The 576,716-nt window shown below is 46.4% G+C and overlaps 1 protein-coding gene across 1 annotated transcript; it reads left to right on the top strand.

Moving 5' to 3' along the window:
* Window positions 1-284,187: 284,187 nt before the first annotated feature.
* On the top strand, window positions 284,188-537,698 carry LOC137541988 (alpha-N-acetylgalactosaminide alpha-2,6-sialyltransferase 1-like). Its single transcript, XM_068263567.1, has 8 exons — window positions 284,188-284,196; window positions 284,278-284,446; window positions 308,027-308,198; window positions 329,524-329,662; window positions 405,661-405,767; window positions 501,797-501,886; window positions 519,306-519,405; window positions 537,467-537,698. The coding sequence occupies exons 1-8, from the start codon at window positions 284,188-284,190 to the stop codon at window positions 537,635-537,637; spliced, it is 957 nt and encodes a 318-aa protein (XP_068119668.1). The 3' UTR covers window positions 537,638-537,698.
* Window positions 537,699-576,716: the final 39,018 nt, after the last annotated feature.

Raw genomic sequence — 576,716 nt, 5'->3', positions numbered from 1 at the left:
CGTCCGCTCTGCCCGGCATCCATCCTCGCTCTGTCGCTAAGTTCCGGGTACTGTGATGACGTCATATGATATCATCGCCGCCGATCGTAGTGATCACTGAAGCGGTGGTGGTGGCTGAAGAGGAAGAAGAGGATCCACTCACCTTCCTGGCGCTCCCCCGGCCGGTCCCCGTCCGCTCTTCCCGGCATCCATCCTCGCTCTGTCGCTAAGTTCCCGGTACTGTGATGACGTCATATGATATCATCGCCGCCGATCGTAGTGATCACTGAAGCGGTGGTGGTGGCTGAAGAGGAAGAAGAGGATCCACTCACCTTCCTGGCGCTCCCCCGGCCGGTCCCTGTCCGCTCTGCCCGGCATCCATCCTCGCTCTGTCGCTAAGTTCCCGGTACTGTGATGACGTCATATGATATCATCGCCGCCGATCGTAGTGATCACTGAAGCGGTGGTGGTGGCTGAAGAGGAAGAAGAGGATCCACTCACCTTCCTGGCGCTCCCCCGGCCGGTCCCTGTCCGCTCTGCCCGGCATCCATCCTCGCTCTGTCGCTAAGTTCCCGGTACTGTGATGACGTCATCACACCAGGACCTGGAAGTTAGTGGCAGTGCAAGGCTGCATGTCAGGGAGAGAGGAGGTGGGAAGAGCTGGTGATCACAGGACCTAGGGAGGCGAGTAATGGCTGCTGTCTGCACTAAGGACACCTATCTATATGGGGACACCCAATCCTAGCTATCTATACTTGGGAAACCACTGCCTGGCTAACTAAACTGGAGGGACCTGAGCCAGGCAAACTGCTCTTGTCTGGAAGGGGGGTTAAATGGCCAGTCCCCCAGGAGTTAAAGTAACCCTCAAGCAGGTACAAAAAAAGTCCAGCTTTCATGCGTCTCAAACCCACAAATCCAGCACTGGGACCCTCTAAGCATATATGGCAGATATGTTGTCTTGGCCATTCTCCCATCCGTGTGCATTGCCTTACTGTGTTCTCTTCTACCTTCACATCTGTCCAGTAATATGAAACCCTCATGCACAGTTTTTTCCTCTGTTTTGGCTTTGTGCTACTGGTATGCACATGACACAGTGAGATTAGTTACCTTTTGGTGAATGGTGGGGATATATAATACAAAATAATGGGGATATTCAATAAAATATATAATAAAATCTCTCGAGAAAACACCATTGCATAGCCAAGACTGGAAATGATCAGAAACTATGTAGCCCAAACCAGGCTCTGGTGCCTAATCCTCCATCACTTCATCCAGAGTCTGGTCTTTACCATTCGTCATATCCTTTCTCTTGTATGTCCTCTGAATGGTCTCGTTTTCTTTAATGATTATGAAATGTACTTTGTAACTGAAGCCTAACCACAAAACTGCCAACACTAATATTTCACTTCTCAGAAAGCTGTGACCAGCAGTTTTCCCACATTACAGAACAAGCATGAAAAAGGGCCCGGCTGGACAATGAAATGGCGTCGGTGGATAACAAAATCTCAAAATCGGTTGATAAATGCCATTTTAAAACAGATGGGAGTTGATAACGAAAATATATTAACGTTAACAATTGTAATGTAACTGAACAATATAGCTTAACCCAACCCTACTCTCACACAGAACCCTCCCTGGTGGTGCCTAACCCTACCCACCCACCTGGTGGTGCCTAACCCTAACCACCCCCCTCCCCCCAGTGTTGCATAACATTAACCACACCTTGGTGGTGAAAAACCCTTACCCCCCCCCCCCCCCCGCAGAAACACACTTTTCCACGTAGAAACGTTAATATCTTTAAAAACCTAACATCTGCACATACAAACAAAAGAATATGACTGAAGCTATAACATTATAAGCTTCTAAAACAATAACATACTTCAAAAAATGTTCCAATGTTGTTAACGATATTTATCGGCCACCTTTTTTTCTGCTTTTCTCGCCATATTAACGATTATTGCATTAGAGTCTATGGCGCCTCCCTTTTCGTCCACTAGCTGCTGGCGCCCTTTTCTCCTGCTACCAAATATACCTCCCATTCTACATAACGCTTTAGTAAACTCATTGCACACGCATACAAAGCTTTGAACCACATTACAATACATTGCACATTGAACTGAAGCTACTCTGTTGCACAAAGAAGACACAAAGCAGGTCATCACCCACAACTATAATACAAAGCCAAAGTCTTGTCCTGTATTACCGGATATCTGAGGCAATGAATAAAATCTAATTGTACTGATCTGGTGCTTCTTCCAGCCCCAAGAAGTCCCATGTGTTCCTCACTGCAGCTCTGGCCTTCTCCTGGGTGCCGCTGGAAGCCTCTGACGGATCGTTGACCCATGGAGAGGACGCCAAACCATTGGGGGTCGGGGATACTTCAGACACTGGACAGCAGAGCCAGGAGAAGGCCGGAGCTGCGGTGAGGAACACCCGTGACCTTTAAGGGCTGGAAGAAGCTCCAGGTAAGTAAAGGTAGATTGAATGAATGGCCTTGGATATCCTTTATCAGAATTCATAGGCCCAGATGTGATGCAATTACCTTTTTGTCCCGAGTTTCCTCCTCAGAGATACATTTTCATTTTCTCTTTAAAATAACTTGTCACCTCTTTGGAATTCTTTTGGCTATGTCTTTGTGTGTGCGTGGTTTAGAAGGCATTGGCCCATACGCAATTAACTTTTCTGCTAAGTGATATTTTCAACCTGTCAATAAGCAAGCAAGAAAATACTTAAAGGGGTTCTGCTGCATATATAGAAAAACAAAAATTGACACTTACATGGGGCTTCTATTGGCCCCCTGCAGCTGCCATGTCCTGCGCCGCCATCCTACGATCTTCCGTTCCCCACTGCCGGCACCGGTCTAATTATTCGTATAACTAGACAAATAGAACTGCGGCTGCGTGGCCATGCGCTCGCTCCTGCGTGTGTCATCGGTAGCTTACTGTGCTGTACGAAGTTTACTTGTACTGTGCCTGCGCAGTAAGCTCCTGATGACGTGCATGGAAGCGAGCACACGCTTGGCCACAGCTGCGCGGCCGCAGTTGTCTTCATCTAGTTAGACGAATAATTAGACCAGTGATGGCGGTGGGGAACGGAAGATTGTAGGAGGACGGCACGGGACATGAAAGCTGCAGGGGGCCGATAGAAGTCCCAGGTAAGTTTCTGTTTTTGTTTTTCTATAGATGCAAGAGACCCCTTTAAAATAGTTTTGATAGTAACTTTCCACCTACTTTTTGGTACTTTTTAGATTTTGAAGTGCTTAAAAAGTTATTCTAAATAGAAGATGAAAAAGTGTCTTCTAGGGAAAAACTCAGGAGAAAAAGTTAATTGCGTCGTGTTTATTATAAAGTGATGACAAAAATATTTTAAATATATGCAATTAACTTTTTCTCCTGAGTTTTCTCCTAGGAGATGATAATTAATCTTCTGCTTAAAATAAGTTTTCAGCACTCTCATTGAAAAAAAAAAATACAAAAAAAAAGTATCTGAAAATGTACTGTCAACATTTGTCGTCTAAATATTTTCTGAGCTGTTGGTGACCGAGATGTGGATCCGAGATTGAGTGGATCCGAGATGAACTTTTACTCATTGCATAATTGTGTTCCTTTCATATAGTTTATAGGGCATTCCTCAAGCCAAATACTTGTTTTGTTTTGTTTTAATACCCTAATTTCCTATAAACTATATAAGCCTCGCCCACAGCTTTTTCAGAGTGCCTTGGCGCTTGCAAGGGATTGTGGGATTTCAGTCTGGGCAGGTGAAAAAGGTGTTACTAGCTATAGATTTCAGAGGCAGAGTTTTCACAATCTGAGAGCTGCAGTGCAGATACAGATCAGTTGCCTGTGTAATGGAGGAGATAAGAGTGGAGTTTTCACAGAATATGCAGATTAGCATGCCTAGATACAGATAAGCTTGCCTGTGTGTGTAATTGTGTAATAGTGACAAGCAGAAAACATGTCTGCTCCCATTGTATCACAGGAAAAAATATTAATATACTGTTGAAGCTGTTTGCAGCTAGATTTGCTGTGTAAACTATCTAAACTTTAGATAAGATATATAGACAAGTCACTTGTTATATTTAGTTTTTCATCTCCGATCCGCTTTAAGAGGACTTTTATGAATTAAGCACCGAAATATCACCCAGGAGAAAACTAAGGAGAAAAAAAAGTGGGTGGCATCTGGCCCACTGAGTTAAGAATATAAGCTTGTGTTTACTTTAATCTTTCTTACTACCACATTCACTGATTTCATTTTTGACCCACTGCAGGTTCTTTTTTCTGTTTTTCTTTCTTTTCTCTTTTGAACACATATTTTAAAATGTTAATTTGTTAATTTAGATATGTTTCCATTTGTAATAGATATAGGAATAGTGCTATATCCATAATTGCCTACTCAGTTTATTTATTTTATCTAAAACACAATGTATATGTGTTGATGCATAAGTTATATGTTGATTATTTTGAGAAGATAAACAATTAAATAATTTGGTTGATAAATGTTCTTAGTTTCTACAATTTTGACTGTGTGGCATGCAACCGTGCTGGAGGTTTAAAAGAAATTGGACAGGCTGATAGTCATACATGAATGATCCAGTGCTGATCGTAATGGAAAAAGCTACGCTTACGGATCATTACGCGTAATTTTACGCTATTACGCATTACGAAATTACGCTTACGGCATAGACATTCAATTTCGGTACATGTCTGTAATTACGCATTGCCCTTACGCAATTACGCGTAAGAATACCGTAATTCAAGTTGTTACGTTATAGGCTTACGCGTAAATTCCTACTAGCAATTAATGCGTAAGGTCATGCTGCCAAGCGGAAAAGTTGACGCATGGATCAATGTTAGGTAGCCGCCGACTTTAAGGGTTATTAGCAAAGCCCCCTTAAGTGCTAAGAGCCTCAAATTTGGAGAATATATTAAGGAGATCAGAAGGAATAAGAGGGAAAATTTTTTTTTCAAAAAGACCTTATAGTTTTTGAGAAAATCGATGTTAAAGTTTCAAAGGAAAAATAGATACATTTAAAAACCCGCCGACTTTAACGGTTAATAGCAAAGCCTGCTTAAAATTTAGAAACACCAAATTTACAGGGTATATTAAGGGGATCAGTGGGAATAAGAGGAAAATTTTTTTTTTCAAAAAGACCTTATAGTTTTTGAGAAAATCGATTTTTAAGTTTCAAGGGCAAAAATGTCTTTTAAATGCGGAAAATGTCAGTTTTTTTTGCACAGGTAACAATAGTGTTTTATTTTCATAGATTCCCCCAAGTGGGAAGAGTTTTACTTACTTCGTTCTGAGTGTGGGAAATATTAAAAAAAAAACGACGTGGGGTCCCCCCTCCCAGACCTCTTTAACCCCTTGTCCCCCATGCAGACTGGGATAGCCAGAATGCGGAGCACCGGCCGCGTGGGGCTCCGCACCCTGACTATACCAGCCCGCATGGTCCATGGATTGGGGGGTCTCGGAAGGGGAGGGGCAGCCAAGCTTTCCCCTCCCCCTCCGAGCCCTTGTCCAATCCAAGGACAAGGGGCTCTTCTCCACCTCCGATGGGCGGTGGAGGTGGAGGCCGCGATTTCCTGGGGGGGAGGTTCATGGTGGCATCTGGGAGTCCCCTTTAAAAAGGGGTCCCCCAGATGCCCACCCCCCCCTCCCAGGAGAAATGAGTATAGAGGTACTTGTACCCCTTACCCATTTCCTTTAAGAGTTAAAAGTAAATAAACACACAGACACTTTGAAAAAGTATTTTAATTGAACAAAAAACATAACCACGAAAAAAGTCCTTTAATATTCTTAATTAACCATTAATACTTACCTGTCCCTTTAAAAGCCAGTTCCCACGCAATATCCTCGGAAATATACTAATCAGTTACAATGTAACAAAGCTATTACAATGTAACAACTTTGTTACTTTGTAACACCACCGCACCCGACGTCACTCGCCGCCACCGCCGCCACCGCCGCACCCGCACGCACCCGACAGAGCTCTGAGCTATATAGCTCAGAGCTCCCTAAGCATCTTTGTATTTGGGCTCCAAGGAGCCCCATTGGTCCTTAGCAGACCAATGGGGTTCCTTTAAATCAGAAGGAACCCCATTGGTCTGCTAAGGACCAATGGGGCTCCTTGGAGCCCAAATACAAAGATGCTAAGAGAGCTCTGAGCTATATAGCTCAGAGCTCTGTCGGGTCAGTGCGGGACGCTAAGTCCCCGCCGCCTCCCGCTGTCCTCCCCGCCTCTTCCACATGTCACCCACATGTCACCCACATGTGGGTGACATGTGGGTGACAGATGTGGGCGGGGCTGACAGCGGGAGGCGGCGGGGACTTAGCGTCCCGCACTGACCCGACAGAGCTCTGAGCTATATAGCTCAGAGCTCTCTTAGCATCTTTGTATTTGGGCTCCAAGGAGCCCCATTGGTCCTTAGCAGACCAATGGGGTTCCTTCTGATTTAAAGGAACCCCATTGGTCTGCTAAGGACCAATGGGGCTCCTTGGAGCCCAAATACAAAGATGCTTAGGGAGCTCTGAGCTATATAGCTCAGAGCTCTGTCGGGTGCGTGCGGGTGCGGCGGTGGCGGCCAGTGACGTCGGGTGCGGTGGTGTTACAAAGTAACAAAGTTGTTACATTGTAATAGCTTTGTTACATTGTAACTGATTAGTATATTTCCGAGGATATTGCGTGGGAACTGGCTTTTAAAGGGACAGGTAAGTATTAATGGTTAATTAAGAATATTAAAGGACTTTTTTCGTGGTTATGTTTTTTGTTCAATTAAAATACTTTTTCAAAGTGTCTGTGTGTTTATTTACTTTTAACTCTTAAAGGAAATGGGTAAGGGGTACAAGTACCTCTATACTCATTTCTCCTGGGAGGGGGGGTGGGCATCTGGGGGACCCCTTTTTAAAGGGGACTCCCAGATGCCACCATGAACCTCCCCCCCAGGAAATCGCGGCCTCCACCTCCACCGCCCATCGGAGGTGGAGAAGAGCCCCTTGTCCTTGGATTGGACAAGGGCTCGGAGGGGGAGGGGAAAGCTTGGCTGCCCCTCCCCTTCCGAGACCCCCCAATCCATGGACCATGCGGGCTGGTATAGTCAGGGTGCGGAGCCCCACGCGGCCGGTGCTCCGCATTCTGGCTATCCCAGTCTGCATGGGGGACAAGGGGTTAAAGAGGTCTGGGAGGGGGGACCCCACGTCGTTTTTTTTTTAATATTTCCCACACTCAGAACGAAGTAAGTAAAACTCTTCCCACTTGGGGGAATCTATGAAAATAAAACACTATTGTTACCTGTGCAAAAAAAACTGACATTTTCCGCATTTAAAAGACATTTTTGCCCTTGAAACTTAAAAATCGATTTTCTCAAAAACTATAAGGTCTTTTTGAAAAAAATTTTTTTCCTCTTATTCCCACTGATCCCCTTAATATACCCTGTAAATTTGGTGTTTCTAAATTTTAAGCAGGCTTTGCTATTAACCGTTAAAGTCGGCGGGTTTTTAAATGTATCTATTTTTCCTTTGAAACTTTAACATCGATTTTCTCAAAAACTATAAAGTCTTTTTGAAAAAAAAATTTTTCCTCTTATTCCTTCTGATCTCCTTAATATATTCTCCAAATTTGAGGCTCTTAGCACTTAAGGGGGCTTTGCTATTAACCCTTAAAGTCGGCGGCTTTTTTATATTATACGGGAGCGTAATATTACGCGATTACGGCAGACTGTGTAATTTCAATGGGAGTTTACTGTCTTACGCGTAATTTGTTACGCGTAAAACGTAACCCACGGTCTACGCGTAATTAATTACGCGTAATACCGTAACCTTACACGTAACGCTTACGGTGCATTTGTAGTGAATTACGATGCGTAATTACGCTAATGCGTAATTTCGGCCCAGCACTGGAATGATCATTTGCAACACTCTGCTGAAAAGCTTTTGAAGTCCACAAATGCTAAAAAAGTGGAACATGGGTGGCGGGAGAACACAAGTGCAGTAAGGATGTGGCCAGATTTCTGCAGTGTAAGCTCCAAGCTTGGGTGAGATAACAGAATATTGCACTTAAAGAGACTCTGTAACAACAAAAACCTCCCCTGGGGGGTACTCACCTCGGGTGGGGGAAGCCTCTGGATCCTAATGAGGCTTCCCACGCCGTCCTCTGTCCCACGGGGGTCTCGCCGCAGCCCTCCGAACAGCCGGCGACTGTGCCGACTGTCAGTTCAATATTTACCTTTGCTGGCTCCAGCGGGGGCGCTGTGGCGACTTTCGGCACGGAAATAGACGGAAATACCCGATCTCCGTCGGGTCCGCTCTACTGCGCAGGCGCCGGAAACTTGCGCCTGCGCAGTAGAGCAGACCCGACGGCGATCGGGTATTTCCGCCTACTTCGGCGCCGAGAGGCATCAGAGCGCCTGCGCAGGAGCCAGGAAGGTAAATATTGCGTCACCGCTGCACGGAGGGCTACAGCGAGACCCCCGAGGGACGCAGGACGGCGTGGGAAGCCTCATTAGGATCCTGAGGCTTCCCCCACCCGAGGTGAGTACACCCCAGGGGCCGTTTTGTCGTTACAGTTCCTCTTTAAAGAGACTCTGAAGCCTCCAAAAAATGAGGGTTTTACTTTAAAAACCTCTTTAACATAATTGTCCCACCTAAAACGCTGCATTCCCGCAGCTGAATAGAGATGGCCCCAACCTCTGATTTTTGGTTTGCAAACCGGGTTCCCGAACTTCCGCAAAGTTTGGTTTGCGTGAACTTCCCTGAACCGAAATAGACTTCAATAGGGAGGCGAACTATGAAAACTAGAAACACCTATGCTGGCCACAGAAGTGATGGAAAAGATGTTTCAAAGGGTCTGATGCCAAAAGTCCTGGGGAAAAATCTGCATTTGACGCAAAGCAGTGCTTTAAGGGCAGAAATCACATTGAATGCTAACTTACAGGCCTAAAGTGCTTTAAAACAATCAGGGAGTATAATTAGAGTACTGCTTCACACTGACACACCAAACTCACTGTGTAACGCACCGCAAACAGCTGTTTGTGTAGTGACGGCCGTGCTGGACTGGTGCGCACCATGGTGAAAGTGCAGGCCGTGGCGGTTTTCAAGCCCATACGGTCGCCGGGCTGTGGTAGCTCAATGACAGAACAGTGACTGTCCAGCTGATCAAATTTGGTCTGTCCGCAATGAAGCAACAACCTTATCATCTCGAGTGTGCCCCTTCCCCCCCTTAAGCGGCCTTAAAAATTCAGGAATCCACCTGGAGTCCTGGACCCTGTTGGTGGTGGCGGAGAAGGCAGTCAAACGGCCGGTGGGCAGAGGTGCTATGTGGGGAGCGACTTAGGCTACATACACACTTGAGATAAAAGTCTTTGGAAAAGGCAAGATCACAGACCAATTTTACTCCATTCCATGTAGTATGAGAGCCATACTCTACACAGTCTATTCTATTGAGCTGCACTCCCCATCAGATAAAAATCTTTGCAAGATGCTGCACACAAAGATGCTGTACATATGCAACAGATCAGTATCTGCAAAAGATCTGTTCCTGCCAAAGATCCATTCCTGCAAAATGCATTCATAGTCTATGATATCTGCAGATCCTCATACACACCTTGTTTAACAGACATTCAACTGCAGATCAGATCCACCAGGATGGATCTTTAGATCTTCAGATGATTGTCAGATATGCAGATGAATGTCTGTTAAACAAGGTGTGTATGATGATCTGCAGATATCATAGACTATGATTGCATTTTGCAGGAACAGATGTTTTGCAGATACTGATCTGTTGCATGTGTACAACATCTTTGTGTGCAGCATCTCGCAAAGATTTTTATCTGATTGGGAGTTCAGCTCAATAGAATAGACTGTTTCATACTACATGAAATGGGGTAAAATTGGTCTGTGATCTTGCCTGTTCCAAAGATTTTTATCTCAAGTGTGTATGTAGCCTAAGTCTTGGGGCAGGCAGCCACATGGCGTGCAGGCAGAGATGCTGTGTGCGGGGACTGACTTAGTCTTGGGGTGGGCAGTAGCCCTCTGGGATCCATGCCTCATTCATTTTGATAAAGGTGAGGTACTGAACACTTTTGTGACTTAGACGACTTCTCTTCTCAGTGACAATGCCTCCAGCTGTGCTGAAGGTCCTTTCTGACAGGATGCTTGAGGCAGGGCAAGACAGAAGTTGGATGGCAAATTGTGACAGCTCTGGCCAAAGGTCAAGCCTGCGCAACCAGTAGTCCAAGGGTTCATGCTGCTCACAGTGTCTTAATCCACACTTAAGGCCAGGTAGGTGGATCCAGAAGGGCTAAGGCGAGGCGTTGGACTAAAGAATGTCCCCACGTCCGACATCACCATGAGATCACTGGAACATCCTGTCCTTGCCTGCGTTGACATGGGAGAAGGATTACTGGCAGTGGTACCTTTATTGCGTTGTGCTGTGACATCACCCTTAAATGCATTGTAAAGCATAGTTGCCAACTTGTTCTGCAAGTGCTGCATCCTTTCTGCCTTCTGGTAATTTGGAAACATGTCCGCCACTTTATGCCTATACCGAGGGTCTCGTAGTGTGGCCACCCAGTACAGCTCATTCCCCTTGAGGTTTTTTTATACGGGTGTCCCTCCACAGGCTGGACAGCATGAAAGATGCTATCTGCACAAAGTTGAATCCAGACATACTATCCATCTCCTCTTGCTCTTCCTCAGTGATGTCAGGAAAGTCCTCCTCCTCCCCCCAGCCACGAACAATGCCACAGGAATGTTGAGCAGCACAAGCCCCCTGTGACGCCTGCTGCAGTTGTTCTTCTGCTGCCGCCTCCTCCTCCTCCTCCAAAGAAACACCTTCCTCATCATCCGAGTCTTACTCCTCTTCCCCACACGACTCTTCCTCCTCCTCCCCCCTCTGTGCTGCCGCAGGTGTTGAGGAAACATCTGGTTCTGATGAGAATTTATCCCACAATGCTTCCTCCCGTAACTGTTCTTGTTCACCCTCCTCCACAGCTTGATCCACCACTCTACGCATGGCACGCTCCAGGAAGGAAGCGTACGGGATCAAGTCACTGATGGTGCCTTCATTGCGACTCACCAGGGTGGTCACCTCCTCAAACGGCCGCATGAGCCTGCATGCATTTTGCATGAGTGTGCAGTTGTTGGGCTAGAAAATCCCCATCTCCCCAGACTGTGTCCTTCTACTGTAGTTGTAGAGGTACTGGATGACGGCTTTCTCCTGTGAGAGAACATAACTAGGGTTGAATTCCAGCCAGTCGGGCTATCGCAAATCAGGCGTCTCACCGGCAAATTCTTTCTCCGCTGAATATCGGCAAAGCGTGCCATGGCCGTGTAAGACCACCTGAAATGCCACAAAAAACGTCCTGGCCTGCTTCAGGACGTCCTCTAAGCCTGGGTACTTTGACACAAATCTTTGAATGACTTCCTGCGGCCCGCAGGAAGTGTCGTCAGTGGAGCGCACGCTTAACAAGGAAGAGGTGAGTGACCCCGCCCGTTGCCTCTTACAATTCAGCCAGCGACATAACTCCTTAAAGCAGGAGGGGAGCGGAGGATGGGGGACCCAGGCGAGGGAGGGGGGGGGTCCGACCCCCCTCACCGCCGCTAGGCCCAATACCCCCGCCCTGCCTGCTATCCCCTCCAGCTCGGGCGGCTCCCCCACACCCACAGGGCGGGTGCCGCCCCCCCAGAAGTGCCGCCTGAGGCAAATGTTTCACCCCGCCTCATGGGCGGGCCGGCCCTGCTCTCCGCTTTGAGGCAAGACATGTCTAAGATATTGTGACACCGTCATTCCTGACATGCAGCATAGGCAGGGGTGCCTCTAGCCATTTTGTCACTCCAGGCGAGAAAACCTGTGGCGCGCCCCCCCCCCCTGTAATGCAGCAGCATTTCACCAGAAAATAATCATAATATGTTGCCGTTTTACTAGAAAATAATTGTAATGCGTCAGCGTTTCATCACAGTCAGTGACATGCCTATGTACTGTGTACAGTGCTGCAGGAGATGTCAGCGCTATATAAATACATAATAATAATATGGTAGGACATTACACTATGACTATGGTAGGATTAGATTGTGAGCTCCTCTGAGGACAGTCAGTGACATGACTATGTATGCTGTAATGTGCTGCAGGAGATGTCAGCGCTATATAAATACATAATAATAATATGGTAGGACATTACACTATGACTATGGTAGGATTAGAGTGTGAGCTCCTCTGAGGACAGTCAGTGACATGACTATGTACTCTGTAATGTGCTGCAGGAGATGTCAGTGCTATATAAATACATAATAATATTATGGTAGGACATTAGGCTATGACTATGGTAGGATTAGACTGTGAGCTCCTCTGAGGACAGTCAGTGACATGACTATGTACTCTGTAATGTGCTGCAGGAGATGTCAGTGCTATATAAATACATAATAATAATATGGTAGGACATTAGACTATGACTATGGTAGGATTAGAGTGTGAGCTCCTCTGAGGACAGTCAGTGACATGACTATGTACTCTGTAATGTGCTGCAGAAGATGTCAGTGCTATATAAATACATAATAATAATATGTGTAGGACATTACACTATGTCTATGGTAGGATTAGAGTGTGAGCTCCTCTGGGGGCGGTCAGTGACATGACTATGTACTCTGTAATGTGCTGCAGAAGATGTCAGTGCTATATAAATACATAATAATAATATGGTAGGACATTACACTATGTCTATGGTAGGATTAGAGTGTGAGCTCCTCTGAGGACAGTCAGTGACATGACTATGTACTGTGTACAGTGCTGCAGGAGATGTCAGCGCTATATAAATACATAATAATAATATAGTAGGACATTACACTATGACTATGGTAGGATTAGAGTGTGAGCTCCTCTGAGGACAGTCAGTGACATGACTATGTACTGTGTACAGTGCTGCAGGAGATGTCAGCGCTATATAAATACATAATAATATTATGGTAGGACATTACACTATGACTATGGTAGGATTAGAGTGTGAGCTCCTCTGAGGACAGTCAGTGACATGACTATGTACTCTGTAATGTGCTGCAGGAGATGTCAGTGCAATATAAATACATAATAATAATATGGTAGGACATTACACTATGACTATGGTAGGATTAGAGTGTGAGCTCCTCTGAGGACAGTCAGTGACATGACTATGTACTCTGTAATGTGCTGCAGGAGATGTCAGTGCTATATAAATACATAATAATAATATAGTAGGACATTAGGCTATGACTATGGTAGGATTAGAGTGTGAGCTCCTCTGAGGACAGTCAGTGACATGCCTATGTACTGTGTACAGTGCTGCAGGAGATGTCAGCGCTATATAAATACATAATAATAATATGGTAGGACATTACACTATGGCTATGGTAGGATTAGAGTGTGAGCTCCTCTGAGGACAGTCAGTGACATGACTATGTACTCTGTAATGTGCTGCAGAAGATGTCAGTGCTATATAAATACATAATAATAATATGGGGGGACATTAGACTATGACTATGGTAGGATTAGAGTGTGAGCTCCTCTGAGGACAGTCAGTGACATGCCTATGTACTGTGTACAGTGCTGCAGGAGATGTCAGCGCTATATAAATACATAATAATATTATGGTAGGACATTACACTATGGCTATGGTAGGATTAGAGTGTGAGCTCCTCTGAGGACAGTCAGTGACATGACTATGTACTCTGTAATGTGCTGCAGGAGATGTCAGTGCTATATAAATACATAATAATAATATGGTAGGACATTACACTATGACTATGGTAGGATTAGAGTGTGAGCTCCTCTGAGGACAGTCAGTGACATGACTATGTACTCTGTAATGTGCTGCAGGAGATGTCAGTGCTATATAAATACATAATAATAATAATATGGTAGGACATTACACTATGACTATGGTAGGATTAGAGTGTGAGCCCCTCTGAGGACAGTCAGTGACATGACTATGTACTCTGTAATGTGCTGCAGAAGATGTCAGTGCTATATAAATACATAATAATAATATGGTAGGACATTACACTATGACTATGGTAGGATTAGAGTGTGAGCTCCTCTGAGGACAGTCAGTGACATGACTATGTACTCTGTAATGTGCTGCAGAAGATGTCAGTGCTATATAAATACATAATAATAATATGGTAGGACATTAGACTATGAATATGATAGGATTAGAGTGTGAGCTCCTCTGAGGACAGTCAGTGACATGACTATGTACTCTGTAATGTGCTGCAGGAGATGTCAGTGCTATATAAATACATAATAATAATATGGTAGGACATTACACTATGACTATGGTAGGATTAGAGTGTGAGCTCCTCTGAGGACAGTCAGTGACATGACTATGTACTCTGTAATGTGCTGCAGGAGATGTCAGTGCTATATAAATACATAATAATAATATGGTAGGACATTACACTATGACTATGGTAGGATTAGAGTGTGAGCTCCTCTGAGGACAGTCAGTGACATGACTATGTACTCTGTAATGTGCTGCAGGAGATGTCAGTGCTATATAAATACATAATAATAATATGGTAGGACATTACACTATGACTATGGTAGGATTAGAGTGTGAGCTCCTCTGAGGACAGTCAGTGACATGACTATGTACTCTGTAATGTGCTGCAGAAGATGTCAGTGCTATATAAATACATAATAATAATATGGTAGGACATTAGACTATGAATATGATAGGATTAGAGTGTGAGCTCCTCTGAGGACAGTCAGTGACATGACTATGTACTCTGTAATGTGCTGCAGGAGATGTCAGTGCTATATAAATACATAATAATAATATGGTAGGACATTACACTATGACTATGGTAGGATTAGAGTGTGAGCTCCTCTGAGGACAGTCAGTGACATGACTATGTACTCTGTAATGTGCTGCAGGAGATGTCAGTGCTATATAAATACATAATAATAATATGGTAGGACATTACACTATGACTATGGTAGGATTAGAGTGTGAGCTCCTCTGAGGACAGTCAGTGACATGACTATGTACTCTGTAATGTGCTGCAGAAGATGTCAGTGCTATATAAATACATAATAATAATATGGGAGGACATTAGACTATGACTATGGTAGGATTAGAGTGTGAGCTCCTCTGAGGACAGTCAGTGACATGACTATGTACTCTGTAATGTGCTGCAGGAGATGTCAGTGCTATATAAATACATAATAATAATATGGTAGGACATTACACTATGACTATGGTAGGATTAGAGTGTGACCTCCTCTGAGGACAGTCAGTGACATGACTATGTACTCTGTAATGTGCTGCAGAAGATGTCAGTGCTATATAAATACATAATAATAATATGGTAGGACATTAGACTATGAATATGATAGGATTAGAGTGTGAGCTCCTCTGAGGACAGTCAGTGACATGACTATGTACTCTGTAATGTGCTGCAGGAGATGTCAGTGCTATATAAATACATAATAATAATATGGTAGGACATTACACTATGACTATGGTAGGATTAGAGTGTGAGCTCCTCTGAGGACAGTCAGTGACATGACTATGTACTCTGTAATGTGCTGCAGGAGATGTCAGTGCTATATAAATACATAATAATAATATGGTAGGACATTACACTATGACTATGGTAGGATTAGAGTGTGAGCTCCTCTGAGGACAGTCAGTGACATGACTATGTACTCTGTAATGTGCTGCAGAAGATGTCAGTGCTATATAAATACATAATAATAATATGGGAGGACATTAGACTATGACTATGGTAGGATTAGAGTGTGAGCTCCTCTGAGGACAGTCAGTGACATGACTATGTACTCTGTAATGTGCTGCAGGAGATGTCAGTGCTATATAAATACATAATAATAATATGGTAGGACATTACACTATGACTATGGTAGGATTAGAGTGTGACCTCCTCTGAGGACAGTCAGTGACATGACTATGTACTCTGTAATGTGCTGCAGAAGATGTCAGTGCTATATAAATACATAATAATAATATGGTAGGACATTAGACTATGACTATGGAAGGATTAGACTGTGAGCTCCTCTGAGGACAGTCAGTGACATGACTATGTACTCTGTAATGTGCTGCAGGAGATGTCAGTGCTATATAAATACATAATAATAATATGGTAGGACATTAGACTATGACTATGGTAGGATTAGAGTGTGAGCTCCTCTGAGGACAGTCAGTGACATGACTATGTACTCTGTAATGTGCTGCAGGAGATGTCAGTGCTATATAAATACATAATAATAATATGGGAGGACATTAGACTATGACTATGGTAGGATTAGAGTGTGAGCTCCTCTGAGGACAGTCAGTGACATGACTATGTACTCTGTAATGTGCTGCAGGAGATGTCAGTGCTATATAAATACATAATAATAATATGGGGGGACATTAGACTATGACTATGGTAGGATTAGACTGTGAGCTCCTCTGAGGACAGTCAGTGACATGACTATGTACTCTGTAATGTGCTGCAGAAGATGCCAGTGCTATATAAATACATAATAATAATATGGTAGGACATTAGACTATGACTATGGAAGGATTAGAGTGTGAGCTCCTCTGAGGACAGTCAGTGACATGACTACGTACTCTGTAATGTGCTGCAGGAGATGTCAGTGCTATATAAATACATAATAATAATATGGTAGGACATTAGGCTATGACTATGGTAGGATTAGAGTGTGAGCTCCTCTGAGGACAGTCAGTGACATGCCTATGTACTCTGTAATGTGCTGCAGAAAATGTCAGTGCTATATAAATACATAATAATAATATGGTAGGACATTAGACTATGACTATGGAAGGATTAGAGTGTGAGCTCCTCTGAGGACAGTCAGTTACATGCCTATGTACTGTGTACAGTGCTGCAGGAGATGTCAGCGCTATATAAATACATAATAATATTATGGTAGGACATTACACTATGACTATGGTAGGATTAGAGTGTGAGCTCCTCTGAGGACAGTCAGTGACATGACTATGTACTCTGTAATGTGCTGCAGGAGATGTCAGTGCTATATAAATACATAATAATAATATGGGAGGACATTAGACTATGACTATGGTAGGATTAGAGTGTGAGCTCCTCTGAGGACAGTCAGTGACATGCCTATGTACTCTGTAATGTGCTGCAGGAGATGTCAGTGCTATATAAATACATAATAATAATATGGGAGGACATTAGACTATGACTATGGTAGGATTAGAGTGTGAGCTCCTCTGAGGACACTCAGTGACATGACTATGTGCTCTGTAATGTGCTGCAGGAGATGTCAGTGCTATATAAATACATAATAATAATATGGTAGGACATTAGACTATGACTATGGTAGGATTAGAGTGTGAGCTCCTCTGAGGACAGTCAGTGACATGCCTATGTACTCTGTAATGTGCTGCAGGAGATGTCAGTGCTATATAAATACATAATAATAATATGGGAGGACATTAGACTATGACTATGGTAGGATTAGAGTGTGAGCTCCTCTGAGGACACTCAGTGACATGACTATGTGCTCTGTAATGTGCTGCAGGAGATGTCAGTGCTATATAAATACATAATAATAATATGGTAGGACATTAGACTATGACTATGGTAGGATTAGAGTGTGAGCTCCTCTGAGGACAGTCAGTGACATGACTATGTACTCTGTAATGTGCTGCAGAAGATGTCAGTGCTATATAAATACATAATAATAATATGGTAGGACATTAGACTATGACTATGGTAGGATTAGAGTGTGAGCTCCTCTGAGGACAGTCAGTGACATGACTATGTACTCTGTAATGTGCTGCAGAAGATGTCAGTGCTATATAAATACATAATAATAATATGGTAGGACATTAGACTATGACTATGGTAGGATTAGAGTGTGAGCTCCTCTGAGGACAGTCAGTGACATGACTATGTACTCTGTAATGTGGTGCAGAAGATGTCAGTGCTATATAACTACATAATAATAATATGGTAGGACATTACACTATGACTATGGTACGATTAGAGTGTGAGCTCCTCTGAGGAGAGTCAGTGACATGACTATGTACTCTGTAATGTGCTGCAGGAGATGTCAGTGCTATATAAATACATAATAATAATATAGTAGGACATTAGACTATGGCTATGGTAGGATTAGAGTGTGAGCTCCTCTGAGGACAGTCAGTTACATGACTATGTACTCTGTAATGTGCTGCAGGAGATGTCAGTGCTATATAAATACATAATAATAATATGGTAGGACATTACACTATGACTATGGTAGGATTAGAGTGTGAGCCCCTCTGAGGACAGTCAGTGACATGACTATGTACTCTGTACAGTGCTGCAGGAGATGTCAGTGCTATATAAATACATAATAATAATAATATGGTAGCACACTAGACTATGACTATGGTAGGATTAGAGTGTGAGCTCCTCTGAGGACAGTCAGTGACATGACTATGTACTCTGTAATGTGCTGCAGAAGATGTCAGCGCTATATAAATACATAATAATAATATGGTAGGACATTAGACTATGACTATGGTAGGATTAGACTGTGAGCTCCTCTGAGGACAGTCAGTGACATGACTATGTATGCTGTAATGTGCTGCAGAAGATGTCAGTGCTATATAAATACATAATAATAATATGGTAGGACATTAGACTATGACTATGGTAGGATTATAGTGTGAGCTCCTCTGAGGACAGTCAGTGACATGACTATGTACTCTGTAATGTGCTGCAGAAGATGTCAGTGCTATATAAATACATAATAATAATATGGTAGGACATTACACTATGACTATGGTAGGATTAGAGTGTGACCTCCTCTGAGGACAGTCAGTGACATGACTATGTACTCTGTAATGTGCTGCAGAAGATGTCAGTGCTATATAAATACATAATAATAATATGGTAGGACATTAGACTATGACTATGGTAGGATTAGAGTGTGAGCTCCTCTGAGGACAGTCAGTGACATGACTATGTATGCTGTAATGTGCTGCAGAAGATGTCAGTGCTATATAAATACATAATAATAATATGGTAGGACATTACACTATGACTATGGTAGGATTATAGTGTGAGCTCCTCTGAGGACAGTCAGTGACATGACTATGTACTCTGTAATGTGCTGCAGAAGATGTCAGTGCTATATAAATACATAATAATAATATGGTAGGACATTACACTATGACTATGGTAGGATTAGAGTGTGAGCTCCTCTGGGGACAGTCAGTGACATGCCTATGTACTCTGTAATGTGCTGCAGGAGATGTCAGTGCTATATAAATACATAATAATAATATGGTAGGACATTACACTATGACTATGGTAGGATTAGAGTGTGAGCTCCTCTGGGGACAGTCAGTGACATGCCTATGTACTCTGTAATGTGCTGCAGGAGATGTCAGTGCTATATAAATACATAATAATAATATGGTAGGACATTACACTATGACTATGGTAGGATTAGAGTGTGAGCCCCTCTGAGGACAGTCAGTGACATGACTATGTACTCTGTAATGTGCTGCAGAAGATGTCAGTGCTATATAAATACATAATAATAATATGGTAGGACATTAGACTATGACTATGGTAGGATTAGAGTGTGAGCTCCTCTGAGGACAGTCAGTGACATGACTATGTATGCTGTAATGTGCTGCAGAAGATGTCAGTGCTATATAAATACATAATAATAATATGGTAGGACATTAGACTATGACTATGGTAGGATTATAGTGTGAGCTCCTCTGAGGACAGTCAGTGACATGACTATGTACTCTGTAATGTGCTGCAGAAGATGTCAGTGCTATATAAATACATAATAATAATATGGTAGGACATTACACTATGACTATGGTAGGATTAGAGTGTGAGCTCCTCTGGGGACAGTCAGTGACATGCCTATGTACTCTGTAATGTGCTGCAGGAGATGTCAGTGCTATATAAATACATAATAATAATATGGTAGGACATTACACTATGACTATGGTAGGATTAGAGTGTGAGCCCCTCTGAGGACAGTCAGTGACATGACTATGTACTCTGTAATGTGCTGCAGAAGATCTCAGTGCTATATAAATACATAATAATAATATGGTAGGACATTAGACTATGACTATGGTAGGATTAGACTGTGAGCTCCTCTGGGGGCGGTCAGTGACATGACTATGTACTCTGTAATGTGCTGCAGAAGATGTCAGTGCTATATAAATACATAATAATAATATGGTAGGACATTAGGCTATGACTATGGTAGGATTAGAGTGTGAGCCCCTCTGAGGACAGTCAGTGACATGACTATGTACTCTGTAATGTGCTGCAGAAGATGTCAGTGCTATATAAATACATAATAATAATATGGTAGGACATTAGACTATGACTATGGTAGGATTAGAGTGTGAGCTCCTCTGAGGACAGTCAGTGACATGACTATGTATGCTGTAATGTGCTGCAGAAGATGTCAGTGCTATATAAATACATAATAATAATATGGTAGGACATTAGACTATGACTATGGTAGGATTAGACTGTGAGCTCCTCTGAGGACAGTCAGTGACATGACTATGTACTCTGTAATGTGCTGCAGAAGATGTCAGTGCTATATAAATACATAATAATAATATGGGAGGACATTAGACTATGACTATGGTAGGATTAGAGTGTGAGCTCCTCTGAGGACACTCAGTGACATGACTATGTGCTCTGTAATGTGCTGCAGGAGATGTCAGTGCTATATAAATACATAATAATAATATGGTAGGACATTAGACTATGACTATGGTAGGATTAGAGTGTGAGCTCCTCTGAGGACAGTCAGTGACATGACTATGTACTCTGTAATGTGCTGCAGAAGATGTCAGTGCTATATAAATACATAATAATAATATGGTAGGACATTAGACTATGACTATGGTAGGATTAGAGTGTGAGCTCCTCTGAGGACAGTCAGTGACATGACTATGTACTCTGTAATGTGCTGCAGAAGATGTCAGTGCTATATAAATACATAATAATAATATGGTAGGACATTAGACTATGACTATGGTAGGATTAGAGTGTGAGCTCCTCTGAGGACAGTCAGTGACATGACTATGTACTCTGTAATGTGGTGCAGAAGATGTCAGTGCTATATAACTACATAATAATAATATGGTAGGACATTACACTATGACTATGGTACGATTAGAGTGTGAGCTCCTCTGAGGAGAGTCAGTGACATGACTATGTACTCTGTAATGTGCTGCAGGAGATGTCAGTGCTATATAAATACATAATAATAATATAGTAGGACATTAGACTATGGCTATGGTAGGATTAGAGTGTGAGCTCCTCTGAGGACAGTCAGTTACATGACTATGTACTCTGTAATGTGCTGCAGGAGATGTCAGTGCTATATAAATACATAATAATAATATGGTAGGACATTACACTATGACTATGGTAGGATTAGAGTGTGAGCCCCTCTGAGGACAGTCAGTGACATGACTATGTACTCTGTACAGTGCTGCAGGAGATGTCAGTGCTATATAAATACATAATAATAATATGGTAGCACACTAGACTATGACTATGGTAGGATTAGAGTGTGAGCTCCTCTGAGGACAGTCAGTGACATGACTATGTACTCTGTAATGTGCTGCAGAAGATGTCAGCGCTATATAAATACATAATAATAATATGGTAGGACATTAGACTATGACTATGGTAGGATTAGACTGTGAGCTCCTCTGAGGACAGTCAGTGACATGACTATGTATGCTGTAATGTGCTGCAGAAGATGTCAGTGCTATATAAATACATAATAATAATATGGTAGGACATTAGACTATGACTATGGTAGGATTATAGTGTGAGCTCCTCTGAGGACAGTCAGTGACATGACTATGTACTCTGTAATGTGCTGCAGAAGATGTCAGTGCTATATAAATACATAATAATAATATGGTAGGACATTACACTATGACTATGGTAGGATTAGAGTGTGACCTCCTCTGAGGACAGTCAGTGACATGACTATGTACTCTGTAATGTGCTGCAGAAGATGTCAGTGCTATATAAATACATAATAATAATATGGTAGGACATTAGACTATGACTATGGTAGGATTAGAGTGTGAGCTCCTCTGAGGACAGTCAGTGACATGACTATGTATGCTGTAATGTGCTGCAGAAGATGTCAGTGCTATATAAATACATAATAATAATATGGTAGGACATTACACTATGACTATGGTAGGATTATAGTGTGAGCTCCTCTGAGGACAGTCAGTGACATGACTATGTACTCTGTAATGTGCTGCAGAAGATGTCAGTGCTATATAAATACATAATAATAATATGGTAGGACATTACACTATGACTATGGTAGGATTAGAGTGTGAGCTCCTCTGGGGACAGTCAGTGACATGCCTATGTACTCTGTAATGTGCTGCAGGAGATGTCAGTGCTATATAAATACATAATAATAATATGGTAGGACATTACACTATGACTATGGTAGGATTAGAGTGTGAGCTCCTCTGGGGACAGTCAGTGACATGCCTATGTACTCTGTAATGTGCTGCAGGAGATGTCAGTGCTATATAAATACATAATAATAATATGGTAGGACATTACACTATGACTATGGTAGGATTAGAGTGTGAGCCCCTCTGAGGACAGTCAGTGACATGACTATGTACTCTGTAATGTGCTGCAGAAGATGTCAGTGCTATATAAATACATAATAATAATATGGTAGGACATTAGACTATGACTATGGTAGGATTAGAGTGTGAGCTCCTCTGAGGACAGTCAGTGACATGACTATGTATGCTGTAATGTGCTGCAGAAGATGTCAGTGCTATATAAATACATAATAATAATATGGTAGGACATTAGACTATGACTATGGTAGGATTATAGTGTGAGCTCCTCTGAGGACAGTCAGTGACATGACTATGTACTCTGTAATGTGCTGCAGAAGATGTCAGTGCTATATAAATACATAATAATAATATGGTAGGACATTACACTATGACTATGGTAGGATTAGAGTGTGAGCTCCTCTGGGGACAGTCAGTGACATGCCTATGTACTCTGTAATGTGCTGCAGGAGATGTCAGTGCTATATAAATACATAATAATAATATGGTAGGACATTACACTATGACTATGGTAGGATTAGAGTGTGAGCCCCTCTGAGGACAGTCAGTGACATGACTATGTACTCTGTAATGTGCTGCAGAAGATCTCAGTGCTATATAAATACATAATAATAATATGGTAGGACATTAGACTATGACTATGGTAGGATTAGACTGTGAGCTCCTCTGGGGGCGGTCAGTGACATGACTATGTACTCTGTAATGTGCTGCAGAAGATGTCAGTGCTATATAAATACATAATAATAATATGGTAGGACATTAGGCTATGACTATGGTAGGATTAGAGTGTGAGCCCCTCTGAGGACAGTCAGTGACATGACTATGTACTCTGTAATGTGCTGCAGAAGATGTCAGTGCTATATAAATACATAATAATAATATGGTAGGACATTAGACTATGACTATGGTAGGATTAGAGTGTGAGCTCCTCTGAGGACAGTCAGTGACATGACTATGTATGCTGTAATGTGCTGCAGAAGATGTCAGTGCTATATAAATACATAATAATAATATGGTAGGACATTAGACTATGACTATGGTAGGATTATAGTGTGAGCTCCTCTGAGGACAGTCAGTGACATGACTATGTACTCTGTAATGTGCTGCAGAAGATGTCAGTGCTATATAAATACATAATAATAATATGGGGGGACATTACACTATGACTATGGTAGGATTAGAGTGTGAGCTCCTCTGAGGACAGTCAGTGACATGCCTATGTACTCTGTAATGTGCTGCAGGAGATGTCAGTGCTATATAAATACATAATAATAATATGGTAGGACATTACACTATGACTATGGTAGGATTAGAGTGTGAGCTCCTCTGAGGACAGTCAGTGACATGACTATGTACTCTGTACTGTGCTGCAGAAGATGTCAGTGCTATATAAATACATAATAATAATATGGTAGGACATTAGACTATGACTATGGTAGGATTAGACTGTGAGCTCCTCTGAGGACAGTCAGTGACATGACTATGTATGCTGTAATGTGCTGCAGAAGATGTCAGTGCTATATAAATACATAATAATAATATGGTAGGACATTAGACTATGACTATGGTAGGATTATAGTGTGAGCTCCTCTGAGGACAGTCAGTGACATGACTATGTACTCTGTAATGTGCTGCAGAAGATGTCAGTGCTATATAAATACATAATAATAATATGGTAGGACATTACACTATGACTATGGTAGGATTAGAGTGTGACCTCCTCTGAGGACAGTCAGTGACATGACTATGTACTCTGTAATGTGCTGCAGAAGATGTCAGTGCTATATAAATACATAATAATAATATGGTAGGACATTAGACTATGACTATGGTAGGATTAGAGTGTGAGCTCCTCTGAGGACAGTCAGTGACATGACTATGTATGCTGTAATGTGCTGCAGAAGATGTCAGTGCTATATAAATACATAATAATAATATGGTAGGACATTACACTATGACTATGGTAGGATTATAGTGTGAGCTCCTCTGAGGACAGTCAGTGACATGACTATGTACTCTGTAATGTGCTGCAGAAGATGTCAGTGCTATATAAATACATAATAATAATATGGTAGGACATTACACTATGACTATGGTAGGATTAGAGTGTGAGCTCCTCTGGGGACAGTCAGTGACATGCCTATGTACTCTGTAATGTGCTGCAGGAGATGTCAGTGCTATATAAATACATAATAATAATATGGTAGGACATTACACTATGACTATGGTAGGATTAGAGTGTGAGCTCCTCTGGGGACAGTCAGTGACATGCCTATGTACTCTGTAATGTGCTGCAGGAGATGTCAGTGCTATATAAATACATAATAATAATATGGTAGGACATTACACTATGACTATGGTAGGATTAGAGTGTGAGCCCCTCTGAGGACAGTCAGTGACATGACTATGTACTCTGTAATGTGCTGCAGAAGATGTCAGTGCTATATAAATACATAATAATAATATGGTAGGACATTAGACTATGACTATGGTAGGATTAGAGTGTGAGCTCCTCTGAGGACAGTCAGTGACATGACTATGTATGCTGTAATGTGCTGCAGAAGATGTCAGTGCTATATAAATACATAATAATAATATGGTAGGACATTAGACTATGACTATGGTAGGATTATAGTGTGAGCTCCTCTGAGGACAGTCAGTGACATGACTATGTACTCTGTAATGTGCTGCAGAAGATGTCAGTGCTATATAAATACATAATAATAATATGGTAGGACATTACACTATGACTATGGTAGGATTAGAGTGTGAGCTCCTCTGGGGACAGTCAGTGACATGCCTATGTACTCTGTAATGTGCTGCAGGAGATGTCAGTGCTATATAAATACATAATAATAATATGGTAGGACATTACACTATGACTATGGTAGGATTAGAGTGTGAGCCCCTCTGAGGACAGTCAGTGACATGACTATGTACTCTGTAATGTGCTGCAGAAGATCTCAGTGCTATATAAATACATAATAATAATATGGTAGGACATTAGACTATGACTATGGTAGGATTAGACTGTGAGCTCCTCTGGGGGCGGTCAGTGACATGACTATGTACTCTGTAATGTGCTGCAGAAGATGTCAGTGCTATATAAATACATAATAATAATATGGTAGGACATTAGGCTATGACTATGGTAGGATTAGAGTGTGAGCCCCTCTGAGGACAGTCAGTGACATGACTATGTACTCTGTAATGTGCTGCAGAAGATGTCAGTGCTATATAAATACATAATAATAATATGGTAGGACATTAGACTATGACTATGGTAGGATTAGAGTGTGAGCTCCTCTGAGGACAGTCAGTGACATGACTATGTATGCTGTAATGTGCTGCAGAAGATGTCAGTGCTATATAAATACATAATAATAATATGGTAGGACATTAGACTATGACTATGGTAGGATTATAGTGTGAGCTCCTCTGAGGACAGTCAGTGACATGACTATGTACTCTGTAATGTGCTGCAGAAGATGTCAGTGCTATATAAATACATAATAATAATATGGTAGGACATTACACTATGACTATGGTAGGATTAGAGTGTGACCTCCTCTGAGGACAGTCAGTGACATGACTATGTACTCTGTAATGTGCTGCAGAAGATGTCAGTGCTATATAAATACATAATAATAATATGGTAGGACATTAGACTATGACTATGGTAGGATTAGAGTGTGAGCTCCTCTGAGGACAGTCAGTGACATGACTATGTATGCTGTAATGTGCTGCAGAAGATGTCAGTGCTATATAAATACATAATAATAATATGGTAGGACATTACACTATGACTATGGTAGGATTATAGTGTGAGCTCCTCTGAGGACAGTCAGTGACATGACTATGTACTCTGTAATGTGCTGCAGAAGATGTCAGTGCTATATAAATACATAATAATAATATGGGGGGACATTACACTATGACTATGGTAGGATTAGAGTGTGAGCTCCTCTGAGGACAGTCAGTGGCATGCCTATGTACTCTGTAATGTGCTGCAGGAGATGTCAGTGCTATATAAATACATAATAATAATATGGTAGGACATTACACTATGACTATGGTAGGATTAGAGTGTGAGCTCCTCTGAGGACAGTCAGTGACATGACTATGTACTCTGTACTGTGCTGCAGAAGATGTCAGTGCTATATAAATACATAATAATAATATGGTAGGACATTAGACTATGACTATGGTAGGATTAGACTGTGAGCTCCTCTGAGGACAGTCAGTGACATGACTATGTATGCTGTAATGTGCTGCAGAAGATGTCAGTGCTATATAAATACATAATAATAATATGGTAGGACATTAGACTATGACTATGGTAGGATTATAGTGTGAGCTCCTCTGAGGACAGTCAGTGACATGACTATGTACTCTGTAATGTGCTGCAGAAGATGTCAGTGCTATATAAATACATAATAATAATATGGTAGGACATTACACTATGACTATGGTAGGATTAGAGTGTGACCTCCTCTGAGGACAGTCAGTGACATGACTATGTACTCTGTAATGTGCTGCAGAAGATGTCAGTGCTATATAAATACATAATAATAATATGGTAGGACATTAGACTATGACTATGGTAGGATTAGAGTGTGAGCTCCTCTGAGGACAGTCAGTGACATGACTATGTATGCTGTAATGTGCTGCAGAAGATGTCAGTGCTATATAAATACATAATAATAATATGGTAGGACATTACACTATGACTATGGTAGGATTATAGTGTGAGCTCCTCTGAGGACAGTCAGTGACATGACTATGTACTCTGTAATGTGCTGCAGAAGATGTCAGTGCTATATAAATACATAATAATAATATGGTAGGACATTACACTATGACTATGGTAGGATTAGAGTGTGAGCTCCTCTGGGGACAGTCAGTGACATGCCTATGTACTCTGTAATGTGCTGCAGGAGATGTCAGTGCTATATAAATACATAATAATAATATGGTAGGACATTACACTATGACTATGGTAGGATTAGAGTGTGAGCTCCTCTGGGGACAGTCAGTGACATGCCTATGTACTCTGTAATGTGCTGCAGGAGATGTCAGTGCTATATAAATACATAATAATAATATGGTAGGACATTACACTATGACTATGGTAGGATTAGAGTGTGAGCCCCTCTGAGGACAGTCAGTGACATGACTATGTACTCTGTAATGTGCTGCAGAAGATGTCAGTGCTATATAAATACATAATAATAATATGGTAGGACATTAGACTATGACTATGGTAGGATTAGAGTGTGAGCTCCTCTGAGGACAGTCAGTGACATGACTATGTATGCTGTAATGTGCTGCAGAAGATGTCAGTGCTATATAAATACATAATAATAATATGGTAGGACATTAGACTATGACTATGGTAGGATTATAGTGTGAGCTCCTCTGAGGACAGTCAGTGACATGACTATGTACTCTGTAATGTGCTGCAGAAGATGTCAGTGCTATATAAATACATAATAATAATATGGTAGGACATTACACTATGACTATGGTAGGATTAGAGTGTGAGCTCCTCTGGGGACAGTCAGTGACATGCCTATGTACTCTGTAATGTGCTGCAGGAGATGTCAGTGCTATATAAATACATAATAATAATATGGTAGGACATTACACTATGACTATGGTAGGATTAGAGTGTGAGCCCCTCTGAGGACAGTCAGTGACATGACTATGTACTCTGTAATGTGCTGCAGAAGATCTCAGTGCTATATAAATACATAATAATAATATGGTAGGACATTACACTATGACTATGGTAGGATTAGAGTGTGAGCTCCTCTGGGGACAGTCAGTGACATGCCTATGTACTCTGTAATGTGCTGCAGGAGATGTCAGTGCTATATAAATACATAATAATAATATGGTAGGACATTACACTATGACTATGGTAGGATTAGAGTGTGAGCCCCTCTGAGGACAGTCAGTGACATGACTATGTACTCTGTAATGTGCTGCAGAAGATGTCAGTGCTATATAAATACATAATAATAATATGGTAGGACATTAGACTATGACTATGGTAGGATTAGAGTGTGAGCTCCTCTGAGGACAGTCAGTGACATGACTATGTATGCTGTAATGTGCTGCAGAAGATGTCAGTGCTATATAAATACATAATAATAATATGGTAGGACATTAGACTATGACTATGGTAGGATTATAGTGTGAGCTCCTCTGAGGACAGTCAGTGACATGACTATGTACTCTGTAATGTGCTGCAGAAGATGTCAGTGCTATATAAATACATAATAATAATATGGTAGGACATTACACTATGACTATGGTAGGATTAGAGTGTGACCTCCTCTGAGGACAGTCAGTGACATGACTATGTACTCTGTAATGTGCTGCAGAAGATGTCAGTGCTATATAAATACATAATAATAATATGGTAGGACATTAGACTATGACTATGGTAGGATTAGAGTGTGAGCTCCTCTGAGGACAGTCAGTGACATGACTATGTATGCTGTAATGTGCTGCAGAAGATGTCAGTGCTATATAAATACATAATAATAATATGGTAGGACATTAGACTATGACTATGGTAGGATTATAGTGTGAGCTCCTCTGAGGACAGTCAGTGACATGACTATGTACTCTGTAATGTGCTGCAGAAGATGTCAGTGCTATATAAATACATAATAATAATATGGTAGGACATTACACTATGACTATGGTAGGATTAGAGTGTGACCTCCTCTGAGGACAGTCAGTGACATGACTATGTACTCTGTAATGTGCTGCAGAAGATGTCAGTGCTATATAAATACATAATAATAATATGGTAGGACATTACACTATGTCTATGGTAGGATTAGAGTGTGAGCTCCTCTGAGGACAGTCAGTGACATGACTATGTACTCTGTAATGTGCTGCAGGAGATGTCAGTGCTATATAAATACATAATAATAATATGGTAGGACATTACACTATGTCTATGGTAGGATTAGAGTGTGAGCTCCTCTGAGGACAGTCAGTGACATGACTATGTACCCTGTAATATGCTGCAGGAGATGTCAGTGCTATATAAATACATAATAATAATATGGTAGGACATTAGACTATGACTATGGTAGGATTAGAGTGTGAGCTCCTCTGAGGACAGTCAGTGACATGACTATGTACTCTGTAATGTGCTGCAGGAGATGTCAGTGCTATATAAATACATAATAATAATATGGTAGGACATTAGACTATGACTATGGTAGGATTAGAGTGTGAGCTCCTCTGAGGACAGTCAGTGACATGACTATGTACTCTGTAATGTGCTGCAGAAGATGTCAGTGCTATATAAATACATAATAATAATATGGTAGGACATTAGACTATGACTATGGTAGGATTAGAGTGTGAGCTCCTCTGAGGACAGTCAGTGACATGACTATGTACTCTGTAATGTGCTGCAGGAGATGTCAGTGCTATATAAATACATAATAATATGGTAGGACATTAGACTATGACTATGGTAGGATTAGAGTGTGACCTCCTCTGAGGACAGTCAGTAACATGACTATGTACTCTGTAATGTGCTGCAGGAGATGTCAGTGCTATATAAATACATAATAATAATATGGTAGGACATTAGACTATGACTATGGTAGGATTAGAGTGTGACCTCCTCTGAGGACAGTCAGTAACATGACTATGTACTCTGTAATGTGCTGCAGGAGATGTCAGTGCTATATAAATACATAATAATAATATGGTAGGACATTAGACTATGACTATGGTAGGATTAGAGTGTGAGCTCCTCTGAGGACAGTCAGTGACATGACTATGTACTCTGTAATGTGCTGCAGGAGATGTCAGTGCTATATAAATACATAATAATAATATGGTAGGACATTAGACTATGACTATGGTAGGATTAGAGTGTGAGCTCCTCTGAGGACAGTCAGTGACATGACTATGTACTCTGTAATGTGCTGCAGAAGATGTCAGTGCTATATAAATACATAATAATAATATGGTAGGACATTAGACTATGACTATGGTAGGATTAGAGTGTGAGCTCCTCTGAGGACAGTCAGTGACATGACTATGTACTCTGTAATGTGCTGCAGGAGATGTCAGTGCTATATAAATACATAATAATAATATGGTAGGACATTAGACTATGACTATGGTAGGATTAGACTGTGAGCTCCTCTGGGGACGGTCAGTGACATGACTATGTACACTGTAATGTGCTGCATAAGATGTCAGTGCTATATAAATACATAATAATAATATGGTAGGACATTAGACTATGACTATGGTAGGATTAGAGTGTGAGCTCCTCTGAGGACGGTCAGTGACATGACTATGTACTCTGTAATGTGCTGCAGGAGATGTCAGTGCTATATAAATACATAATAATAATATGGTAGGACATTACACTATGACTATGGTAGGATTAGAGTGTGACCTCCTCTGAGGACAGTCAGTAACATGACTATGTACTCTGTAATGTGCTGCAGGAGATGTCAGTGCTATATAAATACATAATAATAATATGGTAGGACATTAGACTATGACTATGGTAGGATTAGAGTGTGAGCTCCTCTGAGGACAGTCAGTGACATGACTATGTACTCTGTAATGTGCTGCAGGAGATGTCAGTGCTATATAAATACATAATAATAATATGGTAGGACATTAGACTATGACTATGGTAGGATTAGAGTGTGAGCTCCTCTGAGGACAGTCAGTGACATGACTATGTACTCTGTAATGTGCTGCAGAAGATGTCAGTGCTATATAAATACATAATAATAATATGGTAGGACATTAGACTATGACTATGGTAGGATTAGAGTGTGAGCTCCTCTGAGGACAGTCAGTGACATGACTATGTACTCTGTAATGTGCTGCAGGAGATGTCAGTGCTATATAAATACATAATAATAATATGGTAGGACATTAGACTATGACTATGGTAGGATTAGACTGTGAGCTCCTCTGGGGACGGTCAGTGACATGACTATGTACACTGTAATGTGCTGCATAAGATGTCAGTGCTATATAAATACATAATAATAATATGGTAGGACATTACACTATGACTATGGTAGGATTAGAGTGTGAGCCCCTCTGAGGACAGTCAGTGACATGACTATGTACTCTGTAATGTGCTGCAGGAGATGTCAGTGCTATATAAATACATAATAATAATATGGTAGGACATTACACTATGACTATGGTAGGATTAGAGTGTGACCTCCTCTGAGGACAGTCAGTAACATGACTATGTACTCTGTAATGTGCTGCAGGAGATGTCAGTGCTATATAAATACATAATAATAATATGGTAGGACATTAGACTATGACTATGGTAGGATTAGAGTGTGAGCTCCTCTGAGGACAGTCAGTGACATGACTATGTACTCTGTAATGTGCTGCAGGAGATGTCAGTGCTATATAAATACATAATAATAATATGGTAGGACATTAGACTATGACTATGGTAGGATTAGAGTGTGAGCTCCTCTGAGGACAGTCAGTGACATGACTATGTACTCTGTAATGTGCTGCAGGAGATGTCAGTGCTATATAAATACATAATAATAATATGGTAGGACATTAGACTATGACTATGGTAGGATTAGAGTGTGAGCTCCTCTGAGGACGGTCAGTGACATGACTATGTACTCTGTAATGTGCTGCAGGAGATGTCAGTGCTATATAAATACATAATAATAATATGGTAGGACATTACACTATGACTATGGTAGGATTAGAGTGTGACCTCCTCTGAGGACAGTCAGTAACATGACTATGTACTCTGTAATGTGCTGCAGGAGATGTCAGTGCTATATAAATACATAATAATAATATGGTAGGACATTAGACTATGACTATGGTAGGATTAGAGTGTGAGCTCCTCTGAGGACAGTCAGTGACATGACTATGTACTCTGTAATGTGCTGCAGAAGATGTCAGTGCTATATAAATACATAATAATAATATGGTAGGACATTAGACTATGACTATGGTAGGATTAGAGTGTGAGCCCCTCTGAGGACAGTCAGTGACATGACTATGTACTCTGTAATGTGCTGCAGAAGATGTCAGTGCTATATAAATACATAATAATATTATGGTAGGACATTAGACTATGACTATGGTAGGATTAGAGTGTGACCTCCTCTGAGGACAGTCAGTGACATGACTATGTACTCTGTACAGTGCTGCAGAAGATGTCAGTGCTATATAAATACATAATAATAATATAGTAGGACATTAGGCTATGACTATAGTAGGATTAGAGTGTGAGCTCCTCTGAGGACAGTCAGTGGCATAACTATGTACTCTGTAATGTGCTGCAGAAGATGTCAGTGCTATATAAATACATAATAATAATATGGGGGGACATTAGACTATAACTATGGTAGGATTAGAGTGTGAGCTCCTCTGAGGACAGTCAGTGGCATGACTATGTACTCTGTAATGTGCTGCAGAAGATGTCAGTGCTATATAAATACATAATAATAATATAGTAGGACATTAGGCTATGACTATAGTAGGATTAGAGTGTGAGCTCCTCTGAGGACAGTCAGTGGCATAACTATGTACTCTGTAATGTGCTGCAGAAGATGTCAGTGCTATATAAATACATAATAATAATATAGTAGGACATTAGGCTATGACTATAGTAGGATTAGAGTGTGAGCTCCTCTGAGGACAGTCAGTGGCATGACTATGTACTCTGTAATGTGCTGCAGAAGATGTCAGTGCTATATAAATACATAATAATAATATAGTAGGACATTAGGCTATGACTATAGTAGGATTAGAGTGTGAGCTCCTCTGAGGACAGTCAGTGGCATAACTATGTACTCTGTAATGTGCTGCAGAAGATGTCAGTGCTATATAAATACATAATAATAATATGGTAGGACATTAGACTATGACTATGGTAGGATTAGAGTGTGACCTCCTCTGAGGACAGTCAGTGACATGACTATGTACTCTGTACAGTGCTGCAGAAGATGTCAGTGCTATATAAATACATAATAATAATATAGTAGGACATTAGGCTATGACTATAGTAGGATTAGAGTGTGAGCTCCTCTGAGGACAGTCAGTGGCATAACTATGTACTCTGTAATGTGCTGCAGAAGATGTCAGTGCTATATAAATACATAATAATAATATGGGGGGACATTAGACTATAACTATGGTAGGATTAGAGTGTGAGCTCCTCTGAGGACAGTCAGTGGCATGACTATGTACTCTGTAATGTGCTGCAGAAGATGTCAGTGCTATATAAATACATAATAATAATATGGGGGGACATTAGACTATAACTATGGTAGGATTAGAGTGTGAGCTCCTCTGAGGACACTCAGTGACATGACTATGTACTCTGTAATGTGCTGCAGGAGATGTCAGTGCTATATAAATACATAATAATAATATGGTAGGACATTACACTATGACTATGGTACGATTAGAGTGTGAGCTCCTCTGAGGACAGTCAGTGACATGACTATGTACTCTGTACAGTGCTGCAGAAGATGTCAGTGCTATATAAATACATAATAATAATATAGTAGGACATTAGGCTATGACTATAGTAGGATTAGAGTGTGAGCTCCTCTGAGGACAGTCAGTGACATGACTATGTACTCTGTAATGTGCTGCAGAAGATGTCAGTGCTATATAAATACATAATAATAATATAGTAGGACATTAGGCTATGACTATAGTAGGATTAGAGTGTGAGCTCCTCTGAGGACAGTCAGTGGCATGACTATGTACTCTGTAATGTGCTGCAGAAGATGTCAGTGCTATATAAATACATAATAATAATATGGGGGGACATTAGACTATAACTATGGTAGGATTAGAGTGTGAGCTCCTCTGAGGACACTCAGTGACATGACTATGTACTCTGTAATGTGCTGCAGGAGATGTCAGTGCTATATAAATACATAATAATAATATGGTAGGACATTACACTATGACTATGGTACGATTAGAGTGTGAGCTCCTCTGAGGACAGTCAGTGGCATAACTATGTACTCTGTAATGTGCTGCAGAAGATGTCAGTGCTATATAAATACATAATAATAATATGGTAGGACATTACACTATGATTATGGTAGGATTAGATTGTGAGCTCCTCTGAGGACAGTCAGTGACATGACTATGTACTCTGTAATGTGCTGCAGAAGATGTCAGTGCTATATAAATACATAATAATAATATGGTAGGACATTACACTATGACTATGGTAGGATTAGAGTGTGACCTCCTCTGAGGACAGTCAGTGACATGACTATGTGCTCTGTAATGTGCTGCAGGAGATGTCAGTGCTATATAAATACATAATAATAATATGGTAGGACATTACACTATGACTATGGAAGGATTAGAGTGTGAGCTCCTCTGGGGGCAGTCAGTGACATGACTATGTACTCTGTAATGTGCTGCAGGAGATGTCAGTGCTATATAAATACATAATAATAATATGGTAGGACATTACACTATGACTATGGTAGGATTAGAGTGTGAGCTCCTCTGAGGAGAGTCAGTGACATGACTATGTACTCTGTAATGTGCTGCAGAAGATGTCAGTGCTATATAAATACATAATAATAATATGGTAGGACATTAGACTATGACTATGGTAGGATTAGAGTGTGAGCTCCTCTGAGGACAGTCAGTGACATGACTATGTACTCTGTACAGTGCTGCAGAAGATGTCAGTGCTATATAAATACATAATAATAATATGGTAGGACATTACACTATGACTATGGTACGATTAGAGTGTGAGCTCCTCTGAGGACAGTCAGTGACATGACTATGTACTCTGTACAGTGCTGCAGAAGATGTCAGTGCTATATAAATACATAATAATAATATGGTAGGACATTAGACAATGACTATGGTAGGATTAGAGTGTGAGCTCCTCTGAGGACAGTCAGTGACATGACTATGTACTCTGTAATGTGCTGCAGGAGATGTCAGTGCTATATAAATACATAATAATAATATAGTAGGACATTAGACTATGACTATGGTAGGATTAGAGTGTGAGCTCCTCTGAGGACAGTCAGTGACATGACTATGTGCTCTGTAATGTGCTGCAGAAGATGTCAGTGCTATATACATACATAATAATAATATGGTAGGACATTACACTATGACTATGGTACGATTAGAGTGTGAGCTCCTCTGAGGACAGTCAGTGACATGACTATGTACTCTGTACAGTGCTGCAGAAGATGTCAGTGCTATATAAATACATAATAATAATATGGTAGGACATTAGACAATGACTATGGGAGGATTAGAGTGTGAGCTCCTCTGAGGACAGTGACATGACTATGTACTCTGTAATGTGCTGCAGAAGATGTCAGTGCTATATAAATACATAATAATAATATGGTAGGACATTAGACTATGACTATGGTAGGATTAGAGTGTGAGCTCCTCTGAGGACAGTCAGTGACATGACTATGTACTCTGTACAGTGCTGCAGAAGATGTCAGTGCTATATAAATACATAATAATAATATGGTAGGACATTACACTATGACTATGGTACGATTAGAGTGTGAGCTCCTCTGAGGACAGTCAGTGACATGACTATGTACTCTGTACAGTGCTGCAGAAGATGTCAGTGCTATATAAATACATAATAATAATATGGTAGGACATTAGACAATGACTATGGTAGGATTAGAGTGTGAGCTCCTCTGAGGACAGTCAGTGACATGACTATGTACTCTGTAATGTGCTGCAGGAGATGTCAGTGCTATATAAATACATAATAATAATATAGTAGGACATTAGACTATGACTATGGTAGGATTAGAGTGTGAGCTCCTCTGAGGACAGTCAGTGACATGACTATGTGCTCTGTAATGTGCTGCAGAAGATGTCAGTGCTATATACATACATAATAATAATATGGTAGGACATTACACTATGACTATGGTACGATTAGAGTGTGAGCTCCTCTGAGGACAGTCAGTGACATGACTATGTACTCTGTACAGTGCTGCAGAAGATGTCAGTGCTATATAAATACATAATAATAATATGGTAGGACATTAGACAATGACTATGGTAGGATTAGAGTGTGAGCTCCTCTGAGGAGAGTCAGTGACATGACTATGTACTCTGTAATGTGCTGCAGGAGATGTCAGTGCTATATAAATACATAATAATAATATGGTAGGACATTACACTATGACTATGGTAGGATTAGAGTGTGAGCTCCTCTGAGGACAGTCAGTGACATGACTATGTACTCTGTAAGGTGCTGCAGAAGATGTCAGTGCTATATAAATACATAATAATAATATGGTAGGACATTAGACTATGACTATGGTAGGATTAGACTGTGAGCTCCTCTGAGGACAGTCAGTGACATGACTATGTACTCTGTAATGTGCTGCAGGAGATGTCAGTGCTATATAAATACATAATAATAATATGGTAGGACATTAGGCTATGACTATGGTAGGATTAGAGTGTGAGCTCCTCTGAGGACAGTCAGTGACATGCCTATGTACTCTGTAATGTGCTGCAGGAGATGTCAGTGCTATATAAATACATAATAATACTATGGTAGGACATTACACTATGACTATGGTAGGATTAGAGTGTGAGCTCCTCTGAGGACAATCAGTGACATGACTATGTACTCTGTAATGTGCTGCAGAAGATGTCAGTGCTATATAAATACATAATAATAATATGGTAGGACATTACACTATGACTATGGTAGGATTAGAGTGTGAGCTCCTCTGAGGACAGTCAGTGACATGACTATGTACTCTGTAATGTGCTGCAGAAGATGTCAGTGCTATATAAATACATAATAATAATATGGTAGGACATCAGACTATGACTATGGTGGGATTAGAGTGTGAGCTCCTCTGAGGACAGTCAGTGACATGACTTTGTGCTCTGTAATGTGCTGCAGAAGATGTCAGTGCTATATAAATACATAATAATATATGGTAGGACATCAGACTATGACTATGGTGGGATTAGAGTGTGATCTCCTCTGAGGACAGTCAGTGACATGACTATGTACTCTGTAATGTGCTGCAGAAGATGCCAGTGCTATAAATACATAATAATAATATGGTAGGACATTACACTATGACTATGGTAGGATTAGAGTGTGAGCTCCTCTGAGGACAGTCAGTGACATGACTATGTACTCTGTAATGTGCTGCAGAGATGTCAGTGCTATATAAATACATAATAATAATATGGTAGGACATTAGACTATGACTATGGTAGGATTAGAGTGTGAGCTCCTCTGAGGACAGTCAGTGACATGACTATGTACTCTGTACAGTGCTGCAGGAGATGTCAGTGCTATATAAATACATAATAATATATGGTAGGGCATCAGACTATGACTATGGTGGGATTAGAGTGTGAGCTCCTCTGAGGACAGTCAGTGACATGGCTATGTACTCTGTAATGTGCTGCAGAAGATGCCAGTGCTATAAATACATAATAATAATATGGTAGGACATTACACTATGACTATGGTAGGATTAGAGTGTGAGCTCCTCTGAGGACAGTCAGTGACATGACTATGTACTCTGTAATGTGCTGCAGAGATGTCAGTGCTATATAAATACATAATAATAATATGGTAGGACATTAGACTATGACTATGGTAGGATTAGAGTGTGAGCTCCTCTGAGGACAGTCAGTGACATGACTATGTGCTCTGTAATGTGCTGCAGGAGATGTCAGTGCTATATAAATACATAATAATAATATGGTAGGACATTACACTATGACTATGGTAGGATTAGAGTGTGAGCTCCTCTGAGGACAGTCAGTGACATGACTATGTACTCTGTAATGTGCTGCAGAAGATGTCAGTGCTATATAACTACATAATAATAATATGGTAGGACATTACACTATGACTATGGTAGGATTAGAGTGTGACCTCCTCTGAGGACAGTCAGTGACATGACTATGTACTGTGTACAGTGCTGCAGAAGATGTCAGTGCTATATAAATACATAATAATAATATGGTAGGACATTACACTATGACTATGGTAGGATTAGAGTGTGAGCTCCTCTGAGGACAGTCAGTGACATGACTATGTACTCTGTAATGTGCTGCAGAAGATGTCAGTGCTATATAAATACATAATAATACTATGGTAGGACATTACACTATGACTATGGTAGGATTAGAGTGTGAGCTCCTCTGAGGACAGTCAGTGACATGCCTATGTACTCTGTAATGTGCTGCAGAAGATGTCAGTGCTATATAAATACATAATAATACTATGGTAGGACATTACACTATGACTATGGTAGGATTAGAGTGTGAGCTCCTCTGAGGACAGTCAGTGACATGACTATGTACTCTGTAATGTGCTGCAGGAGATGTCAGTGCTATATAAATACATAATAATATATGGTAGGACATCAGACTATGACTATGGTGGGATTAGAGTGTGATCTCCTCTGAGGACAGTCAGTGACATGACTATGTACTCTGTACAGTGCTGCAGGAGATGTCAGTGCTATATAAATACATAATAATATATGGTAGGACATCAGACTATGACTATGGTAGGATTAGAGTGTGATCTCCTCTGAGGACAGTCAGTGACATGACTATGTACTCTGTACAGTGCTGCAGGAGATGTCAGTGCTATATAAATACATAATAATATATGGTAGGACATTAGACTATGACTATGGTAGGATTAGATTGTCAGCCCCTCTGAGGACAGTCAGTGACATGACTATGTACTCTGTAATGTGCTGCAGGAGATGTCAGTGCTATATAAATACATAATAATAATATGGTAGGACATTACACTATGACTATGGTAGGATTAGAGTGTGAGCTCCTCTGAGGAGAGTCAGTGACATGACTATGTACTCTGTAATGTGCTGCAGGAGATGTCAGCGCTATATAAATACATAATAATATTATGGTAGGACATTAGGCTATGACTATGGTAGGATTAGAGTGTGAGCTCCTCTGGGGACAGTCAGTGACATGACTATGTACTCTGTAATGTGGTGCAGAAGATGTCAGTGCTATATAAATACATAATAATAATATGGTAGGACATTAGACTATGACTATGGTAGGATTAGAGTGTGAGCTCCTCTGAGGACAGTCAGTGACATGACTATGTATGCTGTAATGTGCTGCAGAAGATGTCAGTGCTATATAAATACATAATAATAATATGGTAGGACATTAGACTATGACTATGGTAGGATTATAGTGTGAGCTCCTCTGAGGACAGTCAGTGACATGACTATGTACTCTGTAATGTGCTGCAGAAGATGTCAGTGCTATATAAATACATAATAATAATATGGTAGGACATTACACTATGACTATGGTAGGATTAGAGTGTGAGCTCCTCTGGGGACAGTCAGTGACATGCCTATGTACTCTGTAATGTGCTGCAGGAGATGTCAGTGCTATATAAATACATAATAATAATATGGTAGGACATTACACTATGACTATGGTAGGATTAGAGTGTGAGCCCCTCTGAGGACAGTCAGTGACATGACTATGTACTCTGTAATGTGCTGCAGAAGATCTCAGTGCTATATAAATACATAATAATAATATGGTAGGACATTAGACTATGACTATGGTAGGATTAGACTGTGAGCTCCTCTGGGGGCGGTCAGTGACATGACTATGTACTCTGTAATGTGCTGCAGAAGATGTCAGTGCTATATAAATACATAATAATAATATGGTAGGACATTAGGCTATGACTATGGTAGGATTAGAGTGTGAGCCCCTCTGAGGACAGTCAGTGACATGACTATGTACTCTGTAATGTGCTGCAGAAGATGTCAGTGCTATATAAATACATAATAATAATATGGTAGGACATTAGACTATGACTATGGTAGGATTAGAGTGTGAGCTCCTCTGAGGACAGTCAGTGACATGACTATGTATGCTGTAATGTGCTGCAGAAGATGTCAGTGCTATATAAATACATAATAATAATATGGTAGGACATTAGACTATGACTATGGTAGGATTATAGTGTGAGCTCCTCTGAGGACAGTCAGTGACATGACTATGTACTCTGTAATGTGCTGCAGAAGATGTCAGTGCTATATAAATACATAATAATAATATGGTAGGACATTACACTATGACTATGGTAGGATTAGAGTGTGACCTCCTCTGAGGACAGTCAGTGACATGACTATGTACTCTGTAATGTGCTGCAGAAGATGTCAGTGCTATATAAATACATAATAATAATATGGTAGGACATTAGACTATGACTATGGTAGGATTAGAGTGTGAGCTCCTCTGAGGACAGTCAGTGACATGACTATGTACTCTGTAATGTGCTGCAGGAGATGTCAGTGCTATATAAATACATACTAATAATATGGGAGGACATTAGACTATGACTATGGTAGGATTAGAGTGTGAGCTCCTCTGAGGACAGTCAGTGACATGACTATGTACACTGTAATGTGCTGCAGGAGATGTCAGTGCTATATAAATACATAATAATAATATGGTAGGACATTACACTATGACTATGGTAGGATTAGACTGTGAGCTCCTCTGGGGACGGTCAGTGACATGACTATGTACACTGTAATGTGCTGCAGGAGATGTCAGTGCTATATAAATACATAATAATAATATGGTAGGACATTACACTATGACTATGGTAGGATTAGAGTGTGAGCTCCTCTGGGGACAGTCAGTGACATGACTATGTACTCTGTAATGTGCTGCAGAAAATGTCAGTGCTATATAAATACATAATAATAATATAGTAGGACATTAGACTATTACTATGGTAGGATTAGATTGTGAGCTCCTCTGAGGACAGTCAGTGACATGACTATGTACTCTGTAATGTGCTGCAGAAGATGTCAGTGCTATATAAATACATAATAATAATATGGTAGGACATTAGACTATGACTATGGTAGGATTAGAGTGTGAGCTCCTCTGAGGACAGTCAGTGACATGACTATGTATGCTGTAATGTGCTGCAGAAGATGTCAGTGCTATATAAATACATAATAATAATATGGTAGGACATTACACTATGACTATGGTAGGATTATAGTGTGAGCTCCTCTGAGGACAGTCAGTGACATGACTATGTACTCTGTAATGTGCTGCAGAAGATGTCAGTGCTATATAAATACATAATAATAATATGGTAGGACATTACACTATGACTATGGTAGGATTAGAGTGTGAGCTCCTCTGGGGACAGTCAGTGACATGCCTATGTACTCTGTAATGTGCTGCAGGAGATGTCAGTGCTATATAAATACATAATAATAATATGGTAGGACATTACACTATGACTATGGTAGGATTAGAGTGTGAGCTCCTCTGGGGACAGTCAGTGACATGCCTATGTACTCTGTAATGTGCTGCAGGAGATGTCAGTGCTATATAAATACATAATAATAATATGGTAGGACATTACACTATGACTATGGTAGGATTAGAGTGTGAGCCCCTCTGAGGACAGTCAGTGACATGACTATGTACTCTGTAATGTGCTGCAGAAGATGTCAGTGCTATATAAATACATAATAATAATATGGTAGGACATTAGACTATGACTATGGTAGGATTAGAGTGTGAGCTCCTCTGAGGACAGTCAGTGACATGACTATGTATGCTGTAATGTGCTGCAGAAGATGTCAGTGCTATATAAATACATAATAATAATATGGTAGGACATTAGACTATGACTATGGTAGGATTATAGTGTGAGCTCCTCTGAGGACAGTCAGTGACATGACTATGTACTCTGTAATGTGCTGCAGAAGATGTCAGTGCTATATAAATACATAATAATAATATGGTAGGACATTACACTATGACTATGGTAGGATTAGAGTGTGAGCTCCTCTGGGGACAGTCAGTGACATGCCTATGTACTCTGTAATGTGCTGCAGGAGATGTCAGTGCTATATAAATACATAATAATAATATGGTAGGACATTACACTATGACTATGGTAGGATTAGAGTGTGAGCCCCTCTGAGGACAGTCAGTGACATGACTATGTACTCTGTAATGTGCTGCAGAAGATCTCAGTGCTATATAAATACATAATAATAATATGGTAGGACATTAGACTATGACTATGGTAGGATTAGACTGTGAGCTCCTCTGGGGGCGGTCAGTGACATGACTATGTACTCTGTAATGTGCTGCAGAAGATGTCAGTGCTATATAAATACATAATAATAATATGGTAGGACATTAGGCTATGACTATGGTAGGATTAGAGTGTGAGCCCCTCTGAGGACAGTCAGTGACATGACTATGTACTCTGTAATGTGCTGCAGAAGATGTCAGTGCTATATAAATACATAATAATAATATGGTAGGACATTAGACTATGACTATGGTAGGATTAGAGTGTGAGCTCCTCTGAGGACAGTCAGTGACATGACTATGTATGCTGTAATGTGCTGCAGAAGATGTCAGTGCTATATAAATACATAATAATAATATGGTAGGACATTAGACTATGACTATGGTAGGATTATAGTGTGAGCTCCTCTGAGGACAGTCAGTGACATGACTATGTACTCTGTAATGTGCTGCAGAAGATGTCAGTGCTATATAAATACATAATAATAATATGGTAGGACATTACACTATGACTATGGTAGGATTAGAGTGTGACCTCCTCTGAGGACAGTCAGTGACATGACTATGTACTCTGTAATGTGCTGCAGAAGATGTCAGTGCTATATAAATACATAATAATAATATGGTAGGACATTAGACTATGACTATGGTAGGATTAGAGTGTGAGCTCCTCTGAGGACAGTCAGTGACATGACTATGTATGCTGTAATGTGCTGCAGAAGATGTCAGTGCTATATAAATACATAATAATAATATGGTAGGACATTACACTATGACTATGGTAGGATTATAGTGTGAGCTCCTCTGAGGACAGTCAGTGACATGACTATGTACTCTGTAATGTGCTGCAGAAGATGTCAGTGCTATATAAATACATAATAATAATATGGGGGGACATTACACTATGACTATGGTAGGATTAGAGTGTGAGCTCCTCTGAGGACAGTCAGTGACATGCCTATGTACTCTGTAATGTGCTGCAGGAGATGTCAGTGCTATATAAATACATAATAATAATATGGTAGGACATTACACTATGACTATGGTAGGATTAGAGTGTGAGCTCCTCTGAGGACAGTCAGTGACATGACTATGTACTCTGTACTGTGCTGCAGAAGATGTCAGTGCTATATAAATACATAATAATAATATGGTAGGACATTAGACTATGACTATGGTAGGATTAGACTGTGAGCTCCTCTGAGGACAGTCAGTGACATGACTATGTATGCTGTAATGTGCTGCAGAAGATGTCAGTGCTATATAAATACATAATAATAATATGGTAGGACATTAGACTATGACTATGGTAGGATTATAGTGTGAGCTCCTCTGAGGACAGTCAGTGACATGACTATGTACTCTGTAATGTGCTGCAGAAGATGTCAGTGCTATATAAATACATAATAATAATATGGTAGGACATTACACTATGACTATGGTAGGATTAGAGTGTGACCTCCTCTGAGGACAGTCAGTGACATGACTATGTACTCTGTAATGTGCTGCAGAAGATGTCAGTGCTATATAAATACATAATAATAATATGGTAGGACATTAGACTATGACTATGGTAGGATTAGAGTGTGAGCTCCTCTGAGGACAGTCAGTGACATGACTATGTATGCTGTAATGTGCTGCAGAAGATGTCAGTGCTATATAAATACATAATAATAATATGGTAGGACATTACACTATGACTATGGTAGGATTATAGTGTGAGCTCCTCTGAGGACAGTCAGTGACATGACTATGTACTCTGTAATGTGCTGCAGAAGATGTCAGTGCTATATAAATACATAATAATAATATGGTAGGACATTACACTATGACTATGGTAGGATTAGAGTGTGAGCTCCTCTGGGGACAGTCAGTGACATGCCTATGTACTCTGTAATGTGCTGCAGGAGATGTCAGTGCTATATAAATACATAATAATAATATGGTAGGACATTACACTATGACTATGGTAGGATTAGAGTGTGAGCTCCTCTGGGGACAGTCAGTGACATGCCTATGTACTCTGTAATGTGCTGCAGGAGATGTCAGTGCTATATAAATACATAATAATAATATGGTAGGACATTACACTATGACTATGGTAGGATTAGAGTGTGAGCCCCTCTGAGGACAGTCAGTGACATGACTATGTACTCTGTAATGTGCTGCAGAAGATGTCAGTGCTATATAAATACATAATAATAATATGGTAGGACATTAGACTATGACTATGGTAGGATTAGAGTGTGAGCTCCTCTGAGGACAGTCAGTGACATGACTATGTATGCTGTAATGTGCTGCAGAAGATGTCAGTGCTATATAAATACATAATAATAATATGGTAGGACATTAGACTATGACTATGGTAGGATTATAGTGTGAGCTCCTCTGAGGACAGTCAGTGACATGACTATGTACTCTGTAATGTGCTGCAGAAGATGTCAGTGCTATATAAATACATAATAATAATATGGTAGGACATTACACTATGACTATGGTAGGATTAGAGTGTGAGCTCCTCTGGGGACAGTCAGTGACATGCCTATGTACTCTGTAATGTGCTGCAGGAGATGTCAGTGCTATATAAATACATAATAATAATATGGTAGGACAGACTATGACTATGGTAGGATTAGAGTGTGAGCTCCTCTGAGGACAATCAGTGACATGACTATGTACTCTGTAATGTGCTGCAGAAGATGTCAGTGCTATATAAATACATAATAATAATATGGTAGGACATTACACTATGACTATGGTACGATTAGAGTGTGAGCTCCTCTGAGGACAGTCAGTGACATGACTATGTACTATGTAATGTGCTGCAGGAGATGTCAGTGCTATATAAATACATAATAATAATATGGTAGGACATTAGACTATGACTATGGTAGGATTAGAGTGTGAGCTCCTGTGAGGACAGTCAGTGACATGACTATGTACTCTGTACAGTGCTGCATGAGATGTCAGTGCTATATAAATACATAAGAATAATAATATGGTAGGACATTACACTATGACTATGGTAGGATTAGAGTGTGAGCCCCTCTGAGGACAGTCAGTGACATGACTATGTACTCTGTAATGTGCTGCAGAGATGTCAGTGCTATATAAATACATAATAATAATATGGTAGGACATTACACTATGACTATGGTAGGATTAGATTGTGATCTCCTCTGAGGACAGTCAGTGACATGACTATGTACTCTGTAATGTGCTGCAGGAGATGTCAGTGCTATATAAATACATAATAATAATATGGTAGGACATTAGACTATGACTATGGTAGGATTAGAGTGTGAGCTCCTCTGAGGACACTCAGTGACATGACTATGTACTCTGTAATGTGCTGCAGGAGATGTCAGTGCTATATAAATACATAATAATAATATGGTAGGACATTACACTATGACTATGGTAGGATTAGAGTGTGAGCTCCTCTGAGGACAGTCAGTGACATGACTATGTACTCTGTAATGTGCTGCAGGAGATGTCAGTGCTATATAAATACATAATAATAATATGGTAGGACATTACACTATGACTATGGTAGGATTAGAGTGTGAGCCCCTCTGAGGACAGTCAGTGACATGACTATGTACTCTGTAATGTGCTGCAGGAGATGTCAGTGCTATATAAATACATAATAATAATATGGTAGGACATTAGACTATGACTATGGTAGGATTAGAGTGTGAGCTCCTCTGAGGACACTCAGTGACATGACTATGTACTCTGTAATGTGCTGCAGGAGATGTCAGTGCTATATAAATACATAATAATAATATGGTAGGACATTACACTATGACTATGGTAGGATTAGAGTGTGAGCTCCTCTGAGGACAGTCAGTGACATGACTATGTACTCTGTAATGTGCTGCAGGAGATGTCAGTGCTATATAAATACATAATAATAATATGGTAGGACATTAGACTATGACTATGGTAGGATTAGAGTGTGAGCTCCTCTGAGGACAGTCAGTGACATGACTATGTACTCTGTAATGTGCTGCAGGAGATGTCAGTGCTATATAAATACATAATAATAATATGGTAGGACATTACACTATGACTATGGCAGGATTAGATTGTGAGCTCTTCTGAGGACAGTCAGTGACATGACTATGTACTCTGTAATGTGCTGCAGGAGATGTCAGTGCTATATAAATACATAATAATAATATGGTAGGACATTAGACTATGACTATGGTAGGATTAGATTGTGAGCTCCTAGGAGGACAGTCAGTGACATGATTATGTACTCTGTAATGTGCTGCAGAAGATGTCAGTGCTATATAAATACATAATAATAATATGGTAGGACATTAGACTATGACTATGGTAGGATTAGAGTGTGAGCTCCTCTGAGGACAGTCAGTGACATGACTATGTACTCTGTAATGTGCTGCAGGAGATGTCAGTGCTATATAAATACATAATAATAATATGGTAGGACATTATGACTATGGCAGGATTAGATTGTGAGCTCCTCTGAGGACAGTCAGTGACATGACTATGTACTCTGTAATGTGCTGCAGGAGATGTCAGTGCTATATAAATACATAATAATAATATGGTAGGACATTATGACTATGGTAGGATTAGAGTGTGAGCTCCTCTGAGGACAGTCAGTGACATGACTATGTACTCTGTAATGTGCTGCAGGAGATGTCAGTGCTATATAAATACATAATAATAATATGGTAGGACATTACACTATGACTATCGTAGGATTAGAGTGTGAGCTCCTCTGAGGACAGTCAGTGACATGACTATGTACTCTGTAATGTGCTGCAGAAGATCTCAGTGCTATATAAATACATAATAATAATATGGGAGGACATTAGACTATGGCTATGGTAGGATTAGAGTGTGAGCTCCTCTGGGGACAGTCAGTGACACGACTATGTACTTTGTACAGTGCTGCAGGAGATGTCAGTGCTATATAAATACATAATAATAATATGGTAGGACATTATACTATGACTATGGTAGGATTAGAGTGTGAGCTCCTCTGAGGACAGTCAGTGACATGACTATGTACTCTGTAATGTGCTGCAGAAGATGTCAGTGCTATATAAATACATAATAATACTATGGTAGGACATTAGACTATGACTATGGTAGGATTAGAGTGTGAGCTCCTCTGAGGACAGTCAGTGACATGACTATGTACTGTGTACAGTGCTGCAGAAGATGTCAGTGCTATATAAGTACATAATAATAATATGGTAGGACATTAGACTATGTCTATGGTAGGATTAGAGTGTGAGCTCCTCTGAGGACAGTCAGTGACATGACTATGTACTGTGTACAGTGCTGCAGAAGATGTCAGTGCTATATAAGTACATAATAATAATATGGTAGGACATTAGACTAAGTCTATGGTAGGATTAGAGTGTGAGCTCCTCTGAGGACAGTCAGTGACATGACTATGTACTCTGTACAGTGCTGCAGGAGATGTCAGTGCTATATAAATACATAATAATAATATGGTAGGACATTATACTATGACTATGGTAGGATTAGAGTGTGAGCTCCTCTGAGGACAGTCAGTGACATGACTATGTACTCTGTAATGTGCTGCAGAAGATGTCAGTGCTATATAAATACATAATAATACTATGGTAGGACATTAGACTATGACTATGGTAGGATTAGAGTGTGAGCTCCTCTGAGGACAGTCAGTGACATGACTATGTACTGTGTACAGTGCTGCAGAAGATGTCAGTGCTATATAAATACATAATAATAATATGGTAGGACATTAGACTATGACTATGGTAGGATTAGAGTGTGAGCTCCTCTGAGGACAGTCAGTGACATGACTATGTACTCTGTAATGTGCTGCAGAAGATGTCAGTGCTATATAAATACATAATAATATGGTAGGACATTACACTATGACTATGGTAGGATTAGAGTGTGAGCTCCTCTGAGGACAGTCAGTGACATGACTATGTACTCTGTAATGTGCTGCAGAAGATGTCAGTGCTATATAAATACATAATAATAATATGGTAGGACATTAGACTATGACTATGGTAGGATTAGAGTGTGAGCTCCTCTGAGGACAGTCAGTGACATGACTATGTGCTCTGTAATGTGCTGCAGGAGATGTCAGTGCTATATAAATACATAATAATAATATGGTAGGACATTACACTATGACTATGGTAGGATTAGAGTGTGAGCTCCTCTGAGGAGAGTCAGTGACATGACTATGTACTCTGTAATGTGCTGCAGGAGATGTCAGTGCTATATAAATACATAATAATAATATGGCAGGACATTAGGCTATGACTATGGTAGGATTAGAGTGTGAGCTCCTCTGGGGGCAGTCAGTGACATGACTATGTACTCTGTAATGTGCTGCAGGAGATGTCAGTGCTGTATAAATACATAATAATAATATGGTAGGACATTAGACTATGACTATGGTAGGATTAGAGTGTGAGCTCCTCTGAGGACAGTCAGTGACATGACTATGTACTCTGTAATGTGCTGCAGGAAATGTCAGTGCTATATAAATACATAATAATAATATGGTAGGACATTAGACTATGACTATGGTAGGATTAGACTGTGAGCTCCTCTGAGGACAGTCAGTGACATGACTATGTACTCTGTAATGTGCTGCAGGAGAAGTCAGTGCTATATAAATACATAATAATAATATGGTAGTACATTAGAATATGACTATGGTAGGATTAGAGTGTGAGCTCCTCTGAGGACAGTCAGTGACATGACTATGTACTCTGTAATGTGCTGCAGAAGATGTCAGTGCTATATAAATACATAATAATAATATGGTAGGACATTAGACTATGGCTATGGTAGGATTAGAGTGTGAGCTCCTCTGAGGACAGTCAGTGACATGACTATGTACTCTGTAATGTGCTGCAGAAGATGTCAGTGCTATATAAATACATAATAATAATATGGTAGGACATTAGACTATGGCTATGGTAGGATTAGACTGTGAGCTCCTCTGTGGACAGTCAGTGACATGACTATGTACTCTGTAATGTGCTGCAGGAGATGTCAGTGCTATATAAATACATAATAATAATATGGTAGGACATTAGACTATGACTATGGTAGGATTAGACTGTGAGCTCCTCTGAGGACGGTCAGTGACATGACTATGTACTCTGTAATGTGCTGCAGAAGATGTCAGTGCTATATAAATACATAATAATAATATGGTAGGACATTAGGCTATGACTATGGTAGGATTAGAGTGTGAGCTCCTCTGAGGACAGTCAGTGACATGACTATGTACTCTGTAATGTGCTGCAGAAGATGTCAGTGCTATATAAATACATAATAATAATATGGTAGGACATTAGACTATGTCTATGGTAGGATTAGAGTGTGAGCTCCTCTGAGGACAGTCAGTGACATGACTATGTACTGTGTACAGTGCTGCAGAAGATGTCAGTGCTATATAAGTACATAATAATAATATGGTAGGACATTAGACTATGTCTATGGTAGGATTAGAGTGTGAGCTCCTCTGAGGACAGTCAGTGACATGACTATGTACTCTGTACAGTGCTGCAGGAGATGTCAGTGCTATATAAATACATAATAATAATATGGTAGGACATTATACTATGACTATGGTAGGATTAGAGTGTGAGCTCCTCTGAGGACAGTCAGTGACATGACTATGTACTCTGTAATGTGCTGCAGAAGATGTCAGTGCTATATAAATACATAATAATACTATGGTAGGACATTAGACTATGACTATGGTAGGATTAGAGTGTGAGCTCCTCTGAGGACAGTCAGTGACATGACTATGTACTGTGTACAGTGCTGCAGAAGATGTCAGTGCTATATAAATACATAATAATAATATGGTAGGACATTAGACTATGACTATGGTAGGATTAGAGTGTGAGCTCCTCTGAGGACAGTCAGTGACATGACTATGTACTCTGTAATGTGCTGCAGAAGATGTCAGTGCTATATAAATACATAATAATATGGTAGGACATTACACTATGACTATGGTAGGATTAGAGTGTGAGCTCCTCTGAGGACAGTCAGTGACATGACTATGTACTCTGTAATGTGCTGCAGAAGATGTCAGTGCTATATAAATACATAATAATAATATGGTAGGACATTAGACTATGACTATGGTAGGATTAGAGTGTGAGCTCCTCTGAGGACAGTCAGTGACATGACTATGTGCTCTGTAATGTGCTGCAGGAGATGTCAGTGCTATATAAATACATAATAATAATATGGTAGGACATTACACTATGACTATGGTAGGATTAGAGTGTGAGCTCCTCTGAGGAGAGTCAGTGACATGACTATGTACTCTGTAATGTGCTGCAGGAGATGTCAGTGCTATATAAATACATAATAATAATATGGCAGGACATTAGGCTATGACTATGGTAGGATTAGAGTGTGAGCTCCTCTGGGGGCAGTCAGTGACATGACTATGTACTCTGTAATGTGCTGCAGGAGATGTCAGTGCTGTATAAATACATAATAATAATATGGTAGGACATTAGACTATGACTATGGTAGGATTAGAGTGTGAGCTCCTCTGAGGACAGTCAGTGACATGACTATGTGCTCTGTAATGTGCTGCAGGAGATGTCAGTGCTATATAAATACATAATAATAATATGGTAGGACATTACACTATGACTATGGTAGGATTAGAGTGTGAGCTCCTCTGAGGAGAGTCAGTGACATGACTATGTACTCTGTAATGTGCTGCAGAAGATGTCAGTGCTATATAAATACATAATAATAATATGGGAGGACATTACTTTATGACTATGGTAGGATTAGACTGTGAGCTCCTCTGTGGACAGTCAGTGACATGACTATGTACTCTGTAATGTGCTGCAGGAGATGTCAGTGCTATATAAATACATAATAATAATATGGGAGGACATTAGACTATGACTATGGTAGGATTAGAGTGTGAGCTCCTCTGAGGACAGTCAGTGACATGACTATGTACTCTGTAATGTGCTGCAGGAGATGTCAGTGCTATATAAATACATAATAATAATATGGTAGGACATTACACTATGTCTATGGTAGGATTAGAGTGTGAGCTCCTCTGAGGACAGTCAGTTACATGACTATGTACTCTGTAATGTGCTGCAGGAGATGTCAGTGCTATATAAATACATAATAATAATATGGTAGGACATTACACTATGACTATGGTAGGATTAGAGTGTGAGCTCCTCTGAGGACAGTCAGTGACATGACTATGTACTCTGTAATGTGCTGCAGAAGATGTCAGTGCTATATAAATACATAATAATAATATGGTAGGACATTACACTATGACTATGGTAGGATTAGAGTGTGACCTCCTCTGAGGACAGTCAGTAACATGACTATGTACTCTGTAATGTGCTGCAGAAGATGTCAGTGCTATATAAATACATAATAATAATATGGTAGGACATTACACTATGACTATGGTAGGATTAGAGTGTGAGCTCCTCTGAGGAGAGTCAGTGACATGACTATGTACTCTGTAATGTGCTGCAGAAGATGTCAGTGCTATATAAATACATAATAATAATATGGTAGGACATTAGACTATGACTATGGTAGGATTAGAGTGTGAGCTCCTCTGAGGACAGTCAGTGACATGACTATGTACTCTGTAATGTGCTGCAGAAGATGTCAGTGCTATATAAATACATAATAATAATATGGTAGGACATTAGACTATGACTATGGTAGGATTAGAGTGTGACCTCCTCTGAGGACAGTCAGTGACATGACTATGTACTGTGTACAGTGCTGCAGAAGATGTCAGTGCTATATAAGTACATAATAATAATATGGTAGGACATTAGACTATGTCTATGGTAGGATTAGAGTGTGAGCTCCTCTGAGGACAGTCAGTGACATGACTATGTACTCTGTACAGTGCTGCAGGAGATGTCAGTGCTATATAAATACATAATAATAATATGGTAGGACATTATACTATGACTATGGTAGGATTAGAGTGTGAGCTCCTCTGAGGACAGTCAGTGACATGACTATGTACTCTGTAATGTGCTGCAGAAGATGTCAGTGCTATATAAATACATAATATTACTATGGTAGGACATTAGACTATGACTATGGTAGGATTAGAGTGTGAGCTCCTCTGAGGACAGTCAGTGACATGACTATGTACTGTGTACAGTGCTGCAGAAGATGTCAGTGCTATATAAATACATAATAATAATATGGTAGGACATTAGACTATGACTATGGTAGGATTAGAGTGTGAGCTCCTCTGAGGACAGTCAGTGACATGACTATGTACTCTGTAATGTGCTGCAGAAGATGTCAGTGCTATATAAATACATAATAATATGGTAGGACATTACACTATGACTATGGTAGGATTAGAGTGTGAGCTCCTCTGAGGACAGTCAGTGACATGACTATGTACTCTGTAATGTGCTGCAGAAGATGTCAGTGCTATATAAATACATAATAATAATATGGTAGGACATTAGACTATGACTATGGTAGGATTAGAGTGTGAGCTCCTCTGAGGACAGTCAGTGACATGACTATGTGCTCTGTAATGTGCTGCAGGAGATGTCAGTGCTATATAAATACATAATAATAATATGGTAGGACATTACACTATGACTATGGTAGGATTAGAGTGTGAGCTCCTCTGAGGAGAGTCAGTGACATGACTATGTACTCTGTAATGTGCTGCAGGAGATGTCAGTGCTATATAAATACATAATAATAATATGGCAGGACATTAGGCTATGACTATGGTAGGATTAGAGTGTGAGCTCCTCTGGGGGCAGTCAGTGACATGACTATGTACTCTGTAATGTGCTGCAGGAGATGTCAGTGCTGTATAAATACATAATAATAATATGGTAGGACATTAGACTATGACTATGGTAGGATTAGAGTGTGAGCTCCTCTGAGGACAGTCAGTGACATGACTATGTGCTCTGTAATGTGCTGCAGGAGATGTCAGTGCTATATAAATACATAATAATAATATGGTAGGACATTACACTATGACTATGGTAGGATTAGAGTGTGAGCTCCTCTGAGGAGAGTCAGTGACATGACTATGTACTCTGTAATGTGCTGCAGAAGATGTCAGTGCTATATAAATACATAATAATAATATGGGAGGACATTACTTTATGACTATGGTAGGATTAGACTGTGAGCTCCTCTGTGGACAGTCAGTGACATGACTATGTACTCTGTAATCTGTAATGTGCTGCAGGAGATGTCAGTGCTATATAAATACATAATAATAATATGGGAGGACATTAGACTATGACTATGGTAGGATTAGAGTGTGAGCTCCTCTGAGGACAGTCAGTGACATGACTATGTACTCTGTAATGTGCTGCAGGAGATGTCAGTGCTATATAAATACATAATAATAATATGGTAGGACATTACACTATGTCTATGGTAGGATTAGAGTGTGAGCTCCTCTGAGGACAGTCAGTTACATGACTATGTACTCTGTAATGTGCTGCAGGAGATGTCAGTGCTATATAAATACATAATAATAATATGGTAGGACATTACACTATGACTATGGTAGGATTAGAGTGTGAGCTCCTCTGAGGACAGTCAGTGACATGACTATGTACTCTGTAATGTGCTGCAGAAGATGTCAGTGCTATATAAATACATAATAATAATATGGTAGGACATTACACTATGACTATGGTAGGATTAGAGTGTGACCTCCTCTGAGGACAGTCAGTAACATGACTATGTACTCTGTAATGTGCTGCAGAAGATGTCAGTGCTATATAAATACATAATAATAATATGGTAGGACATTACACTATGACTATGGTAGGATTAGAGTGTGAGCTCCTCTGAGGAGAGTCAGTGACATGACTATGTACTCTGTAATGTGCTGCAGAAGATGTCAGTGCTATATAAATACATAATAATAATATGGTAGGACATTAGACTATGACTATGGTAGGATTAGAGTGTGAGCTCCTCTGAGGACAGTCAGTGACATGACTATGTACTCTGTAATGTGCTGCAGAAGATGTCAGTGCTATATAAATACATAATAATAATATGGTAGGACATTAGACTATGACTATGGTAGGATTAGAGTGTGACCTCCTCTGAGGACAGTCAGTGACATGACTATGTACTCTGTAATGTGCTGCAGAAGATGTCAGTGCTATATAAATACATAATAATAATATGGTAGGACATTACACTATGACTATGGTAGGATTAGATTGTGAGCTCCTCTGAGGACAGTCAGTGACATGACTATGTACTCTGTAATGTGCTGCAGAAGATGTCAGTGCTATATAAATACATAATAATAATATGTGAGGACATTAGACTATGACTATGGTAGGATTAGACTGTGAGCTCCTCTGAGGACAGTCAGTGACATGACTATGTGCTCTGTAATGTGCTGCAGAAGATGTCAGTGCTATATAAATACATAATATTAATATGGTAGGACATTAGACTATGACTATGGTAGGATTAGACTGTGAGCTCCTCTGAGGACAGTCAGTGACATGACTATGTACTCTGTAATGTGCTGCAGGAGAAGTCAGTGCTATATAAATACATAATAATAATATGGTAGTACATTAGACTATGACTATGGTAGGATTAGAGTGTGAGCTCCTCTGAGGACAGTCAGTGACATGACTGTGTGCTCTGTAATGTGCTGCAGGAGATGTCAGTGCTATATAAATACATAATAATAATATGGTAGGACATTAGACTATGACTATGGTAGGATTAGAGTGTGAGCTCCTCTGAGGACACTCAGTGACATGACTATGTACTCTGTAATGTGCTGCAGAAGATGTCAGTGCTATATAAATACTTAATAATAATATGGTAGGACATTAGACTATGACTATGGTAGGATTAGAGTGTGAGCTCCTCTGAGGACAGTCAGTGACATGACTATGTACTCTGTAATGTGCTGCAGGAAATGTCAGTGCTATATAAATACATAATAATAATATGGTAGGACATTAGACTATGACTATGGTAGGATTAGACTGTGAGCTCCTCTGAGGACAGTCAGTGACATGACTATGTACTCTGTAATGTGCTGCAGGAGAAGTCAGTGCTATATAAATACATAATAATAATATGGTAGTACATTAGAATATGACTATGGTAGGATTAGAGTGTGAGCTCCTCTGAGGACAGTCAGTGACATGACTATGTACTCTGTAATGTGCTGCAGAAGATGTCAGTGCTATATAAATACATAATAATAATATGGTAGGACATTAGACTATGGCTATGGTAGGATTAGAGTGTGAGCTCCTCTGAGGACAGTCAGTGACATGACTATGTACTCTGTAATGTGCTGCAGAAGATGTCAGTGCTATATAAATACATAATAATAATATGGTAGGACATTAGACTATGGCTATGGTAGGATTAGACTGTGAGCTCCTCTGTGGACAGTCAGTGACATGACTATGTACTCTGTAATGTGCTGCAGGAGATGTCAGTGCTATATAAATACATAATAATAATATGGTAGGACATTAGACTATGACTATGGTAGGATTAGACTGTGAGCTCCTCTGAGGACGGTCAGTGACATGACTATGTACTCTGTAATGTGCTGCAGAAGATGTCAGTGCTATATAAATACATAATAATAATGTGGTAGGACATTAGGCTATGACTATGGTAGGATTAGAGTGTGAGCTCCTCTGAGGACAGTCAGTGACATGACTATGTACTCTGTAATGTGCTGCAGAAGATGTCAGTGCTATATAAATACATAATAATAATAATAATAATACGGTAGGACATTAGAATATGACTATGGTAGGATTAGAGTGTGAGCTCCTCTGAGGACAGTCAGTGACATGACTATGTACTCTGTAATGTGCTGCAGAAGATGTCAGTGCTATATAAATACATAATAATAATATGGTAGGACATTAGACTATGACTATGGTAGGATTAGACTGTGAGCTCCTCTGAGGACGGTCAGTGACATGACTATGTACTCTGTAATGTGCTGCAGGAGATGTCAGTGCTATATAAATACATAATAATAATAATAATAATACGGTAGGACATTAGAATATGACTATGGTAGGATTAGAGTGTGAGCTCCTCTGAGGACAGTCAGTGACATGACTATGTACTCTGTAATGTGCTGCAGAAGATGTCAGTGCTATATAAATACATAATAATAATATGGTAGGACATTAGACTATGACTATGGTAGGATTAGACTGTGAGCTCCTCTGAGGACGGTCAGTGACATGACTATGTACTCTGTAATGTGCTGCAGGAGATGTCAGTGCTATATAAATACATAATAATAATATGGTAGGACATTACACTATGACTATGGTAGGATTAGAGTGTGAGCTCCTCTGAGGACAGTCAGTGACATGACTATGTACTGTGTACAGTGCTGCAGGAGATGTCAGCGCTATATAAATACATAATAATATTATGGTAGGACATTAGGCTATGACTATGGTAGGATTAGACTGTGAGCTCCTCTGAGGACAGTCAGTGACATGACTATGTACTCTGTAATGTGCTGCAGAAGATGTCAGTGCTATATAAATACATAATAATAATATGGTAGGACATTAGACTATGACTATGGTAGGATTAGAGTGTGAGCTCCTCTGAGGACAGTCAGTGACATGACTATGTACTCTGTAATGTGCTGCAGGAGATTTCAGTGCTATATAAATACATAATAATAATATGGGAGGACATTACTTTATGACTATGGTAGGATTAGAGTGTGAGCTCCACTGAGGACAGTCAGTGACATGACTATGTACTCTGTAATGTGCTGCAGGAGATGTCAGTGCTATATAAATACATAATAATAATATGGTAGGACATTAGACTATGACTATGGTAGGATTAGAGTGTGAGCTCCTCTGAGGACAGTCAGTGACATGACTATGTACTCTGTAATGTGCTGCAGAAGATGTCAGTGCTATATAATTACATAATAATAATATGGTAGGACATTACTTTATGACTATGGTAGGATTAGAGTGTGAGCTCCTCTGAGGACAGTCAGTGACATGACTATGTACTCTGTAATGTGCTGCAGGAGATGTCAGTGCTATATAAATACATAATAATAATATGGGAGGACATTACTTTATGACTATGGTAGGATTAGAGTGTGAGCTCCTCTGAGGACAGTCAGTGACATGACTATGTACTCTGTAATGTGCTGCAGGAGATGTCAGTGCTATATAAATACATAATAATAATATGGTAGGACATTACACTATGACTATGGTAGGATTAGACTGTGAGCTCCTCTGAGGACAGTCAGTGACATGACTATGTGCTCTGTAATGTGCTGCAGAAGATGTCAGTGCTATATAAATACATAATAATAATATGGTAGGACATTAGACTATGACTATGGTAGGATTAGAGTGTGAGCTCCTCTGAGGACAGTCAGTAACATGACTATGTACTCTGTAATGTGCTGCAGAAGATGTCAGTGCTATATAAATACATAATAATAATATGGTAGGACATTAGACTATGACTATGGTAGGATTAGACTGTGAGCTCCTCTGGGGACAGTCAGTGACATGACTATGTACTCTGTAATGTGCTGCAGAAGATGTCAGTGCTATATAAATACATAATAATAATATGGTAGGACATTAGACTATGACTATGGTAGGATTAGAGTGTGACCTCCTCTGAGGACAGTCAGTGACATGACTATGTACTCTGTAATGTGCTGCAGAAGATGTCAGTGCTATATAAATACATAATAATAATATGGTAGGACATTACACTATGACTATGGTAGGATTAGATTGTGAGCTCCTCTGAGGACAGTCAGTGACATGACTATGTACTCTGTAATGTGCTGCAGAAGATGTCAGTGCTATATAAATACATAATAATAATATGTGAGGACATTAGACTATGACTATGGTAGGATTAGACTGTGAGCTCCTCTGAGGACAGTCAGTGACATGACTATGTGCTCTGTAATGTGCTGCAGAAGATGTCAGTGCTATATAAATACATAATATTAATATGGTAGGACATTAGACTATGACTATGGTAGGATTAGACTGTGAGCTCCTCTGAGGACAGTCAGTGACATGACTATGTACTCTGTAATGTGCTGCAGGAGAAGTCAGTGCTATATAAATACATAATAATAATATGGTAGTACATTAGACTATGACTATGGTAGGATTAGAGTGTGAGCTCCTCTGAGGACAGTCAGTGACATGACTGTGTGCTCTGTAATGTGCTGCAGGAGATGTCAGTGCTATATAAATACATAATAATAATATGGTAGGACATTAGACTATGACTATGGTAGGATTAGAGTGTGAGCTCCTCTGAGGACACTCAGTGACATGACTATGTACTCTGTAATGTGCTGCAGAAGATGTCAGTGCTATATAAATACATAATAATAATATGGTAGGACATTAGACTATGACTATGGTAGGATTAGAGTGTGAGCTCCTCTGAGGACAGTCAGTGACATGACTATGTACTCTGTAATGTGCTGCAGGAAATGTCAGTGCTATATAAATACATAATAATAATATGGTAGGACATTAGACTATGACTATGGTAGGATTAGACTGTGAGCTCCTCTGAGGACAGTCAGTGACATGACTATGTACTCTGTAATGTGCTGCAGGAGAAGTCAGTGCTATATAAATACATAATAATAATATGGTAGTACATTAGAATATGACTATGGTAGGATTAGAGTGTGAGCTCCTCTGAGGACAGTCAGTGACATGACTATGTACTCTGTAATGTGCTGCAGAAGATGTCAGTGCTATATAAATACATAATAATAATATGGTAGGACATTAGACTATGACTATGGTAGGATTAGACTGTGAGCTCCTCTGTGGACAGTCAGTGACATGACTATGTACTCTGTAATGTGCTGCAGGAGATGTCAGTGCTATATAAATACATAATAATAATATGGTAGGACATTAGACTATGACTATGGTAGGATTAGACTGTGAGCTCCTCTGAGGACGGTCAGTGACATGACTATGTACTCTGTAATGTGCTGCAGAAGATGTCAGTGCTATATAAATACATAATAATAATATGGTAGGACATTAGGCTATGACTATGGTAGGATTAGAGTGTGAGCTCCTCTGAGGACAGTCAGTGACATGACTATGTACTCTGTAATGTGCTGCAGAAGATGTCAGTGCTATATAAATACATAATAATAATAATAATAATACGGTAGGACATTAGAATATGACTATGGTAGGATTAGAGTGTGAGCTCCTCTGAGGACAGTCAGTGACATGACTATGTACTCTGTAATGTGCTGCAGAAGATGTCAGTGCTATATAAATACATAATAATAATATGGTAGGACATTAGACTATGACTATGGTAGGATTAGACTGTGAGCTCCTCTGAGGACGGTCAGTGACATGACTATGTACTCTGTAATGTGCTGCAGGAGATGTCAGTGCTATATAAATACATAATAATAATAATAATAATACGGTAGGACATTAGAATATGACTATGGTAGGATTAGAGTGTGAGCTCCTCTGAGGACAGTCAGTGACATGACTATGTACTCTGTAATGTGCTGCAGAAGATGTCAGTGCTATATAAATACATAATAATAATATGGTAGGACATTAGACTATGACTATGGTAGGATTAGACTGTGAGCTCCTCTGAGGACGGTCAGTGACATGACTATGTACTCTGTAATGTGCTGCAGGAGATGTCAGTGCTATATAAATACATAATAATAATATGGTAGGACATTACACTATGACTATGGTAGGATTAGAGTGTGAGCTCCTCTGAGGACAGTCAGTGACATGACTATGTACTGTGTACAGTGCTGCAGGAGATGTCAGCGCTATATAAATACATAATAATATTATGGTAGGACATTAGGCTATGACTATGGTAGGATTAGACTGTGAGCTCCTCTGAGGACAGTCAGTGACATGACTATGTACTCTGTAATGTGCTGCAGAAGATGTCAGTGCTATATAAATACATAATAATAATATGGTAGGACATTAGACTATGACTATGGTAGGATTAGAGTGTGAGCTCCTCTGAGGACAGTCAGTGACATGACTATGTACTCTGTAATGTGCTGCAGAAGATGTCAGTGCTATATAAATACATAATAATAATATGGTAGGACATTAGGCTATGACTATGGTAGGATTAGAGTGTGAGCTCCTCTGAGGACAGTCAGTGACATGACTATGTACTCTGTAATGTGCTGCAGAAGATGTCAGTGCTATATAAATACATAATAATAATATGGTAGGACATTAGACTATGACTATGGTAGGATTAGAGTGTGAGCTCCTCTGAGGACAGTCAGTGACATGACTATGTACTCTGTAATGTGCTGCAGGAGATGTCAGTGCTATATAAATACATAATAATAATATGGGAGGACATTACTTTATGACTATGGTAGGATTAGAGTGTGAGCTCCACTGAGGACAGTCAGTGACATGACTATGTACTCTGTAATGTGCTGCAGGAGATGTCAGTGCTATATAAATACATAATAATAATATGGTAGGACATTAGACTATGACTATGGTAGGATTAGAGTGTGAGCTCCTCTGAGGACAGTCAGTGACATGACTATGTACTCTGTAATGTGCTGCAGGAGATGTCAGTGCTATATAAATACATAATAATAATATGGGAGGACATTACTTTATGACTATGGTAGGATTAGATTGTGAGCTCCACTGAGGACAGTCAGTGACATGACTATGTACTCTGTAATGTGCTGCAGGAGATGTCAGTGCTATATAAATACATAATAATAATATGGTAGGACATTAGACTATGACTATGGTAGGATTAGAGTGTGAGCTCCTCTGAGGACAGTCAGTGACATGACTATGTACTCTGTAATGTGCTGCAGAAGATGTCAGTGCTATATAATTACATAATAATAATATGGTAGGACATTAGACTATGACTATGGTAGGATTAGAGTGTGAGCTCCTCTGAGGACAGTCAGTAACATGACTATGTACTCTGTAATGTGCTGCAGGAGATGTCAGTGCTATATAAATACATAATAATAATATGGGAGGACATTACTTTATGACTATGGTAGGATTAGAGTGTGAGCTCCTCTGAGGACAGTCAGTGACATGACTATGTACTCTGTAATGTGCTGCAGGAGATGTCAGTGCTATATAAATACATAATAATAATATGGGAGGACATTACTTTATGACTATGGTAGGATTAGAGTGTGAGCTCCTCTGAGGACAGTCAGTGACATGACTATGTACTCTGTAATGTGCTGCAGAAGATGTCAGTGTTATATAAATACATAATAATAATATGGTAGGACATTACACTATGACTATGGTAGGATTAGATTGTGAGCTCCTCTGAGGACAGTCAGTGACATGACTATGTACTCTGTAATGTGCTGCAGAAGATGTCAGTGCTATATAAATACATAATAATAATATGGTAGGACATTAGACTATGACTATGGTAGGATTAGAGTGTGAGCTCCTCTGAGGACAGTCAGTGACATGACTATGTACTCTGTAATGTGCTGCAGGAGATGTCAGTGCTATATAAATACATAATAATAATATGGTAGGACATTACACTATGACTATGGTAGGATTAGACTGTGAGCTCCTCTGAGGACAGTCAGTGACATGACTATGTGCTCTGTAATGTGCTGCAGAAGATGTCAGTGCTATATAAATACATAATAATAATATGGTAGGACATTAGACTATGACTATGGTAGGATTAGACTGTGAGCTCCTCTGAGAACAGTCAGTGACATGACTATGTACTCTGTAATGTGCTGCAGAAGATGACAGAGCTATATAACTACATAATAATAATATGGTAGGACATTAGACTATGACTATGGTAGGATTAGATTGTGAGCTCCTCTGAGGACAGTCAGTGACATGACTATGTACTCTGTAATGTGCTGCAGAAGATGTCAGTGCTATATAAATACATAATAATAATATGGTAGGACATTAGACTATGACTATGGTAGGATTAGAGTGTGAGCTCCTCTGAGGACAGTCAGTGACATGACTATGTACTCTGTAATGTGCTGCAGGAGATGTCAGTGCTATATAAATACATAATAATAATATGGTAGGACATTACACTATGACTATGGTAGGATTAGACTGTGAGCTCCTCTGAGGACAGTCAGTGACATGACTATGTGCTCTGTAATGTGCTGCAGAAGATGTCAGTGCTATATAAATACATAATAATAATATGGTAGGACATTAGACTATGACTATGGTAGGATTAGAGTGTGAGCTCCTCTGAGGACAGTCAGTAACATGACTATGTACTCTGTAATGTGCTGCAGAAGATGTCAGTGCTATATAAATACATAATAATAATATGGTAGGACATTAGACTATGACTATGGTAGGATTAGACTGTGAGCTCCTCTGGGGACAGTCAGTGACATGACTATGTACTCTGTAATGTGCTGCAGAAAATGTCAGTGCTATATAAATACATAATAATAATATGGTAGGACATTAGACTATGACTATGGTAGGATTAGAGTGTGAGCTCCTCTGAGGAGAGTCAGTGACATGACTATGTACTCTGTAATGTGCTGCAGAAGATGTCAGTGCTATATAAATACATAATAATAATATGGTAGGACATTACACTATGACTATGGTAGGATTAGAGTGTGACCTCCTCTGAGGACAGTCAGTAACATGACTATGTACTCTGTAATGTGCTGCAGAAGATGTCAGTGCTATATAAATACATAATAATAATATGGTAGGACATTACACTATGGCTATGGTAGGATTAGAGTGTGAGCTTCACTGAGGACAGTCAGTGACATGACTATGTACTCTGTAATGTGCTGCAGAAGATGTCAGTGCTATATAAATACATAATAATAATATGGTAGGACATTACACTATGGCTATGGTAGGATTAGAGTGTGAGCTCCTCTGAGGACAGTCAGTGACATGACTATGTACTCTGTAATGTGCTGCAGAAGATGTCAGTGCTATATAAATACATAATAATAATATGGTAGGACATTAGACTGTGACTATGGTAGGATTAGAGTGTGAGCTCCTCTGGGGACAGTCAGTGACATGACTATGTACTCTGTAATGTGCTGCAGAAGATGTCAGTGCTATATAAGTACATAATAATAATATGGTAGGACATTAGACTATGTCTATGGTAGGATTAGAGTGTGAGCTCCTCTGAGGACAGTCAGTGACATGACTATGTACTCTGTACAGTGCTGCAGGAGATGTCAGTGCTATATAAATACATAATAATAATATGGTAGGACATTATACTATGACTATGGTAGGATTAGAGTGTGAGCTCCTCTGAGGACAGTCAGTGACATGACTATGTACTCTGTAATGTGCTGCAGAAGATGTCAGTGCTATATAAATACATAATAATACTATGGTAGGACATTAGACTATGACTATGGTAGGATTAGAGTGTGAGCTCCTCTGAGGACAGTCAGTGACATGACTATGTACTGTGTACAGTGCTGCAGAAGATGTCAGTGCTATATAAATACATAATAATAATATGGTAGGACATTAGACTATGACTATGGTAGGAAGAGAGTGTGAGCTCCTCTGAGGACAGTCAGTGACATGACTATGTACTCTGTAATGTGCTGCAGAAGATGTCAGTGCTATATAAATACATAATAATATGGTAGGACATTACACTATGACTATGGTAGGATTAGAGTGTGAGCTCCTCTGAGGACAGTCAGTGACATGACTATGTACTCTGTAATGTGCTGCAGAAGATGTCAGTGCTATATAAATACATAATAATAATATGGTAGGACATTAGACTATGACTATGGTAGGATTAGAGTGTGAGCTCCTCTGAGGACAGTCAGTGACATGACTATGTGCTCTGTAATGTGCTGCAGGAGATGTCAGTGCTATATAAATACATAATAATAATATGGTAGGACATTACACTATGACTATGGTAGGATTAGAGTGTGAGCTCCTCTGAGGAGAGTCAGTGACATGACTATGTACTCTGTAATGTGCTGCAGGAGATGTCAGTGCTATATAAATACATAATAATAATATGGCAGGACATTAGGCTATGACTATGGTAGGATTAGAGTGTGAGCTCCTCTGGGGGCAGTCAGTGACATGACTATGTACTCTGTAATGTGCTGCAGGAGATGTCAGTGCTGTATAAATACCTAATAATAATATGGTAGGACATTAGACTATGACTATGGTAGGATTAGAGTGTGAGCTCCTCTGAGGACAGTCAGTGACATGACTATGTGCTCTGTAATGTGCTGCAGGAGATGTCAGTGCTATATAAATACATAATAATAATATGGTAGGACATTACACTATGACTATGGTAGGATTAGAGTGTGAGCTCCTCTGAGGAGAGTCAGTGACATGACTATGTACTCTGTAATGTGCTGCAGAAGATGTCAGTGCTATATAAATACATAATAATAATATGGGAGGACATTACTTTATGACTATGGTAGGATTAGACTGTGAGCTCCTCTGTGGACAGTCAGTGACATGACTATGTACTCTGTAATGTGCTGCAGGAGATGTCAGTGCTATATAAATACATAATAATAATATGGGAGGACATTAGACTATGACTATGGTAGGATTAGAGTGTGAGCTCCTCTGAGGACAGTCAGTGACATGACTATGTACTCTGTAATGTGCTGCAGGAGATGTCAGTGCTATATAAATACATAATAATAATATGGTAGGACATTACACTATGTCTATGGTAGGATTAGAGTGTGAGCTCCTCTGAGGACAGTCAGTTACATGACTATGTACTCTGTAATGTGCTGCAGGAGATGTCAGTGCTATATAAATACATAATAATAATATGGTAGGACATTACACTATGACTATGGTAGGATTAGAGTGTGAGCTCCTCTGAGGACAGTCAGTGACATGACTATGTACTCTGTAATGTGCTGCAGAAGATGTCAGTGCTATATAAATACATAATAATAATATGGTAGGACATTACACTATGACTATGGTAGGATTAGAGTGTGACCTCCTCTGAGGACAGTCAGTAACATGACTATGTACTCTGTAATGTGCTGCAGAAGATGTCAGTGCTATATAAATACATAATAATAATATGGTAGGACATTACACTATGACTATGGTAGGATTAGAGTGTGAGCTCCTCTGAGGAGAGTCAGTGACATGACTATGTACTCTGTAATGTGCTGCAGAAGATGTCAGTGCTATATAAATACATAATAATAATATGGTAGGACATTAGACTATGACTATGGTAGGATTAGAGTGTGAGCTCCTCTGAGGACAGTCAGTGACATGACTATGTACTCTGTAATGTGCTGCAGAAGATGTCAGTGCTATATAAATACATAATAATAATATGGTAGGACATTAGACTATGACTATGGTAGGATTAGAGTGTGACCTCCTCTGAGGACAGTCAGTGACATGACTATGTACTCTGTAATGTGCTGCAGAAGATGTCAGTGCTATATAAATACATAATAATAATATGGTAGGACATTACACTATGACTATGGTAGGATTAGATTGTGAGCTCCTCTGAGGACAGTCAGTGACATGACTATGTACTCTGTAATGTGCTGCAGAAGATGTCAGTGCTATATAAATACATAATAATAATATGTGAGGACATTAGACTATGACTATGGTAGGATTAGACTGTGAGCTCCTCTGAGGACAGTCAGTGACATGACTATGTGCTCTGTAATGTGCTGCAGAAGATGTCAGTGCTATATAAATACATAATATTAATATGGTAGGACATTAGACTATGACTATGGTAGGATTAGACTGTGAGCTCCTCTGAGGACAGTCAGTGACATGACTATGTACTCTGTAATGTGCTGCAGGAGAAGTCAGTGCTATATAAATACATAATAATAATATGGTAGTACATTAGACTATGACTATGGTAGGATTAGAGTGTGAGCTCCTCTGAGGACAGTCAGTGACATGACTGTGTGCTCTGTAATGTGCTGCAGGAGATGTCAGTGCTATATAAATACATAATAATAATATGGTAGGACATTAGACTATGACTATGGTAGGATTAGAGTGTGAGCTCCTCTGAGGACAGTCAGTGACATGACTATGTGCTCTGTAATGTGCTGCAGGAGATGTCAGTGCTATATAAATACATAATAATAATATGGTAGGACATTACACTATGACTATGGTAGGATTAGAGTGTGAGCTCCTCTGAGGAGAGTCAGTGACATGACTATGTACTCTGTAATGTGCTGCAGAAGATGTCAGTGCTATATAAATACATAATAATAATATGGGAGGACATTACTTTATGACTATGGTAGGATTAGACTGTGAGCTCCTCTGTGGACAGTCAGTGACATGACTATGTACTCTGTAATGTGCTGCAGGAGATGTCAGTGCTATATAAATACATAATAATAATATGGGAGGACATTAGACTATAACTATGGTAGGATTAGAGTGTGAGCTCCTCTGAGGACAGTCAGTGACATGACTATGTACTCTGTAATGTGCTGCAGGAGATGTCAGTGCTATATAAATACATAATAATAATATGGTAGGACATTACACTATGTCTATGGTAGGATTAGAGTGTGAGCTCCTCTGAGGACAGTCAGTTACATGACTATGTACTCTGTAATGTGCTGCAGGAGATGTCAGTGCTATATAAATACATAATAATAATATGGTAGGACATTACACTATGACTATGGTAGGATTAGAGTGTGAGCTCCTCTGAGGACAGTCAGTGACATGACTATGTACTCTGTAATGTGCTGCAGAAGATGTCAGTGCTATATAAATACATAATAATAATATGGTAGGACATTACACTATGACTATGGTAGGATTAGAGTGTGACCTCCTCTGAGGACAGTCAGTAACATGACTATGTACTCTGTAATGTGCTGCAGAAGATGTCAGTGCTATATAAATACATAATAATAATATGGTAGGACATTACACTATGACTATGGTAGGATTAGAGTGTGAGCTCCTCTGAGGAGAGTCAGTGACATGACTATGTACTCTGTAATGTGCTGCAGAAGATGTCAGTGCTATATAAATACATAATAATAATATGGTAGGACATTAGACTATGACTATGGTAGGATTAGAGTGTGAGCTCCTCTGAGGACAGTCAGTGACATGACTATGTACTCTGTAATGTGCTGCAGAAGATGTCAGTGCTATATAAATACATAATAATAATATGGTAGGACATTAGACTATGACTATGGTAGGATTAGAGTGTGACCTCCTCTGAGGACAGTCAGTGACATGACTATGTACTCTGTAATGTGCTGCAGAAGATGTCAGTGCTATATAAATACATAATAATAATATGGTAGGACATTACACTATGACTATGGTAGGATTAGATTGTGAGCTCCTCTGAGGACAGTCAGTGACATGACTATGTACTCTGTAATGTGCTGCAGAAGATGTCAGTGCTATATAAATACATAATAATAATATGTGAGGACATTAGACTATGACTATGGTAGGATTAGACTGTGAGCTCCTCTGAGGACAGTCAGTAACATGACTATGTACTCTGTAATGTGCTGCAGGAGATTTCAGTGCAATATAAATACATAATAATAATATGGGAGGACATTACTTTATGACTATGGTAGGATTAGAGTGTGAGCTCCTCTGAGGACAGTCAGTGACATGACTATGTACTCTGTAATGTGCTGCAGGAGATGTCAGTGCTATATAAATACATAATAATAATATGGGAGGGCATTACTTTATGACTATGGTAGGATTAGAGTGTGAGCTCCTCTGAGGACAGTCAGTGACATGACTATGTACTCTGTAATGTGCTGCAGAAGATGTCAGTGTTATATAAATACATAATAATAATATGGTAGGACATTACACTATGACTATGGTAGGATTAGATTGTGAGCTCCTCTGAGGACAGTCAGTGACATGACTATGTACTCTGTAATGTGCTGCAGAAGATGTCAGTGCTATATAAATACATAATAATAATATGTGAGGACATTAGACTATGACTATAGTAGGATTAGACTGTGAGCTCCTCTGAGGACAGTCAGTGACATGACTATGTGCTCTGTAATGTGCTGCAGAAGATGTCAGTGCTATATAAATACATAATATTAATATGGTAGGACATTAGACTATGACTATGGTAGGATTAGACTGTGAGCTCCTCTGAGGACAGTCAGTGACATGACTATGTACTCTGTAATGTGCTGCAGGAGAAGTCAGTGCTATATAAATACATAATAATAATATGGTAGTACATTAGACTATGACTATGGTAGGATTAGAGTGTGAGCTCCTCTGAGGACAGTCAGTGACATGACTGTGTGCTCTGTAATGTGCTGCAGGAGATGTCAGTGCTATATAAATACATAATAATAATATGGTAGGACATTAGACTATGACTATGGTAGGATTAGAGTGTGAGCTCCTCTGAGGACAGTCAGTGACATGACTATGTGCTCTGTAATGTGCTGCAGGAGATGTCAGTGCTATATAAATACATAATAATAATATGGTAGGACATTACACTATGACTATGGTAGGATTAGAGTGTGAGCTCCTCTGAGGAGAGTCAGTGACATGACTATGTACTCTGTAATGTGCTGCAGAAGATGTCAGTGCTATATAAATACATAATAATAATATGGGAGGACATTACTTTATGACTATGGTAGGATTAGACTGTGAGCTCCTCTGTGGACAGTCAGTGACATGACTATGTACTCTGTAATGTGCTGCAGGAGATGTCAGTGCTATATAAATACATAATAATAATATGGGAGGACATTAGACTATGACTATGGTAGGATTAGAGTGTGAGCTCCTCTGAGGACAGTCAGTGACATGACTATGTACTCTGTAATGTGCTGCAGGAGATGTCAGTGCTATATAAATACATAATAATAATATGGTAGGACATTACACTATGTCTATGGTAGGATTAGAGTGTGAGCTCCTCTGAGGACAGTCAGTTACATGACTATGTACTCTGTAATGTGCTGCAGGAGATGTCAGTGCTATATAAATACATAATAATAATATGGTAGGACATTACACTATGACTATGGTAGGATTAGAGTGTGAGCTCCTCTGAGGACAGTCAGTGACATGACTATGTACTCTGTAATGTGCTGCAGAAGATGTCAGTGCTATATAAATACATAATAATAATATGGTAGGACATTACACTATGACTATGGTAGGATTAGAGTGTGACCTCCTCTGAGGACAGTCAGTAACATGACTATGTACTCTGTAATGTGCTGCAGAAGATGTCAGTGCTATATAAATACATAATAATAATATGGTAGGACATTACACTATGACTATGGTAGGATTAGAGTGTGAGCTCCTCTGAGGAGAGTCAGTGACATGACTATGTACTCTGTAATGTGCTGCAGAAGATGTCAGTGCTATATAAATACATAATAATAATATGGTAGGACATTAGACTATGACTATGGTAGGATTAGAGTGTGAGCTCCTCTGAGGACAGTCAGTGACATGACTATGTACTCTGTAATGTGCTGCAGAAGATGTCAGTGCTATATAAATACATAATAATAATATGGTAGGACATTAGACTATGACTATGGTAGGATTAGAGTGTGACCTCCTCTGAGGACAGTCAGTGACATGACTATGTACTCTGTAATGTGCTGCAGAAGATGTCAGTGCTATATAAATACATAATAATAATATGGTAGGACATTACACTATGACTATGGTAGGATTAGATTGTGAGCTCCTCTGAGGACAGTCAGTGACATGACTATGTACTCTGTAATGTGCTGCAGAAGATGTCAGTGCTATATAAATACATAATAATAATATGTGAGGACATTAGACTATGACTATGGTAGGATTAGACTGTGAGCTCCTCTGAGGACAGTCAGTGACATGACTATGTGCTCTGTAATGTGCTGCAGAAGATGTCAGTGCTATATAAATACATAATATTAATATGGTAGGACATTAGACTATGACTATGGTAGGATTAGACTGTGAGCTCCTCTGAGGACAGCCAGTGACATGACTATGTACTCTGTAATGTGCTGCAGGAGAAGTCAGTGCTATATAAATACATAATAATAATATGGTAGTACATTAGACTATGACTATGGTAGGATTAGAGTGTGAGCTCCTCTGAGGACAGTCAGTGACATGACTGTGTGCTCTGTAATGTGCTGCAGGAGATGTCAGTGCTATATAAATACATAATAATAATATGGTAGGACATTAGACTATGACTATGGTAGGATTAGAGTGTGAGCTCCTCTGAGGACACTCAGTGACATGACTATGTACTCTGTAATGTGCTGCAGAAGATGTCAGTGCTATATAAATACATAATAATAATATGGTAGGACATTAGACTATGACTATGGTAGGATTAGAGTGTGAGCTCCTCTGAGGACAGTCAGTGACATGACTATGTACTCTGTAATGTGCTGCAGGAAATGTCAGTGCTATATAAATACATAATAATAATATGGTAGGACATTAGACTATGACTATGGTAGGATTAGACTGTGAGCTCCTCTGAGGACAGTCAGTGACATGACTATGTACTCTGTAATGTGCTGCAGGAGAAGTCAGTGCTATATAAATACATAATAATAATATGGTAGTACATTAGAATATGACTATGGTAGGATTAGAGTGTGAGCTCCTCTGAGGACAGTCAGTGACATGACTATGTACTCTGTAATGTGCTGCAGAAGATGTCAGTGCTATATAAATACATAATAATAATATGGTAGGACATTAGACTATGGCTATGGTAGGATTAGAGTGTGAGCTCCTCTGAGGACAGTCAGTGACATGACTATGTACTCTGTAATGTGCTGCAGAAGATGTCAGTGCTATATAAATACATAATAATAATATGGTAGGACATTAGACTATGGCTATGGTAGGATTAGACTGTGAGCTCCTCTGTGGACAGTCAGTGACATGACTATGTACTCTGTAATGTGCTGCAGGAGATGTCAGTGCTATATAAATACATAATAATAATATGGTAGGACATTAGACTATGACTATGGTAGGATTAGACTGTGAGCTCCTCTGAGGACGGTCAGTGACATGACTATGTACTCTGTAATGTGCTGCAGAAGATGTCAGTGCTATATAAATACATAATAATAATATGGTAGGACATTAGGCTATGACTATGGTAGGATTAGAGTGTGAGCTCCTCTGAGGACAGTCAGTGACATGACTATGTACTCTGTAATGTGCTGCAGAAGATGTCAGTGCTATATAAATACATAATAATAATAATAATAATAATACGGTAGGACATTAGAATATGACTATGGTAGGATTAGAGTGTGAGCTCCTCTGAGGACAGTCAGTGACATGACTATGTACTCTGTAATGTGCTGCAGAAGATGTCAGTGCTATATAAATACATAATAATAATATGGTAGGACATTAGACTATGACTATGGTAGGATTAGACTGTGAGCTCCTCTGAGGACGGTCAGTGACATGACTATGTACTCTGTAATGTGCTGCAGGAGATGTCAGTGCTATATAAATACATAATAATAATAATAATAATACGGTAGGACATTAGAATATGACTATGGTAGGATTAGAGTGTGAGCTCCTCTGAGGACAGTCAGTGACATGACTATGTACTCTGTAATGTGCTGCAGAAGATGTCAGTGCTATATAAATACATAATAATAATATGGTAGGACATTAGACTATGACTATGGTAGGATTAGACTGTGAGCTCCTCTGAGGACGGTCAGTGACATGACTATGTACTCTGTAATGTGCTGCAGGAGATGTCAGTGCTATATAAATACATAATAATAATATGGTAGGACATTACACTATGACTATGGTAGGATTAGAGTGTGAGCTCCTCTGAGGACAGTCAGTGACATGACTATGTACTGTGTACAGTGCTGCAGGAGATGTCAGCGCTATATAAATACATAATAATATTATGGTAGGACATTAGGCTATGACTATGGTAGGATTAGACTGTGAGCTCCTCTGAGGACAGTCAGTGACATGACTATGTACTCTGTAATGTGCTGCAGAAGATGTCAGTGCTATATAAATACATAATAATAATATGGTAGGACATTAGACTATGACTATGGTAGGATTAGAGTGTGAGCTCCTCTGAGGACAGTCAGTGACATGACTATGTACTCTGTAAAGTGCTGCAGAAGATGTCAGTGCTATATAAATACATAATAATAATATGGTAGGACATTACACTATGACTATGGTAGGATTAGAGTGTGAGCTCCTCTGAGGACAGTCAGTGACATGACTATGTACTGTGTACAGTGCTGCAGGAGATATCAGCGCTATATAAATACATAATAATATTATGGTAGGACATTAGGCTATGACTATGGTAGGATTAGACTGTGAGCTCCTCTGAGGACAGTCAGTGACATGACTATGTACTCTGTAATGTGCTGCAGAAGATGTCAGTGCTATATAAATACATAATAATAATATGGTAGGACATTAGACTATGACTATGGTAGGATTAGAGTGTGAGCTCCTCTGAGGACAGTCAGTGACATGACTATGTACTCTGTAATGTGCTGCAGAAGATGTCAGTGCTATATAAATACATAATAATAATATGGTAGGACATTAGGCTATGACTATGGTAGGATTAGAGTGTGAGCTCCTCTGAGGACAGTCAGTGACATGACTATGTACTCTGTAATGTGCTGCAGAAGATGTCAGTGCTATATAAATACATAATAATAATATGGTAGGACATTACACTATGACTATGGTAGGATTAGATTGTGAGCTCCTCTGAGGACAGTCAGTGACATGACTATGTACTCTGTAATGTGCTGCAGAAGATGTCAGTGCTATATAAATACATAATAATAATATGTGAGGACATTAGACTATGACTATGGTAGGATTAGACTGTGAGCTCCTCTGAGGACAGTCAGTGACATGACTATGTGCTCTGTAATGTGCTGCAGAAGATGTCAGTGCTATATAAATACATAATATTAATATGGTAGGACATTAGACTATGACTATGGTAGGATTAGACTGTGAGCTCCTCTGAGGACAGTCAGTGACATGACTATGTACTCTGTAATGTGCTGCAGGAGAAGTCAGTGCTATATAAATACATAATAATAATATGGTAGTACATTAGACTATGACTATGGTAGGATTAGAGTGTGAGCTCCTCTGAGGACAGTCAGTGACATGACTGTGTGCTCTGTAATGTGCTGCAGGAGATGTCAGTGCTATATAAATACATAATAATAATATGGTAGGACATTAGACTATGACTATGGTAGGATTAGAGTGTGAGCTCCTCTGAGGACACTCAGTGACATGACTATGTACTCTGTAATGTGCTGCAGAAGATGTCAGTGCTATATAAATACATAATAATAATATGGTAGGACATTAGACTATGACTATGGTAGGATTAGAGTGTGAGCTCCTCTGAGGACAGTCAGTGACATGACTATGTACTCTGTAATGTGCTGCAGGAAATGTCAGTGCTATATAAATACATAATAATAATATGGTAGGACATTAGACTATGACTATGGTAGGATTAGACTGTGAGCTCCTCTGAGGACAGTCAGTGACATGACTATGTACTCTGTAATGTGCTGCAGGAGAAGTCAGAGCTATATAAATACATAATAATAATATGGTAGTACATTAGAATATGACTATGGTAGGATTAGAGTGTGAGCTCCTCTGAGGACAGTCAGTGACATGACTATGTACTCTGTAATGTGCTGCAGAAGATGTCAGTGCTATATAAATACATAATAATAATATGGTAGGACATTAGACTATGGCTATGGTAGGATTAGAGTGTGAGCTCCTCTGAGGACAGTCAGTGACATGACTATGTACTCTGTAATGTGCTGCAGAAGATGTCAGTGCTATATAAATACATAATAATAATATGGTAGGACATTAGACTATGGCTATGGTAGGATTAGACTGTGAGCTCCTCTGTGGACAGTCAGTGACATGACTATGTACTCTGTAATGTGCTGCAGGAGATGTCAGTGCTATATAAATACATAATAATAATATGGTAGGACATTAGACTATGACTATGGTAGGATTAGACTGTGAGCTCCTCTGAGGACGGTCAGTGACATGACTATGTACTCTGTAATGTGCTGCAGAAGATGTCAGTGCTATATAAATACATAATAATAATATGGTAGGACATTAGGCTATGACTATGGTAGGATTAGAGTGTGAGCTCCTCTGAGGACAGTCAGTGACATGACTATGTACTCTGTAATGTGCTGCAGAAGATGTCAGTGCTATATAAATACATAATAATAATAATAATAATAATACGGTAGGACATTAGAATATGACTATGGTAGGATTAGAGTGTGAGCTCCTCTGAGGACAGTCAGTGACATGACTATGTACTCTGTAATGTGCTGCAGAAGATGTCAGTGCTATATAAATACATAATAATAATATGGTAGGACATTAGACTATGACTATGGTAGGATTAGACTGTGAGCTCCTCTGAGGACGGTCAGTGACATGACTATGTACTCTGTAATGTGCTGCAGGAGATGTCAGTGCTATATAAATACATAATAATAATAATAATAATACGGTAGGACATTAGAATATGACTATGGTAGGATTAGAGTGTGAGCTCCTCTGAGGACAGTCAGTGACATGACTATGTACTCTGTAATGTGCTGCAGAAGATGTCAGTGCTATATAAATACATAATAATAATATGGTAGGACATTAGACTATGACTATGGTAGGATTAGACTGTGAGCTCCTCTGAGGACGGTCAGTGACATGACTATGTACTCTGTAATGTGCTGCAGGAGATGTCAGTGCTATATAAATACATAATAATAATATGGTAGGACATTACACTATGACTATGGTAGGATTAGAGTGTGAGCTCCTCTGAGGACAGTCAGTGACATGACTATGTACTGTGTACAGTGCTGCAGGAGATGTCAGCGCTATATAAATACATAATAATATTATGGTAGGACATTAGGCTATGACTATGGTAGGATTAGACTGTGAGCTCCTCTGAGGACAGTCAGTGACATGACTATGTACTCTGTAATGTGCTGCAGAAGATGTCAGTGCTATATAAATACATAATAATAATATGGTAGGACATTAGACTATGACTATGGTAGGATTAGAGTGTGAGCTCCTCTGAGGACAGTCAGTGACATGACTATGTACTCTGTAAAGTGCTGCAGAAGATGTCAGTGCTATATAAATACATAATAATAATATGGTAGGACATTACACTATGACTATGGTAGGATTAGAGTGTGAGCTCCTCTGAGGACAGTCAGTGACATGACTATGTACTGTGTACAGTGCTGCAGGAGATGTCAGCGCTATATAAATACATAATAATATTATGGTAGGACATTAGGCTATGACTATGGTAGGATTAGACTGTGAGCTCCTCTGAGGACAGTCAGTGACATGACTATGTACTCTGTAATGTGCTGCAGAAGATGTCAGTGCTATATAAATACATAATAATAATATGGTAGGACATTAGACTATGACTATGGTAGGATTAGAGTGTGAGCTCCTCTGAGGACAGTCAGTGACATGACTATGTACTCTGTAATGTGCTGCAGAAGATGTCAGTGCTATATAAATACATAATAATAATATGGTAGGACATTAGGCTATGACTATGGTAGGATTAGAGTGTGAGCTCCTCTGAGGACAGTCAGTGACATGACTATGTACTCTGTAATGTGCTGCAGAAGATGTCAGTGCTATATAAATACATAATAATAATATGGTAGGACATTAGACTATGACTATGGTAGGATTAGAGTGTGAGCTCCTCTGAGGACAGTCAGTGACATGACTATGTACTCTGTAATGTGCTGCAGGAGATGTCAGTGCTATATAAATACATAATAATAATATGGGAGGACATTACTTTATGACTATGGTAGGATTAGAGTGTGAGCTCCACTGAGGACAGTCAGTGACATGACTATGTACTCTGTAATGTGCTGCAGGAGATGTCAGTGCTATATAAATACATAATAATAATATGGTAGGACATTAGACTATGACTATGGTAGGATTAGAGTGTGAGCTCCTCTGAGGACAGTCAGTGACATGACTATGTACTCTGTAATGTGCTGCAGGAGATGTCAGTGCTATATAAATACATAATAATAATATGGGAGGACATTACTTTATGACTATGGTAGGATTAGAGTGTGAGCTCCACTGAGGACAGTCAGTGACATGACTATGTACTCTGTAATGTGCTGCAGGAGATGTCAGTGCTATATAAATACATAATAATAATATGGTAGGACATTAGACTATGACTATGGTAGGATTAGAGTGTGAGCTCCTCTGAGGACAGTCAGTGACATGACTATGTACTCTGTAATGTGCTGCAGAAGATGTCAGTGCTATATAATTACATAATAATAATATGGTAGGACATTAGACTATGACTATGGTAGGATTAGAGTGTGAGCTCCTCTGAGGACAGTCAGTAACATGACTATGTACTCTGTAATGTGCTGCAGGAGATGTCAGTGCAATATAAATACATAATAATAATATGGGAGGACATTACTTTATGACTATGGTAGGATTAGAGTGTGAGCTCCTCTGAGGACAGTCAGTGACATGACTATGTACTCTGTAATGTGCTGCAGGAGATGTCAGTGCTATATAAATACATAATAATAATATGGGAGGACATTACTTTATGACTATGGTAGGATTAGAGTGTGAGCTCCTCTGAGGACAGTCAGTGACATGACTATGTACTCTGTAATGTGCTGCAGAAGATGTCAGTGTTATATAAATACATAATAATAATATGGTAGGACATTACACTATGACTATGGTAGGATTAGATTGTGAGCTCCTCTGAGGACAGTCAGTGACATGACTATGTACTCTGTAATGTGCTGCAGAAGATGTCAGTGCTATATAAATACATAATAATAATATGGTAGGACATTAGACTATGACTATGGTAGGATTAGAGTGTGAGCTCCTCTGAGGACAGTCAGTGACATGACTATGTACTCTGTAATGTGCTGCAGGAGATGTCAGTGCTATATAAATACATAATAATAATATGGTAGGACATTACACTATGACTATGGTAGGATTAGACTGTGAGCTCCTCTGAGGACAGTCAGTGACATGACTATGTGCTCTGTAATGTGCTGCAGAAGATGTCAGTGCTATATAAATACATAATAATAATATGGTAGGACATTAGACTATGACTATGGTAGGATTAGACTGTGAGCTCCTCTGAGGACAGTCAGTGACATGACTATGTACTCTGTAATGTGCTGCAGAAGATGACAGAGCTATATAACTACATAATAATAATATGGTAGGACATTAGACTATGACTATGGTAGGATTAGATTGTGAGCTCCTCTGAGGACAGTCAGTGACATGACTATGTACTCTGTAATGTGCTGCAGAAGATGTCAGTGCTATATAAATACATAATAATAATATGGTAGGACATTAGACTATGACTATGGTAGGATTAGAGTGTGAGCTCCTCTGAGGACAGTCAGTGACATGACTATGTACTCTGTAATGTGCTGCAGGAGATGTCAGTGCTATATAAATACATAATAATAATATGGTAGGACATTACACTATGACTATGGTAGGATTAGACTGTGAGCTCCTCTGAGGACAGTCAGTGACATGACTATGTGCTCTGTAATGTGCTGCAGAAGATGTCAGTGCTATATAAATACATAATAATAATATGGTAGGACATTAGACTATGACTATGGTAGGATTAGAGTGTGAGCTCCTCTGAGGACAGTCAGTAACATGACTATGTACTCTGTAATGTGCTGCAGAAGATGTCAGTGCTATATAAATACATAATAATAATATGGTAGGACATTAGACTATGACTATGGTAGGATTAGACTGTGAGCTCCTCTGGGGACAGTCAGTGACATGACTATGTACTCTGTAATGTGCTGCAGAAAATGTCAGTGCTATATAAATACATAATAATAATATGGTAGGACATTACACTATGACTATGGTAGGATTAGAGTGTGACCTCCTCTGAGGACAGTCAGTAACATGACTATGTACTCTGTAATGTGCTGCAGGAGATGTCAGTGCTATATAAATACATAATAATAATATGGTAGGACATTACACTATGACTATGGTAGGATTAGAGTGTGAGCCCCTCTGAGGACAGTCAGTGACATGACTATGTACTCTGTAATGTGCTGCAGGAGATGTCAGTGCTATATAAATACATAATAATAATATGGTAGGACATTACACTATGACTATGGTAGGATTAGAGTGTGAGCCCCTCTGAGGACAGTCAGTGACATGACTATGTACTCTGTAATGTGCTGCAGGAGATGTCAGTGCTATATAAATACATAATAATAATATGGTAGGACATTACACTATGACTATGGTAGGATTAGAGTGTGACCTCCTCTGAGGACAGTCAGTTACATGACTATGTACTCTGTACAGTGCTGCAGAAGATGTCAGTGCTATATAAATACATAATAATATATGGTAGGACATCAGACTATGACTATGGTGGGATTAGAGTGTGAGCTCCTCTGAGGACAGTCAGTGACATGGCTATGTACTCTGTAATGTGCTGCAGAAGATGCCAGTGCTATAAATACATAATAATAATATGGTAGGACATTACACTATGACTATGGTAGGATTAGAGTGTGAGCTCCTCTGAGGACAGTCAGTGACATGACTATGTACTCTGTAATGTGCTGCAGGAGATGTCAGTGCTATATAAATACATAATAATAATATGGTAGGACATTACACTATGACTATGGTAGGATTAGAGTGTGAGCCCCTCTGAGGACAGTCAGTGACATGACTATGTACTCTGTAATGTGCTGCAGGAGATGTCAGTGCTATATAAATACATAATAATAATATGGTAGGACATTACACTATGACTATGGTAGGATTAGAGTGTGACCTCCTCTGAGGACAGTCAGTTACATGACTATGTACTCTGTACAGTGCTGCAGAAGATGTCAGTGCTATATAAATACATAATAATATATGGTAGGACATCAGACTATGACTATGGTGGGATTAGAGTGTGAGCTCCTCTGAGGACAGTCAGTGACATGGCTATGTACTCTGTAATGTGCTGCAGAAGATGCCAGTGCTATAAATACATAATAATAATATGGTAGGACATTACACTATGACTATGGTAGGATTACAGTGTGACCTCCTCTGAGGACAGTCAGTAACATGACTATGTACTCTGTAATGTGCTGCAGAAGATGTCAGTGCTGTATAAATACATAATAATAATAATATAGTAGGACATTACACTATGACTATGGTAGGATTAGAGTGTGAGCTCCTCTGAGGACAGTCAGTAACATGACTATGTACTCTGTAATGTGCTGCAGAAGATGTCAGTGCTATATAAATACATAATAATAATATGGTAGGACATTAGACTATGACTATGGTAGGATTAGAGTGTGAGCTCCTCTGAGGACAGTCAGTGACATGACTATGTACTCTGTAATGTGCTGCAGGAGATGTCAGTGCTATATAAATACATAATAATAATATGGTAGGACATTACACTATGACTATGGTAGGATTAGAGTGTGAGCTCCTCTGAGGACAGTCAGTGACATGACTATGTACTCTGTAATGTGCTGCAGAAGATGTCAGTGTTATATAAATACATAATAATAATATGGTAGGACATTACACTATGACTATGGTAGGATTAGAGTGTGACCTCCTCTGAGGACAGTCAGTTACATGACTATGTACTCTGTACAGTGCTGCAGAAGATGTCAGTGCTATATAAATACATAATAATATATGGTAGGACATCAGACTATGACTATGGTGGGATTAGAGTGTGAGCTCCTCTGAGGACAGTCAGTGACATGGCTATGTACTCTGTAATGTGCTGCAGAAGATGCCAGTGCTATAAATACATAATAATAATATGGTAGGACATTACACTATGACTATGGTAGGATTAGAGTGTGACCTCCTCTGAGGACAGTCAGTAACATGACTATGTACTCTGTAATGTGCTGCAGGAGATGTCAGTGCTATATAAATACATAATAATAATATGGTAGGACATTACACTATGACTATGGTAGGATTAGAGTGTGAGCCCCTCTGAGGACAGTCAGTGACATGACTATGTACTCTGTAATGTGCTGCAGGAGATGTCAGTGCTATATAAATACATAATAATAATATGGTAGGACATTAGACTATGACTATGGTAGGATTAGAGTGTGAGCTCCTCTGAGGACAGTCAGTGGCATGACTATGTACTCTGTAATGTGCTGCAGGAGATGTCACTGCTATATAAATACATAATAATATTATGGTAGGACATTAGGCTATGACTATGGTAGGATTAGAGTGTGAGCTCCCCTGAGGACAGTCAGTGACATGACTATGTACTCTGTAATGTGCTGCAGGAGATGTCAGTGCTATATAAATACATAATAATAATATGGTATGACATTACACTATGACTATGGTAGGATTAGAGTGTGAGCTCCTCTGAGGACAGTTAGTGACATGACTATGTACTCTGTAATGTGCTGCAGAAGATGTCAGTGCTATATAAATACATAATAATAATATGGTAGGACATTAGACTATGACTATGGTGGGATTAGATTGTGAGCTCCTCTGAGGACAGTCAATGACATGACTATGTACTCTGTAATGTGCTGCAGGAGATGTCAGTGCTATATAAATACATAATAATATTATGGTAGGACATTAGACTATGACTATGGTAGGATTAGAGTGTAAGCTCCTCTGAGGACAGTCAGTGACATGACTATGTACTCTGTAATGTGCTGCAGATGTCAGTGCTATATAAATACATAATAATAATATGGTAGGACATTACACTATGACTATGGTAGGATTAGAGTGTGACCTCCTCTGAGGACAGTCAGTTACATGACTATGTACTCTGTACAGTGCTGCAGAAGATGTCAGTGCTATATAAATACATAATAATATATGGTAGGACATCAGACTATGACTATGGTGGGATTAGAGTGTGAGCTCCTCTGAGGACAGTCAGTGACATGGCTATGTACTCTGTAATGTGCTGCAGAAGATGCCAGTGCTATAAATACATAATAATAATATGGTAGGACATTACACTATGACTATGGTAGGATTAGAGTGTGACCTCCTCTGAGGACAGTCAGTAACATGACTATGTACTCTGTAATGTGCTGCAGGAGATGTCAGTGCTATATAAATACATAATAATAATATGGTAGGACATTACACTATGACTATGGTAGGATTAGAGTGTGAGCCCCTCTGAGGACAGTCAGTGACATGACTATGTACTCTGTAATGTGCTGCAGGAGATGTCAGTGCTATATAAATACATAATAATAATATGGTAGGACATTAGACTATGACTATGGTAGGATTAGAGTGTGAGCTCCTCTGAGGACAGTCAGTGGCATGACTATGTACACTGTAATGTGCTGCAGGAGATGTCACTGCTATATAAATACATAATAATATTATGGTAGGACATTAGGCTATGACTATGGTAGGATTAGAGTGTGAGCTCCCCTGAGGACAGTCAGTGACATGACTATGTACTCTGTAATGTGCTGCAGGAGATGTCAGTGCTATATAAATACATAATAATAATATGGTATGACATTACACTATGACTATGGTAGGATTAGAGTGTGAGCTCCTCTGAGGACAGTCAGTGACATGACTATGTACTCTGTAATGTGCTGCAGAAGATGTCAGTGCTATATAAATACATAATAATAATATGGTAGGACATTAGACTATGACTATGGTGGGATTAGAGTGTGAGCTCCTCTGAGGACAGTCAGTGACATGACTATGTACTCTGTAAAGTGCTGCAGGAGATGTCAGCGCTATATAAATACATAATAATATTATGGTAGGACATTAGGCTATGACTATGGTGGGATTAGAGTGTGAGCTCCTCTGAGGACAGTCAGTGACATGACTATGTACTCTGTAAAGTGCTGCAGGAGATGTCAGCGCTATATAAATACATAATAATATTATGGTAGGACATTAGGCTATGACTATGGTGGGATTAGAGTGTGAGCTCCTCTGAGGACAGTCAGTGACATGACTATGTACTCTGTAAAGTGCTGCAGGAGATGTCAGCGCTATATAAATACATAATAATACTATGGTAGGACATTAGACTATGACTATGGTAGGATTAGAGTGTGAGCTCCTCTGAGGGCGGTCATTGACATGACTATGTACTCTGTAATGTGCTGCAGGAGATGTCAGCGCTATATAAATACATAATAATAATATGGTAGGACATTAGACTATGACTATGGTAGGATTAGAGTGTGAGCTCCTCTGAGGACAGTCAGTGACATGACTATGTACTCTGTAATGTGCTGCAGGAGATGTCAGCGCTATATAAATACATAATAATACTATGGTAGGACATTAGACTATGACTATGGTAGGATTAGAGTGTGAGCTCCTCTGAGGGCGGTCATTGACATGACTATGTACTCTGTAATGTGCTGCAGGAGATGTCAGCGCTATATAAATACATAATAATATTATGGTAGGACATTAGGCTATGACTATGGTGGGATTAGAGTGTGAGCTCCTCTGAGGACAGTCAGTGACATGACTATGTACTCTGTAAAGTGCTGCAGGAGATGTCAGCGCTATATAAATACATAATAATAATATGGTAGGACATTAGACTATGACTATGGTAGGATTAGAGTGTGAGCTCCTCTGAGGACAGTCAGTGACATGACTATGTACTCTGTAATGTGCTGCAGAATATGTCAGCGCTATATAAATACATAATAATAATATGGGAGGACATTACACTATGTCTATGGTAGGATTAGAGTGTGAGCTCCTCTGGGGGCGGTCAGTGACATGACTATGTACTCTGTAATGTGCTGCAGAAGATGTCAGTGCTATATAAATACATAATAATAATATGGTAGGACATTACACTATGTCTATGGTAGGATTAGAGTGTGAGCTCCTCTGAGGACAGTCAGTGACATGACTATGTACTGTGTACAGTGCTGCAGGAGATGTCAGTGCTATATAAATACATAATAATAATATAGTAGGACATTAGACTATGATTATGGTAGGATTAGACTGTGAGCTCCTCTGAGGACAGTCAGTGACATGACTATGTACTCTGTAATATGCTGCAGGAGATGTCAGTGCTATATAAATACATAATAATAATATGGTAGGACATTACACTATGTCTATGGTAGGATTAGAGTGTGAGCTCCTCTGAGGACAGTCAGTGACATGACTATGTACTCTGTAATGTGCTGCAGGAGATGTCAGTGCTATATAAATACATAATAATAATATGGTAGGACATTACACTATGTCTATGGTAGGATTAGAGTGTGAGCTCCTCTGAGGACAGTCAGTGACATGACTATGTACTCTGTAATGTGCTGCAGAAGATGTCAGTGCTATATAACTACATAATAATAATATGGTAGGACATTAGACTATGATTATGGTAGGATTAGACTGTGAGCTCCTCTGAGGACAGTCAGTGACATGACTATGTACTCTGTAATATGCTGCAGGAGATGTCAGTGCTATATAAATACATAATAATAATATGGTAGGACATTACACTATGGCTATGGTAGGATTAGAGTGTGAGCTCTTCTGAGGACAGTCAGTGACATGACTATGTACTCTGTAATGTGCTGCAGAAGATGTCAGTGCTATATAACTACATAATAATAATATGGTAGGACATTAGACTATGATTATGGTAGGATTAGACTGTGAGCTCCTCTGAGGACAGTCAGTGACATGACTATGTACTCTGTAATATGCTGCAGGAGATGTCAGTGCTATATAAATACATAATAATAATATGGTAGGACATTAGACTATGACTATGATAGGATTAGAGTGTGAGCTCCTCTGAGGACAGTCAGTGACATGACTATGTACTCTGTAAGGTGCTGCAGGAGATGTCAGTGCTATATAAACACATAATAATAATATGGTAGGACATTAGACTATGACTATGGTAGGATTAGAGTGTGAGCTCCTCTGAGGACAGTCAGTGACATGACTATGTACTATGTAATGTGCTGCAGAAGATGTCAGTGCTATATAAATACATAATAATAATATAGTAGGACATTAGACTATGACTATGGTAGGATTAGAGTGTGAGCTCCTCTGAGGACAGTCAGTGACATGACTATGTACTCTGTAATGTGCTGCAGAAGATGTCAGTGCTATATAAATACATAATAATAATATGGTAGGACATTAGACTATGACTATGGTAGGATTAGAGTGTGAGCTCCTCTGAGGACAGTCAGTGACATGACTATGTACTCTGTAATGTGCTGCAGAAGATGTCAGTGCTATATAAATACATAATAATAATATGGTAGGACATTAGGCTATGACTATGGTAGGATTAGAGTGTGAGCTCCTCTGAGGACAGTCAGTGACATGACTATGTACTCTGTAATGTGCTGCAGAAGATGTCAGTGCTATATAAATACATAATAATAATATGGTAGGACATTAGACTATGACTATGGTAGGATTAGAGTGTGAGCTCCTCTGAGGACAGTCAGTGACATGACTATGTACTCTGTAATGTGCTGCAGGAGATGTCAGTGCTATATAAATACATAATAATAATATGGGAGGACATTACTTTATGACTATGGTAGGATTAGAGTGTGAGCTCCACTGAGGACAGTCAGTGACATGACTATGTACTCTGTAATGTGCTGCAGGAGATGTCAGTGCTATATAAATACATAATAATAATATGGTAGGACATTAGACTATGACTATGGTAGGATTAGAGTGTGAGCTCCTCTGAGGACAGTCAGTGACATGACTATGTACTCTGTAATGTGCTGCAGGAGATGTCAGTGCTATATAAATACATAATAATAATATGGGAGGACATTACTTTATGACTATGGTAGGATTAGATTGTGAGCTCCACTGAGGACAGTCAGTGACATGACTATGTACTCTGTAATGTGCTGCAGGAGATGTCAGTGCTATATAAATACATAATAATAATATGGTAGGACATTAGACTATGACTATGGTAGGATTAGAGTGTGAGCTCCTCTGAGGACAGTCAGTGACATGACTATGTACTCTGTAATGTGCTGCAGAAGATGTCAGTGCTATATAATTACATAATAATAATATGGTAGGACATTAGACTATGACTATGGTAGGATTAGAGTGTGAGCTCCTCTGAGGACAGTCAGTAACATGACTATGTACTCTGTAATGTGCTGCAGGAGATGTCAGTGCTATATAAATACATAATAATAATATGGGAGGACATTACTTTATGACTATGGTAGGATTAGAGTGTGAGCTCCTCTGAGGACAGTCAGTGACATGACTATGTACTCTGTAATGTGCTGCAGGAGATGTCAGTGCTATATAAATACATAATAATAATATGGGAGGACATTACTTTATGACTATGGTAGGATTAGAGTGTGAGCTCCTCTGAGGACAGTCAGTGACATGACTATGTACTCTGTAATGTGCTGCAGAAGATGTCAGTGTTATATAAATACATAATAATAATATGGTAGGACATTACACTATGACTATGGTAGGATTAGATTGTGAGCTCCTCTGAGGACAGTCAGTGACATGACTATGTACTCTGTAATGTGCTGCAGAAGATGTCAGTGCTATATAAATACATAATAATAATATGGTAGGACATTAGACTATGACTATGGTAGGATTAGAGTGTGAGCTCCTCTGAGGACAGTCAGTGACATGACTATGTACTCTGTAATGTGCTGCAGGAGATGTCAGTGCTATATAAATACATAATAATAATATGGTAGGACATTACACTATGACTATGGTAGGATTAGACTGTGAGCTCCTCTGAGGACAGTCAGTGACATGACTATGTGCTCTGTAATGTGCTGCAGAAGATGTCAGTGCTATATAAATACATAATAATAATATGGTAGGACATTAGACTATGACTATGGTAGGATTAGACTGTGAGCTCCTCTGAGGACAGTCAGTGACATGACTATGTACTCTGTAATGTGCTGCAGAAGATGACAGAGCTATATAACTACATAATAATAATATGGTAGGACATTAGACTATGACTATGGTAGGATTAGATTGTGAGCTCCTCTGAGGACAGTCAGTGACATGACTATGTACTCTGTAATGTGCTGCAGAAGATGTCAGTGCTATATAAATACATAATAATAATATGGTAGGACATTAGACTATGACTATGGTAGGATTAGAGTGTGAGCTCCTCTGAGGACAGTCAGTGACATGACTATGTACTCTGTAATGTGCTGCAGGAGATGTCAGTGCTATATAAATACATAATAATAATATGGTAGGACATTACACTATGACTATGGTAGGATTAGACTGTGAGCTCCTCTGAGGACAGTCAGTGACATGACTATGTGCTCTGTAATGTGCTGCAGAAGATGTCAGTGCTATATAAATACATAATAATAATATGGTAGGACATTAGACTATGACTATGGTAGGATTAGAGTGTGAGCTCCTCTGAGGACAGTCAGTAACATGACTATGTACTCTGTAATGTGCTGCAGAAGATGTCAGTGCTATATAAATACATAATAATAATATGGTAGGACATTAGACTATGACTATGGTAGGATTAGACTGTGAGCTCCTCTGGGGACAGTCAGTGACATGACTATGTACTCTGTAATGTGCTGCAGAAAATGTCAGTGCTAAATAAATACATAATAATAATATGGTAGGACATTAGACTATGACTATGGTAGGATTAGAGTGTGAGCTCCTCTGAGGAGAGTCAGTGACATGACTATGTACTCTGTAATGTGCTGCAGAAGATGTCAGTGCTATATAAATACATAATAATAATATGGTAGGACATTACACTATGACTATGGTAGGATTAGAGTGTGACCTCCTCTGAGGACAGTCAGTAACATGACTATGTACTCTGTAATGTGCTGCAGAAGATGTCAGTGCTATATAAATACATAATAATAATATGGTAGGACATTACACTATGGCTATGGTAGGATTAGAGTGTGAGCTTCACTGAGGACAGTCAGTGACATGACTATGTACTCTGTAATGTGCTGCAGAAGATGTCAGTGCTATATAAATACATAATAATAATATGGTAGGACATTACACTATGGCTATGGTAGGATTAGAGTGTGAGCTCCTCTGAGGACAGTCAGTGACATGACTATGTACTCTGTAATGTGCTGCAGAAGATGTCAGTGCTATATAAATACATAATAATAATATGGTAGGACATTAGACTGTGACTATGGTAGGATTAGAGTGTGAGCTCCTCTGGGGACAGTCAGTGACATGACTATGTACTCTGTAATGTGCTGCAGAAGATGTCAGTGCTATATAAGTACATAATAATAATATGGTAGGACATTAGACTATGTCTATGGTAGGATTAGAGTGTGAGCTCCTCTGAGGACAGTCAGTGACATGACTATGTACTCTGTACAGTGCTGCAGGAGATGTCAGTGCTATATAAATACATAATAATAATATGGTAGGACATTATACTATGACTATGGTAGGATTAGAGTGTGAGCTCCTCTGAGGACAGTCAGTGACATGACTATGTACTCTGTAATGTGCTGCAGAAGATGTCAGTGCTATATAAATACATAATAATACTATGGTAGGACATTAGACTATGACTATGGTAGGATTAGAGTGTGAGCTCCTCTGAGGACAGTCAGTGACATGACTATGTACTGTGTACAGTGCTGCAGAAGATGTCAGTGCTATATAAATACATAATAATAATATGGTAGGACATTAGACTATGACTATGGTAGGATTAGAGTGTGAGCTCCTCTGAGGACAGTCAGTGACATGACTATGTACTCTGTAATGTGCTGCAGAAGATGTCAGTGCTATATAAATACATAATAATATGGTAGGACATTACACTATGACTATGGTAGGATTAGAGTGTGAGCTCCTCTGAGGACAGTCAGTGACATGACTATGTACTCTGTAATGTGCTGCAGAAGATGTCAGTGCTATATAAATACATAATAATAATATGGTAGGACATTAGACTATGACTATGGTAGGATTAGAGTGTGAGCTCCTCTGAGGACAGTCAGTGACATGACTATGTGCTCTGTAATGTGCTGCAGGAGATGTCAGTGCTATATAAATACATAATAATAATATGGTAGGACATTACACTATGACTATGGTAGGATTAGAGTGTGAGCTCCTCTGAGGAGAGTCAGTGACATGACTATGTACTCTGTAATGTGCTGCAGGAGATGTCAGTGCTATATAAATACATAATAATAATATGGCAGGACATTAGGCTATGACTATGGTAGGATTAGAGTGTGAGCTCCTCTGGGGGCAGTCAGTGACATGACTATGTACTCTGTAATGTGCTGCAGGAGATGTCAGTGCTGTATAAATACATAATAATAATATGGTAGGACATTAGACTATGACTATGGTAGGATTAGAGTGTGAGCTCCTCTGAGGACAGTCAGTGACATGACTATGTGCTCTGTAATGTGCTGCAGGAGATGTCAGTGCTATATAAATACATAATAATAATATGGTAGGACATTACACTATGACTATGGTAGGATTAGAGTGTGAGCTCCTCTGAGGAGAGTCAGTGACATGACTATGTACTCTGTAATGTGCTGCAGAAGATGTCAGTGCTATATAAATACATAATAATAATATGGGAGGACATTACTTTATGACTATGGTAGGATTAGACTGTGAGCTCCTCTGTGGACAGTCAGTGACATGACTATGTACTCTGTAATGTGCTGCAGGAGATGTCAGTGCTATATAAATACATAATAATAATATGGGAGGACATTAGACTATGACTATGGTAGGATTAGAGTGTGAGCTCCTCTGAGGACAGTCAGTGACATGACTATGTACTCTGTAATGTGCTGCAGGAGATGTCAGTGCTATATAAATACATAATAATAATATGGTAGGACATTACACTATGTCTATGGTAGGATTAGAGTGTGAGCTCCTCTGAGGACAGTCAGTTACATGACTATGTACTCTGTAATGTGCTGCAGGAGATGTCAGTGCTATATAAATACATAATAATAATATGGTAGGACATTACACTATGACTATGGTAGGATTAGAGTGTGAGCTCCTCTGAGGACAGTCAGTGACATGACTATGTACTCTGTAATGTGCTGCAGAAGATGTCAGTGCTATATAAATACATAATAATAATATGGTAGGACATTACACTATGACTATGGTAGGATTAGAGTGTGACCTCCTCTGAGGACAGTCAGTAACATGACTATGTACTCTGTAATGTGCTGCAGAAGATGTCAGTGCTATATAAATACATAATAATAATATGGTAGGACATTACACTATGACTATGGTAGGATTAGAGTGTGAGCTCCTCTGAGGAGAGTCAGTGACATGACTATGTACTCTGTAATGTGCTGCAGAAGATGTCAGTGCTATATAAATACATAATAATAATATGGTAGGACATTAGACTATGACTATGGTAGGATTAGAGTGTGAGCTCCTCTGAGGACAGTCAGTGACATGACTATGTACTCTGTAATGTGCTGCAGAAGATGTCAGTGCTATATAAATACATAATAATAATATGGTAGGACATTAGACTATGACTATGGTAGGATTAGAGTGTGACCTCCTCTGAGGACAGTCAGTGACATGACTATGTACTCTGTAATGTGCTGCAGAAGATGTCAGTGCTATATAAATACATAATAATAATATGGTAGGACATTACACTATGACTATGGTAGGATTAGATTGTGAGCTCCTCTGAGGACAGTCAGTGACATGACTATGTACTCTGTAATGTGCTGCAGAAGATGTCAGTGCTATATAAATACATAATAATAATATGTGAGGACATTAGACTATGACTATGGTAGGATTAGACTGTGAGCTCCTCTGAGGACAGTCAGTGACATGACTATGTGCTCTGTAATGTGCTGCAGAAGATGTCAGTGCTATATAAATACATAATATTAATATGGTAGGACATTAGACTATGACTATGGTAGGATTAGACTGTGAGCTCCTCTGAGGACAGTCAGTGACATGACTATGTACTCTGTAATGTGCTGCAGGAGAAGTCAGTGCTATATAAATACATAATAATAATATGGTAGTACATTAGACTATGACTATGGTAGGATTAGAGTGTGAGCTCCTCTGAGGACAGTCAGTGACATGACTGTGTGCTCTGTAATGTGCTGCAGGAGATGTCAGTGCTATATAAATACATAATAATAATATGGTAGGACATTAGACTATGACTATGGTAGGATTAGAGTGTGAGCTCCTCTGAGGACACTCAGTGACATGACTATGTACTCTGTAATGTGCTGCAGAAGATGTCAGTGCTATATAAATACATAATAATAATATGGTAGGACATTAGACTATGACTATGGTAGGATTAGAGTGTGAGCTCCTCTGAGGACAGTCAGTGACATGACTATGTACTCTGTAATGTGCTGCAGGAAATGTCAGTGCTATATAAATACATAATAATAATATGGTAGGACATTAGACTATGACTATGGTAGGATTAGACTGTGAGCTCCTCTGAGGACAGTCAGTGACATGACTATGTACTCTGTAATGTGCTGCAGGAGAAGTCAGTGCTATATAAATACATAATAATAATATGGTAGTACATTAGAATATGACTATGGTAGGATTAGAGTGTGAGCTCCTCTGAGGACAGTCAGTGACATGACTATGTACTCTGTAATGTGCTGCAGAAGATGTCAGTGCTATATAAATACATAATAATAATATGGTAGGACATTAGACTATGGCTATGGTAGGATTAGAGTGTGAGCTCCTCTGAGGACAGTCAGTGACATGACTATGTACTCTGTAATGTGCTGCAGAAGATGTCAGTGCTATATAAATACATAATAATAATATGGTAGGACATTAGACTATGGCTATGGTAGGATTAGACTGTGAGCTCCTCTGTGGACAGTCAGTGACATGACTATGTACTCTGTAATGTGCTGCAGGAGATGTCAGTGCTATATAAATACATAATAATAATATGGTAGGACATTAGACTATGACTATGGTAGGATTAGACTGTGAGCTCCTCTGAGGACGGTCAGTGACATGACTATGTACTCTGTAATGTGCTGCAGAAGATGTCAGTGCTATATAAATACATAATAATAATATGGTAGGACATTAGGCTATGACTATGGTAGGATTAGAGTGTGAGCTCCTCTGAGGACAGTCAGTGACATGACTATGTACTCTGTAATGTGCTGCAGAAGATGTCAGTGCTATATAAATACATAATAATAATAATAATAATAATAATACGGTAGGACATTAGAATATGACTATGGTAGGATTAGAGTGTGAGCTCCTCTGAGGACAGTCAGTGACATGACTATGTACTCTGTAATGTGCTGCAGAAGATGTCAGTGCTATATAAATACATAATAATAATATGGTAGGACATTAGACTATGACTATGGTAGGATTAGACTGTGAGCTCCTCTGAGGACGGTCAGTGACATGACTATGTACTCTGTAATGTGCTGCAGGAGATGTCAGTGCTATATAAATACATAATAATAATAATAATAATACGGTAGGACATTAGAATATGACTATGGTAGGATTAGAGTGTGAGCTCCTCTGAGGACAGTCAGTGACATGACTATGTACTCTGTAATGTGCTGCAGAAGATGTCAGTGCTATATAAATACATAATAATAATATGTGTAGGACATTAGACTATGACTATGGTAGGATTAGACTGTGAGCTCCTCTGAGGACGGTCAGTGACATGACTATGTACTCTGTAATGTGCTGCAGGAGATGTCAGTGCTATATAAATACATAATAATAATATGGTAGGACATTACACTATGACTATGGTAGGATTAGAGTGTGAGCTCCTCTGAGGACAGTCAGTGACATGACTATGTACTGTGTACAGTGCTGCAGGAGATGTCAGCGCTATATAAATACATAATAATATTATGGTAGGACATTAGGCTATGACTATGGTAGGATTAGACTGTGAGCTCCTCTGAGGACAGTCAGTGACATGACTATGTACTCTGTAATGTGCTGCAGAAGATGTCAGTGCTATATAAATACATAATAATAATATGGTAGGACATTAGACTATGACTATGGTAGGATTAGAGTGTGAGCTCCTCTGAGGACAGTCAGTGACATGACTATGTACTCTGTAAAGTGCTGCAGAAGATGTCAGTGCTATATAAATACATAATAATAATATGGTAGGACATTAGACTATGACTATGGTAGGATTAGAGTGTGAGCTCCTCTGAGGACAGTCAGTGACATGACTATGTACTCTGTAATGTGCTGCAGGAGATGTCAGTGCTATATAAATACATAATAATAATATGGGAGGACATTACTTTATGACTATGGTAGGATTAGAGTGTGAGCTCCACTGAGGACAGTCAGTGACATGACTATGTACTCTGTAATGTGCTGCAGGAGATGTCAGTGCTATATAAATACATAATAATAATATGGTAGGACATTAGACTATGACTATGGTAGGATTAGAGTGTGAGCTCCTCTGAGGACAGTCAGTGACATGACTATGTACTCTGTAATGTGCTGCAGGAGATGTCAGTGCTATATAAATACATAATAATAATATGGGAGGACATTACTTTATGACTATGGTAGGATTAGAGTGTGAGCTCCACTGAGGACAGTCAGTGACATGACTATGTACTCTGTAATGTGCTGCAGGAGATGTCAGTGCTATATACATACATAATAATAATATGGTAGGACATTAGACTATGACTATGGTAGGATTAGAGTGTGAGCTCCTCTGAGGACAGTCAGTGACATGACTATGTACTCTGTAATGTGCTGCAGAAGATGTCAGTGCTATATAATTACATAATAATAATATGGTAGGACATTAGACTATGACTATGGTAGGATTAGAGTGTGAGCTCCTCTGAGGACAGTCAGTAACATGACTATGTACTCTGTAATGTGCTGCAGGAGATTTCAGTGCAATATAAATACATAATAATAATATGGGAGGACATTACTTTATGACTATGGTAGGATTAGAGTGTGAGCTCCTCTGAGGACAGTCAGTGACATGACTATGTACTCTGTAATGTGCTGCAGGAGATGTCAGTGCTATATAAATACATAATAATAATATGGGAGGACATTACTTTATGACTATGGTAGGATTAGAGTGTGAGCTCCTCTGAGGACAGTCAGTGACATGACTATGTACTCTGTAATGTGCTGCAGAAGATGTCAGTGTTATATAAATACATAATAATAATATGGTAGGACATTACACTATGACTATGGTAGGATTAGATTGTGAGCTCCTCTGAGGACAGTCAGTGACATGACTATGTACTCTGTAATGTGCTGCAGAAGATGTCAGTGCTATATAAATACATAATAATAATATGGTAGGACATTAGACTATGACTATGGTAGGATTAGAGTGTGAGCTCCTCTGAGGACAGTCAGTGACATGACTATGTACTCTGTAATGTGCTGCAGGAGATGTCAGTGCTATATAAATACATAATAATAATATGGTAGGACATTACACTATGACTATGGTAGGATTAGACTGTGAGCTCCTCTGAGGACAGTCAGTGACATGACTATGTGCTCTGTAATGTGCTGCAGAAGATGTCAGTGCTATATAAATACATAATAATAATATGGTAGGACATTAGACTATGACTATGGTAGGATTAGACTGTGAGCTCCTCTGAGGACAGTCAGTGACATGACTATGTACTCTGTAATGTGCTGCAGAAGATGACAGAGCTATATAACTACATAATAATAATATGGTAGGACATTAGACTATGACTATGGTAGGATTAGATTGTGAGCTCCTCTGAGGACAGTCAGTGACATGACTATGTACTCTGTAATGTGCTGCAGAAGATGTCAGTGCTATATAAATACATAATAATAATATGGTAGGACATTAGACTATGACTATGGTAGGATTAGAGTGTGAGCTCCTCTGAGGACAGTCAGTGACATGACTATGTACTCTATAATGTGCTGCAGGAGATGTCAGTGCTATATAAATACATAATAATAATATGGTAGGACATTACACTATGACTATGGTAGGATTAGACTGTGAGCTCCTCTGAGGACAGTCAGTGACATGACTATGTGCTCTGTAATGTGCTGCAGAAGATGTCAGTGCTATATAAATACATAATAATAATATGGTAGGACATTAGACTATGACTATGGTAGGATTAGAGTGTGAGCTCCTCTGAGGACAGTCAGTAACATGACTATGTACTCTGTAATGTGCTGCAGAAGATGTCAGTGCTATATAAATACATAATAATAATATGGTAGGACATTAGACTATGACTATGGTAGGATTAGACTGTGAGCTCCTCTGGGGACAGTCAGTGACATGACTATGTACTCTGTAATGTGCTGCAGAAAATGTCAGTGCTATATAAATACATAATAATAATATGGTAGGACATTAGACTATGACTATGGTAGGATTAGAGTGTGAGCTCCTCTGAGGAGAGTCAGTGACATGACTATGTACTCTGTAATGTGCTGCAGAAGATGTCAGTGCTATATAAATACATAATAATAATATGGTAGGACATTACACTATGACTATGGTAGGATTAGAGTGTGACCTCCTCTGAGGACAGTCAGTAACATGACTATGTACTCTGTAATGTGCTGCAGAAGATGTCAGTGCTATATAAATACATAATAATAATATGGTAGGACATTACACTATGGCTATGGTAGGATTAGAGTGTGAGCTTCACTGAGGACAGTCAGTGACATGACTATGTACTCTGTAATGTGCTGCAGAAGATGTCAGTGCTATATAAATACATAATAATAATATGGTAGGACATTACACTATGGCTATGGTAGGATTAGAGTGTGAGCTCCTCTGAGGACAGTCAGTGACATGACTATATACTCTGTAATGTGCTGCAGAAGATGTCAGTGCTATATAAATACATAATAATAATATGGTAGGACATTAGACTGTGACTATGGTAGGATTAGAGTGTGAGCTCCTCTGGGGACAGTCAGTGACATGACTATGTACTCTGTAATGTGCTGCAGAAGATGTCAGTGCTATATAAATACATAATAATAATATGGTAGGACATTACACTATGACTATGGTAGGATTAGAGTGTGAGCTCCTCTGAGGACAGTCAGTAACATGACTATGTACTCTGTAATGTGCTGCAGAAGATGTCAGTGCTATATAAATACATAATAATAATATGGTAGGACATTAGACTATGACTATGGTAGGATTAGACTGTGAGCTCCTCTGGGGACAGTCAGTGACATGACTATGTACTCTGTAATGTGCTGCAGAAAATGTCAGTGCTATATAAATACATAATAATAATATGGTAGGACATTAGACTATGACTATGGTAGGATTAGAGTGTGAGCTCCTCTGAGGAGAGTCAGTGACATGACTATGTACTCTGTAATGTGCTGCAGAAGATGTCAGTGCTATATAAATACATAATAATAATATGGTAGGACATTACACTATGACTATGGTAGGATTAGAGTGTGACCTCCTCTGAGGACAGTCAGTAACATGACTATGTACTCTGTAATGTGCTGCAGAAGATGTCAGTGCTATATAAATACATAATAATAATATGGTAGGACATTACACTATGGCAATGGTAGGATTAGAGTGTGAGCTTCACTGAGGACAGTCAGTGACATGACTATGTACTCTGTAATGTGCTGCAGGAGATGTCAGTGCTATATAAATACATAATAATAATATGGTAGGACATTAGACTATGACTATGGTAGGATTAGAATGTGAGCTCCCCTGAGGACAGTCAGTGACATGACTATGTACTCTGTAATGTGCTGCAGGAGATGTCAGTGCTATATAAATACATAATAATATATGGTAGGACATCAGACTATGACTATGGTGGGATTAGAGTGTGAGCTCCTCTGAGGACAGTCAGTGACATGGCTATGTACTCTGTAATGTGCTGCAGAAGATGCCAGTGCTATAAATACATAATAATAATATGGTAGGACATTACACTATGACTATGGTAGGATTAGAGTGTGAGCTCCTCTGAGGACAGTCAGTGACATGACTATGTACTCTGTAATGTGCTGCAGGAGATGTCAGTGCTATATAAATACATAATAATAATATGGTAGGACATTACACTATGACTATGGTAGGATTAGAGTGTGACCTCCTCTGAGGACAGTCAGTTACATGACTATGTACTCTGTACAGTGCTGCAGAAGATGTCAGTGCTATATAAATACATAATAATATATGGTAGGACATCAGACTATGACTATGGTGGGATTAGAGTGTGAGCTCCTCTGAGGACAGTCAGTGACATGGCTATGTACTCTGTAATGTGCTGCAGAAGATGCCAGTGCTATAAATACATAATAATAATATGGTAGGACATTACACTATGACTATGGTAGGATTAGAGTGTGACCTCCTCTGAGGACAGTCAGTAACATGACTATGTACTCTGTAATGTGCTGCAGAAGATGTCAGTGCTGTATAAATACATAATAATAATATAGTAGGACATTACACTATGACTATGGTAGGATTAGAGTGTGAGCTCCTCTGAGGACAGTCAGTAACATGACTATGTACTCTGTAATGTGCTGCAGAAGATGTCAGTGCTATATAAATACATAATAATAATATGGTAGGACATTAGACTATGACTATGGTAGGATTAGAGTGTGAGCTCCTCTGAGGACAGTCAGTGACATGACTATGTACTCTGTAATGTGCTGCAGGAGATGTCAGTGCTATATAAATACATAATAATAATATGGTAGGACATTACACTATGACTATGGTAGGATTAGAGTGTGAGCTCCTCTGAGGACAGTCAGTGACATGACTATGTACTCTGTAATGTGCTGCAGAAGATGTCAGTGTTATATAAATACATAATAATAATATGGTAGGACATTACACTATGACTATGGTAGGATTAGAGTGTGAGCTCCTCTGAGGACAGTCAGTGACATGACTATGTACTCTGTACAGTGCTGCAGAAGATGTCAGTGCTATATAAATACATAATAATATATGGTAGGACATCAGACTATGACTATGGTGGGATTAGAGTGTGAGCTCCTCTGAGGACAGTCAGTGACATGGCTATGTACTCTGTAATGTGCTGCAGAAGATGCCAGTGCTATAAATACATAATAATAATATGGTAGGACATTACACTATGACTATGGTAGGATTAGAGTGTGACCTCCTCTGAGGACAGTCAGTAACATGACTATGTACTCTGTAATGTGCTGCAGGAGATGTCAGTGCTATATAAATACATAATAATAATATGGTAGGACATTAGACTATGACTATGGTAGGATTAGAATGTGAGCTCCCCTGAGGACAGTCAGTGACATGACTATGTACTCTGTAATGTGCTGCAGGAGATGTCAGTGCTATATAAATACATAATAATAATATGGTAGGACATTACACTATGACTATGGTAGGATTAGAGTGTGAGCTCCTCTGAGGACAGTCAGTGACATGACTATGTACTCTGTAATGTGCTGCAGGAGATGTCAGTGCTATATAAATACATAATAATAATATGGTAGGACATTACACTATGACTATGGTAGGATTAGAGTGTGACCTCCTCTGAGGACAGTCAGTTACATGACTATGTACTCTGTACAGTGCTGCAGAAGATGTCAGTGCTATATAAATACATAATAATATATGGTAGGACATCAGACTATGACTATGGTGGGATTAGAGTGTGAGCTCCTCTGAGGACAGTCAGTGACATGGCTATGTACTCTGTAATGTGCTGCAGAAGATGCCAGTGCTATAAATACATAATAATAATATGGTAGGACATTACACTATGACTATGGTAGGATTAGAGTGTGACCTCCTCTGAGGACAGTCAGTAACATGACTATGTACTCTGTAATGTGCTGCAGAAGATGTCAGTGCTGTATAAATACATAATAATAATATAGTAGGACATTACACTATGACTATGGTAGGATTAGAGTGTGAGCTCCTCTGAGGACAGTCAGTAACATGACTATGTACTCTGTAATGTGCTGCAGAAGATGTCAGTGCTATATAAATACATAATAATAATATGGTAGGACATTAGACTATGACTATGGTAGGATTAGAGTGTGAGCTCCTCTGAGGACAGTCAGTGACATGACTATGTACTCTGTAATGTGCTGCAGGAGATGTCAGTGCTATATAAATACATAATAATAATATGGTAGGACATTACACTATGACTATGGTAGGATTAGAGTGTGAGCTCCTCTGAGGACAGTCAGTGACATGACTATGTACTCTGTAATGTGCTGCAGAAGATGTCAGTGTTATATAAATACATAATAATAATATGGTAGGACATTACACTATGACTATGGTAGGATTAGAGTGTGACCTCCTCTGAGGACAGTCAGTTACATGACTATGTACTCTGTACAGTGCTGCAGAAGATGTCAGTGCTATATAAATACATAATAATATATGGTAGGACATCAGACTATGACTATGGTGGGATTAGAGTGTGAGCTCCTCTGAGGACAGTCAGTGACATGGCTATGTACTCTGTAATGTGCTGCAGAAGATGCCAGTGCTATAAATACATAATAATAATATGGTAGGACATTACACTATGACTATGGTAGGATTAGAGTGTGACCTCCTCTGAGGACAGTCAGTAACATGACTATGTACTCTGTAATGTGCTGCAGGAGATGTCAGTGCTATATAAATACATAATAATAATATGGTAGGACATTACACTATGACTATGGTAGGATTAGAGTGTGAGCCCCTCTGAGGACAGTCAGTGACATGACTATGTACTCTGTAATGTGCTGCAGGAGATGTCAGTGCTATATAAATACATAATAATAATATGGTAGGACATTAGACTATGACTATGGTAGGATTAGAGTGTGAGCTCCTCTGAGGACAGTCAGTGGCATGACTATGTACTCTGTAATGTGCTGCAGGAGATGTCACTGCTATATAAATACATAATAATTTTATGGTAGGACATTAGGCTATGACTATGGTAGGATTAGAGTGTGAGCTCCCCTGAGGACAGTCAGTGACATGACTATGTACTCTGTAATGTGCTGCAGGAGATGTCAGTGCTATATAAATACATAATAATAATATGGTATGACATTACACTATGACTATGGTAGGATTAGAGTGTGAGCTCCTCTGAGGACAGTCAGTGACATGACTATGTACTCTGTAATGTGCTGCAGAAGATGTCAGTGCTATATAAATACATAATAATAATATGGTAGGACATTAGACTATGACTATGGTGGGATTAGATTGTGAGCTCCTCTGAGGACAGTCAATGACATGACTATGTACTCTGTAATGTGCTGCAGGAGATGTCAGTGCTATATAAATACATAATAATATTATGGTAGGACATTAGACTATGACTATGGTAGGATTAGAGTGTAAGCTCCTCTGAGGACAGTCAGTGACATGACTATGTACTCTGTAATGTGCTGCAGATGTCAGTGCTATATAAATACATAATAATAATATGGTAGGACATTACACTATGACTATGGTAGGATTAGAGTGTGACCTCCTCTGAGGACAGTCAGTTACATGACTATGTACTCTGTACAGTGCTGCAGAAGATGTCAGTGCTATATAAATACATAATAATATATGGTAGGACATCAGACTATGACTATGGTGGGATTAGAGTGTGAGCTCCTCTGAGGACAGTCAGTGACATGGCTATGTACTCTGTAATGTGCTGCAGAAGATGCCAGTGCTATAAATACATAATAATAATATGGTAGGACATTACACTATGACTATGGTAGGATTAGAGTGTGACCTCCTCTGAGGACAGTCAGTAACATGACTATGTACTCTGTAATGTGCTGCAGGAGATGTCAGTGCTATATAAATACATAATAATAATATGGTAGGACATTACACTATGACTATGGTAGGATTAGAGTGTGAGCCCCTCTGAGGACAGTCAGTGACATGACTATGTACTCTGTAATGTGCTGCAGGAGATGTCAGTGCTATATAAATACATAATAATAATATGGTAGGACATTAGACTATGACTATGGTAGGATTAGAGTGTGAGCTCCTCTGAGGACAGTCAGTGGCATGACTATGTACTCTGTAATGTGCTGCAGGAGATGTCACTGCTATATAAATACATAATAATATTATGGTAGGACATTAGGCTATGACTATGGTAGGATTAGAGTGTGAGCTCCCCTGAGGACAGTCAGTGACATGACTATGTACTCTGTAATGTGCTGCAGGAGATGTCAGTGCTATATAAATACATAATAATAATATGGTATGACATTACACTATGACTATGGTAGGATTAGAGTGTGAGCTCCTCTGAGGACAGTCAGTGACATGACTATGTACTCTGTAATGTGCTGCAGAAGATGTCAGTGCTATATAAATACATAATAATAATATGGTAGGACATTAGACTATGACTATGGTGGGATTAGAGTGTGAGCTCCTCTGAGGACAGTCAGTGACATGACTATGTACTCTGTAAAGTGCTGCAGGAGATGTCAGCGCTATATAAATACATAATAATATTATGGTAGGACATTAGGCTATGACTATGGTGGGATTAGAGTGTGAGCTCCTCTGAGGACAGTCAGTGACATGACTATGTACTCTGTAAAGTGCTGCAGGAGATGTCAGCGCTATATAAATACATAATAATATTATGGTAGGACATTAGGCTATGACTATGGTGGGATTAGAGTGTGAGCTCCTCTGAGGACAGTCAGTGACATGACTATGTACTCTGTAAAGTGCTGCAGGAGATGTCAGCGCTATATAAATACATAATAATACTATGGTAGGACATTAGACTATGACTATGGTAGGATTAGAGTGTGAGCTCCTCTGAGGGCGGTCATTGACATGACTATGTACTCTGTAATGTGCTGCAGGAGATGTCAGCGCTATATAAATACATAATAATATTATGGTAGGACATTAGGCTATGACTATGGTGGGATTAGAGTGTGAGCTCCTCTGAGGACAGTCAGTGACATGACTATGTACTCTGTAAAGTGCTGCAGGAGATGTCAGCGCTATATAAATACATAATAATAATATGGTAGGACATTAGACTATGACTATGGTAGGATTAGAGTGTGAGCTCCTCTGAGGACAGTCAGTGACATGACTATGTACTCTGTAATGTGCTGCAGGAGATGTCAGCGCTATATAAATACATAATAATACTATGGTAGGACATTAGACTATGACTATGGTAGGATTAGAGTGTGAGCTCCTCTGAGGGCGGTCATTGACATGACTATGTACTCTGTAATGTGCTGCAGGAGATGTCAGCGCTATATAAATACATAATAATATTATGGTAGGACATTAGGCTATGACTATGGTGGGATTAGAGTGTGAGCTCCTCTGAGGACAGTCAGTGACATGACTATGTACTCTGTAAAGTGCTGCAGGAGATGTCAGCGCTATATAAATACATAATAATAATATGGTAGGACATTAGACTATGACTATGGTAGGATTAGAGTGTGAGCTCCTCTGAGGACAGTCAGTGACATGACTATGTACTCTGTAATGTGCTGCAGAAGATGTCAGTGCTATATAAATACATAATAATACTATGGTAGGACATTAGACTATGACTATGGTAGGATTAGAGTGTGAGCTCCTCTGGGGACAGTCAGTGACATGACTATGTACTCTGTAATGTGCTGCAGAATATGTCAGCGCTATATAAATACATAATAATAATATGGGAGGACATTACACTATGTCTATGGTAGGATTAGAGTGTGAGCTCCTCTGGGGGCGGTCAGTGACATGACTATGTACTCTGTAATGTGCTGCAGAAGATGTCAGTGCTATATAAATACATAATAATAATATGGTAGGACATTACACTATGTCTATGGTAGGATTAGAGTGTGAGCTCCTCTGAGGACAGTCAGTGACATGACTATGTACTGTGTACAGTGCTGCAGGAGATGTCAGTGCTATATAAATACATAATAATAATATAGTAGGACATTAGACTATGATTATGGTAGGATTAGACTGTGAGCTTCTCTGAGGACAGTCAGTGACATGACTATGTACTCTGTAATATGCTGCAGGAGATGTCAGTGCTATATAAATACATAATAATAATATGGTAGGACATTACACTATGTCTATGGTAGGATTAGAGTGTGAGCTCCTCTGAGGACAGTCAGTGACATGACTATGTACTCTGTAATGTGCTGCAGGAGATGTCAGTGCTATATAAATACATAATAATAATATGGTAGGACATTACACTATGTCTATGGTAGGATTAGAGTGTGAGCTCCTCTGAGGACAGTCAGTGACATGACTATGTACTCTGTAATGTGCTGCAGAAGATGTCAGTGCTATATAACTACATAATAATAATATGGTAGGACATTAGACTATGATTATGGTAGGATTAGACTGTGAGCTCCTCTGAGGACAGTCAGTGACATGACTATGTACTCTGTAATATGCTGCAGGAGATGTCAGTGCTATATAAATACATAATAATAATATGGTAGGACATTACACTATGGCTATGGTAGGATTAGAGTGTGAGCTCTTCTGAGGACAGTCAGTGACATGACTATGTACTCTGTAATGTGCTGCAGAAGATGTCAGTGCTATATAACTACATAATAATAATATGGTAGGACATTAGACTATGATTATGGTAGGATTAGACTGTGAGCTCCTCTGAGGACAGTCAGTGACATGACTATGTACTCTGTAATATGCTGCAGGAGATGTCAGTGCTATATAAATACATAATAATAATATGGTAGGACATTAGACTATGACTATGATAGGATTAGAGTGTGAGCTCCTCTGAGGACAGTCAGTGACATGACTATGTACTCTGTAAGGTGCTGCAGGAGATGTCAGTGCTATATAAACACATAATAATAATATGGTAGGACATTAGACTATGACTATGGTAGGATTAGAGTGTGAGCTCCTCTGAGGACAGTCAGTGACATGACTATGTACTATGTAATGTGCTGCAGAAGATGTCAGTGCTATATAAATACATAATAATAATATAGTAGGACATTAGACTATGACTATGGTAGGATTAGAGTGTGAGCTCCTCTGAGGACAGTCAGTGACATGACTATGTACTCTGTAATGTGCTGCAGAAGATGTCAGTGCTATATAAATACATAATAATAATAATAATATGGTAGGACATTACACTATGACTATGGTAGGATTAGACTGTGAGCTCCTCTGAGGACAGTCAGTGACATGACTATGTACTCTGTACAGTGCTGCAGAAGATGTCAGTGCTATATAAATGCATAATAATATTATGGTAGGACATTAGGCTATGACTATGGTAGGATTAGAGTGTAAGCTCCCCTGAGGACAGTCAGTGACATGACTATGTACTCTGTACAGTGCTGCAGAAGATGTCAGTGCTATATAAATACATAATAATAATATGGTAGGACATTAGACTATGACTATGGTGGGATTAGAGTGTGAGCTCCTCTGAGGACAGTCAGTGACATGACTATGTACTCTGTAATGTGCTGCAGGAGATGTCAGCGCTATATAAATACATAATAATATTATGGTAGGACATTAGGCTATGACTATGGTGGGATTAGAGTGTGAGCTCCTCTGAGGACAGTCAGTGACATGACTATGTACTCTGTAAAGTGCTGCAGGAGATGTCAGCGCTATATAAATACATAATAATATTATGGTAGGACATTAGGCTATGACTATGGTGGGATTAGAGTGTGAGCTCCTCTGAGGACAGTCAGTGACATGACTATGTACTCTGTAAAGTGCTGCAGGAGATGTCAGCGCTATATAAATACATAATAATACTATGGTAGGACATTAGACTATGACTATGGTAGGATTAGAGTGTGAGCTCCTCTGAGGGCGGTCATTGACATGACTATGTACTCTGTAATGTGCTGCAGGAGATGTCAGCGCTATATAAATACATAATATTATGGTAGGACATTAGGCTATGACTATGGTGGGATTAGAGTGTGAGCTCCTCTGAGGACAGTCAGTGACATGACTATGTACTCTGTAAAGTGCTGCAGGAGATGTCAGCGCTATATAAATACATAATAATAATATGGTAGGACATTAGACTATGACTATGGTAGGATTAGAGTGTGAGCTCCTCTGAGGACAGTCAGTGACATGACTATGTACTCTGTAATGTGCTGCAGGAGATGTCAGCGCTATATAAATACATAATAATATTATGGTAGGACATTAGGCTATGACTATGGTGGGATTAGAGTGTGAGCTCCTCTGAGGACAGTCAGTGACATGACTATGTACTCTGTAAAGTGCTGCAGGAGATGTCAGCGCTATATAAATACATAATAATACTATGGTAGGACATTAGACTATGACTATGGTAGGATTAGAGTGTGAGCTCCTCTGAGGGCGGTCATTGACATGACTATGTACTCTGTAATGTGCTGCAGGAGATGTCAGCGCTATATAAATACATAATAATATTATGGTAGGACATTAGGCTATGACTATGGTGGGATTAGAGTGTGAGCTCCTCTGAGGACAGTCAGTGACATGACTATGTACTCTGTAAAGTGCTGCAGGAGATGTCAGCGCTATATAAATACATAATAATAATATGGTAGGACATTAGACTATGACTATGGTAGGATTAGAGTGTGAGCTCCTCTGAGGACAGTCAGTGACATGACTATGTACTCTGTAATGTGCTGCAGAAGATGTCAGTGCTATATAAATACATAATAATACTATGGTAGGACATTAGACTATGACTATGGTAGGATTAGAGTGTGAGCTCCTCTGGGGACAGTCAGTGACATGACTATGTACTCTGTAATGTGCTGCAGAATATGTCAGCGCTATATAAATACATAATAATAATATGGGAGGACATTACACTATGTCTATGGTAGGATTAGAGTGTGAGCTCCTCTGGGGGCGGTCAGTGACATGACTATGTACTCTGTAATGTGCTGCAGAAGATGTCAGTGCTATATAAATACATAATAATAATATGGTAGGACATTACACTATGTCTATGGTAGGATTAGAGTGTGAGCTCCTCTGAGGACAGTCAGTGACATGACTATGTACTGTGTACAGTGCTGCAGGAGATGTCAGTGCTATATAAATACATAATAATAATATAGTAGGACATTAGACTATGATTATGGTAGGATTAGACTGTGAGCTCCTCTGAGGACAGTCAGTGACATGACTATGTACTCTGTAATATGCTGCAGGAGATGTCAGTGCTATATAAATACATAATAATAATATGGTAGGACATTACACTATGTCTATGGTAGGATTAGAGTGTGAGCTCCTCTGAGGACAGTCAGTGACATGACTATGTACTCTGTAATGTGCTGCAGGAGATGTCAGTGCTATATAAATACATAATAATAATATGGTAGGACATTACACTATGTCTATGGTAGGATTAGAGTGTGAGCTCCTCTGAGGACAGTCAGTGACATGACTATGTACTCTGTAATGTGCTGCAGAAGATGTCAGTGCTATATAACTACATAATAATAATATGGTAGGACATTAGACTATGATTATGGTAGGATTAGACTGTGAGCTCCTCTGAGGACAGTCAGTGACATGACTATGTACTCTGTAATATGCTGCAGGAGATGTCAGTGCTATATAAATACATAATAATAATATGGTAGGACATTAGACTATGACTATGATAGGATTAGAGTGTGAGCTCCTCTGAGGACAGTCAGTGACATGACTATGTACTCTGTAAGGTGCTGCAGGAGATGTCAGTGCTATATAAACACATAATAATAATATGGTAGGACATTAGACTATGACTATGGTAGGATTAGAGTGTGAGCTCCTCTGAGGACAGTCAGTGACATGACTATGTACTATGTAATGTGCTGCAGAAGATGTCAGTGCTATATAAATACATAATAATAATATAGTAGGACATTAGACTATGACTATGGTAGGATTAGAGTGTGAGCTCCTCTGAGGACAGTCAGTGACATGACTATGTACTCTGTAATGTGCTGCAGAAGATGTCAGTGCTATATAAATACATAATAATAATAATAATATGGTAGGACATTACACTATGACTATGGTAGGATTAGACTGTGAGCTCCTCTGAGGACAGTCAGTGACATGACTATGTACTCTGTAATGTGCTGCAGAAGATCTCAGTGCTATATAAATACATAATAATAATATGGTAGGACATTACACTATGACTATGGTAGGATTAGACTGTGAGCTCCTCTGAGGAGAGTCAGTGACATGACTATGTACTCTGTAATGTGCTGCAGAAGATGTCAGTGCTATATAAATACATAATAATAATATGGTAGGACATTAGACTATGACTATGGTAGGATTAGAGTGTGAGCTCCTCTGAGGAGAGTCAGTGACATGACTATGTACTGTGTACAGTGCTGCAGGAGATGTCAGTGCTATATAAATACATAATAATAATATAGTAGGACATTAGACTATGTCTATGGTAGGATTAGAGTGTGAGCTCCTCTGAGGACAGTCAGTGACATGACTATGTACTCTGTAATGTGCTGCAGAAGATGTCAGTGCTATATAAATACATAATAATAATAATAATATGGTAGGACATTACACTATGACTATGGTAGGATTAGACTGTGAGCTCCTCTGAGGACAGTCAGTGACATGACTATGTACTCTGTAATGTGCTGCAGAAGATGTCAGTGCTATATAAATACATAATAATAATATGGTGGGACATTACACTATGACTATGGTAGGATTAGAGTGTGAGCTCCTCTGAGGACAGTCAGTGACATGACTATGTACTCTGTAATGTGCTGCAGAAGATGTCAGTGCTATATAAATACATAATAATAATATGGTAGGACATTACACTATGACTATGGTAGGATTAGACTGTGAGCTCCTCTGAGGAGAGTCAGTGACATGACTATGTACTCTGTAATGTGCTGCAGAAGATGTCAGTGCTATATAAATACATAATAATAATATAGTAGGACATTAGACTATGACTATGGTAGGATTAGAGTGTGAGCCCCTCTGAGGACAGTCAGTGACATGACTATGTACTCTGTAATGTGCTGCAGAAGATGTCAGTGCTATATAATTACATAATAATAATATGGTAGGACATTAGACTATGACTATGGTAGGATTAGAGTGTGAGCTCCTCTGAGGACAGTCAGTGACATGACTATGTACTCTGTAATGTGCTGCAGGAGATGTCAGTGCTGTATAAATACATAATAATAATATGGTAGGACATTAGACTATGACTATGGAAGGATTAGACTGTGAGCTCCTCTGAGGACAGTCAGTGACATGACTATGTACTCTGTAATGTGCTGCAGGAGATGTCAGTGCTATATAAATACATAATAATAATATGGTAGGACATTACACTATGACTATGGTACGATTAGAGTGTGAGCTCCTCTGAGGAGAGTCAGTGACATGACTATGTACTCTGTAATGTGCTGCAGAAGATGTCAGTGCTATATAAATACATAATAATAATATGGTAGGACATTAGACTATGACTATGGTAGGATTAGAGTGTGAGCTCCTCTGAGGACAGTCAGTGACATGACTATGTACTCTGTAATGTGGTGCAGAAGATGTCAGTGCTATATAAATACTTAATAATAATATGGTAGGACATTAGACTATGACTATGGTAGGATTAGAGTGTGAGCTCCTCTGAGGACAGTCAGTGACATGACTATGTACTCTGTAAGGTGCTGCAGAAGATGTCAGTGCTATATAAATACATAATAATAATATGGTAGGACATTAGACTATGACTATGGTAGGATTAGCTTGTGAGCTCCTCTGAGGACAGTCAGTGACATGACTATGTACTGTGTAATGTGGTGCAGGAGATGTCAGTGCTATATAAATACATAATAATAATATGGTAGGACATTACACTATGACTATGGTACGATTAGAGTGTGAGCTCCTTTGAGGACAGTCAGTGACATGACTATGTACTGTGTAATGTGGTGCAGGAGATGTCAGTGCTATATAAATACATAATAATAATATGGTAGGACATTACACTATGACTATGGTACGATTAGAGTGTGAGCTCCTCTGAGGACAGTCAGTGACATGACTATGTACTCTGTAATGTGCTGCAGAAGATGTCAGTGCTATATAAATACATAATAATAATATGGTAGGACATTAGACTATGACTATGGTAGGATTAGAGTGTGAGCTCCTCTGAGGACAGTCAGTGACATGACTATGTACTCTGTAAAGTGCTGCAGAAGATTTCAGGGCTATATAAATACATAATATTAATATGGAAGGACATTAGACATTGACTATGGTAGGGATTAGATTGTGAGCTCCTCTGAGGACAGTCAGTGACATGACTATGTACTGTGTACAGTGCTGCAGGAGATGTCAGTGCTATATAAATACATAATAATAATAATATAGTAGGACATTAGACTATGACTATGGTAGGATTAGAGTGTGAGCCCCTCTGAGGACAGTCAGTGACATGACTATGTACTCTGTAATGTGCTGCAGAAGATGTCAGTGCTATATAAATACATAATAATAATATGGTAGGACATTAGACTATGACTATGGTAGGATTAGAGTGTGAGCTCCTCTGAGGACAGTCAGTGACATGACTATGTACTCTGTAATGTGCTGCAGAAGATGTCAGTGCTGTATAAATACATAATAATAATATGGTAGGACATTAGACTATGACTATGGAAGGATTAGACTGTGAGCTCCTCTGAGGACAGTCAGTGACATGACTATGTACTCTGTAATGTGCTGCAGGAGATGTCAGTGCTATATAAATACATAATAATAATATGGTAGGACATTACACTATGACTATGGTACGATTAGAGTGTGAGCTCCTCTGAGGAGAGTCAGTGACATGACTATGTACTCTGTAATGTGCTGCAGAAGATGTCAGTGCTATATAAATACATAATAATAATATGGTAGGACATTAGACTATGACTATGGTAGGATTAGAGTGTGAGCTCCTCTGAGGACAGTCAGTGACATGACTATGTACTCTGTAATGTGGTGCAGAAGATGTCAGTGCTATATAAATACATAATAATAATATGGTAGGACATTAGACTATGACTATGGTAGGATTAGATTGTGATCTCCTCTGAGGACAGTCAGTGAGACAGTGACATGACTATGTACTCTGTAATGTGCTGCAGAAGATGTCAGTGCTATATAAATACATAATAATAATATGGTAGGACATTACACTAGGACTATGTTAGGATTAGAGTGTGAGCTCCTCTGAGGACAGTCAGTGACATGACTATGTACTCTTTAATGTGCTGCAGAAGATGTCAGTGCTATATAAATACATAATAATAATATAGTAGGACATTAGACTATGACTATGGTAGGATTAGAGTGTGAGCCCCTCTGAGGACAGTCAGTGACATGACTATGTACTCTGTAATGTGCTGCAGAAGATGTCAGTGCTATATAAATACATAATAATAATATGGTAGGACATTAGACTATGACTATGATAGGATTAGAGTGTGAGCTCCTCTGAGGACAGTCAGTGACATGACTATGTACTCTGTAAGGTGCTGCAGGAGATGTCAGTGCTATATAAACACATAATAATAATATGGTAGGACATTAGACTATGACTATGGTAGGATTAGAGTGTGAGCTCCTCTGAGGACAGTCAGTGACATGACTATGTACTATGTAATGTGCTGCAGAAGATGTCAGTGCTATATAAATACATAATAATAATATAGTAGGACATTAGACTATGACTATGGTAGGATTAGAGTGTGAGCTCCTCTGAGGACAGTCAGTGACATGACTATGTACTCTGTAATGTGCTGCAGAAGATGTCAGTGCTATATAAATACATAATAATAATAATAATAATATGGTAGGACATTACACTATGACTATGGTAGGATTAGACTGTGAGCTCCTCTGAGGACAGTCAGTGACATGACTATGTACTCTGTAATGTGCTGCAGAAGATCTCAGTGCTATATAAATACATAATAATAATATGGTAGGACATTACACTATGACTATGGTAGGATTAGACTGTGAGCTCCTCTGAGGAGAGTCAGTGACATGACTATGTACTCTGTAATGTGCTGCAGAAGATGTCAGTGCTATATAAATACATAATAATAATATGGTAGGACATTAGACTATGACTATGGTAGGATTAGAGTGTGAGCTCCTCTGAGGAGAGTCAGTGACATGACTATGTACTGTGTACAGTGCTGCAGGAGATGTCAGTGCTATATAAATACATAATAATAATATAGTAGGACATTAGACTATGACTATGGTAGGATTAGAGTGTGAGCTCCTCTGAGGACAGTCAGTGACATGACTATGTACTCTGTAATGTGCTGCAGAAGATGTCAGTGCTATATAAATACATAATAATAATAATAATATGGTAGGACATTACACTATGACTATGGTAGGATTAGACTGTGAGCTCCTCTGAGGACAGTCAGTGACATGACTATGTACTCTGTAATGTGCTGCAGAAGATGTCAGTGCTATATAAATACATAATAATAATATGGTGGGACATTACACTATGACTATGGTAGGATTAGAGTGTGAGCTCCTCTGAGGACAGTCAGTGACATGACTATGTACTCTGTAATGTGCTGCAGAAGATGTCAGTGCTATATAAATACATAATAATAATATGGTAGGACATTACACTATGACTATGGTAGGATTAGACTGTGAGCTCCTCTGAGGAGAGTCAGTGACATGACTATGTACTCTGTAATGTGCTGCAGAAGATGTCAGTGCTATATAAATACATAATAATAATATAGTAGGACATTAGACTATGACTATGGTAGGATTAGAGTGTGAGCCCCTCTGAGGACAGTCAGTGACATGACTATGTACTCTGTAATGTGCTGCAGAAGATGTCAGTGCTATATAATTACATAATAATAATATGGTAGGACATTAGACTATGACTATGGTAGGATTAGAGTGTGAGCTCCTCTGAGGACAGTCAGTGACATGACTATGTACTCTGTAATGTGCTGCAGGAGATGTCAGTGCTGTATAAATACATAATAATAATATGGTAGGACATTAGACTATGACTATGGAAGGATTAGACTGTGAGCTCCTCTGAGGACAGTCAGTGACATGACTATGTACTCTGTAATGTGCTGCAGGAGATGTCAGTGCTATATAAATACATAATAATAATATGGTAGGACATTACACTATGACTATGGTACGATTAGAGTGTGAGCTCCTCTGAGGAGAGTCAGTGACATGACTATGTACTCTGTAATGTGCTGCAGAAGATGTCAGTGCTATATAAATACATAATAATAATATGGTAGGACATTAGACTATGACTATGGTAGGATTAGAGTGTGAGCTCCTCTGAGGACAGTCAGTGACATGACTATGTACTCTGTAATGTGGTGCAGAAGATGTCAGTGCTATATAAATACATAATAATAATATGGTAGGACATTAGACTATGACTATGGTAGGATTAGAGTGTGAGCTCCTCTGAGGACAGTCAGTGACATGACTATGTACTCTGTAAGGTGCTGCAGAAGATGTCAGTGCTATATAAATACATAATAATAATATGGTAGGACATTAGACTATGACTATGGTAGGATTAGCTTGTGAGCTCCTCTGAGGACAGTCAGTGACATGACTATGTACTGTGTAATGTGGTGCAGGAGATGTCAGTGCTATATAAATACATAATAATAATATGGTAGGACATTACACTATGACTATGGTACGATTAGAGTGTGAGCTCCTCTGAGGACAGTCAGTGACATGACTATGTACTGTGTAATGTGGTGCAGGAGATGTCAGTGCTATATAAATACATAATAATAATATGGTAGGACATTACACTATGACTATGGTACGATTAGAGTGTGAGCTCCTCTGAGGACAGTCAGTGACATGACTATGTACTCTGTAATGTGCTGCAGAAGATGTCAGTGCTATATAAATACATAATAATAATATGGTAGGACATTAGACTATGACTATGGTAGGATTAGAGTGTGAGCTCCTCTGAGGACAGTCAGTGACATGACTATGTACTCTGTAAAGTGCTGCAGAAGATTTCAGGGCTATATAAATACATAATATTAATATGGGAGGACATTAGACATTGACTATGGTAGGGATTAGATTGTGAGCTCCTCTGAGGACAGTCAGTGACATGACTATGTACTGTGTACAGTGCTGCAGGAGATGTCAGTGCTATATAAATACATAATATTAATATAGTAGGACATTAGACTATGACTATGGTAGGATTAGAGTGTGAGCCCCTCTGAGGACAGTCAGTGACATGACTATGTACTCTGTAATGTGCTGCAGAAGATGTCAGTGCTATATAAATACATAATAATAATATGGTAGGACATTAGACTATGACTATGGTAGGATTAGAGTGTGAGCTCCTCTGAGGACAGTCAGTGACATGACTATGTACTCTGTAATGTGCTGCAGAAGATGTCAGTGCTGTATAAATACATAATAATAATATGGTAGGACATTAGACTATGACTATGGAAGGATTAGACTGTGAGCTCCTCTGAGGACAGTCAGTGACATGACTATGTACTCTGTAATGTGCTGCAGGAGATGTCAGTGCTATATAAATACATAATAATAATATGGTAGGACATTACACTATGACTATGGTACGATTAGAGTGTGAGCTCCTCTGAGGAGAGTCAGTGACATGACTATGTACTCTGTAATGTGCTGCAGAAGATGTCAGTGCTATATAAATACATAATAATAATATGGTAGGACATTAGACTATGACTATGGTAGGATTAGAGTGTGAGCTCCTCTGAGGACAGTCAGTGACATGACTATGTACTCTGTAATGTGGTGCAGAAGATGTCAGTGCTATATAAATACATAATAATAATATGGTAGGACATTAGACTATGACTATGGTAGGATTAGATTGTGATCTCCTCTGAGGACAGTCAGTGAGACAGTGACATGACTATGTACTCTGTAATGTGCTGCAGAAGATGTCAGTGCTATATAAATACATAATAATAATATGGTAGGACATTACACTAGGACTATGTTAGGATTAGAGTGTGAGCTCCTCTGAGGACAGTCAGTGACATGACTATGTACTCTGTAATGTGCTGCAGAAGATGTCAGTGCTATATAAATACATAATAATAATATAGTAGGACATTAGACTATGACTATGGTAGGATTAGAGTGTGAGCCCCTCTGAGGACAGTCAGTGACATGACTATGTACTCTGTAATGTGCTGCAGAAGATGTCAGTGCTATATAATTACATAATAATAATATGGTAGGACATTAGACTATGACTATGGTAGGATTAGAGTGTGAGCTCCTCTGAGGACAGTCAGTGACATGACTATGTACTCTGTAATGTGCTGCAGGAAATGTCAGTGCTGTATAAATACATAATAATAATATGGTAGGACATTAGACTATGACTATGGAAGGATTAGACTGTGAGCTCCTCTGAGGACAGTCAGTGACATGACTATGTACTCTGTAATGTGCTGCAGGAGATGTCAGTGCTATATAAATACATAATAATAATATGGTAGGACATTAGACTATGACTATGATAGGATTAGATTGTGACCTCCTCTGAGGACAGTCAGTGACATGACTATGTACTCTGTAATGTGCTGCAGAAGATGTCAGTGCTATATAAATACATAATAATAATATGGTAGGACATTACACTATGTCTATGGTAGGATTAGAGTGTGAGCTCCTCTGAGGACAGTCAGTGACATGACTATGTACTCTGTAATGTGCTGCAGGAGATGTCAGTGCTATATAAATACATAATAATAATATGGTAGGACATTACACTATGTCTATGGTAGGATTAGAGTGTGAGCTCCTCTGAGGACAGTCAGTGACATGACTATGTACTCTGTAATGTGCTGCAGAAGATGTCAGTGCTATATAACTACATAATAATAATATGGTAGGACATTAGACTATGATTATGGTAGGATTAGACTGTGAGCTCCTCTGAGGACAGTCAGTGACATGACTATGTACTCTGTAATATGCTGCAGGAGATGTCAGTGCTATATAAATACATAATAGTAATATAGTAGGACATTAGACTATGACTATGGTAGGATTAGAGTGTGAGCTCCTCTGAGGACAGTCAGTGACATGACTATGTACTCTGTAATATGTTGCAGGAGATGTCAGTGCTATATAAATACATAATAATAATATGGTAGGACATTACACTATGGCTATGGTAGGATTAGAGTGTGAGCTCTTCTGAGGACAGTCAGTGACATGACTATGTACTCTGTAATGTGCTGCAGAAGATGTCAGTGCTATATAACTACATAATAATAATATGGTAGGACATTAGACTATGATTATGGTAGGATTAGACTGTGAGCTTCTCTGAGGACAGTCAGTGACATGACTATGTACTCTGTAATATGCTGCAGGAGATGTCAGTGCTATATAAATACATAATAATAATATGGTAGGACATTAGACTATGACTATGATAGGATTAGAGTGTGAGCTCCTCTGAGGACAGTCAGTGACATGACTATGTACTCTGTAAGGTGCTGCAGGAGATGTCAGTGCTATATAAACACATAATAATAATATGGTAGGACATTAGACTATGACTATGGTAGGATTAGAGTGTGAGCTCCTCTGAGGACAGTCAGTGACATGACTATGTACTATGTAATGTGCTGCAGAAGATGTCAGTGCTATATAAATACATAATAATAATATAGTAGGACATTAGACTATGACTATGGTAGGATTAGAGTGTGAGCTCCTCTGAGGACAGTCAGTGACATGACTATGTACTCTGTAATGTGCTGCAGAAGATGTCAGTGCTATATAAATACATAATAATAATAATAATATGGTAGGACATTACACTATGACTATGGTAGGATTAGACTGTGAGCTCCTCTGAGGACAGTCAGTGACATGACTATGTACTCTGTAATGTGCTGCAGAAGATCTCAGTGCTATATAAATACATAATAATAATATGGTAGGACATTACACTATGACTATGGTAGGATTAGACTGTGAGCTCCTCTGAGGAGAGTCAGTGACATGACTATGTACTCTGTAATGTGCTGCAGAAGATGTCAGTGCTATATAAATACATAATAATAATATGGTAGGACATTAGACTATGACTATGGTAGGATTAGAGTGTGAGCTCCTCTGAGGAGAGTCAGTGACATGACTATGTACTGTGTACAGTGCTGCAGGAGATGTCAGTGCTATATAAATACATAATAATAATATAGTAGGACATTAGACTATGACTATGGTAGGATTAGAGTGTGAGCTCCTCTGAGGACAGTCAGTGACATGACTATGTACTCTGTAATGTGCTGCAGAAGATGTCAGTGCTATATAAATACATAATAATAATAATAATATGGTAGGACATTACACTATGACTATGGTAGGATTAGACTGTGAGCTCCTCTGAGGACAGTCAGTGACATGACTATGTACTCTGTAATGTGCTGCAGAAGATGTCAGTGCTATATAAATACATAATAATAATATGGTGGGACATTACACTATGACTATGGTAGGATTAGAGTGTGAGCTCCTCTGAGGACAGTCAGTGACATGACTATGTACTCTGTAATGTGCTGCAGAAGATGTCAGTGCTATATAAATACATAATAATAATATGGTAGGACATTACACTATGACTATGGTAGGATTAGACTGTGAGCTCCTCTGAGGAGAGTCAGTGACATGACTATGTACTCTGTAATGTGCTGCAGAAGATGTCAGTGCTATATAAATACATAATAATAATATAGTAGGACATTAGACTATGACTATGGTAGGATTAGAGTGTGAGCCCCTCTGAGGACAGTCAGTGACATGACTATGTACTCTGTAATGTGCTGCAGAAGATGTCAGTGCTATATAATTACATAATAATAATATGGTAGGACATTACACTATGACTATGGTAGGATTAGAGTGTGAGCTCCTCTGAGGACAGTCAGTGACATGACTATGTACTCTGTAATGTGCTGCAGGAGATGTCAGTGCTGTATAAATACATAATAATAATATGGTAGGACATTAGACTATGACTATGGAAGGATTAGACTGTGAGCTCCTCTGAGGACAGTCAGTGACATGACTATGTACTCTGTAATGTGCTGCAGGAGATGTCAGTGCTATATAAATACATAATAATAATATGGTAGGACATTACACTATGACTATGGTACGATTAGAGTGTGAGCTCCTCTGAGGAGAGTCAGTGACATGACTATGTACTCTGTAATGTGCTGCAGAAGATGTCAGTGCTATATAAATACATAATAATAATATGGTAGGACATTAGACTATGACTATGGTAGGATTAGAGTGTGAGCTCCTCTGAGGACAGTCAGTGACATGACTATGTACTCTGTAATGTGGTGCAGAAGATGTCAGTGCTATATAAATACATAATAATAATATGGTAGGACATTAGACTATGACTATGGTAGGATTAGAGTGTGAGCTCCTCTGAGGACAGTCAGTGACATGACTATGTACTCTGTAAGGTGCTGCAGAAGATGTCAGTGCTATATAAATACATAATAATAATATGGTAGGACATTAGACTATGACTATGGTAGGATTAGCTTGTGAGCTCCTCTGAGGACAGTCAGTGACATGACTATGTACTGTGTAATGTGGTGCAGGAGATGTCAGTGCTATATAAATACATAATAATAATATGGTAGGACATTACACTATGACTATGGTACGATTAGAGTGTGAGCTCCTCTGAGGACAGTCAGTGACATGACTATGTACTGTGTAATGTGGTGCAGGAGATGTCAGTGCTATATAAATACATAATAATAATATGGTAGGACATTACACTATGACTATGGTACGATTAGAGTGTGAGCTCCTCTGAGGACAGTCAGTGACATGACTATGTACTCTGTAATGTGCTGCAGAAGATGTCAGTGCTATATAAATACATAATAATAATATGGTAGGACATTAGACTATGACTATGGTAGGATTAGAGTGTGAGCTCCTCTGAGGACAGTCAGTGACATGACTATGTACTCTGTAAAGTGCTGCAGAAGATTTCAGGGCTATATAAATACATAATATTAATATGGAAGGACATTAGACATTGACTATGGTAGGGATTAGATTGTGAGCTCCTCTGAGGACAGTCAGTGACATGACTATGTACTGTGTACAGTGCTGCAGGAGATGTCAGTGCTATATAAATACATAATAATAATATAGTAGGACATTAGACTATGACTATGGTAGGATTAGAGTGTGAGCCCCTCTGAGGACAGTCAGTGACATGACTATGTACTCTGTAATGTGCTGCAGAAGATGTCAGTGCTATATAAATACATAATAATAATATGGTAGGACATTAGACTATGACTATGGTAGGATTAGAGTGTGAGCTCCTCTGAGGACAGTCAGTGACATGACTATGTACTCTGTAATGTGCTGCAGAAGATGTCAGTGCTGTATAAATACATAATAATAATATGGTAGGACATTAGACTATGACTATGGAAGGATTAGACTGTGAGCTCCTCTGAGGACAGTCAGTGACATGACTATGTACTCTGTAATGTGCTGCAGGAGATGTCAGTGCTATATAAATACATAATAATAATATGGTAGGACATTACACTATGACTATGGTACGATTAGAGTGTGAGCTCCTCTGAGGAGAGTCAGTGACATGACTATGTACTCTGTAATGTGCTGCAGAAGATGTCAGTGCTATATAAATACATAATAATAATATGGTAGGACATTAGACTATGACTATGGTAGGATTAGAGTGTGAGCTCCTCTGAGGACAGTCAGTGACATGACTATGTACTCTGTAATGTGGTGCAGAAGATGTCAGTGCTATATAAATACATAATAATAATATGGTAGGACATTAGACTATGACTATGGTAGGATTAGATTGTGATCTCCTCTGAGGACAGTCAGTGAGACAGTGACATGACTATGTACTCTGTAATGTGCTGCAGAAGATGTCAGTGCTATATAAATACATAATAATAATATGGTAGGACATTACACTAGGACTATGTTAGGATTAGAGTGTGAGCTCCTCTGAGGACAGTCAGTGACATGACTATGTACTCTGTAATGTGCTGCAGAAGATGTCAGTGCTATATAAATACATAATAATAATATAGTAGGACATTAGACTATGACTATGGTAGGATTAGAGTGTGAGCCCCTCTGAGGACAGTCAGTGACATGACTATGTACTCTGTAATGTGCTGCAGAAGATGTCAGTGCTATATAAATACATCATAATAATATGGTAGGACATTAGACTATGACTATGATAGGATTAGAGTGTGAGCTCCTCTGAGGACAGTCAGTGACATGACTATGTACTCTGTAAGGTGCTGCAGGAGATGTCAGTGCTATATAAACACATAATAATAATATGGTAGGACATTAGACTATGACTATGGTAGGATTAGAGTGTGAGCTCCTCTGAGGACAGTCAGTGACATGACTATGTACTATGTAATGTGCTGCAGAAGATGTCAGTGCTATATAAATACATAATAATAATATAGTAGGACATTAGACTATGACTATGGTAGGATTAGAGTGTGAGCTCCTCTGAGGACAGTCAGTGACATGACTATGTACTCTGTAATGTGCTGCAGAAGATGTCAGTGCTATATAAATACATAATAATAATAATAATATGGTAGGACATTACACTATGACTATGGTAGGATTAGACTGTGAGCTCCTCTGAGGACAGTCAGTGACATGACTATGTACTCTGTAATGTGCTGCAGAAGATCTCAGTGCTATATAAATACATAATAATAATATGGTAGGACATTACACTATGACTATGGTAGGATTAGACTGTGAGCTCCTCTGAGGAGAGTCAGTGACATGACTATGTACTCTGTAATGTGCTGCAGAAGATGTCAGTGCTATATAAATACATAATAATAATATGGTAGGACATTAGACTATGACTATGGTAGGATTAGAGTGTGAGCTCCTCTAAGGAGAGTCAGTGACATGACTATGTACTGTGTACAGTGCTGCAGGAGATGTCAGTGCTATATAAATACATAATAATAATATAGTAGGACATTAGACTATGACTATGGTAGGATTAGAGTGTGAGCTCCTCTGAGGACAGTCAGTGACATGACTATGTACTCTGTAATGTGCTGCAGAAGATGTCAGTGCTATATAAATACATAATAATAATAATAATAATATGGTAGGACATTACACTATGACTATGGTAGGATTAGACTGTGAGCTCCTCTGAGGACAGTCAGTGACATGACTATGTACTCTGTAATGTGCTGCAGAAGATGTCAGTGCTATATAAATACATAATAATAATATGGTGGGACATTACACTATGACTATGGTAGGATTAGAATGTGAGCTCCTCTGAGGACAGTCAGTGACATGACTATGTACTCTGTAATGTGCTGCAGAAGATGTCAGTGCTATATAAATACATAATAATAATATGGTAGGACATTACACTATGACTATGGTAGGATTAGACTGTGAGCTCCTCTGAGGAGAGTCAGTGACATGACTATGTACTCTGTAATGTGCTGCAGAAGATGTCAGTGCTATAGAAATACACAATAATAATATAGTAGGACATTAGACTATGACTATGGTAGGATTAGAGTGTGAGCCCCTCTGAGGACAGTCAGTGACATGACTATGTACTCTGTAATGTGCTGCAGAAGATGTCAGTGCTATATAATTACATAATAATAATATGGTAGGACATTAGACTATGACTATGGTAGGATTAGAGTGTGAGCTCCTCTGAGGACAGTCAGTGACATGACTATGTACTCTGTAATGTGCTGCAGGAGATGTCAGTGCTGTATAAATACATAATAATAATATGGTAGGACATTAGACTATGACTATGGAAGGATTAGACTGTGAGCTCCTCTGAGGACAGTCAGTGACATGACTATGTACTCTGTAATGTGCTGCAGGAGATGTCAGTGCTATATAAATACATAATAATAATATGGTAGGACATTACACTATGACTATGGTACGATTAGAGTGTGAGCTCCTCTGAGGAGAGTCAGTGACATGACTATGTACTCTGTAATGTGCTGCAGAAGATGTCAGTGCTATATAAATACATAATAATAATATGGTAGGACATTAGACTATGACTATGGTAGGATTAGAGTGTGAGCTCCTCTGAGGACAGTCAGTGACATGACTATGTACTCTGTAATGTGGTGCAGAAGATGTCAGTGCTATATAAATACATAATAATAATATGGTAGGACATTAGACTATGACTATGGTAGGATTAGAGTGTGAGCTCCTCTGAGGACAGTCAGTGACATGACTATGTACTCTGTAAGGTGCTGCAGAAGATGTCAGTGCTATATAAATACATAATAATAATATGGTAGGACATTAGACTATGACTATGGTAGGATTAGCTTGTGAGCTCCTCTGAGGACAGTCAGTGACATGACTATGTACTGTGTAATGTGGTGCAGGAGATGTCAGTGCTATATAAATACATAATAATAATATGGTAGGACATTACACTATGACTATGGAACGATTAGAGTGTGAGCTCCTCTGAGGACAGTCAGTGACATGACTATGTACTGTGTAATGTGGTGCAGGAGATGTCAGTGCTATATAAATACATAATAATAATATGGTAGGACATTACACTATGACTATGGTACGATTAGAGTGTGAGCTCCTCTGAGGACAGTCAGTGACATGACTATGTACTCTGTAATGTGCTGCAGAAGATGTCAGTGCTATATAAATACATAATAATAATATGGTAGGACATTAGACTATGACTATGGTAGGATTAGAGTGTGAGCTCCTCTGAGGACAGTCAGTGACATGACTATGTACTCTGTAAAGTGCTGCAGAAGATTTCAGGGCTATATAAATACATAATATTAATATGGAAGGACATTAGACATTGACTATGGTAGGGATTAGATTGTGAGCTCCTCTGAGGACAGTCAGTGACATGACTATGTACTGTGTACAGTGCTGCAGGAGATGTCAGTGCTATATAAATACATAATAATAATATAGTAGGACATTAGACTATGACTATGGTAGGATTAGAGTGTGAGCCCCTCTGAGGACAGTCAGTGACATGACTATGTACTCTGTAATGTGCTGCAGAAGATGTCAGTGCTATATAAATACATAATAATAATATGGTAGGACATTAGACTATGACTATGGTAGGATTAGAGTGTGAGCTCCTCTGAGGACAGTCAGTGACATGACTATGTACTCTGTAATGTGCTGCAGAAGATGTCAGTGCTGTATAAATACATAATAATAATATGGTAGGACATTAGACTATGACTATGGAAGGATTAGACTGTGAGCTCCTCTGAGGACAGTCAGTGACATGACTATGTACTCTGTAATGTGCTGCAGGAGATGTCAGTGCTATATAAATACATAATAATAATATGGTAGGACATTACACTATGACTATGGTACGATTAGAGTGTGAGCTCCTCTGAGGAGAGTCAGTGACATGACTATGTACTCTGTAATGTGCTGCAGAAGATGTCAGTGCTATATAAATACATAATAATAATATGGTAGGACATTAGACTATGACTATGGTAGGATTAGAGTGTGAGCTCCTCTGAGGACAGTCAGTGACATGACTATGTACTCTGTAATGTGGTGCAGAAGATGTCAGTGCTATATAAATACATAATAATAATATGGTAGGACATTAGACTATGACTATGGTAGGATTAGATTGTGATCTCCTCTGAGGACAGTCAGTGAGACAGTGACATGACTATGTACTCTGTAATGTGCTGCAGAAGATGTCAGTGCTATATAAATACATAATAATAATATGGTAGGACATTACACTAGGACTATGTTAGGATTAGAGTGTGAGCTCCTCTGAGGACAGTCAGTGACATGACTATGTACTCTGTAATGTGCTGCAGAAGATGTCAGTGCTATATAAATACATAATAATAATATAGTAGGACATTAGACTATGACTATGGTAGGATTAGAGTGTGAGCCCCTCTGAGGACAGTCAGTGACATGACTATGTACTCTGTAATGTGCTGCAGAAGATGTCAGTGCTATATAATTACATAATAATAATATGGTAGGACATTAGACTATGACTATGGTAGGATTAGAGTGTGAGCTCCTCTGAGGACAGTCAGTGACATGACTATGTACTCTGTAATGTGCTGCAGGAAATGTCAGTGCTGTATAAATACATAATAATAATATGGTAGGACATTAGACTATGACTATGGAAGGATTAGACTGTGAGCTCCTCTGAGGACAGTCAGTGACATGACTATGTACTCTGTAATGTGCTGCAGGAGATGTCAGTGCTATATAAATACATAATAATAATATGGTAGGACATTACACTATGACTATGGTACAATTAGAGTGTGAGCTCCTCTGAGGAGAGTCAGTGACATGACTATGTACTCTGTAATGTGCTGCAGAAGATGTCAGTGCTATATAAATACATAATAATAATATGGTAGGACATTAGACTATGACTATGGTAGGATTAGAGTGTGAGCTCCTCTGAGGACAGTCAGTGACATGACTATGTACTCTGTAATGTGGTGCAGAAGATGTCAGTGCTATATAAATACATAATAATAATATGGTAGGACATTAGACTATGACTATGGTAGGATTAGAGTGTGAGCTCCTCTGAGGACAGTCAGTGACATGACTATGTACTCTGTAAGGTGCTGCAGAAGATGTCAGTGCTATATAAATACATAATAATAATATGGTAGGACATTAGACTATGACTATGGTAGGATTAGCTTGTGAGCTCCTCTGAGGACAGTCAGTGACATGACTATGTACTGTGTAATGTGGTGCAGGAGATGTCAGTGCTATATAAATACATAATAATAATATGGTAGGACATTACACTATGACTATGGTACGATTAGAGTGTGAGCTCCTCTGAGGACAGTCAGTGACATGACTATGTACTGTGTAATGTGGTGCAGGAGATGTCAGTGCTATATAAATACATAATAATAATATGGTAGGACATTACACTATGACTATGGTACGATTAGAGTGTGAGCTCCTCTGAGGACAGTCAGTGACATGACTATGTACTCTGTAATGTGCTGCAGAAGATGTCAGTGCTATATAAATACATAATAATAATATGGTAGGACATTAGACTATGACTATGGTAGGATTAGAGTGTGAGCTCCTCTGAGGACAGTCAGTGACATGACTATGTACTCTGTAAAGTGCTGCAGAAGATTTCAGGGCTATATAAATACATAATATTAATATGGAAGGACATTAGACATTGACTATGGTAGGGATTAGATTGTGAGCTCCTCTGAGGACAGTCAGTGACATGACTATGTACTGTGTACAGTGCTGCAGGAGATGTCAGTGCTATATAAATACATAATAATAATATAGTAGGACATTAGACTATGACTATGGTAGGATTAGAGTGTGAGCCCCTCTGAGGACAGTCAGTGACATGACTATGTACTCTGTAATGTGCTGCAGAAGATGTCAGTGCTATATAAATACATAATAATAATATGGTAGGACATTAGACTATGACTATGGTAGGATTAGAGTGTGAGCTCCTCTGAGGACAGTCAGTGACATGACTATGTACTCTGTAATGTGCTGCAGAAGATGTCAGTGCTGTATAAATACATAATAATAATATGGTAGGACATTAGACTATGACTATGGAAGGATTAGACTGTGAGCTCCTCTGAGGACAGTCAGTGACATGACTATGTACTCTGTAATGTGCTGCAGGAGATGTCAGTGCTATATAAATACATAATAATAATATGGTAGGACATTACACTATGACTATGGTACGATTAGAGTGTGAGCTCCTCTGAGGAGAGTCAGTGACATGACTATGTACTCTGTAATGTGCTGCAGAAGATGTCAGTGCTATATAAATACATAATAATAATATGGTAGGACATTAGACTATGACTATGGTAGGATTAGAGTGTGAGCTCCTCTGAGGACAGTCAGTGACATGACTATGTACTCTGTAATGTGGTGCAGAAGATGTCAGTGCTATATAAATACATAATAATAATATGGTAGGACATTAGACTATGACTATGGTAGGATTAGATTGTGATCTCCTCTGAGGACAGTCAGTGAGACAGTGACATGACTATGTACTCTGTAATGTGCTGCAGAAGATGTCAGTGCTATATAAATACATAATAATAATATGGTAGGACATTACACTAGGACTATGTTAGGATTAGAGTGTGAGCTCCTCTGAGGACAGTCAGTGACATGACTATGTACTCTGTAATGTGCTGCAGAAGATGTCAGTGCTATATAAATACATAATAATAATATAGTAGGACATTAGACTATGACTATGGTAGGATTAGAGTGTGAGCCCCTCTGAGGACAGTCAGTGACATGACTATGTACTCTGTAATGTGCTGCAGAAGATGTCAGTGCTATATAATTACATAATAATAATATGGTAGGACATTAGACTATGACTATGGTAGGATTAGAGTGTGAGCTCCTCTGAGGACAGTCAGTGACATGACTATGTACTCTGTAATGTGCTGCAGGAAATGTCAGTGCTGTATAAATACATAATAATAATATGGTAGGACATTAGACTATGACTATGGAAGGATTAGACTGTGAGCTCCTCTGAGGACAGTCAGTGACATGACTATGTACTCTGTAATGTGCTGCAGGAGATGTCAGTGCTATATAAATACATAATAATAATATGGTAGGACATTACACTATGACTATGGTACAATTAGAGTGTGAGCTCCTCTGAGGAGAGTCAGTGACATGACTATGTACTCTGTAATGTGCTGCAGAAGATGTCAGTGCTATATAAATACATAATAATAATATGGTAGGACATTAGACTATGACTATGGTAGGATTAGAGTGTGAGCTCCTCTGAGGACAGTCAGTGACATGACTATGTACTCTGTAATGTGGTGCAGAAGATGTCAGTGCTATATAAATACATAATAATAATATGGTAGGACATTAGACTATGACTATGGTAGGATTAGAGTGTGAGCTCCTCTGAGGACAGTCAGTGACATGACTATGTACTCTGTAAGGTGCTGCAGAAGATGTCAGTGCTATATAAATACATAATAATAATATGGTAGGACATTAGACTATGACTATGGTAGGATTAGCTTGTGAGCTCCTCTGAGGACAGTCAGTGACATGACTATGTACTGTGTAATGTGGTGCAGGAGATGTCAGTGCTATATAAATACATAATAATAATATGGTAGGACATTACACTATGACTATGGTACGATTAGAGTGTGAGCTCCTCTGAGGACAGTCAGTGACATGACTATGTACTGTGTAATGTGGTGCAGGAGATGTCAGTGCTATATAAATACATAGTAATAATATGGTAGGACATTACACTATGACTATGGTACGATTAGAGTGTGAGCTCCTCTGAGGACAGTCAGTGACATGACTATGTACTCTGTAATGTGCTGCAGAAGATGTCAGTGCTATATAAATACATAATAATAATATGGTAGGACATTAGACTATGACTATGGTAGGATTAGAGTGTGAGCTCCTCTGAGGACAGTCAGTGACATGACTATGTACTCTGTAAAGTGCTGCAGAAGATTTCAGGGCTATATAAATACATAATATTAATATGGAAGGACATTAGACATTGACTATGGTAGGGATTAGATTGTGAGCTCCTCTGAGGACAGTCAGTGACATGACTATGTACTGTGTACAGTGCTGCAGGAGATGTCAGTGCTATATAAATACATAATAATAATATAGTAGGACATTAGACTATGACTATGGTAGGATTAGAGTGTGAGCCCCTCTGAGGACAGTCAGTGACATGACTATGTACTCTGTAATGTGCTGCAGAAGATGTCAGTGCTATATAAATACATAATAATAATATGGTAGGACATTAGACTATGACTATGGTAGGATTAGAGTGTGAGCTCCTCTGAGGACAGTCAGTGACATGACTATGTACTCTGTAATGTGCTGCAGAAGATGTCAGTGCTGTATAAATACATAATAATAATATGGTAGGACATTAGACTATGACTATGGAAGGATTAGACTGTGAGCTCCTCTGAGGACAGTCAGTGACATGACTATGTACTCTGTAATGTGCTGCAGGAGATGTCAGTGCTATATAAATACATAATAATAATATGGTAGGACATTACACTATGACTATGGTACGATTAGAGTGTGAGCTCCTCTGAGGAGAGTCAGTGACATGACTATGTACTCTGTAATGTGCTGCAGAAGATGTCAGTGCTATATAAATACATAATAATAATATGGTAGGACATTAGACTATGACTATGGTAGGATTAGAGTGTGAGCTCCTCTGAGGACAGTCAGTGACATGACTATGTACTCTGTAATGTGGTGCAGAAGATGTCAGTGCTATATAAATACATAATAATAATATGGTAGGACATTAGACTATGACTATGGTAGGATTAGAGTGTGAGCTCCTCTGAGGACAGTCAGTGACATGACTATGTACTCTGTAAGGTGCTGCAGAAGATGTCAGTGCTATATAAATACATAATAATAATATGGTAGGACATTAGACTATGACTATGGTAGGATTAGCTTGTGAGCTCCTCTGAGGACAGTCAGTGACATGACTATGTACTGTGTAATGTGGTGCAGGAGATGTCAGTGCTATATAAATACATAATAATAATATGGTAGGACATTACACTATGACTATGGTACGATTAGAGTGTGAGCTCCTCTGAGGACAGTCAGTGACATGACTATGTACTGTGTAATGTGGTGCAGGAGATGTCAGTGCTATATAAATACATAATAATAATATGGTAGGACATTACACTATGACTATGGTACGATTAGAGTGTGAGCTCCTCTGAGGACAGTCAGTGACATGACTATGTACTCTGTAATGTGCTGCAGAAGATGTCAGTGCTATATAAATACATAATAATAATATGGTAGGACATTAGACTATGACTATGGTAGGATTAGAGTGTGAGCTCCTCTGAGGACAGGCAGTGACATGACTATGTACTCTGTAATGTGCTGCAGGAGATGTCAGTGCTATATAAATACATAATAATAATATGGTAGGACATTACACTATGACTATGATAGGATTAGAGTGTGAGCTCCTCTGAGGACAGTCAGTGACATGACTATGTACTCTGTAATGTGCTGCAGGAGATGTCAGTGCTATATAAATACATAATAATAATATGGAAGGACATTAGACATTGACTATGGTAGGGATTAGATTGTGAGCTCCTCTGAGGACAGTCAGTGACATGACTATGTACTCTGTAATCTGCTGCAGGAGATGTCAGTGCTATATAAATACATAATAATAATATGGTAGGACATTAGGCTATGACTATGGTAGGATTAGAGTGTGAGCTCCTCTGAGGACAGTCAGTGACATGACTATGTATTCTGTAAAGTGCTGCAGAAGATGTCGGTGCTATATAAATACATAATAATATTATGGTAGGACATTAGGCTGTGACCATGTTAGGATTAGAGTGTGAGCTCCTCTGAGGACAGTCAGTGACATGACTATGTACTCTGTAAAGTGCTGCAGACAATGTCAGTGCTATATAAATATATAATAATAATATGGTAGGACATTAGACTATGACTATGGTAGGATTAGATTGTGAGCTCTTCTAAGGACGGTCAGTGACATGACTATGTACTCTGTAAAGTGCTGCAGAAGATGTCAGTGCTATATAAATACATAATAATAATAATATGGTAGGACATTAGACTATAACTATGGTAGGATTAGAGTGTGAGCTCTTCTAAGGACGGTCAGTGACATGACTATGTACTCTGTAAAGTGCTGCAGAAGATGTCAGTGCTATATAAATACATAATAATAATAATATGGTAGGACATTAGACTATAACTATGGTAGGATTAGAGTGTGAGCTCTTCTAAGGACGGTCAGTGACATGACTATGTACTCTGTAAAGTGCTGCAGAAGATGTCAGTGCTATATAAATACATAATAATAATAATATGGTAGGACATTAGACTATAACTATGGTAGGATTAGAGTGTGAGCTCCTCTGAGGACAGTCAGTGACATGACTATGTGCTCTGTAACTATGTAAAGACAGATAACATGACATGACAACAACATTATGAAATAAATGCATTATAATCTTTGAGAGCCTGAGCTGAAGCTCGGGTTCACAAAGAGATACTTAGCCAAAGAGAGGGAAGCCTCAGGATCTTATTGAGCTTTTGAGGCTTCATTCAGCGCCGTCTGCTCTCCCACTACCAAGTGCAGACTCCCTACACATTATGCTATACATGTGCGGCTCCAGCTTGCTGCACATGCGCAGTGGCTGTGCTGATGCCAGAAGAGGAGAGGAGCTGTGCATGGCAAGGGTGGACCGCAGAACTCTGAGGGAAGCCTCAATAGAATCCTGAGGCTTCCCTCTCTTTAGCGAAGTATTTTTTGAACCCAGCTTCAGTTTAGGTACACTAATACAGGGCAATAAACAAGTTATTTAAAGGAATACTTAAGTCTGATAAAAAAGAAGACTTTTACTCACCCTGGGCTCCCCTCAGCCCCCTGCAGCTGAACGGTGTCCTCGCCGTGTCCCTCTGATACATCTGGACTCGCCGGCAGCCATTTCCGGTTTGCCCGTCACCGGCCGACAGGCTGGGAACGCGGCTGATTATCCGCGTCCCCGGCCGCAATAGCGCCCTCTATAATGCTATTGCGGCCAGGGACGCAGCTAATCAGCCGCGTTCCCAGCCTGTCGGCCGGTGACGGCCAAACCGGAAATGGCTGCCGGCGAGACCAGGCGCATCGGAGATACACGGCAAGGGCACCGTTCAGCTGCAGGGGGATGAGGGGAGCCCAGGGTGAGTAAAGGTCTTTTTTTATTAGACTTAAGTATTTATTTAATGAGATAAAGGAAAGTGAGAAAAATAAGTGAAAGACACAGCAGACTAGGAGAGAAGGCATGGAGATAGAGGGACAGTAGGAGATGGCAGAGAAAGATGCAGGAAAGTGGGAGAGTGTCATAAAAGAGGTGAGGTACAGGAAACAGATTGGGGGGGAAATACATCGGTAGGAGGGAGAGATGCCAGAAAATGGAGAGTCAGAGTGAGTGTGGGAGAGACAGATGTGTCTCACCACAGGTGGTCCTGTTTCACAGGGTCAGATTGAAGCACTGGGAGGGGGTACATAATGAGGGAGGGACGGGGATGGAATATATGGAGCCAGAGACAAGCAGGACCATCACAGGGAATTCAGACACAGGATCGTTTCAGCCAGCCATGATTACAGTTTATGTAAACTGTGCATGTACCTTCTAAGGTGCTTTCCTGCTCCTGTCCCTATGGCTGCCATCGTTGTCACCAGGATGCAGAGGATTGCTGGCCAGATGGAGCACACAGCAGGACACAGCTGATCTCTCCCCACTTCCTGACATGCTCCCCGTGCTGCAGCTCTGTCCCTCAGGCAGCCCTGTGATGGCATCCGTGCATGTTGTCACTGATGCCTGAAACTTTGAAACTCCCCGGGAATGAGAGGGGGCGGGCACACAATCAGCCATAGAGCAGGAAGCTCTCTGATGCTCTCTATGTGTGCCACATCCTTCCCCCTGGGCGGAGCAACGGCACTCGTCTCTTGTGCTATGTGGATTGGAATGGATCAGCTCCGTTCCTGGCTGCCCTCCTGCGGGGCGGGGCGGGGGTTAGCTTCTCCATGCAGCCAGGCTGGTTGTCTCTTTCTCCCCCTTCGTATACGGCAAGAAGAAGTAGAGCAGCCGGCAGATGATACCGCTGAGCTCCCGCAGTTTAAAGAGGCCATGCCAAGGGAGCATAAATGACAGAAAAGTGCGCCTTTGAACTGGATGGCGCTCTAGGCAGATCGCTGTAGTGCCAGTGCCCAAAGGCGGCCCTGAGCATAGGACCTGGGGCTTTGTAGCTGGAAAAGAGATTGCAGCACCAGTAGAGTTGAACTGCCACTGGGCCAAGGAGAAGGAGGATGACGACAGTGAATAGGATGTAGCAGGAGGAGAGAAGATGGCAGGAGACCTGCCTGCAAGCCGTGAAGGTGTCACAAGTTGGTCTGCTGCGCAGCCACGTACTCCCTGCTTGCCATCGGTCACAAGGCTGACCCAATGGGCTGTGTAAGTAATGTACCTGCCCTGAACCTGCTTGGCAAACCAGGCATCCGTGGTCAGGTGGACCCTTGACCCAACGCTGTGTGCCAGAGATGACACCACTTGCCTCTCAACTTCACGGTACAGTTTGGGTATCGCCTTTTTAGAGAAATAATTGTGGCCTGGTATCTTCCACTGTGGTGTCCCAATGGCCACAAATTTACGGAAGGCCTCAGAGTCCACCAGCTGGTATGGTAACAGCTGGCAAGCTAACAGTTCCGCCAAGCCAGCTGTCAGACGCTGGGCAAGGGGGTGACTGGCAGAAATTGGCTTCTTCTGCTCAAAGATTTCCTTCACAGGCACCTGGCTGCAGTGGGCAGAGGAGCAGGAACCGCTCAAGGTCAGAGTGGAGTGGAGGAGGGTGGCTGTAAAGGTGCAAGGTGAAAAGGCGGCTGAAGATGCTGCACCTGAAGGAGGAAGAGGAGAAGGAGGGTGGCTTTTCTTTCGTGTGCTGCTTTTCCTCAGGTTGTCTTCCCATTGCAGTTTGTGCCTTTTCAGCATTAGAGATGGCCCGAATGGTTCGCTGGCGAACGGTTCCCGGCGAACTTAGGTGGTTTGCGTTCGCCAGCGAACGCAAACTTTTCCGGAAGTTCGGTTCTCCCCCATAATGCACCATTAGGGTCAACTTTGACCCTCTACATCACAGTCAGTAGGCACATTGTAGCCAATCAGGCTACACTCCCTCCTGGAGCCACTCCCCCCCCTTATAACACCGCCGGCCATTACACTCACTCGTGTGCCTGCACTAATTAGAAAAGGGACAGCTGCTGCAGACTCTCTCATAGGGAAAGATTAGTTAGGCTCTTGTAGGCTTGTTTGCTTGCTCCTTGTTGATTTCTTATTGCTAAAATAGCACCCCACAACAGCTCTTTTGAGAGCTAATCTTGTTCTTGTGATCCATTTTTTTCCTGTGTGTCCCACTGACACTTGTGTTGCATAGACAGCCTTGCTAATTCATACTGTGTGTGTGCCACTGCCAGCCAGGCCCAGCACATTCAGTGACTACCTTTGTGTGTGACAGGTGCACATTGTAATACCCAGTACTGCATATACCTACCTGTTGTGTTCAGTGAACCCACCTCATCACTGCATATACCTACCTGTTGTGTTCAGTAAACCCACCTCATCACTGCATATACCTACCTGTTGTGTTCAGTGAACCCACCTCATCACTGCATATACCTACCTGTTGTGTTCAGTGAACCCATCTCATCACAGCATATACCTAGCTGTTGTGTTCAGTGAACCCACCTCATCACTGCATATACCTACCTGTTGTGTTCAGTGAACCCACCTCATCACTGCATATACCTACTTGTTGTGTTCAGTGCACCCACCTCATCACTGCATATACCTACCTGTTGTGTTCAGTGCACCCACCTCATCACTGCATATACCTACCTGTTGTGTTCACTGCACCCACCTCATCACTGCATATACCTACCTGTTGTGTTCAGTGCACCCACCTCATCACTGCATATACCTACCTGTCGTGTTCAGTGCACCCACCTCATCACTGCATATACCTACCTGTCGTGTTCAGTGCACCCACCTCATCACTGCATATACCTACCTGTTGTGTTGAGTGCATCCACCTCATCAATGCATATACCTACTGTAACGAATGGTGTCAGCGAGAACAGACTTCTCTGATTAGTGGTGATCTGCAGTATCACTAATAATACAGATGCTATACCTGATTATGTGTGATCTGCAGAATCACCAATAATACTAGTATAGCCAGAAACAGGACAACCAATGTAAGGGTGGTTGTTTGGTGCAACAGTAATGATAGAGATACTTGCTTTCCCAGAGGAGCTGGGATAGAGGAATATCTCTATACAACACAGGAATACAATACTCCAGCAAGCTGGAGATACAGACAATAGTGAGATAGCTCACCCGAGGAGCGGGAAGAGCTATGTATAACAAGCGTACTGATCACCAGAGGAGCGGGTGATTCATACTGTAGTGTAGCCACTACCACCTGAGGGGCAGGTGGAGAGGATAGTACTGTAGTGACTATTCACCTGAGGAGCAGGTGATAAGGACTGTACTGCAGCAACTGACCACCTGAGGAGCAGGTGATTCAGACTGTACTGCAGCTACTGACTACCTGAGAAGCAGGTGATTCAGATAGTACTGCAGCTACTGACTACCTGAGGAGCAGGTGATTCAGATAGTACTGCAGTTAGTATTCACCTGTGAAGCAGGTGATGCTAGCAGAGCATCCCTCACCAGTGACTAGGCTCACTGGTGAGGATAGGAGAGTCAGACAAGCAGATTTGGCAACGAGCGGACAGATACGGTACAGAGACAGAATGCTAGATCAGAGTAGTGTTTCAGGCAGAGTCGGCAACTATATCAGATAGGCAAAGGTACAGGATCCGCAAACAGAAGAGTAGTCAAGATAGCAGAAGGTCATAACAAATAATACAATTCAATTAGTACTTTAGGCTATCAACAGAATCTGGCTAAGTGTGGATCCCCAGCTCCTGCTGGTTCTAGCACACTTTGGGATCTGACTAGGTCTGAGCGCTAACACATAGCATTTGCAACAGCAGACGCGAAGCAACTGACCGGCATGTCCTATATATACTGCAAGCGCTCCACAGCGCCGCCCCAGTCACTCAGCCAATCCAGAGCATAGCTGAAGTCAGCTGATCAGCTGATCAGCTGACTCCCCTTCTAGTTGCATAAAGGTCCTGTCGCCTGGCGCGTGCGTAGCCCTTAGTCTATGAGCAATAGAAGGACCAGGAAAAGCACCAGCATGTAACTGCGCGGCGGAAACCGCCGGCTGTGACGCGGAGATAGCCGCCATGCCGCTTGCTGTTGCGGCTGTATCTCCGCTATTCATTACAGAATCATGATTGTCGTTCCACTTCTCACATGTACATCACTTTGTGTTGGTCTTTCATGTGGAATTCCAATAAAATTGATTCATCAGAATCAGAATCAGAATCAGTTTTATTTCGCCAAGAACAGCAAGAGCCATAATCGGAATTATTTGTGGTACACATGGCAAAGACAGAGTAAAGACATACAACATATACAGTTTGAAATGCAGTAATCAGATATACAGATAGTGATACAGATAGTGATGCCGGTAAACACTAGTAAAAGGCCCCCGTTTCCGGATAAGAACTGAGGGAGGCAGCGACGGGGACCAGCTGACCGACCCGGCAACTACGAGTGCAAGCCGGACCGGGAAAGGTCAGAGTTCAGTGACCGAACGGCTTGGGGGAAGAAGGTGTTCTTCCGCCTGGTGGTTTTGGATGGTATAGTCCTGAAGCCGCGGCCCAACGGGAGGAGCTTGAAGTAGTGGCTGCCAGGGTGAGAGGGGTCACGGGAGATCATGGTGGCCCTCTTCCTCAACCTAGCGGAGTGGAGCAGATCAAGAGGTGGAAGAGGAGACCCGATGATTCTCTCTGCATCAGCTATGACCCTCTGCAGTTTATGTTTATCACTGGCCGTTGCACCCGCGTACCAAACAATGACTGAGGAGCAGAGGATGGATTCTATGGTGGCAGTATAGAAGCTGGCCAGCAGCTCCCGTGGCATGCCAAATCTCTTCAGTTGGCGCAGGAAGAACAACCTCTGCTGGGATTTCTTTTGAATTTTAGTGGTGTTATGCCCCCATTTCAGGTTATTGGTGAGAGTCGTGCCGAGGAACCGAACCGATGACACCGTAGAGACTTCTGTTTCTCCAATGAGGACAGGTGAGAGGGGGGGGAGGGTTCCTCCTGAAGTCTACAACTAGTTCAACAGTCTTTGCTGTGTTGAGAACTAGGTTGTTCTCCCTGCACCAGTTGCATATTCTCTCGACCTCGCTCCGGTATTCATGCTCTCCGTTGCTTCCAATAAGGCCAATAATAGTGGTGTCATCTGCAAATTTGATGACCTTCACAGAGTCAGCGGATGAGATGCAGTCGTTGGTATAAAGGGAGAACAGTAGAGGTGACAGAACACAGCCTTGTGGAGCCCCAGTATTGGTGGTTCGAATGCTGGAGTAATAGTTGCCAAGCTTCACCTGCTGTGTTCGATTTGACAGGAAGTCCTTGATCCATGCTCGGAGAGTGGGATCAACTCCGAGCTGTGTCAGATTGGTGATCAGGATGTCAGGGCAGATCGTGTTGAACGCTGAGCTAAAGTCTAGGAACAGGATCCTGGCATAGGAGGCCGGGCTGTCTAAGTGCTCAGTGATGTGTGCCACGCTGACATTGATGGCATCCTCCACGGATCTGTTTGCTCTATATGCAAATTGGAGCGGGTCTAAAAGGGCGTCCGTGGACCTCTTCAGGTGGGCAAGGAGCTCATGATGTTAGAGGTTAGGGCAACTGGGCGGAAGTTGTTGTGCTCGGTACTGCCTGGTTTTTTAGGGACTGGTACAATTATAGACCTCTTGAAACAGGAGGGGACTGTACCATCAGATAATGACTGCTTAAATAAGGAGGTGAGCACAGGGGCTAGCTGATCGGCGCAGGTTCGCAGGCAGACAGACGACACTCCGTCCGGGCCAGAAGATTTTCTGGGGTTCAGCTTCCGGAGGTGCCGGAGTACCTCTGGTTCCAGAACAGCGCTAGGAGCCAGGGCGTCGAGTACACGGCCGAGTACACCAGAGGTCGATGCGGATTTGACCACGGGTTGGTTGGAATGTTGCTCGAACCTGCAGTAGAACTCATTGAGCGCCTCCGCCAGTCGAGGGCTCGGGGTCGCCGTTTGGGATGTTGGTTTGAAGTTCGTGGCTGCTCTCAGGCCCTTCCATACTTCCCGTGTGTTGGTGGACTGAAGGCAGAGCCCCAGCTTCTCAGCGTAGGCCCTCTTTGCCGATCGCAGTTCTCTTTTCAGGGCGAGCCTAGCTTCTCTGAATTCCTCTAGGGAGCCAGACCTGTGTGCCTCCTCTTTGCGTTTCCGAAGTCGGCGAAACCTGTCGTTGAACTGTGAGGAATCGCGGAAGAGCCGCCGCCATGAGCCAGCGGCGGGCGGCTCTTTCCGCATCACACGGAGAGGCAGCCGCCTCTTCACATCATGAGGCGGCTGCCTCCATGCAGCAGGTGGGGCAACGCGGCGAAACCGCCGCGTTGGACGCGGCGGTTCGCGCACATGTCCCCGCAGCAGAGACACCGCTGAGCGGGGCTGCGGTGGCTGGGACCCGTAGTCCCACAGAGTTTAGAGTGACGCGCGCGCGCGCGCACTCAAGCAGGCCTTATGACACCCGGGAGAGAGTCAGCTGATCAGGCAGGTCAGCTGACTCTTTACTCCGCTCCCCATTGGTCCAGCAATCTGGGAGGTGCAGGGGATGCTTAGGTGCATATATACTGCCGGCTGTTCACTCTTGCTTCGTCTGGCGTTGCGATCACACATGTGGGAGCACCCAGATCCGTAGTCAGATCCTCAAGTGTGCCGGGACCAGCAGGAGCTGTAATCCTACACTTAGATAGATTTTGATAGCTATACAATAACTGGAGGGCGCTGCCCAAATAATATATTCGGATACAGTTTAATATTATATATCCTTTTTATTGCTGCAACCTACTCAGGTGGGGTGAAACCCCCGTTCCCCACCGTTCACAAAGAGAGATATAACAATATATTGAGAGGTGCGCTGAATAATTGCTTTCTTACTATATGGAATTTAAATCTCTTGTTTTATTAGTTCACTTTGCATTTGATTTATAGCGAAATATACATAAAAATGCTGCATTCACCACATCCACATTACTATCACTCACTACTAGTACACCAATACTCATGGGCGTCCTGGTTCCCTTAAAAAATACACATACATATATGTGTCTGTAAAAATATTCTACACTTTAAAAATATATATATAAAAAAAATGCAGATTATGCACGTATGTACAAAAATTCCGATGAGAATAAAACTAGGATTGCAGAAATTATGACCATTTTGTCTAGAAAAAGTTCATTTCATCTTCTGATTTCCAATATGACAGCAGGATGTCCCCACGTTATCACAATGTCCAATTAGGTATATATTGTCTCACCTGGTATTCCAACAGCGTTATGTTATTTCTAGAGCAGACACCCCCTCGGGTATTCCTCCCGCAGCTGAGGACACCGATTCTGATGAAGACGGACGTTACCGTCGAAACATGTCAATCATCTGTATACTGTAGTAGTGGTGAAGGGGCGCCCCATTCTACCTACTAGCCAGTGCACTTCAATTGCTTATATCACCCGAAGAGAGTGCAAGATACAATATAAGTTGGGTGGAACGCAAGGAAGTAATCTGTACAGAGTGTGAGACGCACTGGAGGAAGTGACGTCAACACGGAAGAGCGAAGAACCGGAAGCCGCTTGTTGGGTGAGAGATAGCGTGGCGAGCCGGCCTCTCGCCGCCGATTCCCTGAGGAGGATTGCGGGGACTGATCACCCGAATGACACGAGCTGCCCAGAGCTGATGTGGAAATAGGATATTACAACCATCCACGGGAGCTACACTATACGAGGTGAGATAGACCCAATCGGTGTCCTCAGCTGCGGGAGGAATACCCGAGGGGGTGTCTGCTCTAGAAATAACATAACGCTGTTGGAATACCAGGTGAGACAATATATACCTAATTGGACATTGTGATAACGTGGGGACATCCTGCTGTCATATTGGAAATCAGAAGATGAAATGAACTTTTTCTAGACAAAATGGTCATAATTTCTGCAATCCTAGTTTTATTCTCATCGGAATTTTTGTACATACGTGCATAATCTGCATTTTTTTTATATATATATTTTTAAAGTGTAGAATATTTTTACAGACACATATATGTATGTGTATTTTTTAAGGGAACCAGGACGCCCATGAGTATTGGTGTACTAGTAGTGAGTGATAGTAATGTGGATGTGGTGAATGCAGCATTTTTATGTATATTTCGCTATAAATCAAATGCAAAGTGAACTAATAAAACAAGAGATTTAAATTCCATATAGTAAGAAAGCAATTATTCAGCGCACCTCTCAATATATTGTTAGATTTTGATAGCTAAAGTACTAGTTTGATTGTGATTATTTGTTATGACTTTTGCCTGCCTCGACTATCCGCCTGAACTCTGACCTTGAGTTGTACCTCGATATTTCTGATACTCTGTTGCCGAACCTCGGCTCGTTCCTAGACTCTGTTTCTGCCTCCTGATTTTGTACCCCGATATATCTGATACCCCGTTGCCGAACCCTGCCTGTACTTTGACTCCGCCTTTGCCTACTGTATTTGTACTTTATCTGTCCGTGTGTGTACGACCTGGCTTGTCCGACCTCGAGAACCGACCTCACGATTGGAGGCGGTTCCCAGTCCTGTTAGTGACACTTCTTCCTGAGTGTCACTCTCGGACTTTCCTTCCTACTGTCAGTCTGACTCCTCCCGTCTTGGAGAGCTCAGGTCTGCGGAAGGAATCCGTGCAGTTCTCCTTGCTGCACCCAGGCCTTGGCATTTTTGTGTTACTGTTACACCAAACACTACACTCTACTCAGGTGAACAGAGGTTAGCCAGTATATTGGATTATCGGTGATACTGCAGATCACATATAATCTGGTATACGTCTGTATTCCCCGTGACGCTGCAGGTCACCGGTAATCAGACCTCTCTGTGCTTCACCGATCGTTACATGAAACAGGGCTTGTTGTTGGGGTAGACCCTGAAGGACTTGGACGGGATACACACTCCTTCGCAGAAGGTGATGTAGGAGGAGATATTCTCGGCCCATTCATCAAGGGTAGGTGCCTCCAGAGCCGTCCAGTCGGTGGTTTCAAAGCAAGCTTGGAGCTGCAGTTTGGCGTCTGCAGTCCATTTTTTCACGGTTTTGGTGATGGGCTTTGAAGTCTCCAGGAGCCTCCTGTAGGAGGGGATCAGGTGTATTGTGTTGTGGTCAGAGTTTCCCAGGGGGGCTCCTTGGGTGGCCTTGTAGGCGTTCTTGTGAACCGTGTAGCAGTGATCCAGGGTGTTACCGCTCCTGGTAGGGCAGGTGATGTGCTGCTTGTAGAGGGGCCTCATGTGCCGAAGGTTCGCCTTATTGAAGTCGCCCAGGATGATGAACAGGGCCTCTGGGAGGGCTGTTTCCCACCGCGAGATACAGTCACTGAGTACATACAGGGCGGACTTGGAGCATGCATCAGGTGGAATGTAGACGGCGAAGAGGACAAGGGAAGCAGGGCCGTGCCGACACAGAGGCCGACAAGGCTGGAGCCTCTGGGCGGAAGTCCCTGCAGTCTGGGGGGGGGGCGCAACTCCATCCATCTGTGTTGCCTGGCCGCCCACTCACTCCCCCCGCTGTGTTTACGCTGGATGCCTGCGCCGCTGCCGCGGTTCACAAGTGCTGGTTCTCTCTGCTGGGTTTCATGGAGCGCCGAGCGGGAGCGTACTGCACTGTGTGCATGTTGCCATGGCCACCGATGCATGCTGCTGCCAGCGCCTGCCTCTGTTGAAGCATCTGTGTTGCCTGTGTGCGAGTCCAGCCCCCTGAACGTGTCTTTTGGCGTCTCGCCGTCTTCTGTCCCATGAGTCAGCAGCAGCCAGGAGGAGTTAGGCAGGAGACCAGGAGTGATGTGAGGGATTTGCCTGTGCGGGCCGCGGTCGGTCTTAAGTAAGTGTGTGTATCATGTCTGCCAGGTTGTCTAGCTGTCACTCACGTCAGTCTCATCTTCAACACCTTTATTGTTTTTATATAGTGCTTTGTCATGTAACAGTGCTGATGTAGGAATCCCCGTTTGGTCGACAGTTAACTTTCATTTTCACTACTAATTATCAGAAAATGAGAGTTTCGGCTTTGTTTGAAGTTCAGCAGTGTTTGAGCATTAAAGGAATCATCAGGCATTTTTGAGATATATCCTATTTACTTACCTGGGGCTTTCTCCAGCCCTCGCAGCTAGCTGTCCCACGCCGACCGCTCCATTCGCAGCCACCAGCTCGGGGTCCCCGCACGGTGCAAAGGACAACCACGAGGTCATCGTTACTGCGCCTGCGTGAAGTGCTGCTGTTAATCAAGCCCACATCATCAGCGGCGTACTGCGCAGGTGCAGAACTGCTGTGTCTCCGCAGTACGCCACTGACAATGTGGGCTTGATTAACAGTGGCGCTTCATGCAGGCAGAGTAAGGATGACCTCGAGGTTGTCCTTTGCACCGTGCGAGGACCCTGGGCCGTTGGCTGCAAATGGAGCGGTCGGCGTGGGACAGCTAGCTGCGAGGGGCTGGAGATAGCCCCAGGTAAGTAAATAGGATATATCTTAAAATGCCTGATGATTCCTTTAAAGAGGAACTGTCACCAAAATCACAATGAATGAAATTGCTTATTTTTTTTTTTTTACATTATTCATTTATAAATTTAGTCAGTGTTTACCCATTGCAGGGCCAGTATCTAATCTTTTTTTGGGGGGGGGGGTGGGGGGTGCACTTAGACAGCTCAGCCTCTGTTGGTGTCAGACCTTGTCCCGGCCCTGAAGGGAAGAGAATTCCCTCGGAGAGTACCGGGGCCTGCAGTTTATGGCAAGGAGCTCAACGTCTGGGGTGCAGGCCTTGTGGAGAGTGGTGGTGTTGGAGCACCAGGAGGTGTTTATGTAAAAGCAGACACCCCCGCATCTCGTTTTCCCTGAGAGGGCTGCGTCACGGTCTGCTCTTAGGAGGTTGTAGCCTGGTACCTGTAGGGAGTCGCCGGGGATGCTGCCGCACAGCCAGGTCTCAGTGAAACAGAAAACAGGGGTATTCTTGTTGATCTGGGGTTTGCTGCCGAGAAGGAGGAGCAGCTCGTCCAGTTTGTTGGGGAGTGAGCAGACGTTAGCTGTAGGATGGCGGGGACAGGGGAGCTTAGGCCTTTCCTTTTCAGTCGGACCTGGGCCCCCGCCCTCCTTCCTCTGTGGTGGCGTTTGTTTGGTGCTCGCTTGGTGGAGAGGTATTCGATGTGTGCGGAGACATCATTCCACAGGGGAGAGCCGGTGTTGGGTTGGGGCTGTCCAGGGGTTCCCATTCAAGAAGGGCTTCTCTGGAGAGGGTGACAGTCCGTTTTGCGCCCATGGCCCAATTTCCTCAGAAGGTGGCCCAGGTAGGTGGGATAAGCAAGCAGCACAGTGTATGGGGCGACCAGAAGATGGAGGTAGGTAAGAGGCGGCGGCCAGGCCCAGAGCATGGCATGTATCAAAGGGCGTGGGGTGGTCTGCACGGCGCAGACTATGGCACAGATATGGTGTATGTGGTACGGAGCAGGCGGCACAACAGTCTGTCGCAGTTGGATGGTGTGGGGCGGGCAGCACGTCCCGGTGTGGGGCACAAGTAGGTGGGCTGGAGCAGACGGCACAGCTTGGTGCGTGGCACGGGAGATGGTCTGGTGCGCGTTGCACGGTAAGTAGCCCTAGATGTCTAGAAGGTGTGGAGTGGGCAGTACGTGGTGTAGGCAGCCTAGCACAGGCTCTGGCACAGTATCAATGGTGGGGGCAGGCAGCAAAACACAGTCCAGGGCACACTTAGATGGAATGGAGCAGGCAGGCAGCACAGCGTAGACTGCGGCACGGATAGATGGTATGGAGCCGAGGCACAGACTATGGCACAGCTAGATGGTATGGACCAGACAGACAGCACCGTCTATGGTACAGATAGATGGGGAAGAGCGGGCAGCGCAGCACAGGCTAAGCACAAGAGATGGAGCAGGCACAGATGGTATGGAGCAGGCACAGATGATGTGGAGCAGGCACAGATGGTATTGAGCAAGGCACAGATGGTATGGAGCAGGCAGAGATGGTATGCAGCAGGCACAGATGATGTGGAGCAGGCCCAGATAGTATTGAGCAAGGCACAGATGGTATGGAGCAGGCACAACACAGGTATGGAGTGGGCACAGATGGTATGGAGCAGGCACAACACAGGTATGGAGCGGGCACAGATGGTATGGAGCGGGCACAGATGGTATGGAGCAGGCACAGATGATGTGGAGCAGGCACAGATGGTATTGAGCAAGGCACAGATGGTATGGAGCAGGCACAGCACAGGTATGGAGCGGGCACAGATGGTATTGAGCAGGCGCAGATGATATGGAGCAGGCACAGCACAGCCTATTTCAATCAGTCAGAGGATCACAGTAGGGAGAACAGAACTCACCATGGAGCAGGGCAGGATATGCAGCCGCTGGGCAGGATATGTAGCCACTGGAAAAGGTTGCAGGTTTCTCAGCAGCAGTGGGCACACTGGGTGAGGCCGAGCTTGAGGGGACTGCAGCGTGGCGTCGTCTTCACCAGACCAGGATGGAGGAGTTCAGACCAGGCAAAGTGGAGATTCCCAGGATGGAGGAGTGCAGGCCGGGCATAGCGGAGACTCGCAAGCCAGACAGGGTGCTGCCCCTCCACTCCAGACGAGATGCTGTTCCGGGGGCACCAGGTAGCTGGGGTGCGGGCCGGGCCACGAGGATGCGGGCCTGTCCACGTGGGTTTCAGGTGCCGCGACCACGGGATGGGGAGCAGGCCGGAGAGGTGCTGCAGATCCAGGAGCTGCAGATCAGGAGCCAGGAGCAGCACACAGGAAGCCGGGGCCAGGAGCAGTCATCGGGAAGTGGCCCTTGGGAACGCGGTGGTCGTCCGGTGTGGCAGCAGGCAGTGTGTTGAGCCAGGGGCAGTAGTCGCCGGAGCGCAGCCGGGGTTGCGTCCCTTGGGAGCGCAGCAGTCGTCCGGTGTGGCGGCAGGCAGTGTGTGGGCAAACCGGAGGAGCATCGGACAGCAGTCGGGATATGGAAAGCAGGGGTTGCTGCGGTAGCCCGGAGGAGCTGAGGCTGGGAGATTCGTCCGGAGGCAGGAGCAGGAGCCACAGCGATAGTCAGCCCCCAGCGGTGGTCGGAGACGGCAGCTAGAGGTACACGGATCTTGTATCTAAAACTAAATCTAAACTAAATCTACCTAAAACTGTACTATCTACTATCATGTTTGTGGCAGTAATATGTCAAAATGTGGAAAACTTCAAGGGGGCTGAATACTTTTGCAACCCATTGTGTATATATATATATATATATATATATATATATATATATATATATATATATATATATATATAAAACAATGTTTAATAATTTGTATATGTTTAAAACTTTCAATAGAAATTAATATTGAAAAAAAAAAAAAATACTTGACGATTGTATACAAACGTAAGCAGAGTGGCGCAGCAGAAGTGTGCTGGGCCCATAACCCAGAGGTCAATGGATCGAAACCATCCCCTGCTAGGCATGATTTCATTTTTGCACCTCGCTTTATCACATGGGCAAAACGGTTTCCATAGCCCTGTAAGAGAAAGTATAATAAGGGCCCTGCCGTAACATAGATATTAGGGTAGCTAAGACTACTCCTGGGCCTTTCTTGTGGTTGAAGAGATGAGTGAACTGTGACACCACACTTAAAGGGATACTGTAGGGGGGTCTGGGAAAAATGAGTTGAACTTACCCGGGGCTTCTAATTGTTCCCGCAGACGTCCTGTGCCCACGCAGCCACTCACCGATGCTCTGGCCCCACCTCTGGTTCACTTCTGGAATTTCAGACTTAAAAGTCTGAAAACCACTGCGCCTGCGTTGCCGTGCCCTCGCTCCTGCTGATGTCACCAGGAGTGTATTACGCGGGCCCAGTATGGTCTGTGCCTGGTGACATCAGCGGGAGCGAGGACACGGCAACGCAGGCGCAGTGGTTTTCAGACTTTAAAGTCCAAAATTCCAGAGGTGAACTGGAGGCGGGGCCAGAGCATCGGTGAGTGGCTGTGCCAACACAGGACGTCTGCGGGGGACCATAAGAAGCCCTGGGTAAGTTCAACTCATTTTCCCCCGACCCCCTACAGTATTCCTTTAAAAAAAAAAAAAAGCAAACAGAGAAGCTTCCCCATATTGGAGCATTGGATTTGGTCAAGTCTTAAGCCAATGTGTTGTAAGACACAAGTAAGCTTTAGGTTAGCAGGAATGGTTGCATGGCCACCTAGCTTTTCATCCTTCCCACCTTTGCCCTGGAATCTTCCAGACTTCAAATTGCTGCCCTTTGCTAGGTGTGTTACACCAGCATCATCCAGGGGGGCAAATGATCTGTCTGAAGTATGTAAGCAGTATCACCATGTGTCCCACTGCTTTCATCTAGCAAATTAGGCAAATAAGCAAGTTAATTTTTCTCTTAGGTATATCACAATGGTACATGCTAGGCTGGCTTCAGCATGTAGCGTTGGTGGTATAGTGGTGAGCATAGCTGCCTTCCAAGTAGTTGACCTGGGTTCAATTCCAATGCATGTGAACTTGCTTTTGACAGCCTACAAATCCCTGGAAGACAAGAGAGAGAGAGAGAGAGAGAGAGTCCCCCCAGACCCCCCCCCCTGTGTACTGTATACATCTAGACCCTAACCTGCCCCTTGAGGGCACCTGATCACCGGCCCACACCCTCAGATTGACCGCAGACCCACCCTCAGATCACCTCCCAAGTGCATTGTTTACATCTGTTCTCCCCTCTAATCACCCACTGATCACCCATCAATCACCCCCTGTCACCACCTGTCACTGTTACCCATCAGATCAGGCCCTAATCTTCCCCTTGCGGGCACCCAATTACCCACCCACACCTTCAGATCACCCTCAGACCCCCCCCCCCCCTGATCACCTCATCAGTGCATTGCTTGCATCTATTCTCTCCTCTAACCACACCCTGATCACCTATCAATCTCCCCGTCACCACCTGTCATTGCTACCCATCATACCCATCACATCAGACCCTCATCTGCCCCTTGCGGGCACCCAATCACCCGCCCACACCCTCAGACCCACCCTGATCACATCGTCAGTGCATTGCTTGCATCTATTCTCCCCTCTAACCACACCCTGATCACCTATAAATTACCCTGTCACCCCCTGTGACTGCTATCCATCATATCAGACCCTAATCTGCCCCTTGCGGGCACCCAATTGCCCGCCCACACCCTCAGATTGCCCTCAGACACCCCCCCCCCCCCTGATCACCTCCCCAGTGCAGTGCTTGCATCTATTCCTCCCTCTAATCACACCCTGAGACACCCATTAATCACCTCCTGTCACCACCTGTCACCCCCTAGCACACCTACCCATCAGATCAGGCCCTAATTTGCCCCGTGTGCAGGGCCGGATTTCAGGAAAGGCCACAAAGGCCATGGCCTAGGGCGCTGAAAATTCAGAAGGATAAAAGGGCGCCAGGACCTGAGAGAGATAAGAGGCTGCATGTCAAAATAAATCATTTCTCCTGCTCCGAAGAATTCCAGAGCTCCGTGTATTTTCCTTACTTCGTGGTGTGTGATGTGCTATCTCCTGAACATCCAAGCTTCAGTTTAGTGCCACGGGTGTAGAGAAACCTGGATCACCATGTGCTTGCTGCACAGTCTGTGACAATTTAACAGAATTATCATCATTTCCACTTTACAACTCAAGCTGGGCTAAACAATGTATTGCTGGTCAGACTCTGTTTATGACTTGAGCCATTCCTTCTCCTCTCTCCCTCTGGATTGTAAATCTTAAACAGAAAGAGATAAGGTTTTTTTCTCCCTAGAGAAATTTATGGTAGCCCCTTCTATGCTAAATCTTAACCCCTTGCTGGCTCATTTTAAAGGCAGCAGTACTGCAGATGTATGGGACAGACAACTCCTCTAATTATAATTGCATATGTACTGTTGTACACTTTTGTATTGTTACTTTCTGTTTTGTATACCAAACGTAATAACATACACTAAAAATTAAAAATATATATATTTGTACCGTGTTGGCAAACAGTAAAAACAAAACAAAAAAATCTGTGAAATAATCAGAACAATAAACAACAGAAAATAAATGCAACAGATCTGTGATTACAGAAGAGCAGAGAGGGAGAAGAACTGCTCTGCTACTTCATGCCCGGTACACACCATGCAATTTTCCATAAGATAGACCGGTCAAATCAATTATTTCTGACAGGTCCAATCTGATTTCTGATCATTTTGATCAGATCAATCTGATTTTCTGATTGACTTTGTATAAGTGATCGGAAAATCGATTCAACCCATCTATCTGGTGCGTACCAGACATTAGGGACTCACTGCTCTAACAGGAAAACAATCATTCATCATTTTTCAGAGAGAAAACATTCATAGGTATACACGAGTCACCAAACGGGCATTTCCTCCTGCAAAAAAAGTGATCGCTAGTCAGGGTGTTGGACAGAATGATATTGAGTGTGTGTGTGTATGTGTGTGTGTGTGTGTGTGTGTGTGTGTGTGTGTGTGTGTGTGTGTGTGTGTGTGTGTGTGTGTGTGTGTGTGTGTGTGTGTGTGTGTGTGTGTGAGAGTGTGTGTGTGTGTGTGTGTGTGTGTACAGTGTGTGTGTGTGCGTGTGTGTGTGTGTGTGTGTGTGTGTGTGTGTGTGTGTGGGGGGGGGGGGGGGTTAGTTAGTGGTACCGGGCATAGGGCAGTGGAAAGTACAAATCCGGCCCTGCCCGTGTGGGCTCCTGATCACTCGACCAAACCCTCAAATCCCCCTCAGACCCCCTTCCGATCACCTCCCCAGTGCATTGATTGCATCTATTCTCCCCTCTAATAACCCCCTGAGACACCCATCAATCACTTCCTGTCACTATACGTGACCCCCTAGCACTTATACCCAGGGCAGTTTCTAGGCTAAAATGCAGCCAGTGCAGGAGTGTAAAAATTGCACTCCCCCGTGCGGAGCCAGGTATAGGTGCCTGCAGTATAGGATAGCTAGGTTTAGTTGCACTCAGTATAGGTAGTGGGTTATAGGTCCCCCTAGTATAGGGAGCCAGGCATAGGTGCCCCAGTATAATTGCCCCCAGTATAGATTAGCCAGGTAGGTGCCTCCAGTATAGGTATCCAGTATAGTTCAGGGGCGGACTGGCCAGGGGGGAAGGGGGGCAATCTCCCCCCAGGCCGCATTTCATTCAGTGATTTAGGGCAGGTCTGGTGTCTTGTGTATTTGGGTTTGTTGTAAGGCAATGTGAACTTGAGGCTAGCTGATAAAAGTGCAATCAGAGGACAGGCAAGCTGGTAAATATACACAGCATGATGCAGAGCTTGCCTGAAGGGTCCACGGGCAAACCGAGTCGCAGCCACCAGCAAAACGGGCCCGTACTACCCATAGTCTCCCAGAGGTGCTGGCAAATCCCAATTGGCAATCCCCTGGTTCCACCGAACCTGTACTGCCCCCCTTTCACCGCCCTGTCTGGCGTTCAGGTGGAGACAGATAATCTAGGATTGGTCCTAGACTTTTTTCATCTGTTCTGCACCATGAATCTCTATGACTTAATTGTGGCTGAGACCAACCGTTATGCCACACAGTACGCAACCACCTAATCCAAGAAGCTACCATGCCCAGCCTTTTCGGTGGAAACCACTCCAAGTTTCCAAACTTAACATTTTTTTGGGCCTTCTCCTTATAATGGGTCTAGTCAAAAATAATGTATTGCTGTCTTATTGGTCTACGCACCCAATACATCACATGCCCATGTTTTCTGCTGCCATGTCCAGGTCACAATTTAAAAACATCCTGCGCTTCCTGCACTTCAGTGCCAATACAACCTGTCATCTAAGAGGCCACCCTGCTTATGGCTGGTTTCACACAAAAATTCGGCCCCTCATAGACCACCTGTCATCAAAATTTGTGCAGATGCTTATACCCTGAACAGTCATTTTGAGGCATTTGGTTACTACTATTTGGGCCCCTTAGCGCACCTAGGCTGCAAAAAAGTGCCATACATGTGGTATCGCCGTACTCAGGAGAAGTAGTATAATGTGTTTTTGGGTGTATTTTTACACATAATTCCCAGTGAAAGTGCGCTCAATAGTGTAGTATGTGCTCACAACCCAAATTGTAACAACCCCCCGGCTCCTAAGCACCTGTATACAGTCCCACCTGTAAAAAAACACAACAAATAATGCAAATACTGTAACCCCAATGTTACTCCTCAGAATATTAGTGCACTTAAAAAGTCCACCTGTAAACATTAAATAGAAATACTGTGTATTGGATCGCAGTCCTTTTTCACCAACATATAAGTGTACAAGTCTGTTGTATCCACGGACACTGCGCTCTCAATACATCCACCAATCTTCCAATTCTCTGTGCCTTACACTCCCGATATAGACAAACAAACATAGCGTGATTCTGTAAAGAATATATATTCCACCACGTGAAATTGAGCTTTAATGTAGTCCCACCACACTCAGATATCACAGCTCCTCACCCTCCGTGCAGGCTGCCAAACCACAGACAGCTTATAAGTTTATTCCCAGTGATTTGAAAAGAAGCTTCCACCTTCCAACACACTGTGCTGCATATACACCACCAAGATCTCCAGCCTCTCACCTTTCCTATATGCTGCCAGATTATAGGTCAGCCATAGCGCATAATCATTCCCAACCTCGCTGTCTCCTTCTTCATCTACACCTTCATAATGGTAATATCCATCAAGCTTTTCCTATTGACATCTGTGATCAGCACCATGCTGGCTCCCGGCGATCAGACCGCTGTGTACACGTGGTGGAATATATCAATTTTACAGAATCACGCTATGTTTGTTTGTTTTTGTTTTTTATATATGTTTATATCGGGAGTGTAAAGGCACAGAGAATTGGAAGATTGGTGGGTCTATTGAGAGTGCAGTGTCCGTGGATACAACAGTATTTTTTTTTTTTTTTTTTGTTATATATTGATTTTTATTGAAAAAAGTATTTTTACACATACCCATGCTGGGTGGGAGAAATATCTCTGGAAATGGACAATTGTGTGTAAAAAAATCAAACAAATCGCACTTACAGAGATATTTCTCCCACCCAGGATGGGAATGTGTAACAATACACCCCAAAACACATTATACTACTTCTCCTGAGTACGGCAATACCACATGTGTGGCACTTTTTTGCAACCTAACTGCGCTAAGGGGCCCAAAGTCCAATGAGCACCTTTAGGCTTTACAGGGGTGCTTACAATTTAGCACCCCCCAAAATGTCAGGTCAGTAAACACACCCTACAAATGACCCCATTTTGGAAATTAGACATCCCAAGGTATTCAGAGAGGGACATGGTGAGTCCGTGGCAGATTTCATTTTTTTGTCACAACTTAGCAGAAATGGAAACTTTTTTTTTTTTTTTTGTCACAAAGTGTCATTTTCCGCTAACTTGTGACAAAAAATAAAATCTTCTATGAACTCATCATGCCTCTTAGTGAATAATTTGGGATGTCTTCTTTCCAAAATGGGGTCATTTGGGGGGTATTTATACTATCCTGAAATTCTGTCACCTCATGAAACATGACAGGTTCTCAGAAAGTCAGAGATGCTTCAAAATGGGGAAATTCACTTTTTGCACCATAGTTTGTAAACACTATAACTTTTACCCAAACAAAAAAAAAATCCAATAAGTCTCGATTTATTGATCAAAGACATGTAGCAGAATAAATTTAGACAAAAATGTACATAGAAATTTTACTTTATTTGAAAAATGTCAGCACAGAAAGTGATGAATATAATAAAATCTAAAAATCGCAGCAGCAATCAAATAGCACCAAAAGAAAGCTGTATTAGTGATAAGTAAAGGAGGTAAAATTCATTTAGATAGAAGGTTGTATGACCAAGCAATAAACCGTTAAAGCTGCAGTGGTCTGAATGGAAAAAATAGTGTCTGGTACTTAACCACTTCGCCATATCTGGACGCATATATCCGTCCAGATAGGCAGTGGTGCTGCAGCCGTGTGTTGCATGCGATCGGGCGCGCGCCCGCGCGCGCCCCCGCTACCTCCCGCTGCCCCCCCGATCAGTGAATGGGAATATAATTCCCATTCACCGATCCAAGTCCCCGGCAGAAATACCGACGCTTTCTCATCAGAGAGCGTGGTATTTCTGCCCCCAGGAAACAACTTCTCTTCATTTTAGTTCCTAGATGCGACATCGTTCGCATCTAGGAACTTTTTGAATGTGGCCATCTTGTGGCCAAATAGTAAACTGCACCCACATACCTGTATTGAATAAAAAATACATTCTTTTACATCTAAAATTGGCTATTTACCTCCCAAACTAAAATTACCCAAATACATTTTTGTATTAAAAAAAATAATAAAAAAAATTACAATTAAAAAAAAAAAAACTACATAAATAGTTACCTAAGGGTCTGAACTTTTTAAATATACATGTCAAGAGAGTATCTTATTACATTTTTTAAAATTATAAGCTTGTAAATAGTGATCGACGCAAATTGAAAAAATGCACCTTTATTTCTAAATAAAATATCGGCGCCATAAATTGTGATAGGGACGTAATTTAAATGGTGTAATAAGCGGGATAAATGGGCACATAAAATGCATGGGTTTTAATTACTGTAGCATGTATTAATTTTAAACTATAATGGCTAAAAACTGAGAAATAATGTTTTTTTTCCATTTCTATCTTAATCTTCCTGTTAAAATGTATTTACAGTAAAGTGGCTCTTAGCAAAATGTACTACCTAAAGAAAGCCTAATTAGTGGCGGAAAAAACGAGATATAGATCAATTAATTTTGATAAGAAGCGATAAAGTTATTAGCGAATGAATGGGAGGTGAACATTGCTTGGATGCATAAGATTTTCGAAGCTGTAGGCTGAAGTGGTTAAAGTGGACCCAAATTAAAAATACAAGATTTCAGAAATAAAATCTATTTTCTAAATTATAATAATAAATGGCAGCCTTTTTTCAGCTGCATGATGACAAATATAAAATATTTTACATTTATTGGAGGAACCCCTCCCTTCCTTTCATATTGCCGGGACAGAATCCGGCAGACTGGTGGAGGAGATGGTGTCCGGCAATGGAGGAATTGCTAATGGCTGCCCCCCAGTATAACCCTAGCTATGAAAAGAGAAGGGTAAAAAGCATGCACTGAAATGCTCATAGGCTTGAAGGAGTGTTTATTTATCTTTGTATGTGTCAGAGTGGTGCAACTAAATATTTTTAATTAAAAAAATGTTTGGTTTGGGTCCGCTTTAAGGGGTTTTAAGACTGCAGTCCTTATGTGGTTAGGGGGATGGTAATGTTAGGAAACCTGCAATACCATCTTACTTGCTGGTGGCATAGCATACATTAAAGAGACACTGAAGCGAAAAAAAAATATATGATATAGTGAATTGGTTGTGTACTATGAATAATTACTAGAAGATTAGCAGATAAGAGATAACAACTAGAGTTTCTTAACTCTTCCTGTACTGGAAACAATTAGACTGATATATCTGATCTTAATGTTTTATTTCTCAGCTGTACTACACATACAAATGATAATATCACCATTTTTTTTTCCGCTTCAGTGTCTCTTTAAGTACTGTTGTACTTTTGCTCACCAGCAGGTGGCTCTTTTGATTCTGTTACAGAAGACTGCTACTCCCTGTTTTACCTGTTGAGGGCGTTTTGGACTTAGATTATCTTGTACTTTTATGACTCACCTCCAGATGTCGTCAGCGGGACTTTCCTCTGCAATTATGCAGTCAGCTGCAAAGAGCCTATTTGAAGACTCCATCCTGCTACAGTACAGACTAGAGATGCGAAGTTTGGATCTTTTCAATGATTCGGATGATTCGAATCGTATCATTGAAAAGATCCGGATCTTTGATCCGAATCTCGGATCATTTTACAAGGGAAGCATTTGGGGGTGAAATGACTAGCAGGACAGGAGAAGGGGAGGGGGGGTGGACACACAGAGAAGGGGAGAAGATGGACAGAGAGCAGGGAGTGGACAGAGAAGGGGAGGGAGTGGACACACAGAGAAGGGAAGGGAGGTGGACACACAGAGAAGGGGAGAAGATGGACAGAGGGCAGAGAGTGGACACAGAAGGGAGGAGGGACGAGCAGAGAGCATAAATGTTTGTTTGCACGCAATACCAACATGCTGCAATCATATGCTTTACATATATTTCACCTATATGTTCATCTGTATACTCCCAACTCCCATTCCCCAAAGCATTCCCAGAAATGAAGTGCAGCTGTATAGAGCAGTGCAGGAGGATCTTATTGCACAGCAATCACAGTGCCTGCCCTGTCCTAGCCCAGCACACTGCCTGTAACGTTACTGAGCTGTGCCAAAAGTTTCCAACGTGTTCACTGTGCACAACTACAGAACAGACAGCCTGTAATGAGCAGCACATTGCAGCCAGTACGTGTGCTCTACACATATCTGGCAGTGGCACCCATGTCCCCTCTCTCTCATCTACCTGTCCCTGCAAGGCTGGCTGGCTCCCCTCCAACTGAGCGATCCATCTCTGCTCTGCTTCCAGGACCCCGCTGCCCGCTGAGAGGGGGGGGTGTCGCTCCTGGCCCCGCCCCCTTTGTGATCCGAATCACTCATTTTGATGATTCGGATGATTCGACTCACAAAATAGATTCAGATCAAAGATCCGAATCATTCATGATCCGGACAACACTACTACAGACATTGCCAGAGCTTCAGTTGTACTAGGCCTCTGCTTGCTGCTTCCTGAACTCCTGGTCCCATTGCCTGTTCCTGATTTCCCTGGTCTGACCTCTTGCCTGTTTATTTACCTGTCTTGGATTCTGTACTGCATTGCTCTCCTGGTTTATGATATTGTGCTTTGTCTTGACTTGCCCTTGATTATGATTTGGTATTGCATTCTCAGATCTGTATATTGTGTATAGAAGTCCTGTCTTTCAACCTATAGTATTAGTGAGGGTAATCACCTGGCTTCATATACTGGTGAGGATAATTTGGCTCCCTATACTAGGGAGGTCATCTAGCTAACCTATAAATGGTATAGGAGGGGAGTCTTCTTTGGTGATTCTTGTAGGAACCAAGAACTAGGCAAGTAGCAGGGAGACACCGGGAGCCCAATGATGCTTGGTACAGTATCGTCAGGTATATGGTGGATAAAAGTACATAGATATATACTCACAAAGGTGGGTTGCAGTTTCTGTGAGTCGCGACCAACTTATAGACCTGCGGGGAATTAATCATCCCTGTTCGGTACTCTATATCCTGCTGGATACTGGATGGTCGCTCTCCTGTAGTCCAGCTCGGTACACCAGGTCCTGCTGGATACTGGATGGTCGCTCTCCTGTAGATCTGCTCGGTACTCCAGGTCCTGCTGGATACTGGATGGTCGCTCTCCTGTAGCCCTGCTGGATACTCCAGGTCCTGCCGTATACTGAATGGTCGCTCTCCTGTAGCCCTGCTCGGTACTCCAGGTCCTGCTGGATACTGGATGATCGCCCTCCTGTAGCCCTGCTCGATACTCCAGGTCCTGCCGTATACTGAATGGTCGCTCTCCTGTAGCCCTGCTCGGTACTCCAGGTCCTGCTGGATACTGGATGGTTGCTCTCCTGTAGCCCTGCTCGGTACTCCATGTCCTGCTGGATACTGGATGGTCGCTCTCCTGTAGCCCTGCTCGGTACTCCAGGTCCTGCTGGATACTGGATGGTGGCTCTCCTGTAGCCCTGCTCGGTACTCCAGGTCCTGCTGGATACTGGATGGTGGCTCTCCTGTAGCCTTGCTCGGTACTCCAGGTCCTGCTGGATACTGGATGATCGCTCTCCTGTAGTCCTGCTCGATACTCCAGGTCCTGCTGGATACTGGATGGTCGCTCTCCTGTAGTCCTGCTCGGTGCTCCAGGTCCTGCTAGATACTGGATGGTTGTTCTCCTGTAGCCCTGCTCGGTACTCCATGTCCTGCTGGATACTGGATGGTCACTCTCCTGTAGCCCTGCTCGGTACTCCATGTCCTGCTGGATACTGGATGATCGCTCTCCTGTAGTCCTGCTCGATACTCCAGGTCCTGCTGGATACTGGATGGTCGCTCTCCTGTAGCCCTGCTCGATACTCCAGGTCCTGCCGTATACTGAATGGTCGCTCTCCTGTAGCCCTGCTCGGTACTCCAGGTCCTGCTGGATACTGGACGGTCGCTCTCCTTTAGTCCTGCTCGGTACTCCAGGTCCTGCTGGATACTGGAAGGTGGCTCTCCTGTAGCCTTGCTCGGTACTCCAGGTCCTGCTGGATACTGGATGATCGCTCTCCTGTAGTCCTGCTCGATACTCCAGGTCCTGCTGGATACTGGATGGTCGCTCTCCTGTAGCCCTGCTCGATACTCCAGGTCCTGCCGGATACTGAATGGTCGCTCTCCTGTAGCCCTGCTCGGTACTCCAGGTCCTGCTGGATACTGGATGGTCGCTCTCCTGTAGTCCTGCTTGGTACTCCAGGTCCTGCCGGATACTGGATGGTGGCTCTCCTGTAGCCCTGCTCAATACTCCAGGTCCTGCCGGATACTAGATGTTCGCTCTCCTGTAGTCCTGCTCGGTACTCCCTGTCCTGCTGGATACTGAATAGTCGCTCTCCTGTAGCCCTGCTCGGTACTCCAGGTCCTGCTGGATACTGGATGGTCGCTCTCCTGTAGCCCTGCTCGGTACTCCAGGTCCTGCTGGATACTGGATGGTCGCTCTCCTGTAGTCCTGCTTGGTACTCCAGGTCCTGCCGGATACTGGATGGTGGCTCTCCTGTAGCCCTGCTCGATACTCCAGGTCCTGCCGGATACTAAATTCTGATTATGATTCTGATACTAGATGGTCACTCTCCTGTAGTCCTGCTCGGTACTCCCTGTCCTGCTGGATACTGGATGGTCACTCTCCTGTAGCCCCGCTCGGTACTCCATGTCCGGCTGGATACTGGATGGTGGCTCTCCTGTAGCCCTGCTCGGTACTCCAGGTCCTGCTGGATACTGGATGGTGGCTCTCCTGTAGCCCTGCTCGGTACTCCAGGTCCTGCTGGATACTGGATGATCGCTCTCCTGTAGCCCTGCTCGGTACTCCAGGTCCTGCTGGATACTGGATGGTGGCTCTCCTGTAGCCCTGCTCGGTAATCCAGGTCCTGCTGGATACTGGACGGTTGCTCTCCTGTAGTAGTGTTGGGCGAACAGTGTTCGCCACGGTTCGGGTTCTGCAGAACATCACCCTGTTCGGGTGATGTTCGAGTTTGGCCGAACACCATCAGGTGTTCGGCCAAACCGTTCGGCCGCACGGCCGAACTAAGAGCGCATGGCCGAACGTTCCCCGAACGTTCGGCTAGCGCTGTGATTGGCCGAACGGGTCACGTGGTTCGGGTAAATAAATCCCCGAACCACCTCATATCTCCGCCATTTGTCTGTGGGTTTAGCTTTGGGTAGGCAGGCAGGGTAGTTCGCTCTCCAGCCACCCTAGCCAGGGTCCCCCCCAGTCATTGTGTGTCGCTGCTGGGAACAGTAGTACACCGCTCGCTCAGCCACACTATATATAGCATTGTTTACTGCCACTGTGTACCTCGCTCAGCCACACTATATATAGCATTGTGTTTACTGCCACTCTGTGTACACGGCTCAGCCAGACTATATAGCATTGTGTGTACTGCCACTGTGTACCTCGCTCAGCCACGCTATATATAGCATTGTGTTTACTGCCACTCTGTGTACACCGCTCAGCCAGACTATATAGCATTGTGTATACTGCCACTCTGTGTACACGGCTCAGCCAGACTATATAGCATTGTGTGTACTGCCACTCTGTGTACACCGCTCAGCCAGACTATATAGCATTGTGTGTACTGCCACTCTGTGTACACGGCTCAGCCAGACTATATAGCATTGTGTGTACTGCCACTCTGTGTACACCGCTCAGCCAGACTATATAGCATTGTTTACTGCCACTCTGTGTACACGGCTCAGCCAGACTATATAGCATTGTTTACTGCCACTCTGTGTACACCGCTCAGCCAGACTATATAGCATTGTGTGTACTGCCACTCTGTGTACACCGCTCAGCCAGACTATATAGCATTGCGTACTCTGCCAGTCAGTGTGTATATTGCTGGGATCAGTAATACTCCACTCACCGCCAACCACTATATGAGCTCACCATGAGTTCCTCAGAGACCTCCGCTGTGAGCAGCACTCCCAACAACAGCAACAGCCAACGCCCCACGCAAGCTATAACATCCACCCCAGCAGCCAGTGGTCAGCAGCAGCCCTCCCCGGAGGAGAACGTTGTGTCCATCGGTCCGTCGCCAGAGCGATTAATGAGGGCTGCCATTAAGGAGATGATGGGGCCTGATGTGGAGGAGGAGGTCTGGCTCAGGCCAGCATCCCAAGTTAATGTTGAGGACGATGAGGGGTCTGTGTCTGGGGATGTTGGGGTGGCAGAGGTGGTGGGTGGGTCAGACTCAGTAGAAGAGTTGTATGATGAGGATGATGATCGGGACCATCTGTATGTGCCTCAGAGTCCGACCCCGGAAAACATGTTGTATCGTGTGTTTAGGTACTAAAATCTGCGTTCCCACTTCCCAGTACTGCCCGCAGTGCCCGGGTCCACTGATCCATATAATTTTTTGGGCAGCATTATCAAACTGTGGTACTATAAGTGAGTTGCCATGGTCCTTCTGTGCTGCCTGTCACACTCACCGTCTGTCTGCAGATGGATTGTTCAACACAGCTACACCATCTGACATGTAGTCCTGGACCTTGACCATCTTCTCCAGGCGATTGGTGTTGGAGGACGTGGAACTGCCCGATTGCTGTTCTGTGGGCTGCTGCATGGGTTTCAGAAAATGTTCCCACTCCAAGGACACTGCCAATACCATTCCCTTTTCGGCACTAGCAGCAGCTTGTGTTCTTTGCTGCCCTCCTGGTCCTCCTGGGTTTGCTGAAGTCAGTCTGTCGGCGTACAACTGGCTAGAGAAGGAGGAGGATGTCAATCTCCTCTCTAAAGTCTCCATCCTCAAGGGCCTGCTGGAATTGTTCCATTTTTGACCTGTCTGACACTTTCTTCAATCAGTTTTTTAACATTGTGTTTGTATAAACTGGGTATAAACCCAGTAATTGGTGTTGTTCAGATTCCAGAATAATGAATAATAATGAATAGTGAATAATGCGCGGGCCGCGTTCAATGAAGTCTAGCATGAATTGAGCCATGTGTGCCAGAGAGTCCTGCCAGACTCCTCTGTCTTCATGTTCTTGTGAGCGTTGTGATTGTTGTGATGCACCATATTCGTCACCAGCATCACTTTCTTCCTCTTCTGCTGTCCATTCCCGCTAAATTGTGGAAGTCCAACGTGCACCGCTCTGTCCCTCGGCAGTGGGGGCATCCAATTCCTGCTCCAACTCCAGCTGTTCCTCGTCCTGTTCTTTGTCATAGCTGGGACCAGCGTTTCCTGAGGCAGGTTGCCTGATGTTGGTATTATCACGCTGATCGTTTTCATCTTCAGAATCCCCCACTTGCATCATGCCAGCGGTTTCCATCTTCAACATTGATTTCTTCAGTAAACACAGCAGTGGTATTGTAATGCTGACTGTAGAGTTGTCACTGCTCAGTCACGCAACGTGGATTGCTCAAAATTTTGGAGGACTTGGCAGAGATCCAACATGGTGGCCCAATCAGATCCACAGAAGCTTGGTAGCTAGCTGCTGGAATGCGCCTCGGCACTGCGCAAAAGCGTGCTAGCATGTGCAGCGTAGAATTCCAGCGCGTAGGGAGGGACATCACCCAGCGAGCGATGGTGCGCTAGATTAAAGCGCTCCTGCATCTCTTGGTGAGTCCTTCAGAAGCGGTACTGGACTTTTAACAATGTTTTTTTTTTTCCTTCAACAGAAGATCTGCCACGTTGGAGTGAGGAGGACGCCGCCGACCCCGACACCAAGCTGAACCCCGGCGAACTCCTAGCAGAGGATCTTCAGGAACCCTCAAGGCTTTGAGCAAGCTGAGGAGGATCAGCAGTCCCGACGAGACCTCTCCTCATATGCGACTGAGTGCAGTGGAGCTCCCCAGAACAACCTCTCAGTTGTCACTTTGTCACTGGTCACTTTGTCACTTTGTCATTTTGTCACTTGTCACTTTGTCACTTGTCACTTTGTCACTTGTCACTTTGTCATTTTGTCACTTTGTCACTTGTCACTTTGTCACTTGTTACTTGTCACTTTGTCACTTGTCACTTGTCACCTTGTCATTTTGTCACTTTGTCATTTTGTCACTTTGTCACTTTGTCACTGGTCACTTTGTCACTTTTCACTTGGTCACTTGTCACTTGGTCACTTGTCCAGATGATCTCGGTACACCTCCTGCGATTCAAATTCCTGCACACATTGCTCTGGGATTTGGGTGTGATGAATGATGCATCTAACTGGCCACCGGAGGCAATTAAGGCCTTCAAAACATTGAAAGCAGCTTTCTGTTCCGCCCCCATTTTGCGTCATGTTGAGTTGTTGACGTCATGTTCATCCTCGGCCTCGCCTTGCATTTCAGTGCGAGGTGCATTTTCCACAGAAAAAGGTTGTGAATCCGGGCACAACATTTGTGACTGTTCCATTGACCTTTCACAGGTAGAAGATTGTGGGGGTGGGAATAGCTCCTCCGAATAGCCCATTGTGTCCTGAAAACTACTCATTGCATTGCTTTGCGCACACATTTTTTTGTCCTCATGCAAGGCCTGAGTTGCACCTGAAAGCGTGGCCTTCTCCTCCTGCGCCTCCTCCTGTTCCATCACGTCTGCTGCTGCTGGGTTAGCGTTGCCGCGTGGTCCCTGTTTATTGAACCTCTTATCTTTATTACATTTATGACTGCATGGCGGTAAAAAGCATGCTATCTGCACGCTTCTTGTCCTCATGCAAGGCCTGGGTTGTTGTGTCTCAAAAAGCATGGCCTTCTCCTCCTGCGCCTGCTCCTGTTCCATCACGTGTGCTGCTGCTGCTGGGTTAGCATTACCGGTCCCTTTTCCTGGAACCTCTTCTCTGTATTACATTTATGACTGCATGGCGACAAAAAGCATGTTACCTGTGCAAAGAAACATGACATTTTCCACATTTAAAAGACAGTTTTTCCTTTGAAATTTTACAATCTATTTTCTCAAAAACTATAAGCTCTTTTTCAAATATTTTTTTTCCTCTTGTACCCACTCCCAAGCTGCACATACCCTGCTAATTTGGGGTATGTAGCATGTATGGAAGCTTTACAAAGCACAAAAGTTCGGGTCCCCATTGACTTCCATTATGTTCGGAGTTCGGCGCGAACACCCGAACATCGCGGCGATGTATGGCGAACGTTCGCGAACCCGAACATCTAGGTGTTCGCCCAACACTATCCTGTAGTCCTGCTCGGTACTCCATGTCCTGCTGGATACTGGACGGTCGCTCTCCTGTAGTCCTGCTCGTTACTCCATGTCCTGCTGGATACTGGACGGTTGCTCTCCTGTAGTCCTGCTCGTTACTCCATGTCCTGCTGGATACTGGATGGACGCTCTCCTGTAGTCCTGCTCGGTACTCCATGTCCTGCTGGATACTGGATGGTGGCTCTCCTGTAGTCCTGCTCGGTACTTCAGGTCCTGCTGGATAGTGGACGGTCGCTCTCCTGTAGTCCTGCTCGGTACTCCAGGTCCTGCTGGATACTGGACGGTGGCTCTCCTGTAGTCCTGCTCGTTACTCCATGTCCTGCTGGATACTGGACGGTTGCTCTCCTGTAGTCCTGCTCGGTACTCCAGGTCCTGCTGGATACTGGATGGTCGCTCTCCTGTAGCCCTGCTCGGTACTCCAGGTCCTGCTGGATACTGGATGGTCGCTCTCCTGTAGCCCTGCTCGGTACTCCATGTCCTGCTGGATACTGGACGGTTGCTCTCCTGTAGTCCTGCTCGGTACTCCAGGTCCTGCTGGATACTGGATGGTCGCCCTCCTGTAGCCCTGCTCGGTACTCCAGGTCCTGCTGGATACTGGATGGTCGCTCTCCTGTAGTCCTGCTCGGTACTCCATGTCCTGCTGGATACTGGATGGTGGCTCTCCTGTAGTCCTGCTCGGTACTCCAGGTGGTGCTGGATAGTGGACGGTCGCTCTCCTGTAGTCCTGCTCGGTACTCCAGGTCCTGCTGGATACTGGATGGTCGCTCTCCTGTAGCCCTGCTCGGTACTCCATGTCCTGCTGGATACTGGATGGTCGCTCTCCTGTAGCCCCGCTCGGTACTCCAGGTCCTGCTTGATACTGGATGGTCACTCTCCTGTAGTCCTGCTCGGTACTCCATGTCCTGCTGGATACTGGATGGTGGCTCTCCTGTAGCCCTGCTCGTTACTCCAGATACTGCTGGATACTGGATGGTGGCTCTCCTGTAGCCCTGCTCGGTACTCCAGGTCCTGCTGGATACTGGATGGTCACTCTCCTGTAGCCCAGCTCGGTACTCCATGTCCTGCTGGATACTGGATGGTCGCTCTCCTGTAGCCCTGCTCGGTACTCCATGTCCTGCTGGATACTAGATGGTTGCTCTCCTGTAGCCCTGCTTGGTACTCCATGTCCGGCTGGATACTGGATGGTGGCTCTCCTGTAGCCCTGCTCGGTACTCCAGGTCCTGCCGGATACTGAATGGTCGCTCTCCTGTAGTCCTGCTCGGTACTCCATGTCCTGCTGGATACTGGATGTTTGCTCTCCTGTAGCCCTGCTCGGTACTCCATGTCCTGCTGGATACTGGATGGTCGCTCTCCTGTAGCCCTGCTTGGTACTCCATGTCCTGCTGGATACTGGATGGTTGCTCTCCTGTAGCCCTGCTCGGTACTCCAGGTCCTGCTGGATACTGGATGGTTGCTCTCCTGTAGCCCTGCTCGGTACTCCAGGTCCTGCTGGATACTGGATGGTGGCTCTCCTGTAGCCCTGCTCGGTACTCCATGTCCTGCTGGATACTGGTATCGTGGCTCTCCTGTAGCCCTGCTCGGTACTCCATGTCCTGCTGGATACTGAATGGTCTCTCTCCTGTAGCCCTGCTCGGTACTCCAGGTCCTGCTGGATACTGGATGATCGCCCTCCTGTAGCCCTGCTCGGTACTCCCTGTCCTGCTGGATACTGGATGGTCGCTCTCCTGTAGCCCTGCTCGGTGCTCCATGTCCTGCTGGATACTGGATGGTGGCTCTCCTGTAGCCCTGCTCGGTATTCCAGGTCCTGCTGGATACTGGATGGTCGCTCTCCTGTAGTCCTGCTCGGTACTCCAGGTCCTGCTGGATACTGGATGGTCGCTCTCCTGTAGTCCTGCTCGGTACTCCATGTCTTGCTGGATACTGGATGGTCGCTCTCCTGTAGCCCTGCTCGGTACTCCAGGTCCTGCTGGATACTGGATGGTCGCTCTCCTGTAGCCCTGCTCGGTACTCCAGGTCCTGCTTGATACTGGATGGTCACTCTCCTGTAGTCCTGCTCGGTACTCCATGTCCTGCTGGATACTGGATGGTGGCTCTCCTGTAGCCCTGCTCGTTACTCCAGGTACTGCTGGATACTGGATGGTGGCTCTCCTGTAGCCCTGCTCGGTACTCCAGGTCCTGCTGGATACTGGATGGTCGCTCTCCTGTAGCCCAGCTCGGTACTCCATGTCCTGCTGGATACTGGATGGTCGCTCTCCTGTAGCCCTGCTCGGTACTCCATGTCCTGCTGGATACTAGATGGTTGCTCTCCTGTAGCCCTGCTCGGTACTCCATGTCCGGCTGGATACTGGATGGTGGCTCTCCTGTAGCCCTGCTCGGTACTCCAGGTCCTGCCGGATACTGAATGGTCGCTCTCCTGTAGTCCTGCTCGGTACTCCATGTCCTGCTGGATACTGGATGTTTGCTCTCCTGTAGCCCTGCTCGGTACTCCATGTCCTGCTGGATACTGGATGGTCGCTCTCCTGTAGCCCTGCTTGGTACTCCATGTCCTGCTGGATACTGGATGGTTGCTCTCCTGTAGCCCTGCTCGGTACTCCAGGTCCTGCTGGATACTGGATGGTTGCTCTCCTGTAGCCCTGCTCGGTACTCCAGGTCCTGCTGGATACTGGATGGTGGCTCTCCTGTAGCCCTGCTCGGTACTCCATGTCCTGCTGGATACTGGTATGGTGGCTCTCCTGTAGCCCTGCTCGGCACTCCATGTCCTGCTGGATACTGAATGGTCTCTCTCCTGTAGCCCTGCTCGGTACTCCAGGTCCTGCTGGATACTGGATGATCGCCCTCCTGTAGCCCTGCTCGGTACTCCCTGTCCTGCTGGATACTGGATGGTCGCTCTCCTGTAGCCCTGCTCGGTGCTCCATGTCCTGCTGGATACTGGATGGTGGCTCTCCTGTAGCCCTGCTCGGTATTCCAGGTCCTGCTGGATACTGGATGGTCGCTCTCCTGTAGTCCTGCTCGGTACTCCAGGTCCTGCTGGATACTGGATGGTCGCTCTCCTGTAGTCCTGCTCGGTACTCCATGTCTTGCTGGATACTGGATGGTCGCTCTCCTGTAGCCCTGCTCGGTACTCCAGGTCCTGCTGGATACTGGATGGTCGCTCTCCTGTAACCCTGCTCGGTACTCCAGGTCCTGCTGGATACTGGACGGTCGCTCTCCTGTAACCCAGCTCGGTACTCCAGGTCCTGCTGGATACTGGACGGTCGCTCTCCTGTAGTCCTGCTCGGTACTCCAGGTCCTGCTGGATATTGGATGGTCGCTCTCCTGTTGTCCTGCTCGGTATTCCAGGTCCTGCTGGATACTGGATGGTCGCTCTCCTGTAGCCCTGCTCGGTACTCCATGTCCTGCTGGATACTGAATGGTCGCTCTCCTGTAGCCCTGCTCGGTACTCCATGTCCTGCTGGATACTGAATGGTCGCTCTCCTGTAGCCCTGCTCGGTACTCCAGGTCCTGCTGGATACTGGATGGTTGCTCTCCTGTAGCCCTGCTCGGTACTCCATGTCCTGCTGGATACTGAATGGTTGCTCTCCTGTAGCCCTGCTCGGTACTCCATGTCCTGCTGGATACTGGATGGTCGCTCTCCTGTAGCCCTGCTCGGTACTCCATGTCCTGCTGGATACTGGATGGTTGCTCTCCTGTAGCCCTGCTCGGTACTCCAGGTCCTGCTGGATACTGGATGGTGGCTCTCCTGTAGCCCTGCTCGGTACTCCATGTCCTGCTGGATACTGAATGGTCGCTCTCCTGTAGCCCTGCTCGGTGCTCCATGTCCTGCTGGATACTGGATGGTGGCTCTCCTGTAGCCCTGCTCGGTACTCCAGGTCCTGCTGGATACTGGATGGTGGCTCTCCTGCAGCCCTGCTCGGTATTCCAGGTCCTGCTGGATACTGGATGGTCGCTCTCCTGTAGCCCCGCTCGGTACTCCAGGTCCTGCTGGATACTGGACGGTCGCTCTCCTGTAGCCCTGCTCGGTACTCCAGGTCCTGCTGGATACTGGATGATCGCCCTCCTGTAGCCCTGCTCGGTACTCCATGTCCTGCTGGATACTGGATGGTCGCTCTCCTGTAGCCCTGCTCGGTGCTCCATGTCCTGCTGGATACTGGATGGTGGCTCTCCTGTAGCCCTGCTCGGTACTCCAGGTCCTGCTGGATACTGGATGGTGGCTCTCCTGCAGCCCTGCTCGGTATTCCAGGTCCTGCTGGATACTGGATGGTCGCTCTCCTGTAGCCCCGCTCGGTACTCCAGGTCCTGCTGGATACTGGACGGTCGCTCTCCTGTAGTCCTGCTCGGTACTCCAGGTCCTGCTGGATACTGGATGGTCGCTCTCCTGTAGTCCTGCTCGGTACTCCAGGTCCTGCTGGATACTGGATGGTCGCTCTCCTGTAGATCTGCTCGGTACTCCAGGTCCTGCTGGATACTGGATGATCGCCCTCCTGTAGCCCTGCTCGGTACTCCCTGTCCTGCTGGATACTGGATGGTCGCTCTCCTGTAGCCCTGCTCGGTGCTCCATGTCCTGCTGGATACTGGATGGTGGCTCTCCTGTATCCCTGCTCGGTATTCCAGGTCCTGCTGGATACTGGATGGTCGCTCTCCTGTAGCCCCGCTAGGTACTCCAGGTCCTGCTGGATACTGGACGGTCGCTCTCCTGTAGCCCTGCTCGGTACTCCAGGTACTGCTGGATACTGGATGGTTGCTCTCCTGTAGCCCCGCTCAGTACTCCAGGTCCTGCTGGATACTGGATGGTCCCTCTCCTGTAGATCTGCTCGGTACTCCAGGTCCTGCTGGATACTGGATGGTCGCTCTCCTGTAGCCCTGCTCGGTACTCCAGGTCCTGCTGGATACTGGATGGTCGCTCTCCTGTAGCCCTGCTCGGTACTCCAGGTCCTGCTGGATACTGGATGGTCGCTCTTGTGGTGATATATTGAGGTGCTGATGATATTAGGGAGTACAGGAACGTATCTCTGTCATTTTTCTGTCTGCTATATCTCACATGTGTATTCTGCTTTGAAGTGATGGTCATCTGGCTGTACTACATTTGCATCTAAAGGGACTTCAGTGAATAAGCTGGGGTAATCAGACAATGGCAGAAGTGAAGTGTGGAAGTCATTGACACTTGAAACATTTACACTTCTGTTGAGGAAGAGCCTCCTGTGTGTCAAACACTATTTCATTGTGAGGAAATTAAATTATTGGTGGAGGTGCAAACTATATCCTTATCTTTGATAAGCTAGGAAATACTGTCAAAATTGGGGTTGTCACCTGTAACGTGGACTAGGGAAGTCTTTTCATGTATGTGCTAAAATACACTTTAACCTAGGAAATAATGTTGAGGAAGTCTTTTGATGTCTGGTAGGATACAATCTTACCTATCGAATTCTGCAACCTTCAAGAAGCTAAAACAGGAACCCTTTGACGTTTGCATATCACAGGAAGTTTATGACAAACGTAGGGTGATGTCACAAATAGGGAAATTGCATTAGTTCCTGGGGGCTGGACATTAAATGCCCCAGGGGACACTTCAGAGTATAAAAAGAAGAGCCAGATACCTAGAAAGAATCTTCTCTTGGAGGTAGCGCTTTAGCTAGGGATGATCGCGACTCCTGGTCGAAATGGCGTCCTCCCGTCAAACAACGTTCTAACCTAAGCTGGTAACGTTCTTTTTTCCCCCGTTTATTTTTACGCAAATATCCGTGTGTGTATTTTTGTAACTTGTATTTTTGTAACTTTTATCTTGTAACATTCTTACTTGTTTTTTTTTTTGTAATCTTTTGTATATAAATAAGTTCTGCATTGTTCCACATTTTTTATGGAATATTAAATTGTTATTTAATAAGCTTGACTTCTGCTGTGCTAAACTAACACTCATAGCCTAGAAGAGATTGAAGTGCAACTGTGTATAAATCCATGCCTAATTGTATGCTTGAGCAACACTACCATATGAAATTGTAATTGCATTGTGTGTATGAGGCAGTTCTGCGCTCGACAGCCGAGTGGGAAGGCTAACAGTATCGTTCGGAACAACTGTTAGTGGTTTTGCTTCACTACAGTGTAAGATTGCAACTGTGTGTGTGTGTGGGTGCGTGGCGTTCCCGTATTCGGCCTAAGTGCAAAGCTGACCTGAATACGAAAACGCGGAGTGCGCGCTGAGGACTCGACAGCAGAGTGGAAGTGTCTAGCGAACCGCTAGTGGTGGCAGTGAGAGGTGTTCTGAGGGGTCCCGGCCTTGTTTTAGATTGACTAAGGCTGCTTCCCCTCTCGATCTGGTCAAACCTGCAGTCGGGAACCGTATATGCAGGCGTGCAGCGGGCCAGTTCCTGACAGCTCTCCTGTATCCCTGCTCGGTACTCTATGTCTTGCTGAATACTGGATGGTCGCTATCCTGTAGCCCTGCTCGGTACTCCATGTCCTGCTGGATACTGGATGGTCGCTCTCCTGTAGCCCTGATCAGTACTCCATGTCCTGCTGGATACTGGATGGTCGCTCTCCTGTAGCCCTGATCGGTACTCCATGTCCTGCTGGATACTGGATGGTCGCTCTCCTGTAGCCCTGCTCTGTACTCCAGGTCCTGCTGGATACTGGATGGTTGCTCTCCTTTAGCCCTGCTCGGTACTCCATGTCCTGCTGGATACTGGATGGTGGCTCTCCTGTAGCCCTGCTCGGTACTCTAGGTCCTGCTGGATACTGGATGGTCGCTCTCCTGTTGCCCGGCTCGGTACTCCATGTCCTGCTGGATACTGGATGGTCGCTCTCCTGTAGTCCTGCTCGGTACTCCAGGTCCTGCTGGATACTGGATGGTCGCTCTCCTGTAGCCCTGCTCGGTACTCCATGTCCTGCTGGATACTGGATGGTCGCTCTCCTGTAGCCCTGCTCGGTACTCCATGTCCTGCTGGATACTGGATGGTCGCTCTCCTGTAGCCCTGCTTGGTACTCCAGGTCCTGCTGGATACTGGATGGTGGCTCTCCTGTAGCCCTGCTCGGTACTCCAGGTCCTGCTGGATACTGGATGGTCACTCTCCTGTAGCCCTGCTTGGTACTCCATATCCTGCTGGATACTGGATGGTCGCTCTCCTGTAGCCCCGCTCTGTAATCCAGGTTCCTTCGTAAGGCACTTGTCCCTACGTGAATGTTGGCCTTTCCACGGCTCAATTTTTGGAGGCAGAGAGAACAGATGGCTTTGCTCCGATCTGAGGTACACACGTTAAAACATTTCCAAACCGCTGAGCCCCCCTGGGGGGATGGCACTGCGGTGGCATCAGCGGCTGATCTTGAAGGGCATGTTGACAGGCTGTCCATAGCTGGCAATACATGGTGCCGGACACTGCCCCCAGCTGTTTCTGAGGACGAGCTCCCTCTGCTTCTATCATGGACTCTTCTCCTCCTACTCCTCTCTGGCTCCCCCTCTGAACTGCCCCCCTGGTCATCTCCTCTATTGGGAACATATGTGGCATCCGTATAATTGTCGTCATAATCCTCCTGCCCAGCTTCGCTTTCCTCAGACACCTCCACAACTGCACCAACATCAGTTGCTTCATCATCCCCCTCCTCACACGTTACGTCCATACTATCGCCACCTAACTTAGACGTATTAGGTGGTGTACCTGTGCCTTCTTCTTGTTGTTGCAGTAGTGGCTGTGAATCTGTGATTTCACCACCACCAAATAACTCCTGTGAAGTGTCAAATGCAGCGGATGTGGTGCTTGTTGTAGCGCTGGTGGCTGCTGGAGATGAGGTGTTCTGTGTTAAATAGTCAAGCACATCCTGACAATCTTGGGAAGTGATGGCACGTGCCTTCTTTTGAGCACTGTACTTTGGGCCAGGTCCGCACGAAATAACAGCAACACCACCTCGCACAGACCTGCCGGTGCCAGGTGGCCTTCCTCTCGGTCTGACTCTACCTGGTTTGCCCATTTTGTCCATCTCGGGGGGATGCTAGGTATATGCAGTGAGGTGAGTTCACTGAACACAAAAGGTTGTTGTATGCAGTGAGGTAAGTTCACTCAACACAAAAGGTTGTTATATGCAGTGAGGTGATTTCACTCAACACAAAGGGTTGTTATATGCAGAGAGGTGAGTTCACTCAACACAAAAGGTTGTTATATGCAGTGAGGTGAGTTCACTCAACACAAAAGGTTGTTATATGCAGTGAGGTGAGTTCACTCAACACAAAGGTAGTTAGATGCAGTCAGGTGAGTTCACTCAACACAACAGGTACTAGTAGGTATATGCAGTACTGGGTAGTACAATGTGCAGCTCCCTGTCACACACACAGGTAGTCACTGAATGTGCTGCTGCTGGCTGGGCTGCTGGCAGTGGCACACACAAAGTATAAATTAGCAATGCTGTCTAAGCAACACAAGTGTCAGTTTGAAACACAGAAAAAAAAATCACAACAAAAGGATTAGCTCTGAAAAGAGCTGTTGAATGAGGGGTGCTATTAAAGCAATAAGATTCAGCCAGGAGCAAGTTAACAAGCCAAGATCCTGACTAATCTGTCCCTAGGAGAACATGGCTGCAGCAGCTCGCCCTATTCTGACTAGCAGCAGGCACACGAGTGAGTGTAATGGCTGCCGGAGCCTGCCTTATATTAGGGGGGGTGGGGCTCCAGGCTGAGTGTAGCCAGATTGGCTACAATGTGCCTGCTGACTGTGATGTAGAGGGTCAAAGTTGACCCTCATAGATCATTATGGGGCAAATCGAACTTCTGGGAAAGTCCGCCTTCGCCGCCGAAGGCGAACCATCCGAGGTTCGCCGGGAACCTTTCGCCGGTGAACCATTCGGCCCACCTCTACTTGCTAGTACCTTGCCAGCCCCTCTGGTAAGTACTAGTCATACTGTTACCTTGCTAGTACTTGGCCAGCTCCTCTGGTAAGGACTATTCATTCTGTACCATTGTTAGTACCTATTCCAGCTCCTCGGGAAAGAACTGTATTCTAGTTATCTGTATTGCTATCTGTTCCTTGCCAGCTCCTATCCAGCCCCTCTGGAAAGGTCTGGTCGAATCTATACAGTCGGTGTACTGATAGTACCTTACCAGCCCCTCTGGTAAGGTCTCGCTAAACTATTTAAGTTACGGTTGCACCAAGCACTACTCACTCAGTATCTTGCTAGCTATACTTGTATTATTGGTGAGTCTGCAGATCACCACATAATCAGGTATAGCATCTGTATTATTGGTGATACTGCAGATCACCTAATAATCAGACATCTGAGATGCAACACCTAACCGTTACAACCTTATAACTTTTGAGGAAATCGATTTTAAAGTTTCCTAGGAGAAAAGAAAATTTAAATGCGGTAAATTACAGATAATGTTGCAAACCTAACAGTAGTGTAAATTAACATATTTCAAAAGAAAGAGCAATGCATTTCATGACAGGTTTTCAGGGGGTCTGTACGCCCTGAAAGGGGCAACGCTTTGGCCAGGGATCACTATACAGCCGCAATATGGTTGTATAAGGATCCCTGGCAACTTTACCTATTTTTTGCAACTTTTTTGGTTTTTCTGGTTAACTCCCAGCAGCCACCATAAACCCTCCATAGGACGTCGTCAACCCCCACCTCATCCTGGGGCACCGGAGGTGGGGAAGAGCCCATTGTCCATGGATTGGACAAGGTCTCCAGAGGAGAGGGGAAGGCTTGGCCGCCCCTCTCCCCCGGAGCCCCCCCCCCCCATGCCATTGACCATGCGGGCTGGTATAGCTCACGGTGCGAAGCCCTACTCAACTGGGGCTCCGCATTCTGGCTATCCCAACCTGCACAGCGGACAAGGAGTTAAAGAGGCTTGGGAGGGGGGAACTCACATCATTTTTGTTCTTTTATTTTCCACACTGCAAACTGTATTAGGATCCCTGGCCAAAGCGTTGCCACTTCCACAGGGTTTCTATGGGGTCCATACGCTCTGCTTACAGACCCCCTTTGAAACCCCGTCTGAAATTCATTGCTCTTTCTTTTGATATATGTAAATTTACACCACTGTTAGGTTTGATACATTATCTGTTATTTACAGCATTTAAATGCATTCTTTTTTTCATATGAGATTTTAAAATCAATTTTCTCAAAACCTATAAGGTCTTTTTGAAAAAAAAAAAAAAATTCTCGTACCCACCTTGCCCCTCCACATACCCTGAAAATGTGGTGTTTCTAGCACATAAGGGAGGTTTGCTATTAACTGCTAAAGTTGGCAGCTATTCACCTGCCATTTAAGTCTATGAAGCCCGCTGCAAATAGCAGATTTTCACATTTTTACAGAAATTTGCATTCATAATTTGCACACCTAAATTTGTTATTCGGCCCATCACTACTTTTAAACCACCAGCAAGCCAGAAAATACTGGAAATCATTTGTCTCCCTACTTTTTGGTATTTTTGCAATTGCAAAGTGCTGTAAAGTTATTAAAAAAAGAAGTGAACCATTTTCTTCGAGGAGAAAACTCAGGAGAAAAAGTGTATTGCATTTGGGCCTCGGTGTCTAAAAGGTTCCCTATCACGGCCCTATAACTTTTTTTGTATCAAATTAGGGATTGGAAATTATTCTTCTGTTTGTGTTTCTGTTTTAGTTTTTAAAGATTACGTAAGTTCTATTGCAAGCATATGTCTTTTGGGATCTATTGGAACTGACCATGCAATATTGCTATCAGTTTTAAGCAGCTTGAACAATTGCTTTAAATTAGTTTACATTTATTTTAAAATCAGTCCATGTACTGCTGTTTAAGAGTAAAATAGATACAAAAAAGCTTTTACAGCCCATACTTTTCTGCTGGCAACTAATCTCTATAAGAAAAACTTTGTTGATGGTAACGTGTTTCTGCTGTGGGCCTCAAACACTTGTTGCTGTGCCTTAAGGGGGTTCTACGCAAAACGTCTTTCTACTCATTTGATGTCTCTCGCACATCTTGGTATTCATAGAATGCTGAGCTGCTAGTCCGGGAAACTCCCAGTGTATCGGTTAAGCACAGTAAATTAAAAGTGCGGCAATAATTACTATAGGAGAGGCCAGTGCAGTTTCTAGGCTAAAATGCACCCAGGGCGAGGGTGTAAAAATTGCGCCCCCCGCCCCTGCAGCAAGGTATGGGTGCCCGCAGTATAGGTTAGCCAGGTCTAGTTGCACTCAGTATAGATTCCCCCAGAATAGGTACCCCAGTATAGGTAGCCAGCTATAAGTCCCCCCAGTATAGGTAGCCAGGCATAGGTGAGCCAGTATAGTTGCCTCTGGTATAGGTTAGCCAGGTAGGTGCCTCCAGTATAGGTAGCCAGTATAGTTGCCCCCAGTATAGGTTAGATAGGCAGGCGTCCCCGGTATAAATTATATAGGTAGTAGGTGCCCCCAGTAGAGGTTAGCTAGGTGGGTGCCTCTAATATAGGTAGCCAGAATAGTTGCCCCCAGCATAGGTTAGATAGGTAGATGCCCCCAGTATAGGTTAGTTAGGTAGGTGCCTCCAATATAGGTAGCCAGTATAGTTGTTACCTGTATAGGCTAGCTAGGTAGGTAGGTGCCCCCAATACAGGTTGGATAAGTTAATGCTCCCACTATAGGTTAGATAGGTAGCTGCCCCCCAGTATTGGTTAGATAGGTAGGTGCCCCCCTGTATAGGTTAGATTAGGTAGCTGCCCCCCAGGTTAGATAGGTAGCTGCCCCCCAGTATAGGTTAGATAGGTAGGTGCCCCCCAGTATAGGTTAGATAGGTAGCTGTCCCCCAGTATAGTTTAGATAGGTAGGTGCCCCCCAGGATAGGTTAGATAGGTAGCTGCCCCCCAGGATAGGTTAGATAGGTAGCTGCCCCCCAGGATAGGTTAGATAGGTAGCTGCCCCAATATAGGTTAGGTAGGTGCCCCCCAGTATAGGTTAGATAGGTAGCTGCCCCCCAGTATAGGTTAGATAGGTAGGTGCCTCCCAGGATAGGTTAGATTAGGTAGCTGCCCCAGTATAGGTTAGATAGGTAGCTGCCCCCCAGTATAGGTTAGATAGGTAGGTGCCCCCCAGTATAGGTTAGATAGGTAGGTGCCCCCCAGGATAGATTAGATAGGTAGCTGCCCCCGTATAGGTTAGGTAGGTGCCCCCAGTATAGGTTAGATAGGTAGCTGCCCCCAGTATAGGTTAGATAGGTAGCTGCCCCCCAGTATAGGTTAGATAGGTAGGTGCCCCCCAGGATAGGTTAGATAGGTAGCTGCCCCAGTATAGGTTAGGTGGGTGCCCCTTATGATGGAGGGGGGAGCCACAGCCGCGGGGAGGGCAGCCCTCCCTCTCCCTCCCTGTCCCCGGGCCGCCCTCCATGCGATCCCCCCTCGGACTGCAGAGTAATGCAGCAGGGAAGCGCTTTGCATAACTACTCACCTCGCTGGCTCCAAGCGCTGCTCTCTCGCTGCCAGTCTCATCTCTCTATACACGCTGATACACACACACGCTGCTTCCAGCTAAACTGCTATAGGTAGCCAGTATAGTTGCCCCCAGTATAGGTTAGATAGGCAGGCGTCCCCGGTATAAATTATATAGGTAGTAGGTGCCCCCAGTACAGGTTAGCTAGGTGGGTGCCTCTAATATAGGTAGCCAGAATAGTTGCCCCCAGCATAGGTTAGATAGGTAGATGCCCCCAGTATAGGTTAGTTAGGTAGGTGCCTCCAATATAGGTAGCCAGTATAGTTGTTACCTGTATAGGCTAGCTAGGTAGGTAGGTGCCCTCAATACAGGTTGGATAAGTTAATGCTCCCACTATAGGTTAGATAGGTAGCTGCCCCCCAGTATTGGTTAGATAGGTAGGTGCCCCCCTGTATAGGTTAGATTAGGTAGCTGCCCCCTCAGTATAGGTTAGATTAGGTAGCTGCCCCCCAGGTTAGATAGGTAGCTGCCTGCCAGTATAGGTTAGATAGGTAGGTGCCCCCTAGGATAGGTTAGATAGGTAGCTGCCCCAATATAGGTTAGGTAGGTGCCCCCCAGTATAGGTTAGATAGGTAGCTGTCCCCCAGTATAGGTTAGATAGGTAGGTGCCCCCCGGGATAGGTTAGATAGGTAGCTGCCCCCCAGGATAGGTTAGATAGGTAGCTGCCCCCCAATATAGGTTAGGTAGGTGCCCCCCAGTATAGGTTAGATAGGTAGCTGCCCCCCAGTATAGGTTAGATAGGTAGGTGCCTCCCAGGATAGGTTAGATTAGGTAGCTGCCCCAGTATAGGTTAGATAGGTAGCTGCCCCCCAGTATAGGTTAGATAGGTAGGTGCCCCCCAGGATAGATTAGATAGGTAGGTGCCCCCGTATAGGTTAGGTAGGTGCCCCCAGTATAGGTTAGATAGGTAGCTGCCCCCAGTATAGGTTAGATCTGTAGCTGCCCCCCGTATAGGTTAGATAGGTAGGTGCCCCCCAGGATAGGTTAGATAGGTAGCTGCCCCAGTATAGGTTAGGTGGGTGCCCCCAGTATAGGTTAGATAGGTAGCTGCCCCCAGTATAGGTTAGATAGGTAGGTGCCCCCCAGTATAGGTTAGATAGGTAGGTGCCCCCCAGGATAGGTTAGATAGGTAGCTGCCCCAGTATAGGTTAGGTGGGTGCCCCCCATGATGGAGGGGGGAGCCGCAGCCGCGGGGAGGGCAGCCCAACCTCTCCCTCCCTCTTCCCGGGCCGCCCTCCATGCGATCTCCCCTCGGACTGCAGAGTAATGCAGCAGGGAAGCGCTGTGCATAACTACTCATTTCGCTGGCTCCAAGCGCTGCTCTCTCGCTGCCAGTCTCATCTCTCTATACACGCTGATACACACACACACACGCTGCTTCCAGCTAAACAGGAAGCAGCGTGTATCAGCGTGTATGCAGAGATGAGACTGGCGGCGAGAGAGCAGCGCTTGGAGCCAGCGAGGTGAGTAGTTATGCACAGCGCTTCCCTGCTGCATTACTCTGCAGTGTAGGACTGCCCTCCCCGCGGCTGCGGCTCCCCCCTCCATCACAGCGCCCTCCTCCCAGCAGCGCTCAGTACGGCGGCACGGGCCGCACGGCAGTAGAAACGGCCCTGGGAGAGGCTAATGGTAAGCACAAAGATAGAATGCAATGAATGCAATAATTATAGTAACAACTATGCTCTCAGCTAGAGGGAAAATAACAGTGAGTCACGGTTGTGAAAGTTTGTTTTGTAAAAAAAAAAAAAGAGATTTTTCTTTCAAAACAATTCACTGATCTAAAATTTGAACACTACAACAAATATCTGTTATAAAAAGTTAGAGAACAGTAGAAGTAATAACTGCATTTATGAGTATAGGTACCAGTACTGCCTTGAGAACTACTAATCTTAACATGGCCATTTAACTACTTGACCACTACAGGTTGTACTCCCCTTATGGACCAGAGCAATTTTTACATTTCAGCGCTCCCATTCATTCGCCAATAATATAATCAATAGTAAAAAAGGTGAGATAAGAAAAGGAGTGGGTATGCTCAGCTTCATCTGGCACACCTTACAGGTGACAAACTTGCTCTCCAGTGACGGCAGATGAAAATAATTCCAGACGGGGGATTGAAACTTCCCCTTACGCCCTGCTGCTGTTACTTTTGTTCCTGTGGGGGTTTGGGCCTGGGGTTGAGTGGTGCGGCTGGTGGTAGCGGCAGAAGATGAAGCAGCAGACTGTTGGTCACTGCTGCCCCTGCCAATGTCAGAGATCATGATCCTCCATGACAGACCCACCGTCACTATCTGTGACTCAGCCACAAATCCCATTACGTCCAGAATATCCCCCTCAAGCTCAGTGGTAACAGGCCTGATTGCGCTCGCGGGGTCTGGACTATACAACTCAGCACTCACTGAGGGTCGACATGACCGACGAGTCCCCATGCACTGCTGCTGGGCAGCTGCTGCTGCTCCTGCGAACAGGAGTGGTGGTGGGGGTGGAGCTCTCTGTTGTAGAGCTGCTGGTGTCCTTCTACATCCAACATTAGCAGCTTCATCACAGGCTCGGCGTCTTTCTCCTCCAAATTGCGCCGCCTACCAGGCATGCTCAGAAGGACCAAAATTGAAATCATGTACATTCAAATTTGCGTCCGAAAGACATTCGGATTTGCCCAAGAAATTAGGTTCGGATTCGGTTTGGGTGTCGGTACCAAAATTCAGTAAAAATTTGTGTTCGGGAATTCGGATGCGTTTTTTTTTTTAAAGGGAAATAACATTTAAATCGGTGTAATTAAAAAACAAAACAAAAAAGTGACGTATGGCATTGGCAGCAGTCAATGTATTGTGTGGAACCTGGAGGTGGGAAAACAGACAGCAGGAGGATAAATACAGCAGCAGCAGAAGGAGGAGTGACGTATGGCGGCAGGCAATGTATTGTGTGGACCCTGGCGGTGGGACCACAGACAGCAGGAGGATAAATACAGCAAGTCAGAAGGAGGAGGAGGAGTGAAGTGTCATGTGTGGCACTGGCAGCAGGCAATGTATTGTGTGGACATTGCCTGATGAGTGCTACTGACTAAACAGAGTGCACCTGTGTGTAATCTAATGTCAGTACAAATACAGCTGCTCTGTGAGGGCCTCAGAGGTTGTCTAAGAGAATATTGGGAGCAACAACACCGTGAAGTCCAAAGAACACACATCACTCTGATCACACCATCCCCACTGTCAAATATGGTGGTGGCAGCATCATGCTCGGGGGGTGCATCTCTTCAGCAGGGACAGGGAAGCTGGTCAGAGTTGATAGGAAGATGGATGGAGCACAATACAGGGCAAACTTGGAAGAAAACCTCTTGGAGACTGCAAAAGACTTGAGACTGGGGCGGAGGTTCACCTTCCAGCAAGACAATGACCCTAAACATAAAGCCAGGGCAACAATGGAATGGTTTAAAACAAAACCTATCCATGTGTTAGAATGGCCCATTCAAAGTCCAGATCTAAATCCAATCGAGAATCTGTGGCAAGATCTGAAAACTGCTGTTCACAAACGCTGTCCATCTAATCTGACTGAGCTGGAGCTGTTTTGCAAAGAAGAATAGGTAAGGATTTCAGTCTCTAGATGTGCAAAGCTGGTAGAGACATACCCTAAAAGACTGGCAGCTGTAATTGCAGCAAAAGGTGGTTCTACAAAGTATTGACTCAGGGGGCTGAATAATTACGCACATCTCACTTTGCAGTTATTTATTTGTAAAAAAATGTTTGGAATGATGTATGATTTTTGATCCACGTCTTACATGTACACCACTTTGTATTGGTCTTTCGGGTGGAATTCCAATAAAGTTGATGCATGTTTGTGGCATTAATGTGACAAAATGTGGAAAACTTCAAGGGGGCTGAATACTTTTGCAACTCACTGTAAATACAACAGCAGGAGGAGGAGGAGTGATGAATGGCAGCAGGCAATGTATTGTAGTTCTCAGACACCTCATGTCCTCCCCCAACAACAGGTGCCAGGAACATGCCTTCAATCCAGGCCTGGTGTCAGTCTGTCCATGCCCTCTGTGGACAGACGAGAGCGCTTCTCGGTGACAACGCCACCGGCCGCACTGAAGCATCTCTCAGACAGCACGCTGGAAGGGGGGCAAGACAATACCTCCAGGGCGTACTGCGCAAGCTCCCTCCAGATGTGCAAGTGCTCCACCCAGTACTCCATGGGGTCCACAGGCTCCTCGCTACCGGTGTCAAGCCCACTGAAGGACCCCATGTAGTCGGCCACCATCCGGATAATGCGCTGGCTGTAACTTTCAGAGACGGTGGCTGCTGCCCGCCCCTCCTCTCTCGGCTGCTCTACCGTCATGTAGAATGCCCGTGTCAATGACAGCAGGTCTCCTGGGCGCCTGACGCTGCTGCTAGCCGCAGGCACCGGCTGCTGTGCTGCTAGCTGCTGGACAGGGATAGAGGGGGTGGAAGGCGGGGAGAAGGCTTCCTCCAGAACAAGGATCTCCTGCAACTCCCTTGCTCGTAGAGATTTAGCGAACGGTTCCAGGTGAACTTTGGTGGTTCGCGTTTGCTTGCACCAGGCGAACTTTTGCGGAAGTTCGATTCCCCCCATAATGCACTATGAGGGTCAACTTTTCCCTCTGCATCACAGTCAGCAGGCACATTGTAGCCATTCAGGCTACACTAAGCCCTGGAGCCCCACCCCCCTTATATAAGGCAGCCTCCTGCGGCCATTACACTCACTCGTGTGCCTGCTAGAGACAGACAAGGGACAGCTGCTGCAGACTTGTTCTCCTAGGGACAGATTAGTTAGGTTCTTGGCTGCTTACCTTGCTCCTGGCTGATTATTATTGCTTTTATAGCACCCCTAAACAGCTCTTTCCAGAGCTAATCCTGTACTTTTTTTCTTCCTGTGTGTCAAACTGACACTTTTGTTGCATGCACAGCCTTGCTAATTCATAGTGTGTGCGCCACTGCCAGCAGACCAGCACATTCAGTGACTACCTGTGTGTGTGACAGGGAGCTGCACATTGTACTACACAGTACTGCATATACCTACTAGTACCTGTTGTGTTTACTAAACCCACCTCATCACTGCATATAACAACCTTTTGTGTTGAGTGAACCCAGCTCACTGCATCTAACTACCTGTTGTGTTCAGTGAACCCACCTCACTGCATATACCTAGCTGTTGTGTTGAGTGAACCCACCTCACTGCATATAACTACCTTTAATGTTCAGTGAACCCACCTCACTGCATCTAACTACCTGTTGTGTTCTGTGAACCCAGCTCACTGCATATAACTACCTATTGTGTTCAGTGAACCAACCTCACTGCATATACCTAGCTGTTGTGTTGAGTGAACCCACCTCACTGCATATAACTACCTTTACTGTTGATTAAACCCACCTCACTGCATCTAACTACCTGTTGTGTTCAGTGAACCCAGCTCACTGCATCTAACTACCTGTTGTGTTCAGTGAACCAACCTCACTGCATATACCTAGCTGTTGTGTTGAGTGAACCCACCTCACTGCATATAACTACCTTTACTGTTGATTGAACCCACCTCACTGCATCTAACTACCTGTTGTGTTCAGTGAACCCAGCTCACTGCATCTAACTACCTGTTGTGTTGAGTGAACCCATCTCACTGCATCTAACTATCTGTTGTGTTCAGTGAACCCACCTCACTGCATATACCTAGCTGTTGTGTTAAGTGAACCCACCTCACTGCATATAACTACCTTTACTGTTGAGTGAACTCACCTCACTGCATCTAACTACCTGTTGTGTTCTGTGAACCCAGCTCACTGCATATAACTACCTTTAATGTTCAGTGAACCCAGCTCACTGCATCTAAGTACCTTTACTGTTCAGTGAACCCAGCTCGCTGCATCTAACTACCTGTTGTGTTCAGTGAACCCACCTTACTGCATATACCTAGCTGTTGTGTTGAGTGAACCAACCTCACTGCATATAACTACCTTTACTGTTGATTGAACCCACCTCACTGCATCTAACTACCTGTTGTGTTCAGTGAACCCAGCTCACTGCATCTAACTACCTGTTGTGTTGAGTGGACCCACCTCACTGCATCTAACTACCTGTTGTGTTCAGTGAACCCACCTTACTGCATATACCTAGCTGTTGTGTTGAGTGAACCCACCTCACTGCATCTAACTACTTGTTGTGTTCAGTGAACCCAGCTCACTGCATCTAATTACCTTTACTGTTCAGTGAACCCAGCTCACTGCATCTAAGTACCTTTACTGTTCAGTGAACCCTGCTCACTGCATCTAACTACCTGTTGTGTTCAGTGAACCCACCTCACTGCATATACCTAGCTGTTGTGTTGAGCGAACCCACCTCACTGCATATAACTACCTTTACTGTTGAGTGAACCCACCTCACTGCATCTAACTACCTCCTGTGTTCTGTGAACCCAGCTCACTGCATCTAAGTACCTTTACTGTTCAGTGAACCCACCTCACTGCATCTAACTACCTGTTGTGTTGAGTGAACCCAGCTCACTGCATATACCTAGCATCCCCCCGAGATGGACAAAATGGACAAACCAGGTAGAGGAAGAGGTAGAGGAAGACCCTATAGGAAGGCCACCAGGCACCGGTAGGTCTGTGCGAGGTGGTGTTGCTGTGATTTCGTGCGGACTTGGCCCAAAATACAATGCTCAGAAGAAGGCACGTGCCATCACTTTCCAAAATTGTGAGGACGTGCTTGAGTATTTAACACAGAACACCTCATCTCCCACAGCCACCAGCGCTACAACAAGCACCACATTTGCTGCATTTGACACTTCGCAGGAGTTATTGGGTGGTGGTGAAATCACTGATTCACAGCCACTACTGCAGCAACAAGAAGAAGGCGTTGGTACACCACCTCATACGTCTGAGTTAGGTGGCGATAGTATGGACGTATCGTGTGAGGATGGGGATGATGAACCACCTGAAGTTGGTGCAGTTGAGGAGGTGTCTGAGGAAAGCGCAGCTGGGCAGGAGGATTATGATGACGATTATACGGATGCCACGTATGTTTCCAATAGAGGAAAAGACCAGGAGGACAGTTCAGAGGGGGAGTCAGAGAGGAGTAGGAGGAGACGACTTCATGATAGAAGCAGAGGGAGCTCGTCCTCAGAAACAGCTGGGGGCAGTGTCCGGCGCCATGTATCACCAGCTATGGCCAGCCAGCCAACATGCCCTTCAACGTCAGCTGCTGATGCCACCGTAGCGCCATCACCCCAGGGGGGCTCAGCGGCTTGGAAATTTTTTAACATGTGTGTCTCAGATTGGAGCAAAGCCATCTGTTCTCTCTGCCAGCAAAAATTGAGCCGTGGAAAGGCCAACTCTCACGTAGGGCAAGTGCCTTACGAAGGCACCTGGAGAAAAGGCACAAATAGCTATGGCAAGAACACCTGAGGAAAAGCAGCACCCAAAAGACAAGCCACCCTCCTTCTCCTCTTCCTCCTTCAGGTGCATCGTCTTCATCCGCTTTCTCCCTTGCACCTTCACAGCCACCCTCCTCCACACCACCTCTGCCCTTGAGCGGTTCCTTCTCCTCTGCCCACAGCAGTAGCCAGCTGTCCGTGAAGGAAGTATTTGAGCATAAGAATCAAATGTCTGCCGGTCACCCTCTTGCCCGGCGTCTGACAGCTGGCGTGGCGGAACTATTAGCTCTCCAGCTATTACCATACAAGCTGGTGGAGTCGGAGGCTTTCCGTAAGTTTGTGGCCATTGGTACAACGCAGTGGAAGATACCAGGCCGTAATTATTTTTTACAAAATGCCATACCCAAACTGTACAATGCAGTTGAGAGGCAAGTGGTGTCATCTATTGCGAAGAGCGTTCAGTCAAGGGTCCACCTGACCACGGATGCCTGGTCTGCCAAGCACGGGCAGGGCCGCTAAATTACATACACAGCCCATTGGGTCAACCTGGTGACCGATGGCAGCAAGCAGGGAGTATGTGGCTGCGCAGCGGACTGACTTGTCACACCTCCACGGCTTGCAGGCAGGCCTCCAGCCACCTCCTCTCCACCTGCTACCACCTCTTCACTGTTGTCATCCTCCTCCTCCTCCTTTGCTGGTGCCGCGATCTCCTCTCCATCTACACAGCCCCTGCATCCCAGGGCCTATGCTGCATGCCAGGTACGACGGTGTCATGCAGTGTTAGACATGTCTTGCCTGAAAGCGGAGAGTCACACTGGAGCAGCTCTCCTGGCTGCTCTTAACAAACAGGTGGAGCAATGGCTAACCCCGCACAAGCTTGAGATCAGCAACGTGGTGTGTGAAAATGGCAGCAATCTCATTGCTGCGTTGAATTTGGGAAAGCTGACACACATTCTCTGCATGGCACATGTGCTTAATCTGGTCGTGCAAAGATTTGTGTCCAAGTACCCAGGCTTAGAGGATGTCCTGATGCGGGCCAGGAAGTTGTGTGGGCATTTCAGGCGCTCTTACAAGGCCATGGCACGCTTTGCGGAGATTCAGCGTAGAATCAACTTGCCGGTGAGACGCCTGATTTGCGATAACCCGACTCGCTGGAATTCCACCCTGCTGATGTTCTCTCGCCTGCTAGACCAGGAGAAAGCCGTCACCCAGTACCTGTATCATTACAGTACAAGGACACAATCTGGGAGGATGGGGATGTTGTGGCCCAACAACTGGACACTGATGTGAAATGCATGCAGGGTCATGGAGCCCTTTGAGGAGGTGACCAAACTGGTGAGTCGCGATGAGGGCACCATCAGCGACTTGATCCCCTACGCCTACTTCCTGGAGCGTGCCATGCGTAGAGTGGTGGATACAGCTGTGGAGGAGCGTGAACAAGAAGAGTTAGGGCAGCAGGAGTCATGGGAGCCATTTACACACGAACCCGATGTTTCCACAACACCAGCGGCAGCACAGAGGGGGGAGGAGGAGGAAGAAGAAGAGTCATGTGGGGAAGGAGAGGAGTCAGACTCTGATGATGGTGATGATAAGGAAGGTGTTTCTGTGGAGGAGGAAGAGGCGGCGGAAGGAGAACAACCGCGGCAGCCATCACAGGGGGCTTCTGCTGCTCTACGTTCCCGTGGTATTGTTCGTGGCTGGGGGGAGGAAGAGGAGTTGCGTCCCGTCACTGAGGAAGAGCAAGAAGAGATGAAGAGTACGTCTGCATCCAGCTTTGTGCAGATGTCCTCTTTCATGTTGTCCAGCCTGTTGAGGGACCCTGGTATCAAAAAACTCAAGACGAATGACCTGTACTGGGTGGCAACGCTACTAGACCCTCGGTACAGGCACAAAGTGGCGGACCTGTTAGCAACTCAACATAAGGCGGAAAGGATGTAGCACTTGCAGAACAAGCTGTCGATGATGCTTTACAATGCATTTAAGGGTGATGTGGCTGCAAAACGCAATCAAGGTACCACTGGCAGTAACCCTCCTCCTCCCAAGTCCAGGCAGGCAAGGATAGGACGCTCCAGCAATCTCAGGGTGATGTCGGACATGCGGACGTTCTTTAGTCCAACTCATCGCCATAATCCTTCCGGATCCACCCTCCAACAACGCCTGGAGTGGCTGGTAGCCGACTACCTGGCCTTGAGTGTGGATGTAGACTCTGCGAAAAGCGACGATGAACCCTTGGACTACTGGTTGCGCAGGCTTGACCTGTGGCCAGAGTTGTCCCAATTTGCCATACAACTTCTCTCTTGCCCTGCCGCAAGCGTCCTGTCAGAAAGGACCTTCAGTGCAGCTGGAGGCATAGTTACTGAGAAGAGAAGTCGCCTAAGTCACGACAGTGTTCAGTACCTGACCTTTATCAAAATGAATGAGGAATGGATCACGGAGGGCTACTGCACGACCGAAGACTAAGTCAGTCCCCACACACAGCATCTCTGCCTGCAGGCCGCTTGACTGCCTTCTCCGCCACTACCAACAGGGTCCAGGACTCTAGGCGGATCCCTGAATTTTTAAGGCCGCTGCTAGCAGCGTCCGCTACACTAATTTTTCTGGTGCGTGTACATGTGCCCATCCCCCTTCGTGATCATTACCTTGCCGCGGTGAAGGGGCTTGCGCATCACAATGAAGCAATGACCGCCGGCTATTTGAGTGTCTCGGGTGGGGGTGGCACACAAAAGATAATAAGGTCGTTGCTTCATTGTGGTCAGACCAAATTTGATCAGCTGGACAGTCACTGTTCTGTTATTCAGCTACATCAGCCGGGCGAGCATATGGGCTGAAAAGCCACCATCACCTGCACTCTCGTCATGGTGCGCACCAGTCCAGCACGGCCGTCACTACACAAACGGCTGTTTGCAGTCACTGCATACCTTTCACTGCATCTGTGACTGCACATTATACCTGGCAGTCAGTGCATAACTTGCACTTGAATGGATACACTTTTAAACAATTTAAAAATACAACCATCAAAACTTTCAAACAATTTAAAATACAACCATCTAAACTTTCAAACAATTTAAAAATACAACCATTTATCATTTTCAAAAAATTTAAAAAAAGGGCAAAAAAACTTGCCCTCCGTAAAACATTCTTGGCGAATGCTTTCGACTTGGTTGGTCTTCCGCTGGCTCAAGGGTCCATCTGACCACAGATGCCTGGTCTGCAAAGCACGGTCAGGGCAGCTACAGCATGGGTCTCAGCAGGCTCCCACTTCGGGCCGGAATCCAACCTTCATTCCCCGCGGTGACAATGGCAGACTTGCCCTCCATAACGGATTCCTGTTAAAGGATTTAAAGTTAATTCATTTCAATTAGGGCCACAAAAGGTCCTCCTGAGTCCTGTATTGTTATTTTTGGTCACTATCTCGGGGCGGGATTGCATGCCTGCCTCTCTCCTTGCCTGGATGTGTGGTGGTAGACGTTGATCAGGCTCCAACTCTGGAATGCAATACAAGAGGGAGCTCATCCTCAGAAACAGCTGGGGGCAGTGTCCGGTGCCATGTATCGCCCGCTATGGCCAGACAGCCAACATGCCCTTCAACCTCAGCTGCTGATGCCACCGTAGCGCCATCACCCCAGGGGGGCTCAGCGGTTTGGAAATTTTTTAGCGTGTGTGTCTCAGATCGGAGCAAAGCCATCTGTTGTCTCTGCCAGCAAAAATTGAGCCGTGGAAAGGCCAACTGTCACGTAGTTACAAGTGCTTTATGAAGGCACCTGGAGAGAAGGCACAAACAGCTATGGCAAGAACACCTGAGGAAAAGCAGCACCCCTCAAAAGACAAGCCGCGGAGAACAACCGTGGCAGCCGTCACAGGGGGCTTCTGCTGCTCCACGTTCCCATGGTATTGTACGTGGCTGGGGGGAGGAAGAATGGATACACTTTTAAACAATTTAAAAATACAACCATCTAAACTTTCAAACAATTTAAAAATACAACCATCTATCATTTTCAAAATTTTTTAAAAAAAGGGCAAAAAAACTTGCCCTCCGTAAAACATTCTTGGCAAATGCTTTCGACTTGGTTTGTCTTCTGCTGGCTCAAGGGTCCATCTGACCACAGATGCCTGGTCTGCAAAGCACGGTCAGGGCAGCTACAGCATGGGTCTCAGCAGACTCCCACTTCAGGCCGGAATCCAACCTTCATTCCCTGCGGTGACAATGGCAGACTTGCCCTCCATAACGGATTCCCGTTAAAGGATTTAAAGTTAATTCATTTCAAATACACAGCAGGGCCTCGAAAGTCCACCTCCTGTATTGTTATTTTTGGTCACTACCTCGGGGCGGGTGTGCATGCCTGCCTGCTGCCCTCCTTGGATGTGTAGTGGTAGCCGTTTCTCAGGCTCCACACCGGATTCCATCCCTCATTCCCCGGCCATTACCTGGGGTCACAAATGGCAGACTTGCCCGCCTTCATATGATTCTCGTGAAAAGAATGTGGTGTCATCTTTGCCCGCCATAACTGGTTCTCGTTAAACGATTTAAAGTACATTCATTTCAAATACACAGCAGGGCCTCGAAAGTCCTCCTCCTGTATTGTTATTTTTGGTCACTACCTCGGGGCGGGCGGGCGTGCATGCCTGCCCGCTGCCCTCCTTGGATGTGTAGTGGTAGCCGTTGCTCAGGCTCCACACCGGATTCAAACCCCTCATTCCCCGGCCATTACCCGGGGTCACAATGGCAGACTTGCCCGCCTCCACAGGATTCTCATTGTAGCGGTACCAGTGGCGGACACAGCCAGCAGTGGGCCCCTGTGCAAAATTGTAATTGTGGGCCCCCTACGACCTGCGGCGCGCGTAGCGCGCCGCGGCAAAATATGGGCGTGGCTACAACCTGCGGCGCGCGAAGCGCTCCGCGGCAAAAAATAGTGGATAGAGCCGCGGCAAAAAATGGGCGTGGCAATGACCGGATGAGGGCGGAGCTAACTGTAACTTAAAGCGAACCCGGGGTGAGGGTTTATTTCCTTTTAAACAATACTAGTTGCATGGCGGCCCTGCTGATCTATTTGGCTGCAGTAATAAACTGAATTACACCAGCAACAAGCATGCAGCTCATCTTCTCAGTTCTGACAATATTGTCAGAAACCCCTGACCTGCTGCATGCTTGTTCAGGGTCTATGGTTGAAAGAATAAGAGGCAGAGGACCAGCACGGCAGCCAGGCAACTGGTATTGCTTAAAAGGAGAGAAATATGTCAGCCTCAATATTATTCTCACCTCAGGTTCCCTTGAAAAGTGCAACGCAAAGACAGTGGGCCCAAGTTTTGGTGACCCTTTCCCCAGAAAATTCACATAATTGTGCAGGTTTTCTCAAGAAAATACACATATATGCCCAGAAAATACGTGCAATCATGTCGGCAGATATGCCCAGAAAATACGTGCAATCAAGTCGGCAGATATGCCCAGAAAATACATGCAATCAAGTCGGCAGATATGCCCAGAAAATACGTGCAAACAAGTCGGCAGATATGCCCAGAAAATACATGCAATCAAGTCGGCAGATATGCCCAGAAAATACGTGCAAACAAGTCGGCAGATATGCCCAGAAAATACGTGCAATCATGTCGGCAGATATGCCCAGAAAATACATGCAATCATGTGGCAGACCTGCCCAGAACATACACCTGCTAATATAAATAAAACAAAAACATTTACTCACCTGCAGCAGCAGACCTCCTGTCCCAGCCTCCATCCGGCGCGCAGTTCCCATGGGTGGTTGGGTGGATAGGTAGCCTAGTGGGTGGGTGAGTGGGTGGGTGGGTGGGTAGGTAGCCTGGTGGGTGGGTGGGTAACTAGCCCGGTAGGTAGGTAGCCCGGTGGGTGGGTAGGTAGGTAGCCTGGTGGGTGGGTTGGTAACTAGCCCGGTAGGTAGCCGGGTGGGTGGTTAGGTAGGTAGCCTGGTGGGTGGGTAGGTAGGTAGCCTGGTGGGTGGGTTGGTAACTAGCCCGGTAGGTAGCCGGGTGGGTGGTTAGGTAGGTAGCCGGGTGGGTGGTTAGGTAGGTAGCCTGGTGGGTGGGTGGGTGGGTAGCCTGGTGGGTGGGTGGGTAGCCTGGTGGGTGGGTAGGTAGCCTGGTGGGTGGGTTGGTAACTAGCCCGGTAGGTAGCCGGGTGGGTGGTTAGGTAGGTAGCCGGGTGGTTAGGTAGGTAGCCGGGTGGGTAGGTAGGTAGGAAGCCTGGTGGGTGGGTAGGTAGGTAGCCGGGTGGGTAGGTAGGAAGCCTGGTGGGTGGGTAGGTAGCCGGGTGGGTAGGTAGGTAGCCAGGTGGGTAGGTAGGAAGCCTGGTGGGTGGGTAGGTAGCTTAGGTAGGTAGCCTGGTGGGTGGGTTGGTAACTAGCCCGGTAGGTAGTCGGGTGGGTGGTTAGGTAGGTAGCCGGGTGGGTGGTTAGGTAGGTAGCCGGGTGGGTAGGTAGGTAGGTAGCCTGGTGGGTGGGTAGCCGGGTGGGTGGGTAGGTAGCCTGGTGGGTGGGTTGGTAACTAGCCCGGTAGGTAGCCGGGTGGGTGGTTAGGTAGGTAGCCGGGTGGGTGGTTAGGTAGGTAGCCGGGTGGGTGGTTAGGTAGGTAGGTAGCCGGGTGGGTAGGTAGGTAGGTAGCCGGGTGGGTAGGTAGCCGGGTGGGTAGGTAGCCGGGTGGGTGGTTAGGTAGTTGGGTGGGTGGTTAGGTAGGAAGCCTGGTGGGTGGGTAGGTAGCCGGGTGGGTAGGTAGCCGGGTGGGTGGTTAGGTAGTTGGGTGGGTGGTTAGGTAGGAAGCCTGGTGGGTGGGTAGGTAGCCGGGTGGGTAGGTAGGTAGGAAGCCTGGTGGGTGGTTAGGTAGTCGGGTGGGTAGGTAGGAAGCCTGGTGGGTGGGTAGGTAGGTAGCCGGGTGGGTAGGTGGTTAGGTAGCCGGGTGGGTAGGTAGGTAGCCGGGTGGGTAGGTGGTTAGGTAGCCGGGTGGGTAGCTATCCGGGTGGGGGGCCCGACTCCTATCCTCCCTCCCTCCCTTCCTCACCTCGGGGGGCCCCCTTCCGATATGCGCGGCGGGAGAGCGAGCGGCAAATGCAGGAAGTCTTCAGGGCTCTCCAGGCATCCGCTAGAGGCCCAGCCGCTGAGTCTCCAATATGTCTCCAACTGGAGACATATTGGAGACTAAGCGGCTGGGCCTCTAGTGGATGCCTGGAGAGCCCTGAAGACTTCCTGCATTTGCCGCTCGCTCGCTCGCTCTCCCGCCGCGCATATCGGGAGGGGGGCCCCCCGAGGTGAGGGAGGGAGGGAGGATAGGAATCGGGGGGCCCCCCGGGGAATAAAATAATTTAAAAAAATTTAAAAAAAAAAATACTTAATGGGCCCCTGAAGAAAACGGAACTTCAGGGGCCCTCGTGCGGCGGCACGGCCTGCACGGCCGTATGTCCGCCACTGAGCGGTACTGAACAAGTACACAGCAAGTAGAAAATGTAATTTAAAAACAAAATGTAAGCTTTTTAACAATGCCATGGAAAGTTGAGAAGGAAGTCACACATTACCTGACATCACTGAGTGAGGAAGAGCAATCTCGCCATGTTGCGCACCAGTCCAGCATGGCCGTCACTACACAAACAGTTGTTTGCGGTGCATTACACAGTGAGTTTGGTGTGTCAGTGTGAGGCAGTACTCTAATTACACTCCCTGATTGATGTATACACATGCAAGATGTTTGAAAGCACGTTAGGCCTGCAATTTAGCATTCAATGTGATTTCTGCCCTTAAAACGCTGCTTTGTGTCACATCCAGATTTTTCCCCGGGACTTTTGGCATGTATCCCACTCCGCCATGCCCCCCTCCAGGTGTTAGACCACTTGAAACATCTTTTCCATCACTTTTGTAGCCAGCATAATTTTTTCTATTTTTCAAAGTTCGCCTCCCCATTGAAGTCTATTGCGGTTCGCAAACTTTTCCGCGAACTGAACCTTCCGCGGAAGTTCGCGAACCCGGTTCGTGAACCGAAAATCGGAGGTTCACGACATCTCTAGCTCTCGGCTGAATGGGCAGTGTGGCAGAACTGCTGGCGGTGATGGTGCCAGCAATGTTCCCTCTCTTCTTGCCTTTGATGGCCTTCCCCCGGCTGCCAGTGCCAGCAGACATAGTGCACATTTGATGATATCACCAGATGGATGTGGTGTACTTTATTCAAATTTGGGGGTTACAGAGAGCACAGTAGAACACAGTGTGCACACTAACAGCAGAAATGCAGCAGTCACACAGACAGTTGTAGTCTAACAACTAGCACTGCAGTACTGAAAAACTATGCAATATACACAGTAATCCTCCTAACTGTGTAGCTAAGGCAATAGCACAGGCCTGGCCTATGTGCACAAACAGCACACACAGACACAGACACCTAACTAGCAGAGCTGCTGCAGGCTGCAGCAGAGACTGTCACAGCTCACAGACAGCAGAGACTGACACAGCTCACAGACAGCAGAGACTGACACACACTAACTACAATATAAAACACTACTAGCTAAACTACAATATACAACAGTGTTATATACAGCAGGTGTTGGTGTGTAAAAATGCTGGGCGTATCACTGTGATAATGCACTTGCTTCAGCCAAACACACTGCACAAACTATCTCAGTGGCAGTCAAGCAAGAACGAGATTCTCATCATGGCCCCCTTCCTTATATACAGGAGGGACTGGCCAAGGTTCTCCTCTGTGAATGGTTGCTAGGGCTTCTGCTGGGAGCCCTCTTATTGGCTGAATGACATCATCTCCTTAGTTACACTACCCGGATCCGGATATAAGACGGATATCCGCGGGTACCTGCGGGTATCCGGATTATGCGACCAGATATCTGCATAGAGCTATCCGGATCCAGCCCCAGGTATCCGGAATCCGGATCTGACCGGATAGCGGAAAAATGGTCGGATACCCGAGTTTACCCGGGTACCTGGATCCGGATGAGCATCCCTGGGATTGATCCTTGTGGCACTCCGAATTGTAGAGGTGCAGGTTTGGACATTATAGGTCCTAGGGATACTCTCTGTGTTCTGTCAGTCAGGAATGATCTGAACCACTGGAGGACTGATCCACTGATGCCACAGTACTCCTGAAGTCTGTAAAGCAGGATTTCATGGTCAACTGAATCAAAAGCTGCTGAGAGATCCAACAGGATTACAAACACACACACACACACACACACACACACACACACACACACACACACACACACACACACACACACACACACACACACACACTCACGCACACACTTTAAAAAGTTTGGCTGTAACTTAAGAAACAAATTATAGGCTGGACAGATCTGGGCCTCGATTCATCACTTATCAAATTGGTTAACGACAGCAGTAAAATACCAAATTCGTTAAGTTGATTTCAGGATTCATCAAATTTATCTACAGCTGTTAGCGAGCATTCGGTAATCATTCGGTAATGATGCGATAAAACAGAAGAAAGTACAATTCATGAAAATGAAAGTGGGCGTGGTTTAGCATTACATTCGTTTTCTCCTTCACTGCTCTGTGGTTATTCCTGTCAGATCATTGCTGACAGAGAAGATTGAGCCATTTGAAGTGGTTATGTATCAGCTGAGAGTGATTCAAAGGCACAAAAGGGCAAGAATAAGGAGTAGAACCATATCAATCTGCAAGAGAATAGATTTATTTGCTATAACAGGACATCGGCGTTTCTCTTGAATCATCTTGTAAGAGAACACAGGCAGTGCCAGGGTTAACTAATTTGCTATCTGCACTATATTGTTTCAGAAAAGGCCCCTATCAAGCCGTATCTGGAGAAATTGTGGGATTGTCCCAAACCACTTCCAGAATCCTGGTCCAGGTGTTAAGCCCTATTCAGAATGTTGCTACGTAGTGCTCAAAGGACTGCCTTTTACCCACAATTCCATGGGAATCTTATGGCCTTGTGTTAAATTAGTGATGTAAAATGGAAATATCGACACGTTACCGAATGGTTATCGCATTGGTATCGATATTTTATCGAAGTCACGCCGAATGAAGAAAAACCTTGATGAATACAACTAGAAATCGATAAACTTTGAATTCGAATTTATCAAACTAGAAAAAGTTATCGCAAAGACAATGATGAATCGAGGCCTTGGTCACTTTTGATCCACATAAAAATATATATGCCACAAGGCTCTACTGCAAGTTAACACCCCGCATAATTAGGATAAATGGCCATTAACAAAAATCTAGACAGCGATATGTTCTCTAGACCTGCTGCTTTGTATACTGTCGAAGTATGTGTTTAAGTATGGGGTGTGGCATTCACTGGGTGAAGGCAAGTACATCATACTCACTGCATCATTTACATTGAAGAGAATATGCTGTTTGCAGCTACCTGGCTGAGCTGCCTCTCATCCCTACTGCTATGAGAATAGTACTTTTACCACCACTGGCAATCAATCTTTAACTGAATGAAAAGAAAAAAAAATTGAATTTGAGGGTGTATCAAGAGTGCAAACAGGAGAGCACTTTGGTGGGAACTACAAAGATTGTTTGTGGATGAATTACTTGTCCTACAACAACAGGAAGCATCTAATGTGAGCTTTGCAAGACGTTCAAACAACCAGATGACAGCTTCAAGAGAACAGAAATCACCTCTCTTCACTACATCAAGTTACAGCAGTGTCCTCCAGGCTGCAGCAATGAGGCTTACCCGTCGTAAACTCTACTTCTGTATCTGTCTCCAAGCTCTCGTGGTGGTTCTGATTATATTTATAAATAATCCCTTAAGGGACCATGTGTACCCCAGAAGGTAAGTGATCTCTATAAATATCAATTGTTCCAGAGACCTACATGCCTGATCATCTCCAGAGATTTCTGAACATCTCCAGTGCTTTTATCATATGTGACCCAGCTGACCTGGACTGGGGTTTTAAAAAATAAAACTTCTCAGCTGGTAAAGAGACAATCCATTTTGCTATAAAACAGCTTTAAATACAGTCAGGTTATGCACAAATATTTTAGTATTTTTATTTTATTATCTTCACATCTCAAACTTTAACCAGCTAACAACAGGGATGAGCTTACATTTTCCCCACAAGTAATTTTCTCATCAAATTAAAATAAATAAAGAAATGTTTTGCAATATGGGCAGCATGGTGGCGTAGTGATTGGCACTCTCGCCTTGCAGCGCTGGGTCTCCTGTATGAATCCCAGCCAGGGCAATATCTGCAAGGAGTTAATATGTTCTCCCTGTGTCTGCATGGGTTTCCCCTGGACAATCCATACACTACACAATACATAGATAGATAGATATGTGACTATGATAGGGAACAGATTGTGAGCCCTTCTGAGGGACGATTAAGTGACAATTTACTCTCTCTGCGATAAGAAGAACTTTTTGAAGATGTGTTGTCTCATGCCCATTGACTTCAATACATTTTTGAAAAAAAATATGTTTTCATGCGTGCTCATTTAGTGCTTATAGACAGGGATGCTCATCCAGATCCCGGGTACCTGGGTAATCCGGGTATCCGACCATTTTTAACCTATCCAGTCGGATCCGGATTCTGGATAGTTGGGCAGATATCCGGATAGCTATCTGCGGATAGTTTCACGGTCGACCCGGATACCCACGGATTTCTCCCAGATATCCGGTTCCGAATTACAAGTTCAATAGCAAAAAGGCCGACCATGACACACACAATCCTCCTCCTCCCTCTCTCTCTCTCAGATGTGTAGGATGTCAAAAGCCAGCTTACATGTATTGGTCAGGAATCAAACCCAGGTCAGCTGCTTGGAGGGCAGCTATGCTCACCACTATACTACCAACAGCACTACATGCTGAAGCCAGCCTAGCATGTACCATTGTGATATACCTAAGAGAAAAATGAGCTTGCTTATTTGCCTAATTTGCTAGATGAAAGCAGTGGGACACATGGTGATACTGCTTACAGGCTTCAATTCAAGACTTCAGAAAGATCATGTGCCCCCCTGGATGATGCTGGTGTAACACACACAGCAAAGGACAGCAATTTGAAGTCTAGAAGATTCCAGGGCAAGGGTGGGAAGGATGAAAAGCTAGGGGGCTATGCAACCTTTCCTGCTAGGGATGGCCTTGCCTCTTGTGTTCAACAGTTGTCCGAAGAAAACCCCAGATAGCCATTTAGCAGCCTTGACCTATACACAGTCCTTGTTGTGGCACAATCGGTTAATTGCAATTGGCTGTTAACCGAGAGGTTGGTGGTTCAAGCCAGGGATGGCCTTGCATTTTGTGTTCAACAGTTGTCCGAAGAAAACCCCAGATAGCCATTTAGCAGCAGGCATGCTCAGATGTACCAAAATTCAGTTCGGGTACATTCAAATTCAGGTTCACATGACATTCGAATTCGAATTCGCCTTCGACCACGAAATTCGGTTCAGATTCGGTTTGGGTGTCGGGCTCAAAATTCGGTAAACAAATTTGTGTTTGGGAATTCGGTGTAACGATCTGCTCAGCTGTCTGCACGGCAGACAGCTGTTTGTCCATTCCTTAAATCTGAGGGCTGCAGGTCTCTGGAAAAGAGAACTGTCTTCACTTTGCAAGTTTCAGACCTGCTCTGCTGATGAGGAATTTGCATACATTTGTCATGCAAATTGCCTAGCTGCCTCCTTTGAAGGCTTGCAGTATAAATACCATGTGCTCCCAGAATCCTTTGCTGGTCATGAAGGTTTGTTCCTGCAAACACTCCTAGAGTGTCAGCCTTGCAGTCGTTTGCTAAGATTATCTTAGAGTAATTCCTGGGGACTGCACTAAGCGTCCCTTCTAGTGCAGTCAGGTTGTATTATCTGTTTTGCCTAGTTCTGTCTCTCTGTCTTGATTGCCTTGTCACCAGCGGCGGGCGACAGGGAATCGTTCTGTCTGTCTGGGAGTGTAGACCAGAGCTGCGGTTGCTACTGGCTGCTCCATCTGTCTGGATTGCATTAGCTCTAGTTGTAGTGGCAGTGCTTCCTTCTGTTTTCTGTCTTAGGGGTGCTAACCAGAGCAGCAGTTGCTACTAGTATCCCCATCTGTTTGTCTGTCTTGTCTGGTACGAATGCTTGCTGTAGGCTCGGTGAGGTATCCGTTTAGCAAGCGTTCGTGTTCTCTATTTCGTGTTTGTGTACTTTGGTTAGTTAGGGTGGCACGCTTATCACCTAACGTGCGGTGATCGTGATTAAACACGTTCGCTGTTGTGAATGAGTGCGGTGTTCGCGTTTAGTAAGCGTTTGTTATTTTCCTTATTGTTCTTGCTTGCTGTGTCTTTGCTACTCTCGTGCCCTGTCCTGCTCAGTCTTGTGTCACTTCTGGCAATCGCCTCTCTTGCGATTGCGTTCCAACTTTGTTTCTGCTGTTGTGTGTTCACCGTCACTGGGTGGCGACTAGATTGGTGGACACACATTTATTCTGTCTCTGTGCTCTTTCTCTATTAGGGCTATCCAGCCCTACATTGCTTCTACTGGTGCAATTCCCATCTGGCATCTGTGGCAGTACAGAGGCTGAGTCCATCTGCACTCCACAGCTCCATCTGCCGGTGGGAATCTCCGTCTACAGGTGCATAGCACCATAGCTGGGTTATATATATTACACTCTTGTGGAGGATTTCTGTAGTGTCGGCGCGCGTCCTGTGCACTGACCACGGAAATAGTTCCACAACCGTTACATTCGGATGTGTTTTTTTTTTTTTTAAAGGGAAATCACATTGAAATAGGTGTAATTAAAAAAAAAAAAAAAAAAAAGTGACGGGTGGCACTGGCTGCAGGCAGTGCATTGTGTGGACCCTGGTGGTGGGACCACTGACAGCAGGAGGATAAATACAGCAGCAGTAGCAGGAGGAGTGACAAGTGGCACTGGCAGCAGGCAATGTATTGTGTGGACCTTGGCGGTGGGACCACTGACAGCTGGAGGATAAATACAGCAGCAGGAGGATAAATACAGCAGCAGTAGGAGGAGTGACGTGTGGCACTGGCAGCAGGCAATGTATTGTGAGGACACTGGCGGTGGGACTACTGACAGCAGGAGGATAAATACAGCAGCAGGAGGATAAATACAGCAGCAGTAGGAGGAGTGACGTGTGGCATTGACAGTAGGCAATGCACTGTGTGGACCCTGGTGGTGGGACCGCTGAAAGCAGGAGGATAAATACAGCAGCAGTAGGAGGAGGAGTGACGTGTGGCACTGGCAGAAGGCAATGTATTGTGTGGACCCTGGAGGTGGGACCACTGACAGCAGGAGGATGAAAATGAGCGCGGCGTAATATGTTGCCGCTTTATAAATACAATAAATACATAAATTAATTCATAAATTCATAAATAAATAAATGCAGCAGGCCAGCAGCAGCAGGATTAGTCACATATAAATACAATATATACATAAATAAATTCATAAATAAATAAATGCAGTAGGCCAGCAGCAGCAGCAGGAGGAGTCATGTATAAATACAACGTATCCATAAATACATTCATAAATAAATAAATAAATGTAGCAGGCTAGCAGGAGGAGGAGTCGTCAGGCAGCAGGCAATGTATTGTGATTCCCAGGCAGGCACCTCATGTCCTCCTCTCGCCGACAACAGGTGCCAGGAATGTGCCCTCTATCCAGGCTTGAACTGGTAATAATGTGACTGCACACTCTGTTTGTAGTTTCAAATCGATGTGCCCGGCCAGCGATCCAACAGCACTCAGGATCAATCAGCAACACAAGAAGGAGAAAGCCGGCACCATCTATTTCTTCTGCTCTTTTATTGCATTAAAGCATGAATATATTCCAGCAAACAGATGCAAAGTTTCAAGGCTGCATGCCTCTTTGTCAAGCTTAGCTGGGAATTACAATGATACAACAAACATGGTAGGTATTTATACTAATCATGGATGGCAGCAGCCAATAAATTTCAAACATATTTGCACCAATCATAATAGTCCTAAAATCACGGACCTGATGGGGAACTTACATGCTGCTAACCTGATAGGATGCAGAGTCCTAGGACATCCCATCTAGCTTGCCCCCCCTTGCCAGTGACCCAGGTCCTCCTTTGTCCGCCTCCCATTGCAGTGACGCCATCCCTTCCGCACATAGCGGACCTGATGGGAGCCCTGCATGTCGTCACGCCGCAGTATCTGTCTCTACACGCTGTGGGGGGCTGTCTGGTGCCGCCCGCGGCGTGCATCCTATCAGGTTAGCAGCATGTACGTTCCCCATCAGGTCCGTGATTTTAGGACTATTATGATTGGTGCAAATATGTTTGAAATTTATTGGCTGCTGCCATCCATGATTAGTATAAATACCTACCATGTTTGTTGTATCATTGTAATTCCCAGCTAAGCTTGACAAAGAGGCGTGCAGCCTTGAAACTTTGCATCTGTTTGCTGGAATATATTCATGCTTTAATGCAATAAAAGAGCAGAAGAAATAGATGGTGCCGGCTTTCTCCTTCTTCTCTATCCAGGTGTAACGATTGTGGAACTTTCCCCGTGATCAGCGCACAACGCGTGCGCTGACATGGCGGAGATCCTCCACAAGCGTATAATTTGCAGGAACCCAGCAAAAGGTGCTACGCACCTGTAGAGGGAAATTCCTGTTGGCAGATGGCGCTGGGGAGTGCACAGGAACCAATCCTCTGTACCTCCACAAGTGCCAGACAGGAATTGTACGAAGCGCAGAACGCAATCGCAAGAGAGGCGAATGAGATTGAGCAAAAGGGATAGGTTGTATGTGTGTGCGCCAATCCAGTCGTCACCCCGCGACCGCGCACACATAACAGCAGATACGAAATAGGAACGCGATCGCGAGAGGTGCGATCGCGAGACGTGACACAAGGCAGAACAGAATAGAATACGAGGGTAGCAAAGGCACAGCAAATACAATAAGGAGATACGGAAAATAACAACCGCTAGCTAACCGCGAACACCGCACTCATTCACAACAGTGCACGCGGTTATGCGCGATCTCCACGTGATAAGCACAATAGAGACAAGCACGCCTAACTAACCATAAACAGACAAACATGAAACAGGGGACGCGAGCGCTTGCTTAACGGTTACCTCACCGAGCCTGCAGCAAGCGTAGCGGACAAGACAGACACACGAAAAACAGGAACTAGGCAGAAAGGATCCACCGCTCTTCCGCCAGAGCAAGTGTGATCCAAGCAGGAACACAGATCAGAAAGATCCACAGCCGCTAACGCTAGCGGCTAGTGCGATCTAAACAAGACAGAGCGATTCGCTATCAACCGCCGCTGGTGACAGCGCAATCGCGACAGACAAGACAGAACAGAAGGATCCCCAGCGCTCGCACAAAGTAGCTAGCGCGATCCCAGGAGACAGAACAGAAGGATCCCCAGCGCTAGCAAAAAGTAGCTAGCGCGATCCCAGAAGACAGAACAGAAGAGATAGCTGGTAGCAACCGCTGCACCAGCTATACTCCAAGAACAGAGATCAGAACCATTTCCTGTCGACCACCATTGGGGCAGGACAATGGCAACAGGCAAGACAAGACAGAACAGGCAATACAGATAATAAAACCTGACTGGGCTAGAAGGGGAGCCTAAAGCAACCCCCAGGAATTAACTATACTAGATAGCGGTGTCCGGCGCGCGGAGTGTATGGACGCTTGAGTGAGTAGCTCCGCTCTCCTTAGCACGACTAAGCGGCTCAAAGCAATGCCATCCTACAAAACCCGGGAGGACGACACCGGGGAAGACGCTATGGACACAGAGGCCACCAGAAAACGAAAAATGGGAGCCACCAAACTTCAGAAACTCCCCGACTTCTTTGCCAGCGTGAGACGCGCGGCAGACAAAGATGGCGCTGGCCATGCAGACACCAACTCCCGCAGCTCTCGCGGCTCCACCAGAAGGCAAGCAAATTCGGCAGACACCGGGGGTACGCCGGAGCCTACGGACTCCCCGGAGGACAACTCTCCCAGCACAGCGTCTCCCGCATCTCAAAGCCCGCTAAAATCGAGGCAGAGGCTTGCAGACAACGCGGAAAAGGTAGGCCTTTCAGCCTCATGCAGTGCTTCCACCCTCACTATTGAAAGCTTTCCGGCCACCGAGCAGACAGCTTCGCAGGCCGCAATAAAAGAAATGCTATTATCATTTAAAAACTCCCTCCTGCTTGACTTCCAAGTGATCACTAACAATCTGCAATCCTCGGTAGACTCCATAGGGGAAAGACTTGCTAACACTGAGGAAAGAGTAGCAGACCTAACGGAGGGGCATAATAAGATGGTGGACATGTTTGACACACATACTGAGGACTTGCAATGGCTTAAAGCTAAGGCCATAGATTTAGAAGATCGAAACAGAAGGTGCAATCTGAAACTAAGAGGCATAGAAGAGGCTGTAACAACCGCTGAGCTTAAAAAATACATCTATAACATGCTTAAAGCCGCTCTGCCCCATGTCTCGGATATAGAGCTTTCAATCGCTAGAGCACACCGCCTACCTAAGCCCAAACACTTACCTGACACGATCCCACGTGATGTGATCATCTGCTTCCAGTTTTATCAAACGAAAGAGGACCTACTCCTTTATGTTCGCGCTAACAGCAAGCTTCCGGAACCCTATGAAAAGGTCCAGTTATTTTCTGATTTGTCTCAAGCTACTTTAGCAGTGAGAAGATCTCTGGCTCCAGTCACTAAAATACTGAGGGACAACCAAATCCTGTACAAATGGGGATTCCCAGCTAAACTGATACTCTCTAAGAACGGGAAAACTTACATCATAGCTTCCCCTGAAGATGGAGAACGCTTACTACAGATATGGAAACTGATTCAACCAGGGGCTGCACTTCCCTGGCGTGGTCCAACTAAAGCTGCAAAAATCCCAATTGAATGGCACAAGGCCTCAGGAAAATGAGTGCTATGGAGAACCTAGCCTTGACATCTTCACCTACCCGCCACCACCAGCTCCATACTTGAGCTTATCTCTCTATAGCCAGAGGGATATTTGCTCTTGCCCCCAGACAAACTCTGGTTTATGTTGGACTGTACTATCTGAATATTTTCCTTTTCTTTTTCCTATACTATAGGACTTTAGAGTTATAAGTTAAGTTAAGTTATCTTCTTAAATGCAGTATATATGTTCTTCTTTCAATGTTGTTATAGAAGGTTGGGTCTCCCAGGAAGAGGTACACTATCACTTAATATGCCCTAAGTATATACGGTACACATACAAATACACTGCAACTCTGCCACCTAATGATTAAAAATGGAATTGAAATTCCTATCTATTAATGCACATGGCCTGAACTCCCCTCAAAAAAGGAAATTTCTATGGAAAGAGGCCCTCGATCACAAGGCCCATATCATTTTTGTCCAAGAGTCTCATTTTGCAGAGGGGAAAGCACCAAAATGCTCACATAACTCTTTCCCCCTCACCTACTTTGCAAACTCTTCCCAAAAAAAGAAAGGAGTATTCATAGCTTTTCACTCTTCATTAAAAGTGGAAATAAGTACTTGTATAAAAGACTCCCAAGGCCGTTATATTATAATAATCTGCACTATTAATGACAAAACCTATACAGTGGTCAATCTCTATGCCCCAAACACAGGTCAGTGCAGTTTTCTCCGCTTGGTGCTCGCTAAAATACAAAACATCCGAAAAGGTGCATTAATAATTGGAGGGGATTTCAATGCCTGTGCAGACCCTAAAATTGATACCTCACACAAAGGCCGTAAAAAGAGTATTAATATACAAAAAATTTTGATAGAAGAAAACTTATATGATCGGTGGAGGTCTATGCATGCTACGGAAACTGACTACACCTTTTTTTCGCATGTGCACAAAACCTTTTCCCGCATTGATATGTTTCTGATAGATAAAAATACTCTTCAGAGAGTACGATCATCCCATATCAATCCCATAACTTGGTCGGATCACGCGCCTATCTTGCTCTCAATCAATACAAACTCCCTGAGGTCAGATCGCCCGCTCTGGAGATTAAACTCCTCACTTCTCCATAACCCTGAACATGTGGAATATATTAAAGAGCGGATTAAAGAATTTTTCGAACTAAATGAGGGGTCTGAGGTTGGAGAGGAATCTATGTGGAACGCCCATAAAGCGTACATCCGAGGATTCTATATACAATTAGGATCCCGACTAAAAAGACAAAGATCATTACTAACCAACTCTATTATTGACAAAATAAGAATCTTAGAATCCCAGATTAAATTACACTACTCCCCCATACTAGAAAAAGACCTTTTTACACTGAGGCACGAACTACGCTTATTACTATGTGCTGACTATGAAAGACAACTGAGGTCCTTTAAACTAAATCATTACCATCATAGCAATAAAACAGGCAGCTACTTAGCAAAAATGTTTCGATATAAGAGGGCCAAAACAAGAATAGCCAAATTAATCCATCCAATAACTAAAACAACACTATATAATCCTAGAGAGATTGCCAACGCATTCAGCGACTATTATAGCTCACTGTACAACTTAAAAGACGACCCCAATACCCCACAACCCTCGCCAGGGAAAATTCAACAATTCCTAAATGCCCTCCATCTCCCAACACTCAATGCTCAACAATTGGCAGAACTCAATGCCCCTATCTTAGTTAGCGAAATACAAACAACTCTTAAATCCCTCAAATCTAACAAAGCACCTGGACCCGACGGATTTGTAAACGAATATTACAAATCCTTCGGGCCAATACTTGCCCCTAAACTATCCCTTCTCTTTTCAACCATAATAGATAAAGGTAAAATGCCTGAGGAATTTACCCAAGCAATAATATCTGTGATTCCGAAACCAGGTAAAGCCACGGATACACCCTCCAACTTCAGACCCATCTCACTACTAAATACGGATACGAAAGTATTTGCCAAACTGATTGCCTCCAGACTCCTGAATATCCTACCACAGTTAATAAATTGGGACCAAGTAGGGTTCACAAAAGGCCGACAGGCCACAGACGGCACTCGCAGAGTGATGAACCTCCTGCATTATGCTGAGCTCTGTCGGAGGCCTTCTGTGTTTCTAACTTTGGATGCGGAGAAGGCCTTCGACAGAGTTCATTGGGGCTTTCTAAAAGAGACCCTTATCAAGTTTGGATTCTCAGGACCTATACTGTCAGCTATTATGTCACTATATTCATCCCCCTCGGCAAGGGTAAACGTTGCTGGATTTTACTCCCAAAAAGTGTACATTACTAATGGCACCAGGCAAGGGTGCCCACTCTCCCCTTTAATTTTCACTCTCTGTATTGAAACGTTGGCCGAAGCTATCAGATCAAACGTGGACATCCATGGGTTTAATGTAAAAGGCATAGAGCACAAACTAGGATTATTTGCGGACGACGTCCTACTAACTATTATGGAACCTACCACTTCACTAAAATATGCACTGGACACAATAAATAAATACTCGGAAGTGTCCTACTATAAACTCAACGCAGCAAAATAACTATTACTGGGAATAAATATCCCACCCAACACCAAGCAGTTTATAACCACCAATTTTCCCTTTCATTGGGCAAAAACCTCGATATCTTACCTTGGTATTAACATCCCAGCCCACACCCAAGATATATATGAAGTCAATTTCCCACCTCTACTTCAAAGCCTAACAAAAGAACTCGAAATGATGTCCAGGTTTGAACTATCTTGGCTAGGCCGAATAGCAGCCTTTCAGATGAAAGTTTTACCTAGAATAATATACCTGTTTAGGACTATTCATATCCCTCTCCCGGAAAGATTCTTTACCCAAATACAGAAAATCATCTCAAACTACATCTGGCGTTACAAAAAACATAGGATAGCATACCATAACCTCACTATACTGAAATCACAAGGGGGGATGGGCCTTCCATGCGTACGCTCATACTACTATGCATGTGTCCTTGAAGCATCCAAAGATTGGTGGAGACAAAATAGCCCTAAGAAATGGGTTCAACTAGAGAACGCGATATCAACTATCCCACCCCTCACACAGCTAACACACCAACTAATTAATAATCAGAAAGTAAAATCAAATCTTCTACCTGTACAAGCAACTATATCAATATGGTCAAACTTTACTAAATCTTATAAAACGGAAGATCCCTTTAAACCTATCCTGTTCCCTTTAACCTCAATATCAGATATATTACCAAATTTAAACCTCAAAACATGGGAAAAAGCGGGTATTTCATATCTATCTGATATAGTTAATCCAAGCGACAACAAAATATACTCCTTCCAAGAACTACAGAACTTATTCCAGTTACCCAATACAGAAGCCTTTCAATACTTACGCATAAAACATCTACTCACAAAAGGCAATCTGGAAATACCGGCACTATCTAGACACATATGGGTGCAACTCTTCTCTACCCTAAACCTTAAGGGAGGGATATCTCTCTGGTACAAAGAATTGTTAAACGATAAACAGATCTTAATCAATAAATATATACGATCTTGGGCAGAAGACTTGAATTGCACCCTGACCTTAAAAGACATCACAAATGCTTCTAAACAGATCCATGTACTCTCCTCATGTAGCAACCATAGTGAAACATTCCACAAAATTCTCTTAAAATGGTACTATACACCAGCAAAAATCGCAAAATTCACAAAGGCCTCGCATGACCTAAACTTAGGATCATGCTGGCGGGGTTGTGGGAAACAAGGCACTTTAAAACATATCATATGGTCCTGCCCAATAATATCTGAATTTTGGACCTTCATAAGACACTCTATAAATGAGAACACTACACAACAAATTGAACTCTCCCCCCAACTAGCCATACTCCATATCGGATTAGAACAAATCTTATACCCAGAAAGACTAATAATCTCCCACATTTTATGCTCAGCAAGAGCATTAATCCTGAGCAATTGGGGATTGACAGACCCCCCAACTAATTCCCAGCTTAAACAACAAGTAGAGTTTAACCTACAAATGGAACAGCAGATTAGGAGATCAGGCCTCTAGCCCTGGAAGGAGAATCCCCTATAACACGGAAGCAATCTGGCCCCTTAACACAACAATCTAAGACTCTATAGTCACTAATGTCCCAGACTACAACTACAATACAACATAAATGCGAACGGCCCAGTGCACTTTATGTGACATCAAAAATAACTTAAAAAATGTGTACAAATGTCTTTAAGCACATATGATAGCCCCTCTTCCTGTTCTGTTCGTTTTCCCCCAAGTTCACATCCCCCTGATGACAACCTTCTGATATTTGAATAAATCAATGCATAACTGTTCAGTTAAGAAATTTGTGTATTTCTGAACAATTATGTATACTCTACAGGCGATGAAAAGCCTGTCCCATATAGAATACCTTCTTACCAAAAACCTTTCTCCCTATTATAGGGTCCAACGTACCAGACATTTGGACTTCTTTACTTCATTAGTATCTATAAGTGAACAATCAATAAATAGTAACTAAGGCACTAACTAACAATGGTACACCATTGAAATATTGGTAAACTGTTAAACTTTGCTCTCTCTGATGTTATACTACTGCTGGTCACCTCTTATTATTTGTTACTATGAATGTTCCTTGCATTGTAAATGCCACGATATGTTAATGCTTCCTTCAAAACTCAATAAAAACTATTGATTAAAAAAAAAAACTATACTAGATAGCAATGGCTGACACTCCAGCAGTGTCCATCAGGAACAGACCATGGAAAGGAAATGTCCAGCAAAGCATTCTGGGAAACATAAAGCTCTTATAGTGCCAGTCATCAAAGAAGGCAGGTAGGGGATTTGCATAACGAATGTATGCAAATTCCCCAGCAAGAGAACATACCAGAAACTTGCAATGGAAAGACAGGTCTCTGTTCCAGAGACCTGCAGCCCACAGACTAGAGGAATGGACAAACAGCTGTCTGCCTGTGCAGCCAGCTGAGCGGATCATCACACCAGGCTTGGTAATCTTCAAAAATGTCAGTCTGTCCACACCCTCTGTGGACAGATGAGAGCGCTTCTCGGTGACCACGCCATCGGCCGCACTGAAGCACCTCTCGGACAGCACGCTGGAAGGGGGGCAAGAAAATAACTCCAGGGCGTACTGCGCAAGCTCCCTCCAGCAGGGCTGTATTTAGGGTTTGGGCTCCCCTAGGCACCCCAAACCTATGGCGCCCCCCCCCCCCCCCCCGCAGGAGAATGTTGGCGGCGCGCCAAGCGCGCTGCGGCGAAAAGTGGGCGTGGCCACAGAATGCAGTGGGCGTGTCCATAACACAGTGGGTGTGACCAATTAAAATTTTCTAGTAAGAGTGCAGCCCAAAGTCGGTGGGGCCATGTTTTCTCCCCGGGTATGAGTAAAGTGACCCTAAAAAAAGCAAGTAGGAAATGCGCCCCCCCCCCCCCCCCAAACACACATTAGCCAGTGTTCTCTCGCACAAAATAGTGGTAGGTATTAGATTGTGAGCTCCCCTGAGAAAAGTCTGTAACATGACTATGTTCTCTGCAAAGTTCTGCAGAAGATGCCGTGCTATATAAATACATAAGAATATGGTAGGGCATTCGACTATGGCAGGATTAGATTGTAAGCTCCTCAGAGGATAGTCAGTGACATGACTATGTACTCTGTGAAGTACTGCTGAAGATGGCAGTACAATATAGTACAGTAGTATGGCAGCATGGTGCAATAGTGGTTAGCGCTCTCGCCTTGCAGCGCTGGGTTCCCGGTTCAAATCCCAGCCAGGTCAACATCTGCAAGGAGTTTGTATGTGCTCCCTGTGTCTGTGTGGGTTTCCTTAAGACACTCTGGTTTCCTCCCACATCCCAATAACATACGATACAGATAAGTTAATTGGCTTCCCCCTAAAAATTGGCCCTAGACTACGATACTTACATACACATATGACTATGGTAGGGATTAGATTGTGAGCTCCTCTGTGGGACAGTTAGTGACAAAACAATACATACTCTGTACAGCGCTGCATAATATGTTGGCGCTATATAAATAATTAGTATAAGTACAGTATAAAGTAGCCAGGTCTATAGGTGTCCAAATGTAGACATACTATAGGTGTCCCCAGTATAGATAGCCAGGTCTATAGGTATTCCCAGTTTAGGTAGTAGTCAGGGGCATAACTAGAAATCACTAAGCCCCCTTGTGAAAATTTGGATGCCCCCCCCCCCCCCCCATAGGTGCCAAATAATCATAATGGGGCGTTTCCCCATAAAATAATCATAAATGCAGCAATGTTTCACCATAAAATAGTCGCAATGTGAGCAGCATTTCACCATAAAATAGTCGCAATGTGAGCAGCATTTCAGCAGAGAATTATCGCAATGTGGGCAACATTTCAGCAGAGAATTATCGCAATGTGGGCAACATTTCAGGAGAAAATAATCGCAATGAGTGCAACATTTCAGCAGAGAATAATCGCAATGAGTGCAACATTTCAGCAGAGAATAATCGCAATGTGGGCAACATTTCACCAGAAAATAATCGCAATGTGGGCAACATTTCACCAGAAAATAATCGCAATGAGTGCAACATTTCAGGAGAAAATAATCGCAATGAGTGCAACATTTCAGCAGAGAATAATCGCAATGAGTGCAACATTTCAGCAAAAAATAAACACAATGTGGGCAGCATTTCAGCAGTAAATCACACAGTGGGCAGCATAACACCAGTGGGCTGGCTGAGTACCTGGCTGGGCGAGTGGGCAGTGGGCTGGCTGGGTAGCTGGGTGAGAAAGCAGTGGGCTGGCTGGGTACTTGGCTGGGCGAGCGGGCAGTGGGTCAGGTACCTGGCTGGGCGAGCGTGCAGGCTGGGTGAGCAGGCAGTGGGATGGCTGGGTACCTGGCTGGGCGAGCGGGCAGTGGGCAGGCTGGGTACCTGGCTGGGCGTGTGGGCAGGCTGGGTGGCTGGGCAAGCGGGCAGGCTGGGTACCTGGCTGGGCATGCGGGCTGGCTGGGTACCTGGCTGGGCATGCGGGCTGGCTGGGTACCTGGCTGGGCATGCGGGCTGGCTGGGTACCTGGCTGGGCATGCGGGCTGGCTGGGTACCTGGCTGAGCATGCGGGCTGGCTGGGTACCTGGCTGAGCATGCGGGCTGGCTGGGTACCTGGCTGGGCATGCGGGCTGGCTGGGTACCTGGCTGAGCATGCGGGCTGGCTGGGTACCTGGCTGGGCATGTGGGCTGGCTGGGTACCTGGCTGGGCATGCGTGCTGGCTGGGTACCTGGCTGGCTGGGCATGCTGGCAGTGGGCTGGCTGGGTACCTGGCTGGGCATGCGGGCTGGCTGGGTACCTGGCTGGGCATGCGGGCTGGCTGGGTACCTGGCTGGGCATGCTGGCAGTGGGCTGGCTGGGTACCTGGCTGGGCATGCGGGCTGGCTGGGTACCTGGCTGGGCATGCGGGCTGGCTGGGTACCTGGCTGGGCATGCGGGCTGGCTGGGTACCTGGCTGGGCATGCGGGCTGGCTGGGTACCTGGCTGGGCATGCGGGCTGGCTGGGTACCTGGCTGGGCATGCGGGCTGGCTGGGTACCTGGCTGGGCATGCGGGCTGGCTGGGTACCTGGCTGGGCATGCGGGCTGGCTGGGTACCTGGCTGGGCATGCGGGCTGGCTGGGTACCTGGCTGGGCATGCGGGCTGGCTGGGTACCTGGCGGGGCATGCGGGCTGGCTGGGTACCTGGCGGGGCATGCGGGCTGGCTGGGTACCTGGCTGGGCATGCGGGCTGGCTGGGTACCTGGCTGGGCATGCGGTCTGGCTGGGTACCTGGCTGGGCATGCGGGCTGGCTGGGTACCTGGCTGGGCATGCGGGCTGGCTGGGTACCTGGCTGGGCATGCGGGCTGGCTGGGTACCTGGCTGAGCATGCGGGCTGGCTGGGTACCTGGCTGAGCATGCGGGCTGGCTGGGTACCTGGCTGAGCATGCGGGCTGGCTGGGCATGCGGGCTGGCTGGGTACCTGGCTGAGCATGCGGGCTGGCTGGGTACCTGGCTGGGCATGTGGGCTGGCTGGGTACCTGGCTGGGCATGCGGGCTGGCTGGGTACCTGGCTGGCTGGGCATGCTGGCAGTGGGCTGGCTGGGTACCTGGCTGGGCATGCGGGCTGGCTGGGTACCTGGCTGGGCATGCGGGCTGGCTGGGTACCTGGCTGGGCATGCTGGCAGTGGGCTGGCTGGGTACCTGGCTGGGCATGCGGGCTGGCTGGGTACCTGGCTGGGCATGCGGGCTGGCTGGGTACCTGGTTGGGCATGCGGGCTGGCTGGGTACCTGGCTGGGCATGCGGGCTGGCTGGGTACCTGGCTGGGCATGCGGGCTGGCTGGGTACCTGGCTGGGCATGCAGGCTGGCTGGGTACCTGGCTGGGCATGCGGGCTGGCTGGTTGGGCATGCGGGCTGGGTACCTGGCGGGGCATGCGGGCTGGCTGGTTGGGCATGCGGGCTGGGTACCTGGCGGGGCATGCGGGCTGGCTACCTGGCTGGGCATGCGGGCTGGCTACCTGGCTGGGCATGCGGGCTGGCTACCTGGCTGGGCATGCGGGCTGGCTACCTGGCTGGGCATGCGGGCTGGCTACCTGGCTGGGCATGTGGGCAGCAGGCTGGCTGGGCATGTGGTGGGCAGGGGGCTCAGGGCTGGCTGGGTACCTGGCGGGGCATGCGGGCTGGGTACCTGGCGGGGCATGCGGGCTGGCTGGTTGGGCATGCGGGCTGGGTACCTGGCGGGGCATGCGGGCTGGCTACCTGACTGGGCATGCGGGCTGGCTACCTGGCTGGGCATGCGGGCTGGCTACCTGGCGGGGCATGCGGGCTGGCTACCTGGCTGGGCATGCGGGCTGGCTACCTGGCTGGGCATGTGGGCAGCAGGCTGGCTGGGCATGTGGTGAGCAGGGGGCTCAGGGCTGGCTGGGTACCTGGCAGGGCTGGGCAGCTGGGCCCCAGCGGCTCCTTCGCGTGTGTCCCGACTCCCGGGCTTTTCATGACTCGCCCCCGGCCTCCAGCAGAGTAAGTGACTGTGGCAGCGGTTGGTCAGGACGTGATCCTGAACTCTGCACTCCGCCGCCTGGTCTGGTGACGTCACTAGACCAGGCGGCGGCATGCAGAGTTAAGGATCCCGTCCTGGCCGGCCGCTGCCACTCTGCTGGAGGGCGGGGGTGAGCGAGTTCCCCTCGATCTGTCGGTGCGCTCTCCGCCACTCCCCCCAACACCCCCCCCCCCAAAAAAAAAAAAAAAAAGGTAAAAAAAAAAAAAGTAAAAAAATAAGAAATTTAAAATGAAAAAAAAAAAAAAAAAAAGAATAAATGAACTACAGGTGGCCGCCCCCCCCGAGGACCCGCCCATGGCACCGGCCCACGGGTGCCTCTTAATAGATACGTCCATGCCCTCCAGATGTGCAAGCACTCCACCCAGTACTCCATGGGGTCCACAGGCTCCTCGCTGCCGGTGTCAAGCCCACTGAAGGACCTCTCAGCGAAGGTGGCTGCTGCACGCACCTCCTCTTTTGGCTGCTGTACCTTCATGTAGAATGCCTGCGTCAATGACAGCAGGTCTCCTGGGCACCTGACGCTGCTGCTGGCCACAGGCACTGGCTGCTGTGCTGGCTGCTGGAAAGGGACAGAGGGGATGGAAGGCGGGGGGAAGGCTTCCTCCAGTCACCAAACAAGGATCTCCTGCAACTCCCTTGCTCGCTGCTCACGGTCTCTGGCAGGCAGAAACTGATCCCATCTCCCCCTCAGCTGTGGGGCCAGGATCATGCTGATGCAGGCGCCCTCGCTCGCTTGCATCCACTTGACCCTGGGGTCTGTGCGCAGGTAGCGCAGCATGTGCGCTTCCATGGGGAACAGGGTGAACCGTCTAACAGAGACATCAGGGTCAGCATCCTCCTCCTCCTCTTGCCCCTGAGCCTCTTCCTCCTCTCTCCACCCTCGCACCACTGCTGCTGCGCTCTGATGTTCCCCCCCCAGCAGCAACGTCCAGCACCTCCAACTCCTCCTCATCCTCCTCCAGGGACTCAAATACCTGCGGAGTTCAAGCTGCTTCAGGGCCTCCTCTCCAAAATCCACCAAATAGTCAAGTGCCCTGTCCAGCGGACAAACAAAGGGCACCCACTGGCAGAGGGATGCCTGTTGTTCACTTACCAGGTTGGTTCCCTGCAGGAAGGGAGAAAACACCAAGCAGACCTGCTGCATCTTCCCCCATTGTGCGTTGGTGAGGAGCTGAAGTTTGGTGGTGCTGCTGCCGGTGCCGGCGACAGTGGCATCATAGATGTACCGGCTGACAGCCCTCCTCTGCTCAACCAGCCACTCCAACATCACCAGGGTGGAGTTCCAGCGAGTTGGCACATCTATGATGAGGTGGTGTCGTGGCAGGCCCTCCAGCTGCTGGATGTCTGCCAGTTTGGCTGCGGCAGCTGCTGATTTTTGGAAAGCACGTACAATCTTCCACGCCACTTCTAACAGCTCCTGCATCCCCTGGTAGTGTGTGCATGAACTTTTGCACCACCAGGTTAAGGACGTAGGCCAAGCAAGGGACGTGGAGCAAGTCTCCCCTGCTGATGGCAGCCAGCAGGTTGGCGGCATTGTCGGACACCACCAATCCCACAGTGAGACCTCTGGGGGTCAGCCACGACCTGCTCCCTGAGGTGCCAGAGCACGTTAGATGCCGTCAAGGAGTTTTTCCCCAGGCTTTTCATCTCCAGCAGCGCTTGGCAGTGGCGGGCCTTCACGCTGCTGGAGAGACGGGATCGCTTGGCGGCGGGAGCTGCTGCTTCTCCCCTGACCCCGCGTGGTGGCACCACATAGTGGGTGACTGGTGCAGCTGCTGCTGCGCCTGAGGGTGGACCTGCTGCTTCCTCGCTCAGGCTTTCCACTAGGCTGACCCAGTGGGCCCACACAATAAAAATATATCAGCGCAAACACATAATATTATTCAAAGTTCCTTGGTAGAGCAGCCAAAGTTTAACACTCAGTAAAGCATCTTCTTCAAAATTGTATAAAAACCTTCCGCGCTCATTCCATATATCCACCACCACCACGAACACCATAGAAAATAGGTGTGCTTACCGAATTATGACAGACCTTAATTACAGGGTCTGCAACACAGCATAACAAGGTCAGCGGCATACAACTTCCACCAGCTGGCCTCCTCTCCACACACGAGTATCAGCAATGTTTCAGGATCTCACATGCAGTGTTCACAGTATGCATGAAAAAACAATAATACACCCATCTAAGCATATCTATCTTCAGTTTAATGTATATTCAATTTAAAACAGTCGATAAAAAGTGTTAAAAGCACTCACATCTGGGTCCTTATTATAGGGACCCACAGCAGATAACAGCATATAAAAGTCACACAGGACGCCATCCAGCCACACGTCCGCCTGACCCAGTGGGCCGTAAAAGACAGATAGCGCTCTGTCCCAAACCGGCTGCTCCATGAATCCATGGTTATGTGGATCCGCGCACTGACAGCATGATCGAGCGCGCGGCCCACGTTCGCCATGGAAGAGCAGTGCAGTGCTGAGATCGCCTTGTGGGATAAATAGTGGCGGCTGGGGACTTGCCACTCTGGGATCCCAACCGGCAGCAGCGCTCTGATGTCACTCCCCTCCTGCACAAAGGAATATGGCAGGAGCTGGGAGCACATGGTCCGGGCAAGCAACCCGTTCAGCAACCGGATGCACCTGAGGGCAGTAGGCAGCACCTTGGTCACACCGGGAAATGCTTCACTGAGCAGAGTCTGGCGGTGTTTGCCTGCACAGGAGGATGAGGAGGCCACTGTGGAGGGAGCTGATGAGGCCACTGAGGACAGGCTGCCTGGGGGGGGGGGGGGGGGTGAGTTGCTGCTGTGCTCTTGCAGCTGCTGCTGGATGGGAAGGAGGGTCGGCTGCTGCTGAAATCTGTGCAGTGGCTGTCTGGCTCTGACCACCACTGCCTGCACCACTTTGCATCAGCTTCTCCAACTCACTAAAGTCCTCAAAATGTTTGCTCTGTAAGTGGGTCTGCAGGCACGAGGTACCCAACTTGAGCAGATCGCGACCTCTGCTGAGACTGACACCACAACTGTTGCAAAGTGCACGTGTCATGTCCACTGGGCACTTGGTGAAGTACCGCCAGACTGGGGACTTCAACCTGCTCTTTGAGCTTGAGGGCTGGGGTTTTTGGGTGCCCTTGGAGGACTGTGCCTTTTTTTTTTAGTTGGAGGTTCACTGCGGGTGGTGGTAGCGACTGAAGTAGCAGGCTGTGGCTCCTGCCTTCCACGCCCTGTGCTGGACGCCTTGCTGCTGCCGCTCCTCTGCGCCAGAGACGCCTCCTCCTCCGATGACGAGCTGCCTTCAACCAACTGTGCTGGTGGTACTGGTAGTGGCACATAGGAAGGATCCAGGTCATCATCATTATCAACCCCAAACATATCCTGTGAGCCTGCCTCAACCAACTCCTCTACCCCAACATCCCCTGCATCACGCCCCTCCTCCTCAGCGCCAACAACAAACTTCTGCATCTCGAACTCCTTTTCCTCCTTGGATGGCCCCATCATCTCCAACTCATACTTCTCCAAAACATCCCTGTACATGGTCACAGTCTCAGGGGAGAAGAGCGTGCTTATTGAGGGCAGGCTGGTCGATGGGGTCACCATGACCATGGCCTCAAGCGCTGGTGGAGGCCTGCTGCGGACCGGAGTGCTGGTGGTGGTGGCACTGGTCTCGCTGGTGCTGGAGGCCTGGCTGGAAACGGTGGCTTCCTGCTCCGCCATCATTTCCACCACAGCCTGCACCTGACTCTCCACAATGGGCCGTGGGCGACAACCCGTCTCAAAGATGGGCGCAACACGCTGCTGTTGCGCCTCTGCTCCCTCCTCCTTGCGGTCAGTGGCTGGCGACAGACCAGTCCCAGACCTGCTGCTGCTAGCATTGGCTCCTGCAATGGCGCTGCCTCTCCTGGTGGTGCGGCGGTGCCTTGCCCTCTACCTCTGCCAGTTTTTGTGCACTATACAAATACAGTAAAAAAAAAAAGTAGAAGAGGGCGGGAAAGGGTGTAAACTTTAATAAAGTCTGTGTTGGTGGTGACTTGGTGGTGACTAGTAGTACTAGTAGACAGTCAGAATCAGAATCAGAATCTTTTATTTCGCCAAGCACGACTGGGTCGTGCCCGGAATTGGGCTTGGCACGTACAGGGTACTGATACACAATATAGTTACAGATACAGGACAGGACATGCAGTAGGAACATAACATTTACAGAATACAGAACATTATATGACCTTTATGCGGAGGAGGACAGTGTGGCATAGGTTATAATACAAAAAAAGCCTAGAGGTATGCTTTAGCTGGAGCGCAGTCTATGTGCGGAGTGCTTCAGTGTGTGTGTCATGGTATTGTGGGGTGAGGATGGCCATTTCCATGGAGAGAGTTCAGGAGGTTGACAGCCGATGGAAAGAAGCTGTTCTTGTGTCTTGAGGTCCTGGTGTAGATGGAGTGGAACCGGAGCTTCCGGCTCGAGGGGAGCTGGTTAAAGAAGCGGTAGCCTGGGTGTGAGCGGTCGTTTGCGATCTTTAATGCTCTGGTGTTCAGCCTGGAGTGGTAGAGGAGGTCCAGAGTGGGAAGGGATCTCCCGATGATTCTCTCCGCAGATCTGATGACCCTCTGCAGTTTGAGCCTGTCGCTGGCGGAGGAGCTGGCGTACCAGACCAGGATGGATGAGCATAGGACGGATTCGATTGTGGCTGAGTAGAAGTTTGTCAGAAGTTTTTGGACCACACCGAACTTTTTCAGTTGGCGGAGAAAGAAAAGTCTCTGTTGGGCTTTCCTCTGTGTTAAGGCAGTGTTGGCGTTCCACCTCAGGTCATTTGAGATAGTTGTGCCCAGTAGGCGGACACTGGGGACTCTTTCTACTTACTTGCCATCAATGTGGATTGGAGGTGGGGTAGAGGCGTGTCTCCTGAAATCAACGATCATCTCTACCGTTTTCGCTGTGTTTAGGACCAGACCGTTCTCTCTGCACCAGCAGCATATATTTCCGACCTGGTGGCGGTACGCCTTCTCATCATTTTTGGTGATGAGACCTACAATGGTCGTGTCATCAGCAAATTTGATTACCTTTACTGAGTCTGACGTGGATTTGCAGTTGTTCGTATACAGCGAGAACAGAAACGGCGACAGGACGCAACCTTGTGGAGCCCCTGTGTTTGTGATTCTAGGTTGCGAGGAGATGGTGCCTAACCTGACGACCTGGGACCTGTTGGTGAGGAAGTCCGTGATCCACAGGCGTAGGGTGGGGTGGACTCCCAGCTCAGCGAGATTGTCTTGAAGTATTTTAGGGCTGATGGTATTGAATGCTGAGCTGAAGTCCAGTAGGAGGATCCTGGCGTAGGAGTCTGGTCTGTCCAGGTGGTCGTAGACAAGCTCCAAGCAGATGTTGATGGCGTCATCGGTGGACCTGTTTGATCTGTACGCGAACTGGTGCGGATCCATCAGTCCCTCTGTGGAGTGCTTAAGGAGGGGTAGCACCATGCTTTCCAAAGCTTTCATGATCACGGATGTAAGTGCCACGGGCCTGAAGTTGTTGAGGTCGAGGATGCCCTGCTTTTTCGGGACAGGGATAATGGTGGACCTCTTGAAGCACGCGGGAACTTTGCCTTCCTGGAGGGACCTGGTGAAGATGGAAGAGAGGGTGGAAGCGAGCTGACGAGCACAGGTTTTCAGGCAGGCTGGTGACACTCCGTCCGGACCCGAGGCTTTCCTGGCATTTAACCTTAACAAGTGTTTCAGAACATCCGCCTCCCTCACTGACGGTGGGGGTGAGTGCGGGCCCAGGGCTACAGTGGCAGATTGCACAGGTGGCTGTGGGGATCCTGCAGGTGCTGGCTGGTTCTCGAATCGGCAGTAGAAGTCACTGAGACGCTCTGCAAGCTCAGTGCTCGGTGTGGCATGCTGAGGGGGAGTCTTGTAGTTGGTGGCAGCCTTCAGCCCTTTCCACACGGCTCGTGAGTCATTTGAGGAGAGGTTCTGTTCCATCTTTTCCGCGTAGCACTTTTTTGCAGACCTCAGCTCTCTGTTTAGGTCGTTTCTTGCCTTCCTGTATTCTTCCTGGTTACCGGACTTATGTGCGGCTTCTTTGCTACGCCGTAGTTGTCGTAGTCTTTTTGAGAACCACGGTTTATCGTTTGGATACAGTTTGAAGGTTTTTGTTGGAATACAGGAGTTCTCGCAGAAGCTGATGTACGAGGATACATTATCTGCCCACTCGTCCAGGTTAGGCGATTCTAGAGCCTTCCAGTCTGTGCAGTCAAAGCAGGCCTGAAGTTGTAGTTTGGCTACTACTACTACTAGACAGTAGTAGTAGTAGTACGCACGCAGGTAACTAAGACATACCTAGCGTACTACACTATAACTAAGTCGTGCGGCAGACAGTCGGTGACAATTACAATGGGTCACACATGGTCAGACGCAATAAATCAATCAAAAGGCTCGGGCAGGTGACAGCCACAGGTCACTCACAACGAATGCTGGTGGTGACCTGTGTTGTAACTCTTATTTATTAAACACTACAGATGATAATAAAATCACACAGTAACAGTGAAAAAAAAATAAGTGAACGGGTATGTAACGATTGTGGAATTCTCTCCGTGGTCAGCACACAGGACGTGCGCTGACACTGCGGAAATCCTCCACAAATGTGTATAATTTGAGGGAACCCAGCAAAAGGTGCAACGCACCTGTAGAGGGAAATTCCTGTCAGCAGATGGAGCTGTGGAGTGCAGAGGAACAGATCCTCTGCCCTGCCACAGATGCCAGACAGAAATTGTACGAAGGGAAGAAACGCAGGGCAAGATAGCCCTGAAAGAGAGAGAGCAAAGCGACAGAGTGTATGTGTGTACACCAATCTAGTCGCCACCCTGCGATGATGAACACACAACCATGAAGATCAGGTGAGAAGGCAATCGCCAGAGATGGCGATTGCTAACAGCGACACAAGACCGAATAAGCACAGAGGAGGAATGTATGTGTGTGCACCAATCTAGTCGCCAAACTGCAACGGTGGACACACAACAGAGGAAACCGAGTGAGAACGCAATCGCCTGAGAAGCGATTGCGAATGAGAATGAGCAAAGGGACAGAGTGTATGTGTATGCCCCAATCTAGTCGCCAACCCGCAACGGTGCACACACAACAGCAGAAACGAAGTAGGAACGCAATCGCGAGAGAGGCGATTGCCAGAGGTGACACAAAGCTAAAGCAAGACAGGGCACGAGAGTAGCAAAGGCACAGCAAATCATACAATGAGAAGAAGGAAAATAACAAACGCTAACTAAACGCGAACACCGCACTCACTCGCAACAGTGAACGCGTTTACTGCGCGGTCTCCGCGTGTTAAGCACAACAGAGACAAGCACGCCTAACTAACCACCGACAGTCAAACATGAAACAGAGGACGTGAGCACTTGCTTAACGGTTACCTCACCCTGCTCTTTCCGCCAGAGCAGGTGCGATCCCAGTATAGCAAGAGAGCTTAGCAGGATCCACTGCTCTTTCCGCCATAGCAAGTGCGATCCCAGTATAGCAAGAGAGCTTAGCAGGATCCACTGCTCTTTTCACCAGAGCGAGTGTGATCCAAGTATAGAAACAGAGCGAGCTGGATCCACTGCTCTTTCCATCAGAGCAAGTGCGATCCAAGTACAGCAAGAGAGTTGTAGATCAGAAGGATCCACAGCCGCTACTGCTAGAGCAGGGGTCTCAAACTCGCGGCCCGCGGGCCATTTGCGGCCCTCGATGCAATATTTTGTGGCCCTCGCTGGCAAAAGCTTCCTTATAGTTTACTTCAGTGCTCCCAAGTAATCCGCCGCATCCCCGCCGCTAAACAAGGGCTGCAGAGCCCCCAAATCGCCCGGGGGCAATCCGCCGGCATTTCCTGGAAGGGGCAGAGCTGAATCGCCACACGGATCGCCGCCTCTCCCCGCCCCTCTCTGTGAAGGAAGAGTGAGGGGGCGGGCAGAGGCGGCGATGCGCCGCGATTGTGAAATTCCTTATGCGGTCCAGCCTTATCCTGACTTTGCCTCCTGCGGCCCCCCGGGTAAATTGAGTTTGAGACCCCTGTGCTAGAGGCTAGTGTGATCCAAGCACGACAGACAGACAGAACAGGCAATACAAATAATACAATCCTGACTGCTCTAGCAAGGATGCCTAATGCAGTCCCAGGAATTACTCTAAGTTAATCCTCAACCGATAAGCATGGCTGACACTCCAGGAGTGTTTCACAGGACAAACCCTTATGACCAGCGACGTACTGTGGAATCACATGGTATATATAGAGCAAGCCTACAAAGGATGTGGCTAGGCAATTTGCATGACAAACATATGCAAATTCCTCAGCAGCAAGCTGCAAAACTGACAAAAGGTCTCTCTTCCAGAGACCTGCAGAATGCAGACCTAAACAGTGGTCAAAAGGCAGCTGAGCGGATCATTACAGGGTACTACTAGACTAGTAGTATAGTAGAAGACACTATTTAGTACGCACGCAGGTAACTAAGAAATACCTAGCGCACTACATAATAACTAAGTCATGCGGCAGAGAGTCGTTGACAATTACAATCGGTCACACACGGTCAGACGCAATCAATCAATCAATAGGCTTGGGCAGGTGACAGTCACAGGTCACTCACAACGGATGCTGGTGGTGGCCTGTACACAGTCAGTAACTAACTAATACAGTACTGAAACTAATAAAGTAACAGACTACAGCAGTACTAAATAATTCAATAATTAACTAAACTAGTATTAAGTACACAACTAACTATAATCCCTAAGCTAGTAGTAGGCTAAGGCTACCTAGGCTAGCAGGCCTAGCCTGCTCACAGACTAACACTAGCCTAGCACAGTATACACTATACACTAGCTGACTAAAAACAATGAAAATACTAGCTAACTATATAAGACAACAATAAATGTGTTTAGGAGGTGTTTAGGAAGCAAAACGCTAGGTTTAGCAGTGAAAAGCACTTGCTCAGACACAGCACAGCATTAGAGAATCTCTCAGTACCAGCAGCAGTCACACAAGTGCGTGGCTCCGCAAGATGGCCGCCGCCTTATATAGAGGAGGGGAGGGCCAGGCTCCCCTCCTCTGATTGGTTGCTAGGGTTGCCAGGTCCTCGGCTGGAGGACTTCTGATTGGCCCAATGACATCATCCCCGAATCCTGAAGCCGAAACCAAACCCACAGCTCCATCCAACCAAATTCAAAAGGACTTCGCATTCGGATTCGGCATGGATTGAATTATTCGGGTTCGCATTCGGCAAACATCGCCCGAATTTTCGGGTAAACTTCGCATTCGGGGTCCTGCTGAGCACCCCTGTTTAGCAGCCTTGACCTATACACAGCCCTTGTTGTGGCACAATTGGTTAGTGTTATTGGCTGTTAACTGAAAGGTTGGTGGTTCAAGCCCAGGGATGGCCTTGCATTTTGTGCTCAACTGTTGTCTGAAGAAAATCCCAGGTAGCCATTTAGCAGCCTTGACCTATACACAGTCCTTGCTGTGGCACAATTGGTTAGTGCATTTGGCTGTTACCTGAAAGGTTGGTGGTTCAAGCCCACCCAGGGATGGCCTTGCATTTTGTGCTCAACAGTTGTCCGAAGAAAAACCCAGATAGCCATTTAGCCATTTTTCTTACAACAAAGCATTCCCTTTGTGGCAGCAGAGTGGTGCAGTGGAAGTGTGCTGGGCCCATAACCCAGAGGTTTATGGATCAAAACCATTCTCTGCGAATGATTTCATTGTTGCACCTCGCTTTATCGCATGGGCAAATTGCTTTCCATATCCCTGTAAGATAAAGTGTAATAAGGGCCCTGCCGTAACATAGATATTACTGTAGCTAAGACTTGTCCTGGGCCTTTCTTGTAGTTGAAGAGATGAGTGAAATGGCTGGCTTCAGCCTGTAATGTTAGTTGACCTGGGTTTGATTCCCAGCTACTGGTGGTATAGTGGTGAGCATAGCTGCCTTCTAAGCAGTGGACCTGGGTTCAATTCCTGACCAAGGTATGTAAGCATGCTTTTGACATGCTACAAATCCCTGGAAGACAAGATCCTCCTCTGGAGGAGGAGGAGGGGGCATGAGGAAAGGTGGGTAAGAGGAGATGCTTTTAAATCATTTTAAAAGGTATTTCCGTTTTTTCTATCCGGATACCCGAATAGGTCGGGTATCTGAAAGGTCGGATCCGGATATCTGGATATCTGGATACCCGGATCCGGTCGGGTTTTAAAAAGTACTACCCGAGCAACCCTGCTTGCAAGGGCTCTTCGTAAACAATCAGCTCAGTCACAGGTTAAATTTATCTGCTCATCCTCACAATCAAAGCTCCACTCGAATGATAAGATTGCTGAAAAATTTTGTAAATACTACGAGGGCCTATGCAATCTTTCTTCAGGTGAGCGCTCCTCACCCACAATCCATAATAGGGAAGCTATCCTGTCAGACTTTGTCACAAAATATGGCCTTGAAGGGAACCTTAACTGTGGGCCCCAAAAAAAAATTTACTTACCTGGGGCTTTCCCAAGCCTCCTGCAGCCGTCCTGTGCCCGCGCTGGTCCTTCGGTTGCAGGAGGCTTGGGAAAGCCCCATGTAAGTGAATTTTTTTTTGGGCCCACAGTTAAGGTTACCTGTAAGAAATTTTCAGATGAAGATGCTGCTAATTTAGACTCCCTCATTACTAAAGAGGAGTTCTTTGGTGCATTAAAAAATATGCAACCGGGCAAATCCCCAGGCCCTGATGGCTTCACCGTTGATTACTATAAATTGTTCAAAAAAATATTAGCCCGCCGCTTTGTCAATGCTTTCATTGACTTAGATCAAGAAACCAACCCTTCAATCCACTTCCTTAGTGCCCACATAGCAGTGATTCCAAAGGAGGGAAAAGATCCCGGACAATGCGCAAGCTACCGTCCTATCTCTCCGCTTAATGTGGGCGCAAAACTTTTTGCAAAAATTTTAGCTAATCGACTCATAATGTTCATCCTAGATCTAATCCACTTCGATTCAGATCAGTCGGGTTTTGTTCCTGACAGAGAAGGGAAAGACAACACAATGAAAACGGTTGGCCTTATTGCGCACCTTCAGAAACATGGAATCCCGGGCATGCTTATTTCAACTGATGCAGAAAAGCTTTTGATCGAATTGCCTGGGATTACATGTTTGCTGTACTCAGTGGCATTGGGATCCACCCGCAATTCTTATGGTGGCTAAAATCTCTCTATTACAAACCTTCAGCTAGAGTCAACGTTAACGGCTTCCTTATTGATTCCTTTCAGATTTCCAACGGTACAAGGCAAGGGTACCTCCTATCACCACTTCTCTTTATAATCACATTAGACCCCTTCCTAAATATGATTAGACGTGATCCTGATATTAAAGGGGTACGGATTGCTCAAGAGGAGTTTAAGGTCGCTGCTTTCGCAGATGACCTCTTATTCTTTATTACTAATCCAACTATTACTCTTCCCATCCTCATGAACCACTTTGCTGAATTCTACTCACTCTCCAACTTCAAAATGTAAGGCTTGGTGGTGTATTCTCCACAGTCAGCATGCAACGCATGAGCTGGCGTGGAGGAGGTACACACACTAGCACCAGGAAACAGGCTATCCCTAGTATAGTGGAGGGGAGGACTGACTCCAATAGGAGATTGTGGCGCACAGAGCCGGTGCAGATCTGACAGCCACAAACAATGCTTTCGTTATAACATCTCAGCGCAAAGTAGCGCTGAGCTCATAAACCAGAACTGAGGAGATCAGGACAGGTAGACAGAATGAACGCTTGCTAGCTAGCGGCTACTTAGCGACAGCAAGCGTCCAAAACCAGACAGACTGGAATGAGGCAGCCAATGCATTGCAGCGATGGCGTGCCTCACAAAGACAGGACAGGATAGTCAGAAGATAGCAGGATCAAGATAGATGAACGTAACACAGATAAATATACAATAAGTATGTTTTCCTAGCGTATTACAATTACAGCTATCAATGAAACTATTTGTAACGTCTGACTAACATATGTATATATCGGCAATGAACCGATATATGACATAAGCAGGAACGCTGACTAGGACTGGAGTAATACAGGGAACAGGACTCAGAAGGATTCGCTATCTCTTCGCAGAGATGAACGCAATCCACAAACAGTAACAGAACAGGATTCAGAAGGATTCGTTATCTCTTCGCAGAGATGAACGCAATCCACAAACAGGACCAGGAACAGGATAACTAGCTCAGCACGGGTGCTCACGGTACGCGCAAACTACCAAAACGTGCTGGAAAACTGACTAACTGAACACAGGAAATAAACAGTTCGTGTACGTATATATCAGCGACACTGATGTATCAACGTAACACGAATACAAGGAAAATAATAAACGTGCTGGTATGCATATATATTGGCAATGAACCAATAAATGATGCAAAACCAGCAAAGTATCTTTAGAACAAGAAACACGATCGGGGGCTGAAGCGACAGCAAGACGGGCTTAAACTGAAGCTATGAAAACCCAAGGAAACCCTGCAGGAAGCAGATCTTTATACTGAGGTCATCCAATGGGAGCAGACATGCAGATTCCCACACAGGTGAATGATAATCAGTCACAAGCTGACAGCAGGGAAAGACAGACAAAGCTATGCAGCTTGCATGGAAATAGATCAGAACTGCCTGAGCTGCAGCACTACTACTTCCAGCAACAGCTGCTGCATCAGCGATCATCACAGTACCTCCGCCCTTAAAAGCGGATTCCAGACGCTTTTCAAAACTGAAATTCCCAACAAAACAGTCCGACTGATAATTCATGATGACCGGGAAAGCCCGGCAAGACCGAATTCCAGAATCAGTCCCCACAAGACTGGACCCATCAGAACCAGAACCTACAGAACCATGCCCATGAGTACTACAAGCCCCAATGTGACACCCATCAGAACCATGATTTCCAGAAGAAAGCCCTCCGAAATTCCCTGAGCGATACCCACCGCCTTCCAGGAACCGTTCAGAAACGCCAAAGCCTTTGCAATGCCCACCGGTACTGTCTTTACCAACACAAAACCCACTGTTGAACCAGTCCAAGGCACCAGGACAAGTTTTCTCAGAGACCTCCCAGAACACCTTGAAGTTCCAAAGAGATCCCCATAGGTCAGAATGCCCCTTAGGCTCAGCTGGAGAACTATCAAGAACCCCTATGGAACCTAGGGCAATTCCCGAGTCAGGGCCACAAGGACAAACATCAATATCAGGGCTTTCAGGGACCAGAACCATCTCTGGGCATGCAGGCAGACTGGCAATATCAGAACGTGTTCCCACTAAGGAAGCATCAGAGCACGCTAACACCTTAGACACACTTGGGCATTCTGGCACACAAAGAACATCTGGGCACACCGGCACAAGAGAAACCTCTGGGCATGTCAAGGAACTGTGAGCCTCAGGGTCAGTCAAGACAGGACCAAAACCAGGACTGGCCAAAAAAAAATCATAATGACTAAACTTCGCAACTACTGGACTTTTACACGAGAATGCTGGATCAGACTTAGATGTCGCTGATTCCAGCAAAGTCAGTAACAAATCAGATTCAGGGGCACTAACAAGACAGGACAAATCTTCTGATGTATGCACTGAACCAGATAGGAACTCCACAACTACCTCTGGACTGGACAGAGACTCATTTAATACACTGGATTGGAGCTCATGAGGCGCTGCAGAACAAGTCAGTATTGCAGCAGCCCCCACTGGACTAGGCAAAACTGAGGAATTCCCTGGACAGGAAGGGGACTCTGGAACCTCTGCCACAGCGGCCAGAGAACCAGAATCTTTCAGGATACAGGGCTGGGTTTCAGGAACACTCATCAGACCGGACTGAAATTCTGAGATTTCTATTATTTTGACCAGAGAATCAGAATTATCCATGTTACAGGGCAAGACTTCTGAAACATTCAGAGGACAGGGCTGGAGTTCCTCGGCTGTTACAACACTGGAGAGGGACTCAACAACATTGGTTAAATCAGACTGTGTACAGGGCAAGGTATCTAACACAATTGCTGACGAGGACAATATTTCAATGGCTTCTGCTTTGCTGGGCAGAAATTCACCAAGTTTTATTAGAGCAGACTGTAATTCCAAAACAGCTGCTAGACAAGTGAATATTACTGCAACACCAACTGAGGTAAGCAGTGCCTCAGACCCTTCTGCTAGAGGGTTTGAAGTATCCAAAGTACTGGGTGAAGCATAAGACTCTGCGACCACAGCTTCACTGGACAGGATCACTGAACAGTCCATATTGCAGGGCAAAACCATGGAAGCACCTGCTGGACAGCATAATGATTCTGTGACCTGAGTTTCATTGGAGAGATCTACTGCACAATTCATGGTACAGGGCAAATTTATTGGAACATTTTCTGAACAAGGTAATAATTCTGCGATTTCGGATTCACATAGCAGACGCTCTGAGTTATTCACGAAACTAGAGCGAGGTGTAGAAACAGGAAAATCAAGACACAATGTTTGCGCATCTGAATCACCATTCAATTGTAAAATTGGAAAATTCAGATGCTGGGGTTCTGAGGTTTCTAGACAGGATTGCTGGGACTCGGAAACTGATGTAGTGCATCTATTGGCATCTGCTGGATCAGACAGGAGTTGAACTTTATTAACACAGGTAATTTCTGCAGAAGTGTTTGCAGAGACAGGCAAGATTTTTCTGGTGTCTGTTTCACTGAACAAAGACTCATGAGTACTGGCTAGGCTGGACTCAGAAGTCAGCAGGACCTCTGGATTCTCTGCTGAGAAATTTATGCAGGGCAAAGTTAAGAAAGTATCAGTGGCTTCTGTTTTACTGGGAAGTAACACTGAGTTATCCATGGTACAGGGTGGAGTTACATGAACATTCACAAGACATGGCAGGGACTCAGTAACTGGAGAAGTGGGACAGTCTCCAATTGACAGTGTGTCTTCCCTGGTATCAACTGATTGAATCGCATAAAAATCATCCAAAATCATTTTTCACACATCGATCAATGGAGCCACAAAGTCATACCCACACACACCAGTTTTTATTAGGTTATAGGCAGACTTAATGCATGCATTCAATACTAATTCACTTTTTGCACTGTAAAATTGACAAAATGAACTTGAATCATTCTTCCATTCATTGACCAGAGCTTCCATCTCTCCTTTCTCAAATGGAGGATTCCAAGCATACTTAACAGGCAGATCATGGTTTGCAGATATGATTGTAGCAGGGACATATATTGGGTTAATTAGCAGGTGATTGGCAGATTCCTTATTCCTAAGAATCTCTAATACCTGTAGCAAGTGCTGAACTGTAGTGTATGCAAACTTTCCTTGCTTCACAAATAAGTTGATTTGTTCAATACTCTGTAATATCTCCTCATAATCATACTCAGATAATTCTTTTAAACAAAAATCTTTATTTTCCCTAGCCAGTGATGAAAGTTCATTAATAGTTTCATAAGTCCATTTAACTCCCCTGAAAGACAATTGCATTTCATTATCTGTTAATGGCAGAATCTCATTATAGGTCTCAGTCGCTAAGGATAACGACTCTGCAGATCGGACACGTTTCTTAGAACGTTTGCGTTTTGCCTTAGACCCTGCTGTTTTCCCTGCTGTTTTTGGTGATTTATTCAAGGCTGCAGGAAAATTATCAGGAACACTCTCTGCTTGCTGATCATTTTTGCAAACAATTGAAGGAGCAGCTGATTGGCCTGCTGCCAGGAGTTCATTTAGAGGAAAAGGCAATGGATCTATGCACAACCAGTTATGGATCACAAACGCTAGAAATTCCAGCGGTCTCTCATTCAAATCGGAATGATTGAGAACATCACATGCCCACTGAAGCAATTGCCCTTTAAACAAAATATAAACTAGCTGGAGTGCCCAGGTTGAAACAGGAGTCGCTTGGAGATCAGGATTGGCCAGGAACCTGGCACATTCAGAGAAAAACTAATTTTCTGTTTCAGGGTTAAGTTCTTCAAATTTCTTAAAGGAACAGGAACCATAATTAACTGTGTCATACTTTCTGGGAATCCCCCCCACAATGGGGATTGGTAATGGGGTTTTCATAATGTAAGGCTTGGTGGTGTATTCTCCACAGTCAGCATGCAACGCATGAGCTGGCGTGGAGGAGGTACACACACTAGCACCAGGAAACAGGCTATCCCTAGTATAGTGGAGGGGAGGACTGACTCCAATAGGAGATTGTGGCGCACAGAGCCGGTGCAGATCTGACAGCCACAAACAATGCTTTCGTTATAACGTCTCAGCGCAAAGTAGCGCTGAGCGCATAAACCAGAACTGAGGAGATCAGGACAGGTAGACAGAATGAACGCTTGCTAGCTAGCGGCTACTTAGCGACAGCAAGCGTTCAAAACCAGACAGACTGGAATGAGGCAGCCAATGCGCTGCGGCGATGGCGTGCCTCACAAAGACAGGACAGGACAGTCAGAAAATAGCAGGATTAAGATAGATGAACGTAACACAGATAAATATACAATAAGTATGTTTTCCTAGCGTATTACAATTACAGCTATCAATGAAACTATTTGTAACGTCTGACTAACATATGTATATATCGGCAATGAACCGATATATGACATAAGCAGGAACGCTGACTAGGACTGGAGTAATACAGGGAACAGGACTCAGAAGGATTCGCTATCTCTTCGCAGAGATGAACGCAATCCACAAACGGTAACAGAACAGGATTCAGAAGGATTCGTTATCTCTTCGCAGAGATGAACGCAATCCACAAACAGGACCAGAACAGGATTCAGAAGGATTCGTTATCTCTTCGCAGAGATGAACGCAATCCACAAACGGTAACAGAACAGGATTCAGAAGGATTCGTTATCTCTTCGCAGAGATGAACGCAATCCACAAACAGTAACAGAACAGGATTCAGAAGGATTCGTTATCTCTTCACAGAGATGAACGCAATCCACAAACGGTAACAGAACAGGATTCAGAAGGATTCGTTATCTCTTCACAGAGATGAACGCAATCCACAAACGGTAACAGAACAGGATTCAGAAGGATTCGTTATCTTTTCGCAGAGATGAACGCAATCCACAAACAGGACCAGGAACAGGATAACTAGCTCAGCACGGGTGCTCACGGTACGCGCAAACTACCAAAACGTGCTGGAAAACTGACTAACTGAACACAGGAAGTAAACAGTTCGTGTAGGTATATATCAGCGACACTGATGTATCAATGTAACACGAATACAAGGAAAATAATAAACGTGCTGGTATGCATATATATTGGCAATGAACCAATATATGATGCAAAACCAGCAAAGTATCTTTAGAACAAGAAACACGATCGGGGGCTGAAGCGACAGCAAGACGGGCTTAACTGAAGCTATGAAAACCCAAGAAAACCCTGCAGGAAGCAGATCTTTATACTGAGGTCATCCAATGGGAGCAGACATGCAGATTCCCACACAGGTGAATGATAATCAGTCACAAGCTGACAGCAGGGAAAGACAGACAAAGCTATGCAGCTTGCATGGAAATAGATCAGAACTGCCTGAGCTGCAGCACTACTACTTCCAGCAACAGCTGCTGCATCAGCGATCATCACACAAAATTAATTTTCAAAAATCAGAAGCGATGAACACTTCTTTATCCCCAAACTCAGCTACCCAATGTAAAGGAGCTTTCCCATTTAAATGAGCAAACCAGGTCATCAGATATCTAGGGGTTTATATTCCCAGGGACCTCAAATTAATATATAAACTCAGCTTTGAACCGCTTCACTCCAAACTTCTTGCTGAGCTTGCTGCGTGGGGGACTAAGCCTTATTTGTCCTGGTTTGGATGAATCGCATCAGTGAAAATGACCCTGCTTCCGAAATTTCTATATGTGTGCCAAGTTTTACCTATTGCTCTCCCCAAACCATTACTACTCACTTTACAATCGAAAATATTGAGATTTGTCTGGGGGAATAAAACCCCAAGACTGCGTCACAGCATTCTCAAACTTCCGAAGGAGCAAGGCGGAGCAGGGCTCCCAGACCTCATGGCTTACTATCAGGCAGCGGTCCTCAGCAGACTTTTTGAGTGGTGTAACCCCAACTCTCTCAAACACTGGGTTACTATTGAAAAGACATTTTCCCTGGTTTCCCTGCAGGCCCTCCCATGGATTATTGATCCTAGAGTTAAACTTTGCGAACGATCTCATTCACTTGAGGCGCTCTACCTGGTTCATGACCTGATTTTGCACCCTTCAAAAATCGTTTGCCTGAAGAAGCGGGACTGTTACCCGTGAAACATGTTGCACTTTTGGAGTTACTAATACATTTTACTTTAGACTGTGAGTACCCTGTCCATTGTCCGGCCTTTTTTTCAGAAGGGAGGTGAGTCCACCCATTTCCCCCTTTTTAACAATTTTAACTAATTTTATTCTACTTGGCGCCTCTGTTATCGTATTTCAATATTATCTAGTCCACCCTTGGTGGAGGGGTGTATCCCCATTTTCTCCTATCTACAGAGAGCGACTTATTAACCCTGAGCGGTGTCAGGTTAAAATTCTCCCCGCCGGCCTGTCCAGTGGTTGCCTTTGTGGGGCGACCCACCCTTGTGAGTATCATCACATTTATTCACAACAGATCTCTCCATATTAACATACTGCACCATATTGGGCTCTCAGTTTCTGCCCCATTATTCAAGCTTTAGTAATCATCCACTTATTCTCTCCTCTACTAGGGTTTTCAGAAACTTGTTTTCTAAAGCGGAGGGCCCTTCCCTTATTTGTCCTCACCGGTTAGATATAACCCATTGTTCCCTCCAGGGCAATTCTCTTCCTTTGCTCATGGATGGGTTGCACCTACCATCCCTAGATTAAGGGATTATATTCAGAACAATGAGGTCAAAGACATCAAATTCCTCAGTTAGTGGCTTCCAGCAAATTCCCATTTTGGGCGTATCTCCAACTGCGCAGTTTCTTAAAGGATCCGAAACACAAATCTGGGACATGGCGGCCTTTGACTCCTCTTGAGCAATCCTTGACACAACCTGGTCCACACAGACATACCATTTCATTACTATGTAACCTCTTGGTCACTATGGGCATACTACTTACCCTCTCTTACCAAACCAAATGGGAGGAAGTCTTAGGAAGGACCCTTTCGGAAGAGCAATGGCAGACCATCATATCCCTGACTCACAAATGTACATTAAATGTTTTAACTAAAGAACAGGGCTTCAAGACCATTACCTTTTGGTATATAACCCCTGCCCTACTCCGCAAATTTGCATCCAGAATCTCGGACTCTTGCTGGAGACGTTCTGCTCCCAAAGCAGAATTTCCTATTTTTTTGGTCCTGCCCCCACTTTTCTTTCTGGAAGAGAGTCCACAAATGGTCAGTGGCAATCTCCTCAATAAGTGTCCCTTTCTCTCCTGAAGCCTTATTAATCCACTGCAGTTCAATCTCACAGAGATCGTATAAAAATACTGTTTTGGTCCACTTATTAGACACAGCAAGGGCTTTAATCCCCTTACTTTGGAAAAAACAGGAGGCTCCTTCCATTGCCCAGTGGTGGGCAAGAGTGGATAGCATTGCCAAAATGGAAGAGATTATTCTTTCATCCAAAGACAAAGCAGACCAATATGTCCACACTTGGGCATGCTGGGAATTGTTCGAAGACTCGGACGATTCCAAAAATGAAATTGGCAGCTACAGTATATATCCTAGGGCCTAGGATCCAAATCTCCCTGCCTCTCCTTTCTCCTCTGCTTCTTTCTTTCTTTCTTTCTTTCTTTCTTTCTTTCTTTCTTTCTTTCTTTCTGTCTGTCTTTCTCTTTCTTTCTTTCCTTTTTCCCTCTCCCTCTTTCTACTTCTTCCTCAGTTACACCATGACAGGTATAGACTACAGGCTTTTGCCTCTATTACATATGCACAGTACAGAGATTTATGTGAATTTCCTAGTATTTTACGATACAGTTCACAATTCTTCTTTCAATGCTTTATTCCAAATGTTTTCATCATTCACCCAGTTGTTGAACAGTCTTTTCATCTAATTGTAAAAAACTCTGCCATAGTGTTTCCTCAAAAAATACATGTAATCTGACAGCATTTCACCAAAAATCCATGCTATTTGGCAGGAGGATCCTCCAAAATACAGATAATATGGCAGTCGTTCCGCCAAAATAGATGTAATCTGGCAGCAGCGGTTCCCCCAAATACACATCATTTGGCAGCGGCTCCCCAAAATATGTGTAATCTGGCAGCGGATCACCCAAAATACATGTAATCTGGCAGCAGTGGTTCCCCCAAAATATACATAATTTGGAGGCAGCGGTTCCCCCAATACACATAATCTGGCAGCGGTTCCCCAAAAATACACATAATCTGGCAGCTGTTTCCCAAAATACACTTAATCTGGCAGCAGCAGTTCCCCAAACATAGTTAATCCGGCAGCAGTTTCACCAAAATAGGTGCCCCCAGTATAGGTAACCAGGTCAAAAGGTATCCCCAGTGGAAGTAACCAGGTCTATAGGTTTTCCCAGTGCAGGTATCCAGGTCTATAGGTGTCTCCAGTATAAGTAGACAGATCTATAGATGTCCCAAGTTTAGATAGCCAGGTCTATAGGTATCCCCAGAATAGGTAGCCAGGACTATTATAGGTGTCTCCAGAAAAGGTAGCCAGGACTATAGGTGTCCCCAATATAAGTAGACAGATCTATAGATGTCCCCAGAATAGATAACCAGGTCTATAGATGTCCCAAGTTTAGATAGCCAGGTCTATAGGTGTCCCCAGAATAGGTAGCCAGGACTATTACAGGTATCTCCAGAATAGCTATCCAGGTCTATGGGTGTCCCCAGTATAGATAGCCAGGTCTCCAGGTGTCTCCAGAATAGGTAGCCAGGCCTTTAGGTGTCTCCAGTACAGATAGCCAAGTCTATAGGCACCTCTGATATAGGTAGCCAGGTCTATAGGTGTCCCCAGTACAGATAGCCAGGTTGATAGGTGTCTCCTGTATAGATAGCCAGGTCTATAGGTGTCCCCCGTATATGTAGCCAGGTGGATAGGTGTCCTCAATATATGTAGCCAGTTCTATAGGTGTCCCTAGTATATGTAGCCAGGTCTATAGGTGTCCCTAGTATATGTAGTCAGTTGAATAGCTGTCCCCAGTATATGTAGCCAGGTCTATAGGTGTCCCCAGTATATGTAGCCAGGTCTATAGGTGTCCCCAGTATATGCAGCCAGGTGTATAGGTGTCCCCAGTATATGTAGCCAGGTCTATAGGTGTCCCCAGTATATGCAACCAGGTCTATAGGTGTCCCCAGTATAGCCAGGTCTATAGGTGTCCCCAGTATAGCCAGGTCTATAGGTGTCCCCAGCATATCCAGGTCTATAGGTGTCCCCACTATAGCCAGGTCTATAGGTGTCCCCACTATAGCCAGGTCTATAGGTGTCCCCAGTATATGCAGCCAGCTGTATAGGTGTTCCTCCTAGTATATGTAGCCAAGTCTGTAGGTGTCCCCAGGAAGGGAGGCAGCCAGTGAAAGGGAGCTGTAGGCAGAGCGATGGGGAAGGGGGCATGTCTTACCCCCCCCTTTCCCTTACATTGGGGCCCTCATTCCTGGCTCTCCGATGCAGAATATTTAAGTGTCGGCACAGTGGCTGACAGCAGGCGGGGACTTACCACTGTTCTTCCAGCTGCTGGAGGGAGCTCTGATCTGTGCGCTGCGAGTCTGGTCTTGAGTAGACCAGACTAGCGGCACACAAATAAAAGCTCCCTCCGGTGGCTGTAACACCCACAGCTCCCCTTCACTGGCTGAGTCCCCTCCTGCTCAGGGTGCTCTGGCGGGTCCCCCCTGACCACGGGCCCTCGGTCCATGCCAGAGCGCCCGAATGGTCAGCCCCCCCTGTCCTACATACTGCATTTTTTCTGGGTTTTTCTTCTTGTGTTAGCATCCAGTGAAAATCGCAAATTGGAATAGTAAATCGGAATTGGGATTTGCGGTGTAAGAGAAGCCACAGGCTGATTAATGTAATACCTGTTTCTCTTGCATTCTACATTGCTGCGCACTTAGAAGATAGATTATAATATCCTTTCTATCAAAGTAACTCTCTGTTTTGTTTTGTTTTCCAGTGTAGAAAAAGACCAACAGGATTCTCAATCTGCAAATGTAAGGACCTTAAACATTATTCCCGTATTAAATAAAAATAATTCAGTCAAGTCAGCATCACCCAAGATGCCAATTAACACTACAAAGCCACCTGCTACTAAGGAGTCAATAGATACTCAAGAGCTACTTAGGAAACCACCTCCATCTAGGAAGCCACCAACTGCTAAGGGACAACTTATAAATAAGAGGCCACTAACTGATCAGAAACCACTAACTACTAAGAAGCTTTTTACTACTAAGAAGCCAATTGCTACCAAAAAGACATTATTTACTGATAGGAAGACAGTTGCTACTAAGAAGCCATTTACTACTAGCAAGCCACTTATGAGAAAACTGTATAGTGCCGAACCAAAATGGGAAGATGAGGAAGTGTATTTGTTGACTGACTCCGCCCGTCAGACTGTAAGTACATCATTCTACATAGTGTCAATTTACTGTACCAAAGGAAGCCTGATGTAAATGGTGCAGACTGTCTGGTTGTTAGTGATGACCACAAATTTCGCATAATCATAATTTTGCATCCCAATTCCCAGTTATGATGCATTCCACCTCACAATCGACAACACAACCATTCTCCCTACCTCCCAGGCCCGCTGTCTGTCTGGGTGTCACCTTGGACTCTGACCTCTCCTTCATCCCACACATCCAAAACATCACCAGAGCCTGCAATTTCCACCTCCGTAATATCTCCAAGATCTGCCCCTTCTTAACCCCGGACATGACCAAACTGCTCATCCATGCCCTCGTCATCTCCCGCCTTGATTACTGTAACTCCCTAGTTTCTGGCCTCCCCCTGAAACGCACTGCCCCCCATTCATTAAGTGATGAACACGGCTGCAAGACTCATCCATTCTTCGCACCGCTCTGCATCCACATCTCCCCTTTGTGAATCCCTGCACTGGCTCCCTATCCGTTTCAGGATAAGTTTCAAGAGTCTATGCCTGGCGTATAAATCTGTGCACAAAACCTGCCCTACCTACATCTCGGAGCTTGTTCACAAGTATACACCAGGTCGCCCCCTCCGTTCCTCCAACGACCTTCGCCTCACCACCCCACGCATTTCACACTCCCATGCCCGCCTGCAGGATTTCTCAAGAGCTGCCCCCACCCTCTGGAATGCCCTTCCACCACCCATCAGACTTGCTCCCTCTTTCAACACATTCAAGCAAGCCCTCAAAACCCACCTCTTTATGATGGCCTACCCACCTCCTACCACACAGTAACTCTCTAAGGAATATTTAACAGCCCACCCCTAGTGTTTCCACCCCTCCCTTTAGATTGTAAGCCTCTGGCAGGGTCCTCCACTCCCTAGTGTAATCTACAGGATCATGTGCTCCTATCCTATGACAGCCTGTACTTGTATTACTGGGCCTACCTAACCAGCCCATATTGCATGATCATGTATTTTGTACATTTTGTATGTATAACTTTGTTCTATGTGTATAACCCTATGTATGTCATCCTTGTATTATTGTATATATTTAGTGTCCAGCGCTGCGTAATATGTTGGCGCTTTATAAATACAATAAATAATAATAATAATAATAATAATAATAATAATAATGCAACATTTTGGAAAAATCATAATATATTTTGTTTGCAACTGTAATCAGGACCTGTAATTTTGCGTAATTTTCATTTCATGCCGACTTAAGTGGTTAATAACAAAGTCCCCATACATGCTATCACACCAGCAGTGCTACCTATGTTATGGGGAATAGCGGGAACAAGGCAAATATTTTTTTCAAAAAGACATTGCGTTTTTAAAATCTATTTTCTAAAAAACTGCTAAGGAAAAATGTTTTCTAATGACCTGCCCTCCCCGGGACGAGTATCTCCGTCCCTGCAGAATCCCTATTCACCTTGCAGAGACGTAGGTACTACATCCCTTGCCACCGTGCACTCCCGCTGCCGATCATTAGAGAGGAGATTAATGAATGGGAACACAAGTCCTTGTGTGAATGACCGCCGGCATCAATGAGATGCCAAATCATTCAAGAAAGTTATGCGCGAGGACATCTTGTGGCCAAATAGTAACATTACAACTACACACACTTTTTTAAATAAACAGACCTAGATTTACATTTAAAATTAACCCCCTCACCTCCCACACTTCCCAAATAGTTACCCAATTTATATATATATATATATACACATACATATACACACACAATTAAAAAATACATAAATAGTTATCTTAGGGACTGCACTTTTTTATATGAATGTCAAGAAGGTATATTACTCTTACCTTGTAAAGTATAGGCTTGTAATTAGTGATGGAGGCAAAACTGAAAAAAATGCACCTTTATTTCCAAATAAAATATTGCGCCATACATGTTACTAGGGAAATATTTTGAATGTTGCAACAAACGGCTTTCTGTTGGTGAGGTCTGAATCCCCCCCCCCCCCCCCAGTGTTTATTTGTTTAAATAAATATTTATATAACTATTTTATTAGTAAAATGTGCTGTGCTTCCTTCTTCTTTTTTTTTTTTAAACCCTTCCACCCCCCTAAGCTGGCCAATCCTGGTGATTGGCTGTCATAGGCTTCTGTCGTGTCACATGGCTGTCCCTAGTACAGTGCAATCACCGCTCGGAGACTGCAGGTGGGGCACAGCCTGCGTGTGATCTCCTGCAAAACGGAGCCCCAGGACTTGACGCCAATTGGCATTAGGCGGTTCTGGGGCTGCCGCCCATTGGCGTTAGGCGTCAGCATGTAGTTAAAAAAAACATTTTTGCTTTGCATATTTAAAAAATATTTTCTTAATAACGACATGGTCTTTTCGAGATGTGTATTACTTGTTTCCACAACAGCATGTATGTGGGCTTTATTGTTAACTGTTAAAGTCGGCAAAAAATTATGCAAAATTTCACATAATTAAGCAAAAGAATGAATTGATATTACAAACTCATTTGAATTACTAAATCCAAGTCCGTGTGGCTGTAATTGCCAAAATTTAAGAGAAATTTGGCATAATAGTAATTAGCAGATTAAAATCACTACCCATGGGGCTTGTTAATGTTTCTGTGAGAAAACGCGGAAAAGCCGCCACGTGTGCTGAAAGCAAGGCGGCTGATTCCGCGTCCAACGCGTTGGTTTGCACGCGTAGGCCTACATTTGTTAGTATGGCCGAACGCGGAGAAACCGCCGCATGCCCTGATAATGGTGCGGCTGGTTCCACGTCCAGCGCGGCGGGTGGTACACAACATATGTCTGGTGTGGCTGGGACTGATAGCACGCGCGCTGAGAGGCAGAACTTTTATGACAGCCAGAAGGGAATCAGCTGACCAGGCCGGTCAGCTGACGCTTGTACCAGTTCCCATTGGTCCAGCACTTAGGGGAGGCGCTGGAGAGCGCTGTGAGATATATACTGGGTGCTGGTCATTCACTGGTTGTCTGCCATTGCAAACACTTTTTTGGAAGCATTCAGACCATAGTCAGATCCTTACAGTGTGTTTGAACCAGGTGGACCTGGGAATTCACACTGAGCCAGATTACCTTGTACTCTTGTTGTTTATTATTTGTTAGACCAGTTCCAGGGTGTTGAGATCAAGGCCCTCACACCCCAGACTAGGAATGCTGTGTATTTTCTGTGTATTCTCTAGCATAGTTCCAGGGTGTTGAGATCAAGGCCCTCACACCCAAGACTAGGGAACTGTATTGTCTATGTGTTATATTCCAGACTAGTTCCAGGGTGTTGATGATCACGGACCTCATACCCAAGACTAGGGAATTGTATTATCATTCATGTTATGCTCCAGACTAGTTTCAGGGTGTTGTGACTACGGACCTCATACTCAAGACTAGGATATTGCTACTTCTAGATTACGATAACCCAGTTCAGGGCTGGACCCTCTTATATTAGCAGCAGGGCTTCCTGCTATCCAGCCTTGGTCCCCCGCCCAGGGGTCCACAGGCTACAGGAATATCACCCACAGTCAGGGGTGAATTCCTCAGGAGTCTTAGGCCGCCAGCTCCTCTGGTGGTTCCCACTCAGTTGTTACTGTTACACCAAACACTCTCACTATTCTGGTGTCCAGAGGTTAGTAATACATCTGTATTATTGCTGATTCTGCAGATCATCGATAATCAGGCGTATATCTGCATTCTTGATGATTCTGCAGATCACCAATAATCGGATTCTCTCTGCGTGCTGACACCGATCATTACAGAATGGCAGACCGAACCCAAATGGATGCACTGTATAGCCATGTTGATGTCCTGACCACCGCGGTAAACCAACTTTCCGCGGCAGTTTTGAACCCACAGACCCAGATATGTCAGATATTTGGGGCTATTTCAGAACTTCAATCAGTGCGATCTCCTCTTAGCACAGACATACGTATGCTTGTACCTGAAAAGTTTTCTGGCGACAGATCTGACTTTCGGAACTTTAGAAATAGAGTGTTATCATACTTTGAGCTAAGGCCTAACTCGTCTGAAACCGTGGCACAGAGAATTACATTCATTAAGACTCTGTTGTCAGGGGATTCCCAGACCTGGGCGTATGGTCTTCCTGTTGGGAATCAAGCCCTGACCTCTGTCGAGGAATTTTTTAAGGCTATGGCTATGATTTACGATGACCCGGACATTGCCTCGACTTCTGAACGGAAGCTTAAGCTTCTACGTCAAGGCAAAGGTCCGGTAGAGAATTATGCTGCGGAGTTCAGGAGGTGGTCAGTCTCGGCTAGATGGGATGCATTCGCCCACCTAGACTGTTTTTTGGCCGGATTGTCAGATACTATTCATGAGGTAATGATAGGTCATCCTGAGACCGAATCATTGGATGAGGCAATTTCTTTAGCTATACAGATAGATCGCTGTTTGCGCCACCAGAGACAGGTTCGTGATAGAGTGGCCAGAAGGTCTATCTTACATGACTCTTCTCGATCTCCCTCACCCCCAGGCGAACCTATGCAAATTGGGTACACAAAGCTGAGTCTGGGGAAGAGGAATCACAGGAGCCCAAAAAAGAACGCTTTATATGGGTCCACTAGACCAGACAAATGCTACCACCTGGGATTAGTCAATACCATAGGTGAGCAGGATTCATGTCTGAACGATGGTCGGCTGATCCTTCCTTGTTCGGTTACGTGGGAAGGTCGGACCAAGTCAGCAGAAGCCATGGTGGACTCGGGTTCAGCAGCGAACCTCATAGATTACGATTTTGCTAAAAGTTTGGGGATACCGTTATCCGCACCCGACCAGCAGATTTCGGTCACTGCAGTGGATGACTCTCCATTGCGCAGTGCCCAGTTTCTTTCCCAAACCCCCCTATTGTCATGTTGTTTAGGGGCATTGCATGAAGAGAGTTTACAGTTCCTAGTCCTGCCGATGAAAGGCTCTGCTGTTGTTCTCGGTATGCCCTGGTTACGGCTTCACTCATCGCTGATTGACTGGGCTTCATGACAGCTACTGAACTGGTCAGCCCATTGTCAGGAGCACTGTTTGAAGAGGGGTGAGGCAGATAATACCAAGATACAGGTCGCAGGAAAGGCAGGACAGTGTACAGATATTTCTAATGGATCCTGTTCCTCACGGTTACCTCTCATGCATGAATCAGATAGCAAAAGCCCCAAAGCAGACGCTTTAGACAGGGGGTTTGGGCCCAAAATCTTTCTATCACCAAAAAACCAGGCTGACAAGAAATCATTTCAGGTGTCCCTGCTCAAGCAAGCAGTGCATGTGGATTCCACTCCCTCCCACCCTGTGTTGATTGATGACCAGCCTGAGTATGAGATAAAAAGGGGATTCTCTAACCTACATCCTGGAAAGCCAGGAAGGAGATGTCCGGAGTCCACTCCTCAGGGGGGGTACTGTGAGAAAACGCGGAAAAGCCGCCACGTGTGCTGATTCCGCGTCCAACGCGGCGGATTGCACGCGTAGGCCTACATCTGTTAGTATGGCCGAACGCGGAGAAACTGCTGCATGCCCTGATAGTGGTGAGGCTGGTTCTGCGTCCAGCGTGGCGGGTGGTACACAATATATGTCTGGTGTGGCTGGGACTGATAGTCCACACAGGTTCAGAAGGACGCGCGCGCGCTGAGAGGCAGAACTTTTATGACAGCCAGAAGGGGATCAGCTGACCAGGCCGGTCAGCTGACGCTTGTACCAGTTCCCATTGGTCCAGCACTTAGGGGAGGCGCTGGAGAGCGCTGTGATATATATACTGGGTGCTGGTCATTCACTGGTTGTCTGCCATTGCAAACACTTTTGTGGAAGCATTAAGACCATAGTCAGATCCTTACAGTGTGTTTGAACCAGGTGGACCTGGGAATTCACACTGAGCCAGATTACCTTGTACTGTTGTTGTTTATTATTTGTTAGACCAGTTCCAGGGTGTTGAGACCAAGGCCCTCATACCCCAGACTAGGAATGCTGTGTATTTTCTGTGTATTCTCTAGCATAGTTCCAGGGTGTTGAGATCAAGGCCCTCACACCCAAAACTAGGGAACTGTATTGTCTTTGTGTTATATTCCAGACTAGTTCCAGGGTGTTGATGATCACGGACCTCATACCCAAGACTAGGGAATTGTATTATCATTCATGTTATGCTCCAGACTAGTTCCAGGGTGTTGTGACTACGGACCTCACACCCAAGACTAGGATATTGCTATTCCTGCATTACATTAGCCCAGTTCAGGGCTGGACCTTCTTATATTAGCAGCAGGGTTTCCTGCAATCCAGCCTCAGTCCCTCACCCAGGGGTCCACAGGCTACAGGAATATCACCCACAGTCAGGGGTGAATTCCTGAGGAGTCTTAGGCCACCAGCTCCTCTGGTGGTCCCCACTCAGAGTTGTTACTGTTACACCAAACACTCTCACTATTCTGGTGTCCAGAGGTTAGTAATATATCTGTATTATCGGTGATTCTGCAGATCATCGATAATCAGGCATATATCTGCATTCTTGGTGATTCTGCAGATCATCGATAATCAGGCGTATATCTGCATTCTTGGTGATTCTGCAGATCATCGATAATCAGGCATATATCTGCATTCTTGGTGATTCTGCAGATCACCTATAATCGGATTCTCTCTGTGTGCTGACACCAATCGTTACAGTTTCAACTAGAGTCATTTGTGAGTTTCATTCATGCAAATGTATGTGGTTAGCGGAGTCAGAGTAAAGTCAGTATTACAGATACTTGCACTGTGGTCAGTCAGAGTGTCAGAGTCATTGGAAAGGAAAAGATCAGCACAATGGCTGAGGGAGGCAGTAATGGCATCCTCCTCCACATACATATGACTTCAAACTTCCTTTAGACCTTAATCAGGGTCGGCTCTAGACTTCTTGCTGCCTGAGGCAAACTTGTGAGGATGCTCCACCCCCCCCCCCCCAGAATTATCACACAGCACCCTACAATTTGCTCGTTATACAGTAGCTGTGGTGCGAGTTTTGTTACGTAATGCTATTATGCCGTGTACTATTTCTGCAGTACAAAGGGTCAGCAGCACCAAACACCAGAAATACTATAGTGAGTAAGTGTGCAGAATCAGATCCTAAACAATCTAGACTTACCAAAAACAAGAAAAGGTAGATCTGATCAACACCGCACCACTAATTGCAAAAGGATCCATCTTTATTCAATACCAAAATTTAAATGAGGGCAATTAAAAGCAAAACAAGTACCGTATTTTTCGGACTATAAGGCACACTTTTTCTCCCCCAAAATTGGGGAGAAAAAGTCCCTGCGTCTTATAGTCCAAATGTGTCCCCTAACCAGAGTTGGGCCGAACCTCCGATTTTAGGTTCGCGAACCTGGTTCGCGAACTTCCGCGGAAGGTTCGGTTCGCGTTAAAGTTCGCGAACCGCAATAGACTTCAATGGGGATGCGAACTTTGAAAAAAAAAATAATTATGCTGGCCACAAAAGTGATGGAAAAGATGTTTCAAGGGGTCTAACACCTGGAGGGGGGCATGGCGGAGTGGGATACATGCCAAAAGTCCCCGGGAAAAATCTGGATTTGACGCAAAGCAGCGTTTTAAGGGCAGAAATCACATTGAATGCTAAATGACAGGCCTAAAGTGCTTTAAAACATCTTGCATGTGTATACATCAATCAGGTAGTGTAATTAAGGTACTGCTTCACACTGACACACCAAACTCACCGTGTAACGCACCGCAAACAGCTGTTTGTGTAGTGACGGCCGTGCTGGACTGGTGCGCACCATGGCAAGAGTGCAGGTTTTGGTGGCTTTACAGCCCATATGGTCGCCTGGCTGATGTAGCTGAATGACAGAACAGTAACTGTCCAGCTGATCAAATTTGGTCTGACCACAATGAAGCAACGACCTTATTATCTTTTGTGTGCCCCCCGAGACACTCATCTAGGCGCCGGTCATTGCTTCATTGTGATACGCAAGCCCCTTCACCACGGCAAGGTAATGATCACGAAGGGGAATGGGCGCATGTACATGCCTTTTCTTTTGTTGTTGCAGCTGCCCGCAGTGCAGCCAGAAAAATTAGGCAGTCATGTACACGCACCAGAAAAATTATTACAGCGGCCGCTGCTAGCAGCGGCCTAAAAAATTCAGCAATCCGCCTGGAGTCCCGGACCCTGTTGGTGGTGGCGGAGAAGGTAGTCAAGCGGCCTGCAGGCAGACATGCTGTGTGGAGGGACTGGGAGCGACTTAGTCTTCTTGGGGCAGGCCAGGCAGCCAGTCACACGGCGTGCAGGCAGAGATGCTGTGTGTGCGGGGACTGACTTAGTCTTGGGGCGGGCAGCAGCCCTCCGGGATCCATGCCTCATTCATTTTGATAAAGGTGAGGTACTTCACACTTTTGTGACTTAGGCGACTTCTCTTCTCTGTGACAATGCCTCCAGCTGCGCTGAAGGTCCTTTCTGACAGGACGCTTGCGGCAGGGCAGGAGAGAAGTTGGATGGCAAATTGGGACAGCTCTGGCCACAGGTCAAGCCTGCGCACCCAGTAGTTCAAGGGTTCCTCATCGCTGTTCACAGCAGTGTCTACATCCACACTTAAGGCCAGGTAGTCGGCTACCTGCCGTTCCAGGTGTTGGTGGAGGGTGGATCCGGAAGGGCTACGGCGAGGCGTTGGACTAAAGAACGTCCGCATGTCCGACATCACCATGAGATCGCTGGAGCGTCCTGTCTTTGACTGCGTGGACACGGGAGGAGGATTAGTGGCAGTGGTACCTTGCTGGCGTTGTGCTGTCACATCACCCTTAAAGGCATTGTAAAGCATAGTTGACAGCTGGTTCTGCATGTGCTGCATCCTTTCCACCTTCCGGTGAGTTGGTAACAGGTCCGCCACTTTGTGCCTGTACCGAGGGTCTAGTAGTGTGGCCACCCAGTACAGCTCATTCCCCTTGAGGTTTTTTATACGGGGGTCCCTCAACAGGCAGGACAGCATAAAAGACGACATCTGCACAAAGTCGGATCCAGTACCCTCCATCTCCTCTTGCTCTTCCTCAGTGACGTCAGGTAAGTCAACCTCCTACCCCCAGCCGCGAACAATACCACGGGAGGGTTGAGCAGCACAAGCCCCTTGCGACGCCTGCTGCGGTTGTTCTCCTGCCGCTGTCCCTTCCTCCTCCTCCTCCTCCCCCAAAGAAACACCTTGCTCATCATCCTCTGAGTCTGACTCGTCTTCTGCACACGACTTCTCTTCTTCCTCCTCCTCCCCCCTCTGTGCTGCCGCAGGTGTTGAGGAAACAGCTGGGTCTGATGAAAATTGGTCCCATGCCTGTTCCTGCCGTAACGGTTCCTGGTCACGCTCATTCACAGCTTCATCCGCCACTCTACGCACAGCACGCTCCAAGAAGTAAGCGTAGGGAATTAAGTCGCTGATGGTGCCCTCACTGCGGCTCACCAGATTGGTCACCTCCTCAAACGGCCGCATGACCCTGCATGCATTTTTCATCAGTGTCCAGTTGTCGGGCCAGAACATCCCCATCTTCCCAGACTGTTTCATTCTACTGTAGTTGTAGAGGTAGTGGGTCACGGCTTTCTTCTGTTCTAGCAGGCGGGAGAACATGAGCAGGGTCGAGTTCCAGCGAGTCGGGTTATCGCAAATGAGGCGTCTCACCGGCATGTTGTTTTTGCGCTGAGTTTCCACAAAGCGTGCCATGGCTGTGTAAGACCACCTCAAATGCCCACAGAACTTCCTGGCCTGCTTCAGGACATTCGCTAAGCCAGGGTACTTTGCCACAAATCTTTGAACCACTAGATTCATGACATGTGCCATGCAGGGTATGTGTGTCAGCTTCCCCATATGCAAAGCGGCAAGCAGATTGCTGCCGTTGTCGCACACCACGTTGCCTATCTCCAGGTGGTGCGGGGTCAGCCACTCATCCACCTGTTTCTTAAGAGCAGCCAGGAGAGCTGCTCCAGTGTGACTCTCCGCTTTGAGACAAGACATGTCTAAGATGGCGTGACACCGTCGTACCTGGCATGCAGCATAGGCCCTGTGGAGCTGGGGCTGTGTAGCTGGAGAGGAGAACTGCCACTCAGCCAAGGAGGAGGAGGACAGCGAAGAGCATGTAGCAGGAGGAGAGGAGGTGGCAGGAGGCCTGCCTGCAAGCCGTGGAGGTGTCACAATTTGGTCCGCTGCGCCCTGCTTGCCATCGTTCACCACCAGGTTCACCCAATGGGCTGTGTACGTAATGTAGCGGCCCTGCCCGTGCTTGGCAGACCAGGCATCCGTGGTCAGGTGTACCCTTGACCCAACGCTCTTCGCAAGAGATGACACCACTTGCCTCTCAACTTCACGGTGCAGTTGGGGTATGGCCTTTCTCGAAAAATAAGTGCGGCCTGGCATCTTCCACTGCGGTGTTCCGATGGCTACAAATTTACGGAAGGCCTCAGAGTCCACCAGCCGGTATGGTAACAGCTGCCGAGCTAACAGTTCCGCCACGCCAGCTGTCAGACGCCGGGCAAGGGGGTGACTGGCCGAAATTGGCTTCTTCCGCTCAAACATTTCCTTCACGGACACCTGACTGCTGCTGTGGGCAGAGGAGCAGGAACCGCTCAAGGGCAGAGGCGGAGTGGAGGAGGGTGCCTGTGAAGGTGGAAGGGAGAAAGCGGCAGAAGCAGATAATGCACCTGATGGAGGAGGAAGAGGAGAAGGAGGGTGGCTTTGCTTTTGTGTGCTGCTGCTGCTTTTGCTCAGGTGGCCATCCCATTGCTGTTTGTGCCTTTTCTCCAGGTGCCTTCGTAAGGCACTTGTCCCTACGTGAGTGTTGGCCTTTCCACGGCTCAATTTTTGTTGGCAGAGCGAACAGATGGCTTTGGTCCGATCTGAGGCACACACATTAAAACATTTCCACACCGCTGAGCCACCCTGGGATGTGGGCACTATGGGGACCTCAGCAGCTGATGCTGAAGGGCAAGTTGGCTGGCTGTACATAGGTGGCGATACATGGTGCCGGACTCTGCCACCAGCTGTTTCTGACGAAGAGCTGCCCCAGCTTCTTTCAGCAACTTCTCTCCTCCTACTACTCTCTGACTCCCCCTCTGAACTGTCCCCCTCTTCATCTCCTCTATTCGGAACATACAGAGGATCCCTATCATCGTCATCATCGTAGTCATCCTGCCCAGCTTCGCTTGACTCAGAAAAATCCAAACATGCACCATCAGTAGGTCCTTCATTCTCCTTACACGTTACATCCATAGTGTTGCCACGTAACGCAGACATATGAGCTGGTGAAAATTCATCTGGCTGTAACAACAATGGCTGTGCATCAGTGATTTCACCACTAAATAATTCTTGCGAAGTGTCAAATGCAGCGGAAGTGGTGCTAGTAGTAGCGCTGGTGGCTGAGCAAGATGAGGTGTTCTGTGTCGCTAAATACTCAACCACGTCCTGACAATCTTGGGAGGTGATGGGACGTGCCTTCTTCCGAGCACTGTACTGTGGGCCAGGTCCACACGAAATTACATTTACACGACCTCGCGCAGACCTGCCGGGTGGCCTTCCTCTGGCTCTGGCACTACCTCTTCCTCTACCTGTTTTGTCCATATCGGGTATGCACGGAGTGGTATATCACACTGCGTGCACTCACGTAGGTAGGTGGGTTCACTTAACTGCACAGGTATGCGCACTGATGCGGTGGGTTCACTGAACAGTACAGGTATACAGTGGCGGGTTCACTGAACACAACAGGTATGCAGTGGCGGGTTCACTGAACAGGTATACAGTGGCGGGTTCACTGAACAGAACAGATATGCAGTGGTGGGTTCACTGAACAGGTTTGCAGTGGTGGGTTCACAGAACAGGTATGCAGTGGCGGGTTCACTGAACAGTACAGGTATACAGTGGCAGGTTCACTGAACACAACAGGTATGCAGTGGTGGGGTCACTGAACAGAACAGGTATGCAGTGGCGGGTTCACTGAACAGTACAGGTATACAGTGGCAGGTTCACTGAACACAACAGGTATGCAGTGGCGGGTTCACTAAACAGGTATACAGTGGCGGCTCCACTGAACAGAACAGGTATGCAGTGGCGGGTTCACTGAACAGAACAGGTATGCAGTGGCGGGTTCACTAAACAGTACAGGTATACAGTGGCGGGTTCACTGAACAGGTATACAGTGGCGGGTTCACTGAACAGAACAGGTATGAAGTGGTGGGTTCACTGAACAGGTATGCAGTGGTGGGTTCACAGAACAGGTATGCAGTGGCGGGTTCACTGAACAGTACAGGTATACAGTGGCAGGTTCACTGAACACAACAGGTATGCAGTGGCGGGGTCACTAAACAGGTATACAGTGGCGGGTCCACTGAACAGAACAGGTATGCAGTGGCGGGTTCACTGAACAGAACAGGTATACAGTGGCGGGTTCACAGAACAGGTATGCAGTGGCAGGTTCACTGAACACAACAGGTATGCAGTGGCGGGGTCACTAAACAGGTATACAGTGGCGGGTCCACTGAACAGAGCAGGTATGCAGTGGCGAGTTCACTGAACACAACAGGTATGCAGTGGCGGGTTCACAGAACAGGTATGCAGTGGTGGGTTCACAGAACAGGTATGCAGTGGCGGGTTCACAGCACAGGTATGCAGTGGTGGGTTCACTGAACAGGTATGCAGTGGTGGGTTCACAGCACAGGTATGCATTGGTGCGTTCACAGCACAGGTATGCAGTGGTGGGTTCACTGAACAGGTATGCAGTGGCGGGTTCACAGAACAGGTATGCAGTGGCAGGTTCACTGAACAGGTATGCAGTGGTGGGTTCACTGAACAGGTATGCAGTGGTGGGTTCACTGAACAGGTATGCAGTGGCGGGTTCACAGAACAGGTATGCAGTGGCAGGTTCACTGAACAGGTATGCAGTGGTGGGTTCACAGCACAGGTATGCAGTGGTGAGTTCACTGAACAGGTATGCAGTGGTGGGTTCACAGCACAGGTATGCAGTGGTGGGTTCACAGCACAGGTATGCAGTGGTGGGTTCACAGCACAGGTATGCAGTGGTGGGTTCACAGCACAGGTATGCAGTGGTGGGTTCACAGAACAGGTATGCAGTGGTGGGTTCACAGCACAGGTATGCAGTGGTGGGTTCACAGCACAGGTATGCAGTGGTGGGTTCACTGAACAGGTATGCAGTGGTGGGTTCACAGCACAGGTATGCAGTGGTGGGTTCACAGCACAGGTATGCAGTGGTGGGTTCACAGCACAGGTATGCAGTGGTGGGTTCACAGAACAGGTATGCAGCCAGACAGGAACAAGTTAAGCCTAACTAATCTTTCCCTGAGAGACAGTCTGCAGCAGCTCGCCCTACTCTCACTAACGCAGGCAGCACACGAGTGACCGTAATGGCCGCCGCTGCCTGCCTTATATAAGGGGGGGTCGGGCTCCAGGGGCTAGTGTAGCCTAATTGGCTACACTGGGCCTGCTGACTGTGATGTAGAGGGTCAAAGTTGACCCTCCATGTGCATTATGGGGCGAACCGAACTTCCGCAAAGGTTCGCCTGCGGGACGCGAACGCGAACCACTGAAGTTCGCATGGAACCGTTCGCAGGCGAACCGTTCAGCCCAACTCTACCCCTAACGCCAGATGCAGAAAGCACAGCTGAAGGAATTACCAACATTTATTACTTATTCCAAAAAAGGGCTGCAGTCCGTTTCGTGGGTCAACAGCCAACTTCCTCAGGAAAATATAAAAAGAGCAACTAAAGCAGGGAAAATACAGAGTTGAGCTAAAAATCAAGCTAAAAACTCAAGCTAAATCAATGTACAATTTAGGTTTGTATAATAATAATAATAGACATAATTTACCAATATCGGATGATGACATGAGGTGAATTAGTCTGGCATTCATATAACCGCAGTATGTGGTTGCTATGAGGAATACACCAGCGAATGGAAACCTTATTAGTTATAGGATATCATTCATTAATTAGCACACAGTAAGGTCTGGTTACTGCATCATGTGTTACATTTCACCTGATAGGAGGTAAAAATAATGCCTAAAAGTTACAGACAATTTTATTCATGTGTGTTTTTCTGAATTTATGGCAATTGCAAAAGATAAAAGAGAGTCCTATCCTCAGTATGTAAAGGAATAGAGAGTAACCAAGAGAAAAGCTGTATAACTGAAATGCATGCGCACGTGCACACCGCAAGGCATTCTGGGAGATGTAGTCCGGGATATGCGAGTACCCTGCTGTACTTGCATCTCCCGGTATGCATCGTGCCGTGCCTGTGCATGCCCCGCCCCCCACTGAGAATAACAAATGCTTGAAAAAATGGCACATGAAGGGCGGGCTGGTGTCAGAGGAGCAGCACCCCGTAGGTAAGTAATGGGGCTCCCCCAACAGTACACACCATTACACACCTCCCTTATGGAGAGGATCATTTTTCAAAAGAAAAAAAAAAAAAAGAAGAAAAACGGCTAAGATCGCTTTAGGAGGTATGTTTTAAAGTGAGCCTGAAGTCATTGTTAAATAAAAAAAACTAAGTAGGAGAAGGCTCTGGGTCCTATAGAGCCTTCCCGTTCCTCTCCTAGTCCCCTCGTTCCAGCGCTGTAACCGCTGTTCTGCTTCGGAAGTCTTCAAAAAGGGCGGCTCTGCACACTGCACATGCACAAGCAAACTCTCTCGGTGTTCCGAAGCCTCCCCCTGCGGGAGATTAGAACAGGGAGACAGAGCTGGAACCAGGGGACCATAAGAGGAACGGGAAGCTTCAAATAGGACCCAGAGCCTTCCTCCTCCTTAGGCAAGTATCTGTTTTTTACTTTAAAAATCACTTCAGGTTTGCTTTAAGTGTGACTCACAACTTGATTAGCTGAAAGGGGTGGCCTAGGTTAGAGTGCCTGCAGTAATCTAACAGGTGTGGAAGGAATCATTAGAAGGATAATGGTGAGCTTCTGAGAGGAAATGACGGCAAGGTAAGTATGTGTAACGATTCTGCTAGAGTATGAGGGCACTAGCAGACAAATAGAAAATAGATGTTCCCTGACAGGGGAAATGTCTAACAGTCAGTGACAGCAGAAGGCAGTACTGTCACTAATACAGCTATGAGAATGGTCAACAGGCAGGGTCGTTAACAGATCTGACAGATAAGGTACAAAATCGTAAGGCAAAATCAGAGTGAGTATACAGGCAGAGGTCGGCAACAGATCAGGGGCTCGATTCACAAAGCGGTGATAACTCAGTTATCACGCCTAAAAGACTTTAGGCGTGATAACCTTTGCACCAGCAAAGTTATCACCGCTTTGTGCTCTAACTCGCACGAAGTTTCCGCGCGTACGTGCGTTTGCGCATACGTGCGCGCGCAAAGTCCCATAGGGCTTAATGGGCACTTCGCGCGAAGCACGGTGCGCTGCGCGCGTAGTGCACCACGCTACGCGCGCAAAACTTTGCGCGTGGGAGTTCGCGCGAATTCCTTCAGATCACGCCTAAACTAAGTTTAGGCGTGATAAAGGGCTTTTCACAGGCGTGCAAAGTGTTTGCACTGCTTTGTGAATCAGGCCCCAGATAGGCAAAGTTACAGAATCGTTAGGCAGAAGAGTAATAAGAGGCAAGGCAGAGGTCAATAATACAATCACAATAATATGTTTATTCCTGAGCTAAGTGCAAATCCCGGGGTGCTGCCGGTTCAAAGCACACACGGATCTGACTAAGGTCTGAGGCCTTCACTGTGAAGTGTTAGCTAGAACAGACAATGTGGTACTGGCAAAGGGAGCCTTAAGAAGCCCGAGGTGACAGATTAGGCACGCCCCCGCACGCCCCGCAAATCAGGATGGAGAGGTGGATGCCTACATGTCAGTGAATAAGAGGAGCGACGCTGACAGCGTATGCGTCTGCTCTCTTTCACTCCAAGAATGGGAAGCCCAGCCAGAGCACAGCTGATGTCCCACGAACCCGGAAGACGCCAATGCACTGCTGGCAGCTGCAGCGCCAGTGAGACTCGCAGCCCTGACAGTATGTAGTATTTATTTGCAGGGACATTATGCATTTTCAATAATTTTACTTGGTTCAAGTTCCCTGTAAGCTGAAAAACACTAAATATGGTCAATGAGATAGAAATAATTATGGTTTGAATACAGTTTCCTGCTAATTGTATGTAGCTTGAAATCGGGGTAATAAAAATGGACAGGAAATGTATTTGATTGGCTGAATTAAAATCTGCATAGAGTTTGCATTCAAACCAAAGTGATGTGCTCACTGACCATCTCTACAAAACACTGCATTGCATTCTAACACTTCAGCAGCCAAATAAAATAAAACTTTATTTGGCTGGCAGGCTGAATTTTACCTGCCACTGGGGAAGTGTTCCAACCCCAGCCTGGCAGGCTCGGCAGGGTATGAAGTGGCAGGGTAGAGTGGCAGCAGGGAGCTTTCATAAATATCTAGATGGCTGGATCGGCTTCTTCTTCCTACACTGAAGCAGCGATATACTCTTGACATGTCTTCTCAGTTCCAATCACGTGATATGACTTGTAATTTGGAATCCACCCCGGTCATCCCACCCCGGTCATCCCTGGACCTCCCAGATGTGCAGGTCACTGTTAACCACACTACTATTCACCCTACCTCTCAAGCCCGCTGTCTGGGTGTCACCCTGGACTCCGCACTCTCCTTCACTCCCCACATCCAAAACCTCACAAAGTCCTGCAACTTCCACCTTCGTAACATCTGTAAGATTCGCCCTTTCCTGACCCCTGCCACCACCAAACTCCTCATCCATTCCCTCATAATTTCCCACCTCGACTACTGCAATGCCCTTCTGTCTGGACTCCCTAAGACCCGAATAGCCCCACTGCAGTCCATCATGAATGCGGCTGCCAGAATTATCCACTCCTCCCATCGCTCCACCAGGGCGGCTCCCCTCCGTGAATCCCTCCACTGGCTTCCTATCCAGTCCAGAATCAGATTCAAGATATTGTGTCTGACCTACAAATCCATCCACAAAACCTGTCCAACCTACATTTCTGATCTTACTCAGAGATACACACCAAGCCGCTCACTCCGCTCCTCCAATGAACTTCGCCTGACCATCCCCCGCATCACCCAGTCCCATGCACGCCTCCAAGACTTCTCAAGAGCCGCTCCGACACTATGGAACTCCCTACCTCCACCCATTAGGGCAGCCCCCTCCTTCAACACCTTCAAGAAGGCCCTCAAAACTCACCTTTTCACTCTTGCCTACCACCCCTCACAATTGCTCTAAACCCACAGCCGAACTCTGGTCCCCTACCTCTCGTGTCCCTTCCTCTCCCTCTAGATTGTAAGCCTTTGGGCAGGGTCCTCACTCCTTTTGTGTCCTACCTGATCATGCACCTCTATTACTGTGCACCCATGCTATGCATTTGAGTGAACCTAACTTGCCTAACTCCATGCTCCCATCCAGTGACTGACTAAGCATTACCTTGTACTCATAGGGCTTGATTCACAAAGCGGTGCTAACTGTTAGCACGCCTGTAAAAACCCCCTTAGCACGTCTAAACAAGCTTTTCGCGCATAAAACTTTATGCGCGCAAAACTTTATGCGCATAAAACTTTACGCGCGTACTGCGCAGGGTGCTCCGCGCGAAGTGCCTATTGAAGCCTATGGGACTTAGCGCGCGTAAAACTTTGCGCGCGTAAGACTTTACGTGCGCAAAGTTAGCGCGCGATCTGATTGAGAAATCCGGTGCTAACCTACTTAGCACCCTGGTTAGCGCGTCTAAAGACTTTAGACGTGCTAAGTAGGTTAGCACCGCTTTGTGAATCAAGCCCATACTGTGCTGTGTGATCTGGTTTTCTTGTATTCCTGTATTGTCATATTGCTGTTTGTCACCCCTAAATATTGTCTGTAACCTAAATTAATGTCCAGCGCTGTGTAATATGTTGGCGCTTTATAAATACAACAAATAAATAAATAAATAAATAAAAATCCAGACCAGGTCAGTGTTACAGCACCACCCGGTTGTGAAAGAAGGGTGATGGAAGAGGGGTGGTGGAAGACACCACCGGGTAGTGCTATAACATTGACACCGTCTCCTGAATCCCAATCTCATGTCATATTTATTTATTTATTGTATTTATAAAGCGCCAACATATTACGCAGCGCTGGACAATAAATAGGGATACATACAATATTTAGGGGTGACATACAGCAAAATGACAATATCTGAATACAAGAAACATCAGATCACACCGCACAGTATGAGTACATGGTAATGCTTAGTCACTGGATTGAGCATGGAGATCACACAGCACAGTATGAGTACAAGGTAATGCTTAGTCACTGGATGGAGCATGGAGATCACACAGCACAGTATGAGTACAAGGTAATGCTTAGTCACTGGAGGGGAGCATGGAGATCACACAGCACAGTATGAGTACCAGGTAATGCTTAGTCACTGGAGAGAAGCATGGAGATCACACAGCATAGTATGAGTACCAGGTAATGCTTAGTCACTGGATGGAGCATGGAGATCACACAGCACAGTATGAGTACAAGGTAATGCTTAGTCACTGGATGGAGCATGGAGATCACACAGCACAGTATGAGTACAAGGTAATGCTTAGTCACTGGAGGGGAGCATGGAGATCACACAGCACAGTATGAGTACAAGGTAATGCTTAGTCACTGGATGGAGCATGGAGATCACACAGCACAGTATGAGTACAAGGTAATGCTTAGTCACTGGATGGGAGCATGGAGATCACACACCACAGTATGAGTACAAGGTAATGCTTAGTCACTGGATGGAGCATGGAGATCACACAGCACAGTATGAGTACAAGGTAATGCTTAGTCACCGGAGGGGAGCATGGAGATCACACAGCACAGTATGAGTACAAGGTAATGCTTAGTCACTGGATGGAGCATGGAGATCACACAGCACAGTATGAGTACAAGGTAATGCTTAGCCACTGGAGGGGAAGCATGGAGATCACACAGCACTATGAGTACAAGGTAATGCTTAGTCACTGGATGGGAGCATGGAGATCACACAGCACAGTATGAGTACAAGGTAATGCTTAGTCACTGGATGGAGCATGGAGATCACACAGCACAGTATGAGTACAAGGTAATGCTTAGTCACTGGATGGAGCACGGGGATCACACAGCACAGTATGAGTACAAGGTAATGCTTAGTCACTGGATGGGAGCATGGAGATCACACAACACAGTATGAGTACAAGGTAATGCTTTCAGCAAGGCTTGGTGTACAGAGGCGCCAGAGTAGAATAAAAACGTTTAAAAACCGTCTAAAAGAGGGGGATGTTCAGGTGGACTTACCTCCCTCAAAAATATAAAACTCAATTGAGTCACAATATATCAATACAAAAATATTTTATTGAACTCCACTTAGTGCAACGCGTTTCGCAGGTGTGGTCCCGCTTCATCAGGCAAACAGGAGCACAACTATAAAACAAACAGAAATATATACAAACATAATGACCCATATAAATAGCTTAAAATAAAGGCGCAGTTTAAAAACATAAGAAGACATGATAAAATTGTAACATTTTTGGTCGCAGTGTAGTAAAAACTCGCTCTGTCTAAAAATTGCATCTAATTGATCATAAAATATGCAAAAGAATCCAAAGTGTACACAAAAGTTAATAAATATCCATAGTTGTCAATTGATATGCTAAAGTTCATCAGCTTACAGATTAAAGGATAGTCAGTTTAGTAAGTATAACATATAGTACTATTTTATGGCCCTAGAGCTTACTTGCAAGAAGAATTACTAACAGTCTAAACTGATATAATAAAATTCAGCACCTCAGCAAGAGTGACTTACCTCAATGGGTCTAGATGCAGAAGTGAGCGCCTCTGTGTAGATGTGCGAGGGGGCTCTGCTTATATAGGGAGTGTGGTTGCACTAATTGATCCTAATGCACCAATCAAAATCTGCCATGTCAGCAAGGCGTGCCAATTTGGGTGCACCTGGAAGTGGTCATGAGGCTGGAACACACACATGGACATCAAGGCAGCATGGTGGTATAGTGGTTAGCTCTCTCGCCTAAAAAAATTTTTTTTTAATTATTATTTTTTAACAACGAATACCAGTGACTAATCCTTACATAGATACTGCCCACTCGCAGAGTTCTTATACTACTATAATTAATGAGACTTAATATAATATATATAAAAAAAGCTTGCAGATGTTGACTTGGCTGGGATTCAAACCAGGTACCCAGCACTTGCAAGGCGAGAGAGCTAACCACTATACCACCATGCTGCCTTGATGTCCATGTGTGTGTTCCAGCCTCATGACCACTTCCAGGTGCACCCAAATTGGCACGCCTTGCTGACATGGCAGATTTTGATTGGTGCATTAGGATCAATTAGTGCAACCACACTCCCTATATAAGCAGAGCCCCCTCGCACATCTACACAGAGGCGCTCACTTCTGCATCTAGACCCATTGAGGTAAGTCACTCTTGCTGAGGTGCTGAATTTTATTATATCAGTTTAGACTGTTAGTAATTCTTCTTGCAAGTAAGCTCTAGGGCCATAAAATAGTACTATATGTTATACTTACTAAACTGACTATCCTTTAATCTGTAAGCTGATGAACTTTAGCATATCAATTGACAACTATGGATATTTATTAACTTTTGTGTACACTTTGGATTCTTTTGCATATTTTATGATCAATTAGATGCAATTTTTAGACAGAGCGAGTTTTTACTACACTGCGACCAAAAATGTTACAATTTTATCATGTCTTCTTATGTTTTTAAACTGCGCCTTTATTTTAAGCTATTTATATGGGTCATTATGTTTGTATATATTTCTGTTTGTTTTATAGTTGTGCTCCTGTTTGCCTGATGAAGCGGGACCACACCTGCGAAACGCGTTGCACTAAGTGGAGTTCAATAAAATATTTTTGTATTGATATATTGTGACTCAATTGAGTTTTATATTTTTGAGGGAGGTAAGTCCACCTGAACATCCCCCTCTTTTAGACGGTTTTTAAACGTTTTTATTCTACTCTGGCGCCTCTGTACACCAAGCCTTGCTGAAATCTTGAGTCCACCCTCGGTGGAGGGGTGCTACCCCATTTCCTATCTACAGAGAGCGACATCTTAAAAACCTGAGTGGGGTCAGGTTCTAATACTCCCCACCTGCACTTGAAGTGGTTGCCTATGGGTAACCTATGTTTGTGAGTATATCTAAATATTTTGCTTTTAACCACAACCAACTTAACAATACTACACCATATCGGGCTCTCGATTTCTCTTTGTTCTTCCAAGGTAATGCTTAGTCAGTCACTGGAGGGGAACATGGAGATTAGGCAAGTTAGGTTCACTCAGATGCATAGCATGGGTTCACAGTAATGGAGGTGCATGATCAGGTAGAACACAAAAGGAGGAGGACCCTGCCCAAAGGCTTACAATCTAGAGGGAGAGGTAAGGACACGGAAGGTAGGGGACCAGAGTTTAGCTGTGGGTTTAGAGCACTTGTGAGTGGTAGTAGGCTAGAGTGAAAAGGTGAGTTTTGAGGGCTTTCTTGAACATGTTGAAGGAGGGGGCTGCCCTAATGGGTGGAGGTAGGGAGTTCTATAGTGTTGGAGCAGCTCTTGAGAAGCCCATGGGACTGGGTGATGCGGGGGACAGTCAGGTGAAGTTCATTGGAGGAGCGGAGTAAGCGGCTAGGTGTGTACCTCTGAGTAAGATCGGAAATGTAGGTTGGACAGGTTTTGTGGACAGATTTGTAGGTCAGACACAGTATCTTGAATCTGATTCTGGACTGGATAGGAAGGCAGTAGAGGGATTCAAGGAGGGGATCCGCCGTGGTGGAGCGATGAGCGATGGGAGCAGTGGATAATTCTGGCTGCCGCATTCATGATGGACTGCAGTGGGGCTGTTCGGGTCATAGGGAGACCAGACAGCAGGGCATTGCAGTAGTCAAGGCGTGAAATTATGAGGGCATGGATGAGCAGTTTGGTGGTGGCAGAGGTCAGGAAAGGGCGAATCTTACAGATGTTACGAAGGTGGAAGTTGTAGGACTTTGTGAGGTTTTGGATGTGGGGAGTGAAGGAGAGTGCAGAGTCCAGTGTGACACCCAGACAGCGCGCTTGAGAGGTAGGGCAAATGGTAGTGTGGTTAACAGTGACATGCACATCTGGGAGGTCCAGGGATGACCGGGGTGGGAAGATCATAAATTCCGTTTTGTCTAGGTTTAGTTTCAGGAACCTAGCGCACATCCAGGAGGAAATGGCTGATAGACAGGAGGAGACCGTGTCCATGGTAATGGTGGATATGTCAGGGGTGTAGAGGTAGATCTGGGTGTCATCTGCATACAGATGATAATTAAAACCCATGGAGGAGATAACCTTGCCAATGGAGGATGTGTATAGGGTGAACAGTAGGGGGCCAAGGACTGAACCTTGGGGGACTCCTACTGAGAGGTGGTTGGGGGTGGAAGAGGACTCATTGAAGGCGGTCGTGAAGGAGTGGTTGGAGAGGTAGGATGAAAGCCAGGACAGGGCAAGATCGTGAATGCCCATGGACTGGAGGGACTGTCATATCATGTGATTAGATGAAACCGGGACCCAGAAGACCTGCCGGAACTTCAGAGCCACCAGTGGAGGAAGAGAAAAAGCTGCCCGGAGCATGTAAATATAGTGGCTTACTGCCACTCACTCAAGATATGCTGACAAGAGCACCAGCAGCTTTCACACAAAACATTTTGTTTAAAGCTTCTAATGGGTTAATAGACAGTGGTGAAGCATGGCCAGACTGAGAAAATGAAGTCACTGTTTACCAGTGTTGCTCGGATAGTGCTTTTTAAAATCTGAATTGATCCGGATCCGGATACCTAGATATCAGAATAATTTAGAATCAGAATCAGAATCATTTATTTCACCAAGTACAACGGTGGGTTGTACCCGGAATTTTTTTTGGCACAAGCAAGCAGGGTCGGTGATGGTACAGTAAACATATGTTATCCGGATCCGGTTCGGATATCTGAATCCAGCCTTTTAGATATCCGCGTGAACGCGGATATCCGGTTGCATTATCCAGGGATATCCGGGCTATTCGGATATCTGGATAGAAAAACCGGAAGTGACCTGGCTGTCAATTAACATCAGGCCTAGGTTCCAGACAGCGGTCGTGCAGCCCACATTGTGTCCAAAGTCCAACCGCACAACTGGGACATGACAGTTTTCAGCCGAGACACCTCCAAAAAATTATGCAGCAATTGTGTTTTGGATTAAATATAGGTGGTATCAGTGGCCTGTGGCACCCTGGCCTGGTGGTGGGAGCTGCACAGGCAGCAGGAGCAGGGCAATGCAGCAGCAGCAGGTGTAACGTATGCCAGGAGCCTGCCGGACGTGGCACGTGGCACTTGGCACGTGGCACTTGCCAAGTGGCACTTGTCACGTGTCACTTGGCACGTGTCACTTGCCAAGTGTCACGTGGCACTTGGCACTTGGCACGTGTCACGTGGCACTTTCCAAGTGTCACGTGTCACGTGCCACGTGCCATGTGCCAAGTGACACGTGCCAAGTGACACGTGCCACGTGCGAGGAGACACATGCCAAGTGACAGTCAGACAGCAGAGGAGAAGACACTAGTGCACACTAACACATTAATGAATTAACAATAGTGGAGTGATAGTGAAGGGGTTAATCACTGAGCTTATCACTGTGTACAGCCCTTGGCCCAGCAGCAGCACTGCAGCTGTGCAGCACACACTCTAACTGTCACACTATGAGACATCAGTCAAGCTAAATAACGATTACTATAGAGTAGTGAGGGGGTTAATCAATGAACAGCTTTAGGTTTATAACTGTACAGGCAGCCCTCGCTAGGCCACCAGCACTGCAGCATGTCTCTCAGGAAGCATTCAGCAAGCCAGAACGGTCTGTCTCATCATGGCAGAGCTCCTTATTATACAGTGGGGCTGGCCAGTGTTCCTTTCTGTGATTGGTTGCTAGGGCTTCTGCTGGAAGCCCTCTGATTGGCTCCAGGATGCCATCACCTTAGTTACAGTATTCCGGGTTCAGATATCCACGGATATCCACGGATATCCGGGTCATGCATCAAACTATCCGCAGATAGCTATGCGGATTTCTATAGCTATCCGGGATCCGGAATCTGATCCGGATAGCATAAAAATGGTTAACCCGGATATCCGGATTCCGGATGAGCATCACTACTGTTTTCCCTGCCAGGGCTTTCATGTGCTGATGGCGTAAGGAAACTAACATTTTCCACTTGTTTCTTAAGCAAACAAAGCTGATTTTAGGGAATTCAGGTACCATATACTTGTCAACAAGTAATGGTCTCATCTACGTGGTCAGAAGGTTTTTACATAGCCTTATTCTGCAGTTTTTAAACCTAGAGACACATTGTATATACTCGCATATAAGCCTAATTTTTAGCATAAAAAATGTGCTGAATAGTTACCCCCTTGGCTTATATGGTCAGTGGAGCAAAACAGATAGTGGAGCAGGTTTTGTTAATGGCAGAGGAGCGTAAGGATTGTGCACTACCGTGTTTCCCCAAAAATAAGACACTGTCTTCTATTAATTTTTCCTTAAAAGTATGTGCTAGGGCTTATTTTCAGGGAGATCTTATATTTTGTGGGGGTAGCCAGATTCCCCTTTAGTATATAGCCAGATCCCCCCATCATATAGCCAGAAACCCCTAGTGTATACCCAGACACCCTCCCACCCCCCTTGTATATTGCCAGAACCCCCTAGTATGTAGCCAGTGTAAATAGGCATATTTCCCCCAGCCGCTGCCAATTTAATGGGCCGCAGCGAACTGCGCAGAAGCAGAACTACTGCACACCACGCTTGCAAAGATCGCTGCGGCCCACGTGGCCATGATTGACAGAGGTGCTTGGCACAGCCGCAGTAAGGCCGACCCCGCAGTCTGAACACCAAGCACGGAGACCCGGACAGCAGCGGGGGGCGGAGCGGCTGGCGTGGGACAGTCGGCTGCAAGGGGCTGGAGAAAGCCCCAGGTGAGTAAAGCTCATTTTCACTTTTTTACTCCTGAAGTGAGCAAAACTGCTATGATTCACTAGACACATCAACAGGGCCGGTGCTACAATACAGGCAAAGTTGGCAAATGCCCCAGGGCCCCAGAGTCCATAGGGACTAGAGATGGCCCGAACCTCCGATTTTAGGTTCGCGAACCGGGTTCGCGAACCTCCACAAACGTTTGCGAACTTGCAAACTTTTGCGAACTGCAATAGACTTCAATGGGGAAGGCAAACTTTGAAAACTAGAAACATTTATGCTGGCCACAAAAGTGATGAAAAAGATGTTTCATGGGGTCTAACATCTGAGTTTTTGCATGGATGAGTGGGATAGATGCCAAAAGTCCTGGGGAAAATTCTGGATGTGATTCAAAGCAGCGTTTTAAGGGCAGAAATCACATTGAATGCTAAATTGCAGGCCTAAAGTGCTTTAAAACATCTTGCATGTGTATACATCATTTAGGGAGTGTAATTAGAGTTCTGCTTCACAGTGACAGACCAAACTCACCGTGTAACGCACCGCAAACAGCTGTTTGTGTAGTGACGGCCGTGCTGAACTGGTGCGCAACATGGCCAGAGTGCAGGCCGTGGCGTTTTTCAAGCCCATAGAGTTGCCGGGCTGTGGTAGCTCAATGATAGAACAACAGTGACTGTCCAGCTGATCGAATTTGGTCTGTCCACAATGAAGCAACAACCTTATTATCTTGGGTCTGCCCCCTCTCCCCGCCCCGAGACACTCATATAGCCAACGGTCATTGCTTCATTGTGATACGCAAGCCCCTTCACTGCGGCAAGGTAATGCTCATGAAGGGGAATTGGCGCATGTACATGCCTTTTGTTTTGTTGTTGCAGCTGCAGTGCAGCCAGAAAAATTAGGAAGGCATGTACATGCACCAGAAAAAATATTATAGCGGCCGCTGCTAGCATTCAGGAATCCACCTGGAGTCTGTTGGTGGTGGCGGAGAAGGCAGTCAAGCGGCCTGCAGACAGAGATGCTGTCTGTGGACCAACTTAGTCTTGGAGCAGGCAGTCACATGGCGTGCAGGCAGAGATGCTGTGTGTGGGGACTGACTTAGTCTTTGGGCAGGCAGTAGCCCTCCGGGATCCATGCCTCATTCATTTTGATAAAGGTAAGGTACTGAACACTTTTGTGACTTAGGCGACTTCTCTTCTCAGTGACAATGCCTCCAGCTGCGCTGAAGGTCCTTTCTGACAGGGCGCTTGAGGCAGGGAAAGACAGAAGTTGGATGGAAAATTGGGACAGCTCTGGCCACAGGTCAAGCCTGCGCACCCAGTAGTCCATCGCTACTCATACTGTTGATGGTTCTTTCTTTACCATTGTTAAAGAAAGCGTACGGCTGGGGAGTCAGGGTTCGATTCCGGTCTGGAGTTGGAGCATGAGAAACGGCTACCACCACACATCCAAGGAAGGCAGCAGGCATGGCATGCAAGTCCAGAGGTAGTGACAAAAAATAACAATACAGATGGACTTTCGAGGCCCTGCTGTATAAGACACTAATCAACTTTACCACCTTTAACGAGAATCTGTTATGGAGGGAAAATCTGACATCCATTCAAGTGAAAGGTATGCACTGATTGCCAGGTATAATACAATGTGCAGTGACATATGCAGTGAAAGGTATGCAGTGACTGGTTTTACAATACAATATGCAGCTGTCACACAGGTGCAGTTAACAGGTATGCTCGGAGTAGTATACTGTATTACACAGCATGCGGTCACACAGGTACTGTGAACAATTATGCAATGGCTGGTATTACAAACAGTGGTGCTCATCCGGATTCCAGATATCCAGGTAACCCGGATAGCCAAACTTTTTTCCGCTATCCGACCGGATTCGGATTCCGGATACCTGGGCCCAAATCCGGATAGCTATCTGCGGATATTTGGTCGCATACCCGGATATCCGGCGGCTATCCAGCGGATATCTGGCAGATATCTGGATCCGAATACTGGAACTAAGGAGATGACATGATTAAGCCAATCGGAAGGCTCCCAGCAGAAGCCCTAGCAACCAGTCACAGAGGGGAACCTTGGCCAGCCCCACCTGACCTCATTGAGCCAATCAGAGGGCTCCCAGCCTAAGGCCTGGCATCCAATCACAGAAGCCAGCCCCCCTGTGGGTGCCATGATGAGAAAACTCATCCTGTGTCACTGCTCAGTCACTGAGAGTAGAGATTGGAAGTTCGGATCTTTTCAATGATCCGGATGATTCAAATCGGATCATTGAAAAGATCCGGATCTTTGATCCGAATCTCGGATCATTTTACAAGGGAAGCATTCGGGGGGTGAAATGACTAGCAGGACAGGAGAAGGGGAGGGGGTTGGACACACAGAGAAGGGGAGAAGATGCACAGAGGGCAGGGAGTGCACAGAGGGCAGGGAGTGGACAGAGAAGGGAGGAGGGACGAGCAGAGAGCAGAAATGTTTGTTTGCACACAATACCCACATGCTGCAATCATATGCTTTACATATATTTCACCTACATTTTCATCTGTATACCTTGAATGGAAACGTCGCACAGTGAAAGAAAGCATTCCCCAAAGCATTCCCAGAAGATAAGTGCAGCTGTTTAGAGCGAGTGCAGGAGGATCATATTGCACAGCAATCACAGTGCCTGCAAAGTTACTGAGCTGTGCTGAGCTGAGCCAAAAGCTTCCAATGTGGTCACTGTGCACAACTAGGAACAGACAGCCTATAATGAGCAGCACATTATAGCCAGTATGTGTGCTCTACACATATCTAGCAGTGGCACCCATGTCCCCTCTACCTGTGCAGCTCCCACCGCCAGGCCAGGGTGCCACAGGCCACTGATACCACCTATATTTAACCCACAACACAATTGCTGCATAATTTTTTGGAGGTGTCTGGGCTGAAAACTGCCATGTCCCAGTTGTGCGGTTGGACTTTGGGCACAATGTAAGGTGCACGACCGCTGTCTGGAACCTAGGCCTGATGTTAATAGACTAGTGACAGCTGCTGCAGACTTGTAGGTGGTGGTGGTGTTGCAGTGATTTCGTTCGGACCTGGCCCAAAGTACAGTGCTCAGAAGAAGGCACGTGCCATTAGTGGTGCTCAAATACCCCTTTTCAAAATTCGAGTTAGGTCGAATTCGAATAGTAAATTATTCGAGATCAGTCGAATATTCGAGTCGAATAATTTTTACTATTCGATTCGACCTCGGAATTCGAGCTCACTATTCGAGTCGGTATTCGAGCTCATTATTCGAGCTGACTATTCGAAATGGCCTTAAATAGCTTCCAACACTTGTTTTGAGGGTGAATGATGCAAGAAACCTCTTTTTTTCCAAGTAACAACAGCAAGTGATTATGTGGGGATGTTCCTTTAAAAAAAAAAAGTTGAAAAGAGAAGTTGTGTCCAGAAATTTGTTCAGTACTGTATATACTTCTTCTTCTTCTTCTTTATCTTCTATATCTTCTTCTTCTTCTTCTTCTTCTTCTATATCTTCTTCTTCTATATCTTCTTCTTCTATATCTTCTTCTATATCTTCTTCTTCTTTTATATTGTCTTCTTCTTCTTCTTCTTCATCTTCTTCATCATCACCTTCTTCTTCTTCATCTTCTTTTTCTTCATCTTCTTCATCTTCTTCTTCATCTTCTTCTTCATCTTCTTCATCTTCTTCTTCATCTTCTTCATCTTCTTCTTCTTCTACATCTACTTCATCTTCAACTTCTTCATCTTCTTCTTCTTCTTCTTCTTCATCTTCTTCATCATCTTCATCTTCTTCATCTTCTTCATCTTCTTCTTCTTCATCATCTTCATCTTCTTCTTCATCTTCTTCATCTTCTTCATCATCTTCATCTTCTTCTTCATCTTCTTCATCTTCTTCATCTTCATCTTCTTCATCTTCTTCTTCTTCTTCTTCATCTTCTTCATCTTCTTCTTCATCTTCTTCTTCTTCTTCATCATCTTCTTCTTCTTCATCTTCTTCATCTTCATCTTCTTCATCTTCTTCATCTTCTTCATCTTCATCTTCTTCTTCATCTTCTTCTTCATCTTCTTCTTCATCTTCTTCTTCTTCATCATCTTCATCTTCTTCTTCTTCATCTTCTTCTTTTTCATCTTCTTCTTCTTCATCTTCTTTTTCTTCATCTTCTTCTTCATCTTCTTCATCTTCTTCTTCATCTTCTTCTTCTTCTTCTACATCTACTTCATCTTCAACTTCTTCATCTTCTTCTTCTTCTTCATCTTCTTCATCATCTTCATCTTCTTCATCTTCTTCATCTTCTTCATCTTCTTCATCTTCATCATCTTCATCTTTTTCTTCATCTTCTTCTTCTTCATCATCTTCTTCTTCTTCTTCTTCATCTTCTTCATCTTCTTCATCTTCATCTTCTTCATCTTCTTCTTCTTCTTCATCTTCTTCATCTTCTTCTTCATCTTCTTTTTCTTCATCATCATCTTCTTCTTCTTCTTCATCTTCTTCATCTTCTTCATCTTCTTCTTCTTCATCATCTTCATCTTCTTCTTCTTCATCTTCTTCTTCTTCTTCATCATCTTCATCTTCTTCTTCTTCATCTTCTTCTTCTTCATCTTCATCTTCTTCATCTTCTTCATCTTCATCTTCTTCATCTTCTTCATCTTCATCTTCTTCTTCTTCATCTTCATCTTCTTCTCCTTCTTCTTCTTCTTCTTCATCTTCTTCTTCTTCTTCTTCTTCATCTTCTTCTTCTTCATCTTCTTCATCTTCTTCTATATCGTCTTCTTCTTCACTTATTTCTCTTTTCAAATTTTTTTTTTAAAGAAATGCAGCTATTTTTGAGCGTAAAAAATAGCTGGTGGCGCACGCATTTTGGAAGCGCCATTGTATGTGCTCCCTGGCAGTGGAAACACACAGACAGCAGGAGGTAAATTCAGCAGCAGGAGGAGGAGGATGAGTGTGTGGCAGCAGGCAGTCAATGAGGCAGGCAGCGTGACATAATAGCCCTGGTACCTAGCGGTGATACCAGGGCTGTAAATAAACACAGCAGGCAGGAGGTCCCAGACAGCGGTCGTGCAGCCCACATTGTGTCCAATACACAACTGGGACAACACAGTTTTCAACCCGGGCACCTCAGAAAAATTAAACCTTTTTTTTTTTTTTTTATGGTTTTGTAGTTTTGGTTTTACAACCAATTACACAGATATAGCTATTTTTTGACGTAATAGCTGGTGGCAGAGTGGCAGCAGAAGGTAAATCTGTGTACCCTGGCGTTGGGAAACACAGACAGACAGACAGCAGCAGCAGCAGCAGGAGGAATGGAGGAGTAATGTGAGCAGCTATTGTTTGACGTAATAGCTGGTGGCAGAGTGGCAGCAGAAGGTAAATCTGTGTACCCTGGCGTTGGGAAACACAGACAGACAGCAGCAGCAGGAGGAATGGAGGAGTAGTGTGAGTGTGGCAGCAGGCAGGCAGCGTGACATAATAGCCCTGGTACCTAGCGGTGATACCAGGCCGTAAATGAACACAACAGGAGGTCCCAGACAGCGGTCGTGCAGCCCACATCGTGTCCAATACACAACTGGGACAACACAGTTTTCAACCCGGGCACCTCAGAAAAATTAAACCTTTTTTTTTTTTTAATGGTTTTTTGGTTTTGTTTGTAAAACAAATTACACAGATATATAGCTATTGTTTGACGTAATAGCTGGTGGCAGAGTGGCAGCAGAAGGTAAATCTGTGTACCCTGGCAGTGGGAAACACAGACAGACAGCAGAAGGGCAGTACACAGCAGCCCACTGTAGGTGTAAAATGTGTGGCTGCAGGCGACGTAATAGTCAAAGTGAACCAGGCTGGCTTAGTGAGCAGGAGCCAGGAGGTGGTAAAGGGTGGTAAGGCACATTAACGATGGTTCTTAGCCAGTTCATGTCCCCCTCTCGCCGACAACAGGGGCCAGGAACTCGCCTTCCACCCATGCCTGGTTCATCTTGAGAAACGTCAGTCTGTCCACAGACTTGTGAGACAGACGTGAGCGTTTCTCGGTGACCACACCACCAGCTGCACTGAAGCAGCGCTCGGACAGCACGCTGGAAGGGGGGCAGGACAGCACTTCCAGGGCGTACTGCGCCAGCTCGCTCCAGATCTCCAGGCGCTTGACCCAATACTCCATGGGATCAACAGGGGCATCGCTGTCAAGCCCGCTGTAGGACCCCATGTAGTCAGCCACCATGCGGGTCAGGCGCTGGCTGTGACCGGTGGAGGATGCTGCTGCATGCACCTCCTCTCTAGTCACTGCTGCCGGAGCCTCTACAGTCCTGTAGAGCTCGTGGCTGAGAGACAGCAGGTCTGTGGGGCGCTTGCTGCTGGATGCAGGCACCTGCTGCTGCCTCTGTGCTGGCTGCTGGACAGTGGGGGTGGAAGGCTGGGGGAAGGCTTCCTCCAAGCGCTCAACAAGGGCCTGCTGCAAGCTCCTTATTTGTTGCGCTGGGTCTCCTCCTGCAGGCGGCAGGAACTGGCTCAACTTCCCCTTGAGGCGTGGGTCCAACATCATGCTGATCCAGATGTCCTCCCTCTGCTTCATCTGGATCACCCTGGGGTCTCTGCGCAGGCACGTCAGCATGTGCGCTGCCATTGGGAAGAGGCGGGCCACGTCTGCTGGCACATCGACGGCAGTGCTGCTGTCCTCATCCTCCTCCTCTGCCTCGTCAGCCTCATCCTCTCTCCATCCCCGCACCAACTCAGCTGCACTGTGCTGATCCCCCTCATCAGCAGCAAGGTCAGGGACCTCCACCAAGTCCTACTCCTCCTCCCCCTCAGAGGTGGACTGTGCAGCTGCTTGCCGCTCCTGCTGGTCCAAGGCTGCCGCTCCCTGTTCCAGCAAAGCATCGAGGGCCCTGTTCAGCAGACAAACCAGGGGCACCCACTCGCAGACCATAGCATGGTCCCTGCTCACCATGTTAGTGGCCTGCAGAAAGGGAGCCAGCACTAAGCACACCTGCTGCATGTGCCTCCAGTCATCATCGGGGACGATGGACGGGATGTTGCTGGTCTTGTCCCTTCTCTGAGCGGCGGAAACAGTGGCCAGGGCAAGGTACTGTTTGACAGCGTGCTTCTGTTCAACCAGACGCTCCAACATCGCCAGGGTGGAGTTCCAGCGAGTGGGAACGTCAAGGATCAGCCGATGGCGTGGCAGATCCAGCTCCTTTTGCACGTCTTCCAGGCTCGCACAGGCTGCAGCCGAGCGCCGGAAGTGACGCACAACGTTCCTTGCCGTTTCCAGCAGTTCGCCCATCCCCTGGTAGGTGCGCAAGAACTTCTGCACCACCAGGTTCAGCACGTGGGCAAGACAGGGGATGTGGGTCAGGTTTCCCCTGTCTATTGCGGCAACCAGATTGGCCCCATTGTCGGCCACCACCTCTCCGTCTCTGAGGCCTCTGGGGGTCAGCCAAATCCTCTCCTGCTCCTGGAGTTTGGCCAACACATGGGTTGCTGTCAGCTTGGTCTGCCCAAGGCTGACCAAGTGCAGCAGCGCTTGGCAGTGGCGGGCCTTCACGCTGCTGCTGAGGCGGGGGGTTTGGCCAGGTGTGCCGGAGGATGGCAGAGGATCGGAGGAACCTGCTGCAGTTCCCCTGACCCTGCAGGGTGGCACCACCCACTGTGTTGCTGCTGCTGCTGTGCCCGCTGCTGCTCTCCCATCCTCACCCCCTTCCACCAAGCTGACCCAGTGGAAAGTGAAGGACAGGTAGCGGCCTGTCCCGAAGCGGCTGCTCCAGGAGTCCATGGTGACATGGACCCTTTCACCAACCGCGTGCTCCAGCCCTCGCTCCACATTGGCCATCACAAAGCGGTGCAGTGCAGGAATGGCCTTGCGGGAGAAAAAGTGTCTGCTGGGGAGCTGCCAGTCTGGGGCTGCGCAAGCAAGCAGCGCACGAATGTCGCTCCCCTCCTGCACGAGCGTGTACGGCAGGAGTTGGGAGCACATGGCCCGTGCCAGCAAGCCGTTCAGCTGCCGCACGCGACGGCTGCTGGGAGGCAGAGCCCTAACCACCCCCTGGAAGGACTCGCTCAAAAGGCTCTGGCGTGGCCTTTTGCTGGCACGGGAATCAGCAGACACAGCGGAGGAGGCCACTGAGGACTGGCTGCCAGAACAGGCCTCAGTGTCGGCGGCAGGAGTTGCAGAGGGGGGAGGAGCAGTGCGTTTCCGCACTCCTGCTGGTGCTGCTGGAGGAGCAGGAGGGCGGGTGGCTGCTGTTGCTGCTGCTGCTGAAGGCTGTGCAGTGATGGGTGTGGTGCCACTGCCAGCACCAGATGCCTTCAGCCTCTGGAACTCCTGATGCTGGTGGAAATGTTTCGCAGCGAGGTGGTTGATGAGCGAGCTGGTGCAGAACTTTAAGGGGTCTGCACCTCTGCTCAACTTCCGCTGACAGTGGTTGCAAGTGGCGTACTTGCTGTACACTGTGGGCATGGTGAAAAAGCGCCAGATTGGTGACAGAAACATCCCCCTACGGCATGGAAGCGCTGCTGCCTGTCTCCCTGTGGTGGTTTGGGGGGGGGGCTTGGGGGGCTTGGGTGCGGCTGGTGGTGGTACTGGCAGATGCTGCTGCTGCTGCTGCTGAGCCTGAGACACCAGCAGGCTGTGGGACCTGCCTACTGCTGCTGCCAATGCTTGCAATGATGCGCCTCCTTGCAAGGCCCACAAGAGCATCCTCCTCCTCCTCCTCAGAGCTGCTGAGGACGACATCCCCTGGAGGTGGTGGCACCCAGTCTCTGTCTGTCACCGGGTCATCAACATCCTCCCCCTCCTGAAACATGTCCTGCTGGGATGAGGACCCCCCAAACTCCTCTCCTGATGCATGGATGGGCTGCTTGACTGTCGCCACAGTCTTGCTGTCCAATCCCTCATCCCCCAAAGTGCCCATCAGCATCTCCTCCTCAAGATCGCCAACAACAGCAGACAATTTACTCATGATGCCTGGGGTCAAAAGACTGCTGAATGACAGGTCGGCGAGTGACGGTGAACTGGCCTCCTCCCCAGACCCTGCTGGGCGGCTGCTGCGAACAGGGGTGGTGGTGGTGGTGGTGAGGGTGGAGGCCTCAGATGCAGAGCTGATGGCGGGCTGCTCATCCTCCGTCATGAGTTGCACCACAGTGTCTGCATGCTTTTCCTCAATGGGACATTTCCGACCCGGCTGGAGGAAAATCGGAGCAGGTGCTACACGCTGCTGCTGCTGTGTCTCTGCAGCGTGAGTTGCAGATGCTCCTGCTGGGCGGCGCCCAAGGCGTCCACGGCCAGTGGCTATGGGAGGAATGTTAGCCACTGACGCTGCTGCTGCTGCTGCGGAACTGTGCATGGTGGCGCGCCCGCGGCTTGCCACAATGCTGCTCCCTCTCCTCCTGATTCCCTTGCTGCCCTTCCCCTTGCCCAAACCGCGCTGGCTGCCACTTCCAGACATCTTCGATGTTTTGGGCGTATAGACAAAAGTTTTTTAAAAGGGCGGGTGAAAAGTGGGGTACTTTAATGGAGTGGGTTGGTGGGTGAGGTGACTGAGTGAGTGTCCCTAGTACAGTAAGTAAGTAGTAACAGTCAGGAAGTACAACTAGCAGTTACAACTTACAATAATCAGTAGTAATCACAAGTAAATTTAGTGTGTGTACACTACAGACAGTGAGTGCACGCACGCGCAAACACGCGCAGGAGCTAGCCTATGAACAGTGACTGAGTGAGTGTCCCTAGTACAGTAAGTAAGTAAGTAGTAACAGTCAGTAAGTACAACTAACTAATTACAATAATCAATCAGTTATCAGAAGGAAATAGAGTGTGTGTAGTGTGTACACAGACAGTGAGTGCACACACGCAGGAGCTAGTAGCCTATGAACAGTTGCATACAAATCCACAGCGCTTGGTACTCAGATCGGCATTTCCAGGGTCCTTTTGACAGGGACCCTTAGTAGTTAAAAGCATATAGTGTAACCCAGTACACATTTAAAATCCAAAAACGATCTCATATAAGTTGCCCAGTCTCCAGTTCCTACCGGTTTCGGCCTTGCGCCGTCATCAGGGAACACTGGAGACTGAGCTGTGGGCAAAATATATAAAGATTACCTTGTAATCACTCGATCGGGGCCATTGCAGGCTCTCAGCAGAAAGTTTTCCACTTGCCGGTAATGCGCATAGCTGATAGGCTCATTCCGGTCAGGTGGTTAGGTGCAAGGGGCTCTGGGATGGTGTGACATCACTACAGAGCTGGAGCCATAGCGTGATTGGTCGGGCTGGTCACATGGGCCAGCATGCTCGCGCGTAACTGGCTGAAAGAGACGCTAAGGATGTTGGGAAGTGTAGTTTCCAGTCTCTCCACGCTCAGCAACTCAATTACATGACCAAATAAATAAATAACACATCAGTACAGGCAGCACGGTGGCGTAGTGGTCAGCACTCCCGCCCCGCAACGCCGGGTCCCCAGTTCGAATCCCAGCAATACTAAAATAAATACATACGTATAGTCGCCTCCTGCGACTATACGAACATGTCTACAATATTGGAAAAGCTGAAATAGACCACTCTGTCCCCAATCATTTCAAAACTGCCCATAGCAAAGATCCTTTAGTTTTAAAATTTTGTATCATCGACCAAGTAAAAACAGACTGGAGAGGATCAAATAAAGATAGAGAATTATACAAACTTGAAACTAAGTGGATTTTTACATTAAGGACTATGCAACCAAGAGGTTTGAACATTGATTTTAATATAAACTGCTTTATAGACAATTCTTGAGTGCAATAATCTATTTATAGGGTGTGCAATATACTACGTAATTTATATATGTTTTTAGTAATATGTGCCTTTTTAATGTATGTATTTATTTTAGTATTGCTGGGATTCGAACTGGGGACCCGGCGTTGCGGGGCGGGAGTGCTGACCACTACGCCACCGTGCTGCCTGTACTGATGTGTTATTTATTTATTTGGTCATGTAATTGAGTTGCTGAGCGTGGAGAGACTGGAAACTACACTTCCCAACATCCTTAGCGTCTCTTTCAGCCAGTTACGCGCGAGCATGCTGGCCCATGTGACCAGCCCGACCAATCACGCTATGGCTCCAGCTCTGTAGTGATGTCACACCATCCCAGAGCCCCTTGCACCTAACCACCTGACCGGAATGAGCCTATCAGCTATGCGCATTACCGGCAAGTGGAAAACTTTCTGCTGAGAGCCTGCAATGGCCCCGATCGAGTGATTACAAGGTAATCTTTATATATTTTGCCCACAGCTCAGTCTCCAGTGTTCCCTGATGACGGCGCAAGGCCGAAACCGGTAGGAACTGGAGACTGGGCAACTTATATGAGATCGTTTTTGGATTTTAAATGTGTACTAGGTTACACTATATGCTTTTAACTACTAAGGGTCCCTGTCAAAAGGACCCTGGAAATGCCGATCTGAGTACCAAGCGCTGTGGATTTGTATGCAATTTTTCTTGGAACCGATTGTGGATGTGGTTGATCCTGAGCAGCTGGTGGAACATACACATGAGATAAAGATTGGATCAGCGCCTGTATATACTACAAAATACGAGCCTATGAACAGTGACTGAGTGTCCTAGACTCCTAGTACAGTAAGTAGTAACAGTAAGTACAACTAACTAATTACAATAATCAATCAGTTATCAGAAGGAAATAGAGTGTGTGTAGTGTGTACACAGACAGTGAGTGCACACACGCAGGAGCTAGTAGCCTATGAACAGTGACTGAGTGTCCTAGACTCCTAGTACAGTAAGTAGTAACAGTAAGTACAACTAACTAATTACAATAATCAATCAGTTATCAGAAGGAAATAGAGTGTGTGTAGTGTGTACTCAGACAGTGAGTGCACACACGCAGGAGCTAGTAGCCTATGAACAGTGACTGAGTGTCCGAGACTCCTAGTACAGTAAGTAGTAACAGTGAGTACAACTAACTAATTACAATATTCAATTACAATAATCAATCAGTTATCAGAACTTGGAAATAGAGTGTGTGTAGTGTGTACACAGACAGTGAGTGCACACACGCAGGAGCAGCTAGTAGCCTATGAACAGTGACAGTGAGTGTCCTAGTACAGTTACAGTATATAACTACAATACTAATACAATCAGTAGTAAAGGACAGCAGAAATTCTGGTATAGAATAGAGAGAAATAAACAGAGGACAGGAGGACAGCTGCCCACACAGGCAGGCCCTGAGGCCTAAAGCTGTAAGCCTGCAGCAGCTGGCCTGTCTCTATGTAACACAAAAGCTACTAACTAAAATACAATGTCTAACTAACTAACAACAATATAGGTGTGTATAGGAGGTGTATGTGAGCAAAAACGCTAGGTAAATGACCACAATAAAGCTCTTGCTAAGCCAAAGCACAAAGGAGCAACTCTCTCTCTATGCAAGTCTCAGGCAAGGACGGAGAAACGTAACATGGCGGCCGCTATTTATAGGGTAGGGGCTGGCCAGGGTCCCCCTCTGTGATTGGCTGCCGTCAGAGGGCCTGGGAGCCCTCTGATTGGCTCTAAGGACATCAATCTGGGCTATGACGCTATTCGAGCTCGGTACCGAGCTCGAATAGCGCCGTTTGCTCGAATAGCTCGAATAGTGAATGGGCTATTCGAGTGTACGCGAATAGCCCATTCGAATAGCTGCAGCTATTCGGAGCTCGAATACCGAGCTCGAATAGCTGAAAAAGAGCTCGAATATTCGAGTTACTCGAATATTCGAGCTCTGCTGAGCACCACTGCGTGCCATCACTTCCCAAAATTGTGAGGACGTGCTTAAATATTTAACACAGAACACCTCATCTCCCGCAGCCACCAGCGCTACAACAAGCACCACATCCGCAGCATTTGACACTTCGCATGAGTTATTTGGTGGTGGTGGTGGTGGTGAAATCATTGATTCACAGCCACTACTGCAACAACAAGAAGAAGGCGCAGGTACACCACCTAATACGTCTGAGTTAGGTGGCGATAGTATGGACGTAACGTGTAAGGAGGGGCATGATGACCCACCTGAAGTTGGTGTAGTTGTGGAGTTGTCTGAGGAAAGCGAAGCTGGGCAGGAGGATTATCATGATGATTATACGGATGCCACGTATGTTCCCAATAGAGTAGATGACCAGGGGGACAGTTCAGAGGGGGGGCCAGAGAGGAGTAAGAGGAGACGACTCCATGATAGAAGCAGAGGGAGCTCGTCCTCAGAAACAGCTGGGGGCAGGGTCTGGCACTATGTATCGCCAGCTATGGCCAGCCAGCCAACATGCCCTTCAAGGTCAGCTGTTGAGGCCACTGTAGTGCCATCACCCCAGAGGGGCTCAGAGGTTTGGAAATATTTTAACGTGTGTGCTTCAGATAGGAGCAAAGCCATCTGTTCTCTCTGCCTCCAAAAATTGAGCCGTGGAAAGGCCAACAGTCACGTAGGGACAAGTGCCTTACGAAGGCACCTGGAGAAAAGGCACAAACAGCTATGGGAAGAATACCTGAGGAAAAGCAGCACTCCTCAAAAGACAAGCCACCCTCCTTCTCCTCTTCCTCCTTCAGGTGCATCGTCTTCATCCGCTTTCTTCCTTGAACCTTCACAGCCACCCTCCTTCACACTGCCTCTGCCCTTGAGCGGTTCCTGCTCCTCTTCCCACAGCAGTAGCCAGGTGTCCGTGAAGGTAGTCTTTGAGTGGAAGAAGCCAAGTTCGGCCAGTCACCTTCTTGTCCGGCGTCTGACAGCTGGTGTGGCGGAACTATTAGCTCGCCAGCTATTACCATACAAGCTAGTGGAGTCAGAGGCTTTCCGTAAATTTGTGGCCATTGGGACACCGCAGTGGAAGATACCAGGCCACACTTATTTTTCACGAAAGGCCATACCCAAACTGTACCGTGCAGTTCAGAGGCAAGTGGTGTCATCTATTGCGAAGAGCGTTAGGTCAAGGGTCCACCTGGTCTGCCAAGCACGGGCAGGGCCGCTACATTATGTACACAGCCCATTGGGTCAACCTGGTGACCGATAGCAGCAAGCAGGGAGTACGTGGCTGCGCAGTGGACCGACTTGTCACACCTCCACGGCTTGCAGGCAGGCCTCCTGCCACCTCCTCTCCTTCTCCTCCAGCTACATCCTCTTCGCTGTCAACCTCCTCCTCCTCCTTGGCTGAGTGGCAGTTGAACTCTAGTTGTGCTGCCATCTCCTCTTCCTCTCCAGCTACACAGCCCCATCTCCCCAGAACCTACGCTGCATGCCAGGTACGATGGTGTCACGCAATTTTAGACATGTCTTGCCTCAAAGCGGAGAGTCACACTGGAGCAGCTCTCCTGGCTGCTCATAACAAACAGGTGGAGCAATGGCTGACCCCGCACCAGCTGGAGATCAGCAACGTGGTGTGTGACAACGGCAGCAATCTCCTTTCCGCTTTGAATTTGGGAAAGCTGACACATGTACCCTGCATGGCACATGTGCTGAATCTGGTAGTGCAAAGATTTGTCTCAAAGTACCCAGGCTTAGAGGACATCCTGAAGCAGACCAGGAAGTTGTGTGGGCATTTCAGGAGGTCTTATACGGCCATGGCACGCTTTGCGGACATTCAGCGGAAAAACAACTTGCCGTTGAGACGCTTGATATGCGATAGCCCAACTCGCTGAAATTCCACCCTGCTCATGTTCTCTTGCTTGCTAGACCAGGAGAAAGCCGTCACCCAGTACCTGTACAACTACAGTAGAAGGACACAATCTGGGAAGATGGGGCCCAACAGCTGGACACTGATGCAAAATGCATGCAGGACCATGCGCCCGTTTGAGGAGGTGACCAACCTGGTGAGTCGCGCTGAAGGCACCATCAGCGACTTGATCCCCTACGCTTACTTCCTGGAGCGTGCCATGCGTAGAGTGGTGGATGACGCTGTGGAGGAGCAGGAACAGGAACAGCTACGGCAGGAGAATTCGTGGGAGCGATTTACATCCGAACCACATGTTTCTTGGACACCTGCGGCACCACAGAGGGGGGAGGAGGAGGAAGAAGAGGAGTCGTGTGGGGTAAGAGAGGAGTCAGACTCGGATGACGATTATGAGGAAGGTGTTTCTGTGGAGGAGGAAGAGGCGGCAGCAACAGCAGAAGAACAACCGCAGCAGCCATCACAGGGGGCTTCTGCTGCTCCACGTTCCCATTGTATTGTTCCTGGCTGGGGGGAGGAAGAGGAGTTGCGTAATGTCACTGTGGAAGAGCAAGAGGAGATGGAGAGTACGTCTGGATCCAACTTTGTGCAGATGGCCTCTTTCATGTTGCCCAGCCTGTTGAGGGACCTCCGTATCAAAAAACTCAAGGGGAATGACCTGTACTGGGTGGCCACGCTACTAGGCCCTCGGTACAGGCACAAAGTGGCAGACCTGTTACCAACTCAACACAAGGCGGAAAGGATGCAGCACTTGCAGAACAAGCTGTCAATGATGCTTTACAACGCATTTAAGGGTGATGTGACAGTACAACGCAATAAAGGTACCACTGGCAGTAATCCTCCTCCTCCTCACCAGTCCACGCAGGCAAGGACAGGACACTCCAGTGATCCCGGGGTGATGTCGGACACGCGGACATTCTTTAGTCCAATGCCTCGCAGTTGCCCTTCAGGATCCACCCTCCACCAACGCCTGGACCGGCAGGTAGCCGACTACCTGGCCTTAAGTGTGGATGTACACACTGCGAGGATGAACCCTTGCTCTACTGGTTGCGCATGCTTGACCTGTGGCCAGATCTGTCCCAATTTGCCATACAACTTCTCTCTTGCCCTGCCGCAAGCGTCCTGTCAGAAAGGATCTTCAGTGCAGCTGGAGGCATTGTCACTGAGAAGAGAAGTCGCCTAAGTCATGACAGTGTTCAGTACCTATCAAAAAACAGTGAGATAGAGGGGGCAAGTGGGTATGACCCGGTTGAGCACAAATCACAGATAATAAATGCTATATCAGGAAAACTTTATTCATACAAATATATAGATATCATAAAACAGACCAAAACCTTTAAAAATGCGCCCGCCCCACACCCCCAACAACCTCCCCACCTGGATAATCAGCTAGCTAACCTGACCCTGCTCACTGGTGTATACTAACATAGAATCTAATCAATATGGTAGTGTTTCAACACCCACAATCCCACTTAATAGGAAACAAGGTAACATGCCCATCATTTTAAATACTCAGATTGGTCCTTAAACAGAACTAGAACCAATGTTGTACAGGAACACTGGATGTCAATCCTCTGACAGATCAAATCTGCTGCTTTGCAAACACTGTAAAAGCACATCAACAGCACATCCGGTGTAATCAGTCTGTAAGGTAATGAACCAGGTTAACTGGCAGCCATGCACCTATAGTTCCATGTGAGGTGGAGTTAGTGTGGAAAAAACATAGCATCAGCAGTTGAGCAAGCGTGATCCAACCAGCCCTACGCAGGCTAGCAACAAGCGGGTCAGGCAAACATGTAATGATATAGTCAATCTGTCCGACACCAGCCCGATTCAACCAGCAGCACAGTTCCATGCAATGCCAAGGCAAGAATATAGCGGGGTTGCTTGGCCACAGCCGCCAATCATGCAGAGATGTTAGTCCAGCCAAAAGATAAAGCACATGTATCAAAGGATACAACCTGTATCAAAGCGGCCCACTCCGTGTAGCTGAGATGCAGATAAGAGGATAACATCAGACAGGCATGCTGAGCACAGTTCATGTCCCGAAGGGACTGGCTTACGTGTCCCGAAAGAGGCTGATGGGGTCAGGCTGGAGTACTGGTTTGTCCAGAGAGTCCAAAGACTAGCGCTGAGTCCGTATGTTGAAGGAAGGTGGAGGCCGGGACGCAGCACGGCGACTTAACAGTCAGCTGTTATATGTTCTTGCCTTGAAAAACTCAATAAAAATTTATTGATAAAAAAAAAAAAAGAAAGGACCTTCAGTGCAGCTGGAGGCATTGTCACTGAGAAGAGAAGTCGCCTAAGTCACTACAGTGTTCAGTACCTGACCTTTATCAAAATGAATGAGGCATGGATCCCTGAGGGCTATTGCACGACCAAAGACTAAGTCAGTCCCCACACCCAGCATCTCTGCCTGCAGGCTGCTTGACTGCCTTCTCCGCCTCACCACCAGGGTCCAGGACTCCAGGCAGATTCCTGAATTTTTAAGGCCGCTGCTAGCAGCGGCCGCTATACTAATTTTTCTGGGGCGTGTACATGCCTGCCTAATTTTTCTGGCTGCACTGCGGGCGGCTGCAACAAAAAAACAAAAGGCAAGTACATGTGCCCATCCCCTTTCGTGATCATTACCTTGCCGCGGTGAAGGGGCTTGCGTATCACAATGAAGCAATGACCGCCGGCTATGTGAGTGTCTCGGGTGGGGGTGGCACACCAAAGATAATAAGGTCGTTGTTTAATTGTGGTCAGACCAAATTTGATCAGCTGGACAGTCACTGTTCTGTCATTCAGCTACATCAGCCGGGCGACCATATGGGCTGAAAAGCCACCATCACCTGCACTCTCATCATGGTGCGCACCAGTCCAGCACGGCCGTCACTACACAAACGGCTGTTTGCACTCACTGCATACCTTTCACTGCATCTGTGACTGCACATTGTATTATACCTGGCAGTCAGTGCATAACTTGCACTTGAATGGATGGCAGACTTGCCCTCCATAACGGATTCCCGTTAAAGGATTTAAAGTTGATTCATTACAATTAGGGCCTCAAAAGTCCTCCTGAGTCCTGTATTGTTATTTTTGGTCACTACCTCAGGGCGGGCGTGCATGCCTGCCTGCTGCCCTCCTTGCCTGGATGTGTGGTGGTAGCCGTTTCTTAGGCTCCAACTCCGGAACGCAATACAACCATCTACAGTTTCAAACAATTTAAAAATACAACCATCTACAGTTTCAAACAATTTAAAAATACAACCATCTACCGTTTCAAACAATTGGCAAAAAACGTGCTCTCCGTAAAACATTCTTGGCAAATGCTTTCGACTTGGTTTGTCTTCCGCTGGCTCAAGGGTCCATCTGACCACAGATGCCTGGTCTGCAAAGCACGGTCAGGGCAGCTACAGCATGGGTCTCAGCAGGCTCCCACTTCGGGCCGGAATCCAACCTTCATTCCCCGCGGTGACAATGGCAGACTTTCCCTCCATAACGGATTCCCATTAAAGGATTTAAAGTTGATTCATTACAATTAGGGCCTCAAAAGTCCTCCTGAGTCCTGTATTGTTATTTTTGGTCACCACCTCGGGGCGGGCGTGCATGCCTGCCTGCTGCCCTCCTTACCTGTGTAGTGGTAGCCGTTGCTCAGGCTCCACACCAGATTCAAACTCTCATTCCCCGGCCATTACCCGGGGTCACAAATGGCAGACTTGCCCGCCTTTATATGATTCTCGTGAAAGGAATGTGGCGTCATCTTTGCCCGCCATAACTGGTTCTCGTTAAAGGATTTAAAATACATTCATTTCAAATACAGCAAGCCCTCTATAGCAGTGGTGCTCACCGCCAGGTCGTGATCACGCTTATGCGTGGATTCACGACCATTTTGATGCATTCCGCCTCGGACACGCTAAGCCGTGAATAGATTTTCAACCACGAAAATCTACTTCGGCTTCGCGTGAATGCTGACAGAAATCCGCATTCACGCTCGTGAAACCCGGCGCTGAAGTCGTGGTTTGCGGAAATGCGTCAAACTATGCGGAAGTGACACATTGCAGGCCAATCAGAGTGCCCCAGCCAGGCCCTAGCAACCAATCACAGGAGGGGAGCTATGCCCTCCCCTCCTGAATATAAAGCGGCGGCCATGATGGAAAAGCTCTGTCCTTGCTAGACTGTGGTGCTGAGAGGATTATCTCCAGGCCATTGTTGTTTGAGCAAGTGCATTTATTGTGTTAAAAACAAAGCGTTTTTTTTGCTAACACTGCTCTTATACTGTACACAGTTAGCTAGTCAGTGAGTGATTGCTGTAGTTAGTTGTAGTCAGTGTAGTGTAGTTGGAGTGTGGGAGTCTAGTGATTATTTAACTGTGTGTAGTGCAGGCAGGTTCAGTGCTGCAGTGTAGTCAGTGTAGTGGGAGTGGGGATTATCTGTGTGTAGTGCAGGCAGGCAGGTTAGTGCAGCTGCAGTGTTCACTTGTATATTCCAGTGACAGTTATACACTTGTACTATTTGCAGGCAGCCAGTCACACCGCTGGCGCCGCCACTCTCTGCCAGCCCTGTTCATTCATTCTGTCAGTGACCTTGTGCCGTGCCCAGTGCCCACTGCTCGCTCGCTGGCATATGAGCATCTCATTACACAGTGTGACATCCTTGTGTGCCCACTGCATCCTTCAGTGACCTAGTTGTATATCCAGTGCCCACTGCTGTGCCCACTGCATCCTTCAGTGACCTTGTACTGTGCCCACTGCATCCTTCAGTGACCTAGTTGTATATCCAGTGCTCACTGCTGTGCCCACTGCATCCTTCAGTGACCTTGTACTGTTCCCACTGCATCCTTCAGTGACCTAGTTGTATATCCAGTGCCCACTGCTGTGCCCACTGCATCCTTCAGTGACCTTGTACTGTGACCACTGCATCCTTCAGTGACCTAGTTGTATATCCAGTGCCCACTGCTGTGCCCACTGCATCCTTCAGTGACCTTGTACTGTGCCCACTGCATCCTTCAGTGACCTAGTTGTATATCCAGTGCCCACTGCTGTGCCCACTGCATCCTTCAGTGACCTTGTACTGTGCCCACTGCATCCTTCAGTGACCTTGTACTGTGCCCACTGCATCCTTCAGTGACCTAGTTGTATATCCAGTGCCCACTGCTGTGCCCACTGCATCCTTCAGTGACCTTGTACTGTGACCACTGCATCCTTCAGTGACCTAGTTGTATATCCAGTGCCCACTGCTGTGCCCACTGCATCCTTCAGTGACCTTGTACTGTGCCCACTGCATCCTTCAGTGACCTTGTACTGTGCCTACTGCATCCTTCAGTGACCTAGTTGTATATCCAGTGCCCACTGCTGTGCCCACTGCATCCTTCAGTGACCTTGTACTGTGCCCACTGCATCCTTCAGTGACCTATTTGTATATCCAGTGCCCACTGCTGTGCCCACGGCATCCTTCAGTGACCTTGTACTGTGCCCACTGCATCTTTCAGTGACCTAGTTGTATATCCAGTGCCCACTGCTGTGCCCACTGCATCCTTCAGTGACCTTGTACTGTGCCCACTGCATCCTTCAGTGCCGTTGTACTGTGCCTGGTGCATCCTTCAGTGACCTTGTACTGTGCCCACTGCATCCAGTGATTCATTACTAGCAACATGTCTGGCAGAGGAAAGGGAGTTCAATTGCCTCAGCCACTTCTGGGACTGCTCCACGTCCAGGGAGAGGACGCCCAGCTGTACGTGGTCGTGATGCAGCAGAAAGGGGGGCAGCAAAGCCTGGGCCGAGTCAGCGGACGCCATTGTCCAAATATTTTAAAGTTTCTGGTCCCCGTGTGGTGGTTGAGCAAATGGAACCTGACGTACTCATGGACATCATGACTTCCTCCCAGACCTCTACTGTGAGCACCACTCCAAGCAGCAGCAGCAGCAGCAGCCAACGTCCCACGCTTGTTGTGACATCCACCCCAGCACCCACTGGTCAGCAGCCCTCCCAGTATGACAGCGTTCTGTCCCTCAGTCCGGCTTCTGGGAACCTGCTGATGCAAGAAGCTCAGGACTTACTGGGGACTGATGTGGCAGAGATTGAAATCGGGCCACAATCACAAGCGTTGTTGAGTTCTGGTGATGAAGAAGAGGGGTCTGTGTCTGGGGATGTAGGGACAGAAGAGGAGGCGGGGGAGTCAGAGGAAGAGCTGGATTATGATGATGCTGCTGATGATGACGACGTTGTGGACCCTAACTATGTGCAGCCTGCTGAGTCCGTGGAAGAATGGTCAGAGGCAGAGCAGGATGACAAGTCACCTCGGCCTAGGCAAGGATATCGCCATATGTCAGGCAGGGGCAGGGGCATCGGCAGCAGTGGGCGTGGAGGAAGTAGACAGGACACTGCTTCAGCCGGCACCACCACCATGCAACCCCCGGCAACTACTACCACACATTGTTCCGCTGCACCCTCTGCTAGTTGGGGCCGCAGTAAATTAAAGTCACCAGTGTGGGATTGCTTTGAGGAATGTACTGATGACAAAAGGTATGCGGTGTGCAGGTTATGCAGCAAAAGATTGAGCCGTGGGAAAAGTCTGAGCAAGATGGGTACCTCATCCCTCCAGGGCCACCTGAGAAGCTGCCACTGCCGCGAGTATGCGGACTTTAAGAGGAAGCAGGCACTGCTGGCAGGGGTTCCTGAGAGCAGAAGGCCCACCAGCGCAGCAGCATCATCCCTCCCTCAGGGTCGTGAATCCCCCACAGCAGCAGCAGTAGTAGCACGCAAGCGCTCTTCCACCTCGGCTACTCAGGACACAGACATTGAGGCTGGCAGCCAGTGTTCATCTTTCTCCTCTGTCTCCCCTGCATCCCAGCGTCGTCAGACCCTGCTGAGCGACACCTTTCAGGGTCTGACCAAGCCTCTGCCTCCAAGCCACAGGCGGATCCGCAAACTAAATGGCTTGCTGGCCCGGGCCATGGCATCACAGCTGCTTCCCTACTCCCTGGTGCAGGAGGGGAGCGCCATGCAGACGCTGCTCCAATTTGGCATCCCCTAATGGCAAGTCCCCAGTCACCACTATTTCAGCAGGAGCGCGATCCCAGCACTCCACAAGTTTGCGGTGGAAAACGTGGCCCGTTCCCTGGACTACTCTGTGGGCAAGCGGGTCCACGTGACCATGGACTCGTGGAGTAGCAGATTTGGGACAGGTTGCTACCTGTCCTTTACGGCCCACTGGGTGACACTGATGGAAGGGAGGGAGGACAAGAGCGCATCAGCCCAGCTAGTGGTGCCACCACGCGGGATCAGGGGGGATGCAGAAGGGTCCTGTCACGACACTCCCTCTGCACCCGGAAAGCAAGCCCACCTCGGCAGCAGCAGCGCCAAGCCTCGGCACTGCCAAGCCCTTTTAAAATTGGTGACCCTGGGGAAGGAGAGGCTTACGGCCACCAACGTCCTGGCCGCCCTCAGGAAGCAGTAGTGGAGGTGGCTGACCCCCAGAGGCCTGGAAGTGGGGTATGTGGCAGCCGATAACGGGGCCAACCTGGTGGCAGCAGTGCAGCAGGGAAACCTCCAGCACATCCCCTGCTTGGCCCACGTGCTCAATCTTGTGATGCAGCGCTTCTTGCGCACCTACCAGGGGATGAGCGAGCTGCTGCAGGATGCCCGGGCGGTGGTACGCTTTTTCCGCCTGTCAGCCACTGCCTCTGCACTCTTGTCCACCTTACAGCAGCAGTATGGAAGGCCACAACACCGGATGATCATCGACATGCCAGTTCGCTGGAATTCGACTCTGGCCATGTTGGAGCGGCTGTGTCTGCACAGGCTGGCTCTTAGGGCCTACATGCTAGACCCAAGTGTCCCCAGCAACCAGCAAGTCCCCATGATTACTGCCACTCAGTGGACACTGATGCAGCAAGTATGCCTGGTGCTGAGTCCCTTCCTGGAGGCAACCAAGATGGTCAGTGAGGAGCGGGCCTCTGTGTGCCAGTGGGTGCCCTTGGTTTGTCTACTGGAGCAGGCAATGGACAATTTAATTGAGCGTGGGGATGAAGCCCTGAGGCAGTTGGAAGAACAGGAGCAGATGGCAGCACAGTCCAGCTCAGAGGAGGGCTCACAGCAGGTAGTGGAAGAGTTGGAGGTCCCTAACCTGAATGAGGAGGAGGAGCAGAGTGCAGCAGGCGTTGTACGTGGATGGCGGTTTGAGGAGGACAATGACATGGCACAGGAAGAGGACAGGCATGTGTTATGGGACAATGGCGAGGATGAGGAAGATCTTGCTGGCAGGGCCCACTTGTTTCCCATGGCTGTGCACATGTTGCGCTGCCTTCGCAGGGACCCCCGGGTGATCCAGATGCGTTCAAGGGAGGACATCCTGATTACCTTGATGCTTGATCCCCTGCTGAAGGGAAAACTGGGAGACTTAATGACGCCATCCACCACCGAGCAACGCACAAGGGAGTTGAAGGAGGCCCTTGTGCGCAGACTACTGGAAGCATTCCCCCAGCCTTCCACCCCCACTGTAACTGCTCTGCCAAGCCAGCAAGAGGTGCCTGCCATTGCCACTAGCAGCACAACAACAACCACCAGCAGCAGCAGCAGCAACTGGCGCCCCGGAGACCTGAAGAGCCTAAGCAAGAGCCTGTATGCAGTGCAGCAGCCCAGAACAGAGGTGCCCGCCACAGCATCCACCACCAACCAGCACAAGCAACGACTGACCACCATGGTGTCTGACTATATGGGGTCATCCAGCGGGCTCAATGACACCGTCACACCGACAGCCCTGTGGACCCCTTGGAGTACAGGGTCAAGAAACTGGACATCTGGAGCGAACTTTCCCAGTACGCCCTGGAACTCCTATCCTGCCCTCCTTCCAGTGTCCTCTCAGAGAGATGCTTTAGTGCGGCCGGTGGCGTGGTCACAGAGAAGCGCTCTCGGCTCTCCCACGCCTCTGTGGACAAACTCACCTTCCTGAAAATCAACCAGGCTTGGGTGGAAGGTGAGTTCCTGGCCCCTATTGTCGGACACAGGGGGACATGAAGTGGCTGATGCATGTGCTGTTGTTAACTATGCCTGCCTTTATAAAGACAGTTACTACTTGCCTAGTGCCTACCTTGGTTAATTTTTTGGTGTTATGGTACTACTACCAGTAAGTTGCCATGGTCCTCCTTCTGAGCTGCTGAACTGACCGCCCGCTTTGTCCTCCTGACTCAGTCGCTACTACACTCTGCGTTCACACTGCCCGGGTCACTGGGTGCATTTAATTTTTTGGCCAGCACTATGACGCTGTGCTACTACTACTACCACCAGTATGTTGCCATGGTCCTTCTGTGCTGCTGAACTGACCGCCCGCTTTGTCCTCCTCCTCCTGACTCAGTCGCTTCCCGCTGCTGCACTCTGCGTTCACACTGCCCGGGTCACTGGGTGCATTTAATTTTTTGGCCAGCACTATGACGCTGTGCTGCTACTACTACCACCAGTATGTTGCCATGGTCTTTCTGTGCTGCTGCTGCTGCTGCTGAACTGAACGCCCGCTTTGTCCTCCTCCTCCTCCTGACTCAGTCGCTACCACGGTACCAACAATGTACTCTGTCTGCGTTATCACTGCCCGGGTCACCGGGTGCATTTAATTTTTTGGCCAGCACTATGACGCTGTGCTGCTACTACTACCACCAGTATGTTGGCATGGTCCTTCTGTGCTGCTGCTGCTGAACTGACCGCCCGCATTCTCCTCCTCCTCCTGACTCAGTCGCTTCCCGCTGCTGCACTCTGCGTTCACACTGCCCGGGTCACCGGGTGCATTTAATTTTTTGGCCAGCACTATGACGCTGTGCTGCTACTACTACCACCAGTATGTTGGCATGGTCCTTCTGTGCTGCTGCTGCTGAACTGACCGCCCGCATTGTCCTCCTCCTCCTGACTCAGTCGCTTCCCGCTGCTGCACTCTGCGTTCACACTGCCCGGGTCACCGGGTGCATTTAATTTTTTGGCCAGCACTATGACGCTGTGCTGCTACTACTACCACCAGTATGTTGCCATGGTCCTTCTGTGCTGCTGCTGCTGCTGAACTGAATGCCCGCTTTGTCCTCCTCCTGACTCAGTCGCTACCACGGTACCACCAATGTACTCTGTCTGCGTTATCACTGCCCGGGTCACCGGGTGCATTTATTTTTTGGCCAGCACTATGACACTGTGCTGCTACTACTACCACCAGTATGTTGCCATGGTCCTTCTGTGCTGCTGAACTGACCGCCCGCATAGTCCTTCTCCTGACTCGCTACCACCACTGCACTCTGCGTTCACACTGCCCGTGTCCACTGACAACTCTGCTGCGATGTCATTGCTAATTGCTGCAAAAAAAAAACAAAAAAAAATTACAAAAACCTCTCTGGGGCCTTTTTGGCATCAGCCACTCATCGTCCTCCAGCGGTACCTTCGCCGCCAAGTGCCATTGGAACTCGCCTTCACCTCTTTGACTGCTTAACGCGTATATCCCTTTTTAAAACCACTTATTACCAATTAATAGCCACATTTAAAGTGTTGATTTCACTTTAAAATCCATTTTCTCTAGAAAAATTTTTTTGGGGGGAATTTTTTATGTTGAAGTTATGTTGCCCCTTATCACCTCGATAATCCATGCTATTTGGGGGATTGTAGCATGTATGGGGGCTTTGTTATTAACGTTAAAAGAAAATCCGCCTCCGGGCGGGAATCCATGCATGATTACGCCATTCACGGCAGAAAATCCGCGTGGTTGCGTGGACGCGGACGAAAATCCGCATGCGGCGGGGCCGAATGCGGATTTTTTTTTGCAACCACGCGGATTGCCGAATTCGTGGATGACGCACATCCGAGCATCCCTGCTCGATAGTCCTCCTGTATTGTTATTTTTGGTCACTACCTCGGGGCGGGTGTGCATGCCTGCCTGCTGCCCTCCTTGGATGTGTAGTGGTAGCCGTTGTTCAGGCTCCACACCGGATTCAAACCCTTATTCCCCGGCCATTACCCGGGGTCACAATGCCAGACTTGCCCGCCTCCATAGGATTCTCATTGCAGCGGTACTGAACAAGTACACAGCAAGTAGAAAATGTAATTTAAAAACAAAATGTAAGCTTTTTAACAATGCCATGGAAAGTTGATAAGGAAGTCACACATTACCTGACATCACTGAGTGAGGAAGAGCAATCACGCCATGTTGCGCAGTAGTCCAGCATGGCCATCACTACACAAACAGCTGTTTGCGGTGCGTTACACAGTGAGTTTGGTGTGTCAGTGTGAAGCAGAACTCTAATTACACTCCCTGATTGATGTATACACATGCAAGATGTTTAAAAGCACGTTAGGCCTGCAATTTAGCATTCAATGTGATTTCTGCCCTTAAAACGCTGTTTTGCGTCACATCCAGATTTTTCCCCGGGACTTTTGGGGTGTATCCCACTCCGCCATGCCCCCCTCCAGGTGTTAGACCCCTTGAAACATCTTTTCCATCACTTTTGTGGCCAGCATAATTTTTTCTATTTTTCAAAGTTCGCCTCCCCATTGAAGTCTATTGCGGTTCGCAAACTTTTTCGCGAACCAAACCTTCCATGGAAGTTCGCGAACCCGGTTCGCGAACCTAAAATCGGAGGTTCGGCCCATCACTAGAATCAGCAAGGAGCAAGCTAACAAGCCTACAAGAGCCTAACTAAGCTTTCCCTATTCACCGGCGAACCGTTCGGGCCATCTCTAATAGGGACTCATGCACAGTGTTTAAACCAACCAAAAAACCCAAAACATACAGCATCTCCAAGGGTAGAAAGTAATGACTAAATAAGAAGCATGGAGTGCGTCGTGTCATGGAGTGGCCAGGCCAGTCTCCATAACCTCAGTCCTATGAAAAATGTGGAGGAAGCTGAAGGTTCACATTGCCAAGCAGCAGTCAAGACGCCTATAGGACTTAGAATGTCTGTATAGAGATGTCCCGAACGGTTCGCCGGCGAACGGTTCCTGGCGAACTTCGGTGGTTCGCATTCGCCTGCCAAAGGCGAACTTTCCCGGAAGCTCGATTCGCCCCATAATTCTCTATTGAGCAAAACTTTGACCCTCTACATCACAGTCAACAGGCACATTGTTGCCAATCAGACTGCACTCACTGGTGGAGCCCCCCCCCCCCCCCTTATACAAGGCAAGGTCCTTGAGCCAAATGACTCTCTTATCTGCCTATACTAATTAGTTAAGGGACAGCTGCTACACACACTCTGCTAGGGAGAGTTTAATTTGCGTCTTGTAGGCTTCTCCTCCTCCCTCCTCCTTCTACCTATTCTCTCCTCCCTCCTACCGGAGGGAGGAGGATCTCTTCTGCCAGGGAATTCCAGTTCCAAAAGCCAGCTTACATACCGTGGCTGGGGATTGAACCCAGGTCTCAGTGTATGGTAGGTATCTAACATATCCATTATACCACCAACACTACTTGCTGAAGCTAGCCTAGCAATGCTAGCATTTATGCTCAATCCAAAAGAAAAATTAGACAAGACAAATAACATTTATATCACGCTTTTCTCCTGGCGGACTCAAAGTGCCAGAGCTGCAGCCACTAGGGCACGCTTTATAGGCAGTAGCAGTGTTAGGGAGACTTGCCTAAGGTCTCCTACTGAATAGGTGCTGGCTTACTGAACAGACAGAGCCAAGATTCGAACCCTGGTCTTCTGTGTCAGAGGCAGAGCCCTTAACCATTACACCTTCCAGCCACTGCTTAAGGATATGTAGCCAGGCAAAGTTGTCCAAAGAGAACCCCAGATAGCCAGGTAGATTCATCTCTCTCTCTCTCTCTCTCTCTCTCTCTCTCTCTCTCTCTCTCTCTCTCTCTCTCTCTAGTAGGGATGGTCACCGCTTTCCGCAGAATTGTATTTTTGCGCATAAATGGATTGAGCATAAATGGTACATGCTAGGCTGGCTTCAGCATGTAGTGTTGGTGGTACAGTGCCACTAGTGGCTGCAGCTCTGGGGCTTTGAGTCCGCCAGGAGAAAAGTGCGATATAAATGTTATTTGTCTTGTCTAATTTTTCTCTTGACAACTGTTGAACACAAAAGGTAAGGCCATGCCTGGCTACATAGGGAGGAGGAGGGTGGAGGGAGGAGGGTGGAGGGTGGTCCTCCAGGTATTAGAACCCTTGAAACATGTTTTCTATCATTTTTCCAGCCAGCAGAAATGTTTCTAAATATTGAAGTTCGCCTCCCCATTGAAGTCTATTGCGGTTCGCGAACTGTTTCGCAAACCAAACTTTCCGCGGAGGTACGCGAACAGGGTTCGCGAACCGAAAATCGGAGGTTCGTGGCATCACTATGTCTGTACAGAGAAGTGGGCCAAAATACCTCCTGTGCAAACCTGGTGACCAACTACATTTTACTGCTAAGCTGGCCAATAAAGGTTTCTTCTCCAAGTACCAGGTCATGTTTTGCTTGGGGATTAAATACTTATTACACTCAGTGACATAAATATCAATTCATAACTTTTATGAGATGTGTCTTTTCGGGATTTTTGGTTGAAATTTGGTCTCAGAATTTAGTAGGGGATTATTATTATTATTTATTTATAAAGTGCCAACATATTCCGTGGCACTGTACAATGTAAGAAAACAAACAAGGGATACATAATGATACAGACAAGGATATACATCAAATATGAACACTGATACAAGATACAGCGCTGCTGATTACAATTTGATTTAACATGATGACTAAAATGTATAAATGTCTAACAGTGTGCAAGCAATTAAATTAATAACATTCCAAGACACAAAAGGGGGAGAGCCCTGCCCTTGCGAGCTTACAATCTAAAGGAATGGGGTGGAAAACAAGAGGTGGGGAAGTATACAGTATATGTACAGGCAGTGCGTAATTAGGTTATTTAGTGGGTGCATGGCCTAAGCTAGAGAATATGCTTGTCGGAAAAGGTGGGTTTTGAGGGAGCGTTTAAAGATTTCAAAGGTTGGAGAGTGGTGGATGTGCTATGGAAGGGCATTCCAGAGGAGGGGTGAGGCACATGAGAAGTCTTGTACACGTGAATGTGAGGAGGTAATTGTAGAAGAGGATAGAAGAAGCTTGTGTGCAGATCTGAGATTGCGGTTGGGTTGGTATCTGGAGACTAGTGAGAAGATGTACAGGGGAAAGAGATCGTGGAGAGCTTTGTAGGTTAGGGTTAACAGTTTGATCTGAATCCTCTTGTTAATTGGTAGCCAGTGAAGAGCTTGACAGAGAGGGTCAGCAGAGGATGGAAGAGCGAGAGGAGAGATGAATGAGTCGAGCAGCAGAATTCAGTATAGAATTGAGCGGTGCTAGTCGGTTAGTTGGAAGTCCACCAAGCAATATATTGCAATAGTCCAATCGAGATATATTAAGAGCAGGTACTAACATTTTGGTTGTGTCATGGGAGAGAAAAGGTCGGATACGTTCTATGTTTTTGAGTTGGAGATGGCAGGAGCTGGTTAGGGAGTTAATGTGAGGAGTAAATGAGAGAGAAGAATCAAATATTACCCCTAAGCACCGTGCTTTGGGAACTGAAGTTATAGACGTGTTGTTAACATTTATTGTAATATCAGGCGAAGGGGTAGACAGGGATGGTGGAAAGACTATTAGTTCAGTTTTATTCATATTAAGTTTTAAGAAGCGAGAGGACATGAAAGAGGAAATAGCGGACAGGCAGTCGGGAACCCGTGTGAAGAGGGAGTTAAGGTCTGGGGCCGAGAGGTACAGTTGTGTATCATCTGCATATAGGTGGTATTGAAAACCAAATGAGTTGATTAAGTTACCAAGACCGTGCATGTAGATGGAGAAGAGGAGGGGACCGAGGACATAGCCTTAAGGTACCCCTACAGACAGAGGATGTGAAGAGGAGGCCTGATCTGAATAAGAAACAGTGAAAGACCTTCCAGAGAGGTAGGGAGATGAAATAAATATTTTCTCCACTGTATATAACACCCATAAAAAGTGACCCTACATGTCTTGCCTGAAGGCGGAGCTTCATCATGGGTATTTAGTACTTTCAAGTGAGGGTCTTCTCCCCTTTGTTTTTTTCTATACACTCCCAGTGTTCTCCGTTCTGTTTTGAAAGGTCTCCAGCCACCACATCATTCTAAGTACTTAGGAAGGATTTGTTTGAGTTATTTTTGTAAGAAAGTAAAGTAAAAACTGAAGGATTGACTAAAAAAATGTCATTATAGAATGACATTCTACTTATGTTCTGGCTGAACTCAATGAACGTACGTCTTTGCTCAACCTGAATAAAAAATAACCATGACATAATAGAGTAATCCCTTCAAAGCCAGGTGGGTGCAGCATATGACTAAAAATGTCAAAAGTGTCAAATCAGTTCTGAGTTTCTTTTCATTGTCCCCAATCTGCTATGTGATCTATTGCCTAAAGCAAAGCTTGCTGCATAGTTAATTGTTTTGCCCCAAAAGTAAATAACTGAGTGACACACAAGTTACTAAACACAACATTAGTAAACATAGTACACCGGGAAAGGAGGGGGTTGGCTGACTTTCTCAGTATGAAATCTGTAGGTTCTTTTATGTCTTTGCTAAATCATCATGAAGTATCACTCTGTATGTTGACATTATTATTCTCTCTCTCTCTCCAGAGCTGCCCCATATCTATTAAAATCAAGGCTATGAATTCATCTTGGCTGAAACAGAAATTCCTTCCCCAAATCACCATTTTTATGGATAATCGCCACTTTAATGACAGGGAATGGTTAAGACTGGGGCACTTTATCCCCCCATTTGGCTGGATGGACTTGAACTACACAGGTAATTAACCAGTTCCCTACCCTGGGGTTTTCCCCCTAAAAAACAAAGCAATTTTCTACATTTCACAGGTCTCCCATTCATTAGTCAATAACTTTAGCAGTACTTATTACAAATAAATGATCTATACCTTGTTTTTTTTTGCCACCAATTAGGCTTTATCTGGGAGGTACTTTTTGCTAAGTATTATTTTACTTTGAATGCATTTTAAAGGGAATAAGGAGAAAAAAATGTAAAAAGTCATTATTTCTCAATTTTCAGGAATTACCGTTTAAAAATAAAAAATATTACTGTAGATCAAGCCCACATATTTTATTAGTCCATATGTCCTGTTTATTTCAACATTTAAATTATCTTCCTAGTACAATGTATGGCGACAATATAATATTTGTAAATAAAGGTGTACTTAAAAAAAAAAAAATTGTACTTTACTAGCAATTACAAGCCGTATTCACCAAAATAATATACAATATACCCTCACGGCATACATATCTAAACGTCTAAGTCCATTTATTAGCTCCCACCCCCGTAGTTAGCAAGATGTGCCCCTTTATTACTCTCCGCCCCTCATAGATAGCCAGGTGTGCCCCTTTATCTCACCCCCCACTATAGATAGCCAGATGTGCCCCTTTATCTCAACCCCCACTATAGATAGCAAGATGTGCCCCTTATTAGTCCCTCCTCCATAAAAATCTCAGATTTGACCCTTTGTTAGCCAGATTTGCCCCTTTGTCCCCTCACCCCCATTGATAGCCAGGTTTGCCCTTTTGTTCTTCCCCTCCAATAGGTAATCAGATGTACACTCCACCTCCTCCCTATGGATAGTCAGGTGTCCCCCTTTATCCCCCCAGTATAGCCAGATGTGCCCCTTATCAGCCCCTCCCCCAGTATAAAAGATATAGATGTGCCCCTTGAGCCCCCATAGTTTCCCAGGTGTGCCACTGTATTCTTCCCCCCTCCCCATAGATAATCAGATGTGTCCTTTTGTCATTGCCCCCCCCCCCATATATAGCCAGGTGAGCCCCTTTGCCCCCATAGATAGCCGAGTGTGCCCCTTTGCCCTCCTCCCCATAGATGGCCAGGTGTGTAATGATTCTGCCCCCTCTCCCAATTAGATTGCCCCCAGCCATTATGCCCCCTTCCCCTCCATGCTGCGATCGAGCAGGCAGCATGGAGGATTAGCATGTAAACAGCTCACCTTGCCTCTTTCCAGCGTGCATTTAGCGTCCCCTCCAGTGCATTACTGCTGCCTGTGTCACTATGCCGAATGGACCGGGTCCCCGCTTGATGTAGTCATCAAGCCGGGATCCGAACCATTCAGCATTATGACACAGGCAGCGGTAATGCACGGAGGGGAGGCTGATCACGCTGGAATGAGGTGAGGTATGTTGTTTACATGCGAATCCTCATGCTACCCTATTTCTGCATGGGAGAAGAAGAGGGGGGGGGGACGCTAAATGACCGGGGATCAGGCAGGGGGTTGGAGGATTGAACCCCCGGGAGGGCATCCTTAATTAGTTTAGTTAGAGGGAGGGGGGTTAATGAGCCCAGACGTGTGCTAGCATGCGCACTGTGCTCATAAAAGGGAACTGACTTATATTCATGTCATGTGGCTTTCAAGAGCCACTTACAATGACGTGAATATACTGTAGGTAGGATGCAAAGTGGTTAAAGGATACCGAAAGTGACATGTGACATGATGAGATAGACATGTGTATGTACAGTGCCAAGCATACAAATAACTATTCTGTGTTCCTTTTTTTCTTTCTCTGCCTGAAAGAGTTCAATATCAGGTATGTAAGTGGCTGACTCAGTCCTGACTCAGACAGGAAGTGACTACAGTGTGACCCTCACTGATAAGAAATTCCATCTATAAAACACATTCCTAGCAGAAAATGGCTTCTGAGAGCAATAAAGGGATAAAAAGAGTCAATAGTTTATTGATTTTAGCTCTGGCATACTTCAATAAATGTGTCATTGAGCAAAAACAATAAAACAGTCCGCAGTATAGGTACCCAGGCATAGGTAGCGAGGTAAAGGTGCCTTCAGTATAGCTAGCTAGGTATGGGTGCCTTCAATATTGGTAACTTTCAGTATAGGTAGCAAGGTATAGGGGCCCTAAGCATAGGTAGCAGGGTATAGGGGCTTTCAGTATAGGTGTCAGGGTATATGGGCCTTCAGTATAGGTAGCAAGGTATAGGGGCCTTCAGTATAGGTAGCAGGGTATAGGGGCCTTCAGTATAGGTGTCAGGGTATATGGGCCTTCAGTATAGGTAGCAGGGTATGGGGGCCTTCAGTATAGGTAGCAGGGTATAGGGGCCTTCAGTATAGGTAGCAGGGTATACGGGCCTTCAGTATAGGTAGCAGGGTATGGGGGCCTTCAGTATAGGTAGCAGGGTATAGGGGCCTTCAGTATAGGTAGCAGGGTATAGGGGCCTTCAGTATAGGTAGCAGGGTATAGTGGCCTTCAGTATAGGTAGCAGGGTATAGGGGCCTTCAGTATAGGCAGCAGGGTATAGGGGCCTTCAGTATAGGTAGCAGGGTATAGGGGCCTTCAGTATAGGCAGCAGGATATAGGGGCCTTCAGTATAGGTAGCAAGGTATATGGGCCTTCAGTATAGGTAGCAAGGTATAGGGGCCTTCAGTATAGGTAGCAGGGTATAGGGGCCTTCAGTATAGGTAGGTAGCAGGGTATATGGGCCTTCAGTATAGGTAGCAAGGTATAGGGGCCTGCAGTATAGGTAACAGGGTATATGGGCCTTCAGTATAGGTAGCAGGGTATATGGGCCTTCAGTATAGGTAGCAGGGTATATGGGCCTTCAGTATAGGTAGCGGGGTATAGGGGCCTTCAGTATAGGTAGCAGGGTATGGGGGCCTTCAGTATAGGTAGCAGGGTATAGGGGCCTTCAGTATAGGTAGCAGGGTATAGGGGCCTTCAGTATAGGTAGCAGGGTATGGGGGCCTTCAGTATAGGTAGCAGGGTATAGGGGCCTTCAGTATAGGTAGCAGGGTATAGGGGCCTTCAGTATAGGTAGCAGGGTATATGGGCCTTCAGTATAGGTAGCAGGGTATAGGGGCCTTCAGTATAGGCAGCAGGGTATAGGGGCCTTCAGTATAGGTAGCAGGGTATAGGGGCCTTCAGTATAGACAGCAGGGTATAGGGGCCTTCAGTATAGGTAGCAAGGTATATGGGCCTTCAGTATAGGTAGCAGGGTATAGGGGCCTTCAGTATAGGTAGGTAGCAGGGTATATGGGCCTTCAGTATAGGTAGCAAGGTATAGGGGCCTGCAGTATAGGTAACAGGGTATATGGGCCTTCAGTATAGGTAGCAGGGTATATGGGCCTTCAGTATAGGTAGCAGGGTATATGGGCCTTCAGTATAGGTAGCAGGGTATATGGGCCTTTAGTATAGGTAGCAGGGTATGTGGGCCTTCAGTATAGGTAGCAGGGTATGTGGGCCTTCAGTATAGGTAGCAGGGTATAGGGCCTTGCAGTATAGGTAGCAGGGTATATGGGCCTTCAGTATAGGTAGCAGGGTATATGGGCCTTCAGTATAGGTAGCAGGGTATATGGGCCTTTAGTATAGGTAGCAGGGTATATGGGCCTTCAGTATAGATAGCAGGGTATGTGGGCCTTCAGTATAGGTAGCAGGGTATAGGGGCCTTCAGTATAGGTAGCAGGGTATATGGGCCTTCAGTATAGGTAGCAGGGTATATGGGCCTTCAGTATAGGTAGCAGGGTATATGGGCCTTCAGTATAGGTAGCAGGGTTTATGGGCCTTCAGTATAGGTAGCAGGGTATATGGGCCTTCAGTATAGGTAGCAGGGTATATGGGCCTTCAGTATAGGTAGCAGGGTATATGGGCCTTCAGTATCGGTAGCAGGGTATATGGGCCTTCAGTATAGGTAGCAGGGTATAGGGGCCTGCAGTATAGGTAGCAGGGTATAGGGGCCTTCAGTATAGGTAGCAGGGTATATGGGCCTTCAGTATAGGTAGCAGGCTATATGGGCCTTCAGTATAGGTAACAGGGTATAGAGGCCTTAAGTATAGGTAGGTATGTAGGTAGGAATAGGGGCCTTTAAGTAGGTAAAGGGACCTTCAGTATAGGTAGCAGGGTATAGGGCCTTAAGTATAGGTAGGTATGTAGGTAGGTAGGTATAGGGGGCTTTAGGTAGGTAGTTAAAGGGACCTTCAGTATAGGTAGCAGGGTATAGGGCCTTAAGTATAGGTAGGTAGGTAGTTAGGTAAAGGGGCCTTTAGGTAGGTAGGTATAGGGGCCTTTAGGTAGGTAGGCACGTATAGGGGGCCTTTAGGTAGGTAGGTGGGTAGGTAGGTAGGTATAGAGGCCTGTAGGTAGGTATAGTGGCCTTTAGGTAGAAAGGTAGGTAGGTATAGGGGCCTTTAGGTAGGTAGGTATAGGGGCCTTTAGGTAGGTAGGTATAGGGGCCTTTAGGTAGGTAGGTATAGGGGCCTTTAGGTAGGTAGGTATAGGGGCCTTTAGGTAGGTAGGCACGTATAGGGGGCCTTTAGGTAGGTAGGTGGGTAGGTAGGTAGGTATAGAGGCCTGTAGGTAGGTATAGTGGCCTTTAGGTAGGAAGGTAGGTAGGTATAGGGGCCTTTAGGTAGGTAGTATGGGGGCCTTTAGGTAGGTAGGTAGGTATAGGGGCCTTTAGGTAAGTAGGTAGGTAAGTATAGGGGGCCCTTAGGTAGGTATAGTGGCCTGTAGGTAGGTATAGTGGCCGGTAGGTATAGTGTCCTGTAGGTAGGTAGGTAGGTAGGTAGTTAAAGGGACCTTCAGTATAGGTAGTAGGGTATAGGGCCTTAAGTATAGGTAGGTAGGTAGGTAGGTAAAGGGGCCTTTAGGTAGGTAGGTATAGGGGCCTTTAGGTAGGTAGGTATAGGGGCCTTTAGGTAGGTAGGCACGTATAGGGGGCCTTTAGATAGGTAGGTATAGAGGCCTGTAGGTAGGTATAGTGGCCTTTAGGTAGGTAGGTAGATATAGGGGCATTTAGGTAGGTAGGTATAGGGGCATTTAGGTAGGTAGGTAGGTAGGTACGTATAGGGGCCTGTAGGTAGGTAGGTATAGTGGCCTGTAGGTAGGTAGGTAAGTATAGTGGCCGGTAGGTAGGTAGGTATAGTGTCCTGTAGGTAGGTAAGTATAGTGGCCGTTAGGTAGGTTGGTAGGTATAGTGTCCTGTAGGTAGGTAGCTAGGTAGACCCCCCCCCCCGGCCACCTCCGTCCCCCGTGCCTCCTCCGCTCACCCCCACGGCCTCTTCCGTCCCCCGTGCCTCCTCCGCTCACCCCTGCATAAGTATCTACTCACCTGTCCCGTGGAGCGCAGAGCGGCAGACCTCTTCGTTACTTCTCTGTTCCCTCTAGTGGCCGGACCGGCTTTTACTGATGACGTCATTGTAAAAGCCGTCACTAGAGGGAACCAGAAAGTCAGCGAGAGGTCTGCCGCTCTGCGCTCCGCTTTGGATAGGTGAGTTGATACAAAGTATGCGGGCGGGCGGAGGAGGCGCAGGGGGGGTCGGAGGAGGTCGGAGGAGGACGAGTGCGAGCAGCGGATGCGCGGCAATGCAGCGTCGGGATTCGGCGGATTCGTAAAGTGGAAAATGGCGTCGGGATTCGAATCCACGAATCTCGAATATTTCCCAATATTCGAGGGATTCGTGGATTTGCCGGATTCGTCGTCCCATCCCTAATTTAAACATAAAATAAAACTGTGGAATATCTTAAAAAGTCATTTTTAGGAGAAGGAAGATAGCTCTGGTCCCCCGCTGCCAGCTAGTTTAATTTTCACAGACTAATCGGTCGGAGGGCCACTGCGCCTGCGCAGACTTGGCAACACGTATCCTTGTTCGCATTGCCGTCTGCAAGAGCGTCCTGCGCAGGACAATATTGCATATGGGAACATGAGAAAGGATACGGATTGCCAGGACTGCGCAGGTGCAGTGGCCCACCGACTGATCAGTCAGTGAAAAGGAAACCAGCTGGCAGCGGGGGACCGGAGGATTGTTGAGGACCGCCGAGAGCGCAGGATGGCTGCAGGGGGCTGGGAAAAGCCCCAGGTAAGTGAAACTCTTTATTTTTGACCCAGACAAATGCACTTGTGCTCTAACTATTGTTTCTATAGGAGCTAGGACCAGTGGTGCTCATTTATGCTGTCCGGATTGGATTCAAGATTCCGGATTTCTACAGAAATCTGGATAGCTATCTGCGGATATTTGACCACATTACCCAGATATCTGCGAATATCCGGGATATCCGGATCCAAAATACTGTAACTAAAGTGATGACATCCTGGAGCCAATTAGAGGGCTCCCAGCCTAAGCCCTAGCAACCAATCACAGAGGGGAACCCTGGCAGCCCCACCTGACCTCATTGAGCCAAACAGAGGCCTCCCAGCCTAAGCCCTGGCACCCAATCACAGAAAGGAACACTGGCCAGCCCCACTGCCATGATGAGACAGACCGTTCTGGCTTGCTGAATGCTTCCTGAAAGACATGCTGCAGTGCTGGTGGCCTAGCAAGGGCTGTACACAGTTATAAACCTAAAGATGTTCATTGATTTACCCCTTCACTACTCTATAGTTAAATTGTTAATTAGCTTGATTGATTTCTCACAGTGTGACAGTTAGAGTGTGTACTGCAGTGCTGCTGGGCCAAGGGCTGTACACAGTCAGTGATAAGCTGTTCAGTGATTAACCCCTTCCCTATCACTACAATATTGTTAAATCATTAATGTGTTAGTGTGCACTAGTGATGTCGCGAACTTCCGATTTTCGGTTCGGGAACGGTGTTTGCGAACTTCCGCGGAAGGTTCGGTTCACGGAAAAGTTTGCGAACTGCAAAAGACTTCAATGGGGAGGTGAACTTTGAAAAATAGAACAAATTATGCTGGCCACAAAAGTGATGGAAAAGATGTTTCAAGGGGTCTAACACCTGGAGGGGGGCATGGCGGAGTGGGATACACGCCCAAAGTCCCGGGGAAAAGTCGGATGTGACGCAAAGCAGCGTTTTAAGGGCAGAAATCACATTGAATGCTAAATTGCAGGCCTAAAGTGCTTTCAAACATCTTGCATGTGTATATATCAATCAGGGAGTGTAATTAGAGTTCTGCTTCACACTGACACACCAAACTCACTGTGCGACGCACCGCAAACAGCTGTTTGCGTAGTGACGGCCGTGCTGGACTGGTGCGCACCGTGGCCAGAGTGTAGGCCATGGCGGTTTTCAAGCCCATATGGTCGCCGGGCTGTGGTAGCTCAATGATTGAACAACAGTGACTGTCCAGCTGATTAAATTTGGTCTGACCACAATGAAGCAACGACCTGATTATCTTTTGTGTGCCACCCCCACCCGAGACACTCAAATAGCCAGCGGTCATTGCTTCATTGTGATACGCAAGCCCCTTCACAGCGGCAAGGTAATGATCACGAATGGGGATGGGCACATGTACATGGCTTTTTTTTTTTTTTTGTTGCAGCCGCCCGCAGTGCAGCCAGAAAAATTAGGCAGGCATGTACACGCACCAGAAAAATTAGTGTAGCGGCCGCTGCTAGCAGCGGCCTTAAAAATTCAGGAATCCGCCTAGAGTCCTGGACCCTGTTGGTGGTGGCGGAGAAGGCAAGCGGCCTGCAGGCAGAGATGCTGTGTGTGGGGACTGACTTAGTCTTCGGTCGTGCAGTAGCCCTCCTTGATCCATGCCTCATTTATTTTGATAAAGGTGAGGTACTGAACACTGTAGTGACTTAGGCGACTTCTCTTCTCAGTGACAATGCCTCCAGCTGCACTGAAGGTCCTTCCTGACAGGACGCTTGCGGCAGGGCAAGAGAGAAGTTGGAGGGCAAATTGGGACCGCTCTGGCCACAGGTCAAGCCTGCGCAACCAGTAGTCCAAGGGTTCATCGTCGCTGCTCGCAGTGTTTACATCCACACTCAAGGCCAGGTAGTCAGCTACCTGCCGGTCCAGGCGTTGGTGGAGGGTGGATCCAGAAGGACTATGGCGAGGCGTTGGACTAAAGAATGTCCGCATGTCCGACATCACCCTGAGATCGCTGGAGCGTGCTGTCCTTGCCTGCGTGGACTTGGGAGTAGGAGGATTACTGCCAGTGGTACCTTTATTGCATTGTGCTGTCACATCACCCTTACACGCATTGTAAAGCATCATTGACAGCTTGTTCTGCAAGTGCTGCATCCTTTCCGCCTTGTGTTGAGTTGGTAACAGGTCCGCCACTTGTGCCTGTACCGAGGATCTAGTAGCGTGGCCACCCGGTACAGGTCATTCGCCTTGAGTTTTTTGATACGGGGGTCCCTCAACAGGCTGGACAACATGAAAGAGGACATCTGCACAAAGCTGGATGCAGACGTACTCTCCATCTCCTCTTGCTCTTCCTCAGTGACGGGACGCAACTCCTCTTCCTCCCCCCAGCCACGAACAATACCACGGGAACGTGGAGCAGCAGAAGCCCCCTGTGACGGCTGCTGCGGTTGTTCTTCTTCTGCCGCCTCTTCCTCCTCTACAGAAACACCTTCCTCATTATCATCATCTGAGTCTGACTCCTCTCCTTCCCCACATAGCTCCTCTTCTTCCTCCTCCTCCCCCTCTGTGCTGCCGCAGGTGTTGATGAAACATCTGGTTCGGATGAAAATTGCTCCCACGACTCCTCCTGCCGTAACTGTTCTCATTCACGCTCCTCCACAGCTGTATCCACCACTCTAGGCACGGCACGCTCCAGGAAGTAAGCGTAGGGGATCAAGTCACTGATGGTGCCCTCAGCGCGACTCACCAGTTTGGTCACCTCCTCACAGGGCTGCATGGTCCTGCATGCATTTCGCATCAGTGTCCAGTTATTGGGCCACAACATCCCTATCTTCCCAGATTGTGTCCTTCTACTGTAATTAAACAGGTACTGGTTGACGGCTTTCTCTTGGTCTAGCAGATGAGAGAACATGAGCAGGGTGGAATTCCAGCGAGTCGGGCCATCGCAAATCAGGCGTCTCACTGGTAAGTTGTTTCTACGCTGAATGTCCACAAAGCATGCCATAGCCGTGTAAGACCGCCTGAAATGCCCACACAACTTCCTGGCCTGCTTCAGGACGTCCTCTAAGCCTGGGTACTTAGACACAAATCTTTGCACAACCAGATTCAGCACATGTGCCATGCAGGGTACATTTGTCAGCTTTCCCAAATTCAACACACAAATGAGATTGCTGCCATTGTCACACACCAAATCGCCGATCCTCAGCTTGTGCGGGGTCAGCCATTGCTCCACCTGTTTGTTAAGAGCAGCCAGGAGAGCTGCTCCAGTGTGACTCTCCGCTTTGTGGCAAGACATGTCTAAGATGGCGTGACACCGTCGTACCTGGCATGCAGCATAGACCCTAGGGTTCGGGGGCTGTGTAGCTGGAGAGGAGATCGAGGCACCAGCCAAGGAAGAGGAGGAGGATGACAACACCGAAGAGGATGTAGCAGGCGTAGAGGAGGTGGCAGGAGGCCTGCCTGCAAGCCGTGGAGGTGTCACAAGTTGGTCCGCTGCGCAGCCACGTACTCCCTGCTTGCTGCCATCGGTCACCAGGTTGACCCAATGGGCTGTGTACGTAATGTAGCGGCCCTGCCCGTGCTTGGCAGACCAGGCATCAGTGGTCAGGTGGACTTTTGACCCAAAGCTCTTCGCAATAGATGACACCACTTGCCTCTCAACTGCACGGTACAGTTTGGGTATGGCCTTTTGTGAAAAATAATTGCGGCCTGGTATCTTCCACTGTGGTGTCCCAATGGCCACAAATTTACAGAAAGCCTCTGACTCCACCAGCTTGTATGGTAATAGCTGGCGAGCTAATAGTTCCGCCATGCCAGCTGTCAGACACCGGGCAAGAGGGTGACTGGCAGACATTTGCTTCTTACGCTCAAATACTTCCTTTATGGACAGCTGGGTACTGCTGTGGGCAGAGGAGAAGGAACCGCTCAAGGGCAGAGTCGGTGTGGAGGAGGGTGGCTGTGAAGGTGCAAGGGAGAAAGCAGATGAAGACGATGCACCTGAAGGAGGAAGAGGAGAAGGAGGGTGGCTTTTTTTTGGGTGCTGCTTTTGTTTAGGTGTTCATGCCATAGCTGTTTGTGCCTTTTCTCCAGGTTCCTTTGTAAGGCACTTGTCCCTACATGAGAGTTGGCCTTTCCACAGCTCAATTTTTGCTGGCAGAGATAACAGATGGCTTTGCTCCGATCTAAGACACACATGCTAAAACCGCTGAGCCCCCCTGGGGTGATGGCGCTACGGTGGCATCAGCAGCTGACATTGAAGGGCATGTTGGCTGGCTGTCCATAGCTGGCGATACATGGCGCCAGACATTGCCCCCAGGTGTTTCTGAGGACGAGCTCCCTCTGCTTCTATCATGGAGTCGTCTCCTCCTACTCCTCTCTGACTCCCCCTATGAACTGTCCCCCTGGTCATCTCCTCTATTGGGAACATACTTGGCATCCATATAATCATCATCATAATCCTCCTGCCCAGCTTTGCTTTCCTCAGACACCTCCACAACTGCACCAACATCAGGTGGTTCATCATCCCCCTCCTCACACGTTACGTCCATATTATAGCCATCTAACTCAGACGTATGAGGTGGTGTACCTGCGCCTTCTTCTTGTTGTAGCAGTAGTGGCTGTGAATCAGTGATTTCACCACCACCACCAAATAACTCCTGCGAAGTGTCAAATGCAGTGGATGTGGTGCTTGTACTAGCACTGGTGGCTGCGGGAGATGAGGTGTTCTGCGTTAAATACTCAAGCACGTCCTCACAATTTTGGGAAGTAATGGCACGTGCCTTCTTCTGAGCACTGTACTTCGGGCCAGGTCCGCACAAAATCACAGCAACACCACCTCGCACAGACCTGCCGGTGCCTGGTGGCCTTCCTCTGGGTCTGCCTCTACCTCTTCCTCTACCTGGTTTGTCCATTTTGTCCATCTTGGGGGGATGCTAGGTATATGCAGTGAATTGAGTTTACTCAACACAAAGGTAGTTAGATGCAGTGAGGTGGGTTCACTGAACAGTAAAGGTAGTTAGATGCAGTGAGGTGGGTTCACTGAACAATAAAGGTAGTTAGATGCAGTGAGGTGGGTTCACTGAACAATAAAGGTAGTTATATGCAGTGAGGTGGGTTCACTCAACAATAAAGGTAGTTAGATGCAGTGAGTTGGGTTCATTCAACACTACAGGTAGTTAAATCCAGTGAAGTGGGTTCACTGAACAATAAAGTGTGAGAAAACGCGGAAGAGCCGCCTCAAGTGTTCTGAGTGAGGCGGCTGATTCCGCGTTTGGCATGGCAGCTGGAGCATTTGGGCACTCGTTCACCAGCGGGGCAGAACGCGGAGAAACCGCTGCATGCCTTGCGGCTGAATCCGCGTCTGACGCGGAAGGCGCTACACCTAGGCCTATTACTGACACAGTGGCTGAGTGCGGGGAAGCCAACGCATGCTCGGTTAGTGGTGAGGCTAGTTCCGCGTCCTGCACAGCGGATACATTGCAAGACCGATCTGGTGTGGCTGGGACTGATAGTCCACACAGGTTCAGAAGGACGCGCGCGCGCGTTGAGAGGCAGAGCTTTTATGACAGCCGGAAGGGTGTCAGCTGACCAAGCCGGTCAGCTGACAAATCCACCACTTCCTATTGGTCCAGCACTTAGGGGAGGCGCTGGATAGCGTTAGTGTATATATACTGGGTGCTGGTCATTCCTCTGGTGTCTGGCGTTGCGATCACTATGTGGTAGCACTCAGACCTTGTCAGTATCTGTGTTTATTAGACCAGTTTCCAAGGTGTTGATGGCCAAGGATCTCACACCTCAGTCTAGGAAATCTGTTATTATCTGTATTATACTCTAGTTCAGTTTCCAAAGGTGTTGACGGCCAAGGAACTCACACCTTAGCTTAGACATTGTTGATTATTTGTTATGACCTTCTGCTTTCCTGACCATTCTTCTGATCTCTGATTGTGTATCTTTGTCATTCTGATACTCTGATGCTGAACTCGGCTAGTCTCTGGAATCCGCATCTGCCTCCTGTCTCTGTACCTGATCTGTCTGTCTGTTGCCGACCTGGCCTGACCTCGAGAACTATCTTCCCTGTTTGGAGATAGTTCACAGATCTGTCAGTGACACTTTACCATTGGTGTCACTCACCTTATGTCCTTCCATCTCTCAGCCTTGCTCCGCCCCTTGGGGAGCTTCAGGCCTGTGGAAGGAATCTGATCCTCAGCAGTATCTCTTACTGTCTAGCACCTATCTTACGGGTGCGTTCCTCAAAGTATTATTGTTGCACCAAACACTCTCATCTCTCAAATGTCCAGAGGTTAGTAGATATATCTGATTATCGGTGATACTGCAGATCATCAATAATCGGGTATATTCTGTATTCTCGGTGATACTGCAGATCACCGGTAATCAGACCCTCTCTGTGTTACACCGATCGTTACATAAAGGTAGTTAGATGCAGTGAGGTGGGTTCACTGAACAATAAAGGTAGTTATATGCAGTGAGCTGGGTTCACTCAACAATAAAGGTAGTTAGATGCAGTAAGGTGGGTTCACTGAACAGTAAAGGTAGTTATATGCAGTGAGCTGGGTTCACTCAACAATAAAGGTAGTTAGATGCAGTAAGGTGGGTTCACTGAACAGTAAAGGTAGTTAGATGCAGTGAGGTGGGTTCACTCAACACAACAGGTAGTTAGATGCAGTGAAATACAATACAGGGAATGATGATTCAATATAGCATGTTTGATGTGCAGGTCCCAGCACTGGTAACCAACAACTCAAAAACTGAACAAAAAGCACAAACCAGTATATGCTGCTCAAAAAACTGCACTTTATTAAACATTGTATTGTAAGTAATTTGAATATTACATACACACACACACTGTATTTATATTATGTCAGAATAAACTGACATAGAAATTATTGCCAATGCAATACAAAGTGCTGCTGCCGACACTGGACACCAAGGGGAGACCACCATAACTAATTATCCTGCAATACTGAAGTAGTATGCCATTGATAACGCCTATTGCAAATTTCCAAAAAAGGATCAAATTGGAGTGGATTGTATATATATAGAGAGAGACATGACCACTCATAGGGGATAGAAGAGGGGCTTAATCAATATGTTTCCATCAACCTGTTGGCAATTAGACCTTGGTGATGCCTATACCTACCTCTGTGAGGAGACCACAAACAGAGAGTATTCAAAAATGGTCATAACCACTCACAGAGGGCATAGATAAACATGACCAACATGATCAAATTAATATCAGTCAATATGCATCAGTATGTGGAGTGCAAAAGCCAAGACCAGCTAGGCTGATATAAAGAGAAGCCCCATAGACCTATCTAATCTAGTCTGACCTGATGATACCTATGACCACCTCCGTGAGGAAACCATAAACATTCAATAAGTATGCACAAAGGTCATAACCACTCTCGGAGGTCCCAAATAGGTATAATCAGTATGGTCACTCAAAGCAAATAGCATAAATCCAAAGGCAGCAATATGACTACAATTGCAGTAAAGATATTGGACACACCATATCCTACATTTCTGTGAGGGACCTAATAGGTAGCCAGCAAAGTATGAATGTTATTTATAGGGTACCCCTCACAGAGGATAATCGGTGCCACCAATATGGTCTAATAGAACATCTATTCATAGAATGCATATGTGCCAGCAAACATTATCTAATATTACTGGGAGCCACTGTTCATTAGTGTACTGGGCCTGAAAATCCAACACCATAAGAAACATATATATAGAGACTTGCAACAACGTGCTTATTAGGTCAGCATAATTTGCATGTACTCAGCCGTTGTACAAATGATCTATGCATAAATCAACCATGGGTAAAGTTCACAGCCTGACCATAGCTGTACAATAATTGTCTAGCGTAGAGCACAGCTACTCAAACGTTGTAGAAATATGCACAATTTCAGCCCATGTGTTGTATGCAGAAATTGAAGCACTGTTCACCATAGCTGTATTGGAACAAAGTTCATCTGCGTAGATATACTCTGCTTGTACATCACATAGAGCCATAAGTCACATAACAGCAGTCAGGCTGGGTAATATGTGTTTCAGCCGCCCAGCCATATATTAAGTCCAAGAGCAGGGATGGTCGTAGTCAGCCAACTTCGCTACGCTGGAAATACACGTAGTTTTACGCAATTACGCTTTGCCAAACTACGGCTTCGAAAACAAATATTCGCTTTGTATGCATTTCGTAGACTACGCGTTAAAATACGCAATTACGCGTAGTGCAAGCGTAGTGTATGCGGATACTTATGCCCGTATGCAGAAAATTGTACGCATTAATTTCTTTATAAATGCATATACTGGGAACCATTCTATGCGTACATTCCCCTTTCCAATGCGTAAATTTGTATGCATACAATCGCATGCGGAAAATTAGACGCGAGTAATGCATTCGTAGTTCACTACGCAATACACATGTTAACTACGCATAGTGGGCGTAAGCTACGCGTAGCGGTACTTCGCTACGCGTAAATTCGTAAGCGTAGTTTTGAAACTTAGCCTATGAACTACGATGCGTAGATGCGAACTACGATGCGTAAATTCTCACTGGCATAGTTTCTGCTCATCCCTGTCCAAGAGTGGAAAAAGGCAGTAAGCTGGGTTCACTCAACACAACAGGTAGTTAGATGTAGTGAGCTGGGTTCACTCAACACAACAGGTAGTTAGATGCAGTGAGCTGGGTTCACTCCACACAACAGGTAGTTAGATGCAGTGAGGTGGGTTCACTGAACAATAAAGGTAGTTAGATGTAGTGAGCTGGGTTCACTCAACACAACAGGTAGTTAGATGCAGTGAGCTGGGTTCACTCAACACAACAGGTAGTTAGATGCAGTGAGGTGGGTTCACTGAACAATAAAGGTAGTTATATGCAGTGAGGTTAGTTCACTCAACACAACAGGTAGTTAGATGCAGTGAGGTGGGTTCACTCAACACAAAGGTAGGTATATGCAGTGATGAGGTGGGTTAAGTAAACACAACAGGTACTGGGTATATGCAGTACTGGGTAGTACAATGTACAGCTCCCTTTCACACACACAGGTAGTCACTGAATGTGCTGGGCTGCTGGCAGTGGCACACACACTATCAATTAGCAAGTCTGTGCATGCAAAAAAAGTGTCAGTTTGACACACAGAAAAAAAAAGTACAGGATTAGCTCTGAAAAGAGCTGTTGAGGGGTGCTATAAAAGCAATAATAATCAGCCATGAGCAAGCTAAGCAGCCAATAACCTAACTAATCTTTCCCTAGGAGAACAATCTGCAACAGCTCTCCCTAGTCTGTCTTATTGCAGCATGCATGAGTGAGTGTAATGGCCGCCGGAGGCTGCCTTATATAAGGGGGATGGGGCTCCAGGGCTTAGTGTAGCCTGAATGGCTACAATGTGCCTGCTGACTGTGATGCAGAGGGTGAAAGTTGACCCTCATAGTGCATTATGGGGCGAATCAAACTTCCGCAAAAGTTCGCCTGGTGTAGGCGAACGCGAACCACCAAAGTTCGCCTGGAACCGTTCGCCGGCGAACCGTTCGCTACATCTCTAGTGTGCACTCGCGTCTTCTCCTCTGCTGTCTGATTGTCACTCAGCACTTGCCAAGTGCCACGTGCCACATCCGGCATGCTCCTGGCACATGTTACACCTGCTGCTGCTGCATTGCCTTGCTCCTGCTGCCTGTGCAGCTCCCACCACCAGGCCAGGGTGCCACAGGCCACTGATACCACCTATATTTAACCCAAAACACAATTGTTGCTTAATTTTTTGGAGGTGTCTTGGCTGAAAACTGTCATGTCCCAGTTGTGAGGTTGGACTTCGGACACAATGTGGGCTGCACGACCGCTGTCTGGAACCTAGGCTTAATGTTAATTGACAGCCATTTTTTTTAGGGGGGGGGGGGTTGAAGTCCCCACATCATCAATTAGTGTTCCCCTTTGCAAAATAATGATACATGCCTCATTTACCCTAAAAACCCTTTTTAGATCTATTTAAAGGGCAATTCCGTTTTTTCTATCTAGATATCCGAATAGGTCGGATATCCGCGGATAATGTGTCCAGATATTCACATTCATGCGATAAAGCAAGGGTGACAGAGGCGCCAACAAGTATAAAATGAAAAACCCGCTTAAAAGGAGGGGTGCAGGTGGATACACCACTCAGGTAAAAATAGACCAGCCAATAAGCCGTTAATAAATAACAGTAAAATTTATTGGGGATTCTCCAAAAATGCAACGCGTTTCACGGGCAAAACTCCCGCTTCATCAGGCAATCAGATAGGAGAAACACTGAGGGAAAAAGAACACAAAGGAAAAGGTGTGCTAGAGGATGCTTAATATAAAGAAATGACAATATATGCAAATATATGTAAAGCTAAAATTCCTTATTAGTGTTTGTTATATAATACAAATACTAGGGGTGCATAACATTTTTGTATATACCTAAAACAAAAACAAAAGAGAGAAAGAAACAGAAAAATCGGTACATATTGATAATTATACATCAATATAGGCCTCTGTCATCTAAGCAATATGTTGAATAGAATTGCACTTGCTGCTCTATAGGCCATAGTGATCTCCATGTGACATGTTATAAGAAAGTCTCCGTGCTAGCATACCACAAATTAAATATGCAATAGACCAGACAAATGCTGCAGACCCAGCTCTTGATGTATGGAACAGCATGCTATAATTCATATATGTGGGAGTATATAAAGGAAAATGGCTTACCAGTAATGGATCTATTTCTGGATCAAGCGCCTCAATAGGAGTCCATGTCGATCTCTCCGTGGTATATAACCTATCCTATTGGCGCCAGACTGAATTCTAATTGTGGGCGGTGGTATCTGTCAGAAGCGTCGCAATGACGACTTCCGCTCTAGCAGTGGGGCGAGCAGCACAATAAGTTATTTGGTCGCATCCTCTGGCTGTTAGGGTAGGCGGATGCGGAAGTGAAGTCGCATCCGTTCTGACGGAGGCAGTGTGATTAGTGGGCAGGCGCATGCGTAGTAGATGTAGGAGGCAGCGAGCGCCATATTTACTGATGGCAATGGTCCGTGATGTAAAGAGGGGTAATACTGTTCCCCCTAAGTGCGTATCCAGAAAGCCTACAGTATTCTATCAAATAAACTAACAAGACACACTGTTACTAATATGTCTAAATGTTATAACAGATTGAGAATATACGCTGGATGGTTAGCGGTGGTTTTTGCTGACCAATGCTGCCATCTACTGGCGTTTTCTAAAATGACATGACACTGCATAAAAAGAGATGTGAACCAATCATTAACAATCCAAGCATCTCTTTGTGAGTGCTATGATCCTCTCTGTAAATTCTTGCTTACACTTCTCTTAGAAGAATGTCCATGAGTATTGGAGGGTCATGAAAATAAAAATGGAAATGGAAAACATCATAATACACAGTAATAAATAAATCCAATATATACAATTTTGTTCCTATGGCGATACAGAATATAAAAGACCCCCTTTAAAAATGTCATCCATTATTTCAAAAAGATGCGGATGAAAAGACAGCTTGATAAAACATTTTTGGCACCCAGAGGAATTTAAGCTTCCAACAGATTTTTTTTTATTTTTTTTATTTTTTTATTTTTTTTTACAGATTTTTTTACACAAATGGAGACAATGATGAATATGGTAATACAAATTTTTAAAAAGTATTTCAAGGGAAAAGGGGGAAGGATAAAAGAGAGCTGACAAAAAACGAAAGCTGTTTCGTTGTTCAAAATAATTTTTCCAATGTCTCATTGAGGCCCTCTGGAACAAGGGTCCTCAGAATCTGTATCCAGAACATTTCTTTGTGTCTTAACACCTCAACAATATTATTAGGTGCCTGTGAAGATTCAATAAGCGTAACAGTGAGGGATTGTGGATTAGGGTTAGGTCTGAGGACCCTTGTTCCAGAGGGCCTCAATGAGACATTGGAAAAATTATTTTGAACAACGAAACAGCTTTCGTTTTTTGTCAGCTCTCTTTTATCCTTCCCCCTTTTCCCTTGAAATACTTTTTAAAAATTTGTATTACCATATTCATCATTGTCTCCATTTGTGTAAAAAAATCTGTAAAAAAAAAAAAAAAAAAAAAAAAAAATCTGTTGGAAGCTTAAATTCCTCTGGGTGCCAAAAATGTTTTATCAAGCTGTCTTTTCATCCGCATCTTTTTGAAATAATGGATGAAATTTTTAAAGGGGGTCTTTTATATTCTGTATCGCCATAGGAACAAAATTGTATATATTGGATTTATTTATTACTGTGTATTATGATGTTTTCCATTTCCATTTTTATTTTCATGACCCTCCAATACTCATGGACATTCTTCTAAGAGAAGTGTAAGCAAGAATTTACAGAGAGGATCATAGCACTCACAAAGAGATGCTTGGATTGTGAATGATTGGTTCACATCTCTTTTTATGCAGTGTCATGTCATTTTAGAAAACGCCAGTAGATGGCAGCATTGGTCAGCAAAAACCACCGCTAACCATTCAGCGTATATTCTCAATCTGTTATAACATTTAGACATATTAGTAAGAGTGTGTCTTGTTAGTTTATTTGATAGAATACTGTAGGCTTTCTGGATACGCACTTAGGGGGAACAGTATTACCCCTCTTTACATCACGGACCATTGCCATCAGTAAATATGGCGCTCGCTGCCTCCTACATCTACTACGCATGCGCCTGCCCACTAATCACACTGCCTCCGTCAGAACGGATGCAACTTCACTTCCGCATCCGCCTACCCTAACAGCCAGAGGATGCGACCAAATAACTTATTGTGCTGCTCGCCCCACTGCTAGAGCGGAAGTCGTCATTGCGACGCTTCTGACAGATACCACCGCCCACAATTAGAATTCGGTCTGGCGCCAATAGGATAGGTTATATACCACGGAGAGATCGACATGGACTCCTATTGAGGCGCTTGATCCAGAAATAGATCCATTACTGGTAAGCCATTTTCCTTTATATACTCCCACATATATGAATTATAGCATGCTGTTCCATACATCAAGAGCTGGGTCTGCAGCATTTGTCTGGTCTATTGCATATTTAATTTGTGGTATGCTAGCACGGAGACTTTTTTATAACATGTCACATGGAGATCACTATGGCCTATAGAGCAGCAAGTGCAATTCCATTCAACATATTGCTTAGATGACAGAGGCCTATATTGATGTATAATTATCAATATGTACCGATTTTTCTGTTTCTTTCTCTCTTTTGTTTTTGTTTTAGGTATATACAAAAATGTTATGCACCCCTAGTATTTGTATTATATAACAAACACTAATAAGGAATTTTAGCTTTACATATATTTGCATATATTGTCATTTCTGTATATTAAGCGTCCTCTAGCACACCTTTTCCTTTGTGTTCTTTTTCCCTCAGTGTTTCTCCTATCTGATTGCCTGATGAAGCGGGAGTTTTGCCCGTGAAACGCGTTGCATTTTTGGAGAATCCCCAATAAATTTTACTGTTATTTATTAACGGCTTATTGGCTGGTCTATTTTTACCTGAGTGGTGTATCCACCTGCACCCCTCCTTTTAAGCGGGTTTTAATCATTTTATACTTGTTGGCGCCTCTGTCACCCTTGCTTTATCACTGAACAGTCCACCCCAGGTGGAGGGGGTTTTCCCCATTTTTTCCGTCTACAGAGAGCGACATTTTTAAACACCTGAGTGGGGTCAGGTTCTAATCGTCCCCACCTGCAGTTACAGTGGTTGCCTTTGAGGTAACCCAGACTTGTGAGTACATCCATCATTTATTTTCATTTTGTCTCCATCTGATTGTTGACATACTACACCATATTTGGCTCTCGGTCTCTGTGTTCTTTCTTTTAAAGCTATTCACATTCATGCAGATATCTAAAAGGTCGGATTTGGATATCCAAACCGGATCCATATATCTGGATATCCGGATCCGGATCAATTCGGATTTTAAAAAATACTATCCGAGCACAGCTGGCTAGGACCGCCAGAACCACAATACTGCACTAGACATGGTTTGAACCTCCGATTTTTGGTTTGCGAACCTCAAACGCAAACTTTCGCGAACTGCAATAGACTTCAATGGGGAAGTGAACTTTGAAAACTAGAAATATTTATGCTGGCCACAAAAGGGATGGAAAAGATGTTTCAAGGGGTCTAACACCTGGAGGGGGGCATGGCGGAGTGGGATACATGCAGGCCCGGCCCTAGACCATTTGCTGCCTGAGGCAAGCTTTAAAGAAATCGCTGCCGCCCCCCCCCCCAAGCCGTGGGTGTGTGGGGGGGGGGGGGGGCGCCCGAGCTGGAGGGGATTGCAGGCAGGAAGGGGGTATTGGGCCTAGCGGCGGGGAGGGGGGTCATACCCCCCCCCTCCCTCGCCTGGGTCGCCCGTCCACCACTCCTCTCCAGCTTGTTACATCGCTGGCTGCAGCTTTAAGAGGCAACGGGCGGGGATCACTCACCTCTTCCTCGTTCCAGCCTGCGCTCCACTGACATCACTTCCTGCTACGCCGCAGGAAGTGACGTCAGTGGAACGCATGCTGGAACGAGGAAGAGGTGAGTGATCCCCACCCGTTGCCTCGAATAGCTGCAGCCAGCGACGTAACAAGCTGGAGAGGAGCGGTGGACGGGGGACCCAGGCGAGGGAGGGGGGGTCCGACCCCCCTCCCCGCCGCTAGGCCCAATACCCCTTTCCTGCCCGCTATCTCCTCCAGCTCGGACGGCCCTCCACACCCACGGACGGGCGGGTGCCGCCCCCCCAGAAGTGCCGCCTGAGGCAAACGTTTCACCCCGCCTCATGGGCGGGCCAGCCCTGAATACATGCCAAAAGTCCTGGGGAAAAATCTGGATTTGACACAAAGCAGCGTTTTAAGGGTAGAAATCAGATTGAATGCTAAATTGCAGGCCTAAAGTGCTTTAAAACATCATACATGTGTATACATCAATCAGGGAGTGTAATTAGAGTACTGCTTCACACTGACACACCAAACGCACTGTGTAACGCACCGCAAACAGCTGTTTTGGTAGTGACGGCCATGCTGGACTGGTGCGCTCCATGGCGAGAGTGCAGGCGGTAGCGGTTTTCAAGCCCAAATGGTTGCTGGGCTGAGGTAGCTCAATGACAGAACAACAGTGGCTGTCCAGCTGATCGAATTTGGTTTGACCACAATGAAGCAATGATCATACTATCTTGGGTGTGCCCTCCCCCCCGGGACACTCATATAGCTGGTGGTCATTGCTTCATTGTGATGCGCAAGCCCCTTCACTGCGGCAAGGTAATGATCACGAAGGGGAATTGGCACATGTACATGCCTTTTGTTTTGTTGTTGCAGCTGCTTGTGGTCATGTAGGTAGGTGCACTGAACAGGTTTGCAATGATTAGTATTAAAAATATGCAGTTGTCACACACACACAGGTACCGTGAACAGGTGCAGTGACTGGTATACAATATACAGTAACACTGCTTGCGGTCACGTAGGTAGGTGCACTGAACAGGTATGCAGTGATTGGTATTACAAATGTGCAGTTGTCACACACACACACAGGTACCGTGAACAGGTGCAGTGACTGGTATACAATATACAGTAACACTGCTTGCGGTCACATAGGTAGGTGCACTGAACAGGTATGCAGGGATTGGTTTTACAAATGTGCAGCTGTCACACACAAAGGTACCATGAACAGGTAGTCACTGAATGTGCTGGGCCTGTCAGTGGCACAGTAGGAATTACCAAGGAGCCAAGGGCCAGCTGCGACTGACTGACAGGGCTGTATATGCAACACAAGTGTCTGTGGGACACACACAAAAAAAAAGATAACAAGAACAACATTAGCTCTCAAAAGAGCTGTTGAGGGGTGCTTTTTAGCAATAAGTATCAGCAAGGAGCAAGCTAACAATCCTAACAAGAGCCTAATTAAGCTTTCCCTATGTCTCTGCAGCAACTCTCCCATCACTAATTACTGCAGCCACATGAGTGAGTGAAATGTCTGAAGCTGCCTGTCTTTTATAAGGGGGGGGGGGCTCCAGGAGGGAGTGTAGCCTGATTGGCTACCATGTGTCTGCTGACAGTGATGTAGAGAGTCAAAGTTGACACTAATGATGTAGTATAGGGGGCGGGTCGAAGTCGCATATAGTTCGCGGTTCACCGCAAATGCAAGCCACCGAAGTCCGCGTGTTCGCGTTCGCATGTGAACCAATTGGGCCATCACTGTACTGCACAGAAGAGCTGGTGGACATCTGACAGTATAAAGAAGCCATTAAATGGAACCCCACCTGGGTGAGACATATGGAGGATCCCATATTTATTTTCTTTTAAACAATACCAGTTGCCTGGGGTCCGTCGAGATGATCTTTTTGGTCAGTAGGGTCTGAATCACACCCAGTCCTGAAACAAGCATTCAGCTAATGCAATAAGATTTGTGTTAGATACATCTGATTTGCATGCTTGTTCAGGGTCTGTTGGTAGAAGAATTAGAATCAGTAGATCAGTATGATAGCCGGGCAATGTGCATTGTTTAAAATGTAATAAATATGTCAGCTTCCATATTTCTCTCACCTCGGGTTCTCTGCAGTTCATGCAGAGTCTTTTTTAGAAAAGAGTTATCAAAAAATACTTTATTGACACAAAATCTTTAAAAATTCCAGGAATACTCTCAATAGGAAGGCTCCTAGTGAATAGAGATGGGAATATAACAACTTAGTGCAATACAAAGCAGGCACTCCCGATCTAGCAGCTGCTTTGACTCTTCACCAGCCTTCAGGATTGGGACATATACGTCTGGTTGGTACAGATGTTTTTCCTGTCTCGTGATGCTCCTGTCATGCAATTTTCCTAGGATTAATAGATGCAGTTGGCTGATGGTGTAATGGTTAAGGGCTCTGCCTCTGACACAGGAGACCAGGGTTCGAATCTCGGCTCTGCCTGTTCAGTAAGCCTGCACTAATTCAGTAGGAGACCTTTGGCAAGTCTCCCTTACACTGCTACTGCCAATAGAGCGCGCCCTAGTGGCTGCTGCTCTGCTCTGGCGCTTTGAGTCCGCAAGGAGAAAAGCGCAATATAAATGTTTTTTGTCTTGTCTTGTCTTGTCTAGATAGTGCTTTGTGCATTGGGCCTGACGAAGGGCTTTGTGCCCGAAACGAGCGTGTGGTTGCCTGCTTTATATTGCACTAAGTTGTTATATTCCTGCTCTGGAAGATTTTGTATATTCACTAGGAGCCTTCCTATTGAGAGTATTCCTGGAATTTTTAAAGATTTTGTGTCAATAAAGTATTTTTTGATAACTCTTTTCTAAAAAAGACTCTGCATGAACTGCTTATGGTCCTTTCTATATATAAAAAGAGGACAGAGTTGAACCAGATAGCCATGCCGTACATTTTCCAGTTACAGGCCTGATGCATTTGTCTTTATACATAAAGATAACATAGAAACATTAAGATTGTGTTTTTCCCTCCTTTGCTTACAGTTGAATGTTATTTGTCATTTACTTCTATATATTATTGCTTTATTCCTTCTCATGTATTTCAGAGGTTAAGGAAGTGATGTTGGCTCTTCCTCTGGTACCAGACCAGCAGCTGCTGCTTGCAGAGAAGGCTGAAGATGATCTAAGCTGCATTAGTTGTGCTGTGGTGGGGAATGGAGGTATTCTAAATGGATCTGGTCTTGGCAAGGAGATCGACTCACACAATTATGTGTTTCGGTGAGTTCTTACAATAGATAATTGCCCACAAACTATTTTTTTTCACTTTATGGATATCACGTGGCACCCTTTGTGATATATAGAGATGGGTAGGAAAGAGAGGTATGGGATATCAAAAACCTTTACATACAGCCTGTCTCACCCATAGGGAATGTAAATGCAAAAAGGAAATTGGTACAGGGAGCACTAAAAGGCTAGTTACTGAAAAATTACAAAATTTATTAGATTTAGAAAAAGCTGCAAACAACAAACTTCATTCATACATTCCCCCTTAAAAACAGATCCTGACCATAGATCTAACAAGGAAACCCACAGTTCCGCCGGGAGTGCACTCCTATCAAAAAGGCAAAAACTGACATGTCATAAAGATATTTCTTCGGGCCCCAATAGCAACTGGCCAGGTGGTAGGCAATTCCAGAAGCAATCAGAGAACCATATCTTCTGCACCAGCCTCCATAAATGCTCAACCCGTGTGCTGTATATTGAAGCAGCACGCCTCTATGCAGTTAGCATATATGCCCTCATTACAGACACCAATAGGTAGTGTCTAACCTCCACTCCTTCGTACACAAAAAGTTTTGATTAAGGCTCCAAAGAACTCACGTGACCCCAAAGCGGCTATGGTATGTGCATCATCCGTCCCGAGGAACCAAGGCCTCTATTCAAACGGTGTAGCCTTGTTGCTGGAGCCGGCCATTGGGTCAAATAGTGCGGCCAATTTGCGTCAAGCATGCTTGACGTGAATTTGAGAGCTAATCTTGTTCTTGTGCTTTTTTTTTCTCCTCCACCCTCCTCCCTTGTCTTCCAGGGATCTTGTCTTCCAGGGATATGTAGGATGTCAAAAGCCAGCTCACATACATTGGCCAGGAATCAAACCCAGGTCAGCTGCTTGGAAGGCAGCTATGCTCACCACTATACCACCAAGGCTACATGCTGAAACTTGTGAGGTTGCTTTCGACATCCTACAAATCCCTAAGCAGGCTTATTTTTATCTTAGGTATATCACAATGGTACATGCTAGGCTGGCTTTAGCATGTAGTGTTGGTGGTGTAGTGGTGAGCATAGCTGCCTTCCAAGCAGTTGACCTGGGTTCGATTCCTGGCCAATGTATGTGAGCTGCCTTTTGACATCCTAAAAAACGGCAGTTGAGAACAGTTTTCCAGATCAAATAGTATTCATAGTGATAATAACACTTGTTTATATGTCATACATGTAGTAATAATCAAATTGGTGTACGTAACACATAAGTATTTATGCAACATATTGTTGCTATTCCTGTTACTAGATATGTGTTTCATAGTAAGAAAAATGTTATGATACTTCCACAGATAAAGGATTCATTGACTATGTTGTATTGAGATTAGTTATAATTAGAATGGAGCAGATCTCCCTAAGAGTTGGGGGACCAAAACCCCCCTGCTGAACTCTCAGAGGTCGCGTCCATCTCAATAAGTCAAAGCATAGTCATCTATGTGTTTCCAGTTACCATTAAGTTGAGTAGTTTCATCCGCGTATGTCTTATACTGTATATTATTTTCGCTTATTTATTTATTTATTCATTCTACTTATTTTGTACCCCAATAGAGATTAACTTTTCTAATAAAAAAAAAAAAATTATAACTGAACAATAATAACAGGGGGTAGGGGAAGGATGGGAATATCCTACAGGGGGCCTTATAGCCGAGTATCAGTTGGTTTATACATAGTTGAGGTGGTAGGTTATTGGCATTGTGTGTGCATCATACAATAGCACAGGATAAGGAAACTCAATAAAAGGAGTTTGATGTTGTCCAGAATTGTCATAGTGTTATTGATATTAGATCAACGTTTCAAAGAAATCAATAGTCAAATAGTTTGGAGTTAGGACATAATAATAACCATTGATCAGATCTCCAAAGGATTTTATCCAATGAACCATATCTCAGAGCCCAGGACTTTTCAGCAATTCATTGGAATTCAACAATTTTGATAATTTCCTCAATGTTTGGTATATTATGAGATTTTCAGTTATCAGCAATGGCCAGCCTGGTAGCAATGGTAAGGTGACTAATGAGGAACCTTTCCTTTGGAGGTAAGTCACATACTTTTATATGAAGAAGACCCATATGAGGTGGAATACAGGATAGGTTCATAGGGAGTTTCTATAGTAGGAGCTCTATCGCTTCCCATAGTGGTCTAATTTTTGGACAATGCCAAAATATATGGTCAGTTGAGCCAATTTGGCCACAATTTCTCCAGCAATCAGGTGAGGCCTGGTGGTCAAATTGTGCCATTTTTTCAGGCGTTAAATACCAGAGCCAGAACATTTTCAACAAATTCTCATGATGTGAAGTACAGTGTGAGGAAGATTTGAGAGATTTCACAGCAAGCCCCCAATCCTCCTGTGAGAGGTCCATCTGTAAAAGAGACTGCCACTTATTTCATTGCCATTTGGGGACAGTTTTATATGAGAGGAGTGTTCTGTAGAGAATGGAAGTCCCTCTTTGATGAGCATTGTGCGGCTGTAGCAGTTTTGAGATATGTGGAAGAAGGGAGATTGGAGTAGGAGAATGCCTCATTAAGAAATGTTTAATTTGATGATATTTGAAAATACCTGATTTGGATATTTGAAATTCCTTCACCAATGCATCAAAGGATTTGAGTTGGGTAGCGTTATATCATTTCTCCAAGTAATCGAGGCCTTTAGATTCCCAGCTGCTTAATGAGAGATTACTGATTGTTGTATTTAAGATAGACAATGGTATCGGTAATTGTTTAGACAAAGGATTTGTGCGACAAGATTTAACCATTTCTTACCACAATTTTTGAGTATTTACTATGATTGGATTTTTTTTAAATTGTGGTTAGTTTGCCATATCAAGTGAGATTCTAAATAATTTTTATATGAAGAAGCTATGAAATGTTTTTGTTCTGTTTCCACCCAGGGTTTAGATATGTTGTTTGTCCATATTACTTTTGTCTGGTCTAATAGATTGGCTTTGTAGTATAATTCTAAGTCAGGTACTCCTAGTCCAAGTTCAGATGCGTACAATGTCAATGTCAGGCATGGACTCACCCCCTCAGCGCTTGGCAGTGTGGACGCCGCTCTCGGGTCTGAGCTCGCCGGAACCCCGAACTTCCGGTCCACGTCAGCTGTCAATGCCGGCGGCCGTTCCAGCCGCATGTCGTCATTGCAGGGCAGGGCAACGCGCTCACGCACGGAGCGTCAGGCCCTTTATGCCCTGAGGAGGAGGCTGTCTTGACTCGCTCTGCTGAGTCACTCTCCGCCCCTTGTTGATGTCATCTGGGGGGTGGGGGCTCCTGGCCTGACAGTCTGCATTTAAGCAGCAGACTGCCAGTACTCCTTGTCCGCTGTAGCGATCACACTCTGTGCTAGCTCTCGGATCCACAGTATACTTATATATTGGTTACGCCAATATATAAGTACTGGAAGAAACATACCATTGTTATTTACCTGTGCCTTTGATCTTTTGCCTGTTTTTTGACTCTGAGTTTCTCTGATCCTTTTGTACCGCTGCCTTCTGATTTCCCGTTGCCTACCTTGCTGTGCCCTCGTTTACTCTCTTGCCTAACGTCTCTGTACCTCGTATCTCTGATCTCTGTTGCCGAACCCCGGTTAGCCCTCAGACTCCGCCTCTGCCTCCTGATTCTGTACCTCGTATTTCTGATACCCTGTTGCCGAACCTTGCCTGTCAACCTTCCCAGCCAGCGGGCCCTTGCCGCTGGACGGCAGTCTGTACTCTGTGGGCCCTCGCCACAGAGCAATTAGCCATTTACTGTTTGCACCAATCATTACACTCCTCTTTGGGTGGACAGAGGTTAGTAAATATATCGGATTATCGGTGAGACTGCAGATCACTTATAATCAGGTATATCTGTATTTCTGGCGATACTGCAGATCTCCAGAGATCAGACACTCTCTGTCCTCACTAATTGTTACGGAACGTGACAGTACAGCGGACCGGGGACAAAACACATCGGCATAAGATACATACGGCTGAGGAAGGCCCTGAAGCTCTAGGTGAGTAGAGTGGAGGGAGATTTGGGAAATACAGTGTTTCTGACAGTAGGGTGACCAGGCCAGTAGTTGCCCAGAGGCCCAATCAATTTGTGGGGAATGCAGACGTAGCCATGGCAGGCCTAAAATAATAGGGCAGGATGGCATACTAATGAGATAGAATCGTATCCTTTCACAGTGTAGCACCCCCACAGTACAAGTTAACTCAGGTGTGATGGAGACGGGCAAACTATCCTGTAACGGTGAATCGTCAATGGCTGTGACTATGATATGCTTCTCTAAAGGAATGACTGGTATGCCCATTTTTATAGCCAGATTAGAATCCATAAAATTGGCTGCAGCGCCTGTGTCAATAAAAGCCTGCAGTAAATTGTCTTGTTTATTCCAGGAAATGGAAATGGGTAATAAGACCTTATCTCTGGGAGGTACCGAATTCTCGCCCAGGGTAGTACCTCCGACTAACCCTAGGCGGAGAAGTTTTCCGCCTTCCTGGTACAAACAGACGCAATATGACCTTTCTCCCCACAGTATAGACATAAACCCTCCTTTCTTCTTCTTAACTTCTCTGTTTCAGATAATTTGGAGTGGCCCAGTTGCATGGGCTCTTCAGAGGAAGAGGAACTGGGAAGGCTCATGGGAGACTGAAGTCGCATAATGGGTCGCTGTCTAGATGACTTGTGAAAACGTACCCTGCGATCAATTTTAATAGCAAGACTTATGGCCTCATCCAGGGTTCTGGGCTCACGATGACTTAACATTAACTCAGATACGGAGTCAGCTAATCCAGTCAGAAACCTATCTAGGAGAGACTGTGCCTCCCACCTAGTGGAGAATGACCACTTGCGGAACTCCGCGGCATAAGTCTCAACAGAGTTCTGACCCTGTCTGAGTCTTTTCAATTTCATCTCAGCCGTGGCAGAAATATCTGGATCATCATATACCACCTCACAGACCGTATGACTGCCCGATTGAACTCAGACCTGGAACCATGCCTCCCAGGGGTCACCTTTATAATCTCTCTGGTCCCGAGAAAGTGGCCATGAGAGAATACATCCGGGAGAATTTGGAGAAGGGGTTCATTCGACCTTCTAGGTCACCCGCTGGGGCAGGGTTCTTCTTTGTGAAGAAAAAAGATGGTGGGCTACGCCCTTGTATTGACTACAGAGCTCTCAACGCAATCACGATTAAAAATCGTTATCCGCTCCCTCTGATTGACGATCTCTTTAATCAGGTCACAGGTGCCCAGATATTTACTAAGTTGGATCTTAGAGGAGCCTACAATTTGGTCAGAATTAGACAGGGGGACGAATGGAAGACAGCGTTCAACACTCAGGACGGGCATTACGAATATACGGTCATGCCTTTTGGTCTGTGTAATGCCCCCGCTGTCTTCCAAGAGCTGGTTAATGACATTTTCAGGGACGTGGTGGGGAGGTTTGTGGTCGTTTATTTAGACGACATCCTGATTTTTTCTCATGATATCAAAGAACATCGCTCACAGGTTCAGTATGTATTGCTCAAATTACGTGAGAATTCATTATATGCCAAATTAGAAAAATGTTTATTTGAGGTCACGGAGGTTCCATTTTTAGGTTATATAATTTCTAGCTCCGGGTTATCGATGGATAACAGCAAAGTCACGGCTGTATTAAACTGGCCTCAACCGATTGGGCTGAAGGCCTTACAACGTTTTTTGGGTTTTTCTAATTATTACAGAAAATTCATAAAAGGGTATGCCGCTTTGATAGCTCCTCTTACTGATATGACAAAAAAAGGGGCTAACACCGTCAATTGGTCTTCCGAGGCCATCTCCGCGTTTCAAAGCCTTAAGACAGCCTTCTGTTCCGCCCCCATTCTGCATCACGTCGATTCTTCCAGGCCGTTTATCGTGGAGGTAGACGCATCTGAGATTGGTGTTGGGGCAGTCTTGTCACAATACACCGGGTCACAGGGAAGACTTCATCCCTGCGCTTTTTTTTCGAAAAAATTTTCTGAGGCAGAAAAGAATTATGATATCGGGAATAGGGAATTGCTTGCTGTGAAGTTGGCTTTTGAGGAGTGGCGACACTGGCTTGAGGGGGCGGAACATGTAATCACAGTGTATACGGACCATAAGAATTTGGAGTATCTGAAGGGGGCTAAGAGATTAAATCCTAGACAGGCACGGTGGTCTTTATTCTTTTCCAGGTTTGATTTCATTATCACGTTTAAACCTGGAAGTAAAAATGTCAAAGCAGATGCTCTCTCCCGATGCTTTGACATAGAATCAGTACTGCCCTCTGAACCAGATCCAATTTTATCCGAGAAAGTGGTGTTGGCTAGTATAGACTCTAAGGAGGATCTTGCTTCTGTTCTTCTTCCTCATCAACCAGACAGTCCAGCAGGGAAACCACCTGATCTCATGTTTGTACCTTTACAGTTTAGATTACAAGTATTGCAGCTGTTTCATTCATCTAAACTGGCAGGTCATCCTGGAGTAGCCAGAACCAGAGAATTGTTATCTAGAAGTGTCTGGTGGCCCAACTGGAGGAATGACGTTGAGGCGTTTGTTGTCTCTTGTACAGTATGCTCACGGAGCAAACCCTCACGAATATCCCCAGTAGGTACCCTCCAACCCCTACCCATACCCTCCGAACCCTGGACTCATATATCCATGGATTTCGTAGGGGAATTACCTTCTTCAGATGGTTACACGGTAATTTGGGTTATTGTTGATCGATTTTCTAAAATGGCTCATTTCGTCCCTTTGAGAAAATTTCCTTCCGCCAAGGAACTGGCAGATCTTTTCGTGATCCACATCCTTCGACTTCATGGGGTCCCGGATAATATAGTATCTGACAGGGGGGTGCAGTTTGTCTCAGAATTTTGGAAGGAATTTTGCAGAGTACTGGGGATCACGCTCTCATTTTCGTCTGGGTATCACCCTCAGACCAATGGTCAGACAGAGAGGGTGAACCAGTCACTGGAACAGTATCTCCGGTGTTACGTGGCAGACAATCAAACGGAATGGGTCCAATACTTACCGTACTCCGAATTTGCTCACAACAATCTTCGGAGCTCTTCCTCAGGGTTTTCACCTTTTCAGATTGTTAATGGGAGATCTCCAAGGTTTTCCCCCCTCCCTGTCAGTTCCTCCCCTTTCCCTGCTCTGGAAACCTGGCAGGAAACACTAAGATCTCGGTGGAAGGAAGTAAATGCCAATTTAAAAAAGACAGTTTCTCTCCAGAAACTACAGGCTGACCGAAGGCGCTCACCCGAGTGGGAATTCTCTCCCGGAGATCTTGTCTGGATTTCCACTCGGCATATCGCTTTGCGGCAGCCATCAGCTAAACTTGGGCCTAAATTCGTGGGTCCATATCCTGTAGCAAAAAAGGTCAATAAAGTAACTTATCAGTTAACGTTACCCCAATCTATGCGTGGGGTAAGAACGTTTCATGTGTCTTTATTGAAACCCGCGGTGCATGTGGACTCTGGTCCGCCTCCTGTTATTGTAGACGGTGAGCCTGAGTATGAGGTTGAGAGAATCCTAGATTCTCGTTTTGTTAGGAAGTCTCTCCAGTATCTGGTTCATTGGAGAGGATACGGTCCTGAGGAGAGATCCTGGGTACCAGCACATCATCTCCATGCACAGGAACTCATACATGAATTTCACGATTCCCATCCTGATAGACCCTCATTAGCGCGTTCGGAGACCACGCCTCAGGGGAGGGGTAATGTCAGGCATGGACTCACCCCCTCAGCGCTTGGCAGTGTGGACGCCGCTCTCGGGTCTGAGCTCGCCGGAACCCCGAACTTCCGGTCCACGTCAGCTGTCAATGCCGGCGGCCGTTCCAGCCGCATGTCATCATTGCAGGGCAGGGCAACGCGCTCACGCACGGAGCGTCAGGCCCTTTATGCCCTGAGGAGGAGGCTGTCTTGACTCGCTCTGCTGAGTCACTCTCCGCCCCTTGTTGATGTCATCTGGGGGGTGGGGGCTCCTGGCCTGACAGTCTGCATTTAAGCAGCAGACTGCCAGTACTCCTTGTCCGCTGTAGCGATCACACTCTGTGCTAGCTCTCGGATCCACAGTATACTTATATATTGGTTACGCCAATATATAAGTACTGGAAGAAACATACCATTGTTATTTACCTGTGCCTTTGATCTTTTGCCTGTTTTTTGACTCTGAGTTTCTCTGATCCTTTTGTACCGCTGCCTTCTGATTTCCCGTTGCCTACCTTGCTGTGCCCTCGTTTACTCTCTTGCCTAACGTCTCTGTACCTCGTATCTCTGATCTCTGTTGCCGAACCCCGGTTAGCCCTCAGACTCCGCCTCTGCCTCCTGATTCTGTACCTCGTATTTCTGATACCCTGTTGCCGAACCTTGCCTGTCAACCTTCCCAGCCAGCGGGCCCTTGCCGCTGGACGGCAGTCTGTACTCTGTGGGCCCTCGCCACAGAGCAATTAGCCATTTACTGTTTGCACCAATCATTACACTCCTCTTTGGGTGGACAGAGGTTAGTAAATATATCGGATTATCGGTGAGACTGCAGATCACTTATAATCAGGTATATCTGTATTTCTGGCGATACTGCAGATCTCCAGAGATCAGACACTCTCTGTCCTCACTAATTGTTACGGAACGTGACAGTCAACACACTGTTTGAGAATCTGGATTTTTGTTAGCTAAAATGTATTTATTAGTCATCTTTTGGAGTGTAAGGAAAAATCTTTTTGGAACTTTGATAGAGACCTTAGACAATGATATGGACTATAGACTATAATAGTGATCAGATTGTGAGCTCCTCTGAAGATGTGTCAGCCATATTAAATCTCCATATGATGCAAGTGCTTGGATTTTGGGAGAAAATTCTACATCTTTGCAAGACTCAACATCTTTATATCTATTCACTGGTAACAGGAAAAAAGGGCGCCGGCAGCTAGTGGACAAAAAAGGCGCCGCCATTCACTCCCATAATACATATCGTTTAATGGGCGCCGAACAGGAAAAAAGGGTGCCGGAGATTATTAACGTATTACAAACGGCGCCCGGAGATTTGTAATGTTTTATAACTGTGCTTGTGATGATTTAAGTTTAGAAAATGCACCCATGACGAATAACATTTATAAAAATACTAAACATAGTTATCATATTTAACTAAAACATTATTTAACATTTTATCCCTTACTGTTTGTAAAATATTATTATTCACAAAATAAAGTGATCAGTACGTAACGTAAATTGCAATATATTTTTTACAGTCACAATTAGTAAAACATTATTATCCACATAATAAAGCGATCAGTAAGGAGGGTGGTTAGGGTTAGGTACCACCAAGGGGGCCTTAGGGTTAGGCACCACTAGGGGGGTGACTAGGGTTGGGCACCACCAGGGGGGGGTCTAGGGGTTAGGGATAGGTACAGGGAGGGTTCTGTGTGAGACTAGGGTTAGGTATAGTTATAGTACAATATACACCACTAGGGGGGTCTTTAGGGTTAGGCATTACCAGGGGGTATATTATCGTTTTTTTTAACACGCAATTATAAGTTTCACTTTTGAAACATGGAAGATTAACGTTTTCACAATTGCCGATTTCATACACATTATTTAATGATTTATAAATTTGTAAACGAAATACAACACAATATTTTTATAAACGGTATTACTGCTTATCGTTTACACCCCGCGCCCTTTTTTCCTGACGCCCTTTTTTGATGTACGCCTATTCACTAGCTTTTTTTACAACTGTATGTACTCTCCCCACTTCTCCTCTCCCTCCTCGAGGATAAAAATGAAAGTGGTGATATGCAGTGGCGTACCTAGAGCATGTGACACCTAGTGCTGGGTATGATAGGACCCCCCCCCAAAAAAAAAAACAGGAAAGAAGTGGTTGCGGCATACTAAGCCGCGCCACGGCAGGTAATGCCAGGTATAGGTGCCCCCAGTATAGGTAATATAGTTTCCCCCAGTATAGTTGTCTATAGTGTAGTTGCCCCAGTATAGCCAGTATAGTTGCCCCCAGTGTAGCTAGTATAGTTGCTCCCAGTTTAGTTGGTATAGTTGCCCCCAGTGTAGCTAGTATAGTTGCCCCAGGAATGGGAAGCAGCACAAGGAGAGGCAGCAGGGACAGCGGTGGGGAGGGGGGCCTTGAACACCCCCCTCACCTGGGTCCCCCAATTCTGAGCTCTCCCCCTCTATGTGAGCAGCAAGCAGTTGTGGCGGCCAGGTAATTACTCACCTGGCTTCTGCATTCCAAGCGCTGGATCGCAGCGTCACCGTCGCCACAGGTCTTCGCCTTCAATGCCGCTCACTGTGCTTCTGAGGCCTTTGCGACACCCCCTCTCTGTCAGTCATCCAGTGCGCCACGCTCCCTGGAGTCCAATGGTAGGAACACCCCTGCTGATATGCTTGTGGTAAGGGTAGGTCTAGCTATAGCCTTTAACTTTGTAGGAGTCCTGCCTGTTGGTGCAAAGTGGTTTGTTTTTGACATTCTTCGGCTGCTTTCTTGTTGTTAGTTTATAACAAAAGGTTAACCCTCCTCACCATTGGTGATGTAGGAGGGATGAAACCTAAAATAAAGGAGTATAAGAAATAAAAACCGCAAGCCTCTAAGGGCAGTGTTTGGGAAATGTATGGGAAGGAGAGGAGGGGTTAGCTGTAAAAGGGTTATTTCAGAATAGGATTGTGTCACCCTGGCATCCATTTGGAAGGCTCGAGGAGAGAATGGCCTGTATCCATTTGGTCTTTAAGGGACCCTGAGAACAGTGCATGCAGCTCCCACCGCCAGGCCAGGGTGCCACAGGCGCATACGTTAAAAAGGGGCGCTGGGAAAAAAGGGCGCTGGGTTTTAAACGATAAACATGGATAACGTTTAGACATATAATGTACTATATTTCGTTTAAATATTTGTTTTTATAAAGTTTTAAATCATTAAATAATGTGCATGAAATCGGCAATTGTGAAAACGTTAATCTTACGTTTAAAAAGTTAAATGTATAATAACGTTTAAAAAAAAATTAGTAAGTAACCCTCCCTGTACCTACCCCTAACCCCTAGACCCCCGTATTGATGCCTAAACCTAAGACCCCCCTGGTGGTGCCTAAACCTAAGACCCCCCTGGTGGTGCCTAAACCTAAGACCCCCCTGGTGGTGCCTAAACCTAAGACCCCCCTGGTGGTGCCTAAACCTAAGACTCCCCTGATGGTGCCTAAACCTAAGACCCCCCTGGTGGTGCCTAAACCTAAGACCCCCCTGGTGGTGCCTAAACCTAAGACCCCCCTGGTGGTGCCTAAACCTAAGACCCCCTGGTGGTGCCTAAACCTAAGACTCCCCTGATGGTGCCTAAACCTAAGACCCCCCTGGTGGTGCCTAAACCTAAGACCCTCATTGATCACTGTATTGTGTGTAGAATAATGTTTTAGAAACAGTAAGGGATAAAATATATTACAATTTACGTTGCGTACTGATCGCTTTATTTTGTGAATAATACTGTTTTACAAACAGTAAGGGATAACATTTAAAATAATGTTTTATTGAAATAGGAAACGTAAATCATCACAAGCAGTTATAAAACATTAAAAATCTTTGGGCGCCGTTGGAAAACGTTATTATTCTCGGGCGCCCTTTTTTTCCGTTCGGCGCCCAGTAAACGATATTTATTATGGGAGTGAATGGACTTTGGATTTGAAGTCTTCACATCATCAATTAGTGTTCCCCTTTGCAAAATAATGATGACACATGCCTCATTCGCCCTAAAAAAAAAACCTTTAAAGCTATTTAAAGGGCACTTCTGGTTTTTCTATCCAGATGTCCGAATAGGTCGGATATCCACAGATAATGCATCCAGATATCCGCATTCACGCGTATATCTAAAAGGCTGGATTCGGATATCCGAACCGGATCTGGATATCTGGGTATCCGGATCTGGATTAATTCGGATTTTAAAAAGTACTATGCGAGCATCCTTGTTTAAAACATCTTGCGTGTGTATACATCGATCAGGGGGTGTAAGTAGTGTACTGCTCCACACTGACAGACCAAACTCACTGTGTAACGCACCGCAAACAGCTGCAAAGGGTTGTTATTAGTTGGCACTCTCAGGACATAAATGTCAGTCTTCTCGGCAGCAAGGTTTGTGTCGTGATGGCCGTGCTGGACTGGTGCGCACCATGGCGAGAGTGCAGGCGATGGCGGTTTTCCAGCCTATTTGGTCAGGCTGAGGTAGATCAATGACAGAACAACAGTGACTGCCCAACTTATCGAATTTGGTCTGTCCACAATGAAGCAACAACCTTATTATCTTGGGTGTGCCCCCAACACACTCATATAGGTCATTGCTTCATTGTGATACGCAAGCCCCTTCACTGCAGCAAGGTAACCATCATGAAGAGGAATTGGCACTTGTACATGCCTTTTGTTTTGTTGTTGTTGCAGCCACAGCGCAACCAGAAAAATTATTATTTCTGGTTGCGGCCGCTGCTAGCAGCAGCCTTAAACATTCAGGATCCACCTGGAGTCATGTACCCTGTTGGTGGTGGCGGAGAAGGCAGTCAAGTGGCCTGCAGGCAGCAGAGATGCTGTGTGTGGGACTGACAGTCTTCGGGCAGGCAGTAATCCTCTGGAGTCCATGCCTCATTCATTTTGATAAAGGTGAGGTACTGAACACTATTGTGACTTGGGCGACTTCTCTTCTCACTGACAACGCCTCCAGCTGCACTGAAGGTCCTTTCTGACAGGACGCTCGAGGTGGGGCAAGCCAGAAGTTTGTTGGCAAATTTTGACAGCTCTGGCCACAGGTCAAGCTTTTTCACCCAGGAGTCCATCGCTGCTCAGAGAGTCTATATCCACACTTAAGGCTAGGTATTTGGCTACCTGCCAGTCAAGATGTTGTCAGAGTGAGGATCCCGAAAGGCTGAGGTGAGGTGTTGGACTAAAGAAAGTCTGCATGTCTGACATCACCATCAGATCACTAGAGTGTCCTGTCCTTGCCTGCATGGACATGGGAGGAGGAAGAGAAGGAGGATTACTGGCACCTCTTTCCTGTTGTGCTGTGACATCACCCTTAAATGCAGGTGTGAGAAAACGTGGAAAAGCCGCCGCAAGGACTCAGAGTTCAACATGGCAGCGTGCGCGCAGGGACCTGCATTCACTGGCCTGACGGAGCGCGGAGAAACCGCCGCATGCCCAGAGAACAGGGCGGCGGATTCCGCGTCCGACGCAGCGGTTTGCACGCATAGGCCTACTTCTGTCTGTATTGCTGAACGCGGAGAAAACGCTGCACCCTCGGACAGCTGTGTGGTGGATTCCGCATCCAAAACAGCAGAGGCATTACAACACATGTCTGGTGTGGCTGGGACTGATAGTCCACACAGGTTCAGAAGGACGCGTGTGCGTGCAGAGAGGCAGAGCATTTATGACAGCCAGAGGGGTGTCAGCTGACCAGGCCGGTCAGCTGACAATTCTTTCAGGTTTCATTGGTCCAGCACTTAGGGGAGGCGCAGGAGAGTGCTGGTGTATATATACTGGGTGCTGGTCATTCCTCTGGTGTCTGGCGTTGCGATCACTACGTGGTAGCACTCAGACCTTGTCAGTATCTGTGTTAATATCTAGACCAGTTTCCAAGGTGTTGATGACCAAGGAACTCACACCTTAGTCTAGGAATTCTGCTATTATCTGTGTTATTATTTAGACCAGTTTCCTAGGTGTTGATGATCAAGGAACTCACACCTTAGTCTAGGAATTGTTGATTATTTGTTATGACCTTCTGCTTTCCTGACCATTCTTCTGATCTCTGATTTTGTACCTTGTCATTCTGATACTCTGTTGCCAAACTCTGCTAGCCTTAGGATTCTGCATCTGTCTTCTGTCTCTGTACTTTATCTGTCCATGTGTTAACGACCTGGCTTGCCCGACCTCGAGAACTATCTCTCCTGTTAAGAGATAGTTCAAAGATCTGTCAGTGACACTCCCTCATTGGTGTCACACACGTTCTGTCCTTCTCCTCTCAGCCTGACTCCTCCCTGCGGAGAGTTCAGACTAATGGAAGGAACTTGTTGCGGAGCAGTACTCCTTATTGCTCTAGCACCTGATCTTCAGGTGCGGTCCTCAAAGTATTACTGTTGCACCAATACACTCTCATCACTCAGGTGTCCAGAGGTTAGAGATATATCTGATTATCGGTGATACTGCAGATCATCAATAATCAGGTATATATCTGCATTCTCAGTGATACTGCAGATCACCGGTAATCAGACCCTCTCTGTGTTACACCGATCGTTACAGCAGGGTGTGGAATTCCTTCTTTAACTCATCCGCATGCATGCGGCAATCAGGTACCCATGTTCTTTCCTCAATGCCATAACCCTTCCAGTGAACCAAATACTGTACCGAGTTCTGCACTATACGCGAGTCTAAAATCTTTTCCACTTCATACTCAGGTTGGTCATCCACCATCACAGGAGGAGGAGGAGTGGAACCTACATGTACTGCTGGCTTAAGCAGGGATACATGGAACGATCTTACCCCACGCATGCTGGCAGGAAGATCAATGGCATAAGTGACATTGTTGATTTTCCTGGTTACTGGGAAAGGGCCCACAAATCTGGGTCCTAACTTGGGCGATGGCTGTTTTAAAGTCAAATGACGAGTGGGCACCCAGACCAAGTCTCCTGGCTGGAACTTCCACTCTATGGAACGTTTCTTGTCAGCTTGACCTTTCTGACTCTGAAAGGCCTTCTCTAGATTTTCTTTCACGATCCCCCAAATGTTCTTAAATGACTTTTTCCATGCCTCCAAAGCTGGAAACGGAGTGGAAGCTACTGGCAGTGGGGAGAACTTAGGCAACTTTCCAGTTACCACCTGAAATAGAGAGAATCCAGAAGAAGAGCTTTTTAAATTATTGTGCGCAAATTCCGCAAACGGCAAGAACCTGACCCAATCACTTTGCGCATCCGAGACATAACACCTAAGAAACTGTTCCAGTGACTGGTTAATTCTCTTGGTCTGACCATTGGTCTGTGGGTGGTAGCCCGACGAAAACGACAGTTCCATGCCCACTTGATGACAAAATGCCCTCCAAAATTTAGAAACAAATTGGACTCCCCGATCTGACACTATATTTTCCGGGATGCCGTGTAGGCGGAAAATGTGCATGATGAAAAGATCGACCAACTCCTGGGCCGAGGGGAGTCCTTTCAGGGGCACGAAATGGGCCATTTTACTGAATCTGTCGACTACCACCCAAATGACCGACATGCCTCCAGACCTCGGGAGCTCACCCACAAAATCCATGGACAAGTGGGTCCATGGTTCACTCGGGGTGGGCAAAGGCTGCAATGTTCCCACAGGTGCCAGACGGGAGGGTTTGCTTTTTGTACACACTACACATTCTCTCACATACTCTTTGCAATCAGTTGCCAATGAAGGCCACCAAGCACACCTAGCAACAAGGTCCTGTGTTCTGGCGGCCCCAGGATGTCCAGCATTTTTGTGGGAGTGGAACATCTGCAATATCTGGAGACTAAACGGTATGGTACAAACATGACCCCTTCAGGCTTTCCCTCAGGAACATCCTGCTGGAAGGGACCCAAAGTCTCCTTCCAGTTCTTCCAGGTCTCTGTGGCTGCCAATACCACTTTCTGTGGGATAATAGTCTCTGGGTCTGAGGGCTGTGCTGTCTCTGGCTCAAAGCATCTGGATAAAGCATCTGCTTTAATGTTTTTACTACCCGGAGTATACGTAATTACAAATCTGAATCTCGAGAAAAACAGTGACCATCGAGCCTGACGGGGACTCAATCTCTTAGCCCCCTCAATGTATTCCAAATTTTTGTGATCAGTGTAAACTGTAATCGTATGTTCTGCCCCTTCTAGCCAATGACGTCATTCTTCAAAGGCCAATTTAATGGCCAGGAGCTCCCTGTTGCCTATATCGTAGTTTCTCTCTGCTGGTGAAAACCTACGAGAAAAATAGGCACACGGGTGTAATCTTCCCTGCAACCCAGAACGCTGAGACAGCACAGCCCCCACCCCGACCTCTGAGGCATCCACCTCTACAATAAAGGGATAGGATGTGTTGACATGTCTCAAAATGGGTGCAGAACAAAATAGTTCTTTCAGAGTGGAGAAAGCAGCCAAAGCTTCAGGGGACCAGTGGTTGGTATCTGCCCCTTTCTTTGTGAGACTGGTGAGGGGTGCAATGACTGTGGAGTACCCCTTTATGAACCTTCTATAGTAATTTGCGAACCCTAAGAACCTCTGGAGCGCCTTCAGTCCTACTGGCTGAGGTTACTTCAGGACAGCAGAGACTTTGACAGGGTCCATAGAAAAGCCAGAGGTAGAAAAAAAGGCGACAGATGTTACCTCAAAAATGCATTTCTCCAATTTAGCATAAAGCATGTTCTGTCTTAACTTGTGCAGAACAAATCTGACATGAGCCCTGTGCTCTGAGAGGTTATCTGAGAAGATAAGTATATCATCCAGATATACCAGGACAAATTTACCCAAAACCTCCCTGAACACCTCATTAATGAGTTCCTGAAAGACGGCTGGAGCGTTACACAACCCGAAGGGCATCACCAGATACTCGTAATGCCCATCGGGTGTGTTAAAGGCCGTCTTCCACTCATCATCCTCTCTGATCCGCACCAGGTTGTATGCACCCCGCAAATCCAATTTAGAGAAAATCTTAGCATTGGTGACCTGAGTAAATAAATCGTCTATCAAAGGCAAAGGATAGCGATTCTTTACTGTGATTTTATTCAGACCCCGATAATCAATGCATGGCCGAAGGCCTCCGTCTTTTTTCTTGACAAAAAAGAAACCTGCTCCAGCCGGTGACCGGGAAGCGCGAATGAACCCTTTAGCTAAGTTCTCGCGGATGTATTCCTGCATGGCCAACTTTTCCGGCCCAGACAAATTGTAGAGATGACCTCTAGGGGGCATACAACTGGACCGGAGATCAATAGGACAATCGAAAGGGCGATGTGGAGGAAGTTTATCGGCTGATTTAGGACAAAACACATCTGAAAATTCAGTATACTGATCTGGTACTCGCTCCACGTGAATCTTGGTCTGGCCCAAGGTTACCTTCCCTAAACAATGATGAAAGCAATGGGACGACCAGCTCGTTAGTTGACCAGAGGCCCAATCAATCAGAGGGGAGTGACGTTGTAACCAGGGCATGCCAAGAATGATCGTGGAGGTAGTCATGTGTAACACAAAAAAATGCAAATTCTCCCTATGCAGCACCCCTATAGTGACTCCCACCTCTGGAGTCTGCGACAGAGGGCTGTTACCCTGCAGAGGGGAATCATCCACTGCCGTAACCTGGATAGGTGGTTTTACCGGGGTGAGCGGAATACCCAATTTTTCTGCAAATTCGTAATCCATAAAATTAGCCGCTGAGCCTGAGTCAATGAAGGCCTCAGTGACTTCAAATTTATCTTCCCATGAAATAGTACAAGGAAGAAGCAACCGTTTATCATCTAGGGGTAAAAATTGCGTGCCTAGGGTATTACCCCCAACTACTCCTAGGCAGTAGCGTTTCCCGATTTCTTAGGGCAATTCTGTACTCTATGACCCCCCTCTGCACATTAAAGACAAAGTTGCTCTGATATCCTGCGTCTCCGCTCCACTTGAGACAACTTACACCGACCAATCTGCATTGGCTCAGATGGAGGTGAAGCAGGAGGAGGTGGAGCCACAGGGGGCGCAGCGTGGGACACCATTCTCACATGGTTTCTACCCCGGGTCTGTCTCTGATAGCGCAGCCGGTTATCTATTCTGATGGCTGATAAAATGGCCTCATCGATGGACTTTGGTTCAGGCTGACTCAACATAAGATCGGAGACCTCATCTGACAACCCTGATAAAAAAACAATCTAAAAGGGCAAATGTGTCCCACCTAGCTGAAACTGACCACCTCCTAAATTCAGCGGCATAATCTTCCACCTGACTCTTGCCTTGACGCAACATTTTGAGCTTCCGTTCAGAAGTCGAGGCGATGTCTGGGTCATCGTAAATTATCGCCATAGCTTTAAAAAATTCCTCGACAGAGGTTAGGGCCGGGTGTTCGTCGGGCAGACTGTACGCCCAGGTCTGAGAATCACCTGATAACAAAGTTTTAATAAACGTAACCCCTTGGGTCATAGTTCCTGAGGAATTAGGTCTTAACTCAAAGTATGATAACACTCTACTCCTAAAATTTCGGAAGTCAGATCTGTGACCAGAAAATATTTCAGGTACAGGCATATGTATGTCTGTGCTAGGAGGAGATCGCACTTCATCCACAGCCATCTGGAGGGTTTGTATAGACCCGGACAAAGCATCAATAAACGCCCGGTGACTACCCAGCATTTGGTTGATGTTATCCACCGAAGTGGTAAGTGTGCCCAGACGGCTGAGTGCGTCCATTTGTGTTTGGTCTGCCGTTCTGTAAAGATCGGTGTAACACAGAGAGGATCTGATTATCGGTGATCTGCAGTATCACCGAGAATACAGATTTATACCCGATTATTGATGGTCTGGAGTATCACCGATAATCAGATATATCTCTAACCTCTGGACACCTGAGTAATAGGAGTGTTTGGTGCAACAGTAATACTTTGAGGAGAGCACCCGTATCGAGGGTGCTAGGCAGTAATACTTTGAGGAGAGCACCCGTATCGAGGGTGCAAGGTAGTAAGGGATACTGCCCAAGAGCAAGCTCCTTCCAATGGCCTGAGGCTCCCCAAGGGGAGGAGTCAGGCTGAGAGTGGGAAGGACCAGAGTGTGAGTGACACCAATGGTGGAGTGTCACTGACAGATCTGTGAACTATCTCTAAACAGAGGAGATAGTTATCGAGGTCGGACAAGCCAGGTCGGCAACAGACAGACAGATGAGATACAGAGGAAAGAGACTGATTCAGTGTCCTAAGGCAAGCAAGGTTTGGCAACGGAATATCAGATATAGCAAAGTACCAAATCAGGGATCAGAAGAGAGGTCAGGAAAGCAGAAGGTCATAACAAATAATCAACAATGTCTAGTCTATAGGTGTGAGCTCCTAGATCATCAACACCCTGGAACTAGTCTGAAGAATAACAGGATGGTAAAGCTAATTCCTAATCTTGGGTGTGAGCTCCGTAGTCATCAACACCCTAGAACTAGTCTGAAGTATAACACAGAAAATACACAGTATTCCTAGTCTTGGGTGTGAGCTCCGTAATCATCAACACCCTGGACCTAGTCTAAAGTATAACACAGATGATACACAGTTTCCTAATCTTTGGGTGTGAGGTCCTTGATCATCAACACCCTGGAGCTAGTCTGAAGTATAACAGAGATAACACAGATTCTGACAATAAGGTCTGAGTGCTTCCACGTAGTGATCGCAACGGCAGACAACCAAAGAATGACCAGCACCAAGTATATATAGCAAAGCGCCCTCCAGCGCCTCCCCTAAGTGCTGGACCAATAGGAAATGGTTGAACCATCAGCTGACCGGCCTGGTCAGCTGACTCCCTTCTGGCTGTCATATAAGTTCAGCCTCTCAGCGCGCGCGCGCGTCCTTCTGAACCTGTGTGGACAATCAGTCCCAGCCACACCAGTCATGTGTTGTAAAGCACCTGCCGCGCTGGACGCGGAATCCGTCGCACCGCTATCAAGGCATGTGGCGGTTTCTCCGCGTTTGGCCATACTACTAGATGTAGGCCTACGCGTTCCAACCGCCGCGTTTAACACGGAATCAGCCGCCTTGTTCTGAGTACATGCGGCGGCTTTTCCGCGCTTTCTCACAATAGGTAGATGTTCCCAATATAGGTTAGATAGGTATACACCCCCAGTATAGGTTAGATATGTATATGCCCGCAGTATAGGTTATTATTTTTTTTATTATTATTATTATTATTATTTATTGTATTTATTGCATTTATAAAGCGCCAACATATTACGCAGCGCTGGACAATACATAGGGATACATACATTGTAACAAGGGGAGAGAGACAGAGAGGTAGCAAATGGTTATACAACATAGCACAGGATTATACATACAATCAGGGTTATAAAATGCGGTTTACAGAGACCCGGCAAAACAAGTCTGAGTTAGTCCAAGAGAAGGGTGTAATTGCTGGGGTAGTAAAATTAAGAAGGATACACTAAGGGGGTCGGGAGGCCCTGCCAAGGCTTACAATCTAAAGGGTGGGGGGACACATACGGTAGGACTGTGGAAAGGGTGATTGACAGAGAGTTAGAGTGTGGTAGATGTGGGGTAGGCTATTTTAAAGAAATGTTAGATAGGTATATGCCCCAGTATAGGTTAGATAGGTATATGCCCCCAGTATAAGTTAGATAGATATATGCCCCCAGTATAGGTTAGATAGGTATATGCCCCAGTATAGGTTAGATAGGTATATGTCCACAGTGTAGGTTAGATAGGTATATGCCCCTCAGTATAAGTTAGATAGATATATGCCCCCAGTATAGGTTAGATTGGTATATGCCTCCAGTATAGGTTAGACAGGTATATGTCCCCAGTGTAGGTTAGATAGGTATATGCCCCTCAGTATAAGTTAGATAGATATATGCCCCCAGTATAGGTTAGATTGGCATATGCCCCCAGTATAGGTTAGATCGGTAAATGTCCCCAGTGTAGGTTAGATAGGTATATGCCCCCAGTATAGGTTAGATAGGTATATGCCCCCAGTATGGGTTAGATTGGTATATGCCTCCAGTATAGATTAGATAGGTATATGTCCACCAGTATAAGTTAGATAGGTATATGCTCCCACTATAGGTCAGATAGGTATATGCCCCCAGTATAGGTTAGATAGGCATATGCCTCCAGTATAGGTTAGATAGGTATATGTACCCAGTGTAGGCATGGGGGTGGGCGCAGCGGCAGGGGGAGCGGCAGAGAGAAGTTTCAACTTACCTGCCTTGATTGGCACGCAGCTTCTATCTACTTCCTGTCCCGGTGCACCTCGCATCGGTAAGAGCTCCTCCTGTGATGACATGCGGTTACATCATCACAGGGGGCGCTGTTACCATAGCGACAGATGCTGGGATAGGAAGTAGATAGAAGCTGCGTTCAGGATCAAAGCAGGTAAGTGGAAACTTCTCTCTGAAGCTCCCCTGCCGCTATGTCCACCCTCCTGCCGCTCCGCCTGGCGCCGCCACCTGCACGCCCGTCGCCAGCAGCAGAGCGACGCCCCATGCAGGGTGAGGCCCCGTGAGGGGACGTGCCTTGCCTGTATGCTGGCTGCGCCCCTGGTCATTGCTAGGATGGTGTCTTTCTCCATCCCAAAAGAAATGTTGTTGTACTCACATATCCATATTCCACTATGTGTGTCTTAGGATCAATGCAGCCATTACTGAAGGATATGAAAAAGATGTGGGAAACAGAACCTCTTTCTATGGCTTTACTGCTTTCAGCATGCTAACCTCCCTATACTCCTACTTTAAGAAAGGCTTCAGACACATTCCGCAGGACAAGGTAAGCCAAAAAAATTAGAGAAACATTTTTTTCATGGTTTTGTTTATCTATACTTGCTCTGAAAATGTATCTAGACCAGAAATAAACCCGCACGTTAAAAAACGGGCTCTAGTCTAGTGCTCAGCCGCGACCCACTCACCCCCTTCTCCCACCTTACCCATGCAAAACCACCGCAACCAACGCAGGCATGTACAAACCCCCGCTGCACCCATCCTTCTGCTGTTCCAAGTACACACTACTCCGCACACTAGCACAAATGCAGGGACACAGGGGATTTATTATATAGGATTCACTCTGGATGAACGTAGAGTTATCACAAATAGAGATGGCCCGAACGGTTCACATGCAAAATTATTCACGCCAACCTTGCAGGTTCGCAATCGAACGTGAACTTTATGCGAGTTCGACCCGCCCCCTATACTACATCATTGGGCTAAACTTTGACCCTCTACATCACAGTCAGCAGATAAATGGCAGCCGATTAGGCTTTCCTACCTCCTGGAGCCCCCCCCCCCCCCCCCTTTTATAAGGCAGCAGCATTGGCCATGATCTCACTTTGTTTGCTGCTGTTAGTGAGAAAAGGGAGAGGAACCTGCTGTAGACATAGGGAAAGCTTAGTTAGGCTCTTGTAGATTGCTCCTAGCTGATCTTTGTTGTTGAAAAGCACCACAAAAAGAGCTCTGTTCAGAGCTAATGTTCCTGTGAAGTGGTTTTTTTTTTTGTGTGTGTGCCACTGACACTGCATTATACAGCCCTGTGTGTTGCAGTTGGCCCTTGCCAATTGCTATACTGTACCAGGCCCAGCACATTCAGTTTATTCCTTTCACTGGCACTGCACCTGTGTGTGGGACAGCTGCACATTGTATTGTGTAATACTAGTCCTTGCATACCTGTAACTACACCTGTGACCGCACATTGTATTATATACCAGCAGTCACTGCATACCTTTTACTGCACTTGTGTGTGTGACAGCTGCACATTGTATTGTGCAATACCAGTCCGTGCATACCTGTAACTACACCTGTTACTGACCGCACATTGTATTATATACCAGCAGTCACTGCATACCTTTTACTGGACCTGTGTGTGTGACAGCTGCACATTGTATTGTGTAATACCAGTCCGTGCATACCTGTAACTACACCTGTGACCACACATTGTATTATATACCAGCAGTCACTGCATACCTTTTACTGCACTTGTGTGTGTGACAGCTGCACATTGTATTGTGCAATACCAGTCTGTGCATACCTGTAACTACACCTGTTACTGACCGCACATTGTATTATATACCAGTAGTCACTGCATACCTTTTACTGCAACTGTGTGTGTGACAGCTGCACATTGTATTGTGTAATACCAGTCCATGCATACCTGTAACTGCACCTGTTACTGACCGCACATTGTATTATATACCAGCAGTCAGTGCATTCATTTTCACTGGACCTGTGTTTGTGACAGCTGCATATTGTATTGTGTAATACCAGTCCATGCATACATGTAACTGCACTTGTTACTGACTGCACATTGTATTATATACCAGCAGTCACTGTATACCTTTTACTGCACCTGTGTGTGGGACAGCTGCACATTGTATTGTGTAATACCAGTCCATGCATACTTCCTGTAACTACACCTGTGACCACACATTGTATTATATACCAGCAGTCACTGCATACCTTTTACTGCAACTGTGTGTGTGACAGCTGCACATTGCATTGTGTAATACCAGTCCGTGCATACCTGTAACTACACCTGTGACCGCACATTGTATTATATACCAGCAGTCACTGCATACCTTTTACTGCAACTGAGTGTGTGACAGCTGCACATTGCATTGTGTAATACCAGTCCATGCATACCTGTAACTACACCTGTGACCGCACATTGTATTATATACCAGCAGTCAGTGCATTCATTTTCACTGGACCTGTGTGTGTGACAGCTGCACATTGCATTGTGTAATACCAGTCCGTGCGTACATGTAACTGCACTTGTTACTGACCACACATTGTATTATATACCAGCAGTCAGTGCATTCATTTTCACTGTACCTGTGTGTGTGACAGCTGCACATTGTATTGTGTAATACCAGTCCATGCATACCTGTAACCAGGGCCGTTTCTTGCCCCGTTCAGCCGGTTCTGCTGAACGGGGCGCCGATGAGAGACAGATTGGGGGGGCGCCAGGCAGAAAGGTGTGACGTCACAGGTCACATGACCAGAGGGCTCCTCTCCTCTTTCTCCTATGGGCCAGCGGCAGCGTGACTGACAGTAACAGGAGCCAGTCAGTCATGCTGCAAGTTGAAGTTAGTGCTGGTTCTTCCTGCTCCTCCTCCCTCCCCTCGGCTTAGTCACATGACAGTGACGTCTTTCTGGGCTCTGGAGTCTGGCACGTAATTCGAACCTGCACAGCTGCTGGTCTTACACACATTTTGCACACACTGTGCTTGAAGTGTGGGGCAGCGACAGAAGAGAGACTGCTAGGAGCACCCAGCCATGACAAGGAGGAGGAGGGAGAGAGCCAGCCCGGCAAGAGAGAGAGGGGGGCCTGGAGACACCCAGACAGCACACAGAGCCTGTGATCAATAATCCTGTGGCAGGAGCCTGAGCCAAGCAGGAGGAATGGACTGTACACACTGCAGAGAGCCAGAGCCAGGCCAGGGGGAGACAGTAAAACACACTAAGGTACAATCATAGGGCAGCAAATCTATTACTGTCTGAAACAGAGACTGACAAACTCTGTCATACCCTGTGATAATAGCCTTTGAGGTGTGGGTAATATTTATTTTTCACATTTATTCATATTACTTATGCTTTGTTTGTGCGGGTTGCTTATGTGTGTTATGGCTGTTTTGGAGGGAGATGGTTAGGTGACACTGACAAGGTCTTTGACATTTGAGCACTGAGCCCAGAAGTCTGTGTGTCCCTCACTGCAGCTTCGATCCTGGTCCCACTGTCAGTCCCGTAGTGATGGGTTAGCAGCTTGCGCGGGCGCACTTTTTACAATCACACCCAGGAGCATTATGCGCTGTACTGGTTGAACTCGATGGACGTATGTCTTTTTTCAACCAAAATAACTATGTAACTATGAGAAGGCTTCTGGCTGTGGGATCATGAGAAGCACCTGCGCATGCACTATGGGACTGACAGCGCTACCTAGGAGAAGACCAGAGCTGCAGCAAGGGACACACAGACCTCTAGCGGCTGAATGAAGCCCCGGGTAATTTTCAGTTATCTAAGGTTTTTCTGGGCGGAACTTTGGGTCTGCCCATGATCCATTATCACCATGCTCATGTTCCAGTGCATGGCCACACCCCTTTTATTTTTATTTTTTTGCTGCGCGTGCCGCATATGGCAGTCTCCCATGCCAGTGAACCCAGGACCTGCATAGCCGCCCTGCCACCCTCTGGAGCAGCCCCTGCATAGTCATGCCATAGACTGTCCTTAGAAGAGCTCACAATCTATTCCCTGCTGTAATCATAGTCCAAATAAAATTATTTTGTAGTTATATAGCACTGACATATTTGTGAATCGGGGGGGGGAGGGAGGGGAAAGGTTGGAGGTGGGGGCGGGCCCCAGGTTGAAACTTCCCTGGTGGGCCCTTAGTGTCCCAGTCCGACCATGATGTGACGTCACGTCACTGCTAGGCAGGGCCGCGCCTGGGCGGGTGCATTACACCCAGGCACCGGCCTCTGACAGGCGCTGGCGGGTCTACCGTCCTAACTTATCTCCCCGGGATGAGGATCTCCCCACTCCATTCCCAGCGACACACTGTGCGGGGCGGGCGGCTGTGCCAGACGTCACATGTAGACGTCGGCGCAGCCCAGTGGGGAAACAGGCAGCCCACCTGACCTCATGTCACGCTTGATGGGGGGAGGAGCCACAGCCTCAGCGTGTGAGACTGCCGCCCACCCGACCCGACCCGTGGTGTGTGTGTGGACAGAGCCAGAGTAGAGTCTAGAGAGACTCACTCTGAGAGAGCGACTAGCAGCGCCACCACAGACACAGTGAGTAAATGTAGCAATGCAGAAATGACCAGCACATCAGCAAAAGATTATCGACCAGGATGTAAGCTCACATCAATGGCTCCATACGCAGCGTGCCTCTGCCAGCACAAACTTCCAGGCAATGTGAAAAGAGAGAGGAATGGCGGGCACCGAAGATAGTATACCATAAAAGCTTTATTGGCATCAGGTGGTTAACCAGAGGAGGCCCCCGATGGAGAGCGCTCCCCCCTACCTTACAGCTGTTTCACAACGAATGTTGTTTCCTCAGAGGCTAAGCGGGGGTGCAGAGAGGCCGGTGACTGCGCCATATTCACGCTCTATCTTATACTGAGCATTGCGTCTGACGTCACCTGCCGCTCCTCCCACCGTGCGCGGCGGACCTTCCCCTCCAGACGCACACAAACAATACAGCATGTGCCGCTGAAGCATACGTCTCACTACGAGGTGGGCGGGACCCTGGCTGGCCAATCACATCCTCACATTTACGAGTGAGGTTTAGACCAGCCAGTGTATATCCCCAATTCTCTCCTCCCCCTGTGACCATAGCAACCTGCAGCAACAAGTCAGTACTAGGAGGAGGAAATCCGCCGCGCATCAGTCACACACACAGAAGGCTGGAGTGTGGGAAAAGACTGCATCTTAGACCTAAACTAGTGTATGTAATACATTGCACAGGGGTGAAAAGAGGTAAAGAGATATACAAGGACAACCAACAATCAAGAGGTGGAGAAGTATTATATATAAGTACACCAGTGACTATAATAGGGGGAGAAAGAGAAGAACCTCAGAGCATCCAGATATAATATCATTTCTATCTATATCTATCTACCCAGAAGAGCAATAGCAAATATAAACATCACAATTTATTCAACAACCTTACAGTTCCATATTTCTAGCAAGCAACCAGACCGGTTCAGTATTTTTCCAGAAAGCAACTTAGTTCATTTTTCTCATTTAAACCTAAGTTACCCACAGCGTTAGTCACAGCAATAATTCTAGCCTCCCTTTGCAGAAGTAGTTTTTCCCTGTCTCCCCCTCTTTTGGGAATCCCGACATTGCATAGGCCCACAATTTTCATAGCTGTGACATCACCCCCATGAATTTCATTAAAATGGTCAATTACCCTTGGACAGCCGTTACCAGAGCCTATCGATCTCTTATGTTCCTGGAATCTTTCCCTCATCGGCCTGGTTGTCATTCCTACATAAAACCTCCCACATGTGCAATAAAGTGCATATACCACAAATTTTGTACTACATGTTATAAAGTCCCTAATGACATAGTCCAGACCCCCCAATCTAATGCTCTTTCGTTTCTCGGTAAAGGGGCAGGTAGAGCAGTGACCACATGGATAATTCCCACTTGATCTATATCCTGATAGCCACGTCGTCTTGTCTCCTCCCTTAAATTCACTGCTCGTCACCTTATCCCCTATTGTCCTACATCTCCTAAAAGATACGATTGGTGGGTTCTTCACCCTGTCCTTTAGAAATGGGTCATCTCTAAGCATTGTCCAATGTTTATTCACAGTCTCCCTGATCCTCACTGCCATTGGAGAAAAGTCGAATGTGAAAAATGGTCTCTTCGGGGAGTTCTTCTCCCCTCTTGAGGGGTTATTTGTTCTTTTCCAGCTTCTTGGTTTCCTGTATGCTCTCTGCAGTGCTTCATCAACTACTTTTTTCGGGTACCCCCTTTGTAAAAAACGACTTCTAAGTTCAGCAGCCTGGGACATAAAGTCTCCATCTGTCCCATTATTGCGTCTCAGTCGCATAAACTGGCTAAAAGGAATTGATCTTTTAGTATGCTCTGGGTGGTAACTATCCCAGTGAAGGACCGCATTTGTCGCGGTTTCCTTACGATAGCCCCTTGTGTAGTACCCCTGAGTAGAGAGCCCTACCACCAAGTCTAGGAATGGCACCTCCTTCCCTCCCCATTCACTAGTAAATTGCATATTCATATCATTGTTCTGCAGATATTTAAGAAATGCATCAAATTCCTCCCTGGTGGACGACCAAACGACCAAGACGTCGTCTATATACCTGGACCACACCCCGATTGAGGAACGGAATGGATTGGATTCGCAAAGAACATAACGCCTCTCCCATTCGGCCAGATATAAATTAGCAAAAGTGGGGGCCACACAGGTCCCCATTGCTGTACCTGTTATCTGCCGATACCATACATCCTCAAATCGAAAGGCGTTATGCTCTAAGACAAACTGAAGGCCATTGCCTACAAAATCAACCAATTGCTCACTCCATCCCGTCCTCTGCATCAGGCCCCGTACCGTCCGGACCCCCATAGCCTGGGGGATACGACTGTATAGACTCACTACATCAATACTGGCCACCGACCAATCTGTGTCATGTGGCCAATCGTGGATCCTATCCAATAGGTCCATCGTATCCCTCAGTAGCGATGGTACGCCGGACAGCAGGGGCCTCAGGGTGTGGTCCAGGTATTGGGACAGGGGCTCCGTCAGAGACCCCCGTCCCGAGACGATCGGCCTGCCCGGTGGCTCCACCAGGGATTTGTGAATCTTAGGAAGGAAGTACCAAACCGGTGATATAGGTGAAGATGGAAGCAGCCCCTCACCAACAGATCTGTGTGTGTGACTGATGCGCGGCGGATTTCCTCCTCCTAGTACTGACTTGTTGCTGCAGGTTGCTATGGTCACAGGGGGAGGAGAGAATTGGGGATATACACTGGCTGGTCTAAACCTCACTCGTAAATGTGAGGATGTGATTGGCCAGCCAGGGTCCCGCCCACCTCGTAGTGAGACGTATGCTTCAGCGGCACATGCTGTATTGTTTGTGTGCGTCTGGAGGGGAAGGTCCGCCGCGCACGGTGGGAGGAGCGGCAGGTGACGTCAGACGCAATGCTCAGTATAAGATAGAGCGTGAATATGGCGCAGTCACCGGCCTCTCTGCACCCCCGCTTAGCCTCTGAGGAAACAACATTCGTTGTGAAACAGCTGTAAGGTAGGGGGGAGCGCTCTCCATCGGGGGCCTCCTCTGGTTAACCACCTGATGCCAATAAAGCTTTTATGGTATACTATCTTCGGTGCCCGCCATTCCTCTCTCTTTTCACACAGACACAGTGAGTGCCCGCAGCCCGGCCAGCTCCTCCTAATGCCGCCCGCCAACATGGTCACAGTCAGCTGCAGCCGCCTGCCTGCCTGTCTGCCTGCCTATATCCTCCTACCTCCTCCACCCAGACCCAGCCAGAGGTGAGTGAATTGCTGTGCTGCCATAAAGATTGCCTTTGTGGGGAAATCTGCTGCCATAAAGATTGCATTTGTGGGGAAATCTGGCTACTATTAAGATTGCATTTGTGGGGAAATCTGGCTGCCATTAAGTCTTAATGGCAGCAGATTTCCCCACAAAGGCAATCTTTATGCCAGCAGATTTCCCCACAAAGGCAATCTTTATGGCAGCAGATTTCCCCACAAAGGCAATCTTATTGGCAGCAGTCGATTTCCCCACAAAGGCAGTCTTAATGGCAGCATATTTCCCCACAAAGGCAATCTTATTGGCAGCAGTCGATTTCCCCACAAAGGCAGTCTTATTGGCAGCAGTCGATTTCCCCACAAACGCAATCTTATTGGCAGCAGTCGATTTCCCCACAAATTGTGGGGAAATCGACTGCTGCCAATAAGATTGCCTTTGTGGGTAAATCTGCAGGACATGGGTGTGGTTATGTGGTTGGGCGCGGTTAATTTAACCACTCCCATAGGCGCCAGAGAAAATCTTGCACCCAGGTGCCAGGCACCCCAGGCTCACCCCTGCTGCTAGGAGTCGGTGACGCGCGGACACGGTGCAGCAAGACTGAGGCAGGAGGAGCTGTGCGCACCAGCATTTGAAAAAAAATAAAAATGGTGAGTTGGTTTCAAGAAGCCTTTTGACATGATTTCACTTAGCAGCTCTGATTTTGGGGAAAGGGGGGGGGGGGCATATTTTTGGACTCTCGAACTGGGTGAAATTTAGCCTAGAAACTGCCCTGCCTGTAACTACACATGTGACCGCACATTGTATTATATACCAGCAGTCAGTGCATTCATTTTCACTGGACCTGTGTGTGTGACAGCTGCACATTGCATTGTTTAATACCAGTCCATGCATACATGTAACTGCACTTGTTACAGACCACACATTGTATTATATACCAGCAGTCACTGCATACCTTTTACTGCACTTGTGTGTGTGACAGCTGCAAATTGCATTGTGTAATACCAGTCCGTGCATACGTGTAACTGCACCTGTTACTGACCGCACATTGTATTATATACCAGCAGTCACTGCATACCTTTTACTGAAACTGTGTGTGTGACAGCTGCACATTGCATTGTGTAATACCAGTCCATGCATACCTGTAACTACTTACTACAAGAAAATTTATGCATGCTCAACACCAAGCTTAACCCTTACAAGTCTGGCTGTGCAAATCTGGCTAAATTGGCTTATCATGAGGCATTGCTCATGCAAAAATGCATTTGCTTTCGCATGCCAAACTTTGCAGGGTCAAAAACCAATACCGTGAAGCGGTTGCCCTGCGGGAATTAGTTCATGCTACATTAGCACTATCCAGGAGCACCACGGGGAGGCTTCCCAATGCCCCCATACAACCGGGGGGACTGCGGGGCCCCAGGCTCTCTCACTGCCTAGGGACCACAGTGTTACCCCAGAGGGGGAGGCTGGGTGGAGCGGACGACCCCCCAAGCGTTGTCAAATATCTGATCGATATCTGCTTAAAATGATTACCAACTCAGTAAAGGACCAGCCTTTAAAGCGTCATAACCAAAATTAGACAGAAGTGGGTGCGTGCTCACTATAAACAGAATATTTATAGATTAACAGTTTTACCTCTGAAAGAAAAACGCAACACTCAGCTGTTGAATTTTATAAAATTATCTTGTTATTAAAAAATTGATAAAGCATATATATACAGGAATATACATCTCTCCAGTTGTTGTCAATTCTTCCAAAAAATACATTTTCATCCAAAAAATACATTTTCAAAGTTCCTTTAGTTAAGAGTCCATTTCAATATAGCAAATATTCTGCTGTAGCTTTTATCCTTCATCGATAATTGTTGTCTCGAGATTGAACAGTGTATAGTACACACAATATAGCTTTATCCTTAAAAAATGATATATGAAGTTCTATTCTTATATGAAGAACTTAAAGTAGATATATCTTAATCCTTCAAAGCTTGATAATTGCTTCTAAGCTTGCAATTGCGTTTGAATCAGTGGTGCTCAGCAGAGCTTGAATATTCGAGTAGCTCGAATATTCGAGCTCTTTCTCAGCTATTCGAGCTCGGTATTCAAGCTCCGAATAGCTAGAGCTATTCGAATGGGGTATTCGAGTACACTCGAATAGCCCATTCACTATTCGAGCTATTCGATCAAAACGGCGCTATTCGAGCTCGGTACCGAGCTCGAATAGCGTCATAGCCCAGATTGATGTCCTTAGAGCCAATCAGAGGGCTCCCAGGCCCTCTGACGGCAGCCAATCACAGAGGGGGACCCTGGCCAGCCCCTACCCTATAAATAGCGGCCGCCATGTTAGGTTTCTCCGTGCTTGCCTGAGACTTGTACAGAGAGAGAGTTGCTCCTTTGTGCTTTGGCTTAGCAAGAGCTCTATTGTGTTCATTTACCTAGCGTTTTTGCTCACATACACCTCCTATATACACCTATATTGTTGTTAGTTAGTTAGACATTGTATTTTAGTTAGTAGCTTTTGTGTTACATAGACAGAGACACAGCTGCTGCAGGCTTACACAGCTTTAGGCCTCAGGGCCTGCCTGTGTGGGCAGCTGTTCTCTCCTGTCCTCTGTTAGTATATTTCTCTCATCTATACCAGTATTTCTGCTGCTGTCCTTTACTACTGATTGATTCTGTATTTAGTATTGTAGTTAGGCTAGGACACTCACTGTCACTGTTCATAGGCTAAGGCTAAGGCTACTAGCTCCTGCGTGTGTGCACTCACAGTCTTGTACACACACACTCTATTTCCTTCTGATTAGTGATTGATTATTGTAATTAGTTAGTTACTTACTGTTACTACTTGTTACTCTTACTGTACTAGGAGTCTAGGACACTCAGTCACTGTTCATCGGCTACTAGCTCCTGCATGTGTGCACTCACTGTCTGAGTACACACTACACACACTCTATTTCCTTCTGATTACTGATTGATTATTGTAATTAGTTAGTTACTTACTGTTACTACTTGTTACTCTTACTGTACTAGGAGTCTAGTACACTCAGTCACTGTTCATCGGCTACTAGCTCCTGCGTGTGTGCACTCACTGTCTGTGTACACACTACACACACTCTATTTCCTTCTGATTACTGATTGATTATTGCAATTAGTTAGTTACTTACTGTTACTACTTGTTACTCTTACTGTACTAGGAGTCTAGGACACTCAGTCACTGTTCATAGGCTACTAGTAGTGTTGGGCGAACAGTGTTCGCCACTGTTCGGGTTCTGCAGAACATCACCCTGTTCGGGTGATGTTCGAGTTCGGCCGAACACCTGACGGTGCTCGGCCAAACCGTTCGGCCACATCTAAGAGCGCATGGCCGAACGTTCCCCGAACGTTCGGCTAGCGCTGTGATTGGCCGAACGGGTCACGTGGTTCGGACCCGAACGCGCTCTGATTGGCCGAACGGTCACGTGGTTCGGGTAAATAAATACCCGAACCACGTCATATCTCCGCCATTTGTCTGTGGGTTTAGCTTTGGGTAGGCAGGCAGGGTAGTTCGCGCTCCAGCCACGCTAGCCAGGGTCCCCCCAGTCATTGTGTGTCGCAGCTGGGAACAGTAGTACACTGCTCGCTCAGCCACACTATATATAGCATTGTTTACTGCCACTGTGTACCTCGCTCAGCCACACTATATAGCATTCTGTGTACTGTTCTGTGTCTGCTGGGAACAGTAGTACACCGCTCGTTCAGCCACACTATATAGCATTCTGTGTACTGTTCTGTGTCTGCTGGGAACAGTAGTACACCGCTCGTTCAGCCACACTATATAGCATTCTGTGTACTGTTCTGTGTCTGCTGGGAACAGTAGTACACCGCTCGTTCAGCCACACTATATAGCATTCTGTGTACTGTTCTGTGTCTGCTGGGAATAGTGGTACACCGCTCGTTCAGCCACACTATATAGCATTCTGTGTACTGTTCTGTGTCTGCTGGGAACAGTAGTACACCGCTCGTTCAGCCACACTATATAGCATTCTGTGTACTGTTCTGTGTCTGCTAGGAACAGTAGTACACCGCTCGTTCAGCCACACTATATAGCATTCTGTGTACTGTTCTGTGTCTGCTGGGAATAGTGGTACACCGCTCACCCGCCACTGTATAGCATTGTGCTCTGTGTCGCTGCTGGGAATAGTGGTACACCGCTCACCCGTCACTGTATAGCATTGTGCTCTGTGTCGCTGCTGGGAATAGTGGTACTGTATAGCATTTCTGTACTGCCACTGTACTGCTGCCAGTCAGCGTGTACTGTAAGGATAAGTGAAATGAGGAAGAAATCCGGTGAAAGAGGGAGGGGCAAGGGAAGAGGTGTTTCCCCTGACGGTTCACGTACAGGCCACAGGGGAGCACCCAAGAAAACCCACTCAATACCGCCCATGTTGTCCAGGACAACAACCCTCACAAATCCAAAAGAACAGGACCAGATAATTACTTGGATGACCTCTCAAGTGTCCAGCAGTGGGTTAAGCAGCACCAGCACATCACGCACGAGGTCCGAGTCCTCAGCCAGTTACAAGGAGCCAGTGGGCACAAAGCTGACACAACCGGCAGCGACACCACGCACACAACTGCCAGATAACCAGTCCGATGAATTACCTCAGGACACAATGGGGTATTCGCAGGAGCTATTCCCAGCCCAACAAACTTCCACCTTTCAAAGGTCAATGGAGGAACAGCCAGAAATGTTGTGCCTGGATTCACAACCGTTAACTGTGGGAAATGCACCGCGCACTGAAATACAAGGCGAGTCCGAAGAGGACTCGGAAACCCAAATCCCAGAGCAATTTGGGCAGGAGGGGTTGCAATTGCAGGAGGTCGGCCGACAAGATCTGGAAGACGACGTTGGAGTGTGCTGCGCAGAGGTTGTTGTGGGGAGCTCTACTCCACGGCGGCGGCCCACAATGACATATGACGAGTTTGAGGAGATGGAAGAGGAGGGTATGGACAATGTGGACAGAGACCCAGATTTTGTTTGTGAACGAGAACATCGCCGTCGTAGCAGCAGCACAGATGAGTCTGTTGAAGAACCCACTGCTGCACGAGCTCGCCTTGTGCCACAAGGTAGGCGGCGCGCAATTTCAGGCACCACAAGCGTGGAAGTTCAAGTGAGAGGCAAAAGAGGAGCAAACAGAAATCGCCAGCAAGGAGGCAGGTGCTCCAAAGTCTGGGCTTTCTTTGAAGACTGCACTGAGGATGTTACCATGGCGATTTGCAAGGTGTGCAAGACCCGCCTGAGCAGGGGGAAAAGTATTAACAACCTCTCCACCACCAGCATGAGCCGTCACATGCTATCCAAACATCCCACTCTTTGGGCAAACGCGTCAGGACAGGGTACCAGAAACAACACTGCCTCCCTTGGGTTCACCAGACCCGCCTCAGCAGCAGCAGTAGCCCAGCCATTGCGTGGTTCACAACATTCACAAACATCAGACGACGCTGACACTGTCACTTTCCGGAGTAGTGCTCTTGAGGTCTCCCAGTGTTCTTCAAACACAACAACCAACAGCCCTTCCGTGTGCAGCGCTACGGTTCAGTTGTCTGTGTCGGAGATGTTTGAGCGCAAGAGGAAATTGCCAGCAAATGACCCCCGGGCCGTGGCAGTAACAGCCAGCATAGCCAAGCTTCTGGCCTGCGAAATGCTGCCATATCGATTGGTGGAGACAAACAGCTTCAAGGGCATGATGTCAGTGGCCATCCCACGTTACGTGGTTCCCAGCCGCTACCACTTTGCACGCTCTGCAGTGCCTGAGTTGCATGAGCACGTGGTCAGCAAAATAACCCGAAGCTTGAAGAATGCCGTTGCCTGCAAGGTTCACCTCACCACTGACACCTGGACGAGTGCGTTCGGCCAGGGTCGATACATCTCCCTTACCGCGCACTGGATGAACCTTGTGGAGCCTGGCAGCGATTCCTCACCTGCTACGGCACGGGTGTTGCCCACGCCACAAACAGCTGCACCGCCGTCCCTCACACTGGATAACAGCAGCACCTACCTCTCTGACTCCTTCTCCTCCAACGCATCTCAAAGCTGTACCTCATCCGGAAACGCTAACCCAGCAGCAGTAGGATCGTGGAAGCAGTGCAGCACAGCTGTTGGCATGCGTCAGCAAGCGTTGCTGAAGCTAATCTGCCTTGGGGATAAGCAGCACACAGGGGAGGAAATTTGGAAGGGAATAAAGGAACAGACGGATTTGTGGCTGGCACCGCTGGACCTGAAACCGGGCATGGTTGTGTGTGATAATGGGAGTAATCTCATTCGCGCTTTAAGGTTGGCTAAGCTGACACACATCCCTTGCCTGGCGCACGTGATGAACCTAGTAGTTCAGCGGTTCCTGAGGACATACCCAGGCGTGGCCGATCTTCTGTTGAAGGTGCGTCGAGTGGCCAAACATTGTAGAACTTCCAGTACTGCTTCGGGGGCACTCACCAAGATGCAGGAGCGCTTCAATCTCCCCCACCATCGCTTGCTGTGTGATGTCCCTACGCGCTGGAATTCTACGCTGCACATGCTAGCCCGCTTTTGCGAGCAGAAGAGTGCAGTGGTCCAGTACATGACGGCGCAGTACCGAGGCGCATCCGGCCAGCTGCCAAGCTTCTGTGGATCCGATTGGGCCAACATGTTGGACCTCTGCCAAGTCCTCCAAAATTTTGAGCAATCCACGTTGCTTGTGAGCAGTGACAACTCTTCAGTCAGCATTACCATACCACTGCTGTGTTTACTGAAGAGGTCGATGTTAAAAATCAAGGAAACAGCTGTCATGATGCAACTGGGGGAATCTGAAGGAGAAAACGATCAGCGTGATGGTACCAACATCAGGCCATCCGCCTCAGGGAACGCTGGCCCCAGCAGCTATGACGAAGAAGAGGAGGAGGAACAGCTGGAGTTGGAGCAGGAGTTTCATGCCACCACTGACGAGGGCCAGAGCGGTGCACGTTGGACTTCCACAATTCAACGCGAATGGTCAGCAGAAGCAGACCAGGAGGAAGGTGACGACTATGATGCATCACAACAACTATCACAACGCTCACAAGAGGATGATGAGGATTCTGGTGGGACTCTGGCACACATGGCTCAATTCATGCTAGACTGCATTGAACGTGACCCACGCATTGTGCGCATTCTGGACAACACCAATTACTGGGTTTATACCCTTCTGGATCCACGGTACAAACACAATGTTCCAAAACTGCTTGAAGAAAGAGTCAGACAGGTCAAAATGGAAGAATACCAGCAGGCCCTTGTGGAGACTTTAGAGAGGAGATTGACATCCTCCCCCTCCTCTAGCCAGTTGTACGCAGACAGACTGACTTCCGCAAACCCAGGACGACCAGGAGGGCAGCAAACAACGCAAGCCGCAGCTAGTACCCAAAAGGGAATGGTATCGGCAGTGTCCTTGGAGTGGGAAAATTTTCTGACACCCATGCAGCAGCAGCCCACTGAACAGCAAGCGTGCAGATCCACCTCCAACACCGATCGCCTGGAGAAGATGGTCAAGGACTACATGTCAGATGACGTAGCTGTGTCTAACAATCCATCTGCACCCTTCAACTATTGGGTATCGAAGCTAGACACCTGGCACGAACTGGCAATGTACGCAATAGAGGTGCTGGCTTGCCCGGCAGCGAGCGTTATGTCGGAACGCTGTTTCAGTGCTGCCGGAGGCATCGTCACAGATCGGCGTATCCGCCTCTCCACAGAAAATGCAGACCGTCTGACTCAAATTAAAATGAATCAATCCTGGATTGGAAACGACTACGCAACACTCCAGGACCCCAACCAAGTAACATGACCAATGAACATCTGGGATGGTTTAGCGTTTCCGGTCCCTGTTTATTGAACCTCTCATCTGTATTACACTTATGACTGCATGGCGGCAAAAAGCATTGCTATATCCGCACGCTTTTTGTCCTCATGCAAGGCCTGTGTTGTTGTGTCTCAAAAAGCTTGGCCTTCTCCTCCTGCGCCTGCTCCTGTTCCATCACGTCTGCTGCTGCTGGGTTAGCATTTCCAGTCCCTGTTTATTGAACCTCTCATCTGTATTACATTTATGACTGCATGGCGGCAAAAAGCATTGCTATATCCGCACGCTTTTTGTCCTCATGCAAGGCCTGGGTTGCGTCTCAAAAAGCGTGGCCTTCTCCTCCTGCGCCTCCTCCTGTTCCATCATGTGTGCTGCTGCTGGGTTAGCGTTTCCAGTCTCTGTTTATTGAACCTCTCATCTGTATTACATTTATGACTGCATGGCGGCAAAAAGCATTGCTATATCCGCACGCTTTTTGTCCTCATGCAAGGCCTGTGTTGTTGTGTCTCAAAAAGCTTGGCCTTCTCCTCCTGCGCCTGCTCCTGTTCCATCACGTCTGCTGCTGCTGGGTTAGCATTTCCAGTCCCTGTTTATTGAACCTCTCATCTGTATTACATTTATGACTGCATGGCGGCAAAAAGCATTGCTATATCCGCACGCTTTTTGTCCTCATGCAAGGCCTGGGTTGCGTCTCAAAAAGCGTGGCCTTCTCCTCCTGCGCCTCCTCCTGTTCCATCATGTGTGCTGCTGCTGGGTTAGCGTTTCCAGTCTCTGTTTATTGAACCTCTCATCTGTATTACATTTATGACTGCATGGCGGCAAAAAGCATTGCTATATCCGCACGCTTCTTGTCCTCATGCAAGGCCTGGGTTGTTGTGTCTCAAAAAGTGTGGCCTTCTCCTCCTGCGCCTCCTCCTGTTCCATCACGTGTGCTCTGTGCTGCTGCTGGGTTAGCGTTACCGGTCCCTGTTTATTGAACCTCTTATCTTTATTACATTTATGACTGCATGGCGGTAAAAAGCATGCTATCCGCACGCTTCTTGTCCTCATGCAAGGCCTGGGTTGTTGTGTCTCAAAAAGCGTGGCCTTCTCCTCCTGCGCCTCCTCCTGTTCCATCACGTGTGCTGCTGCTGCTGCTGGGTTAGCGTTACCGGTCCCTGTTTATTGAACCTCTTATCTTTATTACATTTATGACTGCCTGGCGGTAAAAACCATGTTACCTGTGCAAAGAAACATGACATTTTCAGCATTTAAAAGACAATTTTTCCTTTGAAACTTTACAATCAATTTTCTCAAAAACTATAAGCTCTTTTTGCTAAAAAATTTTTTCCTCTTGTACCCACTCCCAAGGTGCACATACCCTGTAAATTTGGGGTATGTAGCATGTAAGGAGGCTTTACAAAGCACAAAAGTTCGGGTCCCCATTGACTTCCATTATGTTCGGAGTTCGGGTCGAACACCCGAACATCGCGGCCATGTTCGGCCTGTTCGGCCCGAACCCGAACATCTAGATGTTCGCCCAACACTAGCTACTAGCTCCTGCGTGTGTGCACTCACTGTCTGAGTACACACTACACACACTCTATTTCCTTCTGATCGCTGATTGATTATTGCAATTAGTTAGTTACTTACTGTTACTACTTGTTACTCTTACTGTACTAGGAGTCTAGGACACTCAGTCACTGTTCATCGGCTACTAGCTCCTGCGTGTGTGCACTCACTGTCTGAGTACACACTACACACACTCTATTTCCTTCTGATTACTGATTGATTATTGTAATTAGTTAGTTGTACTTACTGTTCTTACTTGTTACTCTTACTGTACTAGGAGTCTAGGACACTCAGTCACTGTTCATCGGCTACTAGCTCCTGCGTGTGTGCACTCACTGTCTGAGTACACACTACACACACTCTATTTCCTTCTGATTACTGATTGATTATTGTAATTAGTTAGTTGTACTTACTGTTCTTACTTGTTACTCTTACTGTACTAGGAGTCTAGGACACTCAGTCACTGTTCATCGGCTACTAGCTCCTGCGTGTGTGCACTCACTGTCTGAGTACACACTACACACACTCTATTTCCTTCTGATTACTGATTGATTATTGTAATTAGTTAGTTACTTACTGTTACTACTTGTTACTCTTACTGTACTAGGAGTCTAGTACACTCAGTCACTGTTCATCTGCTACTAGCTCCTGCGTGTGTGCACTCACTGTCTGTGTACACACTACACACACTCTATTTCCTTCTGATTACTGATTGATTATTGCAATTAGTTAGTTACTTACTGTTACTACTTGTTACTCTTACTGTACTAGGAGTCTAGGACACTCAGTCACTGTTCATCGGCTACTAGCTCCTGCGTGTGTGCACTCACTGTCTGAGTACACACTACACACACTCTATTTCCTTCTGATTACTGATTGATTATTGTAATTAGTTAGTTGTACTTACTGTTCTTACTTGTTACTCTTACTGTACTAGGAGTCTAGGACACTCAGTCACTGTTCATCGGCTACTAGCTCCTGCGTGTGTGCACTCACTGTCTGAGTACACACTACACACACTCTATTTCCTTCTGATTACTGATTGATTATTGTAATTAGTTAGTTGTACTTACTGTTCTTACTTGTTACTCTTACTGTACTAGGAGTCTAGGACACTCAGTGACTGTTCATCGGCTACTAGCTCCTGCGTGTGTGCACTCACTGTCTGAGTACACACTACACACACTCTATTTCCTTCTGATTACTGATTGATTTTTGTAATTAGTTAGTTACTTACTGTTACTACTTGTTACTCTTACTGTACTAGGAGTCTAGTACACTCAGTCACTGTTCATCGGCTACTAGCTCCTGCGTGTGTGCACTCACTGTCTGTGTACACACTACACACACTCTATTTCCTTCTGATTACTGATTGATTATTGCAATTAGTTAGTTACTTACTGTTACTACTTGTTACTCTTACTGTACTAGGAGTCTAGGACACTCAGTCACTGTTCATAGGCTACTAGCTCCTGCGTGTGTGCACTCACTGTCTGAGTACACACTACACACACTCTATTTCCTTCTGATTACTGATTGATTATTGTAATTAGTTAGTTGTACTTACTGTTCTTACTTGTTACTCTTACTGTACTAGGAGTCTAGGACACTCAGTCACTGTTCATCGGCTACTAGCTCCTGCGTGTGTGCACTCACTGTCTGAGTACACACTACACACACTCTATTTCCTTCTGATTACTGATTGATTATTGCAATTAGTTAGTTACTTACTGTTACTACTTGTTACTCTTACTGTACTAGGAGTCTAAGACACTCAGTCACTGTTCATCGGCTACTAGCTCCTGCGTGTGTGCACTCACTGTCTGAGTACACACTACACACACTCTATTTCCTTCTGATTACTGATTGATTATTGTAATTAGTTAGTTGTACTTACTGTTCTTACTTGTTACTCTTACTGTACTAGGAGTCTAGGACACTCAGTCACTGTTCATCGGCTACTAGCTCCTGCGTGTGTGCACTCACTGTCTGAGTACACACTACACACACTCTATTTCCTTCTGATTACTGATTGATTATTGCAATTAGTTAGTTACTTACTGTTACTACTTGTTACTCTTACTGTACTAGGAGTCTAGGACACTCAGTCACTGTTCATAGGCTACTAGCTCCTGCGTGTGTGCACTCACTGTCTGTGTACACACACTACACACACTCTATTTCCTTCTGATAACTGATTGCTTATTGTAATTAGTTAGTTGTACTTCCTGACTGTTACTACTTACTTACTGTACTAGGGACACTCACTCAGTCACCTCACCCACCAACCCACTCCATTAAAGTACCCCACTTTTCACCCGCCCTTTTAAAAAACTTTTGTCTATACGCCCAAAACATCGAAGATGTCTGGAAGTGGCAGCCAGCGCGGTTTGGGCAAGGGGAAGGGCAGCAAGGGAATCAGGAGGAGAGGGAGCAGCATTGTGGCAGGCCGCGGCCGCGCCACCATGCACAGTTCCGCAGCAGCAGCAGCAGCGTCAGTGGCTAACATTCCTCCCATAGCCACTGGCCGTGGACGCCGTGGGCGCCGCCCAGCAGGAGCATCTGCAACTCACGCTGCAGAGACACAGCAGCAGCAGCGTGTAGCACCTGCTCCGATTTTCCTCCAGCCGGGTCGGAAACGTCCCATTGAGGAAAAGGATGCAGACACTGTGGTGCAACTGATGACGGAGGATGAGCAGCCCGCCATCAGCTCTGCATCCGAGGCCTCCACCCTCACCACCACCACCACCACCCCTGTTCGCAGCAGCCGCCCAGCAGGGCCTGGGGAGGAGGCCAGTTCACCGTCAGTCGCCGACCTGTCACTCAGCAGTCTTTTGACCCCAGGCACCATCAGGGTATTGTCTGCTGTTGTTGGCGATTTTGAGGAGGAGATGCTGATGGGCACTTTGGGGGATGAGGGATTGGACAGCAAGACTGTGGCGACAGTCAAGCAGCCCATCCATGCATCAGGAGAGGAGTTTGGGGGGTCATCATCCCAGCAGGACATGTTTCAGGAGGGGGAGGATGATGGTGATGACACGGTGACAGACAGAGACTGGGTGCCACCACCTCCAGGGGATGTCGTCCTCAGCAGCTCTGAGGAGGAGGAGGAGGATGCTCTTGTGGGCCTTGCAAGGAGGCGCATCATTGCAAGCATTGGCAGCAGTAGGCAGGTCCCACAGCCTGCTGGTGTCTCAGGCTCAGCAGCAGCAGCAGCAGCATCTGCCAGTACCACCACCAGCCGCACCCAAGCCCCCCAAGCCCCCCCCCCAACCACCACAGGGAGACAGGCAGCAGCGCTTCCATGCCGTAGGGGGATGTTTCTGTCACCAATCTGGCGATATTTCACCATGCCCACTGTGTACAGCAAGTACGCCACTTGCAACCACTGTCAGCGGAAGTTGAGCAGAGGTGCAGACCCCTTAAAGTTCAGCACCAGCTCGCTCATCAACCACCTTGCTGCGAAACATTTCCACCAGCATGAGGAGTTCCAGAGGCTGAAGGAATCTGGTGCTGGCAGTGGCACCACACCCATCACTGCACAGCCTTCAGCAGCAGCAGCAGCAACAGCAGCCACCCGCCCTCCTGCTCCTCCAGCAGCACCAGCAGGAGTGCGGAAACGCACTGCTCCTCCCCCCTCTGCAACTCCTGCCACCGACACTGAGGCCTGTTCTGGCAGCCAGTCCTCAGTGGCCTCCTCCACTGTGTCTGCTGATTCCCGTGCCAGCAAAAAGCGACGCCAGAGCCTTTTGAGCGAGTCCTTCCAGGGGGTGGTTAGGGCTCTGCCTCCCAGCAGCCGTCGCGTGCGGCAGCTGAACGGCTTGCTGGCACGGGCCATGTGCTCCCAACTCCTGCCATACACGCTCGTGCAGGAGGGAAGCGACATTCGTGCGCTGCTTGCTTGCGCAGCCCCAGACTGGCAGCTCCCCAGCAGACACTTTTTCTCCCGCAAGGCCATTCCTGCACTGCACCGCTTTGTGATGGCCAATGTGGAGAGAGGGCTGGAGCACGCGGTTGGTGAAAGGGTCCACGTCACCATGGACTCCTGGAGCAGCCGCTTCGGGACAGGCCGCTACCTGTCCTTCACTGTCCACTGGGTCAGCTTGGTGGAAGGGGGTGAGGATGGGAGAGCAGCAGCGGGCACAGCAGCAGCAGCAACACAGTGGGTGGTGCCACCCCGCAGGGTCAGGGGAACTGCAGCAGGTTCCTCCGATCCTCTGCCATCCTCCGGCACACCTGGCCAAACCCCCCGCCTCAGCAGCAGCGTGAAGGCCCGCCACTGCCAAGCGCTGCTGCACTTGGTCAGCCTTGGGAAGACCAAGCTGACGGCAACCCATGTGTTGGCCAAACTCCAGGAGCAGGAGAGGATTTGGCTGACCCCCAGAGGCCTCAGAGTCGGAGAGGTGGTGGCCGACAATGGGGCCAATTTGGTTGCCGCAATAGACAGGGGAAACCTGACCCACATCCCCTGTCTTGCCCACGTGCTGAACCTGGTGGTGCAAATGTTCTTGCGCACCTACCAGGGGATGGGCGAACTGCTGGAAACGGCAAGGAACGTTGTTCGTCACTTCCGGCGCTCGGCTGCAGCCTGTGCGAGCCTGGAAGACGTGCAAAAGGAGCTGGAGCTGCCACGCCATCGGCTGATCCTTGACGTTCCGACTCACTGGAACTCCACCCTGGCGATGTTGGAGCGTCTGGTTGAACAGAAGCACGCTGTCAACCAGTACCTTGCCCTGGCCACTGTTTCCGCCGCTCAGAGAAGGGACAAGACCAGCAACATCCCGTCCATCGTCCCCGATGATGACTGGAGGCACATGCAGCAGGTGTGCTTAGTGCTGGCTCCCTTTCTGCAGGCCACTAACATGGTGAGCAGGGACCATGCTATGGTCTGCGAGTGGGTGCCCCTGGTTTGTCTGCTGAACAGGGCCCTCGATGCTTTGCTGGAACAGGGAGCGGCAGCCTTGGACCAGCAGGAGCGGCAAGCAGCTGCACAGTCCACCTCTGAGGGGGAGGAGGAGGAGGACTTGGTGGAGGTCCCTGACCTTGCTGCTGATGAGGGGGAGCAGCACAGTGCAGCTGAGTTGGTGCGGGGGTGGAGAGAGGATGAGGCTGACGAGGCAGAGGAGGAGGATGAGGACAGCAGCACTGCCGTCGATGTGCCAGCAGACGTGGCCCGCCTCTTCCCAATGGCAGCGCACATGCTGACGTGCCTGCGCAGGGACCCCAGGGTGATCCAGATGAAGCAGAGGGAGGACATCTGGATCAGCATGATGTTGGACCCACGCCTCAAGGGGAAGTTGAGCCAGTTCCTGCCGCCTGCAGGAGGAGACCCAGCGCAACAAATAAGGAGCTTGCAGCAGGCCCTTGTTGAGCGCTTGGAGGAAGCCTTCCCCCAGCCTTCCACCCCCACTGTCCAGAAGCCAGCACAGAGGCAGCAGCAGGTGCCTGCATCCAGCAGCAGCAAGCGCCCCACAGACCTGCTGTCTCTCAGCCACGAGCTCTACAGGACTGTAGAGGCTCCGGCAGCAGTGACTAGAGAGGAGGTGCATGCAGCAGCATCCTCCTCCGGTCACAGCCAGCGCCTGACCCGCATGGTGGCTGACTACATGGGGTCCTACAGCGGGCTTGACAGCGATGCCCCTGTTGATCCCATGGAGTATTGGGTCAAGCGCCTGGAGATCTGGAGCGAGCTGGCGCAGTACGCCCTGGAAGTGCTGTCCTGCCCCCCTTCCAGCGTGCTGTCCGAGCGCTGCTTCAGTGCAGCTGGTGGCGTGGTCACCGAGAAACGCTCACGTCTGTCTCACAAGTCTGTGGACAGACTGACGTTTCTCAAGATGAACCAGGCGTGGGTGGAAGGCGAGTTCCTGGCCCCTGTTGTCGGCGAGAGGGGGACATGAACTGGCTAAGAACCATCGTTAATGTGCCTTACCACCCTTTACCACCTCCTGGCTCCTGCTCACTAAGCCAGCCTGGTTCACTTTGACTATTACGTCGCCTGCAGCCACACATTTTACACCTACAGTGGGCTGCTGTGTGCTGCTGCTGCTGTCTGTCTGTGTTTCCCACTGCCAGGGTACACAGATTTACCTTCTGCTGCCACTCTGCCACCAGCTATTACGTCAAACAATAGCTATATATCTGTGTAATTTCTTTTACAAACAAAACCAAAAAACCATTAAAAAAAAAAGGTTTAATTTTTCTGAGGTGCCCGGGTTGAAAACTGTGTTGTCCCAGTTGTGTATTGGACACAATGTGGGCTGCACGACCGCTGTCTGGGACCTCCTGTTGTGTTTATTTACAGCCCTGGTATCACCGCTAGGTACCAGGGCTATTATGTCACGCTGCCTACCTGCTGCCACACTCACACTACTCCTCCATTACTCCTGCTGCTGCTGTCTGTCTGTGTTTCCCACTGCTAGGGTACACAGAATTACCTTCTGCTGCCACACTGCCACCAGCTATTACGTCAAACAATAGCTGCTCACATTACTCCTCCATTCCTCCTGCTGCTGCTGCTGTCGGTCTGTGTTTCCCACCGCCAGGGTACACAGAATTACATTCTGCTGCCACTCTGCCACCAGCTATTACGTCAAACAATAGCTATATATCTGTGTAATTTCTTTTACAAACAAAACCAAAAAAACATTAAAAAAAAAAAGGTTTAATTTTTCTGAGGTGCCCGGGTTGAAAACTGTGTTGTCCCAGTTGTGTATTGGACACAATGTGGGCTGCACGACCGCTGTCTGGGACCTCCTGTTGTGTTTATTTACAGCCCTGGTATCACCGCTAGGTACCAGGGCTATTATGTCACGCTGCCTACCTGCTGCCACACTCACACTACTCCTCCATTACTCCTGCTGCTGCTGTCTGTCTGTGTTTCCCACTGCTAGGGTACACAGAATTACCTTCTGCTGCCACACTGCCACCAGCTATTACGTCAAACAATAGCTGCTCACAATACTCCTCCATTCCTCCTGCTGCTGCTGCTGTCTGTCTGTGTTTCCCACCGCCAGGGTACACGGATTTACCTTCTGCTGCCACTCTGCCACCAGCTATTACGTCAAACAATAGCTATATATCTGTGTAATTTCTTTTACAAACAAAACCAAAAAACCATTAAAAAAAAAAAGGTTTAATTTTTCTGAGGTGCCCGGGTTGAAAACTGTGTTGTCCCAGTTGTGTATTGGACACAATGTGGGCTGCACGACCGCTGTCTGGGACCTCCTGTTGTGTTTATTTACAGCCCTGGTATCACCGCTAGGTACCAGGGCTATTATGTCACGCTGCCTACCTGCTGCCACACTCACACTACTCCTCCATTACTCCTGCTGCTGCTGTCTGTCTGTGTTTCCCACTGCTAGGGTACACAGAATTACCTTCTGCTGCCACACTGCCACCAGCTATTACGTCAAACAATAGCTGCTCACATAATTACTCCTCCATTCCTCCTCCTGCTGCTGCTGCTGTCTGTCTGTGTTTCCCACCGCCAGGGTACACAGATTTACCTTCTGCTGCCACTCTGCCACCAGCTATTACGTCAAAAAATAGCTATATATCTGTGTAATTGGTTGTAAAACCAAAACTACAAAACCATTACAAAAAAAGGTTTAATTTTTCTGAGGTGCCCGGGTTGAAAACTGTGTTGTCCCAGTTGTGTATTGGACACAATGTGGGCTGCACGACCGCTGTCTGGGACCTCCTGTTGTGTTTATTTACAGCCCTGGTATCACCGCTAGGTACCAGGGCTATTATGTCACGCTGCCTACCTGCTGCCACACTCACACTACTCCTCCATTACTCCTGCTGCTGCTGTCTGTCTGTGTTTCCCACTGCCAGGGTACACAGAATTACCTTCTGCTGCCACACTGCCACCAGCTATTACGTCAAACAATAGCTGCTCACATAATTACTCCTCCATTCCTCCTCCTGCTGCTGCTGCTGTCTGTCTGTGTTTCCCACCGCCAGGGTACACAGATTTACCTTCTGCTGCCACTCTGCCACCAGCTATTACGTCAAAAAATAGCTATATATCTGTGTAATTGGTTGTAAAACCAAAACTACAAAACCATTACAAAAAAAGGTTTAATTTTTCTGAGGTGCCCGGGTTGAAAACTGTGTTGTCCAAGTTGTGTATTGGACACAATGTGGGCTGCACGACCGCTGTCTGGGACCTCCTGTTGTGTTTATTTACAGCCCTGGTATCACCGCTAGATACCAGGGCTATTATGTCACGCTGCCTGCCTCATTGACTGCATGCTGCCACACACTCATCCTCCTCCTCCTGCTGCTGAATTTACCTCCTGCTGTCTGTGTGTTTCCACTGCCAGGGAGCACATACAATGGCGCTTGCAACATGCGTGCGCCACCAGCTATTTGTTGTTACGCTCAAAAATAGCTGCATTTCTTTAAAAAAAAAAATGAAAAGAGAAATAAGTGAAGAAGAAGAAGACGATATAGGAGAAGATGAAGAAGAAGAAGATGAAGAAGAAGAAGATGAAGAAGAAGAAGAAGAAGATGAAGAAGAAGAAGAAGAAGAAGATGAAGATGAAGAAGATGAAGAAGATGAAGAAGAAGATGAAGAAGATGAAGAAGATGAAGAAGAAGAAGAAGAAGAAGAAGAAGAAGAAGAAGAAGAAGAAGAAGATGAAGATGAAGAAGATGAAGAAGATGAAGATGAAGAAGATGAAGAAGATGAAGAAGAAGAAGATGAAGAAGATGAAGAAGAAGATGAAGAAGATGAAGATGAAGATGAAGAAGATGAAGAAGAAGAAGATGAAGAAGAAGAAGAAGAAGAAGAAGACAATATAGAAGAAGAAGAAGAAGATATAGAAGAAGAAGAAGAAGATATAGAAGATAAAGAAGAAGAAGAAGAAGAAGTATATACAGTACTGAACAAAATTCTGGACACAACTTCTCTTTTCACCTTTTTTTTTTAAAGGAACATCCCCACATAATCACTTGCTGTTGTTACTTGGAAAAAAATATGTTTCTTGCATCATTCACCCTCAAAACAAGTGTTGGGAAAAAATTTAAGGCCAATTCGAATAGTCAGCTCGAATAATGAGCTCGAATACCGACTCGAATAGTGAGCTCGAAGTCCGAGGTCGAATCGAATAGTAAAATTTATTCGACTCGAATATTCGACTGACCTCGAATAATTTACTATTCGAATTCGACCAAACTCGAATTTTAAAAAGGGGTATTTGAGCACCACTGGTTTGAATAGTAAAACTTATAGCACAGAAAAAAAGTTATCTAAAACTCAAAAAACTGCTGAAGTTTAAAAAGACAAGTCTTAACTTTTGCATAGACTAATTGTCAAAGAATTCACCAAGAATAATTGCATATTACCTCTCTTGGGTTTCAGAATCACAATGGAAGGTAGTCTCTTGCTAGGCCTCAATCATCTCAGTAGAGTTTCAGGCTTGATGTTCCAATGTGCTAGCCTGCCAGGCCCTTTTATTGTAATTTTTCCAATATGGCGTCGGGGTAGGGGATTTTACATGAAGTCATGTTCTTTTTATAGCATTACCTCACTCTTTATTTTTAGATAGGGATATCTAGATGCCCCTTATGGTTGTAAGTGGTAGTAGCAGGCACAAGAGATGCCCCCTGTGGTTATAATTGATAATGGCCAACACAAGGCTTATGGCCTAACTGTTTTTATACAATCTAAAATAAAGTGTATATTATTGATCAGCTTATTAGCTATGTGTGAACACTATGTGATTAACATCTTGCGTATAAAATAGGCTTAGCTTAAGCAGTGTAAATCTTGACCTTAGACGGTTGAACTTACTAACACAACAATATTGCATAACATGTGAACATCTCTTCAATACTATCTCATTCTTAACCTTGTAGAAATAAACAACTCACTTCCAATAATAACATTGAAAAGTACACAATCTAATTTTGATTTTGCCCGTACTCACGGATCTTGAAATTCACTCAATTTATCTGCAAACCATTTAACTTTTGTATACGATTTGGGCAAGGGGGATGATCAGTTCTCTGCATTAATATGATATTCTGACAGCGTGACCAGCGCCGGGGGGGCCATCCGCACCCACCTCCCAAAAATTAGAAACAGGCACTTACCTTAACATCCATTGCGTTCTGCTACTGCGCATAAACTTGGGGGCACTGCATGGGAAAGGAATGAAGTATGGGTCACCCCAAGCTGAGGTGATTTGCACAGCCAGACTTGTAAGGGTTAAGCTTGGTGTTGAGCACGCATACATTTTCTTGCAGTAAGCATTTTGCAATCTCTACCCTTTGGAGGCAGGTGGTGGATGGCTTGCTCTAGGTGGTGTGAGCCCTGGAGTGGACTGTCTGTGCCTGTTTCCCCCCCCTCTTCTGGAGTGATGTGTGCGAGCCAGCCCTGAGCCTTCAGCTTGGGGAGACCCATACTTCATTACTTTCCCATGCAGTGCCCACAAGTTTATGCGCAGTAGTAGAACGCAATGGACGTTAAGATAAGTGCCTGTTTTTAATTTTAGGGAGGTTGGTGCGGATTGTCGTCCCCCCCCCGGCACTGGCCACGCTCGGGGGGGTCGTCCGCTCCACCCAGCCTCCCCCTCCCGGGTAACACTGTGGTCCCTAGGCAGTGAGAGAGCCTGGGGCCCCGCAGTCCCCCCAGTTGTATGGGGGCATCGGGAAGCCTCCCCGTGGCACTCCTGGATAGTGCTATGTAGCATGAACTAATTCCCGCAGGGCAACCGCTTCGTGGTATTGGTTTTTGACCCTGCAAAGTTTGGCATGCGAAAGCAAATGCATTTTTGCATGAGCAATGCCTCATGATAAGCCAATTTAGCCAGATTTGCACAGCCAGACTTGTAAGGGTTAAGCTTGGTGTTGAGCACGCATAAATATTCTTGTAGTAAGCATACCTGTAACTACACCTGTGACCGCACATTGTATTATATACCAGCAGTCAGTGCATTCATTTTCACTGGAGCTGTGTGTGTGACAGCTGCACATTGCATTGTGTAATACCAGTCCGTACATACGTGTAACTGCACCTGTGACCACACAATATATTATATACCAGCAGTCACTGCATTCATTTTCACTGAACCTGTGTGTGACAGCTGCACATTGTATTGTGTAATACCAGTCCATGCATACCTGTAACTACACCTGTGACCGCACATTGTATTATATACCAGCAGTCACTGCATACCTTTTACTGCACCTGTGTGACTGCACATTGCTCTACCAGCAGTCACTGCACACCTTTTACTGCACCTGTCTATGTGACTGCACATTTTTATACCAGTTATTCCATTGTTATACACATTGTTATACCAGTCTGTGCATACCTGTTAACTGCACCTGTGAACGCACATTGTATTATATACCAGCAGTAAGTGCATCCATTTTCTCTGCACCTGCGTGACTGCACATTGTTCTACCAGCAGTCACGGCATACCTTTTACTGCACCTGTGTGACAGCTGCACATTGTTCTACCAGCAGTCACTGCATACCTTTTACTGCACCTGTCTGTGACTGCTAATTGTATTAGTCAAGTCAGTGCATACCTTTCACTGCACCTGTGTGACTGCACATTGTTCTACCAGCAGTCACTACATACCTTTTACTGCATCTGTTTGTGACTGCTAATTGTATTAGTCAAGTCAGTGCATACCTTTCACTGCACCTATGTGACTGCACATTGTTCTACCAGCAGTTACTGCATACCATTTACTGCACCTGTGTGACTGCACATTGTATTAGTCAAGTCAGTGCATACCTTTCACTTCATCCCCCCAATATGGACAAAACAACAGGGAGAGGCAGAGCCAGACGCAGGCCACCCGGCAGGTCTGTTCGAGGTCGTGCTGACATGATTTCATGCGGCCCTGGACCAAAGTACAGTGCTCAGTAGGCAAGTCCCATCAACTCCCAAGATTGTCAGTACGTAGTTGACTATTTAACACAGAAAACCTCATCTTCCGCAGCCACCAGTGCTACTACAAACACCACATCTGCTGCATTTGACACTTTGCAGGAGTTATTCGGTGGGGAATTAATTGATTCACAGCCATTGTTACAACAAGATGAAGGCGCTAAGCAAGTTACACCACCTCATATGTCTGAGTTAGGCATCACTATGGATGTAGGGTGTTAGGAGCAGGATGAAGTACCTGCTGTTGGTGCAGTTTTGGAGGTGTCTGATACAAGCGAAGCTGTGGAGGATCATAATCAGAATCAGAATCAGAATCAAGTTTATTTCGCCAAGCATGAAGGGTCATGCCCGGAATTGTTTTTGGCACAGTACAAATAGCTCAGGAAGAGTACATAGAGAGAGACAGCAGTGAACAACAGGCATCAGGTTAACAATACATTGTCATATACAACACGTTCCCAGTGTGTCACTGAGATGTCTAGTAGTTAGTAAGTAGTTAGTCTTATGGGCTGGTTGACTGGTCAGCCATAGCGCAGCTAGCGTCACCGCTCATTGTGGCTTGCTTTGATGGTAGAATGTGAAGGGAATTAAGGAGACTGACTGCCGAGGGGAAGAACGAGTTCTTGTGTCTCATGGTCTTAGTGGATATGGCCCGTAGCCTCCAGCCCAAGGGCAGAAGGTTGAAGTAGCGGTGGCCTGGGTGTGAGGGATCACTTGCAATCCTCAGTGCCCTGGATCTGAGTCTCTTGTTGTGTAGTAGGGCAAGTGAGGAGAGGGGGCACCCAATGATCCTCTCTGCTGACCTGATGACTCTCTGTAGTTTGTCCTTGTCGTCAACAGTGGCGCCAGCATACCACACCAAGATGGAAGAGCAGAGGATCGACTCAATGGTGGCAGAGTAAAAGCTGGTTAAAATTTCTTGAGTCATGCCGAACTTTCTCAGCTGGCGGAGGAAGAAGAGCCTCTGCTGGGCTTTTCGTTGGGTGGCAGTGATGTTGGGCTTCCAGCTGAGGTCACTGGAGATGGTAGTGCCCAGAAGCCGGGCGCAGGGCACTCTGGTTACCTCACTGCCGCCGATGTAGATTGGAGGTGGGGTGGGAGTCAGAGAAGATAGGAGGAGTGAGTTGCTGAAAGAAGCAGGGGGAGCTCATCGTCAGAAACAGCTGGTGGCAGTGACCGGCGGCATATATCACCACCTATGGACAGCCAGCCAACATGCTCTTCAACGTCAGCTGCTGACGCCACCACCAAAGTGCCATTATCCCAGAGCTCAGTGGTTTGGAATTTTTTTTTTATGTGTCTGCCTCAGATGAGAGCAATGCCATCTATACTCTCTGCCACCAAAAATTGAGCCGAGGAAAGACCAAGACCTGCGTAGGGACAATTACCTTACGCAGGCACATAACTAACAAGCACAAACTGCAATGGGAAGACCACCTGAGGAAAAGCAGCACACAAAAGCAAAGCCACCCTCCTTCTCCTTTTCCTCCTTCAGGTGCAGCATGGTCAGCCGTTTTCTCCCTTGCACCTTCACAACCACACTTCTCCACTCCACCTCTCACCTTGAGCAGTTCCTTCTCCTATGCCCACAACAGCAGCCAGATTTCTGTGAAGGAAATCTTTGAGCGGAAGAAGCCAATGTCTGTCAGTCACCCCCTTGCCCGGCGTCTGACAGCTGGTTTCGTGGAACTGTTAGCTCGCCAGCTGTTACCATACCAGCTGGTGGACTCCGTGGCCTTCTGAAAATATGTAGCGATTGAGACACCACAGTGGAAGATACCAGGCCGCAGCAGACCTAGTAGTGACACCTCCACAGCTTGCAGGCAGGCCTGCTGCCACCTCCTCTCTGCTACATCCTCTTTGCTGTCGTCCTCCTCCTTCTCGGGTGAGTGGCAGTGCTACTTTACTGGTGCTGCGATCTCCTCTCCAACTACACACCCCCAGCTCCCCAGGGCCTATGCTGCATGCTAGGTAGGACGGTGTCACGCCATCTTGGACATGCCTTGCCTCAAAGCCGAGAGTCACATTGGAGCAGCTCTCCTGGCTGCTTGGAACAAACAGGTGGATCAGTGGCTGACCCCACACCAACTGGAGATCGGCAGCATGGTGTGTGATAATGGAAGCAATCTCATTTTGGCTTTGAGTTTGGGAAAGTTGACACATGTACCCTGCAAGGCACATGTGCTCAATCTTTTAATCCAAAGATTTGTGTCTAAGTACCCAGGCTTACAGGAGGTCCTGAAGCAGTCCAGGAAGGTATGTGGGCATTTCAAGTAGTCCTACACGGCCATGGCACGCTTGGGCAATATTCAGAGAAACAACTTGTCAGTGAGGCACTTGATTTTTGATAGCCCGACTGTAACGATCGGTGTAACACAGAGAGGATCTGATTACCGGTGATCTGCAGTATCACCGAGAATGCAGATATATGCCCGATTATTGATGATCTGCAGTATCAGATATATCTCTAACCTCTGGACACCTGAGTAATATGAGTGTTGACACAACAGTAATACTTCGAGGAGGATCCCCGTAAAGGGGTACAGTACAGTAAGAGATACTGCTCAGAGGACAGATTCCTTCCAATGGCCTGATGCTCCCCAAGGGGCGGAGCCAAGATGAGAGTGGGAAGGACCAGAGAGTGAGTGACGTCAATGGTGAAGTGTCACTGACAGGTCTGTGAACTATCTCCTAGCAAGGAAGATAGTTCTCGAGGTCGGACAGGCCAGGTCGGCAACAGACAGACAGATCAGGTACAGAGACAGGAGGCAGATGGAGAATCTAGAGACTAGCCGAGTTCAGCAACAGAGTATCAGAATGACAAAGGTACAAAATCAGAGATCAGAAGAATGGTCAGGGAAGCAGAAGGTCATAACAAATAACCAACAATTCCTAGACTAAGGTGTGAGTTCCTTGATCATCAACACCTTGGAAGCTGGTTTAGATAATAACACAATAATACAGAATTCCTAGACTAAGGTGTGAGCTCCTTGATCATCAACACCTAAGAAACTGGTCTAAAGTAACACAGATACTGACAGGGTCTGAGTGCTACCACGTAGTGATCGCAACGCCAGACACCAGAGAAATGACCAGCACCCAGTATATATACACCAGCGCTCTCCTGCGCCTCCCCTATGTGCTGGACCAATGAGAACTGGAAGAATTGTCAGCTGACTGGCCTGGTCAGCTGACACCCCTCTGGCTGTCATAAATGCTCTGCCTCTCCGCGCGCGCAAGCGTCCTTCTGAACCAGTGTGGACTATCGGTCCCAGCCACACCAGACATGTATTGTAATGCCTTTGCTGTATTAGATGCGGAATCCACCGCACCGCTGTCAGAGCTAGCAGCGTTTTTCCGCATTCAGCAGTACTGAGAGAGGTAGGCCTATGCGTGCAAACCGCCGTGTCGGAGGCGGAATCCGCCACCCTGTTCTCTGAGGATGCGGCGGTTTCTCCGCATTCCGTCAGGCCAGTGAATGCAGGTCCCTGTGCGCAAGCTGCTATGTTGAACACGGAATCAGCTGCCTTACTCTGAGTACTTGCGGCAGCTTTTCCGCGTTTTCTCACAGTACCCCCGTCCGAGGAGTGGACTCCGGACAGCTCCTACCCGGTTTCTCAGGATATCGAGCGTGGAATTCCCTTCTTAATTTTTCCGCATGCATGCGACACTCAGGTACCCATTTTCTCTCCTCGATACCATACCCCTTCCAGTGCACTAAATACTGTACTGAGTTCTGCACTACCCGTGAGTCTAAAATCTTTTCTACTTCGTACTCAGGTTGGTCGTCTACCATGACAGGAGGAGGAGGAGTGGCACCCACATGGACTGCTGGTTTAAGCAAGGACACATGAAAATATCTTACACCACGCATGCTGGCAGGAAGATCAATGGCATAAGTAACATTGTTGATCTTCCTGGTTACAGAAAAAGGGCCCACAAACCTGGGACCTAACTTGGGCGAGGGTTGTTTCAGGGTCAAATGACGTGTGGAGACCCAGACCAGGTCCAGACCAGGAGCTGGAAATGGAGTGGAAGCTACTGGCAATGGGGAGAACTTGGGCAACTTTCCGGTTACCACCTGAAACGACGAAAATCCAGAGGAAGAGCTTTTCAAATTATTGTGCAAATTCTGCATATGGCAAGAACTAGACCCAATCATTTTGCGCCTCCGCAACATAACACCTTAAAAACTGTTCCAAAGACTGATTAATTCTCTCAGTCTGACCATTGGTCTGTGGGTGGTAGCCCGATGAAAATGACAGTTCCAAGCCCATTTGATGACAAAATGCCCTCCAAAATCTAGAAACAAATTGGACTCCCTGATCTGACACTATGTTTTTCCGGAATGCCATGCAGTCGGAAAACGTGGATGATGAAAAGATCGGCCAACTCCTGGGCTGAGGGGAGTCCTTTCAAGGGCACAAAATGGGCCATTTTACTGAAACGGTCGACTACCACCCAAATGACCGACATGCCTTCAGACCTCGTAAGCTCACCCACAAAATCCATGGACAAATGGGTCCACGGTTCACTCGGGGTGGGCAAAGGCTGCAACGTTTCCACAGGTGCCAGACGGGAGGGTTTGCTTTTAGCACACACTGCACACTCTCTAACATACTCCTTGCAGTCTGTTGCCAGAGAAGGCCACCAAGCACACCTAGCAACCAAGTCTTGTGTTCTGGAAGCCCCTGGATGCCCAGCATTCTTGTGCGAGTGGAACAATTGCAAAATCTGAAGGCGAAATGGCAGTGGAATAAACATAACCCCTTCCGGCTTACCCTCAGGGACATCCTGCTGGAATGGACTTAAAGTCTCCGTCCAGTCTTTCCAGGTTTCTGTGACTCCCAGCATTACTCTCTGTGGGACAATGGTCTCTGGGTCTGAGGGCTGTGCTGTCTCCGGCTCAAAACATCTGGACAAGGCATCTGCCTTGACGTTTTTACTCCCTGGAGTATACGTAATTACAAATCTAAATCTCGAAAAAAACAGTGACCACCGAGCCTGTCGGGGACTCAATCTCTCAGCCCCCTCAATGTATTCCAAATTTTTGTGATCAGTGTAAACTGTAATCGTATGTTCAGCCCCTTCTAGCCAATGACGCCATTCCTCAAAGGCCAATTTAATGGCCAGGAGCTCCCTGTTGCCTATATCGTAGTTTTTCTCTGCCGGTGAAAACCTCCGAGAAAAATAGGCACACAGGTGTAACCTTCCCTGCAGCCCACAGCGTTGAGACAGCACAGCCCCTACCCCGACTTCAGAGGCGTCAACCTCTACAATAAATGGATAGGAGGTGTCTACGTGCCTCAAAATGGGTGCAGAGCAAAACAGTTCTTTCAAAGTGGAGAAAGCAGCCAGGGCTTCGGGGGACCAGTGGTTGGTATCTGCCCCTTTCTTAGTGAGACTGGTGAGGGGTGCTACAACTGTGGAGTACCCCTTTATGAACCTTCTGTAGTAATTAGCAAATCCTAAAAATCTCTGAAGGGATTTGAGTCCTACTGGCTGAGGCCATTCCAGGACAGCAGAGACTTTGGCAGGATCCATAGAAAGGCCCGAGGTGGAAATTATATAACCCAGAAAAGCAACAGATGTCATCTCAAAAATGCATTTCTCCAATTTGGCATAAAGTTTGTTTTGTCTAAGCCTGTCCAGCACGAATTTGACATGAGACCTGTGCTCAGAGAGGTTGTCTGAAAAGATTAATATATCATCCAGGTATATTAAAACAAATCTACCCAACACCTCCCTAAAAACTTCATTGATGAGTTCCTGAAAGACGGCCGGGGCGTTACACAACCCGAAGGGCATCACCAGGTACTCGTAATGCCCGTCGGGTGTTTTGAAGGCCGTCTTCCATTCATCGCCCTCTCTGATCCGCACCAGGTTGTATGCACCCCTCAAATCCAATTTTGAAAAAACCTTAGCATTGGTGACTTGGGTGAATAAATCGTCTATCAAAGGTAACGGGTAATGATTTTTGACTGTGATGTTATTCAGTCGCCGGTAATCAATGCATGGGCGAAGGCCTCCGTCTTTTTTCTTAACAAAAACGAAACCTGCTCCGGCAGGCGACCGGGGGCAGGGCATAGGTGTCCCACCTGGCTGAAACTGACCACCTCCTAAATTCGGCAGCATACTCCTCGACCGGACTCTTGCCCTGACGCAACAACTTGAGCTTCCGCTCAGAAGTCGAGGCAATGTCTGGATCGTCGTAAATTACTGCCATAGCCTTAAAAAATTAATGTACGGAGGTTAAAGCTAAATCTCTGGTGGGCAGACTGTATGCCCAGGTCTGAGAATCGCCTGACAACAAAGTTTTAATAAATGTGACCCTTTGGGTCATGGTTCCTGAAGATCTAGGTCTCAACTCAAAGTATGACAACACTCTACTCCTAAAATTTCGAAAGTAAGATCTGTGACCAGAAATTTTTTTAGGTACAGGCATATGTATGTCTGTGCTAGGAGGGGATCGCACTTCATCTACAGCTGTCTGGAGGGTGCGTACGGATTCAGACAATGCGTCTATTAATGTCTGATGACCGCCTAGTACTTGGTTGATGTTATCCACCGAAGTGGCAAGTGTGCCCACACGGCTGTGCGCGTCCATTTGTTTTTTGGTCTGGAGTTCTGTAACGATCGGTGTAACACAGATAGGATCTGATTACCGGTGATCTGCAGTATCACCGAGAATGCAGATATATACCCAATTATTGATGATCTGCAGTATCACCGATAATCAGATATATTTCTAACCTCTGGACACCTGAGTAATATGAGTGTTGACACAACAGTAATACTTTGAAGAGGATCCCCGTAAAGGGGTACAGTACAGTAAGAGATACTGCTCAGAGGACAGATTCCTTCCAATGGCCTGATGCTCCCCAAGGGGCGGAGCCAAGATGAGAGTAGGAAGGACCAGAGAGTGAGTGACACCAATGGTGAAGTGTCACTGACAGGTCTGTGAACTATCTCCTAGCAAGGAAGATAGTTCTCGAGGTCGGACAGGCCAGGTCGGCAACAGACAGACAGATCAGGTACAGAGACAGGAGGCAGATGGAGAATCTAGAGACTAGCCGAGTTCAGCAACAGAGTATCAGAATGACAAAGGTAAAAACTCAGAGATCAGAAGAATGGTCAGGGAAGCAGAAGGTCATAACAAATAACCAACAATTCCTAGACTAAGGTGTGAGTTCCTTGATCATCAACACCTTGGAAGCTGGTTTAGATAATAACACAATAATACAGAATTCCTAGACTAAGGTGTGAGCTCCTTTATCATCAACACCTAAGAAACTGGTCTAAAGTAACACAGATACTGACAGGGTCTGAGTGCTACCACGTAGTGATCGCAACGCCAGACACCAGAGAAATGACCAGCACCCAGTATATATACACCAGCGCTCTACTGCGCCTCCCCTAAGTGCTGGACCAATGAGAACTGGAAGAATTGTCAGCTGACCGGCCTGGTCAGCTGACACCCCTCTGACTGTCATAAATGCTCTGCCTCTCCGCGCGCACGCGTCCTTCTGAACCAGTGTGGACTATCAGTCCCAGCCACACCAGACATGTGTTGTAATGCCTCTGCTGTATTGGATGCAGAATCCACCGCACCGCTGTCAGAGCGTGCGGCGTTTTTTCCGCATTCAGCAGTACTGAGAGAGGTAGGCCTATGCGTGCAAACCGCCGCGTCGGACGCGGAATCCGCGGAAAACAGGAGAAAGCAGTCAAACAGTATCTGTACAACTACAGTGAAAGGACATGCTCTGGGGAGCTGGGGATGTTATGGATGAAGTACTGGACACTCATGCGTAATGCCTGCAGGCTCATGCATCCGTTTGAGGAGGCGACAAACCTGGCAAGTTGCAGTGAAGGTGTCATCAGTGACTTGATCCCATATGCTTTCTTCCTGGAGCGTGCCATGCGTAGAGCGGCGGATCAAGCTGTAGAGGAGCATGACCAGGAACAGGAGGAGGAAGAGTTTTTGGAAACATCACCTGCGGCATCATCAACACCTGCAGCATCATCAACACTTGCGACATCACAGAGGAGGGGGAGGAGTCATCTGGGGAAGAGGAGTCATATGAGGAAGGTGGTTTTTTTTTGAGGAGGTGGCGGAAGAATAACCGCAGCAGGTGTCGCAGGGGGCTTGTGCTGGTCACCATTCCCGTGGTATTGTTCGTGGCTGGGGGAGGAGGAGAACTTACCTGACATCACTAAGGAAGAGCAAGAGGAGATGGATAGTACATCGATATCCGACTGTGCAGATGGCGTCTTTTATGCTGTCCAGCCTGTTGAGGGACCCCCGTATAAAAAAAACTCAAGGGGAATGACCTGTAGTGGGTGGCAACACTACTAAACCCTCGGTATAAGCACAAAGTGGCGGAGATGTTTCCAAATCACCAGAAGTCAGATGCAGTACTTGCAGAACAAGCTGACAACTATGCTTTACAGTGCGTTTAATGGTGATGTCACAGCACAACGGAATAAAGGCGCCACTGCCAGTAATCCTCCTCCACCCATGTCCACGCACGCAAGGACAGGAAGCTCTAGTGATCTCATGGTGATGTTGGACATTGTGGACATTCTTTAGTCCAATGCCTCGCCTTAGCCATTCTGGATCCACCCTCCACCAACGGCTGGACCGGCAGGTAGCCGACTACCTAGCCTTAAGTGTGGATGTAGACACTGTGAGCTGCAATTAACCCCTGGACTACTGTGTGTGCAGGCTTGACCTGTGGCCAGAGCTGTCACAAATTGCCATCCAACTTCTGTTTTGTCCTGCCTCAAGTATCCTGTCAGAAAGGACCTTCAGCGCAGCTGGAGACATTGTCAGTGAGAAGAGAAGTCGCCTAGGTCACAAAAGTGTTCAGTACCTCACCTTTATCAAAATTAATGAGGCATGGATCGCGGAGGGCTACTGCCTGCCCAAAGACTAAGTCTGTCCCCACACCCAGCATCTCTGCCTGCACGCATGTGACTGCCTGCCCCAAGACTAAGTTGGTCCGCAGACAGCATCTCTGCCTGCAGGCTGCTTGACTGCCTTCTCCGCCACCACCAACAGGGTCCAGGACTCCAGGTGCTAGCAGCAGCCGCTATAATACAATTTCTGGTGTGTGTACATGCCTGCTTAATATTTCTGGTTGCACTGTGGCTGCAACAACAAAACAAAAGGCATGTACATGTGTCAATTTCCCTTCATGATTGTTACCTTGCCGCGGTGAAGGGGCTTGCTTATCACAATAAAGCAATGACTGGCTTAATGAGTGTGTTGGGGTTGGGGGGCACACCTGACCCAAGAAGATAATAAGGTTGTTGCTTCATTGTGGACAGACCAAATTCGATCAGCTGGACCAGGGGTAGGGAATGTTGGCTCTCCAGCTGTTAAGGAACTACAAGTCCCACAATGCATTGCAGGAGTCTGACAGCCACACTCATGATTAATAAAGGCAAATGCATGCTGGGATTTGTAGTCTTATCACAGCTGGAGAGTTAAGGTTCCCTACCCCTGAGCTGGACAGTCACTGTTCTGTCATTGAGCTACCTCAGCCTGGCGACCATATGGGCTGGAAAGCCGCCATCACCTGCACTCTCATCATGGTGCACACCAGTCCAGCACGGCCGTCACTACACAAACAGCTGTTTGCGGTGCATTACACAGTGAGTTTAGTCTGTCAGTGTGAAGCAGTACTCTAATTACACCCCCTGATTGATGTATACATGCAAGATGTTTTAACCATTTCGGCCTATCTGGACGAGCTTCCTCGTCCAGATAGGCACTGCTGCTGCCGCCGGCTCGTGCGCGCGATCGGGTGCGCCCCCGCGCGCGCTCCCGCTGCCCGCCGCTAGCCCCCCGATCAGTGAATGGGAATTTAATTCCCATTCACCGATCTAACTTCCCCGCAGAAATACCGACCCTTTCTCTCCAGAGAGCGCAGTATTTCTGCCCCCAGGAAACATCTCCCCAGCATTTTAGTTCCTGGATGCGAGATCGTTCGCATCCAGGACTTTTTTCACTGTGGCCATCTTGTGGCCAAATAGTAAACTGCACCAACATACATTTTTAATTAAATAAAAAATTATTTTACATTTAAAATTAGCAGTTTCCCTCCCACACCAAAAATTACCCACATACACTTTTTTATTAAAAAAATAAAATAAAAAATACAAAAAAAAAAAAAAAAAAACATAAATAGTTACCCAAGGGTCTGAACTTTTTAAATATGTATGTCAAGAGAATATGTTATTATATTATTTAAAATTATAAGCTTATAAATAGTGATGGACGCAAATTGAAAAAATGCACCTTTATTTCTAAATGTACACTCTGTAGTCAGGAGGAGCTACACACCAATCAAAGTTGAGTGTGCCTCGACCTTCACCTCTGCGTCCACCGAGGTGCTCAGAACGTCAAAACAGCAAAGAGGTCGGCACCACTCCAGACGTGAAGAAAAACTCTTTATTGCATCACCATTGTGGCTTAACAATGGGCATAGCCCTTTTTCAAATTGCAGCAGCCATATACAATCACACAAGTGCAGTGCCTTAAATACCCCACCTCCACTAAAATCACCAATTTGTGACCTACTGGGCGGAGACATGTGGTGGACCTGATGGAGAACTTAGTAGGCTAATATGTAAAACAGGATTAACCATTTACCTGCCAGCAGACACTCCACAGCGGGGAATAGTGTGCCTCCGATCGTCGCTGTCAAAATCATGTGACCTCGGCATCACTTCCTGGCCACTTCTGGCCAATCAGGGAGACCCACGTCACCGGACGGGACTATGCGTCCAAAAGTACGCATCAATGCATGGCAGTACGCATGGAACGCGCACCAAATGCGACATGCGTTCCCAGACGCGTACAGCCACACGTCAAAGTCCATAAAGCCAAGGCGTCACAAAGTACGCATGAAAGCATGGCAGTACGCATGGAACGCGCACCAAACGCAACATGCGTTCCCAGCCGCGTACAGCCAGGCGTCATGAAGCCAACGCGTCACAAAGTACGCATGAAGGCATGGCAGTACGCAAATAATGCCAATAAGTGCATCGCGTCAAAACATACGCGTATACACACAACAAAACACCATGGCCTATCACATCCACATTTTCTAATTGATTGATGTTTAACTTATGATTATACATGTTCTTAATTCTATTGCATTGTCTTTTGTTTTAGATATCCCTGGGCTGTTCTGTGACGGACCTGCTGGGGGTGATGCATTGGACCATTTACCTGCTGCATTTGTTTGTGGTATCATGGTGCCACTGTTGACTTGTCTACAGTAGTGGATTTAGTCGGTTTTGGAAACATGAGGACCAGTGTATATTTTATGAGCATTGCTCTGGATGTGATAGGCCATGGTGTTTTGTTGTGTGTATACGCGTATGTTTTGACGCGATGCGCTTATTGGCATTATTTGCGTACTGCCATGCTTTCATGCGTACTTTGTGACGCATTGGCTTTATGACGCCTGGCTGTACACGGCTGGGAACGCATGTCGCATTTGGTGCGCGTTCCATGCGTACTGCCATGCCTTCATGCGTACTTTGTGACGCATTGGCTTTATGATGCCTAGCTGTACACGGCTGGGAATGCATGTCGCAATTGGTGCGCGTTCCATGCGTACTGCCATGCCTTCATGCGTACTTTGTGACGCATTGGCTTTATGATGCCTAGCTGTACACGGATGGGAACACATGTTGCGTTTGGTGCGCGTTCCATGCGTACTGCCATGCCTTCATGCGTACTTTGTGACGCATTGGCTTTATGACGCCTGGCTGTACACGGCTGGGAACACATGTTGCGTTTGGTGCGCGTTCCATGCGTACTGCCATGCTTTCATGCATACTTTGTGACGCATTGGCTTTATGATGCCTGGCTGTACACGGCTGGGAACGCATGTTGCGTTTGGTGCGCGTTCCATGCGTACTGCCATGCCTTCATGCGTACTTTGTGACGCATTGGCTTTATGATGCCTAGCTGTACACGGCTGGGAACGCATGTCGCATTTGGTGCGCGTTCCATGCGTACTGCCATGCCTTCATGCGTACTTTGTGACGCGTTGGCTTTATGACGCCTGGCTGTACACGGCTGGGAACGCATGTCGCGTTTGGTGCGCGTTCCATGCGTACTGCCATGCCTTCATGCGTACTTTGTGACGCATTGGCTTTATGATGCCTAGCTGTACACGGATGGGAACGCATGTCGCGTTTGGTGCGCGTTCCATGCGTACTGCCATGCCTTTATGCGTACTTTGTGATGCATTGGCTTTATGATGCCTGGCTGTACGCGGCTGGGAACGCATGTCGCATTTGGTGCGCGTTCCATGCGTACTGCCATGCTTTCATGCGTACTTTGTGACGCATTGGCTTTATGACGCCTGGCTATACACGGCTGGGAACGCATGTCGCATTTGGTGCGCTTTCCATGCGTACTGCCATGCCTTCATGCGTACTTTGTGACGCGTTGGCTTTATGACGCCTGGCTGTACACGGCTGGGAACGCATGTCGCGTTTGGTGCGCGTTCCATGCGTACTGCCATGCCTTCATGCGTACTTTGTGACGCATTGGCTTTATGACGCGTGGCTGTACACGGATGGGAACGCATGTCGCGTTTGGTGCGCGTTCCATGCGTACTGCCATGCTTTCATGCGTACTTTGTGACGCATTGGCTTTATGACGCCTGGCTGTACGCGGCTGGGAACGCATGTTGCGTTTGGTGCGCGTTCCATGCGTACTGCCATGCTTTCATGCGTACTTTGTGACGCGTTGGCTTTATGACGCCTGGCTGTACGCAGCTGGGAACGCATGTCGCGTTTGGTGCGCGTTCCATGCGTACTGCCATGCCTTCATGCGTACTTTGTGACGCGTTGGCTTTATGACGCCTGGCTGTACGCGGCTGGGAACGCATGTCGCATTTGGTGCGCGTTCCATGCGTACTGCCATGCCTTCATGCGTACTTTGTGACGCATTGGCTTTATGACGCCTGGCTGTACACGGCTGGGAACGCATGTCGCATTTGGTGCGCGTTCCATGCGTACTGCCATGCCTTCATGCGTACTTTGTGACGCATTGGCTTTATGACGCCTGGCTGTACACGGCTGGGAACGCATGTCGCATTTGGTGCGCGTTCCATGCGTACTGCCATGCTTTCATGCGTACTTTGTGACGCATTGACTTTATGACGCCTGGCTGTACATGGCTGGGAACGCATGTCGCATTTGGTGCGCGTTCCATGCGTACTGCCATGCTTTCATGCGTACTTTGTGACGCGTTGGCTTTATGACGCCTGGCTGTACACGGCTGGGAACGCATGTCGCGTTTGGTGCGCGTTCCATGCATACTGCCATGCCTTCATGCGTACTTTGTGACGCATTGGCTTTATGACGCCTGGCTGTACGCGGCTGGGAACGCATGTCGCATTTGGTGCGCGTTCCATGCGTACTGCCATGCCTTCATGCGTACTTTGTGACGCATTGGCTTTATGATGCCTAGCTGTACACGGCTGGGAACACATGTTGCGTTTGGTGCGCGTTCCATGCGTACTGCCATGCTTTCATGCGTACTTTGTGACGCATTGGCTTTATGATGCCTGGCTGTACGCGGCTGGGAACGCATGTTGCGTTTGGTGCGCGTTCCATGCGTACTGCCATGCCTTCATGCGTACTTTGTGACGCATTGGCTTTATGATGCCTAGCTGTACACGGCTGGGAACGCATGTCGCGTTTGGTGCGCATTCCATGCGTACTGCCATGCCTTCATGCGTACTTTGTGACGCATTGGCTTTATGACGCCTGGCTGTACGCGGCTGGGAACGCATGTCGCATTTGGTGCGCGTTCCATGCGTACTGCCATGCTTTCATGCGTACTTTGTGATGCATTGGCTTTATGACGCGTGGCTGTACACGGATGGGAACGCATGTCGCGTTTGGTGCACGTTCCATGCGTACTGCCATGCTTTCATGCGTACTTTGTGACGCATTGGCTTTATGACGCCTGGCTGTACACGGCTGGGAACACATGTTGCATTTGGTGCGCGTTCCATGCGTACTGCCATGCCTTCATGCGTACTTTGTGACGCATTGGCTTTATGACGCCTGGCTGTACACGGCTGGGAACGCATGTCGCATTTGGTGCGCGTGCCATGCGTACTGCCATGCTTTCATGCGTACTTTGTGACGCATTGGCTTTATGACGCCTGGCTGTACACGGCTGGGAACGCATGTCGCGTTTGGTGCGCGTTCCATGCGTACTGCCATGCCTTCATGCGTACTTTGTGACGCATTGGCTTTATGACGCCTGGCTGTACGCGTCTGGGAACGCATGTCGCATTTGGTGCGCGTTCCATGCGTACTGTCATGCTTTCATGCGTACTTTGTGACGCATTGGCTTTATGACGCCTGGCTGTACACGGCTGGGAACGCATGTCGCGTTTGGTGCGCGTTCCATGCGTACTGCCATGCTTTCATGCGTACTTTGTGACGCATTGGCTTTATGACGCCTGGCTGTACGCGGCTGGGAACGCATGTTGCGTTTGGTGCGCGTTCCATGCGTACTGCCATGCTTTCATGCGTACTTTGTGACGCATTGGCTTTATGATGCCTGGCTGTACACGGCTGGGAACGCATGTCGCGTTTGGTGCGCGTTCCATGCGTACTGCCATGCCTTCATGCGTACTTTGTGACGCATTGGCTTTATGACGCCTGGCTGTACACGGCTGGGAACGCATGTCGCGTTTGGTGCGCGTTCCATGCGTACTGCCATGCTTTCATGCGTACTTTGTGACGCATTGGCTTTATGACGCCTGGCTGTACACGGCTGGGAACACATGTTGCGTTTGGTGCGCGTTCCATGCGTACTGCCATGCCTTCATGCGTACTTTGTGACGCATTGGCTTTATGATGCCTAGCTGTACACGGCTGGGAACACATGTTGCGTTTGGTGCGCGTTCCATGCGTACTGCCATGCCTTCATGCGTACTTTGTGACGCATTGGCTTTATGACGCCTGGCTGTACACGGCTGGGAACGCATGTCGCATTTGGTGCGCGTTCCATGCGTACTGCCATGCCTTCATGCGTACTTTGTGACGCATTGGCTTTATGACGCCTGGCTGTACACGGCTGGGAACGCATGTCGCGTTTGGTGCGCGTTCCATGCGTACTGCCATGCCTTCATGCGTACTTTGTGACGCATTGGCTTTATGACGCCTGGCTGTACACGGCTGGGAACGCATGTCGCATTTGGTGCGCGTTCCATGCGTACTGCCATGCTTTCATGCGTACTTTGTGACGCATTGGCTTTATGACGCCTGGCTGTACACGGCTGGGAACGCATGTCGCGTTTGGTGCGCGTTCCATGCGTACTGCCATGCTTTCATGCGTACTTTGTGACGCATTGGCTTTATGACGCCTGGCTGTACACGGCTGGGAACGCATGTCGCATTTGGTGCGCGTTCCATGCGTACTGCCATGCTTTCATGCGTACTTTGTGACGCATTGGCTTTATGACGCCTGGCTGTACACGGCTGGGAACGCATGTCGCGTTTGGTGCGCGTTCCATGCGTACTGCCATGCCTTCATGCGTACTTTGTGACACATTGGCTTTATGACGCCTGGCTGTACGCGTCTGGGAACGCATGTCGCATTTGGTGCGCGTTCCATGCGTACTGCCATGCTTTCATGCGTACTTTGTGACGCATTGGCTTTATGATGCCTGGCTGTACGCGGCTGGGAACGCATGTCGCATTTGGTGCGCGTTCCATGCGTACTGCCATGCTTTCATGCGTACTTTGTGACGCGTTGGCTTTATGACGCCTGGCTGTACGCAGCTGGGAACGCATGTCGCGTTTGGTGCGCGTTCCATGCGTACTGTCATGCTTTCATGCGTACTTTGTGACGCATTGGCTTTATGACGCCTGGCTGTACACGGCTGGGAACGCATGTCGCGTTTGGTGCGCGTTCCATGCGTACTGCCATGCTTTCATGCGTACTTTGTGACGCATTGGCTTTATGACGCCTGGCTGTACACGGCTGGGAACACATGTTGCGTTTGGTGCGCGTTCCATGCGTACTGCCATGCCTTCATGCGTACTTTGTGACGCATTGGCTTTATGATGCCTAGATGTACACGGCTGGGAACACATGTTGCGTTTGGTGCGCGTTCCATGCGTACTGCCATGCCTTCATGCGTACTTTGTGACGCATTGGCTTTATGACGCCTGGCTGTACACGGCTGGGAACGCATGTCGCATTTGGTGCGCGTTCCATGCGTACTGCCATGCCTTCATGCGTACTTTGTGACGCATTGGCTTTATGACGCCTGGCTGTACACGGCTGGGAACGCATGTCGCGTTTGGTGCGCGTTCCATGCGTACTGCCATGCCTTCATGCGTACTTTGTGACGCATTGGCTTTATGACGCCTGGCTGTACACGGCTGGGAACGCATGTCGCATTTGGTGCGCGTTCCATGCGTACTGCCATGCTTTCATGCGTACTTTGTGACGCATTGGCTTTATGACGCCTGGCTGTACACGGCTGGGAACGCATGTCGCGTTTGGTGCGCGTTCCATGCGTACTGCCATGCTTTCATGCGTACTTTGTGACGCATTGGCTTTATGACGCCTGGCTGTACACGGCTGGGAACGCATGTCGCATTTGGTGCGCGTTCCATGCGTACTGCCATGCTTTCATGCGTACTTTGTGACGCATTGGCTTTATGACGCCTGGCTGTACACGGCTGGGAACGCATGTCGCGTTTGGTGCGCGTTCCATGCGTACTGCCATGCCTTCATGCGTACTTTGTGACACATTGGCTTTATGACGCCTGGCTGTACGCGTCTGGGAACGCATGTCGCATTTGGTGCGCGTTCCATGCGTACTGCCATGCTTTCATGCGTACTTTGTGACGCATTGGCTTTATGATGCCTGGCTGTACGCGGCTGGGAACGCATGTCGCATTTGGTGCGCGTTCCATGCGTACTGCCATGCTTTCATGCGTACTTTGTGACGCGTTGGCTTTATGACGCCTGGCTGTACGCAGCTGGGAACGCATGTTGCGTTTGGTGCGCGTTCCATGCGTACTGTCATGCTTTCATGCGTACTTTGTGACGCATTGGCTTTATGACGCCTGGCTGTACACGGCTGGGAACGCATGTCGCGTTTGGTGCGCGTTCCATGCGTACTGCCATGCTTTCATGCGTACTTTGTGACGCATTGGCTTTATGACGCCTGGCTGTACGCGGCTGGGAACGCATGTTGCGTTTGGTGCGCGTTCCATGCGTACTGCCATGCTTTCATGCGTACTTTGTGACGCATTGGCTTTATGATGCCTGGCTGTACACGGCTGGGAACGCATGTCGCGTTTGGTGCGCGTTCCATGCGTACTGCCATGCCTTCATGCGTACTTTGTGACGCATTGGCTTTATGACGCCTGGCTGTACACGGCTGGGAACGCATGTCGCGTTTGGTGCGCGTTCCATGCGTACTGCCATGCTTTCATGCGTACTTTGTGACGCATTGGCTTTATGACGCCTGGCTGTACACGGCTGGGAACACATGTTGCGTTTGGTGCGCGTTCCATGCGTACTGCCATGCCTTCATGCGTACTTTGTGACGCATTGGCTTTATGATGCCTGGCTGTACGCGGCTGGGAACGCATGTCGCGTTTGGTGCGCGTTCCATGCGTACTGCCATGCTTTCATGCGTACTTTGTGACGCATTGGCTTTATGACGCCTGGCTGTACGCGTCTGGGAACGCATGTCGCATTTGGTGCGCGTTCCATGCGTACTGCCATGCCTTCATGCATACTTTGTGACGCATTGGCTTTATGACGCCTGGCTGTACGCGGCTGGGAACGCATGTCGCGTTTGGTGCGCGTTCCATGCGTACTGCCATGCCTTCATGCGTACTTTGTGACGCATTGGCTTTATGATGCCTGGCTGTACACGGCTGGGAACACATGTTGCGTTTGGTGCGCGTTCCATGCGTACTGCCATGCTTTCATGCGTACTTTGTGACGCATTGGCTTTATGATGCCTGGCTGTACACGGCTGGGAACGCATGTCGCGTTTGGTGCGCGTTCCATGCGTACTGCCATGCCTTCATGCGTACTTTGTGACGCATTGGCTTTATGACGCGTGGCTGTACGCGTCTGGGAACGCATGTCGCATTTGGTGCGCGTTCCATGCGTACTGCCATGCTTTCATGCGTACTTTGTGACGCATTGGCTTTATGACGCCTGGCTGTACACGGCTGGGAACGCATGTCGCATTTGGTGCGCGTTCCATGCGTACTGCCATGCTTTCATGCGTACTTTGTGACGCATTGGCTTTATGACGCCTGGCTGTACACGGCTGGGAACGCATGTCGCGTTTGGTGCGCGTTCCATGCGTACTGCCATGCTTTCATGCGTACTTTGTGACGCATTGGCTTTATGACGCCTGGCTGTACACGGCTGGGAACGCATGTTGCGTTTGGTGCGCATTCCATGCGTACTGCCATGCTTTCATGCGTACTTTGTGACGCATTGGCTTTATGACGCCTGGCTGTACACGGCTGGGAACACATGTTGCGTTTGGTGCGCGTTCCATGCGTACTGCCATGCTTTCATGCGTACTTTGTGACGCATTGGCTTTATGATGCCTGGCTGTACACGGCTGGGAACGCATGTCGCATTTGGTGCGCGTTCCATGCGTACTGCCATGCCTTCATGCGTACTTTGTGACGCGTTGGCTTTATGATGCCTAACTGTACACGGATGGGAACGCATGTCGCATTTGGTGCGCGTTCCATGCGTACTGCCATGCCTTCATGCGTACTTTGTGACGCATTGGCTTTATGATGCCTAGCTGTACACGGCTGGGAACGCATGTCGCATTTGGTGCGCGTTCCATGCGTACTGCCATGCCTTCATGCGTACTTTGTGACGCATTGGCTTTATGACGCCTGGCTGTACACGGCTGGGAACGCATGTCGCATTTGGTGCGCGTTCCATGCGTACTGCCATGCTTTCATGCGTACTTTGTGACGCATTGGCTTTATGATGCCTAGCTGTACACGGCTGGGAACGCATGTCGCATTTGGTGCGCGTTCCATGCGTACTGCCATGCCTTCATGCGTACTTTGTGACGCGTTGGCTTTATGACGCCTGGCTGTACACGGCTGGGAACACATGTCGCATTTGGTGCGCGTTCCATGCGTACTGCCATGCTTTCATGCGTACTTTGTGACGCATTGGCTTTATGACGCCTGGCTGTACACGGCTGGGAACGCATGTTGCGTTTGGTGCGCGTTCCATGCGTACTGCCATGCTTTCATGCGTACTTTGTGATGCATTGGCTTTATGACGCGTGGCTGTACACGGATGGGAACGCATGTCGCGTTTGGTGCACGTTCCATGCGTACTGCCATGCTTTCATGCGTACTTTGTGACGCATTGGCTTTATGACGCCTGGCTGTACACGGCTGGGAACACATGTTGCATTTGGTGCGCGTTCCATGCGTACTGCCATGCCTTCATGCGTACTTTGTGACGCATTGGCTTTATGACGCCTGGCTGTACACGGCTGGGAACGCATGTCGCATTTGGTGCGCGTGCCATGCGTACTGCCATGCTTTCATGCGTACTTTGTGACGCATTGGCTTTATGACGCCTGGCTGTACACGGCTGGGAACGCATGTCGCGTTTGGTGCGCGTTCCATGCGTACTGCCATGCCTTCATGCGTACTTTGTGACGCATTGGCTTTATGACGCCTGGCTGTACGCGTCTGGGAACGCATGTCACATTTGGTGCGCGTTCCATGCGTACTGTCATGCTTTCATGCGTACTTTGTGACGCATTGGCTTTATGACGCCTGGCTGTACACGGCTGGGAACGCATGTCGCGTTTGGTGCGCGTTCCATGCGTACTGCCATGCTTTCATGCGTACTTTGTGACGCATTGGCTTTATGACGCCTGGCTGTACGCGGCTGGGAACGCATGTTGCGTTTGGTGCGCGTTCCATGCGTACTGCCATGCTTTCATGCGTACTTTGTGACGCATTGGCTTTATGATGCCTGGCTGTACACGGCTGGGAACGCATGTCGCGTTTGGTGCGCGTTCCATGCGTACTGCCATGCCTTCATGCGTACTTTGTGACGCATTGGCTTTATGACGCCTGGCTGTACACGGCTGGGAACGCATGTCGCGTTTGGTGCGCGTTCCATGCGTACTGCCATGCTTTCATGCGTACTTTGTGACGCATTGGCTTTATGACGCCTGGCTGTACACGGCTGGGAACACATGTTGCGTTTGGTGCGCGTTCCATGCGTACTGCCATGCCTTCATGCGTACTTTGTGACGCATTGGCTTTATGATGCCTAGCTGTACACGGCTGGGAACACATGTTGCGTTTGGTGCGCGTTCCATGCGTACTGCCATGCCTTCATGCGTACTTTGTGACGCATTGGCTTTATGACGCCTGGCTGTACACGGCTGGGAACGCATGTCGCATTTGGTGCGCGTTCCATGCGTACTGCCATGCCTTCATGCGTACTTTGTGACGCATTGGCTTTATGACGCCTGGCTGTACACGGCTGGGAACGCATGTCGCGTTTGGTGCGCGTTCCATGCGTACTGCCATGCCTTCATGCGTACTTTGTGACGCATTGGCTTTATGACGCCTGGCTGTACACGGCTGGGAACGCATGTCGCATTTGGTGCGCGTTCCATGCGTACTGCCATGCTTTCATGCGTACTTTGTGACGCATTGGCTTTATGACGCCTGGCTGTACACGGCTGGGAACGCATGTCGCGTTTGGTGCGCGTTCCATGCGTACTGCCATGCTTTCATGCGTACTTTGTGACGCATTGGCTTTATGACGCCTGGCTGTACACGGCTGGGAACGCATGTCGCATTTGGTGCGCGTTCCATGCGTACTGCCATGCTTTCATGCGTACTTTGTGACGCATTGGCTTTATGACGCCTGGCTGTACACGGCTGGGAACGCATGTCGCGTTTGGTGCGCGTTCCATGCGTACTGCCATGCCTTCATGCGTACTTTGTGACACATTGGCTTTATGACGCCTGGCTGTACGCGTCTGGGAACGCATGTCGCATTTGGTGCGCGTTCCATGCGTACTGCCATGCTTGCATGCGTACTTTGTGACGCATTGGCTTTATGATGCCTGGCTGTACGCGGCTGGGAACGCATGTCGCATTTGGTGCGCGTTCCATGCGTACTGCCATGCTTTCATGCGTACTTTGTGACGCGTTGGCTTTATGACGCCTGGCTGTACGCAGCTGGGAACGCGTGTTGCGTTTGGTGCGCGTTCCATGCGTACTGTCATGCTTTCATGCGTACTTTGTGACGCATTGGCTTTATGACGCCTGGCTGTACACGGCTGGGAACGCATGTCGCGTTTGGTGCGCGTTCCATGCGTACTGCCATGCTTTCATGCGTACTTTGTGACGCATTGGCTTTATGACGCCTGGCTGTACGCGGCTGGGAACGCATGTTGCGTTTGGTGCGCGTTCCATGCGTACTGCCATGCTTTCATGCGTACTTTGTGACGCATTGGCTTTATGATGCCTGGCTGTACACGGCTGGGAACGCATGTCGCGTTTGGTGCGCGTTCCATGCGTACTGCCATGCCTTCATGCGTACTTTGTGACGCATTGGCTTTATGACGCCTGGCTGTACACGGCTGGGAACGCATGTCGCGTTTGGTGCGCGTTCCATGCGTACTGCCATGCTTTCATGCGTACTTTGTGACGCATTGGCTTTATGACGCCTGGCTGTACACGGCTGGGAACGCATGTCGCATTTGGTGCGCGTTCCATGCGTACTGCCATGCCTTCATGCGTACTTTGTGACGCGTTGGCTTTATGATGCCTAACTGTACACGGATGGGAACGCATGTCGCATTTGGTGCGCGTTCCATGCGTACTGCCATGCCTTCATGCGTACTTTGTGACGCATTGGCTTTATGACGCCTGGCTGTACACGGCTGGGAATGCATGTCGCATTTGGTGCGCGTTCCATGCGTACTGCCATGCCTTCATGCGTACTTTGTGACGCATTGGCTTTATGACGCCTGGCTGTACACGGCTGGGAACGCATGTCGCGTTTGGTGCGCGTTCCATGCGTACTGCCATGCTTTCATGCGTACTTTGTGACGCATTGGCTTTATGACGCCTGGCTGTACACGGCTGGGAACGCATGTCGCATTTGGTGCGCGTTCCATGCGTACTGCCATGCCTTCATGCGTACTTTGTGACGCATTGGCTTTATGACGCCTGGCTGTACACGGCTGGGAACGCATGTCGCGTTTGGTGCGCGTTCCATGCGTACTGCCATGCTTTCATGCGTACTTTGTGACGCATTGGCTTTATGACGCCTGGCTGTACACGGCTGGGAACGCATGTCGCATTTGGTGCGCGTTCCATGCGTACTGCCATGCCTTCATGCGTACTTTGTGACGCGTTGGCTTTATGATGCCTAACTGTACACGGCTGGGAACGCATGTCGCATTTGGTGCGCGTTCCATGCGTACTGCCATGCCTTCATGCGTACTTTGTGACGCGTTGGCTTTATGATGCCTAACTGTACACGGCTGGGAACGCATGTCGCGTTTGGTGCGCGTTCCATGCGTACTGCCATGCTTTCATGCGTACTTTGTGACGCATTGGCTTTATGACGCCTGGCTGTACACGGCTGGGAACGCATGTCGCATTTGGTGCGCGTTCCATGCGTACTGCCATGCCTTCATGCGTACTTTGTGACGCGTTGGCTTTATGATGCCTAACTGTACACGGCTGGGAACGCATGTCGCATTTGGTGCGCGTTCCATGCGTACTGCCATGCCTTCATGCGTACTTTGTGACGCATTGGCTTTATGACGCCTGGCTGTACACGGCTGGGAACGCATGTCGCATTTGGTGCGCGTTCCATGCGTACTGCCATGCTTTCATGCGTACTTTGTGACGCATTGGCTTTATGATGCCTAGCTGTACACGGCTGGGAACGCATGTCGCATTTGGTGCGCGTTCCATGCGTACTGCCATGCCTTCATGCGTACTTTGTGACGCGTTGGCTTTATGACGCCTGGCTGTACACGGCTGGGAACACATGTCGCATTTGGTGCGCGTTCCATGCGTACTGCCATGCTTTCATGCGTACTTTGTGACGCATTGGCTTTATGACGCCTGGCTGTACACGGCTGGGAACGCATGTTGCGTTTGGTGCGCGTTCCATGCGTACTGCCATGCTTTCATGCGTACTTTGTGATGCATTGGCTTTATGACGCCTAGCTGTACACGGCTGGGAACACATGTTGCGTTTGGTGCGCGTTCCATGCGTACTGCCATGCTTTCATGCGTACTTTGTGACACATTGGCTTTATGACGCCTGGCTGTACACGGATGGGAACGCATGTCGCATTTGGTGCGCGTTCCATGCTTACTGCCATGCCTTCATGCGTACTTTGTGACGCATTGGCTTTATGACGCCTGGCTGTACACGGCTGGGAACGCATGTCGCATTTGGTGCGCGTTCCATGCGTACTGCCATGCCTTCATGCGTACTTTGTGACGCATTGGCTTTATGATGCCTAGCTGTACACGGCTGGGAACGCATGTCGCATTTGGTGCGCGTTCCATGCGTACTGCCATGCCTTCATGCATACTTTGTGACGCATTGGCTTTATGTCGCCTGGCTGTACACGGCTGGGAACGCATGTCGCATTTGGTGCGCGTTCCATGCGTACTGCCATGCTTTCATGCGTACTTTGTGACGCATTGGCTTTATGACGCCTGGCTGTACACGGCTGGGAACGCATGTCGCATTTGGTGCGCGTTCCATGCGTACTGCCATGTTTTTATGCGTACTTTGTGACGCATTGGCTTTATGACGCCTGGCTGTACGCGGCTGGGAACGCATGTTGCGTTTGGTGCGCGTTCCATGCGTACTGCCATGCTTTCATGCGTACTTTGTGACACATTGGCTTTATGGACTTTGACGCGTGGCTGTACACGGCTGGGAACACATGTCGCATTTGGTGCGCGTTCCATGCGTACTGCCATGCCTTCATGCGTACTTTGTGACGCATTGGCTTTATGATGCCTAGCTGTACACGGCTGGGAACGCATGTCGCATTTGGTGCGCGTTCCATGCGTACTGCCATGCCTTCATGCGTACTTTGTGACGCATTGGCTTTATGATGCCTAGCTGTACACGGCTGGGAACGCATGTCGCATTTGGTGCGCGTTCCATGCGTACTGCCATGCCTTCATGCGTACTTTGTGACGCGTTGGCTTTATGACGCCTGGCTGTACACGGCTGGGAACACATGTCGCATTTGGTGCGCGTTCCATGCGTACTGCCATGCTTTCATGCGTACTTTGTGACACATTGGCTTTATGGACTTTGACGCATGGCTGTACACGGCTGGGAACACATGTCGCATTTGGTGCGCGTTCCATGCGTACTGCCATGCCTTCATGCGTACTTTGTGACGCATTGGCTTTATGATGCCTAGCTGTACACGGATGGGAACGCATGTCGCGTTTGGTGCGCGTTCCATGCGTACTGCCATGCCTTCATGCGTACTTTGTGACGCATTGGCTTTATGATGCCTAGCTGTACACGGCTGGGAACGCATGTCGCATTTGGTGCGCGTTCCATGCGTACTGCCATGCCTTCATGCGTACTTTGTGACGCGTTGGCTTTATGACGCCTGGCTGTACACGGCTGGGAACGCATGTCGCGTTTGGTGCGCGTTCCATGCGTACTGCCATGCCTTCATGCGTACTTTGTGACGCATTGGCTTTATGATGCCTAGCTGTACACGGATGGGAACGCATGTCGCGTTTGGTGCGCGTTCCATGCGTACTGCCATGCCTTCATGCGTACTTTGTGACGCATTGGCTTTATGATGCCTAGCTGTACACGGCTGGGAACGCATGTCGCGTTTGGTGCGCGTTCCATGCGTACTGCCATGCCTTCATGCGTACTTTGTGACGCATTGGCTTTATGACGCCTGGCTGTACACGGCTGGGAACGCATGTCGCGTTTGGTGCGCGTTCCATGCGTACTGCCATGCCTTCATGCGTACTTTGTGACGCGTTGGCTTTATGACGCCGGGCTGTACACGGCTGGGAACGCATGTCGCGTTTGGTGCGCGTTCCATGCGTACTGCCATGCCTTCATGCGTACTTTGTGACGCATTGGCTTTATGACGCGTGGCTGTACACGGATGGGAACGCATGTCGCGTTTGGTGCGCGTTCCATGCGTACTGCCATGCTTTCATGCGTACTTTGTGACGCATTGGCTTTATGACGCCTGGCTGTACGCGGCTGGGAACGCATGTTGCGTTTGGTGCGCGTTCCATGCGTACTGCCATGCTTTCATGCGTACTTTGTGACGCGTTGGCTTTATGACGCCTGGCTGTACGCAGCTGGGAACGCATGTTGCGTTTGGTGCGCGTTCCATGCGTACTGCCATGCTTTCATGCGTACTTTGTGACGCGTTGGCTTTATGACGCCTGGCTGTACGCGGCTGGGAACGCATGTCGCATTTGGTGCGCGTTCCATGCGTACTGCCATGCTTTCATGCGTACTTTGTGACGCATTGGCTTTATGACGCCTGGCTGTACGCGGCTGGGAACACATGTTGCGTTTGGTGCGCGTTCCATGCGTACTGCCATGCCTTCATGCGTACTTTGTGACGCATTGGCTTTATGATGCCTAGCTGTACACGGCTGGGAACGCATGTCGCATTTGGTGCGCGTTCCATGCGTACTGCCATGCCTTCATGCGTACTTTGTGACGCATTGGCTTTATGACGCCTGGCTGTACACGGCTGGGAACGCATGTCGCGTTTGGTGCGCGTTCCATGCGTACTGCCATGCTTTCATGCGTACTTTGTGACGCATTGGCTTTATGATGCCTAGCTGTACACGGATGGGAACGCATGTCGCATTTGGTGCGCGTTCCATGCGTACTGCCATGCCTTCATGCATACTTTGTGACGCATTGGCTTTATGATGCCTGGCTGTAAACGGCTGGGAACACATGTTGCGTTTGGTGCGCGTTCCATGCGTACTGCCATGCCTTCATGCGTACTTTGTGACGCGTTGGCTTTATGATGCCTAGCTGTACACGGATGGGAACGCATGTCGCATTTGGTGCGCGTTCCATGCGTACTGCCATGCCTTCATGCGTACTTTGTGACGCATTGGCTTTATGATGCCTAGCTGTACACGGCTGGGAACGCATGTCGCGTTTGGTGCGCGTTCCATGCGTACTGCCATGCTTTCATGCGTACTTTGTGACGCATTGGCTTTATGATGCCTAGCTGTACACGGATGGGAACGCATGTCGCATTTGGTGCGCGTTCCATGCGTACTGCCATGCCTTCATGCGTACTTTGTGACGCATTGGCTTTATGACGCCTGGCTGTACACGGCTGGGAACACATGTTGCGTTTGGTGCGCGTTCCATGCGTACTGCCATGCCTTCATGCGTACTTTGTGACGCGTTGGCTTTATGATGCCTAGCTGTACACGGATGGGAACGCATGTCGCATTTGGTGCGCGTTCCATGCGTACTGCCATGCCTTCATGCGTACTTTGTGACGCATTGGCTTTATGATGCCTAGCTGTACACGGCTGGGAACGCATGTCGCATTTGGTGCGCGTTCCATGCGTACTGCCATGCTTTCATGCGTACTTTGTGACGCATTGGCTTTATGATGCCTAGCTGTACACGGCTGGGAACGCATGTCGCATTTGGTGCGCGTTCCATGCGTACTGCCATGCATTCATGCGTACTTTGTGACGCATTGGCTTTATGATGCCTAGCTGTACACGGCTGGGAACGCATGTCGCATTTGGTGCGCGTTCCATGCGTACTGCCATGCTTTCATGCGTACTTTGTGACGCATTGGCTGTATGACGCCTGGCTGTACACGGCTGGGAACGCATGTCGCATTTGGTGCGCGTTCCATGCGTACTGCCATGCTTTCATGCGTACTTTGTGACGCATTGGCTTTATGACGCCTGGCTGTACGCGGCTGGGAACGCATGTTGCGTTTGGTGCGCGTTCCATGCGTACTGCCATGCTTTCATGCGTACTTTGTGACACATTGGCTTTATGGACTTTGACGCGTGGCTGTACACGGCTGGGAACACATGTCGCATTTGGTGCGCGTTCCATGCGTACTGCCATGCCTTCATGCGTACTTTGTGATGCGTTGGCTTTATGATGCCTAGCTGTACACGGCTGGGAACGCATGTCGCGTTTGGTGCGCGTTCCATGCGTACTGCCATGCCTTCATGCGTACTTTGTGACGCATTGGCTTTATGACGCGTGGCTGTACACGGCTGGGAACGCATGTCGCGTTTGGTGCGCGTTCCATGCGTACTGCCATGCTTTCATGCGTACTTTGTGACGCATTGGCTTTATGACGCCTAGCTGTACACGGCTGGGAACGCATGTCGCGTTTGGTGCGCGTTCCATGCGTACTGCCATGCCTTCATGCGTACTTTGTGACGCATTGGCTTTATGACGCCTGGCTGTACACGGCTGGGAACGCATGTTGCGTTTGGTGCGCGTTCCATGCGTACTGCCATGCCTTCATGCGTACTTTGTGACGCATTGGCTTTATGACGCCTGGCTGTACACGGCTGGGAACGCATGTCGCATTTGGTGCGCGTTCCATGCGTACTGCCATGCCTTCATGCGTACTTTGTGACGCATTGGCTTTATGACGCCTGGCTGTACACGGCTGGGAACGCATGTCGCATTTGGTGCGCGTTCCATGCGTACTGCCATGCCTTCATGCGTACTTTGTGACGCGTTGGCTTTATGATGCCTAGCTGTACACGGATGGGAACGCATGTCGCATTTGGTGCGCGTTCCATGCGTACTGCCATGCCTTCATGCGTACTTTGTGACGCATTGGCTTTATGATGCCTAGCTGTACACGGCTGGGAACGCATGTCGCATTTGGTGCGCGTTCCATGCGTACTGCCATGCTTTCATGCGTACTTTGTGACGCATTGGCTTTATGACGCCTGGCTGTACACGGCTGGGAACGCATGTCGCGTTTGGTGCGCGTTCCATGCGTACTGCCATGCATTCATGCGTACTTTGTGACGCATTGGCTTTATGATGCCTAGCTGTACACGGCTGGGAACGCATGTCGCATTTGGTGCGCGTTCCATGCGTACTGCCATGCCTTCATGCGTACTTTGTGACGCATTGGCTTTATGATGCCTAGCTGTACGCGGCTGGGAACGCATGTTGCGTTCGGTGCGCGTTCCATGCGTACTGCCATGCATTCATGCGTACTTTGTGACGCATTGGCTTTATGACGCCTGGCTGTACGTGGCTGGGAACGCATGTTGCGTTTGGTGCGCGTTCCATGCGTACTGCCATGCTTTCATGCGTACTTTGTGACGCATTGGCTTTATGACGCCTGGCTGTACACGGCTGGGAACGCATGTCGCATTTGGTGCGCGTTCCATGCGTACTGCCATGCCTTCATGCGTACTTTGTGACGCATTGGCTTTATGATGCCTAGCTGTACACGGCTGGGAACACATGTTGCGTTTGGTGCGCGTTCCATGCGTACTGCCATGCTTTCATGCGTACTTTGTGACGCATTGGCTTTATGATGCCTAGCTGTACACGGCTGGGAACGCATGTCGCATTTGGTGCGCGTTCCATGCGTACTGCCATGCTTTCATGCGTACTTTGTGACGCATTGGCTTTATGACGCCTGGCTGTACACGGATGGGAACGCATGTCGCATTTGGTGCGCGTTCCATGCGTACTGCCATGCTTTCATGCGTACTTTGTGACGCGCTGGCTTTATGACGCCTGGCTGTACGCAGCTGGGAACGCATGTTGCGTTTGGTGCGCGTTCCATGCGTACTGCAATGCTTTCATGCGTACTTTGTGACGCGTTGGCTTTATGACGCCTGGCTGTACGCAGCTGGGAACGCATGTTGCGTTTGGTGCGCGTTCCATGCGTACTGCCATGCTTTCATGCGTACTTTGTGACGCGTTGGCTTTATGACGCCTGGCTGTACGCGGCTGGGAACGCATGTCGCATTTGGTGCGCGTTCCATGCGTACTGCCATGCCTTCATGCGTACTTTGTGACGCATTGGCTTTATGATGCCTAGCTGTACACGGCTGGGAACGCATGTCGCGTTTGGTGCGCATTCCATGCGTACTGCCATGCTTTCATGCGTACTTTGTGATGCATTGGCTTTATGACGCGTGGCTGTACACGGATGGGAACGCATGTCGCGTTTGGTGCGCGTTCCATGCGTACTGCCATGCTTTCATGCGTACTTTGTGACGCATTGGCTTTATGACGCCTGGCTGTACACGGCTGGGAACGCATGTCGCATTTGGTGCGCATTCCATGCGTACTGCCATGCTTTCATGCGTACTTTGTGACGCATTGGCTTTATGACGCCTGGCTGTACACGGCTGGGAACGCATGTCGCGTTTGGTGCGCGTTCCATGCGTACTGCCATGCTTTCATGCGTACTTTGTGACGCATTGGCTTTATGACGCGTGGCTGTACACGGATGGGAACGCATGTCGCGTTTGGTGCGCGTTCCATGCGTACTGCCATGCTTTCATGCGTACTTTGTGACGCATTGGCTTTATGACGCGTGGCTGTACACGGATGGGAACGCATGTCGCGTTTGGTGCGCGTTCCATGCGTACTGCCATGCTTTCATGCGTACTTTGTGACGCATTGGCTTTATGACGCCTGGCTGTACACGGCTGGGAACGCATGTCGCGTTTGGTGCGCGTTCCATGCGTACTGCCATGCTTTCATGCGTACTTTGTGACACATTGGCTTTATGACGCCTGGCTGTACACGGCTGGGAACGCATGTCGCATTTGGTGCGCGTTCCATGCGTACTGCCATGCTTTCATGCGTACTTTGTGACGCATTGGCTTTATGACGCCTGGCTGTACACGGCTGGGAACGCATGTCGCGTTTGGTGCGCGTTCCATGCGTACTGCCATGCTTTCATGCGTACTTTGTGACGCATTGGCTTTATGACGCCTGGCTGTACACGGCTGGGAACACATGTTGCGTTTGGTGCGCGTTCCATGCGTACTGCCATGCTTTCATGCGTACTTTGTGACGCATTGGCTTTATGATGCCTGGCTGTACGCGGCTGGGAACGCATGTTGCATTTGGTGCGCGTTCCATGCGTACTGTCATGCTTTCATGCGTACTTTGTGACGCATTGGCTTTATGACGCCTGGCTGTACACGGCTGGGAACGCATGTTGCGTTTGGTGCGCGTTCCATGCGTACTGCCATGCCTTCATGCGTACTTTGTGACGCATTGGCTTTATGGACTTTGACGCGTGGCTGTACGCGTCTGGGAACGCATGTCGCATTTGGTGCGCGTTCCATGCATACTGCCATGCTTTCATGCGTACTTTGTGACGCATTGGCTTTATGACGCCTGGCTGTACATGGCTGGAAACGCATGTCGCGTTTGGTGCGCGTTCCATGCGTACTGCCATGCTTTCATGCGTACTTTGTGACGCATTGGCTTTATGACGCCTGGCTGTACACGGCTGGGAACGCATGTCGCGTTTGGTGCGCGTTCCATGCGTACTGCCATGCTTTCATGCGTACTTTGTGACGCATTGGCTTTATGACGCCTGGCTGTACACGGCTGGGAACGCATGTCGCATTTGGTGCGCGTTCCATGCGTACTGCCATGCTTTCATGCGTACTTTGTGACGCATTGGCTTTATGACGCCTGGCTGTACACGTCTGGGAACGCATGTCGCATTTGGTGCGCGTTCCATGCGTACTGCCATGCTTTCATGCGTACTTTGTGACGCGTTGGCTTTATGACGCCTGGCTGTACACGGCTGGGAACACATGTTGCGTTTGGTGCGCGTTCCATGCGTACTGCCATGCCTTCATGCGTACTTTGTGACGCGTTGGCTTTATGATGCCTAGCTGTACACGGATGGGAACGCATGTCGCATTTGGTGCGCGTTCCATGCGTACTGCCATGCCTTCATGCGTACTTTGTGACGCATTGGCTTTATGACGCCTAGCTGTACACGGCTGGGAACGCATGTCGCATTTGGTGCGCGTTCCATGCGTACTGCCATGCCTTCATGCGTACTTTGTGACGCATTGGCTTTATGATGCCTAGCTGTACACGGCTGGGAACGCATGTCGCATTTGGTGCGCGTTCCATGCGTACTGCCATGCTTTCATGCGTACTTTGTGACGCATTGGCTTTATGACGCCTGGCTGTACACGGCTGGGAACGCATGTTGCGTTTGGTGCGCGTTCCATGCGTACTGCCATGCTTTCATGCGTACTTTGTGACGCATTGGCTTTATGACGCCTGGCTGTACACGGCTGGGAACGCATGTTGCATTTGGTGCGCGTTCCATGCGTACTGCCATGCATTGATGCGTACTTTGTGACGCATTGGCTTTATGATGCCTAGCTGTACACGGCTGGGAACACATGTTGCGTTTGGTGCGCGTTCCATGCGTAATGCCATGCATTCATGCGTACTTTGTGACGCATTGGCTTTATGATGCCTAGCTGTACACGGATGGGAACGCATGTCGCATTTGGTGCGCGTTCCATGCGTACTGCCATGCTTTCATGCGTACTTTGTGACGCCTTGGCTTTATGACGCCTGGCTGTACACGGATGGGAACGCATGTTGCGTTTGGTGCGCGTTCCATGCGTACTGCCATGCTTTCATGCATACTTTGTGACGCATTGGCTTTATGATGCCTAGCTGTACACGGATGGGAACACATGTTGCGTTTGGTGCGCGTTCCATGCGTACTGCCATGCCTTCATGCGTACTTTGTGACGCATTGGCTTTATGATGCCTAGCTGTACACGGCTGGGAACGCATGTTGCGTTTGGTGCGCGTTCCATGCGTACTGCCATGCTTTCATGCATACTTTGTGACGCATTGGCTTTATGATGCCTAGCTGTACACGGATGGGAACACATGTTGCGTTTGGTGCGCGTTCCATGCGTACTGCCATGCCTTCATGCGTACTTTGTGACGCATTGGCTTTATGATGCCTAGCTGTACACGGCTGGGAACGCATGTCGCATTTGGTGCGCGTTCCATGCGTACTGCCATGCCTTCATGCATACTTTGTGACGCATTGGCTTTATGATGCCTAGCTGTACACGGCTGGGAACACATGTTGCGTTTGGTGCGCGTTCCATGCGTACTGCCATGCCTTCATGCATACTTTGTGACGCATTGGCTTTATGACGCCTGGCTGTACACGGATGGGAACGCATGTCGCATTTGGTGCGCGTTCCATGCGTACTGCCATGCTTTCATGCGTACTTTGTGACGCATTGGCTTTATGACGCCTGGCTGTACGCGGCTGGGAACGCATGTTGCGTTTGGTGCGCGTTCCATGCGTACTGCCATGCCTTCATGCGTACTTTGTGACGCATTGGCTTTATGACGCCTGGCTGTACACGGCTGGGAATGCATGTTGCGTTTGGTGCGCGTTCCATGCGTACTGCCATGCCTTCATGCATACTTTGTGACGCGTTGGCTTTATGATGCCTAGCTGTACACGGATGGGAACGCATGTCGCGTTTGGTGCGCGTTCCATGCGTACTGCCATGCCTTCATGCGTACTTTGTGACGCATTGGCTTTATGATGCCTAGCTGTACACGGCTGGGAACGCATGTCGCATTTGGTGCGCGTTCCATGCGTACTGCCATGCTTTCATGCGTACTTTGTGACGCATTGGCTTTATGATGCCTAGCTGTACACGGCTGGGAACACATGTTGCGTTTGGTGCGCGTTCCATGCGTACTGCCATGCTTTCATGCGTACTTTGTGACGCATTGGCTTTATGACGCCTGGCTGTACACGGCTGGGAACGCATGTCGCATTTGGTGCGCGTTCCATGCGTACTGCCATGCCTTCATGCGTACTTTGTGACGCATTGGCTTTATGACGCCTGGCTGTACACGGCTGGGAACGCATGTTGCGTTTGGTGCGCGTTCCATGCGTACTGCCATGCCTTCATGCGTACTTTGTGACGCGTTGGCTTTATGATGCCTAGCTGTACACGGCTGGGAACACATGTTGCGTTTGGTGCGCGTTCCATGCGTACTGCCATGCATTCATGCGTACTTTGTGACGCATTGGCTTTATGACGCCTGGCTGTACACGGCTGGGAACGCATGTTGCATTTGGTGCGCGTTCCATGCGTACTGCCATGCCTTCATGCGTACTTTGTGACGCGTTGGCTTTATGATGCCTAGCTGTACACGGCTGGGAACACATGTTGCGTTTGGTGCGCGTTCCATGCGTACTGCCATGCATTCATGCGTACTTTGTGACGCATTGGCTTTATGATGCCTAGCTGTACACGGCTGGGAACGCATGTCGCGTTTGGTGCGCGTTCCATGCGTACTGCCATGCCTTCATGCGTACTTTGTGACGCATTGGCTTTATGGACTTTGACGCGTGGCTGTACGCGTCTGGGAACGCATGTCGCGTTTGGTGCGCGTTCCATGCGTACTGCCATGCTTTCATGCGTACTTTGTGACGCATTGGCTTTATGACGCCTGGCTGTACGCGGCTGGGATCGCATGTCGCATTTGGTGCGCGTTCCATGCGTACTGCCATGCCTTCATGCGTACTTTGTGACGCATTGGCTTTATGATGCCTAGCTGTACACGGCTGGGAACGCATGTTGCATTTGGTGCGCGTTCCATGCGTACTGCCATGCTTTCATGCGTACTTTGTGACGCATTGGCTTTATGGACTTTGACGCGTGGCTGTACGCGTCTGGGAACGCATGTCGCATTTGGTGCGCGTTCCATGCATACTGCCATGCTTTCATGCGTACTTTGTGACGCATTGGCTTTATGACGCCTGGCTGTACATGGCTGGAAACGCATGTCGCGTTTGGTGCGCGTTCCATGCGTACTGCCATGCTTTCATGCGTACTTTGTGACGCATTGGCTTTATGACGCCTGGCTGTACACGGCTGGGAACGCATGTCGCGTTTGGTGCGCGTTCCATGCGTACTGCCATGCTTTCATGCGTACTTTGTGACGCATTGGCTTTATGACGCCTGGCTGTACACGGCTGGGAACGCATGTCGCATTTGGTGCGCGTTCCATGCGTACTGCCATGCTTTCATGCGTACTTTGTGACGCATTGGCTTTATGACGCCTGGCTGTACACGTCTGGGAACGCATGTCGCATTTGGTGCGCGTTCCATGCGTACTGCCATGCTTTCATGCGTACTTTGTGACGCATTGGCTTTATGACGCCTGGCTGTACGCGGCTGGGAACGCATGTCGCATTTGGTGCGCGTTCCATGCGTACTGCCATGCCTTCATGCGTACTTTGTGACGCATTGGCTTTATGATGCCTAGCTGTACACGGCTGGGAACGCATGTTGCATTTGGTGCGCGTTCCATGCGTACTGCCATGCTTTCATGCGTACTTTGTGACGCATTGGCTTTATGGACTTTGACGCGTGGCTGTACGCGTCTGGGAACGCATGTCGCATTTGGTGCGCGTTCCATGCATACTGCCATGCTTTCATGCGTACTTTGTGACGCATTGGCTTTATGACGCCTGGCTGTACATGGCTGGAAACGCATGTCGCGTTTGGTGCGCGTTCCATGCGTACTGCCATGCTTTCATGCGTACTTTGTGACGCATTGGCTTTATGACGCCTGGCTGTACACGGCTGGGAACGCATGTCGCGTTTGGTGCGCGTTCCATGCGTACTGCCATGCTTTCATGCGTACTTTGTGACGCATTGGCTTTATGACGCCTGGCTGTACACGGCTGGGAACGCATGTCGCATTTGGTGCGCGTTCCATGCGTACTGCCATGCTTTCATGCGTACTTTGTGACGCATTGGCTTTATGACGCCTGGCTGTACACGTCTGGGAACGCATGTCGCATTTGGTGCGCGTTCCATGCGTACTGCCATGCTTTCATGCGTACTTTGTGACGCGTTGGCTTTATGACGCCTGGCTGTACACGGCTGGGAACACATGTTGCGTTTGGTGCGCGTTCCATGCGTACTGCCATGCCTTCATGCGTACTTTGTGACGCGTTGGCTTTATGATGCCTAGCTGTACACGGATGGGAACGCATGTCGCATTTGGTGCGCGTTCCATGCGTACTGCCATGCCTTCATGCGTACTTTGTGACGCATTGGCTTTATGACGCCTAGCTGTACACGGCTGGGAACGCATGTCGCATTTGGTGCGCGTTCCATGCGTACTGCCATGCCTTCATGCGTACTTTGTGACGCATTGGCTTTATGATGCCTAGCTGTACACGGCTGGGAACGCATGTCGCATTTGGTGCGCGTTCCATGCGTACTGCCATGCTTTCATGCGTACTTTGTGACGCATTGGCTTTATGACGCCTGGCTGTACACGGCTGGGAACGCATGTTGCGTTTGGTGCGCGTTCCATGCGTACTGCCATGCTTTCATGCGTACTTTGTGACGCATTGGCTTTATGACGCCTGGCTGTACACGGCTGGGAACGCATGTTGCATTTGGTGCGCGTTCCATGCGTACTGCCATGCATTGATGCGTACTTTGTGACGCATTGGCTTTATGATGCCTAGCTGTACACGGCTGGGAACACATGTTGCGTTTGGTGCGCGTTCCATGCGTAATGCCATGCATTCATGCGTACTTTGTGACGCATTGGCTTTATGATGCCTAGCTGTACACGGATGGGAACGCATGTCGCATTTGGTGCGCGTTCCATGCGTACTGCCATGCTTTCATGCGTACTTTGTGACGCCTTGGCTTTATGACGCCTGGCTGTACACGGATGGGAACGCATGTTGCGTTTGGTGCGCGTTCCATGCGTACTGCCATGCTTTCATGCATACTTTGTGACGCATTGGCTTTATGATGCCTAGCTGTACACGGATGGGAACACATGTTGCGTTTGGTGCGCGTTCCATGCGTACTGCCATGCCTTCATGCGTACTTTGTGACGCATTGGCTTTATGATGCCTAGCTGTACACGGCTGGGAACGCATGTTGCGTTTGGTGCGCGTTCCATGCGTACTGCCATGCTTTCATGCATACTTTGTGACGCATTGGCTTTATGATGCCTAGCTGTACACGGATGGGAACACATGTTGCGTTTGGTGCGCGTTCCATGCGTACTGCCATGCCTTCATGCGTACTTTGTGACGCATTGGCTTTATGATGCCTAGCTGTACACGGCTGGGAACGCATGTCGCATTTGGTGCGCGTTCCATGCGTACTGCCATGCCTTCATGCATACTTTGTGACGCATTGGCTTTATGATGCCTAGCTGTACACGGCTGGGAACACATGTTGCGTTTGGTGCGCGTTCCATGCGTACTGCCATGCCTTCATGCATACTTTGTGACGCATTGGCTTTATGACGCCTGGCTGTACACGGATGGGAACGCATGTCGCATTTGGTGCGCGTTCCATGCGTACTGCCATGCTTTCATGCGTACTTTGTGACGCATTGGCTTTATGACGCCTGGCTGTACGCGGCTGGGAACGCATGTTGCGTTTGGTGCGCGTTCCATGCGTACTGCCATGCCTTCATGCGTACTTTGTGACGCATTGGCTTTATGACGCCTGGCTGTACACGGCTGGGAATGCATGTTGCGTTTGGTGCGCGTTCCATGCGTACTGCCATGCCTTCATGCATACTTTGTGACGCGTTGGCTTTATGATGCCTAGCTGTACACGGATGGGAACGCATGTCGCGTTTGGTGCGCGTTCCATGCGTACTGCCATGCCTTCATGCGTACTTTGTGACGCATTGGCTTTATGATGCCTAGCTGTACACGGCTGGGAACGCATGTCGCATTTGGTGCGCGTTCCATGCGTACTGCCATGCTTTCATGCGTACTTTGTGACGCATTGGCTTTATGATGCCTAGCTGTACACGGCTGGGAACACATGTTGCGTTTGGTGCGCGTTCCATGCGTACTGCCATGCTTTCATGCGTACTTTGTGACGCATTGGCTTTATGACGCCTGGCTGTACACGGCTGGGAACGCATGTCGCATTTGGTGCGCGTTCCATGCGTACTGCCATGCCTTCATGCGTACTTTGTGACGCATTGGCTTTATGACGCCTGGCTGTACACGGCTGGGAACGCATGTTGCGTTTGGTGCGCGTTCCATGCGTACTGCCATGCCTTCATGCGTACTTTGTGACGCGTTGGCTTTATGATGCCTAGCTGTACACGGCTGGGAACACATGTTGCGTTTGGTGCGCGTTCCATGCGTACTGCCATGCATTCATGCGTACTTTGTGACGCATTGGCTTTATGACGCCTGGCTGTACACGGCTGGGAACGCATGTTGCATTTGGTGCGCGTTCCATGCGTACTGCCATGCCTTCATGCGTACTTTGTGACGCGTTGGCTTTATGATGCCTAGCTGTACACGGCTGGGAACACATGTTGCGTTTGGTGCGCGTTCCATGCGTACTGCCATGCATTCATGCGTACTTTGTGACGCATTGGCTTTATGATGCCTAGCTGTACACGGCTGGGAACGCATGTCGCGTTTGGTGCGCGTTCCATGCGTACTGCCATGCCTTCATGCGTACTTTGTGACGCATTGGCTTTATGGACTTTGACGCGTGGCTGTACGCGTCTGGGAACGCATGTCGCGTTTGGTGCGCGTTCCATGCGTACTGCCATGCTTTCATGCGTACTTTGTGACGCATTGGCTTTATGACGCCTGGCTGTACGCGGCTGGGAACGCATGTCGCATTTGGTGCGCGTTCCATGCGTACTGCCATGCCTTCATGCGTACTTTGTGACGCATTGGCTTTATGATGCCTAGCTGTACACGGCTGGGAACGCATGTTGCATTTGGTGCGCGTTCCATGCGTACTGCCATGCTTTCATGCGTACTTTGTGACGCATTGGCTTTATGACGCCTGGCTGTACGCGGCTGGGAACGCATGTTGCGTTTGGTGCGCGTTCCATGCGTACTGCCATGCTTTCATGCGTACTTTGTGACGCATTGGCTTTATGACGCCTGGCTGTACACGGCTGGGAACGCATGTTGCGTTTGGTGCGCGTTCCATGTGTACTGCCATGCATTGATGCGTACTTTGTGACGCATTGGCTTTATGACGCCTGGCTGTACACGGCTGGGAACGCATGTCGCGTTTGGTGCGCGTTCCATGCGTACTGCCATGCCTTCATGCGTACTTTGTGACGCATTGGCTTTATGACGCGTGGCTGTACACGGCTGGGAACACATGTCGCATTTGGTGCGCGTTCCATGCGTACTGCCATGCCTTCATGCGTACTTTGTGACGCATTGGCTTTATGACGCCTGGCTGTACACGGCTGGGAACGCATGTTGCATTTGGTGCGCGTTCCATGCGTACTGCCATGCCTTCATGCGTACTTTGTGACGCGTTGGCTTTATGATGCCTAGCTGTACACGGCTGGGAACGCATGTCGCGTTTGGTGCGCGTTCCATGCGTACTGCCATGCCTTCATGCGTACTTTGTGACGCATTGGCTTTATGACGCCTGGCTGTACACGGCTGGGAACGCATGTCGCGTTTGGTGCGCGTTCCATGCGTACTGCCATGCTTTCATGCGTACTTTGTGACGCATTGGCTTTATGACGCCTGGCTGTACACGGATGGGAACGCATGTCGCATTTGGTGCGCGTTCCATGCGTACTGCCATGCTTTCATGCGTACTTTGTGACGCATTGGCTTTATGATGCCTAGCTGTACACGGCTGGGAACGCATGTCGCGTTTGGTGCGCGTTCCATGCGTACTGCCATACCTTCATGCGTACTTTGTGACGCATTGGCTTTATGACGCCTGGCTGTACACGGCTGGGAACGCATGTCGCGTTTGGTGCGCGTTCCATGCGTACTGCCATGCTTTCATGCGTACTTTGTGACGCATTGGCTTTATGACGCCTAGCTGTACACGGCTGGGAACGCATGTCGCGTTTGGTGCGCGTTCCATGCGTACTGCCATGCCTTCATGCGTACTTTGTGACGCATTGGCTTTATGACGCCTGGCTGTACACGGCTGGGAACGCATGTTGCATTTGGTGCGCGTTCCATGCGTACTGCCATGCCTTCATGCGTACTTTGTGACGCATTGGCTTTATGACGCCTGGCTGTACACGGCTGGGAACGCATGTTGCGTTTGGTGCGCGTTCCATGCGTACTGCCATGCTTTCATGCGTACTTTGTGACGCATTGGCTTTATGACGCCTGGCTGTACACGGCTGGGAACACATGTTGCGTTTGGTGCGCGTTCCATGCGTACTGCCATGCCTTCATGCGTACTTTGTGACGCGTTGGCTTTATGATGCCTGGCTGTACGCGGCTGGGAACGCATGTTGCGTTTGGTGCGCGTTCCATGCGTACTGCCATGCCTTCATGCGTACTTTGTGACGCATTGGCTTTATGACGCCTGGCTGTACACGGCTGGGAACACATGTTGCGTTTGGTGCGCGTTCCATGCGTACTGCCATGCCTTCATGCGTACTTTGTGACGCATTGGCTTTATGATGCCTGGCTGTACGCGGCTGGGAACGCATGTTGCGTTTGGTGCGCGTTCCATGCGTACTGCCATGCCTTCATGCGTACTTTGTGACGCATTGGCTTTATGATGCCTGGCTGTACGCGGCTGGGAACGCATGTCGCATTTGGTGCGCGTTCCATGCGTACTGCCATGCCTTCATGCGTACTTTGTGACGCGTTGGCTTTATGATGCCTGGCTGTACGCGGCTGGGAACGCATGTTGCGTTTGGTGCGCGTTCCATGCGTACTGCCATGCCTTCATGCGTACTTTGTGACGCATTGGCTTTATGACGCCTGGCTGTACACGGATGGGAACGCATGTCGCATTTGGTGCGCGTTCCATGCGTACTGCCATGCCTTCATGCGTACTTTGTGACGCATTGGCTTTATGATGCCTAGCTGTACACGGCTGGGAACGCATGTCGCATTTGGTGCGCGTTCCATGCGTACTGCCATGCTTTCATGCGTACTTTGTGACGCATTGGCTTTATGATGCCTGGCTGTACGCGGCTGGGAACACATGTTGCGTTTGGTGCGCGTTCCATGCGTACTGCCATGCCTTCATGCGTACTTTGTGACGCATTGGCTTTATGATGCCTAGCTGTACACGGCTGGGAACGCATGTCGCATTTGGTGCGCGTTCCATGCGTACTGCCATGCTTTCATGCGTACTTTGTGACGCATTGGCTTTATGACGCGTGGCTGTACACGGCTGGGAACGCATGTCGCGTTTGGTGCGCGTTCCATGCGTACTGCCATGCCTTCATGCGTACTTTGTGACGCATTGGCTTTATGACGCGTGGCTGTACACGGCTGGGAACACATGTCGCATTTGGTGCGCGTTCCATGCGTACTGCCATGCCTTCATGCGTACTTTGTGACGCATTGGCTTTATGACGCCTGGCTGTACACGGCTGGGAACGCATGTTGCATTTGGTGCGCGTTCCATGCGTACTGCCATGCCTTCATGCGTACTTTGTGACGCGTTGGCTTTATGATGCCTAGCTGTACACGGCTGGGAACGCATGTCGCGTTTGGTGCGCGTTCCATGCGTACTGCCATGCCTTCATGCGTACTTTGTGACGCATTGGCTTTATGACGCCTGGCTGTACACGGCTGGGAACGCATGTCGCGTTTGGTGCGCGTTCCATGCGTACTGCCATGCTTTCATGCGTACTTTGTGACGCATTGGCTTTATGACGCCTGGCTGTACACGGATGGGAACGCATGTCGCATTTGGTGCGCGTTCCATGCGTACTGCCATGCTTTCATGCGTACTTTGTGACGCATTGGCTTTATGATGCCTAGCTGTACACGGCTGGGAACGCATGTCGCGTTTGGTGCGCGTTCCATGCGTACTGCCATACCTTCATGCGTACTTTGTGACGCATTGGCTTTATGACGCCTGGCTGTACACGGCTGGGAACGCATGTCGCGTTTGGTGCGCGTTCCATGCGTACTGCCATGCTTTCATGCGTACTTTGTGACGCATTGGCTTTATGACGCCTAGCTGTACACGGCTGGGAACGCATGTCGCGTTTGGTGCGCGTTCCATGCGTACTGCCATGCCTTCATGCGTACTTTGTGACGCATTGGCTTTATGACGCCTGGCTGTACACGGCTGGGAACGCATGTTGCATTTGGTGCGCTTTCCATGCGTACTGCCATGCCTTCATGCGTACTTTGTGACGCATTGGCTTTATGACGCCTGGCTGTACACGGCTGGGAACGCATGTTGCGTTTGGTGCGCGTTCCATGCGTACTGCCATGCTTTCATGCGTACTTTGTGACGCATTGGCTTTATGACGCCTGGCTGTACACGGCTGGGAACACATGTTGCGTTTGGTGCGCGTTCCATGCGTACTGCCATGCCTTCATGCGTACTTTGTGACGCGTTGGCTTTATGATGCCTGGCTGTACGCGGCTGGGAACGCATGTTGCGTTTGGTGCGCGTTCCATGCGTACTGCCATGCCTTCATGCGTACTTTGTGACGCATTGGCTTTATGACGCCTGGCTGTACACGGCTGGGAACACATGTTGCGTTTGGTGCGCGTTCCATGCGTACTGCCATGCCTTCATGCGTACTTTGTGACGCATTGGCTTTATGATGCCTGGCTGTACGCGGCTGGGAACGCATGTTGCGTTTGGTGCGCGTTCCATGCGTACTGCCATGCCTTCATGCGTACTTTGTGACGCATTGGCTTTATGATGCCTGGCTGTACGCGGCTGGGAACGCATGTCGCATTTGGTGCGCGTTCCATGCGTACTGCCATGCCTTCATGCGTACTTTGTGACGCGTTGGCTTTATGATGCCTGGCTGTACGCGGCTGGGAACGCATGTTGCGTTTGGTGCGCGTTCCATGCGTACTGCCATGCCTTCATGCGTACTTTGTGACGCATTGGCTTTATGACGCCTGGCTGTACACGGATGGGAACGCATGTCGCATTTGGTGCGCGTTCCATGCGTACTGCCATGCCTTCATGCGTACTTTGTGACGCATTGGCTTTATGATGCCTAGCTGTACACGGCTGGGAACGCATGTCGCATTTGGTGCGCGTTCCATGCGTACTGCCATGCTTTCATGCGTACTTTGTGACGCATTGGCTTTATGATGCCTGGCTGTACACGGCTGGGAACGCATGTTGCGTTTGGTGTGCGTTCCATGCGTACTGCCATGCCTTCATGCGTACTTTGTGACGCATTGGCTTTATGATGCCTAGCAGTACACGGCTGGGAACACATGTTGCGTTTGGTGCGCGTTCCATGCGTACTGCCATGCATTCATGCGTACTTTGTGACGCATTGGCTTTATGATGCCTGGCTGTACACGGCTGGGAACGCATGTCGCATTTGGTGCGCGTTCCATGCGTACTGCCATGCTTTCATGCGTACTTTGTGACGCATTGGCTTTATGACGCCTGGCTGTACACGGCTGGGAACGCATGTCGCATTTGGTGCGCGTTCCATGCGTACTACCATGCTTTCATGCGTACTTTGTGACGCATTGGCCTTATGACGCCTAGCTGTACACGGCTGGGAACGCATGTCGCGTTTGGTGCGCGTTCCATGCGTACTGCCATGCTTTCATGCGTACTTTGTGACGCATTGGCTTTATGACGCGTGGCTGTACACGGCTGGGAACACATGTCGCATTTGGTGCGCGTTCCATGCGTACTGCCATGCCTTCATGCGTACTTTGTGACGCATTGGCTTTATGACGCCTGGCTGTACACGGCTGGGAACGCATGTCGCGTTTGGTGCGCGTTCCATGCGTACTGCCATGCTTTCATGCGTACTTTGTGACGCATTGGCTTTATGACGCCTGGCTGTACACGGCTGGGAACGCATGTTGCGTTTGGTGCGCGTTCCATGCGTACTGCCATGCTTTCATGCGTACTTTGTGACGCATTGGCTTTATGACGCCTGGCTGTACGCGGCTGGGAACACATGTTGCGTTTGGTGCGCGTTCCATGCGTACTGCCATGCCTTCATGCGTACTTTGTGACGCATTGGCTTTATGATGCCTAGCTGTACACGGCTGGGAACGCATGTCGCATTTGGTGCGCGTTCCATGCGTACTGCCATGCTTTCATGCGTACTTTGTGACGCATTGGCTTTATGACGCGTGGCTGTACACGGCTGGGAACGCATGTCGCGTTTGGTGCGCATTCCATGCGTACTGCCATGCTTTCATGCGTACTTTGTGACGCATTGGCTTTATGACGCGTGGCTGTACACGGATGGGAACGCATGTCGCATTTGGTGCGCGTTCCATGCGTACTGCCATGCCTTCATGCGTACTTTGTGACGCATTGGCTTTATGACGCCTGGCTGTACACGGCTGGGAACGCATGTTGCGTTTGGTGCGCGTTCCATGCGTACTGCCATGCTTTCATGCGTACTTTGTGACGCATTGGCTTTATGATGCCTAGCTGTACGCGGCTGGGAACGCATGTTGCGTTTGGTGCGCGTTCCATGCGTACTGCCATGCCTTCATGCGTACTTTGTGACGCATTGGCTTTATGATGCCTAGCTGTACACGGCTGGGAACGCATGTCGCATTTGGTGCGCGTTCCATGCGTACTGCCATGCTTTCATGCATACTTTGTGACGCATTGGCTTTATGACGCCTGGCTGTACACGGATGGGAACGCATGTCGCATTTGGTGCGCGTTCCATGCGTACTGCCATGCCTTCATGCGTACTTTGTGACGCATTGGCTTTATGATGCCTAGCTGTACACGGCTGGGAACGCATGTCGCATTTGGTGCGCGTTCCATGCGTACTGCCATGCTTTCATGCGTACTTTGTGACGCATTGGCTTTATGATGCCTGGCTGTACGCGGCTGGGAACACATGTTGCGTTTGGTGCGCGTTCCATGCGTTCTGCCATGCCTTCATGCATACTTTGTGACGCATTGGCTTTATGACGCCTGGCTGTACACGGCTGGGAACGCATGTCGCATTTGGTGCGCGTTCCATGCGTACTGCCATGCTTTCATGCGTACTTTGTGACGCATTGGCTTTATGACGCCTGGCTGTACACGGCTGGGAACGCATGTCGCATTTGGTGCGCGTTCCATGCGTACTGCCATGCTTTCATGCGTACTTTGTGACGCATTGGCTTTATGACGCCTGGCTGTACGCGGCTGGGAACGCATGTTGCGTTTGGTGCGCGTTCCATGCGTACTGCCATGCTTTCATGCGTACTTTGTGACACATTGGCTTTATGGACTTTGACGCGTGGCTGTACGCGTCTGGGAACACATGTCGCATTTGGTGCGCGTTCCATGCGTACTGCCATGCATTCATGCGTACTTTGTGACGCATTGGCTTTATGACGCCTGGCTGTACGCGTCTGGGAACGCATGTCGCGTTTGGTGCGCGTTCCATGCGTACTGCCATGCCTTCATGCGTACTTTGTGACGCATTGGCTTTATGATGCCTAGCTGTACACGGCTGGGAACGCATGTCGCGTTTGGTGCGCGTTCCATGCGTACTGCCATGCCTTCATGCGTACTTTGTGACGCATTGGCTTTATGGACTTTGACGCGTGGCTGTACGCGTCTGGGAACGCATGTCGCGTTTGGTGCGCGTTCCATGCGTACTGCCATGCTTTCATGCGTACTTTGTGACGCATTGGCTTTATGACGCCTGGCTGTACGCGGCTGGGAACGCATGTCGCATTTGGTGCGCGTTCCATGCGTACTGCCATGCCTTCATGCGTACTTTGTGACGCATTGGCTTTATGATGCCTAGCTGTACACGGCTGGGAACGCATGTTGCATTTGGTGCGCGTTCCATGCGTACTGCCATGCTTTCATGCGTACTTTGTGACGCGTTGGCTTTATGATGCCTAGCTGTACACGGCTGGGAACACATGTTGCATTTGGTGCGCGTTCCATGCGTACTGCCATGCTTTCATGCGTACTTTGTGACGCGTTGGCTTTATGATGCCTAGCTGTACACGGCTGGGAACGCATGTCGCATTTGGTGCGCGTTCCATGCGTACTGCCATGCTTTCATGCGTACTTTGTGACGCCTTGGCTTTATGGACTTTGACGCGTGGCTGTACGCGTCTGGGAACGCATGTCGCGTTTGGTGCGCGTTCCATGCGTACTGCCATGCATTGATACGTACTTTTTGCCGCATTGTTCCGTTCGGTGACGTGGGTCTCCTGGCCAGGAAGTGATGCCGAGGTCACATGATTTTGACAGTGACGATCGGAGGCACACTATTCCCCGCTGTGGAGTGTCTGCTGGCAGGTAAATGGTTAATCCTGTTTTACATATTAGCCTACTAAGTTCTCCATCAGGTCCACCAGATGTCTCCGCCCAGTAGGTCACAGATTGGTGATTTTAGTGGAGGTGGGGTATTTAAGGCACTGCACTTGTGTGATTGTATATGGCTGCTGCAATTTGAAAAAGGGCTATGCCCGAAACAACGTTTGTCATTGTTAAGCCACAATGGTGATGCAATAAAAGAGTTTTTCTTCACGCCTGGAGTGGTGCCGACCTCTTTGCTGTTTTGGCCTTTATTTCTAAATGAAATATCGGCACCATAAATTGTGATAAGGACATCGTTTAAACGGTGTAATAACCGGGACAGATGGGCAAATAAAATACATGAGTTTTAATTACGGTAGCGTATATTAATTTCAAACTATAATGGCCAAAAACTGAGAAATAATGAATTTTTTTCATTTCTTTCTTAATCTTCCTGTTAAAACAGATTTAGCAAAATGTACTACCCAAAGAAAGCCTAATTAGTGGCGGAATAAACAAGATATAGATCAATTCATTGTGATAAGTAGCAATAAAGTTATAGGCGAATGAATGGGAGGTGAACGTTGCTCGGATGCATGAGATTTTTGGACTGCGCTTTAGGCCTCCAATTTAGCATTCAATGTGATTTCTGCCCTTAAAACGCTGCTGTGCGTCAAATTCGGATTTTTCCCTGGGACTTTTGGCGTGTATCCTACTCCGCCATGCCCCCCCCCCCCCCTCCAAGTGTTAGACACCTTGAAACATCTTTTCCATCACTTTTTGGGCCAGCATAAGTGTTTCTAGTTTTCAAAGTTCGCCTCCTCATTGAAGTCTATTGCGGTTCGCGAAAGTTTGCGTGAACCGAACTTTTGCGGAAATTCGGAAACCAAAAATCGGAGGTTTGCGCCATCTCTACCAGTCACTGCATACTTGTTCACGATACCTGTGTGTGTGACAGCTGCTCATTGTATTGATACCAGTCAATGATACCAGAATTAGTGTTTGTAGTTGTGAAAGTTCGCCTGCCCATTGAAGTCTATGGCGGTTCGCGAAGTTCGTGCGAAAGTGAACTTTTGCGGAAGTTCACGTTCGAGGTTTGCGAACTTAAGATCGGAGGTTTGAGACAACTCTACTCTGGTATAGTGCAAATGGTTTGACCCAAAATAGCACGAGTGCATCTGTATGTATATATAGGGGCTCATGATATTTCAGGTCAGCCCATTGGCGCTAAACCTGAGGAAGCAAGAAGTGGTCTCTCGGTATCCTTGGTTTTGTACCCATTAAAACATTCTGTATATCGGATTTCAACTGGTATAGTTGGTATATATAGGTGGTAAGTGCTGCTCACATAAAACAAATCTGAAGCCAAAAAGGGAAAAACAGATACTTACCTATGGAGGGGGAAGACTCTGGGTCCTAAAGAGGGCCTCCCCATTCCTCTCATCCCCCAGCACAGGAGGCTTTGGGAGTATTTGGGAGCCTAAGTGTTCCCAAAGACAGGGACTCCGTACTGAGCATGCGAGCGAGAGAGCACACTAGCGCAGTATGGAGCCGCCCGTTACCGGGAGAACTTGGGCTTCTGTACTGTAGACTTCTGAAGCCTCATGTGGTGGCACAGACCAGTCCCATCTGTCGGAGACTGCTAATGATGGGATTGGCGGGGGAGGACACAGCGCTGGAATGAGGGGGCCAGGAGAGGAACAGGAAGGCTCTATAGGACCCACGGTCTTCCCCTTGCCTAGGTAAGTATCGGATTTCTCTTCTAAATCACTTTGTTGCTACGACTCAGAGGGGGAATAGTAATTAACACTGCCCAGTATTTCAGCGGCTACGGGGTGAGCAGTCATTCAGCTCACCCTGCGCTAAAGAGAGCGGGCGGCAGAACGCCACATACGCCACCATCCCATTGGCCGTCTCCTCTCCTGTGCTGTTAGGATTCCTGATATAACATTCTGTTCATGATTATGTCTGGCATGCAATTCTGAGGAAAGCTTTGCACTATGATACATATTTCATTAAGACAACTGCAGAAGGTGCAGTGATAATGTATTACTTTGTGTTTTTCATAGGAGACAAGGTACATCCTGCTAACAGAAAATATAAGGGATTTCCAGTGGTTAAAAGCAGTACAGCAGAATAAAGAATTTAGCAAAGAGAATGGTCTCTCAAACTACAGGTATACTTTGTCTTTTGTATATAAAATGCTTTATGTAGAAGTAATTCCATGTACGGTACAAAACTGCTTGTCACCTTCTCCATAGGGTTTTACTTACCTATGGTCATCCTAGCATCTTCCCCATAGTCCTCTTAGTAATTATTAAAGTAGAAATATTTGTTAAATATAAAAAGTTCTGTCAGAGTTTAAATATCACAAGTGGCACTGAACTCACCCCAACCGCATTCCAGCTCCACAGCCAGCTTCTTCCTCTCAGCAGGGCCTGATTTCAGGAAAGTCTACAAAGGCGGCACCTGAAGAGGAACGAAGGGTTGCTACAAATGAAAGAGGACTCTTAAAATGGGAAGCAAAACGTGAAAAACTGAAACTGATGTCCAACGGTTAGGGCTTTAGGGCTGGGAAATGCTAAATGTGCCTAGTATGGGGTCCTGAAAGATCTGATGGCAGTCCTCTTTTACATTGATACTCATAGATGGATATTGTTAGTCTTTGTAACATTGCATAGACTCTATTTGCATGAGTTGTAATAGAATACCCTATTGCTGTTCTCACATTTACCACTAGATGGCAGAAAGATACTGAAAAATGAACATAATGTAAAACTAAGCTCAAAAATAGTCCATTATTTGTAGCAGTGTTACTCAATATTACTATTAAATGTATCCTTTAATGGTCACATTGACCAACTACCCCCCATTGCAGGTAACACCTCAAGTAAGGCCCCTTTTCCACTAGGTGCAGTTCCATACGAAAAGTGGATTGTCACCCATTTCACTAATCGCTACAGCACCTGATTAACGTAATCTGTGGTATTACACCCAACATATCGCAATCGCCAGCCTGCTGCATTTTCTATGTGTTTGCGCTCGCACCGTACACCCAACATATCGCAATCGGATCACTGCGAAAAAGTAGTTGTGAAAATAAAAGGATATGCGATTTCCTAGTGGCAAAGGCCCTAACCCTTATTGCATACATATCTTAGGTATCCCATAATGTACATTAATTTGTTAAGAGGATTTTCAAACGTTCCTTGATGCTTTTAATAAATTAGAAAGTTATGCAGGTTGGTTTATAAAAGATTTTGCAAATTATTTTTAATCTAAAACTCCGTATAGAAAGTGTGACAAGACTAAGTACACCCTCAGTCCATGCTACCCCTGGGGTACACACACCATGTATGCACCCTCAGTCCATGCTACCCCTGGGATACACACACCATGTATACACCCTCAGTCCATGCTACCCTGGGGTACACACACCATGTATGCACCCTCAGTCCATGCTACCCCTGGGGTACACACACCATGTATGCACCCTCAGTCCATGCTACCCCTAGGGTACACACCCCATGTGTAGAGATGTTGCGAATCTCCGATTTTCTGTGTTCGCGAACTTCCGCGGAAGGTTCGGTTTGCGCAAAAGTTCGCGAACCGCCAAAGACTTCAATGGGGAGGCGAACTTTGAAAAATAGAAAAAATTATACTGGCCACAAAAGTGATGGAAAAGATGTTTCAAGGGGTCTAACACCTGGAGGGGGGCATGGCAGAGTGAAATATATGCACAAAGTCCCGGGGAAAAATCTGGATTTGACGCAAAGCAGCGTTTTAAGGGCAGAAATCACATTGAATGCTAAATTGCAGGCCTAAAGTGCTTTCAAACATCTTGCATGTGTATACATCAATCAGGTTGTGTAATTAGAGTTCTGCTTCACACTGACACACCAAACTCACTGTGTAACGCACCGCAAACAGCTGTTTGCGTAGTGACGGCCCTGCTGGACTGATGGGCAACATGGCCAGAGTGCAGGCCGTGGCAGTTTTCAAGCCCATATGGTCGCCGGGCTGTGGGAGCTCAATGATAGAACAACAGTGACTGTCCAGCTGATCAAATCTGGTCTGACCACAATGAAGCAACGACCTTATTATCTTTTGTGTGCCACCCCCACCCGAGACACTCAAATAGCCGGTGGTCATTGCTTCATTGTGATACGCAAGCCCCTTCACCACGGCAAGGTAGTGATTATGAAGGGGATGGGGCACATGTACATGCCTTTTGTTTTTTTGTTGCAGCCGCCCACAGTGCAGCCAGAAAAATTAGTCAGGCATGTACGCGCAACAGAAAAATTAGTGTAGCGGCCGCTGCTAGCAGCGGTCATAAAAATTCAGGAATCCGCCTAGAGTCCTGGACCCTGTTGGTGGTGGCGGAGAAGGCAAGCGGCCTGCGGGCAGAGATGCTGTGTGTGGGGACTGACTTAGTCTTTGGTCGTGCAGTAGCCCTCCTTGATCCATGCCTCATTCATTTTGATAAAGGTCAGGTACTGAACACTGTCGTGTCGTGGCGAATTCTCTTCTCAGTGACAATGCCTCCAGCTGCACTGAAGGTCCTTTCTGACAGGATGCTTGCGGCAGGGCAAGAGAGAAGTTGTATGGCAAATTGGGACAGCTCTGGCCACAGGTCAAGCCTGCGCAACCAGTAGTCCAAGGGTTCATCGTCGCTGCTCGCAGTGAGTACATCCTCACTCAAGGCCAGGTAGTCAGCTACCTGCCGGTCCAGGCATTGGTGAAGGGTGGATCCGGAAGGACTATGGCGAGGAGTTGGACTAAAGAATGTCCGCATGTCCGACATCACCCTGAGATCGCTGGAGCGTCCTATCCTTGCCTGCGTAGACTTGGGAGGATGAGGATTACTGCCAGTGGTATCTTGATTGCGTTGTGCTGCCACATCACCCTTAAACGCATTTTAAAGCATCATTCACAGCTTGTTCTTCAAGTGCTGCATCCTTTCCGCCTTGTGTTGAGTTGGTAACAGGTCCGCCACTTTGTGCCTGTACTGAGGGTCTAGTAGCGTGGCCACCCAGTACATGTCATTCCCCTTGAGTTTTTTGATATGGGGGTCCCTCAACAGGCTGGACAACATGAAAGAGGCCATCTGCACAAAGCTGGATGCAGACGTACTCTCCATCTCCTCTTGCTCTTCCTCAGTGAGGGCACGCAACTCCTCTTCCTCCCCCCAGCCACGAGCAATACCACGGAAACGTGGAGCAGCAGAAGCCCCCTGTGACGGCTGCCGCGGTTGTTCTTCTTCCGCCGCCTCTTCCTCCTCCACAGAAACACCTTCCTCATCATCATCTTTAGAGTCTGACTCCTCTCCTTCCCCACACGACTCCTCTTCTTCCTCCTTCTCCCCCCCCCCCCCGTGCTGCCGCAGGTGTTGAGGAAACATCTGGTTCTGATGAAAATCGCTCCCACGACTCCTTCTGCTGTAACTGTTCTCGTTCACACTCCTCCACAGCTGTATCCACCACTCTACGCACAACACGCTCCAGGAAGTAAGCGTAGGGGATCAAGTCGCTGATGGTGCCCTCACCAGTTTGGTCACCTCCTCAAAGGGCTCCATGATCCTGCATGCATTTTGCATCAGTGTCCAGTTGTTGGGCCACAACATCCCCATCTTCCCAGATTGTGTCCTTGTACTGTAATTATATAGGTGCTGGGTGACGGCTTTCTCCTGGTCTAGCAGGCGAGAGAACATGAGCAGGGTTGAATTCCAGCGAGTCGGGCTATCGCAAATGACACGCCTCACCAGCAAGTTGTTTCTAAGCTGAATGTCTGCAAAGCGTGCCATGGCTGTGTAAGATTGCCTGAAATGCCCACACAACTTGCTGGCCTGCTTCAGGACATCCTCTAAGCCTGGGTACTTGGACACAAATCTTTGCACGACCAGATTCAGCACATGTGCCATGCAGGGTACATGTGTCAGCTTTCCCAAATTCAAAGCAGAAATGACATTGCTGCCGTTGTCACACACCACGTTGCCGATCTCCAGCTGGTGCGTGGGTCAGCTATTGTTCCACCTGTTTGTTAAGAGCAGCCAGGAGAGCTGCTCCAGTGTGACTCTCCGCTTTGAGGCAAGACATGTCTAAGACTGCGTGATACCGTCGTACCTGGCATGCAGCATAGGCCCTGGGGTGTGGGGGCTGTGTAGCTGGAGAGGAGATCGTAGCACCAGCCGAGGAGGAGGAGGATGACGACAGCAAAGAGGATGTAGCAGGTGGAGAGGAGGTGGCAGGAGGCCTGCCTGCAAGCCGTGGAGGTGTCACAAGTTGGTCCGCTGCGCAGCCATGTACTCCCTGCTTGCTGCCATCAGTCACCAGGTTGACCCAATGGGCTGTGTACGTAATGTAGCAGCCCTGCCCATGCTTGGCAGACCAGGCATCCGTGGTCAGGTGGACCCTTGACCCAACGCTCTTCTCAATAGATGACACCACTTTCCTCTCAACTGCACGGTACAGCTTGGATATGGCCTTTTGTGAAAAATAATTGCGGCCTGGTATCTTCCACTGTGGTGTGCCAATGGCCACAAACTTACGGAAAGCCTCTGACTCCACCAGCTTGTATGGTAATAGCTGGCGAGCTAATAGTTCCACCTTGCCAGCTGTCAGACGCCGGGCAAGAGGGTGACTGGCAGACATTTGCTTCTTACGCTCAAATACTTCCTTTACGGACACTGCTGTGGGCAGAGGAGAAGGAACCGCTCAAGGGAAGAGGCAGTGTGGAGGAGGGTGGCTGTGAAGGTGCAAGGGAGAAAGCGGCTGAGGAAGATGATGCACCTGAAGGAGGAAGAGGAGAAGGAGGATGGCTTGTCTTTTGGGTGCTGCTTTCCTCAGGTGTTCTTGCCATAACTGTTTGTGCCTTTTCTCCAGGTGCCTTTGTGAGATTGTCAAGAATCTTGCCTGAATTAATTTCTGAAGTGACAGTTTGCATTTTGGCCACTAGATGCCGCCTGTATCAGAAAGTGATAACCTAATGCTGCTGAGGGATGAACAAGCATGAGAGGTGGGGCCTGGCAGCTCTAGAGAGACCAGGAAGAGAAGACAGAGACAGACATGGTTGTTTTTGTGTAGAGCTGTCTGTGAAAAGAACAATCTGGATCCATCCAAGCTGCAGAGAGGCTGTTCGCTGTTTTCTCCTGGAATCCTGCTTGCTGGATTGGAGATTGTTCCCAGTCAGCTGCCCTGAGCTTAGGATTCTACACCAGCTACCCATCAAGGCTGCAAGTGTGGTTGCAGGCCTGAGACTGTCCTAAAGTGAGGCATCTGCTGATACCAAGTAGGAACAGGTCAGTGAACCCGGGCTCTTGTGTTTTCATTAAACTGTTTTTTTGTGGTACGGTACCTGAAGAAACTGAGACTTAGGCCTGCTTTAGGTAGATAGTTAGGAACTGTTTTTAGCAGGTCACACTGGATTGATACTGCAGTGCAGCAAGACTTTAGGCTCTACTGTACACTGCCAACGGATAGGGTTGATCCTGCAGTTCAGCATGACTTGTCCGCTCTGCTGTGTCTGCTAATGGCTAAGAGTGATTCTGCAGTTCAGTATGACTTGAGGCTCTACTGTAAACTGCCATCAGGTAGAGGTGTCCTGTTGGACAGAAGTGGGGACTCTGGGGTATAGGGTACCCTGTGTATTGCAAATCTTGTTGTGTTTGTAACTGTTCCTGTTAATACTTTCCAGTAAAGAAAGTTTTGGTTGCACTAAGCTGGTGTCTGTATCACCTTAATTGTTCCGTGACTTCGCTGTATCCTGGGGTACCCCTCGGTACACGGTCTTACACCTTTGTAAGGCACTTGTCCCTACGTGAGAGTTGGCCTTTCCACGGCTCAATTTTTGCTGGCAGAGAGAACAGATGGCTTTGCTCCGATCTGAGACACACATGATAAAAAAAAATTAAACCGCTGAGCCCCTCTGGGGTGATAGCGCTACGGTGGCATCAGCAGCTGACGTTGAAGGGCATGTTGGCTGGGTGTTAATAGCTGGCGATACATGGTGCTGGACACTGCCCCCAGCTGTTTCTGAGGACGAGCTCCCTCTGCTTCTATCATGGAGTTGTCTTCTCCTACTCCTCTCTGACTCCCCTCTGAACTGTCCCCCTGGTCATCTCCTCTACTGGGAACATATGTGGCATCCGTATAATTGTCATCATAATCCTCCTGCCCAGCTTCACTTTGCTTTTTCGCAGGCACATTATTGCCAATCAAACTGTACTCACTGGTGGAGCCCCCCCCCTATACAAGGCAAGGTCCTTGAGCCATTTGGCTCACTCATCTGCCTATACTAATTAGTTAAGGGACAGCTGCTACACACACTCTGCTAGGGAGAGTTTAATTAGCCTCTTGTAGGCTTCTCCTCCCTTCTACCTATTTCCTCTTCCCTCCTACCAGAGGGGGGAGGGTCTTATCTGCCAGGGAATTCCTATATTTTAAAAGCCAGCTTACATACCGTGGCTGGGGATTGAACCCAGGTCTCAGTGTATGGTAGGTAACTAACATATCCATTATACCACCAACACTACTAGCTGAAGTTAGCCTAGCATGTATCATTTATGCTCAATCCAAGAGAAAAATTAGACAAGACAAACAACATTTATATCACGCTAAGGGCTATGCCTCTGACACAGGAGACCAGGGTTCGAATCTCGACTCTGTCTGTTCAGTAAGCCAGCACCTATTCAGTAGGAGACCTTAGGCAAGTCTTCCTAACACTGCTACTGCCTATAGAGCGTACCCTAGTGGCTGCAGCTCTGGCGCTTTGAGTCCGCCAGGAGAAAAGCGCAATATAAATGTTATTTGTCTTGTCTAATCTTTCTCTTGACAACTGTTGAACACAAAAGGCAAGGCCATGCCTGGCTATGTATCCTTAAGCAGTAGCTGGAAGGTGTAATGGTTAAGTGCGCTGCCTCTGACACAGGAGACCAGAGCTCGAATCTCGGCTCTGTCTGTTCAGTAAGCGAGCACCTATTCAGTAGGAGACCTTAGGCAAGTCTTCCTAACACTGCTACTGCCTATAGAGCACATTCTAGTGGCTGCAGCTCTAGCGCTTTGAGTCTGCCAGGAGAAAAGTGTGATATAAATGTTATTTGCCTTGTCTAATTTTTCTCTTGGATTGAGCATAAATGGTACATGCTAGGCTAGTTTCAGATAGTAGTGTTGGTGGTATAATGGATATGTTAGTTACCTACCATATACTGAGTCCTGGGTTCAATCCCCAGCCACGGTATGTAAGCTGGCTTTTGAAATACTATAATTCCCTGGTAGATGAGACCCTCCTCCCTCCGGTAGGATAGGTAAAAGGGTGGAGGGAGGACCTCCTGGTATTAGAACCCTTAAAACATGTTTTCTATCATTTTTCCAGCCAGTAGAAATTTTTCTAAATTATGAAGTTCGCCTCCCCAGTGAGGTCTATTGCGGTTTTTGAACTTTTTCGCGAACCGAACTTTCCACGGAAATTCGCGAACAGGGTTCGCAAACCGAAAATCGGAGGTTCGCGACATCACTAAACTGCACCAACTTCAGGTGGCTCATCATCCCCCTCCTTACACGTTACGTCCATACTATCGCCACCTAACTGAGACGTATGAGGTGGTGTACCTGCGCCTTCTTCTTGTTATTGCAGTAGGTGCTGTGAATCAGTGATTTCACCACCACCCAATAACTCCTGCGAAGTGTCAAATGCAGCGGATGTGGTGCTTGTACTAGCACTGGTGGCACTGGCTGCGGGAGATGAGGTGTTCTGTGTTAAATACTCAACCACGTCCTCACTAGAGATGTCGCAAACCTCTAATTTTCGGTTTGCGAACTTCCGCAGAAGGTTCGGTTCGCGTAAAAGTTCACGAACCGCAATAGACTTCAATGGGGAGGCGAACTTTGCAAAATAGAAAAAATTATGCTGTGATGGAAAAGATGTTTCAAGGGGTCTAACACCTGGAGGGGGGCATGGCGGAGTGGGATACATGCCCAAAAGTCCCGGGGGGGAAATCTGGATTTTACGTAAAGCAGCGTCTTAAGGGCAGAAATCACATTGGGCTTGATTCACAAAGCGGTGCTAACCTACTTAGCACATCTAAAGTCTTTAGACGCGCTAACCAGGGTGCTAAGTAGGTTAGCACCGGATTTCTCAATCAGATCGCGCGCTAACTTTGCGCGTGCAAAGTTTTATGCGCGCAAGGTTTTACGCGTGCTAAGTCCCATAGGCTTTAATGGGCACTTCGCGCGGAGCGCCCTGCGCTCTGTGCAGTACGCGCGTAAAGTTTTACGCGCATAAAGTTTTGCACGCGTAAAGTTTTATGCGCGAAAAGCTTGTTTAGACGTGCTAAGAGGGTTTTCACAGGCGTGCTAACAGTTAGCACCGCTTTGTGAATCAAGCCCATTGAATGCTAAATTGCAGGCCTAAAGTGCTTTCAAACATCTTGCATGTGTGTGCATCAATCAGGGAGTGTAATTAGAGTACTGCTTTTTACTGACACACCAAACTCACTGTGTAACGCACCGCAAATAGCTGTTTGCGTAGTGACGGCCATGCTGGACTGGTGCGCAACATGGCCAGAGTGCAGGCCGTGGCAGTTTTTTTGCCCATATGGACACCGGACTGTGGGAGCTCAATGATAGAACAACAGTGACTGTCAAGCTGATCAAATTTGGTCTGTCCACAATGAAGCAACGACCTTATTATCTTCTTGTATGTATGTAGGCATAGGTAGGAGTCCCAGTATAGGTAGGTAGGTAGGCATAGGTAGGAGTTCCAGTATAGGTAGGTAGGCATAGGTAGGTGTCCCAGTAGTTAGCTAGGCATAGGTAGGAGACCCAGTATAGGTAGGTAGGCATAGGTAGGAGTCCCAATATAGGTAGGTAGGCATAGGTAGGTGCCTCAGTTGTTAGCTAGGCATAGGTAGGAGACCCAGTATAGGTAGGTAGGCATAGATAGGTGTCCCAGTAGTTAGCTAGGCATAGGTAGGAGACCCAGTATAGGTAGGTAAGCATAGGTAGGAGTCCCAGTATAGGTAGGTAAGCATAGGTAGGAGTCCCAGTATAGGTAGGTAGGCAAAGGTAGGTGCCTCAGTTGTTAGCTAGGCATAGGTAGGAGACCCAGTATAGGTAGGTAGGCATAGGTAGGTGTCCCAGTAGTTAGCTAGGCATAGGTAGGAGACCCAGTATAGGTAGGTAAGCATAGGTAGGAGTCCCAGTATAGTTAGGTAAGCATAGGTAGGAGTCCCAGTATAGGTAGGTAGGCAAAGGTAGGTGCCTCAGTAGTTAGCTAGGCATAGGAAGAAGACCCAGTAAAGGTAGGTAAGCATAGGTAGGAGTCCCAGTATAGGTAGGTAGGTGCCTCAGTAGTTAGCTAAGCATAGGTAGGAGACCCAGTATAGGTAGGTAAGCATAGGTAGGTGCCCCAGTAGTTATCTAGGCATAGGTAGGAGTCCCAGTATAGGTAGGTAAGCATAGGTAGGTGTCCCAGTAGTTATCTAGCCATAGGTAGGAGGCCCAGTATAGGTAGGTAAGCATAGGTAGGTGTCCCAGTAGTTATCTAGGCATAGGTAGGAGTCCCAGTATAGGTAGGTAGGCATAGGTACGTCCCCTAGTATAGGTAGGTAGGTAGGTGTCCCCGTCAGTGTTGATCGGATACCTCATTATCCTATTCGAGTTTGGTCAAATTCGGATAGTAAACTATCCGAATTCACTCGAAGTTCGATATTCGAGTTAATCGAATATCCGATTCGAACTTGGATATCCGACGTCACTATCCGAGTCTGTATTCGAGTAAAATATTCGAGCTGGCCTTAAATAGCTTTTAAAACTTGTATTAGAGGTCAATGATGCATGAAACCACCTTTTTTATGAAGAAAACACAACAAGTGATTATGTGGTGATGTAGTAGTTATAAAAAAAAGGTATCAAAAATAGTAAATTAACTTCAAGAAAAGTGTTTGCATGAGAAGGTGTGTCCAAAATGGTTGTAAGTTGGAAATCTTCATTTACGTCGTCTTTATCTTCTTCTTCTATATCTTCTTCTTCTATATCTTCTTCTTTTTATTCTTCTTCTATATCTTCTTCTACTCGAATCTTCTTCATCTTCTACTTCTTGTATCTTCTTCAATTATCTTTTTCTTCTTCTATATCTTCTTCTTCTATATCTTCTTATTCTTCTATATCTTCTTCTTCTTCTGTATCTTCTTCTTCTTCTATATCTTCTTCTTCTTCTTCGTCTTCTTCTATATCTTCTTCGTCTTCTTCTTCTTCTTCTTCTATATCTTCTTCTTCTATATCTTCTTCTTCTTTTTCTTCTTCTTCTATATCTTCTTCATATTCGTCTTCTTCTTCTAGATCTTCTTCTTCTTCTATATCTTCTTCTTCTTCTTCTTCTTCTTCTTCTTCTTCTTCTTCTTCTATATCTTCTTCTTCTATATCTTCTTCTTCTTCTTCTTCTATATCTTCTTATTCTTTATCTTCTTCTTCTATATCTTCTTCTTCTTTCTTCTTCTTATTCCTCTTCTTCTCTATCATTATATTATGTGTCTTGGTTTTCCTTTCTTTTGTAATATTTTTTTTTTACTTCATTTGTGGAAATATTTTATTTTAATAACACCATAGTTATATAGTTATAGTTATAATACACAATTGGGACAGCACAGTTTTCAACTCGGACACCTCTAAAATAATTTAATTTTTTTTTCAAAATAATGCAGCTATTTGTGAGCGTAAATAGCTGGTGGCGCATGGGCAGCAGCACCTTGTAATGTGTTCCCTGGCAGTGGAAACATACAGACAGCAGGAGGAAATACAGCAGCAGGCAGCGTGGGGAGGTTGAGTGTGTAGCAGATGGGCAGCAGGCAGGAGGGCAGGCAGCGAGACATAATAGGCCCTGGGTCCTAGCGGTGGTTCCAGGGCCGTAAATAAACACCATGAGGTTCCAGACAGTGGTAGTGAAGCCCACATTGTGTCCAATACACAATTGGGACAGCACAGTTTTCAACCCGGACACCTCTAAAATATTTTTTTTTTCAAAATAATGCAGCTATTTGTGAGCGTAAATAGCTGGTGGCGCATGGGCAGCAGCACCTTGTAATGTGTTCCCTGGCAGTGGAAACATACAGACAGCAGGAGGAAATACAGCAGCAGGCAGCGTGAGGAGGTTGAGTGTGTGGCAGACTGGCAGCAGGCAGCAGGCAGGAGAGCAGGCAGCGAGACATAATAGGCCCTGGGTCCTAGCGGTGGTTCCAGGGCCATAAATAAACACCATGAGGTTCCAGACAGCGGTCGTGAAGCCTACGTCGTGTCCAATACACAATTGGGACAGCACAGTTTTCAACGCGGACACCTCTAAAATAATTTAATTATTGTTTGTTTTTTTTCAAAATAATGCAGCTATTTGTGAGCGTAAATAGCTGGTGGCGCATGGGCAGCAGCACCTTTTAATGTGTTCCCTGGCAGTGGAAACATACAGACAGCAGGAGGAAATACAGCAGCAGGCAGCGTGAGGAGGTTGAGTGTGTGGCAGACTGGCAGCAGCCAGGCAGCAGGCAGGAGGGCAGGCAGCGAGACATAATAGGCCATAGGTCCTAGTGGTGGTTTCAGGGCCGTAAATAAACACCATGAGGTTCCAGACAGTGGTCGTGAAGCCCACATTGTGTCCAATACACAATCGGGACAGCACAGTTTTCAACCCGGACACCTCTAAAATAATTTAATTTTTTTTTTCAAAATAATGCAGCTATTTGTGAGCGTAAATAGCTGGTGGCGCATGGGCAGCAGCACCTTGTAATGTGTTCCCTGGCAGTGGAAACATACAGACAGCAGGAGGAAATACAGCAGCAGCAGCAGCAGGTGTAATGTGTGTGTGCCACTTCATGTCCCCCTCTCGCCGACAACAGGTACCAGGAATTCACCTTCCACCCAAGTCTGGTTCATTTTGAGAAACGTCAGTCTGTCCACGGACTTGTGAGACAGACGAGATCGCTTCTCAGTGACGTCTCCACCGGCTGCACTGAAGCAATGCTCTGACAATACGCTGGAAGGGGGGCAAGAGAGCACTTCCAGGGCGTACTGCGCAAGCTCGCTCCAGATCGGCAGGTGCTTGATCCAATTCTCCATGTAGTCAACAGGGGCAACGCTGTCCAGCCCGCTGAAGGACCCCATGTAGTCAGCCACCATGCGGGTCAAGCGCTGTCTGTGACTGGAGAAGGATGCTGCTGCAGGCACCTCCTCTCTAGTCCCTGGCAGCTCTACACTCATGTAGAGCTCGTTGATCAGAGACAGCAGGTCTGTGGTGCACGTGCGCTTGCTGCTGGTGGATGCAGGCACCTGCTGCTGCCTCTGTGCTGGCTGGAGAGTGGGGGTGGATAGCTGAGGGAAGGCTTCCTCCAAGCGCTCAACAAGGTACAGCTGAAAATCCCTCATTTGTTGCACACGGTCTCCTCCTGTAGGCCGGAACTGGCTGAGCTTCTCCTTCAGACGTGGGTCCAGCATCATGCAGATCCAGATGTCCTCCCTCTGCTTCATCTGGATCACCCTTGGGTCCTTGCGCAGGCACCTCAGCATGTGCGCTGCCATTGGGAAGAGTCTGGCCACGTCTGCTGGCACATCATCGGCAGCCCCAGAGCTGACAGTGCTGTCCTCCTCGTCCTCTGCCTCCTCCACCTCATCCTCTCTCCACCCCCGCACCAGTCCAGCTGCGCTCTGCTGCTCCCCCTCATCAGCAGCAAGGTCAGGGACCTCCACCAACTCCAAGCCCTCCTCCTCAGAGGTGGCCTGTGAAGCTGCCTGCAGCTCCTGCTGGTCCAAGGCTGCCGTTCCCTCCTCCAGCAGTGCATACAGGGCCCTGTCCAGCACACACATCATGGGGACCCACTCGCACACCATTGCATGGTCCCTGCTTACCATGTTGGTGGCCTGCAGGAAGGGTGCCAGGACTGAGCACACCTGCTGCATGTGCCCCCAGTCCTCCGTGGAGATGATGGACGGGAGGTTGGTGGCGGGCGGCACGCCCAGTTGCAGTGATGGCGGCAACTGTTGCTCGTGCAACGTACTGGCTGACAGCCTGCCTCTGTTCAACCAGATGCTCCAACATCGCCAGGGTGGAGTTACAGCGAGTTGGAACATCGATCATGAGCCGGTACTGTGGCAGGTGCAGCTCCTCCTTCTTCCAGGATCGCTACGGCTGCAGTCGAGTGCCGGAAATGACGCACAACCTTCCTTGCCGCCTTAAGGAGTCGGTCCATCCCCTGGTAGGTCCGCAGGAACTTTTGGACTACCAGGTTCAGGACGTGCGCCAGGCAGGGAATGTGGGTCAGGTCTCCCCTGCTGATTGCAGCAACCAGGTTTGCCCCATTGTTGGACACCACCTCTCCGACTCTGAGGCCTCTGGGGGTCAGCCAATTCCTCTCCTGCTCTCGGAGTTTGGCCAGGACATGGTTCGCCGTCAGTTTGGTCTTCCCCAGGCTGACCAATTCCAGCAGCGCTTGGCAGTGGCGGGGCTTCACGCTGCTGCAGAGGCGGGGGGTTTGGTCTGGTGTGCCTGAGGATGGAAGCGGATCAGAGGAACCGGCTGCAATTCTGCTGACCCTGCATGGTGGCATCACCCACTGCGTTGTTGCTGCTGCTGCTGCTCTGACAGTGCCCGATGCTGCTCCCCCCTCCTCACCCCCTTCCACCAAGCTGACCCAATGCGCGGTGAAGGACAGATAGTGGCCTGTCCAAAACCGGCTACTCCACGAGTCCATGGTGACGTGGACCTGTTGACCCACCGCGTGATCCAGCCCTCTCCCGACATTGGCCATCACAGAGCGGTGAAGTGCAGGGATGGCCGTGCGTGCAAAAAAATGTCAGCTGGGGATTGGCCAATCGGGGGCTGCACACATCAGGAGCGCACACATGCCGCTCCCCTCCTGCACAAGGGAATAAAGCAGGAGTTGGGAGCACATGGCCCGTTCAGCTGACGCACGCGACGGCTGCTGGGAGACAGAACCCTGACCACCCCCTGGAAGGTGTTGATGAGCAGGGTCTGGTGACGCCTTTTGCTGGCACGGGAATCACTGGAGGGAGCAGAGGAGGCCTCTGAGGACTGACTGCCAGAACAGGCCTCAGTGTCGGCAGCAGGAGTTGCAGAGGGAGGAAGAGCAGTGCGTTTCTGACGCACTCCTGCTGGTGCTGCTGGAGGAGGTGGAGGAGTGCGGGTGGCTGCTGCCGACGGCTTCGCAGTTGTGGCGGGTCTGCCACTGCCAGCTTCCTTCAACTTCATGAACTCCTCATGCTCATGAAAGTGTTTCCCTGCCAGATGGTTCACCAGAGAGGTGGTGCCGTACGCAGAGGGCTCCTTCCCTCTGCTGAGCTGCTAGCAGCACTGGTTGCAGGTGGCATACTTGCAATCCACATATGGCAGGGTAAAAAAATCCAAATTGGGGAGGTGAAGTTGCTCCTTCGGCTCGAAGGTGCTGGTACTGCTGCTGCCGCTGGTCTCCCTGTGGTGGTTGGGGGGGGGGGGTGTTTCTTGGTGCGGCTGGTGGCACTGGCAGAACTCTCCGGATCAGCACGCTGTATGGCCTGCATACCACGCCCACTTCTTATCCTGCCTATGTCTGCGATGCTGATCCTTCTAGCAAGGCCCGCAGAAGCATCCTCCTCCTCAGAGCTGATGACATCCCCAGGATCTGCCACCCAGTCTCTGTCCTTCACCCTGTCATCATCATCCTCCCCCTCCGCAAACATGTCCTGCTGGGATGACCCCACAAACTCCCCTTCTGCATGCATGGGCGGATGGACAGTCACCACTGTCTGACTGTCCAAAGCATCATCCCCCAAAGTGCCCATCAGCATTTCTTCCTCCTCCAATTCTGCCGCAACAGCACTCCATAGCCTTGCTGGGCTTGGGGATAAGAAGGTGCTGAGTGCCAGGGTGCTGGTGTGGCCCGCTGGGGCTGGAGAACTGCACTCCTCCTCCTCCTCCCCAGGCAGTGCTGGGCGGCTGCTGCTGCTCTTGCGAACAGGAGTGGTGGCGGGGGTGGAGAGCTAATGGTGGCCTGCTCATCCACCATCAGTTCCACCACAGAGTCTGCGTCCTTCTCCTCAACAATAGGACGGCTACGACCTGGCGGTGGGAGGAACATTTGCGCCACATGCTGCTGCTGTGTCTCTGCAGCGTGACGACTCCCAGCTGTTGGGCGGTCAAGGCGTCCACGGCCAGTGGCTAATGGCGGAATACCCACTGGTGCAGACACAGAACTGTGCATGGTGTTGGTGGTGGCGCGGCTGCCACAACCTCCTCTCTTGCCAATGCCCTTTCTGCCCCTGCCCAAACCGCGGCTGCCAGTGCCAGACATCGTATATTTTTAAGATTATACAAATGAAAAAAAAAAATTATGTATGTAAAGGCGGGTGGGACAAGTGGGGTACTTTAATGGGGTGGGACTGGTGGTGGTGGGTGTGTGAGGTGACGGACAGGTGTACTCTACAGCAGAGATCGGTGTAGAGCCAGTGATGCTCATCTGAGCTAGGATATCCGAGTTACTCGGATATCCTAGCTCTTTTTTCACTATTCAAGCTCGAATACTGAGCTCGAATAATATTAGCTATCCGGGCTGTGCTATCCGAGCGCACTCGGATAGCAAGCAGCTATCCAGAGATATCCTAGCTATCCGAGCTCGGATAGCGTCACGAGCTCAGATAGCGTCATGCCAGACGTCATCTCGAGTCCTCACAAGTGAATCAGAGGGCTCCCAGCCCTCTGACTGCAGCCAATCACAGAAGGGGAGCCTGGCCAAGCCCCCCTCTATAAATAGCGGACGCCATCTTGCCTCACTCGTCCTGCTTGCGACTTACTGACTGATAGTACTGAGAGAACTGCTCCAGTGCTTTTTGTCTGTGTGCAAGTGCATTGCTATTGTTCTAAATCTAGCGTTTTTACACTCCAACACTTGATCTTCAATGGTATTGCTTTGTATTGTAGATAGATTGCATTTAAGGCAGTTTAGTTTGGGTGATTACTAGGGGGACTAGGGAGGGAGAGAGACTGTCACTGGTGCTGCTGCAGGCCTGCAGCCAGCAGCTAGTGTTGGGCGAACAGTGTTCGCCACTGTTCGGGTTCTGCAGAACATCACCCTGTTCGGGTGATGTTCGGGTTCGGCCGAACACCTGATGGTGTTCGGCCAAACTGTTCGGCCATATGGCCGAACTAAGAGCGCATGGCCGAACGTTACCCGAACGTTCGGCTAGCGCTGTGATTGGCCGAACGGGTCACGTGTAGTGTTGGGCGAACATCTAGATGTTCGGGTTCGGGCCGGACATGGCCGAACTCCGAACATAATGGAAGTCAATGGGGACCCGAACTTTCGTGCTTTGTAAAGCCTCCTTATATGCTACATACCCCAAATTTACAGGGTATGTGCACCTTGGGAGTGGGTACAAGAGGAAAAAAAATTAGCAAAAAGAGCTTATAGTTTTTGAGAAAATCGATTTTAAAGTTTCAAAGGGAAAACTGTCTTTTAAATGCGGGAAATGTCTGTTTTCTTTGCACAGGTAACATGCTTTTTGTCGGCATGCAGTCATAAATGTAATACATATAAGAGGTTCCAGGAAAAGGGACCGGTAACGCTAACCCAGCAGCAGCACACGTGATGGAACAGGAGGAGGGTGGCGCAGGAGGAGAAGGCCACGCTTTGAGACACAACAACCCAGGCCTTGCATGAGGACAAGAAGCGTGCGGATAGCAATTTGCATTTTGTCGCCATGCAGTCATAAATGTAATACAGATGAGAGGTTCAATAAACAGGGACCAGAAACGCTAATCCATCACAGATGTTCATTGTTCATGTTACTTGGTTGGGGTCCGGGAGTGTTGCGTAGTCGTTTCCAATCCAGGATTGATTCATTTTAATTTGAGTCAGACGGTCTGCATTTTCTGTGGAGAGGCGGATACGCCGCCGATCTGTGATGATGCCTCCGGCAGCACTGAAACAGCGTTCCGACATAACGCTGGCTGCCGGGCAAGCCAGCACCTCTATTGCGTACATTGCCAGTTTGTGCCAGGTGTCTAGCTTCGATACCCAATAGTTGAAGGGTGCAGATGGATTGTTCAACACAGCTACGCCATCTGACATGTAGTCCTTGACCATCTTCTCCAGGCGATCGGTGTTGGAGGTGGATCTGCACGCTTGCTGTTCTGTGTGCTGCTGCATGGGTGTCAGAAAATTTTCCCACTCCAAGGACACTGCCGATACCATTCCCTTTTGGGCACTAGCTGCGGCTTGTGTTGTTTGCTGCCCTCCTGGTCGTCCTGGGTTTGCGGAAGTCAGTCTGTCGGCGTACAACTGGCTAGAGGAGGGGGAGGATGTCAATCTCCTCTCTAAAGTCTCCACAAGGGCCTGCTGGTATTCTTCCATTTTGACCTGTCTGGCTCTTTCTTCAAGCAGTTTTGGAACATTGTGTTTGTACCGTGGATCCAGATGGGTATAAACCCAGTAATTGGTGTTGTCCAGAATGCGCACAATGCGTGGGTCGCGTTCAATGCAGTCCTAGGCCGAAGAGGTCATAGCCTAGGGTCACAAAACCTGTTTATTTGGGCAATTTCAATGGTGGCGAGTCTGACGTACATAAATCGCAGCAATGGCCGTTAGCAACGTCTGAATCTCACGAAATGTCTCATGCAGGTAGAAGACATATTGTTAGACTTGGGCTCCAAAGATGGGTTCTCTACATCTCTGCAAACCAGAGTTACAGTGCTCCAAATTTGGTAAAATCACCCATAGGCTTTCATTGGGCCTCCTATTTACAGTTCCAAAATCTCACATCTTTTCAAAGGGCAATTACTCAGCAGTGGCAAATTTTCTAGCATTGTAGGGACCCTTAGGGGGAACATGACTGGTGAGTTTCGGGCCCCTAGGCCAAAGAGGTCATAGCCTAGGGTCACAAAAACCTGTTTATTTGGGCTATTTCAATGGTAGTGATGGTGACGTACATAAATCACAGCAATGGCCGTTAGCAAAGTCTGAATCTCACGAAATGTCTCATGCAGGTAGAAGACATATTGTTAGACTTGGATTCCAAAGATGGGGTCCCTACATCTCTGCAAACCAGAGTTACAGGGGTCGAAAATTGGTGAAATCCCCCATAGGATTTCATTGCCTCCCTATTTCACTTTCCAAAATCTCACATCTTTTCAAAGGGCAATGGCTCAGCAGTACCAAATTTTCTAGCATTGTAGGGACCCTTAGGGGGAACATGACTGGTGAGTTTCGGGCCCCTAGGCCGAAGAGGTCATAGCCTAGGGTCACAAAAACCTGTTTATTTGGGCTATTTCAATGGTAGTGATGGTGACGTACATAAATCGCAGCAATGGCCGTTAGCAACGTCTGAATCTCACGAAATGTCTCATGCAGGTAGAAGACATATTGTTAGACTTGGATTCCAAAGATGGGGTCCCTACATCTCTGCAAACCAGAGTTACAGGGGTCCAAAATTGGTAAAATCCCCCATAGGATTTCATTGCCTCCCTATTTCACTTTCCAAAATCTCACATCTTTTCAAAGGGCAATGGCTCAGCAGTACCAAATTTTCTAGCATTGTAGGGACCCTTAGGGGGATCATGACTGGTGCGTTTTGCCACTGCTGAGCCATTGCCCTTTGAAATGGTGTGAGAGTTTGGAACGGTAAATAGGAGGCCCAATGAAAGCCTATGGGGGATTTTACCAATTTTGGACCCCTGTAACTCTGGTTTGCAGAGATGTAGGGACCCCATCTTTGGAATCCAAGTCTAACAATATGTCTTCTACCTGCATGAGACATTTCGTGAGATTCAGACGTTGCTAACGGCCATGGCTGAGATTTATGTACGCCACCATCACTACCATTGAAATAGCCCAAATAAACAGGTTTTTGTGACCCTAGGCTATGACCTCTTCGGCCTAGGGGCCCGAAACTCACCAGTCATGTTCCCCCTAAGGGTCCCTACAATGCTAGAAAATTTGGTACTGCTGAGCCATTGCCCTTTGAAAAGATGTGAGATTTTGGAAAGTGAAATAGGGAGGCAATGAAATCCTGAGGGGGATTTTACCAATTTTGGACCCCTGTAACTCTGGTTTGCAGAGATGTAGGGACCCCATCTTTGGAATCCAAGTCTAACAATATGTCTTCTACCTGCATGAGACATTTCGTGAGATTCAGACGTTGCTAACGGCCATGGCTGAGATTTATGTACGCCACCATCACTACCATTGAAATAGCCCAAATAAACAGATTTTTGTGACCCTAGGCTATGACCTCTTCGGCCTAGGGGCCCGAAACTCACCAGTCATGTTCCCCCTAAGGCTCCCTACAATGCTAGAAAATTTGGTACTGCTGAGCCATTGCCCTTTGAAAAGATGTGAGATTTTGGAAAGTGAAATAGGGAGGCAATGAAATCCTATGGGGGATTTTACCAATTTTGGACCCCTGTAACTCTGGTTTGCAGAGATGTAGGGACCCCATCTTTGGAATCCAAGTCTAACAATATGTCTTCTACCTGCATGAGACATTTCGTGAGATTCAGACTTTGCTAACGGCCATTGCTGAGATTTATGTACGCCACCATCACTACCATTGAAATAGCCCAAATAAACAGGTTTTTGTGACCCTAGGCTATGACCTCTTCGGCCTAGGGGCCCGAAACTCACCAGTCATGTTCCCCCTAAGGGTCCCTACAATGCTAGAAAATTTGGTACTGCTGAGCCATTGCCCTTTGAAAAGATGTGAGATTTTGGAAAGTGAAATAGGGAGGCAAATAAATCCTATGGGGGATTTTACCAATTTTGGACCCCTGTAACTCTGGTTTGCAGAGATGTAGGGACCCCATCTTTGGAATCCAAGTCTAACAATATGTCTTCTACCTGCATGAGACATTTCGTGAGATTCAGACTTTGCTAACGGCCATTGCTGAGATTTATGTACGCCACCATCACTACCATTGAAATAGCCCAAATAAACAGGTTTTTGTGACCCTAGGCTATGACCTCTTCGGCCTAGGGGCCCGAAACTCACCAGTCATGTTCCCCCTAAGGCTCCCTACAATGCTAGAAAATTTGGTACTGCTGAGCCATTGCCCTTTGAAAAGATGTGAGATTTTGGAAAGTGAAATAGGGAGGCAATGAAATCCTATGGGGGATTTTACCAATTTTGGACCCCTGTAACTCTGGTTTGCAGAGATGTAGGGACCCCATCTTTGGAATCCAAGTCTAACAATATGTCTTCTACCTGCATGAGACATTTCGTGAGATTCAGACTTTGCTAACGGCTATTGCTGAGATTTATGTACGCCACCATCACTACCATTGAAATAGCCCAAATAAACAGGTTTTTGTGACCCTAGGCTATGACCTCTTCGGCCTAGGGGCCCGAAACTCACCAGTCATGTTCCCCCTAAGGGTCCCTACAATGCTAGAAAATTTGGTACTGCTGAGCCATTGCCCTTTGAAAAGATGTGAGATTTTGGAAAGTGAAATAGGGAGGCAAATAAATCCTATGGGGGATTTTACCAATTTTGGACCCCTGTAACTCTGGTTTGCAGAGATGTAGGGACCCCATCTTTGGAATCCAAGTCTAACAATATGTCTTCTACCTGCATGAGACATTTCGTGAGATTCAGACTTTGCTAACGGCCATTGCTGCGATTTATGTACGTCACCATCACTACCATTGAAATAGCCCAAATAAACAGGTTTTTGTGACCCTAGGCTATGACCTCTTTGGCCTAGGGGCCCGAAACTCACCAGTCATGTTCCCCCTAAGGGTCCCTACAATGCTAGAAAATTTGCCACTGCTGAGTAATTGCCCTTTGAAAAGATGTGAGATTTTGGAACTGTAAATAGGAGGCCCAATGAAAGCCTATGGGTGATTTTACCAAATTTGGAGCCCTGTAACTCTGGTTTGCAGAGATGTAGGGAACCCATCTTTGGAGCCCAAGTCTAACAATATGTCTTCTACCTGCATGAGACATTTCGTGAGATTCAGACGTTGCTAACGGCCATTGCTGCGATTTATGTACGTCAGACTCGCCACCATTGAAATTGCCCAAATAAACAGGTTTTGTGACCCTAGGCTATGACCTCTTCGGCCTAGGACTGCATTGAACGCGACCCACGCATTGTGCGCATTCTGGACAACACCAATTACTGGGTTTATACCCTTCTGGATCCACGGTACAAACACAATGTTCCAAAACTGCTTGAAGAAAGAGCCAGACAGGTCAAAATGGAAGAATACCAGCAGGCCCTTGTGGAGACTTTAGAGAGGAGATTGACATCCTCCCCCTCCTCTAGCCAGTTGTACGCCGACAGACTGACTTCCGCAAACCCAGGACGACCAGGAGGGCAGCAAACAACACAAGCCGCAGCTAGTGCCCAAAAGGGAATGGTATCGGCAGTGTCCTTGGAGTGGGAAAATTTTCTGACACCCATGCAGCAGCACACAGAACAGCAAGCGTGCAGATCCACCTCCAACACCGATCGCCTGGAGAAGATGGTCAAGGACTACATGTCAGATGGCGTAGCTGTGTTGAACAATCCATCTGCACCCTTCAACTATTGGGTATCGAAGCTAGACACCTGGCACAAACTGGCAATGTACGCAATAGAGGTGCTGGCTTGCCCGGCAGCCAGCGTTATGTCGGAACGCTGTTTCAGTGCTGCCGGAGGCATCGTCACAGATAGGCGGCGTATCCGCCTCTCCACAGAAAATGCAGACCGTCTGACTCAAATTAAAATGAATCAATCCTGGATTGGAAACGACTACGCAACACTCCCGGACCCCAACCAAGTAACATGAACAATGAACATCTGTGATGGGTTAGCGTTTCCGGTCCCTGTTTATTGAACCTCTCATCTGTATTACATTTATGACTGCATGGCGACAAAATGCAAATTGCTATCCGCACGCTTCTTGTCCTCATGCAAGGCCTGGGTTGTTGTGTCTCAAAGCGTGGCCTTCTCCTCCTGCGCCACCCTCCTCCTGTTCCATCACGTGTGCTGCTGCTGGGTTAGCGTTACCGGTCCCTTTTCCTGGAACCTCTTATATGTATTACATTTATGACTGCATGCCGACAAAAAGCATGTTACCTGTGCAAAGAAAACAGACATTTCCCGCATTTAAAAGACAGTTTTCCCTTTGAAACTTTAAAATCGATTTTCTCAAAAACTATAAGCTCTTTTTGCTAATTTTTTTTTCCTCTTGTACCCACTCCCAAGGTGCACATACCCTGTAAATTTGGGGTATGTAGCATGTAAGGAGGCTTTACAATGCACAAAAGTTCGGGTCCCCATTGACTTCCATTATGTTCGGAGTTCGGGTCGAACACCCGAACATCGCAGCCATGTTCGGCCTGTTCGGCCCGAACCCGAACATCTAGATGTTCGCCCAACAATACCAGCAGCTAGGCCCTGTGCCTAGGCAAGGCAGCCTGCCCTGCTCTGTGCTCTAGTCTCTAGTTACCTTACCTGTGCTATTACTAGTGTTGGGCGAACACCTAGATGTTCGGGTTCGCGAACGTTCGCCGAACATCGCCGCGATGTTCGGGTGTTCGCGCCAAACTCCGAACATAATGGAAGTCAATGGGGACCCAAACTTTCGTGCTTTGTAAAGCTTCCTTACATGCTACATATCCCAAATTTGCAGGGTATGTGCACCTTGGGAGTGGGTACAAGAGGAAAAAAAATATTTGAAAAAGAGCTTATAGTTTTTGAGAAAATTGATTGTAAAGTTTCAAAGGAAAAACTGTCTTTTAAATGTGGAAAATGTCATGTTTCTTTGCACAGGTAACATGCTTTTTGTCGCCATGCAGTCATAAATGTAATACAGAGAAGAGGTTCCAGGAAAAGGGACCGGTAACGCTAACCCAGCACCAGCAGCAGCACACGTGATGGAACAGGAGGAGGAGGCGTAGGAGGAGAAGGCCACGCTTTTTGAGACACAACAACCCAGGCCTTGCATGAGGACAAGAAGCGTGCGGATAGCATGCTTTTTACTGCCATGCAGTCATAAATGTAATAAAGATGAGAGGTTCCATAAACAGGGACCGGCAACGCTAACCCAGCAGCAGCAGCAGCACACGTGATGGAACAGGGGGAGGCGCAGGAGGAGAAGGCCACGCTTTGAGACACAACAACCCAGGCCTTGCATGAGGACAAGAAGCGTGCGGATAGCATTCTTTGTACCGCCATGCAGTCATAAATGTAATAAAGATAAGAGGTTCAATAAACAGGGACCGGGCGGCAACGCTAACCCAGCAGCAGCAGACGTGATGGAACAGGAGGAGGCACAGGAGGAGAAGGCCACGCTTTCAGGTGCAACTCAGGCCTTGCATGAGGACAAAAAAATGCGTGCGCAAAGCAATGCAATGAGTCGTTTTCAGGACACAATGGGCTATTCGGAGGAGCTATTCCCACCCCCACAATCTTCTACCTGTGAAAGGTCAATGGAACAGCCACAAATGTTGTGCCCGGATTCACAACCTTTTTCTGTGGAAAATGCACCTCGCACTGAAATGCAAGGCGAGGCCGAGGATGAACATGACGTCAACAACTCAACATGACGCAAAATGGGGGCGGAACAGAAAGCTGCTTTCAATGTTTTGAAGGCCTTAATTGCCTCCGGTGGCCAGTTAGATGCATCATTCATCACACCCAAATCCCAGAGCAATGTGTGCAGGAATGTGAATCGCAGGGGGTGTACCGAGATCATCTGGACAAGTGACCAAGTGACCAAGTGACCAAGTGACAAGTGACCAAGTGACAAGTGACAAAGTGAAAAGTGACAAAGTGAACAGTGACAAAGTGACAAAGTGAAAAAAGTGACTGACAAAGTGACAAAATGACAAAGTGACAAGTGACAAGTGACAAAGTGACAAGTGACAAAGTGACAAGTGACAAAGTGACAAAGTGACAAAGTGACAAAGTGACCAGTGACAAAGTGACAAGTGAGAGGTTGTTCTGGGGAGCTCTACTCCACTGCACACAGTCACATATGAGGAGAGGTCTCGTCGGGACTGCTGATCCTCCTCAGCTTGCTCAAAGCCTTGAGGGTTCCTGAAGATTCTCTGCTTGGAGTTCGCCGGGGTTCAGCTTGGTGTCGGGGTCGGCGGCGTCCTCCTCACTCCAACATGGCAGATCTTCTGTTGAAGGAAAAAAAAAAAAAACATTTTTAAAAGTCCAGTACCGCTTCTGAAGGACTCACCAAGAGATGCAGGAGCGCTTCAATCTAGCGCACCATCGCTCGCTGGGTGATGTCCCTCCCTACGCGCTGGAATTCTACGCTGCACATGCTGGCACGCTTTTGCTCGGTGCCGAGGCGCATTCCAGCAGCTAGCTACCAAGCTTCTGTGGATCTGATTGGGCCACCATGTTGGATCTCTGCCAAGTCCTCCAAAATTTTGAGCAATCCACGTTGCTTGTGACTGAGCAGTGACAACTCTACAGTCAGCATTACAATACCACTGCTGTGTTTACTGAAGAAATCAATGTTGAAGATGGAAACCGCTGGCATGATGCAAGTGGGGGAATCTGAAGATGAAAACGATCAGCGTGATGATACCAACATCAGGCAACCTGCCTCAGGAAACGCTGGTCCCAGCTATGACAAAGAACAGGACGAGGAACAGCTGGAGTTGGAGCAGGAATTGGATGCCCCCACTGCCGAGGGACAGAGCGGTGCACGTTGGACTTCCACAATTTAGCGGGAATGGACAGCAGAAGAGGAAGAAAGTGATGCTGGTGACGAATATGGTGCATCACAACAATCACAACGCTCACAAGAACATGAAGATAGAGGAGTCTGGCAGGATTCTCTGGCACACATGGCTCAATTCATGCTAGACTGCATTGAACGCGGCCCGCGCATTATTCACTATTCATTATTATTCATTATTCTGGACAACACCAATTACTGGGTTTATACCCAGTTTATACAAACACAATGTTAAAAAACTGATTGAAGAAAGTGTCAGACAGGTCAAAAATGGAACAATTCCAGCAGGCCCTTGAGGATGGAGACTTTAGAGAGGAGATTGACATCCTCCTCCTTCTCTAGCCAGTTGTACGCCGAAAGACTGACTTCAGCAAACCCAGGAGGACCAGGAGGGCAGCAAAGAACACAAACTGCTGCTAGTGCCCAAAAGGGAATGGTATTGGCAGTGTCCTTGGAGTGGGAACATTTTCTGACACCCATGCAGCAGCCCACAGAACAGCAATCGGGCAGTTCCACGTCCTCCAACACCAATCGCCTGGAGAAGATGGTCAAGGACTACATGTCAGATGGCGTAGCTGTGTTAAACAATCCATCTGCAGACAGACGGTGAGTGTGACAGCACAGAAGGACCATGGCAACTCACTCATAGTACCACAGTTTGATAGTGCTGCCCAAAAAATTATATGGATCCCTGGACCCGGGCAGTACTGGGAAGTGGGAACGCAGATCTTAGTACCTAAACACACGATACAACGGGCCTGATTCACAAAGCGGTGCTAACAGTTAGCACGCTGGTGAAAAGCCCTTTATCATGCCTAAACCTCAGTTTAGGCATGATAAGTTTAGGTGTGATAAGTTTAGGTGTGATAAGTTTAGGCATGTTAAGTTTAGGTGTGATAAGTTTAGGCATGATAAGTTTAAGCACCAACTGCGTTAGCACTGCAGTGCACAGCTGATCAAAAGTTTTGCGCTAGCAAAGTCTGGTGCACTTTGCATAGAGTTTAATGGCGCTGCTTTGCGTGCGGGACTTTGTGCGCGATCTAAACTTATCTAAACTTAGCATGCCTAAACTTATCACGCCTAAACTTATCATGACTAAACTTATCACGCCTAAACTGACTTTTCACCAGCATGGTGCAATGGTTATCATGCCTAAAGTCTCTAACTGGGTTAGCACCGCTTTGTGAATCGAGCCCAACATATTTTCCGGGGTCGGACTCTGAGGCAAATACAGATGGTCCCGATCATCATCCTCATCATACAACTCTTCTCCTGAGTCTGACCCACCCACCACCTCTGCCACCCCAACATCCCCAGACACAGACCCCTCATCGTCCTCAACATTAACTTGGGATGCTGGCCTGAGCCCGACCTCCTCCTCCACATCAGGCCCCATCATCTCCTCAATGGCAGCCCTCATTAATCGTTCTGGCGACGGACCGATGGACACAACATTCTCCTCCGGAGAGGGCTGCTGCTGACCACTGGCTGCTGTAGTGGATGTTATAGCTTGCGTGGGGCGTTGGCTGTTGCTGGGAGTGCTGCTCACAGCGGAGGTCTCTGAGGAACTCATGGTGAGCTCATATAGTGGTTGACGTTGAGTGGAGTATTACTGATCCCAGCAATATACACACTGACTGGCAGAGTACGCAATGCTATATAGTGGTTGACGGTGAGTGAAGTACTACAGATCCCAGCAATATACACAGTGACTGGCAGTACAATGGTATGGGTGGGTGAGCAGAGTACTACAGATCCCAGCAATGCTATATAGTAATGGGGTGACTGAGTGAGCGGCAGTGTACTACTGTTCCCAGCAGACACAGAGTGGCAGTAAACAGAATGCTATATAGTGTGGCTGAGCGAGGTACACAGAGTGGCAGTAAACAGAATGCTATATAGTGTGGCTGAGCGAGCGGTGTACTACTATTCCCAGCAGACACAGAGTGGCAGTAAACAGAATGCTATATAGTGTGGCTGAGCGAGGTACACAGAGTGGCAGTAAACAGAATGCTATATAGTGTGGCTGAGCGAGCGGTGTACTACTATTCCCAGCAGACACAGAACAGTAAACAGAATGCTATATAGTGTGGCTGAGCGAGGTACACAGAGTGGCAGTAAACAGAATGCTATATAGTGTGGCTGAGCGAGCGGTGTACTACTTATTCCCAGCAGTGACACAATGACTGGGGGGACCCTGGCTAGCGTGGCTGGAGCGCGAACTACCCTGCCTGCCTACCCAAAGCTAAACCCACAGACAAATGGCGGAGATATGACGTGGTTCGGGTATTTATTTACCCGAACCACGTGACAGTTCGGCCAATCAGAGCGTGTTCGGGTCCGAACCACGTGACCCGTTCGGCCAATCACAGCACTAGCCGAATGTTCGGGGAACGTTCGGCCATGCGCTCTTAGTTCGGCTATGTGGCCGAACGGTTTGGCCGAACACCATCAGGTGTTCGGCCGAACTCGAACATCACCCGAACAGGGTGATGTTCTGCAGAACCCGAACAGTGGCGAACACTGTTCGCCCAACACTAGCTATTACCTGTCCTACTCTACTCCTGTACTACTACTACTTCTGTGTTAGATAGATTTGTACTATTTTGTAGTTAGCAAGGCCCAGCTTTACTGTTATACCTGTCCTGCTGTATCTGCTCTCTGTAATCTAGTCACACCTGTTGTATTATTTAGCTAGATTCTTCTATTGTTTAGTTAGTAGTACTGTAGTGTACTGTACTCTAGTCTGTGTATAGGTACCGTCCGTCACCGCGTTACCTAGGGTCTTTGTGTGTGCAGTGCACGTCTGCGCTGTCCGCACCCTCTCGTTAGTGCTACACCCGTCCTATTTTTTCTATTACTTCTATTGTGTATTTGCTGACTTGTACTGTAGTCTGTGTATAGGGACACCGTCAGTCAGCGTCAGCTAGGGTCTTTGTGTGCGCACTGCGCACTCTCTCGTTAGCGCTACACCGATCTCTGCTGTAGAGTACACCTGTCCGTCACCTCACACACCCACCACCACCAGTCCCACCCCATTAAAGTACCCCACTTGTCCCACACGCCTTTACATACATACGTTTTTTTTTTTCATTTGTACAATATTAAAAATATACAATGTCTGGCAATGGCAGCCGCGGTTTGGGCAGGGGCAGCAAGGGCAGCAAGGGCATCGCCAAGAGAGGAGGTCGTGGGGGGGGCAGCTGCGCCACCACCACCATGTGCAGTTCTGCGTCTGCACCAGTGGCTATTCCGCCATTAGCCACTGGCCGTGGACCCCTTGGCCGCCCAACAGCTGGGAGTCATGCTGCAGAGACACAGCAGCAGCAGCAGCAGCATGTGGCTCGGATGTTCCTCCCACCGCCAGGTCGTAGCCGTCCTATTGAGGAGAAGGACGCAGACGCTGTGGTGGAACTGATGGTGGATGAGCAGGCCACCATTAGCTCTGGAATGGAGTCCTCCACCCCCGCCACCACTCCTGTTCGCAAGAGCAGCAGCAGCCGCCCAGCACTGCCTGGGGGAGAGGAGGAGGAGTGCAGTTCTCCAGCCCCAGCGGGCAACATCAGCACCCTGTCACTCAGCAGCACTTTCATGTTATCCCCAAGCACAGCGGGGATATGGAATGCTGTTGTGGAAGAATTGGCGGAGGAAGGAATGCTGATGGGCACTTTGGGGGATGATGCTTTGGACAGTCAGACAGTGGTGACTGTCCATTCGCCCATGCATGCAGAAGGGGAGTTTGGGGGATCCCAGCAGGACATGTTTGCAGAGGGGGAGGATGATGATGACACTGTGAAGGACAAAGACTGGTTGCCAGGTCCTGGGAGTGGGGATGTCATCAGCTCTGAGGAGGAGGAGGATGCGTCTGCGGGCCTTGCTAGAAGGATCAGCATCGCAGGCATGGGCAGGATCACAAGTGGACGTGGTATGCAGGCCACACAGCGTGCTGATCAGGAGACGAATTCTGCCAGTGCCACCACCAGCCGCACCAAGTACCCCCCCCCCCCCCCCCCAACCACCACAGGGAGACCAGCGGCAGCAGCACCTTCCAGCCGAAGGGGCAACTTCACCTCCCCAATATGGAATTTTTTCACCCTTCCATATTTGGAGTGCAAGTATGCCACCTGCAACCAGTGCCGCAAGCAGTTCAGCAGAGGGAAGAAGCCCTCTGCGTTTGGTACCACCTCTCTGGTCAACCACCTTGCAGGGAAACACTTTCACGAGCATGAGGAGTTCGTGAAGTTGAAGGAAGCTGGCAGTGGCAGACCCGCCACCACTGCGAAGCCGTCGGCAGCAGGAGTGCGTCAGCAACGCACTGCTCCTCCTCCCTCTGCAACTCCTGCCGCCGACACTGAGGCCTGTTCTGGCAGCCAGTCCTCAGTGGCCTCCTCTGCTCCCTCCCGTGCCAGCAAAAGTCCTCGCCAGACCCTGCTCATCAACACCTTCCAGGGGGTGGTCAGGGTTCTGCCTCCCAGCAGCCGTTGCGTACGTCAGTTGAACGGCTTGCTGGCACGGGCCATGTGCTCCCAACTCCTTCCTTATTCCCTTGTGCAGGAGGGGAGTGACATGTGTGCACTCCTGATGTGTGCAGCCCCCGATTGGCCAATCCCCAGCCGACATTTTTTTGCACGCACGGCCATCCCTGCACTTCACCGCTCTGTGATGGCGAATGTCGGGAGAGGGCTGGAGCATGCGGTGGGTCAACGGGTCCACGTCACCATGGACTCGTGGAGCAGCCGGTTTGGGACAGGCCACTATCTGTCCTTCACCGCGCATTGGGTCAGCTTGGTGGAAGGGGGTGAGGAGGGGGGAGCAGCATCGGGCACTGTCAGAGCAGCAGCACCAACAATGCAGTGGGTGGTGCCACCATGCAGGGTCAGCGGAACAGCAGCAGGTTCTTCTGATCCGCTTCCATCCTCCGCCACACCAGCCCAAACCCCCCGCCTCAGCAGCAGCGTGAAGCCCCGCCACTGCCAAGCGCTGCTGGAATTGGTCAGCCTGGGGAAGACCAAACTGACAGCGAACCCCGTCCTGGCCAAACTCCGAGAGCAGGAGAGGAATTGGCTGACCCCCAGAGGCCTCAGAGTCGGAGATGTGGTGTCCGACAATGGGGCAAACCTGGTTGCTGCCATCAGCAGGGGAGACCTGACCCACATCCCCTGCCTGGCGCACGCCCTGAACCTGGTAGTCCAAACGTTCCTGCGGACCTACCAGGGGATGGACCGACTCCTTGAGGCGGCAAGGAAGGTTGTGCGTCACTTCCGGCACTCGCCTGCAGCCGTGGCGAGCCTGGAAGAGGTGCAGATGGAGCTGCACCTGCCACAGCACCGGCTCATGCTCGATGTTCCAACTCACTGGAACTCCACCCTGGCGATGTTGGAGCGTCTGGTTGAACAGAGGCAGCCTGTCAGCCAGTAAGTTGCACGAGCAACAGTTGCCTCCCTCACTGCAACTGGGCGTGAGGCCACCAACCTCCCGTCCATCATCTCCACGGAGGACTGGGGGCACATGCAGCAGGTGTGCTCAGTCCTGGCACCCTTCCTGCAGGCCACTAACATGGTGAGCAGGGACCATGCAATGGTGTGCGAGTGGGTGCCCATGGTGTGTGTGTTGGACAGGGCCCTGTATGCACTGCTGGAAGAGGGAGCGGCAGCCTTGGACCAGCAGGAGCTGCAGGCAGCTTCACAGGCTACCTCTGAGGAGGAGGGCTCGGAGTTGGTGGAGGTCCCTGACCTTCCTGCTGATGAGGGGGAGCAGCAGAGCGCAGCTGGACTGGTGCGGGGGTGGAGAGAGGATGAGGTGGAGGGGGCAGAGGAAGAGGAGGACAGCACTCTTGGCTCTGGGGATGCCGATGATGTGCCAACAGACGTGGCCAGACTCTTCCCAATGGCAGCACACATGCTGAGGTGCCTGCGCAAGGACCCAAGGGTGATCCAGATGAAGCAGAGGGAATACATCTGGATCTGCATGATGCTGGACCCACGTCTGAAGGGGAAGCTCAGCCAGTTCCTGCCTGCAGGAGGAGACCGTGCGCAACAAATGAGGGATTTTCAGCTGTACCTTGTTGAGCGCTTGGAGGAAGCCTTCCCTCAGCCATCCACCCCCACTGTCCAGCCAGCACAGAGGCAGCAGCAGGTGCCTGCATCCACCAGCAGCAAGCGCACGCGCACCACAGACCTGCTGTCTCTGACCCAAGAGCTCTACATGAGTGTAGAGCTGCCAGGGACTAGAGAGGAGGTGCCTGCAGCAGCATCCTTCTCCAGTCACAGGCAGCGCTTGACCCGCATGGTGGCTGACTACATGGGGTCCTTCAGCGGGCTTGACAGCATGGCCCCTGTTGATCCCATGGAGTATTGGGTCAAGCACCTGCCGATCTGGAGCGAGCTTGCGCAGTACGCCCTGGAAGTGCTCTCTTGCCCCCCTTCCAGCGTACTGTCAGAGCGTTGCTTCAATGCAGCCGGTGGAGTCGTCACTGAAAAGCGATCTCGTCTGTCTCACAAGTCTGTGGACAGACTGACGTTTCTCAAAATTAACCAGGCTTGGGTGGAAGGCGAATTCATGGCCCCTGTTGTCGGTGAGAGGGGGACATGAAGTGACGACTGGCACACACACATACACCTGCTGCTGCTGCTGTTGTATTTCATCCTGCTGTCTGTGTCTCCACTGCCAGGGAACACATTACAAGGTGCTGCTGCCCAAGCGCCACCAGCTATTACGCTCAACCAGGGCTGGGCTGAAATTACGCATGAGCGTAATTATGCATCGTAATTCAATGTAAATTTACGCGTAAGCGCTACGCGTAACTTACGGTCTTACACGTAATTATTTACGCGTAAGCAGTAAAGTGGTATCGTAATTACACTGTCTACCGTAATTGCTAGGTATGCGTAAATTACGAACACTTACGCGTAATTTTACGCGTAATTACTAACGTAAAAACTCCCCTTTTCTAAGAGTAGCCAATCAGTCAACATCCTAAGCAGCCAATAGTATCTTCTCCCGCCCTTCAGTATAAGCGTACGTTTTGACGCATACGAATGATATGTACGCAATAACTGTCACATTGATGGCTATTGCGTACATATCGTCCGTATGCGTCAAAAAATACGCATTAATGGGTATTACGGCACTACGCGTAACATCGTATTGTAAGCGCCTACATTACGGTATCCTTACACGTAACTGCGTAAGTTTACGCGTAATTACAGTGATGTACCAAAGATAATTTCCTGCGCCGTAACCGTAATTGCGTAATGCGTAATAGCGTAAAATTACGCGTAATGATCCGTAAGCGTAGATTTTTCCATTACGACCAGCACTGCGCTCAACAATAGCTGCATTAATTTGGAGAAAAAAAATGTGTTATTATTTTAGAGGTGTCCGGGTTGAAAACTGTGCTGTCCCAATTGTGTATTGGACACAAGGGGCTTGATTCACAAAGCGGTGATAACCTACTTAGCACGTCTAAAGTCTTTAGACATGCTAACCAGGGTGCTAAGTAGGTTAGCACCGGATTTCTGAATCAGATCGCGCGGTAAGTACCGCGCACAAAGTTTTGCTGTCTGTGTCTCCTCTCCACTGCCAGGGAACACATTACAAGGTGCTGCTGTCCATGTGCCACCAGCTATTATGCTCAACAATAGCTGCAATAATTTAAAAACAAAAAAATAAATTGTAATTATTTTAGAGGTGTCCGGGTTGAAAACTGTGCTGTCCCAATTGTGTATTGGACACAATGTGGGCTTCACGACCGCTGTCTGGAACCTCATGATGTTCATTTACGGCCCTGGTACCACCGCTAGGAACCAGGGCCTATTATGTCAGTCACATCACACTGCCTGACACACATTACTCCTCCTCCTGTAGCTGCATTGAGCTTCTGCTGTCTGTGTGCTGCTACCACTGCAAGGGAGAACATAAGAAGAACTATTTTCTGCTGCCTCCTGCCCACCCACTCTCCTACCGAGTAACGACCGACTATTACCACACACTACAAATAGCTGCAAGCCTGCAACTACTTCCTCCTCCTGCTGATGTCTGTGTTTTACCACCGCCAGGGTACACAGAAAAAGGCGCTGTGGCTTGCAATGTGCCACTATCTACCTATTATGCCATCAACACAAATATAACTATGGTGTTATTACAATAAAATATTTCCACAAATGAAGTAAAAACAAATATTACAAAAGAAAGGAAAACAAAGACACATAATATAATGATATAGAAGAAGATGATATAGAAGAAGATGAAGAAGATGAAGAAGATATAGAAGAAGAAGATATAGAAGAAGAAGATATAGAAGATGAAGAAGAAGAAGATATAGAAGAAGAAGATATAGAAGATGAAGAAGAAGAAGAAGAAGAAGAAGAAGAAGAAGAAGAAGAAGAAGAAGAAGAAGAAGAAGAAGAAGAAGAAGAAGAAGAAGAAGAAGAAGAAGAAGAAGAAGAAGAAGAAGAAGAAGAAGAAGAAGAAGAAGAAGAAGAAGAAGAAGAAGAAGAAGAAGAAGAAGAAGAAGAAGAAGAAGAAGAAGAAGAAGAAGAAGAAGACGACGTAAATGAAGACTTACAACTTACAACCAATAAAATAATAATAATAATAATATAAACAATAGGACGGGTGTAGCACTAACGAGAGGGTGCGGACAGCGCAGATGTGCACTGCGCACACAAAGACCCTAGGTAACGCGGTGACGGACGGTCCCTATACACAGACTAGAGTACACTACAGTACTAACTAAACAATACAGTAGAAGAATCTAGCTAAACAATAGAACAGGTGTGACTAGATTACAGAGAGCAGATACAGGACAGGTATAGCAGTAAAGCTGGGCCTTGCTAACTACAAAATAGTACAATATCTATCTAACACAGAAGTAGTACAGTAGAGTAGGACAGGTAAGAGCACAGGTAACTAGAGACTAGAGCACAGAGCAGGGCAGGCTGCCTTGCCTAGGCACAGGGCCTAGCTGCTGCAGTTGCAGCAGCACCAGTGACAGTCTCCCTCCCTAGTCCCTAATCACACAAACTAAACTGCCTAAAATACAATCTAGCTTCAATACAAAACAATACAGGTGAATATCAAGTGTTGGAGTGTAAAAACGCTTGGTGTATTGAACAATAAATGCACTACTTGTACAGACAAAAAACACTGGAGCAGTCTCTCAGTACAGTCAGTAAGTCACAAGCAGGACGAGTGAGACAACATGGCGCCCGCTATTTATAGAGGGGGGCTTGGCCAGGCTCCCCCTCTGTGATTGGCTGCAGTCAGAGGGCTGGGAGCCCTCTGATTCGCTTGTGAGGACTCGAGGTGACGTCACCCGCTGATGACGCTATCCGAGCTCCGTATTCGAGCTCGGATAGCTCGGATATCTCCAGATAGCTGATTGCTATCCGAATGCGCTCGGATAGCACAGCCCGGATAGCTAATACTATTCGAGCTCAGTATTCGAGCTCGAATAGTGAAAAAAGAGCTAGGATATCTGAGTATCTCGGATATCCTAGCTCGGATGAGCATCACTGGTCCCCGTATAGGTAAGTAGGTGCCCCAGTAGTTAGGTAGACATAGGTAGGTGTCCCAGTATAGATAGTTAGGCAGGACCTGGCTGGCACAGTAATAACAATTACCAAGGTCCAGCTGCAACAGATAGGGCTGTATAATGTCAGTGTCAGTGAGCAACACACAAAAAATAAGCACATCAGGAAAACATTAGAGCTTTCAAAAGAGCTGTTGAGGGGTGCTATTTTAGCAATAACAATCAGCCAAGAGCAAGCCAAGAGCCTAACTAATCTTTCCCTAGGAGAAAAAATCTGCAGCAGCTCTCCCTACTCTGTCTATTTGCAGCAGGCACACGAGTGAGTGTCATGGCCAGCAAGCCTGCCTTATATAAGGGGGGGGGGGACTCCAGGGCTTAGAGTAGCCTGAATGGCTACAATGTGCCTGCTTACTGTGATGCAGAGGGTCAAAGTTGACCCTCATAGTGCATTATGGGGCGAATTGAACGTCCACAAAAGTTTGCATGGTCCAGGTGAACGCGACCCCTCGCCTGGCGAACTGTTTGCGACATCTCTAGTCCTCACAATTTTGGGACGTAATGGCACGTGCCTTCTTCTGAGCACTGTATTTTGGGCCAGGTCCGCGCGAAATCACAGCAACACCACCTTGCACAGACCTGCCGTTGCCAGGTGGCCTTCCTCTGGGTCTGCCTCTACCTCTTCCTCTACCTGGTTTGTCCATTTTGTCCATCTCGGGGGGGATGCTAGGTATATGCAGTGAGATGAGTTCACTCAACAGAAAAGGTAGTTATATGCAGTGAGATGGATTCACTCAACAATAAAGGTAGTTAGATGCAGTGAGGTGGGTTCACTGAACAGTAAAGGTAGTTTATGCAGTGAGGTGGGTTCACTGAACAGTAAAGGTAGTTAAATGCAGTGAGCTGGGTTCACTCAACACAACAGGTAGTTATATGCAGTGAGGTGGGTTCAGCCAACAGTAAAGGTAGTTATAGGGTGGTATGTGAGCCCGATGTCCACAGGTGGAGGCTGTGTTTACAGTCCAACTTCATGAAAGAGGTATATAGTTATGAACATCACCAATGCAAAGCTATGCGTCTACCTGGCGGTGCGTGCTAGCTTGCATTGAGATGGACTAAAGGGTATACTGATTTATTGATGAGTGGGGTAAAGGCACAATCAGGTTGTTGGGTAGGATGCAGAGGTTTGCATTACATTCATAACTGGGTACTAAATCAAATGTGAGTCATTAATATGATTTTATTGGGGCAAGGGTGTTTTGTTGGGTATAACTTTAGGCTATAGCTAGTTTATATAAATGTGTATGCCTTTAAAGAAAGAAGCTGCACAAGATAAGGGTTGATGTGCAAAAGAATACACCTGTATGGCTATGTGCAATAATTGGGTGGATGTATAATAGAAAGGTACCAGTTTGGAAACATATGTATTGGTCACGGTGAGCCTAAATGGAACATACCTTTATAATACATTGAAAACAAAAAGAACACGCAGACACCGTCAGAGGCGCCTTAACCCATAGACATGCTTGGAGTGCAATGATGAGAAAAGGTGCAGTAAATTACTGTCAGTCCGGGGAAAAGAAATCCTGTCCTGAAAGACCGTGTAAGGGTCTGGAGAGAGAAATAGATTTCTGCTCTCTTCACAATTTATCTAATAACTGCCTCTGCTCAGCTACTAATAAAAAAATCATTCTGAGTTCAGATTAATATACTCTCCCTAAGCAGAAGGTCTGGCTTATAGCTATTTTCAGCCTCCCCACCCTTCTCCAGAGGTGTTTCAAAACACAGAGCTGATTAGAAAAAACTCAGGTCCCGAGTGACTGACAACTAAGGGTACGTAGAGAAAAAGTTTTCTGCTTTCACAATTGTTCTAATGACTGCAGCTGCTCAACCACTGATAAGGAGTCATACAATGATTTGTAGACAGTCCATATTCAGAGTACAGTGCCCTACCCCCAAATGCTGCCAGAGGAGTCTGCAGGGCTGGCAAACAAATAGGTAGGATTTTGTTCCAAGGTGAAGCATGGTAAACATAGCAGATGCTCCTCTAGATGTCAGGCACTGTGATTGCCATGCCAAGCTACCCAGCAGTGGGATCCTCTCCTCTGTCTGGGACACACAGGCTGCACTTCTCACTAAATCCACAAGGACAGTGCTTGAAGTGTAAAATGGGCACAGTGGGGGATGCAGGTTTTGTCTTTCACTGTGAGCGAGTGCATAGGGGGGCATAAGCATTTACAGCTCAAAGAATGCTGGTGGACATGGAAGTGATGTGTGCAATTACATCCATCACTACTTCTAATTGAGGCTGGCATAATAATACATTTTCATTAATGCTGTCTGTTTGCCCTCTCTATGATGCTATATGTACCCACCTCATGATTTTTCCAACGATTTTCCTAATGTCGAGCAATTTTTTTGAGCGAGGAGTGTTCGTTTACGCGATGTCATGACAGGTGCACAATCACATCAACATCGCTTAGCATTTGTGATAAACAACCGTCACAAAACAACCGTCACTGTGGATCTGATCTTTAGGATCCCTGATGACACCCCCCCAAAGTACCACGATCGATTGACCTCCCGTTCGCACCCCTAGTGTAACGTCATGCATATCCGCTAGCAGGAAGATGAATCGCTGGACACTCATCATGAGGAAGACGTCACTGCATTCATCTTCCTGGGTGGAAAAAGAAGGGACACCGAGAGCCCAATATAGTGTAGTAAGTTGGGTGATGGCTGGGCAAATGGGAAAGTATATGATAGATATACTCATAAGTCAGGGTTACCGATTAGGCAACCACTGTGTAGGCAGGTGAGGAGATTAGACCTGTCCTCACTCAGGATTAAGATGTTGCTCTCTGTAGATTAGGAGAAGAAAGGAAATTCAACCCCTCCACCAGGGGTGGATGCTGATATTGTAAGAAGAACAAAGGCGCCAACAGAAAAAAATATATCTAAAAACTTTAAAACTCCTCGGGAGGTGGTGGTGGACTCATCTCCCCGAAGCAGACATGATACTGTCGATTTTAGTACAAACACATTTATTTATATACTCCAACATACAGTGCAACGCGTTTTACGGGTATATATTTCTGCTTCTTCAGTCAATAATTAACAGGAGTACACACAGTGCAGTCTTTAGGTCCCGATAAGCGCCTCTGTCTTCCTGGGTGGGTTAGGGTTGGCGGCATTGTCGGCACCACCAATCTGACTTCGATGCCTCTGGGGGTCAGCCACATCTTCTCCTGCTCCCTTAGGTAGTGAAGCACATTGGCTGCCATCAAGCTGTTCTTTCCCAGGCTGACCATCTCCAGCAGCGCTTGGCAATGGTGGGCCTTGATGTTGCTGTTGAGGGAGGGTTGCTTGGCGGCAGGAGCTGCTGCTTCTCCTCTGACCCCGCGTGGTGGCACCACATACTGGGCAACTGGTGCTGCTGCTGCCGCTGATGTGCCCGAGGATGGACCTGCTGCTTCCTCGCTCGGGCATTCCACCAGGCTGACCCAGTGGGCAGGTAGCGGTCTATCCCGAAACGGCTGCTCCATGAATCCATGGTTGTCACAGGAGCCCTGGTGGCCAGAACGCAAATTGCCTTCCAATCGGTTTCAGCACACAGACCATGAAAACTGTGGTCGCAATCGGTGCACGGAAGTCGACTGAATTTGGGCAGCAGCCCAACCAGAAGGGAGCATGTGAGGTTACGGTACTTACAAACAGCTGGTTGCGGTGCGTTACACAGTGAGTTTGGTGTGTCAGTGTGAAGCAGTACACTACTTACACTCCCTGATTGATGTATACACATGCAAGATGTTTGAAAGCACTTTAGGCCTGCAATTTAGCATTCAATGTCATTTCTGCCCTCAAAACGCTGCTTTGCGTCAAATCCAGATTTTTCCCCGGGACTTTGGGCATGTATTCTACTCCGCCATGCCCCCCTCCAGGTGTTAGACCCCTTGAAACATCTTTTCCATCACTTTTGTGGCCAGCATAATTTTTTCTATTTTGCAAAGTTCGCCTCCCCATTGAAGTCTATTGCGGTTCGCAAACTTTTACGCGAGCCGAACCTTCCATGGAAGTTCACGAACGGTGTTCGCGAAACGAAAATCGGAGGTTCGCAACATCTCTAATTACAATACAGTTCTTTGTACTCAAGATGGCTACCTCCACTGTGATCCTTGGTATGCCGTGGCTTCAAAAACATTCCCCTCAGATTGACTGGAGTTCCAGGCAATTGTTGAGCTGGTCCTCCTACTGCCATCATCATTGTATGGAAAAAGCCACGGTGTGTGCTACCAAGGTTCAAGTGGAAGGGTTGCCTATTCAGTATTCTGAGTTTGCTGACGTTTTTTGTCCCAAGGCGGCAGACAAACTTCCTCCTCATCAAAGTTTTGACTGCCACATTGACTTGAGATCAGGTTGTATGCCCCCTAGAGGCCATTTATATAACCTTTCTGGGCCTGAAAAACTTGCCTTGCAGGAGTATATTAAAGAATCCGTCCATCGCGGTCCCCGGCCGGGGCAGGTTTCTTTTTTGTACAAAAGAAAGACAGTGGCCTGCGACCATGCATTGATTACAGAGAATTGAATAAAATTACTGTAAAAAATCGTTACCCTCTTCCTCTGATTGATGACTTGTTCGCTCAGATTACTGATGCAGGTATATTCACTAAACTCGATCTCAGAGGGGCACTCAACCTAATTCGCATAAGAGAGGGTGACGAGTGGAAGACGGCATTCAACACACCCGAAGGGCACTACGAGTACCTGGTGATGCCCTTCGGGTTGTGCAATGCACCCGCCGTCTTCCAGGAGTTGATTAACGAAGTCTTTAGGGAGGTTCTGGGGCAGATCATCCTAGTCTACTTAGATGACATACTCATGTTCTCATCTAATATTGCTGAACACAGGGAACATGTGAAGTATGTTTTAAGGAAACTACGACACAATTCCTTGTATGCTAAACTCGAGAAGAGTCTATTCGAAGTTTCTGAAGTTCCTTTCCTGGGGTACATAATCTCCACCACAGGACTCTCTATGGACCCCAGGAAGGTCTCTGCTGTCCTGGAGTGGCCCCAACCTTTAGGTTTGAGGGCACTCCAGCGATTTCTTGGTTTCGCTAGCTATTACAGGAAGTTTATCAAAGGATTTTCTTCTGTGGTCTCACCTCTCACTGAGCTTACCAAGAAGGGGGCAGATACATACAATTCGTCAGCAGAAGCTCAGTCTGCATTTTCATCATTTAAAAAATTGTTCTGTTCCGCCTCCATTTTAAGACATGTGGACATCACTCTCCCATTCATTGTTGAGGTGGATGCTTCAGAGATCGGGGTTGGGGCTGTATTGTCTCAGCACTCCGGCCTGCAGGGCAGGTTGCACCCTTGTGCTTTTTTCTCTAGGAAGTTTTCCACCGCTGAGAGAAATGATGATATTGGTAATCGAGAACTATTGGCCATCAAGCTTGCGTTTGATGAATGGCGACATTGGATTGAGGGGGCTGAACATACTATCACAGGCTATACCGATCACAAGAACTTAGAGTATATTGAAGGGGCTAAACGCCTCAGCCCCAGACAAGCCTGTTGGTCCCTGTTTTTCACGAGATTCAGATTCATTGTTACATACAAACCTGGTAGTAAGAACATCAAGGCTAATGCATTATCCAGATGTTTTGAGCCCGAGACAATACAGCCCTCAACTCCTGAAAGCATCCTCCCCGAGAAAGTGGTTCTGGCTGCTACTGAGACTTGGGAGGATTGGGAATCAACTCTGAAACCTTATCAGCAGGAGGTTCCAGAAGGGAAACCAGATGGAGTTCTCTTTGTACCACTACAATTCCGATTAAAAATCCTTCATGTGGCCGCTTTGTGACTATTTGACCCATCTCTTTCTCTACGGGTTTACGCCACCACCGTGTTTGTATCTATGATCGCCTGAATACCTTAAGTCACCCTTATTAACTTAAGCGGCGAAAGTGAACCCATGGCCATTTCAAAGTGTCTATCTGCCTCCTCAGACATATGGGCCAACGGCTCATGTCACTCTCTATGCTATCACTGGAGGCCATGGCTGCTACCTCTTTTTCTCTTGGTTCATTTGTAAATTATACTTTGCACTGATGCCTGCCAACTATCCACAACATGATGCAGCCATGCTTTGTGTCTGCAAACCTGGGACTGGTAACCCTCTCCGTTACTTCACTCTGTGAACGCGGTCACTTTCAGACTTTAGATACAGGCCCTTAGCAGGGCGCTCATTCTTCACAAGAGCTCCAATTTTCAAATGCTTTACGCTGTAAAGGTGACTCTAGAAAGGATTACTGCAATTATTTTCTTTCTAACGAACGTTGTACCTGTAGAGGTTAAGTTTCTGCTGTATCCCGTATGGACGGGACTCACCCGCAGTGTTCCACCACCACCCCACTACCTTAAGAATCCGTACACTTCCGTGTCTAACACTAAATTCTTAATGTAAATAAACAAGTCTGACTGGCTTTTGGCTACAGCTCGTTTATCCTCCTCATTGTTATTATACTGTTGGGTATAAAGTTCCATATGTTAGTTGCTGTGGAACAGGGTGTTCTGTGTTGGGTTGGCTGCCACGTTGGTAGCCATGTTATGTTTTGCTATGCAACTTTCATTAACCTCATGTGTGCCTACAGCCTAATGTATATCCTCCATTCTGTGTGCTTGGCCTCTCCCATCCTCTCTCTTACATCTTTTCTCCTACATCTAAATGGCAACCAATGATAGAAGTATTAAGATAATATGCTGGAACATTTGTGGTTTAAACGATCAGATTAAACGATCCCTGGTTATGAACTTTATGCGGAAACAGAAACCTGATATACTGGTTCTCCTGGAGACCCATATAACAGGTAATAAAGTCAGGGCCTTGGAGAGAGGCTGGGTGGGAAAGGCATACCACTCATCCTTCTCACAATACTCTCGTGGAGTCTCTCTAATGTTTAACCGCTCCCTTTCATTTCACCCAATTAAGGTAAAAGCAGACCAGTATGGAAGATATATATTTGTACACGGTCTTTTAGACAATAAACTTCTTAACTTACTGGCCTTCTATATCCCTCCTCCATACTCTTTTGTTTTGCTTAGAGAAGGCATCCACTTTACATCAACAATACCCTCATGTCCAAGTATATGGATGGGTGACTTTAATTCAATTTGTGATCCTGCCCTCGACAAATTTCCACCTGCCCTTTCAAAAACCACCCCATTTGCCAATCTCCTAGCCGAAATCCACTTGCATGACGCCTGAAGATACTTTAATCCAAATGTATGTCAATTTACCTGCTTCTCCGCCTCTTATAACCTTTTGTCAAGACTTGATTATTTCCTAATATCAGCAAATTTGCTCCCCTTAGTGGGTTCCATAGGCTCCTTACCCAGAATTACATCCGACCATTCCACAATTTTTATGTTCATCCAATGGTATGATACCCCCAAATATTTCTTATGGAAATTTAACCCCTTCTGGTTATCGCTGTTCACCTCCGAGGATTGGTTAGTGGACAAATTGCAGACCTTTTTCCATGTGCACAGGGACACTGAGAATAGCTCTCTTACTTGGGACTGCTTTTAAGCCCATCTGAGAGGCCTTCTTATCAGTGCGGTTTCACACTTTAAAAAAGAAACTAACATCTTATCTCTCCAACGCCAAATCCCTATCTTGGAACAAAAATACCTGGTGGACCCCTCTGAGGTGAACTTTGGCATGTGGAAACGGGTCCAAGCCCAGCTTACTGATGTATTAAGGGAAAAAGTCCACACTAAAAACTTCTTCTATAAGCAATCCTTTTATGAACAAGGGGAGAAGACTGGTACAATTCTTGCTAGGATGGCTAGAGATAGAAGCTCTTTGAGCTCTATCCCGGCCATTAGGGATTCCTCTGGCACTCTTCTTACTGGCTCCTCGGCCATAAACAATAGGTTTGCCCAATACTTCAAAGACCTATATGACTCCAAATCTCACTTTAATCAAACGGAAGCTGAGATTTTCTTATCAGAAATTAATCTTCCTAGACTTGCTCTGAACACAGGGAAATGCTTGAAGGCCCCATTACACTAGAGGATATAGAAATTGCAATTCACTCCCTTCCTAATGGCAAGGCCTCCAGCCTTGATGGCCTCCCAGGTGAAATATACAAGCGTTTTACTGACATTATAGCTCCCCCTCTACTTCAGACCTTTGAGCACGCCTTTGAAGAAGGTATACTCCCCTCCTCTATGCGTACTGCATTAATCATTCTCCTTGCTAAACCTGGTAAAGACGCCACAATATGTGACTTTTTTAGGCCCATCTCTCTACTACCACAGGATGTTAAGATATTAGCTAAAATCCTGGCCAATCGGCTTAGCCAAGTAATCCTCACCCTCATCCACAATGACCAGACAGGTTTCATGCCTGGGAAAAAGACCTCCTTGAATATCAGGCGACTATTTGCTTACCTTCAAGCCTATCACACGAATGGGGGACAGAGAGTAGTGGTATCTCTTGACGCCGCCAAGGCATTTGATGCTGTCGAGTGGCCCTATCTCCTTGCCACCCTGACCCGGTTTGGGTTTGGGTAAAAATGTATTAGATGGGTTAGTATCCTATATAATCAGCCAATGGCTCAAGTCTGCTCAAATTCAACCTTCTCCAACCCTTTCCCAATTAACAGAGGAACCAGGCAGGGTTGTCCCCTGTCCCCACTATTATATGCCCTTTCCGCAGAACCACTTGCCTGTAAAATTAGAACAGAGGATCAAAGGGCTACGCATAGGTAATATAGAGGAAAAAATAAGTCAATATGCAGATGACACTATTCTCTTTCTCGCAGACCCTAATGAATCCCTTCAGGTTGCCTTTGACCTAATAAGTGAGATGGGTTGCTATTCTGGGCTCTCTGTGAACTGGAGCAAGTCTGTTATACTGGGGCTAGACAGCCCAGGTGTTCCCGCATCTCCCCTGCCATGTCCCTTAAGAATTGTTACCTCTTTCACTTACCTTGGGGTGATTGTAACCCTAGATCCTAAATTATACTACCAAAACAATGTTGCCCCCCTCCTGTCCCTTACTCAGACCAAGACCTCGGCCTGGACTAAACTTCCTCTCTCAGTGTCAGGACGTGATAACCTGATTAAAATGGTCCTTTTTCCAAAATCCTTTACATTATACATAATTCTCCAATCTATATCCTTAAAGAGACACTGAAGCGAAAAAAAAATGATGCTATTATGATTTGTATGTGTAGTACAGCTAAGAAATAAAACATTAAGATCAGATACATCAGTCTAATTGTTTCCAGTACAGGAAGAGTTAAGAAACTCCAGTTGTTATCTCTATGTAAACAAGCCATTAACTCTCCGACTAAGTCTTAAGGGGCCCATACACTCAGCCGATTTTCTGGCCGACCGATCGATCCCATCGTTTGCAAATCGGTTGGCCAATCGACCGATCGATGGCCGATTTCAATCGATTTCGATGGATTTCCATCGAACTGGCTGGGTGGAAAATGTAGGTCGATCTGATGAGATTGCTTATCAGTTTGCATTGGCCTTAATGGAAATCTGATGGCAAAAAATATGCCATCAGATCGAATTTCAATAGATTTCAAACTGAAATCTATTGGAATCCTATCCTGGTAAAAAATGTTCTAAAAACGCATCAGATAGATCATCAGATGCATTTCTTATCTATCTGCTGCCAATCTGAGGAGTGTATGGGCACCTTAAGTTGTGGAGAGGGCTGTTATCTGACTTTTATTATCTTAACTGTAAGTGAACTGTTTACTTTTTCTCTGCCAGAGGAGAGGTCATTACTTCACAGACTGCTCTGAAATAATCATTTTGAATGCTGAGTGTTGTGTAATCTGCACATAATATAGAATGATGCAATGTTAGAAAAAACACTATATACCTGAAAATAAAAGTATGAGAATATTTTCTTTGCTGCTAATCTTCTAGTAATTATTCATAGTACACAACCAATTCACTATATCATTTTTTTTTTTTTCGCTTCAGTGTCTCTTTAAATCCTCCTTTAAAAAACTTAGATCCATGTTCCTTTCACTGGTTTGGGGTAAGTCCAGGGCGAGGCTCAGGTTCGATATTTTGCATTGCCCCACTGCTTTGGGAGGCCTGGCTCTTCCGGATCCCTATCTATATTATATTGCTTCTCAACTGGAACAGCTCGCTCACTGGTTTGTGTCTAATTCCTTACAATCCACTGACCTTTTGGGCTTCTCTCCCTCCTCCATTTCCAATAATCTGCCCTTCGCCCTATTAAAAAACAACCTGACCATAAACTCCCCCAATAACACTATCCTTTTCCAGGCTTCTAGGGTATGGCGGGCGGCGAATAAAATAATTCCCTCCCCCAATAAAGAATTTAATACCCCCCTGTGGCACAATCCTCAGCTACCTGAACTGAAATACATTGATAACTCTAACCTTTGGACAGCTAAAGGTATTATTTACCTTTGCCAAGTTATTCATAATGCTAATTTTGTACCATTCCACACTCTCCAAGCTAAATTTGGCCTTCCGTCAATCTTTGAATTTATGTATCTACAACTTAAACATGCCCTTAAAGCACAATTCCCTCAGGGCCTACCTAATACAAACGTGTCCCTGATTTTGGAGACCCTCAAAGATGGTCCTATGAAGCACCACATCGGGATAGTATATTCACTACTACTGGAGTACCAGTCCACACAAACAATACAGAACTCCCTATCCAAATGGACGCAACTGGGGATACAGTTGGACGAAGAGGAATGGGAGGACTGCCTTTCTACCCCCAAGCTAGTTTCCCCGTGTGTGAGTGAAAGACTCACACAAATTTACACTTTGCATCAAAGCTATTTAAGCCCCTCCCAGCTGAGGAAGTTTTCCCCCTCAGCATCAACTTCATGTCCTAAATGCTACGCCCACAACCCGTCCTTTCTCCATCTCATTTGGCAATGTCCTCCCATAGCAGACTTCTGGAAACAAGTCACTGATTTTCTGCATGATGTGATGGGGTCTCCAGTAGACCCAGACATCAAAACCTGTATCCTCAATCTCCTGCACGAAGACACCCCTAAATTCAATAAAGTCCTGATCATGGAATCCTTATTCGCTGCAAAGCAGTGCATTACCTTCAGATGGTTGTCCCCGATCCCCCCTACTCTTGAAGCTTGGAAGAATAGAGTGCGAAAGCACCTGCCCTTTAACCTCTTGACGACCAGCTAACGCCGATTGGCGTAAACTGGTCGTCTGCGGGTTACCATGGAAACGGCCGCTCGATCGAGCGGCATTTCCATGTCAGTTCACGGAGGGTGTCTCCGTGAACAGCCGGAGAGCCGCCGCTCGCGGCTCGCCGGCAATATGTAAACAGGCGGGGAAGAAATCCCTGCTGTTTACATCATACGGCGCTGCTGCGCAGCAGCGCCGTAAGGCAGATAGGCGATCCCCGGCCTCTGATTGGCCGGGGATCGCCGCATTCTCATTCGCCGCCATCTGTTGTAGGCGGCGCAGGACGGATCTCCGTCCTGCGCTGCCCATAGGAGGAAGGGAAACGCCGGAGGGGGACGGAGGCGGAAAATGGCTGCGGAGGGGGGCTTTGAGGAGCCCCCCCCCGCCGAACGAACAGAGCCGGCGGCGATCAGACCCCCCCAGCAGGACATCCCCCTAGTGGGGAAAAAAGGGGGGTAGTCTGATCGCCCTGGCTCACTCCTGATCGGTGCTGCGGGCTGGAGAGCCCAAGCAGCACCGATCATTGCAGGAAGCCCTGGTCGGCAAGTGGTTAAAGGGAACCTAAACTGAGAGGGATATGGATGTTTCCTTTTAAACAATACCAGTTACCTGGTAGCCCTTCTGATCTCTTTGGCTCCAGTAGTGGCTGAATCACACACCTGAAACAAGCATGCAGCTAATCCAGTCTGACTTCAGTCAGAGCACCTGATCTGCATGCTCATTCAGGGGCTGTGGCTAAAAGTATTAGAGACACAGGATCAGCAGGAGAGTCAGGCAACGGGTATTATCTTAAAAGGAAAAATCCATATCCTTCTCAGTTTAGGTTCTCTTTAAGAAACTGGTTTATGCCCATAGAAAATGTCCAAACAAATGTAATCAGGTCTGGGATAAATCTCCTGTTTCAAGTCTTGTATTTAATGCTGGGTCCTTGGGCTCCAGGACCGTAGCCTGGTTCTGATGTATGATTTTATATTTCCTCTGTATAAAAACCTACTTGTCCAGTGTATAGTTCCTTATACTTTGTATATTTCCTCCTGGTTGTCTGTATACAATGGCTATTACCTACTACATTTGTTGTATACTTGTACCTTATTCTGTACTAATCCTTCAATAAACACTTTTGGTTGATGAAAAAAAAAATCCTTCATGTTTTCCATCCTCATAAGAATGCAGGGCATCCAGGGGTTGCCAGAATGCAGGAGTTGCTAGATAGATGTGTTTGGTGGCCATCCATTGTGTCTGATTGTAAAGAGTTTGTCGGAGATTGCTCTGTGTGTGCCAGGAGTAAGCCGTCCAGGCGTGCTCCTGTGGGTACTCTACAGTCGCTACCAGTGCCTAAACAACCATGGACCCATATGTCTATGGCTTTTGTGGGTGAGCTGCCCAGATCTGAGGGGAAAACAGTCATCTGGGTGGTAGTTAGTGTTGGGCGAACAGTGTTCGCCACTGTTCGGGTTCTGCAGAACATCACCCTGTTCGGGTGATGTTCGAGTTCGGCCGAACATCTGATGGTGTTCGGCCAAACTGTTCGGCCATATGGAGCCGAACTCCGAACATAATGGAAGTCAATGGGGACCCGAACTTTCGTGCTTTGTAAAGCCTCCTTACATGCTACATACCCCAAATTTACAGGGTATGTGCACCTTGGGAGTGGGTACAAGAGGAAAAAAAATTAGCAAAAAGAGCTTATAGTTTTTGAGAAAATCGATTTTAAAGTTTCAAAGGGAAAACTGTCTTTTAAATGCGGGAAATGTCTGTTTTCTTTGCACAGGTAACATGCTTTTTGACGGCATGCAGTCATAAATGTAATACAGATAAGAGGTTCCAGGAAAAGGGACCGGTAACGCTAACCCAGCAGCAGCACACGTGATGGAACAGCAGGAGGGCGGTGCAGGAGGAGAAGGCCACGCTTTGAGACACAACAACCCAGGACTTGCATGAGGACAAGAAGCGTGCGGATAGCAATTTGCATTTTGTCGCCATGCAGTCATAAATGTAATACAGATGAGAGGTTCAATAAACAGTAATTGGTGTTGTCCAGAATGCGCACAATGCGTGGGTCGCATTCAATGCAGTCCTAGGCCGAAGAGGTCATAGCCTAGGGTCACAAAAACCTGTTTATTTGGGCAATTTCAATGGTGGCGAGTCTGACGTACATAAATCGCAGCAATGGCCGTTAGCAACGTCTGAATCTCACGAAATGTCTCATGCAGGTAGAAGACATATTGTTAGACTTGGGCTCCAAAGATGGGTTCCCTACATCTCTGCAAACCAGAGTTACAGGGCTCCAAATTTGGTAAAATCCCCCATAGGCTTTCATTGGGCCCCCTATTTACAGTTCCAAAATCTCACATCTTTTCAAAGGGCAATTGCTCAGCAGTGGCAAATTTTCTAGCATTGTAGGGACCCTTAGGGGGAACATGACTGGTGAGTTTCGGGCCCCTAGGCCAAAGAGGTCATAGCCTAGGGTCACAAAAACCTATTTATTTGGGCAATTTCAATGGTAGTGATGCTGACGTACATAAATCTCAGCCATGGCCGTTAGCAATGTCTGACTCTTAGGGGGATCATGACTGGTGAGTTTTGCCACTGCTGAGCCATTGCCCTTTGAAATGGTGTGAGATTTTGGAACGGTAAATAGTAGGCCCAATGAAAGCCTATGGGGGATTTTACCAATTTTGGAGCCCTGTAACTCTGGTTTGCAGAGATGTAGAGACCCCATCTTTGGAATCCAAGTCTAACAATATGTCTTCTACCTGCATGAGACATTTCGTGAGATTCAGCCATTGCTGCGATTTATGTACGTCAGACTCGCCACCATTGAAATAGCCAAAATAAACAGGTTTTTGTGACCCTAGGCTATGACCTCTTCGGCCTAGGGGCCCGAAACTCACCAGTCATGTTCCCCCTAAGGGTCCCTACAATGCTAGAAAATTTGCCACTGCTGAGCAATTGCCCTTTGAAAAGATGTGAGATTTTGGAAAGTGAAATAGGGAGGCAATGAAAGCCTATGGGGGATTTTACCAATTTTGGACCCCTGTAACTCTGGTTTTCAGAGATGTAGGGACCCCATCTTTGGAATCGAAGTCTAACAATATGTCTTCTACCTGCATGAGACATTTCGTGAAATTCAGACGTTGTTAACGGCCATGGCTGAGATTTATGTACGTCAGCATAACTACCATTGAAATTGCCCAAATAAACAGGTTTTTGTGACCCTAGGCTATGACCTCTTTGGCCTAGGGGCCCGAAACTCACCAGTCATGTTCCCCCTAAGGGTCCCTACAATGCTAGAAAATTTGCCACTGCTGAGCAATTGCCCTTTGAAAAGATGTGAGATTTTGGAAAGTGAAATAGGGAGGCAATGAAAGCCTATGGGGGATTTTACCAATTTTGGACCCCTGTAACTCTGGTTTGCAGAGATGTAGGGACCCCATCTTTGGAATCCAAGTCTAACAATATGTCTTCTACCTGCATGAGACATTTCGTGAAATTCAGACGTTGCTAACGGCCATGGCTGAGATTTATGTACGTCAGCATAACTACCATTGAAATTGCCCAAATAAACAGGTTTTTGTGACCCTAGGCTATGACCTCTTTGGCCTAGGGCAGGGGTCTGCAACCTTTAACACATAAAGAGCCACTTGGACCCGTTTCCGAAAAGAGAAAAAAGCTGGGAGCCGCAAAACCGCAAAACCATTATAAAACAAATCTAACACTGCATATATTGTTTCTTACCTTAATGCTATATACAGGATCATGCAGTTAGCTGTCAATCTGAAGAAAAAAAGGATTTTGTCACTTAATGTAAAATATATTTTTGCACATTAATAGCTAATTAAAATATTTAGTTTACCTGGTTAATGGGATTTTTGTTCCTGAACCTCAGTGCACAGTGTCTGCACATCAGGGCTGTAAGACGTCACCTTCATTTTCACACAGGCTTGCAAGCTGTCATTTGTAAGGCGTGATCGATGTTTGTTTTTAATATAGTTCATGTTGGAGAAGACCTGCTCACATACATATGTGGAGCCGAAGATCGACAGCACTCCAAATGCATACTTTTTCATGTTTATATAAGTGTTGGGGATGGCATTCCATGTTTCGAATACAAGTTTGTCCTGTTTGGGAAGGTTTTCAATATCAGTCCATTTATGATTCTGAGCCAGAATGGCCTTCTGACGGGCAACATCCTCAAGAGTAGCGGTCAAGCATTTGAACTTGGACACCCATAGATCTTTGTCAGCTATATCGGCCAATTCCATCTCAAGATCAGGTTGACTTACACCTGCAAATGCAGTCATATTCAATAGGGATGGATCAATCTCCAGGGGAGTGACAGGGAAGGCTAATGTGGCCTTTTCCTCTCTGAACTCACAGAATCGTTTCCCAAATGAAGTTTGCATTGCGGTGATTGCAGACTTGAAATATTCCAAATTGATTGTATCATGACTTTGTTTGAACTCTCTCAAAGAGGGAAAGTGAGACAGTGTGCCTCTCTGTAAATCTTTGACCAACACTGTCAACTTGCGCTCAAATGCCATAACCTCCTCCAGCATATGCAGGGCTGTGCCTCCTTTCCCCTGAAGGGTGGTATTTAGCGTGTTTAGATGTGCTGTCATGTCTACCATAAAATGTAATTTTTCAAGCCACTCTGGCTGTTCCAGCTCAGTAAAGGTGAGCTCTTTGCTGTCCAGGAAGGTTTTTATTTCTTCCAAACATGTGACAAAGCGTTTTAGCACCTCGCCTCTAGACAGCCACCGGACCTTGTTGTGGAGCAGGAGGTCAGAATATTTGCTTTCAACCTCATCCAATAACAAACGGAACTGGCGGTGGTTTAAGCCCTTTGCCATTATCTTATTTACAATCTGAATGACCACATCCATCACTTTTGTGCATTCCGGCGGAAATGTCTGAGCACACAATGCCTCTTGGTGCAGGATGCAATGAAATGATAGCAGCCTTCTACCCAACGCCTTCTGCAGTAGAGCCACGAAGCCCTTCTGTGCTCCTCTCATGCTCGGTGCCCCATCAGTAGCTACTGAGACCAGGTGGTTAGTGTTTATTTTTTTAGCAGTTAAAACGTCCAGGACAGCCTTACAGATATCCTCACCCCTTGTTTGGTCTTTTAGTGGTATCAGCTCAATAAGTTCTTCCTGTGGCCCAAAAGAGTTCACATATCGGCAGAACAGCGCTACTTGTTCAATATCACCGATATCTTTGGACTCATCACAGGCAATGGAGTATGCCATACCTGAATTAATGTCTTGAATTTGCTGTTTGCTAATGTTTTCTGCCATTTTTAGGGTTCTGTCTTTGACAGTCTTCGCAGAGAGTGGCAGGTCTTTGATTTTCTGCACAATTTCATTTTTGTTTTTGACGTCCATGTATAGATGTTCCGAAATATTAATGAATGCTTCTTTTATATACTCTCCATCGGTGAAGGGCTTCCCGTGCTTGACTATTTCCTGAGCGGCCACAAAACTAGCATATGTTGTGGTATTTGCAGACTTCACCCACTTCTTGAAATTATTTTTGCTCGTATTAACCTTCCTGATAAGTTCTGCAACAGCTTTTCGTCTCTCATCTCCATCTGGATATTTTTCAGCAAAGGCTGTGTGTTTATTCTGGAAATGTCTTGCAACATTGGACTTTTTGTGGTTTGCTAATTTCTCACCACATATTAAGCATACTGGTAAACCAGTCTCGTCAGTAGAGAATGCAAATGATTCTGTCCACGTATTATTAAACACTCTGTTTTCTTCAGAAATTTTTCTCTTCTTGCCTTTATCCATGGCTGGCCTACCAGGGGGTTGAAAACAGCAACATAAGTAGAAATCTCAGGGCACAAATATGCACAAATCGTTAGCAGATATGACCCCCATTTGCACAAATCGTTAGCAGATATGACCCCCATATGCACAAATCGTTAGCAGATATGACCCCCATATGCACAAATCGTTAGCAGATATGACCCCCATATGCACAAATCCTTCAGCAGATATGACCCCCATATGCACAAATCGTTAGCAGATATGACCCCCATATGCACAAATCGTTAGCAGATATGACCCCCATATGCACAAATCGTTAGCAGATATGACCCCCATATGCACAAATCCTTCAGCAGATATGACCCCCATATGCACAAATCGTTAGCAGATATGACCCCCATATGCACAAATCCTTCAGCAGATATGACCCCCATATGCACAAATCGTTATCAGATATGACCCCCATTTGCACAAATCGTTAGCAGATATGACCCCCATATGCACAAATCGTTAGCAGATATGATCCCCATTTGCACAAATCGTTAGCAGATATGATCCACATTTGCACAAATCGTTAGCAGATGTGACCCCCATATGCACAAATCATTAGCAGATATGACCCCCATATGCACAAATCCTTCAGCAGATATGACCCCCATATGCACAAATCGTTAGCAGATATGATCCCCATTTGCACAAATCGTTAGCAGATATGATCCCCATTTGCACAAATCGTTAGCAGATATGATCCACATTTGCACAAATCGTTAGCAGATATGACCCCCATATGCACAAATCCTTCAGCAGATATGACCCCCATATGCACAAATCGTTAGCAGATATGACCCCCATATGCACAAATCCTTCAGCAGATATGACCCCCATATGCACAAATCGTTATCAGATATGACCCCCATTTGCACAAATCGTTAGCAGATATGACCCCCATATGCACAAATCGTTAGCAGATATGATCCCCATTTGCACAAATCGTTAGCAGATATGATCCACATTTGCACAAATCGTTAGCAGATATGATCCACATTTGCACAAATCGTTAGCAGATATGACCCCCATATGCACAAATCATTAGCAGATATGACCCCCATATGCACAAATCCTTCAGCAGATATGACCCCCATATGCACAAATCGTTAGCAGATATGATCCCCATTTGCACAAATCGTTAGCAGATATGATCCCCATTTGCACAAATCGTTAGCAGATATGATCCACATTTGCACAAATCGTTAGCAGATATGACCCCCATATGCACAAATCAATATCAGATATGACCCCCATTTGCACAAATCGTTAGCAGATATGACCCCCATATGCACAAATCGTTAGCAGATATGATCCCCATTTGCACAAATCGTTAGCAGATATGATCCCCATTTGCACAAATCGTTAGCAGATATGACCCACATTTGCACAAATCGTTAGCAGATATGACCCACATATGCACAAATCCTTCAGCAGATATGACCCCCATATGCACAATCCTTCGCAGATATGACCCCCATATGCACAATCCTTCGCAGATATGACCCCCATATGCACGATCCTTCGCAGTTATGACCCCCATTTGCACAATCCTTCGCAGATATGACCCCCATATGCACAATCCTTCGCAGATATGACCCCCATATGCACAATCCTTCGCAGATATGACCCCCATATGCACAATCCTTCATAAGATATGACCCCCATATGCACAATCCTTCATAAGATATGACCCCCATATGCACAATGCTTCACAAGAAATGACCCCCATATGCACAATCCTTCATAAGATATGACCCCCATATGCACAAACCTTCATAAGATATGACCCCCATATGCACAATCCTTCATAAGATATGACCCCCATATGCACAATCCTTCACAAGATATGACCCCCATATGCACAATCCTTCACAAGATATGACCCCCATATGCACAATCCTTCACAAGATATGACCCCCATATGCACAATCCTTCACAAGATATGACCCCCATATGCACAATCCTTCACAAGATATGACCCCCATATGCACAATCCTTCATAAGATATGACCCCCATATGCACAATCCTTCACAAGATCTGAAAAGAAAAACCCATTTACTCACCTCGTCAGAAGACACGTTCTCCTCCTGTCCCGACCTCCGGTCCCGACCTTGTGGCGCGCAACTCGATCCTCCTCCTACGTCACGTCCTGCGTCACGTCCTGCCTGATTGACACTACAGGGCTACGGGAAAATGGCCGCCCGAAGCCCTGCACTGCACTGGTCCGGCGGCCTCTCTGATAGGCTGCCGGCCAGCGACACCACACGTCATGCGCGCCCCGCAGCCACCGACACCGGAGCCGCCTAGGAGCCGCGGCGAAGATGAAAAAGAGCCGCATGCGGCTCCGGAGCCGCGGGTTGCCGACCCCTGGCCTAGGGGCCCGAAACTCACCAGTCATGTTCCCCCTAAGGGTCCCTACAATGCTAGAAAATTTGCCACTGCTGAGCAATTGCCCTTTGAAAAGATGTGAGATTTTGGAAAGTGAAATAGGGAGGCAATGCAATCCTATGGGGGATTTTACCAATTTTGGACCCCTGTAACTCTGGTTTGCAGAGATGTAGGGACCCCATCTTTGGAATACAAGTCTAACAATATGTCTTCTACCTGCATGAGACATTTCGTGAAATTCAGACGTTGCTAACGGCCATGGCTGAGATTTATGTACGTCAGCATAACTACCATTGAAATTGCCCAAATAAACAGGTTTTTGTGACCCTAGGCTATGACCTCTTTGGCCTAGGGGCCCGAAACTCACCAGTCATGTTCCCCCTAAGGGTCCCTACAATGCTAGAAAATTTGCCACTGCTGAGCAATTGCCCTTTGAAAAGATGTGAGATTTTGTAAAGTGAAATAGGGAGGCAATGAAAGCCTATGGGGGATTTTACCAATTTTGGACCCCTGTAACTCTGGTTTGCAGAGATGTAGGGACCCCATCTTTGGAATCGAAGTCTAACAATATGTCTTCTACCTGCATGAGACATTTCGTGAAATTCAGACGTTGCTAACGGCCATGGCTGAGATTTATGTACGTCAGCATAACTACCATTGAAATTGCCCAAATAAACAGGTTTTTGTGACCCTAGGCTATGACCTCTTTGGCCTAGGGGCCCGAAACTCACCAGTCATGTTCCCCCTAAGGGTCCCTATAATGCTAGAAAATTTGCCACTGCTGAGCAATTGCCCTTTGAAAAGATGTGAGATTTTGGAACTGTAAATAGGGGGCCCAATGAAAGCCTATGGGGGATTTTACCAAATTTGGAGCCCTGTAACTCTGGTTTGCAGAGATGTAGGGAACCCATCTTTGGAGCCCAAGTCTAACAATATGTCTTCTACCTGCATGAGACATTTCGTGAGATTCAGACGTTGCTAACGGCCATTGCTGCGATTCATGTACGTCAGACTTGCCACCATTGAAATTGCCCAAATAAACAGGTTTTTGTGACCCTAGGCTATGACCTCTTCGGCCTAGGACTGCATTGAACGCGACCCACGCATTGTGCGCATTCTGGACAACACCAATTACTGTTTATTGTTTATTGAACCTCTCATCTGTATTACATTAATGGCTGCATGGCGACAAAATGCAAATTGCTATCCGCACGCTTCTTGTCCTCATGCAAGGCCTGGGTTGTTGTGTCTCAAAGCGTGGCCTTCTCCTCCTGCGCTGCCCTCCTCCTGTTCCATCACGTGTGCTGCTGCTGGGTTAGCGTTACCGGTCCCTTTTCCTGGAACCTCTTATCTGTATTACATTTATGACTGCATGCAGACAAAAAGCATGTTACCTGTGCAAAGAAAACAGACATTTCCCGCATTTAAAAGACAGTTTTCCCTTTGAAACTTTAAAATCGATTTTCTCAAAAACTATAAGCTCTTTTTGCTAATTTTTTTCCCTCTTGTACCCACTCCCAAGGTGCACATACCCTGTAAATTTGGGGTATGTAGCATGTAAGGAGGCTTTACAAAGCACGAAAGTTCGGGTCCCCATTGACTTCCATTATGTTCGGAGTTCGGCTCGAACACCCGAACATCACGGCCATGTTCGGCCTGTTCGGCCCGAACCCGAACATCTAGATGTTCGCCCAACTCTAGTGGTAGTCAATAGGCTCAGTAAGATGGCCCATTTTATCCCGCTGGACGGACTCCCCTCTGCTCCGGAACTGGCAGAACTCTTCATTCACCACATTTTCTGACTGCATGGTATCCCAGAGAATGTGGTGTCAGACAGGGGAGTCCAGTTTGTCTCTAAGTTCTGGAGGGCGTTCTGTCATCACTTAGGTATGAACCTATCATTTTCCTCCGGCTACCACCCACAGACTAATGGGCAAACGGAAAGGGTTAACCAGTCCCTTGAGCAGTTCCTCAGGTGCTATGTGGCAGATGCTCAATTGGACTGGGTGAAGTTTTTGCCATTTGCAGAGTTTGCCCATAATAACTTGAGGAGCACCTCTTCAGGTTTCTTCCCGTTCCAAGTTGTAATGGGGAGATTACCCAAGTTCTCTCCACTGCCTGTAGTTTCATCTCCTTTTCCTGCCCTGGTAGAGTGGCAGGGAACTTTGACGAAGATTTGGAGTTTGGTCAAAAGGAACCTGGGAAAGGCCTTTCAGACCCAGAAAAAACAGGCAGATAAAAGACACTCTGTGGAGTGGGACTTTAAACCAGGTGATAGGGTGTGGGTGTCTACTAGGCATTTGGCTTTGAAACAAACTTCTGCGAAGTTGGGTCCCAGATTTATAGGCAGGGCCGGCCTTAGGTTTTACAGCACCCTGAGCGAAATCTGATTTTTGTGCCCCCCCTTCATCTGCTTCGTGCATGCCCACACACTTACGCATGCACGCTCATGTGCATGCCCACACACTTCAGCATGCACGCGCACACGCACACACAGGCCCATATGCAATTCAACTTCTCTCCTGAGTTAACTCCTAGGACAGTGGTTGCCAACCTTTCTGAAGTTGTGACACATCATGCCAAATGCTCAGATCTCCCTGACGCATCACATATGTATAATAGAAAAAAAAATATTAATAACCACAAAATGGATGGAAAGAGTGCATTATCCTGAATAAACTTAAAAAAAATGAAGGCTAGAACCTTTCAGGAATATTAATAAAAACAATCAGTGGGACAGTTTGCCCCCCCCCCCCCCAATTTGGAATGACAGCACAGCACCGACAATTAGCACCACACGTTATTGCCCAGCGCACCCCCCCCAAAAAAAAAAAAACGCCCTCAGACTCAATATAAGTAGGTAGCCAGGTATAGGTGCCTCCAGTATAGGTAGCTAAGAGTTGGTGCCTTCAGTATAGGTAGCCAGGAGTGGATGCACTCCCTCTGTATAGGTAGCCAGCTATAGGTGCCCCCAATATAGGAAGTCAGGTGTAGATGCTCTCAGTATAGTTAGCCAGCTATAGGTGCCCCCCTTGAAAGCCTGCGCCCTGAGCGACCGCTCTGGTCGCTCACATCAAAGGCCGGCTATGTTTATAGGTCCATACCTTGTGTCCAAAAAGATCAATAGTGTCACATATGTCATTGCTCTACCTTCTTGTATTCTTGTATGAGATGTGTGAAGTCATTCCATGTGTCTCTGTTGAAACCTGCTGTGCATGTGGATTCCTCTCCCCCCCCCCCTGTGGTGATTGATGGGGAACCTGAATTTGAGATAGAGCAAATTTTGGACTCTCGACGGGTGCAGAACTCCATACAGTACCTTGTTCACTGGAAGGGGTATGGGCCTGAGGAGAGATCTTGGGTACCGGGGCATCGTATGCATGCGGAGGAACTTAAGGAAAAGTTTCATGAATTGCATCCTGAGAAGCCCGGTAGACTGTGTCCGGAGTCCGCGCCTCAAGGGGGGGGGGGGGGGGTACTGTAGCATTCTGTGGAGATGCAGCTGTGGGCAGTCAGGATGCCCCGGCAGCTGCTTCGGTTTCCCTGTGGGCGTTTCGCCTGTCGACCCAGTGTCTAGTATGCCGAGGGGATTGTCAGTGGCTCATAGGGTGGCTTTGTCGTGCGCTCGCATGCACAGACAGGACCTCTATGCGGGGAGGAGGCGCGTCAGCTGATGTCAGAGGAGACTCTCGGCAGCTCGGATTGGCTGGTGGCCGAGGGGTCTCCTCCGCTTCTTAAGCCTCCAAGAATCACTTGCAAACTGTTTGCTGCTGCGAATGCTTCATGTGAGCACTCAGACCTTAGATAGTTCCGGTGTGCTTTGATCTGGGAGGAAACCAGGGATTTCACACAAGAATAGGAATTGTTATTACTACTGTTAATATTGCTTGATTATCTGTGTATGACTGTGGCTCTCTTCTGACTACTCTTACGCTATCCGATTCTGTACCTTTGCCCATCTGATCCTGTTGCTGACTCTGCCTGAAATACCTCTATCCTTCTGCCTGCCGATTTTGTACTGTATGCTCCTGTCTGTTGCCGAACCGATCTGTCTGACCTCCCCACTCACCAGTGAGCCCTTGTCACTGGTGAGGTTCCTTACTGATAGTACCCACCAGCTCCTCTGGTAAGTTTCTGCCAAAACTATTCAGTATTACTGTTGCACAAAGCACTCTACACTTGCATTACCTTGTTAGCTATACTTGCACTATTGTTGATTCTGCAGATCACCATATAATCAGGTATAGTGTCTGATTTATTGGTGATACTGCAGATCACACAATAACCAGACTTCTGTTTGCTACACTAATCGTTACATGTAAAAGTTGCAAGCGATAATGAAGTGGCACAAACAGAACCCCATCTGGTTTCCCCTTGGGAATGTCCTGTTGATAGGGACCCAAAGTAGACAACCAGTCCTCCCATGCTGCTAAGACAACTTTCTCGGGCAGGATGTTCTCAGGGGTTGGTGACTGTACTGTCTCAGGCTCAAAACATCTAGACAGGGCATCTGCCTTGATGTTTTTACTTCCTGGCTTGTAGGTAATGATGAATCTGAATCTCGAAAAAAATAAAGGCCATCGGGCTTGTCGGGGGCTAGGTCTCTTGGCCCCCTCAATATATTCTAAATTCTTGTGGTCAGTATAGACCGTAATCGTATGTTCTGCCCCTTCAAGCCAATGGAGTCATTCCTCAAACGCGAGTTTGATGGCCAACAACTCTCGGTTTCCAATATCATAATTTATGTCGGCGGGAGAAAACTTCCGAGAGAAATAAGCACATGGATGCAATCTGCCCTGAAGACCGGAGTGTTGAGACAGAACAGCCCCAACCCCAACCTCTGATGCATCCACCTCAACAATAAAGGGAAAAGTGACATCAACATGCCGCAAAATGGGGGCCGAACAAAACAACTTTTTCAATGATGAGAAGGCAGCATGCGCTTCAGCTGACCAATTATAAGTGTCTGCCCCCTTCTTGGTAAGTTCCGTGAGAGGTGACACCCTTGATGAATAATAATTGGCAAAGCCAAGGAACCTCTGGAGTTCCTTCAGCCCTAAAGGTTGTGGCCACTCCAGCACAGCAGATACTTCTTTGGGGTCCATGGAGAGTCGGGCAGTAGAAATGATATAACCCAAAAAGGGAACCTCAGACACTTCAAAGAGGCATTTCTCTAATTTAGCATATAAAGAGTTCTGCCGCAATTTCCTTAAGACAAACTTTACATGCTCCCTGTGTTCAGCCAAATTGGGTGAGAAAATAAGTATTTCATCCAGGTAAACAAGGACGAACCGCCCCAGGACTTCTCTGAAGACCTCATTGATCAACTCCAGGAAGACGGCGGGAGCGTTACACAACTGAAGGGCATGAGCAGGTACTCGTAGTGCCCGTCGGGTGTTTTGAACGCTGTCTTCCATTCGTCACCCTCCCTTATGCGTACCAGGTTGTATGCACCTCTTAGATTGAGTTTGGAAAAGATACATGCATCAGTAACCTGGGAATACAAGTCATCAATAAAAGGGAGTGGATAACGATTTTTTATAGTAATCTTGTTTAACTCTCTGTAATCAATACATGCCCGGAGCCCACCGTCCTTCTTTTGTACCAAAAAGAATCCTGCTCCGGCCGGAGACATTGAAGGACGGATGAACCCCTTGGCCAAGTTTTCTTTAAAGTGAACCTCCAATCTAAAAATGTACTCAGCAGCACTGAAAAGGCTTGATGTTTCTTTAACAGTTTCACAGCATTAGAACTTTGTTTGTCTTATCTAAAACTCATTTTTAGCTGCACAAAAGAAAAATGCCCGGGCATTTTTCCCCTGATGCTGTGCAAAGCATGATGGAATTTCTGATATTGTTGTTCTCGTTCTGCTGTTTTGGTGCAATTTTTTTTTTTTTTTGAATTTGAGATTTGAAGCCTAGCGCATGCAGCTGGGAGGGGTAATCAGGACACAGGACAGTTGGAACTGTGTCTCCTGCTCCTTGTCACCTCCTTTCAACCAAAAAGATGGCAGCCCCCATGAACAAGATGGCTGCCCCCATGAAATCACAAACATTTGCCTGTTCTTTTAAAACAGGATGGGTAAGAGATTTTATTACCTATCTATTTTAATTAATATAGCTAATGTAACTGAATGACAGTGTGTTTGTTTAGGCTGGAGTTCCCCTTTAATGTAATCCTAGCAAGTTTTTCAGGACCAGAAAGGTTATATAAATGGCCTCTAGGGGGCATACAGCCTGGCCTTAACTCAATGGGACAGTCCAAACTTCTATGTGGAGGAAGTTTGTCTACCGCTTTAGGACAACAAACATCAGTGAATTCAGTATATGGTGCGGGCAATCCTTCAATTTGAACCTTGGTAACGCAAACAGCCACTTTCTCCAAACAATGATGATGACAGAAGGAGGACCAGCTTCATAGCTGCCCGGAACTCCAGTCAATCTGAGGGGAGTGCTTTTGCAACCATGGCATACCAAGGATCACTGTGGAAGTGGCCATCTTGAGTACAAAAAATTGCATTTGCTCCCTATGCAGAACCCCCACCTAACATAACAATACAGGAGTCTGGGACAGAGGTTGTTTCCCCTGAAGTGGAGAGTCATCCACTGCAGTAACAAAAATCTGTCTGTTCAAAGAAACAAAGGGAACTCCCAACCTCATAGTGAAATCATAATCTATGAAATTGGCTGCGGAGCCCGAATCTATGAATGCCTGGGTAGACAAAACTCGATCCTCCCAGGTAATAGAACACGGGAGAAGTAAACGACTCTTGTTTAGAGGTAACACTACTAGGGTAGTACCTCTAGCTACACCTAGGCGGCAGAGTTTTCCGCCTTCTTGGGGCAATTCTGTACCACATGGCCCTTCTCCGCATAGTATAAGCAGAGCCTCTCAGTTCATCTCCGATTCTTCTCTACCTCAGACAATTTGGAATGTCCAACCTGCATCGGCTCGTCCTGAAGAAGAGAAGGAGATGGAGAAGACGAGGTGATGGGAATGAGTCTCCCCACGAATCTACCTCGAGTTTGTCTTTGGTAACGAACCCGGTGATCTATTTTAACAGCTAATGAAATCGCATCATCAATAGTCTTAGGTTACGGATGACTTAACATAAGATCAGCAACCGCATCAGATAATGCCGTTAAAAAACAATCCAATAAGGCAAACTGTCCCAATCTAGCTGACACAGCCCACCTTCTAAATTCTGCAGCATACGTCTCAACGGTGTTATGCCCCTGCCTGAGAATTTTGAGTTTCCTCTCAGCTGTAACTGCTAAATAGGGGTCATCATATATAATTGCCATAGTTTAAAAAAATCCTGAACAGACGTTAAAGCTTCATGACCAGTAGGGAGACTGTAAGCCCATGTCTGCGAATCCCCAGATAATAGAGTTTTAATAAAAGTCACTCTCTGACCCTCAGACCCTGATGACGTAGGTCGTAACTCAAAATATGAAAGGCCGCGATTTCTGAAATTCTGAAAATCAGACCTGTACCCTGAAAACTTTTCAGGGAGAGGTATTCTGGGTTCCATAACAACAGGGGATGGCACTGGTGCATTAGTTGCCTAAAGGGTGCGCATCACCTCAGACAACTGGTTGATCTGTGTCTGTTGAGCGTTAACTGTGTTGGTTAGGCCATTAACGGATGTGGTTAACAGTTCAACTTGACTGCACAGTGCATCCATAGACATTTTATGGTGTGCTGTTCTGTCACGCTTGGTGTCAGCAAGTACAAATTTCTGATTATTTGGTGATCTGCAGTATCACCAAATAATGCAGATACTATATCTGATTATATGGCGATCTGCAGAATCACCAATAATACAAATATAGCAACACTAAGGAATGACCGTGACCTTAGTCACACTTTATTGCACTGTGTGTAGTGATTGGTGCAAAACAGTAAGTACTGATAGGTTTAACAAGACCTCACCAGAGGAGCTGGTGGGTACTAACAGTACGAAGCCCCTCACCAGAGACAAGGGCTCCCTGGTGAGAGTAGAGAGGTCAAACTAATCGATTCGGCAACAAACAGGCAGATCAGGTACAATTGCAGAAGGCAGAGGGAGAACGATATACAGGCACGGTTGGCAAGAAGATGAGATGGGCAAAGGTACAGATTCAGGAGACAGAGACAGAACGGTATTCAGGTAGGGTTGGCAACAGGATCAGATGTGCAAAGGTACAGAATCACTGAGAGTAAGAGTAGTCAGAATGAGCCAGAGTCAAACACAGATAATAAACAGTATAATACACAGTCCTAAAGCTGTGTGAAATCCCCGGTTTCCTCCCGGATCAAAGCACACCAGATCTAACTAAGGTCTGAGCGCTAACACGAAGTGATCACAACAGCAGACAAGTTGCGATGGACTCCTCCGGGCTCAACCTTCCTGGCGGTAAGCCCGGGCTGAGCTCAGGCTATGCCGCCGGAAGGCACCGCTCAGGCCCCGCTGTCAGAATTCTAGCGGTTTTATTTATGCAGGAAAAACTGTCATATGTGTATGTATATATAAATATTAATAATCAATACAGTCCTTCCAAAGAAAGAAATAGTTATTGTTAAACCCTATCTAATATACTTTAATACTGTGAAATATATTTAAAAGCTAGTGATGATTTGAGACAGTAAAACACTCTTGTGGGATGGTTTTGGTTCTAGACAATTTTGTTTACATGTTCCTTGGTTGAAGGCCATTACAGCCAGCAAGAAAAGATAAGTTTCCCAGACAGAGAAAGTCAAAATATGAAAGATATAAAATATAAAACAAGGGTTTTTCCCAATTAGTTAAAGATGATTCAATGATGCCACAACATTATTAATACTGTTTGTTATTTGTTATGAAATGATGACCCCTGCCGGTGGAAAAATATTACATTTATTTCTTCATCAGAAAGACAAAAATATAGACATTGATTTTATATTATTAAGATTTAATATGTAATTATTCCTTATATGATTCATTGTTTTAAGAAGAATTATATAATAAGCTTTATATTTAAATAAGTATATTAGAAGCCCTGTATGTTTTAATAAGCCTTAAATTGCTGAAGGTTCTTGCAGGTCTGTGCTAGTGTCAATCTGACCTGGGAAAGTACCAAGACATTCCAACATAATTAACAGGGAACACTTTATCAGAAATGCATCATGAATGACATTGTTTAGTCTCCATGTCTTGGTCAGCCAACAGATAAGATGGCTGTTGAATTCCATTTTTAATTAACTGCGTCAGAAATGACCTGATTAGAATGTGTAAACATTGCAAACCTACGTAAATTCCCACAAGATAAGGTAATTAAGAATTTATAAACAATAATATTATGACTTAGGTAATCAAAACATGATAAAGCATTGACGTACGAAAGCTTTAGCCAATCAGAGCCTGGGATTCAGGGAAAGTCCAGATTAGGCAGCCATATTGCCTCCAACCCCTATAAAAGTAGAAGCTGAAAGCTCATAGTTTGCAGAAGCCCAACAATCTCCTGAGAACTGTCAAAAACCTGAGCGGTTCTTGCCTTTTTCATGATTGCCAACTCAGTAAAGGACCAGCCCTTAAAGCGTTGCTATCATATAAAAGGCAAGAACCGCCCAGGTTTTTGACAGTTGGCGCCCAACAGTTGATGGTTGCCTTGATTGTTATCTTGAAAATACTTTCTATGGTAAAAAATATAGACCATAGTTTTCTATCGCGATAATAGAATAAAAAAGTACTTATATACTCAAATATAGAGTTGGATATGCATATGAAGCATCCAAAAATCTGAAGCAAAGAAGGAAGATATTCTTTTTAAAATCTCATAGAAGAAAATTACTAATGAGCACACTCAGTTTATAGTCTATGAAAAGACTTAGAAGAGAGAATAAATACTTTGACCTATTGAACCTAAGAAAAGGAATAGCGCTACATGTACTTTTCTGACAAAATGAAGCAGATTATATTGGAGCAGCATACTGAAGCAGAGTATATAGCTATACATTATGAAAATGGCTACCTTAGAAGTGCAGAAAAACTTTTTTGAGACAAGCTCAGTGAAAAGAAAAATGAGACAGCAGTTTTTGTCAAACAAAGAACATTTTTTTATATACGTAAGAGATTCTACTATCAAGATAATTAACATTGTTTTTTATACTAGAGAATTGAACAGACTTTGATGAAAGCAAAAGCTCCTATAAATAACTTTTTTGAAAAAAAAAAAAAGAGAAAAATCCTGTTTTAAATATGTATGGCTCTTTAAATGTAGAAGACTACAGATACAAGACAAGTTAAAGCAGACATACATGAGATGTAAGAAGAAATGTTTGCTTTTATTTTTATTTTTGCATTATTTTTATGAGAACAAGAATCTTTAGTGTGTGGCCAGCACTACCAGATGCCGACACAGGAGAAGACAAGACAATCCTCCAAATGGCAGCAACACAACATGCATTAAGAATAGACTTAAAGAGATATGACACTTGATTTTTTTTTCTCTCGAGACTATGAATGAAATATTTTTTTTTATATGACTGCTGATCTCAGTTTTTTTGTTGAAGATAAGAAAGAAAGAAAAAAAAAGCCTAGTACAGTCTTTTTATACAGAAGTTAATCAACAATTATGCCAAGAAGGAAATAGAAGAAGAATGCATTAGTGAAGATTCAAGTTTTTTATCATGAGAAGCTAAAAGAGTGATGAAGACTCATATATAGCAGCTGCCATGTTGAGATGTAACGGATGAACATACAGAAGTGACCATTAAACAAGAAGGTTTTTCATTTTTATAGTCCTAGCCTCAAGGGGGGAAATCTCTACTCATTTTTGAGGCTAGATCCTATTAAGAAGCATCAAGAGACTTTATTTTTGTGACTACATTATACTAAGAAGGTTTCACTAAAGAAGAATTGAAAATGTTGCTATTGAAGCTTGGAAGACTCACAAGATAATCTCTTTTGTCTGAACCAAAGAAGACTCCAAACAAGCATTCCTTGCAGGCACCCAGAAGAAACCCGCTAAGATAAAGCGATGAAAGCTACATGCTAGAAGACTATGCAAAGACATCAACATGAAGACAAGCCATTGAATGAGGCTATGTTATAAGAAGCTCTGATCTGAAAACAGCTGAAGAAGAAACAATTGGAACTGGAGTAACCAGAGAAGTGTGAGGACTAAACAGTACTTTTACTTCTTTAACAACTCCAACCACTGGTTGACGCACCAGCTGAGAGAAGATCGAGACAGCACTAAGAGGAAAGTGGGCCTGAAGGAATACAAGAAAAGAAGACCAGACAGAAGAAGACACCAGGTTAAAAGATAAATGAGATTATCAGGTGGGTGAAGAGAGAGCATTAGAAGATGAAGATGGAGATATTCAGTTTTTACAGATACATCTGATGAACTAGAAGAGGACAAGATTTTTGACATAGAAAATACCAGAAGATGAGTGAAAGAAGACTTTGATGGACATTTGAAACTACAATAGAGACTGTTACATCATATCAAGATATCAAGACTAAGATGTCAAGATCACCCAGTTTTAGAAGAAGACAGCCAATGTAAAGTTTTCGAAAATGACTGATAAATATACATAGATATTCTATTTTTGATTCCATATATGAAGAAGATGTGGAAGATATAGATTTTTCTACTTATGCAGCGATATACTGACATGCTACAGATATAGAAGCAGAAAATAAAGATTTATGAGAAGTTACAGGAAGAAAGCCATACTACAGGAGAAACAAGGAGATAACTGTTCACAATAATGACACACAGCAATCAAGCGGGTACTACAGAAGACTGCACTAAACGACATTATATGTACAAGATGAATAAAGGCCTAATGTGAAGAATGAAGCCTAGATTGATGAAGACTTTTAAATACATGAAGGAGAAAAGAAGTTATGTACACCAAGAGACTGGAAGAGAAATCCATGCCTTAGGTAATCGATTGACGAAGTTCAAGAAGAACAGTTTCAAGATGATACTCTATTCAAGAAGTGTGACGCTGAGGACAACAGTTTACTAAAGTGATGAACAGATAACAAGAGAAAATGTTTTTGTACATGGACAAGGACTTACTGATGTCAAGCTATGATAAAAGCCACGACACACATGAAGCAACCAATGAAGACATGTATGATATGCTATCAATGGATTTTTATGCACAGCTTAAACGTGAAAGTTTTTTTTATTTCTGAAGAAGAAAATGAACACTTTTCAAAGAGAAGACATATCTCAATATTTACAGAAAATGGATAATACTACTTTGATTTTTAAAAGACAAACTAAGATGAACTTAAGAAAAGACATAAGCAAGAAGAGAAGGAAACTGCTGGTATAAGTTTGAGCACTAGAGCAAACTAGTAAGAATGCACCCAGCACCATATAGCATCAATAATATTTTTCTTTTTGAACCACAAGTGGGAAGGTAGTAGTGAGTTTAGTTTAGTTTTTTTATGCTGAAAATTCACCAGAATGTTGCATATTACTTTTTTGTGTTTTTCCTTCTCTCCTCTTCCTTTTTATTTTTCTCATAGGTGCTGAGAACAATATCAATTATCCGCAAAAATACCCATACAATGGGGTTTGCTGTACCTGATACATTTGATGACTACAAAAGCTGAACTTTGCAACTTACAAGGAAGACTTCAAAAATAAATTGAACTTGATGCATCAACAGTATGCCCAGCACCTGAACAAGAGTGACTGCTGGATTTGCTCATACAGCCTTTATCCTTGAAGAGGATGCCCAACCTAGCCATTCCAGTACTATCTGAAGAGTTGGAAACTAGAGTGTCCGGAGAAAACCCACACAGACACAGAGAGCACATACACACTCCTCTCAGACCCAGCACTGCAAGGCGAGAGCACTAACCCCTACGCCACTGCACTGTTCACATGAAGTTAAGGAAAATATTCTTCAGAAATGTTCAAATGTGCAATACATGGACAATTAAAAGAGAAAATCCAATTCACCAGAATAAAGGACAGTTTAACATTTGTTTGCATTCCAAGAGAGATGAAAATATCCTGAATGGTGAAAAGATATGTTCAGCAAGGGACTATCGTAAATCTGCACATAGCTCTGCATAGTGAATGAAACTGTACTAAATTGCAACCCGACTGATAATGAAAATAATACAACGTTCCGTTTAATAATACAACTTGGAGATGACCGTTGTTACTCATCCTTTTCAAGTTTCAAGAAAGCATCCTGGGACAAATGAAATTGCCCTATGACTGGTTCTAGCATACAAGTTATTGCCTGATGGTGGAAAAGGAAGATGCACCATAATTAGAGGAGCACCCGCTACATGACTTGGAGAAGGCAAGAACCACCCAGGTTTTTGACAGTTGGCGCCCAACGTGGGGCGCCAACTGTCAAAAACCTGGGCGGTTCTTGCCTTTTATATGATAGCAACGCTTTAAGGGCTGGTCCTTTACTAAGTTGACAATCATGAAAAAGGCAAGAACCGCCCAGGTTTTTGACACCGCTGGGCCGATTTGCATAATTTTTTTTGCTACACGCAGCTAGCACTTTGCTAGCTGCGTGTGCAATCCGATCGCCGCCGCTACCCGCCGATCCGCCGCTATCCGTCATGCCGCAGCCGCCCCCCCCCCCCAACCCCATGCGCTGCCTGGCCAATTAGTGCCAGGCAGTGCTGTGGGGTGGATCGGAGTCCCCTTTGATGTCACGACGTCGATGACCATGGCGACGGGGGAAGCCCTCCAGGAGATCCCGTCCTTTGAACCTGATCTCCGATCGCCGGAGGCGATCGAAGGGGCTGGGGGGATGCCGCTGAGCAGCGGCTATCATGTAGTGAGGTCTTGTCTCGCTACATGAAAAAAAAAACCCGCTTTGCTGCCCCCTGGCGGATTTTGATAAACTGCCAGGTAGGTTAAGAGCCCAAGGAGACCCTGAGGCACGCCCCCCCTACACCCAGCCAATCAGCAGCGGCGGACACCTGGCATGATGTCAGCCAACCCGTAGGTCAGCTGATGCGCCTCCTTGCCGCATAAAGGTTGCAATGGTGTGCGTGCGCATGCGTCAATGCAACCCTATGTGCAGATGATAGACCCATCCTCAGCGTGTTAGACGCTCGAGGCACGGGAGCACCATTAGCCAGTGAGATAGCGGCACCTTGGTTCGCCGCGGCTGCCTCTTCATTATTCATTACAGTTACCACAAAGACTGTGCATGCAGTTGCTGTTGAATGATTTTATGGGGATGTATGTGTGTATTTTGGAGGAAGGAAGTAAGTCTGCACCAAGAAGTTTCAGCATGTAGTTAGGATAGCAGCCTACCGAGAACTAGACCTGGGTTCGATTCCCAGCCAATGTATGTAAGCTGGATTTTGAAATGCTACAATTCCCTAAGCAAGCTCATTTTTCTATTGGATATATCACCATTGGTACATGCTAGGCTAACTTCAGCTTGTAGCATTGCAGTGTGTTGTGTTGGTGGAATAATGGTTAGGATAGCAGCCTACAGAGCGGTAGGCCTGGGTTCTATTCCTGGCCATTGTGAGTTGGCTTTTGACATGCTACAAATCCTTAAGCCAGCTCATTTTTCTCTTGGATATATCATAATGGTACATGCTAGGCTGGCTTCAGCATGTAGCATTGTAGTGTGTTGTGTTGGTGGTATAATGTTTAGGATAGCAACCTACAGAGGGGTAGGCCTGGGTTCTATTCCTGGCCAATGTGAGTTGGCTTTTGACATGCTACAAATCCTTAAGCAAGCTCATTTTTCTCTTGGATATACCATAATGGTACATGCTAGGCTGGCTTCAGCATGTAGTGTTGGTGGTGGTATAGTGGTGAAGAGAGCTACCTACCATGCACTCAGACCTGGGTTAAATTTCCGGCCAAGGTATGTAAGCTTGCTTTTGAAATACTACAATTCCCTGGAAGACGAGACCCTCCTCCCTCCGGGAGGAAGGAGAAAAAGGACTAAGAGAACAGTTAATATGGGCTCCCATATAGGATAAATAAGGTTGCTTTTGCAATTATTTTATTTTTCCGGCGAAATCCAAAATTCCGCAAAATTTCATAAAAAATTAGGCGGAATTTTCATAGCGACGGAATTGAACGCTGACGGAATCCGCGATTTTTGGAACAGAATTTGCTTTTTCCGATCATCCTACCCGGGAGAGCCCGACAAGACCAAATTCCAGAATCAGTCTCACCAAGTCTAGACCAATCGGAACCAGAACCTACAGAACCATGCCCATCAGTACTACAAGCCCCAGTGTGATACCCATCAGAACTGTGATTTCCAGGAAAAAGCCCTCCGAAACTCTCTGAGCAATACACACCACCTTCCAGGGACTGTCCAAAAATGCCAAACCTTTTGCAATGCCCACTGGAACTGTCCTTACCAACACAATACCCACTGTTGAACCAGTCCAAGGCACCAGGACAAGTTTCCTCAGAGATCTCTCAGAACACTTTGAAGCTCCATAGAGATCCCAAAAGGTTAGAACACCCCTTAGGCTGACATGGAGAACTATCAAGAACCCTTATGGAACCTAGGACAATTCCAGAATCAGGGTTACAAGGACAAAATCAAGATCAGGGCTTTCAGGGACCAGAACCATCTCTGGGCATGCAGGCAGACTGGCAATATCAGAACATGGCACCACTAAGGAAGCATCTGAGTACGCTAACACCTTAGACACACTTGGGCATTCTGGCACGCAGAGCACATCTGGCTGATTCTAGCAAGGTTATTAACAAATCATGTTCAGGGGCATTACCATGACAGGACAAATCTTCTGATGTATGCACCGAACTAGATAGGACCTCCACAACTTCCTCTGTAATGGATAGAGACTGATCTAGTACATTGGATTGGAGCTCCAAAAATGCTGCAAAACAAGTCAGTATTGCAGCAACCCCCACTGAACTAGGCAAAACTGAGGAACTCGCTGGACAGGAAGCGGACTCTGGAACCTCTGCCACACCGGCCAGAGAACCAGAATTTTCCAAGATACAAGGCAGGGTTTCAGGAACACTCACTAAACCGGACTGAAATTCTAAAACTTCTATTATTTTTACCAGAGAGTCAGAATTATCCATGTTACAGGGCAAGACTTCTGAAACATTCACAGGACAGGGCTGGAGTTCCCTGGTTGTTACAACATCGGACAGGGACTCCACAACCTTAGTAATAGCAGACTGTGTACAGGGCAATGTATCCAAAATACCCTCTGACGAGGACAATGCTTCACTGGACAAAGATTCATCAAGTTTATTTAGAGTGGACTGTAATTCTAAGACAGCTGCTAAACAGGTGAATATTACTACAACACCAACTGAGGTAAGCAGTGCCCCTGAGTCCTCTGCTAGCGGGTTTGAAGTATCCAAAGTACTGGGTGAAGCATAAGACTCTGAGACCTCAGCTTCACTGAACAGGATCACTGAACAGTCCATATTACAGGGCAGAACCCTGAAAGCACCTGCTGGACAGTACAGTGATTCTGTGACCTGAGCTTCATTGGACAGAACTACTGCACAATTCATGGTACAGGGAAATTTTACTGGAACATTTTCTGGACAAGGCAATGATTCTGTGATTTTAGGTTCACATAACAGATGTTCTGAACTATTCATGGAACTAGAGCGAGGTGTTGAAACAGGAAGATCAGGACACAATGTTTGCGCATCTGAACCACCATTCAACTGTAAAATTGGGAAATTCAGATGCTGGGGTTCTGAGGTTACTAGACATGATTGCTGAGACTCAGGAACTGATGTGGTACATCTATTGGTGTCTGCTGGATCAGATGGTTTGCAGGGTGCAGAAAACAAATCAGTAGGAATTTGTTTGTATTTTCTGGCAAAACGGTTTGCAATTAATTTAACAAATATCAGAGGGTCATCAAAAAACTCCTCATTTTCATCAGCAACTTTCTCAGCCCAAGTTCTCATCTTGCTATCAAGCAGGTATAAGATCATAAACCTTGACTGATGAAATGCTGTAGCTAATCTGAAAAAAGAACATGAATTCAAAACTTTGCAAGAAAGTCGGAAAATACTTCTTGCCTCCATTATAACGAGTTAGAGAAGCAAGGTGTGCATCTCTTGGTTGTAGGGAAACAAAGCTAGCAGGTGATGTTGTTGCTAGGGGCAATACAGAATTATTATTCACAAAGACAAGAGTGAGGTAGCCAATAGCAACCACAGCGATGGCTACCTGCAAGGACAGGACAGAATAGTCAGGAAATAACAGAATCAAAAGGCAGGCAAATGTAATACATAGACAAATATACAATAGATATGATTTCCTAGCGTATTACAATTTACAGCTATCAATAAAACTACAAACGACTGACTAACATATGTATATATCGGCGATGAACCGATATATAACATAAGCAAGGGAGACTGGCTAGGATCAGGAGTAATACAGCAAACAAGACTAGGCAATACAGAATCTCTATACTAGAAGGAGTACGTATATATGTCCCCGTGGGAAATATATAACGTAGCTCCTCAGGATAACTGAACTAAGACAAGGAATATATTTTACAATACCAAGGGACCCAGTAACAGCCTAGACAGAGCTGAAACTATGATGGGCGGAGCATGCAGGAAGCAACCCTTTATACTGAGGTCATCCAATGAGAGCATAGATGCAAATTTCCACACAGGTGAATGGTAATCAGTCACAAGCTGACAGCCAGAAAAGGCAGACACAACTATGCAACCTTTTAAAAAGGTGGAGAGGCGCTTAGGTGGTATGGGAGTACAGATTAGAGTTGGGCCGAACGGTTCGCCTGCGAACGGTTCCACGCGAACTTTGGTGGTTCGCGTTCGCGTCCCGCAGGCGAACCTTTGCGGAAGTTCGGTTCGCCCCATAATGCACATGGAGGGTCAACTTTGACCCTCTACATCACAGTCAGCAGGCCCAGTGTAGCCAATTAGGCTACACTAGCCCCTGGAGCCCCACCCCCCTTATATAAGGCAGGCAGCGGCGGCCATTACGGTCACTCGTGTGCTGCCTGCGTTAGTGAGAGTAGGGCGAGCTGCTGCAGACTGTCTCTCAGGGAAAGATTAGTTAGGCTTAACTTGTTTCTGTCTGGCTGCATACCTGTTCTGTGAACCCACCACTGCATACCTGTGCTGTGAACCCACCACTGCATACCTGTGCTGTGAACCCACCACTGCATACCTGTGCTGTGAACCCACCACTGCATACCTGTTCAGTGAACCCACCACTGCATACCTGTGCTGTGAACCCACCACTGCATACCTGTTCAGTGAACCTGCCACTGCATACCTGTTCTGTTCAGTGGACCCGCCACTGTATACCTGTTCATTGAACCCACCACTGCATACCTGTGCTGTGAACCCACCACTGCATACCTGTGCTGTGAACCCACCACTGCATACCTGTTCAGTGAACCCGCCACTGCATACCTGTTCTGTTCAGTGGACCCGCCACTGTATACCTGTTCAGTGAACCCGCCACTGCATACCTGTTCTGTTCAGTGGACCCGCCACTGTATACCTGTTCAGTGAACCCGCCACTGCATACCTGTTGTGTTCAGTACCTTAATTACACTACCTGATTGATGTATACACATGCAAGATGTTTGAAAGCACTTTAGGCCTGTCATTTAGCATTCAATGTGATTTCTGCCCTTAAAACGCTGCTTTGCGTCAAATCCAGATTTTTCCCCGGGACTTTTGGCATGTATCCCACTCCGCCATGCCCCCCTCCAGGTGTTAGACCCCTTGAAACATCTTTTCCATCACTTTTGTGGCCAGCATAATTATTTATTTTTTTCAAAGTTCGCATCCCCATTGAAGTCTATTGCGGTTCGCGAACTTTAACGCGAACCGAACCTTCCGCGGAAGTTCGCGAACCAGGTTCGCGAACCTAAAATCGGAGGTTCGGCCCAACTCTAGTACAGATGGGGATAGTGTGGTTCTTTTCACCCGCTGCTGTTCCCTGGCCAGTAGAGATGGGCCGAACGGTTCCAGGCGAACTTTTGCGGAAGTTCGATTCGCCCCATAATGCTGTATTGAGCAAAATTTTTAGCCTCCATTTCACTGTCAGCAGACATGTTATTGTCAAACACACTGCTTTCAGTGCTAGAGAACCCACCCACTCTCCCTTCATGCTAGGTCCTTTATACCATTTGACTCAGTTGTCTGCCTACACTAATTAGTTATGGGACAGCTGCCCACCTCCCACCTCCCTCCTCCCTACCGGAGGGAGGAGGGTCTCTTCTGCCAGGGAATTATACTATTTTAAAAACCAGTATACATCATACCATAGCCGGGAATCGAACCCAGATCTCACTGTGTGGTGGGCACGTCACCCTAAGCACTGTACCACTACAGTAGTAAGTGAAGCTAGCCTAAAATGTACCATTTATGCTCAACGCAATAGAACCATTAGGTTGCTTAAAGGAGAACTGTAGTGAGAGGTATATGGAGGCTGCCATATTGATTTCCTTTTAAGCTATACCAGTTGCCTGGCAGCCCTGCTGATCTATTTGGCTGCAGTAATAATAATAATCCAAACATTTGTATAGCGCTTTTCTCCTGTCAGACTCAAAGCGCTCAAGAGCTGCAGCCACAGGGACGCGCTCAAGATGCCACCCTGCAGTGTTAGGGAGTCTTGCCTTGAACTCCTTACTGAATAGGTACTTGACCTAGCCAGGATTCAAACCCTGGTCTCCCATGTCAAAGGCAGAGCCCTTAACCAGTACACTATCCAGCCACTGTAGTGTGAATCACACCAGAAACAAGCATGCAGCTAATCTTGTCAGATCTTACAAAAATGTCAAACACCAGATCTGCTGCATGCTTGTTCAGGGTCTAGGGCTAAAAGTATTGGAGGCAGAGGATCTGCAGGATAGCCAGGTAACTGGTATTGCTTAAAAGGAAATCAATATGGTAGCCTCCATATACCTTTCACTACAGTTCTCCTTTAAAGGGAACCTTAACTGAGAGTGATATGGCTGTTTCCTGTAAACAATACCAGTTGCCTGGCAGTCCAGCTGATCTTTGTGACTGCAATAGTGGCTGAATCACACCCTGAAACAAGCATGCAGCTAATCCAGTCTGACTTCAGTCAGAGCACCTGATCTGCATGCTTGTTCAGGGGCTGTGGCTAAAAGTATTAGAGACACAGGATCAGCAGGCGATTCAGGCAACTGGTATTATTTTAAAAGGAAAAATCCATATCCTTCTCCGTTTAGGTTCCCTTTAAGGATTTGTAGCATAAAAGCCAACTCACATTGGCTGGGATTTGAACCTGGGTCTCACTGAATGGTGGACAAGCACAATAACCACTATACCAACTGAAGCTGGCTTGAAATTGCTGGCCTGAAATTGCTGGCCTGAAATTTACTATTTATGCTCAATACAAGAGAAAAAGTAGACAAGACAAATAACACAAAAGAGAAGGCCATGTCTGGCTAAATATCTGTAAGCAGTGGCTGCATGGTGTAATGGATAAGGGTGCTGCCTCTGACAAAGGAGACCAGAGTTCAAATCTCAGCTCTGTCTGTTCAGTAAGCCAGCACCTATTCAGTAGGAGACCTTAGGCAAGTCTTCCTAACACTGCTACTGCCTATAGAGCATGTCCTAGTGGCTGCAGCTCTGGTCCTTTTAGTCCGCCAGGAGAAAAGTGTGATATAAATGTTATTTGTCTTGTCTACTTTTTCTCTTGTATTGAGCATCAATAGTAAATTTTAGGCCAGCAATTTCAGGCCAGCAATTTCAGGCCAGCTTCAGTTGGTATAGTGGTTAGTGTGCTTGTCCACCATACAGTGAGACCCAGGTTTAAATCCCAGCCAATGTGAGTTGGCTTTTATGCTACAAATCCTTAAAGGGAACCTACCGGAGGGAGGAGGCCAATTAAAATCTCCCTAGCAGAGTGTGTAGCAGCTGTCCCATAACTAATTAGTGTAGGCAGGCAAATGGTATAAATGACCTTGCTTGGAGGAGGGAGGGAGGGTCCTCCAGCAGTGATGTGTATTTCACTCAATTAGGTGTGGCTCCAGGTATTAGAGCTTTTGAAACATGTTTTCTATCATTTTTCCAGCTGATAGAATTTTTTAAAACTTTCAAAGTTCGCCTCCCCATTGAAGTCTATTGCGGTTCGCGAACTTTTTCGCGAACCGAACCTTTCGCGGAAGTTCACGAACAGGGTCCGCGAACCTAAAATCGGAGGTTCGGCCCAACTCTACTGGCCAGGGGTTCCCAACCACCTCTGGTTGTGTTATAAATGTAGTCTATATAGGTATGAACAGCGCTGAGAGTAGTAGTTGGATAATATAAACTTTAATAGATTGTTATGGTCTGTATATATTCAGGATAGATTTCAAAGCACAAGGTCAAATGTTAAAAATACAGAATTTAAAATCTGTAAAAAGTCTCACAGCATATAGCTAGAGTGCATATATTGCATACACGTACCCTGTATGTGTTTAGGATTAATATTCAATCAAAAAAATCCCTATTCAAAGGTACAAAAAATATATAAAATCGCATAGCATGTAATTCAAATCCATATATTGCATACAGTTGTGTTATAAATGGAGTCTATATAGGTATGAACAACTCTATCCTGAATATACACAAGCCATAACAATCTATTAAAGCTTATATTATCCAACTACTACTCTCAGAGTTGTTCATACCTATATAGACTACAACTATGCAACCTGCATGAAAGTAACTGCAACTCAGCAGCAACAGATTATGTCTGGATTCATAACAGCATCCCAAGCTGCCCAGAACTGCAGAGCAATTGCAAATGGAATCAACACTCAGTGTGAGTGCAACCCCTATGCAAGCGAATGCATGTAAAGAAATCAGAACTGCTTGGCTGCAGTACATGCTGCAGAGGCGATCATGACAGTGACAATGTTAAAGAAATTGCTAAATTGTGATTGACTGTTTTTTTTTAGCTCCAACCACTTTTGGTCATTCCTCAAAAAACACCACATATTAATTTGGGTCGACATCAAGAGTAACTAGTCCAAGTGTAGTGACTACCCCCAATGCTGTACAAATGTCAGCGATGAGAACATTTTCCATGTCAAAGACAAGGGTGAAACCGTTTTTCTGGGTGGTCTGCCCCAGGGGTACAGAGGGTGAGAGGTGAAGAAGGTTGGATTGTTTGGGGCTTGCACCCCTTAACCACTTGCCGACCGCACGCTTATACCGTGCGTCGGCAAAGTGGCAGATGCAGGACCAGCGACGCAGTACTGCGTCGCCAGCTGCAGGCTGATTAATCAGGAAGCAGCCGCTTCCTGTCAATTTACGGCGGGGGGCTCCGTGAATAGCCTGCGGGCCGCCGATGGCGGCTCGCAGGCTAAATGTAAACACAAGCGGAAATAGCAGTGCCGTAAGGCAGATCGGCGATCCCCGGCCAATCAGCGGCCGGGGATCGCCGCCATGTGACAGGGGACATCCTGTCACTGGCTGCACAGGACGGATAGCGTCCTGTGCAGCCCCGATCACCGGGGATGAGCAGGTAGGAGAGGGAGGGGGGAATTTCGCCGCGGAGGGGAGCTTTGAGGTGCCCCCCCCCGCAACTAGCCTGCCCACCAGAGCGATCAGACCCCCCCTGCACACCATCCCCATAGGGGGGAAGAAAGGGGGGGCGATCTGATCGCTCTGCATGAAACCTGATCTGCGCTGGGGGCTGCAGAGCCCACCCAGCACAGATCACAAAAAATAACGCTGGTCCTTAAGGGGGGGTAAAGGGTGGGTCCTCAAGTGGTTAAACTGCAGGAGGAGGAGCATATTAAAAAACACAGCGGCCATCTTGGAAATTATAATTATAGAAGTAAAGCTTTAGAGAAGAATAAATAGCTAATAAAAGCAAGCTAAATACTAATATTCATTGTAAACTAATGCTAGGTACAAACGATACCATTTTCTGGAAGATTTGCCTGCCAGATAGATATTTCCAACATGTCCGATTTGAATTTTGCTCAATTTTCCGATCAATTTCCATAGCAGTGTACGTAAATCGATTGAAAAAAAAAATGAGACAATCGATCGAACATGTTGTAAAAAAAATGGATCTTGCAGGTAAATCTTCCAGAAAACGGAGGCGCATGCGCGAGCTTCCTAAGATGGCCGCATAGGAAGAGAGCTCCGTCCGCCGCCGCTACTCACCGCTAAATTGCTCGCTACTACAGCCACACAAACGAGCGGTTCCGGAGCAGATCACCTCCGCACACACCCCAGCGCCATATGACCGGCAAAGGAGCCCAGAAAAATGTCTCCACAGCGGGCGCAATGGACAGATACCTGCGTCCTCCCCTCAGCCAAGATGGCGCCGACCACGCAGTACAGCCAGACCTATATTCAGTGGATCAGGCGAGTACAGGGGGAATTACACAGCCCCTCACGGCTGCACTTTTAGAACAGACACTGGAGAAACATTACCACACCCTGCATAACTCTCTGCAGAACATTATCTTAGCTGCAGTACAGGAACTTCGCTCTGACATATCAGGGCTGGGGGAGCGAACACAGGCCTTAGAAGACAAGGTGGAAGCTATAGCCATTAAGCAAGCTGACTTAGCTGAAGAACAACAGCTTATGCAAACCGATATAAAGGCAATGCGTACAGCACAAGAAGATATGGAAAACAGGGAAAGGAGGCAGAATGTGCGTATCAAGGGGGTATCCATGTCACTAAAGAACGAGCACATAGAAGCCCATCTTAAGGAACTGTTTCACACAATACTCCCTGACATGACAGAGGAAATGTGGAGGCTTGATAGGGCTCACAGATCCTTAGGGGAGCAGCGACCTGGTTCTCAGAGGCCAAAGGACATTATTGCAAGATTGCATTATTATGAAGCCAAAGAAGCATTACTCAAAGCCCTCAGGAATAAATCCTCTATCTCATTTAAAGGAGACGACATTGCAATATATAATGACTTATCCCTGATAACATTAGCGAAACGCAGGGCTCTCAGACCTGTCACACAACTGCTTAGAGAGGCTGGCATCCTCTATAAGTGGGGCTTCCCGTTCCGGCTGATAGTGAACAAACAAGGCCTAACTTTCTCTCTTTCTGACTTTGATGATGCCCCCCTATTCCTCAAGCAGATGGGCCTTAAGCTTCCTGACAACTCCATCCCCTTGTCTCGTTCATCACCTGTATCCTCCCCACCAAGAAAGGTGCATCACATATCAGAATGGACCAAAAAACGCTCCATTCGTAGCATCACCTACCCAGACAAACCAGATGACATGGAGGACCAACCGTCTGGGGTATGATCTGGGGCTCACAATACTTTATATCGGCATCAAGATTTCCCTGGGAATTACCTGAACTTTATGTGGGGACACTCAACTACAACCAGTGGACTCACTGTACTCATCTTAGTGGCCGCCCTTTAATTACACACCTACACTATTCTGTTTATAAACGGAAATTATAAATAATGGCAACATGTACTTTTATCCGGAACTCTCTCTTCATGTTGACAATAAGCCTCTGAAGAAGGCGGCGGATCTTAGTTCTCTTCAATATATTTAGATATCATCACCTATGTGGACTGTTAAGTGGTTCATCTCGGGACTCCTCATGTACCTCAGGGGGCTCTTCCCTCAACTTTTCTGTCTGGCTCGACAGACAGTTAACCTGAGGCGATCCCCACATAGGCAGCAGTTTTATGCTGCCCCTACATTCAACCACCGGCTTACTGGTGGCTTAATATCTCGAAACTTCGAGTATGCTATAGTTTATGAATCGTATGTTTATGTTTTTCTTAGTTTATATCTCTATGTTCTATCTGATTTCTCTAGGTATGCTGGGTCTGTCCTCTCTTTATATATGCATAACCAACCAATATTAGATCATGGTTAATTTTATGACTTTAAACACTAAAGGCTTAAACACACCTCAGAAACGATTTCCCCTCTTCAGAGATTTAAAACGATTAAACATCGATCTGGCCTTCTTACAGGAGACTCATTTTTGTAAAAAGGATCAATCTCGACTATATGATAGACTCTTCTCTGAGGTGTGTTTAGCCTCAAGCCCCAAGAAAAAAGCAGGGGTAGCTATAGTCTATAGAAAGACTCTCCCTTTACAAATTTCTAAAACCATCTCTGACCCTAAAGGTCACTACCTGATCATTATAGGTACCCTTTTAAATAGGCCTATCACTCTGGCCAATGTTAATGTTCCTAATCAAGACCAAATCTCGTTCTTAACAGCCTTCCTCAAAAAGCTATCCAAAGTATCCATAGGCACCCTGATAATAGGAGGAGATTTTAATGTGGCATTTTCAGATATTAAAGATAGATACACCCCCCCCCCTAGTAGTGTTGGGCGAACAGTGTTCGCCACTGTTCGGGTTCTGCAGAACATCACCCTGTTCGGGTGATGTTCGAGTTCGGCCGAACACCTGACGGTGCTCGGCCAAACCGTTCGGCCACATGGCCGAACTAAGAGCGCATGGCCGAACGTTCCCCGAACGTTCGGCTAGCGCTGTGATTGGCCGAACGGGTCACGTGGTTCGGGCCCGAACGCGCTCTGATTGGCCGAACGGTCACGTGGTTCGGGTAAATAAATACCCGAACCACGTCATATCTCCGCCATTTCTCTGTGGGTTTAGCTTTGGGTAGGCAGGCAGGGTAGTTCGCTCTCCAGCCACGCTAGCCAGGGTCCCCCCCAGTCATTGTGTGTCGCTGCTGGGAACAGTAGTACACCGCTCGCTCAGCCACACTATATATATAGCATTGTTTACTGCCACTGTGTACCTCGCTCAGCCACGCTATGAATAGCATTGTATTTTCTGACACTCTGTGTACACGGCTTAGCCTGGCTATATAGCATTGTGTGTACTGCCACTGTGCACCTCGCTCAGCCACGCTATATATAGCATTGTGTTTTCTGACACTCTGTGTACACGGCTTAGCCTGACTATATAGCATTGTGTGTACTGCCACTGTGCACCTCGCTCAGCCACGCTATATATAGCATTGTGTTTTCTGACACTCTGTGTACACGGCTTAGCCTGACTATATAGCATTGTGTGTACTGCCACTGTGCACCTCGCTCAGCCACGCTATATATAGCATTGTGTTTACTGCCACTCTGTGTACACCGCTCAGCCAGACTATATACCATTGTTTACTGACACTCTGTGTACACCGCTCAGCCAGACTATATACCATTGTTTACTGACACTCTGTGTACACGGCTCAGCCTGACTATATAGCATTGTGTGTACTGCCACTGTGCACCTCGCTCAGCCACGCTATATATAGCATTGTTTTCTGACACTCTGTGTACACGGCTTAGCCTGACTATATAGCATTGTGTGTACTGCCACTGTGCACCTCGCTCAGCCACGCTATATATAGCATTGTGTTTACTGCCACTCTGTGTACACCGCTCAGCCAGACTATATACCATTGTTTACTGACACTCTGTGTACACCGCTCAGCCAGACTATATACCATTGTTTACTGACACTCTGTGTACATGGCTCAGCCTGACTATATAGCATTGTGTGTACTGCCACTGTGCACCTCGCTCAGCCACGCTATATATAGCATTGTGTTTACTGCCACTCTGTGTACACCGCTCAGCCAGACTATATACCATTGTTTACTGACACTCTGTGTACACCGCTCAGCCAGACTATATACCATTGTTTACTGACACTCTGTGTACACGGCTCAGCCTGACTATATAGCATTGTGTGTACTGCCACTGTGCACCTCGCTCAGCCACGCTATATATAGCATTGTGTTTACTGCCACTCTGTGTACACCGCTCAGCCAGACTATATACCATTGTTTACTGACACTCTGTGTACACCGCTCAGCCAGACTATATGCCATTGTTTACTGACACTCTGTGTACACGGCTCAGCCTGACTATATAGCATTGTGTGTACTGCCACTGTGTACCTCGCTCAGCCACGCTATATATAGCATTGTGTTTTCTGACACTCTGTGTACACGGCTTAGCCTGACTATATAGCATTGTGTGTACTGCCACTGTGCACCTCGCTCAGCCACGCTATATATAGCATTGTGTTTACTGTCACTCTGTGTACACCGCTCAGCCAGACTATATACCATTGTTTACTGACACTCTGTGTACACGGCTCAGCCTGACTATATAGCATTGTGTGTACTGCCACTGTGTACCTCGCTCAGCCACGCTATATATAGCATTGTGTTTACTGCCACTCTGTGTACACCGCTCAGCCAGACTATATAGCATTGTGTGTACTGCCACTGTGCACCTCGCTCAGCCACGCTATATATAGCATTGTGTTTACTGCCACTCTGTGTACACCACTCAGCCAGACTATATACCATTGTTTACTGACACTCTGTGTACACCGCTCAGCCAGACTATATACCATTGTTTACTGACACTCTGTGTACACGGCTCAGCCTGACTATATAGCATTGTGTGTACTGCCACTGTGTACCTCGCTCAGCCACGCTATATATAGCATTGTTTACTGACACTCTGTGTACACCGCTCAGCCAGACTATATAGCATTGTGTGTACTGCCACTCTGTGTACACGGCTCAGCCAGACTATATATCATTGTGTGTACTGCCACTCTGTGTACACCGCTCAGCCAGACTATATAGCATTGTGTGTACTGCCACTCTGTGTACACCGCTCAGCCAGACTATATAGCATTGTGTGTACTGCCACTCTGTGTACACTGCTCAGCCAGACAATATACCATTGTTTACTGACACTCTGTGTACACCGCTCAGCCAGACTATATACCATTGTTTACTGACACTCTGTGTACACCGCTCAGCCAGACTATATAGCATTGTGTTTACTTCCACTCTGTGTCTGCTGGGCCTGGGAACAGTAGTACCCCGCTCACCTGCCACTGTATAGCATTGTGCTCTGTGTCGCTGCTGGGAATAGTGGTACACCGCTCACCCGCCACTGTATAGCATTGTGCTCTGTGTCGCTGCTGGGAATAGTGGTACTGTATAGCATTTCTGTACTGCCACTGTACTGCTGCCAGTCAGCGTGTACTGTAAGGATAAGTGAAATGAGGAAGAAATCCGGTGAAAGAGGAAGGGGCAAGGGAAGAGGTGTTTCCCCTGACGGTTCACGTACAGGCCACAGGGGAGCACCCAAGAAAACCCACTCAATACCGCCCATGTTGTCCAGGACAACAACCCTCACAGATCCAAAAGAACAGGACCAGATAATTACTTGGATGACCTCTCAAGCGTCCAGCAGTGGGTTAAGCAGCACCAGCACATCACGCACGAGGTCCGAGTCCTCAGCCAGTTACAAGGAGCCAGTGGGCACAAAGCTGACACAACCGGCAGCGACACCACGCACACAACTGCCAGATAACCAGTCCGATGAATTACCTCAGGACACAATGGGGTATTCGCAGGAGCTATTCCCAGCCCAACAAACTTCCACCTTTCAAAGGTCAATGGAGGAACAGCCAGAAATGTTGTGCCCGGATTCACAACCATTAACTGTGGGAAATGCACCGCGCACTGAAATACAAGGCGAGTCCGAGGAGGACTCGGAAAAACCAAATCCCAGAGCAAGTTGGGCAGGAGGGGTTGCAATTGCAGGAGGTCGGCCGACAAGATCTGGAAGACGACGTTGGAGTGAGCTGCGCAGAGGTTGTTCTGGGGAGCTCTACTCCACGGCGGCGGCCCCCCACAATGACATATGACGAGTTTGAGGAGATGGAAGAGGAGGGTATGGACAATGTGGACATAGACTCAGATTTTGTTTGTGAACGAGAACATCGCCGTCGTAGCAGCAGCACAGATGAGTCTGTTGAAGAACCCACTGCTGCACGAGTTCGCCTTGTGCCACAAGGTAGGCGGCGCGCAATTTCAGGCACCACAAGCGTGGAAGTTCAAGTGAGAGGCAAAAGAGGAGCAAACAGAAATCGCCAGCAAGGAGGCAGGTGCTCCAAAGTCTGGGCTTTCTTTGAAGACTGCACTGAGGATGTTACCATGGCGATTTGCAACGTGTGCAAGACCCGCCTGAGCAGGGGGAAAAGTATTAACAACCTCTCCACCACCAGCATGAGCCGCCACATGCTATCCAAACATCCCACTCTGTGGGCAAACGCGGCAGGACAGGGTACCAGCAACACTGCCTCCCTTGGGTTCACCAGACTCACCACCAGACCCGCCTCAGCAGCAGCAGTAGCCCAGCCATTGCGTGGTTCACAACATTCACAAACATCAGACGACGCTGACACTGTCACTTTCCGGAGTAGTGCTCTTGAGGTCTCCCAGTGTTCATCAAACACAACAACCAACAGCCCTTCCGTGTGCAGCGCTACGGTTCAGTTGTCTGTGTCGGAGATGTTTGAGCGCAAGAGGAAATTGCCAGCAAATGACCCCCGGGCCGTAGCAGTAACAGCCAGCATAGCCAAGCTTCTGGCCTGCGAAATGCTGCCATATCGAGTGGTGGAGACAAACAGCTTCAAGGGCATGATGTCAGTGGCCATCCCACGTTACGTGGTTCCCAGCCGCTACCACTTTGCGCGCTCTGCAGTGCCTGAGTTGCATGAGCACGTGGTCAGCAAAATAACCCGAAGCTTGAAGAATGCCGTTGCCTGCAAGGTTCACCTCACCACTGACACTTGGACGAGTGCGTTCGGAGTCTTCGGACAGGGTCAATACATCTCCCTTACCGCGCACTGGGTGAACCTTGTGGAGCCTGGCAGCGATTCCTCACCTGCTACGGCGCGGGTGTTGCCCACGCCGCAAACAGCTGCACCGCCGTCCCTCCCACTGGATAACAACAGCAGCACCTACCTCTCTGACTCCTTCTCCTCCAACGCATCTCAAAGCTGTACCTCATCCAGAAACGCTAACCCAGCAGCAGTAGGATCGTGGAAGCAGTGCAGCACAGCTGTTGTCATGCGTCAGCAAGCGTTGCTGAAGCTGATCTGCCTTGGGGATAAGCAGCACACAGGGGAGGAAATTTGGAAGGGAATAAAGGAACAGACGGATTTGTGGCTGGCACCGCTGGACCTGAAACCGGGCATGGTTGTGTGTGATAATGGGAGTAATCTCATTCGCGCTTTAAGGTTGGCTAAGCTGACACACATCCCTTGCCTGGCGCACGTGATGAACCTAGTAGTTCAGCGGTTCCTGAGGACATACCCAGGCGTGGCCGATCTTCTGTTGAAGGTGCGTCGAGTGGCCAAACATTGTAGAAATTTCAGTACTGCTTCGGGGGCACTCGCCAAGATGCAGGAGCGCTTCAATCTCCCCCACCATCGCTTGCTGTGTGATGTCCCTACGCGCTGGAATTCTACGTTGCACATGTTAGCACGCTTTTGTGAGCAGAAGAGTGCAGTGGTCCAGTACATGACGGCGCAGTACCGAGGCGCATCCGGACAGCTGCCAAGCTTCTGTGGATCCGATTGGGCCAACATGTTGGACCTCTGCCAAGTCCTCCAAAATTTTGAGCAATCCACGTTGCTTGTGAGCAGTGACAACTCTTCAGTCAGCATTACCATACCACTGCTGTGTTTACTGAAGAGGTCAATGTTGAAAATCAAGGAAACAGCTGTCATGATGCAACTGGGGGAATCTGAAGGAGAAAACGATCAGCGTGATGGTACCAACATCAGGCCATCCGCCTCAGGGAACGCTGGCCCCAGCAGCTATGACGAAGAAGAGGAGGAGGAACAGCTGGAGTTGGAGCAGGAATTTCATGCCACCACTGACGAGGGCCAGAGCTGTGCACGTTGGACTTCCACAATTCAGCGCGAATGGTCAGCAGGAGCAGACCAGGAGGAAGGTGACAACTATGATGCATCACAACAACTATCACAACGCTCACAAGAGGATGATGAGGATTCTGGTAGGACTCTGGCACACATGGCTCAATTCATGCTAGACTGCATTGAACGCGACCCACGCATTGTGCGCATTCTGGACAACACCAATTACTGGGTTTATACCCTTCTGGATCCACGGTACAAACACAATGTTCCAAAACTGCTTGAAGAAAGAGTCAGACAGGTCAAAATGGAAGAATACCAGCAGGCCCTTGTGGAGACTTTAGAGAGGAGATTGACATCCTCCCCCTCCTCTAGCCAGTTGTACGCCGACAGACTGACTTCCGCAAACCCAGGACGACCAGGAGGGCAGCAAACAACGCAAGCCGTAGCTAGTGCCCAAAAGGGAATGGTATCGGCAGTGTCCTTGGAGTGGGAAAATTTTCTGACACCCATGCAGCAGCAGCCCACTGAACAGCAAGCGTGCAGATCCACCTCCAACACCGATCGCCTGGAGAAGATGGTCAAGGACTACATGTCAGATGACGTAGCTGTGTCGAACAATCCATCCGCACCCTTCAACTATTGGGTATCGAAGCTAGACACCTGGCACGAACTGGCAATGTACGCAATAGAGGTGCTGGCTTGCCCGGCAGCCAGCGTTATGTCGGAACGCTGTTTCAGTGCTGCCGGAGGCATCGTCACAGATCGGCGTATCCGCCTCTCCACAGAAAATGCAGACCGTCTGACTCAAATTAAAATGAATCAATCCTGGATTGGAAATGACTACGCAACACTCCAGGACCCCAACCAAGTAACATGACCAATGAACATCTGGGATGGTGTAGCGTTTCCGGTCCCTGTTTATTGAACCTCTCATCTGTATTACATTTATGACTGCATGGCGGCAAAAAGCATTGCTGCTATATCCGCACGCTTTTTGTCCTCATGCAAGGCCTGGGTTGTTGTGTCTCAAAAAGCATGGCCTTCTCCTCCTGCGCCTGCTCCTGTTCCATCACGTGTGCTGCTGCTGCTGCTGGGTTAGCGTTGCCGGTCCCTGTTTATGGAACCTCTTATCTTTATTACATTTATGACTGCATGGCGGTACAAAGCATGCTATCCGCACGCTTCTTGTCCTCATGCAAGGCCTGGGTTGTTGTGTCTCAAAAAGCATGGCCTTCTCCTCCTGCGCCTGCTCCTGTTCCATCACGTGTGCTGCTGCTGCTGCTGGGTTAGCGTTGCCGGTCCCTGTTTATGGAACCTCTTATCTTTATTACATTTATGACTGCATGGCGGTACAAAGCATGCTATCCGCACGCTTCTTGTCCTCATGCAAGGCCTGGGTTGTTGTGTCTCACAAAGCGTGGCCTTCTCCTCCTGCGCCTCCTCCTGTTCCATCACGTCTGCTGCTGCTGGGTTAGCGTTGCCGCGTGGTCCCTGTTTATTGAACCACTTATCTTTATTACATTTATGACTGCATGGCGGTACAAAGCATGCTATCCGCACGCTTCTTGTCCTCATGCAAGGCCTGGGTTGTTGTGTCTCACAAAGCGTGGCCTTCTCCTCCTGCGCCTCCTCCTGTTCCATCACGTCTGCTGCTGCTGGGTTAGCGTTGCCGCGTGGTCCCTGTTTATTGAACCACTTATCTTTATTACATTTATGACTGCATGGTGATACCTCATGCAAGGCCTGGGTTGTTGTGTCTCACAAAGCGTGGCCTTCTCCTCCTGCGCCTCCTCCTGTTCCATCACGTCTGCTGCTGCTGGGTTAGCGTTGCCGCGTGGTCCCTGTTTATTGAACCACTTATCTTTATTACATTTATGACTGCATGGTGGTACCTCATGCAAGGCCTGGGTTGTTGTGTCTCACAAAGCGTGGCCTTCTCCTCCTGCGCCTCCTCCTGTTCCATCACGTCTGCTGCTGCTGGGTTAGCGTTGCCGCGTGGTCCCTGTTTATTGAACCACTTATCTTTATTACATTTATGACTGCATGGCGGTACCTCATGCAAGGCCTGGGTTGTTGTGTCTCACAAAGCGTGGCCTTCTCCTCCTGCGCCTCCTCCTGTTCCATCACGTCTGCTGCTGCTGGGTTAGCGTTGCCGCGTGGTCCCTGTTTATTGAACCACTTATCTTTATTACATTTTTGACTGCATGGCGGTACAAAGCATGCTATCTGCACGCTTCTTGTCCTCATGCAAGGCCTGGGTTGTTGTGTCTCAAAGCGTGGCCTTCTCCTCCTGCGCCACCCTCCTCCTGTTCCATCACGTGTGCTGCTGCTGGGTTAGCGTTACCGGTCCCTTTTCCTGGAACCTCTTATATGTATTACATTTATGACTGCATGCCGACAAAAAGCATGTTACCTGTGCAAAGAAAACAGACATTTCCCGCATTTAAAAGACAGTTTTCCCTTTGAAACTTTAAAATCGATTTTCTCAAAAACTATAAGCTCTTTTTGCTAATTTTTTTTCCTCTTGTACCCACTCCCAAGGTGCACATACCCTGTAAATTTGGGGTATGTAGCATGTAAGGAGGCTTTACAAAGCACAAAAGTTCGGGTCCCCATTGACTTCCATTATGTTCGGAGTTCGGCTCGAACACCCGAACATCGCGGCCATGTTCGGCCTGTTCGGCCCGAACCCGAACATCTAGATGTTCGCCCAACACTACCCCCTAGTAGGGCTAAGAAATCCCCCCATAGCCGCAACTCTCGTAAATTTAGAATCCTTCTAAGAAAACACAGATTATTAGATCTATGGAGAATCTCAAACCCCACCTCCACAGAGTACACTTTTTTCTCCCCTCCTCATGCATCCCACTCCCGCCTTGACTATCTACTGGCTACAGCCTCTACCCTATCTCAATTGAGAGGAGCTGAAATACACCCAATCGCATGGTCAGACCACCAAGCAGTAGTAGCAGAAATTGACTTATTTTTCTGCCCACATAAGCCACACTTCTGGAGACTAAACAAAAGCTTGTTACAGGACAAAGACCTCTTATCTAAACTTACAGAAGAACTGCAGTTCTATTTTAATACTAATCAAGGCTCTGTCATATCCTTTGGAACTATTTGGGAGGCTCACAAAGCGTTCATTAGAGGGTTTTTTATCTCAGAAGCCACTAAACGTAAAAAAAGAACGTCATCTAAACTTTTAACTCTTCACTCAAAACTTAAACATGCGCAAACCGTATATAGAAATGACCCCTCCCAATCGCATTACTCAACTATACAGACCATTAAACATGAAATACAAAAGATCCATTCCATACAGTTAGAGAAAAACCTGAGATGGACCAGACAACTCTTTTTTGAACGGGGCAATAAACCACACACCATCCTCGCACGTAAACTAAACCCAAATTCATCCCAACAACATATATATTCTATTAAAGACCCTCAGGGGACCACACACTACCATCCTCAAAAAATTGCCCAAATCTTTACAAATTTTTACCAACAACTTTATAATCTCCCTCAGACCCTCTCTCCATCCACACACCTATCTAAGATAGATGAGTTCCTAGACCAACTAACTTTACCGAAATTAACGGAAGACAACATTAAACTACTGAACTCTCCGATAACAGAGGAAGAAATTCTAGAAGTGATTAAACTCTTGCCCCACTCCAAAGCTCCTGGACCAGATGGTCTTTCATATTCCTACTATAAGAAACTCAGATTTATCCTCTATCCCTACCTCACTCTTCTTGCCAACGCCTTAATGAATAATGAACAAGCTCCAAATTCATTTTTAAACTCCTTTATCACAATGATACCCAAAGAAGGAAAGGACCCGCAACTCCCACAAAGTTTTCGCTCAATCTCTCTCCTAAATGCAGATCTCAAAATCATCACAAAAGTACTAGCCAATCGCTTGAACCCTATTCTAACATCTCTGATTAACAACGACCAGGTAGGCTTCATAATGGGTCGCCAAGCTGGTGATAACACTAGAAAAGCGATCAACCTCATAGAACTGATGAATAGATCTAATCAACCTTCTCTGCTCCTGAGTTTGGACGCAGAGAAGGCTTTTGATAGACTCTCTTGGCCATTTCTGTTTAGAGTCCTCGAACACCAGGGATTTGCGGGCCCTTTCCTATCCATCCTACATTTTCTCTACTCCTCCCCATCTACCTCAGTTAAACTTCCGTTCGCATCTCCAACTACCATCCCAATTCTTAATGGCACGCGTCAGGGGTGTCCTCTTTCTCCTCTTCTATTTGCCCTTAGTATTGAACCCCTGGCTAGTGTTGGGCGAACAGTGTTCGCCACTGTTCGGGCTCTGCAGAACATCACCCTGGTCGGGTGATGTTCGGGTTCGGCCGAACACCTGATGGTGTTCGGCCAAACTGTTCGGCCATATGGCCGAACTAAGAGCGCATGGCCGAACGTTACCCGAACGTTCGGCTAGCGCTGTGATTGGCCGAACGGGTCACGTGTAGTGTTGGGCGAACATCTAGATGTTCGGGTTCGGGTCGAACATGGCCGAACTCCGAACATAATGGAAGTCAATGAGGACCCGAACTTTCGTGCTTTGTAAAGCCTCCTTATATGCTACATACCCCAAATTTACAGGGTATGTGCACCTTGGGAGTGGGTACAAGAGGAAAAAAAAATTAGCAAAAAGAGCTTATAGTTTTTGAGAAAATCGATTTTAAAGTTTCAAAGGGAAAACTGTCTTTTAAATGCGGGAAATGTCTGTTTTCTTTGCACAGGTAACATGCTTTTTGTCGGCATGCAGTCATAAATGTAATACATATAAGAGGTTCCAGGAAAAGGGACCGGTAACGCTAACCCAGCAGCAGCACACGTGATGGAACAGGAGGAGGGTGGCGCAGGAGGAGAAGGCCACGCTTTGAGACACAACAACCCAGGCCTTGCATGAGGACAAGAAGCGTGCGGATAGCAATTTGCATTTTGTCGCCATGCAGTCATAAATGTAATACAGATGAGAGGTTCAATAAACAGGGACCGGAAACGCTAACCCATCACAGATGTTCATTGTTCATGTTACTTGGTTGGGGTCCGGGAGTGTTGCGTAGTCGTTTCCAATCCAGGATTGATTCATTTTAATTTGAGTCAGACGGTCTGCATTTTCTGTGGAGAGGCGGATACGCCGCCGATCTGTGACGATGCCTCCGGCAGCACTGATACAGCGTTCCGACATAACGCTGGCTGCCGGGCAAGCCAGCACCTCTATTGCGTACATTGCCAGTTTGTGCCAGGTGTCTAGCTTCGATACCCAATAGTTGAAGGGTGCAGATGGATTGTTCAACACAGCTACGCCATCTGACATGTAGTCCTTGACCATCTTCTCCAGGCGATCGGTGTTGGAGGTGGATCTGCACGCTTGCTGTTCTGTGTGCTGCTGCATGGGTGTCAGAAAATTTTCCCACTCCAAGGACACTGCCGATACCATTCCCTTTAGGGCACTAGCTGCGGCTTGTGTTGTTTGCTGCCCTCCTGGTCGTCCTGGGTTTGCGGAAGTCAGTCTGTCGGCGTACAACTGGCTAGAGGAGGGGGAGGATGTCAATCTCCTCTCTAAAGTCTCCACAAGGGCCTGCTGGTATTCTTCCATTTTGACCTGTCTGGCTCTTTCTTCAAGCAGTTTTGGAACATTGTGTTTGTACCGTGGATCCAGAAGGGTATAAACCCAGTAATTGGTGTTGTCCAGAATGCGCACAATGCGTGGGTCGCGTTCAATGCAGTCCTAGGCCGAAGAGGTCATAGCCTAGGGTCACAAAACCTGTTTATTGGGCAATTTCAATGGTGGCGAGTCTGACGTACATAAATCGCAGCAATGGCCGTTAGCAACGTCTGAATCTCATGAAATGTCTCATGCAGGTAGAAGACATATTGTTAGACTTGGGCTCCAAAGATGGGTTCCCTACATCTCTGCAAACCAGAGTTACAGGGCTCCAAATTTGGTAAAATCCCCCATAGGCTTTCATTGGGCCTCCTATTTACAGTTCCAAAATCTCACATCTTTTCAAAGGGCAATTACTCAGCAGTGGCAAATTTTCTAGCATTGTAGGGACCCTTAGGGGGAACATGACTGGTGAGTTTCGGGCCCCTAGGCCAAAGAGGTCATAGCCTAGGGTCACAAAAACCTGTTTATTTGGGCTATTTCAATGGTAGTGATGGTGACGTACATAAATCGCAGCAATGGCCGTTAGCAAAGTCTGAATCTCACGAAATGTCTCATGCAGGTAGAAGACATATTGTTAGACTTGGATTCCAAAGATGGGGTCCCTACATCTCTGCAAACCAGAGTTACAGGGGTCCAAAATTGGTAAAATCCCCCATAGGATTTCATTGCCTCCCTATTTCACTTTCCAAAATCTCACATCTTTTCAAAGGGCAATGGCTCAGCAGTACCAAATTTTCTAGCATTGTAGGGACCCTTAGGGGGAACATGACTGGTGAGTTTCGGGCCCCTAGGCCGAAGAGGTCATAGCCTAGGGTCACAAAAACCTGTTTATTTGGGCTATTTCAATGGTAGTGATGGTGACGTACATAAATTGCAGCAATGGCCGTTAGCAAAGTCTGAATCTCACGAAATGTCTCATGCAGGTAGAAGACATATTGTTAGACTTGGATTCCAAAGATGGGGTCCCTACATCTCTGCAAACCAGAGTTACAGGGGTCCAAAATTGGTAAAATCCCCCATAGGATTTCATTGCCTCCCTATTTCACTTTCCAAAATCTCACATCTTTTCAAAGGGCAATGGCTCAGCAGTACCAAATTTTCTAGCATTGTAGGGACCCTTAGGGGGGTCATGACTGGTGAGTTTTGCCACTGCTGAGCCATTGCCCTTTGAAATGGTGTGAGATTTTGGAACGGTAAATAGGAGGCCCAATGAAAGCCTATGGGCCCCTGGACCCCTGTAACTCTGGTTTGCAGAGATGTAGGGACCCCATCTTTGGAATCCAAGTCTAACAATATGTCTTCTACCTGCACGAGACATTTCGTGAGATTCAGACTTTGCTAACGGCCATGGCTGAGATTTATGTACGCCACCATCACTACCATTGAAATAGCCCAAATAAACAGGTTTTTGTGACCCTAGGCTATGACCTCTTCGGCCTAGGGGCCCGAAACTCACCAGTCATGTTCCCCCTAAGGGTCCCTACAATGCTAGAAAATTTGGTACTGCTGAGCCATTGCCCTTTGAAAAGATGTGAGATTTTGGAAAGTGAAATAGGGAGGCAATGAAATCCTATGGGGGATTTTACCAATTTTGGACCCCTGTAACTCTGGTTTGCAGAGATGTAGGGACCCCATCTTTGGAATCCAAGTCTAACAATATGTCTTCTACCTGCATGAGACATTTCGTGAGATTCAGACTTTGCTAACGGCCATTGCTGCGATTTATGTACGTCACCATCACTACCATTGAAATAGCCCAAATAAACAGGTTTTTGTGACCCTAGGCTATGACCTCTTCGGCCTAGGGGCCCGAAACTCACCAGTCATGTTCCCCCTAAGGGTCCCTACAATGCTAGAAAATTTGCCACTGCTGAGTAATTGCCCTTTGAAAAGATGTGAGATTTTGGAACTGTAAATAGGAGGCCCAATGAAAGCCTATGGGGGATTTTACCAAATTTGGAGCCCTGTAACTCTGGTTTGCAGAGATGTAGGGAACCCATCTTTGGAGCCCAAGTCTAACAATATGTCTTCTACCTGCATGAGACATTTCGTAAGATTCAGACGTTGCTAACGGCCATTGCTGCGATTTATGTACGTCAGACTCGCCACCATTGAAATTGCCCAATAAACAGGTTTTGTGACCCTAGGCTATGACCTCTTCGGCCTAGGACTGCATTGAACGCGACCCACGCATTGTGCGCATTCTGGACAACACCAATTACTGGGTTTATACCCTTCTGGATCCACGGTACAAACACAATGTTCCAAAACTGCTTGAAGAAAGAGCCAGACAGGTCAAAATGGAAGAATACCAGCAGGCCCTTGTGGAGACTTTAGAGAGGAGATTGACATCCTCCCCCTCCTCTAGCCAGTTGTACGCCGACAGACTGACTTCCGCAAACCCAGGACGACCAGGAGGGCAGCAAACAACACAAGCCGCAGCTAGTGCACAAAAGGGAATGGTATCGGCAGTGTCCTTGGAGTGGGAAAATTTTCTGACACCCATGCAGCAGCACACAGAACAGCAAGCGTGCAGATCTACCTCCAACACCGATCGCCTGGAGAAGATGGTCAAGGACTACATGTCAGATGGCGTAGCTGTGTTGAACAATCCATCTGCACCCTTCAACTATTGGGTATCGAAGCTAGACACCTGGCACAAACTGGCAATGTACGCAATAGAGGTGCTGGCTTGCCCGGCAGCCAGCGTTATGTCGGAACGCTGTTTCAGTGCTGCCGGAGGCATCGTCACAGATCGGCGGCGTATCCGCCTCTCCACAGAAAATGCAGACCGTCTGACTCAAATTAAAATGAATCAATCCTGGATTGGAAACGACTACGCAACACTCCCGGACCCCAACCAAGTAACATGAACAATGAACATCTGTGATGGGTTAGCGTTTCCGGTCCCTGTTTATTGAACCTCTCATCTGTATTACATTTATGACTGCATGGCGACAAAATGCAAATTGCTATCCGCACGCTTCTTGTCCTCATGCAAGGCCTGGGTTGTTGTGTCTCAAAGCGTGGCCTTCTCCTCCTGCGCCACCCTCCTCCTGTTCCATCACGTGTGCTGCTGCTGGGTTAGCGTTACCGGTCCCTTTTCCTGGAACCTCTTATATGTATTACATTTATGACTGCATGCCGACAAAAAGCATGTTACCTGTGCAAAGAAAACAGACATTTCCCGCATTTAAAAGACAGTTTTCCCTTTGAAACTTTAAAATCGATTTTCTCAAAAACTATAAGCTCTTTTTGCTAATTTTTTTTTCCTCTTGTACCCACTCCCAAGGTGCACATACCCTGTAAATTTGGGGTATGTAGCATGTAAGGAGGCTTTACAAAGCACAAAAGTTCGGGTCCCCATTGACTTCCATTATGTTTGGAGTTCGGGTCGAACACCCGAACATCGCGGCCATGTTCGGCCTGTTCGGCCCGAACCCGAACATCTAGATGTTCGCCCAACACTACCCCTGGCGTGTGCCATTAGACAAAACCCAGACATAGTAGGAATTAAACAAAGATCTCAAGAATACAAAATCTCGCTTTTTGCGGACGACATCCTCCTCACCCTGACCCAGCCCCTCACCTCGCTCCCCATACTACACTCACTATTAAAAGAATTTTAATCCATCTCAGGTTTTAAACTCAACCAAGAAAAGACGGAAGCCCTCCCCATTAAAATCCCGCAAACTTTACTCATTACTCTTCAACCATCTTTTCACTACAATTGGAAAAAAAACTTCTATTAAATACTTAGGTATTCACCTAACTCATACCTATTCCACCTTATATAAAGCAAATTTCCCATCCTTAATTCAATCCATATTGCAGGATCTCCACAAATGGACAGCCTATAAAATATCCTGGATAGGATGGATCTACTCTCTCAAGATGAATATACTACCTCGCATATTATATTTATTTGAGACTTTGCCAATCCGAGTACCACCCATACAATTTAAAATACTACAGCATGCTCTTCTAAAATTTATCTGGAATAACTCTCGTCCCAGAGTCAGTGCCTCAATCTTAATGACATCCCGGGAACAAGGAGGACTGGGACTACCTAACATAAAATTATACTACCAGGCAGCCCATCTCAGACAACTACCAGAATGGTCTGACTTAAAAATACGTACTAAATGGGGTCTCATTGAAGCAATGAGTATATATCCTATTTCTCTGCCAGCTCTGATCTGGCCTCGGACCCCCCCTAGTATCCCCGCGACTCAACTTCTTCCTACCATGAAATTTACCTTGCAAATTTGGAGGTCCACAGTACAATCAGCTAACCTCAGATCCCAGATCTCTCCACTATACCCCATCCTGGGTAACCCGGCTTTCGTCCCCGGGATGTCAGAGGAATTTATGGGCAGGTGGTATAGTCTCAAATACACTAATATTAGTGAGTGGATAGATCTGTCCTCGGGAAAAATCCTTACTAAAGAATCCTTAAGAGATAAGATCCAGTTCACCCCTAAACCCCTCATGGAATACAATTAAATCTATCACCTCTTAAGGACTCTACTGACAAGAACAAAACCCCCATACACATACACTCCCTTTGAACGCTTATGTGACATCAGAGGACACCAAAAGGGTCTTATTTCCTCAATTTACCTACTACTTCTCGACAAATCTGGCTCCACTAAACCTAATCATGCATATATGACCAAATGGGAACGAGCCTTGAGCCAAACCATAAGCCCAGAAGAATGGTGCTCTATATGGGAAAATGCTAAGCTCACCTCCATGTGTACACACGTAAAGGAGAATATTTACAAAATACTTTTCCGATGGTATAGAACTCCTGACATACTATCTAAAATCTATCCTGAAGTCACTGATAGATGCTGAAGGGGATGCAACCAAATAGGTACTCTAGAACATATCTTTTGGTATTGTGCTAAAGTACAACCCCTATGGGCTAACATCCAAATGATGATTTTGAACATAACAGGAACATTAGTTCCCATGGACCCCATATATATGTTACTGGGCAAACCTATCCCCAAAACTAAAAAAAACGTCTATGAGACTAATCACGCACATATTGACAGCCACTAGACTCTCCCTAGCCTCTTGTTGGCGCAACCCATCTGCCCCCAGGATTTCTGAAATTTATGCTAAAATTAATTGGACCAAACTGATGGAATCTTTAACGGCTGTTCTCAGAGATACAGAACCCAGACACAGTAAAATATGGGATCCATGGGAAACCTATTTCCTGAACTATGACCCCCCTTGAACAAATAGAATATCTTGTCAGCTATAGGCTCACCATCTGCGTTTCAGGAAGGTGACAACATTTCTGATACAATCCTAACCATTCAGAAGAACCTGAGCTATACTTTACTTCTTGGGACCTGTTGCTGTTGCTCTTACTCTTGCTTACTACAGCACACTGGGCTATTCGAGGACAGACCTGGTTTATTATTGTTTTTCTTTCTCTATGTTTCATACCTTCTTCTTTTCCTTTATCCAGCAACTCTTCTTATCCCACAGTCCCTTTTATTATTCTTTTCTAGTTTTCTCACCTTCATCGTTATAATATAAGTGTTTAATTGAACAGTTTGCCAATAACCTGAAAATAAGATGTTAGCCATACCATATGTTATGCTGTGTAACCTATTATCATATCTGTCGAGATTAGTATATAAGTATACACAGATTGTTCAAATATGGATGCTTTTTCAGATGCTATTGGTATGCAACTTTATTTTCAAAAATCAATAAAATTTGTGTTGAAAAAAAAAATCTTCCAGAAAACTATATTGTGCGTACCTGGCATAAAGGAAAGTTCAGCCAAAAACAATCTGCATGGAGTTTGTATGCGCTCTATGTGTTTGCATAGGTTTCCTCCAAGCAGTCGGGTTTCTATCACACATCCCAAAACTGATAACTTGTTTGGTATAAGACTATGACAAAGACATTAGATTACTAACTATGGCTAGGATTTGATTGTGAGCTCTTCTGGGGGGCAGCTGGTGAATCTGTAAAGCGCTGCAGAAGATGTCAGGGCTATATAAATCTAGATCCTGTACATTGAAAATTGACGAGCTATATATCTATCTTTTATCAATTGGAATGACCATTTACAATATCTCTTTCTTCAGGCTTCGCCCCCGAGATGAATTTGAGAAAGATTTTGACTTTAGGAAGTTATTCGTTGTCCATCCGGATTTTGCAAGGTATCTAAAGAACCGGTAAGTTCATCCAAATGTCTGAAGATACAGATAATATTCATTCCTGCCAGACAGCCCCATTTCATTCAAGTACAGATAAAAGTTCCGTCATGATGGCAGTAATAATGTGAGCATGTCTAAAGCCAATATACAGTATCTAGCCAATCTATCTAGCCAATCTATCTAGCCAATCTATCTAGCCAATCTATCTAGCCAATCTAACTAGCCAATCTATCTAGCCAATCTATCTAGCCAATCTATCTAGCCAATCTATCTAGCCAATTTATCTAGCGATGATGGAAAGATTAGACCAGGAGACAAATCTCTCTCTATGCAAATCTGATTCAGCTACCCATACACTGCAGGCCAATTCCCGATCAATTTCATGCTAAAATAAATCCAGAATCAGCATCTGCTGCCTCGATGCCCCCAAGGCTGTCCTCGAAATGTTCTATGTGCCCCCCCCCCTCCCCGGTGCCCAGTGCACTATACATTACCTGTCCATGTCTGCTGCCCATACATGCCCCCCACGTGGTTGCTGAAGTAATGTAGGTGCACGTGTGATGTTTAAAGGGACTCTGAGCACCTCTCATGGACATGCCTTTTAGCCAGACTACTTCCAACAAAATCATGCTATGACCCCTCTGGAGGAGCCGCTTGCAATGGCCATGCGTGTCACTTCCTCTTCCTGTTTCATTCAGCGATGCACTCCTCTAACAGAGAAGACAAGGGTGACCCGGAAGTTATAACATAGCCAAGATGGCAGCCGCAAATTGAAATTGAAATCGAACAAAAACTATTTGGTGTAGAACGGCGATTCAGACATCAATAGAGATGTCGCAAACCTCTGATTTTCGGTTTGCGAACCCCGTTCGCAAACTTCCGCAGAAGGTTCGGTTTGTGCAAAAGTTTGCGAACTGCAATAGACTTCAATGGGGAGGCGAACTTGGAAAACTAGAAATGCTGGCTAGAAAAGTGATGGAAAACATGTTTCAAGGGGTCTAACACCCTGACCCCCAGGTGGCGGAGTGGGATACATGCCAAAAGTCCCTGGGAAAAATCTGGATTTGACGCCAAGCAGCGTTTTAAGAGCAAAAATCACATTCAATGGGGTGTGGCTTAACACCGGAGAGGAATGGCTGCCTGAGTTCTGAGCTCCTGACCCAGACGTCGCTATACTAAGCTGTTACAGCTCCCACCCGCACCTATACCTGGCAATGAGCAGACGAACTCGAGGACAAACAGCTGCTGGCACTCGAGAGACTCCCAAAAGAAATTTGGTCGCAGTCTTCCAGACTTATTCCGCTCACAATCGGAGAAGAAGGCCGCGGCCTCCTCTTCCAAGATGGCGCCGGCCCGCGCTGTATCGCCCGCTGGATCGGCTACCTCCAGAGGATCTTCTGAGCGTGAGTACGAACGCCTAGCCAAACGAAGAGACTCAGTGACATATGCCCATATGAGAGGTTTTGCTGAGGATATAAAAGCTACATTCACAGCCGCAATAGCGGCTTTCATAACACTCCGCTTCCCCTCTCAGACCACAACCTTCTTACCTTCTCAATCAATTCTTCTCTACCGTCAACTCCTCCAACACTACACCATACAGTCACGCGCAGGAATTACCGCAACCTGGATGTGAATTCCCTGACTGAGGCCTTGCAACCTCTAAGTACCCTGTCTTCCTACACTGACCCTGAGGCAGCATCCAGTTACTTATTTAATGTAGTCTCCTCTGCCATGAATTCAGCCGTTCCACTCACCACCACCCGCCCCCGCCAAACTAACCGGCAGCCCTGGCTCACTGAACAAATCAAACAGCTGAAAAGGCACTCCAGGGTGGCAGAAAGATGCTGGAGAAAAAGCACTGCTGTAGAAGACTTCAATTACTATAAACAAACTATGCAGGAGCTCAGGGATGCCCTCACTTCTGCTAAGCAGTCTTATTTCTCCTCGCTCATTTCCTCACAGTCTCACAACCCAAAACAATTATTCAACACCTTTAACTCCCTACTTCGTCCCCCACCTCCTCCCCCTACCACATGTCTGTCAGCCGACAACTTTGCATCATACTTTACAAGCAAGATTGATGCAATACGTAATAGCTTTAACGCGCAACCATTTTTACCAGCACAGCCGTCACCTATAAATTCCTTCTGTCCGCCTGCACCCTCACCCACCACTAACTGCCTCCCCTCCGCTCCACAAGACCAGTCTCCCACTCTAACATCTTTCACCACACTAACTGATCAGTGTCTTTCCTCACTAATCTCCAAAGCGCATCTCACTACCTGTGCCCTGGACCCCATTCCCTCTCATCTAATCCCCCAGCTTTCCTCCTCCTTTAATCCCGCTCTAACAACTCTATTCAACCTTTCTATCTCCACTGGCACTTTTCCTTCCTTATTCAAACAAGCTATCATCACACCACTAATCAAAAAACCCTCTCTTGATCCAACTTCTCTATCCAACTACCGTCCTGTCTCGCTCCTCCCCTTTGCTTCTAAACTGCTAGAACGTCACATCCATTCAGAATTGTCTGCCTTTCTCTCTACCAACTCCTTACTTGACCCCTTTCAATCTGGATTCCGCACACACCATTCCACTGAAACTGCCCTCACGAAAGTTGCTAATGACCTACTGGTAGCTAAATCCAAAGGCCAGTTCTCCATTCTAATACTCCTTGACCTTTCCTCTGCCTTTGACACGGTTGATCATGCTCTGCTTCTGCAGACACTGTCATCTTTAGGAATCAAGGGACAAGCACATTCCTGGATCTCCTCTTATCTCTCTGGACGCTCTTACACTGTCTCCTTCTCTAACACCAAGTCCTCTCCACACCCACTGTCTGTTGGTGTACCTCAAGGCTCTGTTCTTGGGCCACTTCTTTTCTCAATCTACACCCGTGGCCTGGGACAACTAATTAACTCTTTTGGCTTCCAGTATCACCTCTATGCGGATGACACCCAAATCTATCTCTCAGCTCCTGACCTGTCCTCACTACTATCCAGAGTCCCCGACTGCCTACGTGCCGTTTCTGCATTCATGTCCTCCCGCTTCCTCAAACTCAACATGACTAAAACGGAAATTGTGATTTTTCCACCATTGCTATCTACACCCCCACCAATTGCAACCATAACGGTAGACAACACCCCAATAACCTCAACCACTAAGGCCCGCTGCTTGGGGGTTATACTTGACTCAGAGCTCTCCTTTAAACCTCACATTGCCTCATTAACCACCACCTGCTATTTCCAGCTCAAAAATATATTCCGTATCCGTCCCTTCCTCACACAAGAGGCCACCAAAATGCTTGTTCATGCCTTAATCATCTCCCGCCTAGACTACTGCAACACCCTACTCTGTGGCCTACCAAAAAACAGGCTAGCTCCTCTCCAATCCCTTCTAAATGCAGCGGCCCGCCTCATTCACCTTTCCACACGCTCTTCTGATGCAGCCCCACTGTGCCATTCTCTCCACTGGTTACCCATTACCCAGAGGATCCAGTTCAAACTCCTGACTCTAACATACAAAGCCCTCCACGAGTTGTCTCCTCCTTACATCTCCTCACTAATCTCAAGATATTGTCCCTCCCGCAACCTTCGCTCCTCCCAAGAAATTCTCCTGGCCTCTAAGCTGATCACCTCCTCTCATGCTCGCATCCAGGACTTTACACGAGCATCAGCCCTTATCTGGAACTCTCTTCCACAGCCTGTACGTCATGCTCCAAACCTGGACATCTTCAAACGCACTCTTAAAACACACCTTTTCAGACAAGCTTATAACATTCTATAGCCCTTTATTTACTTGTCACAATGTAATCAGAGGCAAAGAATCACTGCCTCATCCATCCTCCACCCCCTTACCTAGTGTGTCCCCCACTACCCATTAGATTGTAAGCTCGCAAGGGCAGGGTCATCCTCCTAATGTTTACTGTTTTTGTAACAATATTTGTGCTGCTTGGAACTCTGCTGTATATTTGTTAGTTGTATCTATGTTCCCCTTGTCGTTTTATTGTGCTTTGTAAAGCGCTGCGGAATATGTTGGCGCTATATAAATAAAAAATAATAATAATAATAATAATGAGGGAGGACATGGCAGCAATCGGCACGCGGCTTGATACCATAGAATCAGCAGGGTCCAAGAGAGAAAAAAAGATAAAATCCCTCACTAAGATAGCCTACGCACACGATACTAGATTTATTGACCACCAGCGTCACCTCGAGGACCTCGATAACAGAGGCAGGAGATCCAATATCAGAGTCCGAGGCGTTCCGGAATCTGTAACTGCGGAGCAGATATCTGCAGCCTTAACCGCCATCTTTAATGAGCTGCTGGGGCGCCCAAAAGAGCAGGAGATCGAGCTAGTACGAGCTCACAGGGCCCTGCGTCCCCAAAGGGGAGAGAGTGATCCCCCCCCCCGTGACATTATCTGCTGCTTACAATCATTCCCCTTAAAAGAGGAAATCATGAAAGCTGCAAGGGGCCAAGATGCGGTGATGTTTAATGAAGCTCAGATAGCGCTTTTCCAAGACCTGTCCCCAATAACGTTAGATCAACGTAAGGCCCTGAAACCTTTGCTACTGCTTCTCACGGAAAAGAATATCCGATACAGGTGGCGTTTCCCTTTTGCACTCTCAGTTACAATAGATGAACGTACTCACTCATTGAAAATGCCCTCTGAACTGGAGGAATTCTGTGCGGCCCTGAACATCTCAGTCCCTAAATTGCCACTATGGTACGCAGGCTTCCTGCCTCCCTTACAAGAGCCGGACAATACCATCATGTCCCAGGAGAGCAAGACCCGTCATACCCCTGCTAAGCAATCCAAACAGGGACGTAAATCCTCAAGCAAGCAAGGGTCTCAAAGGGACCTCTTTGACTCTGATCAAGCTTCTCAAGCAGAATGAGTCTACTTAGTTGGCTGGCAATATGTGATTAATCATATGCACCCTTTTTTTTTCCCATCTTTGATTTTAGGTGGACTATAAGGTTAACTTCACCACCTCTCGGAGACTAAACCACTAATTCTTCTTGTTAAAAACGTCTGACTGTCCCGATATATGTTAATGTTATAATGCTTTATGATGTTTTGGTTTCATGCAGGTGGGGACTACGTCCCTGATGCGGCGCAGCCGTCCCATGGACTGGCTGAGGCTGCACACGGGGACAGAACTTATTTAAACTTAATAGGTCTGGGTCTCTACAGAACTTTTGGGTTAATATTGTACTGTGTTTTATACTCTTTCAACAGTGATTTTTGACTTGTCTTTATTCCCCGAGTTGATAAGTTTAACCATCCTCCCTGGTTTTTTTCTACACCTCCCCAACAGAGAGCTTGACTCTCTGTCTTTTTCTCACACGCTAAGTGACACGCCGCTCATAGCCAGGTGTGTCACGTGAGTATTCTCTAACCTTTGCACTTTTTTGCATAAGCGAAGCTGATTGACGCTTACGCTCCGATCCCAGAGTAGACCTAACCTTTCAGACCTACGTCACGAGCTCTATACGATTTCCTTAGCCTACATAATATGATTATTTTGTCTGCTCTTCTACTGACCTGGCCCTTTTTTTTCATAACTTGCAGTATGTCCCAGTCCAGCTCCCCCCACCACTCTCCCTGGAAAATCGTATCATGCAATACTAATGGCCTTAATATTCCTGAGAAAAGGTCAACATTTTTGTCCTTTATAAGGCAGGAACATGCTACTTTTGCCTTTTTTCAAGAGACCCACTTTCGTCAGGATGCGGTCCCCAAATTCTACGATAGATTCTACCCGACCCACTATCACGAAACCTCCCCCCTACAGAAGGCAAAGGGAGTGTCTATCCTTATCCATAGATCTATACACTTTTAGTTGATATCCCAACTAAGCGACCCGGAAGGTAGATACCTCTTCTTGCAGGGAAAGATCCATGACAGAGATGTGACGCTGGCATCCATCTACAGTCCAAATACCAATCAGGTCAGTTTCTTCAAAACAGTGATAGACACGTTACTACTATTTTCCAAAGGGATGCTGATTCTAGGGGGAGATCTTAATTTGCCACTAAACCCCCTCCTGGACACGTCAAATGGTTCCTCAGCCATGAGATACAAAGACCTTAAAAAAATTAAAGACCAGCTAGACAGACTGTCTTTGGTAGATATGTGGAGGCTTCTACACCCCAAAGACAGAGACTATTCCTTCTTTTCGGCTACCCACAAAAAATACTCAAGACTAGACTACCTGTTCTTACAACAGAGAGATGCCTCCTTGGCTACTCAAGCCTCAATTGGGATCCAGTCTTTGGCGGACCATGCTCCGGTCTCTTTATCAATCAACCCGCCTTGGACAGCCCCTACCTCTTTCTGCTGGAGACTAAACCCCTTCTTATTAACTGACAAAAATAATATAGAGCTGCTAAGGAGACATCTGTCTGAATTTTTCATGACAAATCAAAATAATGAACAATCAGACTTGCTTATATGGGAAACACATAAACCCTATATTAGAGGACAACTAATCCGCATGGGAGCTAAGGCCAAAAGAGAGAGACAGGCTGCCATAGACCACCTATACACGCGCATTCGTAAATTAGAAAACCAGCACAAAAAATCCTTACAAGATAAGACTTTAGAGGAACTAGCTACCCTTAGATCCCAGCTATCCTCCTCCCTATCATATGGGGTTAGACGCAAGTTCCTACTTGCTAATGGCACCTTTTATCAACATGCCAATAAATGCGGCACATTACTGGCCAAGGCCCTTAGGGAAAAAACGGCTAAAACACATGTGAAATCCATCACCAACGCAAAAGGGGAGAAGAAATTTACCATCCCTGACATAGCGGAAGAATTCCGCAAATTTTATCACTCTTTATACAACCTTCACACTCCCACTTTAGGCAAAAACTCCACTCTCACCAGAAAACAGGCAATTTCTCAATTTCTAGAAAAATATGGCCTGGCCTCTCTTGATCCTAAAGAACGAGACAACCTCAATGACCCCATTACAGAGGAAGAGTTTTATTTAGCTGTAAAAGGACTAAAACCAAATAAAAGCCCAGGCCCAGACGGCCTTACGGCCCAATATTACAAACTCTATGCAGACACCTTGTGCTCCCATTTTCTAGACGCTTTTAATAAAATTACGGAGTCAGCTACCCCATCGAAGCAACTCTTAGAAGCACATATAACGGTAATTCAGAAGCCAGATAAGGACCCACAGTCCTGTGCTAGCTACCGTCCCATCTCTCTTCTAAATACTGACCTGAAGCTTTTTGCCAAAATCCTGGCTAATAGAATACTACCTATTTTAGAGTCTAGGATCCATCCCGACCAGGTTGGTTTCCTACCGGGGAGAGAAGCAAGAGATGGGACGATGCGAGCTATAGGTGTACATGCATGGCTAACTCGGCATTCGTCGGAGGGATTTTTCCTCTCGACGGATGCCGAGAAGGCTTTTGATAGGGTTGCGTGGGACTTTCTTAAAGCCTCCCTAGAGCATATGGCACTGGGAAAACAAATGCTTAACTGGATCTCCCTACTGTACGCCAACCCCACGGCAAAGGTCAAGGTGAATGGCTTTCTATCAGACTCCTTTCAACTGGCAAATGGCACCCGACAAGGGTGCCCTTTATCACCTTTAATTTTTATTACAGTTCTGGAGCCTTTTTTAAACTGGGTCAGAGAGGACACGAACATCAAGGGCATACATATGGGTGGGAAAGAGCACAAGGTGTCTGCATTTGCAGATGACCTATTATTTTTTCTATCCTCTCCTAACACTACCCTGCCCATTCTCCTAGAAAAAATGAAACATTTTGGAATCTTGTCTAACTATAAAATTAACCTAGCTAAATCTTCAGCTTTAAATATTTCTCTTCCTTCTTTGACATGTGAACACCTGAAATCAGTTTTCCCTTTCCAATGGGCAAAAACTTTGCTGCGATATCTAGGCATCCAGATACCTATTAAACTTACACAGCTTATAGATTTGAACTTCCTCCCAATTATTAAAAGTGTAATTGCTGATATCCAGAAGTGGGGCTCTTTACCCCGCTTGTCTTGGTTTGGACGCATTGCTTCCATAAAAATGAACGCACTACCACGTATTCTATATGTGAGTCAAGCAGTACCTGTCTATCTCTCTCAGAAATACTTTGCATCCCTACAATCCTCCATTAATAAATTCATCTGGGACAAGCGCCCAGCTAGAATCAAGCACTCTATACTCGCTCTTGACAAAACTGAAGGAGGCTTGGGACTCCCAAATATCTACAAATACCATCAGGCTGCGGTCCTTAGCCGAATACTAGAATGGTGTTACCCTGGCTCCACTAAAAGATGGATCCAGACAGAACAGGCCTTTTCTGCCATACCACTAAACAAGATCCCCTGGCTACCTCAATCTTGCCTACCCGATCTTATAAAAGCAAATCCACTGATGCTAGCCACAATAAAAACCTTCCAGCAGTTCACCTCCAAAAGCAGCCTGTCCACTCTCCCAGGCCCTTTAACCCCAATAATCGACAACCCGGAATTCCCACCAGGTCTCGAGAATTCCTTCTTAACAGGACTGAAATCTAGAGATATCAGACTTAGAGACGTGTCCAGGAGGGGTGCTCCCATTCCTATTAAGAATTTGACAATTTTTGAGGAAGGAATGACATGTCCCCAATGGGCCTACTTACAATTAAAAAGCTTCATCAATTCCGCCTCCAAAAAAGGTAATCTATCAAGAAAACTGACGGACTTTGAAATTAAAGCATCATCTAATCTACCCCAGCGTCACTCTGTGTCATGGATGTACAAAGCTCTTTTATATTTAGAAGCCCCTGAAAGACTTCCCTACCAGGAAAAATGGGACCAAGCCCTAGGGAAAACTCTCTCTGAGGAGCAATGGGACCACATCCTGACGAATTCTCACAAAGGCACAATTAATATTAGCACACAAGAGTTGAACTACAAACTCATATCCCATTGGTACAACACGCCTGCCAAACTTAAAAGCATGGGCCTATCCGATAACGATAAGTGCTGGAGATGTGGGAACACGGGAGGGGACCTCATACACATCTTTTGGACCTGCCCTAAAATAATTAACTACTGGCACCAGGTTCACACTTGGGCAAAGAAAATCTCCTCCATTGACATCCCTTTCACCCCAGAGACATATTTACTTCATGAAATCCCTTTTTCATTTAAATCCTACAAAAAGTGTATACTCATACACCTAATTAATGCAGCTAAAGCTATAATCCCTGTACTATGGAAATCAGAGAACCCCCCGGCCATTGCCCAATGGTGGGATAGAGTGAATCGAATAGCTGATATGGAGGAGATAGTTCTTACAGCCCAAGACAGGGTAGACAACTACATTAAAACATGGGCCCTATGGTATGACTTTCGTGACTCATCTGATTATAAGTTAGTGATGCAAAAATCTTAAACCAATTACACTGCTCAAGAAACGGTTACTCTGACCGAATGTGTTAAAGCTTTATTCCATGCTATTTCTCTATAGACAACTGATGATAGCTTACTACATGTTAAGATTTAATATGCCTTTGAATATATGACTTATCCTTGTACACCTATATACATGCTTTTACCATCTTTGTATGTTATTTGATCATATTCACTTAATAAAGCTTGAATGTGAAAAAAAAAATCACATTGAATGCTAAATTGCAGGCCTAAAGTGCTTTAAAACATCTTGCATGTGTATATGTTACGGCCAGAACCCGAAGTTTGGCCACTTCTAGTTCTGGCCGGCCACTTCGGGTTCTGGCCAGCCAATGCGCGAAGTGGCCGCTGCGCTGCGGCCAATGTTAGAAATGGATTGATTCCTCTGAGGTTAATGTATCTTCTGCGCCGCAGCGCAGCGGCCAAACGTATAACAACTTCGTTAATTTATTGCAATTCAGCCGGCGGCAATGTAACAATTCAAGCCGCCGGCTTTTTCTCTGCCTCTCTCTCCTTCTCCCCCCCCCCCGCCTCTCTCTCCTCCTTCCCCCCGCCTCTCTCGCTCTTCTATGGGCAGCCGGTGGGGACACGCGTGTCCCCCCTCTGGAGTCGTTCGTCGCGGCAGGGTTATCCTGCCGTTCTTGCAGAGCGGCTGCTGGCAGAAGCGATGTCTGCAGCCTCCCCGCTCTGCTGCCCTGGCGCCACGAACGACTCTCGAGGACACGCATGTCCCCGCCGGCTGCCCATAAGAGGAGAGAGAGAGAGGCAGAAAAAAAAAGCCGGCGGCTTGAATTGTTACATTGCCGCCGGCTGAATTGCAATAAATTAACGAAGTTGTTATACGTTTGGCCGCTGCGCTGCGGCGCAGAAGATACATTAACCTCAGAGGAATCAATCCATTTCTAACATTGGCCGCAGCGCAGCGGCCACTTCGCGCATTGGCCGGCCAGAACCCGAAGTGGCCGGCCAGAACTAGAAGTGGCCAAACTTCGGGTTCTGGCCGTAACATATACATCAATCAGGGAGTGTAATTAGTGTACTGCTTCACACCGACACACCAAACCCACTGTGTAATGCACCGCAAACAGCTATTTGTGTTGTGACGGCCGTGGTGGACTACTGCGCTGTGCGCACCATGGCGAGATTGCTTTTCCTCACTCAGTGATGTCAGGTTAGGTAATGTCTGTCTGCCTTATCAACTTTCGATGGTTCTTTCTCTACCATTGTTAAAGCTTATATCTTTTTTTTTTTACATTACATTTTTTACTTGCTGTTCAGTACCTGCAACGAGAATCTATTATGGAGGGCAAGTGTGCTATTGTGGCCGGGGAATCATTGCTGGTGTGATTCCGGTCCAGAGTTGTAGCCTAACAAACGGCTACCACCACACATCCAGGCAAGGAGGGCATCAGGCATGCCCGCCCCGAGGTAGTGACCAAAAATAAGAATACAGGACTCAGGAAGAATTTTGAGGCCCTAATTGTAATGAATCAACTTTAAATCCTTTAACGAGAATGCAGTGAAAGGTATGCAGTGACTGCAAACAGCCATTTGTGTATTGACGGCCGTGCTGGACTGGTGCGCACCATGACGAGAGTGCAGGTTTTGGTGGCTTTACAGCCCATATGGTCGCACGGCTGATGTAGCTGAATGACAGAACAGTGACTGTCCAGCTGTTCAAATTTGGTCTGACCACAATGAAGCAACAATTATCTTTGGTATACCCTCCCCACCCGAGACTCTCACATAGCCGGCGGTCATTGCGTCATTGTGATACGCAAGCGCCTTCACTGCGGCAAGGTGATCACGAAGGGGGATGGGCACATGTACATGTCTTTTGTTTTTTTTTGTTGCAGCCGCCCGCAGTGCAGCCAGAAAAATTAGGCAGGCATGTACACGCACCAGAAAAATTTGTATAGTGGCCGCTGCTAGCAGCGGCCTTAAAAATTCAGGGATCCACCTAGAGTCCTGGACCCTGTTGGTGGTGGTGGAGAAGGCAAGCAGCCTGCAGGCAGAGATGCTGTATGTGGGGACTGACTTAGTCTTCGGTCGGGCAGTAGCCCTCCAGGATCCATGCCTCATTCATTTTGATAAAGGTGAGGTACTGAACACTGTTGTGACTTAAGCGACTTCTCTTCTCAATGACAATGCCTCCAGCTGCATTGAAGGTCCTTTCTGACAGGACGCTTGCGGCAGGGCAAGAGAGAAGTTGGATGGCAAATTGGGACAGGTCTGGCCACAGGTCAAGCCTGCGCACCCAGTAGGTCAAGGGTTCATCATCGCTGCTCGCAGTGTCTACATCCACAGTTAAGGCCAGGTAGTCGGCTACCTGCCGGTCCAGGCGTTGGTGGAGGGTGGATCTGGAAGGGCTATGGTGAGGCGTTGGACTAAAGAATGTCTGCATGTCCGACATCACCCCGAGATCGCTGGAGCTTCCTGTCCTTGCCTGCGTGGACTTGGGAGTTGGAGGATTACTGCCAGTGGTACCTTTATTGCGATCACAATCCTGACCTCGCAGCGTGGCATAGGATTTCCCTGTAAAAAATTCCAAATATAGTGCAATATTGCTTCTAATGAACCACCCAGTGATTCACTTCATATGATAGTGTAAAAGCAGCCTCCACCAGTATACAGAGGAAACACGGGGGAATATTTTCACCCCCTTAGTGAGTCTCACTCACCAGATTGCTTCTTGTGTTTCAAGCATATAAACCCTCCATCCTGGGCAATCACAATTCAGGACCTTTGAATATATAAAGCGGGACTCGCATAGCATAAAAACTTTTTTCATTTATTACTAAAACTGCATAAAAACATGCGTACCGGATTCCAAAGCATAAGCGCTTGTATGTGCGTGTCAGCACCGCCGCGGTCGGATCTCCGCTGCACACCACAGTCCCCGCTTAGCTTCCTCCTTCCGTCCCACGTGACTCCTTAGCTCCGCCCTGCCTGTGGGTGACATGTGGGTGACAGATGTGGGTGGGGTGGGCAGCGGGAGCCGGCGGGGACTTAGGGTCCTGCAAGGACGCGTAAGTGTATGCGGCGGCTGAGCGGCGAGTGACGTCGGGTGCGGCGTAGTTACAATGTAACAAAGTTGTTACATTGTAATAACTTTGTTACATTGTAACTGATAGAAAATTTCAGAGGCTATTGCGAGGGATCATTTATTTAAAGGGACAGGTAAGTATTAGTGGTTAATTAAGAATATTAAAGGACTTTTTTTGTGGTTATGTTTTTTGTTCAATTAAAATACTTTTTCTAAGTGTTTGTGTGTTTATTTACTTTTAACTCTTAAAGGAAATGGGTAAGAGGTACAAGTACCCCTATACTCATTTCTCCTGGGAGGGGGGGTGGGCATCTGGGGGACCCCTTTTTAAAGGGGACTCCCAGGTGCCACCATGACCCCCCCCCCAGGAAATTGCGGCCCCCACCTCCACCACCCATTGGAGGTGGAGAAGAGCCCCTTGTCCTTGGATTGGACAAGGGCTCGGAGGGGGAGGGGAAAGCTTGGCTGCCCCTCCCCTTCCGAGACCCTCCAATCCATGGACCATGCGGGCTGGTATAGTCAGGGTGCGGAGCCCCACGCGGCCGGTGCTCCGCCTTCTGGCTATCCCAGCCTGCATGGGGGACAAGGGTTTAAAGAGGTCTGGGAGGGGGGACCCCACGTCGTTTTTTTTTTATATTTCCCACACTCAGAACGAAGTAAGTAAAACTCTTCCCACTTGGGGGAATCTATGAAAATAATACACTATTGTTACCTGTGCAAAAAAAAATGACATTTTCCGCATTTAAAAGACATTTTTCCCCTTGAAACTTAAAAATCAATTTTCTCAAAAACTATAAGGTCTTTTTGAAAAAAATGTTTTCCTCTTATTCCCACTGATCCCCTTAATATACCCTGGGAATTTGGTGTTCCTAAATTTTAAGCAGGCTTTGCTATTAACCGTTAAAGTCGGCGGCTTTTTAAATGTATACATTTTTCCTTTGAAACTTTAAAATCGATTTTCTGAAAAACTATAAGGTCTTTTTGAAAAAAAAAATGTTTCCTCTTATTCCTTCTGATCTCCTTAATATATTCTCCAAATTTGAGGCTCTTAGCAATTTAGAGGGCTTTGCTATTAACCCTTAAAGTCGGCGGCTACCTAACATTGATCCATGCATCAACTTTTCCGCTTGGGAGCATGGCCTTACGCATTAATTGCTAGTAGGAAATTTTGCGTAAGACAACACCGTAACAACTTGCATTATGGTATTCTTACGCGTAATTGCATAAGGACCATGTGTAATTACAGACATGAAACGTAGATAAATGTCTACGCCGTAACCGTAATTCCGTAATGCGTAATAGCGTAAAATTACGCGTAATGATCCGTAAGCGTAGTTTTTTCCATTACGCCCAGCACTAGTTGCTCCTGCCAATGTCAGTGATGCTGATCCTCCATTCCAGATCCATGCATGCCTCCTCTTCTTCAGAATCAGAGCCAACATCCCCCTCCTGGGGTTGGTAGTCACGGTCCTTTCTCTCGTCATCATCATCATCATAATTATTATCACCAGCATCATACACATCATACTCCCCCTTCTCAAACAATTGCTGGGATGTTGATGACCCCCCAAACCCCTCTTTTGCTGACACCTCAGGCAAGGAATCCCCCCCCAACAATCACCATCACCATCTTTGACTCTTCCGCAAACCTCATTGTGGCCAGAATGTCAGTGGTGGTAACAGCCCTCATTACGCTCTCGGTGTCTGGACTACAGAGCACGCTGACTGAGGGTAGGCTGCCCACTGGGGTCAACATGATGACCGACGAGTCGCCATGCACTGCTGCATGGCTGCTGCTGCTCCTGGGAACAGGAGTGATGGTGGGGGTGGAGGTGTGTGTTGTAGAGCTGGTGGTGGACTGCTTGTCATCCACCATCAGCTGCATCACAGGCTCTACGTCTTTCTCCTCCAATTTGCGGCGTCGACCCTGCTGAAAAATGGCCGCTACATGCTGCTGCACATGTGCAGTGTGACTCCCCCTATCAGCTGGGCACCAAGTGCATCCATGGCCATTGGCTAGCGGTAAAATGGACACCGGTGCGGCAGAACTGCTGGCGGTGACAGTGCCAGCAATGTTCCCTCTCTTCTTGGCCTTGATGGCCTCCCCCCGGGTGCCAGTGCCAGCAGACATAGTGCAAGTTTGTGTGTGATGATGATGATGTCACCAGATGGATGTGGGGTACTTGCACTTTATTCAAATCGGGGTAATTGGTGTTGGACTTGAATGTATCTGCACGGAGTGACAGACAGCAGAATAGAACACAGAGTGCACACTAACGGATGGTCTGTCACACACACTGACACTCAAAGTCAGCAGCACAGCAGAAATGCAGTAGTCACACAGACAGTACTACTCTAACAACTAGCACTGCAGTACTGAATAACTACACAATAATACAGTAATTTTCCCTATGCCCTAAACTATACTGTAGCTAAGGCAATAGCACAGGTCTGGCCTGTTTGCACAAACAGCACACACAGACACAGACACCTAACTAGCAGAGCTGCTACAGGCTGCAACAGAGACTGTCACAGCTCACAGACAGCAGAGACTGTCACAGCTCACAGAGACACACACTAACTACAATCACAATACAACACACTACTACCGTCTTTCCCCTAAATTAAGACATCCCCCGAAAATAAGACATCCCTTATATTTCAAGCATGCTTAAAATATAAGACATTCCCCGAAAATAAGACACCCCCCCCCCGCGATCCTCCATGCCGCGGAGCCACCCACCCCGCCCGCACCACCGCTGTGCTGCCGATTTACCTCCCTGCTGCTGGCCCCCCTCCTCCAGCAAATCGGATCTCCCTCTGGCGTGCGCTGTGCATAATGCAGATCTCAGATCAGCAGGGAAAGGCATCTAAAGTTGTATAGTAACAGCGCTAACGTATACAGAAAGTAAACAGAGATCACTTCCTGTATACGGCGGCGATGATACTGTACAAGTTTATCTGCCTTTACCCGCTGATCTGATATTTGAATTATGCACAGCCAAAACGGAGGGGGGTCCGACTTTATGGAGGAGGGGGTCAGCAACAAAGGAGGTAAATTGACTGCAGCAGCAGCGCAACCGTCCTGATTGTACTGGATGTCTAAGCTTAGTCAGTTGAATTCCATGCATTCACATGGAGAGGTGTTAACATCTGCAGCAGAGGCAGGGAGAGGGGGGGAATATGCCTATATACGCTGGCTACATATTAGGGGGATTTTGGCCATATACTGGGGGGTGTGAGGGTGTGTGGGTATACACTAGGGGTTTCTGGCTATATACTAGGGGAGATCTAGCTAAATACTGAAGGGGGATCTGGCTAGCACCACAAAATAAGACTTCCCCGAAAATAAGCCCTAGCACATATTTTTTTAAGGAAAAATTAATATAAGACAGTGTCTTATTTTTCTGGAAACATGGTAGCTATAATACAGGTGTTAAAGAGGAACTCCAGTGAAAATATTGTAATAAATAAAGTGCTTCATTTTTACAATAATTATGTATAAATGATTTAGTCAGTTTTTGTCCATTGTAAAATCTTTCAAATCCCTGATTTATATTCTGACATTTCTCACATGGTGACATTTTTACTGCTGGCAAGTGATGTGGCTGCTGTATACTGTTTTGGCAGTTGGAAACAGCGGTAAACAGCTATCTCCCACAAGGCAACAAGGTTCACAGACAGGAAACTGCTGGAAGTACCTTGGTACTCAGAGCTTCTTGTGGGAGGGGTTTCACCACAATATTAGTCATACAGCGCCCCCTGATGGTCGGTTTGTGAAAAGGAATACATTTCTCATGTAAAAGGGGTTATCAGCTACTGTTTGGGATTAAGTTCAATTCTTGGTCGGAGTTTCTCTTTAAGCTGTAAAAATGCTGGGTTTAAGGGCCTTTTTCCACTGGCTGCGATGCGATTTAAAAAGCGCATCGCAGCCGTTTTTCTAATCGCTAGAGCACCGCGATAACATGTAAATCGCGGTGCTCTTTTTCCACTACGGCGTTTCGATCGCGATTCGTTTTTGTCAAAACGCGATCGCCGTCCTGCGCGATTCACGACGCAATCGCAATACATTCCCGGCGTCGGTACAGCAGAACGCCGACAGTGGAAAAAGGAGCCTGCGTGATCGCAAGCGCAGGTGATTAGCGCTTGCGATCGCGCTTGCTAGTGGAAAAGGGCCCTAACACAGTATAATGCACTTGCTTTAGCCAAAAACACTGGAGTTGTCTCTCAGTGGCAGTCACAAAGCAAGGACGAGATTCTCATCATGGCCACCTCTTTATATACAGGAGGGACTGACCAAGGTTCCCCTCTGTGATTGGTTGCTTGGGCTTAGGTTGGGAGCCCTCTGATTGGCTCAATGACGTCATGGACATCATTTCCATGGTAACAGTACCCAGATCCGGATGTCCGCATGATATCCACGGATATCCGGGTATGCGACCAAATATCAGCATAGAGCTATCCAGATTTGGGCCCAGGTATCCGGAATCCGATCGGATAGCTGAAAACAGTTCGGATATCCGGGTTACCCGGATATCCAGAATCCGGATGATCATCCCTGAAAATAAACTCATTCCCTTATTGCAGGTACACTTTAAGCACTTATCATATCTTTTTACAACGTTTTTCAATCGTTTTGTTGTAATGGCATCACACTCCTATGAGTTGGAGAAGTTGGGAAGGGTGGGGTCTTCATGTTAATGCTACTGAACAAACTGTTACTTTCTGCAGTCATCTTACAAGAGGTGCAGGGAAAGAAGAGGTTAACCTGACAGATTCAATTTTAATTACACAAAAAAAAATCCTTGCATGGCAGATAAAAACAATAAGCTGTTACTTTCTGGATGAAAGTACACAATAAGTGATTGTTTTATTTTTTTCCTAGCAGAACCGACAACACTGTTGTGAGAGATAAGTGAACAGTATATATTTACATGTCTCTACAGATTTCTAAGGTCAACAACACTAGATGGAAAGTACTGGGATATATATAGACCAAGTGCTGGTGCCCTGTTTCTACTGACAGCTCTACATCTATGTGACGTGGTAAGACGTAGTATCTTCTCAACAGCACTGAACAATTAACACTTTTTGACTTAAATAGTGTGTTTGGAGTAGCAGGCTGACTGTTCCAAAAGATAAAGTGAACATATATTTTAGAGCACACAAGAAATGAGAGGAATAAGGAAGCAGCCATATTAGTTTCCTATTAAACAATATCTGGCAATCCTGCTGGTCTTTCATGCATTGGTAGTGTCAGAATCACACATGTAAAGAAGCAGGCCCCAAAGACATACATCTGAGCTGCATGCTTCTTCAGGGTCTATGGCCAAAAGTATCAGAGACAGAGGATCCACAGGACAGCCAGGCATTGTACATTGTTTAAGGGAAAGAAATATGGCAGCCTTCATACTTCTCTTACTTCAAGTGTATTTTAATCAATTTTGCAGTAAAAATACTTTGTCAAAATGAGAATTTTGGGGATTTTTTTTTTATCAACAAACTTTTGTAGTTGTACAATAAAATAGAAAATCAGAGAAGGGATAGCTAAAGCTTGTTAAAGTCATTGTGAATCATCAAGATACTTCCCTAAGGAGAGGGAGGACTCGGGATCTTATAGAGCCTTCCTGCTCCTCTCCTGGCCCCCTCCGTTAAGCGCTGGTTGTCCTGTTTGAATCCCCCGCCATGGAGGACTTCAAAGTCTTTGGGAGCCAAATCCTCCTGAAGACAGGCAGCTCCATACTAAGTGCGCGAGACAAGGAGTCTTTCAGTAGAACTCGGGCTCCCAAAAACTTCTGATGCCTCCTTCAGCACCAGAGAGCAGTATTTGACTAGATATGTAGCGAACGGTTTGCCGGCGACCGGTTCCAGGCGAACTTTGGTGGTTCACGTTCGCCTGGCGAACTTTTGCGGAAGTTCGATTTGCCCCATAATGCACTATGAGGGTCAACTTTGACCCTCTGCATCACAGTCAGCAGGCACATTGTAGCCATTCAGGCTACTATGCCCTGGAGCCCCACCCCCCCCTTATATAAGGCAGCCTCCGGCGGCCATTACAGTCACTCGTCTGCCTGCTATTAGACAGACTAGGGTGAGCTGCTGCAGATTGTTCTCCTAGGGACAGATTAGTTAGGTTGTTGGCTGCTTAGCTTGCTCCTGGCTGATTATTATTGCTTTTATAGCACCCCTCAACAGCTCTTTTCAGAGACAGCTCTTTTCAGAGCTAATCCTGTTCTGTGTGTGTGTGTGTGTGTGTGTATGTGTGTGTGTGTGTGTGTGTGTGTGTGTGTGTGTGTGTGTGTGTGTGTGTGTGTGTGTGTGTGTGTCAAACTGACACTTTTGTTGCATGCACAGCCTTGCTAATTGACAGTGTGTGTGCCACTGCCAGCAGCCCAGCACATTCAGTGACTACCTGTGTGTGTGACAGGGAGCTGCACATTGTACTACCCAGTACTGCATATACCCCAGTACCTGTTGTGTTTACTTAACCCACCTCATCACTGCATATACCTAGCTTTGTGTTGAGTGAACCCAGCTTACTGCATCTAACTACCTGTTGTGTTGAGTGAACCCAGCTCACTGCATCTAACTACCTGTTGTGTTGAGTGAACCCAGCTCACTGCATCTAGCTACCTTTACTGTTCAGTGAACCAACCTCACTGCATCTAACTACCTGTTGTTTTGAGTGAACCCAGCTCACTGCATCTAACTACCTGTTGTGTTGAGTGAACCCAGCTCACTGCATATAACTACCTTTACTGTTGAGTGAACCCACCTCACTGCATATAACTACCTGTTGTGTTGAGTGAACCCAGCTCACTGCATATAACTACCTTTACTGTTGAGTGAACCCACCTCACTGCATATAACTACCTGTTGTGTTGAGTGAACCCAGCTCACTGCATATAACTATCTGTTGTGTTGAGTGAACCCAGCTCACTGCATCTAACTACCTGTTGTGTTGAGTGAACCCAGCTCACTGCATATAACTACCTTTACTGTTGAGTGAACCCACCTCACTGCATATAACTACCTTTATTGTCCAGTGAACCCACCTCACTGCATATAACTACCTGTTGTGTTGAGTGAACCCAGCTCACTGCATATAACTATCTGTTGTGTTGAGTGAACCCAGCTCACTGCATCTAACTACCTGTTGTGTTGAGTGAACCCAGCTCACTGCATATATAACTACCTTTACTGTTCAGTGAACCCACCTCACTGCATATAACTACCTTTATTGTCCAGTGAACCCACCTCACTGCATATAACTACCTGTTGTGTTGAGTGAACCCAGCTCACTGCATTTAACTACCTGTTGTGTTGAGTGAACCCAGCTCACTGCATATAACTACCTGTTGTGTTGAGTGAACCCAGCTCACTCCATCTAACTACCTGTTGTGTTGAGTGAACCCAGCTCACTGCATCTAACTACCTGTTGTGTTGAGTGAACCCAGCTCACTGCATATATAACTACCTTTACTGTTGAGTGAACCCACCTCACTGCATATAACTACCTTTATTGTTCAGTGAACCCACCTCACTCCATATAACTACCTGTTGTGTTGAGTGAACCCAGCTCACTGCATATGCAATAATACAATACAATAACATTTCTATAGCGCTTTTCTCCCATAGGACTCAAAGCGCTTAGGCTCTCTCAGGTTCAGTAATTGGTAGTAGGATGAAGTATTCACACAACAAAAGTTATATTTCTGCCAATGCCAAACTGAACAGGTGGGTTTTCAGTCTGGATTTAATCACGTCCAGGGATGGAGCTGTCCTGATCTGTTGAGGTAAGGAGTTCCAAAACATAGGGGCAGCATGACAGAAGGCTCTGGGACCAAAAGATTCCAAGTGGACTCTGGGTATGACTAGATTATTAGAACCTGTGGATCTGAGAATGCGGGGATTGCTATGTAGCTGCAACATATCTTTCATGTATCCAGGGCCCAGATTATTCAGGGATTTAAATATCAGTAGGCCGATCTTGAATAGGACCCTCCATTCTATAGGTAGCCAGTGAAGGGAGTGCAGGACTGGCGTTATGTGGCAGTAACGGGGTTGGTTGGTTAGCAGTCTGGCAGCAGTATTCTGTATCAGCTGTAGGCAGTACAAGACCTTTTTTGGAAGGCCAGTGTAGAGAGCATTACAGTAGTCCAGTCGGGATGTGATGAAGGCATGGACTAAGGTTGGCAGATCTTCTGGGGGTATGAGGTGCTTGATTTTTGCAATGTTCTTCAGGTGAAAATAGGATGATTTCGCCACAGCGGAGATTTGAGTTCTGAAGTTTAAATTCCCATCAATTAGAACTCCCAGGCTACGCACATGATCAGAGCTGCATAGATCCGTGCCTCCTATTCCTAGTGGTGAAGACTGCAAGTTAAGTTGTTTTGTTATCATGCTCTGCCCTCCAATCAGAAGGACTTCAGTTTTGTCTGCATTTAGTTTCAGCCAGTTGTCATTCATCCATTTCTGTAGTTCACGTAAGCAGGCGTTTATAGTTAGAGTTGGGTCTGTCACACCAGGCTTGAAGGAAAGATATAGTTGGGTGTCGTCTGCATAGCAGTGGTATGTCAGGCCATGTTTTTGGATTAGTTTTCCAAGCGGTAACATGTAAATCGTGAAAAGCAGGGGAGAGAGGATTGAGCCCTGGGGCACCCCATACTTAAGTGATACAGGGGTGGACAGGAAGGGCCCCAATAGATACTTTGTGGGTTCTGCCACTCAAGAAGGATTGGAACCACTGAAGAACTATGCCATCAATGCCGCAGTATTCCTGTAGCCTGTTTATTAAGATGTCATGGTCAACTGTATCAAAGGCTGCAGAAAGGTCAAGCAGTATGAGGATCGAGCACTCTCCTCTGTCTCTTGCCATGAGCAGGTGGTTGCATATTTGGATGAGGGCAGTTTCAGTGCTGTGGTGTTTCCTGAAGCCAGACTGGAATGGGTCATAACTGTTGTTTTGTAGGATTTTGGCTTCTAGCTGGAGGTATACAGCTTTTTCAATTAGCTTGCCCAGAAAGGGGAGGTTAGGGACAGGTCTGTAGCTGGTCATTGCATCTGGGTCCAGGGAGGGTTTTTTAAGGAGAGGCCTGATGATTGCTTTCTTCAGTAAAGCAGGAAATATCCCTGATTGTAAGGAACAGGTAACAATGTTGAGGAATACCGGTACGAACAGGTCGGGACAGTTTAACATGAACTGTGTTGGGCCAGGATCCAGGTCACAGGTAGTTAGGCGGAGGTGACGGAGGATGCTTGATGTGACTTCTTCATCAATTTCTTTGAAGTTTGACCAAGGTGTTATGTTGTCTCTGCGAATAGTCTTCGGCGCTATATTAGGCTCATATGCTGTAAGTTGGATGGCGGACCTTATAGCGGAGACTTTGTCTGTGAAGAAATGGGCAAATTGGTCACAGCGGTCCTTTGAAGACTCGATATTACGTTTTTGACATGCCGGGTTGCAGAGTTTTTCCACTGTGTGGAACAGTTGGGCTGGTTTGTTAACTGCATTTGCAATCTCTTGTGATAGAAAGGATGATTTTTTTCTCGTGATTACATTTTGGTAGTTCTTCAAGTGGAGGATTAAGGCAAGGGAGCGATCGCCCGCACGCAGCGGCTGAAGAGCCCCCCCCCCCCCGCCAGAGCCCTGCGCTGCCCGGACCAATGAGTTCCAGGCAGCACTATGGGCTGGATCGGAGGCGTTTGACATCAGGACGTCGGCTGACGTCCATAACGTCATTCCGATCGTCGCCATACGCGTTCCCCTGTTTGCTATTGATGCCGGCAACCTGCCACTGGAGGAGACGTCGTGGAACGCAAGCCGGAAGTGTCCGGCTCGTTGCAGGCACGGGGATCAGGCTGTATTATTACAGTAAGCCTCAATCAGATCTCTGATTTTATGGTGATCTGCAGTATCACCAATAATACAGATGCTATACCTGATTATGTGGTGATCTGCAGAATCACCAATAATGCAAGTATAGATACAAGACGTGATAGCAAATGTGCAGGAAGTGCTTGGTGCAACAGTAGGTACTAGTAGATTTAGCTATACCTCACCAGAGGAGCTGGTGGGCACTATCAGTACAGAGAGTACCTCACCAGTGACGAGGGCTCACTGGTGAGTAGAGAGGTCAGACGAATTGAGTTGGCAACAGACAGGTAGATACGGTACAAAATCAGAAGGCAGAGAGGAAACGGTTAACAGGCAGAGCCAGCAGCAAGATCAGATGGGCAAAGGTACAGAATCACTGAGAGGAAGAATAGTCAGGAAAAGCCTAGAGTCATACACAGATAATCAACAGGGATGCTCGGATGTGCCTCATCCACGAAGTCGGCAATCCGCGTGGTTGCAAAAAAAAATCCGCATTCGGCCCCGCCGCATGCGGATTTTCGTCCGCGTCCACGCAACCACGCGGATTTTCTGCCGTGAATGGCGTAATCACGCGTGGATTCCCGCCCGGAGGCGGATTTTCTTTTAACGTTAATAACAAAGCCCCCATACATGCTACAATCCCCCAAATTGCATGGATTATCGAGGTGATAAGGGGCAACATAACTTCAACATAAAAAATTCCCCTTATTTTTTTTTTCTAGAGAAAATGGATTTTAAAGTGAAATCAACACTTTAAATGGGGCTATTAATTGGTATTAGTGGTTTTAAAAAGGGATATACGCGTTAAGCAGTCAAAGAGGTGAAGGCGAGTTCCAATGGCACTTGGCGGCGAAGGTCCCGCTGGAGGAGGATGAGTGGCTGACGCCAAAAAGGCTCCAGAGAGGTTTTTGTAATTTTTTTTTGTTTTTTTTGCAGCAATTAGCAATGACATCGCAGCAGAGTTGTCAGTGGACACGGGCAGTGTGAACGCAGAGTGCAGTGGTGGTAGCGACTGAGTCAGGAGAAGGACTATGCGGGCAGTCAGTTCAGCAGCACAGAAGGACCACGGCAACATACTGGTAGTAGTAGTAGCAGCACAGCTTCATAGTGCTGGCCAAAAAATTAAATGCTCCCGGTGACCCGGGCAGTGTGAACGCAGACAGAGTACATTGGTGGAAGCGAGTGAGTCAGGAGGAGGAGGACAATGCCGGCGGTCAATTCAGCAGCACAGAAGGACCATGGCAACATACTGGTGGTAGTAGTAGCAGCACAGCGTCATAGTGCTGGCCAAAAAATTAAATGCACCCGGTGACCCGGGCCGTGATAACGCAGACAGAGTGCATTGGTGGTACCGTGGTAGCGACTGAGTCAGGAGGAGGAGGAGGACAAAGCGGGCGTTCAGTTCAGCAGCAGCAGCAGCACAGAAGGACCATGGCAACATACTGGTGGTAGTAGTAGCAGCACAGCGTCATAGTGCTGGCCAAAAAAAATTAAATGCACCCGGTGACCCGGGCAGTGATAACGCAGACAGAGTGCATTGGTGGTACCGTGGTAGCGACTGAGTCAGGAGGAGGACAAAGCGGGCGTTCAGTTCAGCAGCAGCAGCAGCAGCACAGAAGGACCATGGCAACATACTGGTGGTAGTAGTAGCAGCACAGCGTCATAGTGCTGGCCAAAAAATTAAATGCACCCGGTGACCCGGGCAGTGATAACGCAGACAGAGTGCATTAGTGGTACCGTGGTAGCGACTGAGTCAGGAGGAGGACAAAGCGGGCGTTCAGTTCAGCAGCAGCAGCAGCAGCACGGAAGGAAGGACCGTGGCAACATACTGGTGGTAGTAGTAGCAGCACAGCGTCATAGTGCTGGCCAAAAAATTAAATGCACCCGGTGACCCGGGCAGTGTGAACGCAGAGTGCAGCAGCGGGAAGCGACTGAGTCAGGAGGAGGAGGACAATGCGGGCGGTCAGTTCAGCAGCAGCAGCACAGAAGGACCATGCCAACATACTGGTGGTAGTAGTAGCAGCACAGCGTCATAGTGCTGGCCAAAAAATTAAATGCACCCGGTGACCCGGGCAGTGATAACGCAGACAGAGTACATTGGTGGTACCGTGGTAGCGACTGAGTCAGGAGGAGGAGGAGGAAAAAGCGGGCATTCAGTTCAGCAGCAGCAGCACAGAAGGACCATGGCAACATACTGGTGGTAGTAGTAGCAGCACAGCGTCATAGTGCTGGCCAAAAAATTAAATGCACCCGGTGACCCGGGCAGTGATAACGCAGACAGAGTGCATTGGTGGTACCGTGGTAGCGACTGAGTCAGGAGGAGGAGGAGGACAAAGCGGGCGTTCAGTTCAGCAGCAGCAGCACAGAAGGACCATGGCAACATACTGGTGGTAGTAGTAGCAGCACAGCGTCATAGTGCTGGCCAAAAAATTAAATGCACCCGGTGACCCGGGCAGTGATAACGCAGACAGAGTACATTGGTGGAAGCGACTGAGTCAGGAGGAGGAGGACAATGCAGGCGGTCAGTTCAGCAGCACAGAAGGACCATGGCAACATACTGGTGGTAGTAGTAGTAGCACAGCGTCATAGTGCTGGCCAAAAAATTAAATGTACCCAGTGACCCGGGCAGTGTGAACGCAGAGTGTAGTAGCGACTGAGTCAGGAGGACAAAGCGGGCGGTCAGTTCAGCAGCTCAGAAGGAGGACCATGGCAACTTACTGGTAGTAGTACCATAACACCAAAAAATTAACCAAGGTAGGCACTAGGCAGGTAGTAACTGTCTTTATAAAGGCAGGCATAGTTAACAACAGCACATGCAGCAGCCACTTCATGTCCCCCTGTGTCCGACAATAGGGGCCAGGAACTCACCTTCCACCCAAGCCTGGTTGATTTTCAGGAAGGTGAGTTTGTCCACAGAGGCGTGGGAGAGCCGAGAGCGCTTCTCTGTGACCACGCCACCGGCCGCACTAAAGCATCTCTCTGAGAGGACACTGGAAGGAGGGCAGGATAGGAGTTCCAGGGCGTACTGGGAAAGCTCGCTCCAGATGTCCAGTCTCTTGACCCAGTACTCCAAGGGGTCCACGGGGCTGTCGGTGTCATTGAGCCCACTGGATGACCCCATATAGTCAGACACCATGGTGTTCAGTAGTTGCTTGTGCTGGTTGGTGGTGGATGCTGTGGTGGGCACCTCTGTTCTGGGCTGCTGCACTGCATACAGGCTCTTGCTTAGGCTCTTCAGGTCTCCGGGGCGCCAGTTGCTGCTGCTGCTGCTGGTGGTTGTTGTTGTGCTGCTAGTGGCAATGGCAGGCACCTCTTGCTGGCTTGGCAGAGCAGTTACAGGGGGGGTGGAAGGCTGGGGGAATGCTTCCAGTAGTCTGCGCACAAGGGCCTCCTTCAACTCCCTTGTGCGTTGCTCGGTGGTGGATGGCGTCATTAAGTCTCCCAGCTTCCCCTTCAGACGGGGATCAAGCATCAAGGTAATCCAGATGTCCTCCCTTGAACGCATCTGGATCACCCGGGGGTCCCTGCGAAGGCAGCGCAACATGTGCACAGCCATGTGAAACAAGTGGGCCCTGCCAGCAAGATCTTCCTCGTCCTCGCCATTGTCCCATAACGCATGCCTGTCCTCTTCCTGTGCCATGTCATTGTCCTCCTCAAACCGCCATCCATGTACAACGCCTGCTGCACTCTGCTCCTCCTCCTCCTCCTCATTCAGGTTAGGGACCTCCAACTCTTCCACTACCTGCTGTGAGCCCTCCTCTGAGCTGGACTGTGCTGCCATCTGCTCCTGTTCTTCCAACTGCCTCAGGGCTTCATCCCCACGCTCAATTAAATTGTCCATTACCTGCTCCAGTAGACAAACCAAGGGCACCCACTGGCACACAGAGGCCCGCTCCTCACTGACCATCTTGGTTGCCTCCAGGAAGGGACTCAGCACCAGGCATACTTGCGGCATCAGTGTCCACTGAGTGGCAGTAATCATGGGGACTTGCTGGTTGCTGGGGACACTTGGGTCTAGCATGTAGGCCCTAAGAGCCAGCCTGTGCTGACACAGCCGCTCCAACATGGCCAGAGTCGAATTCCAGCGAACTGGCATGTCGATGATCATCCGGTGTTGTGGCCTTCCATACTGCTGCTGTAAGGTGGACAAGAGTGCAGAGGCAGTGGCTGACAGGCGGAAAAAGCGTACCACCGCCCGGGCATCCTGAAGCAGCTCGCTCATCCCCTGGTAGGTGCGCAAGAAGCGCTGCACCACAAGATTGAGCACGTGGGCCAAGCAGGGGATGTGCTGGAGGTTTCCCTGCTGCACTGCTGCCACCAGGTTGGCCCCGTTATCGGCTGCCACATACCCCACTTCCAGGCCTCTGGGGGTCAGCCACCTCCGCTCCTGCTTCCTGAGGGCGGCCAGGACGTTGGTGGCTGTAAGCCTCTCCTTCCCCAGGGTCACCAATTTTAAAAGGGCTTGGCAGTGCCGAGGCTTGGCGCTGCTGCTGCCGAGGCGGGCTTGCTTTCCGGATGCAGAGGGAGTGTCGTGACAGGACCCTTCTGCATCCCCCCTGATCCCGCGTGGTGGCACCACTAGCTGGGCTGATGCGCTCTTGTCCTCCCTCCCTTCCATCAGTATCGCCCAGTGGGCCGTAAAGGACAGGTAGCGACCTGTCCCAAATCTGCTACTCCACGAGTCCATGGTCACGTGGACCCGCTTGCCCACAGAGTAGTCCAGGGAACGGGCCACGTTTTCCACCGCAAACTTGTGGAGTGCTGGGATCGCGCTCCTGCTGAAATAGTGGCGACTGGGGACTTGCCACTTGGGGATGCCAAATTGGAGCAGCGTCCGCATGGCATTCCCCTCCTGCACCAGGGAGTAGGGAAGCAGCTGTGATGCCATGGCCCGGGCCAGCAAGCCATTTAGTTTGCGGTTCCGCCTGTGGCTTGGAGGCAGAGGCTTGGTCAGACCCTGAAAGGTGTCGCTCAGCAGGGTCTGACGATGCTGGGATGCAGGGGAGACAGAGGAGAGAGACAAACACTGGCTGCCAGCCTCAATGTCTGTGTCCTGAGTAGCCGAGGTGGAAGAGCGCTTGCGTGCTACTACTGCTGCTGCTGTGGGGGATTCACGACCCTAAAGGGAGGGATGATGCTGCTGCGCTGGTGGGCCTTCTGCTCTCAGGAACCCCTGCCAGCAGTGCCTGCTTCCTCTTAAAGTCCGCATACTCGCGGCAGTGGCGGCTTCTCAGGTGGCCCTGGAGGGATGAGGTTCCCATCTTGCTCAGACTTTTCCCACGGCTCAATCTTTTGCTGCATAACCTGCACACCCACACCGCATACCTTTTGTCATCAGTACATTCCTCAAAGCAATCCCACACTGGTGACTTTAATTTACTGCGGCCCCCACTAGCAGAGGGTGCAGCGGAACAATGTGTGGTAGTAGTTGCCGGGGGTTGCATGGTGGTGGTGCCGGCTGAAGCAGTGTCCTGTCTACTTCCTCCACGCCCACTGCTGCCGATGCCCCTGCCCCTGCCTGACATATGGCGATATCCTTGCCTAGGCCGAGGTGACTCGTCATCCTGCTCTGCCTCTGACCATTCTTCCACGGACTCAGCAGGCTGCACATAGTTAGGGTCCACAACGTCGTCATCATCAGCAGCATCATCATAATCCAGCTCTTCCTCTGACTCCCCCGCCTCCTCTTCTGTCCCTACATCCCCAGACACAGACCCCTCTTCTTCATCACCAGAACTCAACAACGCTTATGATTGTGGCCCGATCTCAATCTCTGCCACATCAGTCCCCAGTAAGTCCTGAGCTTCTTGCATCAGCAGGTTCCCAGAAGCCGGACTGAGGGACAGAACGCTGTCATCCTGGGAGGGCTGCTGACCAGTGGGTGTTGGGGTGGATGTCACAACAAGCGTGGGACGTTGGCTGCTGCTGCTGCTGCTGCTTGGAGTGGTGCTCACAGTAGAGGTCTGGGAGGAAGTCATGATGTCCATGAGTACGTCAGGTTCCATTTGCTCAACCACCACACGGGGACCAGAAACTTTTAAATATTTGGACAATGGCGTCCGCTGACTCGGCCCAGGCTTTGCTGCCCCCCTTTCTGCTGCATCACGACCACGTACAGCTGGGTGTCCTCTCCCTGGACGTGGAGCAGTCCCAGAAGTGGCTAAGGCAATTGAACTCCCTTTCCTCTCACCCCGCGAAACCCTGCCAGACATGTTGCTAGTAATGAATCACTGGATGCAGTGGGGACAGTACAAGGTCACTGAAGGATGCACCAGGCACAGTACAATGGCACTGAAGGATGCAGTGGGCACAGTACAAGGTCACTGAAGGATGCAGTGGGCACTGGATATACAACTAGGTCACTGAAGGATGCAGTGGGCACAGTACAAGGTCACTGAAGGATGCAGTGGGCACAGCAGTGGGCACTGGATATACAACTAGGTCACTGAAGGATGCAGTGGGCGCAGTACAAGGTCACTGAAGGATGCAGTGGGCACAGCAGTGGGCACTGGATATACAACTAGGTCACTGAAGGATGCAGTGGGCACAGTACAAGGTCACTGAAGGATGCAGTGGGCACAGTACAAGGTCACTGAAGGATGCAGTGGGCACAGCAGTGGGCACTGGATATACAACTAGGTCACTGAAGGATGCAGTGGGCACAGTACAAGGTCACTGAAGGATGCAGTGGGCACAGCAGTGGGCACTGGATATACAACTAGGTCACTGAAGGATGCAGTGGGCACACAAGGATGTCACACTGTGTAATGAGATGCTCATATGCCAGCGAGCGAGCAGTGGGCACTGGGCACGGCACAAGGTCACTGACAGAATGAATGAACAGCACTGGCAGAGAGTGGCGGCGCCGGCGGTGTGACTGGCTGCCTGCAAATAGTACAAGTGTATAACTGTCACTGGAATATGCAAGTGAACACTGCAGCTGCACTAACCTGCCTGCCTGCACTACACACAGATAATCCCCACTCCCACTACACTGACTACACTGCAGCACTGAACCTGCCTGCACTACACACAGTTAAATAATCACTAGACTCCCACACTCCCACTACACTACACTGACTACAACTAACTACAGCAATCACTCACTGACTAGCTAACTGTGTACAGTATAAGAGCAGTGTTAGCAAAAAAAAAGCTTTGTTTTTAACACAATAAATGCACTTGCTCAAACAACAATGGCCTGGAGATAATCCTCTCAGCACCACAGTCTAGTAGCAAGGACAGAGCTTTTCCATCATGGCCGCCGCTATATTCAGGAGGGGAGGGCATAGCTCCCCTCCTGTGATTGGTTGCTAGGGCCTGGCTGGGGCACTCTGATTGGCCTGCAATGTGTCACTTCCGCACAGTTTGAGGCATTTCCGCAAACCACAACTTCAGCGCCGGGTTTCACGAGCGTGAATGCGGATTTCTGTCCGCATTCACGCGAAGCCGAAGTAGATTTTCGTGGTTGAAAATCTATTCACGGCTTAGTGTGTCCGAGGCGCAATGCATCAAAATGGTCGTGAATCCACGCGTAAGCGTGATCATGACCTGGCGGTGAGCACCACTGATAATCAATAACACACTCAATAATACTAACTATAGATAGATGTATATCGCAAACACTGCATATACATCTATCATCAGCAGGAACCTGACTAGGTCTGAGTACTAACACAGAGCATTCGCAACAGCAGACAAGTTGCGAGTGACTCCTCAGCTCTTATGAAGCATGCAGGGGAAGAGAGGCAGCCGCGGTGGTAGAGCTATCCATCGCGGCTGCTAGATCATTATTTGTTACAGTACTCCTTCTAGTGCAGAGAAATTGTATTATTTGTATTGCCTAGTTAATTTGCTGTATTGCTCCAGATCTAGCCAGTCTCCCTTGCTTATTGTGAGAAAACACGGAAAAGCCGACACGTGTGCTGAAAGCAAGGTGGCTGATTCCGCGTCCAACGCGGCGGTTTGCACGCGTAGGCACACGTCTGGTAGTGTGGCAGAACGTGGAAAAGCCGCCGCATGTTCTATCAACAAAACGGCTGTTTCCGCGTCTAACGCGGCAGCTTGCACGCGTAGGCACGCGTCTGGTAGTGTGGCAGAACGCGGAAATGCCGCCGCATGTTCTAATAGCAAAGCGGCTGTTCCTGCGTCCAAAATGGCTGGGTCTGTTAGTCCACATAGATGGATGGAGAGCTACGCTCGTGCGGGCCAGAAGTCAGGACCTTTATACCAGCAGGGGAAGTGTCAGCTGATCAGGATGATCAACTGATTCCTGCTGGACGCATCATTGGCTGAGTGGCTCGGGCGGGGCAGATGAGTCCTGCAACTATATATTCTGCTTGCTTGTCAGTTGCTGGTTGTCTGCCATTGCAAATGCTTTATGTGTTAGCACACAGACCTTAGTCAGATCCCACAGTGTGTTAGAACCAGGAGGACCTGGGAATTCAGACTGAGCTAGATTATTCTCGCATTGTTTGTTATGCTTTAGAACAGTTCCAGGGTGTTGTGACTACGGACCTCACACCCAAGACTAGGAAACTGTCTTTATGCTATGTTATGCTATAGACTAGTTCCAGGGTGTAATGACTACGGACCTCACACCAAAGCTTAGGAAACTGTCTTTATGCTATGTTATGCTATAGACTAGTTCCAGGGTGTTGTGACTACGGACCTCACACCCAAGCTTAGGAAACTGTCTCTATGTTATGTCATGTATGCTAGTTCCAGGGTGCTGTAACTACTTTCCTCACACCCAAGACTAGCACTGTGTATCTTTATTACTTTAGCCCGCCACTAGGGTCTAGAGAGCCAGGATCTCTCATCCAGTAGGGCAAGTTGGTTCACTTAGCAGCAGGGCTTCCTGCAACCTAGCCCAGGCCCCTCTCCTAGGGAGCCATTGGGCTTATAGGGATTCACCCACAGTCCAGGGTGAATTCCCTTCATCTTCCTACCTCCAGTTCCTCTGGTGGTTCTCACTCAAAGTGTTACTGTTACACCAAACACTCACATCACTCAGGTGTCCAGAGGTTAGTCATACCTGGATTATTAGTGATTCTGCAGATCATTCATAATCTGGTGTATATCTGCATTACTGGTGAATCTGCAGTTCACCAATAATCAGATTCTCTCTGCATGTTGACACCAATCGTTACAGAATGGCAGACCGAACCCAAATGGATGCACTGTATAGCCATGTTGAAGTCCTGACCACCGCAGTAAACCAACTTCCCGCGGCAGTTTTGAACCAACAGACCCAGATATGTCAGATATTTGGGGCTGTTCAGGAACTTCAATCAGTGTGATCTCCTCTTAGCACAGACATACGTATGCCTGTACCTGAAAAGTTTTCTGGCGACAGATCTGACTTTCGGAACTTTAGAAATAGAGTGTTATCATACTTTGAGTTAAGACCTAACTCGTCTGGGGCCGTGGCACAGAGAATTACGTTCATTAAGACTCTGTTGTCTGGGGATTCCCAGACCTGGGCGTATGGTCTTCCTATTGGGCATCAGGCCCTGACCTCTGTCGAGGAATTTTTTGAGGCTATGGCTATGATTTACGATGATCCAGACATTGCCTCGACTTCTGAATGGAAGCTTAAGCTTCTACGTCAAGGCAAAGGTCTGGTAGAGAATTATGCTGCGGAGTTCAGGAGGTGGGCAGTCTCGGCTAGATGGGATGCATTCGCCCTCCTAGACTGTTTTTTGGCCGGATTATCAGATACTATTCATGAGGTAATGATAGGTCATACTGAGCCCGAATCATTGGATGAGGCAATTTCTTTGGCCATACAGATAGATCGCCGTTTACGCCACCAGAGACAGGTTTGTGGCAGAGTGGCCAGAAGGTCTATCTTACATGACTCTTCTCAGTCTCCTTCACCCCCAAGCGAACCTATGCAAATTGGGTACACAGGGCTGAGGCTGGGGAAGAGGAATCACAGGAGCCCAAAAGAGAATGCTTTATATGGGTCCACTGGACCAGACAAATGCTGCCACCTGGGATTAGTCAATACCATAGGTGAGCAGGGTTCATCTCTGAACGATGGTCGGCTGATCCTTCTTTGTTCGGTTACGTGGGAAGGTTGGACCAAGTCCACAGAAGCCATGGTGGACTTGGGTTCAGCAGCGAACCTCATAGATTACGATTTTGCTAAAAATTTGGGGATACCGTTATCCGCACCCGACCGGGAGATTTCGGTCAATGCAGTGGATGACTCTCCATTGCGGAGTGCCCAGTTTCTTTCCCAAACCCCCCTACTGTCATTTTGTTTGGGGGCATTGCATGTAGAGAGTTTACAGTTCTTGGTCCTACCGATGAAAGGCTCTGCTGTTGTTCTCGGTATGCCCTGGTTACGGCTTCACTCACCGCTGATTGACTGGGCTTCAGGAAAGCTACTGAACTGGTCAGCCCATTGTCAGGAGCACTGTTTAAAGAGGGGTGAGGCGGATAATACCAAGATACAGGTCGCAGGAAAGGCAGGACAGTATACAGATATTTCTAACGGATCCTGCTTCTCACGGTTACCTCTCATGCATGAATCAGATAGCAAAAGCGCCAAAGCAGACGGTTTAGACAGGGGTTTTGGGCCCAAAATCTTTCTATCACCAAAAAAACAGGCTGACAAGAAATCATTTCAGGTGTCCCTGCTCAAGCCAGCAGTGCATGTGGATTCCACTCCCTCCCACCCTGTGTTGATTGATGACCAGCCTGAGTATGAGATAAAAAGGGGATTCTCTAACCTACATCCTGGAAAGCCAGGAAGGAGATGTCCGGAGTCCACTCCTCAGGGGGGGGGGGGGGGGGTTACTGTGAGAAAACGCGGAAAAGCCCTACATGTGCTGAAAGCAAGGCGGCTGATTCCGCCTCCAACGCGGCGGTTTGCACGCATAGGCACGCGTCTGGTAGTGTGGCAGAACGCGGAAAAGCCGCCGCATGTTCTAATAGCAAAGCGGCTTTTCCCGCGTCCAAAGTGGCTGGGTCTGTTAGTCCACATAGATGGATGGATAGCTACGCGCACGCGGGCCAGAAGTCAGGACCTTTATACCAGCAGGGGAAGTGTCAGCTGATCAGGACGATCAGCTGATTCCTGCTGGATGCATCATTGGCTGAATGGCTCGGGCGGGGCAGATGAGTCCTGCAACTATATATTCTGCTTGCTTGTCAGTTGCTGGTTGTCTGCCATTGCAAATGCTTTATGTGTTAGCACACAGACCTTAGTCAGATCCCACAGTGTGTTAGAACCAGGAGGACCTGGGAATTCACACTGAGCTAGATTATTCTCGCATTGTATGTTATGCTTTAGACCAGTTCCAGGGTGTTGTGACTACGGACCTCACACCCAAGACTAGGAAACTGTCTTCATGCTAGGTTATGCTATAGACTAGTTCCAGGGTGTTGTGACTACGGACCTCACACCCAAGCTTAGGAAACTGTCTCTATGTTATGTCATGTATGCTAGTTCCAGGGTGCTGTAACTACTTTCCTCACACCCAAGACTAGCACTGTGTATCTTTATTACTTTAGCCCGCCACTAGGGTGTAGAGAGCAAGGATCTCTCATCCAGTAGGGCAAGTTGGTTCACTTAGCAGCAGGGCTTCCTGCAACCTAGCCCAGGCCCCTCTCCTAACGAGCCATTGGGCTTATAGGGATTCACCCACAGTCCAGGGTGAATTCCCTGCATCTTCCTACCTCCAGTTCCTCTGGTGGATCTCACTCAAAGTCTTACTGTTACACCAAACACTCACATCACTCAGGTGTCCAGAGGTTAGTCATACCTGGATTATTAGTGATTCTGCAGATCATTCATAATCTGGTGTATATCTGCATTACTGGTGAATCTGCAGTTCCCCAATAATCAGATTTTCTCTGCGTGTTGACACCAATCGTTACACCATATCAGTGCCGCTGATATATACATACTCGAACTGTTGATATCCTGTATTAAACTAGTCAGTTTTTAGCACGTTTTGGTAGGTCGCGCTTAGCGTGATCACCCGTGCTTAGCTAGCCTAGTCCTGTCCTTGCGAGGTAGCCATTGCTGTGGTTGCTACTGGTTACCTCACTCTTGTCTTTGTGAATGCTTCCTGTCACTGAGGCAGTGACTAGATTAGCAAGCATTTATTCTGTCAGCCTCTGTCCTCCTAGTCCTGTCCTTGCGAGGTAGCCATTGCTGTGTTTGCTATTGGCTACCTCATTCCAGTCTGTCTTGTATCTGTCTGAATGTTTGCTATCGCAAGAGCAGCACAACTTTGCACTGCGTTGCCATTGCGTCTTATCAGAAGCCCAGAGCTGCAGTAGCTCTGGGCAGCCTGTGCAGCCTCTTCCATTATCCAGCTCTTAGCCTTGTTGTGCTGGGTGGTCAGAAAGTATGACCCCCCAGCATTACACAAAGCAATAGAATCTGCTCACATCAGTCTGTTCATAACGGATCTATTCTGTCTGCTCTGAACAAGGAATGCAAGTTTGGGTAGTCTGATATAATTCCGGAACAAACAGACAGAGCGGATGCACCACGGGTATACCAAGCAGCTGGCGACGGGAGATAGAACGGAATCCATGGATGAAAATCTGATGCCCAAAGCTAAAAACCGATCCATTTGAAACTGAGAAAGGATCAGTTTATACAGGATCAGTTTATACAGGATCAGTTTTTGCTCTGTTATTCTCTCTCTGGCCTTCAGAGTCTAATTTATTTACTTTTCTTCTGTCTATTGCTGGGTCTATTTTTCTTGATCTAAGGGCCCATTCACACTTGAGATATTAAAACAATTAGCGTTTGGCGTAGGTGATTTTTTTTTGCGATAACGTAATCCACGTTTCTTTACATTGCAATCACAAATGCTCAACAATGGCTAAAAAGGGGCTGCAAGCACCGTGTTTGCGTTTACCTGAATTGGGAATCACCAGCATTCGCGTCAGTGAGATCATATACTATACGGTCATATACTTTTAATTGCAGTGGCGCTTTAAAAAGCACTAGCGATCGCTGGCGATTCAGCGACTAGCGGTACATTTCTGTTAACAGCCCAAATGTAAATGGACCCTAAAGGAAAATCTCTAAATGAATGCTTTGTTAAGGAATGTGATAATTGTTAAAGTGTTGACACATGATTGTAGAACTCCTGACAGTATAGTCCGGAAAGTAGACAATGATGGATAGAGAATATTAGGTCCATAACTGCTTATTTCTAGGAGTACTTTTATATTACCTTTTTCTCTATTTTTCAGGTCAGTGCATATGGATTTATGACGGACGATTACAAAAAGTACTCTGATCATTACTATGACAAGGACAAGATGGAAACAGTTCTGTTTAAAAATCATGATTTCCTTATGGAGAAAGATCTATGGGCAAGGATGCACCAGGAAAATATCATCAAGCTGTACCAGCGGACATAGGCTGATTTTAATATGCTATGCTAATGCAGTGATGGGATTAGTTCCCATTTTGGTCCAGGAAACAGGGAAGCTCATCTGGATTTCAGATATCCCTATCCAGTCCAGAATCAGATTCAAGATACTGTGTCTGATCTACAAATCTGTCCACAAAACCTGTCCAACCTACATTTCCGATCTTACTCAGAGGTACACACCTAGCCGCTCACTCCGCTCTTCCAATGAGCTTCGCCTAACCGCCCCCCGAATCACCCAGTCCCATGCACGCCTCCAGGACTTCTCAAGAGGTGCTCCAACACTATGGAACTCCCTACCTCCACCCATTAGGGCAGCCCCCTCCTTCAACATCTTCAAGAAAGCCATCAAAACTCACCTTTTCACTCTGGCCTACTACCCCTCACAAGTGCTCTTAACCTACAGCTGAACTCTGGTCCCCTACCATTCGTGTCCTTACCTCTCCCTCTAGATTGTAAGCCTTTGGGCAGGGTCCTCCTCCTTTTGTGTCCTACCTGATCTTGCACCTCCATTACTGTGAACCCATGCTATGCATTTGAGTGAACCTAACTTGCCTAATCTCCATGCTCCATCCAGTGACTGATTAAGCATAACCTGGTACTCATACTATGGTGCGTGATCTGGTTTACTTGTATTCCTGTATTGTCATATTGCTGTATGTCACCCCTAAATATTGTCTGTAACCTAAATTAATGTTCAGCGCTACGTAATATGTTGGCGCTTTATAAATACAATAAATAAATAAATAATAAATAAATATCCGGGTAACCCGGATATCCGACCATTTTTACACTATCCGGCCGGATCCGGATTCCGGATAGTAAGGCAAAAATCTGCATAGCTATCTGTGGATAGTTTGACGGCCAACCCGGATGTCCTCGAATTTCTCCCAGATATCCAGATTACAAGTTCAGTGGCAAAAAGGTCCACCTATCCACCTCCCTCTCTCTGGTCTTCCAGGGATTTGTAGTATGTCAAAAGCAAGCTCACATACCTTGGCCAGGAATTAAATCCAGGTCCACCGCTTGCAGGGCAGCTATGCTAACCACTATACCACCAACCACACACTAGTGTTGGGCGAACACCTGGATGTTCGGGTTCGGGAAAGTTCGCCGAACATGGCCGCAATGTTCGGCATGTTCGGGCCGAACCCCGAACTCCCCGAACATCCCGCTTTTGGGGGCCCTATGGGGTCGCAGGCATAAGGGGGGAGCATGCCCCGATCGCGGGGGGGGTCGGAAATTCCCCCCACCCCCTCCGCTAGCGCTCCCCCCTCTGCCCGCTTCCCCATTCAAAAGTTAGGAAGTGAAACTGTACCTGTGCGGCCGGTAGTGGGTGACTGGCAGTGGGCGGCACTATGGAGAGACTGAGGAGGAGGAGGAGTCCGGAGAGTGACGCGTTGAGGGAGGCCGGGCAGTGGGCGGATCAGCAGTAGTACCGTACTACTGCTGATCCGCCCACTGCCCGGCCTCCCTCAACGCGTCACTCTCCGGACTCCTCCTCCTCCTCAGTCTCTCCATAGTGCCGCCCACTGCCAGTCACCCACTACCGGCCGCACAGGTACAGTTTCACTTCCTAACTTTTGAATGGGGAAGCGGGCAGAGGGGGGAGCGCTAGCGGAGGGGGTGGGGGGAATTTCCGCCCCCCCCCGCGATCGGGGCATGCTCCCCCCTTATGCCTGCGACCCCATAGGGGGCCAGTATTCGGGCGAACAGGGCCCTGTTCGTGCCGAACAGGGGCCCTGTTCGGCCAGGCAATGAGCCGTTCGGGCGAACCCGAACAGTTTGGCCGAACACCACCAGGTGTTCGGCCGAACGCGAACATCACCCGAACAGGGTGATGTTCTGCAGAACCCGAACAGTGGCGAACACTGTTCGCCCAACACTACCACACACACAGCTAAGGGTAGCACTTTGAAGTCTGGAAGATTCCAGGGCAAGGGTGGGAAGGATGAAAAGCTAGGTGGCCATGCAACCATTCCTGCTAACCTAAAGCTTACTTATAGACAGTCATATGAGACACATGCCGGGTGCAGGGCTGTGTGGTGAGTGATCCTATAGACCAGGGGTCCCCAACCTTTTTCGGCCCGGGGACCGGTAACCGTCCAAAATTTTCTCTGGGGCCCGGCGGGGGGGGGGGGGGGGGGGGGAGGTTGGAGCGGCGACACAGCAAGCACAGTTGCCCCAGTATAGGGAGTCTAGTTACCCCGGTACAGCTAGTATAGTGCCCCAGTATGATTAGTATCAAAGTGACCAAGTATAGTTGCCCCAGTATAGCTAGTATAGTGCCCCATGTGCCCCAGTATAGCTAGCATAGTGCCCAGTGTGCCCCAGCATAGCTAGTATAGTGCCCAGTGTGCCCCAGTATAGCTAGTATAGTGCCCAGTGTGCCCCAGCATAGCTAGTATAGTGCCCAGTGTGCCCCAGCATAGCTAGTATAGTGCCCAGTGTGCCCCAGGATAGCTAGTATAGTGCCCAGTGTGCCCCAGTATAGCTAGTATAGTGCCCAGTGTGCCCCAGTATAGCTAGTATAGTGCCCAGTGTGCCCCAGGATAGCTAGTATAGTGCCCAGTGTGCCCCAGTATAGCTAGCATAGTGCCCCAGTATAGCGCCCCATGTGCCCCAGTATAGTTAGAATAGTGCCCCATGATAGCTAGTATAGTGCCCCAGTGCAGCCGACTCCCCCCCCCCCCCCCCCCCCCGCGGCCGCCGCTCCTGTTACCTTATGAGCTGGCGGCCGCTTCCTGTCACAGATTCCCGTAGTCGCTCTCCTCCGTGCAGCATCTTCTATTTACAGCAGCGCGTCGCACGGCTGCAGTAAGGAGGGAAGGAGGAGGGGCAGCGGTTCCCATGGTAACGGCGAACGCCGCTGCCCCGCCTCCTTCCCTCCTTACAGCAGCCGCACAGGAAGCGCTGCTGTAATAGGAGACGCAGACGCTACACAGAGGAGAGCAGCTACGGGGAATCTGACAGGAAGCGGCCGCCAGCTCATAAGATGACAGGAGCAGCGGCCGCGGGGGGAGGAGGGGCGAGAGGCCAGACCCGCCGCGACCCAGCTGGCAACTGCCCACGGACCGGCAGTGGGTCGCGGCCCGGTGGTTGGGGACCCCTGCTATAGACAGTCATATGAGACACATGCCGGGTGCAGGGCTGTGTGGTTAGAGTTGAGCTGAAATTTTCGTAATTTCGCATTACTATAATTACGCATGCGAAATTTGCGATTACGATGCGAAATTAGCGTAGCGAAATTGCCATTAAAATCGTAATTGAAAATACCGTAAGCGTAATTTTCAACGCGAAATTTCGCGTTTCGTTCATGCCGTAATTTCGCATTAAACGCTACCGTAATTTCGCGTTAAACCGTAACGCTCCGTATAATATAAAAAAGCCGCCGACTTTAAGGGTTAATAGCAAAGCCCCCTTAAATGCTAAGAGCCTCAAATTTGGAGAATAGGAGGAATAAGAGGAAAAATTTTTTTTGCAAAAAGACCTTATAGTTTTTGAGAAAATCGATGTTAAAGTTTCAAAGTAAAAATGTATACATTTAAAAACCCGCTGACTTTAACGGGCAAAAGCCTGCTTAAAGTTTAGGAACACCAAATTCCTAGGGGATATTAAGGGGATCAGTGGGAATAAGAGGAAAATTTTTTTTTTTCAAAAAGACCTTATAGTTTTTGAGAAAATCGATTTTTAAGTTTCAAGGGCAAAAATGTCTTTTAAATGCGGAAAATGTCAGTTTTTTTTGCACAGGTAACAATAGTGTTTTATTTTCATAGATTCCCCCAAGTGGGAAGAGTTTTACTTACTTCGTTCTGAGTGTGGGAAATATAAAAAAAAAACAACGTGGGGTCCCCCCTCCCAGACCTCTTTAACCCCTTGTCCCCCATGCAGGCTGGGATAGCCAGAATGCGGAGCACCGGCCGCGTGGCGCTCCGCACCCTGACTATACCAGCCCGCATGGTCCATGGATTGGGGGGTCTCGGAAGGGGAGGGGCAGCCAAGCTTTCCCCTCCCCCTCCGAGCCCTTGTCCAATCCAAGGACAAGGGGCTCTTCTCCACCTCCGATGGGCGGTGGAGGTGGAGGCCGCGATTTCCTGGGTGGGGGGTTCATGGTGGAATCTGGGAGTCCCCTTTAAAAAGGGGTCCCCCAGATGCCCACCCCCCCTCCCAGGAGAAATGAGTATAGAGGTATTTGTACCCCTTACCCATTTCCTTTAAGAGTTAAAAGTAAATAAACACACAAACACATAGAAAAAGTATTTTAATTGAACAAAAACATAACCACGAAAAAAGTCCTTTAATATTCTTAATTAACCATTAATACTTACCTGTCCCTTTAAATAAATGATCCCCTGCAATATCCTCGGAAATGTTCTATCAGTTACAATGTAACAAAGTTATTGCAATGTAACAACTTTGTTACATTGTAACTACGCCGCACCCGACGTCACTCACCGCCGCCGCCGCCACCGCGTCTGCGCTGCAGGACCCGACAGAGCTCTGAGCTATATAGCTCAGAGCTCTCTAAGCATCTTTGTATTTGGGCTCCAAGGAGCCCCATTGGTCCTTAGCAGACCAATGGGGTTCCTTCTGATTTGAAGGAACCCCATTGGTCTGCTAAGGACCAATGGGGCTCCTTGGAGCCCAAATACAAAGATGCTTCTCAGAGCTCTGAGCTATATAGCTCAGAGCTCTGTCGGGTCCGTGCAGGACGCTAAGTCCCCGCCGGCTCCGCTGCCCTCCCCGCCTCTCCCACATGTCACCCACATGTGGGTGACATGTGGGTGACAGATGTGGGCGGGGTGGACAGCGGGAGCTGCGGGGACTTAGCGTCCTGCACGGACGCGTATGCGGCGGCTGAGCGGCGAGTGGCGTCGGGTGCGGCGTAGTTACAATGTAACAAAGTTGTTACATTGTAATAACTTTGTTACATTGTAACTGATAGAACATTTCCGAGGATATTGCGAGGTATCATTTATTTAAAGGGACAGGTAAGTATTAATGGTTAATTAAGAATATTAAAGGACTTTTTTCGTGGTTATGTTTTTTGTTCAATTAAAATACTTTTTCTAAGTGTCTGTGTGTTTATTTACTTTAACTCTTAAAGGAAATGGGTATGGGGTACAAGTACCTCTATACTCATTTCTCCTGGGAGGGGGGGGTGGGCATCTGGGGGACCCCTTTTTAAAGGGGACTCCCAGATTCCACCATGAACCTCCCCCCCAGGAAATCGCGGCCTCCACCTCCACCGCCCATCGGAGGTGGAGAAGAGCCCCTTGTCCTTGGATTGGACAAGGGCTCGGAGGGGGAGGGGAAAGCTTGGCTGCCCCTCCCCTTCCAAGACCCCCCCAATCCATGGACCATGCGGGCTGGTATAGTCAGGGTGCGGAGCCCCACGCGGCCGGTGCTCCGCATTCTGGCTATCCCAGCCTGCATGGGGGACAAGGGGTTAAAGAGGTCTGGGAGGGGGGACCCCACGTCGTTTTTTTTTATATTTCCCACACTCAGAACGAAGTAAGTAAAACGCTTCCCACTTGGGGGAATCTATGAAAATAATACACTATTGTTACCTGTGCAAAAAAAACTGACATTTTCCGCATTTAAAAGACATTTTCGCCCTTGAAACTTAAAAATCGATTTTCTCAAAAACTATAAGGTCTTTTTGAAAAAAAAAATTTTCCTCTTATTCCCACTGATCCCCTTAATATACCCTGGGAATTTGGTGTTCCTAAACTTTAAGCAGGCTTTGCTATTAACCGTTAAAATCGGCGGGTTTTTAAATGTTTACATTTTTCCTTTGAAACTTTAACATCGATTTTCTCAAAAACTATAAGGTCTTTTTGAAAAAAAAAATTTTCCTCTTATTCCTCCTATTCTCCAAATTTGAGGCTCTTAGCATTTAAGGAGGCTTTGCTATTAACCCTTAAAGTCGGCGGCTTTTTTATATTATACGGAGCGTTACGGTTTAAGTTTAACGCGAAATTACGGTAGCGTTTAATGCGAAATTACGGCATGATACGACTGTAATGCGAAAATTACGCGAAAATTACGCTTACGCGAAATTTCGCGAAATCCTTCTTCATTACGATTATGTACTTACGGCCATAATCGTAATTACACTAATTACGCAAAATTTCGCAAAATCATAATTAGGTCATTACGCTCATCTCTATGTGTGGTGAGTAATCCTATAGACAGTCATATGAGACACATGACGGGTGCAGGGCTGTGTGGTAAGTGATCCTATAGACATTCATATGAGACACATGCCGGGTGCAGGGCTGTGTGGTGAGTCAACACATTGGCTTAAGACTTTACCAAATCCAATGCTCCAATATGGGGAAGCTTCTCTGTTTGCTGTTTTTTTGTTTGTTTGTTTTTAAGTGTGGTGTCACAGTTCAATCATCTCAGGGCCAGGAGTAGTCTTAGCTACCGTAATATCTATGTTACGGCAGGGCCCTTATTACACTTTCTCTTACAGGGCTATGGAAACCATTTTGCCCATGTGATAAAGCGAGGTGCAAATATGAAATCATGCCTAGCAGAGGATGGTTTTGATCCATCAAACTCTGGGTTATGGGCCCAGCACACTTCTGCTGCGCCACTCTGCTGCCACACAGGGCATGCTTTGTTGTAGGAAAAAGTGGCACACATACATCCCCATAAAAAAAGACACACTTACATCCCCATAAAATCATTTAGCAGCAACACCTAGTCTCTGTGGCACAATCAGTTAGTGCATTTGGCTGTTAACCGAAAGGTTGGTGGTTCAAGTCCACCCAGGCATGGACTTGCCTTTTGTGCTCAACAGTTGTCCGAAGAAAACCCCCGATAGCCATTTAGCAGCAATTGTGTGTACAGCGTTTGTGGCATAATTGGTTAGTGCATTTGGCTGTTTACCTAAAGGATGGTGGTTCAAGCCCACCCAGGGATGTCTTTGTGTTTTGTGAAGGGAACTAATGTACCCTTCTTAAACTTGAAGATTGTATACAAATGTAAGCAGACTGCAGAGTGGCGCAGCAGAAGTGTGCTGGGCCCATAACCCAGAGGTTGATGGATCAAAACCATCCTCTGCTAGGCATGATTTCATTTTTGCACCTCGTTTTATCGCATGGGCAAAACGGTCTCCATAGCCCTGTAAGAGAAAGTGTTATAAGGGCCCTGCCATAACCTAGATATTACAGTAGCTAAGACTACTCCTGGGCATTTCTTGTGGTTGAAGAGATGAGTGAACTGTGACACCACACTTAAAAGCAAACAATATACAAAAAAAAAAAAAAAACAGCAAACAGAGAAGCTTCCTCATATTGGAGCATTGGATTTGGTAAAGTCTTAAGCCAATGTGTTGACTCACCACACAGCCCTGCACTCGGCATGTGTCTCATATGACTGTGTAACGATTGGTGTCAGCAACACAGATTTTTTCTGAAAATTGGTGATCTGCAGTATCAGCAATAATACAGATGCAATACCTGATTATGTGTGATCTGCAGAATCACCAATAATACTAGTATAGCAAGACACAGGACACCCAATGTGTTATAGTGTTTGGTGCAACAGTAATCAGAGAAGTTATCTCCCTTAGGGCGGGAGATACAGACACTACTGCAGCCAAGGATTCCCTGAGGAGCAGGGAACCAGACTACACTGTAGCCACTGGACCCCTGAGGGGCAGGGTCCCACTGATTGGACTGCAAAGGGGACAGTTGGTGGAATGAGTGATTATGATGTAACTGCAGCCGAGAATTCCCTGGGGAGCAGGGAATCGGATGGTATTGCAGCCAGTGGATACCTGAGGAGCAGGAACCACTGACAGGACTGCCGGAGTATAACTAGTTGAATGAAAGATATGATGAGACTGCAGCCAGAGACTTCCCAAGGAGTGGGGAATCAGACTGTACTGCAGCCAAGGATTCCCTGATGGCAGGGAATTAGGCTGTACTGCAGCCAGTGGACTCCTTAGAGATAGAGACCACTGGCTGAGCTGTAAGATGGTCTCCTGAGGAGCAGGTGACCCTAAACCCGTGCTGCAGCTGGTGAACACCTGAAGAGCAAGTTTCACAGATAGTGCAGTAAGGCTGACCACCCAAGGTTTGGGTGACAGCCAGAAAGGTCAGACAAGCAGAGTCGGCAACACACGGACAGATAAAGTACAGAGACGGAAGACTGATTCGGTATCCGGGTACAGGCAATGTCGGCAACAGGTAATCAGATAGGCGGTGGTACCGAATCAGTGAGCAGGAGAGTGGTCAGGAAAGCCAGAGATCATAACAGGTAACAGAATATAAATAACGTAGCACAATAACAAGCAACTGGAAAGCATTAAACAAGATGCATTTTGATGCAGCTCTAGCACTGTTTAACCTGCCTGGCGTTTTGATTCCTGCGGCCCTGTGGCTGTGGGAAAGTTTTTTGAAAAAAAATAATAATTTATCATGTAGCTAGCCTAGCACTAGCTTCATGATTCCCCCCTCCCTGCGGCGTCCCTCCCACCCCTCCGATCCCCGCCGGCGCAAACACCCATCCGGAAATCCCGTTCTGAATGGGATTTCCAGGAGGGCTTCCCCCGTTGCCATGACGACACACGTCGTGACGTCATCGACTTCGGCGACGTCGTGATGTCACAGGGAGACCCGATCCACCCCTCAGTGCTGCCTGGCACTGATTGGCCAGGCAGCGCACGTGGTCTCGCCTGGGGGGGGGCTGCATCGCGGCGGGTAGCAGCAGATCGGCGGTGGGTGGCAACGATCGGGTGAGGCACGCAGCAAGCAAAGTGCTTGCTGCGTGTTTTTAAAAAAATATTCAAATCGGCCCAGCGGGGCCTGAGCGGTGACCTCCGGCATCTCTGGATGAGCCTAGCTCATCCAGAACGCTAGGAAGGTTAAGAGAAACATGACCTTAGAGGAATATATCAGGCCTAGATGTACTAAAATACCTTAAAATATTCATTAACCTGACTAATGACACAAGAGTAAGTTAGTGGTTGCACAATATGATAATCTTTGCACTTAGCACACCAAATAACCAGCGAGAGAGATACATACCCTTCTGTTGAATGTTGTTACCAATATGTTTAGGTTTAGGTTTTTAGTTAAGTTTAGTCAATTCTCGACCATAAACTCATTGTACTTTATCTTTTAGATACAAGCTAATCACTAAATGAGACACTAAGTAATTTTATAGACCTACCAAACTTATCAAACTTTGAAAATATATAGGATGATAACTAATAATCCATACAAATAAAATTAATACCTTTTTGATCACACCAATAAGAGGTTTAATAAAACATCTCCGATTGATCGGCCTGGGCCACTGCTTCAATCGGAAGAATTTCCATAAGGTTCCCTTTCTCAGTCAGCCAAGGTTGGTTAGAAATTGACTGATGAAAATACCTACATTGTGTAACGATCGGTGTAACACAGAGAGGATCTGATTACCGGCGATCTGCAGTATCACTGGGAATACAGATATATACCAGATTATAGATGATCTGCAGTATCACCGATAATCCGATATACAAACTAACCTCTGGACACCTGAGGAGAGTGTTTGGTGCAAACAGTAATAATGAGAGGACTGGGCCTCAGAGCAGTAAGGAGTACTGCACAATTCCTTCTGAACTCTCCCAGAGGGAGGAGTCAGGCTGAGAGAAGGAACGACAGAACGAGAGTGACACTCAAGAGGGAGTGTCACTATCAGGACTGGGAACCGCCTCTAACAGTAAGGTCGGTTCTCGAGGTCGGACAAGCCAGGTCGTAAACACACGGAAAGATAAGGTACAGATTCAGAAGGCAGAAGCGGAGTCTAAAGTACAGGCAGGGTACGGCAACAAGGTATCAGATATATTGCGGTACAAAATCAGAAGGCAGGTGCAGTGTCTAAGGACGAGCCGGGGTTCGGCAACAGAGTATCAGAAAGACTAGGTACAGGATCAGAGTTCAGGAGAATGGTCAGACAGGCAAACAGGTCATAACAGATAATCACAATCAAACTAGTACTTTAAACTATCAACAGAATCTAGCTAAGTGTAGGATTACAGCTCCAGCTGGTCCCGGCACACTTTAGGATCTGACTAAGGTCTGAGTGCTACCACGTTGTGTTCGCAACGCCAGACAACCAGCAACTGAACGGCCGACAGTATATATACAAACAGAATCTCCAGCACCTCCCTAAGTGCTGGACCAATGAGAGGAGGCAGGGTTGTCAGCTGACCAGCCTGGTCAGCTGACCTCTTTCTGGCTACCATTTAGGTCCTGCCTTTCCGCGCGCACGCGCGTCATTCTGAACCTAGACGGACTACGAGTCCCAGCCACAGCAGCACCGCTCTGCGGTGTCTCTGCAGCAGGGACATGCGCGCTGACCGTCGCGTCCGACGCGGCGGTTTCTCCGTGCTCCGCCATGCCCTTCAGGGAAACAGCCGCCTCACGCTGAGTAGAGGCAGCTGTTTTCCCGCGATGCCTCACACATTGTGATTTTGAATAATTGTTATAAACATTTGTATGATATAGACAAAATTACTATTAACACACATGCTCATACAAATATATAGAAATATATCAGAATATATATGTAACGATCGGTGTCAGCAACCAGAGAGAGAATCTGATCCTTGGCGATCCGCAGTATCCCCAAGAAAACAGATATACCCGATTATTGAGGATCTGCGGAATCGTCAATAATCAGATATGTCTAACCTCTAGACACCTGAGAGAGTGTTAGTGTTTGGTGCAACAGTAACAACTCTGAGAGGAGACCACCAGAGGAGCTGGCGGCCTGAGACTCCTGAGGAATTCACCCCTGACTGTGGGTGATATTCTTGTAGCCTGTGGACCCCTGGGCGAGGGACCGAGGCTGGGTTGCAGGAAGCCCTGCTGCTAATATGAAAGGTATTGCCCTGGACTGGGCTAACGTAGTACAGAAATAGCACAATCCTAGTCTGGGTGTGAGGTCCGTAGTCACAACACCCTGGAACTAGTCTGGAGCATAACATAAATGATAACACAATTCCCTAGTCTTGGGTGTGAATTCCGTGATCATCAACACCCTGGAACTAGTCTAACAAATAAACAGTACAAGGTAATCTAGCTCAGTGTGAATTCCCAAGTCCTCTTGGTTCAAACACACTGTAAGGATCTGACTATGGTCTGAATGCTTCCACAAAGTGTTAGCAATGGCAGACAACCAGCAACTGACAAGCAGCAGAATATATAGTAGCTGGACTCTGCCGCCCCGCCCGATCCACTCAGCCAATCATGAGTCCTGCAGGAATCAGCTGATCTTCCTGATCAGCTGACACTTCCCCTGCTGGTATAAAGGTCATGAGTTCAGGCCCGCGCGTGCGTAGCTCTCCATCTGCCTATGTGCACTAACAGACCCAGCCACCCCAAGCGCACGCTGCTGCATGCAAACCGCCGCGTTGGACGCGGAAACAGCCGCTTTGCTGTCAGGACATGCGGCGGCCTCTCCGCATTTCACCATACTACCAGACGCGTGTCTATGCGTGCAAACCGCCGCATTGGACGCAGAGTCAGCCGCCTTGCTCTTGACACACGCGGCGGCTTTTCCGCGTTTTCTCACGATATACTATAGAAACTATACTGTTTTATGATACTTGTTATGTAAACAATCCCTGAATTACTCCTCCATATTATATGATTGGCTTACAAGATTACTACTATATGTTATTGTAATTTTCATTGCTACAATTTTGAAATAAAAACTATTGTTGAAAAAAAACTGAATATAAATAACAATCCTAGTCTTTAGGTGTGAGGTCCTTGGTCTCAACACCTGGGAACTAGTCTTAACAGATATACAATAGCAAGGTAGCACCGGAATCTGACTAAGGCCCATATGCAATTCACTTTTTCACCTGAGTTTTCTCCTAGGTGATAATTTTAAACTTGTCAATAAAAGGCCTTTTAAGTCACCAGAAAGCAAGAAAATACTCAAAATAATTTTGAAAGTACTTTTTCACCTACTTTTTGGTACTCTTTTAGTTGAAAAGTGCAGGAAAGTTATTTTAAATTGAAGATGAAAAATTATCTCCTAGGAGAAAACTCAGGTGAAAAAGTGTAACGATCGGTGTCAGCACACAGAGAGAATCTGATTATTGGTGATCTGCAGTATCACCAAGAATGCAGATATATACCTGATTATGGATGATCTGCAGAATCACCAATAATACAGATATAGTGCTAACCTCTGGACACCTCTAGATATATATGGTGAGTGTTTGGTGTAACAGTATGACTTTGAGTAATCCACCTGATGAGCAGGTGGTCCTTGGCAGTGTGGGCAACACTGCTCTTTTGAGAAGCACGAGAACCTTCCAGCAGCCTGAAATCTTCCAAGGGGTGGAGTCAGGCTGAAGGTAGGAAGGACCAGTGAGTGAGTGACACCTGAAGGTGGATGTCACTAGCTAATCTGGAGACTATCTCCTAAAGGAGAGCGATAGCTCTCGAGGTTGGGCAAGCCAGGTCGGCAACACACAGACAGATAAAGTACAAAGACAGAAGGCTGATTCGGTATCCAAGGCAGACAGGGTTGGCAACAGAAGATCAGATATGCGAGGTACCGAATCAGCGAGCGGAGAGGTAGTCAGGAAAGCAATAGGTCATAACAGATATCAAACAATGCCTAGTCTTGGGTGTGAGGTCCGTGGTCTCTACACCCTGGAACTAATCTGATGTATAACAGAATGATACACAAGTTCCCTAATCTTGGGTGTGAGGTACGTGGTCTCTACACCCTGGAACTAGTCTGATGTATAACAGAATGATACACAAGTTCCCTAATCTTGGGTGTGAGGTCCGTGGTCTCTACACCCTGGAACTAGTCTGAAGTATAACACAATAATAACACAGTAGTAATCTGGCTCAGTGTGAATTCCCAGGTCCTCCTGGTTCAAACACACTCAATTATCAAGGGGTGAGCAGCACAAACCAACTTTTAATGCAATTTTTTTTGCAAAGTATGCATGCAGCAGTGGAGACCCCAATCCCCAACAAGAGATATATATAACATACAGAGGGGCTGCAGCACACAACAGGAAAAACAGTGACAGGGGCTCTTGGTTACGCTTTAACGCGCTTAAGCTCACCAACTGCGCCAAAGTGTCCCCAATCTGGTGAGTCCTACTCTATCCATACAATGCTAGTTTTTATCAGCAGTCTAGTGGGAACTAATCCAAAAACCCAAGAGTCAACTAAATGGGAGATAAGGAAATTAAAAACACCTCACCTTCCACTAGCTACCAAACGAACTCTCTGGTTCAAACACACTGTTGGATCTGACTAAGGTCTGATTGCTTCCACATAAGTGTTCGCAACGGCAGACAACTTGTGACTGTCCAGCAGTAACTATATATAGAGTAGCGCTCTCTGGTGCCACCCCTAAGTGATAGACCAATAGCCACTTGCTCTGAGGTCAGCTGACCAGCCTGGTCAGCTGATCCCCCCTTGGCCGTCATAAAAGTTCTGCCTCTCAGCGTATTCCTGAATCTGTGTGAACTAACAGACCCAGCCACACCAGACGCATGCTGCTGCATACAAACCGCTGCACTGGACGCGGAACCAGCCGCCTTGCTATCAGTACATGCAGCGGTTCTTCCGCGTTCTCTCACAGTACCAGACACATGCTTCTGCATGCAAACCGGCGTGCTGGACGCGGAATTAGCCACCTTGCTGTCAGCACACGTGGCGGCCTTTCCGCGTTCTCTCACAAAAAGTGAATTGCATATGTCCCTAAGTGTGAATTCCCATCTCCGGCTGGTTATAACACACTGTAAGATCTGACTGGGGTCTGAGTGCTCACAAGTAAGTTTTCGCAACAGCCGACAACTTGCAACTGACAGGCAAGTCCTATATATACCTGGAGCGCTCCGCAGCGCTGCCCCAGTCACTCAGCCAATCCGGAACCTAGCTGGAGTCAGCTGATCGGCATGATCAGCTGACTCCCCTTCTGCTAGCATAAAGTTACTGTGGCTTGGCGTGCGTGTGGGTAGCTCTCAATCTGTGTGCACTAGAAGGACCAGGTGAACTAGCAGCATGTTGCTGCGCGACAGAAGCCGCCGGCTTGGATGCGGAGATAGCCGACATGCCGCTTGCCCGCGCGGCGGTATCTCCGCTATTCATTACAGACTGTCTGTAAGTAAGCTTTAGGTTAGCAGGAATGGTTGCATGGCCACCTAGCTTTTCATCCTTCCCAACCTTGCCCTAAAATCTTCCAGACTTCAAAGTGCTTTCCTTTGCTGTATGTGTGGTTGGTGGTATAGTGGTGAGCATAGCTGCCCTCCAAGCAGTTGACCTGGGTTTGATTCTTGGGCAATGTATGTGAGCTTGCTTTTGACATACTACAAATCCCTGGAAGACCAATGAGGGAGGGAGGTGGAGGTATGTTTTTAGCATCTAAACCGGTTAAGAAGCCTTTAAAAGACCATTTCCGGTTTTCAATCCGGATATCCGAATCCGGCCGGATACTGGGGTCGGATATCCAAAATTAATTCGGATTTCAAAATTTCAAATTCGGATATCCGACCCGGATCGGATATCTGGGTATCTGGATCCGAATTAGTTTCAGATAGTGAAAAGTGGTATCCGAGCACCCCTGCCAGGGAAGGTGGTGGGATATAATCTGGGAAGGTTGGACTTTACGCTTCCATGTTCCGTAACACAGACATGGTTTGACTACACATAGTCGGGACAAGGTCCTCAAGCACCCAAGGCTGAGACACCAAAGTACGCCCCTCCATCCCTCCCACTGTCAAAAACCTGAGCGGTTCTGTCAGAGATCGCAGAAGAGCCACCGCCATGAGTCAGCGGCAGGCGGCTCTTTCCGCGCACGATGGGGCCAAGCACGGGGAGGCAGCCGCCTCCACTCAGGCTGAGGCGGCTGATCCCGTGCAGAGCATGGCGGACGCGGCGGTTAGCGCGCATGTCCCCGCTGCAGAGATTCCACAGAGCGGGGCTGCTGTGGCTGGGACTCGTAGTCCCTTCAGTTTCAGGAGGACGCGCGTGCGCGCGGAAAGGCAGAATAGATATAGCTGCCAGAAGTGAGTCAGTTGGCCAGGCTGGTCAGCTGACTCTTCCCCCCCTCCTCATTGGTTCAGCACTTAGGGAGGTGCTGGGAAGAGGGTTGTGTATATATACGGCTGGCTGGTCATTTCTCTGGTGTCTGGCGTTGCGATCACATATGTGGAAGCACCCAGATCCGTAGTCAGATCCGCAAGTGTGCCGGGACCAGCTGGAGCTGTAATCCTACACTTAGCTAGATTCTGTTCATAGCTTAAAGTACTAGTTTGATTGTGATTATCTATTATGACTCTTTCCTGCCTGACTATCCTCCTGAACTCTGATCTTGTACTTCGATATTTCTGATACTCTGTTGCCGAACCCCGGCTCGTCCTTAGACTCTGCTCCTGTCTCCTGATCTTGTACATCAATATATCTGATACCCTGTTGCCGAACCCTGCCTGTACCTAGACTCCGCCTTTGCCTCCTGATACTGTACTTTATCCGTCCGTGTGTGTACAACCTGGCTTGTCCGACCTCGAGAACCGACCTTACTGTTAGAGGCGGTTCCCCGTTCTGTTAGTGACACTTCCTCCAGAGTGTTACTTTCAGACAATCCTTCCTACTCTCAGCCTGACTCCTCCCGTCTTGGAGAGCCCAGGTCTACGGAAGGAATCCGTGCAGTACGCCCTACTGTGCTGAGGCTTAGTCCTCTAGTGTTACTGTTACACCAAACACTACACTCTACTCAGGTGAACAGAGGTTAGCTGGTATATCGAATTATCGGTGATACTGCAGATCACTAATAATCTGATATACATCTGTATTCCCAGTGATACTGCAGATCACCGGTAATCAGATCCTCTCTGTGCTTCACCGATCGTTACAGAACGCCAGACCAAAAAACAGATGGACGCACGGGCTGACCCTCTTAATATGCTTGCCACTTCGGTGGATAACATCCATCAAGCACTGGGCCAGCACAAAGCTTTAATTGATGCCCTGTCAGGCTCTGTGCGAACCCTCCAGACGTCAGTTGATTCAGTGCGATCCCCTACTAGTGATGACATACGTATGCCCGTACCTGATATATTTTCCGGCCACAAGTCTGACTTCCGGAATTTTAAGAGTAGAGTGTTATCATATTTCGAGTTGAGACCCCGATCCTGGGGGACTGAGACCCAACGGGTCATTTTTATTAAAACCTTGTTAACTGGTGACTCCCAGTCTTGGGCATACAACCTGCCCCCCACAGATACAGCTCTGACCTCAGTAGAGGAATTCTTTAAGGCCATGGCCGTAATTTACGACAACCCAGACCTTGCTGCGACCTCGAAGCGGAAAATCAAGCTCCTACGGCAAGGCAAGGGTCCAGTCGAAGAGTACGCGGCCGAATTTCGTAGGTGGTCAGTTACCGCCAGATTTGACACCTATGCCCTGATGGATTACTTCCTGTCTGGGTTATCAGAGGAGGTCTCCGACCTAATGTTAACCTTACCCGAGCCCAAGACAGTCGATGAGGCCATCTCATCGGCCATTCGAGTCGACCGTAGGCTACGCCATCAGAAACAGACTAGGGGGAGTCACCGTGTCAGGGTGACATCTTATGCGGCACCTTCCACTGCACCCTTAGTAACACCCTCTCCGGCCCTACCTCCACCAGAGCCAATGCAGATTAGAGTTGGGTCGAACGGTTCGCCTGCGAATGGTTCCATGCGAACTTCCGTGGTTCGCGTTCGCGTCCCGCAGGCGAACCTTTGCGGAAGTTCGGTTCGCCCCATAATGCACATGGAGGGTCAACTTTGACCCTCTACATCACAGTCAGCAGGCCCAGTGTAGCCAATTAGGCTACACTAGCCCCTGGAGCCTCACCCCCCTTATATAAGGCAGGCAGCGGCGGCCATTACGGTCACTCGTGTGCCTGCATTAGTGAGAGTAGGGCGAGCTGCTGCAGACTGTCTCTCATAGGGAAAGATTAGTTAGGCTTAGCTTGTTCCTGGCTGCATACCTGTTCTGTGAACCCACCACTGCATACCTGTTCAGTGAACCCACCACTGCATACCTGTTCTGTGAACCCACCACTGCATACCTGTACTGTGAACCCACCACTGCATACCTGTTCAGTGAACCCACCACTGCATACCTGTTCAGTGAACCCACCACTGCATACCTGTTCAGTGAACCCACCACTGCATACCTGTTCAGTGAACCCACCACTGCATACCTGTTCAGTGAACCTGCCACTGCATACCTGTTCTGTGAACCCACCACTGCATACCTGTTCTGTGAACCCACCACTGCATACCTGTTCAGTGAACCCACCACTGCATACCTGTTGTGTTCAGTGAACCTGCCACTGCATACCTGTTCTGTTCAGTGGACCCGCCACTGTATACCTGTTCAGTGAACCCGCCACTGCATACCTGTTGTGTTCAGTGAACCTGCCACTGCATACCTGTTCTGTGAACCCGCCACTGCTTACCTGTTCTGTTCAGTGGACCCGCCACTGTATACCTGTTCTGTTCAGTGAACCCGCCACTGTATACCTGTTCTGTTCAGTGAACCCGCCACTGTATACCTGTTCAGTGAACCCGCCACTGCATACCTGTTCTGTTCAGTGAACCTGCCACTGCATACCTGTTCTGTGAACCCGCCACTGTATACCTGTACTGTTCAGTGAATCCGCCACTGCATACCTGTTCTGTTCAGTGGACCCGCTACTGTATACCTGTTCTGTTCAGTGGACCCGCTACTGTATACCTGTTCTGTTCAGTGAACCGCCACTGTATACCTGTACTGTTCAGTGAACCCGTCACTGCATACCTGTTGTGTTCAGTGAACCTGCCACTGCATACCTGTTCTGTGAACCCGCCACTGCATACCTGTTCTGTTCAGTGGACCCGCCACTGTATATCTGTTCTGTTCAGTGAACCCTCCACTGTATACTTGTTGTGTTCAGTGAACCCGCCACTGTATACCTGTTCAGTGAACCCGCCACTGCATACCTGTTCTGTTCAGTGAACCTGCCACTGCATACCTGTTGTGTTCAGTGAACCTGCCACTGTATACCTGTTCTGTTCAGTGGACCCACTACTGTATACCTGTTCTGTTCAGTGAACCCGCCACTGCATACCTGTTCTCTTCAGTGAACCCGCCACTGTATACCTGTTCAGTGAACCCGCCACTGCATACCTGTTCTGTTCAGTGAACCTGCCACTGCATACCTGTTCTGTTCAGTGAACCCGCCACTGCATACCTGTTCTGTTCAGTGGACCCGCTACTGTATACCTGTTCTGTTCAGTGAACCCGCCACTGTATACCTGTACTGTTCAGTGAACCCGCCACTGCATACCTGTTCTGTTCAGTGGACCCGCTACTGTATACCTGTTCTGTTAAGTGAACCCGCCACTGCATACCTGTTCTGTTCAGTGAACCTGCAACTGTATACCTGTACTGTTCAGTGGACCCGCTACTGTATACCTGTTCTGTTCAGTGAACCCGCCACTGCATACCTGTTGTGTTCAGTGAACCCGCCACTGTATACCTGTACTGTTCAGTGAACCCACCACTGCATACCTGTTCTGTTCAGTGAACCTGCCACTGCATACCTGTTGTGTTCAGTGAACCTGCCACTGCATACCTGTTCTGTTCAGTGGACCCGCCACTGTATACCTGTTCAGTGAACCCGCCACTGCATACCTGTTGTGTTCAGTCAACCTGCCACTGCATACCTGTTCTGTGAACCCGCTACTGCATACCTGTTGTGTTCAGTGGACCCACCACTGTATACCTGTTCTGTTCAGTGAACCCGCCACTGTATACCTGTCCTGTTCAGTGAACCCGCCACTGCATACCTGTTGTGTTCAGTGAACCTGCCACTGCATACCTGTTCTGTGAACCCGCTATTGCATACCTGTTCTGTTCAGTGGACCCACCACTGTATACCTGTTCTGTTCAGTGAACCCGCCACTGTATACCTGTTCTGTTCAGTGAACCCGCCACTGTATACCTGTTCTGTTTAGTGAACCCGCACTGCATACCTGTTGTGTTCAGTGAACCCGCCACTGTATACCTGTACTGTTCAGTGAACCCGCCACTGCATACCTGTTCTGTTCAGTGAACCTGCCACTGTATACTTGTTCTGTTCAGTGAACCCGCCACTGTATACCTGTTCAGTGAACCCGCCACTGCATACCTGTTTTGTTCAGTGAACCCGCCACTTTATACCTGTTCTGTTCAGTGGACCCGCTACTGTATACCTGTTCTGTTCAGTGAACCCGCCACTGCATCCCTGTTGTGTTCAGTGAACCCGCCACTGTATACCTGTACTGTTCAGTGAACCCGCCACTGCATACCTGTTCTGTTCAGTGAACCTGCCACTGCATACCTGTTCTGTGAACCCGCCACTGTATACCTGTTCTGTTCAGTGAACCCACCGCATCAGTGCGCATACCTGTGCAGTTAAGTGAACCCACCTACCTACGTGAGTGCACGCAGTGTGATATACCACTCCGTGCATACCCGATATGGACAAAACAGGTAGAGGAAGAGGTAGTGCCAGAGCCAGAGGAAGGCCACCCGGCAGGTCTGCGCGAGGTCGTGTAAATGTAATTTCGTGTGGACCTGGCCCACAGTACAGTGCTCGGAAGAAGGCACGTCCCATCACCTCCCAAGATTGTCAGGACGTGGTTGAGTATTTAGCGACACAGAACACCTCATCTTGCTCAGCCACCAGCGCTACTACTAGCACCACTTCCGCTGCATTTGACACTTCGCAAGAATTATTTAGTGTTGAAATCACTGATGCACAGCCATTGTTGTTACAGCCAGATGAATTTTCACCAGCTCATATGTCTGAGTTACGCGGCAACACTATGGATGTAACGTGTAAGGAGGATGAAGGACCTACTGATGGTGCATGTTTGGATTTGTCTGAGACAAGCGAAGCTGGGCAGGATGATTACGATGATGATGATGATAGGGATCCTCTGTATGTTCCGAATAGAGGAGATGAAGAGGGGGACAGTTCAGAGGGGGAGTCAGAGAGTAGTAGGAGGAGAGAAGTTGCTGAAAGAAGCTGGGGCAGCTCTTCATCAGAAACAGCTGGTGGCAGTGTCCGGCACCATGTATCGCCACCTATGTACAGCCAGCCAACTTGCCCTTCAGCATCAGCTGCTGAGGTCCCCATAGTGCCCACATCCCAGGGTGGCTCAGCGGTGTGGAAATTTTTTAATGTGTGTGCCTCAGATCGGACCAAAGCCGTCTGTTTGCTCTGCCAACAAAAATTGAGCCGTGGAAAGGCCAACACTCACGTAGGGACAAGTGCCTTACGAAGGCACCTGGAGAAAAGGCACAAACAGCAATGGGATGGCCACCTGAGCAAAAGCAGCAGCAGCACACAAAAGAAAAGTCACCCTCCTTCTCCTCTTCCTCCTTCAGGTGCATCATCTGCTTCTGCCGCTTTCTCCCTTCCACCTTCACAGGCACCCTCCTCCACTCCGCCTCTGCCCTTGAGCGCTTCCTGCTCCTCTGCCCACAGCAGCAGTCAGGTGTCCGTGAAGGAAATGTTTGAGCGGAAGAAGCCAATTTCGGCCAGTCACCCCCTTGCCCGGCGTCTGACAGCTGGCGTGGCGGAACTGTTAGCTCGGCAGCTGTTACCATACCGGCTGGTGGACTCTGAGGCCTTCCGTAAATTTGTGGCCATCGGAACACCGCAGTGGAAGATGCCAGGCCGCACTTATTTTTCGAGAAAGGCCATACCCCAACTGCACCGTGAAGTTGAGAGGCAAGTGGTGTCATCTCTTGCGAAGAGCGTTGGGTCAAGGGTCCACCTGACCACGGATGCCTGGTCTGCCAAGCACGGGCAGGGCCGCTACATTACGTACACAGCCCATTGGGTCAACCTGGTGGTGAACGATGGCAAGCAGGGCGCAGCGGACCAAATTGTGACACCTCCACGGCTTGCAGGCAGGCCTCCTGCCACCTCCTCTCCTCCTGCTACATGCTCTTCACTGTCCTCCTCCTCCTTGGCTGAGTGGCAGTTCTCCTCTCCAGCTACACAGCCCCAGCTCCGCAGGGCCTATGCTGCATGCCAGGTACGACGGTGTCATGCCATCTTAGACATGTCTTGTCTCAAAGCGGAGAGTCACACTGGAGCAGCTCTCCTGGCTGCTCTTAAGAAACAGGTGGATGAGTGGCTGACCCCGCACCACCTGGAGATAGGCAACGTGGTGTGCGACAACGGCAGCAATCTGCTTGCCGCTTTGCATATGGGGAAGCTGACACACATACCCTGCATGGCACATGTCATGAATCTAGTTGTTCAAAGATTTGTGGCAAAGTACCCTGGCTTAGCGGATGTCCTGAAGCAGGCCAGGAAGTTCTGTGGGCATTTGAGGTGGTCTTACACAGCCATGGCGCGCATTGCGGAAATTCAGCGGAAAAACAACATGCCGGTGAGACGCCTCATTTGCGATAGCCCGACTCGCTGGAATTCGACCCTGCTTATGTTCTCCCGCCTGCTAGAACAGAAGAAAGCCGTCACCCAGTACCTCTACAACTACAGTAGAATGAAACAGTCTGGGAAGATGGGGATGTTCTGGCCCGACAACTGGACGCTGATGAAAAATGCATGCAGGCTCATGCGGCCGTTTGAGGAGGTGACCAACCTGGTGAGCCGCAGTGAGGGCACCATCAGCGACTTAATTCCCTACGCTTACTTCTTGGAGCGTGCTGTGCGTAGAGTGGCGGATGAAGCTGCGAATGAGCGTGACCAGGAACCGTTACGGCAGGAACAGGCATGGGACCAATTTTCATCAGACCCAGCTGTTTCCTCAACACCTGCGGCAGCACAGAGGGGGGAGGAGGAGGAAGAAGAGAAGTTGTGTGCAGAAGATGAATCAGACTCAGAGGATGATGAGCAAGGTGTTTCTTTGGGGGAGGAGGAGGAGGAGGGGACGGTGGCAGGAGAACACCCGCAGCAGGCGTCGCAGGGGGCTTGTGCTGCTCAACCTTCCCGTGATATTGTTCGCGGCTGGGGGGAGGAGGTTGACTTATGTGACGTCACTGAGGAAGAGCAAGAGGAGATGGAGGGTACTGGATCCGACTTTGTGCAGATGTCGTCTTTTATGCTGTCCTGCCTGTTGAGGGACCCCCGTATAAAAAACCTCAAGGGGAATGAGCTGTACTGGGTGGCCACACTACTAGACCCTCGGTACAGGCACAAAGTGGCGGACATGTTACCAACTCACCTGAAGGTGGAAAGGATGCAGCACATGCAGAACCAGCTGTCAACTATGCTTTACAATGCCTTTAAGGGTGATGTGACAGCACAACGCCAGCAAGGTACCACTGCCACTAATCCTCCTCCCGTGTCCACGCAGTCAAAGACAGGACGCTCCAGCGATCTCATGGTGATGTCGGACATGCGGACGTTTTTTAGTCCAACGCCTCGCCGTAGCCCTTCCGGATCCACCCTCCACCAACGCCTGGAACGGCAGGTAGCCGACTACCTGGCCTTAAGTGTGGATGTAGACACTGCTGTGAACAGCGATGAGAAACCTTTAAACTACTGGGTGCGCAGGCTTGACCTGTGGCCAGAGCTGTCCCAATTTGCCATCCAACTTCTCTCCTGCCCTGCCGCAAGTGTCCTGTCAGAAAGGACCTTCAGCGCAGCTGGAGGCATTGTCACTCAGAAGAGAAGTCGCCTAAGTCACAAAAGTGTTAAGTACCTCACCTTTATCAAAATGAATGAGGCATGGATCCCGGAGGGCTGCTGCTCGCCCCAAGACTAAGTCAGTCCCCGCACACACAGCATCTCTGCCTGCACGCCGTGTGACTGGCTGCCTGGCCTGCCCCAAGAAGACTAAGTCGCTCCCAGTCCCTCCACACAGCATGTCTGCCTGCAGGCCGCTTGACTACCTTCTCCGCCACCACCAACAGGGTCCGGGACTCCAGGCGGATTGCTGAATTTTTTAAGGCCGCTGCTAGCAGCGGCCGCTGTAATAATTTTTCTGGTGCGTGTACATGACTGCCTAATTTTTCTGGCTGCACTGCGGGCAGCTGCAACAACAAAAGAAAAGGCATGTACATGCACCCATTCCCCTTCGTGATCATTGCCTTGCCGTGGTGAAGGGGCTTGCGTATCACAATGAAGCAATGACCGGCGCCTAGATGAGTGTCTCGGGGGGCACACAAAAGATAATAAGGTCGTTGCTTCATTGTGGTCAGACCAAATTTGATCAGCTGGACAGTCACTGTTCTGTCATTCAGCTACATCAGCCAGGCGACCATATGGGCTGTAAAGCCACCAAAACCTGCACTCTCGCCATGGTGCGCACCAGTCCAGCACGGCCGTCACTACACAAACAGCTGTTTGCGGTGCGTTACACGGTGAGTTTGGTGTGTCAGTGTGAAGCAGTACCTTAATTACACTCCCTGATTGATGTATACACATGCAAGATGTTTTAAAGCACTTTAGGCCTGTCATTTAGCATTCAATGTGATTTCTGCCCTTAAAACTCTGCTTTGCGTCAAATCCAGATTTTTCCCGGGGACTTTTGGCGTGTATCCCACTCCGCCATGCCCCCCTCCAGGTGTTAGACCCCTTGAAACATCTTTTCCATCACTTTTGTGGCCAGCATAATTTTTTTTTTCCAAAGTTCGCATCCCCATTGAAGTCTATTGCGGTTCGCGAACTTTAACGCGAACCGAACGTTACGCGAAAGTTCGCGAACCCGGTTCGCGAACCTAAAATCGGAGGTTCGGCCCAACTCTAATGCAGATTGGTCGATCAAAACTGACCCAGGTGGAACGAAGGCGGAGAATAACGGAACAACTGTGCCTGTACTGTGCAGAAGCAGGGCATATGGTGCAAAACTGCCCTAACAAGCCGGGAAACGGGTCTGCCTAAGAGTAGTGGGGGGTGACACCCTAGGCACACCATTCTCACCCCAAAAAGAGAAAAAATTGCTTCTCCCCTGTACGATTACATGGGGTAATAAGTCTGTAGCCACTGAGGCTTTTATTGATTCTGGCTCAGCGGCTAATTTTATGAACGTTGAATTTGCTCAGGAGTTGGGTATTCCTCTCACTCCAGTGAGTCCCCCCATTCTGGTCACGGCAGTAGACGATTCCCCTCTGCAACGGAATCGTCCCCTGTCACAGACCCCGCAGGTGAAGGTCACGATAGGGGTACTGCATGGGGAACAACTACAGTTTTTTGTATTGCATATTTCAACCTCCACTATCATCCTAGGCATGATGTGGTTACAAGTCCATTCTCCACAAATAGATTGGGCTACGGGTCAGGTAACCAGATGGTCCGATCATTGTCACCAACAGTGTTTAGGGAATGTGACATTGGGTCAGACCAAGATTTGCGTGGAGGGTGTTCCCGAGGAATATTCTGAGTTTTCTGATGTATTTTGTCCCAAGGCTGCCTATCAATTACCTCCTCATCGCCCGTTCGATTGCCCCATCGATCTCCGTGCTGGTTGTATGCCCCCTAGGGGTCATCTGTATAACTTGTCTGGTCCAGAGAAGATGGCTATGCAGGAATACATTCGTGACAACTTGGTCAAGGGGTTCATCCGGCCCTCCCGCCTGCTGGGGCCGGTTTCTTTTTCGCTAAGAAGAAAGACGGGAGTCTTCGACCCTGTATCGATTACCGGGGTCTTAGTAAGATCACGGCGAAAAATCGCTATCCGTTACCATTGATAGACGATTTATTCACGTAGGTCACAACCGCAAAGATCTTCTCTAAGTTGGATCTGAGGGGGGCATACAACCTAATCCACATTAGGAAGGGCGATGAATGGAAGACGGCCTTCAACACACCCGATGGGCATTACGAGTACTTAGTGATGCCCTTTGGGTTGTGCAATGCGCCAGCCGTCTTCCAAGAATTAATCAATGAGGTATTCCGGGAGGTATTGGGTAGATTCATGCTGGTATACCTTGATGATATACTAATCTATTCCAATAACCTCTCCGAGCACAGGGTCCACGTGAAGTTTGTCTTGAACAAATTAAGACAAAATATGCTTTATGCTAAGGTGGAGAAGTGTATTTTCGAGGTGACCACTGTCACGTTCCCAGGGTACATAATTTCCACCTCGGGTCTCTCAATGGATCCTGACAAAGTCACAGCTGTGTTGGAGTGGCTGGCCACAGCCAGTGGGGTTGAAGGCCCTACAGAGATTTTTAGGTTTTGCGAACTATTACAGGAGGTTCATTAAGGGGTACTCCACGTTACTTTCCCCCCTTACCAGTCTCATGAAAAAAGGGGCAGATACCAACCACTGGTCCCCGGAAGCCGTGGCAGCATTTTCTCATTTGAAGAAATTATTTTGCTCAGCACCAATTTTGAGGCATGTAGACACGTCCTTTCCCTTTATCGTGGAGGTTGATGCCTCAGAAGTTGGGGTGGGGGCGTTGCTGTCTCAACGGTCTGGGTTGCAGGGCAGATTACACCTGTGCGCTTACTTTTCCCGTAGATTTTCACCTGCAGAAAAAAATTACGATATAGGCAACCGGGAACTTCTGGCCATTAAATTTGCGTTTGAGCAATGGCACCACTGGTTAGAGGGGGCAGAACACACGATCACAGTTTACACCGACCACAAGAACTTGGAATACATCGAGGGGGCTAAGAGGCTAAGTCCCCGTCAGGCCCGGTGGTCTTTATTTTTTACGAGGTTCAGGTTTATAATCACGTACACTCCAGGCAGCAAAAACGTCAAGGCAGATGCCCTCTCCAGGTGTTTTGAACCAGAGACAGCACAGCCCCCCGCTCCTGAGTCCATCATCCCGCAGAAACTAGTGTTAGCCGCCATGAAGACTTGGGAGGATTGGACAGAGGTTTTGGGTCCCTTTCAGCAGGATGTTCCTGAGGGAAAACCCGAAGGGATCATGTTTATCCCACTGCCATTTCGTTTACAGGTCCTGCATCTCTTTCACGCCCATAAGAATGCTGGTCATCCTGGAGCTGCTAGAACGCAGGATCTGATTGCCAGGTGTGCTTGGTGGCCTTCTTTGGCAACAGATTGCAAGGAGTTTGTCAGGGAGTGTGCGGTATGTGCCAAGAGTAAACCCTCCCGGCTGGCATCTGTAGGAAGGTTGCAGCCTTTGCCCACCCCGAGTGAGCCATGGACCCACCTGTCCATGGATTTTGTGGGGGAATTGCCCAGGTCTGAAGGCATGTTGGTCATTTGGGTGGTAGTCGACCGTTTTAGCAAAATGGCCCATTTTGTGCCCCTGAAAGGACTCCCCTCGGCTCAAGAACTGGCCGAATTGTTTATCATTCACGTCTTCCGGCTGCATGGCATTCCGGAAGACATTGTGTCAGATAAGGGAGTCCAATTTGTGTCTGGATTCTGGAGGGCATTTTGCCACCAAATGGGCATGAAATTGTCTTTCTCGTCAGGCTACCACCCACAGACAAATGGGCAGACGGAACGTATTAACCAGTCTTTGGAGCAATTCCTAAGATGTTACGTTGCGGAGGCACAGAGTGACTGGGTAAAATTTTTGCCCTTCGCGGAATTCGCACAAAATAATTTGAAGAATTCCTCGTCTGGGTTCTCTCCATTCCAGATTGTGACAGGGAGGTCACCCAAATTCTCCCCTTTTCCAGTTGTCTCTTCTCCATTTCCAGCATTGGAGGATTGGCAGAGGTCACTCAGGGACAATTGCGGAATTGTTAAGGGGAACTTGCAGAAGGCGTTCCAGAGTCAGAAGGGTCAAGCAGACAAGAGACGGTCTGTGGAATGGAAGTTTCAGCCAGGGGATTTAGTCTGGGTGTCCACACGTCACTTGACCTTGAAGCAGCCATCTGCCAAACTGGGTCCCAGGTTTGTGGGTCCATTTTCCGTGACCAAAAGAATTAATAACGTCACTTACGCCATTGATCTTCCTGCCAGCATGCGGGGCGTAAGGTCGTTTCATGTGTCCCTACTCAAACCTGCGGTTCATGTGGGTCCTACTCCTCCTCCACCGGTGATGGTGGAGGACCAACCTGAGTATGAGGTGGAAAAGATATTAGACTCACGCATTGTTCAGAACTCGGTACCATATTTAGTGCATTGGAAAGGGTACGGCATTGAGGAAAGACAATGGGTACCAGGGAATCGCATGCATGCGGATGAGTTAAGAAGGGAGTTTCACACTTTACATCCAGAAAAGCCTGGAAGGAGCTGTCCGGAGTCCACTCCTCGGGGGGGGTACTGTCAGAGATCGCGGAAGAGCCGCCGCCATGAGTCAGCGGCAGGCGTCTCTTTCCGCGCACGATGGGGCCAAGCACGGGGAGGGAGCCGCCTCCACTCAGGCTGAGGCGGCTGTCCCTGTGCAGAGTATGGCGGAGCACAGAATAACCGCCGCGTCGGACGCGGCGGTTAGCGCTCATGTCCCCGCTGCGGAGATTCTGCAGAGCGGGGCTGCTGAGGCTGGGACTCGTAGTCCCTTCAGTTTCAGGAGGACGCGTGTGCGCGCGGAAAGGCAGAATAGATATAGCTGCCAGAAGTGAGTCAGCTGGCCAGGCTGGTCAGCTGACTCTTTCCCCCCTCCTCATTGGTTCAGCACTTAGGGAGTTGCTGGGAAGAGGGTTGTGTATATATACGGCTGGCTGGTCATTTCTCCGGTGTCTGGCATTGCGATCACATATGTGGAAGCACCCAGATCCGCAAGTGTGCCGGGACCAGCTGGAACTGTAATCCTACACTTAGCTAGATTCTGTTGATAGCTTAAAGTACTAGTTTGATTGTGATTATCTGTTATGACTCTTTGCCTGCCTGACTATCCTCCTGAACTCTGATCTTGTACCTCAATATTTCTGATACTCTGTTGCCGAACCCCGGCTCGTCCTTAGACTCTGCTCCTGTCTCCTGATCTTGTACATCAATATATCTGATACCCTGTTGCCGAACCCTGCCTGTACCTAGACTCCGCCTTTGCCTCCTGATACTGTACTTTATCTGTCCGTGTGTGTACGACCTGGCTTGTCCGACCTCGAGAACCGACCTTACTGTTAGAGGCGGTTCCCCGTTCTGTTAGTGACACTTCGTCCAGAGTGTTACTTTCAGACAATCCTTCCTACTCTCAGCCTGACTCCTCCCGTCTTGGAGAGCCCAGGTCTTCGGAAGGAATCCGTGCAGTACGCCCTACTGCGCTGAGGCTTAGTCCTCTAGTGTTACTATTACACCAAACACTACACTCTACTCAGGTGAACAGAGGTTAGCTGGTATATCGAATTATCGGTGAAACTGCAGATCACTAATAATCTGATATACATCTGTATTCCCAGTGATACTGCAGATCACCGGTAATCAGATCCTCTCTGTGCTTCACCGATCGTTACAGGTTCTTGCCTTTTTCATGATTGCTAACTTAGTAAAGGACCAGCCTTTAAAGCATTGCTATCATATAAATCCGGCATAGCAGGGTCTAAACCTTCTATAACAGTAATTATAGATTGACAGTATACTTTGAAATGAATCAAAGCACTCAGTATATGATTTTTATATAAAAAATGTATTTGCTAATCATAGCATATATACAAAATATGAACAGTTTTTAGTAGTGTTTCCTTCTAACAGTATTACATCTCATCAAGGCTTTATAGCCAAGCGATCATCAATCTTCTAAGTACATTCAAAAAATAATATAACTGTTGTGTTAAGTAGAATAAGATCAAAAGTAGTTTCATCTGTATCAATAGCTATGTATATAATAGCTGTGTAAAACTTGTAGAAATATTCTTAGAGAAATGGCTTAAAAAATAGCTTCTAAAACAACTTCTTGCTAACATCTTAACAGAACTTAATGCTGAAAAATTAATAAAGCAAATCACCACAATATTAGGCATATTACCCCTTCTCTGTCATCTCTTCAGCAACTAGAACCAGGAAGGTAGCTTCTGCCTCGTGTGTCTTCTCAGGATATTGGAAAGCTTGAGATTTCATCTCCTACTTTTATAGTGATTGGATGCAATATGGCTGCCTAATCTGGAATGTCCCTAAATCCCAGGGTCTGATTGGCTAAAGCTTCCGTGCGTCAATGCTTTATCATGTTTTGAATACCTAAATAATAATATTATTGTTTATAAATAGAGATGTCCCGAGCGGTTCGCCGGCGAACTTCGGTGGTTCGCATTCACCTACCAAACGTGAACTTTCCCGGAAGTTCGATTCGCCCCATAATGCTCTATGGAGCAAAGCTTTGACCCTCTACTTCACAGTCAGCAGACACATTATTTCCAATCAGACTGCACTCACTGCCCCCCCCCCATACAAGGCAAGGTCCTTGAGCTATTTGACTCACTCATCTGCCTATACTAATTAGTTAAGGGACAGCTGCTACACACTCTGCTAGGGAGATTTTAATTAGCTTATTGTGGGTCCCTCCTCCCTTCTACCTATTCCCTCCTCCCTTCTCCCTCCTACCGGAGGGAGGAGGGTCTCATCTGCCAGGGAATTCCAGTATTTCTAAAACCAGCTTACATACCGTGACTGGGATTTGAACCCAGGTCTCAGTGTATGGTAGGTAACTAACATATCCATTATACCACCAGCATTACTAGCTGAAAGTAGCTGAAAGTAGCTGAAAGTAGCTGAAAGTAGCTGAAACTAGCCTAGCATGTACCATTTATGCTCAATGCAAGAGAAAAATTAGATAAGACAAATAACATTTATATCACACTTTTCTCCTGGCAGACTCAAAGCACCAGAGCTGCAGCCACTAGGGCACACTCTATAGGCAGTAGCAGTGTTAGGAAGGCTTGCCTAAGGTCTCCTACTGAATAGGTGCTGGCTTACTGAACAGACAGAGACGAGATTTGAACTCTGGTCTCCTGTGTCAGAGCCCTTAACCATTACACCTGGCTATCTGGGGTTCTCTTTGGACAACTGTTGAACACAAAAGACAAGGCCATGCCTGGCTACATATCTGTAAGCAGTGGCTGCATGGCGTAATGGTTAAGGGCTCTGCCTCTGACACCGGAGACCGGGGTTTGAATCTCATCTCTGTCTATTCAGTAAGCCAGCACCTATTCAGTAGGAAACCTTAGGCACGTCTTCCTAACACTGCTATCTTGTCTAATTTTTCTCTTGACAACTGTTGAACACAAAATACAAGTTCATGTCTGGCTACATATCTGTAAGCAGTGGCTGCATGGTGTAATGGTTAAGGGCTCTGCCTCTGACACAGGAGACCAGGGTTTGAATCTTGTCTCTGTCTGTTCAGTAAGCCAGCACCTATTCAGTAGGAGACCTTAGGCAAGTCTTCCTAACACTGCTACTGCCTATAGAGCGTGCCCTAGTGGCTGCAGCTCTGGTGCTTTGAGTCCGCCAGGAGAAAAGTGTGATATAAATGTTATTTGTCTTGTCTACTTTTTCTCTTGGATTGAGCGTAAATGGTAAATGCTAGGCCAGCTTCAGTTAGTAGTGTTGGTGGTACAGCAGTTAAGGTACTTGCCCACCACACAGTGAGACCTGGGTTCAAGTCCCCGCCAATGTGAGTTGGCTTTTATGCTACAAATCCTTAAAGGGAACCTAAACTGAGAAGGATATGGATTTTTCCTTTTAAAATAATACCAGTTGCCTGAATCGCCTGCTGATCCTGTGTCTCTAATACTTTTAGCCACAGCCCCTGAACAAGCATGCAGATCAGGTGCTCTGACTGAAGTCAGACTGGATTAGCTGCATGCTTGTTTCAGGGTGTGATTCAGCCACTATTTCAGTCACAGAGATCAGCTGGATTGTCGGGCAACTGGTATGGTTTAATAAGGAAACATCCATATCACTTTCAGTTAAAGAGGAACTTCAGCCTAAACAAACATACTGTAATTAATTTACATTAGTTATGTTAATTAAAATAGATAGGTAATATAATCTCTTACCCACCCTGTTTTAAAAGAACAGGCAAATGTTTGATTTCATGATGGCAGCCATCTTTTTGGATGAAAGGAGGTGACAGGGAGCATGAGTCACAGTTCCAACTGTCTTGTGTCCTGAGCACCTCTCCCAGTTGCTAGACAACGTGAATAACAACATAGGAAATACCATCATGCTCTCCACAGCATCAGGGAAAAAAAGCCCGGGCTTTTTTTCTTTGATGGGTGGAGCTTAGGTAAAAATGCGCTAAAAATTATGCTTTGGTAAGAAAAACAAAGTTCTGATGCTGTGAAACTGTTAAAGAAACACCAAGCCGTTTCAGTTCTGCTGAGTAGATTTTTAGTCCGGAGGTTCACTTTAAGGTTCCCTTTAAGCAACCTAATGTTTCTCTTGGATTGAGCATAAATGGTAAATGCTAGGCCAGCTTCAGTTAGTACTGTTGTGGTACAGCGGCTAAGGTACTTGCCCACCACACAGTGAGACCTGGGTTCAATTCTCAGCTATGGTATGTAAACTGGCTTTTGAAATAATATAATTATCTGACAGATGAGACCCTCCTCCCTCCAGTAGGAGGGTGGAGAGAGGAGGGAGGCCTAAAATAGGGGTTTATGTGAAATCTAGATTTTTGCCTGGGACTTTTGATGTGTATATGTGTATTTCACTCAATCATGTGTTCCTCCAGGGATTAGAGCCCTGGAAACATGTTTTCTATCATTTTTCTAGCCGTCAGAATTTTTTCTATTTTTCATAGTTCGCCTCCCCATTGAAGTCTATTGCGGTTCACAAACTTTTTCGCAAACCGAACCTTTTGCGGAGGTTAGCGAACAGGGTTCGCGAACCGAAAATCGGAGGTTCGCGACATCTCTATTTATAAATTCTGATTAGGTCATTTCTGACTCAGTTAATTAAAAATGGACGTCAACAGCCATCTTGTCTGCTGGTTGACTTTTGTGACCCAAAACATTAAAAAATATCATTTATGACACATTTCTGATAATGTGTCCTTGTAATAGATTGCGGAAAAGCCGCCGCGCGGACTGGCGGCGAGGTGGCTGGTTCCGCGTCTAGCTCGGCGGTTTGAATGCAGTAGCGTGCGTCTGATGTGGCTGGGCCTGTTAGTTCACACAGATTGAGGAATACGCACGCGCGCGCGGAGAAGCAGAACCTTTATGACAAACAAGGAGGGATCAGCTGACCAGGTTGGTCAGCTGATCTCAGATCGAGTGACTATTGGTTGATCAGCGATGGGTGGCGCCGGGGAGCAGCACTCTATATATAGTTATTGCTGGTCAGTCTCAAGTTGTCTGCCTTTGCGAACACTTACGTGAAAGCACTCAGACCTTAGTCAGATCCCACAGTGTGTTAGAACCAGGAGGACCTGGGAATTCACACTGAGCCAGATTATTACTGTGTTACTATTGTGTTATACTTTAGACTAGTTCCAGGGTGTTGAGACCACGGACCTCACACCCAAGACTAGGGACACTGTGTTACTATTGTGTTATACTTCAGACTAGTTCCAGGGTGTTGAGACCACGAACCTCACACCCAAGACTAGGGACACTGTGTTACTATTGTGTTATACTTCAGACTAGTTCCAGGGTGTTGAGACCACGGACCTCACACCCAAGACTAGGGAAACTGTGTTACCATTGTATTATACATCAAACTAGTTCCAGGGTGTTGAGACCAGGGATCTCACACCCAAGATTAGGGATACTGTGTATGCTTCAGACTAGTTCCAGGGTGTTGAGACCACGGACCTCACACCCAAGACTAGGCATTGTTTGATATCTGTTATGACCTATTGCTTCCCTGACTATCCTTCTACTTTCTGATTCGGTACCTATACATATCTGATTACTTGTTGCCAACCCCGCCTGTCACTGGTTACCGAATCAGCCTCCTGTCTCTGTACCTTATCTGCCCGTGTGTTGCCGACCTAGCCTGCCCGACCTTGCGAGCTATCCCTCTCCATTGAGAGATCAGTATCCAGTCCTGCTTGTGACGCCCACCTTCAAGGTGTCACTTAGCCACAGGGCCTTCTTGCTATTCAGTCTGGGGCTCCACCCCTGTGGAAGTCTCAGGCTATTGGAAGGTCTTGGCACTTCCCAAAGGGAGGTATTTCCCATACTGCCAAGGACCACCTGCTCCTCGGATGGTCCCACTCAAAGTCATTACTGTTGCACCAAACACTCGCACTATATAGGTGTCCAGAGGTTAGTTATACTTGTATTATTGGTGATTCTGCAGATCATCAATAATCGGGTATATATCTGTATTCTTGGTGATACAGCATATCACTAATAATCAGATTCTCTCTGCGTGCTGACACCGATCGTTACAGTCCTTCTGCTAATTAGTTTGGAATATGCCTGCTCTTTCCCAGAAAGAAGATTGGTCAGGTTGACACTGTAACCAGACCTGTGAGAGTCTTCAGCACTTTAAAGCTTATTGAAACATACAGGGCTTCTAATATACTTATTTAAATATAAAGCTTATTACATAATTCTTCTTAAAACAATTACATAGGAGGTAATGCAAGATATAATTGCATATTAAAATATAATAATATAAAATCATTTCCCATACATTTGCCTTTCTTAAGAAGATATAAATATAATATTTTCAACCACCAGATGTCACCATTGAAACATCTTTAACTAATTGGGAAAACCCCTTCTTTTTGTTTTATATTTTATGAGGCCAAAACATAGCATATGTTATCAGCTATGAGTGTTCAGCTAGCTGAGACGGCCTTTGAACAAGAACACATTAACAATCCTCCAGAACCAAAACAATCCCATGAAAATGTTTCACTGGCCCAAAGCATCACTGGCAGGATCCAGCATTTAACTGTATTTCTGTAACAATCGGTGTCAGCACACAGAGAGAATCTGATTATTGGTGATCTGCAGTATCACCAACAATACAGATATATACCCAATTATTGATGATCTGCAGAATCACCGATAATACAAGTATAGCTAACCTCTGGACACCTGAAACATGTAAGTGTTTGGTGCAACAGTAATGAGTAGAATAACCTGAGGAGCAGATGATTTTAACCAAGGAGAGTCAGACTCTACTGCAGTCAAAGGACTCTTAGAGGATCAGTCCCTGACTGGTTTGCAGAGAGGTCCCTCTGAGAGACAGGGGGTCTCTGCAGATGGACTGAACACCCAGGGGGTGGGTGACAGCCAGAAGGGTCGGCCAGATTGGGTCGGCAACACACGAGCAGATAAGGTACAGAGACAGAAGGCTGATTTGGTAACCAGGGACAGGCAAGGTTTGGCAACAGGTAATCAGATATGAGTAGGTACCGAATCAGAAAGCAGAGGGAGAGTCAGGAAAGCAATAGGTCATAACAGATATCAAACAAGGCCTAGTCTTGGGTGTGAGGTCCGTGGTCTCAACACCCTGGAACTAGTCTGAGTATAACACAATAGTAACACAGTAATCTGGCTAAGTGTGGATTCCCAGGTCCTCCTGGTTCCACCACACTGAAAGATCTGACTAAGGTCTGAGTGCTAACACATAAGCATTCGCAACGCCAGACAATCAGCAACTGACAGGCAAGGAGTATATATAGCAAAGCGCTCCTCAACGCCGCCCAGTTCCCTTCAGCCAATCTCCTGCCACGCTGGGATCATCTGATCATCCCGATTAGTGTTGGGCAAACACCTGGATGTTCAGGTTCGCGAACGTTCGCCGAACATGGCCACGATGTTCGGGTGTTCGCGCCGAACTCCAAACATAATGGAAGTCAATGGGGACCTGAACTTTCGTGCTTTGTAAAGCTTCCTTACATGCTACATACCCCAAATTTGCAGGGTATGTGCACCTTGGGAGTGGGTACAAGAGGAAAAAAATATTTGAAAAAGAGCTTATAGCTTTTGAGAAAATTGATTGTAAAGTTTCAAAGGAATAACTGTCTTTTAAATGCGGAAAATGTCATTTTTCTTTGCACAGGTAACATGCTTTTTGTCGCCATGCAGTCATAAATGTAATACAGATAAGAGGTTCCAGGAAAAAGGACCGGTAACGCTAACCCAGCAGCAGCACACATGATGGAACAGGAGGAGGGCGGCGCAGGAGGAGAAGGCCACGCTTTGAGACACAACAACCCAGGCCTTGCATGAGGACAAAAAGCGTGCGGATAGCAATGCATTTTGCCGCCATGCAGTCATAAATGTAATACAGATAAGAGGTTCCGTAAAAAGGGACCGGCAACGCTAACCCAGCAGCAGCACACGTGATGGAACAGGAGGAGGCGCAGGAGGAGAAGGCCACGCTTTGAGTAGGGATGCTCGGAAAATTCCGCGATTCCGGCCGGAATTAGGTTAATTCCGATAGTCAAAACGGAATTCCTATACCTCTCAAACGGAATTCCGCGGAAATTTTATAATTCTGACGGAATTTTCCAGAATAGCACAAACACTCTCTCTCTCTCTCTCTCTCTCTCTCTCTCTCTCTCTTTTCCTCCTCTTATATCAGGCAGTAGGGAATTGCAGATTTTCAAAACAGCTTATATACCATAGCTGGGATTTGAACCCAGGACTCAGTGTGTAGTTGGTATCTGTCTTAACCTCTAGACCATGACCCACACTACATGCTAAAGCTGGCCTAGCATAAACCATACTACCATTATGATCAATTCGATAGAAAAAGTAGCATGATTAAGGATTTGTACTTTTTGAAAAGCATGCTTATATACTATAGCTGGGATTTGAACCCAGGACGCAGTGTGTAGTAGGTATCTGTCTTAACCTCTAGACCATGACCCACACTACATGCTAAAGCTGGCCTAGCATAAACCATACTACCATTATGATCAATTCGATAGAAAAAGTAGCATGATTAAGGATTTGTACTTTTTGAAAAGCATGCTTATATACCATAGCTGGGATTTGAACCCAGGACGCAGTGTGTAGTAGGTATCTGTCTTAACCTCTAGACCATGACCCACACTACATGCTAAAGCTGGCCTAGCATAAACCATACTACCATTATGATCAATTCGATAGAAAAAGTAGCATGATTAAGGATTTGTACTTTTTGAAAAGCATGCTTATATACTATAGCTGGGATTTGAACCCAGGACGCAGTGTGTAGTAGGTATCTGTCTTAACCTCTAGACCACGACCCACATTAGATGCTAAAGCTGGCCTAGCATAAACCATACTACCATTATGATCAATTCGATAGAAAAAGTAGCATGATTAAGGATTTGTACTTTTTGAAAAGCATGCTTATATACTATAGCTGGGATTTGAACCCAGGACGCAGTGTGTACTAGGTATCTGTCTTAACCTCTAGACCACGACTCACACTACATGCTAAAGCTGGCCTAGCATAAACCATACTACCATTATGATCAATTCGATAGAAAAAGCAGCATGATTAAGGATTTGTTCTTTTTGAAAAGCATGCTTATATACCATAGCTGGGATTTGAACCCAGGACGCAGTGGGTAGTAGGTATCTGTCTTAACCTCTAGACCATGACCCACACGACATGCTAAAGTGGGCCTAGCATTAACCATACTACCATTATGATCAATTCGATAGAAAAATTAGCATGATTAAGGATTTGTACTTTTTGAAAAGCATGCTTATATACTATAGCTGGGATTTGAACCCAGGACGCAGTGTGTAGTAGGTATCTGTCTTAACCTCTAGACCACGACCCACATTAGATGCTAAAGCTGGCCTAGCATAAACCATACTACCATTATGATCAATTCAATAGAAAAAGTAGCATGATTAAGGATTTGTACTTTGTAGTTCTGGGCCAGCTTGGCCCGCAAAAGGCTTAAAAGTTCTGTGCCAGCTTGGCCCGTGGAAGGCTTAAGTGATTTGAGCCAGCTTGGCCCGCAAAAGCTGGATCTTCGGGTAGGGTTAGGGTTAGGGAAGGCTTAAAAGTCCTGGGCCAGCTTGGCCCGCGGAAGGCTTAAGAGTTCTGTGCCAGCTTGGCCCGCGGAAGGCTTAAAAGTTCTGGGCCAGCTTGGCCCGGAGGGAGGCTTAAAAGTTCTGGGCCAGCTTGGCCCGCGGAAGGCTTAAAAGTTCTGTGCCAGCTTGGCCCGCGGAAGGCTTAAGAGTTCTGTGCCAGCTTGGCCCGCGGAAGGCTTAAAAGTTCTGGGCCAGCTTGGCCCGCTAAAGCTGGATCTTCGGGTAGGGTTAGGGTTAGGAAAGGCTTAAAAGATGTGGGCCAGCTTGGCCCGCGGAAGGCTTAAAAGTTCTGTGCCAGCTTGGCCCGCGGAAGGCTTAAGAGTTCTGTGCCAGCTTGGCCCGCGGAAGGCTTAAAAGTTCTGGGCCAGCTTGGCCCGGAGGGAGGCTTAAAAGTTCTGGGCCAGCTTGGCCCGCGGAAGGCTTAAGAGTTCTGTGCCAGCTTGGCCCGCGGAAGGCTTAAAAGTTCTGGGCCAGCTTGGCCCGCGGAAGGCTTAAGAGTTCTGTGCCAGCTTGGCCCGCGGAAGGCTTAAGAGTTCTGTGCCAGCTTGGCCCGCTAAAGCTGGATCTTCGGGTAGGGTTAGGGTTAGGAAAGGCTCAAAAGATGTGGGCCAGCTTGGCCCGCGGAAGGCTTAAAAGTTCTGGGCCAGCTTGGCCCGCTAAAGCTGGATCTTCGGGTAGGGTTAGGGTTAGGAAAGGCTTAAAAGATGTGGGCCAGCTTGGCCCGCGGAAGGCTTAAAAGTTCTGTGCCAGCTTGGCCCGCGGAAGGCTTAAGAGTTCTGTGCCAGCTTGGCCCGCGGAAGGCTTAAAAGTTCTGGGCCAGCTTGGCCCGCTAAAGCTGGATCTTCGGGTAGGGTTAGGGTTAGGAAAGGCTCAAAAGATGTGGGCCAGCTTGGCCCGCGGAAGGCTTAAAAGTTCTGTGCCAGCTTGGCCCGCGGAAGGCTTAAGAGTTCTGTGCCAGCTTGGCCCGCGGAAGGCTTAAAAGTTCTGGGCCAGCTTGGCCCGGAGGGAGGCTTAAAAGTTCTGGGCCAGCTTGGCCCGCGGAAGGCTTAAAAGTTCTGTGCCAGCTTGGCCCGCGGAAGGCTTAAGAGTTCTGTGCCAGCTTGGCCCGCGGAAGGCTTAAAAGTTCTGGGCCAGCTTGGCCCGGAGGGAGGCTTAAAAGTTCTGGGCCAGCTTGGCCCGCGGAAGGCTTAAAAGTTCTGGGCCAGCTTGGCCCGCTAAAGCTGGATCTTCGGGTAGGGTTAGGGTTAGGAAAGGCTTAAAAGATGTGGGCCAGCTTGGCCCGCGGAAGGCTTAAAAGTTCTGTGCCAGCTTGGCCCGCGGAAGGCTTAAGAGTTCTGTGCCAGCTTGGCCCGCGGAAGGCTTAAAAGTTCTGGGCCAGCTTGGCCCGCTAAAGCTGGATCTTCGGGTAGGGTTAGGGTTAGGAAAGGCTTAAAAGTTCTGTGCCAGCTTGGCCCGCGGAAGGCTTAAGAGTTCTGTGCCAGCTTGGCCCGCGGAAGGCTTAAAAGTTCTGGGCCAGCTTGGCCCGCTAAAGCTGGATCTTCGGGTAGGGTTAGGGTTAGGAAAGGCTTAAAAGATGTGGGCCAGCTTGGCCCGCGGAAGGCTTAAAAGTTCTGTGCCAGCTTGGCCCGCGGAAGGCTTAAGAGTTCTGTGCCAGCTTGGCCCGCGGAAGGCTTAAAAGTTCTGGGCCAGCTTGGCCCGCTAAAGCTGGATCTTCGGGTAGGGTTAGGGTTAGGAAAGGCTTAAAAGATGTGGGCCAGCTTGGCCCGCGGAAGGCTTAAAAGTTCTGTGCCAGCTTGGCCCGCGGAAGGCTTAAGAGTTCTGTGCCAGCTTGGCCCGCGGAAGGCTTAAAAGTTCTGGGCCAGCTTGGCCCGCTAAAGCTGGATCTTCGGGTAGGGTTAGGGTTAGGAAAGGCTTAAAAGATGTGGGCCAGCTTGGCCCGCGGAAGGCTTAAAAGTTCTGTGCCAGCTTGGCCCGCGGAAGGCTTAAGAGTTCTGTGCCAGCTTGGCCCGCGGAAGGCTTAAAAGTTCTGGGCCAGCTTGGCCCGCTAAAGCTGGATCTTCGGGTAGGGTTAGGGTTAGGAAAGGCTTAAAAGTTCTGTGCCAGCTTGGCCCGCGGAAGGCTTAAGAGTTCTGTGCCAGCTTGGCCCGCGGAAGGCTTAAAAGTTCTGGGCCAGCTTGGCCCGCTAAAGCTGGATCTTCGGGTAGGGTTAGGGTTAG

Source organism: Hyperolius riggenbachi, chromosome 12 (assembly GCF_040937935.1).
Source record: "Hyperolius riggenbachi isolate aHypRig1 chromosome 12, aHypRig1.pri, whole genome shotgun sequence".
Lineage (NCBI taxonomy): Eukaryota > Metazoa > Chordata > Amphibia > Anura > Hyperoliidae > Hyperolius > Hyperolius riggenbachi.
This window is presented reverse-complemented; position numbering and strand designations above follow the sequence as displayed.

Bases quoted from the DNA above. Each gene is read 5' to 3' on its own strand.
- LOC137541988 (XM_068263567.1), top strand. The intron at 405,768-501,796 runs GTATACTTTGTC...CTCTTTCTTCAG, and splicing joins AATGGTCTCTCAAACTACAG to GCTTCGCCCCCGAGATGAAT. The intron at 519,406-537,466 runs GTAAGACGTAGT...TCTATTTTTCAG, and splicing joins CTCTACATCTATGTGACGTG to GTCAGTGCATATGGATTTAT.